The sequence below is a fragment of the Aquarana catesbeiana genome, linkage group LG04, assembly GCF_042186555.1.
Source record: "Aquarana catesbeiana isolate 2022-GZ linkage group LG04, ASM4218655v1, whole genome shotgun sequence".
Lineage (NCBI taxonomy): Eukaryota > Metazoa > Chordata > Amphibia > Anura > Ranidae > Aquarana > Aquarana catesbeiana.
Genome location: NC_133327.1, coordinates 559,558,189 through 560,134,904, shown reverse-complemented (window position 1 = coordinate 560,134,904; position 576,716 = coordinate 559,558,189). Strand labels below are relative to the sequence as shown.

At 42.7% G+C, this 576,716-nt stretch overlaps 3 protein-coding genes and 2 non-coding genes across 5 annotated transcripts; 2 read left to right on the top strand and 3 right to left on the bottom strand.

Annotated features, from left to right (window-relative positions):
* Positions 1-16,478: 16,478 nt before the first annotated feature.
* TCP1 (t-complex 1) lies at positions 16,479-71,644 on the bottom strand. Its single transcript, XM_073627998.1, has 12 exons — positions 71,474-71,644; positions 67,908-67,993; positions 56,812-56,940; positions 52,649-52,746; positions 51,737-51,847; positions 50,274-50,455; positions 48,274-48,400; positions 44,299-44,474; positions 40,923-41,046; positions 28,671-28,863; positions 26,240-26,403; positions 16,479-16,826 (listed from the first exon to the last, which is right to left on the bottom strand). Exons 1-12 carry the CDS (start codon positions 71,535-71,537, stop codon positions 16,613-16,615), a joined length of 1,668 nt encoding a protein of 555 aa, XP_073484099.1. The 5' UTR covers positions 71,538-71,644; the 3' UTR covers positions 16,479-16,612.
* LOC141142071 (small nucleolar RNA SNORA29) lies at positions 59,172-59,305 on the bottom strand. Its single transcript, XR_012244316.1, has one exon. It is a non-coding gene; the product is annotated as a small nucleolar RNA SNORA29 (small nucleolar RNA).
* LOC141142073 (small nucleolar RNA SNORA29) lies at positions 68,175-68,303 on the bottom strand. Its single transcript, XR_012244317.1, has one exon. It is a non-coding gene; the product is annotated as a small nucleolar RNA SNORA29 (small nucleolar RNA).
* A 106,741-nt stretch (positions 71,645-178,385) lies between the features above and the next one.
* Positions 178,386-439,908, top strand: IGF2R (insulin like growth factor 2 receptor). The gene is made up of 48 exons (XM_073627997.1): positions 178,386-178,575; positions 236,640-236,779; positions 238,683-238,798; positions 242,161-242,259; positions 248,912-249,044; positions 260,649-260,769; positions 265,189-265,288; positions 266,074-266,236; positions 270,341-270,506; positions 291,671-291,774; positions 294,520-294,681; positions 297,884-298,024; positions 298,110-298,253; positions 302,071-302,202; positions 304,950-305,097; positions 305,211-305,388; positions 306,536-306,651; positions 311,046-311,208; positions 313,877-314,053; positions 317,113-317,211; positions 332,797-332,898; positions 335,502-335,673; positions 340,262-340,432; positions 340,535-340,678; positions 358,759-358,940; positions 359,457-359,544; positions 364,668-364,877; positions 367,002-367,132; positions 369,685-369,782; positions 370,091-370,221; positions 372,588-372,784; positions 375,789-375,915; positions 380,490-380,612; positions 384,882-385,144; positions 385,237-385,443; positions 392,303-392,452; positions 392,540-392,701; positions 398,519-398,720; positions 398,912-399,058; positions 404,527-404,770; positions 405,656-405,789; positions 406,972-407,086; positions 413,018-413,161; positions 414,084-414,265; positions 419,908-420,094; positions 427,526-427,684; positions 429,998-430,067; positions 435,425-439,908. Exons 1-48 carry the CDS (start codon positions 178,484-178,486, stop codon positions 435,806-435,808), a joined length of 7,320 nt encoding a protein of 2,439 aa, XP_073484098.1. The 5' UTR covers positions 178,386-178,483; the 3' UTR covers positions 435,809-439,908.
* Positions 439,909-476,914: 37,006 nt separating this feature from the next.
* Positions 476,915-571,776, top strand: LOC141140615 (solute carrier family 22 member 2-like). Its single transcript, XM_073627995.1, has 11 exons — positions 476,915-477,331; positions 506,275-506,378; positions 506,530-506,684; positions 514,120-514,288; positions 521,308-521,422; positions 525,883-525,989; positions 541,388-541,602; positions 559,038-559,146; positions 559,241-559,353; positions 562,702-562,801; positions 571,719-571,776. Exons 1-11 carry the CDS (start codon positions 476,915-476,917, stop codon positions 571,774-571,776), a joined length of 1,662 nt encoding a protein of 553 aa, XP_073484096.1.
* Positions 571,777-576,716: the final 4,940 nt, after the last annotated feature.

Below are 576,716 nucleotides of genomic sequence, written 5' to 3'. Positions count from 1 at the left end.
ACATAAAATCCCAATGAAATACATTTAGGTTTTTGGTTGTAACATGACAAAATGTGGAAAATATCAAGGGGTATGAATACTTTTTCAAGGCACTGTATACAGGTAAAAGCCAGTAAATTAGAATATTTTGAAAAACTTGATTTATTTCAGTAATTGCATTCAAAAGGTGTAACTTGTACATTATATTTATTCATTGCACACAGACTGATGCATTCAAATGTTTATTTCATTTAATTTTGATGATTTGAAGTGGCAACAAATGAAAATCCAAAATTCCATGTGTCACAAAATTAGAATATTGTGTAAGGGTTAAATTTTGAAGACACCTGGTGCCACAAACTAATCAGCTGATTAACTCAAAACACCTGCAAAGGGCTTTAAATGGTCTCTCAGTCCAGTTCTGAAGCCTACACAAACATGGGGAAGACTTCAGATTTGACAGCTGTCCAAAAGGCGACCATCGACACATTGCACAAGGAGGGAAAGACACAAAAGGTTATTGCTGAAGAGGCTGGCTGTTCTCAGAGCTCTGTGTCCAAACACATTAATAGAGAGGCAAAGGGAAGGAAAAACTGTGGTCAGAAAAAGTGTACAAGCGATAGGGATCACCGCGCCCTAGTCAAGATTGTGAAAAAAAACCCATTCAAAAATGTGGGGGAGATTCACAAGGAGTGGACAGCTGCTGGAGTCAGTGCTTCAAGATCCACCACCAAGAGACGCTTGAAAGACATGGGTTTCAACTGCCGCATACCTTGTGTCAAGCCACTGTTGACCAAGAAACAGCGCGAAAACCGTCTCACCTGGGCTAAGGAAAAAAAGAGCTGGACTGCTGCTGAGTGGTCCAAAGTCATGTTTTCTGACGAAAGCAAATTTTGCATTTCCTTTGGAAATCGAGGTCCCAGAGTCTGGAGGAAGACAGGAGAGGCACAGGATCCACGTTGCCTGAAGTCTAGTGTAAAGTTTCCACCATCAGTGATGGTTTGGGGTGCCATGTCATCTGCTGGTGTCGGTCCACTCTGTTTCCTGAGATCCAGGGTCAACGCAGCCGTCTACCAGCAAGTTTTAGAGCACTTCATGCTTCCTGCTGCTGACCTGCTCTATGGAGATGGAGATTTCAGGTTCCAACAGGACTTGGCGCCTGCACACAGCGCAAAATCTACCCCTGCCTGGTTTACGGACCATGGTATTTCTGTTCTAAATTGGCCAGCCAACTCCCCTGACCTTAGCCCCATAGAAAATCTGTGGGGTATTGTGAAAAGGAAGATGCAGAATGCCAGACCCAACAACGCAGAAGAGTTGAAGGCCACTATCAGAGCAACCTGGGCTCTCATAACACCTGAGCAGTGCCAGAAACTCATCGACTCCATGCCACGCCGCATTAATGCAGTAATTGAGGCAAAAGGAGCTCCAACCAAGTATTGAGTATTGTACATGCTCATATTTTTCATTTTCATACTTTTCAGTTGGCCAACATTTCTAAAAAATCCCTTTTTTGTATTAGCCTTAAGTAATATTCTAATTTTGTGACACACGGAATTTTGGATTTTCATTTGTTGCCACTTCAAATCATCAAAATTAAATGAAATAAACATTTGAATGCATCAGTCTGTGTGCAATGAATAAATATAATGTATAAGTTACACCTTTTGAATGCAATTACTGAAATAAATCAAGTTTTTCAAAATATTCTAATTTACTGGCTTTTACCTGTATATTTATTTATACATATTTTGCAGTCTGTGTCTCGTTGGGGGATTTTACCTTAAATTCCTGCCCCAGAGATAGGCGTCACAACCAATGTCCTCCCTGGAAGATTTCCACTCAGTTCATGTTCTGGTGACAATTCATAATTTCCCTTAATTTCTTTCCAAGTGACAGCGTCACTGTCACCAGGACAAATATAATGTGTGAATACCTATTAAAGTGTAATTCCACTGTTGAGAAAAAAACATTCCCCCTCTGGGTGATCTATGTACATTACAAGGATTTTGACAAACTTTGTTGCAGATTCCTACCTTTTGTTATTCTGAAGAAATCCCTGTGTATTTCTCTGTGCCCATGTCCTGAGTGAGTCTAATGGGCGTGGTTTCTTAATTATCGATCAACTGCTGCACCTGCAAAGCGCTAATGAGAAAAATTGCAGGGCCTGCATCCCTTTAGACGTGATTTCCTATTAGGGTATTTTACCAAAATTAAAATTTTGTTGCAGGGGATACTTGAAATCTGACTTGTATCTTAGTGCAGACTTTTGGGGAAATCAGTGAGCCAATCACACAAGCAGAAAAAGACATATCTGGGCAGGCGTTCTGTACAGGTTCTGTGTACAGAACACCTCCAGATAGCCATATTGCAATGCATTTCACAGAAAATTACAGAGCTGGAGATTGAAAAGGAAAGGTCATTTTTCATAACATTCAATTACAATATGACTTGTGTCTCAATTATATATGCTATATTATTTATTTATTTTTCCCACGAAAGTAGAGTTACCCTTTAAGGAGACAGACTGCAATAGATACAGAAAAGGGTTATCTGTAATCTTCCTTTCCTGGTGCTTGTCAAGTCAGCCTACTATGGGTCGGCACCATCCCTAGTGCAACCTCCCAAAAAGTAATACATTTCAGAGGCCTTCCCTGCACAGTGTTCCTGGACTTCAGAACGGAAAACCAGGGAGAAAAAAACAGGGGGAAATGATGAGCAACCAGAAAAGGAAAACTTAAACTGTACAGAAAACAATTTTTCGTATTTCTGGTGCTTATAATGTCACCCTACTATGAGAAGTAGCTATCTTAAAGCGGAGTTCCTTTACGGCTTCACTTCCCGGTTCCCTACTGTGCATGTGCAACTCACACTGGTCCCTGCTGTCTTCTGGGACCTGTGTGTCTCCCAGAGGACAGCGGGGGGGTGAATGGAGAAGGCACCGGAAGTGGCGTAGATACCTGCGGGTGGCTCGGGTATCTATGCCCGGAAGTGGGAACAAAATACCTGTATTAGACAGGTATATGCTCCCCCCTCCCCCTGAAAGGTGCCAAATGTGACACCGGAGGGGGGGGATTCAGAAAAGCGGAAGTTCCATTTTTGGGTGGTACTCCGCTTTAAGAAAACAAGGGTGGGAAGAACAAAAACAAAAAACAACCCCCTAAGTAGAATGCTTGAAAATTGTTAATAGCAGTAATGCATTAAAAGGCTAAAGCAACTGAAAGAACCTTGGCACAACTTGCCCACAAAGAAGCTGCACCCCCACATAGATTGCACAAATATCTTTTTTGGAGGGGAAAGACCCGAAAACTTGTAGACCTTGCTTGTTAGCTTGAACTAGCCTTTTTCAACCAGGGTGCCTTTGGCAAATGGACTAAGCCTGCCTTTTAGCTACACAAAGCCACAGGCTTTCATTGTGCACCATTACAACCGTCCAGCCACTAGCGTTCTAACAACCAATGACTTAATCAGTTGATAAGGGGAATGTCGGGTGCCTGCACAGCATCCTTGTTTGCCCCTCTCCATCAGCAGTGGGGTCACATTAGCTGAGTGAGGGAGAGAAACTGAGGGAGAAGAGAAACATTGGAATACTAGTCAGTACCAGTGTGCAAAGGTGTATTTGCTTTGGAAGAATAAATCACCTCTAACGTTGGGTGCCCTACATTTGTGGATGTTGCTGCTTTATGCAAAACTATTAGTTTTGTTTTTTACATTTTGGAATAGGGTGCCTCAAGATTGAGCACAATTTTAAAGGGTGCCTTGACTAAAAAAAAGGTTGAGAAACACTGGTCTGAACTATCCATGTAAAGATGATTCTCCCTAAGGACAGTTGGCCTCTCCTGGGCCCCTCTGGAAGAATAAAGAGATTCTCCAAAGCTCTGATATTTTCAGGTTTTTAAAGGTAAGTCAAAGTGACTTTGAGTAATTCCAACATTGGCCAATCATTCTGCTCTCGAGAGTCAGCCGCAGGAATGAAGGCTGGCAGGACCATTTTCCACTTAAAGCAGAGTTCCACCCGTTTTTTTAGTTTACTAAAAGTCAGCAGCTACAAAAAGTGTAGTTGCTGACTTTTAATAAACAGACACTCACTTGTCCCAGCTCCTCTCCGCGGCGCCGTCATAGCAACTGTGGGCACCTGGCCGTTGACAGCTTACGGCTGGGCACGCACTGCACGAGTCATGCTGCGCTCTGCTATTGGCCAGGCAATCTTCTGGGACCTATGACGTGTCCCAGGAGTCTGCAGGGGGAGAGGGGCTGCCTAAGGGGAGAGCAGGAGTCTCCTAGGTGGCCGAGAAGCGAAAGGAGGAAGGGGACAGGAAGTTCCTCTGAAAAGAAGGTACCCACCCCCTACCAAAAAAAATTACATGCCAAAATGTGGCATGTAAGGGGGCAAGGAGTGCTTAAAGTGGAATTTTCACTTTTAGATGGAACTCCACTTTAAAGTGAAAAGTCCTCACCACCTTTAGGCCAGGTTCACACTGGTACGACGCGACAGTCGTACCACTTTGGATCTGACTTTGCCCTGCGACTTGAAGTCCGACTTCAATGAACAGGGATCCGACTTTGATCCCCGACAATACCAGGCACTGTGTCTGATAGTCTGTTGTGTTTAGGGGGAACTCCGCACAAAATGTTAAAAAAAACGGCATGTGTTCCCCCTCCAAGAGCATATCAGGACCTTCGGTCTGGTATGGATTTTAAGAGGAACTCCCACGCCGAAAAACTGCATGGGGTTCCCCCCCCAAAATCCATACCAGACGCTTATCCGAGCACACAGCCCAGCAGGTCAGGAAAGGGGGTGGGGACGAGCGAGCGCCCCCCCCCCCCTCCTGAACCGTGCAAGGCCGCATGCCCTCAACATGGGGGGGGGGTTGGTTCTTTGGGGCAGGGGGGGCCCTGCGCCCCCCCTGCCCCAAAGCACCTTGTCCCCATGTTGATGAGGGCCGTTGGTTGCTGGGGTCTGCGGGCGGGGAGCTTGTCAAAATCTGGAAGCCCCCATTAACAAGGCCTCCAGATCCCAGCCCCCCACCCTATGTGAACCCATTCACCTAAAAAAAGTGTCAAAAATAAAACACATTACACATGTTTTTAAAGTAATTTATTAGGGCAGCTCTGGCATCTCTTCTGACTTCACCCCTCTCCGGCTCTTCTGCCTCCTCCACTGACATCTTCTGCCTCTGCTGGTTTTTCTCCCCTCAACGGGTCATCTCCGCTCTCCGCTGAGGTCTTCTAGCCCTCTCCGGTTCTTCTCCCTCTGTCCACTGTCTTCTGTCTCTGCCGGGTCTTGTCCGCTGTTTTTTCGCTCTTTTGCTGGGTCTTCTCCCTCTGTTCTTCTTCCGATGTTGACTCAATGCTCTCTTCTGCTCTAATCAGGGCTGTGTTTTGGCCTAGGCCAACAAGGCCTAGGCCTAGGGCGGCACTTTGCGGGGGGCGGCGAAAAGGGCCGCCCCCCCGCATGAGAGGAAGCCCCCCCACCCGTCTTGCCGATTCCCGGCTCCCGCTGTCGCCTCCCGCACACATGCAGCCCAAGGCAGCCGGCTTTCTGTAGCGGCGCCGCGGTGTATGGGCGTGCTTGGCAGAGGGTGGGGGCGTGTACCTCACGCCCCCCCACTCTCTGCCAAGCACGCCCATACACCGCGGCGCCGCTACAGAAAGCCGGCCGCCGTGGGCTGCATGTGTGCGGGAGGCGGCATCCGGGAATCGGCAAGACAGGTGGGGGGGGTGTTTCTCATGCGGGGGGGCGGCGTGTGTCACTCGCTCCTCTATAATCAGCAGGTGACAGGTGGAGCCTTAAGCTCCGCCTACCCTCCCCTGCAGTGAATCTTCTCCTCGGCCCTGGGGCGGGATCTGGCTGTGACGTCAGATAGAGGAGAGAGAGGAGCACGAGGGAAACCCCCAGGACAGCAGGTATAATGATTAAATAAATTATATCAGTGTTATGGGCACTGGCAGTGGCAGCATTTGATGGGCACAGTGTTAGCATTTGATGGGCACAGTGGCTACGTTTGATGGGCACAGTGTTAGCATTTGATGGGCACAGTGTTAGCATTTGATGGGCACAGTGGCTACGTTTGATGGGCACAATGGCTGCGTTTGATGACACAATGGCTACATTTGATGGCACAGTGGATGCGTTTGATGGGCACAGTGGCTGCGTTTGATGGGCACAGTGGCTGCAATTGATGGGCACAGTGTTAGCATTTGATGGGCACAGTGTTAGCATTTGATGGGCACAGTGTTAGCATTTGATGGGCACAGTGGCTACGTTTCATGGGCACAGTGGCTACGTTTGATGGGCACAGTGGCTGCGTTTGATGGCACAATGGCTGCGTTTGATGGCACAATGGCTACATTTGATGGCACAGTGGATGCGTTTGATGGGCACAGTGGATGCGTTTGATGGGCACAGTGGCTGCGTTTGATGGGCACAGTGGCTGCGTTTGATGGGCACAGTGGCTGCGTTTGATGGGGCACAGTGGCTGCAATTGATGGGCACAGTGGCTGCGTTTGATGGGGCACAGTGGCTGCGTTTGATGGGGCACAGTGGCTGCAATTGATGGGCACAGTGGCTGCAATTGATGGGCACAGTGGCTGCAATTGATGGGCACAGTGGCTGCAATTGATGGGCACAGTGGCTGCATTTGGCACAGTGGCTGCGTTTGATGGCACAGTGGCTGCGTTTGATGGCACAGTGGCTGCGTTTGATGGGCACAGTGGCTGCGTTTGATGGGGCACAGTGGCTGCGTTTGATGGGGCACAGTGGCTGCAATTGATGGGCACAGTGGCTGCAATTGATGGGCACAGTGGCTGCAATTGATGGGCACAGTGGCTGCAATTGATGGGCACAGTGGCTGCATTTGGCACAGTGGCTGCGTTTGATGGCACAGTGGCTGCGTTTGATGGCACAGTGGCTGCGTTTGATGGGCACAGTGGCTGCGTTTGATGGGCACAGTGGCTGCGTTTGATGGGCACAGTGGCTGCGTTTGATGGGCACAGTGGCTGCGTTTGATGGGGCACAGTGGCTGCGTTTGATGGGGCACAGTGGCTGCATTTGATGGCACAGTGGCTGCATTTGATGGCACAGTGGCTGCATTTGATGGGGCACAGTGAGGCTGCAATTGATGGGCACAGTGAGACCCCCCCCCCCCCCATGATAGCAATAAAACTCAGCAGCTACAAATACTGTAGCTGCTGACTTTTAATATTAGGACACTTACATGTCCCAGGGTCCAGCGATGTCGACACCTCAGCCGATTTTCGGATTGGCTCTCGGGTTTTACCACTATCATTCATGGTAAGGGAAACCGACCGGTTCCCTACTGCACATGTGCGAAGCGCGTTGCACTTTCTGAATGGCCCAGTGGAGGAAGGAGGAGGGGGGGGGCAAACTTCAGAGGGGACAGCGCAGGCTCCCGGAAGTGGGGAAGGGTACCTGTCAGAAACAGGTACCCGTTCCCCCCTGAAAGGTGCCAAATAAGCCTAAAGAGGAAGGGGCTTGGTTTACAGTGATAGGGTGGGTCTTAAACAGGAAGGGGTGTGGCCTCGACAGGATGGGGTGGGTCGTATTTAAATTAGGGGGGTGCATGCGTTTAGTCAGGCCTAGGGCAGCGCAAAACCTAAATACACCAATGGCTCTAATGCCAGGTGCGCAGCGTACCACTACTTATTTTGGCATGGGGCGGGGTCACCGCGTGACGTCATGCGGAGGCCCCATCCCTTATGATGTCACCACCCGGGGCATGATGGGTGGTGATGTCATAAGGGGCAGGCCTCCGGTGACCCCGCCCCATGCCAATATAAGTAGTGGCACACCGCGCACCCGCCATTAGAGCGGGAGAGAGCGTCGAGTCAATATCAGAATAAGAACAGAGGGAGAAGACCCAGCAAAAGAGTGAGAAGACACGGCAGAAACAGAAGACAGCGGAGAGAGGGAGAAGAACCGGAGAGAGAGGGGAGAAGACCTGGAGAGGAGAGAAGAACCGACAGAGGTAGAAGACATCAGCGGAGGAGACAGACAAGCCGGAGAGGGGAGAAGAGATCGTAAGAGACGCCGGAGCTGCCTTTAAAAACATGTGTAACTTTTTTTTTTTTTTAGATGAATGGGTAGGGGTACAATGTACCTGATACTCATTCACATAGGGTAGAGGGCCGGAAACTGGGGGCTCCCTTGTTAAAGGGGGCTTTCAGATTCGGATAAGCCCCCCGCCTGCAGACCCCAGCAGCCAACGGCCAGGGTTGCCGGGAAGAGGCCCTTGTCCTCATCAACATTGGGACGAGTTGCTTTGGGGTGGGGGGCGCAGGACCCCGCCCCAAAGCACCCAACCCTCCGTGTTGAGGGCATGCGGCCTGGTACGGTTCGGGGGGGGGGGGGGGCGCTCGCTCGTCCACCATCCGCTTTCCTGACATGCTGAGCTGTGTGCTCGGATAAGGGTATGGTATGGATTTTGGGGGGACCCCACGTCATTTTTTGGTGTGGGGGTTCCCCTCAAAATCCATACCAGACCGAAGGGCCTGGTATGCTCTTGGAGGGGGAAGCCATGCCGTATTTTTTTTTAATTTGGCGTGGAGTTCCCCTTCAAGATCCTCAGAGCAGAAGTCGTGTGCCAAAGTCGGGTCAGTTAAGACGGCGATCCGACTTTGATCCAAATTCAGTGATAATCAATGGGCTGAAGCAGGATCAAAGTCGAACCAAAGTAGTGCAGGGAGCATTTTCAAAGTCGGACCAGTTAAGACGGCTCCCACACGTCATGCGACATGAGCTCCCAATGTCGGAGCATTTGTCGTACCAGTGTGAACCCGTCATGAGCAGGAAAGGTGGAGAAAGATGCAGCAACATTTTGTGATAATAGATTTGATTATTCAGAGGTCTGGAAGAAAAAGTCTGTATCTCTGACACATGTCTAGTCAATGTTGCTGTTATGAGAAAAGACACTTTCAGACCCCTTTCACAATAGCGCCTGCAAGCCGCCCCAAAACAGCTGCTCCATTCACTCGTGTGAAAGCCCGAGGGCTTTCACGCTGGAGCAGTGCGCTGGCAGAGCGTTCAGATCAGCTTCCAGATTTTTTTTTTTTTTTTTTTGTCAAAGCTTATTTGAACAAGCTGAAGTTAGAAGCGGATTGGTTACCATGCACAGCTGCACCAGATTCTGTGTTGCGTTTTAAGTAAATCTCCCCCATTGTCTAGGTAATTGAAGATTCTTAGGCCATCCAAACGAAGCATTAGCTACCATAGCCAGAAGAATCTTTGGGAAAGTTTGTTGGGTTGAACTGAGAGCAGGAGGGTTACAAATTTGTAGTGGGTAACACGGATTTAATGGTGATAGATGCATGGCGTTACCTCCAGTTAAGTCAGTTTGTAGAGAAACTGCCTCAGCCAATAACATACGGAGAAGACTATAGGCTGATGGAGCAGCTCTGTCTGAGAGAAAAAGCAAAGACTAATATAGCCCGTATATATAAAATATTATCAGATATAGACGACCTGGAGGTTCCGTCATACATCAAAAAATGGGAAAACGATTTGGGGTCACGATGCAATAGAGACACTATTGATAAAATTATGATACTTGCACATAGTTCTGTGGTAGATACTAAAATGGTTGAGATGAACTACAAGTGTCTGGCCAGGTGGTACGCGACGCCAGATAAAATAAGTAAATTTCAACCGGAGATATCCTCGGAATGCTGGAGAGGGTGTAAGGCAACAGGAACAATGGCACATATATGTTGGGATTGCCCCACTTTTAAAAAATATTGGAAGAAGGTTTTACAACTAATAAAGAAAATCACCCACAAAGAAATACCAGAAGATTATTATTATACAGGATTTATATAGCGCCAACAGTTTACACAGCGCTTTACAACATTAGGGCAGACAGTACAAATACAATATAATTCAATACAGGAGGAATCAGAGAGCCCCGCTCGTTAGAGTTTACAATCTAGGAGGGAGGGTTAAGTTATACAAAAGGGTAATAACTGTGGGGGATGAGCTAGTGGAGAAAATAGTGCAGTTGTTAGATGGAGGCAGGATAAGCTTCTCTGAAGAGGAAAGTTTTCAGGGATCGCCTAAAAGTGGATAAATTTGGAGACATTCTGCCAGATTGGGGTAGGGAATTCCAGAGGATGGGCGAGGCTCGGGAGAAGTCCTGGAGGCGGATTTGGGAGGAGGTGATGAGGGAGCTAGAGAGCAGGAGGTCTTGGGAGGAACGGAGAGGGCGATTAGGTTGGTATTTTGAGACTAGGCTAATGATGTAGCTGGGGGCAGAGTTGTGGATGGCTTTGTAACTTGTTAGTATTTTGAATTTTATTAGTTGGGCAAATGGCAGCCAATGGAGGGATTGGCAGAGAGGGGTAGCTCCTTGGATAGGGGTAGATACTTGGATATGTTTGTTTCATGGATCAGACGTCTCTGTTAAGCAATATAAAAGATCCTTAATTCCCATCTTGATCAATGCAGGAAAAAAAGTCTTACACCAAAAAAAAAAAAAAAAAAAAAAAAAACAAAAAGGCAGGAAGTAGATAGCCCTAAAATTCGGGATTGGGTACTTTGCATAAATGAAATATATCATTTGGAGAGTTTAGACGATAGAGGGGAGGAAGCATAAGATGGGGCAGACCGTAAGGAAAAGTGGAAGGAGTTTAAAAAATCATGGAGTTATGTTGAGGCGATAACTCAATAAATAAAATAGGGTTAGGACATGAAGACAACGATAGATAACCTGCCTTTTGGATACAAGGTGCGGGCGGAATGGGGGGAGGGTATAAGGATAATGATATGTTTTCGTTGATATGTAATGCAAATACATGTTTTGATTTTTGTACAATGACATTTTTATCAAATAAAATAACGAATAAAAAAAAAACTAAAAAAAAAAAAAAAAAAAAATTTGTAGTGGGTATCCCAAACTGTGAACCTGAGAGTGACGATACTTTGAATGGATGTGGTATGTACGATACTATGTGTAGTGGTATGCCTGGGCCAGGTCTATCAATAGAATCCAATCTGAATGCCGTACTGTTTGTGATGGTTCACAGAGACAAAGGACTTTAACCACTTCCGGACCGCCCATATACTGTGGCAGGACAGCCCGATTGAGCGAAAGATGTACCTGTACATCATTTCACGCATAAGCTACTATGGGCACACGCGGGTCCAGCAGACTCGATGTCCTCTGGCCACCCGCAATCACTCCACAGAGGCAGAACGGGCATCTGCCTATGTAGACAAGGCAGATACCTGTTCTAACAGGGGACAACACTGAGATTGGCTGTTACTACTAATCAGGAACAGCAATGTCTGTTTTTCCAAGAGAGCCCAGCCCCCCACACAGTTCAAACACACACTGAGGGAACACAGTTAACCCTTTGATCGCCCTTAGTGTTAATCCCTTCCCTGCCAGTGTCATTTATACATAGATCCATGAATTTTTTTAGCATTGATCACTGCATTGGTGTCACTAGTTCCCAAAAAGTGTCACTTGGGGTCATTTGTCCACCACAATGGTCGCAGTCCAGCTAAAAATGACAGATCACCACTATTACCAGTAAAAACAAAAAAATAAAAAATTAAAAGTCCCTAAATCTATCCACTATAAACTTTTGCTCAAACTAATCAATATATGCTTAAGGATTTTTTTTTTTTTATACCAAAAATAGAATACATAATGGCCTAAACTGATGAATACATTTTTTTTTTAATATGCACTATAGCAGAAAGTAAAAAAAAATATTTTTTCCATAATAGTTGCATTTTTGTTTACAGCGCAAAAAATGAAAACTGCATAGGTAATCAATACCACCAAAAGAAAGCTCTAATTGTGGGAAAAAGAACAACTTTGTTTGGGTACATCGCACGACCACGCAATTGTCAGTTAAAATGACAGTGCCGTATCGCAAAAATGGCCTCATTAAGGGGATAAATCCTTCCGGAGCTGAAGTGGTTAAAGGGCAACTCCAATTTTGTAGGAAAAAGCATAGCAAAAAGAAAAATATAGCGTATACAATTGTGACCTTTCCTTTTCAGTCTACAGTGCTGTAATTTTCTGTAAAATGCACTGCAATATGGCTACCTGGAGGCAATCTCCTGAAAATGTAATTTCTGGCTTGAGTGATTGGCTTACTGATTTTCCCAGACATCTGCACTAAGATACAAAATCAGATTTTTGGCATCCCCTGCAACAAAAATGTAATTTTTGGTGAGATACTCCCAAAAGGGAAATCACATGGGATTCAGGACTTGCCAATTTCCTTATTAGAGCCCTGCATGTGCAGCAGCAAATTGAGGACTATAAAACCACTCCCATAGAGATTCACTCTGCACATGGACGCAAAATAGCTATTTCTTCAGAACAACAAAAAGGTAAAACTCTGCAACAAAGATTGTTAAAATCCCTGCAATGTACATAGATCACCCAGAGGGGAATGTCTTTTTCTGAACAAAAGTGGGTTATTCTTTAAATACTTCTGATCGAATACAGTTCTAAACTTTCCTAGTTTTTTTTTTTTTTTTTTTTTGAGTAGGAAGATGAAGGCGCAGACCCCCCTTGCCACACTGACTTGCAAGGACTGAAACTATGGTGTTGGAAACCAGCAAGTCTTTAATATAAGCTTCAATTGAAATCATAAAAAGTTAATTGGGAAAATTTTTGTTGGAAAGTGAGTTGGTGGAAAAAAAAAAAAAAAAATAAAAATAAAAATGAAGACATTTGGGGAAAGTTTTTTTGCTCAGAAAGTGACATTGGGGGGGGGGGGGGGGGACACCATTGGGGAAGCTTGGTTGTAAAGGGAGTTGGAGGAAAAAAAAAAAAAAAGTAAAAAAATAAAAAGCAATCCAGTGACAATTTAGACACTAGGATTGCTTTTACATGAAAAGCAGGCATCATTCCAATATAGCCACTGAAAGCCACTCAGTGGCAAGAGGGTTATTAAAGCCAGGATCACTGTATAATCAGAGAAGGCATCCTTAAAGCTGGCCAAAAAAGCAGTTTGAGCCCTGGTTCACACTGGCATGGCTTTGAAATTGTGCTACTTCAAACGCAATTTCAAAGCTGCACACATCAGTGCTATTTGCACTGCCGATTTAATTGCAGCTTCATTTAACACAAGTCTATGCAATGAAAGTAGGCAAAAAGTGCAGGAACCTTTCATAAATCGCTGACACGATTCGCAGCGATATGAATGATTCCATTGTCGGCAACTGGGTGCGACCTGTCATGCGATTTGGAAATGTCAAATCGCATAAACAAGTCACACTGATGTAAATGGTGGCTGACCATGTTTATAAGTAACCCTGCTCCAGACGCAAAAGATGCAATATAACTTTTGTATCTTTATGTTAAGTCATCTGCAGAGTAGCCTCCCTGGCGGTATGATTATGTCAGATTTTTGCGTCTCAAAGCCGGACAATTATTTTGCATAGAAATTTGGCGTTTTATATTGTAGGCCTGTAATTCTTAGCAATAACACTTAAATCTGTCCACCAAGAGTCTAGTAGATAACCCGGGTATGATGAAGTTTGAAACACAAAATCATAAATTATAAAAAATAATAAAATTTCCCCACGATTCACGATCACTCAATTCTGCAAGTGTTCTAATTTACTATCGCTGTTTTCTAGCTGGTCTAAAACCACTTTTGATGTAAAGCGACACTTTTTGGTTGCTATGGACAATCTCAAGTTTCCAGGCAGAAAGAACAGTATATATAATATAAAACTGCATGCAGAGCATTGGACAAAGCGCTGGGGACAAAAGGGATGTAAAATAATTTCATACAGTAATGTAGTCTGTAAAATTACAGTGTACTGTATGAGTTATGATTTTTCACTTTTTTGAATTTGCCGCCGAGCTCCAACCCCGCGCGTCGCGACGCTTGCAGGGAACGGAGCCAGGCACACAGAGTCATCGGGCAGAGGACAGAGCCCGCGGACACAGCGGGGGGGGACAACGCAGGATTCTGGGGACAAGGCAAGTATACCACACCAGGATCCTGTATGTAATCCCGAGTGTGGCTCGCGATTACTGCTAATGGTGCTGAAATTTAACCCCGAGCCACACTCGGGAAAACCGCCAGGGAGGTTAAAAGGAATGAAATTTGATCTGCAAATGTCAGTAAGCCTAGGTTCCCACTGATGCAGTGCAATTTCAAGGGGCAGTTGCAGTGAAATGTTGATGCGATTAGAACATGAATCGAATACAGCTGCGTTTTCTGTTCTGTGTGAGGAAAGCAAAGACTGGGGGGCAGGAAATGTGCTTGAATTTGTATAATAGGACAGATAGTGTTTCCATTGAAGTCTATGGACCTCACGATTGCATAGATCTGAATAAAAGGTTAGTGTGTGGCTTTTCAATAGGGACCAACTCTGGCTGGTTGTCCCTTTCCTAAACAAGGATCTGGCTCATCATCCTGAAAGGCATTCCCTACCCCTCAGATAACTGGGCTGTGTGTTACCTTAGCGCCCTTTCCTGACATTTTCATTTTGGGATGATCAACGTCTGCTGAAGAGTCAGTTTTTTGGACTCTTGTGCTCATTCAGCACTCTGCTGAAAGGCCATCACCTGCAATGCTTTGGCCAGGTAGTACTTTGCCTCTGGTGAGTGACAATTCAGCTTAAATCCTTGCTAAAAAGGTTGCCTCCCTGTGTGCCATAAGCCCCGGTTCACACAGGGGCGGCTCGACTTGCAGGTCGCCTCAGCGAGGCGACCTGCAAACTACTTCCGAGGCGACTTGCAAAACGACTTCTGCATAGAAGTCTATGCAAGTTGCCCCCAAAGTAGTACAGGAACCTTTTTCTAAGTCGGAGCGACTTGCGTCGCTCCTATTAGAACGGTTCCGTAGCACAGAACGGGAGGCGACTTGGTCACCTGACAAGTCGCCCCTGTGTGAACCGGCACTTAGAGTCCATCCCTTTTCCCCCACACTCGGGGGAGTGTGAGCCATTAGGGAAAACCCCCTCCTAGGTTGTCCTAGTTTTCTTTTGGTTCCCAGCCCTGTTTCCTATTGCTGTGGACATGGTGGTTCCTGGTGCAATCCATCGTTTCAATTGATCAGAGGTAGTCTTTTCCCCCTGCCCAGGGGGGACCTCAGTGGCCAGGGTGTCCACAGACCCAAGACACCAATATAGTTTCTTATATTTTGGGAAACCCAGACTTCTGTCAGTTTCCCAGGCTGGGCATTAGTTAGGTGTTGCAGTGTCTTGCTCTCCAGGTAGGAGTGAGGGGTTCTTGCTGTAGAAGGACAAGCAACATGGTCTGATGCTGAAAAACATAAGAAAAGTACTATTCTTGGCAGCATGCTCTACTAAAGTGAAGGCATTGGAACCATTACCGCATTGTCAGTTGTTGGTCCTTTAGCTAGTCCTGCATTGCAGACAGTTGCTGGTCTACTTGTGGGACAGCCAGCGGCCGTCTTACTCCTCAGTTGGACATTCTATATGAATTTTTGCACCGAATGCAAAACCTCTTGTTTTTTCCCCTATAGTTCTCATTATTGCTTTTTCACAGAACTGAAGCATACTGGATAGAGGAGTTGCACATGGCCTAGTTTACCAAACCCTCCTGTAGGCAGCAGTATAACCCAACTATCTGAATGCCTGTACCCCCCAAAAGATGCAAGGAAATCTGACACGAGTTTTGAAGACAACTCTAAGGCTCCAATCACACCCAATAAGCATATTGCAGCGACACCTGCTGCACTGCGTTTTGAGCTTTATGTACTCTTGTGGCAGATTTTGGAGTGGCACCATTCATTTGAATGGTCCTCCCTCCGCTGCAAAAAAGCGCTAAAGAAGTTGATGTAGCAAATTTTGGCAGAAAGTCAGACAGGTTTGGTGGTGCGATTTAGCGCTCAAGTCATGGGGGGGGGTGGATATTTCAAGTTGAGACACAAACAAAAAGACCAAGAGAAGCGCTAACCTTGCTTAACCACTTAAGGCCCGTCCACCCACAATGTACTGCAGATGGGCCATCAGTGCAGGCAAAGCAACGTACCTACTCCTGGGTTTAGGGACCCTGCCCGTCCCTCCCCCCCTCGCTGTGATTGTACACAGCGGGAGTCCTTCAGCAGGTCCCAGCCACTGATTCATGGTGGGGACTTGCTGATCGGTTGACAATCAACACATGGCTCTGTACAGAGGGAACATAGGGAGAGAATTTAAAAAAAACAACATTACACATTGTTAAGCACATATTTAACCCCTTGGTGACCCTAGATTTTAACCTCTTCCCAAACATTGTAATTAATACGGTGACAGTGTATGTCTTGTGTGTTTTAAAATATATATATATATACACACACACACACACACACACACTATAACTTTCACTATGGATACTTATTGGGATTTTTTTTAGTTGGATGTTTTACAGCAGAAAGTAAAAAAAAAAAAAAAAAAAAGTTTGTTTCAAGCTAGAATGCTACTAATGCTAACTATTCTCTTCTAAACTCTTGTACAGAACAGTAACCATTAATATACCAGTAAAATAAAGGCACAAGAGAAGTAAACTGTAAGTTTGCTTTTTATTTAGGTGTATAGGAGACCGGTTTCAGCGAAACCAACAAGTGCAAGATGAACAACAGTTACTATTTTATAAATTACAGTAATACAAAAACAAAGATAAGTGTTTAAGACCGATCAACCTTCAATTGAACCAGATTGCACAGCTTCATGGTACTTCCCCTTTTCTTCTTTACTCTCTGGGTGTAACTTAATCAGGTCATCAATGCGCAGGATTGTGATTGCAGCCTCTGTTGCAAACTTGAGACTCTTTGTCTTGACTACAGTGGGTTCAAATACACCAGCTTGTTTGTTATCTCGGGGCTTTCCATTAAGCAAGTCAAGACCAATCCTAAGGAAAAAGATGTTTATATGAACATGAGTGGCATGAATAAATAAAATACAAGATACTTGCAGATTATGGATTTATAAATAGTACTTTAAAGCTGTAGTAGAAGGTTTGAAAGTCTTGCCTTGTGTGCTGAACACCATGTATACATATTACAAAAATATGTAGTCTAGAAAATACCAGTTAAATGTTTAGATAACATCTCTGCACTCAGTTGCTGGCCACTGCATTGCTTATAGTTCCTGTTCTGCGAGAGGAGCTGGAACTACCTCATCTTAACCACTTCAGCCCCGGAAGGATTTACCCCCTTCCTGACCAGAGCACTTTTTACAATTTGGCACTGCGTCGCTTTAACTGCTAATTGCGCGGTCATGCAATGCTGTACCCAAACGCGAAATTTGCGTCCTTTTCTTCCCACAAATAGAGCTTTCTTTTGATGGTATTTGATCACCTCTGCCGTTTTTATTTTTTGCGCTATACACGGAAAAAGACCGAAAATTTTGAAAAAAAAAATGATATTTTCTACTTTTTGTTCTAAAAAAAAAAAATCCAATAAACTCAATTTTAGTCATACATTTAGGCCAAAATGTATTCGGCCACATGTCTTTGGTAAAAAAAATGTCAATAAGTGTATATTTATTGGTTTGCGCAAAAGTTATAGCGCCTACAAACTAGGGTACATTTTCTGGAATTTACACAGCCTTTAATTTATGACTGCCTATGTCGTTTCTTGAGGTGCTAAAATGGCAGGGCAGTACAAAACCCCCACAAATGACCCCATTTTGGAAAGAAGACACCCCAAGAAAATTGCTGAGAGGCATGTTGAGCCCATTGAATATTCATTTTTTTTGTCCCAAGTGATTGAATAATGACAAAAAAAAAAATTACAAAAAGTTGTCACTAAATGATATATTGCTCACACAGGCCATGGGCATATGTGGAATTGCACCCCAAAATACATTTAGCTACTTCTCCTGAGTACGGGGATACCACATGTGTGGGACTTTTTGGGAGCCTAGCCGCGTACGGGGCCCCGAAAACCAATCACCGCCTTCAGGATTTCTAAGGGTGTAAATTTTTGATTTCACTCTTCACTGCCTATCGCAGTTTCGGAGGCCATGGAATGCCCAGGTGGCACAAAAACCCCCCAAATGACCCCATTTTGGAAAGTAGACACCCCAAGCTATTTGCTGAGAGGCATGGTGAGTATTTTGCAGCTCTCATTTGTTTTTGAAAATGAAGACAGACAAGAAAAAACTTTTTTTTTTTTCTTTTTTCAAAACTTTGTGACAAAAAGTGAGGTCTGCAAAATACTCACTATACCTCTCATCAAATAGCTTGGGGTGTCTACTTTCCAAAATGGGGTCATTTGGGGGGTTTTTTTGCCACCTGGGCATTCCATGGCCTCCGAAACTGTGATAGGCAGTGAAGAGTGAAATCAAAATTTTACGGCCTTAGAAAGCCTGAAGGCGGTGCTTGGTTTTCGGGGTCCCGTACGCGGCTAGGCTCCCAAAAAGTCTCACACATGTGGTATCCCCGTACTCAGGAGAAGCAACAGAATGTATTTTGGGGTGTAATTTCACATATCCCCATGGCATGTTTGAGCAATATATCATTTAGTGACAACTTTGCGCAAAAAAAAAAAAAAAAAAAAAAAAAAAGTCTTTCCCGCAACTTGTGTCACAATATAAAATATTCCATGGACTCGACATGCTTCTCAGCAAATAGCTTGGGGTGTCTACTTTCCAAAATAGGGTCATTTGGGGGGGTTTTGAACTGTCCTGGCATTTTATGCACAACATTTAGAAGCTTATGTCACACATCACCCACTCTTCTAACCACTTGAAGACAAAGCCCTTTCTGACACTTTTTGATTACATAAAAAAATTATTTTTTTTTGCAAGAAAATTACTTTGAACCCCCAAACATTATATATTTTTTTAAAGCAAATGCCCTACAGATTAAAATGGTGGGTGTTTCATTTTTTTTTTTTCCCACACAGTATTTGCGCAGCGATTTTTCAAACATTTTTTGGGGAAAAAAACACACTTTTTTTAAATTTTAATGCACTAAAACACACTATATTGCCCAAATGTTTGATGAAATAAAAAAAGATGATCTTAGGCCGAGTACATGGATACCAAACATGACATGCTTTAAATTGCGCACAACGTGCAGTGGCGACAAACTAAATAAATTTTTAAAAGCCTTTAAAAGCCTTTACAGGTTACCACTTTAGATTTACAGAGGAGGTCTACTGCTAAAATTACTGCCCTCGATCTGACCTTCGCGGTGATACCTCACATGCATGGTGCAATTGCTGTTTACATTTGACGCCAGACCGACGCTTGCGTTCGCCTTAGCGCGAGAGCAGGGGGGACAGGGGTGCTTTTTTTTTTTTTTTTTAATTATTTTTTTTTTTTTTTATCTTATTTTTAAACTGTTCCTTTCCATTTTTTTTTTTTTTAAATCATTTTTATTGTTATCTCAGGGAATGTAAATATCCCCTATCATAGCAATAGGTAGTGACAGGTACTCTTTTTTGAAAAAATTGGGGTCTATTAGACCCTAGATTTCTCCTCTGCCCTCAAAGCATCTGACCACAACAAGATCGGTGTGATAAAATGCTTTCCCAATGGCGCTGTTTACATCCGGCGAAATCTAAGTCATAAAATGCTCGTAGCTTCCGGTTTCTTAGGCCATAGAGATGTTTGGAGCCACTCTGGTCTCTGATCAGCTCTATGGTCAGCTGGCTGAATCACCGGCTGCATTTTCAGGTTCCCTGTTGAGACAGGAGAGCCAGAGAAAAACATGGAAGACGTTGGGGGGGGGGGGGGGGGGGGGGGGGGGGGGGGGCATTCCCTCCCACTGCTTGTAAAAGCAGTCTAGAGGCTAATTAGCCGCTAGGATTGCTTTTACATGAAAGCCGACCGCTGGCTGAAAAGAATGATACCAAGATGATACCTAAACCTGCAGGCATCATTCTGGTATAACCACTCAAAGTCGTGAATGGCGTACCTGAAGACAAAAAAAATGGTTAACAATAAAGCACAGTAAACGGTAAATATAAAAAATTGCATACCTGAAAAGCAAACATGATAAAACATAACAACAATAAAACATTGCAGAATAGAATACAGTAAAAAAGAGCAGAACAATAGAGAGAATAGAGAGAGAGAGAACAATAAAATGACAACTATTTTTTTTTATTCTATATTTTTGTATGTGTTTTTTTTTTTTTTTTTTACACTTTTTTTTTTTGTAACTAACTTTTATAACTGTAACCGGTTCCAGGTTCGGGTCTCAAAATGCGATGGCATCTTGGGAGACCCTGTGAAAGTGTGCCTAGTCTGTGCAATGCTGTACCCTACGCCAATACTCAACTAGTGAATGGTAGCGTTCAAAACATTCACCAATGCAAAAACCAGGATTGTCAGGACAGGAGGGACAATAATAGCGGGTGTCACGCCTATATCCGCGCTTGCTGCAGACACAACATCTTTTTTGGGGGGGTTCGTTGGGTAGTGGTACTCTGGAGGACATAAAAATGCCTCTCATGCAGCCGACTGCATTTGGTTGGGGATGTGAATGGGGGAAGTACGGGCGCTGCAGAAGCGGTGGGTTCCCAATTAGGATTGGCGAATGCAGCAGGAAGGGCACGACGGGCCTGTGTTTGTCTTCTTGGTGGCAGCGGGACACTACTTGTGCTTGCCACCTCACCAGCTTGAGCTGCACTTATGGGACTCGCCACGTCACCAAGTGTTACTGCAGTGCTGGTTTGACTACGACCGGGGTGTACTAGGCCGCTGGTGCTTGCCAGTTCACCAAAACGCTACAAAAAAAAAAAAAAAAAAAAAAACTGTTAGCGATCGCAGGGATCAGGCCTGACTCTGCGAACGCTGCAGTTATGCGTTTAGTGTTTTCTAAGTGACAGTGATCGATCGATACTGCACTTGGGTGGGCTGGGCCGGGCGGAGGGGAAAAACGCAGGTGCTAGCGGGTATCTGGGTTGATCCCGCTAACACTGCGTTTTTGGGAACCCTAAACTGCTGGAGACGCTAGTATAGATCTGATCGGATCAGATATTGATCCGTTTAGATACTATACCACTAAGGGAGGCGTATGCTGCGTGCGTGGGTGTTAGCGGTACTGGCGCTAATCTGACGCTGCCTGGGGCGACGCATATCACCGCCGGGCGATCAGGGGGCTAAACCTTTATTCGGTAATAAACGGCGGGTGCCCTGACACTATAAAAAATAAACGAACTAACCAGCGTCACCCGTAACACTTATACGGTGATCAGTGGTGAAAGGGTTAACTAGGGGGCAATCAAGGGGTTAAAACATTTATTAGATAGTATATGGGGGTCCCTGACGCTATAAAACGCTGACAGCGAACCTAAATATTTACCTCCCTAACTAGCGTCACCAGCGACACTAATACAGCGATCAGAAAAATGATCGCTTAGTGACACTGGTGACGGGGTGATCAAGGGGTTAAAACTTTATTAGGGGGGGGGGGGTAGGGGGGTACCCTAGACCTAAAAGGGGGTAACACTCACTGCCCTAACACTGTAACTGCCACAAACTGACACCCTGCAGTAATCAGAAAAAAAAAAAAAAATTACTGCTTGGTGTCAGTTTGTGACGGGGGGGGGGGGATCGGGGGGCGATTCGGGGGTGTAAAGTATGCCTGGCATGTTCTACTGTGTGTGTGTGTGTTGTGCACTTACATGTCTTCTCTCCTCGGCGCTGGAACGGAAACTGCCAAAGCCGAGGAGAGATGACATCACATCCTCTGCCTGTGTGAAACTACACAAAGGCAGAGGAGGATTCCCATTGGCTGGGAGCGATCGCGAGGGGGGGGGGGCCACGATCGGATGGTCTCCCCCTCGCCTCCCAACGCTCCCAGTGAGATGCCGACCGCCGCTGGCACCGGGGGGGGGGGTTCGGGGTCCGATCAGACCCCCCGCCCGCGGGAGGCAGATCACGTACGGGTACGTGATTCTGCCTGCCCGTGCCATTCTGCCGACGTATATCGGCGTTAGGCGGTCGGCAAGTGGTTAAAACCAGGCATGATTCTGTGATGGGTAAAGCTTTATGCAAATAAGCCATATCTGAATATGATCCAGAAACGCTGGTCTTCTCTGGGCCAAAGCAGAGAACCATTATATTGTTAGATGAATCGAAATTTGACATCCTTTTTGACAATCATGGATGCCCTGTCCTCTGGGCTAAAGAGGAGAGGGACCTTCTGGATTGTTATCAGCACTCTATTCAAAAGCCTCCATGGGCTGCCTATGGAATGGACAGCATGCACATCTGGAAAGGCGCACCAATGTTAAAAGCTATAGCCAGGTTTTAGAGCAGCATATGCTCCAATCCAGACAATGTCTTTAAGAAGACCTGGCATATTTTAGCAGAACGATGCTAAACTGCATACTACATCTATAAAAACAGCATAGCATCATAATAGAAAAATCCGGGTGCTTAACTGGTTTGACTTCAGTCCAGACCTTTGACTAATGGAAAATATTTGGTGCATCCTGAAACAAAATAGGACAGACGAATCCCCAAAAAAGGGAGGGACATGAGTCCAATGATGTACTCAAAAGGATTTTAGAGGTAAGTATGATGAAAAAATCCTATTTTCTTTTTCATACATCACAGGACACAGAGAGGCTATTATACATTACTTACTGGGATGTCCCAGAGCAATAGCCTTGAGGGGAGGGAAACACCCTGCCAAAACAATAGCCATCAGACCTTATATACGGCAGCCCACAGTACACTGCGGCTGAAAGCTGAATCCTTGGCTGCTCGAACATCCACTTGATAAAATTTTGTGAATGTATGCACTGAAGACCAGGTAGCAGCCTTACAAATCTGAGCCACAGATACCTGATGGCAAAAAACCAAGGAGGTTCCTACACCCCTGGTGGAATGAGCGCTCACCCTGAAGGGAGGAGCTTTACATTTCAGAACGTAGGCCTGAATGACCAATTGACGGACCCAATGGGCAATGGAAGTCTTAGAAGCTGCCTGCCCCCCTCTTGGGTCCTTCTGGTAAAACAAACAAAAAAAAAAAAAACAAAAAAAAAAAACAAAAAAAAAAAAAAAAAAAAGTGTGATCCTCAGACCTCTGCAGATCTAGACAAATAAACTGACTGCTCAGACGACATCTAAGGAATGCAGTCGTCTCTCTTCCGCCGAACGAGGCAGAGAGAAAAAAGGCAAAATAATGTCCCAATTCAAATAAAAGGCTGACACCACTTTTGGCAAAAGGGATGCAATAGGTCGTAACATGACCCTGTCGTGGTGAAGGATCAAGTATGGTTCCCTGCACGAAAGGGCTGCCAACTCCTACACCCTTCTAGCCGAGGTGATAGCCATCAGGAAGGCTAGCTTGCGTGACATCAAGACTAATGGAATTTCCTTGATGGGCTCAAAAGGTTGCTTCTGTAAACAGACAGCACCAAATTTAAGTCCCAAGGACACATAGATGACCTAATGGGGGGAAGCAAACGATTTGCCCCCTGCATAAAAGGTTTGAACCAGCAAATGGGAGGCTTAACGCCGTTGGAAGAATACTGACAGGGCCGAAATCTGACCTCTGATTGTACTCAAAGTCAATCTAATTTCTACAGCCGACTGCAGAAAATAATTCTCCCAATCACTTATTTCCAAGGATGCCATTTTCTGGCTTCACACCAAGCAATATAGGCTTTCCAGATCCTATAATAGATCTTACTAGTGACCATTTTTCTGGCATTCACTAGGGTAGACACCACGATCCTGGCTTCAACGGCCATGCTGTCAAATTTAAAGACTGTAAATTGTGGTGGAATATAGGACCTTGAGACAGTAGATGGGGGGCAGCACGGAAGCGGCAATGGCCCGTCTATTGCCAATCTCACAAGAACCACGGCCTCCTGGACCAGGCTGGTGCCACCAGGATGACTGGAACCCCCTCCCCCCTCTGAATTCTGCACAACAAAATGTGGAAGGAGAGGGATCGGGGTGTTAGCATAAACCAGGGAGAACTGGTTCCATGGAACTACTAGAGCATCTGCTACGATTGCCAGGGGATCCCTTGTTCAGGATACAAACTGCTGTAGCTTGTTGTTGAACCTGGGATGCCAATAGATCAACCACTGGCCATGCCCAATACTGGGGAATTTCCCAAAACATGTTTGGGTACAGGGACCATTCCCATTGGCAGATCGGCTGAGATAATCTGCCTTCCAGTTCTCTACTCCCAGGATATGGACCGCCGATAGAACCGGCATATGTCCCTCTGCCCAGGTTAACATATGGTTCACCCTATGCCTTACACCGCAAACACGAAATCAAACAGCTGAAATAGGACCAAAAGCGTTTTCCTGTGTGCTACACAGTGGCAAATACTGTGAAGGCGTAATACCTCCCTGTGGGGTGAATGATTCCGGTGAGTGTATTTCTTATGGGGCACCTTTTAAGAAGCACCGAATAAAATTTTTGAAGAGCACCTGTCACTTGATTTTTACTACGTTTTCATGACATATGGACTTTGTACTACACCAGCAATTTTTGTACTAGAAGATTTCATAGGTGTTTTATGTCGGTTGTCATACATGATTTATTATAACAGCAGTTAGTGGTTTTTGTTTTGTTGCTATAATCACTTAGATCATTTGCATATTTGCACATTTGGCTTGGTTGGACGGCACACAAATCTGTATTCCAATAGCATCACACCAGGTCGTTGCTGGAATCACTCAGTTCATTTGCACATTTGGCTTGGTTTCTTGTATTATCTGCATAGTTATTACACTAGGAATTCACTCTTTACAAGCCAGGAGTTTAAAACGCCCCTCCTACGCTCTAATAACCCAGTAAGTAATGAATAATAGCCTCACCCTGTGTCCCGTGATGTATTAAAAAAATATGGGTTCATGAGATTTGCATGTAGATTTTGCATCGGGGGTTGTACGTACATACAGCTACCCAAGAACATGTAAACCCAACATTTCACATTCCTGATTATGTGCCTGCCGTAACATGTACTTGTATGAAAAAAGTATCCTGTTCTTTGTGTGAAATCCTTGATGTTCCTGCCAGACCCTCTGCTTTCCTATTGAAAACTGACGACACTAGGCGGGAGAACACACGATCAGTTCTCTAGCTGTGCTGGGAACTCGTTGTACTCTCCTCCAATGATCAGACTTTGTCCTGACACATCCGCCGCCACCAGAGTACTGCCATTTCTCCTCCCTTAGCTCTTTTGCAGCTGAGAGCAGAGTGATCACTTATATAAATACATCTCTACATACAGACATACATACATACATACATACATACATACATATAGACCAGTGGTTCTCAACCTGGGGGTCGAATGAGGATTTGCCAGGGGTAACCGAATCCTGGGCTGTTTCTGAATCCCGCACCGCTCTCCCAACCTTTTTGCAGCTGCCCAGCAGGGCTGTCCCTGGAGCCCATGGCTGCCCACTCAGCCTCTTCGCAGTCGTCCATTCGGTTCACGACATGGCTGGGGGGCAGAGACTAGAGGTCAGCTGACTGGTGAGGAATGTAAAGTGGGAGGGGCTGGAGAAGACCCCATCTCCTGATTTCGGCATAGGTGTCACTGCTATGAGACACCACGAAGTCGGAGACACAGTGAGTAACACTACCTGTGATTATAGTTGCCATTAAAAGTCCCCACTACAGTTTTCAGATCAGCAGATGACCTTGATCAAGAGCACCCAAGTTGGCTGATCAGAAATCCCCCCAGCACTGCCACTCATCCCAACTCCCCGCCAGCACTGCCACTTATCCCATTCCTTATCCCAGAGAAGGAATAAAAATAGAGAATACATGGAAGGGAGAGGAAAAGGGGGAGGAACAAAGAAAAAGGGAGAGAAAGAATAAGAAAGACGGCTAGAGAGAAAGATGGAGAAAAAAAAAAAAAACAAGAAATTAGGATAGAGAGAGATAAAAGGGAAAGAAAAGGAGAACAAGATAGAGTGATCCATCCTAAAATGTACCATAGGGGGTTTTAATACTGTACAAGTGGAAAGGACTCGTGGAGCGCTAAAATGTCCGTGGGTTAGAAGCGCAAATTACTTGTCTTGCCTTGGGTGCCAACAACCCACGCTACGAAAATAATTTTACTGTTAGGGGTCCCCACAACTTGGGAAATTTTATCAAGGGGTCATGGCACTAGAAAGGTTGAGAACCACTGATAGACAAATGTTTTGCCTTTCATTTTAAACTGAATGGGTTCTTTTACAAGGTGAGGGCACACCTTGTTATGGAGCACACATTCTAATATTTTTATACCATGTTGTCTGGGCACTCTGGCACGGAGGTCATCATGCATAAAAACAAGCTTTAACAGAGAGCTCTATAAGCAAAGAGCTCAGCTTATATCCTTACCACTTAAGGTTCTTGCGTTCTGGATTGACCTGGGCCTCATTATGGAAAGCTCGAAGCTTTGCTACCAGGTCAGTAGAATCTTGAGCAGCATTCACTGCAAGTGTTTTTGGAATAACCAGAAGCGCTCTTGCAAACTCTGCAATTGCCAATTGTTCCCTGGAGCCCTAGAAGAAACAAAAAAAAAAAAAAAAAAAAAAATTTATATATAAAACCATGCACCACAACTGGCATAAGGGAAGCATTTTTTTAAATCTAATTTAACCACTTGCCGACTGCCCTATAGCAGTTTTACAGCTACAGGGTGCGCAGGATCACGTTCATCTATAGATATATCTATCTACGATGGACTCAATGTCAGCCAGCAAACATGCCGGATTACCACTCTGACAGGAGGGAAGGCATGGATCCTGTGCCCCTGCAAAGCAGGGACTAGGATCCATGTCATCCCTTAGTAAAAGGGCCTCCCAGTGTTTAACCACTTCCACCCCAGGAGGATTTTGCCCCCTTAATGACCAGGCCATTTTTACGATACAGCACTGCGTCACTTTAACCAACAATTGCGCGGTTGTGCAACATTGTTCCCAAACAAAAATGATGTCCTTTTTTCCCCCACAAATAGAGCTTTTTGGTTGTATCTGATCACCTCTGCGGTTTTTATTGTTTGCGCTATAAAACAAAAAAACCTGACAATTTTGAAAAAGAAATTTAAAATTTTTGCTATAATACATATCCAAAATTTTATAATAAAAAATTAATCAGTTTAGGCCAATATGCATTCTACATATTTTTGGTAAAAAATAAAAAATTCACAAGTGTATATTGATTGGTTTGCGCAAATTTTAAAGCGTCTACAAAGTAGGGGACATATTTATGGCATTTATTTTTTAACTACTAAATGGCAACGAACTACGGTTTTTAGTGGGACTGCGATGCTTTTTTTGGGACCATTGACATCTATACAGCAATCAGAGCTAAAAATAGCCACTGATTACTGTATAAATGTCACTGGTAAAGAAGGTGTTAACACTAGGGAGCAATCAAGGGGTTAAGTGTGTCCTAGGGAGGCATTTCCAACTGTGGGGGCAGTGTACTGAGGGAGTAGAGACATCGCTGTTCCTAATCACTAGGAACTGCAGATCTCTCTCCTCGACAGAACGGGGATCTGTCAGTTTACATTCACAGTTTGTCGCTCTCAGGAGGATTGCGAGTGGCCATCGCGGCCGCTGGCTCCTACGTCAGGCGGCGGGCACGCACGCCTGCTAAGGCTATTTAAAGGGCCGCCGTACAGCTATGGCGATTTTGCCAGGAGAGCCAACCTGCTGCCGTATAAGGACAGCGGCTGGTCGGCTAGTGGTGTAAAAAAAAAAAAAAAAAAAAAAAAAAAAAAAAAAAAAAAAAAAACCACCACCCACACGGGTCAGGCACACAGTTAACCCTTTGATGTTAACCCCTTCCCAGCCAGTGTCATTAGTACAGTGACAGTGCAGATTTTGATCGCTGCATTAGTGTCACTGGTTCCCACAAAGTGTCAAAAAGTTTATGTCAGATTGTCCGCCACAATACTGCAGTCCCGCTATAAATCGCTGATCACCGCCATTACTAGTATAAAAAATAATATATATTCCATAAATATATCCCATAGTATGTAGACGTTATAATGTTCACGTAAACCAATACACACTTATTGGGATTTTATTTTACCAAAAACATGTAGAAAACATTGGCCTAAATTTATGAATAAATTAGATCTTTTAAAAACATTTTTATTGGATGTGTTCCAATGGTCAAGTGGTTAAATTTGGCAATGAAGTTTAGTTTGACACAAATGAAAATTTTTAAAAGGACAAGTTCACTTTTGAAATACAACTACCGACAGCCTTTGCAACTGTCGGCTTACAGTTCTCAATCAACTACCACGGCACTGTTGTGGTAGTTGATTCTTCCCGTCAGTGTGAAACTCCCTGCCCATATGATGGATGGGCAAATAGCTCACACAGACAGTCTGTAGAAGCCCTGCATGGCATCAGCGATCTGATCGCTGGTGCAATGCTTTGCAAAAAAAAAAAAAAAGTGAACTTATCGTTTAATGAGACCCTGTCACCTGTCCATTTACAGCAAAGTGAAAGTGCCTCCTGATAATTTCACACTCCCAAAGTATATATCCCCATCCATGCCTGCTCCTTTGAAGCCATTGCTTTGTTTCCCTAACAAAGAAGGGCTTTCAGGCATGTTGGCCTCCCCCATGTGAAGGTGTTCCTGCAGAAGGGAGAGAAGGCTAGCAGAGGCTACTCTGCACTTGTTGCTCAATGGAGATGTGTACTGGAGAGGAGGATTGCCAGCTAGTGAATATCACTTAGCAAAGATTAGGTCTAGGATAAGGTATATGAAAAAGAAAATACTTTTTACTAACACGTAATGGCAGAATTCTTACCATGCTAGTAGCATAGTTCTCAAGATAAATGGAAAGCGCAGCCTCTACAGCTCCTCCGCCTGGTACCACAGACTTGGATTCTAGGACTCTCTTCACCACACAAAGTGCATCATGGACAGATCGCTCCATTTCATCACACATGAAATCGTTTGCCCCACGCAGAATAAGTGAAGCACATGTTCTGGCCTTTGTACTGTAACAATATAAAAAAATAGCCCATGTAGGTTATTTCAGACACCAGTCCCTGCAGAAAATGGATTATCCTTCCAAAATCTCAGGTATCAGATGTTAATCCTATATGGGTTACAGCTGTTCTGTTAAGCATTTGTGTTGTACTTTTTAAGGCAAGACCATTTAGAAAGTGTAGGTCAAGGCAAAATAAAAAAAAACATTTAGCAAAACTCTGGAATACACGCGCTGTCCCTCATCGTTTATACCTTTACAGTGGTAGAACAAAAAAGAAAATTTAAAAAAAAAAAAAAAAAGGAAGGAGGAGGAGGTTATAACATGCATTTCATACTTACCTGTTGGTTTTGCACAGAGCAGCCCCAATCTTCTTCTGGGGTCCCCATCTGGGGTGCCACCCTATCTGCATCTATTGACAGACCATGCAGCTCAGCCCTCCTCCCTCGTCACATCATTTGACAGCAGCGGGAGCCAGTGGGTTGTCAGATTGTTACACAGCAGGTTTTTGAGCACTGTATATTGACAGAAGACTTTTTACCTTAATGCATAGAATGCATTAAAGTGGTTGTAAAGGCACACTTACATGAGTCCCCTCAATCCAGCAATGTCCATGAGAGCCTTGCCTCTCCGGGGACTTGTACGCCTAATTTACTTTTGGCAGCAGCAGGAACCATTGGCACCCGCTGCTGTCAATCACAGCCAATCAGGAGATGGAGAGGGCGGGACGGCGTCTCAGTGTGTGAATGGACACAGCCACGGGCTCTGGAGTGCACCTGCTTGGGTGCCCCCACAGCAAGCACCCGGTAGGAGGGAGGAGCAAGGAGCGCCGGCATGGGATCCAAGAACAGGAGGACCAGGGCCGCTCTGTGCAAAACCACTTCACAGAGCAGGTAACTTTTTTTATTTTATTTTTTTTTTTAAACAAGGCTTTAATATCACTTAAAAAAAAAAAAAACACTTTAGGCTATAGAAACATTTTATATATTCAGCCTGCAAGTACAGATAAACATTCGTGTGCCAGAAACATAGTATGCGCCTACCTTCCTATTTGACGTAACACAGCTCAGAATTCCTAAGCGCATGTAAGCCCTGACTACTTCATTCCTGATGCAATACAAAAAAAAAAAAACAGACCTTTCTATCTCCATAACCCTTCCTTGTGCATGGAAAGCCAAGTTTGCAAGATTTTCGACAAAAGTTAACAGGCTTTTTTGTTGCATTTATCCAACAGATAACACTTTCAATTGTAGATTTAGCAGACCAAAAATGGTGCAAACAAAAGAAGATGTTAATCGTTAAAATATAACTATATGTAAACCCCCCCCCCTTTTATGGCTAAAGTAAGGGAGGGTTGTAACCAGTGTCAGATTTTTTTTTTTTGCCATCTGTGTCCCATTGCAGATTTCCCTGCAAATTATGGGAATTCCTTGGGGACCCCCAGGTCACCAGAACTAGTGTCCCAATTGGAAGATACCCCTCTATTGCTTTTCTGGGGACAACCCAAAATGTGGGATTTACTTTCAATAATGGTAAACAGGACAAATGGAGAGGTTGAATCTCACTAACGGGGGGCACAGACTGCAATAAAAACTGACAGGCGTTTTAATCCATCTCAGGTCTATCAAAAAAAAAAAAAAAAAAAAAAAAAAAAAAAAAAGGTTTTGCGTTAAGTTATACTTTACGTACAAGTCAAGCGAACAGAGAAATGGAAGCAATCACTTCCGGCCTCGTGTTGCATGCCAAGTGGAACTAGATTTATTTTACTATCCTGGAAGCCATTCTGCTAAATAGAATTACTACTTCCATCATAGCCTATATCTTGTCATTTAGAGATATCAGGAAACGGGGGCGTGACCGGATGCGGGAGTGAGTGGAGGAGTGAGTGAACTTCCCCCAGCCCGATGCCTCCGTGTCCATAGGAATCTACTCCAGTGCCTCCGACCCGGCTGCGAGAGCTCTCTCCCCCCATAGAACTTGGCGTCTAGCCAGCTGATCGGCTCCCCTGCCCGTCCCGGAGCGCGACGCCGCAATACCAGCCCAGCCGCTCGGGAGAAGCTGCATATCCGAACCCCTTGGAGCGGAGAGGAGGGGCGGTTGCCTGGGCGACGGCTTCGGCCTCAGCACTAGTGGAAGGAGACGGCGGGGACGGCGCGCGTTCTCAGAGAAAGGAGCCATTAAGCGTTCTCAGAGAAAGGAGCGTCCCTGTGCTGCCCAGGTATCCGGCAGCGCCAAGGTACTAGCTTTTGTGGTCACACTAGGGGGTGTATTAGAAGTGGACTCTCTCCCCCCTCTCCCCAGGGGTTAGCCTATCGTCGCGGACAAAGGGGGAGCGGAGACACAGGTGAGCCCTGGCAGCCTGATATATTATCAGCCTACGACCTGTCTTGAGCTCAGGCTGCCTTAAGCAGCCTGCTACATTTTCACACAGAGACTTGTGCATATTTGGGAAAAGTTATTTTCTGACGGTTGGTGGAGGGCTATATTAATAAGGGATATTATTGGGTCTGAGACAGCACTGAGCGAAGAGAAGAGGAGCAGGGGAAGAGATAAGAGAGGGGGGGGGGGAAATATTAACCCCACGAGCGGCCAAACCTTTTCACACATCCCCCCGGCCTACACAACAAGCCATGACCAGGAAAAAGGGAGAGGAAGTACAACAACAGGACAACACTAGCTCCCAAATGACCCGTACTTCAAAAGAAAAGGCGAATCAGGCAGCAGTCGCAGCAGCGGCCAAACACCCCTCCACTTCATCACCATCTAAAAACACCGAGCAGCAGCAGGACAGGCCGCAAGCAGGGGGCTCAGGGGATAGAAAGAGCTTAGGAAAAGGACCAGCTGTAATGCACACAACGAAAATGGCGACCAGTAAAGGTTCTGCGGGTGACTCCGCAGGATTAGCAACCAGCAATGCTGCTGCGCAAAACGCATCAGCAGACGCCGAACCCACGCTGAAAGATGTTCTGCAGGCTGTCAACTCCTGCAGAGCCTCCTTGAGCGACCAGCTGACGGGATTAAAGGAAGAGATAATTAGGGTAAGCCAAGAACTGCAAAGGACTATAACTAGAACATCTGAACTGGAGGAGAGAGTAAGCCAGGTTGAAGACGATTTAACCCCACTAAAACAAGATCTCAAGTCACTAAAAACGCAGATGGGACTATATAAAGCGAAAATGGAGGAAATCGAAAATAGGTCCCGCAGGAATAACGTGAGAGTGGTGGGCCTACCAGAGCGGTGTGAGGGTCCCCGCCCTGAGGAGTTCTTGGAGAAGTGGCTTAGGGGCATATTCGGGACGGAAACTTTCTCTCATCTTTTTGTTATTGAGAGAGCCCACAGAGTACCAACTAGGACCCCACCATCAGGGGGGTACCCCAGGCCGATGATAATGAAGCTTTTTAACTAGAGAGACAAGGTAACATTGATGCGTAGGGCCAGAGAACTGGGGGATATTCTGTACAACGGAGTTAAGATCTCATTTTTTCCTGATTATTCCCCAGACCTCCAGAAACGAAGGGCTGAATTTAGGGATATCAAGCGTAACTTACGGACTTACAATATAGAATACGCCCTGTTATACCCTGCACGGCTACGCATTACTGCCTTAGGGTCCACCCATTTCTTCGAAACAACAGTAGGGGCAACAAAATGGCTGGAAGACAACAAAACGGGTCTACAGAGTTAAGGGCCAAATAAGGTTATCTAAACCTGGACAGGAAAGGAGGAAAATGCAATCTTCTATCTTGTGATTCTTTTCCATTCTCTGTCTTTTTTTCTTCCCCCCCCCTTTTTTTTTTTTTTAATTTTATTTTCCTCATAGCAAATTAGCAGATGACACGGGGGTGGGGGGTACGAGAGTGGAAGCACGGATGAAGGATGTGATTCCACTAGTCGCACATGTTTCTTTGTGGGCTTGGAAGTGGGTTGTGGGAGGGGGGGCGGGGGGGATGAGTGTGGTAGCAAATCACAATGTATCCTTTCAACATATGTGTGGGAAGTCACTTCTTGTATGGTTGGGAGGGGGGAAAAAAGGTCACAAGCGCAGCCCCTAGGGCTAGCCTAGTTAGGCAGGGGGGGGGGGGGGGGTCACGAATAAGGGTGGGAAGAAGGGGGGTGGATAAAGTTGAAGGGGGGTGGGAAGGGGGGCTTATAGTGAGTCATAGGGATAGGCAATGGCGCAAAAGTAAGGCACGCATAGGTATGAAGGGTCGGTTCACAAAAACAAATGTAATGTACATTAGCACAAGTAATTTGTATTTGCAGTTAGGAATTGTAGGGGGGGGGGTCCCTGGACGTGGGGGCCCCTTGCCCCCCCCCCACTTTATTTTTTCTTATTTTTTTTTCGTATTTTTTCTTGGCTAATACAATCACAGAGTTCACGATGAGCTTGGTATCCACAAATGCACAAATAAATTTTTTCTTTTTTTCTCTTTGGTTTTTCTAGTTTTTTTTTTCTTAGATGCCTTTTAAAACATTAAGGATAGGCTCCTGGAATATCAGGGGTATGGGTGATCCTGCCAAAAGGGCAGCAGTATTTTTGGCAATGGAAGCTCACGGCGTCGGACTGGCTTGTCTGCAGGAAACCCACCTCACCAATGATACTAAATCACAGGTTCGGAACCACAAAATTCCAAGAACAGTACCACTCAGTTTACACCTCATACTCAAGAGGGGTGAGCATATTGGTGGGGAGAGGCATCTCGTTTTCCTGCAGGGAAGCCAGAATAGACGCGCTGGGTCGCTATGTCTTCCTGAGCTGCGTTGTGGAAAATCAGCCCCTGGTGATAGCAAATATTTACATCCCCCCTCCGTTTAAAACAGAGACTATTTTGGACCTGCTGGAGTTTGTGGAAAGCAAAGTAGACGTACCGATTATACTAGTGGGGGATTTCAATACAGTTCTGGATAATAAATTGGATCGTTTCCCGCCCATGAACCGGGCGGAAAGGCTATCAGAGGGCCGCTTAGGCCAACTTCTGGAGGAGGTGGGGTGGTGCGACCTATGGAGATCCCATAACCCAAATATCCGACAGTATTCCTGCTACTCAGGGACACACTCCACTCTCTCGCGCATAGACATGGCGGTAGGCAATAGGGATGCTATGCAATTTATAGGGAATATAGAGTACAAGCCGAGGGGTATTTCAGATAATTCTCCCTTGATCTTGACTCTGAACCTAATTGCTAAATCTAGCCGCAAAAGGTGGACAATAAAACCATTGTGGTTGGATTTAATAAGCAGTTCAGCAGAAGTAACCTCTAAATTAAAAGAGTTTGTAACATTTAACTCAGGCTCAGCCCCTGCGGGGGTAGTGTGGGACACTTTAAAAGCGTTCCTTAGGGGACTATTACACCAGCAGGTTGTCATAGCTAAGAAAACGTCAAGGGAATGGGAGGAGAGGGCTAGTAGGGAAGCTACGGTATCAGAAGCACAATACGTGGCGGACCCAACCCCGGAAAAACAGGCGGTATGGCTCAGTAGACAACAAGAGTATAGAGAAGTAATCAACAGAAGAGTAGAAAACAAAAGACTCTTCCAGAAGCAAAATTACTTTGGCGAAGGGGAGAGGGTGGGCCGGATGTTGGCACTTATAACTAAGTCTAACATATCCCCATCGGTTATTTTCTCAATTAAGACACCGTCTGGAGAAATTACTTCTGACCCCGCCAAGGTCCTGGAGACTTTCTCGGCGTTCTACAGGGAACTGTACAGGTCGCGCAGGGGGTTGGACCGGCGCGATATGAACGGGTTTATAGAAGGGGTAGAGTTGCCTGTGCTCTCGGATAGGGACAGGAGCGAGATGGATTCTCCCCTGACCCTGGAGGAGTTGCAAAAAGCTGTTGCGGAGCTGTCAGGCCAGAAATCTCCAGGCCCGGACGGCTTGCCATTGGAGATCTATAGAAAGTATGGGGAAGTGCTACTTCCAGAGCTCCTAAAAGTACTGGAGCAGTCGATTAAGGACGGAAGGTTACCCCTGTCGATGTTGGAGGCCGATATAGTGGTGATACCAAAGGAGGGGAAAGATTTATCGGAAGTCTCCTCATACAGACCGATATCATTACTGTGTACGGACGCCAAGATTGTCGCAAGGGTGCTGGCATCTAGACTAAATAAATGCATTACAAAACTCGTGCATCCAGACCAATCGGGGTTTATCCCCGGTCGGTCCACCAGTACCAATATCAGAAGGGCCTACTTGAATCTTCAGGTACCGGCGGAGAATGAGGGGTCTAGAGCCATATTGTCCTTAGACACCGCCAAGGCTTTCGATAGCCTGGAGTGGGAATATCTTTGGTGGGTCCTGGAGAGGTTTGGATTTGGCCCCGTATTCATTAGTTGGTTAAAAATCCTATACAACCACCCAAAGGCAAGACTCAAGGTAAACAATGACTATTCGGAAAGCTTCCCCCTCGAAAGAGGAACTAGGCAGGGCTGCCCCTTGTCCCCTTTGCTGTTTGTTTTGGCTATGGAGCCATTGGCGGGAGCGGTGAGATCATCAGCCGAACTGCAGGGCTTCCATAGGAACGGCGAGGAAGAGAGAATAGCGCTTTTTGCGGACGATGTGCTATTCTTCCTTGGGGACACGATCTCCTCATTGGAGAAAGTGGTCCATTTGGTGGAGGACTTTGGTAAATTCTCAGGCCTGACCATCAACTGGGAGAAATCATCACTTCTGCCGGTCGATCCATTGGCCAACCCTATCCCACTGAGCCTACCCCAATTAAGAGTCACGGGGAAAATGAAGTATCTTGGTGTTGTGCTGTCCAGGGACCCCGACGCGTTTATTGAGGACAATCTGGTCCCTCTTCCAATGAAATTTAAAAAAAAGTGCGACATCTGGTGCAGACTCCCTCTCTCTACAGCGGGTCGGGCCAATTTGATTAAAATGATATGGTTGCCTCAGTTGTTATACCTGCTCCACAATTCCCCAGTGTGGATTGGGGAGAAGCGGTTCCAAAGAATTCAATCCCTCTTTAGGGAATTAATTTGGAAAAAAGGGCAGGCCAGGATAGGCCTACAAAAACTGCAGTGCCCCGATACGGAGGGGGGATTGGGGATCCCCCACCCGTTTACCTATTTTCTGGCTGCTCAGCTACAACAACTTGGTGGATGCGCCACTGATGGAGGGGGAGGTAAGAGTGCCCAAATCATCCTACAGGGAAGCCCTCATAGTTCATTAGTTGAAGCACTGGAGGCGGATTCGCTACAACGAGTGATCCCAACACTTAAAATGATCACTAAGATCTGGCAGGCAGCCAAGCGAACAATGGGGTACAAGGGAATCTCGGAATATTCACCAATTTGGAACAACAGGTTCCTGCAGGAACTATTATCAGTTGACAGGAACAAGTTGTGGGAAAGGAGTGGGATACGCCGGCTGACACAATTATACGAGGGGGACACTCTGAAACCGTTCGAGGAACTGAGGCATGAGTACGGGTTGCCAAACCGAGTATTTTTTAGCTACTTACAGATCAGACACGCCTTGAGTAAACAGTTCGGAAGGCAACCCCCCATATGGTGTAAGATCCCATTATTACAAACAATAATAAAATCAGAGACCTCCAAGGGGTTAATCACAGTGATATATACCCAATTAATAAAGAAAATAAACACACAGGCAGGCTTCCCTGGGGGCAGGGACAGGTGGGCGGCTGACGTGGGGGAAATCACGGACACGCAGTGGAAAAGGATTCTGGAATTTGGACCAGAGGTGTCGGTTTCTCCCGCGCAAAAAGCCTCTCACCTGATGCTGCTGCATAGATCCTACTATACACCGAAAAAGCTTTTATATGTTTGGCCGCAGAGTTAACGATGAGTGCCCTAGATGTGGAAGTACAGGCGATTTAATCCATATGTTCTGGAGGTGCCCAAAACTAGTTAGGTACTGGCCTGAGATTTTAAAGAAAATAAATACCACGCTTAAAATTAACTTAGAGCTAGATCCCAAGACTTGTGTGCTGGGATATGTTGCCAATGGATTGAGAGACAGAAGTACGGTGGTAGCGGCAGCAAGATGCCTGTTCCAGGCCAGGAAACTAATTGCACAGTCTTGGCAATCAAGAACTCCCCCTACCCCGGAAGATTGGATTAGAACCGTCAAGTCCACTGTGTGGAGTGAAAGAACATTTTACACTAGGTCAGGCAACCACAACAAGTTTGCAAAAATGTGGAACCCGTGGATCCAAGCAATGCCTTGTCCGCTAGCAGTGTTACTCTAGTGCTGAATATACCTGCTCCCCCCATCAGTGGGGCGAGGCTGAGCGAGCAGTAGCTTAGAGGTTAGAGCCGAGAGAGAATAACGTATTGAACTAATATTGGTCACTGTATGCGCTTTGGAAATATGGGGGCCTAACAAGGGGGGGTTAAAAGGGGGGTGGGCGCACTAGTGAGAGAAGTATCAATGCATAATCACGCACAATAGCAATACGAGGGTACGCGGCCAATTGACCTTGAGAGGCAGGATGTAGGTTTTACACTTGTATTGCGGCACTTCTACAGCTATCTATACACTGAAATGCATATGGTTACACAATACCTTACTAATAAAAAAAAAAAAAAAAAAAAATCTTTGAATGGCCACAATGATGTGACTGGATTAGAGACATATATGAATATTATTCTGAAGGTAGTCTCTGGATAAAGCTAACTGATGTGGCAAAAAAAAAAAAAAAAAAAAATGATATCAGGAAACAAAATACCATGCACTGTGTGGCAGATTTATGACAACATAATACATTTTGTTGACAGATAATATGCAGATCTCTAAGTGGTACAGCGAGGAAAATAATAATTTGTTCCCCTGCAGATTTTGTAAGTTTGCCTACTTACAAAGAAATGACGGGTCTAGAATTTTTTTTTTTTTTTTTTTTTTTTTTTATCATAGGTATATTTTAAATGAGACACAGAATATCAACCAAAAATAACACCATACAAATGTTATAAATGGCGTTCCAGTTCAGTGAGTAAAATATGTTTTGCTTGGGGATCAAATACTTGACTTGGTATTTGGTTGAGAAACCCTTGTTGGCAAGCACAGAGGTAAGACGTTTCTTGTAGTTGGTTGCCAACAGTCAACGTCTCTCTGCTCAAGGAGCTGTGAGAACAGAGCAAATCGGCAGCGTTCAATCACTTGGTTCTCAGTGTTAGAGGCACCGGGGAACAGATGCAGCATCAAACCAATGCTGCATCCACCTAGGTAAGTAGGTTTTAAAAACAAAACAACCCCCCCCCCCCCCCCCCAAACAAATCTCTTAAGGGTTCAAGGCCATCAATTGGAAGCTCGAAGTTTTAGCTCACTCCCACCTTAACGTGCTTCTTCAGCCACTTTGTTGCCTTGGTGGTATGTTTTGGGTAATTGTCATGCTGGAAGACCCATCCACAACCCATCTTCAGAGTTCTGGCTGAGGGACGGTGGTTCTCAGCCAAGATGTTACAATACATGGCCCTGGCCCTTCAATGCAGCAAAGTCAGCCTGAAACTCCAGAGAAACAGCCCCAAAGCATAATGTTTTCACCTTCGTGCTTGACTGTAGGGATGGTGTTCTTAGGGTCATAGTGAGCATTTTTCTTCCTCCAAAACACGGCGAGTTGGAGTTAATGCCAAAGAGCCGAATTTTGGTCTCATCTGACCACAGCATTTTCTCCCAATCCTTCTCTGAATCAATTAGATGCTTTTTTTTTTTAAAGATATGTTTATTGAAATTTTTCCATAAACCACTAATAACAGGTTACAACTGCAATTAAACCAGACTGTACCTCCTGAGTCTCACAACCAAGGTATACATGAATGAAAACACAGCTATACCACTGCTATATGTAAGATTTTAAAGCTATAACACATTGTGTAACTGATTCATATGAAAAGGAAAAATATCAGCAATACAAACTAATCTCCGAAGCCTGAGGACACCAGAGTAAGGGGGCTGGATATCTATCCACTCCATATCTTATCAAAAAAGAGGAGAGATCGCTTTTGCAGCTCAAAAAGTAAGCTTATATAGGGGTAAGCTATTGTTGATCAATTGCAGCCAGATGGCTATAGTGAGCCCAGAAGTTTTTTTCCAGCTCAAGAGGATAGTCTTTCTAGCAAAAAATATAAGATGTGTAGCAACGGTTTAGTATATGCAAAACGGATAATTTGCCAAAAATACCCAGTAGACAATTTTTAGGATGTAAAATTTTAGGGACACCCAGAACATTGAACACAAATCCACTGCGGACCAAAAAAGCAATTAAGGAAATCAGCCTCTACTCAACAGCCTCTAAAGCACTCCGGTGTGGCACGCAATCCCATCTTACACATTTGATAAGGGGCGAGATGACCATGGTGGAATATATTTATTTGTATGACTATTTCTACAAGCTATGACCGGAGCTTTTAAAATGTCCACAAATTCAGTCTAATCATCATCAGCGAATTGAATATCTTAAGCAGCCCAGCGGTTCTGTGCAGCCGCAAATCTCAGGTTAGAATCAGCCATTAGTGCAGAGTAATATTGGGAAATCAATTTTGTATTGTCTGAGTTTTTAAGCAGCTTCTCTAACGGGGACATCCGTAGAGGAAGTGGGAGTGAACCAAACTGTACTCTCACAATGTGACGAAGCTGAAAATCAATATAGATAGAGAGGAAGGAGGAAGGCTATAGCCCTCTCTCAATTGGGCAAAGGGCTTAAAGCCCTGTTCCGGATATAAAATGACAAAAAAGGTATTTAACACCTCTAACAATCCAGTATTGTGGGTGAGGAATCATGAGCCATTCATTCAATACAGGATTATTCCAAAGTGGATTGTTAGAAAAGGCGGCCCAGGTAGCTTTAGCAAAATGGGTCACTACTGTAGTGGAGACGGCGTAGTTTGCAACATTGCTGTGCCCTGATTGGTTGGCACCTGCCTATCATTTATATGTCCACTGACAAGCTTCAGATGGGTCTGTACATGTGCCTTCCTGAGGAGGGGGACATTGCAGGCGCTGCAGGATTTCAATTCATGACAGTGGTCCCAACTGCCTTGAGATCATTTACAAGCTCCTCCTGTGTAGTTCTGGGCTGATGCCTCACTTTTCTTATGATCAACCTTATCCCATGAGGCCAAAGCTTGCATGGAGCTCCAGACTGAAGGCGATTGATCGTCCTTTCATATTTCTTCCATTTGCGAATAAACGCTACTAACAGTTGTCTCCTTTTCACCAAGCTTTCTGCCTGGATGGTCTTGTAACCCATTGTGCTGGTCAACAATCTTGTCTCCAATGACCCTTGACAGAGCTTTGGCCTTGCCCATGATGGTGAGGAAGATGGAAGAAAGATTGTGGACAGGCGTCTTTTATACACATAATGAGTTAGGAGCACCTTCTTAAAATTGACAGGACTGTGTGCCACATGAGAACATACAGGCGGACCCCTACCTAAACATCCAACTTACAAACGACTCCTACTTACAAACTTACAAGAGTTAATATGGGAAAAAGGTGTCTCCGCTGATGCTTTATCACCAGTCCATGTTTCCCTAAAAGCCCAAAATTTTCAAAATCCAATTGTCTTGGGGACAGAAAGTGAGGTGAAATCTTCTGAACAGGGTCACAGAAAGCAAAACAAACATTACAGGGGTGATAACCCTTCCCTACGTTATCCAAAAAGCTTAAAAATAGATTTTGTGGCTGGAGCTACACTTAAAAATGGACCTGTTCCGACTTACAGATTCAACTTAAGAACAAACCTACAGTCACTATCTTGTTTGTAACCCGGGGACTGCCTGTACTGTAGCCAGTCTGTGGGAGACAGAATTGTTGGTTGGTAGGGGATCAAATACTTATTTACTCACTGAACTACAGCTCAATTTATAACATTTGTATCATTTTTTTTATTTTTGGTTGATATTCTATCATTTAAAATACACTTGTGATAATTATAGACCCTTTATTTCTTTGTAAGTGGGCAAACTTACAAAATCTGCAGAAAATTAAATAATTATTTTCGCACACTGTAGGTCAGCTGAGGACACAATACAGATTGCTGTGGTAATGAACTGGTACAACCAATCATGCAAAATTAGTTGAATGTCCACTTACTTTTTAACTAAGATCAGCTCGTCATCGCATATTCTCTCTTGTACAACTTCTTCAGCCTGCCCCAGCATGGAAGCCTCAAAGCTTTCTTCACCTTCCAGGTTAGCAAGTGTTGAGCAAACCATTGCTGTGAAAACAAGATAATTGGGTGTTCAAATAGATAAAATGCATTTAGGTAAAAAAGGGGAAAGGGAAGTGCCACCTAAGTGCAGTATAGTAATAAATGATTAATTAATGGTTAAAGAGTAGTATGGGTTCAATTTATTTTTTTGCATTATATGAATCCTGGTGAGATGCTACTGTGAAAACCGATTTGCTGCCCTCTGAAATATACAGCTCTTGTTAAATCAAAGAAAATACCTGTGGGAGGGGCCAAGGTCTGTCTTGCAGCGTCAGCCAGACCACAATGTCAGTATCCAACCCATTCTTCCTCTTCTTTATGACTGACATGGGCTCCTGCCTGTCTGCGTACTCCAGAAACTTCAGCAGTGATTCAGCTCTTCTCACCCCCCTCCCGTCCAGGCTGTTCTGAGTTTCTTCACACACAGGCAGCTCCTCTCACCCTCCTCACATCTAAGGCTGAGCTCTCAAAAAATGAAGGGTGACCCCTGGAAGGCCCACACCTATGGCGTCCTGCTGCAATGAATGGAGTGGCAACCTCAGCCATGCCACTCCCCCAAAGTGTTTCTGCAAAACAGGGACTAGAATCCATCTCTTCCCCTAGTAAAAGCAGCACACTGTACACAAACATTGGCTAGGCAGTGTTAACCCTTTGATCGCCCTAGATGTTTAACCCCCTTCCCAGCCAGTGTCTTTTGAACGGTGACTGCATATTTTTAGCACAGATTATTGTATTATTGTCACTGGTTCCAGCAAAGTGTCAGTGTCCGATGGTCCACCACAATATTGCAGTACCGCTATAAGGCAGGGTTCACACCTATGCAAATATTCGCATTACAGGAGATTGTGACAGGCTCTCTATGGAGCCGGTTCACATATCTCCCTTGAGGCTGCAATGCTGTGCATCTTTGGCTCAGTTTCAAGGCCAAATGGCAGCAAAAATTCAGCCCGAATTTGTCCCTGAAACTGAGAACAAGGATGCATCGGACCCCCTGCTGCGAGCCGCATCCGTTGCGGGTGTGAACCCAGCCTCAGTCACTGATCGGCGCCATTACTAGTATAAAAGAAAACTACATAAATCTAATCCATAGTTTGTAGATGCTATAATGTTCACATAAACCAATCAATATAGGCTAATTGGGATTTTTAAAATAAAAACATAATACATATTGGCCTTAATTTATGAAGAAATTTTTTTTTTTTTTTTTTTTTTTTTTAAATCGGATGTGTTTTATAGCAAGATATAAAAATATTTTCTCTTCGTCAATACTGTCTTTTTACAACGCAAAATATATATATACACGTGTGTGTGTGTGTGTAATGAAAAAAAGTGCCGTATTGCAACAAATGGCCTGGCCATGAAGGAGGGGGGGGGGGGGTAAACTGGCCACAGCATGCAGAACACACCATGGTCAATTCTCTGTGTGTGCTCTCCCTGCCTCCCAGTGGCCAGGAAAGAATGTGTTACAATGTAATCTGCATTGCATTACATTAAGTGGAGCTTATGGACCCTGAAAGTCTCATTAAAGAGAATGTGTCACAAAAAAAAAAAAAAAAAAAAAAAAAAAAAACCCACACACACACACACACGGGACTTTGTCCCCTATGCGATACCCCCCAAAAAACCCACACCCCATAAAAAGTAACATTTTAGATTTTTAAATAAAAAAAAAAAAATTTACCACTTAAAAACCAGCCTCGTTTTGGAATTTAGGTGTTTACATGTTTAAAACAGTTTTTTGCTAGAAAATTACTTGGAACCCCCAAACAATATATAGTTTTTTTTCTAACACCCTAGAGAATAAAATGGCGGTCATTGCATTACTTTTTTTCACACCGTATTTGCGCAGCGGTCTTACAAGCGCACTTTTTTTGGAAAAAAAAAAAAAAAACACTTTTTTGAATAAAAAAAATAAAACAGTAAAGTAAACCAAATTTTTTTTTGAATTGTGAAAGATAATGTTACGCCGAGTAAATTGATACCCAACATGTCACGCTTCAAAATTGCGCCCGCTCGTGGAATGGCGTCAAACTTTTACCCTCAAAAATCTCCATAGGCGAAGTTTAAAAAATTCTACAGGTTGCACGTTTTGCGTTACTGAGGAGGTCTAGGACTAGAATTATTGCTCTCGCTCTAATGATCGCGGCGATACCTCACGTGTGTGGTTTGACCACCATTTTCATATGCGGGTGCTACTCACTTATGCGTTCGCTTCTGCGCGCGAGCTCGTCGAGACTGGGCGTTTTAAACATTTTTTTTTTTTTTTAATTTGATTTTATTTTTACACTTTTTCTTAAAAAAAAAAAAAAAAAAAAATATTTGGGTCACTTTTAATCCTATAGCATGACAGGTCCTCTTAAATATGAAATCTGGGGTCAAAAAATCCTCAATCTCATATTTGGACTTAAATGCAATTTAAAAAAAAAAAAAAAAAAAAAAAAAAAAAAAAAAAAATGTAATTTGAAAAAAAAATCACATTGAAAAAAAAATGTGGCTTTAAGAGGTATGGGCGGAAGTGACGTTATGACGTCGCTTCCGCCCTGCAGTGCCCTTCCCCGTCTCCATGCACAGCTAGGGAACAGACGCGATTGCCTCCGCCGCTGCCGACGGCTCCGGATCGCGGCGGGGCCCCCCTCTCCCGCCAACGATAAAAGTGATCTTGCGACGAATCCGCCACAGAGACCACTTTTATCCTGTAGCCCTCCGAAAACAGGGATACCGGGGTTAAGGCAGCTAGCTGTTGCCATAACAACGATATCCGTCCTCAAAAAAGGGACGTACATCGACGTGCGGCAAGCGGTTAAAGTTATAACCAAGCACATGGCTCTCCCAACCCCCCATTTACATGAACGTATGCGTTGGAGGCGCCTACACATAAAAACGCTGATTGTGCTACATGTTACATATAGTCAGGCACGCCAGAGTAAGAGCAATAATTCTAGCACTAGACCTCCTCCGTAACGCTAAACAGATGACCTATAGGGGGCTTTTAAAGTGTTGCCTATGGAAAATACAGGGTGCTGAAGCTGGTCGCCATTTCACATGTAAAGTTTGACATGTTAAGTATCCATTTACTCTACGCAACCTTGTCTTTTATATTTTAACAAAAAAATGTATTTCATTTTGTGCACTAAAATTACCTTTAGTGTATATTTTTTACTGAAATTTTGCACTTCCTAGACCGAAAACTGACACCATTTTATTCTCTAGGGCAGACGTCTACTTTCAGAAAGTGTGCCAAGCAGTACTCAAGCCTACCTCCAGTAGCTTTTGCAATACGTTTCAAATCCTTTTTAAGAACTCTTCGCACAGCCATTGCACCAGCATCAACAAAGTACTTGAGGCACATATCATCAATGCCACCAGTAGTAAGAATAACATTTGCTCCAGTTGCTAAGATCTTCTGAATCCTCTCCTTGGTAATGTCAGATTCCCTATAACAAAAAAAAAAAAAGAAAGAAAACTGAGCATAGAAAGCACAATACAGCAAAGGCGCAGAATTTTACAGAACAGTTCTACAAGCTGATCTGAGTACACTGCTTGGGTGGTAACTTTGTGGAAAAAGGATAATATAAAATAAAGTGGTATTAAACCAAAAATGTAATATATTGCAGGTTACCAAATCATTAGACGTGGTGACTGCATTCATTTTTTTAGTTTTTTTCCCTGTTTCACTTGGTGATCTGGCCAGATGGAGCAGCAACAGAGGTACCTTTGGACAGCAGCATTGTCAGTCTGGGGGGAGGTGGGTGAGTGTTGCATGTACTACCAGATTAAGATACACTAAACAAATAGAAGTCAAAAACAGTTACAGCAAACAGTTTTGTTCCTTTTGGGATAAAGGTTTTAAATAAAAGCTGACCATTGTAAGCACCCTCGCCAGTGTTAAATAGTTTGTCTCAACCTTGTATCTGTTACAGCTGTAAAAGAGCCTTTTCCTGTTGAAAAACAAAAAGACTTACTGGCCGGATCATCAAGTGTAAAGGAAATAAATCCATAAAAAGGAAAATAAAAAACGAATACAGCCATCACATCTAGGAATTGTGAAGCTGCTATATAACAAAAAATATTTGCTTTTGGGTTTATACTGCTTTAATGAAAGCAATGCACTATGGAGTTAGAGCGGAGTTCCACCCAAAAAAATGGAACTTCCGGTTCCTCCCCCCCTCCGGTGTCACATGTGGCACCTTTCAGGGGGAGCAGATACCTGTCTAATACAGGTATTTTGCTCCCACTCCTGGCCATAGATACCCGGGCCACCCGCAGATATCTACGCCACTTCCCGACCCCCCAGGGAGCTATAAAGAGGTATATTAAAAAGGGCATGATGGAGGACCTCAGTTAAGATTAGAGTGGTATTACAGGCTATAACCATGTAGTCTTAAAACTGTCCCCCCCTCCCCACCCCCCTTTCTATCAACTATCAAATGGGAGCAAATTTAAAGTGTAACTATGTAAGAAAAACAAAATTTGGCAAACATGCAGGATTTTAATGCAGAAGAGACATACTATGTCTCCCCTGCATTAACATTACATTACCTACCTGTATGCCCTGTAGACTGCACGTGCAGCCCAGTGTACAAATTTTGGCAAAGCTGAGAGTAATGAACTCCCATGGAAAGAGTTCTTTATAGTAAAGGATGTAAAAATGTGTAATGGTTTAACAGCCCAGTCAACCTAGATGTTTTAAAAAAAGTGATTTTTTTTTTTTTATTTGCTAAACGTCTTTTTCTTTTTTTTTTTTTTTTAATTTAGTGGTGTGCGACAGAACATATCGATACAAAACAACAGATACACCATCAGTTTCTGGGTACATTCTACCAGATAAGATCACTCCAGGTAATTACCCGAGGGTAAAGCCAAAAATATATAAGCAGCCCAGGTTATGTAATCACCTGCACCGCAATGGGGAGGCGTCCCACTAGGGTCGAGACATACCAAAATTTTGTGAATTAAAATTAACCTCCTCATATCCGCGCTATTGCCAAATGACGGCAACAGCGCGGACCTACATTGCCGGGACGACGTCCATTGACGTCGTCCCGTGCACGAGCGGCCTGCGCGGCGCGCTCGGTGATCAGCGAGTCTGTGACTCGCCTGATTACAGATCGGAGTAAGGGGTTGGTCCCAACCCCTTACCACACGATCAGCTGATCATGTGGATGTAAACAGAGCCGATAATCGGCCATTTCTTCTCCTCGCGATGACAGCGCGAGGAGGAAAAAAAAAAAAAGCCGATCACCGGCGGCCGTGAGAGGGACATCAGTCCCGATCACGGCGATCATCTCACGGCAATCATCTGTGCCCCCTGCCAGTAACACATAGCAATAGGCAGCAGTGCCGCCTACCAGCGTCACCCATCAGCGCCCACAGTGCTACAACAATAGTGCCGCCCATCCCGCCTTATCTGTGCCCATCCGTGCCGCCTCATCAGCGCATATCAATGAAGGAGAAAAACTACCTGTTTGCAAAATTTTATAACAAACTATGAAACATGATTTTTTCAAAATTTTCCATATTTTTTTGTTTGTTTAGAAAAAAAAAAAAAAAAAATCCCAGCTGTGATTAAATACCACCAAAAGAAAGCTCTATTTGTGGGAAAAAAAATGATAAAAATTTCATTTGGGTACACGCAATTGTCATTCAAAGTGTGACAGCGCTGAAAGCTGAAAATTGGTCTGGGCAGGAGGGGGGTTTAAGTGCCCAGTAAGCAAGTGGTTAAAAAGAGGGGAAAAGAAGAAGAAGAAAGAAGAAAGGTTATATGGGAGAAAAAGTTCCACCTGGGGAGCGAGGAGTGTGTTTACATCATGCAATATGAGCGTCGGGCATAGAGCTGATGCTATGTATAGTGGAGGTATTCACCTGAAAAGGTCTCAGTAAAAGCTACAAATCTTTCAATGTGATTTACTAAACAAACTATGTTGTACTGCAAGTCAAGAATAACTACCAGTCTGATTAAAGGCAGACTGCAAGTATATCATGTACAGCTTCTGTGAAGGTGGAAAGCATAAAAGTTACTCTTCACCACAAAAAACAGAAGCCCATTAATACTTTACCCCACGCGTATAACTGCTCACACCATTAGTACTGTGTGGCAGCAAATAAAATGGGGAGACATTACTACGACTGTACGAAATACCCTGCACATAATTAAATACAGGTTTTAAAACTTAAAAAATAGCAGTCTGCCCATCTTCAATACCACTGAGCATGTTCTTTGCAAAGATTCTTATAGCACTTTGCTGTACACTGACAAAATAAACTTGCACTGCATCCCAAGGCTCTCTCAAACATAAAATAAAGGGTGGCTCAAAACAATTCTTATGCCATTTTGGGACATTTACACCTGTCATCACCACAAAAAACTCCGATTGCTCAGTTGGGGATTGCTCTGATGATCCCCACTGAGCAGGCAGATGACCCTGCCTCCCATTGTGCAGAGCGGAGACAGACTGTCCCGCTCTGTGGGGAAATCGGGTGAAAACGGACCGCCAGTCTGTTTATGTGATCCAATCCGCCAGACAGATGGAGAAAAGGACCACCATCCGTCTGGATTTTGCAGGCAGAATCAGATAGTGGCGGACATGTCATCGCTGACATCCACCGCTCCATAAGGGAGAGTGCAAGGTCTGATCAGGTCCGCCTGAAAAACTGACAGGCGGACCTGATTGGTCAGCCCGTGTGAAAGGGGCCTCAAGTAGATCTTCACCCATTTTAGGAATTTTGCTCCTTTGCATCTCGCCCACCCTCGCCACACAATGATCAGGTTCTTTTTTTAAAGGTAAATTTCCGCTGCCCCCTGCTCACAGTCATTCGCCTAGGTGAGCGACGTCAGTGCCCCCTGAAATATGTCGTTCAAATCCCAGGAGGCACCGGGAGCCCCGCAAATCAGCCCCCACTCAAGGGAAGAGGGAGTGGGCCTACCAGTGCGTCATCAGTAGTCTGCACCATAACCCAGAAGAGCCTGTGCAGCCTACTGATGTCACAGATGAACATGGCGGCATGGGAAGCAGAGGCAGCTGCTGAGAAAGGGATCTTAGCAGGACAACGCTGGACCCTGTGTGTGGGAGAGTATCTGAGCCCATCTCAGAAAAAGGAGGGAAGCAAAATAAATAAATGGGGAGGGTGAAACACCTAACATTTGCAACCATCTCTTTACTATGCTCCCCACTATTTCCAGAAAACTACTCCTGAGCTTGCTTCATAGGTGAAGTGTTGAACAAATGTTCATACCTTTGTCTGATCTGATCCAGCTTGGATGGGTCTGAAATGATCACTTGTACACCAAGTTTCATTTTTGTTTTCTGCAGGCTAAAATCCAGACAGGCAATTTTTGCATTTGTGATCCTTTTGTGCATCCCTGAAAACAAATTAAATAAAAAAAAGATGAAAGTAGACATGACAAGGCATAACTGAAAAATTGGCCTAACCAGGGTTGCAATAAACCATCTGCTATAATCAAGGTGGATCGATCCAGCTATATTTTTGGGGATTTAAATCAGATTTTTATGCTTTGAGTAAAAAAGATAGATCTAGATTTAAGATACATTAATAATTTAGTTTATTCAGCATGATTTGGAGCTTAGTTATGTAGCATGAGGCTGTATATTCTGCAAGATTTACATTTTTGGTAAATTCATTCAATTAAGCCAAGCTCTGCAAGCTGAGATAACATGCACTGCATTTATACAATTTCACAGTAACCAGAAGATAAAAAACAATGTTGAGGAATATTCCTTTATCCCACTGTTGAACAAATCAAAACATAGGATGCATTAAGGTGAAAAAAACACAAGGGTTTATAAACCCTTTAAAGATTCTAACTACCAGCAAGAATAAGTCCTTACATTTAAAGAGCACCTGTCATTTCAGATCCATCATGGCAGCGTCCGTTAGCGGGCATCCACTCACCTGCTGCCGCCACATCCCTCACCTTGTTGTGTCACTGCCGCATCACAAGCCATCCTATTAAAGTGAATGGGACTTTCGGTGAGTCAACAACGGGTCAGAGTAGGAGCCGCTGCAGGACAGATGACAGTTGCTCTTTAAAAATTAGGATTTAAATTGAGTTGATTTAAAATCAAGCCTCTTTATTAGCGATTTAAATCAAATCCACCATGGCTGTAATTAAAGCATTTTACTGCCCTTGCCGACCTTCTAAAATGCTTGTCGCATGACTTTCTCTGAGTCAATGATTTTGAAACATTGCAATCAGAATGTTTTGATCTGCATTCTTGGGTCGGTTACTCAAAGTTCTGAACACTCAAGCAGCATAACGGATGGGTTGCAAGCAATCGCAGGGCTCAACATTGACAACCTCTCTTTCTGATATGGGCTCACTGCACAATGAGGAAAGTCAGACCATTAAGGAGGCTTGCATAGTCAAACAGCCATTACACTTTATATACAAGCGAACAAAACTGATTTTGGGGAAACTAGACCAAATGACAATGTCACTTAGTAATAGCACATCACTAAAGGCATTAGTGAATCCTACTTCTGCTCAAAGACTAGTATTAATGTGGTGATTGTAGCCCTGGGGTGCAGCAAAGCTTAACCATTTGTTGCATATTCTACAGCGAGAGGAAGTCAGTATATCTCCAGGTAGAACTACAAGTCGCAGCATCTTGCCAGCCAATGAGTGTACAAAGTAAACCAAAGTCGGCAGGGCATGCTGGGATTTTTAATCTAGCTGCAAATATACTGTATGTAGACTTCAAAGAGCGTTTAAACCTGTGTGCAGCAGCTCCCCCCTTCCCAATACTTACCCGAGTCTTCCTCCAGTAATGTGCATGAGAGCCTCAGCTGTCTTGGGACTCTATTCCTCATTGGTTGAGACAACAATGAGCCATTGGCTCTCGCTGCTGTCAATCATAGCCAGTGAGCCAATGAGAGAGAAAGGAGACGTGGGGTCGAGCTGCGGCTCTGTGTGTGAATGGCCATGCAGAGCCACAGCTTGGGAGCGAGCCTGCTCAAGTGCCCCAATTGCAAGCTGCATGCTCTGGGGGCACTTGGCAGGGGCCAGGAGTGCCAGCGGGGAACCTGAGAAGAGGCGTATCGGGGCTGCTCTGTGCAAAACCATTGCATAAAGCAGGTAAGTACGACATGTTTGTCATTTAAAAAAATAATAGTTGCCTTTAGAATAACTTAAAGCCTAGCCAACTATCTATATTAAGTTAGTCTTAGTTATGTCAGGTTGGGCAAGCCAAAGGGTTATCCACAAATTAGATTACCTTGTGAGCCGACCACACAGTTAAGTGCATAACCGTTGACAAGGATGCTCTCCTTCTGGCTTCGGCCATGAGCTTTCAGGACATTAATAGAATTGATGGGGTACCGAGCCTGACCTTTAGGATCCACGTACTTTACTGCAAGTGCAGCATCGACTACCATGCTACCAAAAAAGTCACTGTCGCTGAACAAAGAGTTAAGGTGAACACATCAAAATGGCAGATATTCTCACGTGAACCATAGAAAACACAAAAGTTCATCAATAGTTATTCCAAAAAGCTTCCTAAAATAAGTATTCATATTCTCTCTCTCAATGATCAGTATTACTTTAGGCAACCCCGACCAGTTCTGATATCCCCTGGGATTTTATCAGGGCCTGTTAATACCTCTGCATATTTTATTAACCAATTGAAACTCTGGATTTTACACCCTTCATGAACGGAGCTTTTTTGCTACTTGGTACTGTACTACTTTAACTGCCAATTGCTCTGCCACTGTACACAAATGAAATCATTTTTTTCCCACACAGATGGTGCTTTCTCTGATGGTATTTGATTACCACTGGATTTTTTTTTTTTTTTTTATCATTGATTATATAAACCAAAAAATACTAAACATTTTGGGGAAAAAAAAAAAAAAAAAATCTTTATTTTCCTCTGTGTTATGATACATATCCAAAAAAGTTTAGCATCTACAAACTATGGTATATACTGGAATTTACAAAGCTATGACACTATATTAGTAATGGCGATTATGCGCAACTTATAGTAGGACTGCGATAGTGTGGCGTGCAATTTGGCGCTAGCCAAGAGGCAAACTGACATCAAGAGTGGCACAAACAGTAACCAGTGCTAATACTGTACTGACACTGGCTGGGAAGGACTTAACATCTAGGGCCAAAGGGTTAACTGTAGGCCTAACAATGTGTATGTGTGCTGCTTATACTTTACTATCCATCTGTTTTTCCTCCCAGCTATGCAAAGAGAAAAAACAGCCAGAACACTGTTCGGAATGCACATAATTCAATGTTTTTGCAAACACAGAACTCTGCGTGTGCGATTAGCCACAGCCGATCAGCTGACTTCAGCCAAAAATCATTGGCTGAAATTAGCTGCCAAACTCATGCAGTGTCCAAATCACAGCACAGGTCGGCAGGGGATGCGCGCATGCCTGCCCCAAACCCGGAAGAAAGGCTGCAATGTACAGGTAGTCCAACCTGGAGCTGCTGCCCGCTCTAATTACACCTAATGTGGGCGGGCGGCAAGTAGTTAAAAACAGTACACAGATGAATTTTACATAAATTATGGTTTGGTGAGATGCAATGTATTCATTCTATGGTAGCCTTCTCTTACTCAGAGAGGAGCAGCAAAATAGGGTGCAAGTTCTAACAGTGATCAGTTTCCCCTTTAAAAGGAGATTTAACTTATAAATGAACCATACATGAAAAGAACGTGAAAAAGGATACACTCCAATAATCTTAGAAGACATTGATGTCTTAGCAGCATTAAGAAGACAATCTTTACCAAGCTCGTCAGTGTTTATTGTGAGATTTTCATTGATGTATCTGACAGCTTCTCTTTTGGGAAAAGAAAAAGATAGCAAACTTAATACACAAAAAAACAGAGAAAATGACTGCTAGGATTTTCGTACATGGCAAGGTTAAGGCCCCTTTCACACCTGTGCAACTTGGGACTGCAAAGTCACATGACAAAGTCGTACCATTCAGATCTGTGCAACTTGATACTCCCCCTGCACTACTTTGGTCCGACTTTGATGCAACAAGGTCCATAGACCTCAAAAGTTACACAGGCACTGCTTCAAGTCACGTCAAAAATCGCATCAAAATCACACGACTTTCAGGTCGCACAAGTGTGAAAGGGGCCTAACAGTTACAGTCTATATGCAAAGACTACCATTAAGAGTATACAAAATGGCAATAGGGTTTTCAGAATCAGACTCAAAAAAAGGAAATTGGAATGCTGCTTAATCTCTATAGCTGCAACCTCAAAAAATAAATAAATAAAAGTACTTTACATGCAATAGGGGAATTTTAAGTGTTGCTCTGCATGTCTGCATGGTCAGTCCCACTCTGGGTTTTGCTCTGTTTGGTTACATATGCATCAGCAGTTCATATGATGGCAGTTTTCTAGCCACAAAAAATAAAATTATGTCTACTTTGCCAAACAAAAAATAAATTGTTGGCGATCGTTTAAACTTGCTTCATACTGTTTTTACCACTAAAAAAGGTGGTCAAGGAAAAAAAAAAAAAAAAAAAAAAAAAAAAAAAAACCACACCACAAAAATCATTAAACAAAATACAGTAAACCTGTTTTATAACATGAAAACTATTTTATAGAAAAATAGCATGATAACCCACTTGCAAGCCAGACGATATCCCCCAATGATGGATGTGGGGTGAATTTTCTGTTTCACCAGTTCATCAGCATTCTTCAGCAATTCTGCAGCAATAATTACCTGTGCATATAAAACGGCTTTAGGTAATGAAATATAAAAAAGGGGGAGCATTACAACTCTAACAAGTCATATAAAACAAATTTCAGTTATAACTGAAAATGCCATTTACTTCCTGCCCTAAATAAACAAAAGTTGACGATATCCCTTCAAAAGGGATTTTACCACTTTAGGGTTCCCTCGCATCTTATGCCAACCATAACATTTGGAAAGATTCACCAGAGAAAATAGAGTGAATCTCCCCAGCAGAGAATAGAGAAAAAAAATATATATAAAAATGTATGCACTTTAAAGTAAAGCCTGTACTGAAACAGGACAAAGCAGTCCTTCAGTTGTGAACAACTGACACCTAAGGCTTCCTTCATACAAGATGACAGGGAGCAGTAAAAACTGCAGCTTTTTTACCTCTGTCCACCTGAAGACTAACATCCAGCTGCTGCACAATTTAAACATGTGGCATTCAGCGATGAAGGTTTCCAAACAAACCAGGATCCAGTTTGTCCTGAAGCTTTGTATAGCACATAAGCATTCAGCAGAGCCAATAGGAATAAATATACAGACACTTTTTATACAAGCGTCTGGCCTTACGAGCAATTAGGTACGGCGCCAACAACTAGTCGTTGAGGTCCACCCCTCCCACCAAAAATCCTAAAAAAAAAATAAAAAATTAAAAACTTACCTAAACCCTTGTTGCTAGGCAGTCTTCCTAATCTGCCTCTTCCTATTCCTCAGCGAGTTCTTCTCCTCGGTGAGCAGCCCCGTTGTCTTCTGGGAACTGTGTGTGTGCTCCCAGAACACCACGGGGCCATTCACAGAACGGAGCGCCGCGCTGCTCGCGCATGCGCAGTAGGAAACTGGCAGTGAAGCTGCAAGGCTCCACTGCCTGTTTCCCTTTCCTAGGATGGTGGTGCCGGGACCCGAGGGATGGGTCGGCCTCGGGCGGCCGACATTGCGGGCACCCAGGACAGGTAAGTACTTATTTAAAGTCAGCAGCTACAGTGTTAGTAGCTGCTGACTTAAAAATTTTTTTTAGGACGGAATCCCGCTTTAAGGTTATATTCGTGGACACAGAGGGGTTTCTCCACAACACCAGTTGAGGTTTGAATTTGGACCGTCGTGTCTGCGTGAAGGGAGGACAGAACAAAAACATTCTTATTATCCCTCCACTTCACAGCGAGCAAATTACTACATCTCAAGCAGGCTCTCTCCCCCAGCCTAAGACTGGAATCTACAAGCCGCTTGGGGTAAGCCCCGATTAGGTCGCACGGTGCCACGTGCGCTAATTCCATGATCAAACAAGTGACTAAAAAGTGGACGCTTGTGTAATAATTGTCCACATACCAGTGGTCCCTCTTTCAGAATAAGGATGACACCAAGTCCCACACAATCTTACCAGCGTTCCCAATGTAGTCTGGGCAGTTCTCTGGCTCTACAGTAACTATCTCTTCCCTCGTAAACCATAAAACTATATGTATAGCCTGTTGCCCTGTCACAGAGCTTATACATCTTGACCACGTATCTGGCACGCTTGCTGGAAAGATACTGTTTTTGAAAGACAAGCGGCCAGAAAACTTAATCAGGGACTCATCAACGCAGACAACTTGATCAGGAGTAAAACAAGGCTGCAAACTGCTGGTTTATTTTATTTCAGGTACTTATATAGCCCCGTCAATTTACGTAGCGCTTTACATATACATTCACATCAGTCCCTACCCTCAAGGAGCTTACAATCCAAGGTCCCTAACTCACATTCATACATACTAGGGACAATTTAGACAGGATCCAATTGGCCTACCAGCATGTCTTTGGAGTGTGGGAGGAAACCGGAGTACCCGGAGGAAACCCACGCAGACACAGGGAGAACATGCAAATTTCAGGCAGGTAGTGTCGTGGTTGGGATTCGAACCAGTGACCCTTCTTACTGCTAGGCGAAAGTGCTATCCACTACACCACTTTGCCGCCCTATGGTTGAAGTGTTTTACACCGAATTTTGTAGAGCCGATCATATTTAGGGTCACTCCGAGGACGACGGAGTTGATTGTCATTGAAATGCATGGACTGCAAGATCTGCTCGTATCATGTCCTGGTCATGGAGGCAGAGAACACGGGCATATGGTGAATTGGGGCAGTGGACCAATATGACCGCAACTCACTTTTTTAGTTATGCCCATGAGGAGGGATAGGCCGAGGAAGGTCTTAAATTCCGAGACTGTAATAGGTCTCCAATCTCTGGTAAGGGTCAGCTGGGGATTAGCAGCGATTAATTGACCAGCATACAAATTGCTTTGGTCCACAATAGATCTATAGAAATCTTCAGTGAAAAAAAGCGAATAAAAGAAAAAAAAAATCAAGTGACGTAAAATTTTCAGTTTCCACCTGAATTCCGGGTTAGCCAGTGAATGGTGGAAGTACGGGTGCTGCAGAAGTGGTGGGCTCCCAATTCGGATAAGCAAATGCAGCAGGAAGGGCACTATGGGATCAACGGGCCTGCCTTTGGCTTCAGGACACTACTCATGCTTGCCACCTCACCAGCTTGAACTGCACTTATGGGACACATCACCAAGTGTTACTACAGTGCTGGATGTACGACCAGGTTGTATTAGGCCGCTGGTGCTTGCCAGCTCATCAGAAGGATGAGAGGCACTAGTACTGGCTCTCTGCTCCATACGAGAGCCCTGCAGTTCTTGCACCTAAACAGCAGAACGGGGTCGGGTACACCCGATCTTGGCAGGGACCACTACACCGTCATCAGAGCCATCTGTCAGGGTACCGCTGCTGTCTACAGGTTCGTATTTTGAGCCTGAATCTGAAAGATAGGAGACTCCCTCTTCACTCATCTGTCATGCTCAGAAACGTGTAGGCCTCTTCACTAGTGCACCTTCGATTGGACATTTTGGCCTCTAAATTTCCTGGTACAACTAGTGAGACACAAAGGAAAGAGCACCTGACTGTCAGCGACTGCTTCAAACGCTACCAAAAACAGTTAATGTTCGCAGGGCTTAGGCCTGACTCTGAGAATGCTGCAGTTATGCGTTTAGTATTTTGTAAGTGACTGATCAATTGATACTGCACTTGGGTGGGCTGGGCGGAGGGGATAAACGCAGGTGCTAGCAGGTATCTGGGCTGATGCGCTACATTTTTGGGAACCCTAAACTATTGGGGACACTAATATAGCTCTGATCAGATCAAAGATATCAATCCGTTCAGACACTATACCACTAAGGGAGGTATATGGTGCATGCGTGGGTGTTAGCGCTACTGGAGCGAAGCAGACCCCTACGCTAAAACCTAACTGATATCACCCGCCGGGTGATCAGGGGGTTAAACCTTTTATTAGGTAATGTACAGTGGGTGCCCTGACGCTATAAAATAATATATATATCATCAAACCGTGTCACTAATACAGTGATCACTGGTAACACGGGGTGGATCAAGGGGATAAACCTTTATTAAGGGGGTACCCTAAAGCTACCTGGGCCTACCACCAACTGCCCTAATGCTGATTAGTGTCACAAATGACACCAGTACAGTGATCAAAGAAAAATATGAACACTGCACTGGGTGACACGGTGACAGGGAGAGAAGGGGTTAACTGGGGGGGGGGGGGGGGGGAGATGAAATGTGTGCCTATGTGTACTGTATCAGTGTAGTGGTGGTGCAACTCACTAGTGGATGTCTCCTCTCTGGAAAGGAAAATAATTAGAGAGGGAGATGACATCACTTCCCCTGTCTATGTTTACACGTACAGACATGGAAAGCATTTAGTCAGGAACGAATCAGCAGGTCCAGGCCAGAAATCATTGGCCTGGAGACTGATCGGTTCTGAAAAAAATCCAATCGTTGCGCGCACCTGACATACAGCTACATCATTTTGCCCACCCGTGCCATTCTGCCGCAGTAAAACTGCGGCGGCTGGTTGGGAAGTGGTTAAAAACATAAGTAAATGTGGCAAGGGGCTCCCACCAATCAAGTATCAGCTATCATAAGTGGTAGTCTACCTGGATAGGTACCGGTACAGCTGCACCTAAATGTATCAGTTTATACAAAGTAATATTTAAGTAAACTTACCACTGATGTTGTCCCATCTCCTACTTCATTGTCTTGTAGATCTGCCAGTTCACAAAGGACTTTGGCTGCTGGGTGTTCCACTTCCAGCAATTTCAGAATGGTTGCCCCATCATTAGTTATAGTTACATCCTATAGGAATAATAATAAATAAAAACGAACCAAAATGAAAAAAAAATATATTTGTTTCTGCACAACCCAATATATAGCCATGTTCAATATATTTCACAACCTTGTGCACTTGCAGTTTAAAAAAGGTACAATACTATTACTGTAGATGCCTCACAGTCTACAGACATAAGTGGTAGTCGTGAAAAAAAAAAAAAAAAAAAAAAAAAAAAAAAAAAGGGAGGGGGGATATAAAAACCCACACCCCCTGGAAACGTCCCCCTACAAATTAAAGGCATAATGTGCTAGTAAGCCGCTATAACTTTTGCGCAAACCAATCAATATATGCTTATTGCAATTTTTTTACCAAAAATATATAGAAGAATACATATCGGCCTAAAATGAAGACAAATTTTTAATTTTTGGGGGATATTTATTATAGCAAACAGTAAAAAAAAAGAAAAGTGTGTTTTTCTCAAAATGATCGCCCTTTTGTTTATAGCGCAAAAAATAAAAACCGCAGAGGTGATCACGACCGCACAATTGTCAGTTAAAGCGATGCCGTGCCGAATTGCAAAATGTGCCCTGGTCAGGAAGGGGATAGAATCTTCCGTGGCTGAAGCAGTTAAATAACACTCAGATGTGAAAGATACAATGTAACCTTTTACTTTTAGATCGGTTCATTCAGCTGTAGAATAAGGTTTTACTCACACTTGTGCAATTTCTCATGCTACTTTGGACAAAGTCACATCTCATTCTTTTTAATTGCACCCGTTCCATTTGCTGCAAGCTTAAGTTGCAGTGACTTTGAAAAGGTACCGGCACTAGTTTGGTGCGACTACTGAAGCAGCTTAAATCCACTGAGAGTAAAGTTGGATCAAAGTCGCTCTGCAAATCGTGCAACTTGAGATGTGTTAATGAGAATAGAGCCTAGAAAGAATGAACTTGGATATGCAATTGAGGTCCTTTAAAGCAACCTAACAGGTATCAAAAAAAAAAAAAAATATTAAGTGCAGTAACAGTTTTTAAACACTGCTCAAAAAAAGAAAATGTATTCTGTTGCTTTTTATTGTCTAAAGCCAGTCACTGATGGTGTGATCCCTCCTGTGGAGCTATTGTGTTCTCGGCTCCCCTGGTGGGAGAGCACACAATGATTACTGCTAGTGGCTAAAGCCGCTGGCAATAAATCGCATAAAAAGGCAGACTGGCTGGTTGTACCCAAGTAGATCGTTAGAGTGACTCATATACAATCAGTCTGCACATACATGGTTCCAACCTCAGCTAGTCCCCGCTGAACCGATCAAGATTCAACCAGTCTATGTATGACAAGCTTAAAGCAGAGATCAACCCAAAAATGGAACTTCTGCTTTAAGTAAAAGCAACCCTGACATGCTACATTTGGCATGTAATTTTTTGGGGGGCCCAGATACCCTCTTTTTAGAGGGATCCAGCTCCCACTTCCTCACCTCTCTGTGCAATCTTTTGGGACACGTCACAGAAGATTGCCCGGCCAATCACAGTGCGACTCGCACATGTGCAGTGCGTGCCCAGCTGTGAAGCCACAGCCAGGCGGCCAGTCAGAATGCAGGCGCCGTGGCGAGGAACGGGGCTTCGTTCACCTGCATCGCTGGACTGTGGGACAGGCGAGTGTCTTATTAAAAGTCAGCAGCTACACTTTTTGTAGCTGCCGACATATGGGTGTAACTCTGTTTTAAAGATTGCAGGGGGGGGGACGGGACACCCCCACCACACCATTAGTGCAAGACAAGATAATGAAAAAAGCCTTGTGTGTCCTTAAAGAACACAAATTACTTGGCTATCTTAAGTAAACAACGTTTTTGACAAATAAAATTGGCCCATAACAGAAATGGAAAAACTGCTCTGGTCCATAGGGGATAAAGAGGTGTGAGGCAACTTACTCCATGTTCTGGCACATTAGGGCATTGAAAAGAATGGGCTGCCATTGTTCCAAAATGCATGCAATGCAGGTGCAGAGGTGCAATGCCATTTATTTCAGTAGAATGGCATTGCATTAAAGCAAAGTGTGAATGGTTGTTGCAGCAAGGCAACACAAAAGGTGTAAATGGGCCCTGATGTTTTTTTCCTTCCAGGCAGTTTACAATGCCTGGCTCAGAGAAATGTGCTAGAAATCTTCAGCATGCAGATTTTTTTTTTTTTTTTTTTTTTTTTTTTTACACAGGACCGATATAGTCATTCCTGTCCACAACCTAAAAGTGGCAAAATAAACCATCTTACAAAACATGTTCTGTTATTTCATTTATGGGAAGATGAAGATATCTACCCCCTTCAGACAATAACAGATATTGCTCTATCCCATTAGCATAGCCACTTATTCTAGGTAATGAAAAAGTGGTACTAAAATGGGACAATAGTACAAAAAATAAATAAAATTTGTCAGAATGCTGACAACTGTAATATTGTATGAAAATGGCAATTACAGCTTGCATATTTGAAAGGATAAGCCATACCAAAATGAAAATATTTGATATAATGAGTAAGAATGAGAGCTGTCAAGTTTTGTGCTGTCTGTGCCCGCAGTACTGACAAATGCTGGTATTAATCCTAAAACTAGTTAAAAAAAAAAAAAAAAAAAAAAAAAAAAAAAAGAAGAAAGAGAAGGGGGATAAATGCCACACATCCCTCTATACTGACACGTCTAAAAAGAAAAACATGGAAATCACTAATGGGACTTTGAGACAACATGTACCCAGGAAAATATTCACAGCACTTCACATTTTATGTTACAGCCTTATTCCAAAATGGAAAATTTCAAAATTCTACAAATACCCCATAATGACAATGTGAGAGAAGTTTGTTCGAAATAGTTTGCGAATTTATAAAAATAAAAATCACATGTACATAAGGTATTTTTACAGCCTTTGCTCAATACTTTGTTGAAGCACCTTTGGCACCAATTACAGCCTCAAGTCTTCTGGAGTATGATGCTACAAGCTTGGCACACCTATTTTTGGGCAGTTTCTCTCACTGTTCTTTGTAGGACCTCAAGCGCCATCAGATTGAATGAGGAGCGTCGGTGCACAGCCATTTTCAGATCACTCCAAAGATGTTCAAATTGGGTTCAAGTATGGGATCTGGCTGGGCCACTCAAGGACATTCAGAGTTGTCCCATAGCCACTCCTTTGTTATCTTGGCTCTGCTTAGGTTCATCTTCCAACAGGACAACGACCCTTCGCCCCAGAGCGCCTTGGGGCAGGTTTTCATCAAGGATGTCCCTGTACATTGCTGCATTCATCTTTTCCGTGATCCTGACTAGCACCTGTTTTGCCACATAAAAGGGAGGACCTAGCAAAAAGAAAGCTAAGGCTGCTGCAAACATCCTTCTCTTGGGTTATAGAACGTGCCCCTTTTGTCCCTCCCTGGTGTTTCCTTTCAAACCCAAGCCCAGCACTCCTTCGCTGCAAGTCCTGGACTCCCAAACCAGTAAAGCCCGATTCATGCCCCCTGAGCAACAGGGCACCCCCCACTTTAAGTGGTGGGACGTTTGTCAGCTTTCCCAGACACCTGGACTTAGGACTTGGTCAAGGGTATCGTCTCCAGGGGGTACAGAGTTTCACTCTGCCTCTTCCCTGATTCATGCACTCCAATCTGGCTCAGTCTCCTAAATGTCTGGATGATCTGCATTCTGCTTTTTAGCAATTGCTTACCTCACGGGTCCTTGCTCCTGTTCCCGAAGGAAAAAAAAAAAAAAAAAAATGGTTTTAGGGGTTTTACTCCAAACTATTCATGGCTCGGAAAGCAAATTTCTCATAACCCAGAACTGAAGTCCCTAAACAGCTTCCTTTGGATTCAGAAGTTTCAGCTGGAATTAGGCAGGTCCGTCACTGCATACCTACCAGCAGGGGGATCTAGTGGCATCAGTACACATCAAGGATGCCTACTTGCAAATCCCCACCCCCAACAGTGATTATGTTTTGAGGTGAGCAACTCATTTTCAATTTGTGGCTCCATCCTTTGGCCTATCCATTGCATCTCAGGTCTTCTCAGCCCTGTTCTGGCTCTTGTTCACTCCCAGGGTGTCCACATTGTGGGCTACTGGGGTGACGAGCTGTTGAAAGATCGCTCCATTCAGGCTTTGAATGCGAGCATGCAAGAGATTGCACAAACACTGCAGAATTTCAGGTCGATCCTCAGATGTCTGTGCTGAATTCTACTTACCATCTGGAATATTGGGGACTAGTCCTGGATAAGGGATGATTCGAACACCCTTAGGTTTGGTTCGCACCAGAACACAAACACTGGTAAAGTCTATCAGACACAAACACGAAAAGTCAAAAGTGCTCATTTTAAAGGCTTATATGCAAGTTATTGTCATAAAAAGTGTTTGGTGACCCGGGTCCTGCCCCAGGGGACATGTATCAAAAGAAAAAAAAAAAAAAAAAAAAAGGGTTTAAAAAAAACAAAAAACAAAAAAAGTCCGTTTCTTCGGGAGCAGTGGCTTTTAATAATGCTTAAAGTGAAATAAAAATTAAATATTCCTTTAAATATTGTGCCTGGGGGGTGTCTATAGTATGCCTGTAAAGTGGTGCAGTTTTAGAACAGTACTGCAGCAAAATGACATTTCTAAAGGAAAAAAGTAATTTAAAACTGATCGCGGCTGTAATGAATTGTCGGGTGTCGACATTAAAGATAAAACTCATTGGAAAAAATGGCATGGGTTCCCCCCTAGTCCATTACCAGGCCCTTTGGGTCTGGTATGAATATTAAGGGGAACCCCGAACCGAATCAAGTTTTAGAAAATTGTGTGGGTGCCCCCCCCCCCCCCAAAATCCATACCAGGCCCTTCATTATCTTATATAGCTGAGGGCGGGGCCACTCGGTGACGTAAACGGGTGTCACGAAGAAGCGTCACTCTCTTTTTCGGCTCGTCGGGCGGTGTGATAGAAGATGAATGGACATCGCGGGAAATTTTTATCTTTTAATAAAGGACTTGTCCTTAAGTGTCTGTCTTATTTACTATTTTTGACACTTTCTTTTGTGAAATGGTAGGGGTACAATGTACCCCTTACCAACTCACATAGGAAGGCCGGAATCTGGGGGTTCCCTTGTTAAAGGGGGCTTCCAGATTCCGATAAGCACCCCCCATCCGCATATCCCCACAAACCTTGCCCGGTGGTTGTGGGGGTGAGTAGCCCCCCAAAGCACAAGGTGCTTTGGGGGCTACAAGAAAAGCACCCTCCCCGTGTTGAGGGCATGTTGGCCATGTATGGTTCAGGAGGCGGGGGCCCCACTCTCTCGTCCCCCCTAACAAGTTGCGTGCTCGGATAAGAGCCTGGTATGGATTTTGGGGGGACCCCACGCATTTTTTTTTTTTTTCCTGGGTCGGGGTTTCCTTTAATATTCATACCAGACCCAAAGGGCCTGGTAATGGACTAGGGGGGAACCCATGCTGTTTTTTTACAATGAGTTTTGTCTATATTGCCGAGACCCGTCAATTCATTACAGCCGCAATCAGTTTTAAGCATTATTAAAATCCCTGCTTCCGAAAATAAAATAGGATTTTTATAACAGCTTAACTGTAAAATCCTTTTTTTGGGAGTACATCATGGGACACAGAGCCTTAAGTAATAACTTAATGGGTTATAGAACACCTTCAGATGATAGGTAGACACTGGTATACCCAATCCAGGAAGTTCACTCCCTATATAACCCCTCCCCCTTCCAGGGGCATATCAGTTTTTGTAGCAAAGCAATATACTTAAATCCTAAAAAGAGGGGAGGGACTTCTGTGTCCCATGCTGTACTCCAAGAAAAGGATTTTACAGGTAAGTTGTTATAAAAATCCTATTTTCTTTATCGTACTTCATGGGACACAGAGGCTTAAGTAATAACTTAATGGGACGTCCCATAGCAATGCTACTTGAGGGGAGGGAGACAACCCGCAGGGTACCCCCAGACTTGAGGACCTGATTTTCTACTCTCGGAATGAAGACTGTCGAGGCATGGAACATTCCTTTCTGCCCAAGTTAGAATATGGCTCACCTCTCTATGCGCTGAGACACTCTTGGTGCCCCCTTGGTGATTGAGATTGGATCCTGACAGGACATATATATGCATCCCTGATGTCGATAGATGCCAGAAGTTCTCCTCCTAGAGGGATAGAAACGACTGACCTGATCGTCTCCATGCGAAAGGAGCGGATCTTCAGGAACTGATTTAGATTTTTTAGATCTAGAATGGGTCTGGCATCTCCATTTGATTTTGGTACCATAAAGAGGATTTAAATAAAACCCCAAACCTTGCTCTTTTGCGGGGATCTGTATGATCACCCCCTGAGATATTAGTCTAGTGCCTGAAAGAGATTGTCTTTTCTCTGAATCTTTGGGAACACTTGACCACAGGAAACAAGACAGTAGAAAGTCCTAAAATTCCAGCTTGTACCCTAGAGTTACCGTGGAGATGACCCATCTGTTCTGAATTTCCTCTTGCTGGACTTCTGAAAACTGCAGAAGTCTTCCCTGACCTTGATGAGGGGGGTTGCCTCTTCATGATGAGGCTTTAGGATTCTGCTTTGCAGGTTTACGGCCCCAGGACTTCTTTTGAGCCTGTCTCTGACCCTGAGGTTTTCCTCTAGAGTCTGATGGCGGAGGCCATCGCCACTTCCTAGAGGCGGAAGCCCCTGGCGCAGGGGAGAGAGCCCGTTTAAATGAAGGGCATTTATACTTTCTTTTGACTGGCAAGAATACTTTTCCCACTAGAAATTGTTTGGATATATATTTGTCCAAATCTTTCCCAAATAGCCACTCCCCATGAAAAGGGAACCCAGTAAGGTTTTTTACATGGTGCTTCGGCTGACCAGTTTTTTTAACCACAGGATTCTACGCATAAATAGAATATTTAATGGCATCTATAGTAAAGCATACTACTTTTGGTAGTTCAGCCAATTCCCAGGCTTGTTGTGCAGGAACCTCTTTAAGGGCCTGTCTAAATTGGTCCTTTAGGGATTGACCGACACCTATTGCAGCGACTGCAGGCTGAGTAATGGCACCTGCCAAGGAAAAAGTAGATTTTTAGAGAGATTCCAACCTTTTATCTGTTGGCTCCTTAAACATTTGTGCATTGTCTACTGGACAAGTTAGGCTTTTATTTACACTGGAAATCGCAACATAAACTGCTGGTACTTCCATTTTTTGGTGAATGTCTACTCCATAGGATAGAGAACTGAAAAATCTCTTTGGAGTGAGAAAATGCTTATCCGGGTGATCCCAGTCAGCAAAAATAAGCTGTTCATGCAAAGGCTGAGAAGGTTTTAAAGGAACTCAAGGAAGAAACAGAGCTTTCAGGAGACTCCATTAGGGGTAGCATGAAAGTAGAACGAACCATCTCCGTAAGAGATTGTATCAGCAATTTCTCAGATTGTGAGGCTGAAAAAGGTTCATCTACCGTTGTTTCCTCCGCAGAGGAATGATCGGTTTGTTTTTCCTCCTGTTCGCCTGAGGGTAACACCTCATACTGTACCCACTGTTCACCTTGCAAAAGGTCTGAAGTGGGAGAGGGGGATCTAGCACGCTTCCTATCCATTTGAATGGAGGATACGATTAAAGCCGCTAATCTTCCTTCCAGACGCTGCAGGGTGAAGGACAGGACATCTTCAGTCACGTATACAGGGGCTGAGATGTGAGAAGCAGTTGCACCATCAATTTGTTCCAATGGCTCACCATAATTGGCAATTCAGGTGAGGATGACAACATGGAGATTATACTCAAGATCCTAGCGCCTGGGGGTGAAACCTTTGGTTCCTTTTTGGTCTTTGTGGTGTCTTTTTTGGTAGGCATAGTACTAAGCACAAAAACAGAGGCACTATTAAATTGCACTTAATAGCTGAACATAGTCATGACAGTAAAGCCGCTATTAAGTTCAGCCTAGTGCTGGGAAAAAAAGTCCTACCTGTATCAGGAATTCCAGTTGCAACCCTCACGCGCCCCACAGCTCCTGTGTGCTTCCTCCTCGTCAGCCGAGGAGACTGTCCCAGCTGTGTTTTTATCATTGCCTGCCGTGCCTCCTCATGGACGTTGCATGGTGCTGCGCCTAGGCCCCGCCCCATTTGTAAACCCGCCCCTCGTGCGCGGGGGTTTTCGGTTCTACAGACCCAACATGGGGGGGCGGGTTGGGGAGGAGAGGGAGAGCCCTATCACCAGCAGGCAAACAAAAAAAAAAAAACAATAACCACGGGGCCTCCGCACCCCCGCGGCAGGGGAGGGGGGTAAACCGCTGATGTTCCCCTAACCCTCCAGTCCCTTCAGGGGGGAGAAAAGAAAGCATTTGGCAGATTTCTTTACCTGAGAAAACCCCCCCTGCACAAGCTGCTGCAGCCAGAGACTGACTGTGCTTTACAGTGAAGACAACAGATTAAGGTATGTACAGACTCCCTCTAGTTGAGAATGAAAAGCATGACAACATTTTTTACCCTTAAAGAAAGAATCATAGGTGGACTTTATTTCCTAAGTATCTTCCCTTACCTTATCCCCGCTGCAGGATTTGCTGAATTAACAGACAATCCAAGCTTCACCCATCATGACGGGCTGCGTTTAGCAAACCCTCAAGGACCGGGTCCCTTGAGATCGGGTTTCCACTTCCCTGGACCTGTAAAAGCACCCCACAAGGAAAGCTTTAGGTAATTTAGCATGACCTAAGCCCTGGGTCCTGCGGCCCAGCCCTACAGGCAAAACATTGTGCTTCGCATTACGAGGCCCAGGTACCATCCACTTTGGCCTCAGTGGTACTTTGTATGGATTTGGTCTATGGAGGCTATTTAAATCCAGCATGGATCCCTCCTGGAGCTCCTCAGAGCACATCTTCACTTGTGACCAACACCTTAGACACTGGCAAAAAAACTGCTGTGCTCCTGGAAGGAGGGAGGGGTTATATAGGGAGTGAACTTCCTGGATTGGGTATACCAGCGTCCATCACCTGAAGGTGGCCTATAACTCATTAAGTTATTACTTAAGGCTCTGTGTCCCATGATGTACGATAAAGAAACTGATGTTTTTAAATCTTTTTTTTTGCATTGATGCATGTCCCCTAGGTCAGGACCCGGGTCCCCAAACACTTTATGACAATAACTTGCATATAAGCCTTTAAAATGAGCACTTTTGATTTTTAAGGTTAGTGTTCCATAGACTTTAACGGTGTTTCGGTGGCTTTCGAATTTGCCCCAAACACAGCATATTCGGTGTTCGCCGAATGTCCAAAGTACGGCCCGAACTGTTCTCCCATCCCTAGTCCTGGACACAAACCAGGCCTGGGGCTCTCCCTCGACCCCCACCTATGAGAAAAGATCAGGTCCCTCTGCTCTTAAAGTGATTGTAAAGGACCTTTTTAATTTTTTTAAATCAACATATCATACTTATCTCTACTGTGCAGCTCGTTTTGCAGAGTGTCCCCGAACATCCTCTTTTGGGGTGCCACCGCAGCTCTTGCGGCTCCTCCCCGCATCAGATAACCCCCTAGGAGAAGCGCTCTCTTGAGGGGGTTACCTTGCGGGTGCGCTCCCGAGTCCAGCATTTGCATCCGCAGACACAAATGCCGGACTTGGCCCCGCCCCATTGGATTTCATTTACAGCAGCGGGAGCCAATGGCTGCGCTGCTATCAATCTATCCAATCAAGAGCCGGGACCCTGTGGAGATGAAGGGGATGGATAGAATGTATTAATGTAAAAAAACACGAGGGTTTACAACCCCTTTAAGCTCGGATACTCCTTTCCAGATATGGCCCCTCGGTGCACTTTTGCATTCGACACAGTACTTACCAATTTCACTCTGGGATGCTGCAAATCTGCATCCTGTCTGCTCAGAACAAGCAGACTCAGTCTCTGGAAAATCCCATGCGTCTCTCCCTCAGTCCTCCTCTGCCCGATTTGGTGGATTTCCTATCCAGCACTTGAGTTGGGACTTTTCTTCAGTCAGTCCTGGATCAGTATCTGGCCTTTATTAAACTCAAACGGCAGATTTTGGCCTTAGCTATGCTTTTCTAGTGTCCCTTGCCCTCTCATTCCCTGGTGAAGATTTATACAGGGAGTCACTCATTTACCTCCTCCCAGGACACTCTAAAGTGATGTCATTTGATCTCAATCTGGTGCTGGCAGCTCTTTAGAAACTGCCTTTTTAAACCTTTTTAGGATATTCCTTCAGCTGAACTCAGTCATAAGGTGTTTTTTCAGGTTGCCACTGTTTCTACCGGGCATGTATCAGAACTTGTGCAGTTATCTTGTAATGTTGGGCCGAAACATCTTTTTGCCTAAAGTGGTCTCCTCCATTTGCCTTAACCAGGATGTTCTGCAATTTTTCTGTCTGGCTTTCAAGCACCCAAAAGAGGGTGCACTTTACAGTTTACCTGTAGCTACCACCACTTTCAGATTTTCTCCCTGACCTTCCTGAAGGTTCCCAGAGATGGCATTCTTGTTCTCATCCCACAATCACTACGTGTATGCTATATATCAATGTTTGAGCATCTTCCCTACAGGATAAGGCTCTCCGCCACTCCCCTTTTTTTCTATTAAGGCCCACTGCACTAGGTCTGTCTGAATTTTTGGCTTTTCAGCATCCGATTTGTAAAGCCACCCTCTGTTCACAAATTTGCCAAGGTTTTACCAGGTATATTTTCAAGCTTCTGCTGATGCTGGCTTTGGCCATAAAAGGTGCTACAAGCAGCAGTCTGGTTAGGGTCTTCTAACATGGTTTGCTTTTGTGTGGGCCTGTTGGCATTTGCTCTGTTCCTCACCTCTTATGTAATGCTTTTGGACATCCTAGTTGTCTATGGATAAGTTTGTGTCTTGTGTTACTGCAAACCACTGGAATTGAGAAGTGTAAGCAGACCCTAGACATGGCTGGTGCTAGGTGATCTGGATGATTAGTTTAGCCTATATGTGAGACCTGTACAGGAGCCTCTAGCATTTTACCACCAATTTATAAACTAAACCAACAAAGAAATATCAAACCTTTTAAATGCTTACCCCAATATCATCCACCAACATTTTATCCAGACCAACCGGACCAAGTGAGCTTTTTACAATATTAGCAATGGATGCCGCTGCCATAACTGAAAAAAAAAAAAACAAAAAAAAACCATTTACGTTATTAGCGATGGAAGCTGCCTCCATAACTGAACTCGTACTACTAAAATGTGATCTGCTAGAGTGAAGAAAAAAAAAAAAAAAAAAAAACCAAGCATGAAGTCACAGGTTGTAAATTCCAATACAAAAGCTTATATCTATCTCTGTACTTTGATGTTCAGTTAAATTTCACATAGGAGAAGCTAGACATCATCTCCTTCAGACTAACTGGCTTCTATTCCCCATTAGCATAGCCACCAGTTCCATAGAGTGAAAGAGTGGTACTAATATGGGGTGATTAAAAAAAAAAAAGTTTGCTGCATCTCAGTCCTAATTCAAACGCTTCAATACACTGTTTCTGTTTTTAGTCATCACTTGTATTAGGTCTGGTTCCTGGTTATCCAAAGCATAAAGGATGGAGAGTGCCAGGCAATCACCATTTTAGGAGGGCTAAATGGACAGATGTTCACATTTAAAAAAAAAAAAAAAAAAAAAAAAGCTGCATGTCAACTCTGGGAGCATGTCAAATCCTTGAAGTCAAGTCGATGGCAACATGTCAGTGACGCTTACAGTGCATTTGACAAGCGTTAATCAAATATCAGTGAGGTCGAAGGTGGAATAACTGAGATAGTAAAAAAATAAAAATCACTTGGAGGGCATCTGTGGTGCGCTTGAGGTGAGCCCCCATTAACAATATAGGTGCACTGGTTCTCGTTACTGTTAGTGTTGTTAGCAAGAGTGAAATCAGCCTTAGAAACAGGCATTTGGGATGTTTTTGCCACTCTCCGAACACCTAGCAAAGCAGCCTCTAAGGCCCCGGTCACACTTGAGCGTTCTGTCACTTAGCAAAACGCCTGTTGCACAAAAAAGTACATGAGCTTCTTTTCAGGCAGAAACCGCCCCCCCTCCCCCCCTATAGACTTCAATAGGAACGCGTGGAAACACTTGCTTTGCGTGTTTTTTTTAACTGATCTTCTCCCCCTAGTGATTTCCACTGGCTAAATGCCTGACATATTTGCAATCCTGCTCAAAAACCCTTGAAAAACCATCTGAAAGCGGGACGCTCTAGCGTGAATGTAGCCTAAAGGATAATATGGGCAGCGGACAGAGGTGATCACAATAGAAAAAAAAGGTAGCATTTGCATAGCTGTGCAGCAAAAAAATGAAGCTACATGTTGAGTCTGAGAGGAGCTGAGGCTAGTAACCTCTCTCCATTCAAGTCTATGGTATTCCACTATAAACGTGCCTGTAGCAATTTCAAAACACACTGTTAAAATGACAAATCACACATCGTGCTCGGGTGCCATTAATTTCAATGGCACCTAAAAAAGTAGTGTGATTGTCGCTCAATCGCCCATCACCAAAAAAGTTCAGGAACATCTTTTGGGCGACAAGAGATTTGGTTAGTGCGAAAGCAGTGCGATTTGTCATGTAGTACTGCTTTTTATGAGCCATTGAAATGAATGGCACCTGAACACACTGATGTGCGATTTGACATTTTAACAGTGCGTTTTGAAATCGCGGAGATGAGGGGCATCTGCTGTCTGGGACCCTACGTCAGTTCCTATTGCTGCAACAACCACACAGGGGAGGGGGCATCTGCTGTCTGTGACCCTCCACTTCCTCCGTCCCTTCCTATTCCTGCGACAACCGCTTAGGGGAGGGGACATCTGCTGTGACCCTCCGCCCCTTCCTATTCCTGCGACAACCACACAGGGGAGAGGGCATCTGCTGTCTGGGACCCTGCGTCACTTCCTATTCCTGCGACAACTGCACAGGGGAGAGGGCATCTGCCGCCTGGGACCCCCGTCACTTCCTATTCCTGCGACAACCGCACAGGGGAGAGGGCATCTGCTGTCTGGGACCCTGCGTCACTTCCTAGTCCTGCGACAACCGCACAGGGGAGAGGGCATCTGCTGTCTGGGACCCTGCGTCACTTCCTAGTCCTGCGACAACCGCACAGGGGAGAGGGCATCTGCTGTCTGGGACCCTGCGTCACTTCCTAGTCCTGCGACAACCGCACAGGGGAGAGGGCATCTGCTGTCTGGGACCCTGCGTCACTTCCTAGTCCTGCGACAACCGCACAGGAGAGAGGGCATCTGCTGTCTGGGACCCTGCGTGACTTCCTATTCCTGCGACAACCGCACAGGGGAGAGGGCATCTGCTGTCTGGGACCCTGCGTCACTTCCTATTCCTGCGACAACCGCACAGGGGAGAGGGCATCTGCTGTCTGGGACCCTGCGTCACTTCCTATTCCTGCGACAACCGCACAGGGGAGAGGGCATCTGCTGTCTGGGACCCCCCGTCACTTCTTATTCCTGCGACAACCGCACAGGGGAGAGGGCATCTGCTGTCTGGGACCCTGCGTCACTTCCTATTCCTGCGACAACCGCACAGGGGAGAGGGCATCTGCTGTCTGGGACCCCCCGTCACTTCTTATTCCTGCGACAACAGCACAGGGGAGGGGGCATCTGCTGTCTGGGACCCCCCCCGGTCACTTCTTATTCCTGTGACAACTGCACAGGGGAGAGGGCATCTGCTGTCTGGGACCCCCCGTCACTTCTTATTCCTGCGACAACCGCACAGGGGAGGGGACATCTGCTGTCTGGGACCCCCCCCCCGGTCACTTCTTATTCCTGTGACAACTGCACAGGGGAGAGGGCATCTGCTGTCTGGGACCCCCCGTCACTTCTTATTCCTGCGACAACCGCACAGGGGAGGGGACATCTGCTGTCTGTGACCCTCCATCCCTTCCTATTCCTGCAACAACCGCACAGGGGAGGGAGCATCTGCTGTGACCCTCCATCACTTCCTATCCCAGCGACAACTGCACAGGGGAGGGGGCACCTGCTGTTTGTGACCCTCCGCCCCTTCCTATTCCTGTGACAACCGCACAGGAGAGGGGGCATCTGCTGTGACCCTCCGTCACTTCTTATTCCAGCAAGAACCGCACAGGGGAAGGGGCATCTGCTGTCTGTGACCCTCCGCTACTTCTTATTCCTACAACAGAAATGAGGGGAGAGCCTTCCTATTGGGCTGTACACAGCAATCTACCCCTTGAAGGGGGATCTAGCCCCTCCCCACACACAATCCAAATCAAAGAAAGAGGTTTTGGCTGCAGGCACATTTAATCATGACTAACACCGAGCACTGCTAATGTAAATATTCCACCACCTATGTATATATTGATCATCATCTTAGAATAATGTTAATTTCAGCAGATTCTGGGTCGTATTTCACCCACTGTCAGGTACTATCACTGACAATGAGGGGTGGGGAGGCTACAAATAGAGACCCCAGAACAGTTCTGGTAAAGGCCACCTATTCCCATCCCCCTCCCTGTCACAGAGAAGGCCATACAGTGTACAGAACGGTGTTCCCACATGGCACTCCGCACCTAGCATGCTCTCCTCTCCCCCCATTGTGAAAAGGAGCGCTGACCCAGCCTAGGCAGCTCGTGTATTCACCATTCTGACTCCTGACAACATCTCCGGAGCTGCGCTCTCCGAACACAGCTAACGGGCCTTCCATCTTCTTCCTGCTCGTATCACGGCTACAGAACTGCTACAACGTGCTTCCCCAACCGCCGCCCGTCCACAATGCACGCTGGGTAACCCCGCCCCTTCACGACGGCTTAGCAACTAGGCCCCGCCTAATTCAGACACCCTTTAAGAACCACAAAAGGAATAGAAGCGCTAAGAAGATGGACGCGCTGTGCGTCAGGAGCGAATGGGTTAGGAGCGTGTTTACGTCACGGAATGGAGGCGTGACCGCCCAAAACAGCGCCGTACAACGTAAAGAATGTTCTAGCGTGTATTGGAGGACTCGTGCATGTGTGTTCTGTGTACGAGGACTGCTTCTGCTAGAAGCTGCACGGGAGCGCGCTCCACTTTTCTCTGCGACTGACTGAGAACAATCCAAACTAATTATACTAACAAAAATCTCTGTGGTAATAATAATAGAAAATAGCCTTCACTCTGGTAACAATAATAGAAAATACCCGTCACTTTGGTAATAGTAATAGAAAATAGCCTTCACTGTGGTAATAATAATAGAAAATACCCGTCACTCTGGTAACAATAATAGAAAATACCCGTCACTTTGGTAATAGTAATAGAAAATAACCTTCACTGTGGTAATAATAATAGAAAATACCCGTCATCTCGGTAATAGAAAATAACCTTCACTGTGGTAATAATAATAGAAAATAACCTTCACTGTGGTAATAATAATAGAAAATACCAGTCACTGTGGTAATAATAATAGAAAATAACCGTCTCTGTGGTAACAATAATAGAAAATAACCATCGCTGTGGTAATAATAATAAAATAACTGTCACTGTGGCAATAATATCAGAAAATAACCAAGCAATCGTGGAGATGATGTTGGATCATATCGATTTATACAGATTTATCTAATTACAATTTACAAGTATTTACTCCTACTAGAAGGATCCAACCTCTATATTTGCCTTATTGGGTATCTGTTCACCATGTCCATCACTAGGGTGTTGTCTGTATGTTTATGTAGCACCCTGGTGTTTAGGCAGGGCTGCTAACAAATTAAATTTTCCAGGTAGTAAATTGTCCTGGCTAATTGTTACTTAAAGCGGAGCGCCGCCGAAAAAAAAAAATTTAAACGTCAGCAGCTACAAATACTGCAGCTGCTGACTTTTAAAACATGGACACTTACCTGTCCAGGGCGCCCGCGATGTCGGCACCCGAGGCCGAAGCGTCTCTCCGTCCTCGGGTGCTGCCGCTTCCATCTTCGGTAAGGGAATCAGGAAGTGAAGCCGTGCGGCTTCACTTCCCGGTTCCCTACAGCGCATGCGCGAGTCGCGCAGCGCAATACGGATGGTCCCTGCTGCCTCTGGGACCCGTGTGTTTCCCAGCAGGCAGCGGGGAGGGAGCAGGAAGTGGCGTAAATAACCGCAGATTCTGCAGCTATCTATGCCGGAAGTGGGTACAGATACCTGTAATATACAGGTATCTGTACCCCCCTCCCCCCTGAAAGGTGCCAACTGTGTCACCGGAGGGGGGGAGGAATCTGATGAGTGGAAGTTCCACTTTTGGGTGGAACTCCACTTTAATTCTGGAATTGCTGCACTTCTCTATTCTGTCAATAGGTGGCACTGCTGACTTTGGCATTAGAATGGCAAGACCACAGTGAGTTCAGGTTATGAATAGATATCATTTCTCAGCCAATCATATTTGTGGCTAAGCATGCTGGAAGAGTCTATTGAAGGGGAAGGAATCAGGCGATCAGTGTTCTTTTAGGCTGTGTGTGAAGCAGCAGCTGAAGGTTAGGCCTAAGTGTGTGTAGAGGCTCAGCCCGAGGGGAGCCTGATCGTTGCAGAGTTTCAGCTGGACGGTGAAGCAAGTGTTGCCAGAGGTGAAGGAGAAGTTGCCACATGGGACGACCACTCTTGTTACCAGCGGCAAGCGGGAACCAGAGGTCAGAGATAAAGGGGACACCGTCGCCAGTAAGGGACAACTACAGTTATCAGAGGGCAGGTTTGTGAAGTCTGGAGAAGTACCAGAGCAGCCTTTTTCACTAGCTGGGGATGGTGAACAAGTTGGGAAAGGTTCAGCATTCAAGTCGGGACTGTCATGAAGATCCTGCCAGTAATCGGCGATTCAGACGCACGGGAACACGGCCACGGGTTCCACTGCGCATGCGCGCGCGTTCACGGGTGCTGTCACGCACGGGCACGCGCGCGCACTCCCGCTAGTGCCAGACACGGGCTATTTAAACCGGCCTGTCACACTCAATCCCCGCTGTCTGCTCTACAGCGTTCCGTGTGCCTTAACCTGATCTGACCTGTGTACTCTGCTATCTGACCCGGCTTCCTGTTAGACCATCCTGCTATCCGCCTGCACCAGACCCTCTTGGCTTGCCTGACCATCCCTCTGTGTAATCCCTGGTACCTCTGCTGATCGACCGATACCGACCTCCGGCTTGTTTGACCATCCCTCTGTCTGATACCAGTATCCAGTCTGTTTACCTGCTGCCTTGTTCCTGGCTCCAGTCCAGCGTTCCAGACTACTACCTGCTGCTTGTTCCTGGTTCCAGTTCAGCGTTCCAGGCTACTACCTGCTGCTTTGTTCCTGGTTCCAGTCCAGCGTTCCAGTCTACTACCTGCTGCTTGTTCCTGGTTCCAGTTCAGCGTTCCAGGCTGCTACCTGCTGCTTTGTTCCTGGTTCCAGTCCAGCGTTCCAGTCTACTACCTTCTGCTTGTTCCTGGTTCTAGTTCAGTGTTCCAGTCTACTACCTGCTGCTTGTTCCTGGTTCCAGTCCAGCGTTCTAGTCTACTACCTGCTGCTTGCTCCTGGTTCCAGTCCAGCTCTTCAGTCCTGCTTACTTACCTGCTGTGGTTCCTGGTCCTCTCTGCATTCCAGTCTCAAGTCTCCCCTTCAGCTTCAGTTTCCTGAGGGTGCCACCACTCCTGAACTTCCGGTGACTGTTGATCCTGCCAGGCACCCATACCACTTCTCACTCCCGGGCCCTCTGTCTCCATTCCAGGGGAACGGGAGTGGGAGCTGTAAGGGAGGTCTTTCTCTGCACTTCAGGCTCAAAACCTACCAGGTACGTGACAGAAGCAGACAGCTATGTCTGAGCCTGAGCAGGGAACGTCTCCCATGGAGGAACTTTGTGCACACCTGGCAGGATTGACTGAAGCAGTCAAGAATCTGCAGCAAGGATACACCAGGCTGGAGGAACGAGTGCTAACCTTGTCTAACCCCATTGGGGTCCAGGGAGTTCCTTCCGCTTCTGCTCCTTCAGTCGGGCCTTCCTCAACGGTGGTAATGCTCCCTCCAGAACCCAAAGTCCCGACGCCTGAACGTTTCTCCGGGGATCGCCTTAAATTCAGGGCCTTCCGCAACTCCTGTGAATTATTCTTTGCTCTTCAGCCACGTACCTTTTCCCTGGAGGCTACCAAGGTGGGCTATGTAATTTCTCTGCTTTCTGGTGACCCCCAAACCTGGGCCCATCGCCTCTTGGAGCAAAAGGACGTATCCCTGACCAATCCACCTTCTTTGACGCATTGGGTCAGCTGTACGATGACCCCCATCTGTCCGTGACTGCAGAGGCAGCTTTGCACACCCTTTAACAGGGTCGCAGGGCAGCAGAGGACTATGTGGCTGAATTCAGAAAGTGGAGTGCGGACACAAATTGGAATGATGCGGCTCTCCGCTATCAGTTTCGGATGGGACTTTCTGACTCTTTGAAGGATGAATTGGCCAGGGTGGGTACACCAAGACTTTAAATGCCTTGATCGATCTAGCCATCCAGATCGATCGACGTCTAAGAGAACGTAGGACTGAGAGAGAGCTATGGGATCTTCTCGCCCAACTTGGGTTACCCCTAAAGTTCTTCATCATACGTCACCAACATCACCTACCTCCACGTTTAACCCACCTGAGCCAATGCAATTAGGGGTCCTGCGGCCTTCTCTTACCCAGGAGGAATGACAACGTCGTCGAGTGAATAATCTGTGCCTGTATTGCGGGGAACCTGGGCACTATGTCAGGAACTGTCCCCTTAAACTCCGTAAGTGCCTATCCCTGTCCACTGACTATGTTGCACCTCTGGCTAAGAATACTCACCTTGCTCTCTCTATCCTGTTACAGCTTCCAGGAGAGACTCTGCAAATAACCGCCATTATTGACTCTGGAGCTTGCAGTTGTTTCATGGACTCTCTCTTTGCTACCCAACACCAGATACCTTTGTTGCCTAAGGCCCATGGACTTTCCATCCATCTAGCTGATGGAACCGCCATCAAATCTGGACCTGTTACCCAAGAGACTGTTCCAATACCCGTCTCCATCTCCAATTCTCATCAAGAACTGCTACGCCTGGATACCATCGCCTCACCTCTGTTTCCCATAATCCTCGGCATGCCATGGTTACAGGCTCACAATCCTGACATTAATTGGATCACAGGTGAAGTTACCTTTTCTTCTTCATATTGCCAACAATCTTGCAGATTTCAGAACGTTCAGGAGAACCCTACCTTGCTTTGCCTAGATACAGATCCTAGTCTACACCTCTCCATCCCTTCTGCCTATCATGATTTCTTAGACGTATTCAGCAAGCAGGGGGCAGAGGTCTTACCCCCTCACCAGGCCTATGACTGTCCTATCGAATTACTTCCCGGTGCTGAGATTCCTTTTGGAAGAATCTTTCCTTTGACTGAAGTAGAATAAGGGGCTTTAAAGGAATATATCGATGAGAACCTAAAGAAAGGCTTCATTCGTCCGTCCACGTCTCCAGCGGGTGCAGGCATCTTCTTTGTACAGAAGAAAGATAAGACCCTCAGACCATGTGTGGATTACCGCAAGCTAAATAAAATCACTGTAAAAAACCGTTACCCTCTTCCTCTGGTGCCAGAGTTGTTCCAAAGACTTGGGACAGCTACCATATTCACTAAGCTTGACCTCCGCGGAGCCTACAATTTAGTTCGTATTAGGGACGGAGACGAATGGAAGACCGCCTTTCGTACCCGTTTTGGACATTTTGAGTACCTAGTGATGCCTTTCGGTCTGTGTAATGCCCCTGCTACATTTCAGTACTTTATCAATGATGTTTTACGAGACTTTCTAGATCTGTTTGTTATCGTTTATTTAGACGACATATTAATTTTTTCTTGTTCCCTTGAATCCCATCGCAGGCACGTCAGAAGTGTGTTGGGCCGGCTTCGACAACACGGTCTATATGCAAAAGCTGAGAAGTGTGAATTTGAACAGGAAAATATTCAATTTTTGGGGTTAATCATTTTCAGTGGAGGCATTAAGATGGACCCTCAAAAGGTCGCTGCAGTTTTAGATTGGCCAGTCCCGACAGACAAGAAGGGAATCCAGCGATTCGTTGGATTCGCTAATTTTTACCGTAAATTTATTAAGGGGTTCTCAGCCATCATCACACCCATCATACAGCTAACTAAACAAGGTACACGCTTCCACTGGTCTGCTGAAGCCCAAAAGGCTTTTGAGACTCTCAAGGGCCTTTTTACTTCCGCCTCCGTACTAAAGCATCCAGATTCCTCTCTGCCGTTCGTACTAAAGGTGGACGCATCTGAAATTGCAGTAGGGGCAGTGTTGTCCCAAAGACAGGGAACTAAGGCCCTGTTACATCCTGTGGCCTTCTTCTCTCGTAAATTGTCCACGGCAGAGAGAAATTATGATGTAGGTGACAGAGAGTTGTTGGCAATCAAATCAGCGTTGGAGGAGTGGCGCTATCTGATGGAGGGTGCCGCTCATCCAGTCTTAATTTTTACAGATCATAAGAACCTGGAGTATTTGAGATCTGCAAAAAGATTGAAGCCACGTCAAGCCAGGTGGGCTCTCTTTTTCTCCAGGTTCTCCTTTCATGTCACTTACCGCCCTGGCTCCAAAAATACCAAACCTGATGCCCTATCCAGGATGTTTCACAAGTCCCAAGAGGTTTCCCCCCAGACACCATTCTATCCCCGGGGAATTTTCTTTTGCTTCAGGGAGACCTGCTTTCCCAGATTAAGCAGACTTCCGCGGAATTGGGATCTTCCTTTAGGTCAGAACTCCAAGTTAAGGATGGGTTACTGTGGCACGATAATAGGATCTTTATACCTGAGACACTACGAGTTTCAGTACTAGAACTCTGTCATGATCATGCATTGGCTGGGCATTTTGGCGTGGCTAAGACCACTGATCTGGTACAGCGTACCTTCTGGTGGCCTCAGTTACGCGAAGATTGTAGGAAATTTGTTGAGTCCTGTACCACCTGTATCAGGAACAAGGGGCACAGAACCAAGGCATGGGGGTTGCTAAAACCATTGCCTGTCCCAGATAGGCCTTGGAAAATGCTTTCTATAGACTTTATTGTGGAATTACCTCTGGCTGGGGGCTTCATCTCAATTTTTGTCATAGTAGACCGGTTGTCGAAAATGGCCCACTTTGTCCCAATGAAGGGCACTCCCTCAGCTACAGAAACGGCACAAGCAATCATTAAAGAAGTCATCAGGCTTCATGGGGTACCGGTTAATATCGTTTCTGATCGGGGGGTACAGTTTACCTCCCGATTCTGGAGGTCTCTGTGTAAAACACTGAACATTGAGCTCTCATTTTCATCTGCTTATCATCCCCAGACTAGTGGGCAAACAGAGAGAACAAACCAGACTCTTGAACAATATTTACGCTGTTTTTCTTCTTTTGCCCAAGATGATTGGATTTCTGTTCTCCCATTGGCTGAATTCGCCTACAACAATTCTATTCATTCTGCTATCAAACAAACTCCGTTTTTTGCAAATTATGGTTTCCACCCTTCATTTTTGCCTAATTCTCTTTTAGAGTGCACAGTACCCACAGTTCAGGAGAGGTTGGACTTCTTTACTTCCAACAACCACGTTTTACAGGAGACCATGACCAGGACCCAGAAATATAATAAAGCAATCTTCGATAAGAAAAGGCGAGGTGAGCTGTTACTTACACCCGGGGACCAGGTACAGTAAATCTCAGGATGGCTTGCCCTTCAAAGAAATTCGGTCCCAAGTTTCTTGGACCATTTCCTGTCAAGCGGAGAATTAATGAGGTGGCATACGAACTTGAACTCCCGGATTCACTAAAAGTGCATCCAGTATTTCATGTGTCCCTGCTCAAACCCTCTATTTCTAATTCATTTCCAGGCCGAAGTACGGATCCTCCTGATCCAATTTTGGTAGATGGGAAGGAGGAATTCGAGGTGGAGGCTATCATGGACCATAGGAAAAGAGGTAACCAAAATCAATTTTTGATAAAATGGAGGGGGTTTGGCCCAGAAGAAAATTCTTGGGAACCTGAGGACAATATTCATGCTGAAGATCTGTTGCAATCTTTTAAAAGATCCCATCCAGGGAAATTTCTTCAAAGGGGCTTCCGGAGGCTGGCCCTTGGGGGGGGGCAATGTCATGAAGATCCTGCCAGTAATCGGCGATTCAGACGCACGGGGACACGGCCACGGGTTCCACTGCGCATGCGCGCGCATTCACGGGTGCTGTCACGCACGGGCACACGCGCGCGCACTCCCGCTAGTGCCAGACACGGGCTATTTAAACCGGCCTGTCACACTCAATCCCCGCTGTCTGCTCTACAGCGTTCCGTGTGCCTTAACCTGATCTGACCTGTGTACTCTGCTATCTGACCCGGCTTCCTGTTAGACCATCCAGCTATCCGCCTGCACCAGACCCTCTTGGCTTGCCTGACCATCCCTCTGTGTAATCCCTGGTACCTCTGCTGATCGACCGATACCGACCTCCGGCTTGTTTGACCATCCCTCTGTCTGATACCAGTATACAGTCTGTTTACCTGCTGCCTTGTTCCTGGCTCCAGTCCAGCGTTCCAGACTACTACCTGCTGCTTGTTCCTGGTTCCAGTTCAGCGTTCCAGGCTACTACCTGCTGCTTTATTCCTGGTTCCAGTCGAGCGTTCCAGTCTACTACCTGCTGCTTGTTCCTGGTTCCAGTTCAGCGTTCCAGGCTGCTACCTGCTGCTTTGTTCCTGGTTCCAGTCCAGCGTTCCAGTCTACTACCTGCTGCTTGTTCCTGGTTCCAGTCCAGCGTTCCAGTTTACTACCTGCTGCTTGTTCCTGGTTCCAGTCCAGCGTTCCAGTCTACTACCTGCTGCTTGTTCCTGGTTCCAGTCCAGCTCTTCAGTCCTGCTTACTTACCTGCTGTGGTCCCTGGTCCTCTCTGCATTCCAGTCTCCAGTCTCCCCTTCAGCTTCAGGTTCCAGAGGGTGCCACCACTCCTGAACTTCCGGTGACTGTTGATCCTGCCAGGCACCCATACCACTCCTCACTCCCGGGCCCTCTGTCTCCATTCCAGGGGAACGGGAGTGGGAGCTGTAAGGGAGGTCTTTCTCTGCACTTCAGGCTCAAAACCTACCAGGTACGTGACAGGGACCCAGCGGGACAGCAGAGGTGACGATTGAGGAGCATCAGTGAGTGCCAAGCCAGGGACCCAGCGGGTCAGCAGGGGTGACACTAGAAGAGGATTCAGCGGGTTAGCTAAGAGCCAAGCCAGGGACCAAGCAGGTAGTGTGGGTGACGCTTGGGTTACCTGTGGAAGAGCTTAGGGGATGCAGTGGGCGGCTGGGATCTGAAGGTCTAGTATGAAAACCGGGAGCTCAGTGAGAAAGCTACAGCGGGAGGCTGTGAGATGGAGGCTAGGTCCTACAGAACGGGGATACCAAGTCTGGAATGTGTACAGATCTGTGTTGAAGTCAACCTACAAGTTCAGTTGCCATAGGAGACAGCAGTTCTACAAATACAGTGCTGCAACCAGCTTAAAGGCTCTCAACCTGTATAGCTGTCTACTTATTTTGTCTTGGAGTCTGCCAATTGCTATTGCATTTGCCTAAGGGTGTTCAGGTCCTAACCCTCTCTCCCCCAGTTCTTGTTAAGAGACAATAAATATCTTCTGTTCACATTCAAAAAGTGACTGACGCCCAATCATTCTGTCTTGCATTACACTCACTATGTCTAGTAACACCACTCTACCAAGAAGGTTATCAGCTCTCCCTGACTCTGGAGATCACCATTAGGCCGCTAGGGGTTGGGGCCCGTGCTACATTTATATGTTTTTTAAAGTGGATGTAAACCCAATGTCATCCTTTCTAAACTACTGCCATAGGGGTTATCTATAAGGATATACATGCCTCCTGCATTTATCTTTACCTGTCAAATGTCTCCCCTCTGTCTGTTATGAGACCTGAAAAACTGCATATTCTGTGGGTGTGTCTGTTGTCTGGAGCTCGGTGGGTGGAGTCGTGATGTCAGTAGACTTCACGCCCACCTCTACACTCCCCTTGTCAATATGCATTTTCTCCTGTGTATTTCTAACACTGAACTTCTGCTCTGATCTCTAACATCCAGTGAAAAGACAGGAAAGTAACCACATGACTTCAGCATGCCAAATCATGCTGAGGTGTGGAACAGCCAATCCTTGCAGAGCTGCTGAACAAAGGAGTGGGGGTGGGAATTAAAAAATAATTCATGTCTTAGGCTAGTGCACGAGATATGTAAATCACCTGTCACTCACAGCAAGGGGGAGGATTTGACAAAGTTTTCCTCTGTCAAGATTTGTCTCACTGAACAATAAAAGAGGATTGCTCAGAGCTGGATTAACTCTTTGTGGCAAGACTGGGCTCAAATGATAGGAAATCTTATACTCTACATTATGACATAAAATAAAAAATAAAAAAATTTCGGGTTTACATCCACTTTACCCATTTTGTAATAAAGTATATATTTTATATTTAGAAGGTTTCCTCTCATTATGTGCCCACAAAGTCTGTTCTTTTTTGGAGTTTTCTCAATCCTTACAAATAGAAAATAACCATCACTGTGGTAATAATAATAGAAAATAACCCTCTGTGGTAATAATAATACAATAAAAATGTCCCTATGGGGCAAAAAACTACAAGGACCAGCGTGCTCTCGAGCAGGGGGAATTCCTGTCAGGAGAGACTGTCCGTGAAGAGAGAGATCACTACGAGGCATAGGAGGAGATGGACGTGACCGGAGAGACTGCTGCATCCACTGAAGAACCATCCAGAGACAGTTCCAGAGACGGTTCTATAGATGATGGGAGTTGGGTGTCCCACCAGAGAGAGACTTCCGGTGTATCTCCAGGCAGCTGATGGCAAGAGGCAATCCGGTCGCAAGGTGGCCAGGCGGGCCGCTGAAGAACTATCTGTCAGAACATTCTCTTTTCTGCCTTGGTTCGCAAGACTGGTGAGAGGGCACTTGCTTACTTTGCTGACGCACCACCCACTTTAGAACACTGCAGGCAGACATATAGTTTTGAAAGGGCAAAGAGGACCTGTTACTGCCATATCAAATCCTTTATGCTGACTAAGGACTCTCTTTGTTACACTTTGAGGATGAATTTTCTTTTATGAGCTCCAACTGCTGGTGAAGATTTTTACAAGGCCTTGTACTCTGAACACTGACTCTTTATTATTCTTAAAGGGGACACATTGTTGGTACCTATATTACTCCATCTCTTCTTAGAATTAGAGGTGTTGTAGGCCGGACCTCCTTCCCTCTTAGTGGTAGCCATTTCAGTTAAACATCTAGTAAGGCCCAGGTCCTGACGGGTTTTCACCCAGGTTCTACGAATCATTTGCCCAGTCCCTCACCCCGTTAATGACCACAGTGTTTAATGCAATAGACGAAACCCACCTACCCTCCAGTAACCTCCTGTCAGCTAACATATTGGTCATACCCAAGCCTGGAAAAGATCCCTCCCAGTGCAGTAGCTATCGACCGATTTCGCTCCTTAACCTCGACATTAAAATATACGCTAATGTCTTGGCGAACCGTCTTTCACCCCTGTTACCCTCAATCATTCATAAAGACCAGGTGGGATTTGTCCCTGGCCGGGAGGCCAGGGATAATACCACCAAAGCCATGCACGTAATTTCCTACATTCAACGTCACAAACTAAAAGCATGCCTACTGTCATTTGATGCCGAGAAGGCCTTTGACAGGGTCAATTGGCAATTCCTGCGTCTCTCCCTGGAACAAATAGGCATTGGTCCCGCTTTTGTCTCCAAGGTTATGGCATTATACTCTCACCCCTCGGCAGCTGTCATGGTAAACGGCTCCTACTCCGCACCCTTTCAGATCTCCAATGGCACTCGACAGGGCTGCCCCCTATCGCCCCTGCTTTTTGTCCTAGTAATAGAACATCTAGCCCAAGCCATCAGACACAACACATCTATAGTGGGGATCCAGACTCCCTCCTCTGACCACAAACTCTCACTTTACGCAGATGACCTCCTAGTCTACGTCCAACAACCGCACACTTCCCTCCCTTCCCTCATGCAGGAATTCCACAGGTTTGGGGAACTTAGTAACTTCAAGTTAAACATGTCTAAAACTGAGGCCCTAAATATATCCCTACAACACATGACCCTTACCCAAGTACAGGCTGATTTCCCCTTCCAATGGAGTCCCAGGAGCATTTCGTATCTGGGGATAACGATCCCTGCCAATTTATCGGAGCTTTACGCTCTTAACTATCTACCCTTACTGACCCGGCTCCGGAGGGAACTTGACGCTTGGAACACCACCCCATTGCCCTGGTTTGGCCACATTAACACGCTGAAAATAGATACCCTCCCTAAACTACTTTATTTGTTTCAAACTGTGCCTATCTCCATCCCTAAATGTTTCTTTATCTCCCTACGATCAATGTCCATATGTTTTGTATGGCACCACGGCATGTCTCGCATCCGTCATACCTTGCTCACTTACCCCAAAACCCAGGGCGGGGTAGGCCTCCCTGACTTTGAACTATACCACAGGGCGTCTCTACTATATAGGGTGCTAGAATGGTTCCCTTGTCCCTTCCCCAAAGCATCCCCCATGGTGGAACAAGACTTATCCACTTTTGACCTCCGCTCCCTACTATGGGGCTATGGGCAACACTTACATTTACTTTCTAACACCTCCCCGTTGACAATCGCTGCCCTACACCTATGGTACAGAAAAGGAATTTTCTCGCTATTGTCCTCGGATCCCTCATCCCTCACATCTTTATTTGATCACCCTGCACTGCCTCAAGGCATGGGATCTAACTTTATAGGCCCCCTACTCCCGATCCACATGGCCAATAGCGAGCTCATTTGTAGATCCCACCTCAGGCGCTCCAGCAGTTCCTAACTCCCAGGGCAACTGGCTCACAGCCCTCCGCATCTCCTCCTTTTGTTCTGACCTCTTTACATCCTCCCAAACTCACAGAACCCTAACAGGATACGAACAGCTGTGCTCTCTCTCAGAAACACCCAGACGTTTATTCTCTGCCATGTACACACTACAACACAGTCAACCCCCTTCTTACACAAGAAAGTGGTCCGCGGATCTGGACAAGGAACTGCACTTAGTAGACTGGCAAAAGTCATACTACTTTACGCACAAATCCTCAATATCCTGTTATGCACAAGAGAAAAATTTTAAACTTCTCTCTCGGTGGTACAGGAACCCCCAATCTCTAAACAAAATATTTCCATCCGTACCTCCCTCATGCTGGAGATGCGGCTCGGCAGATGGAAACTACCTCCATATATGGTGGGAATGTCAGTTCATTCAGCCCCTCTGGTCGCAGGTTTTTATGATATATAGCAGTGATGGCAAACCTTGGCACCCCAGATGTTTTGGAACTACATTTCCCATGATGCTCAGCTACACTGCAGAGTGCAGGAACATCATGGGAAATGTAGTTCCAAAACATCTGGGGTGCCAAGGTTCACCATCACTGATATATAGCAATCTATACAACCCTCCCCGGAGATAGCTTTACTGTCTATGCTTCCTGGCTCCATAGCCTCCCAGAAACGCACCCTACTGTGCTTCTTCCTGTCTCCCGCTAGACAGCTTATCCCCTTATTCTGGAAAACTAACACCACCACCCCATTGACCATGTGGGTCTCCGCGGTCAAAGACATCATGCACATGGAAGAGATGTTGGCCCTCAATAATGACACCTTTGACAAATTTAAGACCCTATGGCTTATTTGGATAGATACTCTACCTCAGACTCCCTTAAAACGTTATTGATGCCCCTGAGTCAACCCAGCCGGCTACCATGATTGCATAATGCAGGTTTGATATTCCTCAAAGTCTGCTCGGTCCCCCTTGGTCCTCCTTTGCCCCTATCTTCTATCTCTCTCCCTACTCCTCCCCTCTATTACTCTTTTCTCACCCTCTTTCCCCCTATTGGTCTTTTCCCTTTCTATTTACATCACAGTCAGATGTAGTGCTACACAATAGTATGGGCTCTCACACCTCCGTGTACAATGTGTCACCGTCTCTAATTGAAAACGGTGGTGTAATAGTGCCTACAATGGATATGTTTCCAATGATAACAGAAAAGTGAGACTTGTACTGTTTAACCCCAAGATATGGTCATCTGAAAGATATTTGTATTGTATTATCTTATTTTGTTAAAAAACAATAAAAACATATTTGACTCTAAACATCTAGTAAGAAGAAATCTATTTGCTAAAACACCTTGTTATTGCTTTGTTTATCCTAAGTATAATTGTTATTCAATTGTTGTTACTACTTGTACCTAATAATTTGGTTAGAGTTAATTCAACCGGGTCTGTGGGTTGCTTTCTCCCAGGATTTGGTTGAACGACACTCACTTACGTTCTCCTAGTAAACAGTGAAGATTGAATCCAGTTTGAACTGTGTCTATGTGTCATTTATTGTGGTTCTCCACTAACTTTATTGCTAGGTTTTCCAGAGGGACTGAGACAATTCGTGGGGTTGAAGGCCAGAGTAACAGACCAAACAAACTCAAGCGGCTCCTACAGGGTAGTGCTACATGTGGGGGCTTGTCCGGGATAGTCTACAGCTACTCTGCAATCAACTCCCCCAGACAGCATCCCTGCAAGCACCAGGATGGACCTTGCTGCTGCAATCAAATGGTGTGGGCAAGAAGGTGCCCGCTCAGAGTCAAGCGTGGTGATCGAGCTCCCTGGGGAGACCTGGACTGAAGAACAAATCATCCTGCCAGGCAGTAAAGACAGACAGGAAGGTGTGGTGATCGATGTCAGACCAGACCGTGGGACCTCCCACACCTATACGCTGTTAGGATGGAAGCAAGACGTTCCTGAAAGCTACCGAGGCGTCAGTGTGCAATTGGCCAACAAGACGGAGCTTTGCATAATCCATCCGAAGGTTCCAAATGAGGGTCCTACCAGTTCTAGCCAAGCTGAAACAGCTGAGGAAGAGATTCCCTTCCCGACACCTCTGGCCATGATTAGGCCGGAATTTCTGACTGTCAGAGCTGGGCTCAGCCCTTCCTTCTCAAAGCTGGCTGCTCAGCTGTCGGCTAATTTCCAGCTCCTATCTCTCCACAGTGACTCACCTCTTGATGATATCCTGCTCATCTGTCCTGCCTACTTAAGCCGTCCAGTCCAGATGATCGCTGCCTTCACCTTGGTCACATCTCTAGAGACACTATCCTGTGTTCCTGTTAAAGACTTGCTTGGCTGACATTCCTTCTATCTCCAGATCCGTTCCAGTTTCTGAACTCTGGCTATGTTTTGACTAGGTTTATTCTGTTTACCTTTTTTTATTATTATTAAATAAGTGTGATTTAACAGTAGGCGAAGGCCATGAATTCACAAGATGCAGTCTATCCACTTGTTGGTAATATTTTTTCCAGATTGGATACACGCTCTAATCGACTCTGGGGCTGCAGCCTTGTTTATTGATGCTGCCTTTGTATCGAAGCACTCGATTCCGCTGCAGCTGCGTGACACTCCACTTGCCATTGAGGCTCTTGACCTCTACAGCCTGCCCATGTGACTCATGAGACTGTTCCGTTGTTCATGGCCGTAGGGGCTCTTCACCAAGAGATAATCCAATTCCAAGTTATTTCCTCACCTAAGTTTCTGCTGGTTATTGGTTATCCTTGGTTACAGAGGCACAACCCCTCTTTTGATTGGCTCCATGCTGAGGTTCTCTCCTGGTCACCACAATGCAGTAAGACATGCTTCCAGAAAGTAGCCAAGGTTCTGTGTACCTCTTCACTCTCCTCCCTGCCGGAGGAGTACCACGATTTTAGCGATGTCTTTGACAAAGGTCAAGCCGGTAGTTTGCCTCCACACTGGTCGTATGATTGCGCAATTAACCTTCAACCTGGTGCCATACCCCCTCGCCAACGGGATTACCCTTTGTTGGTCTTGGAGAATAAGGCCATGGAGGAGTATGTTGCAGATGCACTTTCTTGAGGTTTCATCCGCAAATCCTCGTCTCCTGCTGGTGCTGGTTTCTTCTTTGTGAAGAAGAAGAGTGGTGAACTGAGACCTTGTATTATAGGGGTCTCAATCGTTTCACGATTAAGAATGCCTATCCATTTCCGTTGATTGAGTTATTTGACTGCCTCAAGGGAGCAACAGTTTTCACAAAGCTTGATTTGAGAGGGGCATACAATCTCATGAGGATTAAGGGGGGTGACGAGTGGAAAACTGCGTTTAATTCCAGAACAGGCCATTATGAGTACCTCGTAATGCCTTTTTGCCTTTGTAACGCCCCGGCAGTTTTCCAGGAATTTATTAACGATGTCCTCCGAGATTTGTTGCAGTTATCTGTGGTGGTTTATCTCGATGATATCCTCATATTTTCCAAGTCCCTGGAGAGCCACCACACAGATGTCTGTCTTGTGCTTCAGAAACTAAGAGAGAACAATCTCTATTGTAAATTGGAGAAGTGCGAATTCCATCGTGAACAGGTTAAATTCCTGGGTTTTGTCATTTCCACTGCTGGTTTTTCGATGGACCCAGAGAAACTTTCAGCAATCCTATAGTGGCCCCGACCAGTGGGTTTATGTCCTCTGCAGCGTTTTCTTGGCTTTGCCAACTATTATTGGAAGTTTATTCGTAACTTCTCGTCACTGGTCAAGCCCCTGACTGATATGACCAGAAAGGACGGTAACCCACAGAGTTGGTCTCCGGAGTCCATTAAGGCCTCTGAGAGTCTCAAGGCTGCCTTTGTTTCTGCTCCTGTGTTGGCACATCCTGATCCTACGTTACCTTTTACCCTTGAAGTTGATGCTTCTGAGACCGGAGTTGGCGCCCTTGTGTCTCAACGTCCTACCTCTGAGAGCGCTATGCATCCTTGTGGCTACTTTTCCAAGAAATTGCCAGTGCAATTACGAGATTGGTGACAGAGAGTTGTTAGCGATCATTTTAGCCCTGAAAGAATGCAGACATCTCCTCGAAGGTACCACTGTGCTGATTCTCATTCTTACTGACCATAAGAATCTCACATTCTTGTCTGAGGCTAAAAGCCTCTCTCCCAGAAGGGCGCGATGGGCTCTTTTCTTGTCTAGTTTCAATTACATTGTCTCATTCTTACCCGGTACTAAGAATGTAAGGGCTGATGCTTTGTCACGACAATTTTCCTCCACTTCCAAGATGGAGTCGGTTCCGGTTCCTGTGATTCCTCCTGATCTTATTCTGGCTACGGTTCGCACCAGTCTCACTTCTCCTTTGGGTGACAAAATTCTTGCTGGTCAGGTCCATGATCCTGAGAAACCTTGTGACCACTGCTTTGTCCCAGAGAGTCTCCGTACTGCCGTGCTCCAGACTTACCATTCTCCCAAGGCTGCTGGCCACCCTGGGAAGAATCAACTCTTTTGGGCCATTTCTCAACAATTCTGGTGACCTAGTCTACGTGCTGATGTAACCGCCTTCGTAGCTGCCTCTTCCGTGTGTGCCCCACGACACATTCCAGTGGGCCTCCTTCAACCCATACCCAATGGAGAGAGGCCCTGGACCCACCTGTCTATGGATTTCATTGTGGAGTTACCCAACTCCCAGGGAAACACAGTTATCCTTATAGTGCTTGACCGGTTCCCGAAAATGTCCCATTGTATTCCACTTAAGAAGTTGCCCACTTCTAAGGAACTGGCTTCCATTTTCGCTCGGGAGATCTTTTGCTTACATGGGCTACCCAAGATGATTGTCTCGGACAGGGGTAGTCAGTTTGTGTCCCGGTTCTGGCGAGCCTTTTGTGCACAGTTGGGAATTCAGCTTGCTTTCTCCTCTGCGTATCACCCGCAGTCTAATGGGGCCATAGAACGAGCCAGTCAGTCCTTGGAGCAATTCCTACATTGCTATATTTCTGACCATCATAACAACTGATCAGACCTCTTACCGTGGGCGGAGTTTGCTCACAATAGTGCCTTGAATTCTGCTTCCCGATTGTCCCTGTTTATGGCGAACTATGATTTACAACCTTCCATGTTGCCTGACTCATTTTTTCCGTAGAGTATTCCTGCGTTAGAGGAGCATCTCCGTGGTCTTTGTTCCACTTGGGCACAAGTCCAGGAGGCTTTGCGAAATGCTAATGATAGGTACAGACAGGGGCGGAATGACAACTCATGGGGCCCCCAAGCAATAGGAGATTATGGGGCCCCCAGGCTTAGAGATGGCCGCCATGCAGCAGCCATCTTTTTTTGGCGCAACATAAATGTGGGCATACCCACTGAGGGGAGGGGCATCAAGCTCGGCATCATGCTGAGTGGCAGGAGACTTAGAGCTGGTGACCCAGTAAATTCACCAGGAGCCTCTCATGGGCATTGCCACCTTAACAGCATTGTTGGCCTCTGGGAAAAATACTGCACTGGGACCCCTACCAGGGAGATGATGACCGGCAGCATACATAGTGCACCACAGCGAACAATGGGCATGACCAGTGGGAGAGTCAAAAGAGGGTTGAACAGAATCTGCATCTGCTGTATACAATGCAAACATACCACAGACCTTGTACCCATAAAATTCGAATTACTGTGTCGCAGCTGATAATCTCAGACACAAATGAATCTCAGTCAAAGGATCATTTGTTTTTAAAATAAATGTTTCCATTATATATGTTTTTTTATGCACAAAAAAAGGATATTTTTGGCTTACTGAGGCAACATTACAGAAGATCTTAATTAAAACCAGCAATTGTTGAGACAATGAAGACCTTGGTGTATAGTATAATGTACAGAGTACGTGGGTCATGAGTAAGTAACAAACAAAACAACATACAGAGTACAGCCGTCAGGATGAGCGCCACGCTCACATCAGAGTCCTCCCTTACATCAAAGTCCCAACATTCTCCCCATATATCACAGTCCACAGAGTGCCACACTGCAGGAGAGCCCCCAGTGTGCCACCCTATGGCAGAGCCCCCAGAGTAACACCTCACGGCAGAGCCCCCAGAGTAACACCCTACGGCAGAGCCCCCCAGTGTGCCACCCTACGGCAGAGCCCCCCAGTGTGCCACCCTACGGCAGAGCCCCCCAGTGTGACACCCTACGGCAGAGCCCCCCAGTGTGTCACCCTACGGCAGAACCCCCCAGAGTGTCACCCTACATCAGAGCCCCCCAGAGTTCCACCCTGCAGCAGAGCCCCCCAGAGTGTCACCCTATGGCAGAGCCCACCAGAGTCCCACCCTGCGACAGAGCCCCCAGAGTCCCACCCTGCGGCAGAGCCCCCAGAGTCCCACCCTGCAGCAGAGCCCCCAGAATCCCACCCTGCGGCAGAGCCCCCAGAGTCCCACCCTATGGCAGAGCCCCCAGTGTCACATTCCATCAGTTTCCCCTTACGCACACCTTTGAACCTTGGTGCTTGGTGTGGTAGGCAGCTGGCGGAAAAAGGCTTTTAAATAAAATCCACTGGTTGCAGGCTCTGAACTGCGCAAGTGAGTCGTAGAGCCAGCAAAATAGTGAACTGCTGTGGTTGGCCTCAGATCTGGCAGTGGGGCATGTAAATAAAAGCCATGCTTGATGTGTGCCATGATATCACGGCACAGGCACACACCCAGACCTGTTCTGCTGCCTGATCCGAGGCCGGGCTCAGCAGAGCACTATTCAGATGGCCCCTAATGGCAACAAGTGGATTTTTCACAGGCATGGGATTGTTAGAGCAACTTCTGTTGAGCAGCAGTGGGCACACATTGATCATACAGTATACACACACAGTATACACCAGTGGCAGCTGGTGCTCAAATTTTTTTGGAGGAGGCACAAACAAAATGGGAAAAATGCTGAAAAATACTGGAAAAAAAACATCAATTGCAGCCCCACTGTGCCCCATTAAATGCAGCCACTGTGCCCCATCAAATGCAGCCACTGTACCTCATCAAATGCAGCCACTGTGCCCATCAAATGCAGCCACTGTGCACCATCAAATGCAGCCACTGTGCCCCATTAAATGCAGCCACCGTGCCCCATCAAATGCAGCCACTGTGCCCCATCAAATGCAGCCACTGTGCCCCATCAAATGCAGCCACTGTGCCCATCAAATGCAGCCATTGTACCCATTAAATGCAGCTACTGTACCCATCAAATGCAGCCACTGTGCCATCAAATGCAGCCACTGTTAGCCCCGGCGGCATTTAACCAGCATCCATGCCCGTTGTCTGACCGGCACTTACCCATCTTGGTGGCGGGTCAGGCAGCGGGTGACAGTGGTGAGATGTGGGATGGGCAGTGGCAAGCTATGGGTCGGGCGGCGGTGAGCTGTGTCCTCCATGCTTACTCCCTGCATCTCTTCCTTCCTCCTGCTAGGCGTTCAATAGGAGCGCCTGTACTTTCAGTCAATCGCATGGTGGGTATAAGACCCGCACTTGCTGATTGGCAGAGAGGCGGTTCAGTGTTAGAAAAGGAAATATTAATTTGCTTTTCTAACACATCTGGATGGGCTCCGAGCACTCTGCGCTCTGAGCCCACCCTATTTTGAAGCCTATTAGAGCCTATGGCTCTAATCAGGTGCTTAAAAAAACACCCCCCCACCACTGTAATTCAGGCGCCCGGTGTCCTGAAAGGAGGCGGATGCCCGAATAGGGGGTGGCCGCAGTGGCCATGGATAGATTTATGCTATGCATGAATCTAATCATTCTACATATAGTGGGTGGCGTGATAGAGGGGGCGGCACCCTTAATGGATGGGCCACCCCTGGTATACACAAAAAAAGCACAGTATACATACATAGTATACATATATACACACACCAGCACTTTTCACCCAAAAATCATCCTGATAGAACACACTGCTGCTCCCTTCTCCTGGCATGCTGGGACTTGTAGTGCCCCAGAAGCTCACAGACATTGGATGTGGTAATACAGGAGAGGAGACTGTGCCTGTGTACTGGTGGGTAGGTGATGAGTAGGGAGGTGTAGCAGAGATTATAGAAGTTCAGTACATCCTTTCCCCAGAAGCATGGCACTTCTCACACACAGAACATCGATCTAACAGCAGCCTAAGAGACAGGAGGAGCCCTGCTAGAGGTAACACAGCTTTCCCCCTCCCTCTTCTCACCAGGGTAAGCATTGATAAGAATACATTTAGTTCAGCTCAGCCAGCTTACCTTCTATGAGGTAGCAGTCCGTACCCACACTGCAGGCTGTCCCTTCCTCCCTCTCCACTCCTCCACCTGTCGGCATCTCCTGCTTCTTTGTCAAAAAAGCCACGCTGGAGAAGGGGGCATGCACACTGTGCTCCCATTGGCTGAGGAGGCAGTGAAGACGCGGGGCAGCTATAATCTCGAGATTTGTATAGCAAAATGATATCGGTAGTGGCCATTTCAGGGACAGATGTCAAACTATACAGATTTTTACAAACTGTCTCTGCTTTTACCGAGGCTGGCAGCCCTGATGGGGCCCCCTAGTGGCCGTCGGACCCTCGGTATGTGCCCGAGTGGTCAGTCCGCCCCTAGATAAAGACTCCATGCTGACCACAGATGCCTGCCTGCGCCTTCCTACCATCTCGCAACCGCCGACTTTGTCTTCCCTCCCTGAAGTTCGCATCTTGGCTTATTGGGCCTTTCTGTATTCTTCGCAGGATTAACCCAGTGGCTTACGCATTAGACCTTCCTTCTAATATGCGTATTTTGAATGTATTTCATGTCTCCAGGCTGCATTCTTGAAGAGTAAATTTGATGTGGGTTGTGCAAAAAGTGCCCAGCACCGGATCCGTCTTCAAGAGGATAAGCCATTCAGGGAAAGAGTGACGGATTCCTTTAGGAGACTTGCAAATCTGCGTGACCAACTGGCAGAGCTGAAGAAGGCATGCATCATCCGAGAGTCCCGGAGTCCATGCGCTTCCCCGATAGTGGTGGTACAGAAGAAGAATGGGTTGCTGAGGCTGTGTATTGACTACTGGTATGCTAAACCGAAGGACAATTCCCGACCAGTACACCACCCCAAGGATAGAAGACGCCTTGCAGAGCCTGTCAGGGGCAAAATGGTTCAGCGTGCTGGACTTGAAGAGCGGGTACTACCAAATCCCCATGCATCCTGAGGAGAAGACCGCTCTCATTACCCCAGTGGGGTTCTTCAAATTTAACTGCATGCCTCAAGAACAGTCTGGCACCCCAGCCACCTTCCAAAGGCTAATAGAGAAGACAGTGGGTGACATGAACCTGATTGAGGTGTTGGTGTACCTAGACGACATCATTGTCTTCGGCAAGACCTTTTAAGAACACAAAGAGCGTTTGGAGAAGGTCCTAAAGAGACTCCATGACGAGGGGTTGAAGCTGTCTCTAAGCAAGTGCCAGTTTTATCAACCCTTAGTCAACTAACCTGGCCCCATTGTGTCTGCCGACAGAGTGGCCACTGACCCCCAGAAGCTAGAAGCCCTCACCTCCTGGCCGAGGCCTACTAATGTGACCAAGCTCAGGTAATTTCTGGGATTCTGCTCCTATTACAGAAGACTAGTCGAGGGGTTCGCTAAACTAGCTCGTCCACTCAATGAGTTACTGAAAAGCGAAGAGGAAGATGATGACCCAGATCTGACTAAGCCTGTTCAACCAACTGGGGGGCCCAGAAAACCTTGAGAGTCCATTCAGGAACAGAGGATTGCCCAGTGTGAGGAGACTTTTAGGCAGCTGAAGTGGAGTCTAACAACTGCTCCAGTCTTGGTTTATGCAGATCCATCCAAGGAATATGAATTACATGTTCAAGCCAGTCCAGATGGGTTAGGCGGGGTTCTTTATCAAGAGCATGATGGGCACCTATGGCCGGTTGCTTATGTGAGTCGGAGCTTGGCCCCCGCTGAGAAGAACTACCCCACGCACAACCTTGAGTTCCTGATCTTGAAGTGTGCGACGGTGGATAAGCTGAGGGATTACCTGTATGGAGCGGAGTTTGTTATCAAGACCGACAATAATTCTCTCACCTACATCCTCAATACTGCCAACTTGGACGCCACAGGCCACAGATGGTTGGCCGCCCAAGCAGGGTTTGCTTTTAGCCTGAAGTATCGACCGGGGGTTGGGAACAAAGATGCGGACGCTTTGTCAATAAGTCCCCATTGTTCCAGCGACCCTCGAGAAGAATGGGCCCACCAGACACCTGAAGCGGTATGAGCCTTATGTCAAGGAACAGAACACCAAGCTGGTGGAGGATCCAGGGCCAAAGACATTGGAGTGTCACCCGCTGGTGTCCCCAGATGTTATTGCAATGTCACCCAAGTTGGGGATGAAGGTCTGCTCAAGCTCTCTAAGAAAGACTTGCAACAGGACCACGTGGAAGACCCTCTCTGTAGCTTGGCATTGAAGGCCTTTAAGAGCCAACGCCCTGAATTGCTCCTCACTAAATCTCCGAAGGTGGCCCGTCTATTGCACCGAGAGTGGGATCGGTTGCAGCTGCATCAAGGGGTGGTCTACCGAAGGGGCCCCTCTGACGATTTTGAAGAAAGATGGAAAACACAGGGAGACAGTACTAAGTGCCCTACACAACAGCCACTTAGGGCCTGAAAGGACCTTCTACCTGGTGAGGGACAGATTCTACTGGTCCTGCATGCAGGTTGAAGTCAAGGGTTAGTGCCTCTCCTGCATCAGATGTGTCCAAAGGAAGACTTTGCCTCACGAGCTGCCCTAATGGTCCATCTTCAGAGTCAAGGACCCATTGAGCTGGTGTGCATTGACTTTCCGTGCTTGGAGCCTGATCTGAGTGGGCAGGGAAATATCCTGGTAGTGACTGACCATTTCACTCGGTAAGCCCAGGCGTTTTCCATGAGGGACCAACAAGCATTTATGGTGGCCAAGATCTTAGTGGAGAAATTCTTTGTGCAATATGGTCTACCTCAACGCATCCACTCTGAACAAGGGTGAGACTTCGAAAGTAGTCTCATCGAGAAACTTTTAGACCTGTTGGGCATCAAGAAGGCTAGAACCACCCCATACCATCCTCAGGGAGATCCCCAACCAGAGAGATTGAACCGAACCCTCTTGGATATGCTTGGGACTCTGACTTCAGAACAAAAGCAGCACTAGAGCAAACATATAGCGGCTATCATGCATGCTTATAACAGCGCCGCAAATGATGTCACAGGAAACTCTCCCTATCGTTTGATGTCTGGATGGGAGGCCCGGTTGCCAGTAGACTTCGACACGTCCCTGGACCATAACTCAGCAACCTCCCACAGAGGGTATGTGGACCGGTCTGAAGACCGCCTATGACAAGGCCCAAGCTGCATCAGATACCCGAGGACAGAGAAACAAAATAAACTTTGACCTCAGGGTAAGAGTGCAGGACCTACAGCCGGATGACAAGGTATTGCTGAGAAACCTGGCAGCTGCCAGGACTCCCAGTATATCAAATCCAGCCAGAAGGGAGCACAAGGCCGCTGAAGATTTGGCACAGCAACCACCTGATGCCTCTGTCAGAAGCAGTTCGTTTGCCTCCACAGCCAGATTCACAGTCCACACCCATGGCCTCTCAGAGATCCCGATCAGTGACTAGATCTCAGTCTTCGCCCCTTGCTGAAGAAGATGAGAACAGTGAGGATGAAGGGATGGGAATAGATTGTCTGTTACCTTCTCAAATGCCAGAGCCTGCCACCCCCTTCTTCTCCTCCCAAGGTGACTGACAATGGAATTCTCAGGCCAGAGGCTCCTGAGTTTGTGCCTCAAAGCCCATTTTTCGAAGAGCTGGAAGACTCTCAATCTTTCCTGCAGATGCGGAGGATTTTCCTTCCTTCACTGAGGAGGAAGTTAAAGCTGATATGGAGGAAGAAAAAAAGGCTGTGGATGAAGAAGAGACCAGTGTGCCTGTAACCTCAGAGCCTAAAGAACAACGAGAGCGAAGTGTTATTCACCCACCCAAAACACTAACATATGATGCCATGGGTGAACGCCCTGAGGAGGTCATTCTCACTGCAAAAAGGACTCTTGAAACACCTGATCCTTCCACCTCAGATTTGGTGGTGGACAATCTCAACTCACCCCCTGGCACATCTAGCTGGGCCATTCCAATTAAGGTGGCCTGTAGGCAGGACAACCTCCCCTCCTATGCTAATTGGTGGGAGGTTCATCTGCCAGGTTTTTTTGCAGATGTAAATTGTTTGGTTTCTGTGCACACTAACTTGCTTTTCCTCTGCGTGTATTGTAGTGATTTGATATGTATATAGTGGGTGGATAATTAATTAGTGGTTATTATAATGATGATGTAAGTACTCTTCTGCAGCAACCCAATTCTTCCAGAGAGATGCACTTTATTGACTTCCAACACAGAACAAAGTCCAAAGTCCACAGATGACAAAAAATCCGACAGAGTATATAATTCAGAGTCCCATTTTTTCCTAGGTCTGCGCCTTCATAGTCATACACAGACAAGACTATGCTAACTATAGACTGAACGCCATGTTATATACACTAGACATTGAATGGCTGAGCAATCTGATTGGCCGTCTCCATTCAGGCCTTTGATATACTTTAGCCTTTCAGACAGACAACAACCCCCAGCCGTGAACAGCTGCAGTCATAAACCGCCCCAATCTGCACTCCCGCATATCAACATCAACAAGTCTCCTTAGATATGTGTAATTAGATTAGATTAACAGATACCACCTGAACACCCTTTTGAGCCCCTGGAATACCTACATTCCTAATCTGTATTCTTGCATATTAACATCAACAAGTCCCCCCTGATATATTAGCACCCCAGGAGGGAGCCTCCGCTAGGCCTACCCAAAACACTCCTTGATCCCATTGTTAATCCCATCAATAAATACTTCTTCTATGGTCCTTTAAACAATGTACCCTTTGAAATGTTCAATTAGGTTAACAGCCCATACCTCACACACCTAGGTAGACTTGCATAAGATTAACACATCAAAGGGTCTTCAGCTGTTATATTAAAATTGAGTTGGCTTGGACAAATCGACCATTGTCAACTGAATTCTGGCCTGGTTATATATAATATTGACTGTATGTGTACATACATATAATAATATAATGTCCCACATAAATCGATGAACATATTACAACATGTATATCTAAAGCATGTAACAGGTTAACCACTTACGGACCGCCTGCCGTCGTTTTACATCGCTACTTTGAAGAGGGATATCGTTGTTATGGCAGCAGCTAGCTTCGTATCCTCTTCTTCAGCGGGTGGTCCGCTTCAAGATAAAAATGGTCTCTGTGGCGGATTCGCCGCAAAATCAATTTTATCAGCGGTGGGAGAGAGCCCCTCCCGCCGCTCTCCGGTGCCCTCCGCTGCTTACCAAAGCCACCATCAGTGGCGGAGGTGATCGGATCCTGTCCCCTGCTTGGTATGGAGACGAGTGAGGGGAAGATGGCCCCCACCCGTCTCCATAGCATTGCAGGGTGGAAGTGATCCTGTCCCCCGCTTGGTATGGAGACGAGTGAGGGGAAGATGGCCCCCACCCGTCTCCATAGCATTGTAGGGCGGAAGCGACGTCAAAACGTCACTTCCGCCCATAGCACTTAACCTCCCTGCCGGTTTTCCCGAGTGTGGCTCTGGGTTAAATTTTAGCACCATTAGTGGTAACCCCGAGCCACACTCGGCATTACATTGCAGAATCCCGGTGTGGTATACTTACCTTGTCCCCAGGATCCTGCGATGTCCCCCCCACTGTGTCTCCCGAAGCCTCTCTGTGCCGGGCTCCGTTCCCTGCGAGCGCTACGACGCATGGGGCGGAGCCCGGCGGCAAATTAAAAAAAAAGTGAAAAATCATAACACATACAGTACACTCTAATCTTACAGATTACATTACTGTATGAAATTATTTCACATCCATATTGTCCCCAGTGCTTTGTCCAATGCTCTGCATGCAGTTTTATATTATATATACTGTTCTTTCTGCCTTGGAAACTGGAGATTGTCCATAGCAACCAAAAAGTGTCCCTTTACATCAATAGTGGTTTTAGACCAGCTAGAAAACAGCGATAGTAAATTAGAACACTTGCAGAATTGAGCGATAGTGAATCGTGGGGAAATTAATTTTGTTATTATTATTATATTATTATTTTTTATAATTAAATAATTATTTATATTTATTCATTACATTATAATTTATGATTTTGTGTTTCAAACTTCATCATACCCAGGATGTCTACTAGACTCTTGTTTGGACAGATTTAGGTGTGTTATTGCTAAGAATTACAGGCCTACAATATAAAACGCTAAATTTCTATGCAAAATAATTGTACCGCTTTGAGACGCAAAAATCTGACATAATCACTCTGCCAGGGAGGCTACAGGGATATTTTTTTTTCAAATTACATAAAAAATGTTGTTTCTTTTTTTATTGCATTTTAGTGTAAATATGAGATCTGAGGTCTTTTTGACCCCAGATCTTATATTTAAGAGGTCCTGTCATGCTTTTTTTTTACAAGGGATGTTTACATTGCTTCTAATAGGAATAAAAGTGACACAATTTGTTTTTTAAAAGAACAGTGTAAAAATAAAAACTAAAAGGTAAAATAAATAAGAAAAAAAAAATTGTCAACGCGCCCCGTCCCACCGAGCAGAAGCGAAACACATACGTGAGTAGCGCCCGCATATGAAAACGGTGTTCAAACCACACATGTGAGGTATCAGCGCGATCGTTAGAGAGAGATCAATAATTATAGCCCTAGATCTCCTCTGCAGCTCAAAACATGCAACCTGTAGAATTTTTTAAACATCGCATTTACTCAGCTTAACATCATCTTTCACAATATAAAAAAAGTTATTTTCCATTTTAATTCAAAAAAGTTATTTTTTTCCAAAAAAAGTGCTCTTGTAAGACCTCTGCACAAATACGGTGTGAGAAAAAGTATTACAATGACCGACATTTTATTCTCTAGGGTGTTCAAAAAGAAAAAAAAAAAACACCAATATATATATATATATATATATATATATATATATATATATATATATATATATATATAATGTTTGGGGGTTCTAAGTAATTTTCTAGTAAGAAAAACCTGTTTTTAACTTGTAAACACCAAATCTCAGAAAGAGGCTTGGTTCTTAAGTGGTTAAGGACTGTCCTTTCCTTTGGAGGACCAAATGTTCTTTGGTGGGGGGAGTGTGTAGTGGGTGCCCCACATCTCCCTTGGCCGTGTCAAGCTGGCCGCCGCTGAGTGCACAGGCTCCCCTGGGGAAGAAAGTGCTTGTCATCTCGTGTGGGGATTTCTCACCCTTTCCTCTCCTCTTCACTTCAGTAAATGCGAGCGGCGCTTGCACAAGCAGCCACCCTCTCTGTTCCCTCCCCTGCATTCTCATTGGCAGGAGGAGCCAATCAAAACAGACTCCAGCAGCTGCAAAGATCCTGGGACATGTGGTCCCCATCTCACACAGCCCCATAACCTTCTATGGGGCAAAGAACTACAAGGACCAGCGTGCTCTGGAGCAGGGGGAATTCCTGTCAGGAGGGGCTGCCTGGGAAGAGAGAGAGATCACCATGAGGCAGAGGGGGAGATGGACGTGACCGGAGAAACTGCTGTATCCACTGAAGTACCATCCAGAGACAGTTCGAGAGACGATGGGAGTCGGGCGTCTCACCAGAGAAAGACCTCCAATGTATCTTCAAGTGAAGGTAAATTGGGTATCTGGCGCTCCAGGAGGCAATGCCCTTAGTTTGTAATAATGTGCATTTGATTAGTCAGTCTCTGCAAAGCATATAAAAGAAACAAGGGGGGGGGGCTTCTCTAAGTGTAGTATTAAAACAGTATCATTTATTATCACAAGATTAAAAACACTTACAAGATATAAGTGGGAGTCATAAGTATGTAGTCCTGGCAGTTCTACTGCATCCCACAGGCTCCTCGCACGATCCGGGTAGCTGGGAAAAATTCTGCTGATGTATCTTCAGCGGCTGAGGGCAAGAGGCAATATGGTCGCAAGGTGGCCATGCGGGCTGCTGAAGAACTATATGTCAGGACAAGAGATGTATAAATCTTAACAGCACTCATGGAGTGTAACATAGTAAAGTACGGACCAGGGAAGACGATATATATTAAAAGAAGAGAGAAGGCATATAGTGAAGTACTGCCAGCACTGACTGTCTGTGTATTAACAAAACGCCACTCACGAGATGGCTTGAAAAACAGGCATCAGGGTGTTCCGGGTTAGCAACCGCAGCATGGCGTTCCTCATGTGTTCCACGGATACCGGAAGTAGCGTCACTGGTACATAAAACCGGAAATGCATTGACGCATTTCGGCCCTCCTCCAGGGCGTCATCAGGGACATCCATGTCCTTGACGACGCCCTGGAGGAGGGCCGAAATGCGTGTTAATCATTTGCTGGAGCTCCTTCGACCTTGGATCTACCATCATGACTCCACAAAGCGTTTTTTGACCCCTGAATTGCAAAGTTGAGGGTCCACAGGTTCTGGTGAGTGGGGTTACAAGAGGGGATTTCCTGCTCTTCATTGAGTGTGGTCTCTGAACATTTCCTTTGAAGCCTGCTACTTGAGATGCCGCTGGAAGCACTTGGCACTTCACACATATATTTTTATTGTATTACTACTTACAATTGAATATTTGCTTTATAGCACTTTGCACTTTAATATGTTACACTTTCTCCATGGGCGCTGTTAAGACTTACTGTATACGTCTCTTTTCAAGGTCTAGTACCTTTGCAACAGCTGCTGTGGTCCTGTGTTGTGTTTGATATAAAAAATAATTTTTCTATAAGACTCATAGCATTCTGGTGTCACAGAGACAGACTTTCTCTGTCTCATACATAGGCGTGCGCATGGGGTGTGCCGGGTGTGCCTGGGCACACCCTAATCCCCCCCTGTGCCAGCCAGGGCTTTTCTGGTGAAACTGCTGGGTTTTCTAATGGACACTCAATGGCAGTGACAGTGCTGCCAGTGAGACAATTTTGATTGGTATGTATACTTCTAGACTCACCCTATGAGAACTGCAGCCGCGGAGTAAGCTGACAGCTGGCCGCATTTCCCGATGCTCCCTCTATAGTTCCGGCAAGTGATCTATTACTGTAACGTCGGAGTGATACAGCTGCACTCCGCCTGCCCTCCAGTGCCTCTTCTGCTGCCATAGGATAGGAGGTAAGCAGCATGTAGTGGGGAGCATGGCCGAATCTAGAGGGTAGATTTCACTTCATTTAAAATGCTCTTGCCAGCAGAAATCCCCCTTCCTCCCCCCTCCACACTGCACGAACAGGAGAGGAGAGAGGGCTCGATCCTCTCTGGCTCCTCTAGCCCCCATCCCCGGTGTCTGCCCTGCCCACACTGCAATCCTTGTGTGCAGCCTTGGCCTGAGAAAGGAGATGTGTGGGTGGGAGAGTTTAGGTACAGCAGCTGGCAGATCCATGGGGGCTGCTACACTGATTCTCCTGTGTGATCCTGCAGGAACCAGCCAGGTGAGTGAGCAGCCCCTCATCTCCCTCCCCTCTCTCCCCCATCTGTCTCCCTCCCAGGAGCTGCCAAGTTGATTTCTTATCCAGCTAGCACTTAGGGATGATTTAACTGTGATGTAAGGGGCACTGTGCCATGCTCTTATGTCAGGGGGCTCTGTACCATGCTCTTATGTGATTCAGAAGACACTGTGCCATGCTCTGATATGATGTCAGGGGGCACTGTGCCATGCTCTGATGTCAGGGGGCACTGTGCCATGCTCTAATGTCAGGGAGCACTGTGCCATGCTCTGATGTCAGGGGAATTGATGCAAGGGATAAACAGAACGCCAGGTCATATAAGCCCTATATGAAGCTGGAGATAAAGTTTATGGCTTTGTAGTTGAGTCAGAACATTAACTGTGTGTCTAGCAATGTGAAAAGTGTGCTACTTTTACTTACTAATCTGGCTGTTTTTTCTCCCTGCTTTTCAGGGACAAGAAAGAGCCAGATTACTATTCCTATGTACACAGAGTTCTGTGTGTTTGTGCGAAATATATACAATATATATATATATATATATATATATATATATATATATATATATATATATATATTCACGCGTGTTTGAGCTTCTGTTTGGGGTGCACACCCTAATGCAATAGGCTGCGCACACCTATGGTCTCATACAGTAACAGAAGATAAGTAACCTTTAAGTGTATTTGTACTGGTATAGACCATAGGCTGTTCATTTGCTAGGCATTTTTGCTTGTTATAGATATCTGTCAGTCTTGTATTGTATTCCTAATATTGTAATAGCTTTTCATGTACAGCATATTTGTATAGTAAAAGCACATTTACACACTGCAGAAATCTCAGCTTCCTTGCTTATACCACAAAGTAACCTTGCTAGATAGACGCAAGCAAAACATTTGGGGGCTTGTGCCGCGATCTGTGCTATAATTTAATTGAAGCAAACCTGTTTTTCTGTGTGTTGTGTAGCTTGTGCTAGGTAAAATGCTGCGTAAGCTTTTTAGGAAAAGCAAGGCTGCAGAGGGTTCTGGTGGCCAGAAGGAAGTGTGCAGCTTACCTGTCTGGGCCAGAGACAATGAGTGGGAGCCTCTTGCTAAAGAATTTGTGAAGTATGCTTCTCCCTTGAACCTGACTTGGGGTGATAAAGTCTCAGAACATTTTGTAGATTTTAGCCTTAAGGGGTTGGATTTAAGTAAAGCAGAGAAGAGGACAGTGTCCACAGTGGGTTGGCACTTCCTTAATGCTATTTATACCAAATCACATAGAAGGGAGAAGGCAGAGGCAGAAGTTAAGGTATTAAAAGACCAGCTAGCAGTTGCTTCAGAGTGTGTACATTCAACTGCTAGTCGGGCTGATGATTTGCAAGAGCGGTGTGCAGCCCTCATGACCAAATCAATTAATGCCTTAAGGAAAAGGAAGGGCCGTAAACCTGTTAGTAAAGCCAGGGTTAGGGATGAGCCGAACACCCCCCGGTTCGGTTCGCACCAGAACCTGCGAACGGACCGAAAATTTGCACGAACGTTAGAACCCCATTGATGTCTATGGGACTCGAATGTTCGAAATCAAAAGTGCTCATTTTAAAGGCTAATTTGCATGCTATTGTCCTAAAAAGGGTTTGGGGACCCGGGTCCAACCCCAGGGGACTTGTATCGATGCAAAAAAAACTTTTAAAAACGGCCGTTTTTTTCGGGAGCAGTGATTTTAATGATGCTTAAAGTAAAAAAAAAAAATATTCCTTTAAATATCGTAGCTGGGGTGTGTCTATAGTATGCCTGTAAAGTGGCGCGTGTTTCCCGTGTTTAGAACAGTCCCTGCACAAAATGTCATTTTTAAAGGAAAAAATCTCATTTAAAACTGCTTACGGGTTTAATGTAATGTCGGGTCCTGGCAATATGGATGAAAATCAGTGAGACAAACGGCATGGGTACCCCCCAGACCATTATCAGGCCCTTTGGGTCTTGTATGGATATTAAGGGGAACCCCGCACCCAAATTAAAATAAGGAAAGGTGTGGGGCCACCAGGCCCTATATACTCTGAACAGCAGTATACAGGCGGTGCAAACAAGACAGGGACTGTAGGTTTGTTGTTAAGTAGAATCTGTTTGTAATTTTTAACGGGTACATTTTTAACGTGTTTAGCTCCAGCCAAAAAATCTTTTTTAAGCTTTTTGGAAAACATAGGGAAGGGTTATCACCCCTGTGACATTTGTTTTGCTGTCTTTCCTCCTCTTCAGAAGATTTCACCTCACTTTTTGTCCCAATGACAAATGTTTTTTGAAAATTTGGGGTTTTTTGTGGAACAAGGATTGGAAAGCATCAGTGGAAAGGAGAAATGTTTTTCCCATATTAACTCTTACAGGAGAGAATTTCCCTTCCTAGGGGTAGATTTCATCTCACTTCCTGTTGTCTCTTTCCGTTTGCAAGTAGGAGTCGTTTGTAAGTTAGATGTTTGAAAGTAGGGGCCTGCCCTATATACTCAGCAGAAATTTGGGCCTTAGGTGTTGTTGTGGCCACAACACTGTAAGCCCTCACAGGGCCCTGCTGTGAAATATTAGATCAAGAATTGTAATTACATGCCCCTGTTGAACAAGGGCTGAAAAATTAGGCCTTAGGCACTGGTGCTGGTGCCACAACACTGCAACCCCTCACAGATACTCTAGTTGGAACGCAGAAATGAGCCCTGCTGCAAAGTATTGCATCAAAAATTGTAATAACACAAATTGGGCCTTTGGTGGTTGTGGTGCCACAACACTGTAAGTCCTCACTCGCTCTTGGTGGGTGCAGAAATGGGCCCTGCTGTGAAATATTAGATCAAGAATTGTAATTACATGCCCCTGTTGAACAGGGGCTGAAAAATTAGGCCTTAGGCACTGGTGCTGGTGCCACAACACTGCAACCCCTCACAGATACTCTAGTTGGAACACAGAAATGAGCCCTGCTGCAAAGTATTGCATCAAAAATTGTAATAACACGCCCCTGTTAAACAGGGGCTGAAAAATTGGGCCTTAGGCACTGGTGCTGGTGCCACAACACTGCAACCCCTCACAGATACTCTAGTTGGAACGCAGAAATGAGCCCTGCTGCAAAGTATTGCATCAAAAATTGTAATTACAGGCCCCTGTTAAACAGGGGCTGAAAAATTGGGTCTTAGGCACTGGTGCTGGTGCCACAACACTGCAACCTCTCACAGATACTCTAGTTGGAACGCAGAAATGAGCCCTGCTGCAAAGTATTGCATCAAAAATTGCAATTACATGCCCCTGTTAAACAGGGGCTGAAAAATTGGGCCTTAGGCACTGGTGCTGGTGCCACAACACTGCAACCCCTCACAGATACTCTAGTTGTAACGCAGAAACCAGCCCTGCTGCAAAGTATTGCATCAAAAATTGTAATTGCACACCCCTGTTAAACAGGGGCTGAAAAATTGGGCCTTAGGCACTGGTGGTGGTGCCCAGAATGAAAAATGTTCTTACAAGCTATCAGCGTGATGATTGAGGAGGAAGGGGATAATTACTCAGGGATAGTCACTCAGCATCAGCATAGGCAGTCTTTGAAGGGATCTGAGATTTCAAAAAAAATTATTCGGTTACATCAGCATCAGGTGCTTGGTAGCTGGTGGTGATCCAAGACTGATTCATTTTTATGAAGGTCAGTCGATCGTCCGAGTCGGTGGACAGACGCACCCTGTGATCGGTTACAAAGCCTCCAGCAGCACTGAATGTGCGTTCCGAAAGAACGCTGGATGCAGGACAGGCCAGTAGCTCAACTGCATACTGTGCAAGCTCTGGCCAGTGATCCATCCTCAAGACCCAGTAACCCAGAGGATTTTCGGTGGGAAAGGTGTCCAAGTCAGATCTTGCCCCTAGGTATTCCTGCACCATGTAAAACAGACGCTGGCGATGGTTGCTGGAACCGATCATACCTTGGGGCTGCGAACCAAAAAATTGTCTGAACGCATCGGTCAGACGGCCACCTTCTCCACCGCTCCTTCTTTGACTGACCGAAGCCTAAGCAACACGTTGTCCAGAAACAGGAGTTTGTAACCTCCCAGTCTCTGGGAATGCGTTGCACAGACCTTTCTGCAAGGCCTCCCGAAGATGTTTCATCCTCTGCTCCCTCTGCGATGGCAAGATAAGGTCCGCAACCTTACCCTTGTAACGTGGATCAAGGAGGGTTGCCAGCCAGTATTGGTCCTGCTCCTGGATACCACGAATACGAGGATTCTTACGCAGGCTTTGCAGGATCAGGGAGGCCATGCAGCGTAGGTTTGCTGAGGCATTCGGTCCGGAGTCCTCTGGGTCACTAAGGACGACATGGTCCGCAGCCACCTCCTCCCAGCCACGTACAAGTCCATGTGTTTCTTGGGACTGATCCCTTAAAGACTGCTGCTGATGCTGAGTGCCAGGCTCCACCTCCATACTGACACAATCTTCCTCCTCCTCCTCCTCTTCCTGTGTGATCGGTGGGCACGCAGGAACACTGTCTGGATAAAGGGGGCCTTGAGAGCTAAGGAAGTCCTCCTCTTCCTGCCTCTGTTCTGCCTCAAGTGCCCTGTCCATTATGCCACGCAGCGTGTGCTCCAACAGGTGGACAAGGGGGACAGTGTCACTGATGCATGCACTGTCATTGCTCACCATCCTCGTGGCCTCCTCAAATGGTGACAGGACAGTGCATGCATCCCTGATCATGTCCCACTGGCGTGGGGAAAAAAACCAAGCTCCTCTGACCCTGTCCTGGTGCTATAGTCACACAGGTACTCATTGATGGCCCTCTGCTGCATGTGCAGCCGCTGCAGCATGGCCAACGTTGAGTTCCACCTGGTGGGCATGTCACAGATTAGGCGGTTCTTGGGCAGGTTAACCTCTTTTTGGAGGTCCGTCAGCCGAGCACTGGCATTATATGACCGGCGGAAATGCACACAGACTTTCCTGGCCTGCCTCAGGACATCCTGTAAGCCCGGGTACCTGCCCAAGAACCGCTGCACCACCAAGTTAAGGACGTGAGCCAAACAGGGCACATGGGTCATTTGTCCCTGTCGGAGGGCAGAGAGGAGGTTGGTGCCATTGTCAGAAACCACCATTCCTGCCTTAAGTTGGCATGGCGTCAACCACCTCTGAACCTGCCCCTGCAGAGCTGACAGAACCTCTGCCCCAGTGTGGCTCCTGTCCCCCAAGCACACCAGCTCAAGCACCGCATGGCATCTTTTGGCCTGCGTACTTGCGTAGCCCCTTGAACGGCTACGGAGCACCGCTGGTTCCGAGGACAAAGCACAGGAAGAGGCCATGGAGGAAGAAGAAGAGGAGGGGGTGGAGGAGAGAGGTGTGTCACAATCATTAGCATTTTGGAGGCGTGGTGGCGGAACAACCTCCAACACTACTGCACCTTGTCCTGCATCCTTCCCAGCTGCCAGCAGAGTCACCCAATGCGCCGTGAAACTTAGGTAACGTCCCTGTCCATGCCTGCTGGACCATGAGTCAGTGGTAATATGCACCTTACCGCTGACCGCCCTGTCCAGCGAGGCATGGACATTGCCTTCCACATGAGAGAGAGAGCCGGAATCGCCTTCCGTGAGAAAAAGTGGCGTTTGGGTACCTGCCACTGAGGAACCGCACATTCCACAAACTCACGGAAGGGGGCAAAGTCTACCAACTGAAAAGGCAGCAGTTGAAGTGCTAGCAATTTTGCCAAGCTAGCATTCAACCGCTGGGCATGTGGATGGCTGGGAGCAAACTTCTTTCGGTGGTGCAGCAGCTGGGGCAGGGAAATTTGGTACAATCTGACATCGGTGTACCAAAAGCAGATTGCCCACAAGTGCTTGGCTGTGACACACCTAATTCTACACCTTCATTCCTCTCAGTGCAGGTCTCAGAGAGGACTGAAGGTATAGTGGGGTTGGGGATCTCAGCTGATGAGGAGCAAGGAGAGGTCCTCTTTGTTCTTTAATGTGGGTCTTTTAGATACGCTTGCCAACGAACTGCATGGCAGGTCAACATATGTCTGGTCAAGCATGTGGTACCCAAGCGGGAGATGTTTTGGCCACGCGAGATACGCTTGAGACATATGTTGCAAATAGCAGCGGTGCGATCTGATGCACTCGTCTCAAAAAAGGCCCACACCAAAGAACTTTTTGAATAACGCGCAGAGACTGCAGCGCCCTGCACATGTGGAGCTTTGGGGTGTGATGCAGTCAAGGTGCTGCCCTTAGGCTGGCCCCTGGAGGGCATCCTGCCTCGTTGGTGATGTGCCGCCTCCTCCTCCTCCTCTCTCCTATCAGGCACCCACGTTGAGTCAGTGACCTCATCATCCCCTCCCTCCTCATCACTGGAGCAAACCTGGCAGTATGCTGCAGCAGGGGGAGCATGACTGCTAGATTGCTGTCCTTCTTGGGCACCCCCTCTGTCCGTGCTCACGTTACTGCCTTCATCGAGCTCAGTATCATCATCAGAGCCTTCCAAACGCTGGGCATCCTCCTGGAGCATGTACCCAACACTGTGGTCAAACAGTTCGAGGAACTCCTCAGGAGGACATGGTGGGGCTAGGGAAGGAGTCACTGATGACATTGAGCCAAGGGAAGAGGCCGCTGCTTTGCCAGACAAAGTACCCTGGGCATGGGTGAGAGAGGATGAGGAGGATGAGGACGGCTTGGTCATCCACTCGACCAAGTCTTCTGCATGTTGCGGCTCAACACGGCCAGCTGCCGAAAAAAAGGCCAAGCGTGTCCCACGCCCACGTGCTGATGAGGATGCACCGTCTCCACGACCAGCACTAGACACAGAGCCTGCTTGCCCTCTCTTATTGGCTTGTGACTGTCTGCCTCTCCTTCTTGGCCTTCCAGACATACTAATGGCCTGTAGCTGCACTAAGCTGGGATATATATATATATATATATATATATATATATATATATATATATATGTACTGATACTGCAGCTAGCAAAATCAACTGCCTGCCTGTAGTATGAGAACAACACCAACCTTCTACAGGTAGCTTTAGCTGAACACTGTGCAGAGCTCGCAAAAAACTAACTTATAGGTTTAGCTGGACACTGTGAGGAGGACGCACCACACTAACTTGTAGTTTTAGCTGAACACTGTGAGCAGGACGCACCGCACTAACTTGTAGGTTTAGCTGAACACTGTGAGGTGGACGCACCGCACTAACTTGTAATTTTAGCTGAACACTGTGAGCCAGACGCACAGCACTAACTTGTAGTTTTAGCTGTACACTGTGAGCAGGACGCACCGCACTAACTTGTAGGTTTAGCTGAACACTGTGAGGTAGACGCACCACACTAACTTGTAGGTTTAGCTGAACACTGTGAGCAGGACGCACTGCACTAACTGTAAATAGTCTAGCTGCCTGACTGTGATACTAATAGGATCTAAAGAACACCAGCAATTTTCTTCAGGTAGCTGTAAATACTGTAACAAGACAAGCCTGCCTGTCAGTAAGAAGATAACAGGAACGGATCTAGCTGAACACTGTGAGCAGGACGCACTGCACTAACTTGTAGCTTTAGATGAACACTGTGCAGAGGTCTCACTACACTAACTTGTAGGTTTAGCTGAACACTGTGAGCAGGACGCACAGCACTAACTTGTAGTTTTAGCTGAACACTGTGAGCAGGACGCACTGCACTAACTTCTAGGTTTAGCTGAACACTGCGAGGTGGACGTACCCCACTAACTTGTAGTTTTAGCTGAACACTGTGAGCAGGACGCACTGCACTAACTGTAAATAGTCTAGCTGCCTGACTGTGGTACTAATAGGATCAAAAGAACACCAGCAATTTTCTTCAGGTAGTTGTAAATACTGTAACAAGACAAGCCTGCCTGTCAGTAAGAAGATAACAGGAATGGATCTAGCTGAACACTGTGAGCAGGACGCACTGCACTAACTTGTAGCTTTAGATGAACACTGTGCAGAGGTCTCACTACGCTAACTTGTAGGTTTAGCTGAACACTGTGAGGAGGACGCACAGCACTAACTTGTAGTTTTAGCTGAACACTGTGAGCAGGACGCACCGCACTAACTTCTAGGTTTGCTGAACACTGTGAGGTGGACGCACCGCACTAACTTGTAGTTTTAGCTGAACACTGTGAGCAGGACGCACCGCACTAACTTGTAGGTTTAGCTGAACACTGTGAGGTGGACGCACCACACTAACTTGTAGGTTTAGCTGAACACTGTGAGCAGGACGCACCCCACTAACTTGTAGGTTTAGCTGAACACTGTGAGCAGGATGCACCCCACTAACTTGTAGTTTTAGCTGAACACTGTGAGCAGGACGCACTGCACTAACTGTAAATAGTCTAGCTGCCTGACTGTGGTACTAATAGGATCAAAAGAACACCAGCAATTTTCTTCAGGTAGCTGTAAATACTGTAACAAGACAAGCCTGCCTGTCAGTAAGAAGATAACAGGAACGAATCTAGCTAAACTGAATACAGTGTATATATATATATATATATGCAACACCTGGGATGCATATATATACACAATACACTGTAAGTGCAGCTAACTGACTGACTGTTCTGCCTAATCTATCTAACTCAAATCAAATGACACTGTCTGTCTCTCTCTCTATCTATGAACGCCGGAACACACACTACACAGGGCCGCCGTGCAGGCGGCCTTATATAGTGTGGGGCGTGTGCTAAATCCCCTGAGCCATAATTGGCCAAAGCCTCCTTGGCTTTGGCCAATTACGGCTCTCTGTTCAGACGGCGCTGTGATTGGCCAAGCATGTGGGTCATAGTGCATGCTTGGCCAATCATCAGCCAGCCATGCACTGCGATGCCGCAGTGAAAATATGGGCCGTGACACGCCACACGAATTTGGCGCGAACGGCCCATATCGTTCGCAATTTGGCGAACAGGCGAACAGACGATGTTCGAGTCGAACATGGGTTTGACTCGAACACGAAGCTCATCCCTAGCCAGGGTACGTGCCATTGTCACATCCCAAAATTGGGATTGTGAGGATGTGCTCTCCTCAAATGATAGTGAGGATGAGGAGATAGAGTTTGATATTTTGCATGATGATCTGCTAGTGCGAAAGAAAAAGTATGCCAGACCTCTCATTACTAAGCATAGGAAACGGCAACATGATAGAGAGGATATGGCAGATGGGGAGGTGCATTTTTCGCAACCCCAGAGATGTTGAATTTGAAGAAGTACGGGAGTTTACACAAACTGAACTCCATGAACTGGCAAAACAATACAAACAAAGGTCTGGGGAACCCCTAGTGAGTTGGCTCCTACGCTTTTGGGATGAAGGGGCAGTCAGTGTTGTTTTGTCAGGTAAGGAAGCAGTGACTATGGGAGTGTTAACCCATGATCCACAATTGCATCAGGCAATGCGAAAAGCCCAAGAGTTTAGCGTGAATTTTTCACTGTGACCTCGTGAGAGATGAAATAGTCCGAGTATACGCTAGTCCTACTGACCTGAAAAATACCTACTCCTGGAGAGCAATAGGAGAGGGTATTTCCAGGTTACGTGAGATGGGTTTAATAACCAGATTAAATACATTTCCAGAATGGATGGGTCCAGATATGGAACCCTTTACGTCTGCTCTGCGCTCTAAGCTGATGAAGTCTGCGCCATTTAATCTCAGAGCTCCATTATTGTCCTTGTTGGGAGGCCTGGGATTAAACAACAAGATTCATGAAGCCACAACCCTTTTAAGCCAGTTGGGGGAGGTAGTGGAGACTAAAACAAAACCTGTCAGGGCAATAGATAAGGTCAAGGCTAGACAGGAAGAATACAAGCAGAAAAGAACAGAGAAGAAAGGGAATGGGGTAGAGAAGAGGTGAAGAGAAAACCAGGCTAGTTATATCTAGGAAAGAAATGTAGGTGGACCTATTAAAGGCAGGAGTACCTAAAGATGAGATAGATGGCATTTCTACTGCAGAAATGCTGAAGAGGTGGAAACATTTAGTAGGGGAAACTGTCAGGGTTAGAAACACTACTCCTAGTGAAGATAACATCAGCCTAGACTTAGAGGAAACAGAACAGACCCCTCCTGTTAGCCCCAAACCAATTCCCAAAACTGAACATGAACCCAAACCCAAATCCCTTTATCCGGGGGAGGAGTTAGAGAGAATCAGAAAAGGGGATTGGGAGGTTCCTTATCCTTTATGAAGGGAAGGTGAGTCTCCTGTAATAGCAGTGAGGGCAGTGACAGCAGGAGACCGACGCCCATATGCACCTGTCACTGTATGGTGGGGGAAGTCATCTTTTCCTACACATGTAATGGCTTTAGTTGATAGCAGAGCCGAAGTTACACTTTTGCAAGGAAATCCTTCCCATCACAAAGGAGAATTGATTTATGTAGAAGGTTTGGGAGGGCAAACTACACCAGCAGTTAGGATACGGGTGAAATTGGCTATTGGCAAGGGATCAGGATTTATGACAAATGTTTTGGTATCAGAGTTATCTGGAAATATTCTTGGGATGGATGTACTTCAAGGTCAGTCAATTCAGACTGAAAGAGGTACATTCACATTCGGGTATCCTGATAAAGCTTATCTGGTTAGGGCGGTGAAGGCTGTGGTCAGAGGTCATGCGAAATAGACCCCTGTCTACATTCCTCCACCAGAGAAGCCAGTCTGTCTCAAGCAGTACAGACTTCCTGGAGGCCACAAAGAAATTGGGGAGACTATTCAAGAACTGTTGAGAGTAGGGATCTTTAGACCTGCTGTAAGTCCTTTCTCGTTTCTGGTGTTCCCAGTAAAAAAAACCTGATGGAACATATAGAATGACTGTGGATTACAGAGGTCTAAACAAAGTGGCACCTCCATTGAAGTCAGCTGTACCAGATTTGATCTCAATTGTTGAGAAAATTGCTAAAGAGGCAGGTGATTATCATGCTGTGATAGACCTGGCTAATGCTTTCTTTTCAATTTTGATAGACCCAGAGTGTCAAGACCAGTTTGCTATGGTGTGGGATGGCCACCAGTACATTTTCACTGTCCTTCCACAAGGCTATCTTCATTCTCCAACGATTTGTCATGGACTGATTGCCAGAGATTTAAGTACCCTGAATTTGAAGATCGCTGTGTTTCACTACATTGATGACATCATGATCTCTGGGACAAAAGAAGATGTAACTGAAGCACTGCACCTGCTGATAGAGCACTTGGAGAACAGAGGGTGGGCTATCAACAGAGACAAAGTTCAAGGACCTACCACAGAGGTGAAATTCCTAGGAATGATGTGGACTGGGCAACAGAGGAAAATTCCAGAGACAGTTGTGCAAACTATCTAGGCGCTGTCGCCCCCTACTACCAAAAAGGAGGCACAGAAGTTCATTGGAGTCGTGGGGTTCTGGAGATCATTCATCCCACATCTTGGACTGATTCTGAGGATGAGTTTTCTTAGTGATGAAGTGATTTTCTGTGTGTAGTCTGAGAGAAAAACCAAGGGCGGAATGTGTTGCGTTTGATATAAAATATAATTTTTCTATAAGACTCAAAGCATTCTGGTGTCACAGAGACAGACTTTCTCTGTGACAAATGTTGTTTGAATTAAAATTCAAACAAATTTTCGTTATGTGGAAATTCAGATGTATCCGAATTTCCGAATTAGAATAGTACCGAATTTAAATGTGTCCAAAATAACAAAGAAGAAATTCGGACGAAATTCGAATTTGAAATGTGTTCGAATACTTTTCGAATACTTTTCGAATTCGAATAGTTTTCAGATTCAAAAACTTTTCGAATTGAAATAGTTTTCAAATTCGAATCTGAAAACTTTTTGAATTCAAATAGTTTTCCAATTTCCAAAAAGAATAAAATAGTATACAAAATAAAGGAATAGAATAGAAAAATTTTATTCTATTCCTTTATTTTCTATTCTATTTTATTATTTTTAGAAATCTATTCGAATTGGAAAATTTTTCAAATTTGAAAACTATTCAAAATTAATTCGAAAACATTTTGAATTGATTTGAAAATGAATAAATGAAACAAGTTGCGAAAACGAATTTTACAAATGAAACAAATTTAACTAAACGAATTAATGCGAATAACGAATTGAAACGAAACAAAACCAATTTTTTCTTTCTGCACATGTCTAATCTGGGGGCCTCCTTGTTAAAGGGGATTTCCAGATTTCTATAAGCCCCCGCCCGCAGACCCCGACAACCACCGGCCAGGGTTGTCGGGAAGAGGCCCTTGTCCCCATCAACATGGGGACACCCCAAAGCACCCTCCCCTTTGTTGAGGGCATGTGGCCTGATATGGCTCAGGAGGAGGGGGGGCGTACGCTCGTCCCCTCCCTTTCCTGGCCTGCCAGGCTGCATGCTCGGATAAGGGCCTGGTATGGATTTTGAGGGGAGTTCCCCTTAAAATCTAAGCCATACCCAAAGGGGCTGGTATGGATTTTGGGGGGGGGGGACCCCACGCTGTTTTTTTTTTTAAATTGCATGGCCTCATGTGGCGAGAGTATGCAGCCAGTTCCTGGAGGATGAAGGAACTGATACCATTGGCCCCCACACTTGTCTGACCTAAATCCAAAAGAACACCTCTGGGACAATATGTTTTGGTCCATCTGACGCTGCCAGGTTGCACCTCAGTCTGTTCAGGAGCTCAGTGATGCCCTGGTCCAGATCTGGGAGGAAATACCACAGGACATCCCTTGTCTCATTAGGATCACCCCTTGACATTGTCAGGCATGCATACAAGCACATGGGGCCATACAAACTACTGAGTATCATTTTGAGTTGCTGCAATTAAATTTCTGCTGCATCATTTTTTCACTTTGGTTTTCGGGGTGTCTTTGAATTCAGCCCTCTGTAGGTTGATCATTTTCATTTCCATCAAACAATGTGGCATCCTTTTGTTCCTAACACATTACCCAGTCCATATCAGTAAAGATATTCAGCATGATATTTTTCCCTATTAAGATTTGATGTGTTTTCAAAGTGTTCCTTTCATTTTTTTGAGCACTGTACTAAGGTAAACAGAAGTAAAGATCCCATCCAAGAGTTTGACTTGCACTGTAGGGGCTGGAAACCTAGTTCCTTTGTGTGTCAAGTATATATATAATTCCATTCTGACCTTTCAACGTTGGATTGCTCTCTAGGCTCTGGGGATTCCTTGACCCACTTTGTTGTTCCAATTAGATGGCCATAATCTTTGAATTAGTTGTATGTCTTTGGAAAAAGATATGCTAAAGGTATGGCTGCCAATGTGCTCCTTTAATGGATTATGCATTAAGAAATGCCTTTACACCACAATGTACTCTTCCAATGTTGAAATATAGTGGGACATGGTGGGATATTTACACCTCAATGATTATGTTCCAAATAGGGTATATTTATCAAACAGTGACTGTGGCATTCGCCAGTCATTCAATGCAGATGAATCTTCTTGGTCCATGTGTTTTAAATTATAGTAGATGATTAACCTGCAGTGAATGTTTGATGAATATCACATTCACTACTTCAAAAATATATACCCCAAAAAGTTGTAGTTATTTGTTTTCCAGCTGAATTAAAACCAATTATCCTGTTCAGGGGCGTATCATGAAATCAGTGGGCTTGGGTGCAAGATCAAAAGTGGGCCCTAGGCAGGAACAAAAAAAATTAGCGCTCCATGGTGAACAGTGAGCGTGGTTTAAATTGAGCTATATATTGGGTGTGGCTTAAAGGGGGTGTCCGAGAGGACTTATATAGTGCAGAATGTGGTAATGTTAAATAGGAAATGTACAGTGTCCAGCCGTGGTAGTATGTGCAGGGGAGGAGTGTGGAGTGTATGGTGGTGGGTATTATGTGCAGGAGAGGAGTGCAGAGTGTACAGTGGTGGATAGTATGTGCAAGAGAGGAGTTTATGGCGCAGTGGGTAGTATGTGCAGAAGAGGAGTATGGACTGTATGGCAGCAGGTAGTATGTGCAGGAGAGGGGTGTGGAATGTATGGAGGTGGGTAGTATGTGTAGGTGAGGAGTGTGGAGTGTACAGCGGTGGTTAGTATGTGCAGGATTGTGTCAGTAGGGCAGTAAACAGTGTCAGCAGTTCTTTATTTTAATAATTTTCGATACGACACTGCGTCGCTTTAACTGACAATTGCATGAGCGTGCGACGCTGTACCCAAACAAAATTTACATCTTTTTTTTCCCACAAATAGAGCTTTCTTTTGGTGGTATTTGATCATGTCTGCGATTTTTATTTTTTGCGCTATAAACCAAAAATGAGCAACAATTTTGAAAGAAACACAATATTTTGTACTTTTTGCTATAATAAATACCCCCAATTTAAAAAAAAATTTCCTCAGTTTAGGCCGATATGTATTCTTCTACATATTTTTGGTAATAAAAATTGCAATAAGCGTATATTAATTGGGCAAAAGTTATAGCGTCTACAAAATAGGGGAAAGATTTATGGCATTTTTATTTATTTATTTTGTTTTACTAGTAATGGCAGTGATCAGCAATTTTTATCGGGACTGCGACATTATGGCGGACAGATCGAACACTTTTGATACATTTTTGGGACCACTGACAATTATACAGCGATCGGTGCTATAAAAAAGCACTGATTACTGTGTAAATGTCAGTGGCAAGGAAGGGGTTGACACTAGGGGGTGATCAAGGGGTTAACTGTGTTCCCTAGTGTGTGTTATAACTGTAGGGGGATGGGAGTGACTGGAGGAAATGACAAATCGTTGTTCCTAACTAGTAGGAACTCACGAACTGTCTCTCCTCCCCTCACAGAACAGGGATTTGTGTGGTTACACACACACGTCCCTGTTCTGGCTCTTATGCCCGTGATCACGCATGGCCGGCGGTCATCACAACCGCCGGCCTCGAGCATCAGCACCCCCGCAGTGCAGCAGACACGCACGCGTGCCTGCAATCCCGCTTAAAGGGACCAGCTACGACGGTTCGCAAGATCATACCGACTTGCCTCAGTATAATGACGGCGGCTGGTCGGCAAGCGGTTGATATTTTTTTTTCACATTGCACTTTGGGGGGGAGGGGGCGGGGCAGTGGATGATGTCAGTCGTTTTTGTTTTTTTTTTACATTGTTTTTATTATTGTTATTTATTGCAAAAAATTACATTGGCCCTTTTCTCCACTCTCCATCCTGACAATTTGCTGCGGGGGAAGACGGTAGGGGGGGCAGATAAGGACACAGGGGGACAGTTGGGACAATCGGTGCAGGCAGTTACCTTTCAATTAAGCCGGTGACAGCCACGGAAATGAGAGGATGAGAAGTGAAGATACCACGGCTGTTAGCTTCGGTATACAGGGAGATTGATGCCTGTAACTGCCTACATCGATTGTCCTGACTGTCAGCCAGGGATGGCTCATCCTTTGGGGCCCGAGTGCAGTGAACACCCTGTACCCATGGATGATACGCCACTGATCCTGTTGTCTGTAGAGAAAATAAAGTCTTTGTTCCTGCATGAATTAACACAGGATCTGTGGTGGAACTACCAGGTATGCAAAGGTCGCACTTGTGACTGGGCCCTGTGGTTCGGCCACCGTGGAGGGGGGGGGGGGGGGTTGATACGCTGCGGGACCTTAAGGCGCAGTTCACACTGCTATGACCCCAAAGTCGTGTGACTTGCTTGCGATTTACTTTCGACTTGCTTGTGACTTTTGTGATTTAACCGCTTCAGCCCCAAAAGGATTTACCCCCTTCCTGACCAGGCCATTTTTTGCGATACGGCACTGTGTTGCTTTAACTTACAATTGCACGGTCGTGTGACGCTGTACCCAAACAAAATTGATTTCCTTTTTTCCCACAAATAGAGATTTCCTTTGGTGGTATTTGATAACCTCTGCGTTTTTTTTTTTTGTTTGCGCTATAAACCGACAATTTAAAAAAAAAAAAAACAATATGTTTTACTTTCAGCTATAATACATTTCCATAAAAAATATATAAAAAAAACACATTTATTCACCAGTTTAGGCCAATATGTATTCTGCTACATATTTTTGGTAAAAAAAATTTGCAATAAGTGTATATTGATTGGTTTGCACAAAAGAAACTATGGATAGATTTATGGACTTTTTTGGGTTTTTTTATTGTTTTTACTGGTAATGGCACTGATCTGCGATTTTTAGCGGGGCTGCGACATTGCAAAGGAACAAATCTGACTCCAAGTGACATTTTTTGGGGACCAGTGCTAAAAAAATGCACTGATCAATGTATAAATGACATTGGCAATCAATGGGTTAACTGTGTTGCCTGGGTGTGGTCTAACTGTGTGGGGGATAGGCTTACTGGGACAACACAGAGATCGCTGTTCCTAATCAGGAACAGCCAATCTCAGTATTGTCCCCTGTCAGAATGGGGATCCGCCTTGTTTATATAAAGCCGGCGATTCTCTTCACCATATATAATGTTTTGGGGCTCTATGTAATTTTAGAACCCCAAAACATTATATATTTTTTTTAGCATAGACCCTAGAGCAGGGATATGCAATTAGCGGACCTCCAGCTGTTGCAAAACTACAAGTTCCATCATGCCTCTGCCTCTGGGTGTCATGCTTGTGGCTGTCAGATTCTTGCTATGCCTCATGGGACTTGTAGTTCTGCAACAGCTGGAGGTCCGCTAATTGCATATCCCTGCCCTAGAGAATACAGTGGCGGTCATTGCAACTCTTAATCGCGCACGGTGTTTGCGCAGCAATTTTTCGAATGCTTTTTTTGGGGGAAAAAAAACTGTTTTGTGCTTTAAAAAAAAAAAAAACAAACAGTAAAGTTAGCCCAATTTTTTTGCATAATGTAAAAGATGAAGTTACACCGAGTAAATAGATATCTAACATTTCACACTTCAAAATTGCACACGCTCTTGGAATGCCGGCAAAATTCGGTACTTAAAAATACCCATAGGCGATGCTTTAAAGATTTTTACTGGTTACACGTTTCCAGTTACAGAGCTAGAATTATTGCTCTCGCTCTAACGTTCGCAGCGATACCTCACATCTGTGATTTGCACACCGTTTTCATATGTGGGCAAGACTTACGTTTGCGTTCGCTTCTGCGTTCCAGCACACGGGTACAGGGGAGCTTTAAATTTTTTTTTTATTGTTAATTTTACTTTTTTTTTTTTTTTTTTTTAGCTTGACACTTTTTTAAAAAGAAAAAAAAAATTTTTGATCACTTGTAAACATCCCTTGTAATAGGAATATGGCATGATCGGTCCTCTTTACAGTGAGATATGGGGTCAATAAGACCCCACATCTCATCTCTAGGCTGGGAAGCCTGAAATTGAAAAAAAAAAAACGATCCCGGCTTCCCAGCCAAGGCGGCACCATTTGAATGCAGAGGCCAGGCATGGCGTCATACATCGCGCCCGGCCTCTGAACGATCATAGAGACTCCGGCGACCATCTGGTCCACCAGAAATCTCTATGGTAAACATCCGGAGCCGGCGGATCCTGTCTCCAACTCACCGATGGAAGCGGTGAGTTGTTATAAGCACCGGAGGGTGGCGGGAGGGGGGGCAATAATTACAGTGCCTTGAAAAAGTATTCATACCCCTTGAAATTTTCCGCATTTTGTCATGTTACAACCAAAAACGTAAATGTATTTTATTGGGATTTTATGTGATAGAACAACACAAAGTGGCACATAATTGTTAAGTGGAAGGAAAATGATAAATGGTTTTCAACATTTTTTACAAATAAATATCTGAAAAGTGTGGCGTGCAATTGTTTTCAGCCCCCTTTACTCTGATCCCCCTAACTAAAATCTAGTGGAACCAATTGCCTTCAGAAGTCACCTAATTAGTAAATAGTGCACCTGTGTGTAATTTAATCTCAGTATAAATACAGCTGTTCTGTGAAGCCCTCAGAGCTTTGTTAGCTGCAGGGATCCACAGCTCAGGTAGGAGAATCTGTCCACAGGGTAACTATTAGTCATGCACTCCACAAATCTTGCCTTTATGGAAGATTGGCAAGAAGAAAGCCATTGTTGAAAGAAAGCCATAAGAACTCCAGTTTGCAGTTTGCGAAAAGCCACGTGGGGGACACAGCAAACATGTGGAAGAAGGTGCACTGGTCAGATGAGACCAAAATTGAACTTTTTGGCCTAAAAGCAAAACGTTATGTGTAGCAGAAAACTAACACTGCACATCACCCTGAAAACACCACCTCCACCGTGAAACATGGTGGTGGCAGCATCATGTTGTGGGGATGCTTTTCTTCAGCAGGGACAGGAAAGCTGGTCAGTGTTAATGGGAAGATGGATGGAGCCAAACACAGGGCAATCTGTCAGGGCTGGGCTCAGCCCTCCCTGTTGAAATTAATCGTAACATTGATGCATCGGGATTCGGCCGTCCACGATGCGGCATCGATGCTACAACTTTAAAAATCGATTTTTTGATGACATCATTCTCGTGCCGTGCCACGCCATGCTCTGCCTCCGAGTCCGGAGCCGAAAGGAGCCGAAGTAAGCAGCGCCGTCTTTTCCCTCCTCCCGCTGATGTCATCCCCAGCCGCCCTGTGTTGCTCGTTTCACTTCACTGGCAAGAGAGGAGACAGACACGTGTTCCGAGTCCCGGTCCCCAGAGCTTTTCTCCTCCTCAGCTCACTGTTGCACACTATGCAGTGCACACAGGCTGTTACCAGGGGGGGGCTGTGTGGGTAGCAGGACTGTGGGAGAGAGACCAGAGCGAGCCAGGCTGCGCTTGTCCTCTGTCCTCCTCACAGACAGATTGCCAGTCCAGAACTGATGGATGCAAACTCATGGTCTGCTGCTTATATCACATTTGGAGGTCTTCATTAGATCATAATATCATTAGATAAAGTAGAGGAATGCTATCAAATTTTAAATTGGACTGTCTCTTATTTATACTGAAATTATTTTTTTGTAAAAAGCATAGCTAGCAAAATTTCTGTTACCCACTCAGAGAATCCTTACAGTATGGCAGCATGATAGCTAGGCACTAAGTACTCTTACCTTGTAATACAAATTTGCCAAATTATAACCGTAATAAAATAATAAACTTGATGGTGGACCTAAACATTAAAGTGACCATGCCATTTCATTAACTATGGTTTATGCATGTCTTATTGTCTTAGTGATTGATTCACACCACAACTTCACTGATACCTTTTTTGTATGATATATGGTTTTGCTAATCACTGACCCCACACATGCAGTCATGCATTGCATGTGTGGGGCAGTGATGAGCAAAACCATAAATCATACAAAAAAAACAAAAAACAAAACAAAAAAAAGGTATCAATGAAGTTGTGATGTGAATCAATCACTAAGACAATAAGACATGCATAAACCATAGTTATTGAAATGGCATACATGGTCATTTGGGGGGACGTTATGGGGACATTGTCTGCAGTCTCTGTCCATCTCTTGTATCAAGTCTGCAGTCTCTGACCATCTCCTGTAGTATGTCTGCAGTCTCTGACATCACCTGTATCATGTCTGCAATCTCTGACCATCTCCTGTATCATGTCTGCAGTCTCTGACCATCTCCTGTACCATGTCTGCAGTCTCTGACCTTCTTCTGCATCATGTCTGCAGTCTCTGACCTTCTTCTGTATCATGTCTGCAGTCTCTGACCATCTCCTGTATCATGTCTGCAGTCTCTGACCATCTCCTGTATCATGTCTGCAGTCTCTGACCATCTCCTGTATCATGTCTGCAGTCTCTGACCTTCTTCTGTATTATTTCTGCAGTCTCTGACCATCTCCTGTATCATGTCTGCAGTCTCTGACCATCTCCTGTATCATGTCTGCAGTCTCTGACCATCTTCTGTATCATGTCTGCAGTCTCTGACCTTTTTCTGTATTATGTCTGCAGTCTCTGACCATCTCCTGTATCATGTCTGCAGCCTCTGACCATCTCCTGTATCATGTCTGCAGCCTCTGACCATCTCCTGTATCATGTCTGCAGTCTCTGACCATCTCCTGTATCATGTCTGCAGTCTCTGACCATCTCCTGTAGTCATTTGGGGGCAGTCTGGCAGTCCGGAGCTCCTCTTTAAGTTGTCTGCTGTGTTTACACTTTGCTACATGCAGGGAGTGTTGTCTTTTTTTAAGAACAGATAAAATTAAAAAAATGGAGTTCTTCTGAACGGTTGAATTTTTTGGATGAAAACCGTGCGCAGTATATATATATATATATATATATATATATATATATATATACATATATATTAAATCACAGAGGAGAACCGCACCCAGCCTTAGATTCAGTGCTAGCAATCAGGTCTTCCCACCGACCTTATATATAAAGAAAAAGTCCAAGAAGTTGCTGCACTTAAAAGTTTCTGTTGCTTTATTTCACATCTTCACAAAAATTACAAAGCAAGCATAATTATTCCAGACAAAAAGTGGCAACAATTGCCAATATGATTCAGATATGAATGGATTACGCTTTGGGTTAGTATGCTTACGCCCTTCCTAAGATCCCTCAAAGCACATCTGAAGGTTTCCCTACAATCATTCATTTAAATACAAATTTGTAAAGAACATCACACATGGAAACAATATGGTTAATTAATTAAATCCTTATTGTATTTAGTACTTGTATATATATGTTATCCACCATAAACACAAAATATAGCAAATAGCGGCCAATAACTTTATCTCTCCATTCATTTTCTTCAAATATATCCAGGAGCCTGTAAGATATATATATATATATATATATATATATATATATATATATATATATATATATATATATATATGTATAATAATAAACATACACACATATGTAGTTTACCAAAAATAATTTGTCCGAACGGGTGGACATATATACACACAGGCTCAAACAAGTAAATAAAGGTCTAGATCCACATTTAAGCCATACGGGGCAATAGTATTTAAAAAATGTATCCAATATACCTCCCTTTTCCTCAAAATTATCTCACGGTTTCCTCCTCTCCTATTTTTCTCTATTCCTTCCAGGACCATATACTTTAATTGTGATACACTATGTCCAAATTCTAAAAAGTGTCTAGCAAGTGGTAACTGTGTTAGCTTATCTCGTATAGAATAATTATGTCTTGTTATCCTATCTTTAACTTTTTATGTGGTTTCCCCAATATAAACCAAACCGCATGGGCACTTTATAGCATATATCACGTATGAAGATTGACATGTGTAATGTCCACGTATAGGGATATTAAAACCCCTGTGCGGGTGTGTAAAATATTTACCCTTAATCATAGAATTGCATTGTATGCATGCCAGGCAAGGGTATGAGCCCAGATTTTTTGGTCCCAAAAAGGTTAATTTTGGTGTTAGAGCCCTTGCACACTGGGGCGGTTTGCAGGCGCTATTGCGCTAATAATAGCGCCTGCAAACCGACCTGAAAGTGCCGCTGCTGTGTATTCAGTGTGAAAGCCCCAAGGGCTTTCACACTGGAGCGGTGCGCTGGCAGGACGGTAAAAAAAGTCCTGCCAGCAGCATCTTCGGAGCGGTGAAGGAGCGGTGTGTATACCGCTCCTTTACCGCTCCTGCCCATTGAAATCAATGGGACGGCGCGGCTATACCGCCGACAAAGCGCCTCTGCAGAGGCGCTTTGCGGTGGTATTTAACCCTTTCTCGGCCGCTAGCGGGGGGGTAAAACCGCCCCACTAGTGGCCGAATACCGACGGTAAAACGCCGCTAATAATAGCGGCGTTTTACCGCCGACGCCGCCCCCGCCCCAGTGTGCAAGGGCTCTTATAGATGAAGGTTGATCGGATTTTATTAAACGGTCACGTATCGTTCTACCTTTTTTATAGGAAGGCATGGGTGGATTCCAAAATTCTTGTACCATGGGATAGCTAGTTCTCAAAAGATTCCAGTGTTTTTTAATTATTTTGGAGATTTTATTAGAAAAGGGATGGTATTGCATAATAAAGGGAATTCTTTTTGTTTCCCTTCTAGGGGTCCTAGTATTATTCATATTAGACCGCTCTGTTTCAACTAAGGCTTGAGGATATTGTCCACAAACCTATACCATCCCTGACAGTGCTTAAGAAATATATCATTCACATAAATGAAAGATGTCTCAATCATATTCATGAACGAGTTTGCATATGGGGGTGCAACATTAGAACCCATCGCTGCCCCGTTTAATTGCAAAAAATGAGTGTCCTTGAAAAGAAAATAATTCTCTTCAAGAACAATTTTAAGTAGATCAAGTAAAAACCTAATATGCTGGGTTTTGTAGTCACCTGACTGAGATAACAACCGCCGACATGCCTCTATCCCCAAATCATGGGGAATAACAGTAAATAAACTAGAGATCTCCCACGATACTAGGATGGAATCTGCTGACAGTTTTATATCTTGAATTTTAGATAAAAAATCTGTGGTATCTTTTATATATGATTTAGTATTCAACAACAGTGGTGTTAAACATTTATCAAGATATTGTGCCAAATGAGCTGTCACAGATTCCATTCCCGATACTATGGGACGTCCCGGGGGTTTTTTGGGGTCTTTGTGGATTTTTGGTAGCATATAAAGTACAGGTGTAACAGGATGTTCACATATCAAAAACTCCATAGTTTCATCATCAATAATTCTATTTTTAACTGCATTAGTTAAGATTTCTTTAATTCTTTTCTGTACTTTAAAGACCGGGCAAGAGTCAAGTTTTTATATGTAAGAATATACCCCCAAGATGTTTCATCACTTCAGTTTCATACATTGGGGTGTCCATTACCACAATAGCTCCCCCCTTGTCAGCCGGTTTGATTGTAATATCGTGCCGAGCTGACAAGGAGTTTAACGCTACAATCTCGTCTTTACTTAAGTTGTTAGGTATATGGTCTCTTTTTGTTCTATCACATAAGAATTTTTTTATATCACTTTCCACTTTATATATACCTCAACAGCAGAACATGAGGTAGGCGGTACCTTAGTACTTTTTGGTTTTAAACCCATATTTTTAATAGATAACAATAATGGTTCTTTAGTTGTGGCAATGGAAACACCAGAAAAATGCGCTTTAAATCTTAACTGCCTGTAAAATCTATATAAATTCTGTTTCAAAACAAAATCATCAATTTTTTCTTTAGGGCAGAAGCCCAAACCCTTATTTAATACATTCAATTCGACTTTAGACAAAACAATGGAAGAAATGTTATGTACCAGATTTTCCTCTACTGTCTCTGGCGATTCTGTCGCCTGGTAGTTACACCTCCTGTTGTGTATTTTCTTTGTTCTCCTGCCACCCCTCCTGGTCCAGATTCGGTCATGTTTGTTGGTAAAAAAGTAGTAGATACATTGGTTGATGACCCAGTAGATGCGGTAGATGAAGTTGAACTGGCAAGATGTTTACGTTGCCCTTTTCTATAGCTTTTAGTGCGATGGTACGTGGGGTCCATCCAATTATGAACACGATAATTTTTATAGTCCTCCTGGTCTCGTTCCAATATTGTACATTTACGTAGCTGAATGTTGGTACGAAACCTATCCAATTTGTCATTATTAGTTTTCCTAAATTCCGATAATTCCTCTTGATTGGAGCATTGTTGTAGTTGTTTTTCTAGCTCAACAATCTCTTGTTGTACAAGAGTTCCCTCTTGTTGTAAAAACTGTATAGTTAGTGTCATGATATCAAAAGAACATTTATTCAAAATCTGTGCAAACTTGGTTTTAAAGTCCGTATTCTGAGAAAATAAAGTTGGGATTAAACGAACCCTTAATCCTCTAGGTATCATCTGTATTTTATAATATTCAACCAACGTTACCTCATGAAGTTCCATCGAGATGGCCCTTTGGGCAAGCTTCTCAATTTTTCTGGTTAGCTGTATTGAGGATGATTGGGTCAAAAAATCCCTGGATCCAGTAGTTTTGGTAAAAATCCTTGAAGCCTCAGTTTCAGAGAATGAGTATAAGCCATTCGTTGCCATTTTTGTGATGATTCCACACAGATTGCCGGTACTCGTTCTCAGGGGAAGTAAATATTAAATAACAGAGGAGAACCGCACCCAGCCTTAGATTCAGTGCTAGCAATCAGGTCTTCCCACCAACCTTATATATAAAGAAAAAGTCCAAGAAATTGCTGCACTTAAAAATTTCCATTGCTTTATTTCACATAGTCTTGAAGAAAAATTACAAAGCAAACATAATTATTCCAGACAAAAAGTGGCAACAATTGCCAATATGGTTCAGATATGAATGGATTACGTTTCCGGCTAGTATGCTTACGCCCTTCCTAAGATCCGTCAAAGCACATCTGAAGGTTTCCCTACAATCATTCATTTAAATACAAATTTGTAAAGAACATCACACCTGGAAACAATATGGTTAATTAATTAAATCCTTGTTGTATTTAGTACTTCTTCAAATATATCCAGGAGCCTGTAAGAGATATATGTATATATATGTGTATAATAATAAACATACACACATATGTAGTTTACCAAAAATAATTTGTCCGAACAGGTGGACATATATATCCACAAGCTCAAACAAATAAAGTCTAGATCCACATTAAAGCCATACGGGGCAATAGTATTTAAAAAATGTATCCAATATACCTCCCTTTTCTAATGTTGCACCCCCATATGCAAACTCGTTCATGAATATGATTGAGACATCTTTCATTTATGTGAATGATATATTTCTTAACCACTTGACGACCGCCGCACGACGATGTACGTCGGCAGAGCGGCATGGGCAGGCAAAAGGACTTACAGGTACGTCCTTGCCTGCCCGCGGGTGGGGGGTCCGATCAGACCCCCCCGGTGCCTGAGGCGGTCGGCAAATCCTCCCCGGCGATCGGTGGTGAGGGGGAGGCCATCTATTCGTGGCCCCCCTCGCGATTGCTCCTGGCCAATGGGATCATTTCCCTGCCTCTGTATTGTACACAGAGGCAGAAGAAAAGGATGTCATCTCTCCTCGGCTCGGCATTTACCGTTCCGGCGCCGAGGAGAGAAGACTGGAATGTGAGTTACACAAACACACACATACAGTAGAACACACCAGGCATACATTACACCCCCGATCCCCCCCGATCACTCCTCCCCCCCTGTCACACTGACACCAAGCAGTTTTTCTTTTTTTCTGATTACTGCATGGTGTCAGTTTGTGACAGTTAGTGTGGTGGGACAGTTACTGTTAGCCCCCTTTAGGTCTAGGATACCCCCCTAACCCACCCCAATAAAGTTTTAACCCCTTGATCACCCCCCATCACCAGTATCGCTAAGCGATCATTTTTCTGATCGCTGTATTAGTGTCGCTGGTGACGCTAGTTAGGGAGGTAAATATTTAGGTTCGCCGTCAGCATTTTATAGCGACAGGGACCCCCATATACTACCTAATAAATGTTTTAACCCCTTGATTGCCCCCTAGTTAACCCTTTCACCACTGATCACTGTATAACTGTTACGGGTGACGCTGGTTAGTTCGTTTATTTTTTATAGTGTCAGGGCACCCGCTATTTATTACCGAATAAAGGTTTAGCCCCCTGATCGCCCGGCGGTGATATGCGTTGCCCCAGGCAGCGTCAGATTAGCGCCAGTACCGCTAACACCCACGCACGCAGCATACGCCTCCCTTAGTGGTATAGTATCTGAACGGATCAATATCCGATCAGATCTATACTAGCGTCCCCAGCAGTTTAGGGTTCCCAAAAACGCAGTGTTAGTGGGATCAGCCCAGATACCTGCTAGCACCTGCGTTTTGCCCCTCCGCCCGGCCCAGCCCAGCCCACCCAAGTGCAGTATCGATCGATCACTGTCACTTACAAAACACTAAATGCATAACTGCAGCGTTCGCGGAGTCAGGCCTGATCCCTGCGATCACTAACAGTTTTTTTGGTAGTGTTTTGGTGAACTGACAAGCACCAGCCCCAGGCAGCGTCAGGTTAGTGCCAGTAGCGCTAACACCCACGCACGCACGGTACACCTCCCTTAGTGGTGTAGTATCTGAACGGATCAATATCTGATCCGATCAGATCTATACTAGCATCCCCAGCAGTTTAGGGTTCCCAAAAACGCAGTGTTAGCGGGATCAGCCCAGATACCTGCTAGCACCTGCATTTTGCCCCTCTGCCCGGCCCAGCCCACCCAAGTGCACTATCGATCGATCACTGTCACTTACAAAACTCTAAACGCATAACTGCAGCATTCGCAGAGTCAGGCCTGATCCCTGCGATCGCTAACAGTTTTTTTGGTAGCGTTTTGGTGAACTGGCAAGCACCAGCGGCCTAGTACACCCCGGTCGTAGTCAAACCAGCACTGCAGTAACACTTGGTGACGTGGCGAGTCCCATAAGTGCAGTTCAAGCTGGTGAGGTGGCAAGCACAAGTAGTGTCCCGCTGCCACCAAGAAGAAGACAAACAGGCCCGTCGTGCCCATAATGCCCTTCCTGCTGCATTTGCCAATCCTAATTGGGAACCCACCACTTCTGCAGCGCCTGTACTTCCCCCATTCACATCCCCAACCAAATGCAGTCGGCTGCATGAGAGGCATTTTCTTTATGTCCTCCCGAGTACCCCTACCCAACGAACCCCCCAAAAAAGATGTTGTGTCTGCAGCAAGCGCGGATATAGGCGTGACACCCGCTATTATTGTCCCTCCTGTCCTGACAATCCTGGTCTTTGCATTGGTGAATGTTTTGAACGCTACCATACACTAGTTGAGTATTAGCGTACCGTACAGCATTGTACAGACTAGGAATACTTTCACAGGGTCTCCCAAGATGCCATCGCATTTTGAGAGACCCGAACCTGGAACTGGTTACAGTTATAAAAGTTAGTTACAAAAAAAAGTGTAAAAAAAAAATATATATATATAAAAAAAAAAAAATTGTTGTCGTTTTATTGTTCTCTCTCTCTATTCTCTCTCTATTGTTCTGCTCTTTTTTACTGTATTCTATTCTGCAATGTTTTATTGTTATTATGTTTTATCATGTTTGCTTTTCAGGTATGCAATTTTTTATACTTTACCGTTTACTGTGTTTTATTGGTAACCATTTTTATGTCTTCAGGTACGCCATTCACAACTTTGAGTGGTTATGAGTGGCAGAATGATGCCTGCAGGTTTAGGTATCATCTTGGTATCATTCTTTTCAGCCAGCGGTCGTCTTTCATGTAAAAGCAATCCTAGCAGCTAATTAGCCTCTAGACTGCTTTTACAAGCAGTGGGAGGGAATGCCCCACCCCCCACCGTTTTCCGTGTTTTTCTCTGGCTCTCCTGTCTCAACAGGGAACCTGAGAATGCAGCCGGTGATTCAGCCAGCTGACCATAGAGCTGATCAGAGACCAGAGTGGCTGCAAACATCTCTATGGCCTAAGAAACCAGAAGCTACGAGCATTTCATGACTTAGATTTCGCCGGATATAAACAGCGCCATTGGGAAATTGGGAAAGCATTTTATCACACCGATCTTGGTGTGGTCAGATGCTTTGAGGGCAGAGGAGAGATCTAAGGTCTAATAGACCCCAATTTTTTCAAAAAAGAGTACCTGTCACTACCTATTGCTATCATAGGGGATATTTACATTCCCTGAGATAACAATAAAAATGAATAAAAAAAAAAAAATGAAAGGAACAGTTTAAAAATAAGATAAAAAAGCAAAAAAATAATAAAGAAAAAAAAAAAAAAAAAGAAAGAAAAGCACCCCTGTCCCCACCTGCTCTCGCGCTAAGGTGAACGCAAGTGTTGGTTTGGCGTCAAAAGTAAACAGCAATTGCACCATGCATGTGAGGTATCACCACGAAGGTCAGATCGAGGGCAGTAATTTTAGCAGTAGACCTCCTCTGTAAATCTAAAGTGGTAACCTGTAAAGGCTTTTAAAAATGTATTTATTTTGTTTCCACTGCACGTTTGTGCGCAATTTTAAAGCATGTCATGTTTGGTATCCATGTACTCGGCCTAAGATCATCTTTTTTATTTCATCAAACATTTGGGCAATATACTGTGTTTTAGTGCATTAAAATTTTAAAAAGTGTGTTTTTTCCCCAAAAAATGCGTTTGAAAAATCGCTGCGCAAATACTGTGTGAAAAAAAAAAATGAAACACCCACCATTTTAATCTGTAGGGCATTTGCTTTAAAAAAATATATAATGTTTGGGGGTTCAAAGTAATTTTCTTGCAAAAAAAAATAATTTTTTCATGTAAACAAAAAGTGTCAGAAAGGGCTTTGTCTTCAAGTGGTTAGAAGAGTGGGTGATGTGTGACATAAGCTTCTAAATGTTGTGCATAAAATGCAAGGACAGTTCAAAACCCCCCCAAATGACCCCATTTTGGAAAGTAGACACCCCAAGCTATTTGCTGAGAGGCATGTCGAGTCCATGGAATATTTTATATTGTGACACAAGTTGCGGGAAAGAGACAAATTTTTTTTTTTTGCACAAAGTTGTCACTAAATGATATATTGCTCAAACGTACCATGGGAATATGTGAAATTACACCCCAAAATACATTCTGTTGCTTCTCCTGAGTATGGAGATACCACATGTGTGAGACTTTTTGGGAGCCTAGCCGCGTACGGGACCCCGAAAACCAATCACCGCCTTCAGGCTTTCTAAGGGCGTAAATTTTTTATCTCACTCTTCACTCCCTATCACAGTTTCGGAGGCAATGGAATGCCCAGGTGACACAACCCCCCCCCCCCCCCCAAATGACCCTATTTTGGAAAGTAGACACCCCAAGCTATTTGCTGAGAGGTATAGTGAGTATTTTGCAAACCTCACTTTTTGTCACAAAGTTTTGAAAATTGAAAAAAGAAAAAAAAAAGTTTTTTCCTGTCTTTCTTCATTTTCAAAAACAAATGAGAGCTGCAAAATACTCAGCATGCCTCTCAGCAAATAGCTTGGGGTGTCTACTTTCCAAAATGGGGTCATTTGGGGGGGTTTGTGCCACCTGGGCATTCCATGGCCTCCGAAACTGTGATAGGCAGTGAAGAGTGAAATCAAAAATTTACACCCTTAGAAATCCTGAAGGCAGAGATTGGTTTTCGGGGCCCCGTACGTGGCTAGGCTCCCAAAAAGTCCCACACATGTGGTATCCCCATACTCAGGAGAAGCAGCTAAATGTATTTTGGGGTGCAATTCCACATATGCCCATGGCCTGTGTGAGCAATATATCATTTAGTGACAACTTTGTGCAAAAAAAAAAAAAAAAAATTTGTCACTTTCCCGCAACTTGTGTCAAAATATAAAATATTCCATGGACTCAACATGCCTCTCAGCAAATAGCTTGGGGTGTCTACTTTCCAAAATGGGGTCATTTGGGGGGGGTTTGTGCAATCTGGGCATTTTATGGCCTTCAAAACTGTCATAGGTAGTGAGGAGTGAAATCAAAAATTTACGCCCTTAGAAATCCTGAAGGCGGTGATTGGTTTTCGGGGCCCCGTACGCAGCTAGGCTCCCAAAAAGTTCCACACATGTAGTATCCCCATACTCAGGAGAAGCAGCTGAATGTATTTTGGGGTGCAATTCCACATATGCCCATGGCCTGTGTGAGCAATATATCAACTTTTTGTAATTTTTTTTTTTTGTCATTATTCAATCACTTGGGACAAAAAAAAATAATATTCAATGAGCTCAACATGCCTCTCAGCAATTTCCTTGGGGTGTCTACTTTCCAAAATGGGGTCACTTGGGGGGGTTTTGTACTGCCCTGCCATTTTAGCACCTCAAGAAATGACATAGGCAGTCATAAACTAAAAGCTGTGTAAATTCCAGAAAATGTACCCTAGCTTGTAGACGCTATAACTTTTGCGCAAGCCAATAAATATACACTTATTGACATTTTTTTTACCAAAGACATGTGGCGGAATACATTTTGGCCTAAATGTATGACTAAAATTGAGTTTATTGGATTTTTTTTATAACAAAAAGTAGAAAATATCATTTTTTTTTCAAAATTTTCGGTCTTTTTCCATGTATAGCGCAAAAAATAAAAATGGCAGAGGTGATCAAATACCATCAAAAGAAAGCTCTATTTGTGGGAAGAAAAGGACGCAAATTTCGTTTGGGTACAGCATTGCATGACCGCGCAATTAGCAGTTAAAGCGACGCAGTGCCAAATTGGAAAAAGTCCTCTGGTCCTTAGGCAGCATAATGGTCCGGGGCTGAAGTGGTTAAGCACTGTCAGGGATGGTATAGGTTTGTTGATGATATTTTTGCTATATGGGATGGCAACATGGAAAGCTTATTTTTGTTTGACAAATACATCAACTATTTAATACCTGGCCTCAAGTTCAATATTGAAATTGGTAAAACTGAGATTTCCTTTTTAGATACCACACTAAAACTGAGAAATATGCAGATCACTAGTGATCTATATGTAAAACCCACAGATCGTCACCAACTGTTACATTTTAATAGCTTTTATCCTCCTAATGTATTTTCATCTATTCTAAAGAGTCAGATGATGAGGGTACATCGGATCGTTAGTGACCCGCTGTGCCGTGATCAGAGACTCGATGAAATGGAGGTCAAACTTATTAATAGACGGTATCCTCAAGCCTTAGTTGAAACAGAGCGGTCTAATATGAATAATACTAGGACCCCTAGAAGGGAAACAAAAAGAATTCCCTTTATTATGCAATACCATCCCTTTTCTAATAAAATCTCTAAAATAATTAAAAAACACTGGAATCTTTTGAGAAGTAGCTATCCCATGGTACAAGAATTTTGGAATCCACCCATGCCTTCCTATAAAAAAGGTAGAACGATACGTGACCGACCGTTTAATAAAATTGGATCAACCTTCATCTATAACACCAAAATTAACCTTTTTGGGACCAAAAAATCTGGGCTCATACCCTTATCTGTCATGCATACAATGCAATTCTATGATTAAGGGTAAATATTTTACACACCCGCACAGGGGTTTTAATATCCCTATACGTGGACATTACACATGTCAATCTTCATACGTGATATATGCTATAAAGTGCCCATGCGGTTTGGTTTATATTGGGGAAACCACATAAAAAGTGAAAGATAGGATAGCAAGACATAAGTATTCTATACGAGATAAACTAACACAGTTACCACTTGCTAGACACTTTTTAGAATTTGGACATAGTGTATCACAATTAAAGTATATGGTCCTGGAAGGAATAGAGAAAAATAGGAGAGGAGGAAACCGTGAGATGATTTTGAGGAAAAGGGAGCTTTATTGGATACATTTTTTAAATACTATTGCCCCGTATGGCTTAAATGTGGATCTAGACCTTTATTTACTTGTTTTAGCTTGTGGATATATATGTCCACCTGTTCGGACAAATTATTTTTGGTAAACTACATATGTGTGTATGTTTATTATTATACACACACACATATATATATATATATATATATTATATATATATATATATATTATATATATATATATATATATATATATATATATATATATATATATATATATATATATATATATATATATACATATACATATATATATATATATATATATATATATATATATATATATATATATATATATATATATATATATATATATATATCTCTTACAGGCTCCTGGATGCATTTGAAGAAAATGAATGGAGAGATAAAGTTATTTATTTGCTATATTTTGTGTTTATGGTAGATAACATATATATATACAAGTACTAAATACAACAAGGATTTAATTAATTAACCAAATTGTTTCCACGTGTGATATTCTTTACAAATTTGTATTTAAATGAATGATTGTAGGGAAACCTTCAGATGTGCTTTTACGGATCTTAGGAAGGGCGTAAGCATACTAGCCCCGAAACGTAATCCATTCATATCTGAATCATATTGGCAATTGTTGCCACTTTTTGTCTGGAACAATTATGCTTGCTTTGTAATTTTTCTTCAAGACTATGTGAAATAAAGCAACGGAAATTTTTAAATGCAGCAACTTCTTGCAAAACGAGCACTGTATTTCTAAAAATCCTAACTCGGTTTGCGAGTGTTGTCTCGCAAAACAAGCAGGATTCAGGCCAAAAGTGGTGTGCCTGAGGTGGGGGGCACCGGAGCCAAGCAGAGCCAAAAGTCGCCGCACGTCGGCATTCGGAAATGCACGGAAAGGCCCGAGGACAGTTCTGCTGACCTCAGCAAACCTTGGAAAGGCTCGTGAACAGAGTCTTTCCGAGGTTTGCTGAGGTCTGCCAAAGTGTGCTCGGGCCTTTTCGTCTGTTTCTGAGGTTCTCTGGCGCCCCCTCCTCTGGCCGCATGCGGTATTGCATCCCATTGAAATCAATGCGGAACTAATTATGTTCGTTTCCATTGACTTCAATGGGAAAACTCGCTTTGATATGCGAGTACTTTGGATTACGAGCATACTCCTGGAACGGATTATGCTCGTAATCCGAGGTTCCACTGTATATAGTAATATTGGGGGTAATTTAGCTTCAGTGTAGAGCTTACCAGTGAGCGGAGTCCACGTCAGATATGCCGTTTAAGGGCTTGTAGGCCCACTTTTATTAAAGAAAGAAAATGTCCATCCAGAATTCCCACGCAGGGGTTTCGACTTCACAGCAGTAATGTAGTAATAAACAAAAATACCAAGCCCCCTGGCTCTCTGGTCAGCTCTGCTGCTCAGGCTTTGCTTCAGACCTCTTGGCTTTATAACGGAGTTCCTGTACCTCAGCACTCTTTTCCAGCCTCCTTGCTGTTCCAGCCCACAGGCTTGGACCCTCTGTCTGCTGACAGACAGAACTTTGCAGACATGCGCACTTCTCCCTTGCACACCTGGATTCCTCGAGAGCGTGGAGCCCAGATCCCTGGTCCTGGCTCTGCTATAAGCCCAGGACCCACCTGTACAATTAACAAGCCAGACTCCTGGCTGTTCCCAAAACCCGGTCCCAGGATTGGAGATTCCATCCCACCCAGATCGCTATGAAAACTCCAGGTTTCCTTCAAATTAAATAATCCTCCTGGAGCCTCTCAATCTGCCTATATGAGAATCCTAGGTGACTATCACTAGGACAGGGATCCGTACTGTCACAATATATATATATATATATATATATATATATATATATATATATATATATATACATATATACACACACAGACACACACACGTATATTATATACATGTGTATGCCGCCCAAGCCTATGACTTTCTTCACTTCGCTACTATGGGCTCCAGCCCCAGATCTTTTGTAGACCTAGCAATGCCCCAGATTTAGATCAAAGCATATTCATGTGTTAGAATGGCCCAGTCAAAGTCCAGACCTAAGTCCAATTGGGAATCTATGGCAAGACTAAAATTGCTGTTTGCAGACACTCTCCATTCAATCGTGACAGAGCTTGAGCTATTTTGGAAAAAAGAAGGGCAAAAATTTCACTCTCTAGATGTGCAAAGCTGGTAGAGACATCCCTAAAAAAACTTGCAGCTGTAATTGCAGCGAAAGGTGGTTGTACAAAGTATTGACTCAGGGGGGCTGGATACAAATGCATGCCACACTTTTCAGATATTTATTTGTAAAATAAATTGAAAACCATTTATCATTTTCCTTCTACTTTACAATTATGTGCCACTTTGTGTTGGTTTATCACATAAAATCCCAATAAAATACATTTACATTTTTTGCTGTAACATGACAAAGTGTGGACAATGTCAAGGGGTATGAATACTTTTTCAAGACACTGTATTTAAAGGGGTATTAAACCTCAAAACAGAAATGTAATGTTTAGCAGCTTATCAATTAGATGTGGTGGCTGCATTCATTTTCTTTTTTTCCGTTTTTTTTTTTTGCTTCTGTTTTCACTGGTAGAAAAGGGGTTAACACTAGGGGGCAATCAAGATGTTAAATGTGCTCCCTAGGGAGTGTTTCTAACTGTGGGGGGCGGGGACTGACCGGGGGAGGAGACATATCGCTGTTCGTAATTACTACGAACAGCAGATATGTCCTACTCTCCTGTCAGAACGAGGATTTGTGAGTTTGCATCCCCATTCTGGCTCTTGTGCCGGCAATCACAGGTGGCAGGCGGCAATCGCGCCCGCCGGCCACTCGCATCAGGCGCATGCCTGCTATGGATCTTAAAGGAGCCGTCGTACGGGTACGGCGATTCGCGGGATGGAGCCACATTGATGCCGTATATCTATAGGAGCTGGTTCGGCAAGTGGTTAAAGAGGAAGTAAACCCTGATGAGTTTTTCTTCCTTTCTTCTTCTCTGCAAAGTAATGGCATAATGTGCTAGTATGCATTGCATATAAGCTCATTATGTGACACTTACCTGCAAATGAAGCCCCCCGTCCCCCGCTATAGCCGCATCCATCTTCGCCCATCTTCCTTCTGGGGCTGCGGACTCCGGTTCTGTGACTGGCCTGGAGACGTGTGACGTCACTCCCGCGCATGCACGTGGGAGCCGCCGGTCAGGGCACACACTTCTGAAGAAACGGCACGTACGGCCATTCCTTCAGAGCGCATGGGCCTATGACATAATCGGTGCAGTAAACGGTAAATATCTCCTAAACATCGCTTGTTTAGGAGATATTTACAGTACCTATAGGTGAGCCTATAGGTAAAAATGTTACAGGGAGGTTTACAACCTCTTTAAAGCGGAGTTCCACCCATAAAATTAACTTTGCATTATTTAGCAGCATTAAACACATGAAGAAACAACATTTGGAAAAAAAAAAATTTTGTTACTCACTTTTTCATGTCTGTTGCTAAGGGGTGCCTTGCAGGGCCGGACTTATCATTGGGCTTGAGTGGGCTCAAGTCCATGGGCCCCGCCTAATAGGGGGCCCCGCGGGCTAGCCAGCCCGTTTCGCCGGCACCGCTGCTTGTTATTGAACGGGGACCGTTCGGGCTTGTGTAATATCACTTCCTGGTAGCGGTGGAACGCAAGATAGGGCCTCCCATGTCTTGCATCATTTCCGGCTGATTACATCATGTCCGCCCTATCGTGCATTCCACCGCTACCAGGAAGTGAGAGTACACAAGCCTGATTGGTCCCCGTGAAATAAGCAGCAGTGCCGACAAAGCGGTCTGGCTAGCAGCCGGGAGTTTGCCGCCCCCTGAATGTTAGAAATCATGGGGCCCCCGTACATCCTACCTGACGGGGCCCCCTTCGACCCGGTGGCAGGCGACATGACAAGTGACACCCTACATCAGCTGGCAAGTGACACCCTGCATCCCCTGGCAAGTGACACCCTGCATCGCTGACAAGTGGACAAGTGACACCCTGCATCCGCTGGCAAGTGACACCCTGCATCCTCTGGCAAGTGACACCCTGCATCCCCTGGCAATTGACACCCTGCATCCGCTGACAAGTGACACCCTGCATCCGCTGGCAAGTGACACCCTGCATGCCCTGGTGACACCCTGCATCACTGACAAGTGACACCCTGCATCCGCTGGCAAGTAACACCCTGCAACCACTGGCAAGTGACACCCTGCATCCGCTGGCAAGTGACACCCTGCATCCCCTGACAAGTGACACCCTGTATCCGCTGACAAGTGACACCCTGCATCCGCTGACAAGTGACATGGCAAGTGACACCCTGCATCTGCTGGCAAGTGACGTGGCAAGTGACACCCTGCATCCGCTGGCAAGTGACGTGGCAAGTGACACCCTGCATCTGCTGACAAGTGATGTGGCAAGTGACACCCTGCATCCGCTGGCAAGTGACGTGGCAAGTGACACCCTTCATCCGCTGGCAAGTGACGTGGCAAGTGACGTGGCAAGTGACACCCTGCATCCGCTGACAAGTGACATGGCAAGTGACAATCCGCATCTGAAGGCAGGTGACATTGGCAAGTGACACGCTCAGGCACCGACTGATTCTGCTTATGGTGAGTTGAACTATTTTATTTTATATAACAATGTAATAATAGAAATATTGCACTTCAATCATTTTTTTTGCGATACAGCACTGCGTCGATTTAACTGACAATTGCGCAGTTGTGTGATGCTGTACCCAAACACTCGGCTACTCTCGGCTTTGCTCGGGACTGCTAGAGGACCCAAGAGCTGCCGAGATACACAGGACTCTGTATCTCGGCGGCGCCATTTTTAAACTTCAAGACTGCAATGACAAGGCTGCAAATGACACTGGGGCAAGGCTGCAAATGACAAGGCTACACTGACAAGGCTGCAATGACACTGGACAAGGCTACAGATGGATGGACAAGGCTGCAGATGGACGCTGTGCAAGGCTGCATTGATGGGCATTTAAATGTAAGTTTTTTCCTTAAACTTCCCTCCTAAATGTTTTGTCCTTAAAATTCCCTCCTAAACCTGGGGTGCGTGTTATACACCGCCACGTGTTATACGCTGATAAATATGGTAATGTATAGAAGGTAGGGCCCGAAAGCGACTCAAGCCCAGGGGCCCCCACCACCCTAAGTCCTGCCCTGGTGCCTTGTAATCTGTTTCTTCCTCTCCCTGGCGCCTGGAATCATTTCCCTCGGAGCCCGTGCTCGTTAGTGCTCCTGGGAGATGCTTTTCATCAGTCAGTGGGAAGTGCCGAGGGCTTCGTTGCCATCACAGCAATGCCACCCGTTGTGATGGCAACATCAGAAGTGTACAGCACTGTGAGCCGTACATACTGCGCATGTGCGAGAACGGGCGGTGCACGCTGGTCGCTCAGCTGCACCTGAGCCCAGAAGATAGTGCTTGTGGGCTTCACATGCCCACACACAAGATGGACATTGCCAAGAATGAGCTATTAAATTGGCAATCGAGCGGCGATTCATCAGATATATCAGGAACCATGAATCAGACCGAGACAGAAGTAAAGTTAAATCACACTTGTTTAATAATAGCAATAATAATTATAATAATAATAATAACAATAAGGTAAACAGAGTAAGCGTAGTCAAAACAAGTCAGAGTTCAGTAACCGGATCGGGTAGTCAGCCAAGAAAATGTCAGAGAGCCAGAGATAAACGTAGTAGTACAGCAAGCAGGATCAGGAGCCAGAAGGAACATCAGCCGAGCAAGTCTTCAACAGGGACGCAGGAGAAAGTCTCTGTGATGTTGACAAAGGGGAAGGCAGAGATCAAGTGAGCTGGATGACTATAAGTAGGCAGGACTGACGAGCAGAATCAACAACAGCTGGGTAACTGTGGAGAGAGACGGGAGCTGGCAATTAGCTGACAGTTGAGCGGTCCAACTCAGAGAAGGAAGGGCTGAGCCCAGCCCTGACAGTACCCACTCCTCAACAAACCCTCCGCCTTGGAGGACCACCGGGCTTGAGGGGAAAACGTCTATGGAAATCATGGAGGAGGACAGGGGCATGTACATCCGAGAATGAGACCGAAGAGCATTCCTCCGTACCCCTTCCAATGCACCAGGTACTGTATGCGCCCAAGGAACCTACGTGAGTCGACAATGGATTGTACTTCATACTCCTCATGGTTCTCAATCTGTATAGGGTGAGGACGTGGCACCGAGGTTGTAAAGCGATTGCAGACCAAAGGTTTCAATAAGGAGACATGAAACACATTTGAGACTAGGAGGAAGGTCCAAGGCGTAAGCCACTGGGTTAATCATGCGAAGGATACGGAAAGGCCCAATAAAACGAGGTGCGAACTTCAAAGAAGGAACACGAAGTCGGAGGTTGTGAGACGACAGCCAGACTCTGTCCCCAACCTGGTAGGAAGGTGCAGGCAGGTGTCTGCGGTCAGCATGGAGTCTGTACCTATCGTTAGCATGTTGCAAAGCCTCCTGAACTTGTGCCCAAGTGGAACAAAGACCACGGAGATGATCCTCTAAAGCAGGAATACTCAGCGGAACAAACGAGTCAGGCAACATGGAAGGTTGGAAGCCATAATTCGCCATAAACGGGACAACCGGGAAGCAGAATTCAAGGCACCGTTGTGAGCAAACTCTGTCCACGGTAATAGGTCTGACCAGTTGTTATGATGGTCAGAAATATAGCAACGTAAGAATTGCTCCAAGGACTGAATGGCTCGTTCTGTGGCCCCAATAGCCTGCGGACGATACGCAGAGGAGAAAGCAAGCTGAATTCCCAACTGTGCACAAAAGGCTCGCCAGAAGCAGGAGACAAACTGACTACCCCTGTCCAAGACAATCACCTTGGGTAGTCCATGTAAGCGAAAGATCTCCCAAGCAAAAATGGAAGCCAGTTCCTTAGAAGTGGGCAGCTTCTTAATTAGAATACAATGACACATCTTAGAGAACCGGTCAACCAGCATAAGGATAACTGTGTTGCCCTGGGAGTTGGGTAACTCCACAATGAAATCCATAGGCAGGTGGGTTCAGGGCCTCTCTCAATTGGTTATGGGTTGTAGGAGGCCCACTGGAAGGTGTCGTGGAGTCTTACTTTGAGCACACACGGAACAGGCAGCTACGAAGGTAGTTACATCAGCACGTAGACTAGGCCACCAGAATTGTTGGGAAATGGCCCAAAAGCATTGATTCTTCCCAGGGTGGCCAGCAGGCTTGGGAGAATGGCAAGTCTGGAGCACGGCAGTGTGGAGACTCTCTGGGACAAAGCAGCGGTCACAAGGTTTCTCAGGAGGAGCATGGACCTGAGCAGCAAGAATTTTGTCACCCAAAAGAAGAACTGAGACTGGTGGGAATCGTAGCCAGAATACGATCAGTAGAAATCGGAACTGACTCCAACCTGGAAGTGGAGGAATTGTTGCGACAAGGCGTCAGCCCTTACATTCTTAGTGCCGGGTAAGAATGAGACAATGTGATTGAAACTTGACAAGAAAAGAGCCCATTGCGCCCTTCTGGGAGAGAGGCGTTTGGTCAGTAAGAATGAGATACCTTCGAGAGATGTCTCCATTCTTTTAGGGCTAAAATGATCGCCAACAGCTCTCTGTCACCAATCTCGTAATTGCACTCCGCAGGTGACAATTTCTTGGAAAAGTAGCCACAAGGATGCATAGCGCACTCAGAGGTAGGAGGTTGAGACAGAAGGGCGCCAACACCAGTCTCAGAAGCACCAACCTCAAGGATAAAAGGTAACGTAGGATCAGGATGTGCCAACACAGGAGCAGAAACAAAGGCAGCCTTGAGACTTTCAAAGGCCCTAATGGACTCCGGAGACCAACTCTGTGGGTTACCGTCCTTTCTGGTCATATCAGTCAGGGGCTTAACCAGAGACGAGAAGTTACAAATAAACATCCGATAATAGTTGGCAAAGCCCAGGAAACGCTGCAGAGGACGTAAACCCACGGGTTGGGACCACTGTAGAACTGCCGAAAGTTTCTCTGGGTCCATTGAAAAACCAGCAGTGGAAATGACATAACCCAGGAATTTAACCTGTTCACAATGGAACTTGCACTTCTCCAGTTTACAATAGAGATTGTTCTCTCTTATGCCCCGTACACATGGTCGGATTTTCCGACGGAAAATGTGCAATTGGAGCTTGTTGTCGGAAATTCCGACCATGTGTGGGCTCCATCGGACTTTTTCCTTCGGAATTTCCGACACACAAAGTTTGAGAGCAGGCTATAAAATTTTCTGACAACAAAATCCGATCGCGTCAATTCCGACCGTGTGTGGCCAATTCCGACGCACAAAGTGCCACGCATGCTCAGAATAAATTCCGAGACGGAACTGCTCGGTCTGGTAAAATTAGCGTTCGTAATGGATATAGCACTTTCGTCACGCTGCAATGTTTTAAATTGTTTAATGCAGCGCACTCTTTTCTTCTTTATAATGCTAGAAGAATTAAGTTGTTTTGCTGCTCATATTCACACAGACTTCTCACAAACTTCTTTCTTTATTATTTATCGTGATTTCATCAATATAATATTTTTATTTGTCACATCTACCGATTTTTTTTTTTTTTAATGTTTTTAGATTAAAATTTTTTGTTTAGGATTTTTTTAAATCCTGATCTTATTTTTTTTTATTTTTTTTTATAACTATACTTTGAAATGTACCTGCCTCCTCACAAACAAACTGTCCTTTTTGAATGAAAACACATAGGCGAGTATAATAGAAATAAAAATACCTTTATTAAGGGGTCCTAACCAAACAAAGAGGGAGGCAATGCTGGATAAACACCAGAAATTGGTGAAGCCTTTGGCCCCCAGGGCACACATCAACTATTTTAATGCCAAATTGGTGGCCTGAGGAGTCCATATATAAGATAGTACAATTTGGTCCAGAAGTCCAAGAGATCATGAACAGCTGCAGATGACATGTATGTCCCCAATCTGTGGTCATACAAGAGCCTGCGTCTTTTGCCAGACCAGACTGAACCCAAGCCATCACTCTCTGGTCTTCCTTAGACGCTTCCTTCCAGGCTGTGGCCTGGAGGTGTGGCAGGAGGAGGAGGATCTGGTGGAGGAGGAGGATCTGGAGGAGGAGGAGGAGGACCATGGTTGAGCTCACAAACGTGGCTTTGGCTTGTGAGTAGGCCCCTCAACCCCTTATTTAGGGCTTGGAAGATGAGATACTCACATATTAGGTGTTGGCCTTCCTCCATTTCCTGTATTTTGCAGGCTGTTATGTATGCAAAGTCCTCTTGAACACTGTGGGGGGTTCTGAGGGCCTCAGTAGCCTTCCAAAATAGGCCAATTGCTGCCTCCTCCAGGTTACTCCTCTTCCTGCCACTTTTGTTTTGAAGGCAGAGGGGAGGGACCTGGGTATCGGGCAGGCTACTGGGCCCAGCCACCTCCTGGCTGAGACTTTCCTGTGTATGAAAAAGGGACATCGTTTTAGTTTTTGGTTCATCAATCACAATCATAAATTAGTACTCCAAACTAACATAGATTTAACATCATTAATTTGACCAACAGAAATATTTTGAAGAATGCTATACCTGGCTCAAGCTGGGCTCCTCCACATGTTGCTGCCTGGAAGGCCCAGGTTGGGCGTCATAAGCCTCAGCTGAGGTGGAAGGAAGAGTGGAGAGTGCTGGCCTGGGTCCAGTCTGGTCTGACAGAAAATGCAGTCTGTCGTAGTACCACAGCCTGGGGACATAAATGGCATCTGCAGCTCCTGATCTCAGGGAATCCTGGACCTTCTTGCGCTCCCTTAGATAAGTGCTCCTCAGGCCGCCAATTAGGGCCTTCAAATAGGTGATGTCTGCCGTTGGGATCACCGGCTTCACAAATTCCAGCAATTTATCCAGCGCTGCCTTCCTCTTTGTTTGATTCTTATAATGTGGGTGGTTTACCTGCCACAGACAGGGCAGCTCCCTGAACATATCAATGAATATGGGGATAAAGTCCTGATCATTCAATATATCCATTTTCTCTGCAAGACACAACACAAGACAAACCTTATTGTCACGGTAAAGTCTCCTAATCTTGTCCCAATATAGGCCTCAATCTCTAAGCAGTATAGGCCCAAGTTTAAATGTCACCTTCGTTATCACGATCGGCGCTTCCTATACTCCTTCCTCCGCTCACAGATCGTACGTATGACGCACGCGCGTTACGTTTTATATACACTGCGCATGCGTGAAAGTCCGCCCGCCCCTGGCGTTCCTTCTAGTCTATTCCCCACCCCTTCTCGTTCGGCGCAGTGGGGAAGAGTACATGGCGGAGAAAGAGCAGGTGTCTGATAATTACAGCAACGAGGAGGAGGAAAGCCCGGAGCCAGAAACATCACGATCCCGGAGGAGATGATTTAAGGCATCAAATATGTCCTTTGTTGAGATGGTGGAGATGGTCGACATACTGAAGAGGTCCAACTATGACAGGAAGTATGGACCTTACCCCAACCCCAATGTCAGAAAGGCCAAGATCATGACTAAAGTTGTGAAGAGTCTGCACCGTAATTTTGGGGTACGTCGATCCAAGGATCAACTGAGGAAGCGGTGGTCGGGCCTCAAAATCAGGGAGCACGATCAGTATAGAAGGATCAGGAGAGTGCTGCAAAAAAGTAAGTAGTTGTCCTGTGTTCCTATTCTTTATTTTTATAACATTCGTGCTGCTCCATGTGCTTCTCTTTACTGTTGTACAGTTTAAAATGGCAACTTTCATGGTCATGGACACATTATTCGTTCGTAGGAAACATTGTTCGTTCGGCCAATAAAACACCATGTTTTGTCCAGATGCATTTTAATACATTTTTTCTGGCCTATATCTCTTAAAATAAGTTTGTTGTCTAGATGGGTTTGTAACTAGAATGAAATGCAAAATAGATTCTGTGTAAGGAGAGGACACTCAGCATCTGGACGCTGGAGCACTAGTGTGGGACACCAGAACACCATTTTTATTAGGGGGTCCCACACAGGTGCTCCAGTGTATACTATAGGGGTGTCTCCATCTATGAAGCTTGTACAAAACAGGTAAGTATTCAAGCTTGACAAAGGAAAAAAATATTTCTTCATCATGGAACTCTGCCAAAACAGACAATTGTACCCCACTTCCAAGCAATGTTTCATATTCCTATTTCTGCCATCAAATATCTGTGTGCTAAGTATACCTTTTTTTGTTTACATAGGGGAGAAAACACTCGGAGGACACCACTCATCAGAGGAGACCACAGACCCCCCCACCTCAGGAAGAAGGGGAAATCCCACAAACACAACAGGAGGAGGAGGAAGGAGACGTTGTGGAAATTGTCACCACAACAGGTGAGTGTCTGCGACCACAGGCTCAGGTAAGAGATGGATGCCGGCATATTTATAATACATGGTGTTTTTTTTTTCTATTTTTAGGTGATCGTGATGTTGTGGATGAATTTCACCAGTGAAAGTGCCCAGATCCTGATCGGGGAGATCACGAGGTGTAATAGGGACTTGGAAAACATCAAGCAAAATATCAATGATGTTCAAAACAAAATGCAGAACATCATTGATGTTTTAGGGAGAGTTTAAAACCCCTAAAAATCCCTAACTTATTTTTTCTTTGTTTTTCTGACAATTTTTTGAAATTTTTTTGACATATTCTAGAAAAGCCAAATTTTGAAGATGCACACAGTGTGTCAACATGTGCTATCTGCTATCACGGGAGATCAATATACGCGTTTTGGGGGTGCAACCCCTTCCTCAATAATAAAGTAGCTGAGAGGAAGGGGCTGCGTCCACAAAACATGTCCATTGATCCCCCATTGTGTGCATCTTCAAAATTTGGCTTTTCCAGGGGTGACTTCACCCCAGCTGCTGAACGCAATATCAAACACAGTTTTTAAATACTCATGTCTGATATTGCCTTCAATTTCTAGAAAAGCTGAACTTTGTAAGTTCCAGAGTTGTATATTTCTTGTTGGTTTGAAACATGCTTGTTTTACCTTAAAAGGAAATTTGTACTTTTAATGTCACCTAAAAAATTGTTATACAACACACATGTTGGTTTGTTTTAAAAACCTTTTATAGGGGGGCGTGGCCTGGACATGGCTGGATGAGGACGCATTTTGTGTGAGCTCCCGGCTTCTCCCTACCAGCCTTGACAAAACCCGTCATATACTGCATCTTCTAACGGCATGATCAAAGCAAGAAGATACCGGACACAATCGGCGGCACAGGGACATCGCCCACGCACCTCTCAGGGTGAGATACACAGATTTTTTGGGAACGCGGCCCAGCTCTCCCCGGGCGCCATTGCTACGGCACCTCGTGATATCGTCTCGCTAGATCAGCCATCCCCGACTGCCTTGTCTCCGGACTCTGACTCCTTCTCGGACACCCCCGCTCTCCTCTGCCCCGTAATGTCTGAGGGAGGCCTCCCCTGGCAGACGGGAGTTTGCTAACATGGATGGGGAGCTCAGGGCACTCCTCCAGGCTTTGCCAATGAAACAGGACATAGAATCGCTAATACAGCGCGTGGAGGAGGCTCACCACAGAGACATCCAGGCTGTGAGAACGGAGATTGGTGCTCTGACTGATAGAGTAGATGCTGGTGAATCGTCTATCTCTTCTCTGGAAGTCAGAATGGAGGCCCTGGAACAGGCTAACATAGCACAGGCAGAGTCAGCGGTTGCGTTGCAACTTCATTTAGAGGATTTGGAAGACAGGAGCCGCAGGAACAACCTGCGGCTCCGAGGGCTCCCGGAAGCGACGGGAGCTGAAAATCTTCAGGATACAGTGACTGCCATCTTTCAGAGGGTGCTTGCTTCTCCACAGTCCACTATTGAGCTAGACAGGGTCCACAGAGCCTTGGGGCCGAGATCGTCAGACCCAAACAGACCCAGGGATGTGGTGTGCCGCATTCATAAATACGCCCTGAAGGAACAGATCATCCGTAAAGCGTGGGAGTACGGCGAAATCGATTTCGATGGGGCAGCTATCAAGATCCTCCCAGACCTTTCCCAGGCTACCCTGCAACGTCGTGTCTGCCTACGAGTGTTGCTGGATCTGGCAAAAGATCAGGGGTACACGTATAGATGGGGATACCCGCTATCTGTGACTTTCAGAAAGGATTCTGCTTTCTTCACCCTCCGCACACCATCCGACCTGCCAGACCTGTTCACATTCTTGAGGGCTGAGCCCATCCAGGTTCCCAACTGGCTGCAACTCCTACCAAGTGCTACTGGCCATCCTGGCCCGACTGGTCCCAGGAGTTCCTTTCCAGCGCGCTCTCAGAGACAACTGAGGAGACCGTGGGCCCCGTCTGGAGAGAGATCCTGGGAATCATGAGTGAGGCGGACACTAGTCTGCTGAGTACCTACCACTGATGTTTGTTTTTTCCTTTTTTTTGTGTTTTTTCTGTGCCTTTGGTTCTCTACTGGCAAGGCCCCAAGGGGACGTTCTGAGTTGTCCCCGCTAAATGAACTGCAGGTTCCCCCTCCTCTACCAGGACTTTCCCTCAGGGACACCTCCGGAGGATAATGGCGTCAGAGGGGGGCCTCTCTAATGTTCACGCCAGTTTTGGGGGTTCGGAGGGTAGAGTCCATCGTGGTATTAAGGATCCCCTCCGAGGCTTTAAGAAGGCAATTGGCATTTAACAGTTAGGGATCGTTTTGTGTAGCCCCTGCAAAGGATAACCTATAGCAAGACTATCACCTTATCCTTGATCCCCCCTAAGAGAGAACTCGGGTGGTCTTCAAAGACTGTCTTTTGTATTTTATAGCGCAGACAGCGCCAACCCATTATCTCCCTAATAACATTAATAGGATGTCTTGAGGAGGGGGGAGGGGTTTTTTTTTTTTTTTGGTGCTCCAATATTTTACAACTCCATGCAATTTTAGGAGCAGATTTTTTCATGTGGCTTCAGCCTCTCAAATTAGGTCTTAGTGCCTCAATGTTTGTTTGGTTATGTGCTTTATTGGGCTAAACCCTTTCTTGCAGGTTATACTGTCTTCCTTGTACCTTGATGTTAGGCTGGTCAGGCTTCTTCTCTCTCTCCTACTACTATATTCACGTCCCTGTGATATGGAGAGGCTTAACTAAGATCGCTAGGGGTGACCATCTTGGCTCGTCTGCCTTTTGAATCTGAGTGGCATTCCTTTACTGGACCCTATACAGGCACCCACATTTTCAACTGGTAACCAGCTGTTGGGACGGTGGACGACTCCCTCATAATGTATTCCTCTTCCAGTACACCATACCCCCTCTTCCTTCCTCTCTTACCTTCCTCCTCCCCCCGCCCCTGCTTCCCCCGCCCCCTGCGCCCCCCCCCCCCACTCTTGCCTCCCTCTCCTCTTCCTTTCCCTCTCCGTTCCCTCACCCTCTCCGTTCCCTTCCCTCCCCCTCCTCCCTTTCCCTCTCCTCCTTCCCCTCCCCCCATTTCCCACCCTCCCTCCCCACAAGTGATATGGGGTGCTACTCCTCCACCTGACACTGGACCGGATTTACCAACCCATTCCACCTAGAGGAAAACACCAATGCTCTGAGGGGTAAAGTCTGACTAGTTATGGATTCCTGTTTAGGGGGAACTCTCAGGCTCTGTTAAGACATTGGCACTAGTAGTATAATACCAAGGCTGTTGTAAAGGTATGTTTTTTATAGGAATGTTATATTTTAATATATTAGGTTTATTTTTGTTCGCAATTGTGTCCATTTTGAACGGTCACATGTTGAAGGTCGCTAAAATTTATCATGCACTAATGTCGAGGTGGGTGGGGATGGCCGGAGCCTCCTCTTCTGCTGCGTCTATCCGTTCCCCCCACTTAGGCCAACGCTCACCCGCCAGGGATTTTGTTTTCCTCTCTGGTGAGCGTTCTAGCATATTTGCTTCAGCTTTAGAATCTTTTCTCTTCGACTATTTCTTCCTGTTTCTCTCCTTTCCTCTTCATTCCCCTTCCCGTCTGCTCCTGACCTTCTTTCACCCCCTCTCCCTCACTCCTCCCCCCCGTTTTAAAAAAAAAAAACATAGATAAAATCAACGTGATTTCACTTAATACGAAGGGTCTTAACGTCCCAGAAAAAAGACGTATGCTTCTCCATGATCTCCACCGCATGAAAGCGGATGTGGCCTTCCTACAGGAGACCCACTTCAGAAGCGACAAACTGCCGTTCTTAAGAATCAAGCTTTTCCTATAGCCTTCCATTCGACTAACGAGGCTGCGAAGTCTAAGGGAGTGTCTATATTGATATCAGGTAAGGCGCTGTGGACCTATCTAGACTCTGTGCTGGACCCAATGGGTCGGTTCTTATTCCTGAAAGGTATGTTTGGGGGTGTTAGGGTGACATTAGAAAATCTATATGCCCCTATCACTCATCAGGATGTATTCATGAAGAGGACTATTGAAAAGCTATTGAGCTTTTCTGAAGGACAGCTGATCGTGGGAGGGGATTTAAATGTCCCTTTGATCCCTACGGAAGATACCTCCTCCAAACGTTCTACCGTTCCTCCTGGCACCCGTAAATGCATTGACCAAGCCTTACATAAAGCCCAATTAATAGATGTATGGCGTATCCTTCACCCTGCAGAAAAGGACTACACGTTTTATTCTTCACCACACAAAGTATACTCTCGCATAGACTACTTTCTAGTACCACATACACAATTGCATGCAGTCAAAACCTCCACCATAGGATCCATTAGGTGGTCTGACCATGCGCCGATCTCTCTTTCGTATGTCCTTACTGAGTCCCTCACCTCAAAAACTAAATATTGGAGGTTGAATGAAAGTCTTTTACAAGACAAAGATGTAATCTCGGAGGTCACTAGGGAACTTCAGTTTTACTTCAATACAAACGATACAGAGGGCAGTGACCTTGGCATTGTTTGGGAGGCGGTCATCGGAGGAGTGCTCATTAAGCATGGCTCGAGACTTAAAAAACAATGCACCCAACAGCTGACCTCACTACTAGACAATTTACGACAGCTGGAAACACGACATAAACAATCTCCTTCCCTCTCCTTAGAGACCGACCTCCTTGTCAGATGTTCTCAAATCAATGACCTGTTACAGTTCAAAGCTAAGGAGTCGCTGCAGATCTGCAGGAAAATTTCCTACGAGTCGGGGGACAAATGCGGCAAAATGTTAGCGCGGTCGCTTAGGGATCAAAGGTTGGCGACATATATTCCCCACATATGCCCGCCAAAAGGAACCTAGGTCTCTAAACCCTTAGACATCGCCCAAGAATTCCAAAAATTTTAAACATCTTTGTATGATATAGATAGGGATCCCCCTTCACAAGAAAATCTGCAGTCCTACCTGTCTGCTTCTCAAATGCCACAATTACCCGAGTTAGCTCAGGAAGCTCTAGAGGACCCCATCACCATTGAAGAAGTGCAAAGTGCGATAGCGGCAAATAAACCAGGGAAAGCCCCGGCCCTGATGGTTTCACCATTTGTTACTATAAGACCTTTATGCCAACTTTGAGCACCCACATGGTAAAATTATTTAATGGAGTAGGCCCTGACTCACCTTTTGCAATAGAATCTTTACAGGCCCACATTGCGGTCATACCAAAGGAGGGTAAAGACCCAACCTCCTGTGGAAACTACAGACCGATCTCCCTGCTTAATACAGACATTAAGCTGTTTACTAAGATACCTGCAAATAGAATTCAACAACACCTACCTCACCTAATTCACTTAGATCAAGTAGGGTTTGTACCCAAGAGAGAAGCAAGAAACAACACCATTAAGGTACTAAACCTCATACACACAGCGAACAACTCCCACTCCCCAAGCGTCTTTCTGGGTAAGGATGCAGAGAAGGCCTTTGACAGGGTGAACTGGGCCTTTATGCACACAGTCCTTCAATATGTTGGTGTTGACGCCAATATGTCCCGGTGGATCTCATCAATCTACTCAAGGCCCACAGCTTGTGTAAGAGCCAACGGAGTCTTATCTGATGCCTTACAAATCTCCAATGGGAAATGGCAGGGGTGCCCATTATCGCCCCTCCTCTTCGCCCTGTCACTGGAACCCTTTCTCTGCTCAGTTCGTAGAAATTCAGGTATTTCTGGCATAACAGTGGGCAACCTTCAGCATAAAGTATCGGCATATGCTGATGACATGTTATTCTCCCTTACGAACCCTGTGATATCCATTCCAAATCTTTTTAAAGAATTTGATAAATACGGGGCCCTCTCAAACCTTAACATACATTTCATAAAATCAGAAGCAATGGGTATTAATCTATCTCAGTCACTGAAGTTACAACTTCAGTCGAACTTCAGATTGAAATGGAGTGATAAGGCATTGACATATTTGGGCACAATTATTCCAGCCCACACATCGAAGGTATTTGAATTGAATTTCCCTCCGTTAAGGATCCCCTCCGAGTCTCTAAGAAGGCAATTGGCATTTAACAGTTAGGGGTCGTTTTGTGTAGCCCCTGCAAAGGATAACCTATAGCAAGACTATCACCTTATCCTTGATCCCCCCTAAGAGAGAACTAGGGTGGTCTTCAAAGACTGTCTTTTGTATTTTATAGCGCAGACAGCGCCAACCCATTATCTCCCTAATAACATTAATAGGATGTCTTGAGGAGGGGGGAGGGTTTTTTTTTTTTTTTGGTGCTCCAATATTTTACAACTCCATGCAATTTTAGGAGCAGATTTTTTCATGTGGCTTCAGCCTCTCAAATTAGGTCTTAGTGCCTCAATGTTTGTTTGGTTATGTGCTTTATTGGGCTAAACCCTTTCTTGCAGGTTATACTGTCTTCCTTGTACCTTGATGTTAGGCTGGTCAGGCTTCTTCTCTCTCTCCTACTACTATATTCACGTCCCTGTGATATGGAGAGGCTTAACTAAGATCGCTAGGGGTGACCATCTTGGCTCGTCTGCCTTTTGAATCTGAGTGGCATTCCTTTACTGGACCCTATACAGGCGCCCACATTTTCAACTGGTAACCAGCTGTTGGGACGGTGGACGACTCCCTCATAATGTATTCCTCTTCCAGTACACCATACCCCCTCTTCCTTCCTCTCTTACCTTCCTCCTCCCCCCGCCCCTGCTTCCCCCGCCCCCTGCCCCCCCCCACTCTTGCCTCCCTCTCCTCTTCCTTCCCCTCTCCGTTCCCTCACCCTCTCCGTTCCCTTCCCTCCCCCTCCTCCCTTTCCCTCTCCTCCTTCCCCTCCCCCCATTTCCCACCCTCCCTCCCCACAAGTGATATGGGGTACTACTCCTCCACCTGACACTGGACCGGATTTACCAACCCATTCCACCTAGAGGAAAACACCAATGCTCTGAGGGTCAAAGTCTGACTAGTTATGGATTCCTGTTTAGGGGGTACTCTCAGGCTCTGTTAAGACATTGGCACTAGTAGTATAATACCAAGGCTGTTGTAAAGGTATGTTTTTTATAGGAATGTTATATTTTAATATATTAGGTTTATTTTTGTTCGCAATTGTGTCCATTTTGAACGGTCACATGTTGAAGGTCGCTAAAATTTATCATGCACTAATGTCGAGGTGGGTGGGGATGGCCGGAGCCTCCTCTTCTGCTGCGTCTATCCGATCCCCCACTTAGGCCAACGCTCACCCGCCGGGGATTTTGTTTTCCTCTCTGGTGAGCGTTCTAGCATATTTGCTTCAGCTTTAGAATCTTTTCTCTTCGACTATATCTTCCTGTTTCTCTCCTTTCCTCTTCATTCCCCTTCCCGTCTGCTCCTGACCTTCTTTCACCCCCTCTCCCTCACTCCTCCCCCCCCCGTTTTAAAAAAAAAAAAACATGGAAAAAACCAACGTGATTTCACTTAATACGAAGGGTCTTAACGTCCCAGAAAAAAGACGTATGCTTCTCCATGATCTCCACCGCATGAAAGCGGATGTGGCCTTCCTACAGGAGACCGACTTCAGAAGCGACAAACTGCCATTCTTAAGAATCAAGCTTTTCCTATAGCCTTCCATTCGACTAACGAGGCTGCGAAGTCTAAGGGAGTGTCTATACTGATATCAGGTAAGGCGCCGTGGACCTATCTAGACTCTGTGCTGGACCCAATGGGTCGGTTCTTATTCCTGAAAGGTATGTTTGGGGGTGTTAGGGTGACATTAGAAAATCTATATGCCCCTATCACTCATCAGGTTGTATTCATGAAGAGGACTATTGAAAAGCTATTGAGCTTTTCTGAAGGACAGCTGATCGTGGGAGGGGATTTAAATGTCCCTTTGATCCCTACGGAAGATACCTCCTCCAAACGTTCTACCGTTCCTCCTGGCACCCGTAAATGCATTGACCAAGCCTTACATAAAGCCCAATTAATAGATGTATGGCGTATCCTTCACCCTGCAGAAAAGGACTACACGTTTTATTCTTCACCACATAAAGTATACTCTCGCATAGATTACTTTCTAGTACCACATTCACAATTGCATGCAGTCAAAACCTCCACCATAGGATCCATTAGGTGGTCTGACCATGCGCCGATCTCTCTTTCGTATGTCCTTACTGAGTCCCTCACCTCGAAAACTAAATATTGGAGGTTGAATGAAAGTCTTTTACAAGACAAAGATGTAATCTCGGAGGTCACTAGGGAACTTCAGTTTTACTTCAATACAAACGATACAGAGGGCAGTGACCTTGGCATTGTTTGGGAGGCGGTCATCGGAGGAGTGCTCATTAAGCATGGCTCGAGACTTAAAAAACAATGCACCCAACAGCTGACCTCACTACTAGACAATTTACGACAGCTGGAAACACGACATAAACAATCTCCTTCCCTCTCCTTAGAGACCGACCTCCTTGTCAGATGTTCTCAAATCAATGACCTGTTACAGTTCAAAGCTAAGGCGTCGCTGCAGATCTGCAGGAAAATTTCCTACGAGTCGGGGGACAAATGCGGCAAAATGTTAGCGCGGTCGCTTAGGGATCAAAGGTTGGCGACATATATTCCCCACATATGCCCGCCAAAAGGAACCTAGGTCTCTAAACCCTTAGACATCGCCCAAGAATTCCAAAAATTTTACACATCTTTGTATAATATAGATAGGGATCCCCCTTCACAAGAAAATCTGCAGTCCTACCTGTCTGCTTCTCAAATGCCACAATTACCCGAGTTAGCTCAGGAAGCTCTAGAGGACCCCATCACCATTGAAGAAGTGCAAAGTGCGATAGCGGCAAATAAACCAGGGAAAGCCCCTGGCCCTGATGGTTTCACCATTTGTTACTATAAGACCTTTATGCCAACTTTGAGCACCCACATGGTAAAATTATTTAATGGAGTAGGCCCTGACTCACCTTTTGCAATAGAATCTTTACAGGCCCACATTGTGGTCATACCAAAGGAGGGTAAAGACCCAACCTCCTGTGGAAACTACAGACCGATCTCCCTGCTTAATATGGACATTAAGCTGTTTACTAAGATACCTGCGAATAGAATTCAACAACACCTACCTCACCTAATTCACTTAGATCAAGTAGGTTTTGTACCCAAGAGAGAAGCAAGAGACAACACCATTAAGGTACTAAACCTCATACACACAGCGAACAACTCCCACTCCCCAAGCGTCTTTCTGGGTACGGATGCAGAGAAGGCCTTTGACAGGGTGAACTGGGCCTTTATGCACACAGTCCTTCAATATGTTGGTGTTGACGCCAATAAAGTATCGGCATATGCTGATGACATGTTATTCTCCCTTACGAACCCTGTGATATCCATTCCAAATCTTTTTAAAGAATTTGATAAATACGGGGCCCTCTCAAACCTTAACATAAATTTCATAAAATCAGAAGCAATGGGTATTAATCTATCTCAGTCACTGAAGTTACAACTTCAGTCAAACTTCAGATTGAAATGGAGTGATAAGGCATTGACATATTTGGGCACAATTATTCCAGCCCACACATCGAAGGTATTTGAATTAAAATTTCCCTCCGTTACTTACAAAAGTCCGGACGCTTCTCAACAAATGGAATTTGGGCCTACACTCATGGTTCGGCCGTTGCAATATTCTTAAAATGAGTATTCTTCCCAAATTCTTATACCTACTACAGGCTTTACCCAGTCCACATCCCATCTAATTATTTCCAGCAGATATGAAAAGTATTTTTTGAATTTATATGGGCCCACAAACACCCCCGACTGAAAAGATCCCAACTCACATTGCCAAAGCAATACGGGGGATTGGCAGTACCAGATGTACACAAATATTAAAGGGCGGTTCACCTTACACCTTAGCAGGCTTGTTGACTGGTGCAGACACAGATCCTTAAAACTGTGGACCCAGCTTGAACAAGATCAGAGTCCTATTCCTCTGAATAGAGCTCCATGGTGCTACGACTCCTTACCCAATAAGGTGAAGTCACACCCACTGGTGGGCCAGACTGCGAGGGTGTGCTCCCTTTTGTTAAAAAAAGGATCCCTCTCAACTGAGACTTCGCTGATATTCCCGATATTGGGGAACCCAAGCTTTTCGCCGGGCTATCAGGTTGAATCCTTTAAGCACCTACTAGCCTCAGGTTATTCACAGGCATCGCACTTTCTAACACAAGGTAGATGGTCCTCGTTGCATAACCTAATGGACCCTTTAGGATCATTTCGCCTGAAGTTTTGGAATGCTTTACAACTTTCCCATTTCCTTAGGGCCCTCCCCTCACCAAGCAATTTCGAACAACCCCTCACCACCCTAGAGGAAAATATGCTCAACGGAAGGAGCACTTTCACATACGCTCTCATGCATGTACAACCTTCTGATCACTCCTTCGGACTCCCACTTACTAAACTGCTTAACTGATTGGGAACGTGACTTGAAACGTACATTTAGTCCACAACAAAAACAACGCATCCTCCATTTCATATACAAATCGTCAATCTGTACAAAAACGCAGGAAACCAATTTTAAAATATTAACCAGATGGTACAGAACACCAGCAAAATTGAACACAATTTTCCCAGCAACTTCAGATAGATGCTGGAGGTGCCAGGAGGAACGGGGTACACTACTACACGTCTTCTGGACATGTCCTATCATAGCACAATTTTAGTCAGAGGTCAAAAAGATTATTCAGAAATTCTCAGATCGGCAAATTTCAGCTGATCCTGCCTTCTTCCTCCTCCACGTCTCAGCTGTCCCTGTGAGATCCTACAAAAAAACAATTATTCGTCACCTCCTTGACGCGGCCAAATCATGCATTCCACTAAAATGGAAGACCCCACAGTCTCCGACTATCAGGATGTGGCTCAGGAAAGTAGAACAAAACAATAAATTTGAAGACCTAATCCTTACAGCACGGCACCAACAAGAACGGAACTCCAAGACGTGGTCACTTTGGAACATGTTTGTCTATTCTGAAGAGGGTCGCAATTTATTTGGAGACTTGATCTCAGACTAAAAAGTATTAGTCCAACAATGAGGCTCTAAAGTTCTGAACCCCCTTCCCCACAGTAGCTCCTCCCCCTTTTTTTTTTTTCTCTTTCCCCTTTATCCTAACTGCCGCTTCCCTTCTACCTATACTGATCCCTACTTTTCTGGTTTCTTTATTCTGCTTCTTTTCTGTCTCTCGTGCTCTGTGTTTCCACAGCTGCACTCGCTTATTATTAGTAAATAAAATGAGTGGAGAAGGTCACATGGGAGTAATGTACTGAACAATGTCGTTCATGATTGAGAGCTGGGCAAATTGATGTCTTACCAAACATTTCATTTTTTTTTTGTTTTTTTTTCCTCTCCTTATTGTATTGCTTCCTGTAAGTTCTGTATACATTGAAACAATGTTTATTTTATGTAAAGGGTCCATGGACCTCTCCCTTTGATTAAATAAAAAAATTGTAAAAAAAAACTTTTATAAATGCAGATGTGATTGTGCTTTCATTAAAAAGATTGAGAATCAACAATGTGTGGCTTCTTCTTTCAATGCTCAAAAGCATTTTTTTGTTGTAAAGTTGGTATTTTCAGTGGCAATGGGGGTTTTTTATTAAAGGCAAATCCACTTTGCACTACAAGGGCAGTTTCAGTGCAGTCTCAAGTGCACTTGTAGTGCAAAGTGTATTTTCCTTTAGTAAATAACACCCAACAGTGCTTTATAATTTTACACAATCACGCCATTTTCAGGACTCCCCAAATTTCAGTCAGGGTCAGCTAAAAGAAAACCATGCAGTAAAGCTAAGCAAATATTTGTTCAGTTTAAAATATATTTTTATTTAAAAAATGTCTCAGACATTGTCTGGCATATTGATGGCCCCCCTACCCACAAAGTATTCCATGTATCTTATATGGACCTCGCGGGCACTCTGGGGGGGCAAGCCAGGACGGCCAGCTTCAAGCGCTGTCAGGGTTGGTTCATTTAGATTAATTCCGGCTTCAGGCCCAACTGAGCCAACATAGTTCACAGAATTTCTCCTTAAAAAAATTGTGGAGAACACAGCAAGCCAGGATGATATGATTGAGTTTATATTCCACCATGTGTATCTGTATAAGAAATAGGCGGAACCGGCTGGCCATTATTCCAAATGTGTTCTCCATCACTCTTCTGGCTCTGGCTACCTGGTAATTAAAAACCCTCTGGTACAGGGTGAGGGTCCTCATAGGGAATGGCTGCATAAGATGGTCCCCCAGCGCAAACACTTCATCCGCAACGAAGACGAATGGGAGTCTTTCCGCATTGTCTTCTGGAGGTGGCAAGTCCAAGCTGCCATTCTGGAGACGCCTGTAGAACTCTGTGTGGGTGATGACTCCACCATCTGACATCTGGCCATTCTTCCCCACGTCCACATACAGGTAGCCAACACCACTGCCAACATCACAATACTATTGAACCCCTTGTAGTTGTAATAGTTTGACCCCGAGTTGGGTGGTGGGATGATGTGGACGTGTTTTCCATCAATTGCCCCTCCGCAGTTAGGAAAGTCCCATAGCTGGGCAAAGTGGGAGGCCACAGTCTGCCATTCCTGTGGGTTGGAAGGAAACTGTGGAGTCGAACAAGAAAAATAAATTAATCATTTTGCACATAAACATGGAAAGCAGATTAGACACAAACATTCTTGGCCAACATCAGTATAACATTTATTTTAGGGAGTATTTAAAGACAAAGTTATAAGGTCCACCTATCAGATTCCCCCCCCCCCTCTCATAGGCCATTTTATACATTTTAGGGGGGGAGATGTTTTGGACAGGTGACCCTCTCCACTTCATTGAGAGATGAATGCATAAATAATGTATATTACTTTGGCCACCCCCTCCTTACTTACACTATTGGCAGCCCACTGGACAGGTAAGAAGTGTCATAATACAAAGATATAAATACACACTGTACACATTTTAGCACATTTTTACATTCTGCTATTACCTATCAAGATAATAATAGAATACTAGAATAATAGAATAAATAGAATAATAGAAAACTTCAAACAATACCATTTGAAAGTATACTACAGGCAGGCCCTTGCACTACATGCTTTGGTAAATTCATCCATAAATCTGACAACAAAAGAGGTAGGTATAGTGTGTATGGGTTTGGCAAAGTCAGCAGATAGAGGATTGGTATCAGCGGAGTTAGCAGTTGGGGGGAGGGAGGGTTCCAAATGATTTTTGGACCCAAAAAAAAGCCTCTGGCACTCTGCCTGAATTTAAAGCACAAATTACACTTTTAAACATTTTAGGGGGTATTTAGGGTAAAGCACTACTATGGAGCTGACAAAATACATTGAAATTGAGTAGATGAGGTGGATATAGGCCCAGGAGAGCATGGTGAGGAGGTTAGTGAAGGCAAATATGTATGAAGGACAAAAAAAAAAAATTACATAAAAATCCAGCATGCATGAGGACAAAGGGGACATTCACAGCATATTACAATCATGGTAATTAGGGAATGAGGAAATAAATACAATACATTATCAAACATTAAATACAATAAAATGTGATGTTAAAGGATAAAAATCTTAGCTTAATATACTCCTTCTGCAGGACCTGGATGATGGCAGAACAGGTCTCTGGGATAATGATCCCCAGAGCCTGGGGGGAGATGCCTGTCGAGAATTTAAGGTCCTGCAGGCTTCTCCCCGTCGCCAAGTACCGCAGGGTGGCGACTAGCCTCTGCTCCGGAGTGATATAAGGGGTCAGCAAAGCCAACAAACAGTGAAATACGGGGTCTGTCATCCGGAGAAAGTTCCTGAAATCGTCAGGATTATTCTCACGGATCTCACGGAGCAAAGGCATGTGACAGAATTGGTCACGCTGGAGTAACCAATTCTTGGTCCATGAACTCCTCCTCGCCCTGTTCATGGAATGGGATTGTGTCAAAGTAAGGACCCCAACACCAAGCCCCTGCACAGCACGAACTCTACGATGAGTACGTACACGCAACATGGCTAGAAAATGGTCGGCTGGTCAGAACGAAGTAACAGAACGCACTGAAGAACAGCAAGGCCTGTGAAGAGTGACCTGAAAATCGGTAACAAACGGACAAGAACACAATGACAAAGTCAATGGTAACTCGCTGCACGCACTGAAGACCAGATACAAACCCACAAGCACAAACTGAAAAGCAGAAATACGATCTGAAAACCACGAGTCTGAAAAAGCGCGAATCGTCTCTCACCAAACTTTTACTAACACGAGATTAGCAAAAGGAGCCCAAAGGGTGCCGTGCTTGGTACTGAACTGCCCTTTTATAGTCTCGTCGTACGTGGTGTACGTCACCGCGTTCTTGGCGTTCAGAAATTCCGACAACTTTGTGCCATCGTGTGTATGCAAAAGAAGTTTGAGCAAACACCCGTCGGAAAAAATCCATGAATTTTGTTGTCGGAATGTCCGATCAATGTCTGACCGTGTGTACAGGGCATTAGTTTCTGAAGCATAAGACAGACATCTGTGTGGTGGCTCTCCGGGGACTTGGAAAATATGAGGATATTATAGGGATAAACCACCACACATAACTGCAACAAATCTCGGAGGACATTGTTAATAAATTTCCTGGAAAACTGCCGGGGCATTACAAAGACCAAAAGGCATTACAAGGTACTCATAATGGCCTGTTCTGGTATTAAAACGCAGTTTTCCACTCGTCGCCCTCCTTAATCCGCACGAGATTGTATGCCCCTCTCAAATCAAGCTTTGTGAAAAACGTTGCTCCCTTGAGCCGGTCAAATAACTCTGTAATCAACGGAATCGGGTAGGCATTCTTAATCGTGAAACGATTGAGACCCCTATAATCAATACAAGGTTTCAGTTCACCGCTCTTCTTCACAAAGAAGAAACCAGCACCAGCAGGAGATGAGGATTTGCGGATGAAACCTCGAGAAAGTGCGTCTGCAACATACTCCTCCATGACCTTATCCTCCAAGACCGACAAAGGGTAAACCCGGCCATGAAGGGTTATGGCACCAGGTTGAAGGTCAATTGCACAATCATAAAACCGGTGTGGAGGCAAACTACCGGCTTGACCTTTGTCAAAGACATCGCTAAAATCGCGGTACTCCTCCGGCAGGGAGGAGAGTGAAGAGGTGCACAGGACCTTGGCTACCTTCTGGAAGCATGTCTCACTGCATTGTGGTGACCAGGAGAGAACCTCAGCACGGAGCCAAAAAGAGGGATTGTGCATCAAAAGAGGGGTTGTGCCTCTGTAACCAAGTATAACCAATAACCAGTGGAAACCTAGGTGAGGAAAAAACTTGGAATTGGATTATCTCATGGTGAAGAGCCCCTACGGCCATGGACAACGGAACCGTCTCATCAGTCACATGGGCAGGCTGTAGAGGTCTCCCGCTCAATGGCTCAATTGGAGTGTCACGCAGCTGCAGCGGAATTGAGTGCTGCAATACAAAGGCAGCATCAATGAACAGGCCTGCAGCCCCAGAGTCGATTAGAGCCTGTATCTCGATGGACGACTTAGTCCAAGAAAGGGTGACTGAAACCAGGTGCTTATCCTTCTGGATAACTGGGGACGAAACAATGCCGCCTAAGGTCTGTCCTTGACAGGACCTCAAGGTTCGGGCATTCCCTGAACGGGTAGCACAAGACTTCAAAAAGTGACCTGCCTGGCCACAATAAAGGCACAATCTCTCACGCCTCCTAAAGGCTCTGTCATCCGCAGAGAGACGCATGCAGCCCAAGTGCATGGGTTAATCTTCATTGACCGACTCGGTACCAGGAGGCATGGGAGGTGAGGGAGGCACGGGTGGGACTGCAAAGCTCGGATGCAAACGTACAGGAGGCTTCCGCAAGCGCTCCTTAAAAGAGAGTCTTTCTCTGAGTTTGGAGTCAATGAGGATGGCAAACGTGATCAACCTCTCCAGCTCAGTGGGTATAACTCGGGCTGCTATCTCTTCCTTGACGGAATATGTGTGATACCATGAGAAAAAGCTACCACGATGGCCTCATTGTTCCAAGCAACCTCTGCTGCCAGAGTACAGAATTCAATGGTATAGTCGGCAACAGTTCTCGTACTCTGTTTGATGGACATGAGGCACTTGGCAGCAGAAGCAGAGCGTACGGGAACGTCAAATACCCTTTTAAAGGAGGCCACAAAGTCAGGGTAACTCAAGACAACAGGTTTCTGCATCTCCCATAGAGGGTTTGCCCAGGCCAAGGCTCTCTCAGAAAGCAAAGATATCACAAAACCTACTTTGCTTCTGTCCGTGGGAAACGCCTGGGGCAACATCTCAAAGTAAATCTCAACCTGGTTGAGGAACCCTCTGCAATGAACTGGATCACCCCCAAATCGCTGGGGAAGCGGAGCAGAACCAGACATACCTCTTATAGAGGTAATACTCGAGGCGGGTGCTTGCACAAAGACTGGCGCAGCAGCAGGGACGGCCTGCAACTCAGGTTGTACCGGAGCAGCCACAGTGGGAGTTTCCAGGTGAGCCGTGCGACTCAGGAGCGTTTGTAACGCTATGGCAAACTGATCCATGCGGTGATCTTGCTCATCCAATCTGGAAAAAATATTACCAACAAGTGGACTGACTGTATCTTCTGAATTCATGGCCTTCGCCTACTATCAGGAACCATGAATCAGACTGAGACAGAAGTAAAGTTAAATCACACTTGTTAATAATAATAATGATAATAATAATAAGGTAAACAGAGTAAGCGTAGTCAAAACAAGCCAGAGTTCAGTAACCAGATCGGGTAGCCAGTCAAGCAAATGTCAGAGAGCCAGAGATAAACGTAGTAGTACAGCAAGCAGGATCAGGAGCCAGAAGGAATGTCAGCCGAGCAAGTCTTCAACAGGGACGCAGGAGAAAGTCTCTGTGATGTTGACAAAGGCGAAGACAGAGATCAAGTGAGCTGGACGACTTTAAGTAGGCAGGACTGACGAGCAGAATCAACAACAGCTGGGTAACTGTGGAGAGAGATGGGAGCTGGCAATTAGCTGAAAGCTGAGCGGCCAGCTCAGAGAAGGAAGAGCTGAGCCCAGCCCTGAGAAGATATTCATCAAAAAAAAAAAATTAACAGTTGGAACTCCGTTTTAAAGGGGAGGTAAACCCCAGGCGATTTTTCTTATTTTTTCAACATATAAATATTATAGCTAATTACAAATGTTAATACATTTAAATCGGCATAAAACGAGGTTGGGAAATACCTTATTTATAGTCTTAATTATATCTCCACTTCCGGGTATCGGCCGCGCCATTACTTGTACTGTTTTGTGAATCTATTCTGGACGTCACATCCGCCCTTACCCTTTGGAAACCTCGTGCGTGCGCCATAGCGCTGTCACAAGGGGGAGAAGCAGGAAATGATCATAGCAGCATTGCAAGACTTCCCTCTGTGCCGTTCAGAGATGAAGCTCGTCAATACTAATGTCTCCGGATGCAGGAGAGATAGAAACGGTACACATAGTGTGCCGTTCATAAAAATACCTAGTGCGCATTCGCACCTGACATCACTCAAACTTTCATGAATGATTTCTATGGAAACGAACACAGTGAGTACACTTTCACAGGCTGCCTGTGCTATCTAGATTACAGAGAGATGAAATTGTATTGGATGGTTTACAACCACTTTAACCAGTTGCCGACCGCCGCACGCCGATGTACGTCGGCACAATGGCACGGGCAGGCATAAGGGCTTACCTGTACGTCCCTGCCTGCCCGTGGGCGGGGGGTCCGATTGGAGCCCACCCCGGTGCCTGCTGCGGTCGGATTCTTGCCAGGAGTGATCCGACGTGAGGGGGGGCACTGATTCATGGCCACCCCCTCACGATCGCTCCTGGTGAATGACATTCTTCCTCTGCTGCTGTAATGTAAACAGCGGCAGAGGAAGTGATGTCATCTCTCTTCGTGTCGGTCTTTTCGTTCCGGCGCCGAGGAGAGAAGACATCAAGTAAGTGCACCAGACACTACACATACAGTAGAACTCTCTAGGCACACTTTTCACCCTCCCATCACCCCCAATCACCCCCCGATCACCCCCTGTACCAGTGGTGGAATTACCAGGGTCGCAACAGTCGCAGTTGCGACGGGGCCCGGCCCAGCGGGGTTGCTCTTCACACACGGCTCTGAGCAGAGATCGTGTGTCATAGAACAATAGCACAGAGACACCGGCGGCATTAACGTTCTACTTGCCCGTCTGTCCTCTCTGGCAGGGGATGAGAGAGGACACAAAGCTGATCTCACGGCTCCCCCTTCTCCCCCTCCCTCTCCTGTGTGCTCCGCGGGCAGTCAAGTGTGAAGCTAAGGAGCTCACATTTCCCGCGGAGCACACAGGAGAGGGAGAGGGGAGAAGGGGGAGCCGTGAGATCAGCTGTGTGTCTTCTCTCATCCCTTGCCAGAGAGGACGGACGGGCAAGTAGAACGTTAATGCTGCCGGTGTCTCTGTGCTATTGTTCTATGACACACGATCTCCGCTCAGAGCCATGCTGTCCTGAGAAGGCAGATGGCACTGATGGAAATTAATAGCAGGCACTGATGAGCACTAATAGAAGGCACTGATGAGCACTAATAGAAGGCACTGATGAGCACTAATAGAAGGCACTGATGAGCACTGATGAGCACTAATAGAAGGCACTGATGAGCACTGATGAGCACTAATAGAAGGCACTGATGAGCACTGATGAGCATTAATAGAAAGCATTGATGAGCACTGATGAGCACTAATAGAAGGCACTGATGAGCACTGATGAGCACTGATAGAAGGCACTGATGAGCACTAATAAAAGGCAGTGACACTGATGACCACTGATGAGCACTGACAGAAGGCACTGATGAGCACTGATGAGCACTAATAGAAGGCACTGATGAGCACTGATGAGCACTAATAGAAGGCACTGATGAGCACTAATAGCAGGCACTGATGAGCACTGATAGAAGGCACTGATGGGCACTGATGAGCACTGATAGAAGGCACTGATGAGCACTAATAGAAGGCACTGATGAGCACTGATAGAAGGCACTGATGAGCACTGATAGAAAGCACTGATGGGCACTGATGAACACTGATAGAAGGCACTGATGAGCACTGATAGATGGCACTGATGAGCACTGATAGAAGGCACTGATGGGTACTGATGAGCACTGATAGACGGCACTGATGAGCACTGATAGAAGGCACTGATGAGCACCGATAGAAGGCACTGATGGGCACTGATGAGCACTGATAGAAGGCACTGATGGGCACTGATAGAAGGCACTGATGAGCACTGATAGAAGGCACTGATGAGCACTGATGAGCACTGATAGACAGCACTGATGAGCACTGATAGAAGGCACTGATGGGCACTGATGAGCACTGATAGAAGGCACCGATGAGCACTGATAGACGGCACTGATGAGCACTGATAGAAGGCACTGATGGGCACTGATAAAAGGCACTGATGGATACTGATAAAAGGCACTGATGGGCACTGATAGGAGGCATTTATGGGCACTGATAGGAGGCACTGATGGGCACTGATAGGATGCACTGATGAGCACTGATAGGCCACATTGATGAGCACTGATAGGAGGCACTAATGTGCACTGATAGGCTGCACTGATAGGTGGCATTGATGGGCACTGATAGGTGGTACTGATGGGCACTGAGGAACACTGATAGGCAGAACTCAGGCAGTATTGATGGGCTTTGATGGGCAGAATTGAAGAGTACTAATAGGTGGCACTGATGGACACTGTTAGGCAGCATTAATGAGCACTGATAGGTGGTGCTGATAGGCAGAATTGATGGGCACTAATAGGCGGCATTAATGAGCACTGATAGGTAACACTTGTAGGTGGAAGTGATGGGCACTGATAGGTGGCATTGATGAGCACTGATAGGCAGCACTGATGGGCATTGATAGATGGCACTGATGATTGGGGCACTGATTATCAGTGTAAACAATTAACTGACATTCTTGACAGTTAACGGCAGTCCTTTCCTAACACAGACACAGTGTGTGGATAACCAGCAAGTCTGTTTACATGTGATCAGCTGATCACATGGTAAAGGGTCGATGTGATTGCGCTGGATGCATGTCCCAGGGGTCATGCAGGAAGCATGGTTTTGGGAGGATGTCCATGGACACCTTCCTAAAATTGGAAGCCGGGGCTCGGATGGAAGGGGTGCCATCATGGTTTCTTGTACCGGGGCCCTGAAGGTTCTAGTTACGCCTCTGCCCTGTACCCCCTGTCACAGTGACACCAATAGCAGTTTTTTTTTCTGATTATTGCATTGGTGTCATTTGTGACAGTTATAATTGTTAGGGCGGTTAGTGTTAGGCCCCTTTAGGTCTAGGGTACCCCCCTACCCCCCCCTAATAAAGTTTTAAACCCTTGATCACCCCCCGTCACCAGTGTCACTAAGCGATAGTTTTTCTGATCGCTGTATTAGTGTCACAGGTGACGCTAGTTAGGGAGGTAAGTATTTAGGTTTGCCGTCAGCGTTTTATAGCGTCAGGGACCCCCATATACTACCTAGTAAAGGTTTTAACCCCCTGATTGCCCCCTAGTTAACCATTTCACCAGTGATCACCGTATAACTGTTATGGGTGACGCTGGTTAGTTAGTTTATTTTTTATAGTTTCAGGGCACCCGCCGTTTATTACCTAATAAAGGTTTAGCCCCCTAATCGCCCGACGGTGATATAAGTTTAGTTTTAGGGTCAGATAAGGTCTGCGTCGCCCCAGGCAGCGTCAGGTTAGTGCCAGTACCGCTAACACCCACGCACGCAGCATACACCTTCCTTTGTGGTATAGTATCTGAACGGATCAATATCTGATCCGATCAGAGCTATACTAGCGTCCCCAGCAGTTTAGGGTTCCCAAAAACGCAGTGTTAGTGGGATCAGCCCAGATACCTGCTAGCACCTGCGTTTTGCTCCTCCGCCCAGCCCAGCCCAGCCCACCCAAGTGCAGTATCGATCGATCACTGTCACTTACAAAACACTAAACACATAACTGCAGCATTCGCAGAGTCAGTCCTGACCCCTGCGATCGCTAACAGTTTTTTGGTAGCGTCTTGATCCAGTCGCTAACAGTCATAAGCTTTTTTTGCCTGTGAGTCTCACTAGTGTACCACTAAATTTAGAACCCAAAATGGCAAATCGAAGGTACACTAGTGAAGAGGCCTACACGTTTCTGAGCATGACAGATAGTGAAGAGGAAGTCACTCATCTGTCAGATTCAGGCTCAGAATACGAACCTGTAGACAGCAGCGGCTCCATGACAGATAGCTCTGACTACGGAGTTGTGGTCCCTGCCAAGGTCAGGCGTACCAGACCCCAATCTTCTTCTTCTGCTGTTGAGGTGCAAGAACCCCACGTCCCTCGTATGGAGCAGAGAAGTGCTAGTGCCGCTATTCCTTCTGGTGAACTGGCGAGCACCAGCGGCCTAGTACACCCTGGTCGTACATCCAGCACTGCAGCAACACTTGGTGACGTGGCGAGTCCCATAAGTGCAGTTCAAGCTGGCGAGGTGGCAAGCACAAGTAGTGTCCCACTGCCACCAAGAAGATGAACACAGTCCCATCGTGCCCATAGTGCCCTTCCTGCTGCATTCGCCAATCCTAATTGGGAACCCACCACTTCTGCAGCACCCGTACTTCCCCCAATCACTGGCCAACCCGGCATTCATGTGGAAACAGTTGATTTTACGTCATTTGAGTTTTATTCAGTGTTATTCACCGAAGATCTCTATAGATCAATTGTGGACCAAAGCAATTTATACGCTGGTCAACACATCGCCACTATTCCCCAGTCCTCCCTTGCCAGAGATTGGAAACCAATTACGGTTTCTGAATTTAAGATCTTTCTGGGCCTTTCCCTCCTCATGGGCATAACCAAAAAGAGTGAATTACGGTCATATTGGTCCACTGACCCAATTCACCATATGCCCGTGTTCTCTGCTTCCATGGCCAGGGCACGATACAAGCAGATTTTGCGGTTCATGCAGTTCAACAACAATGAACTCTGTCGTCCTCGTGGAGACCCTGGATACGATCGGCTCTACAAAATTCAGCCCCTCGTAAACCACTTCAACCAACGTTTTGCAGACTTGTTTACTCCCCATCAAGTTGTCTGCGTTGATGAGTCCCTGATTAGGTTTTCTGGCCGCTTGTCATTCAAACAGTACCTTCCCAGCAAGCGTGCCAGATACGGGGTCAAGATGTATAAGCTCTGTGACATGGCCACAGGCTATACATGTAGTTTTATGGTTTACGAGGGAAGAGATAGCCACGTAGAGCCAACAAACTGCCCTGACTACATAGGAAGTGCTGGCAAGATTGTGTGGGACTTGGTGTCACCCTTATTCGGAAAGGGGTACCACTTATATGTGGATAATTATTACACGAGTGTGCCACTTTTTAGTCACTTTTTTGATCATCAGATCGGAGCATGTGGCATCGCGCGACCTAATCGCCGGGGCTTTTCCCAGCAGCTTGTAGATTCCCGTCTTAGGCTGGGGGAGAGAGCCTGCTTGCAGTGTAATAATTTGCTCGCTATGAAGTGGAGGGACAATAAGAATGTTTTCGTTCTTACCTCCCTTCATACAGAGCTTCAGGAAGGACTGGATCCTTCCTTAAATTCCAGGAAGAGATCGTCAGAGCCCTTCTGTTTCCCGACGTTGCTCCAACTCACTTTCCCAATCCAAATGCAGTAAGCCGGCTGCATGAGAGGCATTTTCCTTATGTCCTCCCACCTACCCCTACTCAACGAGCCCCCCAAAGAAAATGTTGTGTCTGCAGAAAGAGCGGATATAGGCGTGACACCCGCTATTATTGTGCCTCCTGTCCTAAAAATCCTGGTCTTTGCATTGGTGAATGTGTTCAGCGCTACCATACACTAGTTGACTCTTAGCTTAGGGTACAGCATTGCACAGACTAGGCACACTTTCACAGGGTCTCCCAAGATGCCATTGCATTTTGAGAGACCCAAACCTGGAACCGGTTACAGTTACAAAAGGAACAGTTTAAAAATAAGATAAAAAAGCAAAAAAAATAATAAAGAAAAAAAAAAAAAAAAGCACCCCTGTCCCCCCCTGCTCTTGCGCAAAGGCGAACGCAAGCCTCGGTCTGGCGTCAAATGTAAACAGCAATTGCACCACACCATGCATGTGAGGTATCACTGTGAAGGTCAGATTGAGGGAAGTAATTTTAGCAGTAGACTTCCTCTGTAAATCTAAAGTGGTAACCTGTAAAGGCTTTTAAAGGCTTTTAAATATGTATGTAGTTTGTCGCCACTACACATTTGTGCGCAATTTTAAGGCATGTCGTGTTTGGTATCATGTACTCTGCCTAAGATCATCTTTTTTATTTCATCAAATAGTTGGGCAATATAGTGTGTTTTAGTGCATTAAAATAAAAAAGTGTGTTTTTTCCCAAAAAAATGCGTTTGAAAAATCGCTGTGCAAATACTGTGTGAAAAAAAAAATGAAACACCCACCATTTTAATCTGTAGGGCCTTTGCTTTAAAAAAATATATAATGTTTTGGGGTTCAATGTAATTTTCTTGAAAAAAAAATATTTTTTCATGTAAACAAAAAGTGTCAGAAAGGGCTTTGTCCATCACTGTCACTTACAAAACACTAAACGCATAACTGCAGCGTTCGCAGAGTCAGGCCTGATCCCTGCGATCGCTAACAGTTTTTTTGGTAGCGTTTTGGTGAACTGGCAAGCACCAGCGGCCTAGTACACCCCGGTCGTAGCTAACCAGCGCTGCAGTAACACTTGGTAACGTGGCGAGTCCCATCAGTGCAGTTCAAGCTGGTGAGGTGGCAAGCACAAGTAGTGTCCCGCTGCCACCAAGAAGAAGACAAACACAGGCCCGTCGTGCCCATAATGCCCTTCCTGCTGCATTCGCCAATCCTAATTGGGAACCCACCGCTTCTGCAGCACCCGTACTTCCCCCATTCACATCCCCAACCAAATGCAGTCGGCTGCATGAGAGGCATTTTTATGTCCTCCCGAGTACCCCTACCCAACGAACCCCCCAAAAAAGATGTCGTGTCTGCAGCAAGCGCAGATATAGGCGTGACACCCGCTATTATTGTCCCTCCTGTCCTGACAATCCTGGTCTTTGCATTGGTGAATGTTTTGAACGCTACCATACACTAGTTGAGTATTAGCATAGCGTACAGCATTGCACAGACTAGGCACACTTTCACAGGGTCTCCCAAGATGCCATCGCTTTTTGAGAGACCCGAACCTGGAACCGGTTACAGTTATAAAAGTTACAGTTAAAAAAAAAAAAGTGTAAAAAAAAAATAATATATATATATAAAATTAAAAAAAGTAGTTGTCGTTTCATTGTTTTCTCTCTCTCTCTATTCTCTCTCTATTGTTCTGCTATTTTTTACTGTATTCTATTCTGCAATGTTTTATTGTTATTATGTTTTATCACGTTTGCTTTTCAGGTATGCAATTTTTTATACTTTACCATTTACTGTGTTTTATTGTTAACCATTTTTTTGTCTTCAGGTACGCAATTCACGACTTTGAGTGGTTATACCAGAATGATGCCTGCAGGTTTAGGTATCATCTTGGTATCATTCTTTTCAGCCAGCGGTCGGCTTTCATGTAAAAGCAATCCTAGCGGCTAATTAGCCACTAGACTGCTTTTACAAGCAGTGGGAGGGAATGCCCCCCCCACCCTCTTCCGTGTTTTTCTCTGGCTCTCCTGTCTCAACAGGGAACCTGAGAATGCAGCCGGTGATTCAGTCAGCTGACCATAGAGCTGATCAGAGACCAGAGTGGCTCCAAACATCTCTATGGCCTAAGAAACCGGAAGCTACGAGCATTTTATGACTTAGATTTCACCGGATGTAAACAGCGCCATTGGGAAATTGGGAAAGCATTTTATCACACCGATCTTGGTGTGGTCAGATGCTTTGAGGGCAGAGGAGAGATCTAGGGTCTAATAGACCCCAATTTTTTCATAAAAGAGTACCTGTCACTACCTATTGCTATCATAGGGGATATTTACATTCCCTGAGATAACAATAAAAATGATTAAAAAAAAATATGAAAGGAACAGTTTAAAAATAAGATAAAAAAGCAAAAAAATAATAAAGGAAAAAAAAAAAAAAAGCACCCCTGTCCCCCCCTGCTCTTGCACTAAGGCGAACGCAAGCGTCGGTCTGGCGTCAAATGTAAACAGCAATTGCACCATGCATGTGAGGTATCACCGCGAAGGTCAGATCAAGGGCAGTAATTTTAGCAGTAGACCTCCTCTGTAAATCTAAAGTGGTAACCTGTAAAGGCTTTTAAAGGCTTTTAAAAATGTATTTATTTTGTTGCCACTGCACGTTTGTGCGCAATTTTAAAGCATGTCATGTTTGGTATCCATCATCAAGATCATCTTTTTTATTTCATGAAACATTTGGGCAATATAGTGTGCTTTAGTGCATTAAAATTTAAAAAAGTGTGTTTTTTCCCCAAAAAATGCGTTTGAAAAATCGCTGCGCAAATACTGTGTGAAAAAAAAAATGAAACACCCACCATTTTAATCTGTAGGGCATTTGCTTTAAAACAATGTATAATGTTTGGGGGTTCAAAGTAATTTTCTTGCAAAAAAAATAATTTTTTAATGTAAACAAAAAGTGTCAGAAAGGGCTTTGTCTTCAAGTGGTTAGAAGAGTGGGTGATGTGTGACATAAGCTTCTAAATGTTGTGCATAAAATGCCAGGACAGTTCAAAACCCCCCCAAATTACCCCATTTTGGAAAATAGACACCCCAAGCTATTTGCTGAGAGGCATGTCGAGTCCATGGAATATTTTATATTGGGACAAAAGTTGCGGGAAAAAGACAAATTTTTTTGCACAAAGTTGTCCCTAAATGATATATTGCTCAAACATGCCATGGGAATATGTGAAATTACACCCCAAAATACATTCTGTTGCTTCTCCTGAGTATGGAGATACTACATGTGTGAGACTTTTTAGGAGCCTAGCCGCGTACGGGGCTTCGAAAACCAATCACCGCCTTCAGGCTTTCTAAGGGCTTAAATTTTTGATCTCACTCTTCACTGCCTATCACAGTTTCGGAGGCCATGAAATGCCCAGGTGGCACAACCCCCCCCCCCCCAAATGACCTTATTTTGGAAAGTAGACACCCCAAGCTATTTGCTGAGAGGTATAGTGAGTATTTTGCAGACCTCACTTTTTGTCACAAAGTTTTGAACATTGAAAAAAGAAAAAAAAATTTTTTTTTTCTTGTCTTTCTTCATTTTCAAAAACAAATGAGAGCTGCAAAATACTCACCATGCCTCTCAGCAAATAGCTGATCGGAGCGTGTTGTCGGAAATTCCGACCGTGTGTGGGCTCCATCGGACATTTTCCATCGGATTTTCTGACACACAAAGTTTGAGAGCAGGCTATAAAATTTTCTGACAACAAAATCCGATCGCGTCAATTCTGAACGTGTGTGGCCTGTTCCGACGCACAAAGTGCCACGCATGCTCAGAAGAAATTCCGACACGGAACAGCTCGGTCTGGTAAAATTAGCGTTCGCAATGGATACAGCACTTTCGTCACGCTGCAATGTTAAAAATGGTTTAATACAGCGCACTCTCTTCTTCTTTATAATGTGAGAAGAATTAAGTAGTTTTGCTGCTCATATTCACACACACACTTCTCACAAACTTCTTTCTTTTTTTTTATTGGGATTACCTGAATATCTTGTTATTTGTCACATCTGACATAACTAAGTTTTTTTTTAATTTTTTTATTTAAAGCCATTTTTTTTTCGATTTTATGTTTGTATTTTTTCAAAGGCTGATCTTTGTTTAATGTTATTTTTAGTTTTACTCCAGAATATTTTTGTGTGTGTTTTGTGTCTCAAGTTACCACAACACCATTGATATCTTGTATTATTTAATCTCAAGGAGATTGTTTGGTGTTGGTGTCCCTTGTTAATTTCACATTGTATTTTTGAAATGTACCTGAATCCTCACCAACAAACTGTCCTTTTTGAAGTAAAACACACATAGGCAAGTATAATTCAAACCAAAATTCCTTTATTAAGGGCTCAGAACCAAACAAAGAGGGAGGCAATGCTGGATAAACAGCAGAAATTAGCGAAGCCTTGAACCCCCAGGGCAGACATCAATTCTTGAACATCAAAATTGGTGGCCTGAGGAGTCCATATGTAAGGAAGTGCAGTCTGGTCCAGAAGTCCCAGAGATCCGGAAAGCAGCAGATGACATCTGTGTCCCCAGGCTGTGGTACCACAAGAGGCTGCATCTTTTGCCAGACCAGACTGGATCCAGGGTCATCACTTTCTGGTCTTCCTTCCACGCTTCCTTCCTGGCTGTGGCTCTGCTGTTGGAGATGTGGCAGGAGGAGGAGTAGGACCTGGAGGAGGAGGAGGACTAGGAGGACCTGGAGGAGAAGGAGGAGGAGGAGGACCTGCAGGAGGAGGAGGAGGACCATGTGTGAGTTCACAAAGGTGTGTATCAGATATTATTTGGGCCCTCAACTCCTTATTAAGAGCCTCCAACATTAAGGATTCACACATGAGTTGTTGTCCCCCCTCCATCCTCTGCATTTTATAGGCAATAATGGCAGCAAAGTCATCCTCCACGGTGTGTGGTGCTCCCAGGGCCTCTGTAGCCTTCCAAAAGAGGCCTATGGCAGCCTCCTCTAGGGCACTCCTCCTCCTGCCACTTTCTCTTTCCAGGTGTAGGGGAGGGACCTGCAGATCAGCCAGCCTGCTCGGCCCGGCCACCTCCAGGCTGAGACTTCCCTGTGTATGAAAAAGGGACATGGTTTTAGTTTTTGCATCATCAATCACAATCCTAAATTAGTACTCCAAACTAACATCTAGTTAACATCATTGATTGGACAAGCAGAAATATTTAGAGGAATGCTATACCTGGCTCAAGCTGGGCTCCTCCACATGTTGCTGCCTGGAAGGCCCAGGTTGGGCGTCAGAAGCCTCAGCTGGAGGGGAAGGAAGCGTGGAAGGAAGACTGGAGAGTGATGACCCGGGTTCAGTCTGACCTGCCAGAAAATGCAGCCTGTCATAGTACCACATCCTGGGGACATAGATGTCATCTGCTGCTCCGGATCTCTGCGAATCCTGGATTTTCTGGCGCTCCCTTACATATGTGCTCCTCAGGCCACCAATTAGGATCTTCAAATATGTGATGTCTGCCGTGGGCATCACCTGCTTCACAATCTTCAACAATTGATCCAGCGCTGCCTTCCTCTTTGTTTGGTTCTTATAATGTGGGTGGTTGATCTCCCACAGACAAGGCAGCTCCCTGAACATGTCAGTGAATATTGCCATGAAGTCACTATCTGGAAAGATATCCATTTTCACTGCAAGACACAACACAAGACAAACCCTAATGTCAGACCAAACTCTCCTAATCTTGTTACAATATAGGCCTCAATGTAGGAAGCAGTATAGGCACAAGTATGTCTCTTACCTTCGTTCTTACGATCGGCGCCTCCAATGCTCCTTCCTCCGCTCACAGATCGTACGTAATACGCACGTGTGGTACGCTTTATATACACTGCGCATGCATGTAACTCCGCCCGCCCCTGACGTTCTTTCTAGTCTATTCCCCGCCACTTTTCGTTCTGCGCAGTGGGGGAAGAGCACATGGCGGATACACAGCAGGTGCGTGCTAATTACAGGAACGAGGAGGAGGAGGAGGAAAGCCCAGATCCGGACACGTCCCAATCCAGAAGGAGATTTAAGGCCACAAATATGTCCTTTGGGGAGATGTTGGAGATGGTGGACATCCTGAAAAAGGCCGACTATGATGGAAAGTATGGACCTTACCCCAACCCCAATATCAGAAAGGCCAAGATCATTGCGAAAGTGGTCAAAAGTCTGCACCGGAATTTCGGGGTACGACGATCGAAAGATCAGCTCAGGAAGCAGTGGTCGGACCTGAAATTAAGAGAGCCCGAGCAGTACCGAAAGATACGGAGAGTGCTGCAAAAAAGTAAGTAGTTGTGCTGTGTTCCTATTCTTTTTGTCTTTAGTATGTTCGTGCTGCTCCATATGCTTTTCTGAATTGTTGTACAGTTTAAAATGGCAACTTTAATGTTCATGGGCCCATTATTCGTTCGTATCAAACATTTTTCTTTCGGCCTCTAAAACACCATTGTTTAGGCCATATGCATTTTCCTACATTTTTTAGGGCCTACTTGTATGAAAAATATTTGGTTGTGTAGATGGGTTTGTTACTAGAATGAAATGCAAACTAAATTCTGTGGAAGGAGAGGACACTCAGCAGCTGTTTACACATCTGGACGCTGGAGCACTAGTGTGGGACACAAGAACACCCTTTTTATTAGGGGGCCCACACAGGTGCTCCAGTGTATACTATAGGGGTGTCTCCATCTGTGAAGCTTGTACAAGACAGGTAAAGTATTGCAGCTTGACAAAGGACAATAAAAATGCTACATCTTGGAACTCTGCCCAAATAGACAATTGTACCCCACTTCCAAGCAATGTTTCATCTTTATATTTCGGCCATCAAATATCTGTGTGCTAATTATACCATTTTTGTTTTACATAGGGGAGAAAAGACTCGGAGGACACCCCTCATCCGAGGAGAGCAGAGACCCCCCACCTCTGGAAGAAGGGGAAATACTCCCAACACAAGCTGAGCAGGAGGAGGAGGAAGACGTGGTTGAACTAGTCACCACAACAGGTGAGTGGCTGCGACCACAGGCTCAGGTAAGAGATGGATGCCGGCAGATTTTTGATACCTGTTTTTGTTTGGTTTCTCTCTTTTTAGGTGATCGTGATGTTGTTGGTCGAGATCCTTTCACATCAGAAAGTGCCCAGATCCTGATCGGGGAGATCATGGGGTGTAATTTAGAATTGGAAAACCTCAAGAAAAACATCAATGATGTTATTCAAAAAAATAATAACATCATCGATGTTTTGGGGTGAATTTAAAACCCCAGAAAATCACTTTCTTTTTTTCTGTGCTACAATCTGAAAATTTTTTTAGCGATGTTTCGAAAAGCCAAATTTGGAGGATGCACACAGTGTGCCAACATGTGCTATCTGCCATCACGGGAGATCAATGGACGCGTTTTGGGGGTGCAACCCCTTCCTCAATAATAAAGTAGCGGTGAGGAAAGGGTTGCTCCCCCAAAACACGTCCCTTGATCCCCCGTGCTAGCACATGTGTACATTCGTAAATTGGTGTGCATCCTCCAAATTTGGCTTTTCAAGGGGTGACTTCACCCCATCTGAACGCAATATCAAACACAGTTCCTAAATACTCATGTCTGATATTGCCTTCAAGTTTTACCATATGTGAACTTTGTAAGTTCAATTTTTTTGTCTTTCTTGTTGGTTTTACACATGCCTGTTTTATTGTAAATGGACATTTCTATTTTTGATAATGCCACCCCAAAAATTGTTATACAACAAACATGTTTATTTGTTTTAAAAACCTTTTCTAAATGCACATGTGATTGTATAGGTATTAAAAAGTTTGTTAATCAAGAATGTGTGGATTATTGTCTCAACGCTACAACACTTTTGTGGTGATGTAATTGCTGTTTTCTGTGAAAATGGGGGTTATTTCCTAAGGGCAAATCCTCTTTGCACTACAAGTGCAGTTTCAGTGCAGTTTCAAGTGCACTGGTAGTGCAAAATGTCTACGCCTTTAGTAAATAACACCCAACAGTGCTTTGTATAAAAGGTTACACAATTACGCCATTTTCAGGACTCCCCACATTGCTGTCAGGGTCAGCTAAAACAAACACAAGCAATAAATGTCACCAAAGATTAGCTTGTTTTTTTTTTTTTATTTGATAAATGCTTCACAAATTGTCTGGCATATTGATGGCCCACCTACCCGCAAAGAACTCAAGGTATCTTAACCGGACATCACGGCACTCAGGGAGGGCAAGCCAGGACGGCCACTTTCAAGCGCCGTCAGGGTTGTATCATGTAGAATTCCGGCCTCAGGCTCAACTGAGCCAGCATAGTTGGCAGAATGTTGGCGTAAAAAGTTATGTAGAACACAGCATGCCAGGATTATATGACTCAGTTTATACTCCGCCATATGGATGGGTGTCAGAAATAGGCGGAACCGGCTGGCCATGATTCCAAATGTGTTCCCCACCACTCTTCTGGCTCTGGCCAGCCTGTAATTTAAAACCCTCTGTTCCGGGGTGAGGGTCCTCATCGGGAATGGCCGCATAAGATGGTCCCCCAGCGCAAATGCTTCATCTGCAACGAAGACGAATGGGAGTCCTTCCACATTGTCCTCTGGAGGTGGCAAGTCCAAGCTGCCATTCTGGAGACTCCTGTAGAACTCCGTCTGGGCAATGACTCCACCATCGGACATCCGGCCATTCTTCCCCACGTCCACATACAAGAAGTCGTAATTAGCCGACACCACCGCCAACATCACAATACTATTGAACCCCTTATAGTTGAAATAGTACGACCCCGAGTTGGGTGGTGGGGCGATGTGGACGTGTTTCCCATCAATTTCCCCTCCGCAGTTAGGAAAGTCCCACCGCTGGGCAAAGTGGGAGGCCACAGTCTGCCATTCCTGTGGCGTGGAAGGAAACTGTTGAGGAAAACAAAAATAAATTAGTATTTTTGCACATAAACATGGCAAGCAGATTATACACAAACATTCTTAGCCAACCTCCAGATAGCATTTAGTAAGGGGAATTGAACAACGCCAAAGTATAAGGTACACCTATCATATTCTCCAACCTCTCCCCCCCCCCCCCTTATGGGCCATTTCTAACATTATAGGGGGGGTGAATCTTGGACAGGTAACCCTCTCCACTTCATTGGGAGATGAATGCCTAAATACAGGGTATGACTTGGAACAGCCCCTCCTTAGTTACACTATTGGCAGCCCACTGGACAGGTAAGAAGTGTCATAATACAAAGATATAAATACACACTGTACACATTTGAGCACATTTGGACATTCTACTATTACCTATCAAGATAATAATAGGATACAAAAACTTTAAACAGTACCATTTGAAAGTATACAGGCAGGCCCTTGCACTACATGCTTTGGGTAATTCATCCATACATCTGACCACAAAAGAGATGGGTATAGTGTGTATAGGTTTGGCAAAGTCAGCAGATAGATGATTGAGGATAGAGAATTGGAATCAGCTGACTTAGCAGTTGGGGGGAGGGAGGGTTACTAAAAATGATTTGGGGACACCACAAAAAAAAAAGCCTCTGCCAGAATTTAAAACACAAATCACATTTCTAAACATTTTAGGGGGTGTTTGGGGTAAAGCACTACTATGGAGCTGATAAAATACATTGTTAAGTGACTACATGGGGTGAATATAGGGCAGGAGAGCATGCTGGGGAGGTTATTGAAGGCCAATCTGTATGAAGGACTAAAAAAATAATTACATAAAAATCCAGCATGCATGAAAACAAAGGGGACATTCACAGCATATTACAATCATGGTAATTAGGAAATGAGGAAAGAAATACAATATATTAGCAAACATTCAATACAATAAAATGTGATATTAAAGGATAAAAATCTTACCTTTATATATTCCTTCTGCAGGACCTGGATGATGGCAGAACAGGTCTCTAGGATAATGATCCCCAGAGCCTGGGGGGAGATGCCTGTCGAGAACTTCAAGTCCTGCAGGCTTCTCCCTGTCGCCAAGTACCGCAGGGTAGCGACCAGCCTCTGCTCCGGAGTGATGGCTTGCCTAATGCAGGTATCCTGCCTGCTGATATAGGGGGTCAGCGAAGCCAACAAACGGTGAAATATGGGGTCCGTCATCCTGAGAAAGTTCCTGAAATCATCAGGATTATTCTCACGGATCTCACGGAGCAAAGGCATATGACAGAACTGGTCACGCTGAAGCAACCAATTCTTGGTCCATGAACTCCTCCCCACCCTGTTCATGGACTGGGCTTGTGTCAAGGTAAGGACCCCAACACCAAGCCCCCGCACAGCACGAACTCTGCGAGGAGTACGTATACGCAACATGGCTAGAAAACAGTTGGCTGCTCAGAACGAAGTAAGAGAACGCACTGAAGAACAGCAAGGCCTGTGAAGAACGACCTGAAAAACAGTAACAAACGAACAAGAACACAATGACAAGTCACGCGTAGCTTGCTTGCACGCACTGGAGAGCAGATACAAACCCACAAGCAAAAACTGAACAGCAGAAAACGATCTGAAAACCACGAGTCTGAAAAAAGCGCGAATCGTCTCTCACCAAACTTTTACTAACACGAGATTAGCAAAAGGAGCCCAAAGGGTGCCGCGCTTGGTTCTGAACTGGCCTTTTCTAGTCTCGTCGTACGTGGTTGACGTCACCGCGTTGTTGGCGATCGGAAATTCCGACAACTTTGTGCGACCGTGTGTACGCAAAACAAGTTTGAGCCAACATCCGTCGGAAAAAATCCTAGGATTTTGTTGTTGGAATGTCCGAACAAAGTTCGACCGTGTGTACGGGGCATTAGAAATCCTGAAGGCGGTGCTTGGTTTTCGGGGCCCCGTACGCGGTTAGGCTCCCAAAAAGTCCCACACATGTGGTATCCCCATACTCAGGAGAAGCAGCTAAATGTATTTTGGGGTGCAATTCCACATATGCTCATGGTCTGTGTGAGCAATATATCATTTTGTGACAACTTTGTGCAAAAAAAAAAAAAAAAATTTGTCACATTCCCGCAACTTGTGTCAAAATATAAAATATTCCATGGACTCAACATGCCTCTCAGCAAATAGCTTGGGGTGTCTACTTTCCAAAATGGGGTCATTTGGGGGGGGGGTTTGTGCTATCTTGGCATTTTATGGCCTTCAAAACTGTGATAGGTAGTGAGGAGTGAAATCCAAAATGTATGCCCTTAGAAATCCTGAAGGCAGTGCTTGGTTTTCGGGGCCCCGTATGCGGCTAGGCTCCCAAAAAGTCCCACACATGTGGTATCCCCGTACTCAGGAGAAGCAGCTGAATGTATTTTGGGTTGCAATTCCACATAGGCCTATGGCCTGTGTGAGCAATATATAATTTAGTGACAACTTTTTGTAATTTTTTTTTTTTTTTTTGTCATTATTCATTCACTTGGGACAAAAAAAATAAATATTCAATGGGTTCAACATGCCTCTCAGCAATTTCCTTGGGGTGTCTACTTTCCAAAATGGGGTTATTTGGGGGGGGTTTGTACTGCCCTGCCATTTTAGCACCTCAAGAAATGACATAGGCAGTCATAAACTAAAAGCTGTGTAAATTCCAGAAAATGTACCCTAGTTTGTAGACGCTATAACTTTTGCGCAAACCAATAAATATATGCTTATTGACATTTTTTTACCAAAGACATGTGGCCGAATACATTTTGGCCTAAATGTATGACTAAAATTGAGTTTGTTGGATTTTTTTTATAACAAAAAGTAGAAAATATCATTAAACGGTCTTTTTCCGTTTATAGGGCAAAAAAAAAAAAAAACGCAGAGGTGATCAAATACCATCAAAAGAAAGCTCTATTTGTGGGAAGAAAAGGACGCAAATTTCCTTTGGGTACAGCATTGCATGACCGCGCAATTAGCAGTTAAAGCGACGCAGTGCCAAATTGTAAAAAGTCCTCTGGTCAGGAAGGGGGTAAAACCTTCCGAGGCTGAAGTGGTTAAGTTGATTTAATTGGTGAAGGTTCCCTTTAACACCCCAGAAGCGCCCTCCCCCCCCCCCAGTCTCTGCCTAGCTTGCACAACACCCTAGCAGTGACCATCGCTGTACGCTAGAGGGAGACGACGAGACACGTACAGATCACGTGTCGGGCCGTAGGCGGAGCTGTCATGTGATGGTCACATGACGTTGTCTTGCGCTGGCTGTGTGTGTGTGTGCGCGTTGGGGTTGTGCTCTTGATTCGGCCGCAGCATGAGACCCCGTGGAGCCGTGTTGGTAGCTGTGCTCCTGATCATCATTACCAGCGGACAGTCCTTAGGAGGGACACCCAATGAGCTGTGCGGGTAAGAGGAGATCACTGCTGTCTATGTATCCTGCAGATCTGTCATCGGTGCTGGCCATGACAATGCACAAGCCTCATATCATTGTAGAGGAAGCTTTACATCTACTACATAATACATGTGACCCACCATGGCCTGTGTGTTGTTAGATGGCTGCCTACTGTCATGTGTACCACTCTGCTCAGAGGGACAACTCAGGAACCCTCCATGCCATGTTTGGTTGATGTGATCTTTATTTTAGGGTAGCATTTTGTTTTATATAGGACCGCCCTGCCAGCTATGCCATACACTTCACAATCTGATTTAGATTTACCAAAACTATTAGGCAAACCTAAACAGTCACTTTCCTTTGTGTTATATCAGAAAGGCCATCGCGCTGATATGTTGGTAGATCTACAGGCGATTGCACAATCGCATTCTATAGTGTATGGACAGTCTTAAAGCAGTTCCAGTAACCCCAATCCATTTTTTTTTTTTTGTTTTCTAAAAGCTCCCACATATTTGTTACCGCTTCCACTGCAACATCTTGATAATATCAGTAATGTGATCCTTTTTTGTTTTTATAAAATCATTACAAACTAACCAGATCTCGGTAAGCAGGCAGGGTGTTGTGGGCACCTGAAGCCCACGTGTCTTAATTACCTGCATTCAGTGCAGTTGGCTACCCAGCATGTACCTCCCGATCTCGCGCATGCGCAGTGATGTTAATTCCAGACAGGTTACCATAGCAATGGCGCCTAATTCCATTCACGTCACTTCCGGTCTGGAAAAAACACAGGATTTGGGTATAAGAGGATTCCCATGGACTCCTGGGTTCGATGACGCCGATATTCCAGGAGTCCATGGGAATCGCCTTGTGATGTAATTGCCTAGGCGGCCGAAGCCAGATGTGCTGTGCAAATACAGTAAAAAAGGTGTTTAGAAGAAATAAAAAAAAAATAAACAATTTTGCCAGTTAGGATAGCAGTGAGGATGGCCGTGGGAGTGACTGCACATGAAAAAAATGGGTGGAACTCCTATTTAAGCCTAGTACACACTGAGAGCTCAGGTCAGAGCCGCTGTACTAACAATCCAATGTTAGTACAGCCATCTCCCCTGCTGTTCTATTGTGTTCTGACAGGAGGACCCCCCCCCCCCCCTGTTTTCAGTCATACACCTTCGACAGAAGCCGACCCGGCTGATGCCGCCCGACGCTCGGCCCGTGTGTACGGGGCTTTAGAGAGTTTGAAGAATAGCAAGTCTTCCTTGATAATAACTTGGCAGTCAACTTCTGTTGAACGATCATCTCCATTTTTTTACTCTTATATACCATGTAAAATTTACAAGTGATGATTGCAATCTAATTCTATTTTCTCCTTGTTGATATATCCCAAATACAGATATTTATGCCCCATTCACACTTGTGATCAGGTTTGTAGCGCCCATTCTGGCGGCAAGAGCCAGAAGCATCCGGTGGTATGACTGACAGGTGATGGCGATTAGCTGGCCAGGTCGCCTTGAATCAGACATCCACTGATTATCTGTGGTTAGGGACAGATGATAGCCCCGGATGCAAACATGGTAAAATCACAGATTGTCCAATTTCATCTGAACAGCTATTCACCAACACCTGTTTATGGCCACCGGAAGCCTCTTTTTCTTGCTGCCAGAATTTGCAATACAATCCTGAACACAATTGTGACTGGGGCCTGTTTTTGGCATACATCAAGGAAATTGGAAATATGGCTAAGTGGTTAGCACTTCCACCTGGCAGCACTAGGGTCATTGGTTCGAATCCCAACCATGGCACTATCTACCTGGAGTTTGCATGTTCTCCCTGTGCCTGCGTGGGTTTCCTACGGGTGCTCCAGTTTCCTCCCACACTCCAAAGACATGCTGGTAGGGTAATTGGCTCCTGTCTAAATTGTCCCTAGTATGTAAACACAACCGTAAATAGTGCCTAGAGAATGGGTGTTCAACCTGTATCCCTCCAGCTGTTGTGGAACTACAAGTCCCATCATGCCTCTGCCTGTAGGAGTCATGCTTGTAACTCATCAGGCTTGCAATGCCTCATGGGACTTGTAGTTCTGCAACAGCTGGGGGTGGACCCAGGTTGAGCACCCATGGCCTAGAACCATGAAGCTGCTAGCACACAAGGTGATCATACAAAACCCTGTATCTAAATACTTATCTTTATTAGCCCTAGTATGTGTATGTATGAGTGTGAATTAGGGACTTGTGGGTTCCCTCTCCAAGACCGTACCAGGCCCTTCAATCGGGCATGTATTTTAAGGGGAACCCCATGCCGAAAAAAAGGTGTAGGTTTCCCCCCAAAATCCATACCAGACCCTTATCCGAGAACGCAGCCCAGCAGGTTAGGAAAGGGCGGTGGGGGCACAGCGGCCCTGCACCCCCCACCCCAAAGCACCTTGCCCCCATGTTAATGAGGACAAGGGCCTCTTCCTGACAACAGTTGCCAGGGTCTGTGGGCGGGGCGCTTATCAGAATCTGGAAGCCCCCTTTAAAGAGGGGGAACCCAGATCCCGACCCCCCCCCACCCCCCCACCCTATATGAATGATTATGGGGTACATGTCCTGTCATGCTTTTTTTTCTTTTACAAGGGATGTTTACATTCCTTGTAATAGGAATAAAAGTGACACATATTTTTTTTTTTTTTTTTTTAAAGAAGTGTAAAAATAAAAGTTAAAATAAATAAGAAAAAAAAAAGTTTTTTTTAAACGCGCCCGTCCCGCCGAGCTCGCGTGCAGAAGCGAACGCATATGTGAGTAGCACCTGCATATGAAAACGGTGTTCAAGCAATAATTCTAGCCCTAGACCTCCTCTGTAACTCAAAACATGCAACCTGTAGAATTTTTTTAAACATCGCCTATGGAGATTTTTAAGGGTAAAAGTTTGTTGCCATTCCACGAGCGGGCGCAATTTTGAAGCGTGACATGTTGGGCATCAATTTACTCAGCGTAACATTATCTTTCACAATATAAAAAAAAAAAATTGGGTTAACTTTACTGTTGTCTTAATTTTTAATTAAAAAAGTGCGTTTGTAAGATTGCTGCTCAAATACGGTGGGACATAAAGTATTGCAATGACCGCCATTTTATTCTCTAGGGTGTTAGAACCCCCAAACATTATATATATTTTTTCTAAGTCGTTTTCTAGCAAAGAATCTGTTTTTAACTTGTAAACACCAAATCTCAGAAAGAGGCTCGGTCCTTAAGTGGTTTAAAGGGGGCTTCCAGATTCTGATAGGCCCGCAGACCCCCCACAACCACCGGTAAGGGTTGTCGGGAAGAGGCCCTTGTCCCAATTAACATGGGTGCAAGGTGGCGCTCGGTCGTCCCCACACCCTTTCCTGACCAGCCATGCTCCGTGCTCGGATAAGGGTCTGGTATGGATTTTGAGGGGACCCCACTCCGTTTTTTTTTCGGCGTGTGGGTTCCCCTTAAAATCCATATCAGACCGAAGAGCCTGATATGGTCTTGAAGGGGGAGTCTATGCGTTTTGTTTTTTATTACCGTATATATTCGAGTATAGGCCGACCCGAATATAAGCCGAGGCACCTAATTTTACCACAAAAAACTGGGAAAATGTTTTGACTCGAGTATAAGCCGAGGGTGGGAAAATGCAGCAGCTACTGAGTAAACAATGCCCATCGGCAGCCTCACTGTGCCCATTTGCGGTCTAATGCCCTGTACACACGGTCGGACATTGATCAGACATTCCGACAACAAAATCCATGGATTTTTCCCAATGGATGTTGGCTCAAACTTGTCTTGCATACACATGGTCACACGAAGTTGTCGGAAAATCCGATCGTTCTGAACGCGGTGACGTAAAACACGTACGTCGGGACTATAAATGCGGCAGTGGCCAATAGCTTTCGTCTCTTTATTTATTCTGAGCATGCGTGGCACTTTGTCCGTCGGATTTGTGTACACACGATCGGAATTTCCAACAACGGATTTTGTTGTCGGAAAATTTTATAGCAAGCTCTCAAACTTTGTGTGTTGGAAATTCCTATGGAAAATGTGTGATGGAGCCCACACATGGTCGGAATTTCTGACAACAAGGTCCTATCACACATTTTCCATCGGAAAATCCGACCGTGTGTACGGGGCATAATTGTGCCCATTTGCAGCCATACCTTTCATTAATAAAACAGCGCGTGTCTCCCGCTGTGTAATGCATATTGTTCCACCGTCCATTGTAACAAAGCCCCGCCTCCTCCTCGTCTCTGATAAGCGGAACACAGATACAGTTTCTCAGCATTGTCTCAATGATTCTCTATCACAGACGGACGAGTAGGAGGCCGGCCTTTGTTACAATGGACGGTGGAACAGAATGCATTACACAGTGGGAGACGCACGCTGTTTTAGTCATGAATTGACTCACTCGAGTATAAGCCGAGGAGTATTTTTCAGCCTAAAAAATGGGCTGAAAAACTCTGCTTATACTCGAATAAATATGGTACATTTTTTTTTAATTGGCATGGAGTTCCCCCTAAAGATTCATACCAGACACAAAGTGCCTGGTATTGTCGGAGATCAAAGCCGTATCCCTGTTCATTGAGGTCGGATGGATGTCGGACTTCATGTCGCAGTGCAAAGTCGGATCCACAGTTGTACGACTGTCATGTCATACCAGTGTGAACCCGGCCTGACAAGCAAACGGCATTTCCCAAACACCTGTCACTGTGGCCCCCGGATGCCTCTGATTCCTGTCATTAGAATTCACACTATAGTACTAATCGCAAATGTGAATAGGGCCTAAGGGCTCATGTACACCACAATCCCCACATTTGTGCAGCTCCACCTAGGCATTTACATGAATTTGTAATGCATTTGCAGTATGCTTTTAAAACGTTTGTGGTGTGTTTTTTTTTTTTTTTTTTTAGATATTTTTTTAATTTGGCTTGCATTTGCAGTATGAACATACAGTATTTTTTTTTTTTTTTTTTTTTTTTAGTGCACGTAAAAGAACCAACATGGTGTAAACTAGGCTTATTAAAATGCATTCCTTTTTTTTTTTTTCTTTTTTCATATGCATTTGTATTGTCTTTAAAAACACGTTTTGACTTAAAGGATACATATAGCCCAATCTTTCTTTAGTTTTGAACAGAGTAGGAAGGAGTTAGAGTATATAAACCTAACATTTCCTATTCCTGATATGTGCCTGCTGTACTGTGTATTTCTATCCTGTTCTTTGTACTGCTTCCTTTTATGTGAAATCCCTGGTGTTCCTGACAGTCCCTCTGGTTTCCTTTTAAAAACTGACCACACTAAGCAGTAGAACACACCATGGTCATTTCTCTATATGTAGAACTCGGCCTGCTCTTCTCCAATGGTCAGGCTTGTCATGAACCCCCCTGCATAGCCATTCACTGGGAAGATCAAGATCAGTGTGCTGCTGCTTTAAATAAATAAAAAATATATATATATATATATATATATATATATATATATATATATATATATATGTATGTATATATGTGTGTGTGTTAGGAGAGAACAAAATCAGCAGGGGACCAAATACTCCCCCCCCCGCCCCCCCCCCCCCCACTGTAAAAAAAAAAAAAAAAAATTATATATATATAAAATTTTTTTTTTTTTTTTTACAGTGGGGGGGGGGGGGGGGGAATATTTGGTCCCCTGCTGATTTTGTTCTCTCCTAACACACATATATATATATATATATATATTTATTTTATTTTATTTTATTTTTTTTTTACTGCTGATTTTGTTAATTTGCCTACTGACAACGAAATGATCAGACTTTAATTTTAATGGTAGGTTTATTTTAACAGTGAGGGATAAAAAGACAATCCAGAAAAATGCATTTTAAAAATGATACATTGATTTGCATTTTAATGAGTGAAATAATATTTGACCCCTTCACAAGACATGATTTAGTACTTGGTGGCAAAACCCTCGTTGGCAATTGGAGGTCAGACGTTTCTTGTAGTTGGCCATCAGGGCATCTCTGGAGGGATTTTGTCCCACTCCTCTTTGCAGGTCCTCTCCAAGTCATTAACCACTTGCCCACTGGGCATTTAAACCCCCCTCCTAACCAGACCAATTTTCAGCTTTCGGTGCTCTCACGTTTTGAATGACAATTACTCAGTCATGCAACACTGTACCCATATGAAATCTTTGTCCTTTTTTTTACACACATAGAGCTTTGTTTTGGTGGTATTTGATCACCTTTCAATGCCCAAACACCCCCAAAGCATAATGTTTCCACCTCCATGTTTGAAGGGGATGGTGTCCTTGGGGTCCTGGGCAGCATTCCTCCTCCTTCAAACACAGCAAGTTGAGCTGATGCCAAAGAGCTCGATTTTGGTCTCTTCTGATCCCAACACTTTCACCCAGTTCTCCTCTGAATCATTCAGATATTCATTAGCAAACTTCAGATGGGCCTGTACACGTGCCTCTATATGTGCTTTCTTGAGCAGGGGGACCTTGTGGGCACTGCAGGATTTCAGTCCTTTATGGCGTAGTGTGTTACCAGTTGTTTTCTTGGTGACTGCGGTCCAAGCTGCCTAGAGATCATTGACGACAAGATTCTCCCGTGTAGTTCTGGGCTGATTCCTCACCGTTTTCATGATCATTGAAACTCCACGAGGTGAGATCTTGCATGGAGCCTGACAGTTCTTTTTGTGTTTTTTCCATTTGCGAATAATCACACCGACTGTTGTCTCCCTCTCACCAAGCTGCTTGGCGATGGTCTTGTAGCCAATTCCAGCCTTGTGTAGGTCTACAATCTTGTCCCTGACATCCTTGGACAGCTCTTTGGTCTTGGCCATGATGGAGAGTTTGGAATCTGATTGCTTCTGTGGACAGGTGTCCTTTATGCAGGTAATGAGTTGAGATTAGGAGCACTCCCTTTAAGAGAGTGCTCCTAATCTCAGCTCTTTCCCTGTATAGAATACACCTGGGAGCCAGAAATCTTGCTGATTGATAAGGGATCAAATAGATATTTCACTCATTAAAATGCAAATAAATATATAACTTTTTTTGAATTGCGTTTTTCTGGATATTTTTGTTATTCTGTCTCACTGCTAAAATAAACCTACCATTAAAATTTATAGACTGATCATTTCTTTGTCAGTGGGCAAATGTACAAAATCAGCAGGGGATCAAATACTTTTTTCCCTCGATACACAAATGTTTTGCCTTTCATTTCTATGTTAAACGGAATGGGTTGTTTTTACAAAGTGATAGTTTACAATCACTTTCTAGGGGGAGGTTCTGCCAATCCAGCCCATCCAGCCTGTGTCTATTGTTTGTAGGTAGTAAAAATTACAGGGAGGTGAATACTCCATAAATCGCCATGTTACATTCCGGCCCCATTGTGTTTATCTTGTTAGTGGGCATGGAGTAGGAGGGAGGGAGGGGACTGCCATTTACTATTGTGTGTATATACGACCACGTGTTTAAAGCGTTTGTAAAGGTGTTTTTTTTTTTTTTTTAAAATAACAAACATGTTATACTTACCTTCACTGTGCAGCTCGTTCTGCACAGAGTGGCCCCGAACCTCGTCTTCTGGGGTCCCTCGGCGGCTGTTTCAGCTCCTCCCCGCAAGCATTCACCACCTTAATGCGAGCTCCCTCGCACGGTGGTGAGTGCTTGCGGGCGCGCTCCCGTGATACAGCCGGCGGCTATAGCCGCTCGCTGTATCACTCGGCCCCGCCCCCCGGCGCGCCGCGTCTTCAGATGTGATTGACAGCAGCGCGAGCCAATGGCTGCGCTGCTTTCAATCCATCCACTGCAGCCAATCAGCGGCCAGGGTGAGCGGAGGAACAGATGTCGGGAACGCGAAGCTGACTTTCGAGGCGTCAGGTAAGTAAAACGGGGGGGCTGGGGGCGGCGGTTCTGTCAGAAGTTTTTTCACCTTAATGCATAGAATGCATTAAGGTGAAAAAATTTTTACCTTTACAACCCCTTTAACTCTATAGTCAAGGAAATTAACAGCTTAGACGGGAACTGAAACTGTAGCATGCTCAGTAGATGTAGCAGCAGCTGGTCTACACCATCTCGGGTTACAGTGGAGACATAGACAAGGAGGGAGGGACAGTGAACAGCAGAATCAACCAAGTTTTTTTTTTTTTTTTTGCAGAATACAGAAAATAAATCCCATAGTGACTAAAGGAGTATGAACAGCATGTACTGCCAGTTTTTATTGATTTGGGTTTTAATGACACTTTTAAACCCCAAAAACGGTTGTTATGTGCAGTATTTGTCCTACTGTGGAGATTTCACATTATGTCCCAGAAACTTAACAGGACGTGAGAGAAAATCACCGCCGGGTATTTACATGCGTTCAGGGATAGATGTGTGCCCCTGGATTTAAACGGTCTGCGCCCGGGGGTGCCCATCTATTTCTGTACAGAAATGCTTATACCAGCATACAGCCTGTCATTGTTTTGCTTTGAACTGGTGTCTGTATTCAAACACCTGTACCCCCAGGTTCAGAGATATCCATTTCTATTCACGGTGTATGGCTCTCTATGACCATGTGAGCGAGCATTCCACGCAGGTTTAAAGTTCCTCACCTTTCACCCCTTGAATGCTGAACTGAGGCAATCGAAAGGTCTTAGTGCTGATTAAATCTTGCCGCGGTTGTGGAGGTTTCCTGTGTCTCGTGTTAAATGTCAAGTTTTTGCTCACTGTGTTATTCTAGTAATCTTGGTAGTTATTACTCACCGTTATTGCCCACCATATTTATTTTAGTAATATTGGTATAATACAATAAGTTACAAAGCCATCCACAACTCTGCCCCCAGCTACATCACTAGCTTAGTCTCAAAATACCAACCTAATCGCCCTCTCCGTTCCTCCCAAGACCTCCTGCTCTCTAGCTCCCTCATCACCTCCTCCGATATCCGCCTCCAGGACTTCTCCCGAGCCTCGCCCATCCTCTGGAATTCCCTACCCCAATATGTCAGACTGTCTCCAAATTTATCCACCTTTAGGCGATCCCTGAAAACTTTCCTCTTCAGAGAAGCCTATCCTGCCTCCATCTAACAACTGCACTATTTTCTCCATTAGCTCATCCCCCACAGCTATTACCCTTTTGTATAACTTGACCCTCCCTCCTAGATTGTAAGCTCTAACAAGCAGGGCCCTCTGATTCCTCCTGTATTTAATTGTATTGTACTTGTATTGTCTGCCCTAATGTTGTAAAGCGCTGCGTAAACTGTCGGCGCTATATAAATCCTGTATAATAATAATAATGATAATATTGGTAGTTTTTTGAGAAACAGAGATCGTAGTAATTGAAACTGCTTTTGCCTTCTGTATATTTGGGAGATCTGGAGCCTGCAGACCACCTTATGCTTAGGAAGCAGTTGGGGATCTGCCATGTGTAGTACCATCTGTCATTCGTTCTAGAAGGTATACTACAGAATGGGTAAAGATTGACTTGTAGTGTAAAGTTTATTTTTATAATATCAATAATAGAGAAATATATATACACGCTCTCACCGGCCACCTTGTTAGTCCCGGGTTCAACCCACTTTTGCCTTCAGAACTGCCTTAATTTGTGACATAGATTCAGCAAGGTGTTGGAAACATTCCTCAGAGATTTTGGTCCATATTGACATGATAGCATCACGCAGTTGCTGTAGATTTGTCGGCTGCACATCCATGATGCGAATCTCCTGTTCCACCACAATCCAAAGGTGCTCTATTGGATTGAGATCTGGTGACTGTGGAGGCCATTGGAGTACAGTGACCTCATTGTCATGTTCAAGAAACCAGTGGTGAGATGTTTTAATCTTTGTGACATGGTGCATTACCCTGCTGGAAGTAGCCATCAGACAATGGGTACACTGTAGTCATAAAGGGACGGACATGGTCAGCAACAATACTCAGGCCGTGGCATTTAAACGATGCTCAATTGGTACGAAGGGGCCCAAAGTGTGCCAAATTTGTAGCCTCAGTTTCCTGTCTTCTGCTGCTGTAGCCCATCTGCTTCAAGGTTGGATGTGTTGTGCATTCAGAGATTGTTTTTGCATACCTTGGTTGTAATGAGTGGTTATTTGAGTTACTTTTGCCTTTCATTTCCTCTGCAACCAGTCTGCCCATTCTCCTCTGACATCAACAAGGCATTTCCATCCACATAACTGCCGCTCACTGGATATTTTCTCTTTCTTGATCCATTCTCTGTAAACCCTACAGATGGTTGTGCATCAAAATCCCAATAGATCAGCAGTTTTTGAAATACTCAGACCAGCCCATCTGACACCAACAACCATGCCTCGTTCAGAGTCGCTTACATCCCTTTTCTGATGCCCGGTTTGAACTTCAGCAAGTCGTCTTCACCACATTTGGGTGTCTAAATGCCATTGAGTTGCTGCCATGTGATCGGCTGATAAGCAATTTGTGTTACCAAGCAATTGAACAGGTGTACCTAGTACAGTGATGTGTATTTACAGTAGCTCACAAAAGTGAGTACACCCCTCACATTTTTGTAAATATTTTATTATATCTTTTATTATATCTTTTCATGTGACAACACTGAAGAAATGACACTTTGAGCAACCTGGCAGAATGTGCAACCCACATCAAAATGTCAATTGTTGATAATAAACAGTGCTTTAAGAAACTACCAGTGTGGGTTGCGTGTGTTCTGACAAAATTAACAACCTAGCAGAATGTGCAACCCGCATCACTTCCTGTGACGTGGAATCGGCTGTATCGCCAAGCTGTGCTCACTGCGCATGCGCAACCTGTCATACATGCCTTTTAATGGCTGACGTCGGTGCACACAGGAATTTGCCTGACAAAATGCTCGACCGACTACAGCGCATGGAATCAACTAACACTTTTTATGAATTTTATGTTGCAAAGAATACGAAGCAAACAAACTACACAGGTTGCTCATTTGTTAGAACACCACCTTGTACATATACTGTATTTAAGTAGATCAGCTGACTTGATTGTTTAAATTTAGTTGGTAAATTCAAAACGGGGTTTGGTATAGCAAGATATCCGCTGCCCTGACATTTTGTTTAATACTTAGACCCCTTTCACACTGGAGGTGGTTTTCAGACGCTTTAGCGCTAAAAATATTGCCTGTAAAGTGCCTGAAAAAAGCCTCATCTGCAAATCCAGTGTGAAAGCCTGAGTGCTTTCACACAGGGTCGCTGCGCTGGCAGGGTGTCACAAAAAGTCCTGCAAGCAGCTTTTTTGCAGTGCTATAGGAGCGGTGAATACACCGCTTCTATAACGCCCCCTGCCCATTCAAGATGGGCAGCACTGCTGGCAAACCGCCATTGCACGCTGCAGCGGCGTTTTGCGGGCGTTCTTAACCCTTAGCCGCTAGCGGGGGTTAAAACTGCCTCGCTAGCAGCCGAGTAGCGCCGCTATAACGATGGTAAAGTGACGCTAAAGATAGCGCCGCTTTACTGCCGACGTCCTGGCGCTTTCAGTGTGAAAGGGCTCTAAGCTTCACTTTTTTTCAGTTATTGTTTCATCCCAGTGCTGCTGGCTTTGCAGCTTTTTCCTTAATACGTGCACTCCAGCAATGGCTGCATGGCATTTCTCAGGGTTGGATTCCTGGTGTTGAAAACGGGGCACTATTTCTGTGTAATGTGGCTTGACTTGTAGCCTCCTCCTTTTGTGGCATGGTGACAACACAGAGGCAGAGTGTTGTCACCCTGGAGCAGGAAGTGGCTGAACAAGAACTAATGAAAGCTGTCGATTTTACAAAACATAACTTTTTTTTTAATTTACATTTGCATTTTCAATGTTGGTTTTATTTTATTTTTTTTTTTTAACATATACTTAAAAAACTAAAAAAACAATGGTTTTGTGTAGATCGTTTTTAGCTTAAGTGTAAGTAAACCCCATCTCCTTTGCTTCTGTTTGCTTGTTAACAAAACCCTTTCAGGCTGGGTTCACACAATTGTGGTATGCAGCTCCCAGCAGGGGTCCAGTGCGTCCTGGTTCACCATTTCAAGTCCGATTTTTCAGCCCGAATTTTGGGCTGCATTCGGGCCTGAAACTGACCAAAAGACGCACAGAGCTCCTGTGCAAAATTCGCACCAGAGCTGCAGCTGAGATATGAGATATGTGAACCGGCACCATGTGGATTGGATGTGGGAAAACTAGGGATGCACCGAATGGGTTTTTTGGTGCTGAAACCGATACTGAAAATAAATCTTCCTTGATCCATGAAAACCGATACCGAAACACTGATACCGAAAGTGACTGTTTTTAAAAATTATTTTTATACAGGAGATGGTCAGAGACTGCAGACATGGTACAGGAGATGGTCAGAGACTGCAGACATGATACAAGAGATCAATGCAGCCCAGCCAGTGTCCCCGGTAGGGCAGCCTGTGTCCCCATTGCAGCCGGTGAAGGGAGAGGAGAGCCGCCGCCGCCTGTTTGATTACAGCGCCGGGAACATCACAGCTTTCATTTCAATAGCTGTGTGTTCACCGCTGCGCGCTGTCACATACAGCCCCTCCCCCTTGTCCGGGCACTTTGATAGACAGATCACCCGTCCAATGGGCCATTTTCGGGCGATATGTTTCGGCGGCCGAAATTTTGGTGCATCCCTAGGGAACACCCACATCCAATTCGCATAGGTGTGAACCCAGCCTCAATGGTATATTTATCGGTTCAATAATTTCAGAAGAATACTCATCGATCCAGCAAGAAACCCAGGGAGTTTGACGTTCCCGTGCTCTGATGTTCTACAATATATAACATTTGGTTTCTTGGTTTTAATTTGTTTCATGTGGGGCTGGGCCTGGAACTGGGTAGCCAGTATATATTGGTAACTAGTAATACCATTGCCACTGATTTTAATCTTTTTTTTTTTTTTTTTTTTTTTTGAGAATTATATAATGTGATATATGTTGCAATTTTGCCTTGCTCTTAAAATACTGAAGTGAAATTGGAAGTTTTTAATAGCTTTGAGCAGTGAATAATGATCTCTCTCCCCTTTTGAGTAGTTGCAAATCTTGTGACCAGAGTGGTTGGAGCTTTTTGAAGAATGTAGTAGAAAGATTAGAATGATGATACATGGAGTTTGTCAATTATATGTCATCTTATCTTAAACCAGACTACACTTGGATGCTTTATCTGATTTCCACATCCTGCGTATAACCTGCTAATTCCCATCTCTGGCTTTTCATAACGTAGTGTTTTTTTTCTTTCAGTTTCTCTCTCTGTACAAACGTACTACACTTTTTTTTTTTTTTTTTTTTTTTCCCTGCATGTTTTCGTAACCTAAAATAATGAGATGGTAGAGGGGCGGGTATGACATTCAAATTTGATTTTGTGTTTTCATTAACTTGTACTTCACACAACAAATTAAGTGAAAGGTAAAGCCTTCAATCGGCAGCTTTTGCTGTAAGAGCAAAATTAGGGACTGTCTGCTACTACTTGTAGTTACAAAGTTCATGGACCTTAACAGGGTATGACATCTGTTGCCATGGTTATGTTATCGAAATTTGGTTGTACGCAAAGCACACAGCCAAATCTCCTGTTTCTAATCATAATAGCAATTTCGTCTAATGATATAATACCAGTGCATCTCACCTTTTGATCGTATCCATCCTCTGGTGTGTGTGTGTGTGTGTGTGTGTCTCATGCTCACAAAAAATCACATCCTGCTCCTTCAGGTTCCAAAAGCTCACTGCCCGCCAGCCCCCCTTAGCTGTCTGCCTGAGCCACTTTATTAGCATATCAATAGGAGGTCCCAAAAGCTCGAGGGTTCCGCCTCCAACAGCCAAACACCTCTTACAAAGCTTGTGACCTCACAGGATGTAAGTGACCATATAAGGATTTAACAACACAGGAAAATGCAACAACCAATGAACAATGACTACAGGAGTCTTATGGGTGTGTCTGAGCAGAGACAGGGTGCATGTATGTTTTTAGAAGCCACATGGCTTTCAAACATTAACCCTGTCTCCAACCAGAACCCAAAAGACTCCCTTATTTCCGTTGATAGAAATCCTTATTATACATTGTTCCAGAGAACAATGTATACCTGGATTATTCTACTGTCTTTGTGGACGAGAGATTATCGGCAGGTGTACACTCATTGGACCACAAATGTGTTGATCAGGCACACAGGGGCAACATGAGAGTACACTCGTTAAACCGACAATGTCTTTGCAGAGCGAACACATCCCCACCAGACGATCGTTCTGTGCATCGCACAGGGGCCCTTAGCTGGCGGACATGTCCCCACTCCACAAACATTTCTCTACATCCCCAAAGAGCTTTTCACTACCAAACGGATCTCAACCAGGGTTGGCCTGCCCCAGTCAGCTATTAGAGCGGGCTGTGGTTGATCAGACACTGGGAGACTCTTATGACAACACATTAATATAAAATTTTCCACAACAGTTATTAGTCAAGGCCAGGGTATGCTGTATCTGTACGCCTATCCAAAAGTCCTTTTTTTTTTTTTTTGTTTGCAGCTGCCATTGATAAAGGGGTGGAAGATGTTGGGTGTCAACAAATGCTTGACCAATTTGCCGGTGACACCTGGCTTTTTCAGAGGCCACCTGTCTTCATGAACTAAACACCTTTTTAGAGGAATATAGGAAAAGATGGTGCCAATGTGGCCCCATATGCCATCGGATGTAGCTCATTCCCATCCTCCATGTATTTTTCTCTTTCTAATAGGCTCAAGTGCTGCGTGGCCCTTAGTGTCACTATGCAAGTGAACCACATCCTATGACGGGGCCTATGCCCTGAATGAAAGCTGGCATCAGAGGGGGACATGTACCAAAGGGAGCAATAGTCTATTATAGACACAGATAGATATAATGCCTTATCATGGGGTGCAACAGTAAATATGGAATATATATGAAACGGATATACTGAGAGGCATTGGAAAGGAAGCTGGAGGAACAATAAGTGGAACACTTATTGCCTACTTTACTAACCATGCCTGCTGCCTGGACCAACGTTTTACTGGCTGTGCCTTCTGCCTGCTGCCTAGACTGACCTATTGCCTGGTATACTGACCACATCTTCAGCCTGCCACCTGGACTGACCTCTTGTTGGTTTTTAGTGACTACGTCTTCTGCCTGCCGCCTGGACTGTGCATGTGCGTCCCGATGAAGCCCAGAGGGCCCAGTCGAATCGGGGCAAGCTAGGGTGGCTGGGAACGCCCCCTGCCAGGGTAAACACAAGTCCAACCGAGGGGAACAATAGGAAGGGATAGTGTGCTGCTGAATCCACCACTAGGGGGAGCAGACCGTCTATACAAATAATAACACAACAATACAAGGCATTTAATGCTTATGAATTAACAATGTACGACATAGATGAATAAAAATGAGAAAAACAAAAAAATATATAAGGTTATTAATAATTTTGGGGTTCTGGGATGATTGAAACCAGAACATCACCAGAAATGTATCACAATACGGGGTATGAGTCATCCAGGTAGGTCTGAACCATAAACGTCTCGGGACATTATGTCTAGGTAGAATATGTCCACATCATAGGGAACAAGCAGACAAATATATAGGAGGGGAAAAAGGGAAAGAGAGAGGGGGAGGAAAAGGAGGTAAGGAAGAAAGAGAAGAAGAGGGGAAAAAGACAGAAGGGGGGGGGGGGGGGGGCATTGGGCAGAACAAAATAAAGCTCACAAAAAAGGTTTATAGGAGATCATCTCATTTAGATCGGGGGGATGGGTGGCGTTGAGCCGTTCGATCCATAGTGTATCTCTCTGTAGGATCATTCGGTCCCAATCACCACCCCTGGGGCTTGGTTGAACCGCTTTGAGAACCAGAAATTAAACCATAGAGACATCATAGCGGTGATACAGTTCTATGTGTCTGCCTATGGTGGTAAGCTTGCCATTGTCGGAATAGTAGAGGTGGTCTCCTATCCTTTGTCTAAGTTGTCGAATAGTTTTACCGACGTAGAAGGCATTGCAACCTACATACCATCAAATAGATAACCCCCCCTGATTCCACAATCTGCAAAGGTACGTGAGGATAGGGTTTCACCATTGGGTAAGATGAATTGTTTTCCCTCTAAAACCCAGGGGCACCGGGGACAGTTACCACATCTATAAGTACCAGGAGGTCCTAGTCTATGGGAGTTTTGGACACATAGTGGCTGGAAGTCAAACAGTGATGTAAAGAACGAGCCCTGCGGAACACAAGTTCTGGAGCAGGTCGTACATGCCTACCCAGGATATGATGCTCAGCGAGTAGGTACCAGTGATTAGATAAGATCGCTTTCAATGTTTTATGGTGGGCTGAGTATGTGGTTATAAATCTGACAGATTCTTTGGCAGAAGGTGGATTGGGACGTTTGTACACCTAAGGAATTTCTCGGACGCGAAAGAGCTTTGTTAAAGGCCTTTCTGAGGTTGGTACGAGAGTACCCTCTTGATAGTAACCTTTCACGCAGAATATTGGCCTGGGTTCTAAAATCACTCAAGTGTGCAGTTCCTTCTAAGGCGCAAATATTGCGCAAAAGGTATACTGCGCACCAGTGGTTTGGGGTGGGCTCTGGTTGCATATAGTAACGTGTTCCCGGCAGTGGACTTATGAAGTAGATTGGTGCCCAACGTGCCATCTGGTTGTTTGATAATGGACAGATCCAAAAATGGGATCTGGCCATTATCAAAGTGAAAAGTGATTTTAAAGTTGAAATCATTATCATTGATGTTCTGAATGAATTCCAAGAGTCTCTCCCTTGTCCCACTCCACACCAGGAACAGGTCGTCTATAAACCTGTACCATAGAAGTATGTCTTCCAGAAAATCTGAGAATTTTTCATTTGAATAAATAATACAAACCTTCAGATACGTTTTCCCTCTGCATGTAATTTGCTTTGACATTTTGCTGCTAAACGTGAAATATGTATGTATTTTAGCCATGTCATGTTTCTGAGGTAGAACACAGCAAGCAAGTGATAAATAGTGCGCTTAAAATTAACTTCCTGTTATAGATATAGAATGATGTGTATTAAGGCAATTAGCAATACTATGAGATGAATTGAACCGACAAATAATACGCTAAAATTAAAAACGTCCTAATATGAATATAAGATCATGTGCGTAGAGCAGATAGCAATATCATAAAATATCAATCTACATGAAATAAGAGCCACCTAAAGATGAGGGCAAAAAAAAAAAAATGATATAGATATATAAAAATTCCTAGATAAGTGCATACATAAGGTCCAAAGAAAGTTGTAAACAAGCATAGGGGGGGGGGGGGGGGTGGGGGGGGAACTACCACAGTTCATGGTTGCTTATTCATTCATTAGGCAGCGCCGTAGGTTTCTCCACTGCACTGCTGATAAACCAGGCTAGTTTTAATATTCATCCAGTCATATGTTTCAGTCATGTGTTTTCCTTTTGGTTACATGACTGAAATTATTATATATAATATATATAATTTCAGTCATGTAACCAAAAGGAAAACACATGACTGAAACATATGACTGGATGATATTAAAACTAGCCTGGTTTATCAGCAGTGCAGTGGAGAAACCTACGGCGCTGCCTAATGAATGAATAAGCAACCATGAACTGTGGTCGTTCCCCCCCACCCCCCCCCCCCCCCCCCCCCCCCCCCTATGCTTGTTTACAACTTTCTTTGGACCTTATGTATGCACTTATCTAGGAATTTTATATATCTATATCTTTTTTTTTTTTTGCCCTCATCTTTAGGTGGCTCTTATTTCATGTAGATTGATATTTTATGATATTGCTATCTGCTCTACGCACATGATCTTATATTCATATTAGGACGTTAGCGTATTATTTGTCGGTTCAATTCATCTCATGGTATTTTATGGTATTGCTAATTGCCTTTAATACACATCATTCTATATCTATAACAGGAAGTTAATTTTTAGCGCACTATTTTTCATTTTATTTATTTTACTTTAGTGGTGTCAGAACACTTTCACATAGTTGCAGCTTGATTATTGCCTCCTCACCACCTGATTTAAACCCATGATTGCCCTGCAATGCATGCAATTGCGACACGGTGTACGTCAATTAGAGGTTTAAATCAGGTGTGAGGAAACGACACTGTGCCTGTGATCTTTGACTTCTCTCATGTTCTCCAACATAGGTTGGACTTGATGGACTTGTGTCTTTTTTCAACCTCAACTACTATGTAACTATGTTGTGCAGGTAGATCTCCACCTCCTTAAGGTTGCCTACCCCTGTTTTAGACAATGTTTCCTATTACACCATGAAGCATGGTCACATACAACATCCCCCAGACCCCCCCCCCCCCCCCCCCCCTGCTGTCATAAGGGAAGGGGATGGGGGCAGAGGGGGGGCAAGTGCTGGAACATGTTACATTTTACACCCTAAACACAAGTGTAACATGTTCCTGAATTTAAACTTTTTGAACTATTTTTTGGCAGTCATTCCATTTCCACATTAAATTATGCGATTGCTAGTTGGATGAGTTTCAGTAAATGGTTAAATAATTTAGCAGCAGGCAATTAAAGTCACCCATGTAGCTTAGACCTTTGGCTTCAAAGGAAATATTACTCTCTAATGCTTTGATGCAATTGAAAGCAGACTATTTGTCGACTATACACTACCACCAGCATCTCTAGCATTGTATATAAAAGATGAAATTAGACTTTCTGAGGCATGAGTATAGGTAATTCAAGGCTGTTGAATGTATTGTAAGGTTTCATTTAGGCAGGCTTTGACACCTGTTGGTCGATGTAGATCCAGTGGTTGCATGGACAAAATTTGACGTAGTTCTGATCTCAGTGTGCGGTTGAAAACCTGTGCCCTCTCTTGCATGCATGGCAGATTTTGAAATGCACCTCTGTCCATAGAGTTGCTGCATCTACCTCTAAAGGCTGCTTGTGCACAGGCGGATGCAGGCACAATAATCAATGCGGTTTGGGCACAGCGTGGGTGCCGATGCCTGTCTGAGTAAAGCTTAAAGAGGTTGTAAACTCTGGGGGGGGGGACCCTTTAAGACAAAGGCATAATGAGCTTGTGTGCATAGCATACTAGCTCATTATGAAATGCTTACCTTAGAACGAAGCTGTTGCAGCGTGCCTGCACACCGCTGTGACGGCTGACATTTTCCCCTGGAGTTTCTTCCAGGTTCGCAGGCTCCGGCGCTATGATTGGCTGAAGCAGCGTCAACGTCACTGCCGCGCATGCGCGCAGGAGCTGCCTTTAACGGCGCGGAGCTCGGAAGGAACGGCATTTGTAGCCGTTCCTTCAGAGTTCATGTGCCAGTAATGTCACTGGCTGCATGTAATGTACATATCTTAACAGTACAACGTTTAGGAGATTTTTTCACCACCTATAGGTAAGCCGTATTATAGGCTTACCTATAGGTAAATGTCAGCAGAGGAAGTTTACTTCATCTTTAAAGGGGAATCCCTTTTATGAGCCGAGTTTGCTGATAAATTCAATACCGAGCAGCCATGAGATTGCTTTAACCCCCTTGATCTCCAATGATGTCTATAAACGTACCTTGGCAAACAAGAGGTTAATAGAGAACACGGAGAACGCACACTTCATTTATACAGACAATAAATAACAGGCTGTCCTGCCATTATTTTCACTTCCCTGACAAGGAACAATTCTCAAAGTTCAGTGAAAGCTGAATGGTTTCCAAAACTTTTTATCTCACATTGCCATGGATATCATATTTTACACAGAACAAAAGTCAAGAATACATTTATTGTTCAGATAAAATTTGAACTTACAATGATATTCGTATTTTATAATTGTTTAGCTCAAGACTTTCGTCCTTCTCATCTTTAGAGTAGCAGGTGATATTTTAAAAGTAGAAAATAAGGAATATAGAAACGCATGACTTGGATTTTTGCTGTTTGCGGCTTAGAGAGTTTGGCTATGGGGACCAGTCAAGCAGATTGAGGAGAAACTAAAGCAATACAGCCTCTTCTGCAACTTTCTAGAAGTAACACACATTTAGCCCTTTTTTTGGTGCCCAAAGTTTTGGTTTACGCACCTCAATACCGGGCACTCGCCCCCCCCCCCCCCCCCCCCTGCCCAGGACAATTTTCAGCTTTCAGTGCTGCCACATTTTGAATGACAATTGCGCTGTCGTGCAACACTGTACCCAAATGAAATTGTTATCATTTTCGCGAGTTGGTATTTAATCACTACTGGGGTTTTTATTTTTTGCTAAACAAACTAAAAAAGTTTTTCTCCGTTTCTGTTATACAGTTTTGCAAATAATTAAATTTTTCTTCTTTGCTGATGAGGCGGGCACTGATGAGGAGGGCACTGATGATCGGGCATAGTAAGTACATTCTTTACACTCAAATCAGGGCACTGATCATCAGCATCCTGATTATCCGCCCCGCCCTCATCAGTGCCCTGATTTTGAGTGTAAAGAATGTACTTACTATGCCCTGTCAGCTTTGCTGGTTACTGGCTCTCATTCCCTCACACAGACAGCGTATGAGGAAAGGTCTGCTAATAAACGGCAAGTCTGTATACATGTGATTGGACACAGCTGATCACATGGTAAAGGGCCGTTGTGATTGGCTCTTTACCACGGACTGGGATCAGCTGTGCCCAAAGGACATAGTGGGCACAGAGCACGTCCAATGTGCGCCCTAGGTGGCACGTGAGTCCCAGTTCTAGAAAGACGCCTTCCCAGAACTGGAGAGCCATGCTGTAGCCATCTTATGGCTATAGCACAGGCGGGAAGGGGCTAAAGCCGTATTAACCACTTCGCACCCAGGCCAATTCTGACATTTCTCTCCTACATGTAAAATTCATAATTTTTTTGCTAGAAAATTACATAGAACCCCCAAACATTATATATGTTTTTTTTAGCAAAGACCCTAGAGAATACAATGGCGGTTGTTGCAACTTTTTATCTCGCACGGTATTTGCGCAGCAATTTTTCGAACACGTTTTTTTTTTTTTTGGAAAAAAAACAATTTCATGCTTTAAAAAAACAAAACATTAAAGTTAGCCAATTTTTTTGCATAATGTAAAAGATGAAGTTACGCCAAGTAAGTAGATACCTAACATGTCATGCTTCAAAATTGCACATGCTCATGGAATGGCGCCAAACTTCGGTACTTAAAAATCCCCATAGGCGACGCGTCAATAAGACCCTACATCTCACCTCTAGGCAGGGAAGCCTGAAATAAAAAATAAACTGTCTCGGCTTCCCAGCCAAGGCGGCGCCATTCGTTTGAATGCAGAGGCTGGGCATGACGTCATAACATCGCGCCCGGCCTCCGAACGATCATAGAGACTCCGGTGATCACGTGGTCCGTCGGAAATCTCTGTGGTCACCATCCGGGGCCCCGCGGATCCTGTCTCTGACTCACCGATGGATGCAGTGAGTTGGTAGAAGCACCGGTGGGTGGGGGGGCGTCCCCTCTCGTTGCCCGTAAGAACGATCAGGTGGCGGAACAGCCGCTATGATCGTTCTTATGCTGTAGGGAATCGCCGGCTGAAAAAGCAGATATCTGATGCCTGCAGCTGCAGGCATCATTCAGATATACCGCTCAAGTCAGGGAGGTCCCTGGATGTACCTATGGTGGGAAGTGGTTAAAAATGTAAAGTGGACCTGAACACACAAAAGATTTGCTGCGTTGTAGGGGGGATGCTTAGAAATGTTGCTGTAAATATGTTTAAACAGTATTTTGTCTTGAATTTCTCCTGGAAAAAAGTTGTGCCCTTCCTGATATGTGGGGGTATCTTTGCTTACAGCGTCATAGCTGTATATCTGCAGTGTGAGATCTAAGGTACTGCTGCCTCCGACTTGTAGTCTTAGGTGATTCGAAGTGAAATTTAGCCAGGTCACTACAGTGCTGGAGCTCTGAAATGAGGACGAAGTCCTGCTCCTCTACCATGATGGCTGCCTTTTATACATGGAAACCTTTAGAACAAGTACTAATGAGTTAAGGTTAGCTACAAGGAAACCAGGCCTACTGGTGACTAGTCCTTTGTCCCTACCTCCAAAAACAGAAAAGGGGTGGTATCTGTCGCACTAGCAGAAAACAGTCCAAAAAGTTAGTATATATTCTATAAGTATATGGATGGGCAGCCTGTGAAAACCTAGTATGCCCAGGTGCTTGACTGCCCTGTTGAAGAGCTAGAAGGCACTCGGTATGTGGATAAATGAGAAGAGAAGCAGCGCTTCTGGTGGCTCCTTGCTTTTTTTGGTAGGTCCGACACCCCTGGGGACGAGGAAGTGATTATCTACACTGGAGGTGGGAGTGGCACGTATTTAGAGCATGCGTGCTCCATCAGGAGCATAATGAAGGAGCATGAATTCTCTTGACTGCGTGCCACACCCACCGGTCTCCTACCAGGAAGTGCTGGGAGCTACAGCACAGCCGAGGGCTTTATTCTGACTCCCCCACAGCGGAAACAGTCCAGACAGTACTTTCTATGCTACACTTGGAAGGCTCTGCTTCTCTTCTCCTTTGTCCCTACCTGCTTTTTTTTTTTTTTTTTTTTTTTTTTTTTTTTTGGGGGGCACAGCTTCCAGTGTTCAGTTCTTCTTCTTTAACATGGTAAAGTTTGGCGGATTGAGTGGCACCTGATGGAATGCACCTGCTGTTGGATTTAACATGTATGTAACTTTCTGACATATTGAAACCTAATATTAACTGTCAGTAGGAAAAGGTGGCCTTTATTATTACTATTCTGATCCTTTCACTGAGTGAGAGTCTGGATGGAGGAGGAGAGAGTCAATGCTGAAGGAATGTAAATAGTTCTTTTTGTGTGTGGCCCATTGGGTCTAGTGTATACTTTGTTATGTTAAAAAGCAATAAATAAAACTGTTCAAAAAAAAAAAAACATGCAAAAGTCTATCTAATAGCCATTTTTATTTGTTTTAGCAAGGAAGGGCAAAAGCTCTATTGTTTTTTTTTTGGCTGTGATTTTAACACACTGGGGACTTTCGACATCTCACCAACTTGCCGTTTGCACAGTTAAGTAGGAAGAGGATCCGTTAATTTATTACATTTCATGTTGCTGCTTTTCACCAGCTAGTTTTTTGGTGTGCTGAACTTGGTAAATGGCTGCCATTGTGGGTTCCTGCCAGTTACAAAGTAATACTAGTGCAATACCTTGTATTTCTTTCTTCATGGCTGCACGCCTGTAAACTTACATCACAGCAGTAAATGTAAAAGAAGAGCTTTTGTCTAAAAGCTGGGTATATTATAACCAATTAAAGGGGATCACTGGTGCATATCCTGTCCATGCCGCCTTCTGATAAGCTAGGGTTACATTGATGGCCAGGAACAGAAATAGCTTCTTTATGAGGGCATTGCACCACCTCTGATATGAAAGCTGACTCACGGTCTCATGGTGCTGTGGAATGGGTGACAACATACAAAGCAATTGTACGTTGCTTACGGAAAGTTCTGTGTCATTCACAACTTGTTTCAAACTAAAAGATCAGGGTGCCCGAGTGTGCTTCCACTATAAAATTCATGGCATCAGCAGGAGCTATGCTGGATCTGTGCCTATCTCTATTTATTATTTATTGTTTATTTAATACAGGTTCCCTATATAGCACTGTCAATTTATGTAGTACACATACAGTGGGTAAAATAATTACTGTATTTATCGGCGTATAACAAGTACCCTAATTTTAAGAGGAAGTTTTAGGAAAAAACATATTTTTTTAATAAACAACTTTAAATTAAAATAAGGGTCAGGGCCCATCAATGCAGCCTGTTTAGTGCCCATCTGCAGCCTCCTCATCTCCCATCAATGCAGCCTGATCAATGCCCATCCATCTGCAGCACATCTCATCAATGCAGCCTGATCAATACCCCTTTTTAGCCTCAAACGCTCATCTGCAGCCTCACTATCGATGCAGCCTGGACAGTGCAGGAAATCATAGAGCCGTCATCTCCTGTTTACTCGGCTCTCACACACACAGTCCCACCTCTGCCATCGGCATTGGACCAGCTCCTGCGATAGACAGAACACTGGTCCAATGCCAGTGGCCGAGGCGGGATTGTGTGTGTGTGTGTCGTGGGAACTGAGTGAGAGCAGAGTAAACAGGAGATGACTGCTCGTGAATTTCGGCGGCGTTCGCTCCCCTCCGAGGTATGCTGTCAGCGTATAACACGCACGTGTGATTTGCCCCCTATTTTCAGGGGAAAAAAAGTGAGTGTTATATGCCGATGATAAATACGGTATTTGATCCCCTGCAGATTTTGTAAGTTTGCCCACTTGCAAAGAAATGAAGGGTCTTTAATTTTTGTCATGTGTATTTTAATTTATAGAGTCATATAAACCAAAAATCCAGAAAAAACACGATACAAATGTTCTGAATTGAGTTGCAGTTCAGTGAGTAAAATAAGTATTTGATCCCCAAGCAAAACATTACTTCGTAGTTGGTGGAAAAACTCTTGTTCGCAAGCACAGAGGCAAGACGTTTCTTGTAGTTGGTCGAGTCAAGTTAATGCCAAATAGCTCAATTTTGATTCAGCGAAGGATTGGGAGAAATTGCTGTGGTCAGATAAGACCAAAAATTGAGCTCTTTGGCATTTACTTGACTTGCTGTGTTTGGAGGAAGAAAATGCTGACTATGACTCTAAGAACACCATCCCTACAGCACAGAGGTGGAAACATGCTTTGGGGCTATTCCTCTGCTAAAGGTACAGGCCAACTTTGCTGCATTGAGGGGTCAATGAACGGGGCCATGTATTGTAAAATCTTGGATGTGAACCTTCTTCCCTCAGCCAGAACACTGAATATGGGTCGTAGATGGGTCTTCCAGCATGACAAAGATCCAAAACATACCGCCAAGGCAACAAAGGAGTGGCTTGAGAAGCAGCACATTAATGTGTCATGGAGTGGCCTAGCCAGTCTCCAGACCTTAATCCTGTTGAACATTTATGGAGGGAGCTGAAACTTCGAGTTGCAAAGAAACCTTAAGAGTGGACCAAAATCCCTATTGAGATGTGTGCAAATCTGGTAACCAACTACAAGAAACGTCTTACCACTGTGCTTGCCGGCAAGGGTTTCTCCACCAAATACTAAGTCATCTTTTGCTTGGGGATCAAATATTTATTTACTCGCTGAACTGCAACTCAATTTATAACATTACATTTGTATCGTGTTTTTCTGGATTTTTGGTTGATATTCTGTCTCTATCATTTAAAATACACATATGATACAAAAATCGTCTATATTTTTTAAGTGGGCAAACTTACAAAATCTGCAGGGGATCAAAGCAACCCTGCTGGGCGCCCAGCAGGGTTGCTTGCCTAAGAGCTCTGAGCTGAGAGCATCTCTCTCATACAGCCGAGAGCCGATCTGCTCCTTCTTCTCTCACCCCTCCCCTCTTGTGTGCACCGCCGGGAGTGTGAAGCTAAGCAGCTGAACTTGGTTCAGGAGGAAAAGGGTGGGAGGCGATAAAGCAGATCATCTCTCTCCTCTCCGTGGGAGGGGGAACTGTCAATGCAGGCTCTGGGCTGTATGAGAGATGCTGTCATCTCGGAGTCCTGCTGAGGAGGGGCTGATGGGCGGGGCACTAGTGAGGGCTGATGGGCGGGGCACTAGTGAGGGCTGATAGGCGGTATTAATGATCAGTGCTAGAGCTGGGTGATTTTTTCCAAAAAAATCTGCGATATTTATTATTTTTTTTAAAAACTCGATTCACGATTTCGAATCGAGGTGTGTGTTTTTTTTTTTTTTGATGGACACTGCGCCGGTCCTGAGGAGCTTGCGGGTAGGAGTTTTTAGGCGAGGCCATGGCTTCGGCCTAGTCCGCAGCATCTGGCCTCGCGGACTAGGCCGAAGCCACGGCCTTGCCTAAAAACTCCTGCCCGCAGCTCCTCAGGACCGACGAGGTGTCAGCGCTGGTCCTGGTGAAAAAAAAAATCGATTTGCTGAAAATTTGAATCGACTTGACCTCTCAACTCGATTCAAGATTCAAATCGATTTTTTTTTTTTCCCCAGCCCTAATCAGTGCTTTAATTATCAGCGTACTGTAAACAATGTACTGAGAGTCTTGCCGGTTAACGGCTCTCCTTTATTCACACAGACACAGCGTGGGAAGAAAAGGACTGCTGATAACCAGCAAGTCTGTTTACATGTGATCATCTGATCACATGGTAAAGGGCTGCTGTGATTGGCGTTTACCATGTTTTGTGATTCAATTTAGGTGTAGGTAAAGGCAAGGTGTAAGCTCCCTTTTTATTTTGTTTTGGATAGAGTGGTGAGATTGACACCCCCCCCCACTATATGTCCTGATGGCCATTGATATCTAAACCAAAAGTGAGGTAAAATGCAAAACAGAGTTGTCACCAGAGGAAGAAAAATGGGGGGGGGGGGGGGGGGAGACCTTCAAATGGGGTACACCCGTTACTATGACTGCTCTCCTATGATGTGAATGCTGTTCACTTTGGGATTTCTTTACCTGTGTGTCTCTGGAACAGTAAGGCCTCATGCACACGAGACGCTGTTAAACGCGCGTTCAGAGGCAGTTGGACACTTTTTTCAACTGCCCTTGAACCCATTCAATTTTATCCTATATGTCCATGTACACAGACTCGCTTTTTGGCATTTTTAGGCAGTTGCGTTTTAACCTCGTTTTTCCAGAAGCAAAAAAATAGGTTCAGACGCAAAAGTTTTCCACGGTTCAGACGCTAAACGCCGCTACCCGCGTTTAGCCGCGTTTTGCGTTTATAAGTGTTTTTAAAGGAACATTTTACAACCCGACATTGGGGCCCCATTTCTCTGGGCCACTTGGTGCTAGGAACCCCAAATTTGGTGTGCTAACACAGTGGAACACTATAACATATGCATATTTGGGGTTCCTAGCACCAAGTGGCCTTGAGATATGGGGCCCCAAAGTCGGGTCACAATGTCATTCTCTGCTGCAGAAGTGCTTGACATTTTGCAACCCAAATTTGGGGCCCCGTATCTCGTGCTAGGAACCCCAAATTTGGTTATGTTGTAGTGCTAGTTCCACTGTGTTAGCACACCAAATTTGGGGTTCCTAGCACCAAGTGGCCCCGAGATACGGGGCCCCCAAATTTGGGTCGCAAAATGTCATTCTCTGCTCTGCAGTCGCTTCTAGACGCAAACGCAGCAAACCGGGCGTTTATTTTTAATGCCGGTTTCAGCTTTTAAAAACGTGTTCAGCAGAGTTTGCACCGGTGTCTCGTGTGAAGGAGGCCCAAGGCTTAATGTACACGGGACGTTTTTAAAACCTCCCCTGAACGATTTAACTTTACAGATAGTAAACAACGTTTAAAAACGTCCGTTTTGCCATGTTTACATGCTGCATTTAGAAGAGAATATATATATATTCTCCATTAAAAAATCCTGTAAACATGGCTAAATGCGAGTTACCTCGTTTACAGGCATTTGGCGTTGCAAATGTCTCTGAACATCCGTCCTGAATTTTTTGTTTCCAAAAAATGCTTCTAAACTCAACTGCCTAGAAACGACTATAAACAACCCTGTGCACATGTACTGCTAAGATAACAGAGGAGAGTTCAGGGGTAGCTGAAGAAAACACCCAACCCTAAACATCCGTTTACCAGCAGCGGTGTACATGAAGCCTAAGTAAAGAGAAATCTCCCTATAATACACCGGAAACAAAATAGCCTTATAAGGGTTTACTTTTTCTCTGCTAAAGGCTTAAAAGAATGAAATAAAGTTTGGTGGTACATGCACTTTAACATGTTAACTGAACCGTGGAAGCTGTGCTCACAAAAGTCAGACAGAGGCCAAATCGCCGCCATAACATAGCCAATTGTCACACTCTTTCAGATTTAAAGCGTTATGAGTTTTTAGTGTGTTGAGTTTACATATAAGGATAAGTCCAGCTTTAGTTACATGTTACACCCATATTTAGTACCCCAATCCCCTATTGTGACAGTGGGCCCCACACCTGCTTTCACAATTGAGGCCGGGTTCACACTGGTATGATACGATAGTCGTACGACTGCAGATCCAACTTTGCCCTGCGACTTGTAGTCCGACATGCGTCCGACTTTAATGAACAGGGATCATGCTTTGATATCCCCGACAATACCAGAAACTGTGTCTGGTATGAATCTTTAGGGGGAATTCCATGCAAAATGTAAAAAAAAAAACTGCATGAGTTCCCCCCTCCAAGAGCATACCAAGCCCTTCGGTCTAGCATGGATTTTAATAGCGTAGGGGTCCCCCCAAAATCTATACCAGACCCCTATCGGAGCACGCAGGTCAGGAAAGGGGGTGGTAGCGAGCGCCCCCCCCCTCCCGAACCATGTTGATGAGGACAAGGGCCTTTTCCTGACAATCCTGGCCGTTGGTTGTCGGGGTCTGCGGGGGGCTTATCGGAATCTGGAAGCCCCCTTTTAACAGATGGGGGGGGCAGATTCCGGCCCCCAACCCTAGTGTCAAAAATAAAATGCAGTACACAGGTTTTTAAAGTCATTTATTAAGACAGCTCCGGCATCTCTTCCGACTTCCTCTCTGACTCTTCTCCCTCTTCTGACGACGTCTTCTGACTCTGCGGGGTCTTCTCCCCTCTCCGGTACTACTCCCTCTTTCCGCTGTCTTCTACCTCTGCTGGGTCTTCTCTGCTGTCTTCTCGCTCTTTTGCCGCATCTTCCCTGCTCTTTCTCCCTGTGTTCTTCTTTAGATGTTGACTTGACGCTCTCTCCCACTCTAATGCATGGTGCGCGGTGTGCCACGACTTATATTGGCATGGGGAGCTCGCTCATCCCCATCCCCTTTCCTGACCTGCCGTGCTGTGTGCTCGGATTAGGGTCTAGTATGGACTTTGGGGGGGGGGGTGTAGGCGTGGGGGTTCCCCTTAAATTCCATATTAGCCTGGTATGCTCTTGGAGGGGGAACCCATGCTGGGTTTTTTTTTTTTTTTTTTTTTAGTACCAGACAGTGCCCGATATTGTCTGGGATAAAAGTCTGACACAGGTCAGACTTCAAGTGGCAGGGCAAAGTCGGATCAACAGTCGGATGACAGTCGTGTCGTACCAGTGTGAATCCGGCCTTAAAAATGGCATGGCTGTGTGGGACTCCATCCACACAACTATGTCCTTTATTCACACAGATCTGTGAATGAATGAACTACAAGTCCGATCTTCCACTGGGGCAGACGTCTAGTAGTTATCAATGAACTGCATGGATGCTGATGAGCACTCTTGAGTGTTTGCAGGAGCCTTGCATTGCAGCCTCCATCTGCTGATCGCAGGTGCAATGCTCTGCAGGCTCCTCAGAAAAAAACAATAAATAAATGCACTTCTTATTTTTTTTTTTTTTCCTGCAAAAAAGTGCATTTATTTCTTTTTTAAAAAGTGAACTTGGCCTTTTAAATTTTTGTCTGTTTTTCCTCATTGCTGTTCAAAGCTAAACCATTTCTTTTATCCATAAATGAAGGCAGTTTGAAGGTGAACTCCCTGTTTGATGAAAATGTTCTCTGAAGGGAACAGACTCGGCTGATTTTTCCATGAATGTTTTGATCAGCTTGCTGTAACTTGAACGTTTTATCTTTTTATTTGTACTTTGTTGAAAGCTCTATTTACCTTCTACTTTTCAGAAAATCCTTCTAAGCCCATGTGGCTGATTAAGATAAAGAGTGGTGAACAACAAATAGTAAACACTCGCAGGTCTGACCTCCATTTTGTAATGGTGGTGGTGGGGGGGGGATGGGCCCATTATAATCCCTTTGAGTAGCTGATGTAAGCGGATGTGCACTAGTCTAAAACTGCCCGTATTTGGTCAGGTCAGTAAAAGGGACCTGGATGTTGACTTATTTTCATTCTGTTAGGTGAGCCTAACAACTTCCATCCCTGACCTTTTTGGCGCTTTTTGTTCATATGTAACAATCAGTTTTTTGTGCTAGGAAACTACTTGGAACTCCCAAACATGGCTTTTTTTTTTTTAAAGCAGAGGCCCTGGAGAATAAATTGGTGGGTTTTGCATTTTTGTTTTATGTCGCATGGTATTTGTGCAGCGTTTTTTCAAACGCAATTTTTTAGTTAAAAAATACACTTGTGCATTTTATTGTAAAAAAAAAAAAAAAAAAAAAAAATACATAACACATTTTTTTTGTAAAATATAGAAGATGTAGTTGCTTTATTTTTATTTTCATTTTTTTTAAATCACATTTACTGCTGTCACAAGGAATGTAAACAGCAGTAGGCATGTGAATCGGTCCTCTTTTTGGAGTGATCCCTTTTCTGCACCTAAAAGCATTCAAAACACAAAGATCTGTGTTTTTTAATGCTTTTGAGTTTTAAAAAAATGTCGCCTATGGTTCAGAGTAAACTGGTAGTGATTTTATGTCATTGCATCCGGGTTACTCTTAGGAACAGTAGAAGCGCCGGCTGGTCACTTGGGTCTCTCGGTGGGACGGGACAGCCCGAGAAAACCGTGGAAGGAGGGGGGCGTCAACTCCTGATGCTTGTAATAGCAATCGAGTGGCTGGTTAGCCACTCAGATTGCTATCACAAGAGAGCCGACCGCCGGCTCTAGAAAAGGAGTCCCTCTCCCTCTCCCTCTCCCTCTCCCTCTCCCTCTCCCTCTCCCTCTCCCTCTCCCTCTCCCTCTCCCTCTCCCTCTCCCTCTCCCTCTCCCTCTCCCTCTCCCTCTCCCTCTCCCTCTCCCTCTCCCTCTCCCTCTCCCTCTCCCTCTCCCTCTCCCTCTCCCTCTCCCTCTCCCTCAGACGTGTATCGGCCAACCACAGGCCTTCCTCAGTAGAACCAATACGCGTCTAGAAGGGAGGAGCTGATAGTCACGTCCAGCCAGGCACTGTGTATGTGGACACGGTGGTGCTACTCTGGAGGTTTTTATTTTGTAAGTGCAACTTGTCTATTTGGGGGCTTTGAATAAATTTGTATACGGAGAACACTATGGTCTCTATACTTATTATTTACATGTCCTGAACTCATGGAATCTTGAGCCAAGCTGGGAGATGATCTGCTTCTTTGGATATTAATGAGCTGAGTTACCATTAAGAAAAGAGCCATCTGGATTACCCACCATTGATTGGGAAGAGGAAGTGAGAGCAAAGAGCTCGTGGGGAGATCCGCATATGAGTTTTGACTCATCTGGGAGGTGAGCGCGCATTTTTACTGGTGGTGGTGTGCACTCCTTTTGAGGACGAACAATCACTGTGGTGAAATTGTGTGGATACACTGATCACAAGAAGAATTTTTCATGTTTTATTTATTTTAGAGATTTGCACTTTATATTTATAATTTTACACATAGCGCTACATTTATTTACTATCCATTTTGAAATTAGTGTGGTGTACCACTTGGAATGTTTAGCACATTTATTATTAGGTTATCTTATTTAAACATCACAATATTACTTATTTGTGGCGCTGATTGTTTCATCTTATAATGTTGCGCAATAAAGTTAATCCAAACAAAAAAGTGTGCATCCTTTTTTTTTTTTTTTTTTTTTTTTGTATAAAATAAAAAAAAAAGTAAAGTTCTCCGGTCCCCCCGTGCTTACGTGAAATTGCGAATGCATACGTTACTTGCATGCATATGTAAACTATTTTCACACTACACATGTGATGTATAGTTGCGACTGTCCAAGCGAGAGCAATAATTCTAGCACCAGACTTCCTGTGTAAGGGCCGGTTCACACTGCTGCAAATTCTTTTGCGAATTTGAGCTGTTGCGATCGCTCAAATTTGCAAGTCATTTTAATAACATAGTTTTCCATGAGTGCCGTTCACATCAATGCGTTGCGAATCTAAGCTGCGTAAAAAAAAGGGTCTGAGTTTGATCCGTGTGCGATGCAAATTCAGCTCCATAGACTGCAAAATTTGCAGTGGAATCGTAAGAACACAAAGAATTTGCAACACAATCGGATCAGAATCTCTGTAAATTCGCACTTCAGCAGTGGGAACCGGCCCTAAGGCGATGTCTGAGATCGGATGTGATTCGCACCACACTGCAGTGCACATCACATCCGATCTTTGTTGCGATGTGATTACAGCATACAGATAGTATGGCTGAATTCGCATCGCATTCGGACCAAACTCGTACAGGATCCATTTTTTGGTCCGCAGCAGTGATCTGATTCCTGTCCGAATTTGCAGATCGCACTGCGATATGCAAACTGATTTGGGGGTGTCGTTAAATTTTAAATGACGCTCCCTGCAGTTCGCATAGGGCAGTGTGAACTGCCGCCGGGAGACATGCGATGCGCAAACCCACAGTAGATTCACAACGTTCCCGCAGCAGTGTGAACCGGCTCTTACTCTAAACTGGTGACTTGTAAAAGCGTTTTAAATCTTCGCCTATGAAGAATTGTAAGCCCTGTATTTTGCTGCCGTTCTGCAGGCAGATGCAATTTTAAAGCGTCACATGTTGGGTGTCTATTTAAGTGGTGTGACATCATCTTTCACATTATAAAAAAAATTGGGGTAAATATTGTGTGTGTGTGTGTGTTTGTTTTTTTTTTTTTTTTTTTTTTATTCATTAAAGTGTATTTTTTTCCCCAAAAAAATGCGTTTGAAAAACCGCTGCGCAAATTCCGTGTGACATACAAAAATTGCAACACCCATCATTTTATTCTTTAGGGCCTCTGCTAAAGAAATTAATATAATGTTTGGTGGTTTGAAGTCATTTTCTAGCAAAAAAAAGTAGATTTTTACATGTAGGAGTGAAGTGTCAGGATTGGTCTGGGTACAAAGTGGTTAACCAAGCAGAATAAATTGGATTCTTCATTACTGGTGTTTCCAGAAATGAGCTTCAATTTTTATATAAATATAAAGCAGACCTTTTCCCAACTTTGTTGCAAAAATGGAAATATAATTTAAAAGGAAGCACTTTTGTATTGAATTGCATTGTAACTACTATTTACCATTATTTGGTAAAGCTATACAGTATCAATCCTGTATTAATAATAATTTATTATTGTAATTTACTTGTTCCTCAAGAAATATGAAGGCTGCCCTTCCAGAAATATGCAACTAGTGTGAAGTAAAAGTTGTTTCTCAAATAGCTCCCAGCCTCACTGAGGTTTTTTTCATCTTACTAAGTGCACTTCTAGTTATGAGCCTTTGATATCCTGTTATGGCTTTTGTCTAACTTTAACTTTAAAGATTTATTAGGCACAGATCACTTTCCCACAGGCCTGGCCTTGTTCAGTTTGTTTTACTACATTCTGATTTATGTAACCTGAAAATCTCAATTCTAAATGTCTACGTTTCTGTCCATGTTTCTTTGTGATAACATTACTTGCTCCCTGCTCCCGGTGTAAAAGAAAGTTGCGGCTGCTTAAAGCAGTGTTCCGCTAAAAAAAAAAAAAAAAAAAAGTCAGCAACTACTAATACTACAGCTGCTGACTTTTAATAATCGGACATTTGCCTGTCCCACGGTCCAGCGATGTGGGGGGTCGAAGCCCCGCTAGTCTCCCCCTCCGCTTGGCGGCACCGGTATTTTAAGTGTTGGCGCCTGGCCACTGTGCATGTGAGAGCCGCACTGTGACTTTACCACGCAATCATCTGCGACCTGTTATGTGTCCCAGATGATTGACAAGAGGGAGGGGAAAGAGGTGATCTCCCTTCTTGCGCAGAGGGAAGTGATGTCAGGAGCCCAGGCACCGAAGGAGGCAGACTACCAGGGACCCCCTAGCAACAGGCATTTAGAGGTGAGTGTAAAAAAAAAAAAAAAAAAAAAAATTCTCCAAATGTGTTTTTTTTTTTTTTTTTTTTTTTTTTTACGCACATTAATCTTTTTTTTTATTTATTTTTTGGGGTGGAACTCCACTTTAAAGTGATTGTAAACCCTTACATATACCAAGGGAAGTGACTGGACTCAGAGACAGAAAAAAATTCTCCTACATAAGTTGTATCTGTTTATCTGCAGTCTTCTCTTCTCTACATCCATTCAAAGTTCAGAATTTATAAAGCTTGTCTGAGAGTTCAGAAAAAATGGGACGTAGAGCTGAAATGACACGCTTCAGAGCTCAGTGAGGAGAGCTCTGAGAGCTGATTGGAGGGAGGAGACCCAACCCCCTCCACACAGCACCCAGGAACAGAGCTGAGGCTGTCAATCGGCTGAGGCTCCCTCCCCTGTCACCATTTTTATCTTGGTGTCAAGAAAACTGGTCAGACTTGATTCATGTGGACAACAGAGGAACGAAGCAGCAGACAAATATGACACTTAGTGCACTTAAAGGAGCTGTAAATCCTATACATTAAGGTGAAAAAACTTCTGGCAGTCACCGGCCCCCCAGCCCCCCCGTTTTACTTACCTGAGCCCTGGAATTCACTCGGCGGTGACGCGCTGTCCCTCTCTCCCGCTGCGGCCCCTAACGAATGATGTGCTCGAGTCCCCAGAGAGGCAAGGCTCTCGTGGACATCGATGGATTGGGAGGGGGTTCAGATAAGTATTTGAAGGGGGGTTTGAACACAGAACGTTGTGCCTTTACAAACACTTTAATTGAGACCAGTAAACCCTATAGAGCAGGGGTCAGGAACCTTTTTGGCTGAGAGAGCTATGAACGCCACATATTTTAAAATGTAATTCAGTGAGATACATACAATATGTTTAAAACTAAATACAAGTAAATGTGTGCATTTTATGTAAGACCAACACTTTTAAAGTACAATAAGTCTCTGAATTCTTTTAAATAACGTTGTTATGCTGTTGCTAACCAATGATAAATAAAGTACTTTTTACCATTAATGCGAATTCTGGTGCTGCATGGTTTTTCTGATGGCTTTGTATTTTGGTTGATAAGGTGGTGAGGTTAAGCTTCATGCAGGTGTTGAGACTTCCATCCATTAAACGTGATCGATTTTTTATTTTTTTTATTTTAATCGACTAATTTATATTAATTATAACTGTAATATCCACATCTCCCCCCCCCCACTGTAATATCCACATCTCCCCCCCCCCCACTGTAATATCCACATCTCCCCCCCCCCCACTGTAATATCCACATCTCCCCCCCCACTGTAATATCCACATCTCCCCCCCCCCACTGTAATATCCACATTTCTCCCCCCCCCACTGTAATATCCACATTCCCCCCCCCCACTGTAATATCCACATTTCCTCCCCCCACTGTAATATCCACATCTCCCCCCCCCCCCACTGTAATATCCACATCTCCCCCCCCCCCCCACTGTAATATCCACATCTCCCCCCCCCCCACTGTAATATCCACATCTCCCCCCCCCCCACTGTAATATCCACATCTCCCCCCCCACTGTAATATCCACATCTCCCCCCCCCCACTGTAATATCCACATCTCCCCCCCCCACTGTAATATCCACATCTCCCCCCACTGTAATATCCACATCTCCCCCCACTGTAATATCCACATCTCCCCCCACTGTAATATCCACATCTCCCCCCACTGTAATATCCACATCTCCCCCCACTGTAATATCCACATCTCCCCCCACTGTAATATCCACATCTCCCCCCACTGTAATATCCACATCTCCCCCCACTGTAATATCCACATCTCCCCCCCCCACTGTAATATCCACATCTCCCCCCCCCACTGTAATATCCACATCTCCCCCCCCCCCACTGTAATATCCACATCTCCCCCCCCCCCACTGTAATATCCACATCTCCCCCCCCCACTGTAATATCCACATTCCCCCCCCCCCCCACTGTAATATCCACATTTCCCCCCCCCCACTGTAATATCCACATTTCCCCCCCCCCACTGTAATATCCACATTTCCCCCCCCCCACTGTAATATCCACATTTCCCCCCCCCCCACTGTAATATCCACATTTCCCCCCCCCCCACTGTAATATCCACATTTCCCCCCCCCCACTGTAATATCCACATTTCCCCCCCCCACTGTAATATCTACACCTCCCCCCGCACTGTAATATCTACACCTCCCCCCGCACTGTAATATCTACACCTCCCCCCGCACTGTAATATCTACACCTCCCCCCCCACTGTAATATCCACGTCTCCACCCCCCCCCCCCACTGTAATATCCACGTCTCCACCCCCCCCCCCCCACTGTAATATCCACGTCTCCACCCCCCCCCACTGTAATATCCACGTCTCCCCCCCCCCCCCACTGTAATATCCACGTCTCCACCCCCCCCCACTGTAATATCCACGTCTCCACCCCCCCCCACTGTAATATCCACGTCTCCACCCCCCCCACTGTAATATCCATGTCTCCACCCCCCCCACTGTAATATCCATGTCTCCACCCCCCCCACTGTAATATCCACGTCTCCCCCCCCCCCCACTGTAATATCCACATCCCCCCCCCCCCGTAATATCCACATCTCCCCCCCCACTGTAATATCCACATCTCCCCTACGATTGTCTGCTTGCTTACCACTACACAAGCAGATTCATGAGCAGTTGAGGCGGGTGATGACATCAGCGCGCCGCTCACCTAGGCCGCTGTCGGGTGTACCAAGATGGCCGCCGCCTTTCCTATGGGCTCAATCCACGGATCGGCACACCACGCGATCCACGGATCATCAAAAGAGCCACAGGTTCCTGACCCCTGCTATAGAGGGACCAGAATGCAAAAATAAAGATTTGCTACATTATAGGGAAAATCTAATAATGTTAATTGTTCTTCAGCAGTACCCTGAAATTGCCTAAAAGTTCTCCTGAAAAATAGGGGACTTCCTGTACCTTGATCCCCATAGTTGTATATTTTCTGTGTGTAAGACAATGTTGCCTCTAACAGCTAAATTAGAAAGATTTGGAGTGTGATTTGGTGTCACTACTGTGCTGATCATTGTTCTTTTTTGCTGGAGGGAAAGCTGTATCGGAGGACCTGCAGTACAAGAGCTCTCTGCTTCATTTATTTTGTGGTTCTGTGCTTTTGAGTCTCTTCTTAAATATTCACCCACCAGTTGTCAGAGCACTAGTTATCAGTATGGAAACTCTGATATGAGAGCACATAGACTGGCATCTCTACCAAGATGGCCACCTCCCATGCAGAGACACACTGTAGTTCAAGGCATAGTAAGGCCCTTCCGCACGAGTGGTCCGATCTGGTCAGCCTGTCCGTTTTTTTTTTCAGGCGCACCTGATTGGGACCCTCCATTCTCCTATATGGATCAATGGATGTAAATGGACTTGTGTCCGTTTATAACCGCCTACCTCCAATTCGATGGCATCTATCAAAAAGAAGCGGAAGGGGATCCTTTCCCTTGCGTCTGGCTGGCTCGGATCGGAGGGCAGTTGGGTGTAAATGGACAGCTGGTCTGTTTACATCTGACTGCCAGTAGAGCAGATTGGGATGTGTCTCTGTCCGTCTTTATGAACTGAGCGGGCACGGACCTGTCATCCACCCATTCTGCTCTGCTCAATGGGGGGATCATTGGACAGATCCCCTGCTGAGCAAACCCAAGTTAGGCGGAGTCCGGCTCGTGTGAAAGGGGCCCAAGTCATTAATGGGGAAAAGTTTAGACTCTAATGTTTACATTCTTATCCTTCACTACATTTTTAGTCACTGACCCAGAACAAGCATGCAGTCGGGTAAGTCTGAAAAACCTTCACTTTAATCCAACATATTTGTTCCAGGACAGTGACATAATGTTATTTTTTTACTAACAAGCTCCCTTTAAGGGCATGTTTGTTTTCCTATGGCTACCACGTGCATTTTACAGAATTTTGTTGCAATTGAAAGTAAGTTGTAAGTTTTTTACTTTTTTTCTGAAAAAAAAAAAAAAAGTGAACTAATACCCTACAACCCCCCCTGGTCCCCGGTCCCCCCCGGAATTGGTGGATGATGAGCTGTTCGTGTCCATGCAGCTGGCGTAGCAGTTCAGGGATTTGAAATCTTCTTCCCCCTTCTTTTTGTAGAGCATCTGGTGCAGATCAGAGTGCTTCTGATTGGTCAGCACTGGCATGAATTTGCTTTGAACAATCAGAATTTCTCTGATCCGTCCTGAAAGTCTTACAGAAATAAGGGAAAAAAGAGTGGGGATTTTGGATCCCCAGACCAATACAACGGCTGCGTGGGCACTGACAGCCCATCACCCACACTTTTTTTGGTGGGGTGGGGAGGATGTAGGCTGTTTGTTCACATTTTTCTTTTTTTTTTCTGAAAAGGTGAACTTACCCTTTAAGTACTAGTTCTGTTCACTCCTATATTGCTATTTCTTGTGTCCAGCAGGTTATCTGTTTTCATTCACTGAGTTATTAGATTGTGAGAGCTGTGTGTGTGTTCTTTAAAGGAACTCTGTCACTAACTGCACAACTATCCCATGAGCTTTATGTGAAGCCTACAAGTTGCTTTTTTTGCAAACATTACACAAGCATGGTCCATTGTCCTCACTTCCAATAAACCTACTCTGAGTTTTGAGGACCATTGAAATATAAGCTAACCATGCAAAAACTCATGTGTTTGTGTGTTTTTATGGCATCTGCAACATGGACAGTGTATTTTAAAGCCCCGCTAACAACTGTTCCTCATTGTTTGATGGATCCTATTCAGCAGAAACAGAGGTTTGCCTTTCTGTCGTACATATCAGAATTTCTCAGTGAGGCTTAGAACCATTTAACAGATCATCTAGCTAGCACTAGCACTGATCATTGTATTATTGTCACTGGAGATGTCAGTGGCAGTTAGCCAGTTCGTGTCACATTGTCCACCATAAGTCACTGATCACCGGCATTACAGGTATAAAACAAATCAGTGTGACTGCAGGGTGGGGAAGGTTCTCCCCGTGCCACTGTCAGATTTTGAAAACGATGTGGCTGTGCAGGCCTTTTCCCACACAGTCACGCCATTCATTCACAGGAATCTGTGCATGAAAAAAAAACTACAAGTCCCGTTTGTCACCATGTCAGATGTACACTGCCTACAACTCTGAAAATGACAGCTCATACAGAGGTATAGGCAACAGAGTAGTAGGGAGTTTGCACAGCAGCCTGACATTGCATCCGCGATCTACTGATTGCGGGTGCAATACTTTGCAGTCCTCTGTTTTAAAGACTAAAATTGAGAAAAAAAAACCCTTCAGTTTGCCCTGGATGTTCTAAAACCTCACCCCCCATAAAATTAGCTATGCCAGGAGTTGGGCTTTACACAAAACATACCTTGCTTTGTGTACTGGTGCACAGTCATGTTGGAACAGGAAGGGGCCTTCCTAAACTGTTGCCACAAAGTTGGGAGCATGAAATTGTCCATTGGTATGCTGACCCCTTAAGAGTTCCCTTCACTGGAACTAAGCGAACAAGCCCCATCCCTGAAAAACAACCCCACACCATAACCCCCCCCCCTCCACCAAATCATTTTGACGAATGCACAAAGCAAGGTCCATAAAGACATGGATGAGCGAGTTTGGGGTGGAGGAACTTGACTGGCCTGCACAGAGTCCTGACCTCAACCCGATAGAACACCTTTGGGGTGAATTGGAATGGAGACTGCAAGCCAGGCCTTCTCAACCAACATCAGTGCCCGACCTCACAAATGCGCTTCTGGAAGAATGGTCAAACATTCCCATAAACCTTGTGGATAGCCTTCACAGAAGAGTTGAAGAAATTATTGCTGCAAAGGGTAGGCCAACTCAATATTGAACCCTATGGACTAAGACTGGGATGCCATGAAACTTCATGTGCGTGTAAAGACAGGCATCCCAATACTTGATGGCTTTGGCTCTGAAGAGGGTTCTCCCTTGAAATGCGTTAGCCATTTCTTAGATCGTCTGGTCTTCCAGCATCACCAGTTCTTTGTAACAGACCCAAGAGAGACTACTCGCATCTGCCTATGCTGTGACATGTCTCTATATATTACATCTGTTTGTGAGTACAACTATTGCTGTTTTTATTTTGAATAAATCTATCTTTGGTAATGCACTAGTTCTGTGCGCCCTCCTTTTTCTAAATATTTTTTCAGTTCTAAGGATACCCATTGTCCTGGGTGGACAGCAAGGCCATTGGCATTGAAAAGAGTTGCCTGCACCTCACATCCCTATACCTACTACCTATTTGTAGGAGGATTGTTCTGTGAATCCCAATTCTTTTGACAATAGTGTGTGTATTAGTCATGTGCCATATAATCTAAAAAGTGACTTTTGGGAGAATAAAATGGTATTTAAATTAGTTTTGATGACGTTTGCTAAAGCGCTATGTGTCATGTCATGCCATGCCAAGTCCCCCCCACCCCACCCCCCAATAAAATACTGTTTTGTTTTATTTCTAAATTCTTTTTGCATCTGTGCTGCTCTTTTTCTCCAGCCTTTTTTCAGCCTGTCTATATGCGCCTGCTCCATCGTTGGCTGTACATCAATGCTGTGGACCATATTCCTGAGTGACAATGGTGGACCATGCCTGCTCAGTGTGTGTCAGCATGGCTGTTTGTAGTCTCCAGCAGGAAGCATGTGATAGGGTAACAATGCCGGAGAACTATTGGGACACAGTTGTCACCCCATCGTAGGAAGTTCTTGCGCAAGGAACTTGATGGCGGAATTACTAAGTATTCTCTTCTGGGAAAAAAGTGGACCCTTTTCTACACAGTTTGTGTTTATTTTACTTGTAGTCTTCATTGGAAACTGCGTGACAGGCTGACCATTGCTTGAGCACGATTGTGAGACCGGTCAGAGCGTTCCACCCTAGGACACAAGGTGTCTGAATAAGGATCTTCATGGCAGGATCACCAAGTTCAGGCATGCTTGTAATAGAAATATTAGCGTGTGAAAAAAACACTTTTATGTGTATTTTTTATTTTTCAAGAACTACAAAGTGTTGCCTATATGACATTACTTGCAGTCATTTATCCTGACCATTTATTTTTTTTACAGCAGCAGAACAAGCCCAAAGTAGACTCCCAACATGTCCTTACCTCGTAAAGGTTTAATTGATGTTTTCCCTGTCATTCTCCATGGCATCATTTTATTGTTGCTACTAGGTTGGGTTTCTTTACAAGTCAACAAGAAGAGAACATTACTAGCTTGCACTTTATCCTCATTTTCTTGTTTAGAGGAACAAGACCGCTTTAGTATGTGCGTCTGTACTGAAAAAATGGGAAGTTGCATTTAAAACAGAGAAGATTTATTGCAGCAATGAGACTCACGAGCTCACTCTTCATTGGATGGAACTGCTGCATGTTTTCTACAAAGCATTGGTTTTAGGATAGGTCCACACTGCTGCGGTCCATTTTTGGTCCAACTTTCAGTGTGTTCATGTAGCGCAACTTGAGTGTGGTTTGCATGTTCTAGGGCAGTGGGCTCCAAACTGCGGCCCAAGGGCCACCTTCAGCCATTTACTTCTCTCTGGCTCCTAGGACACTATTTTCTCCTTCATATGAGGCACCATTCCTATTCCTTCCACTGATACCAACAGTGCGGCACTATCCCTCTCACTGGCAGCATCAATGGGGCACTGTCCTGCCCACTGACACCACTGATAGGTCACTATTCCTCCTTGTTACCTGTTCTAGGGTGCCATAATGGTACTGGAATCGCACCAAAGTAGTACAGGAACCTTTTTCCAAAATTGTACTCTGCTGAGTTGCATTGATGAGAATGGGCAACTTTGAAAACGATGTGATTTCTATTGCCATGTGATTCTTTGTGACTCAAGTCCAATCTAAAATCGCACTAGTGTGAACTGAGCCAAAGTGGCTGCTGTATAAAATGTGAAAAAACAGTTTTTGCTTTGACTTTGTCCGTGAAATAATCCGGTACACATGGCTTTTAGAATCTCTTTATTTTTATGCACCTACGCCTCTCATAGCAGTTAGCACCCTTGCTAAAGGACTACTGTGAAAAAGAGTTTGATAATCCTGGAGTGTTCTAGTCTTTGAGTTAGATAGATAGATAGATAGAGATATATATATATATATATATATATATATATATATAGATATATAGATATATAGATATAGATATAGATATAGATATCTATATATATATATATATAGATATATATATATCTATATCTCTATCCTGTTTCCTCGAAAATAAGACCTAGCGTGATTGTTGGTGATGGCTGCAATATAAGCCCTACCCTGTTTCCCTGAAAATAAGCCCTACAAGGACTTTAACTAGGGCTTATTTGGGGGGTAGGGCTCATATTGCAGCCATCACCGACAATCACACTAGGTCTTATTTTCAGGGAAAAAAAAAAAAAAAATATAAATATAAATATATATATATATATATATATATATATATATATATATATATATATATATATATATATATATATATATATATATATATATATATATATATATTATATAATATATTATATATATATATATTATATAATATATTATATATATTATGGTTCAAGTAATTTTACATGTATAATAGAAATGTCAGAATTGGCCCAGACTAGAAGTAGTTAAAGAATGCTTTGTTCATCTCAAATACTATTACTTGTTACTTTGTTATCTTGAGTAATGACCAGTGGCGGCCCGTCCATATAGGACACTGCCCCTAATTTACATGCAGGGCGCCGAACACATGGATTCCAATGGGTTTTTTTTTCTTTTTTAGAAACACATGATTAGACCCAGAGGCTCTAATTGGCCTCAATAGGTGGGGCTCGGGGCGCAGTGCTCAGAGCCCACCCAGTTGTGTGACAATAGCAAATTAATATTTGCTATTGTCGTCCTGAGACCCGATTGGCAGAGAGGAGAATCGATCCTATTGGCCACCGAGGAGGGAGGAGACTCAGCGGAAGCCATGAAGCAGAGGAAGGAGGAGACACGGGGGGGAAGCTGCCGCCTGGAGGAAACCCATGACTTAGATGGGGTAAGTGCGGAGACCGCACAAAAAATATACCGCCAGCCGCCACTAGTAATCACGCGCATACCACCAAATAAGCAGAACCACATTGGAAATGTAATCCATTTTCTGGTCTTTAGGTGATATACTGGTGTGAGAGGTGAAGTGGTGAATGAATGCATTTCTGAAAAAAATAAAAAAGGCAAATTAATAGAATATTACATCTGCTTTATGTCATACAACGCTAAACTGATCACCTGTGTGAGATCGGATGGGTTGGGAAGGTCGATAAACTTTTTTTCTCTTGTTTAAAACCTGTATTTACATTTGTTACTAATTTAATAGAGAACACAAAGCACGCAGTTCTATTTCTTGTTACTGTGTTTGCATCTGTGTGCCAAGGTTTGTGATTTATACATTGTGAAGAATGTAGCTTGCTTTGTTTTGTAGCTAGGCCCATTTATACCTGTGATGTGTTGTACAGCCTTTGTAAAAATGCGTATAAGTGTAAAACCTTTTAAAGCGATCTCCAGTGCCAGTTGTGCATTTAGATCTTTAGATTTGCCAGCAAAAATCTGACCAGCTGGAGAGCTGAGACCTACCTGGAGAAGTTTGATACTCATCTGAATGGTTTGTAGTACCTATGCCTGTACATTTTCTATGGAACATCAACAAGCATCCACAAAGCAAAAAAGTACTATTTTCTTTAATTGTACTTGTTCTCATACATTTAAAGTGGTATTAAATCCAAAACGAATGCATTATATTGCAGCTTTCCAATCATTAGATGCGGTGGCTGTTTTTCTTTCCTTGGGCTTTTTTTTACCTCTGGTTTTACTTGGTGATCTGGTCAATAACTCCTGTATTAGCGAGACACCACTCTGGAGGAATGAGTACAGGAGATACATCAGACAGCAGCGTTGTCAGTCTGGGGGGAGGGGAGTGTTAGATGTACTAGCAGATTTATATACACTGACAAATTGAAGACAAACGTCCGCTCACACTTTATAATTAGTTAAAGCAAACAGTTTTTTTTTTTTCTTCCATTTTTCTCCTTTTCGTATAAAGGTTTTGCATGAATAAATAAAGCTGTTCCTTTTAATCACCCCCTGCCTGTGGTAAGTGGTTTGTCTCATCCATGTAAACTGATCTTTTCTGCTGGACAGTTTTTGCTATGAAAAACATACGTGCTGGCTGGATCACTAGATGAAAATAAAAGAAAGAGAGAGCCTAATAAAATGAAAAGGAATGCAGCCTTCACATCTAAACTGCAATATAATAATAGTTTGTTTTGGGTTTAACCACTTCAGCCCCAGACAGATTTTCCTCCTAAATGACCAGGCCGTTTTTAACTGACAATTGCGCGGTCATGCAGCGTTGTACCCAATCAAAATTGATGTCTTTTTTTTCCCCACAAATAGAGCTTTCTTTTGCTGGTATTTGATCACCTCTGTGGTTTGTATTTTTTGCGTTATAAACAAAAAAGACTGACAATTTTGAAAAAAAACAAACAATTTTTACTTTCTGCTATAATACATATCCAAAAAAAATGTAAAAAAAACAAATGTATTCCTCAGTTTAGGTCAATAAGTATTCTGCTACATATTTTTCATAAAAAATCGCAGTAAGCGTTTGATTGGTTTGGGCAAAAGTTATAGCGTCTACAAAATAGGGGAAAGATTTAGGGACTTTTAAACATTATTTTTTTTTTTTTTTTTTTTTTTTTAACTAATAATGATCAGCGATTTTTAGTGGGACTGCAACATTGTGGCGGACAAATCTGACCCTAAGTAACACTTATTGGTGACCAGTGACGCCAATACAGTGATCAGTGCTATAAAAATGCACTGATCACTGTATAAATGGCACTGGCAGGGAAGGGGTTAACACTAGGGGTGAAAAAGGGTTAAGTGTTCCCTAGGGAGATGCTTTCTAACTGTTGGGGGGACAGACTGACTGGAAGTAGAGAGATCGCTGTTCCTGATCACTAGGAACAGCTGATCTCCCTCTCCTCCCCTCCCCTGTCAGAACGGGAATCCGCCTAGTTTACATAGGCAGATCCCCGTTCTGCCTCTTTATCGCGCGCCCACTGTATCTAATGCACAGATACAGATATTGTTAAAAATAACAACCATGTTCTACTTATCTGCTCCGTGCAATGATTTTGCACAGAGCAGCCCAGATCCTCCTCTTCTCAGGTCCCTTCCTGGCACTTCTGGCCCCTCCCCCCTGTCGAGTGCCCCCACAGCAAGCAGGTTGCTATGGGGCACCCGACCCAAGCCACTGAACTGTGTGTCCATTAAGACATGGAGCTGAGGTCCCACCCCCTCTCTCTTCATTGGCTCATTGACAGCAGCGGGAGCCAGTGGCACCCGCTGTGTGTCTCAGCCAATCAGGAGGGAGAATCCTGGACAGCCGAGTCTCTCATGCACATCGCTGGATCGAGATGGGCTCAGGTTATTTTTTTATCTTAATGCATGGAATGCATTAAGATAAAAAAACCTTCTGCCTTTGGAACCACTTTAATACTGCTTTTAAGGGACAGACGATTGTTAACAAAATAGATTGAAAGCCCTTTAGAAATGAATTGGAATTGAAGCACCACACCACTGCTAAGAGGTCCAGATTCAACTTTATTCCACTAGTAGTCAGAGGTACAATCCAAAGAAGTAGCCATCGTGTTTCAGGAGTCCAACCAAGCACCCCCTTCATCAGGGTTAGAAAGAATAGGAACATTTTCTTATCAATCTGATAACCATACAATATCCTCTCCACGGGGTCATAATTAAAGCCAAGTCAATAGTAAATGGAGTGTCAAAATTCATGTACAAAAAATGAGAACATGAGTGCTGAATTATATTGTTTCAAAAGAGAATGAAAGGGGAGCGAGAAAAAAACCCAAATATCCAATAATAATTATCACTATTAAAATTTTACATTCTGGGTGGTAACCTAATCGAAAAAAAATATATAAAAAAAAAAGAAATTGGGTAAAATATATCTTAAAACAGGTATGTGTATAGTTTGAACTCTACATTATACAATAGCATTGTACCGTCAGAAATAAAAACTAGTGATTATGATTATTATGCTATTATTAAAATGATACATTTCTTGGCAATAAATTGACCTAATAAGAATAAGTGTATAAAAAAAAAAAATAACCATTTAAATTCTTGGTCCATTACACAAGCTGGAGGCTGGAGATCCTATTGGCTGTAGAAGCTGCCTACCTAGGAGGCAGATCAATTACATCAACATCTCTACTTTGAAGATAGAAATATCAGTGAGATAATCCTACAGGTCCAGCGCTACCTTTCCACTTTCCTCAACCTTAGAAATGAATGGGAGCATCCTTTAAACTAGTGGTCTCCAAACTACAGCCTGCAGTCCAGATCTGACCCGCTGCAAGTTTTTATCTGTCCTTTCTGTTTAGAGGAACTCTAATGTGGCCCCTAAAGGGGGACTTTGGTATGAGGGGTGTGCCGATGGGCTCAAGTTTATTTGGAATTTTTTTTTTTTTTTTCTGTTCTAAATCCTATCATGCTGATTACAAATAAACTCAAAGTAAAATGTATTAATTCTTATAAAGGCTGCATTCACACTTGAGCGTTTTCAGTTCGTAAAACGCTCATCTCAAATGTTCCAAAATGCCCAACAAGCAAAATCCCATTCATTTAAATGGCCTCTGTTCACATCTGAGTGTTCTGTCGTCTGAAGCTCAAAAAAGTACGTGAGCTTTTTTTGGGCAGATTACAGGCGGTTTTCTGCTTTTTACATTGGTGACCTTTTGACCTGTACAAAATTGCGGTATAAACGTGTGACTTTCCGCCTGAAAAGATATGTTCAGGTGTGAATGCAGCCTAAATGTGATTTAACCACCTCGATACCGGGCACTTACACCCCCTTCGGGGCCAGGCCATTTTTCAGCTTTCAGCGCTCACGCTTTGAATGACAATTGCGTGGCCATGCTACACTGTAACCATGTGAATTTTTTTTAAACCATTTATTCACACAAATAGCTCTTTCTTTTGGTGGTGTTTAATCACTCCTGGGTTTTTAAAATTTTTCCAAAAAAAAAAAAATGTTGAAAAACCAAAAAAAAAAAAAGTATTTTTTAGTTTGTCAGTAAATTTTGTAAATAAGTAATTTCTCTCCTTCACTGATGAGGCGGCACTTATGGGCACTGATTAGATGGCACTGTTGGGGAGGCACGAATATGCCGCACTTATGGGCACTAATAGGCGGCACTGATGGGTGGCATTGATGGGCAGCAGTGATGAGCAGCACTGATAGCCACTGATTGCTGGCACTTGTGGGCACTGTTTGCTGCCAATTGTAGGCACTGGTTGGCACTGATTGCTGGCAGTGGTGGGCATATATTGCTGGCACTTAATTGTAATCAGGGCACTGATGATCAGTGCCCTGATTACATCCCTAGATGTCCTCTGTGAGGAGATGTCCTCCTGTTAGGAGATGCTGCTGATCGGCTCTCCTTGCCTCACACCCTGTCAGTGTGAGACGAGGGCCAATTACCAGCATCTCCGTGTTTACATGTGACCGGCTGTGATTGGACACAGCCGATCACATGGTTAAAGAGCCGCGGATGTTTACACAGATCGGGGTTGCGTCGTGTCCTAGCAACACGGCGTGGCAGCGATCACCACGTTGCGTGCCCCCGGTCGTTCTAGAGGGCCGTCATATGACATTGACCAAGAACGAGAGCCGCGCCGCCCCTCCCAGCCACCATTTGACAGCCGGCGGGCTAGAAGAGGTTAAAGTGGTTGTAAAGTCTGATTAAAAAAAAAAAAAAACCCTTCTACTGTCTGTCCTCCCCTCTTTCCTAAAATTTACCTGACTCCAGTATCGGTCCAATGCTGCAGGTCTTCTCTCCCTCTCTTCCTAGTCTCATGGCCTTTGCTCAGAATAGTGGGAGACATTGGCTCTTTCTGCTGTCAGTCAAATCCAGTGAGGACAATGTGGGGTGGGACTAAGCCACGCTGTTTGTGTGTCTATAGATGCACACAGCCCAGATCTGGAGCAAGCCCACACGTGCTGCCCCATAGCAAGTGGCTTGGAGTAGAGGAGAAGCCTGTAAGCGCCAGCGAGTGATCCCAGGAGAGGAGGTTCATGGTTGCTCTGTGCAACATCATGGCACAGAGTGGGTAAACATAAACCTGTTTATTATTTCAATAATAAAAATATACACTTTACAGCCACTTTAATTTTTTTTTTTTTTTTTATATTTTTTTGCAACATTTTTGAAATGTTTGTAAAATTTTCAATGTGGCCCCCATACTAAAAAGTTTGGAGTCCCCTGCTTTAAATGCTTGAACATAGGTGTAAAGTCAGCCTTAAACGCAGGAGAACTCTTGGGACCTCATGGGAAAATGAGCTTCCAATACAGTCATCCTATCCTACACTGCAAGAAATCATCCGCTCAATAATATTGCAGTACAACAAATGAGCTATATGAATAATCCTACTCCAAACATTGTGAACAAAATGCACAAAACGTATGTATGTGGATACGCTCAGTCATTCACTAATGAGTGCATTTGCTAAGTAGGTGATAACTGCATCTGCTAATGATCTCATTAACCATAATAGCTGCTTTTCACTTTCCCTGTAATTAATTTCACAATAAACTGTCAGTGCTAAATCCTTGCTTCTAACACATATGTGTGCTTGTTCCATGCATTACAGAAAGCATTTGTGTTTTACCTACTATTTCATTGGTAATCCTATACTCATTTTTGTTTGTTTATTTTTGCAGTTTTTCTATTTTACTTTACATCTACGGTAGTTTTATGCAGGTTCTTGTGGCCTGGAGGGCTATCAACTGCTTATCACTTTGCTCCTTTAGGGCTTGATTACACCAGTGGATGGTGACTTGCAGTTTTTTTAGTATTGGCAGTGCGATGTAAAATGGATACATCTTTCTTTATAATCGTTTCATGCTAGTTTAGGTGTATGGCTCCATTGCTAACTGGTTTCTCGAATATGAATTTGCAATACATGGATAACACATTTGTATATAGAGAGTGTATACACTGCCCTCTTCACCTACAGAGCCTGCTGGTTGGAGAATGATTAGCCACCTGTACATGTACGTTGCCGGCTTGCTTCCGGGTTTGGGGCACACGTGTGCGCGCCCCCTGACAACCCATACTGTAATTGGACACAGCACAAGTTTGGCAGCAGATTTCAGCCAATGATGAGTTTACGCTATGCAAGCTTGGTGCTCCTTTCTTCTCTTTGAGTGATGACTGATAGCCATGTGATTTTCGGACAAGTGTGAGCTGTGCATCTGAGTATGTTGGTTTTCAGACCGGCAGTTACATAAAGCGTTTTTTGACTTCTCAAGAAGTTGAGAGTCGCACTATCTCTGGTAAGCGCATATATGTGGATTGGTGCATAGAGCACCGGGTGTTCACTTGTGTACAAATCAGGGCACATGTTGTGGGAAGAAGACTTTGCACTGGTGCATCTTTGGAAATCGATCTTCTACAGATGCATGGACTTTTTATGTATATATTTTTCACGTAAACATGGACTCTTTATAATGATACGTATTATCATGCTTTTTTGTTTTCTATAAGAAAACTGTATTGGACAATATTAACACCCGTGACTGCCTGCCTAATCATTTCTCCAGGTACTTGCAGAGCCATCCATAACTCCCAATTTCAACAGCTTCAGCAAGAGGAATTGGTGGACATTTAAGCCATCAGATGTCGTCCAGCCTAAGCCAGAGTGAGAAGTGGGGAAGTGGGATAGGGAAATTGGAAGGGGATTTAGGTGGTGACTCCATAGGTGGCACAGTGCCTATTTCTCTGCTTCTTATCTAGCTAACTTGTCTGTTTAACTAAGTACACAATCTCTAAACCACCAGATTCTGCTGTGGTGTGCTCCTTGCACCACTTCCTTTTCACTCTATGCAATAATCTCTATGGTTCACATCTGTTATGCTGATGATGGTGGGAGGTGTTGTAGTTCTTCTTTGTTTGGCTGTTAAACTGCTACCATGAGCAGGATGGAAAGATATTATGATGTAACCACGCCTTTAAACACCATTAATATTCCTTCTTTTCTTTAGAGCTCACGTGTGTGTGTGTGTGTGTGTGTGTGTGTGTTTTTTTTTTTTTTTTTCTATTTAATTTTCCTGGTTCTTTTGAGATTCTTCTGCCAAATGTTGGCTAATGGGACCCCACTTTCATTTTTCTTCAGAGACCTTTTTTTTATTCAAAACTAGCTCTATTTGAACCCTGCTTTTTAGCTGAAAGATAGGATCCCCACCACCCTCCTCTTGTAAACTACAGTAGATGTTCCATGTAGCTGCTGGTGAACCCCGACAAGTAAATTTTCATTATCTCAAAAATGTTTATAGGCAGTATTTTTTTTTTTTGGAGTATTTATACTAGATGTCTATGGTACTTTGTGCCACAGATAAATTATCCAATTATGCTCTGAGCATAAACTTTCTTTTCCCCGTTCAATGTCATGCAAGTGGTCAAAAACAGGCAGGAGTATCCAAGAAACTTAGTGATATTAAAGGTAGGTTTTTTTTTTTTTTTTTTTAATTAACATGTTATACTTGCTCTATGCAATGGTTTTGCACAGAGTAGCCCCAATCCTCCTCTGGCCCCTAGCCAACACTCCACCACCTTGACCAGTCCCCCCATTAGCAAGCTGCTTGTTTATGGAGGCACTGGTGCGTGCTCGCTCCCGAGCCCTGCTCTGCATCCATAGGGCAGATAGAGCATCGACTCGTCCCCACCCCTCGCTCTCTTTTCTTTGGCTCACTGGTTTTGATTGCCAGCAGTGGGAGCCAATGATGAGAGTGAGACCCAGGACAGCCGAAGCTCCTGTGCACTTCGTTGGATCGAGAGAGGGCTCAGGTGCATATTAGGGGGGTTGTGGGGGGAGCAGCACACAAGGTTTTTTTTTTTTTTTTTTTAACCGTCATGCATAGAATGCATGACGGTAAAAAAAACCTTAAACCTTTACAGCCACTTTAACCTCTTGCCGACGTGACATAGACAAAAGACGTCCCTGGTCGCAAGTGGAATACCAGGGTCATGGCTGCAGCAGTATGCCATAACCCCTGTATTGTTTTTTTCTTTTTTTCCAACCAGCGATTCTCTAACTGATGTGTACTAGCACATTATAACTTAAACTGCCCAGGCCCCACTTTTTTTAATACATTTTTTTTTTTTTTTGCATGCGGTTAACTACTGCTTTAAATTGGCAAAATATTAAATGTTTTTGTATGGTAAGCTAAGTATTCTTTATGACGCTGGTTGGATAGAACGCTGCCAACAATCATATGACAGTAGTCACTACTCAAAAGCTGCTAGCTGGAAAAAAAAAATGTTGTGTACTCTACATTAGGTCTACTGCTCAGAGCTCATTTCTGCTAAACTGGTTTGACTACTTTATTAACTTAGAAGTAAAAACACAGTTGCATCTTGGGGAGTATTGTCTGCTCTGGTCACTAGTATTTTAAATTAAGCTAGTTCAAACAGCAGTGGTGACATGCAATGTGAAAGAACACATAGCAGCCAGTTTGGCCTCCTCTAGCAATGCACCACTTACCCTCATCGCCACTGCCATCTTCTCCTGTCTGTCTTCCGGCGTGTGTGTGTGTGTGTGTGTATATATATGTATGTGTGTGTGTGTATATGTGTGTGTGTGTGTATATGTATATATGTATGTATGTATGTATGTATGTATGTGTGTGTATATATAGATATATATATGTGTGTGTGTGTGTGTGTGTGTGTGTGTATATATATATATATATATATATATAATATTATGTAGGTATATATAATATTATGTGTGTGTGTGTGTGTGTGTGTGTGTGTGTGTATATGTGTGTGTATATATGTATATATATATATATATATATATATATATATATATATATATATATATATATATATATATATATATATATATATATACATATATACACACTCATTCAGACCCCCTTAAATTTTTCACTCTTTGTTATATTGCAGCCATTTACTAAAATCATTTAAGTTCATTATTTTTCCTCAATGTACACACAGCACCCCATATTTTTGCAGATTTATTTTAAAAAAAGAAAAACTGAAATATCACACAGTCCTAAGTATTCAGACCCTTTGCTCAGTATTTAGTAGAAGAACCCTTTTGATCTAATACAGCCATGAGTCTTTTTGGAAAAGATGCAACAAGTTTTTCACACCTGAATTTGGGGATCCTCTGCCATTCCTCCTTGCAGATCCTCTCCAGTTCTGTCAGGTTGGATGGTAAATGTTGGTGGACAGCCATTTTTAGGTCTTAAAACCTAAATGAACTTAAATGATTTTAGCAAATGGCTGCAATATAACAAAGAGTGAAACATTTAAGGGGGTCTGAATACTTTCCGTCCCCACTGTGTTGTATACATTGAACAGTCACTGGGTGAGGTACACTGAACGGTCTTTAGGAGGTGTTGTGCAAGCAATCTAGTCCTTCCCAGGGACTAAAATATAAAAAAAAATCAGAAGAGGATTGCTTCACAAACTGTGAAAATTTATTGATAAAAGATTACATCATATCAGGTATTGTCAGGTGATGTTTCAGGCTAACAATGATATCGCCCTTCTTCATGACCACATACCTACAACTGATCATATACAAAGGTCTATATATAGGTAGCTTGTGAAGGCTACTAATCAATCCAATTAAATTCAGCTGGAATCATCACATAAGAAACACATTCCTTATGAGTAATTCAATCAGTTACAAAACATGGAACGACTTTGGAAACAAGTGGACCGGTCCGCATGGACATTTAATAATATATACTACGTAAGTGGATTGACAAGTCAAATAATCTTTAATGGCCATACTGTATCCTTTATGTGGATGGTTAAAATTTTTTCCTCTTATCATGCTGGAACATTGAATACAAGAGAGGCACGGGAACAAGCCTAAATTGGGTGGACCCAGAAAAGTCACCCGGGGAGTAGGGGTTTGAAATTGGTCAGATCCTTTCATTTCCCAGTATCATCCTTTTTCTAATAAGGTGAACAACATTATTAGAAAACACTTGACCATACTAAATAGAAATGATCCTACTGTCCCTGAATTTCAACATGCACCATTACCATCATATCGCAAGGCGAGAACCATACACAGTGTATATATGTATGTATGTATGTATGTATATGAAACCCCCTTCTTTCTAGTCCTATGGTACCGGATGCATACTCCTAATGGTCGTGAACTGCTCCATTGGGAATACTCCTGTCTTAATGAAGAGGAAGACGCTTACCGTTTTTAAAAACCAATGTTCAGATTTATTAAAAAGAGTGATGCATAGACTCGTGACATTACCAACCTTGAAACGGATCTTCACTGCATCTGAACACCACAAATATAAAAAGCACTATTTAAATCATTTTTAATATTCAAATCAAATGTACCCATCCATTCATGTTTCCATGCTTTTATTTTGTTGAGAAATCCCTTTGGAAAAGTAACCCACATGCATTTCTGGCCGTGGCCATCTTATATGAGAAGTCCAGCCTAAGCTCGTTTGGCTGTACTTCTCCTATGCGTCACAGGAGTGCAGTTTGTTTTGCACTCCTGTGACCTGTTTTCAGCGGAGAGTGGTCTGAAGTCTGCTCTTTGCTGACATCACAGGAATCAGTCCAGGCACCGCGTCATCCCGACAATGGAAGTCTGGATTCACCAGGTGCCTGGACTGATGCTCGTCTCAGCAAGCCGCTGAGAGCCTGAGATGGCCGATCCCCGCTCCTCCACAGCCCAGCGCTTCAGTGAGCGAGGAGGAGCAGAGCGGAGAGCTGCTGATTGACAGTCAGCAGCTCTATGCTAGGGGAGCTGTGAGATGTTTGATCGCTTGATTCTCAGTGCAGTGGCGCCGGAGGACAGAGGCAGCATCGGTCTGATGCTGCCTCTGTTCCCTGGTGCCTCTGCACTGAAAACGTCACCACCTAGGTAAGTATGATGAGGGGGAAAAAACCCAAACCCGTACTTCTCTTTTTTAAGTAAGAGCAGATGATACATGTAGCATTTACCTCCTGGAATCCATCTGCCCTTAGCTCAGGCATGCCTTCAGGAGAGTGCTTAGCTGAGAAAACCTTTCCTCCCTTCCTGAAGACTCCTGGGATGTATGACATAATTTGCCCAGGCAAGAAACCAGGAAGTTTAAAAAAAAATTGAAAACCAGTAAATATGATATACTTTCCTATCCATTTACTAATTCTAGCAGCATGGGGATTGAAAATTAATCATTGTTAATTGGGAGAGTTAAGTTCCACCTTAACACATTTCACTCCTACATGGAGCCTATTCATAGAGTCTCTACAAATAAGCTTCATGGAGGAGTGAAATGTGATAGGGTTAGTAACGCCAAGTGGAGGTGTCCGTGCATCAGTCCTTTCAGTAGAAATGAGCAATGGCTTTTGCATTGTGAGCGGCTTCCTCCTCCTTTTTTTTTTTTTTCTCTCCTTCCCCTTTTTGTCTTGAATTGTATTTTATTTGAATTGTAATAACGGCTCTGTCTCCATTCATTTATTAAACGCCATGCAAACTGTTGGCACTAAATATATCTGGTATAATAATAAACGATCTAGTGCGTGCTTGCTGTAGTTGCATTGTTTTGACACCTAGCCCTGTGTGTGTATATATATGTATGTGTGTGTATATATAGATATATTACAGAGTACTACATCTGTGGGTTTATACTGATCTCATGCCTTGGTAACTAACTTTGCCCATCATTAAATGTTATTTTGAAAATTAGGTTCACAGACAGAAGTGTATTTTCTTGACTTAACAGCATGCTAATCATGTTCTTTAAAACCTAGGGATTGCCTTTCCTTGATTGGTTTTCTTACTTCAGTGTAGTTAGTAGGAAAAGTATTCTGTTCTGGGTATATATTAAAATAAGAGATCTGCTTCACATTTGCCCTCTTGCAACTTAAACTATACTTTGATAAATAATTAAAGACAAACTTGGCTTACCTTAAAAATGACTGAAAAACACAAAAAATGTCTTGTGTAGCTATGAAAAAAAAAAATGAATTTGTACGCTCGTGTTGTAAATCTTTTATTTTAAATTTTCAATAAATGTGTATTGAATAAAAAAGAGACCTTTTTATATTTTCCCTTTTTAAAATGACTTTAATTGATTGCCACCTGGTCACAGTGCATTTACTGTGGCAGGGAGGCACGGGCAGGCTGGATCACGTACAGTGGCTTGAAAAAGTATTTATACCCCTTGAAATTTTCCAAATGTTGTCATGTTTGAAACCATTGTATCTCTGGCTGTATGTTTAGGGTCGTTGTCCTGCTGGAAGGTGAACCTCCGCCCCAGGCCTAAGTCGTTAGAGTTTTCAAACAGTTTCTTCTAAGATTGCCCCGTATTTGACTCCATCCATCTTCCCATCAACTTTGATCAGCTTCCCTGTCCCTGCTGTGGAAAAACATCCCCACAACATAATGCTGCCACCACCATGTTTCACGGTGGGGATGGTGCGTTCAGGGTAATGTGCAGTGTTAGTTTTCTGCCACACATAGCGTTTAGCTTTTAGGCCAAGTTCAATTTTAGTCTCATCTGACCAGAGCACCTTCTTCCACATGTTTGCTGTGTCCCCTACATGGTTTCTCGCAAACAGGACTCCTTATAGCTTTCTTTCAACAATGGCTTTCTTCTTGCCACTCTTCCATGAAGGCCAAATTTGTGGAGTGCACGACTAATAGTTGTCCTGTGGACAGATTCTCCCACCTGGATCTCTGCAGCTTCTCCAGAGTTACCATGGACCTCTTGGTTGCTTCTCTGATGAATGTTCTCCTTGCCCGGCCTGTCAGTTTAGGTGGGAGGCCATGTCTTGGTAGGTTTGCAGTTGTGCCATATAGGGTTGCAACTGACGATTATTTTGATAATCGATTAGTTGGCCGATTATTGTTTTGATCGATGAATCGGTTAATAACCTTAAAAAAAACAAAAAAAAAGTGTGGTTTATTATTTAATATGTAAAGTTTTAAAAAAAGGAAAATTTATTCTTAAATATCTCTATGCAGTGGTAAATATGAACCAACTATATGGTTAGGGAGCAAAATTTCTAATCCACTCTGAGAATGACAGAAGATATATACTGTATATACTATTAGAAGAGATATACTGTATATACTATTAAAGGGTGAATTTGGTAGATATCATCAGACTCAGAGATCACATTTTTTTTTATTTAAAAAAACAATGCCTTCCTTCAAAAGAAATGTCATTTTAAGATCGTTCATTCGATTTTCTAGTCGTTAGTGGGGTCAAATCAACGTTCATTTTCAACCACAGTGATGGGAAATTTGGAAATAATGGAAAACTTTTTGGTCAAAGCAATTTGCAGACAGTGTATGTGGTTTTTGTTCAGAAATTACATTAGTTTTAAAAACAAGTGAAAATTTCAAACAACATTCTTTCATTCAGCGAATGTACAAAGATTTTTCATCTGAATATTCTCGTCTGAAAATTGATCCGTGTGGCCAGCATAAGGCTCGGTACACATCTATGCAGTTTGCTTTTTATCTGTTTTTGCTGTGCGTTTTGATTTTTGCGCACGTGATTGTGCTGCGATTTGCGTTTTTGCATTTTTTTTTTTTGGCCAATTTGTTGGGCAGATTAAAAAACACAAATTGCTGCAAAAACGCATTTCATGCTTTTCTGCAGCTTCTCCATTGAAGTATATTGAACCAAAAAAGCACCGTTTTGCATTAAAAAAAGTCCTTGACGCTTTCCAATTATGCAGCGGCTGAAAAAAGCATAGATGTGAATGTGTCCCATAGGAAACCATGTAAATGAACTGTAGAGCGTTTCTGCAAAAAATACCAAAAAACACATAGGTGTAAACCAGGTCTCAGACGTTTAGTAACATTATGGGGGTTAAAAATAAAATTAGCCCTTTATAGTACAAAAAAAGCAGATAATCACTACTGTAAGGGGTTCATTTTTTTACTGTAGAACTGTGAAAGTAATATTTGCAGTAGTGATTATTTGCTCTTTTTGTACTCTAAAGGGCTCATTTTAGTTTTTTTTTAACCTCATTATGTTACTGGCCAATTAATCGATTATGAAATTAAATTGTTTACTATTTTCATAATCGATTAGTTTTTTCAGCCCTAGTGCCATACTCTTTCCATTTTCAGATGATAGATTGAACAGTGTCTCGTGAGATGTTCAAAGCTTGGAATATTTTTTATAACCTAACCCTGCTTTTAATATTTCTACAACTTTATCCCTGACCTGTCTGATGTGTTCCTTGGCCTTCATGATGCTGTTTGTTCACTAAGGTTCTCTGACAAACCTCTGAGGTCTTCACAGAACAGCTGTAATTATACTGAGATTAAATTACACACAGGTGGACTCTAACTAACTAGGTGACTTCTGAAGGTGAATTGATTCCACTAGATTTTAGTTAGGGGTATCAGTGTAAAGGGACCTTTTTTTTATCATTTTCCTTCCACTTCACAATTATGTGCCACTTTGTGTGGGTCTATCACATAAAATCCCAATAATATACATTAACGTATATTAATGTGGAAAATTTCAAGGGGTGTGAATACTTTTTCGAGGCACTGTATATATACATCATCCAGCCTGTTCCAGGTTAGGGGTGCACATGCACTGGAAATGGTGTGACTTTGGAGTTGTGCAAGTGTGAATGGAGTCGTAAATGAGACAAAGGTGTACTTCTAACAAGTGGTAATTACCAGCCCCCCTGTGATAGAAAAATATGTAAAAAAAAAGTTTAAAAGTGTTCCCCCCCACCCCCTTTCTCTGAAACAATTGTAGATAAGGCCCCTTTCACACTGGTGAACTGATCTGGTCCCCCTGTCAGTTTTTCAGGCAGACCCGATTGGACCATCTATTGCTCTCTATGGAGCGGTGGATGTCAACAGGCATGTGTCCGTTGACACTGGCTGACATCCAATCCTGTCAGCTAAAAACAGAGACGGATGGGGATCTGTTACCCATCCGTCCGGCGGATCGGATGACAGTCACATGGAAATGTACAGGCGCTCCATTTCCACCCAACCGCCCATAGAGCAGGCTGTGCCCGTGTCTGCTCTGCAGCAGACACGGACCTGTCATTCTCCTGCTAAATGGGCGGATCTGCTGGCGGACTCTGCCAGTGTGGACTTAAGAAATTCGTATATGGAGGTTTTTTTCTATTTTACTTATTTTGTTAATTGTAGCGCAAATATTGTGTAGCATAAAAATAGATTTTCTACTTTAAGAAAATATACAGTACTTTTTACATGTATACAAATGGGAAAAAAAAGCTCCTGGTCAGCGAAAGGTTTAAGCAACTTACATATTTTAAGGTACCTAAATCAAGTTATTGAGACTGTTCTTGAAAGCATTTTCTCTAGATTTCTTTTTTCTTTTTAGACACACGTGGGAAGCAGTAGACGATGGAACGTTGCACTACAAAATCAACGTCTGTGAAAACCTAAAAGCCGGTGATTGTGGAGGGACAGCAAGTTTTGTTTGTGCTCATGATACAAGCAAGAATACTTCTCAACCAGTCGGTAAGACTTCTTAATATTGATTTCTGTTTTTGTTACTAGCCCTACTTCTACATACCTTTTTTATGTTGCACTCTTACCATATTCATTGTGAAGTGGGTTTAAAAAAAAAAAAAAAAAGCACTTTAACTTTCCCTGTCTTGATTACTGACTGCAGATCTTTTAAAGACAACCTGCTCTGAAAATGCTAGTTGGATGGCTGCGGGAAGTTGCAGGCTCAGGCTGCTAACAATAGCAGAGGAGTGAAGCACAACTGCAGAATGGAGAAGGAGCTGCGGCTGGCCTGTACAAATGGAGCAGAGGAGATGAGGACTGTGGTGGGCTCTGTCTTTACTGCCCCCCTCTCCTCTGTGTGCTGTCAGAAATCCATCTGTATTGTCCAGCATTGTCAGAAAACAAGGGGGCTATGGGGGGGGCTCAACACTCCTTAGAAACCACAGCACAGATTTTAACAGGGACATGTGCACAGTATTCCCTGGGGTTCTAACTAAACTTATTAGCTTTTGGTGTGACCACTTTAAACATGCTTGGAATAAACCTAAATCTTTTTACTTGGGCGAAAGGTTAAAAAAAACGAAAAAAATGGGCAGACTTGATAAGCTTCTTGATCTTTTAAAGCTGTTGCTCTTCTATGTTTAAAGCTGAACTCTAGGCAAATGGCTAAATTCACAGATGAAACTCATATGAGAGTGTGTTTACCTGTCAAAGGACCATTCAGTCCTGAGATTTACACAGCTATTCCAAACAGCGAAGTCCTCTCTGGAAGAGACCTGATGTTTCACTTTCAGCCTACAGGTCTTGTCCCCCCACCCTTTGATTGAACAGTGAAAAGAAAAAGCAGCACCAGATATTGCACTTTTTTTTTTTTTAATGGTTTTGTAACCATTTTGGTGCAGTTAAAATACCACCATTTATATTTTTCATTTGTTTTTCATTAAGGGATGTGGCACTATGCATATGGGGCACTTTAAAAAAAATACATTTATTAATATATTACTGATTAGAGCTGCATTAAAGTGAGTGTAAAGAGTGCAGATTTTTTACCTTCATGCATAGAAAAAAAACCCTTCAGTGTGCACTTCTCCCAGCAGCCTGCCCTTTCTCGATCTCAATCCAGCAATGTGCACAAGAGCAGCAGCTCTCCGGGGTCTCTCCCTCCTTATTGGCTGCGACACAGCTGCGGGAGCCATTGGCTCCTGCTGCTGTCAATCGCAGCCAGCGAGGAGGGAAAGGGGGGGGGGGGGCATGAGTGAACCACGCTTTGTATGTCCCATACACACACAGGCAGCTGGGGAGTGAGCACACATGAGTGCCCCCAAAGCAAGCAGCTTGCTCTGGGGGCACTTAACAAGGGGGAGGGGCCAGAAGTGCCAGCGGGGGACACGAGAAGAGAAAGATCAGGGCTGCTCTGCAAAAAAACATTGGGCAGAGCTGTTAAAGTATGATGTGTGACCCCACAATAGGGATAAAACTTTTTCGCTGAAGGGAGTTTAACAAGACTCGTGGCCATTCATTGAAATTAGAAGAAAAGAGGTTTAACCTTAAACTACGTAGAGGGTTCTTTACTGTAAGAGCGCAAAGGATGTGGAATTCCCTTCCACAGGCTGTGGTCTTAGTGGGGGGAGCATCGATAGTTTCAAGAAACTATTAGAATAAGCACCTGAACGACCGCAACATACAGAGATATACAATGTAATACTGACATATAATCACACACATAGGTTGGACTTGATGGAATTGTGTCTTTTTTCGACCTCACCTACTATGTAACTATTTTAAAGGAATACAAATAACACCTGTCACTTTAGATTGTGCCTTTTATATGTGCCTAGAGTTCAACTTTAATATTTGTATTGTTTAGTGGATTTTAATATATTTTTGATTTGTCTTTCTTGTTTTTCACCAGGAAATGTACTTGTGCAAAGTGACAACAATGTGCTTGTGTATAACACGTCTGTGAGCTGTTCAAAGCTTGGCCATACAGTCCAAAGTATCATTAACCTAGTGTGTGGGAAAACTCTAGTAAGTATGTTATTATATGTTATGTTATTATACTGATAAGAGGCATGGAGGAACTCCGCTATTAGGAAAGATTAGAGGTTAGAGGAACTGAATTTATTCACTCTTGAGAAGAGGAGATTAAGGGGGATATGTACAAATATATAAGGGCTCCATATAGTGAACTTGGTGTTGAGTTATTCACTTTACAGTCAACACAGAGGACAAGGGGGCACTCTTTACGTCTAGAGGAAAAAAGATTTCATCTCCAAATAAGAAAAGGTTTCTTCACTGTGAAAATGTGGAATAGACTCCCTCCAGAGGTGGTTCTGGCCAGCTCAGTAGATTGCTTTAAGAAAGGCCTGGATTCTTTTCCTAAATGTACAGAATATAACTGGGTACTTACATTTAAAGTTGACCCAGGGAAAATCCAATTGCCTCTCGGGGGATCAGGAAGGAATTTTCGCCTTCATCTGGATCAACTGTGTGTGAAGGATTGTGTATATGGGATTGTTTAATATTATTATTTTTCATCTATTTTTATGGTTGAACTAGATGGACTTGTGTCTTTTTTCAACCTGACTATGTTCTCCATGAATGTTTCTATTGTGTGGAACTTGTCCTTTTTAAAAAATCTATAAAAAAAATACATTTTAAGTCATATGGTTATCAGACCAGAAATGATCAAAAAGCCACCAGTGGATTTGCGGTTATGGTGCAGACAATAACAGCTGCTTCACTGAACTTTGTATCTTTTACAATTTTTTTTTTTTTATTTATTTATTTTTTTTTTTTACAGCTTGAGCTTTTTGCATCACCATTTGGAAGAATTGGAGATACAACTTGATATTAAAAAAAAAAAAAAAAAAAAAATGCATTCCACAGTTACTAAACAATTTATATGATGGACAGAGATTCCATTTTTCTAGTGCTTTTCCAAACCTGTCTTCACATCTCACCAACACCTGCACTGGTAGCTAAATCACATTGCTAAAGCACTGTTTTCTTCATCTGCACATCGCTGAATTCACCTGCAAAACATGAGAACAAATTTGGGAAAAAGTTCATTAGTCAATCTTTAGGGATTGTTATTCACGTGGCCACTGCGGCTTACACGTATATTTGCAAATGTGTGCAGCATTTTGTACTGATAAAACATGGAAAAAATTTACAGACGTGCAGATTTTCTGCTGACGACCTGAAAAATTACAGAACTCCAATAAAAACTAAGACCATCGATATTTTACCACTTAAATACCGGGCCTTTTCTGGAACTTTTTGTTTACAAGTTTAACTTAGAATTTTTTGCTAGAAAATTACTCAGAACCCCCAAACATTATTTGTTTTTTTTGTTTTTTTTTTAGCAGAGACCCTAAGGAATAAAATGGCAGTCGTTGCAACTTTTTATGTCACACGGTATTTGCACAACATTTTTTCCAAACGTGTTTTTTGGAGGGTAAAAAAAAAAAACAACTTTATGAATTAAAAAATAAACTGTAAAGTTAGCCCAGCTTTTGTTGTATAATGTGAAAGATGATGTTACGCCGAGTAAAAAGATACCTAACATGTCACGCTATAAAATTGCCCACACTTGTGAAATGGCGCCAAACTTTGGTACTTAAAAATCACCATAGGCGACGCTTTAAATTTGTTTTGTGTTTTTTTTTTTTTTTTTATACAGGTTACCAGTTTAGAGTTACAGAAGAGATTTTGGGCTAAAATTGTTGCTCTCGCTCTAATGCACGAGACAATACATAACATGTCTGATTTGAATGCCGTTTACATAATTGGGGACTGGTGCACTTTTCAAATTTGTATTTATTTATTTTTTATTCATTTTACTTACATTTTTTTTATTTTTACACATTTTACTTTTTCTCTCCTCCAGGCTGGAAAGACAGATCAAAAAAAAAAAATGAACGATCTCGTTCTTTCCAGCCGAGTCCTTGTCATTGTTTAATTCCGCAGGTCGGACGTGACATCACAACGTCGCGCCCGGGCCTCTGAAGGTCATAGAGATTACTGAGAACCATCTGGTCACCAGAAATCTCTATGATAAACATCCAGCGGTGGTGGATTCCTTCTCTGGCTTGCTGATCGCACAGGTGAGCCGGTAGAAGCACCTAGGAGGGTGGGAGGGGATGTCTCTTCCCGCCGCCTGTAAGAACGGTCAAACGGCTGAACTGCTGCTATGATTGTTCTTACAGTGCACAGAATCGCCGGCTGTAAAAGATGATATCTGAATGATAGCTGCAGTCATCATTCAGATATCCCCAATCAAAGTCAGGCGTCATATGACATCCTTGGGCTGGAAGTGGTTAAACAGTATAAACACAATATGGAAACCCCAACAATACCAGAACAAGTAATTTGCATAGTTTACACTTAAGAAGTCAACACAACATGACAAATGATCAGCCCCTGATATTTACAGACAGCTGTGAAAATTACAGTTTTTTTTATTTACTGACGGTTGGCAACCCTGGGGTCAATTCGGTTGCCTGGTAAGTGATCTGGGAGTCTGTTTAAAAAAAAAAAAAAAAATGATGGTAGTTGCAATGTTTTATGCCAGTATTTGCGCAAAAAATGAATTTTAGTGCAAACACAGGCAAAGCAAAAAACTATGGTGATACCCAAGTTCTCCAAAGGCTTTAAAAGCTTTTACAGGTTATCTGTTTAGTGTTGAACATGAATTATGGTCCGAGAATTATTGCTCTCTCTCTAATATATTTGTGGTGATAACTCTCATTGTTATAATTTTTTTTTTGTTCACTTTATTACTTTTTTAACTTTATTACTCTCACAATGGGGCTAACACACTTCCTGTGTGATAGCCTGGGCAGGTGACCATTCCTCTTTCTCGTGACATCAGGTGTCTATTAGATCCCCAATGTCTTCCCTACCCTTCAGTACAGCTAATCAAGCACAGATCATGCAACAATAGCCAAAGAATGACCGCTGTGAACCCAGAAGTGACTTAGTACACATTGCTTCCATGATTATTAGTTGCAAGAGGGCTCTGAGAACAGATGTTCCCCAATTACCGCCTGCTCCCAAAGTTACCTCTATCTACCATAGTTCCAGGCTTCCCCGAGGAACGGGAGAGACCTGGAACCACCGCAGGTGTTGGTTGGGTGCCTTTGGTGCCCTGTAAAAGTAGAGCCACCCAGATTACTTCTTCCTTTTTAAAGCCAAGAGTTGGCTGTAAAAATCATTACAAGGACACATCTACAACAGCCGTGAGCTTTTTTTAACCCTGTGTATACCAGGAGGTTTAAAAATGTGCCTTCGCACTTTTGTAGTATTCCTTGTCTGCCCTGACAAGACTGGGGATACAATATAAAGATGCAGTATTCTCTGAGTTAAAATGTTTGCTTTCTCTGCAGGGAACTCCTGAGTTTGTGAAATTTGAAGAGTGTGTACATTACTTTGAGTGGAGAACATTCACTGCTTGCAAGAAGAACAAATTTAAACCTATCAAAGAGGTAAGGTGTAGGTTTGAGATGAAATAAACATCCTTTTTTGTGTTCATGCAAAGAACGATATAAACTATAATGAGAAATGTAATTAACTGCTCTCTGTGCTTTTAATTGCAATCTTTTAATTAGTTTTGACTATAGCAAGATAGTTACACCTATATGGAATTTGCATGTAAAAAAAAATAGCATTATGACCTTAAATGGCATTATTTCAAACAATCTTCTCGTACCATTCTTACAAATACAGTTGTGTATTTGGTGGAAATTGCTCCTCCTTTCTGTTATTATTTGGAGTCCTAGAAAAAAAAAAACAAAACAAAAATGAAACCTGTTATATAAAAGTTCTTAACTATTGCCAAAAAGTCCATACACATCCTGTACATAATGGTCCTGTAATCTTTTTCATGAAACTGTTTCTTACCGTGTTTTTTTTTTCCTCCTTGTAATGTTCTCAGTGAGCTCCCAAACCTGTCCCTTTTCTCCACACTTCTGTTTCTTTGGACTAAGCAGTACACATTAGTTTGCAGTCATATGCACGGCCTTATGTGTACTACAGATCCCATAGTCCCTAGTCCATCTCAGTGGTGAACAAGAGAGGGTGGCTACATTCTACATACACTGAGACCATGGAGGATGAACGCAGCCACCTTCTAACAGGATGTTGGGTTATAGCAGCAAAAAAATAAAAATAAAATAAAATATGGAGATTTGGAGGAGGCTGAGCGCAATTGAAGGTACATTTTATGAGTTAAGAATACATATTTGAATACAATTATTTTAAATTCTTAGGCCTCTTTCACATGGACGGATTGATCGGGTCCACCTGTCAGTTTATTTGGATCCGATCAGACCATCAATTGCTCTCTATAGAGCTGTGAATGTCAGCGCACATGTGTCAGCTGACACCCGCTAGCATCCGCTAAAAACAGATGGATGGGGATCGCCAGATCGGTTTGGATGACAGTCGGATGGAAACGGACAGACGGTCCGTTTCCATCCAACTGCCCCATAGAGGACAGCATGCTGTGTCTGCTCTGCATAAGTGGAGCGGACACGGACCTGTCATTCAACTCCTCCAGGGGACAGATCCCTCGCTGAACAGGCAGATCAGCTTGATGGAGTCCGCCTTGTCTGAAAGGGGCCTAAACTTCTATTACTTTTATGGCCACGTGTTCTGCTTTCTTCCTGTATGTGCCTATGCTGGATTCCAAGGTATGAGAAGGAGCCACTTAGAAATTCCTGCTTGAATGATCGCTGCCAGTTTAAATAAACATTCACTGGAAAAAGTTAGTCACTGTTCTGGGGCCTCTGTTAGTGCAGATCTCAGGTGTGTGTGTATAATGATCCTACCAGAAGCAAAAGTTTGACTTGTCAATAGTCAGATCCTGTCTTGTTAGGTTGTTCACATGGACAGAAAGTGAGGGAAATTTTGTGGAGTACAGACAACTGTAAAATTACACATAGGGTACTAACTCTTCCCTACTTTGTCTGAAAAAGAAATGGCTATAGTTACACAAAAGTTTGTAATTGCCCCCAATTAACCACTTCTTCCCCCTTCTCTTTTTTTATGCCAATTGTTTGGATTGTACCAGCAACACACTTTACCATTGTGATAAAGGGGCAGGTTTCATTTTAGTTTTTTTGCCTTTAAAATACCAGTACAAGTTCTAAAAGATAATACCACCAAATGAAATGCTATATTTGTTACTAATGTATCATAAATAATGACAAACCCATTGCCATTTTTTTTTTTTTTGATGAATAGCTAAAACAATATTTATTAGTAACAATTGCTTTCATATTTAAAGCGGGGTTCCACCCAAATTTTGAACAATATCTGTATGTATTCTCTTCCTTGCCTAGATGCTGACATGCCATTTAAAAAAATTTAAATCGCCGTAATTACCTTTTATTTTCCATTCTTCTTTGCACTTCCTGGTTCTCCTCCCGTGGGCGTAGGCGTGTTTCTAGCCTCTCCCAGACTCCACACAGTCTCCTGGGAGCTAGTCTCAGGCTTCTCAGGATGCCACTGAGCATGTGCGGGAACGAGCGGTGAATGCTGGGAGCACAGCATTCACCACATCCAGGAAATAAATGCTTGTGGGCTTCAAATGCCCACAATGAAGATGGAAACCGCCTGCAGTGAATAATATAAGTTATTCTTTCCGACGAAATCTAACACAGGCGGACATATTACACACAATATGTGAGTATGTAATGCTGAGAAGAAAAGTTTGTGAATGAACTCAAAAAAAAAAAAACGATAGATAGGTGAACCCCAGCTTTAAGGCTTCATATACACAGATTTCCATATGCATAATAACAGTGTGTACAGCAAGCTATTACAAAGTAGTTGCAGACTTTTCAGCCGGGTTTAAGCAGCTTTTGTTGCAGTCTTTAAAAGCATCCTTCAGCTCCAGTTTGGGGAGATTAAACACCAATCCTACTGGGAGTGCTGTCGCTTAAAGCCAGCCATAGACTGTTCGAATCTCAGCCTGCTCAGCAGGGACCGACTGAGTTTCCAACCATGTTTGGGTAGGTTGATTGTACCCAAGTTGGTTGATCAGTCAACTTAGGTCCAACCAGTATGTTGTATTTTTCTTGCGATTATTGCCAGTGTCTATAGTCACTAGCAATAATCACTGTGTGTTCTCCCGGTAAGGATAGGTCCCCCTGCTGAGCAAATACAATATCTCTACGGGAGGAAATCAATCATCTACACCAGGGATATGTAATTAGGGGACCTCCAGCTGTTGCAGAACTATAAGTCCCATGAAGCATGGCAAGACTCTGACAGCCACAAGCATGACACCCAGAGGCAGAGGCATGATGGGACTTGTAGTTTTGCAACAGCTGGAGGTCCGCTAATTGCATATCGCTGATCTACACTGACACTGTTGATGGGGGAATTGAAAGATTTTCTCTCCTGCAACCTGTGGTTGCAGGAAAGAAAATCTCTTCATCCATGGCTGGCTTTAAACAAGCTTCTTGCAGGCTTCAAGAATTGGTAAGATTCAGCGGTACTTTTTGAAAGCCCCTTTGAAGCGTACATAAATAGAAAAAAAAACAAGCGTACTGGCCTTGTAGTGTACATAATAATTTTGATAAGGAACATAATGTGAATGATACAAACAAACGATCAATAGGCATCTCGAGCTAATGACCAAACCTTATAGATGGGGAAAGAATGGACCACCAATGACTAGCACCAGCATCCAACAGAATGGCTGTCAACAGCTAATACTAAAAAAATGGCTGGTGGGTTTCTGGGGCTCCACCCCCTTTCTACAGAACCTCCCTGACGTTCACTTACTGCTGCCTAAATCACGTTATGTGTGGCCATAGCCAATCCCAGAGTTCCTCCAATGAGGAGTGCTGTATGGGAGTTGTATGTGTGCCCTGATTCCAGATAATTCTCCTGTTCCTTAGGTAGCATGTACATTGGCCAATATTATAATATGTGTAAAATTTGCCAAGTGGTTAAAATGTTTAAATACACATGTAACCAATTTTACCAACATGGCAATAAACCGGGTAAATTACTGGCAAGAGCTTTACGTCAGCGAATTAACGCCTCATCCATTGTTAAAATCAAAGCAGATAATGATGAAATGATATATGATCCAAAAGGTATCTTGAAAGCATTCCATACTTTTTATAATAATCTATATAATTTACCAAACCAATTAGCAAATACAGACCCGATAAGATATCAAGAAAATATACAACAATATATCAAAGACACAGCATTACCATCACTAACAACAACAGATATAGAACAGTTAGAACAAGAATTTTCAGAGATAGAAATACAAAAAGTAATAGATTCATTAGTGATAGGGAAAAGCCCAGGCCCGGATGGTTTTACCCCACGGTTTTATAAAACATTTAAAGACGTCTTAATCCCTATTATTAAAAGAACGTTTAACTCTGTATCTACCTCTCAACCGTTTGTCCCGCATAGCCTACAGGCATATATCTCACTCATACCTAAACCGGAAAAGGATTCCTCTTTCTGTGGTAATTATAGGCCAATATTCTTGACTAATATTGATATTAGATTGTATTCAAAGATTATCGCTAACAGACTTACCCCAATAATACCGGCACATATACATCTAAACCAGGTGGGATTTATAAAGGGGCGAGAGGCGAGAGATAATACGCTTAAAACATTAACACTGGTGGAATATGCCCGGAGACGCTCCATCCCATCCTGCCTGTTGGCAGTGGACGCCGAAAAAGCATTTGACAGGGTGGGATGGAGCTTTCTCAGGGAGACATTAAAGCAGTGGGGGATTGGTCCCCTACTGCAGGATAAAATAATGGCCCTTTATCATAATCCAATGGCCAGAATACGGGCAAATGGGGAGTTATCGGATACAGTAAATATCACCAATGGAACTCGTCAAGGATGTCCATTGTCCCCAATTTTATTTGTATTAGTTATGGAACACCTCTTAATAGCGATTCGGAAGAATAATGACATTAAAGGCATCAAGGTAGGGCAGATTGACTATAAAATGTCAGTATATGCAGATGACTTGTTATTGTACATCACAAATCCGGTGGTGACAATACCAAATCTAATAGCAGAATTTAAAAGATTTGGAGATTTGAGTAATTTTAAGGTGAATTATAATAAATCTGAGGCCTTGAATATTTCTCTGTCTAACTCTTTGGTTGAGCTCCTAAAAAAAAACTTTTCATTTAAATGGCAGGAGGAGGCAATTAAATACCTCGGAATTTTTATCCCTAGAGAGATGAATAAGATACAGGAACTTAACTATCTTCCGCTAATACGTAAAATAACAAAGACACTACAACTTTTATGATAGAGGGACCTTTTCCTGGATGGGAAGGATAAACATTGTAAAAATGGATATACTGCCTAAAATCATTTATATACTCCAAACGATACCTATATATCCCTTAAGAACCATAATGAATCAAATCCGTAAGGCTATAGGAAGTTTCATTTGGGCAAAAAAGAGCGCCAGAATAAATAGGAAAACATTATATAGACTAAAAAAGGATGGTGGACTGGCTCTCCCAGACATTTCGTTGTACCTCAGATCAATATTTATAACCAGGATTGTGGATTGGTTCCATAATATGGACAACAAACAATGGGTGAAACTGGAGGAAGAAGTCACAGACATAAAACTGAAATCATTACCTTGGATTAAGAGGGAATATAGACCCCGGGAAGGGGATATGCCCTTCTTGGTCGTATCAACCTTGAAAGTGTGGGACGATTTGATAAAAAGGGGGATAGGATCTACATTGAGAGGTCCAATGACCCCCCTCTTTAGCAACCCGGAATTCCCACTTGCTTTTAAAGCCAAGACCTTCCTAAAGTGGCAAAGGAGGGATGATACAAGGATAGTGGAAATAATGGAAGAAAATAAACTCCCCCCATTGGAGGCCCTTGGTACCGAATATAGAAAGAAATGGTTTCAGCATGGACAACTCCAGCAATACATTTCATCTTTGACGAAGGAGTCCATAATGAATAGACCATTGTTAGGGTTAGAAAAAATACTGTTACAGAAACATAGACCCACACATATCTTATCTGTTGTGTATAAATATTTAATTTCAGAAAACAAGGAGGAAGGGTTACAATACATAAAAAAATGGGAGGAGGAACTAGGGATGGTTATCCCTAGAGCTAAATGGGAAAAAGCAATTACAGTAACTCATAAATTATCAATCTCTACTAGGCATCAAGAAAGAAATTACAAAATACTAGCCAGGTGGTATAAATGCCCAGTTGATATGAACAAAATAAATTCAGATAATACAGACAGATGTTGGAGATGTGAAGTAGCAAAAGGCTCAATGTCGCATATCTGGTATTTTTGTCCAGAAATTCAAGCATTTTGGGAAAAGGTATTTAAAATATACAGGGCTACAACCGGGGTAAAGATACAATCAGATATATATGTGGCGATATTGTCAATGATCCCTGGATCAATAAAAAATATAAAAAAGGGAACTTTGAAGTACTATATAACTGCGGCACGTACCGTCATAGCTAGAAATTGGAAAAATAAAAAAGCCCCCTCCATAAAAGAATGGGAATGTGAAATGGGAGTGATGCGATCCTTAGAGGAGAGGATGATATTAGAGGGAAGGAGATGAGTAGGTAGTGTGTGGGAAGAGTCTAGAACCTCGCCGTGATAGGGGAACGAGAAAAAGGGGATAAAGATAGAGCAAATACTGTGATGAAGAGTTGGAGAAGGGGGGAGAGTTCTTCTGAATTGGAGAAATTTTTTTTTTTTTTTGTTTGCTTTTCGGTTAGCTGAGTGGTGTTGTGTAAGAGGATTGGTTGAGGGTGTATGATGGGTATGGATGGGGGGTACTAGGATAGTATTGTGTGGTAGATATAGGGGCCGTGCAAAGATAGAGTAACGAATTATATCCAGAAATGTATACAGATGATGCTAGTATAGATCATGGGGATATATAAAATGATCTGAATATTAATTGTGAATGCCCCTATACACCATGATTTATTTTTTTTCTGTGTAGATGTATGTATGTATGTATGTGTATATGTTTTATATAAAAATTTTGTAAAAATGTTTGATAAATAAAGATTGTAAAAAAAAATAAAAAAATACACATGTAACAATTCTACTTCTCTGTTTAGGTGCCTTGTTACATTTTTGACGCTGATTACAAGAAGCATGATTTGAACCCATTAATAAGGACCACTGGTGGATATTTAGTCGATGATTGGGATCCTGATTCTGACTTGTACATTAATGTTTGTCGAACAATTGGTAAGGTTATGTTGTAATTCGCGTGTGTACGTTTTTATTTATTTATTTTTTCTTCTTATAGTGGCCTTTTTCTGAAAGGGTATCTGCATCTCCATTTCTTTGGGTAGAGTTCTCATTTTGTTCTTATTTTAGAAGAAATGTAAAGGCGGTCACTGCCACAAAAGATGCTAATTCCCTGGCAGTCTTGCTGATCTAGAGGCTTCATTACTTGGAGTCATTGACCTGGAACAAACCTCCAGATCAGGAGTTCTGACTTCATTCTGACTTTTTGGTGCTTTTTGCAGAAAGACACTACAGTCCTTTTTAACATGGTTTCCTATGGGTCACGTTTACATCTATGCTTTTTTTCAGCCGCTGCGTTTTTGGAAAGGGTCAGTGACTTTTTTAAACGCAAAACGGTGCTTTGTGGTTCCATAGACTTCAAAGGAGAAGCTGCAGAAAAGCATGTAGTGCACTTTGTCACGATTTGCGGTTTTAAATCAAATTGGCCAGAAAAAAACCCCAAATTGCAGCAAAATAGCGGTCAAATTGTGGTAAAACCGCACTACATGCTTTTCTGAAGCTTCTCCATTGAAGTCTGTGGAACCAAAAAATCACTATTTTGCATGGGAAAAAAGTCACTGACCCACCCTAAAATTGCAGTGGCTGAAAAAAGCATTGATGTAAACATGTCCCGTAGGAAACCACGTTAAAAGGACTGTAGTGCGTTTCTGCAAAAAGCACCAAAAAATGCATAGGTGTGAATCAGGCCTTACTAGTGTGCTTGCTTGTTCCAAGCCAGTGATCAGAACTACTGAATCCAGGATCAGCCAGGCAATTAGCCTCTGTACAACTTAATGCCAGTTTTCTGTATTTCCAGGCAAACTAGTAAAAAAAGACACCATTGAAATACATATATGATAACGATTTTGCCTACCAAGGACTTCTTAGTTCTGCCTGGTCAGTCTTGTTATAGAAGCACCTCTGTAAGACAGCATAGCTAGGTCCTAGACCTTCATTTTAGCAGTATCACCGCTTGATCCAGAATACACTCCTAGTCTGCTGATTGGATGATGATAGGGCAGCAGCGCACTAATAAGATCATCATGTTCCCTGTTGGCACATGTGCACAGAAGAGTCGGATTGTCTTCTAATGCTGATCCTCTATCTCCCAATCTGAGCGTCGCTGTGCAGAGACCTAAGGGCTTCTACACACCATCTCCATTGAGCTGCGTTTTTCTGCACACCACTGCACATGTATGCTGTGAACGGGACACCGAAAACAGTTGTTTAAAAATACATCTAGGGTTTTTTTTTCAAACCACTTCAGCCCTGGAAGGATTTGCCCCCTTCCTGACCAGAGCATTTTTTGCGATACGACAATGTGACGCTTTAACTGACAATTGCGTGGCCGTGCGACGTAGTGCCCAAACAAAATTGAGCTTTCTTTTGATGGTATTTGATAACCTCTGCGTTTTTTTCTTTTTTGTGCTATAAACAAAAAAGAGTGACAATTTTTGAAAAAAAAAAAAAGCAATATTTTTTACTTTTTGCTATAATAAATATCCCAAAGAAAACTATAAAAAAACAAATATCTTCCTCAGTTTAGACCGATATGTATTTTTCTACTTATTTTTGGTAAAAAAATCGCAATAAGCGTATATTGATTGGTTTGCGCAAAAGTTATAGCGTTTACAAAATATGGGATAGATTTATGGCATTTTTATTATAAATTTTTTTTTTTTTTTATTAGTAATGGCGGCGATCTGCGATTTTTATCGTGACTGTGACATTATGGTGGACACATCGGACACTTTTGACACTATTTTGGGACCATTGTCATTTATACCGCGATCAGTGCTGTAAAAATGCACTGATTACTGTGTAAATGACACTGGCAGGGAAGGGGTTAAGTGTGTCCTAGGGAGTGATTCTAACTGTGGGGGGATGGGCTTCCACTCACATGACAGCGATCACTACTCCCGATGACAGGAAGCAGTGATCTCTGTCATGTCACAAGACAGAACGGGGAAATGCCTTGTTTACATAGGCACTTCCCTGTTCTGCGGCTCCGTGACAGGATCACCGGGAGACCGGCGGACATAGAGTCCGCGGGTCCCACGGGCACAGTCATGCTGTACGCGGCGGGCGCGTGCCCTCTAGCCCCGCCATTTAAAGGGGACATACAGGTACGCCCATTTGCCCACCGCTGCCATTGTGCCGACGTATGTTGGCGTGCAGCGGTTGGCAAGTGGTTAAACAGTGATCAGTGCTATAAAATGCTCTGATTACTGTTTAAATGTCACTGGCAGGGAAGGGGTTAAACACTAGGGGGCGATCAAGGGGTTAAGTGTGTTCCCTGCGTTTGTTCTAACTGTAGGGGGGATGGGCTCACTAGAACATGACAGAGATCACTGCTCCCGATGACAGGGAGCAGTAGATCCCTGTCATGTTGCTAGACAGCACAGGGAAATGCCTTGTTTACATAGGCATCTCCACGTTCTACCTCTCCCTCTCCGTGTCATGATCGCGGACATCGAGTCTGCGGGCACGCCCCCACTAGCCCTGATTTTAAAGAGGACGTACAGGTACACCCATTTGCACAGCCGTGCCATTGTGCTGACGTATATATTGTCGTGCGCTGGACGGCAAGCAGTTAAATATACAATGTATTCATTTGTATTTTTTCTTTTTTTAATTCTACTTGAAGTACAGATTTACATTTTCGGTCATGCATTTTTATGAATGCTTTGTACCTATAATCAGGCAGGCTGGGGCATATGCACAACTTGGGTTTAAGAAAACAAATGAATACCAGTCCTCACACAAGGTTCTTCATCAGTTTATTAAGCTGGCCATAAACGGAGTGATTTTCCTTTCCTGCAACCACGATCCATTGTGTTTACTGTGGTGAATACTATAAGCGGCTATAATAACCGCTAGCAATAATTGCATGTAAAATCAGACAGGCTGGTTGTACTCAAGTTGATCGATCTTGGGTTCAATTAGCTTGCCCATACTTTCAAATCTTGTCTGGTCCCTGCTGAACCGGCTGAGATTCGAACAGTCTATGGGTGGCTTTAGTTAACAGGTAAATAATAAACACTGATATGCTTTAAAAGAGATTTTTTTTTTTATTTTTTTTTTTTATCACATTTACCTAGATGAAAGCAGCATCGGTCTGCTGTCGGCTCCAAGACTGAGAACCAAGCGATCAAACTTTGCTGATTGCTCAGTTCTCAGTACTCCGTGAGCAGAGGGCTGGTGACTGTCAGTCACCATTATCTGCTCTGCCCCCCCACACTCACTGGAGTGCTGGGCCTTGGAGGGGGAGATAGTGGCAGGCTCAAACTTCCAGTGGCTCGCTTAAAGGCTGAGCCAGGAGCGGATCCAGGCTTCTGGGGGATCCAAACCATATGGTCATGATCTTTCCCCAGCCTGGACTATCTCTGTGATGTCAGCCGACAGCGAGCTTCAGCCCGCTCTCTGCTGAAAACAGGTCATGGGAGTGCAAAACGAACTGCACTCCTGTGAGCCACAGGAGAAGTACAGCCAAATGAGCTTTGGTCGTACTTCTCCTTCAAATAACACCTACAGTAGTCTATTATCAACTTTTAGCAGTTAAAAGGGATGTCAAAGAAAAATTTGCCCCTCTGCAGTACACATAGCTTTCTACTTTTATTTCTGTAAAAACACGGCAAGTCCCCCAATGGGCATTTCCATACATCGGATGGTGCAATTCCGAGTATAACAATGTATCACCCTTGATGTATAACCTTTCCTAGCCTAATTTGTCTCACCTTGTATATACCAGAGCTCATATTTTAATTAATCTTTTATATACGTTTTGTGTCTAACCATTTTTTGAAATAAAAATCTGTGATTTTTACAAAAAACTTGACTCGTATTTGCTGCTAAAAAGCCTTGTGGGAACCTTCCACTTTTTTTTCAAAGACTTTAATTGGGGTGTGCAGCCCTCTCAGCACATATGTGTCACTCTATGATCTAATACCCATTTTTTTGCCAGAGATTCAGCGTGCTCCTAGCATACTGTGTGAGCTGACAACACCAATCCATTTCTGTACTGAAATCCCAAACACGGTTGTCAGCCCTATGTGCTGGATTTCTGAATTCCAGCTCTTCCCCCATACTTCGTCATTCTTTTCCACATACATACACATACATGTTCATTTCTTTCCTTGCAGTAAATACAGTGATGCTGCCTTGACTCCTAAGAGGCTGCCCACATACTCTGTGTAGTGAAAGGGCTCTTGGGAGATGTAGTTTTGCTGGTATGCCTTTGTCAGTAGGAACGTGGCTCCCATCAGAGCAACGCATGTCAGGCTTACTTTTGCTTCATACTTTCAAACATTTTAAAGTGGTTGTAAAGGCTTTAGGGTTTTTTACCTTGAAGGGTAAGTTCACATTAAAAAAATAAAAATAAAATAAATGCACATCTTTTTACAGGTAAAAAATTAGCATTTTATTTTTTTTTAATTTTTTTTTTTTGGGAGCCTGATAAGCATAGACCCACACTAACGGGAAGCATCAATGAACTACCACAGAGCTCAACAGCACCGTTGTAGTTAATTGAGAACTACAAACCAACAACAGCAAAGGCTGCCGGACCTTGTGGTTTTCTATTCACAGAATGAGTGTGACTGGGCGGGCAGAGAATGACAGAGCTGGGGAAGAAGATCGCTCGCCACCTGTCACATCGAGGAGCCGGCAGATTTGTTACATGTTACACCCTGAATATGGGTGTAACACGTTACAAAAGGTGAACTTATTTTTTTCATTCATTCTATGCATTAAGGTAAAAAACCTCTGCTGCATGTGTTTTCCCAGCCCCCCCACACTTAAGCCCGATCCTAATCCAAGGATAAGAACGAGAGCAGCAGCTCTCTCAGCTCTGTCCCACCTCACTGCTCAGATTGATAACAGCAGACACCATTGGCTCCCACTGCTATCAGTCAGATTTTGTGACGAGTGAGCAGAGGGCGGAGCTGAGCCACTTTGTGTCAGTAGACTCAGACAAGGCGGCTTCATAGCGAGACTACAGGAGTGCCCCCATTGGAAGCGGCTTTCCATGGGAGCACTTGCTGAGGATGAGCCTTTATACAGGTTACCAGTTTTGAGTTACAGAGGAGGTCTTTTGCTAGAGTTATTGCTCACGCTCTAACGATTGCGGCGATACCTCACATATGTGGTTTGAACACTGTTTACATATGCAGACGCGACTTGCGTATGCGCTCGCTTCTGCGCGCGAGCACGAAGGGACAGGGTGCTTTACATTTAATTTTTTTTTATTTATTTTACTTTTTTATTTTTACACTGTCCCTTTAAAAAAAAAAAAAAAATTTTGGATCACTTTTATTCCTATTACAAGGAATGTAAACATCCCTTGTAATAGAAAAAAAAGCATGACAGGACCTCTTTAATGTGAGATCTAGGGTCAAAAAGACCTCAGATCTCACATTTACACTTAAATGCAATAAAATTATTATTTATTTATTCAATAAAAAAAAAAAAAAAAAGTCCCTTTTAAGGCTGTTGGACGGCAGTGACGTTTGACGTCGCTTCCGTCATCCAATTGCATCAAGTCGAGTGGGGGCTATCATTCCCTCACTCAACTTCCTGCCTCTCAGGGGACAGCATCGGATCTTCTCTGCCACTACCAATGGCTCCAGTATTCGCCATGGAGACCACTTTTATCTTAAAGCGGACCACCCGCCATTTAAGAAAATACCGGGGTTATGGCAGCTATCTGCTGCCATAACAACAGTATTTAACGTCAAAGGACCGACGTATATCGACGGCAGGCGGTCCGGAAGGGGTTAAACATATTTTAGAAAATTTCTCATATCAGAATCATTCATATGACATCAACCCCTTTATACACTTAATGACATAAAACAATTCCAAAACATGAAAAACAGCAATAAAGTAAAAGTAGCACTCCCTCATAAGCTGTGAGCTACAATTCAAACACATGTCGGTGTTTAGGGCCCTTCACCTTTAACTATGTGCTTCACTGAAAAAGCTTCCAAATAGTCTGCAGTTTAAATCCAAAAGCATAAAGTAAAAAAGGTGCAAGTTTTGAGGGCTCTTCACCCTTATAAACTATGTACTCCACTGCCACACAGGTGCTCCACCACCGGCTAAAATGCTCGTTCGCCTTGAAAGTGGATCTGTAAATTAATGCAGATCAAACAGGCTTGTAGAACCACAATCCCTCCTATAGGTATGATGATCATCTGGTCTAATCCACAAAGTATGGCAGTATGGCTCCTAGATGCATGTGACAACCTCAGCTGGCTGTATCTCCATACACTCCACTGTACCTATAGAAAGAAGACGTCTGTATATAGTCACTCAGCCACTCCTGAGGTAAAATACTAACATTTTATTAATGTATAAAAAGCATTTAAAAAGTGCCAACACAGTGCTCACAAGTAAGGTTCCAATAACACTGGGTCCGGGACTGACGTCACCTGACTACATCTACGCGTAACGCCACTAACCCATGTGGCTTCGTCAGGAATCATGTTAGTTTAAAGGAAAAAACCTGAAGGTTTAATGTCACTTTAATAAGGAATTTATAAAACAATTTTACTATGTTTATCTTTCATCTTAGCGTAACATGCTGTGTGTTCAAGCAGGTTTATCAGGTTCCATATTTTATTGCCATGTTTAAAGAAGAACTAGAAGCAAAACTTTCTTTATCATTTTTAGATGAAGAAGGATTTATACCCCCCTGTAAGTTTTAAATTTGTGATGTGTGTCCCATTGGAGATATTTCCCTTTACTAAAGCTTTGTCCATACACTAATAGAATTTTGTTTGTACATTTTTGTTTTAAGAACGCTTGTTTTTCTAATTGTTAGTGGTGTCGAATTAACGTTCTTTTGTGACTGCAGCGACAAGAAAATTAGAAGGATGCTAAATTTTTCTCAAGTGAATGAATTTCTAACAATGGGTGTGTTTTTTGGTTCAGTAAAGTTTAATTTACTCCAAAATGGAATGTTGAAACAAATGTTGAAGCACTTTCGAACGACATTCGTCATGTCCTTAAATGTACCGATGAGAATTTTCATATAAATGTTCATGTGAAGGTTCGTTTGAAAATCTATTTGTGTAGGCCAACCTAAGCCAAAACAGGAAGTGTGAGGGAATCCATGGTTGTCACCAGAACTAGTATCCCCATTTGAAAATTTCCCCTCCATTTCTGTGACTCTTTAAAGCTGATTTCCATGTTTTCCTGTCACTAAGTTTGTTTAGATCAAGCTGAGCCGAACTATTTCCTTCACTAAGTGCTGTAGCGTCTCTAAGAACTATATGTACTGCATGTAACTTCAGCTACATATAGTATGCAGTGCTTGGTTCAGGCTGGGAGACAGACATTGCGGCTTATACCTGAAACAATGCAGAGTCCGTTTGGGCGGCAGCCATTCGGAGGCAGCTTTATATTCTGTGAATGCATACAAAGCTTCCTCTGGCTGAGTTGGAGGGGCAGGCCAATGAAGTCTCTGACTCTGCCATTCAGAGGAAGCCTTATAACCATTCACAGTAGAGCTGCACGATTAATCATTAAAAGATCACAATCTCCATTCAACCCCCCTCACGATGCTAATCTGCTGTTTCCGCGATTATATGTAAACGGAGCCGAGCTGTGAAAAAAAAAAAAAAAAAGCGCAGACAAATGTTTATTAACATTCCTCAGCGCGGAATTAACTTACAAGTTAGTATCCATATTTTTTGCTAGAAAATTACTTAGAAACCCCAAACATTATATATATTTTTTTTTAGCAGAGACCATAGAGAATAAAATGGCAGATGTTGTGATATTTTATGTCACACTGTATTTGCGTAGTTGTCTTTCAAACTCAATTTTTGGAGGAAAAAATACACTTCAATGAATTAAAAAAAAAAAAAAAAAACAGTAAAGTTCGCCCAATTTTTTTGTATAATGTGAAAGATGTTATTCCACGAGAATTGTGATCTTTATTCTAAGCAAAAAAAATTGTGACTCATTTTATCCAGAATTGTGCACCTCTAATTTACAGAATACAAAGCTGTCTCTGAATGGCTTAGTGCCGCTCACACGTTCTGCATTGCTCCGGGTGTAAGACGGCAAGCCTCTGTCACACAGTTGGAACCCAACACTATGTATTGTACAGTGCCTTGAAAAAGTATTCACACCCCTTGAACTTTTTCACATTTTGTCCTGTTACAACCAAAAACGTAAATGTATTTTATTGGGATTTTATGTGATAGACCAACACAAAGTGGCACATAATTGTGAAGTGGAAGGAAAATGATAAATGCTGTTTTTTTACTAATAAATATGTGAAAAGTGTGGCGAGTATTCAGCCTCCTTTACTCTCATACCCCTAACTAAAATCTAGTGGAACCAATTTTCTTCCAATTAGTAAATAGAGTTCACCTGTGTGTAATTTAATCTCAGTATACAGTGGGGAAAGTATTCAGACCCCCTTAAATTTGTCACTCTTTGTTATATTGCAGCCATTTGCTGAAATCATTTAAGTTCATTTTTTTTCCTCATTAATGTACACACAGCACCCCATATTGACAGAAGAACACAGAATTGTTGACATTTTTGCAGATTTATTAAAAAAGAAAAACTGAAATATCACATGGTCCTAAGTATTCAGACCCTTTGCTGTCACACTCATATATTTAACTCAGGTGCTGTCCATTTCTTCTGATCATCCTTGAGATGGTCCTACACCTTCATTTCAGTCCAGCTGTGTTTGATTATACTGATTGGACTTGATTAGGAAAGCCACACACCTGTCTATATAAGACCTTACAGCTCACAGTGCATGCCAGAGCAAATGAGAATCATGAGGTCAAAGGAACTGCCTGAAGAGCTCAGAGACAGAATTGTGGCAAGGCACAGATCTGGCCAAGGTTACAAAAAAATTCTGCACTTAAGGTTCTTAAGAGCACAGTGGCCTCCATAATCCTTAAATGGAAGATGTTTGGGATGACCAGAACTCTTCCTAGAGCTGGCCGTCCGGCCAAACTGAGCTATCGGGAGATAAGAGCCTTGGTAAGAGAGGTAAAGAAGAACCCAAAGATTACTGTGGCTGAGCTCCAGAGATGCAGTCGGGAGATGGCAGAAAGTTGTAGAAAGTCAACCATCACTGCAGCCCTCCACCAGTTGGGGCTTTATGGCAGAGTGGGCCAACGGAAACCTCTCCTCAGTGCAAGACACATGAAAGCCCGCATGGAGTTTGCTAAAAAAAAACACCTGAAGGACTCCAAGATGGTGAGTAAAAAAAATTTTTTGGTCTGATGAGACCAAGATAGAGCTTTTTGGGCTTAATTCTAAGCGGTATGTGTGGCGAAAACTAGGCACTGCTCATCACCTGTCCAATACAGTCCCAACAGTGAAGCATGGTGGTGGCAGCATCATGCTGTGGGGGTGTTTTTCAGCTGCAGGGACAGGGCGACTGGTTGCAATCGAGGGAAAGATGAATGCAGCCAAGTACAGGGATATCCTGGACGAAAACCTTCTCCAGAGTGCTCAGGACCTTAGACTGGGCAGAAGGTTTACCTTCCAACAAGACAATGACCCTAAGCACACAGCTAAAATAACGAAGGAGTGGCTTCACAACAACTCAGTGACTGTTCTTGAATGGCCCAGCCAGAGCCCTGACTTAAACCCAATTGAGCATCTCTGGAGAGACCTAAAAATGGCTGTCCACCAACGTTAACCATCCAACCTGACAGAACTGGAGAGGATCTGCAAGGAGGAATGGCAGAGGATCCCCAAATCCAGGTGTGAAAAACTTGTTGCATCTTTCCTAAAAAGACTCATGGCTGTATTAGATCAAAAGGGTGCTTCTACTAAATACTGAGCAAAGGGTCTGAATACTTAGGACCATGTGATATTTCAGTTTTTCTTTTTTAATAAATCTGCAAAAATGTCCACAATTGTGTGTTTTTCTGTCAATATGGGGTGCTGTGTGTACATTAAGGAGGAAAAAAATGAACTTAAATGATTTTAGCAAATGGCTGCAATATAACAGAGTGAAAAATTTAAGGGGGTCTGAATACTTTCCGTCCCCACTGTAAATACAGATGTTCTGTGAAGCCCTCAGAGGTTTGTTATAGAACCTTAGTAAACAGCATCATGAAGGCCAAGGAACACACCAGACAGGTCAGGAATAAAGTTGTGAAGAAGTTTAAACGGCTTAAGTTATAAAAAAAAAAATCCCAAGCTTTTAACCTCTCACGGAGCATTGTTCAATCCATTATCCGAAAATGGGAAAGAGTATGGCACAACTGCAAACCTACCAAGACATGGCCGTCCACCTAAACTGACAGGCCAGGCAAGGAGAGCATTAATCAGAGAAGCAGCCAAGAGTCCCATGGTAACCCAGGAGGAGCTGCAGAGATCCACAGCTTAAGTTGGAGAATCTGTCCACAGGACAACTATTAGTCGTGCACTCCACAAATCTTGCCTTTATGGAAGAATGGCAAGAAGAAAGCCATTTTTTCAAAGAAAGCCATAAGAAGTCATGTTTTCAGTTTGCGAGAAGCCATGTGAGGGACATAGCAAACATGTGGAAGAAGGTGCTCTGGTTAGATGAGATCAAAATTCAACTTTTTTGCCTAAAAGGAAAACACTGTGTGGCAGAAAACTAACACTGCACATCACCCTGAACACACCATCCCACCGTGAAATATGGTGGTGGCAGCATTATGTTGTGGGGATGCTTTTTTTCAGCAGGGACTGGGAAGATGGATGTAGCCAAATACAGGGCAATCTTAGAAGAAAACCTGTTAGTCTGCGAAACGCTTGAGATTGGGATGGAGCTTCACCTTCCAGCAACACAACGACCCTAAACATACAGCCAGATCTACAATGGAATGGTTTAGATCAAATCATATTCATGTGTTAGGATGGCCAGACCTAAATGCAATTGAGAATCTATGGCAAGACTTGCAAATTGCAGTTCACAGACACTCTCAATCCAATCTGACAGAGCTTGAGCTAATTTGCACAGAAGAATGGGCAAAAAATTGACTCTCCTAGATGTGCAAAGCTGGTAGAGACATACCCAAAAAGACTTGCAGCTGTGATTGCAGCTAAAGGTGGTTCTACAAAGTATTGACTCGGGGTCTGAATACGAATGCACGCCACACTTTTCAGATACGCCTGTGTAAAAAAAAATATTGAAAACCATTTCATTTTCCTTCCACTTCACAATTATGTGCCGCTTTGTGTTGGTCTATTACATAAAATCACAATAAAATACATTTACGTTTTTGGTTGCAACATGACAAAATGTGGAAAATTTCAAGGGGTATGAATACTTTTTCAAGGGATTGCATGTGGTTGAAGTTGCATGCAGGACATACAGTGAAAAGAACCAGTACAGCACTTGGTGAAGGAAATGGTTTGTTTTGACCAGGACTCTTTAAAGTGACCGGAAACATGGATAACAGCTTTAACAGGGAGTGATGGCAATAAAAACCTGACGGGTGTTCTAATCCCTCTCCTCTCCATCTAAAGTGAAAATACATTGTGTTTTGTGTCTGTCTATACTGTGAAATAGGTTATTTTCTGAAATGTTTTTATTTTCTTCAAAAGGCAACTCAGAAGGAGACACGTCGGCTTGTCCTGCAGCAAGTGCTGCATGCATTGTTAAGGGTGGCAAGGCTTATGATATTGGGCGACCAAAGGAGCCTCTTAAATCTTATTTCGCAGAGAGGTAAACTTTAGCTTGCTTTTCAAATGTTGTAAAAGAGTTTATTAAATTAATAGTTGTACTGTGTTGAAGGTTATGAGAACTATTTTCAAGTGTCCTGGATATGTGATTATGATTGTCTGTGATGTGAAACGCGTCAACCTTGTTACAATGTGTAAGAGAATAAGAAAACACTGCGCTCTAATAGCAAAAATAAAATATATGTGAGCCAGCAGCTGCATACATTGTGACAAACAATAACTGGTAAATGGGAAAAAAATGCAGCGCTAAGAAGTAATAGGAAGTTAGGGTGTAGTGAAACAATTAAGTAAGAGATGCTGTACTGAACAGTAAAGCATATGTGCAAAAACCATAAGTGAAATGAAATGAACAAACACAGTATAAAGTGTCCACATATGGTAAATGGATGATTCCAAACTCAAATTATTAAGAGGAACTGGTATGGACCAAAAAATGATGTGAAACTAGAAAATAAAGTCAATGGTGCACGGTGTGGATCTGTGACTGTGAGTCAACAACGGGGTACAGAACTTCCGTAGCTGTAAACCAACATCTCGATATGGGGCATCAGAATGAAAACATCAGGAAGTAAGATAAGATGGGTACTCTTACCAGATGACGTGGACTCCACTGTCATATGACATGGAGTCGATGGTGCATGGAGCCAAACCTAGGCTGGAAAACGATATCCGGAACGGTGGAACCTCTGTCTCACTTCTCGACTTCTCTGGTGGGGTGAAGAAACATAAGGAAGGGCCGCCAACTGGATATCAGCCAATAGACCTCAAGGATGTGTTCCAAGGAGAAGCCGGGGACAGATTTGATCCAGACCCCGTGATGGAAGTAGGGCTACTGGAAGGCAGTTTCTTGCATCGGGATAATATGCAAATAAAAATTAAAAAGCTTCTGCATAGTGCAGGTAAACCAGGGATTTTTATTTCTAAAAATACCATACAAAAAATGGATAAAAGTGATCACAATTAAAATAAAATCTAAGCAGCGATTTTATTTTAATTGTGATCACTTTTATCCATTTTTTGTATAATATTTTTAGAAATAAAAATCCCTGGTTTACCTGCACTATGCAGAAGCTATTTATTTTTTATTTGCATATTATCCCGATGCAAGAAACTGCCTTCCAGTAGCCCTACTTCCATCACGGGGTCTGGATCAAATCTGTCCCCGGCTTCTCCTTGGAACACATCCTTGAGGTCTATTGGCTGATATCCAGTTGGCGGCCCTTCCTGATGTTTCTTCACCCCACCAGAGAAGTCGAGAAGTGAGACAGAGGTTCCACCGTTCCGGATATCGTTTTCCAGCCTAGGTTTGGCTCCATGCACCATTGACTCCATGTCATATGACAGTGGAGTCCACGTCATCTGGTAAGAGTACCCATCTTATCTTACTTCCTGATGTTTCCATTCTGATGCCCCATATCGAGATATTGGTTTACAGCTACGGAAGTTCTGTACCCCGTTGTTGACTCACAGTCACAGATCCACACCGTGCACCATTGACTTTATTTTCTAGTTTCACATCATTTTTTGGTGCATACCAGTTCCTCTTAATAATTTGAGTTTGGAATCATCCATTTACCATATGTGGACACTTTATACTGTGTTTGTTCATTTCATTTCACTTATGGTTTTTGCACATATGCTTTACTGTTCAGTACAGCATCTCTTAATTGTTTCACTACACCCTAACTTCTTGTTGCAATGTGTGTCTGTGCTGTTGAGATTTTACATTTGTCCCGTAAAGAAGTTGGCGTTTTATCTTTGGATGTGTGATTGTGCCCACCTCTATTTCTTCCAGTGATTTCAGTACGAGCCAGAACTGCACCTTTTTCTTTACAAGGCACTATATTGTTGGACTGACCTGGAGCAGTGCATTTATCTTTGCATCAGTGTCCTAGATATATAGTTAAATGTGATCCATGAAATGTAAAAAAACAAAATTGTATGTTGAAGGTTTAAAGACCCTCTCAGTTAAGTTTTCAGTTTAGGTTACAAAGGGCAGCCATGTTTGCTTTTTACACAGGCAGAATATCATTTTTGCCAAGTGTAGATGTAAATCCGGTGTATAAATGTGGCTAGTTGATTTTGTCTCAGCAGTTGTATTGGCAATTGACCAGAGGTAGCCACTAAAGCCGGCCATAGATGGAATGATTTTCTTTCCTGCAACCACGGGTTCCCCCATCTATACGGTCAGTGTTGATAGGAAAATCCCTCCCACAAAGCCATTGTGATTACTGCTAGCAATAAGCATTGTAAATCTCACAGGCTGGTTGGCACATTCAGCTTGCCCATGCACAGTTTGTCCGGCTTAAAGTGGAAGTAAACCCTCCTATTGTTTTCAGCCAAGGAAGCTGCCATCTTGGCCTCTGTTTAATCTTCAACTGCCATGATGTTGCACATGTGATCAGTTAAGACACCAGCCATTGGATGGTTTGACAGTTGGTTGAGAGGACAACCAATATGACAGTTACATTCCCAGCACATGCCGGAAATGTAACTATTTTTTTAAGCTGTTAAATAGATGAGTTTACTTCCGCTTTTAGACCCCTTTCACACTGGGGCGCTTTACAGGTGCTACAGCGCTAAAAATAGCTCCTGTAAAGAGCCGCTCCTGTCTCTCCAGTGTGAAAGCCCGAGTGCTTTCACACTGGAGCGGTGCGCTTGCAGGACGTTAAAAAAACTCACGCAAGCAGCATCTTTGGAGTGGTGAAGGAGCGGTGTATACACCGCTCCTGCCCATTGAAATCAATGGGGCAGCGCTGCTATACCGCCGGAACAGTGCTGCTGCAGCATCACTTTGAGGTGGTTTTAACCCTTTCTCGGCCGTTAGCGGGCGTAAAAGCGTCCCGCTAGCAGCCGAATAGTGCCGCAAAATTGAGGGTAAAGGGCCGCTAAAAATAGCGCAGTTTTACCGCCGATGCACCCACCGCCCCAGTGTGAAAGTGGCCTAAGGGGAGAGTCTGTAAGTGTGTGCAGTAATTAAAATCGCATGCGTAAAAAAATACCAGTTCAAGTGACTGTTGATAATGACTTGAATAGTCCTAGAAGTGCTTCGGTGATGGCAAAACAGGTGCACCACACGTGTGCTCGGACATCTTTACCTTCCCGATCCTTTAGGCCTCATGTACACTGCTGCTCCTAAATGTGCGTTGTAGGAGCTTTTAGCATATTTTTTTTTTTTTTTTTTTTTTTTTTTTTTTGCCAGAGCTCCTGAACTCAACTCAATAAAGGCCTATGTGTCCGTGCTCACTAAGCTTTTACCAGTTTTGGAGCAGCAGAGTTTAGGGACAGTTAAACGTGCCTCTCCTGAACGCAGAAGAATCGTGTTCAGGAGAAGAAAGTTTTGGCCAAAAAATGCAAACGTGGCAAAACGCTCCTCAGCATTCTAACCAATGAAATAAACGTTCAGGCGCTAAACGCAACAAAATGTGGGTAAAAGTGACCCCACATTTAGACAAGTTTTTGCTGCGTTAAGCGTTTTTCTGTTGCCAGGAGAGCTCATGTCTAGGGGAGTTTCAGTGTACAATGTAGCCTTAGCAGCCCCAAAACCTGGGTGATCTGATATGTCAAAGCAACTTCGGAAACAAATGATATGCCTGACCCTGTTATCTCTCCCACCTCCATACTTACTAAGGAGAATTGTGTGCAAATAGAGAGGGATGGTTTGTTGAAAAGAGGGTGGCCATTTGTGACTTCAGATCCTAAACCTGCTATTTGCATTTTATATCAACCAGGCTTTGGGAATGCCAAAGCAGTAACACAGGTATGTAAGCATACAGACTGAGACCCATACATTCCAGCTCCACATCATTGATGGGCTTTTACCCATTTTTAGCTGTCCACAGGCTCCATTTCATTCGTAGTGTCTCAGAAGGTGTACTTTTGTAATCCCTTTTAAGAGTGGAGAACCAAGATGGCTGCTGGTTTCTATTTTTTTAATACACATTTGCATTGGTGACTGCTTTTTGTAAATTTGACAGATTAACATTTTTTATTCCTAAAGTGGTAAGAGTGCAGCTCTGACAGTTGTAGAAGTGAAGTGTATAAAGCTTACATCTCCTAGTCCTTGGAGGTGCTCTGATCTCTTGTTTGAATGGCCTGCTATAAGACTTTTGGGTCCTGTTGGTTCTCTTTTTACTAAGTGACTAGAAGTAAGCTCCAGCACCCTGGAAGATAAAGGACTTTGAGTTGCTTCTGTCTGCTGGTCTGTCTCCGTTACCAGAAGTCCCTTTGACTGGAGCTTCAAAGCAACATTCAATTCAGTTGTGGCAAAGAAGTGACTAGTGTCATTTTCTCTTACACAGTCTACCCCGCTAGCCTTTTTATGTACCTACCTGTTTCATGTTTTTAGCCTGTATAAATGACTTATATTCCACTAACCGCTTTTTTTTTTTCCCCTTTTTAGGCTTGTTCTACACTATGAAACAGACACAAAGCCTGATTTCTGTAATGATCATCAGCCAGCAGTAACTATAACGTTTATTTGTCCAACAGCAGGAACCGAGGTTAGTGCAATGTTGCCATTACTGATGCTGGCTAAGCTAGGCATGCATGAATAATCATTTTTTACACTGTACAATAAGGACTCATTCACACTATCTATATAGAACTGCATTGATCTACAACACACTCAACACAAAATCACATAGAAAACAATTGTTTGTGCCTTGTTCGTACCATAACGCTGCGTTGAGGTGGGATGTGATGCATTGCATAAAAATGCAAACATGCTGCACTTTTACATCGTGCACTGCCCCTCACCGCATGTCACCACAGCGTATCGCAACAAGCATTGGTGCATCGAGTTGATAACATAATTCAGGAAATATACACCCAAGGCTTTGCTGTGAATTTAACTTTCTGCTTCCCCTTTTTTCAAGTCAATTTCTTATATTTTCATGTTGAAAAGGTGTACAGTATCCCTATCCGTAGCTTCTAAGAATAGAATGCATTGCAGAGAAGCATACTGGAGGTTTTGCTCACACTAGTACCCTGGGTGTCACTGGGACAGGAAGTTAAGGAAAATTTCCTAGAAATGGTCACATACAGCAGTTAAAATAGATGATCTTACTACTCCCCACTCTATCCAAAATGAACACACACGTTCTGACTGAGGTTCTGTTTTGTCACATGTTAGGGATTCATTATTTACCTTCATAAATACTTGACCAAACAGTACAGTAGTTCCAACGATTGTTGTGTGTTTTTTTTTTTTGTTTTTTTTTTTGTGTTAAACGTAACATGAGAAAAAGCATAATTTATACACCTTACCACATTTACTGTCATTTAGGTTACAGGCCCAAAACTAACTGCCAGCTCCAATTGCCGCTATGAGATCGAATGGGTAACGGAGAATGCCTGCCACACAGAGTACCTGGAAAGTGATAGCTGCCAACTCTTCAGCAAGGAAAGAGGCATTTCTATCGACCTAACCCCCCTGAAAGAAACGTCTGGTGAGGACTTGCATTGACAACCACTTGTAATTAAACAATTAACTATACTTCTACAGGAAAAAAAAATCATTCCTGCAACAAATTAAAGAGGGGAAAGATGGGACTTTAAAAGAAGCACGGCTATGCGGTGATGGCAAAAAAAACAAAACAAAAAAAAAAAACGATGAAATAATGTCATGTTTATTGGTACATATACACGTGTTGAGTCATAACAAAGTGAATAAATAGTATTGCTCATTAGTAACACATGGTATACATATATCTATCACTGCTCTGCGTGGTCTTAGTTGGTAACCTAGACCTCTCTAAGTAATATAAAAAAGTCAATGAATCCTGATTGTAAAAGCAAGTATGATCAGATGGTAGTGATTGGGTAGCATCAAAAAAAGGCTCTGCGTATTTCGTGGGTTCTTGCCACTCATCAGGAGCCGATGCAGGGATGTATACAAGACAAAATACTTGTATCTGCAAAAAAGTGTTTGTGTGTGTGTGTGTGTGTGTATAAAAAAAACTCTCTCTGGTATTTTATGCAAAAAGAGGGGAAGGAAAAGGGGAGGGGGAGAATTCTCCCTGGTTACTCATGAGTCAGCTATAGCTTTCAAATGGGGTGCTGAAAGCTGAAGACAAAATCGGGGATTTATGTCTGGGAGCTGTGGCAGTGGCCAGCGGCACGAAGACAACACAAGCAGTAATGAATAGACTACCATGCAATACGGGCTATTTAAAAAAAAAAAAAAAATTCTTAGTCGCCTTGCGAGTGTTGTCTCGCAAGGATTCAAGCCGCTGGGGTGTGCAGCACTGCATTTGGCCAGAGGTGTGGGGGCGCCGGTGACGCTCGGAGACACTCAGTTCCTGATTGTCTCTGGTGCCCCCACACCTCTGGCCACATGGGGTACTGCATAGACAAGCAGTGGCTGTGGGACGGATTATCTGAGTTTCCATTATTTCCTATGGGGAAACTCGCTTTAATATACAAGTGCTTTGGATTACAAGCATGCTTCTGGAACGAATCATGCTCGTAATCCAAGGTATTACTGTATATCAATGTAGGTAGTGCATGTCTAAATGATATAGTGAGGATTAAAGCCCAAAGCATGATGTCAGTCAAAGTGAACCCAGGTGAGGAATCAAAGTAGAGCACATATAAATGAGAACCTGTAGCTCTCACCAAAGGAATAAGCGGTAGGGAAAAAGCACAAATAAAAAAACAGTGAAACAAAACACCCAAAATGAACAATGTAGCCAATAGATATCTGAATCCTAGGTGAGAGAGCATGATCCAAACGGGTGGGGTGTGTAACAAGCAGAGCAGGGAACAGGAAGTGAGTGATCAACCTGGAAGTGACATTTATAGTGGGGTCATGCAATAAACAGATGATAATGTGCAAAATTGTAAATATAAGGGCTCACCCACAGGTGATGAAAAGCCAAGTACAGCATTCAGTTTTGTACACATCTATGCAGTAGTTGAGAAGGAAATGGGCCCATTCACATATCTGCGCCTTGCAGCGCATTATTGCTCTGTATTCAGCAGTGTAAAAAAAAGAAAAAAAAAAAAAAAGGAACAGCAGTGCCCGGTGCTGTATTTATGTTCATGTTTTATCTTTAGATATATTAAAGCTTTCATACATGTAAATGCTTGTGCTAAAATGTACTTGTGTACTGTATATTGTCACCAGGACTGAAAATGCAGTCAAAGTGCTATTAAACCCAAAAGCAAACATTTATTATATTGCAGGTTACAATCTCTTAGATGTGGTGGCTGTATTAGTTTACTTTTTTAGGCTTTTTCAATTATTTTCATCTGGTGATCTGGCCAGTAAGTCTGTTTTTCAACAGAACAATCTGTCCTGCAATTGTAGCCGTTAGAGATTTGAGACAAACCATTTACCACTGACAGGGGTGCTTATAGTCATCCGCTTTTATTTATTCACGTAAAAAAAACTTGATCCCAAAAACAAAACTATAACTGTTATGCAGTGTGAACTGGAGTCTTCAATTTGTTAGTGTATCTAAATCTGCTGGTACATCTAACACTCCCCTCCCCCCCAGACTTACAATGCTGCTGCCCAAAAGTGCCCCCTTTGCTCCTTCATCCAGAGTGGGGGCACTCTAATAAACAAGGTGTGCTATTGGCCAGATCACCAGGTGGGAACAGAAGGAAAAAAGCCTAAATAAGAACACTAATGCAGCCACCACATCTAATGATTGGTATGGTATATATTTAAATTTGGTTCAATCCTTTGCAGTGAGGTTGTGCCCACACCACAAGAGTTTTTTGCTCGTCTATGGGAACCATAAAAGGAGATTTACCTATCCAATCCTCCACTGCTCCACTCTTTCCCACAGCTAGACCAGTCCCCACAGCTTCTGCACCTCTCCACCGGTCTAAGTTCCTGATGTCATCAGGACCAGAGCAGGGTCCATAGCCCTGCTTTCGATGTGAGGGTGCTGGGGGACAGTCCACCGCTGGATCACAGAGGATCAGGAACATAAAATGGTTTCTCCTCTCCCCTGGACGAAATGAGCCATTACCCCTTGCAGTGCAAGCATAGCCCCACTGCAAGGGATCATTTTTTTTTTGTCTACCCAGTGTTGGGCTTTTAATCTCCTACCTACAGGGTCACAAACTGCTTTTTAAGTAGAATAGGGGAAAGGCTGAAACAGTTGTCATCATAAGGCTTCATTCACACTGGCACTTAGTAAAGGATAAGTTCACCTTTCATAACATGTTACATCAATATACAGGGTGTAACATGTCATGGAAGGACCTGCCCTGCTCCCCTACTCTGACAGCTAGCTGGGGAATCTTCACCTGCTAGCTATCAGAAAAAAAACGCCTGGCTGTGTCACTTATTCCCAGTGCTTTGGGGATTGAAAACTTCAAGGCTTGTAGTTCTCAATGAACTACCACGGTGTTGTCGAGCGCCATGCCATGGTAGTTCATTCGTTCTTCCTGTCAGAATGTATCGGTTTTCTCGTATGATGAAGCAGATACTTACAGGTCTGCAAAAGACCTGTATGGCATCAGCAATCCGGTGCAATTACATTGTAATATATGATGATATACCTCAACTCCGTACAATGCAGAATCGGTGTCACTTGCCACTGGATCTGGCCACCAGCCGCAGGACATCACGATAGCTAGCCACCGCAGCGCGTGGCGGTAGCCGGCCAGCAGCCGCAGCGCGTGGCGGTAGCCGGCAGTGCGTCGCGGTAGCACGTCTCTTTGTAAGGCCGTGACGCAGGACGTCACGATAGCTAGCCACCGCATCGCGTGCTGGTAGCCGGCCAGCAGCGGCAGCGTGTGGCGGTAGCCGGCCAGCAGCGGCAGCGCGTGGCGGTAGCCACCAGTGGTAGCAGGTCTCTTTGTAAGGCCGTGACGCAGGACGTCACGATAGCTAGCCACTGCAGCGCGTGGCGGTAGCTGGCCAGCGGCAGCGCGTCTCTTTGTAAGGCCAATTTGTAAGGGTTTCCTTTGTGCAGTGAAAGAACTCTCTACAAGTCGAGCCTCTTGCAGCCTCTGCCCAGTGCTGCGGCCTCAGCATGGAGTCCAGCATTACAAGTCAGGAGCCAGGGAAAAACCGGCACATGCACAGTTGATTTAAACTTCCACTCCTATGAGATTGAGAATCTCATGAAGATGGACCCAACAGCGGTGATGTGGGCAGTGATGCGACCAAGCCTGGTCTCTGCTCAACTGCCGCTTAGCTCCTTCAGTGCGCCCTGTGCAGCCCGGCCTCAAACAGGGCATGGACCAGCACGGGGCTTGGTGATGCCTTCTCTTAATGCACATTTGACAATGCCAGTGTGAATGGGGCCTAACAGTAAGGTCTTCGATGTCAACAAAAACCAGAGTATCTAATTTTTCTCCACTCTATCCAGTACAAAAAAAAGTCTTTTGGCTGGAGTTACACAATAAAACTTGTAATCAGACAGAAATATCTCTTGGCTTTTTTGAGGGGCGAAGGGCAGCAGTGGTGAACACTAGAATTTGGGAGAGATATATAAATGTGAAGCCACACATCAAACTTCTCACATTGCTTCATATGATTAGTAAAAGTAAATTGTTGTACAGATACATTTCCCATTCTTGTGTTCCAGTCGGTGCTTACCATGCAGAAGATGACAAGGGTGAATACACATATTACTTGAATGTTTGTGATAAGACGCGTGGAGGAGAATGCTCGGGGGAAATGTCTTCCTGTCAGTTTAAGAAAGCTGGCAGCCAGAGTAAAGGTGCAGGCTCCTATAAAAACCAGGTGCTCAGGTATGTAAATGCACGCCGTGATGTGTACTTTATCGTGGTCTGTCTTAAAGGGGTTGTAAAGGTATTTTTTTTTTTTTCTTTAAAAATAACAAACATGTTATACTTACCTTCACTGTGCAGCTCGTTCTGCACAGAGTGGCCCCGAACCTGCTCTTCTGGGGTCCCTCGGCGACTGTCTCAGCTCCTCCCCGAAATAACTAACCACCTTAATGCGCGCTCCCTCGCATGGTGGTTCGTTATTTCGGGCGCGCTCCCGTGATACAGCCGGCGGCTATAGCCACTCGCTGTATCACTCGGCCCCGCCCCCCGGCGCGCCGCGTCATTGGATGTGATTGACAGCAGCGCGAGCCAATGGCTGCGCTGCTTTCAATCCATCCACTATAGCCAATCAGCGACCAGGCTGATCGGCTGAATGGAGGTCGGGAAAGAGCAGGCAAGTTTTTGAGGTGTCAGGTAAGTAAAACGGGGGGGCTGGGGGCAGCGGTATTAAAAGTTTTTTCACCTTAATGCATAGAATGCATTAAGGTGAAAAAATGTATACCTTTACAACCCCTTTAAATAAATAATTCAATGGTACTTTTTATTGGGATTGTTTCCTTGATTAGTGGACTGCTTTTGTTGGACGACTTGTTAAATCTAAAGTACAGGCAGATATAAAAGACACAAATTAGTACACTTCTGTATTTATTAATGCATCACTGCTATTATTATTATTTTATTTTTTTGTTTTAATGCAAGCATCGTAAGTACCAGAATTTGACTTGGTATCAGCCAGTAGAGTTCAGACTAAGGCTGGGTTCACACTATTGCAAATTGGATATGGGTTTCCCCACATCCAATTCACATGTCAGGAGACTGTGACCGGCTCTCAATGGAGCCGGTTCACACCCTTCTGCAGCAAATTGCATAGGAGCCTTGTGTGTCTTCTGGTCCATTTCAGGTCCGAATTCAGCCAAAAATTCAAACCGAAATTGGACCTGAGACGGTTAACAAGCACGCACCATACCCCTGCTGTGAGCAGCTCCGTACTGCAGTGTGAACCCAGCATAAAGGAGGGTATTTTTTAAAATTTTTTTTTGAAAAAATAAAGGAGGGTGAAGCAGCACAAGGATTGCAGCTTACCAATTTTTAAAGCAGTATTAACCCTTTTGCTGCCAGGCCCTGTGCTCCAGTTTGTACATTAAGGTGGCCAGACCATTTTTTCAATTTTTCCTTTGCTTTTTTTTTCACTTATAGCTTTCAGAATTTGTGAAAGACCCCCCCCAAACCATATATTTTCTGAAAACACATGGTCGGTAGAATAAAAAGAAGGTGCTACTGATTTTTTAGACCCCACGGTATTTGCGCAAATGTTTATCAAACCAATATATTTGCAAAAAATACACTAAAACTATTATTGGCCGGGAAAAAACACAGAAAATTTTACAAAATTTTTACTAAATCTAAAAGCTTAACCTGTATTGAGTTAATAAGTAACAAATATTTGTAACTTTTAAATTGCGCCTTATTGCAAAATGGTGAAAATTGAACAGACGCAAAAATGTAAATACCGTATTTATCGGCGTATAACACGCACTTTTTTCCCCTTAAAATCAGGGGAAAATCGTGGGTGCGTGTTATACACCGATCCCCGCCGTTTTTTTTAGATCGCGCGGCGCGCCGACATACACATCTAAGTGTACAGATTCAAATATGGCGCCGGCAGACTCGGCGGAGCAGAGCGAGCGCCGCAGAGATCTGAGGTACTGGGCGGGACTAGGCGTGACTGTGAGCGGAGCCGAGTACATTCGGCTATGTGTATCTCGGCTCCGCCCACTCCCTCCGATCTCTGCGGCGCTCGCTCTGCTCCGCCGAGTCCTCTGGCGCCATATTTGAATCTGTACATTCGGATGTGTATGTCGGCGCGATCGCAAAAAATCGGCGGGGATTGCAAGGCTGCACTGGGGCAAGGCTGCAATGGACACTGGGGAAGGCTGCACTAACAAGGCTGCAATGGGGCAAGGCTGCACTGACATGGCTGCAAGGCTGCAATGGACACTGGGGAAGGCTGCGCTGACAAGGCTGCACTGACATGGCTGCAAGGCTGCAATGGACACTGGGGAAGGCTGCACTGACAAGGCTGCACTGACAAGGCTGCAAGGCTGCACTGGGACAAGGCTGCAATGGACACTGGGGAAGGCTGCACTGACAAGACTGCACTGAGAAGGCTTCAATGACACTGATAAGGCTGCATTGATGGGCATTTAAATGTAAGTTTTTCTTTCTCGAACATCACGGGACACAGAGCCACAGTAATTACTGATGGGTTATATAGGTATCACTGGTGATTGGACACTGGCACACCCTATCAGGAAGTTCAACCCCCTATATAATCCCTCCCCCTTGCAGGGATACCTCAGTTTTTACGCCAGTGTCTTAGGTGATGGACGTGTAAAGATGTCCTGTGCTGAGCTCCAAAGGGAATATCCTAAGATCCTATACTGGGGCAAGCCAGGCGAACCGGATCCATTCAAAGTGTCTTTTCATGGCCGAATTGAATGGTACCCGGGCCCCGTGTCCGAAGAAACGAGGTTTTACCCGTAATGCTTCTCTTTTTAGAGAGCTGGACCCCGCAGATCAGAAAATGGCTTTAAACTTCCTAATTTCTGGCGAGGTGCTTTACGGTCCCAGAACTGTTGGATCCCCCTACTGATGGGGGCCCCAGTCTCTGACGGTTTTTTCAAACGGAGCCCACCGTGAGAGGTGAAGATTGGGTCTGTGTAAACAGCACCCTGCAGCTGGATAAGGTAAGAGGAGATTCCACAGAATTTTTGAGTTCTAGTGGCTTTTCTCCTTTAAGGTAAATGCATGCTATGCCTATTGTGACCACCGGGGGCTGCCAAGAGCAAACCTGCACATGCTGACTGTCTGTCTCAGGTGTTGTAATCGCTGATTATGTCCCAGCGTCTCAAGCAGGCTGCAAACAGGTAAGGTGGAAGGGGGGATTTCTCATGTTTGAATGTTCCCCCCCCAGGCTAGAGAGGGGCCACAGGGGTCTAGAAAGTGGTTATACCACCCGGGCTCTGGGGCGGTGGTAAGGTGGGACACAGGCATTCTCCTAGGCAGCATTTACTGAAGTAACACCAGACTGAGCATTGGGTAGCAAGGCTTTTAGCCAGACTACATCGCTCAGCGGGCAGTGTTCATTTGTATACCTCACACCTTGTTGTTTTGCACTATGGGTAGAAGAGGTTCAAGCACCCCAGGAACCAGAGACACTAGGGGATCTTGTTCAGGTTCTGAGGGCCCCCTGTCGGCAGCATCCTCCCCCCTAAAGATGGGCCAGGGACGGCTAGCCGGGGAGAGCCATCGGGGTCAGGGGCTACACCTGCCTCTGGCACTTCAGCCCCTGTATATATTACACAAGAGGTTTTTTCCTCAACCATTAATGGTCTAGAGGAAAGATTAATGGCCGTGATTACGTCTTCACTCAGTGGAAGAAAACGCACTAGGCTTTCCTCTGTTCCCCAAGACCCTCAGACAGAGGAGCTCTGGGATAAAGGAGATGAATCTCTTTCAGAGGATCGGGATGGGACGGATGATTCCTCTTCGGGGGAATCAGGTGGAGAGGGACCCTCTGCGACTTCCCAAGAGGAGAAAGTCTTAGTGCAGATCCTCACTGGATTGGTCCGCTCCACATTTAAGTTGCCCATACCTGAAACTGCTAAGGAATCCTCTTCTGCTTTGGGGTCACTGAAACCTTTCCAAGCAGCACATGCTTTTCCTGTTCATACTTTACTTGAAAAGCTCATTTATTCTGAGTGGGATCACCCAGACAAACGTTTTTTTCCGCCGAGAAAGTTTTCAACACTTTATCCGATGGAAGAAAAGTTTATTAAAATGTGGGGAATACCGGCTATTGATGCCGCCATTTCCTCCGTAAATAATAGCCTGACTTGTCCTGTAGACAATGCTCAGATGCTCAGGGATCCTGTAGATAAAAGGATGGAATCCCTATTGAAGGATGTTTTCTCCTTAGCAGGATCAGTGGCCCAACCTGCAGTAGCAGCGATTGGAGTCTGTCAATACTTAAGAGACCATGTTAAGCAGGTCATCAAAGTATTACCTGAACAGCAGGCCCAGGGGTTTGCTAACCTTCCAGCGGCCTTATGCTTTGTGGTTGACGCCATTAGAGATTCTATCGTGCAAACCTCCCGTCTTTCACTGGGGTTGGTGCATATACGTAGAATCCTATGGTTGAAAAATTGGTCAGCTGAAGCACCATGTAAGAAGCTACTGGCTGGGTTTCCATTTCGTGGTGCAAGGTTGTTTGGAGAGGACTTGGATAACTATATCAAGAGAATCTCTTGTGGGAAAAGCACTCTCTTACCTGTCAAGAAGAAGAGTAAGCGTCCCTCTTTCAAACGGACTCTTTCCCCAGCGCCGGGGGCTTCAGCCTCCAGGCAGTCTCGACGGCCGCCTCCATCGGGGTCCAGAGACAAGAGTCAACCCCAGGGACAAAAGAAGTCCTGGGGAAAGAAGCCTACTAGGCAAAACACTAAGACCTCTGCATGAGGGGGCGCCCCCGCTCACTCGAGTGGGGGGAAGACTGCGACAGTTCTCAGAGCTCTGGCACGAGGACTTCCAGGACAGATGGGTAATCTCCACGGTAACCTTAGGGTACAAGCTGGAGTTTCAAGAATTCCCTTCTCCTCGGTTCCTCAGATCAAAGGTTCCCAGAGACCCAGAGAAGAAGCAGTCGCTCCTTCTAGCGTTAGAGCCACTTTTGTCGCAGGAGGTCATTATGATAGTTCCCGCAAAGGACCAGGGATTGGGCTTCTATTCCAACCTTTTTACGGTCCAAAAGCCAAATGGGGATGTCAGGCCCATTTTGGACTTAAGGGATCTGAACCGATTCCTAAGGATTCAATCCTTCCGCATGGAATCAATTGGAACAGTAGTTCCCACCCTGCAGGGAGGAGAATTTCTGGCATCAATAGACATCAGAGATGCATATCTGCATGTGCCCATTTTTCCTGCTCATCAGAAGTTTCTGCGCTTCGAGGTAGGAGGGCGCCATTTCCAGTTTGTGGCTCTGCCTTTCGGGATAGCCACTGCACCTCGAGTGTTCACAAAGATCTTGGCTCCTCCTCTGGCCAGATTAAGGGCTCAGGGTATAGCTGTCATAGCATACCTAGACGACCTGCTCTTGATAGACCGGTCGGTAGCCTCTTTGAATGGAAACTTGAGGACCACAGTCAGGTATCTAGAACACCTGGGTTGGATCCTCAACTTAGAAAAGTCTTTCCTAAAACCAGTAAGAAGACTGGAGTATTTAGGTCTGATTATAGATACAAGCCAGGAGAAAATATTTCTACCCCAGGCAAAGATCACTGCTTTGAGAGAGCTGATTCTGACAGTAAGGACCAAGAAGGGTCCCTCAGTCCGCCTTTGTATGAGGCTACTAGGGAAGATGGTGTCTTCATTCGAAGCAGTTCCCTATGCTCAGTTTCACTCAAGAATGCTGCAACACAGTATTCTGTCGACCTGGAACAAGAAGGTTCAGGCATTAGACTTTCCGATGCACCTGTCGCATGCGGTGCGTCAGAGCCTCAATTGGTGGCTCATACCCGAAAACCTGCAGAAGGGGAAATCCTTTCTACCGGTTACCTAGACGGTGGTAACAACAGATGCCAGTCTGTCAGGTTGGGGAGCAGTTCTGGAACAGGCTGCGGTCCAAGGGGTATGGTCCAAGACAGAGAGGACCTTACCCATCAACATTCTGGAGATCCGGGCGATACATCTAGCTCTAAAGGCCTGGACTATCAGGCTACAGGGTTGTCCGGTCAGGATCCAGTCCGACAATGCCACAGCAGTGGCTTATGTCAATCATCAGGGAGGCACCCGGAGCCGAGCTGCTCAAAAAGAGGTGAACCAGATCTTAGTCTGGGCAGAGATGCATGTGCCATGCATATCGGCAGTTTTCATCCCGGGAATAGAGAATTGGCAGGCGGACTATCTAAGTCGCCAGCAGTTACTTCCAGGGGAATGGTCTCTGCATCCCGACGTCTTTTGGGCCATATGCCAAAGATGGGGGGTTCCAGATGTAGATCTCTTTGCATCCCGATTCAACAAAAAGATAGACAGATTTGTGGCAAGGACAAAAGATCCTCTTTCATGCGGGACGGATGCGTTGGTGATTCCGTGGCATCGGTTCTCACTGATTTACGCATTCCCGCCTATTCTGCTACTACCACGACTCCTTCGCAGGATCAGGCAGGAAAGGAAGTCGGTACTTCTGGTGGCCCCCGCTTGGCCCAGAAGGACTTGGTATGCAGAAATAGTAAGGATGACGGTAGGTTCCCCGTGGACACTACCGGAACGCCCAGACCTGTTATCTCAAGGTCCAGTGTTCCATCCTGCCTTACAAACGCTAAATTTGACGCTTTGGCTATTGAGGCCCACGTTCTGAAGAGTCGTGGGCTCTCAGGTCCTGTCATATCTACCTTGATTAATGCAAGGAAGCCAGCTTCCAGGATGATTTATCATAGAGTCTGGAAGGCTTATATAACCTGGTGTGAATCCAGAGGTTGGCATCCCAGGTAATGTGTCATAGGTAGAATCCTTGATTTTCTACAGATGGGATTAGAGATGAAGCTGGCCTTGAGTACCATCAAGGGCCAGGTCTCTGCTTTATCGGTATTATTTCAGCGGCCACTTGCTTCGCATTCTTTGGTCCGAAACTTTATGCAGGGGGTGATGCGTCTTAATCCTCCAGTTAAAGCGCCCCTAAACCCCTGGGACTTGAATTTGGTCCTGGCTGTGTTACAGAAACGGCCTTTTGAACCAATAAGTCAGATTCCTTTGGTCTTGTTGACAAGGAAATAGATTTTTCTGGTGGCCATCTCTTCTGCTAGAAGAGTATCAGAATTAGCAGCTCTTTCCTGTAAGGAGCCTTATTTGATTATACACAAGGATAGAGTGGTACTACGCCCTCATCCTAGTTTTTTACCGAAGGTGATTTCTGATTTTCATTTAAACCAAGACATTGTTCTACCTTCCTTTTTTCCAGATCCCTGTTCTCCGGAAGAGAGATCTCTACATTCGTTGGATGTAGTAAGAGCAGTTAAGGCCTATCTAGGGGCAACTGCTCAGATCCGCAAGACGGATGTTTTGTTTGTGCTGCCAGAGGGTCCCAATAGAGGACAGGCAGCGTCAAAAGCTACCATTTCTAAATGGATTCGACAGTTGATCATTCAAGCTTACGGTTTGAAACAGAAGATTCCTCCGTTTCAGATCAGGGCACATTCCACAAGGGCTATTGGTGCTTCTTGGGCAGTGCATCACCAGGCCTCTATGGCTCAAATCTGCAAGGCCGCAACCTGGTCTTCAGTTCATACATTCACCAGATTCTATCAGGTGGATGTGAGAAGGCATGAGGATATCGCCTTTGGGCGTAGTGTGCTGCAGGCAGCGGTACAGGGTCCTCAGGTCTGATTGCACCCTACTTGGTCGTGGTTCCCCCCCCTCAGGTAGCATTGCTCTGGGACATCCCATCAGTAATTACTGTGGCTCTGTGTCCCGTGATGTTCGAGAAAGAAAATAGGATTTTTTAAAACAGCTTACCTGTAAAATCCTTTTCTTTCGAAGGACATCACGGGACACAAAGGTCCCGCCCCTCTTCTAATACACTATATTGCTTGGCTACAAAACTGAGGTATCCCTGCAAGGGGGAGGGATTATATAGGGGGTTGAACTTCCTGATAGGGTGTGCCAGTGTCCAATCACCAGTGATACCTATATAACCCATCAGTAATTACTGTGGCTCTGTGTCCCGTGATGTCCTTCGAAAGAAAAGGATTTTACAGGTAAGCTGTTTTAAAAAATCCTATTTTTTCCCTTAAACTTCCCTCCTAAAAGTTTTTTTCCTTAAAATTCCCTCCTAAACTTGGGGTGCGTGTTATACGCCGATAAATACGGTATCCAAATTTCTCTAAAAATCGGAAGGTTTTCATTTTTCCCTTTTTATAGCTTTCAGAATTTGTGAAAGACCCCCAAAACCATATGTTTTCTGAAAGCATATGACTAATAGAATAAAAAGAAGGTGCTACTAATTTTTTTTAAACCCTACGGTATTTGCGCAATTGTTTATCAAACTAATATATTCGCAAAAAATACACTAAAACCATTATTAGCAGATAAAAACACAGCAAATTTTACAAAATTCCTGCTAAATCCCTACTAAATATAAAAGCTTAACCTGTATGGAGTTAATAAATAACAAAAAAAAAATCATTTTTACATAAAGAAAAAAAATTAAAATCGAATGTACGCAAAAATGTAAATGTAAAATTTTATCAGAAAATCTTAAGGGTTTAATTTTTCCCTTACAGTCTTCGGAATTTGTGAAAGCCCCCCCCCCCCCCCCCCAAAAAAAAAACCCATATATTTTATGAAAGCATATGACCAGTAGAATAAAAATAAGGTGCTATTGATGTTTAAGGCCCCACGATATTTCCGCAGATGTTTACCAAACAATATTTTTGCTAAAAATACACTAAAATCATTAATAGTGGATTCATACATGGCAAGATGTACAAAATTCCTGCTAAATTCCTAGTAAATATAAAAGCTAAAACTGTATTGAGTTAATAAATAACAAATATTTGTACATTATAAATTGCACCTTTTTGTGAAATGATGAAAACTGAAGGTGCGCAAAACTAATAAATAATAGTAAATAATAACAATTTAGTCTAAAAATCCGGAGGTTACCATTTTTCACTTATAGCTTTCAGAATTTGAAAAGACCCCTCAAACTAGACATTTTCTAAAAGCACATGACCTGTAGAATAAAAAAAAGTGCTACTGATTTTTTGGGCCCTGCAATAATTGCGCAAATGTTCATCATATTGCTATTTTCACAAAAAATACACTAAAATCATTAATATTGCACATAAACACAACATAACTTAGAAAATTCCTGCTAAATTAGTTCTAAAGCCTCATTCACATGTGGCATACTAAAGTGTATGCCCATGGGGGGCCATGTTTACCCGCACAGGGATGCACAGGTGTTCCATGTATCCCCGTACAGGCAGTCTCATTTATGTCAATTGGGATGCAACGGCTGCACAGGCATAGCTGCCGTTCCCAATCTGACATCCGTGTGGGTACGTGACCCCGAACGCAGACAGTGAGCTCAGGGACATGCATGCGGCCCTACATGTATGTAAAATTGGGAGCAACGGCTCTGTTTGTGCAGTTGCTACGTCCCAAATGACATCAATGGGACTGTCTGCACAGAGATGAAGGGAACAGCTGTGCATCCCTGTAAAGGTACGCTGTGTGTTCCCTATGTGAACAAGGCCATAGGCCTCTTTCACACAAGCACACTGATCGGGTCTGCCTGTCCCTTTTTCAGGCAGGCCCAATCGGGACCACCCATTGTTCTCTATGGAGAGGCTGATGTAAGTGGACATGTGTCCCTTTACACCCACCTGCATCCGATCCAGTTCGCTAAAAACAGACAGATGGGGATTCCATTCCCCATCCATCTAACAGATCGTATCGGATGGCATCCGATGGAAATGGACAGTCAGTTTGTTTCTATCCGACCGTCCTAGAGAATAGCGAGCTGTGTCTGCTCTGCATCAACAGAGCAGACACGGACCTGTTATCCGCTTGATCAGCAGACAGATCCCCCGCTGAGCAGGCGGATTTGCTTGACAGAGTCCGCTCCATGTGAAAAGGGGTCTTAGAGCAGCCGGTCCATTAGGGGCGCTGGGGCACCGCCCCTCTGCAGGGTGCCGAACTCATACATTTGAGTTTTTTTTTTTTTCTTCCAAGCCACATGATTCGAGCCTGAGGCTCTAATTGGCTTGAAACAAAGGTAGGGCTCGGGGTGCAGAGCATTGCACCCCCAACCCACCCACTTGCGACAATAGCAAATAAATATTTGCTATCGTCTTCTGGCGCATCCTCCTGGCCAGTCACAACGGATCGGGTTGGCCCGGGAGGGGAAGCTGAGGTATCCGTAGAGGGGTGAGTGCAGGCGGACTATATTTGTGTTTGTTTTTTTTTGAGGGGGGGGGGGGTACTTTGGTGAGATATCAGAGGTCTAAACAGACCCCCATGTCTCTTTATTTGAGACAGAGAAAGGGGCTGAAGATAGTCCCTTTTCTCTGCAGCACTTTACTTGAATGAATGAGGAATCTGTATTGAGATTTCATTCATTCATAAAATGACATTCTGATACATTGTAACACTTGCGGTTACAATGATCAGCTGTCAGTGAATATAGGAGCGATCGCTGCCTATATTCACTGTACTACAGGGGGGAGCTTAGTAAACACATGTTTACCAAGCCCCTACTTTATCCCCCCCGCACCGCTCCCCAGCCTGACAGATCAGGAGATCAGTGCAGGGAGGAGAAGGAGAGCAGCCATGGATCGGGGGTGGGGTGCTGTTGGGGGGCGATCTGACTGGCACTGAGGGACACACATCTGGATCCCCCCAAGCCCTATGCAGCACTTGAAGCCAGCAGGAGTGGTTGCAGGATACTGATGGTAGCTGCGGGGGGGGGGGCGTGTTATCAGTCCTGGGGGGTGAAGGGGATAGAAGAGTAGAGTTGGGGCAATTTTAGATTGAGGGGAGCGGCGGGGGTGGAGAGGCAGGGGACAGGGAAGCAGCGGCATGGGTGGAGGGGTGGTCAAATTAGAGGTTAATAACTCTGATCAGCGGGTTGTAATCTGCTGATCAGAGTTATAGAATTGTTCAGCAGAGTCTGCTGAACAATTCTGATGTAAGCTTATGGTCGTTAAAGTGACCATAAGCTTAGGACAACCGAGCGTCTGATCTTTGTCAAAAGGGCGTGTGCCAGGATCTTGTCTTGCATACTAATGTTACACAAATTGTCGTGCCACAAACACGAACATAGTGACGTACTACGAGGAATTTCAGCTCTTGAGCGCCACCCTTTGGGCCCCTCCTGCTAATTTCGTGTTTGAGCATTGATTCCGGGCATGCGTGTTTGTACTTTTGACTTTTGTGTGACGGATTTGTGTACTGACCACCCGAAAATCTGACATGGAGCTGTCGTTTGACAAAAATTCACTAGCCTGTCATCCAACATTTGTTGGCCGAAAATTGGAAAACAATTGTTGACAGGAGCGTACTAATGGTAAGAACTTTGGACAACAGCCTGTTAATGACAATCTCCTTCTGATTTTCGTACCGCATGTACGAGGCTTTAGACTGGCAGATTAAATGGACTTAATTGAAGCTGAACTCCAGCTATCACTTTATAATCATTTACAGCAAACCGTTATTTTCCTTTTGGGATAAAGTTTTCGCATAAAGCGGTTGTAAACCCTGGAAAAAAAAACAAAAAAAAACCTGTAAGACACAGGCATAATGTGCATACTAGCACATTATGAAATGCTTACCTAAGCGCCCGCACACTGCTGAGACTGCTGACATCTTCCCTGGTGTTTATGGTGCAGGCTCTGAAAGTCTGGCACGGTAAGTTGGACCTTCAGAGTGCATGCATCGATGAGGTCACCGGCTGAATGCACTCTGAATATCTCCTAAACTGTGTGCAAGTTTAGGAGATATTCACAGTACCTCTAGGTAAGCCTTATTATAGGCTTACCTATAGGTACAAGTGAAAAAATAAGACTCCACTTCCACTATAAATGAATAAACGCTGACTCTTGTAAGTCAGTGTTAAATGGCTTGTCTCAAACCTCTAACAGATACATTGTCTGGACAGCTCGGTATGTTAAAGTAAGTTGAACAGGGTACACCCGAAGCTCCACAAAGGCACAGTAAATCCGCTGCCATCCGGGCCCCATTCCACATTTATAAGCCTTAGTCACACTCACACTACCTTCTGAACCCCCCTGCTGTATTCCTGGAGGGGCCTTTCTTGTCCTGGCTGACTAGTTTGATCCGGGCCTACGGATTGCTCCACACTGAGGACGCCCGCCGCCATCTTGGGGCCTGCTGTCAGATAGGAGACCACAAGAAGATAGAGGTGGTGGATTGCCTGAGAGCCCGGTCCCTCTGCCTTGATACCCTGTGGCCTGACGCCATCCTGCAACCTGTGGGCCTGACCTCTCCAGCACCAGGGACACAGTGAGTAGCGGCTCGCCCCTTTACCCACGAACCGCACAAAGACTCTAACCTTCTGCAGCATCTGGGCTCCAAAGTCTGTGCCCACAGAGGGAACGCTGTGTCCTGAGGGGTGCGGAACTAAACCGGCTGGCCCCCATCTGTGGGAAAGTCTGCGGCTCCGACTTAGTTCTGGAAGTAGACGGCCATCTTGCTACTCCACATACACCCTCCTCCATCCCTCTTCATTTTACTGTATTGGCAGCACGGCTCTCTCCTCTCATAGAATCTGTGCATTGAGTGGCCCATTACCACCTCCTACAGTACGTACAGGAGTCCCCTGGGTTATAGGATACCATATTTGGGACTATATTTTTGACCATTTTGTGCATGTAATCTGATGTGAGTGTGAGGGGCCCTGTCCAGCCACCGGCCTTACAGCTCCAGCTATGCCCGCCAAGACACCTAAAACTCGTTCCACATTAGGCAAAAGATCCGGGAAGGGTTTGAAACCTCATACAACTGCCTCAGGCTCTATCCAGCAATATTTAGCTGGCGCACGCAGTGGACAAGCCAGAACTTCAAGACCGAGTATCTCTCCCTCCTCCCATGCTGCCTCAGTGAGGGAAAGTTCCCCTGCCTCATCTTACTGCTCAGACCTCATGGAGGATCCCGGATCCCCCGCTGGCTCACAAATGACATCGTTGATGAGTGGTCTTAAAAAAGAACTTGCTGGTATGTTTCACAGCTTGGAGAAATCTATTAAAGAAATTACCGCTGTGAGAACGGACATGTCCCACCTCTTGCTTAGGGTAGAGGAAACGGAACAGCGTCAGGACTCCCAAGCATCAGCCATAATAGAATTACAGGAGACTGTTACCCAGCTCGCATTTGCTCATCGTGCCTCTCTCTACAAACTCGAGGACCTCGAGAACCGTAACCGTAGAAATAACCTACGTATCAGAGGCCTACCAGAAGCAACCAGAGACAATGACCTAGAGCCATCGATCCGAGGAATTCTCAATACAATCCTGGAAAATCCTGTCACTGACCCACTGCGATTTGATCGTGTACATTGCGCCCTCGTAATGCAAATTCAGACCAACCCAGAGATGTTATTTGTCGTTTGCACTACTTCGAGGATAAAAACGCCATCATGACAAAACTGCGGAACACTCCTAACATTGACGGAGCAGTCCTTAAAATATTCCCTGATCTGTCCAAGGAAACTCTGGATCGTCGCAGAGCCCTAAAACCGCTCCTTGAACTCCTGCGCACAGAAGGGATTACTTACAGATGGGGTTTTCCAGCCTGCTTGATTGCCACCAAAGGTGGTCGCTCTCATACTCTTCGCTTTCCAGAGGAACTCTCTACCTTCCTTCAGGATCTCAATCTTCCACCTGTGGACCTCCCGGACTGGCAAGACCCCATTCCGAAATTCTCAAACCCCTTGGACCCCCCTTGGAGGAAAACTCCGTCAAAGAAAAGGCGCACGTCAATCCCGGGATCCGCACAGAAACATGGCTGAGATATGCCTTTTTCTACTCATCTCTGTTTGTCTTTTCTTTTTTTTTTTTAAAGTGTTTACGGATACCCAAAATTTAAATTTTCATTATGCTTGGGTCAGACTCTTTGAACTCTATTTTCAGCCTCATTAGCTTAGAGGAAGTAGACCTGACATTCATTTTTTTCTTTTTTTTTTTCTTTTGGGTATCCCATTGTTTAAATTCAGTTTTTCTGGATCTGAAAGGTTCAATTGCATTCTTTATTGCAGGGTTCGTTAGGTTTACCTTGATGTTGTAATTAATATTGCTTTGGTTTTCATAACCTTCCCTTTTCCTGTTTGTTACGTTATATCTGTCATGTTCAATTTTTTTTTTTTTTTTTTTTGCTGGAGCTCATTACAGGTAATCTGATATATGTTTTTTATTTAACAGGCCGAGTGCTGGCGGGGCGCACTGCTCTCTCGTTCTTTTTCCTTGGTGCATACCCCGCCCCCCTTCCCCCTTTTCCCTTTTGGGGTTGGTGAGACCGGGCGGCCCACAAGGTCTCTCACCCAGACTCTCATTGGAGTTCTGGATGGCCGCCTGTTCTTTCTCTCCCCACAGGGACCACTGCAGATTTCTGCGTGTCTTACTGATTACTCCCACAATTGTGTTATTGCATTTACATGCTTTCTCTTTGTGTTCTCCCTTCTCCTTTCTTCTACCTTTTCTGACTATTTTTCCCCAACCTCCTCCCCCCCCCTCCACGTTGGCATGCGTGGAAGTATAGGATAGGATGTCCCACTCTGTTGTACCAATGGCGACTCTGACAATTACATCTTATAATGTCCGCGGTCTTAACGTTGCTGCTAAACCACACCAAGTAATACGTGAGCTAAAGCATACTGCTTGCTCTGTTGCCTTTCTTCAGGAAACGCATTTAACCCACACTACACCGGTCAGATTGACCTCACCCTACTTTCCGCAGTGGTATTACAGCCTCTCTGACACCAACAAGGCTAAGGGTGTTGCCATTGGTTTCAGTAGTGGGATATCTTTTCGCCTAACAGATATGCTAGCAGACGACTTTGGTCGCTTTCTCTTCCTTAAGGGCTTTATAGGCAACACCCAATGCACGTTTGCAAATATATACTGTCCGAATCAGAATCAACCAACCTTTTTCTCACAAATCCTCACTAAACTATCACAATTTGCCAAAGGTATTATTGTCCTTGCTGGTGACATAAACATGCCCCTCGACCCTACAATGGATACGTCCCAGGGCCGATCAAACATATTGTTTAAACGATTAGCTTTTGTTAAAAAAAAGACTCCTAGATCATCAATTAATAGATGTCTGGCGCCTGCTCCACCCTAAGGACAAAGACTACTCTCACTTCTCTGCGACACACCACTCTTACTCTAGAATAGATAATATATTTCTGGACCACTTCCATCTTCCTCTCCTCAAATCAAACTGAAGTATCCATGTTGGCCTCTCACTTGACGCATTACTTTAAAGACAACTTACCTTCTGTAACTTCCCCATCTATTGTATGGGAAGCTCATAAGGCCACTATACGAGGACGATTCATTGAGCTAGGTGCAAGGAAAAAAAAGGGAGCATGGTCACCAAATTGCACAGGTACTGCAACAAATAACTGACCTTGATAAACAACATAAACTTTCACTCCACAGCGCTCATCTCAAAGCCCTCACGCTTAAACGTGAAGAACTGAAAAACCTTCTAGACTTAGACACTAAAAAGAAACTTCATCGCATATCACAGAAATTCTATGAATGGGGCAATAAACCAAGCAAATTACTTGCTAGATCCCTTAAGGCTACACAAACTAAGTCCTTTATTCCTAAAATTAAACTTCCAACGGGGGAGCTTGTTCATGCAACTCCACATATTGCCAAAGCCTTTAGGGAATTCTACGCAGATTTATATAATGTTAAAAATGGTTTATTTTCTTTGTCCCCATCAGAGAGGCGCTCGCATGCTCTCCTATTTGAGGGCGGCAAACCTCCCTGAACTGTCTAGGTCAGCCCTTAGGGAGATGGAAGCAGATTTTTCAGTTGAAGAATTCCAGACCGCTTTAAAATCCTCCCCTTCAGGTAAAGCTCCCGGCCCTGACGGGTTCACTATTCTTTATTACAAAACATTCCAAGACATCTTACTTCCTCGCCTCACGGCCTACGCTAACTCAATTTCCCAATCTTCAGGTTTATGCCCAGAATCCCTTTCAGCACATATTACTGTTATACCTAAACCCGGTAAAGACCCCACTCTTTGCAGCAGCTACAGGCCAATTTCTTTAATAAATACTGACATTAAACTATTTGCCAAGGTGATGGCCAACCGCATACTCCCTCTACTGCCCAATTGGATCTCGGCAGATCAAACAGGTTTCATACCACATAGAGAGGCTAAAGATAACTCCTTACGGACTATTTCCTTAATCCAGTATGTTCAAAGATGTGCCCAGCCCACCCTGCTTCTTTCTACTGATGCTGAAAAAGCATTCGATAGGGTGGACTGGGACTATCTTAAGATGACCTTACGTCACTTTGGATTGGGCCCAAAGATGTTTCATTGCATCTCTTCACTTTATTCTGCCCCCTCTGCGCAAATTCGCATAAATGGCACGTAAAGTGATCCCTTTACCTTGCATAATGGCACTAGGCAGGGATGCCCTCTCTCCCCCCTTCTCTTTGCTATCACTTTAGAGCCCTTCCTAGCCACAATTAGATGCAATATAAATATACGAGGTATCCAAGTAGGTGCCAGAACTCACAAATATGCCGACGACATACTCTTCTTTATCCAACAACAACGTATCTCTCTACCTAACTTAATGTCAGCATTTTCTACCTTTCAAACGATATCAAACTTTAAAATAAACCTTTCCAAATCTGAAATTTTAAACATTAACCTCCCCAGGTCAGAAGCGGCCTCTTTGAAACCCTTTTTTCCATTCAGATGGGAACAGACTCACATGAAATACTTGGGTATATACCTTACACCTAAACTGCACTCACTTTTTAAGTATAATTACATCCCGCTGTTAAATAACATCAGAGAGGACCTAAGAAAATGGGCTAATCTATCACACTCATGGTTGGGGAAAATAAACATCATCAAAATGAACATTCTCCCTCGCATATTTATTTTTCAGATGATCCCACTGGGTGTACCTATAGGGTTCTTCACTATTCTGCAAGCGATGATCTCCCGCTTTGTGTGGAAGAACAGCCGCCCCAGAATATCTAGAGACGTTCTTTTTCGCTCCAAGTGTTCTGGGGGTCTGACACTCCCAAATTTTAAGTCTTATTACCATGCTGTCATACTGTCTAGATTGGCAGACTGGAAATACTCTGTTAATTCAAAACTATGGGTACAACTAGAATACTCTGAGTGGTGTAGATCTTTCTGTTGCCCCCTGGTTACCCCGAGCTTTTAGGAATATTACCCACACTGTTTCAGCACTCACCTCGTCCACATTGGATATCTGGGATGCCATGCACAGGAAATTTTCCTGGAACTATGACTCTCCTCTGATGCCTCTTCTTAACCACCACTATTTCCTACCAGGTCTATTGGACCCAGGATTTAAATCCTGGTCTCCAGGAGAACCTCTTCTGTTGCATCACGTCTTAAATGCCAATGTAATTAAACCTCTTCCGGGGATCCTCTGCTCTAAACCTATCACATTTATGGATAAGTGGAGATATTATCAATTGCAACGCTTTATACGATCCCTTCCCCACCCATTACGAGGCTTACAGGATCTAAATAGCATAGAAGAAATACTCCACCCAAAAGACCCCCCTCTGCATGGTATCTCATTATTTTACAAAGCTCTTACTGATCTTTCTAATCCTTCATACCCACACTTCCTGGCTAAATGGGAGTTAGATTTAGACTCTCCCCTCACAGACACTCTGAAAGATAAAGTCTTACAACTCGCTCATGTCTCCTCACTCGCTTCAAAAATGGCAGAAGTCAACTACAAACTACTTTCCAGATGGTACTATACCCCAGTTAAAATGCACCAAATGTTCCCCGACAGCTCCCCATTGTGCTGGAGGAGATGCGGGAACGAAGCCACACATGCTCATATTTGGTGGCACTGCCCATTCATTCGGCCCTTCTGGACCAATGTTCTTAATCTTATATTACAGATTACAGACATCAATCTCCCTCTAGATCCTTGGACCGTCCTCTTTCATGCTACTAAAGAAACAATTGGTACCTATAAACGTTCACTCCTTCCTCATTTACTGAATACTGCCAAGGCCCTAATCCCTACTCTGTGGGGTCAACCCACAATCCCGTCTGTAAAAAAATGGTTACATAAGATCTCAGAGGTTCATCATTTGGAGGACATAACTCACAGCATTAGAGGTACTTCCCAGAGACACACTTTAACTTGGGCACCCTGGATAAAGTTCACATCCTCATCCCACTATAAGGAAATCATAACACAACCCGTATGAGCTTACATTTTTAACCATTCTATAGGACCCTTATGACTCAATTTCAGAGATTTCTCCTCTCCTGACTGTGGTTTATCCTACCTCCACATACTTTCATACTTATTGGTAATGTTACATTAAAGTATGACGACACGCATGCCACCCCCCCCCCTCCCCCCCTCTTGATCCCACTCTTTAACCTCTCTTCCATTCTTACCTCCATATCTTCTTTTCCCTCATTTTGTTCCTTCTATCTGTCTCTCGTTCTGTTTTCTTTTTCCAACTACTTACTCTATTTAGTTGCAATCTTATTTCTTGATTGTCTATTATGCTCACATAAGTTATAAGCCTCTGTTTAGTCTATGGCTTTATTTGTCCATTCATCCTTTTATGCACTTACAGTGGCAATTTTTTAAATGTTGCGTTATGTTGAGATTAGGTGCACAACGCACCTTCTGTATTTCGCTCATAAGATTGTTTATAATATGTTATTTGTTTATCTTATCTTTCTTTTCTAAAAATTCCTTAAACAATTATTAAACAAAAAAGTAAGTTGAACAACAGACTTCCTGGGTAGATTATCAGGTGAAAAAAAAAAAATAAAACCAATGCAGCCACCCAACCTATACATTGGTAAGCTGCAGTTTTAACTTTTTGTTTTTTTTGGTATGCTTTGATTGTGGCGGCTGCTTTAGTTTTCTATTTTTAAGCTTTTTTTCATTTTTCACCTGGCAATCCATCCAGTAAGTCTATTATTTTTCAACTTTAAGGCCAGTTGCACATGGATGGAAAATTTTTACTGATGATTATACTCAGGATCTTGTTGACAGAAAGATGGTGAGTAAGGCTCAGTTCACACTGCTGCGACTTGGAATCTGACCCCAAGTCGCGTGACATGTGAAATCCCATTTAAGTCAATGAGAGCCATCTTAATTAGCATTACTGAAGTCGCTCCAACTTTAGAAAAGGTTCCTGTACTACTTAAAAGCAAAGTACCAGCCACCTGTGAAAAAAATAAGTCAGTTACAAAAACTGTAGCTGCAGACCTGTCGCACGATCCAGTGGTGTGCTCACCCTAGTCAGTCTCACTCGCTGTCTTTGGTCCCCGGCATCTTCACTTAGGGCACCCTGCTGTGACAGCTTGCGGCTTCACAGCTGGGTGCCTACTGCGCATGCGCCAGTCTCTGTGCACATGGTGAGTGGTGGATGCAGTCTTCTGGGACCTGTCTGTGTCCCGGAAGACTGCAGGAGGGAGGGAGTGAGGAGAACTTCTGTTTCCGAGCGCTGCTGCACTTGGAACAGAGGTAGGAAGCAGATACCTATCAAAATCTGGTACCTGCTCCTCCCCGCTCCTCAAAAGTGCCAATTGTTCAAGAGGAGCGGGGGACGAGTCCCTAAAGCAAAACTTCCCCTTTTAGGTGGATCTCCACTTTAAGGCAACTTCTATCCGACTTGTGCCCATAGACTTAAATGGAAGTTGCCGCCAAGTTGGATCCTCTTAAATGATGTGATTTGGCATTACAGGAAGATTACACAGGCATTCCCTGAAGTTGCTTCAAAGTCGCCTGGCACAGCTGTAAAATAACACAATTAGAGCCATTTTTTATTCATGGATCTGAACGCTGCTCCATTGTTTTCAATAGAGACATCCACACAGGTGCGTAAACATGCACTAATTGGGATCCGTAACCAAAAATATAAAAATATCAGCTTCAGAGCACATGCGTATACATGATTACCATTGAGTAAAAGAACATGACCATTTTTACACATGAAAAAAATTGATCAATTTACTCATCATTATGGAGGAACTTTTTGTTCTTTGCCCCAATGATCAGGAAACTTTTTACAGCTGTGTCATGGACATCTGAATAAGGCCTTTTTTTTTTTTTTTTTTTTTGGGGAGGTGTGATTGGGGATGGTTTTGGGGGAAATGTATTGTGATTTTTTTTTTTTTTTCTTTACTTCTGTATTGTGTTATTTTATGAAAAAAAAACTATAAAAAATTATTTGATAGAAAAAAAAAAAAGAATAAGGCCTAAAATGTTTGTAAATGACTTGAGCAAATGCATATGGGTATACATGTGTAAACGTCTTCATTGCCAGTGCCAGTGTTGCAATATACGCAGGTATAGATGCATAAATGCCATAAACAACTGCTCTCAAGCATCACATTTTCTATTTTGTTTTTCGGTTCTGCAGCTGTGTGCATTGTTCTATAGACAACAGTGCATCTATATTCAGATGTAGCATGGCTGTGGTCCTGCCTATGGGACGAGATAAACTTGTTGTATCTCCCAGTGAGATTGCTCAGCCAGAGTGGTGAGAAGCTTCTCACCATAGCCATGTTAAATCTTTGAGGCTCCCTCTTTACATCGGTTTACTTTGGCCGGCCATCTTACGCAGGACTATCCTTTTGAGGTGCAGGATCGAATCTTCCTAGGCCTCAGTGTTAAGTAGAGGAAATCGCTTTGCATCTTTGACATCACGCACAGTTGGTGTAACAATAGTTGTGCATACCATGTCATTCATTGTATAGAATGAGTCCATAGTAGAAGAAATTGGCGGCAACCCAAAGCTTCTTCTTATGAGAATTTTATTTGGTACAATAGCATTGTACAATCCACATGATGCTTAAGCGTTTCAGCGTGATATGAGGAAGGGTCCGACAGAAACGCGTTACAAAAATGTGGATTGTACACTGCTATTGTGGCAAATAAAATTCTTATAAGTTTGGGTTGCCGGCAATTTCTTCTATTATGGACTCGCAGCGAACTACACAGCCAGTGCACCAACTCTGCTAATCAACTTCCATATAGCAGTAGAGCTTGGGTGAGTCTTCATTGTATAGTGTATTTTTTTATTCAGTGATGGAACAATAAAAATTGCCTTTATTAATTGAGGTTTGATATACTATGTGACTCTGGTGCCTAAAAAGTCCGACCAATAGGGGATTTTCTGTGGTTCTATATTTCCATTAGGGATGTGGCATCTAGCAGAGTTATATCACCTTTGACCTATAGACTTGTTTAAAAATGTTGTCATTTCAATGTTTCTAGATGTTGACATGTAAGTGTTTAGTAATTTTCTAATGTCTTTCCTTAGATTTTCTGATGGTGATATTACTTTGACGTATCCTGGAGGAGAAACCTGTAGCACTGGCTTCCAGCGTATGACAGTGATTAATTTTGAATGTAATGAAACTGCAGGTAACGAGAACTTTCACCGTATTTGATTTAAAAATGATGGCTGTATGGGACACATTCTATTCGCAAAGCTCTAACACAAAAATAATTATATTGATATAGCCATGTGAATGTAAACTTCAAATGTAATTGGACTTTGAAAATAACGATCACTATTTTGCAGATAAGTATCCTTTCCCTGGTGTGTTAGCTTTGTGAAATGAGCCTAATGTTCAAATAAGTTCCACAGTGAAGAAGAAGATGGTTAACTTATGTAGCAGTGTAATTGCCACTAGTAACAGACAATTCACCAATTCACCCCGCTGCCAGACTCCATACATCACTTACAGAGACAATGAACAGTCTTTTGCTGGTTTTGTTTATTGGGGGGTACAACTTGGGGAAAAGGGTATATGGAATGTCCATAGGATGTTTCAATTGCCATCATATTTTACAGATTACACACATAAGCACATAGTTAGAGCCCGAAGAGATAATGTGCATTTATGATTGATATTACCTTTCTCGTGCATCACTATGCAGACTGTTGCTCCTCCTCTGCTTAATTCCTTTACCGTGTAAAGAATGAGGAGGCCACTCTTGACCGTGTAAAAGTGATGGTCCCAGAACATCTTTCCTCCTGCCAAAAACTTATCCTGAAGTGAAATAATGTCACATCCTCTTCTACTAAGCAATAAGGACCCGCTCTGAACAAGTCCTTAAGTAGGCTCTGGTTGCTCACTGCTACTAAGCCGGAGGCCTGCAGCACCTCTCCCCGGAGGCCTAGTAGTTTAAAAGCATTCTCTTGGATGGTGGACTACTGTTGCCAGCCCAGCTTGCAAATCTTGTGCCCTCAGGCCACATCGATTTGACACATATCCCCACAGTCTCTCTTCTAATCCAGGACTCCAGTTCCGTCACAGACTTCCTGGCACATCCAGCTCTCCACTGTGGTAACACTCACCGACCTTTCACTGCCCTGAGTCCTTGATGGAGAACTTGACCGGACCATACGTTCCGACAGCTTTACCTGCCTCTCTGCTCCAGGAGTTCTTTATCAGCCACCGTGTGATGATAAAGACAATGCCAATAACATATAGAGGCAAAGTTCCTTCACAGCTCTCCCTCGGCCTCCAACTGTGATCGGTACCCCCACCCCCCAGATGGGGGTGCCCTCCTGCTGCTGCCTAGTATTCCATCCTCCACTCCACTCAGCCAACATCTCCCCCCAGTGGCATGTTACCTCCACTTATATAGGAGGCCCGCCCCCTGCCTATTCCAGTTGAGGATTGGTCAGGGCTCCCACACAAGCTGCCTGCCCCTCTTCCAGAACATTCTCCCTGGAAGCAGGGGAGGCGCCTCAGAACTAGAGCAAAGGTGGCCACACCCACTGCTACTCTGACCACTCCCAGCCCCCAGATCAAAACAGACATGTCTAGCTTGCAGCATAGGCCTGCCTAAATTTGCCTGTGCTGACAGTTCCTAGTAAAAAGAACTATTACTAGCACCTACCTATTGGTAGAGGGTGCTACACTTAAAGTGGAACTAAAGCTGAAAAACATAAGGAAAAGGCAGGATCTTTATTGCAGAAAAAACATGCATCTTCTGCAATAAAATACTTACCTGCCTTTCCGCAACTCCCTGTTGAATGTTCACTGAGCTGTGCATGCACAACTCAGTATACATTCTGGCATACTGCATGTGTACTGGGATGACTGCACTCCTGTGCATGTGCAGGAGTGATGTCATTCTGTGCCAGCCAATCAAGATGGTCTGAAGACTGGCACCCAGAACAAGCAGGGGAGAAGATGCTGGTGAGGGATCTCGCTCTTGTTGGACCATTGGAACGAAGGCAAATATTTTTGCCTTTAGTTCCGCTTTAAAAACTCAATCGTTTTTTGGGCTCATGCACATGAACAGTTAGTAGTGCATTGTTGCTCTAGCGTAAAAATCTTGGGGTGGCATCCTAAAAAAGTGAATAGCTGTACTCAGAACTTCCATGTTCAGGGAATACGTCATTTGTGCATGTAACCATTCACTTCTTTGGCCTGCTGTACATGCCACCTGCTGCTTCCTGAAGTGAACAAAATCATTGGGAATTTTACTCTAGGAGTATATTTGCATTGTAAACAGTTATACGCATGAGACTTAATGCTGGAGATTTGAACATGTTGACAGTTTCTTGTATTATCTTAGAAATCTGCACTTGAGTTCCCAGATCTGCACACCTGAAACTGCCACTATGTGGAGTCATCACTTTCCTTCTTATGGAAACCCTTATAACACCTCTAATACCACTTCCAGGTGGACCGACCCTTTACCATAAGGGGACAATGTTTTTATTAGTCAATTATCTAATCCCCCCGCCACCCCCCACGTTTTTAAGGGAAAAGTAGAGATCAGCCTATAGCTTTAGTATTTTATCTCTTGGCATGCTGATTTCACGAATATCTCTAATCCTAATTCCTGATTATTGTTTCATTGCATGCTCAGTTTGCATTAACCAGATTCATGACAGGTTTGCTTTTTTTTTTTTTTTTTTTTTTATTTATTTATTTTTTTTTTTACAAATATTTTTGAGAATGAGACTTTATTGGCATTTATCAATATCTTGGTACGTTTTTATGTGTCTGTTTTAGTAAGGCTTGGAATTTCCTTGTTCCAAACATGAATCCTTTCTCTGTTTCTCTTTCTTTACATCCTCCATTGTTTAAGACTTTAATGCAGCATGTATATTAATGTATTGTACAATTTATTGTCTTGTTTTAGAGAATGATGGGAAAGGAGTGCCAGAATTTGATGGTGAAGCTGATTGCACTTATTTCTTTTCTTGGGAGACCAAATATGCTTGTCTTAAGAAGAAAGAGGACCTGTGTCATGTTGAAAGCAAAAAAAAGCACTATAACCTGTTTGATTTAATTCGCAGTCCTGGTAAGTATCTTTAAAGTAAATCTGCCATAAGAGACATTCATAGGCTGCCAATCCTGACCTTTTTTTCTAGAAATTCTGGGAACCACTCCACAAATTTCTTTGGCATTAAAGGGTAAGTATGACCAAAGTTCTTTTGGCCCTACTTCTCATGTGGGTCACAAGAGTGCACTTCTGTGACCCGTATTCAGCCGACAGATGGTTAAAGCCTGCTGTTGGCTGTGTATATATGTATATATATGTATAGAGAGAGAGAGAGAGAGAGAGAGAGAGATCTGTTTGTACTACTCATGGTGCATGTGACTTCTATATTTTAATGTATTTCCTACGTAGGTGATATATTGTCACCACCAGAATGATGGTAGGGATAGCGACCTGTAGTGACAAATGTGCAAATATTTACATTTAAAGTGATACTAAACACACACACTGTCTAATTTACATTGTCACTTTTTTTTTTTTGTATATAAATACCAGTAAAAGGCGCAACACACTAGTACCTAGTAATAGGTCTGCAAGTCAGGGCTGCCACCAACGTAGACCAGAAGCCAGAAATCCTGTAGAGCTGGGAAGAAAACAAGGAGAGGTGCGCGTCTGAATTAATAGTAAACACTTTAATTTAAGAAAAGCAATATTAACTCACATGAGAGAACGCAATGTTGCACATAGGTGAGCTGGATACTGTCAGGTCTCATCCAGAGTGAGGCTGGGCAGGCACATGGCGGCACCGGGGCTGTGGCTTATGAAAGCTCGGAAACGCGTTGCATATTAGTGACGTCACAGCCCCGCCACGTGCCTTCCAAGCATCGCTCTGGATGAGACCTGACACCGTGCGGCTGTCTCCCATCTTGCAGTGGTGAATAACGAGGACAAGCAAGGAATAGCAGTACTGAGCGCTTTGGCTCTGACAACTCACCACTTCAACCCCTCCCTGGATACCTGGTGTTCCAGCAGGACTCCTATCACACTAGTGCAGTGGTTCTCAACCTTCCTAGTGCCGTGACCCCTTGATAAAATTTCCCAAGTTGTGGGGACCCCTAACAGTAAAATTATTTTTGCTGGTCGCGTTTGCTGGCACAGTGGCGGCGTTTGCTGGCACAGTGGCAACAATTGATGGGCACAGTGGCTGCACAGTGGGACGTTTGCTGGCACAGTGGCTGCGTTTGGCACAGTGGTAACAATTAAAGGGCACAGTGGCTGCGTTTGATGGCACAGGTGGCAACGTTTGCTGGCACCATGGCGACAATTTATGGGCACAGTGGCTGCGTTTGGCACAGTGGCAACAATTAAAGGGGTCAGTGGCTGCATTTGATGGCACAGTAGCTGCGTTTGATGGCACAGTGGCAACGTTTGCTGGCACAGTGGCAACGTTTGCTGGCACAGTGGCGACAATTGATGGGCACAGTGGCTGCCCTTGGCACAGTGGCTGCGTTTGATGGCACAGTGGCGGCATTTGCTGGCACAGTGGCGACAATTGTTGGGCACAGTGGCTGTGTTTGAAGGCACAGTGGCGACAATTGATGGGCACAGTGGCGACGTTTGCTGGCACAGTGGCGACAATGGGCACAGTGGCTGCGTTTGGCACAGTGGCAACAATTAAAGGGCACAGTTCCTGCGTTTGATGGCACAGTGGAAGCGTTTGCTGGCACAGTGGCGACAATTGATGGGCACAGTGGCTGCATTTGATGGCACAGTGGCGGCGTTTGCTGGCACAGTGGCGACAATTGATGGGCACAGTGGCTGCATTTGATGGCACAGTTGCAGCGTTTTAATGGGGGTTTTTTTCTGATTGTTTCAGTTTGTTTGCGCCCCCACCACTGATTTATATATAAACGTTGCGGTTGATTCCTCAAAAGTGGTTATTCCGTGCCAGTGCTAGATACACAAAGTGTATAGCTTCCAAACATGTATCTAGCACTGGCACGGAATAACTACTTTTGAGGAACCAACTGGGACGTATATATATATATATATATATATATATATATATATATATATATATACGACGTATATATATATAAGAACACCTGTGACTTCTGGTAAGTCAGACACACAGGAAAAGCTGACAAGACAACATTTTTTTTATTATGGAGATATACCCCAGGGGGTCGCGACCCCCAGGTTGAGAACCGCTGCACTAGTGAGAAGTGGATCTCACCGTAACCTGATCATCCATCCTGACCCCCCTTGCTCTTGGACAGTATCCAGCTCACCTATGTGCAACATTGTTGATATTGCTTTTCTTTAAAGTGTTTACTATTTATTCAGAGGCGCCCCTCTCCTTGTTTTTTTATTTTTTTATTTCTGTATATGGATGATGGTACTGTCGTTAATTTAATTAAAAAAACCTAAGTGTGTTTCCTAATCGATACACAGCTGTTACATGACCCAAATCTTTCCCAGCCTGTCTGCAGGGAAACCTAAGCAGAAGGAGCTTCTAATCCTCTGCTGCTGGTCACATGTTCAAAATAGAAAAAAAAACTGCATTTGGAATGCGGAGTAAAAATAATTAGAATGAATAAACTGTTTTAAATTGTCATACAAATGTATATTTAAAATCAAATCTTTATTACTTTGTTGAAATATCTTGGTGTGGGTGGATTTCTGCCAGTCACAGGCTGTGTCACAACCCTCCAGCCTCTGTCTTAGAATAAGAGGCAGGCATAGCCTTCACTAATCTACATGTAATATCCCAACGCCCCATTGTGTTTAGCTGGTTAGTGGACATACAGGAGGAGGGGGGTAGTGGGCTGTCATTTACCACTGTGTATACACTCATATGTGTGACTTTATAGTCGCATGGGCTGCTCAGATGTGATAGGGAGGAAATGCTCCGGATAAAAAGAAACTCACTGAAAACTGAGCATGTGCAGAGTTGCCACCACAGCTGCAAAATCCTTAGCTGAATTGGGCACATGGACAGAAGGGGGAGATAGAGAACAGCAGGATCAGCCAAGTTTTTTTGCAGAATACAGAAAAAGAATCTCAAAATGCCTGAGTGAGTATGAACAGCATGTAATACAGCATTTATTGATAGTTTTTTTTTTTTTTTTTTATGTGGGTTTAATGACGCTTTGATAACAAAAAGGCATGTACAATGTTGTTCACCTTGCAGTAATTTTTAAAGCACTAACACTGAAATATTTAGAATGTTTTAACTGCAAATAGTATATTACATTTCCTTTAAATTTGTGAATTCTTTCAGAGTCCAGCACAGCTCAGAATTGGGAGGCTTTGAACACTAACCCTGATGACAAGAATCGTTTTTATATTAATGTGTGCCATGAGGTCTTACAGAGAGGAGGTGCTGTGGGCTGTGAGGAGGATGCTGCAATTTGTGCAGTGGGTAAGAAATGGGAATTGTAATACTATATGCCAGCTATGTGCTTATTTTTTTGGGGTATTATACTTTATTTCTTATTTTCTTACAGATTCCGGCAAAAACAAGAATTTAGGGAAGTTTTTGTCCCCTCCAAAGTTGGTTGGCGATCACATTGTACTTGAATACACAGAGGGTTCAGTGTGTGCAGAAAAAAAGAGAATTCAAACCAATATCGTGCTTATATGCAGTCCAGGTATCTTGTATCCTCTGTACTTTATTCTATCTCTTAAATACATAACTAGTAAAGTTTAAAGGGAAAGTTGAGACTGATTAGTAATAATTTTTTAGATATACGTTTAAAACCATTAAAATTGATGTAAAGCAGCTTATTTATATGTATCGGTGTACACACAATGAGAATATCAGAGGAATGATGATTCCCCCCCCCCCCCCCCCCCCCAAAAAAAAAATTTTCGTACAAAATACAACTTCGGAAGTGATGTAACAAGTGATGTAACGTGTTATATTGTAATGTATTCTTTCATTTCCGAGCTTGCTTGGATTTTTTTCGGACAATACTGTACTGATTAAAACGAAAATCAATCGTTTGTTCTGGAATGGTACGAAATTTTTTTTTTTTTTGTTTGTCCTTTCAGATAATTTCATATTAACTGTAGTGATCTGCTCTCAAAAGCTGTGTACAGACGATCAGATTATCGTACGAGCGCTCTGAAAATATTATTTTTCGTCCGATTCCTCATTGTGTGTACTAGGCGTTAGTAAAACAAACCTGTGTCTCTCTTTTTATTTTTTTTTATTTTTTACTGTGCATGTCACATGCTCCATTCATTCCTATGGGTGAGCCATATTACGCTGGATGGCTGAAGGCTGGCATAAGTACAGCTCACCCATGTGAATAAATGATACTGTGGTGCACATGCTTGGTAAGAAGATCACACGCAGGGGATGTTTTCTTTGCTGGCATCAGGCAGGGCCTCACAGAAAACATCACTGGAATGGGTGGGAAAGAGCGTGTTTTACTAGGTTTTCTTTTAAACCAAAGCTGTACCTAGACCTGTGCCTAGACCATGGAAATATCAGTTGCTGTCGCTGTGGTGATAATTAGACCTAAAACTGTTTTTTTTTTTTTTTTTTTCTTCTTCTTTAATATTTGGATAGAATGTGGTTAGGGTTAGAAACCTCTGCCAGGATTGTATTGTTTAGAAAACAAAGAAAAATTCCCAGCTCCCCTACCAACCAGCCTGCAACAAACAGAATTGTCCTATCTAGCAGTTCATGTTGAAACCAGGAGTTTTAGTTTGCACACATTTGCAAATATATGCATAAGCTGCAGGGCCACTTCACGGCGCCCTAGTGTACTGCAGGCTCTCTTTTGGAGGCTCTCAAAATGTATAGAGTTAAGACTACAGTACACTGGGGTGCTGTGAATGCAAATATGTGAAAACTAGACCCCTGGTTTTAACGTGACCTGTTAGGACAATTCGGGTTGTTGCAGGCTGGTTGGTCAGTGAGCTGGGAATTTTGTCTTTGTTGTTTTTTGACATGTGTCGCCCTTCCATGTGCTCCTTGCTGAAAAAAAGAAAAAAGCAGTTATAGGTTGGGGTGATTGCTGTTTGTAGGCTTGTATTGCTGTTGGATTCATTGCCAGTGGCGGCTGGTGTTTTTTTTTTTTTTGTTTTTTTGAGGGGGGGGGGGCGGCGGGCGCGAGCTGGCGAAAAACCGACTGAACTACCCCCCACCTGCTGTCCAACAGTCGGTCCATCAGCGATTACCCCATCTAGACGGCGGGCATCTGAGGAGCTGCGGCAGGGATCAGACATCCGAGGAGCGTGGATTAGGCATCCAGGCATCAGCGGGGATCGGGCAGCAGCTCTTTTCCTCCTTGCTTCCGCTATGCGTCTCCTCCCCTCCTCCTAGGTGTCCAATAGGATCACCTGTCCCTTCAGCCAATTGGGTGACGTGTGTCAGACCTGCTTCCTGATTGTCCGGGAGGAGGATCAGTGTTGCAACAGCGAATATTCATTCGCTGTTGCAACACACCTGGGTGGCCTCCGGATGCATCCTCTGCGACCCGAGCCCACCCTATTTTGAAGCCTATTGGAGCCTCTGGCTCTAATTGGGTGCTTAAAAAAACAAAACCCTGGCCGCTGTAATTCATGCGCCCGGTGCCCTGAAATGGGCCGGACGCATGAATAGGGGGTGGCCACAGCGGCCATGTATAGATTCATGCTATGCGTGAATCTATCCATTGAATATAGGGGGTGGCCTGGAGAGAGGGGGTGGTGCCCGGGCGCCCTAATGGATTATCACCGGGGAGTTTCTCCCTCCCTACTGAAGCAAAATTTCTGCGTTCACAGGAAGAGGAGGTGAGCAGGGAATCTTCCACTGGGGGGAGGGGGATATCAAATAAGGGGTACCCCATTGCTTTTGAGAGATCTCCTCTTCCTTCTGTGCCTCTGGGACAGCAGGTGAAAGGAAATCTTTACCTACTGGAAAATAAATATATATGTATGTATGTGTGTGTATATATATATATATATATATATATATATATATATATATATATATATATATATATATATATATATATATATATATATATATATATATATATATTCACACACAAACATTTATGTGTGCATGGTGCTTGATGGTAAATCCATTCTACTGGAAAGAATTATAATTTATAGCTACATAGGCTAAGGTAGAGGTGGTTTTACAAGCATTTAAAAAATGCTGAGCGCCTGTATAAGCAGTGTTTTTCTTAAGCTGTATGTGAATGAATCCTTATAAAAGTGCCTACAGACACTAGACCGCAGCCAGTCAAGCTCATCATATCCAACCACAGAACTGTCATTAGTTATTACATTATTATTCATAAACAACAAGCAAATATTCATTGAGCTGAAAAAGAAGCTGACCAAACCAAAAAGGGTTATCAGACCCTCTGAGTACCTGTGTATAGATGTTGAAATTATTTACCACTTACTATGCTAGCTCATATACTGTATTTACACATTATCAAGTCTATTACTAGATGCTAAATTGAGACCTATTGCAGAAAAAAAACGCTCTTGTACTTGTTACTCCTCAACGTGCATGACCACAAAAGCTAACATTGAGGTGCTTTTACAAGCGTAAAGAAACGATAAATGCCAGTATAAGCGGCATTTTTATCTAAAACTCTCTGTGCATGAGGCCTTAAGTTAAAGTGATACTAAACACACACTGTTTAATTTATATTGTCCCTTCTATTTCTGTATGTGGATGATGGCACTATAATTATTTTAAAAAAAGAAAAAAGAAAATCTAAGTAACTTTTTCCTAATCGATATACAGCTGTCACATGACACAGATCTTTCCCAGCCTGTCTGCAGGGAAACATAAGCAGGAGGAACTTCTAGTCCTCTGATGCTGGTCACCTGTTAAAAAAATAAAAAAATAAAAAACAGCCTTTGGAATACAGAGTAAAAATAAATAATTAATATCAATGAAAGATTTTAAGTTGGCATACAAATATATATTAGAAATCAAATCTTTATTATTTTGTGGAAATGATATGGTGTGGGTGGATTTCTGTCAGTCACAGGCAGTGTCACATCCCTCCAGCCTATGTTTTAGAATGAGAGAGGTGAAGCCTCCAGTAATCTACATGCTCTATCCCACCCCCATTGTGTTTAGCTGATAAGTGGGCATGGAGGAGGAGGGAGGGAGTGAGCAGTTATTTACCACTTTGTATAACCCACATGTGTCACATGGGCTGCTTAGATGTGATGGAGAGAAAATGCTCAGCATAGAAACTCACTGAAAACTGAGCATGTGCAGAGCTGATACCACAACTGCAAAATCCCTAACTGAATTAGAGACATGAACAGAAAGGGGAGCTATAGAGCAGCAAGGTCAACTAGGTTTTTTTTTTACAGGATACAGAAAATGAATCTCATAGTGACTGAGTATGAACAGCATGTAATACACCATTTATAGATATGTTTTTTTGTTGTTTTTTTTTAATCATGTGGGTTTAGTGACAGCATCTGTGTTATTTTCAGGAAACCTTGAAAGTCCCCCTATACTGAAGCATTCAGATGACTGCCTGTATGAGTTCGAGTGGAACACTGCTGCAGCCTGTGTCCTATCCAAAACAGAGGGAGATAATTGCAGAGTGTCTGATCCTCATGTTGGTGAGTTTATGCAACATTAGTTCCTTGTTTTCTCTGCACACATGATTTTGTTTCATAAGCAGCTTGTAAAAGTTTTGAAACACCTTCATTATTGTGGAACACATTCATTTAGCCTAGTCTAAAGCTCCACCTTCTGGAGCATAAAGCATAGCACGGAATATTAATAAACCATATTTCAAATCTAAAAAGTAATTTTTTAAGTTTTTTTTTTTTTTTTTTTTTTTTTTTTTTTTTTTATGGTTCTAGCCAAAAAAAAAATAAATATGTACAAAGCACTGCATAAATTGTTGGTGCTATATAAATACCAGTAATAAATTATTAATAAAAAATAAGTACCATAAATCTACTTGAAGCCACCAGATCAGCTGCACAGGAACTTTCATTTTGTGTCACAAAGTTTTAATAAAGCCCGATACCTGGCCGGAAGCAGGGAAAGAAACCCTGCAGGGACCCCACACAAATGCTTGTTATGTCTAGGGAGAGATGAAGAGGCTGAATTGCTTCCCTTTTGGCCTGTTTCTAGGCTTGAGCTTGTATAAGAGCAGTGTGACCAGCAAGCTTTTCTAAAACTTTCAGCAAGCTTTTGCAGAGTTTTGAGCTGCTTTTCCAAGCCTTCAGCTCCTGTTGGGAAATGTTATAGCTTCAAGTAGTGCTGAAGCCTGCTAGCAGCTTGTTTAAAGTGGCAATCTGCACACCCATTAAGTTCTGTGTTCAACATTCACAAACTGGAGATACAGTAAATGGTACTTTTAAAATGTTCAACAAAGCTTGCGGAAAGCTCTGCAAATGCTTTGTCATAGCTTGCTGTTGACACTGCTGTTATACAAACTGATGCCTGTGTGAAACAAACAAATGGCCACCCCCCTAGCCTGTAAGTTGCCTTTGCAGCAAGGAGCACATAGAAGGGTGATGCATAGAGATGTGAAGGCCCGGAAAAAAAACGGAAAAATTCAGAAGAAAAATATTTTATTTTTTCCGTTTTTTTTTTTTTTTTTTTTTTTTTACTGAAGGCTTTTTGATTTTTTCCAAAAAATTGAAAAAATTGAAAAAAGAAAAAAAAATTGTGGAATATTTTTTTTTAACATGATGAATAAAATATTTTAAGACAGGGTGTTCACCTTAAGTTTTTAGAAGTTCCTGATTGTGATGACGAACAAAAAAGAGTAGCTGCAGAAGCAGAGACGGATACTGACAATTTCAGCTCAGAAAATGATTCTGATTAAATGTCCATTGAAACTTAGTCCCACTCTCTTCACTTCCCCCATCTTCAATTTGTTTTATGAGAATGGGGTTTTTATTTTTATTTAATACTGTGGAGAGGAGATATGAAACATTTTTACTTTTGGTTTTGAAAATTGTTTTGTGGAGGCTTTTTGGCTGTTCCACATAAACTAGTAAGCAGTACAGGAGATTGTTGCTCCCTTTGTTACAAATAAATATTATAAAAAAGTAAATTCTGTTTGTGATTTGTTTGGCTACACTATATTTTTAATATGCTAGTTGTGATAATTTTATGCCAAGTCAAATTGTCCATAGTCATATTTTATGTTCCTAAAGTAACAATGACTTTCAATCTTAAAAAGACAAAAAGTAGCATTTTTTTCAATTTCTCCAAAAATTTCAGTTTTTTCCCCCCAAAAAAAGGAAAAAAACAGGTTTTTTTTCCCGAGCTTCAAAATTTACATTTCTAGTGACGCATATAAAGAAACAAAAAAAAACAAAAACAAAGAAAAAGGTGGTTTTTTACCTTTATGCATAAAATATGCATGAAGGTAAAAAAAAAACCTCAATGGCTGAGACAGCAGCTGCCAATCACAGCCAGCAAGCCATTGAGGAGAGAGAGTAGGTGGGGCCAAGCTGTGGCTCTGTGTGTAAATACACGCAGAGCCACGGCTTGGTAATGAGCCTGCTTGAGTGCCCCATTGCAAGCTGCTTGCTCTGGGGGCACTCGGCTGCAGGGAGGGGTCAGGAGCGCCGACGAGGGACCCTAGAAGAGGCGGATCGGGGTTGCTCTGTGCAAGACCACTGCACAGAGCAGGTAAGTAGAACACGTATGTTAAAAAAAAAAAAAAAAGTGTTTAATATCAATTCAAGTCTCATCTCCAGAAGGATCATGGTGACCTTTTATATTCTTTTACAGGTTTTAACAATTTATTTTTTCCCTTTTGCAATAATTTTTGTTTTATAATTTTTAGATTTGTTGTTGCTGAACACTAATACCCTTTAAACTGAAAATGCAAAGACAGAAATATGGGAACTGCCATTTTGCTTTACTGCATTGGTTTTTAAAAGGGCAAGCTCTGAAGCTGTCATTTTGATTGTAGCTATACTAGTTGGTCAGTCACTGACCTAGAACAAGCATAACCAGTGAAGTAAAAAAAAAAAAAGCCAGCATGCTTGTTTAAAGTGTGTGACACACTGGACATTATAACTTGGATCAGGATTACATCTATCTTCACAATAATAAAAAAAAAGGCATTCACAAAGCTTTAACACAAGAAAAAAAGAAAAAAAGCTTTATTTTAAATAATTGTCAAATTTCATTGGATTCAACTTTTCTTTTTTGCTCATCACTATAATTGATGGCATTGCTGGCCAAAAGGTGTAAAGCCTTTACAATAAAGGATTCTTTGCTAATATTGTACAGTAAATGCTGCTTTCTATATATATATTCTACATAAAATAGTTTAATAGTTTTATATTTTTTTTTTAAATCCCTTTTTTTTTCCTTCTATTTTTATTTTCAGGTTTTTACTTTGATCTGTCACCACTAACCAAGAAAACTGAAAGTTACAGTGTTGCCGCTGACCAGTATGACTTTTATTTAAATGTATGCAGCAATGTAACACAAGAACCCTGTGACCCTGGCTCAGGAGCATGTCAAGTGACAAAATCGTAAGCTATTTTAAAATTTTCATGCTTTTTACTGCGTGTATAAAAGTAGTATTGGTTACGAGTAATGTGTGTATCTTTTTTATTTTTTTCTTCTTTTTTTTTTTCTTTTTTAGTAAGAATGGTCATTGGAATATTGGTGTAGGAAGTTCTAAACTTTTATACTATGATGGAATGATCCAGCTAAGCTACACAGGAGGAACACCCTACAACGATGATAAGAAAACCCCTCGCTCATCGCGTTTTACTTTCTTGTGTGATAGAGATGCAGATATTGGTCAGCCAGAATATCAGGTAATAATACTCATAATTTACTGGGGTCTGGTGCATTTTGATGTATTTTACTGCGTGCCAGTACAGTGTTTTTCTTCTTCTTTTTTTTTTTTTTTTTTCTGGAACTGAATATATACATTACGTGTACATTATTAGTGCTTGAAAATATCCCCAGGTGCTTTTTAGCACCTTATTTGCCAAGCTCTGTGTTACAATTACATTCTCAAATAATTTTAAGATGTTAAAATTATTAATGTGTTTTAGGATACCAACGTAACATACAAAACATGAATTAATTTTTTAAATGAGGTTGCTTAAATCAGATTCCAGACAAATGCACATTTGTGAACTACCTACTAGAAGATTTAGAATTCTGACAAAATAGTCTTAATTCCGGTATTACAGCCATATCTCTATCCCCAGTAGCACAGTTTAGTAAGGGCCTATTCACACTAGAAACTGCACACCTATTGCATGTTTTTTTTCTTGCACGTATGCATATATTTGCTGTGCATTATGTTCATTTACATGCAGTTGACGTATGTTTTTCTATCTGCCTTTGTCATGTGAGGTCACTTCTTTCTTTTTTTTCCCTGGGCTTCTATGTGCAGTGTGATGCGTTGCAGTGCCTTTGCATGCATTTTTGTGGTGCGGAAAAATGCAGCATGCTCTACTTTTTTTTTAACTACATTGCAATAATGTGAACTATGCCCATAGGGTCACATTGATTGTGGACTGTCTATGCAGTTAGAGTGCAGTAAAAAATGCAGCCAAATGCGTTAGGTGTGAATGGGCTGCATTTATTTTGCTGGATGTACAGTGAACGAGAGGGGCTGTACTTTATTCTGTAATAAAATTTACAGCATTAGACTGACAGAACTGTGCAAATTAATGGAGCCTGGAATGGCTCAGGGTGCTGACTCCTTTTTATTTGGGTCTAAACCCTTTTGTACGGGTGATAACCAAAGTTAAACTAAAGAGAGAATAAGTTATTTATTGTAGGTCCAATTAAAATTCATAACGGGAATACAGTATTGTTCTTAGAGATTTGTAAAATTTAAAATGTAAATTAAAAAACGGAATAGAAATTATATTTGTGTACTGAAATGTAACAAGTCCCCTATGATAAATGAGTTCAGTGTTTTGATTTCTTTCTCTGGAATATTAGAAAGAAGACAATTACACGTATAACTTCAAGTGGTACACTAAATATGCCTGTCCAGCACAGCCTATGGAATGTATCGTGGTAGATGAAAAAACAAATGAACAATATGATTTATCCAGGTAATAGTAAAATTATATTAAATTTTTTTGTACTATTTTACACACTTCCTGATTGTATAACACACTTGGTGGCAGGAAAAGTGGGCCCAGCCGCTGCACATATGCGCCTGAGGTTGTGTGCTGAGAGTGCTTTCACTGCGCTGACTTAACTGTCTGCAGCAGCACTTGGTCATAGATTCTTCTGCTGCTGGCTCCCGATCATGTGACCCGAGAGCCGGTCACGACAGACACATGATCAGGAAGGCACTCTGCCTCCTGGCATTAAAGTGGTTGTAAAGGCAAAAGGTTTTTTACCTTAATGCATTTTATGCGTAAGATAAAAAACCTGTGTGCAGCAACCCCCCTAAAATTTACCTGTGCCCCATCTAGATCCAGCTGTGTTGCACGAGAGACTTGGCTGTCTGGGACTCCCCTCATCATTGGCTGAGACAGCAGCGTGACATCATTGGCTCCTGCTGCTGTCAATCAAAGTCAGTGAGCCAATGAGAGAAAGGGGGCGGGATAGGGCCGCAGCTCTGTGTCTGAGTGGACACACAGAGCTCTGACTCGGCTCGGGTGCCTCCATAGCAAGCTGCTTGCTGTGGGGGCACTCAACAGGAGGGAAGGACCCGGGAAGAGGAGGATCAGGGCTGCTCTGTGTAAAACCACTGCACAGAACAGGTAAGTATAACATGGCGGTGAAGGGCTTAAAGTATATCTAAAACCAAGACTTTTTTATTTTTTTAATTTATTGGTAGAGTGGGGGAGGGTTACAGCAGAAGTCCATTTTGCCCTCTGTGTCTCATTGGGGAGATATCCCTTCAACTGTACTGTATACTCTTGATGTGAAAAGATTTTATGTCCTGATAGAGTTGTCACAGAAAAAAGTGTATTCTTTGGAAGATTCTTTTTCTATTACTGTTCTGGTGGCCAGTCAACATTTTGGATTACCCTCTTTTAGTCCCAGTGACATTGGTGATCAGGAGAGTCACTTCCGCCATCGCATAAGAGCGCAGTTGGAACGCAGCTTGGCGTGCCGGCTCCATTTTATGTACTTTTTTGCTGGAATTTTTTCTTTCAAATAAATAGCTACACGTTGCGCTATGAGGAGTTCCTCTTTTTTCCTTTACTTATTAAACCCGTCTGGTTACGTCGCTGGGGAAAGGCGTCTGCATTGGTGGATACATCTTGATTTACCTTTCTGCTTAACTGACATCTGTCATGGGTGTCTGATCTGGTGAGTAGGATGTTTGCCTAAAACTGGTGGAAGACGGCACTTTCTACTTCCTGTCACTGAATTTATTCATTTTAAATGGGAAGTCATAACTCTGCTTTATTCCAACATTATGCTTTTTGTTTTACTTAGTGATACTAAAGGAATAAAAAAAAAAAGAAGAAACATGTTATACTTACCTGCTCTGTGCAATGGTTTTGCCCAGAGTAGCACTGATCCTCCTCTTCTCAGGTCCCCTGCCGGCGCTCTGGGCTCCTTCCCCCTGCTGAGTGCCCCCAGAGCCAACCCGCTAGCTATGGGGGCCCTCTGTGTGTATATTGACTGTGATTGACAGCAGCGGGAGCTGTTGGCTCCCGCTTTTGTGTCTGAGCCAATGAAGAGGGAGAGAGCCATCTTGCACATCACTAGATTGAGATCGGCTCAGGTAAAGATTAGGGGGAGCTGCATACAGAAGGTTTTTTACTTTCATGCATAGAATGCATGAAGGTAAAAAACCTTCAGCCCTTCACAATGACCCTTTGCCATGTTATCAACCGTGCCAATCACAGCTGATCCCCATGTACACAAATTGCGGTTATCAACATTTCCTTTCTGTAGCATTGTCACTGTGCGAAGAAAGGAAAGCCAATAGCCGGCTATCCAACGATCGCACACATTTACACTGATCATCAGTGCAGCCTCATTAGCGCACATTATTTCTTATTTGCAAACTTTTATAACAGAAATGAAGAAAAAGGTGCCTTTTTTGTTTTCAAAATTTTTGTTAAGCAAAAAAATAAAAAAAACAGTGGTTATTAAATACCACCAAAAGAAAGCTCCACCAAATACAACCGAAAGAAATCTGTCTCAAAAAAATTATACAAATTTCATGTCGGTACAGTGTTGCATGACTGCACAATTGTCATTCATAGTGTGACCGCTGTGAAACCTGAAAATTGGCCTGGGCAGGAAGGGGGTGAAAGTAGGCAAGTGGTTAAATTTGCCTATACTATATTCATTAGATTACAGTTGCAGCAATTTTGATTTCTTCCCTGTGGCCAGCACTGGCTGTTAGTCATGTAGAGAAAAGGTTTGGAAACCTTGTACAGTTGCTCATATTAATCTTCTAATAAGCTTATGCCTGGATGGGGTCTGTCAGCACTCCCTTTGCCCCTCTTCATAGCATACATAATTGAGATGCCGGTGCCCCAGGTGGTTCCTGCACATGGTAAACAGTTTTCCAAAGTCAAATATGCAGGAATTGGATTCAGTACATACATTTAACCTTGCTGATTTGCATTCTTTTGGTAAATCAACAGAGGAAATTTTAGCGGTTATTATACAAACAACATTTTAGAAACAATTTAATTATGTTGATGTAACACCCTGCGGTTTAGTCAGGGATGCTCCTCACTCATTTACTTGCCAGGAGTAGTTACCCTGGTCAGTTGTTAGAGATCCATTGATTTCTCCCTAAGCTTGGCCTGGTTGTACTTTAGTTTTCTAACACTAGGTGGCCAGGCACTTGGTGGTACTAGATATGAGAAGGACAAGTCAAGGTCAGGTTATGGGTATATGGGGTATCTCAGCCAATGGGCAGGAGTTTTTTTGGATCCCTTGGCCTGCTGGGAGAGCCTATATATTCGAGTGGAGTCAGGTGATCTTTGTTCTGTGCCACCTGGACGGCTGTATGGGTGGATGTGTGTCATGTGTCCCCCGGGCTGCTAGGCTGGAGATTGGGCCCATCCCGGGGGCATCTGGCTGCTAGGCTGTATGAGGGCCTATCCAGAAGTAAGAGAGCAGCCCAGGGTTGGGATTGCAGCTTGCAGTCCAACCAGAAGTGACGGTTCTGCTGGCCAGAGAACCTATCAGTGGTCGGAGGTAGAAGGGAAGCTGTCACCACAAAGGGACCAACCACCTTATTACCAGGGACCACAGTGAGTAACTGAAGCAAGTACCGGAGCAGCATTCTCACCGAACAGGTGGAGAATCATGGAAACTTCAGACGGTAATCAAGTCAGGGACCCAACCAGCGGAGGTGACACTTGCAGAGCAACCTTGTGAGTCAAGCCAGGGGCCGAGCCGGTTAGCAACGGGTGAAGCTTGAGAAGTATCTGGAGCGCCAAGCTAGGGACCCAGCAGGGAAGTGGGGGTGACGCTTGAGGGAGGTACCATCGCAAATATTGGAGGAGCTCAAGGGATTCAGCGTCAGTGAATCAGAGGGTCTAGTGAGAGACCGGGAGCTCAGTGTTGAAGAACTGTAGTAAAGCTAAAGGTACTGTTACATTTGAGTTAGGAACTGTTAGACTGTTGCCATAGGAGACAACATTCCTGCATGTGCGGATGTGTCACCTTGCTGGGGCCTTTCTCTGTACGGCTGTCCTCCTATTGAAGTCTCAGAGTCTGCCAATTGAATTTGCAACTACTTAAGGGTGTACTGGCCCTAACCCTCTTTCCCTCAAAATATATAAAAAGGACTGGTAAAAGAAATAAAACCTCTTTTACATCCAAGGAGTGTCTGGCACCCAATAACTTTGTCCACCTTGCCTCGCAACCCACCACATACAGAAGGGTGTCAGCTATCTTTGGCTGGGAAAATTCTCATTAGACTGGACGAGGCCAGAGACCTTGCTACATTGAATATTGCCTTTTTGGTGCTTTGTAGTTGAGAAAACTGAACACTGTTTAGTAAGACATCATCTTGTGTAAAATAAATTAAGATTTGGATTAATATTGGCTTCAGAAGCTTTAAACAAGCCTTTAGCACTACTAGGAGCCTGAAAAAACTTGCCAAAGTCTTCTCTAAGTTTTTATAACTCTTCAACCAGCAATTCCAATAAATAACAGTTGAAATAGAAGCTGCATTCATGCACCAGGACTGTTCTTATTCTTAAAGTCAATAAATAGCACAAACCTGGAACAAGAATAAGCATATCAGCTCTTCCAATATGCACGCGCTTGCTTTTGACTCGGCCATTGTGTGATGTCTCCCACTGCTATTGGATGAATGCTTCTTTACAACACTTTATCGTACATAACCAGTATACGAGCAGTATATTATTTTATGTAGATTAAAAAAAAATATGAATATATAAATGCAAATACTGCATACTTATTGCATTGCTCATCCTTTAGGAGTTTGGAAAATGTAAGTTACAGTAACTGTGATATACAGTGTATGATTCTTCTGTTTTTCTTGCAGCTTATCTAAGGTACAAGGGGTACACACTACAAACTGGTATTCCATTGATGAAGGCCATGGGAAACGGAGAAAATATTATATTAATGTATGCCGGTCTTTGATACCTGTTACAGGGTGTGATCCCTTTGCATCTGTGTGTCAAATGGAATATACTAAGGTCTCTGTAAGTATATATATTCTCAGAATAAAAAAAAAAGTTTTATATATATATATATATATATATATATATATATATATATATATATATATATATATATATATATATATATATATATATATATATATATATATATATATATATATATATATATATATATATATATATATTCTCATTCTCTGCAATGGGTTAAAAGCTGGCACCATATAAGCTTGTCAAAACAGGGGGAGATTGAATCTGCTCTTCTAGCAGAATGAAATGTGAGAAAAATATAAGTGCGCTACCCAATTAAAAATATATTTACAATGAGCACAAACAAATCACACATATTAGGTGTCCATGTATATAAGATATAGTGTCAGAAGGTTGACGAACAGTCCAGCAAGTGCTCAAAAACAAAAAAGTATACCAGTATTGAAAAAATTTTCACTCAATGTGTTCTTCTTGAAAATATAATCATAACCAGAACAGTTGGATCTCAGATTATAGAGATCCTATGTGCTCATGCAAATAGATTCAGCACGAAAAATCCTCTCCTCGTGATCCTTTGCACACTGCACCTCCTCAATGGGACTGGGCTGTAACCGGTAAAGGAGCTTTTTTTTTTTTTTTTTTTTGCTACATATTTTTAAATACATTTTTGTGTGAAGTACTACACTATGAAGCCTTTTCATTCCATTAATCCATTTATCTGAGAATATCTGGATACAGATGGTCCATATCCAAAGAAAGATCCTCTCATGAGCGCATCTGATCTCTATAATCTGAGATGTATTCATTGTAAATTTATTTTTAATTGGGTAGCGCGCTTATATTTTTCTCACATGATCATTAGCTACAGTATCCAGGCTACAGTATTTTAAGCAGCAGCACCTTCAATATAATGATAATTTTTTAGGATAAGTGCGAGTATCATTTTATTACACTAGCAGAATGAAATGCAAGCTCCCGCTGCACTATACCCAGTCTGGGGGTATTTTTTGGTCTGAAGAGGGAATTATTGACTGGCAGCATTTGCCTTGGGATTTGGGCTGGTTCTCGTATCACAACTTTTACTGTACATATTCCTGTGTGTACAAGATTACCATGCATGAATGGAAAGCTGCTGTTAGAAGGTCTTCATGGCAAACTTGCTTAAGGTTGTTGTTGTTTAATGTCTTGTCATATAGTAATTACTATGCTCTGTCCCTGCCCTGTAACTTCCCTGTGCAGCTTTATTAAAAAAAAAATATCTTTGCTCAGCTTACTCTGCTTTATAGGATATTTAAAGAAAAAGTATAGCCAAAGCTGTTTTGGCCATATTTTTCCTGTGTGTGTGTGCACTTTGTTCTGCATTCCTGTGACTTGTATTCAGCCAAAAGCAGACTAAAGCTTGATGTTGGCTGAAGTCATTCAGCCGGTCCAAACTCTGGAGGGATCCCAACTTTAGTGTTGGGATCCACCCAGATGCCTGACCAGTAGCTGGCCCAGCCTCTCAGCGTGCTGCCCAGTGTGCCCCCTCCATAGCCCAGTGCTGCAGTAAACACTGGAGGGGCAGAGCAGAGAGCCATCTTTGTTTGCTCAATTCTTGGTCTTAGGGATGGTGGGAGACAGACAGATGCATCATCGGACTGATGCTCCTTCCACCTAGGTGAGTATGATTTTTTTTTTTTTTTTATCTCACACTTCTCTTTTAAAGGGCAGTAAATTGACTGTCGGTGCTGTTAAGGGGCACAGCTCCCTGAGAAAGGCAGAGTGACCCCTGGAAGTCGCACATCTATGGTGTCCTGCTGCAATGAATAGTGGCAACCTCAGCCTGGACTCCGACCAGGCCATGCCTCCATAGTCCAGGCTGAGGTTGCCGCTCTATTTATTGCAGCAGGACACCATAGACGTGAGACTTCCAATGGTCACCCTTCCTTTCTTGAACCTTTGCAGAGCCAGAACAGGCTCCTTCCCCTGTCAGCACTCTAATAGCATCTGCGGATGTGCTACCTATATACCTCCCTATCGAGCCTGAGCGGCCCACATAATTTTCTCAGGTCACAGCTCCCTGAGGAAGTACCCAGCTAGAGTGGACATATTGATGGTGCAGCAGGACTATTAGGGTCAGAATTTGCATTAGACCCCATATTTCTGTTGCTACAGGACTGCATGGCACCACAAAGTTTTTTTAATTTTAATTGGTGTTGGCATATTATTTTAAACGGTTTTGCTTTTCCTTCTATTAAGTCCGTTGGCTGGAGTCAGCTTAGTCGACCCTACTATAGTAGTTGGCTTTAGCATTTATGAGATTGCTGAATTGCTTCTTAGTCCATTGCAGATTAGCATACAAGTTTTCTGACTGGTTCACTAGTTTGTGCTCTGCAGGCATACTATTTCTTTTTGGTTTATGCTTGGAACTGCCTTACTCGGCACATCATATCTGATTAGATCTGAACAAAGTAAATTCGTCCTTAGCTAAAGATGAGACTGGATTTCTGAATGAGCTGATCTGTCAGTGAACAAGATGTAATGGAGAGAATACAGAAAATATAGACACACAACCTGTGATGGGGGCATTTTACTGTGTTTACTAGATGATATTATCTTATAGCAAAGTTAGATAATTACTAATCTAGTTAATCTAGTTAGCTAGAGGTTTTGCATTCAATCACTTATATGCATCCATTTGTTCAAATGCTTCTGTTTTAAGGACATGATAGTTGAAAATGTGGAAATCGGCAATTTGGGGGTGGCAAGCAAGAAGCCTGTTATAGATGGTGATAACATAATCCTGGAATATACAAATGGATCTGCGTGTATCGACATGGAAGGAAACCGGACCACCTATTCTTCAGTGATACATCTTTCTTGCAAGAAAGGCGCTACAGTAAGTGTTTGTGCTCCTGGGAAAAGGTACCGTTGGCTAATGGAATGCTCCTGATCATGTGACCGCCGTGACAGCCAATCATGGCGGTCACATGACCTTAAGCCCCAGCATTCTAATCTCCTTATGGGGCTGGCAGGAGCCAGCTCCAAGGGGTTAAGAGAAGAGGAATTTTAACTTAAAGTGTTACTAAACCCACAACAGTAAAAATAAGTCTGTATAGTCAGTAAAGCATGCTTGTTGTACTCGCTGTGGGACCTAAGGTGTAAATCTTCTGCATTGTGTAAAAAGGCTGTTTTTGATCCTGTAATCTCTGTTCCCCCCCCTTCCAGAGTCCCCAATATATTTCCTGATAGAACAGAGGCCAGGGGACAAGCTACACATGCTCAGTTTGGTGTGTATTGCTAACGAGTTTTTTTGTTTTTGTTTCTTGGGAAAGTGCATGTGATCAGCACAGGGCCAATCAGTCCAGAGGGTCAGGGGTTCTGCATCCTCACAGGACAATGTGGGAAGAATGAAAACTCCTCTTACAAGCTTTAAAGTGGTTGTAAACCCTTTACAACCACTTTTTACTACAGGTAAGCCTATAATAAGGCTTACCTGTAGCTACCCCAGATATCTCCTAAACCTACACGTTTTAGGAGATATCCCCTGCATCTGCATGTGCCGACGTCATCGGCACATGCGTACTGAAGCAATGCCACGTACTGGCCAATCACAACGCCGGAGCCCGAGATACCTGGAAGTCCAGGAGTTATGTCGCCGGCCAGAGCGGTGTACGAGGACCGCTGTGTGGGCTTCGATCTCAGGTAAGTAATTCATAATGAGCTAGTATGCTATGCATACTAGCTCATTATGCCTTTTTGTTTTGCAGTTTTTCTTTTTTTTTTTTTTTTTTTTTTTTAGTGGGTTTACCACCTTTAACTGGTCACTGATAGAAGTCACAAGACTGTTATATACTGCTGATGAAAAAGGTATTTAGCAGTTTATATTTACTAAAACTATTGCATTTCCGTGTACTGTGGGAGACCAGATATAGTGAATGCAGGGTCCTGGGTTTAGTAACACTTTTTAACTGTAAATTTCATATCTTTTATTAAAGAACAGAACATAGGCCACCCTCACTTTCCATTCCTTGTTAAATCTGCATTGCAGAGCAGATGGCAGTGACTGACAGTCACCAGCTCTCTGTTCAGGGAGCCCTGAGAACCGAGTGATCGGCGGTTTTTGATCACTCGGTTCTCAGTCTTGGAGCCGGCGGGAGACAGGTACAGCATCGGACCAATAATGCATCCACCTGGGTTATTATAATTCTGGGGAAAAAAAAATAAATAAATCCCACACATAAATGCATTAAGGTTAAAAAAAAAAAAAAACATTTTGAGTTCAGAACCACTTTAATACTGGATAGGAAAAAAGTAGTTTGGAGGCATACAGTGAAAATGGAAGAGGAGAAAATTAAAGAGCAACACAGTTTTCCACCAGTGCCATAGATAAATAGATGTGGGACAACTGGCCTTAATTTTTTTTTTTTTTTTGTGAAAGGTTTCATGGGATCTTTAACAGCTTCAGCCCCGGAAGATTTTACCGCCTTCCTGACCAGAGCACTTTTTACAATTTGGCACTGCGTCGCTTTAACTGACAATTGCGTGGTCGTGCGACGCTGTACCCAAACAAAATTTGCTCCTTTTCTTCCCAAAAATAGAGCTTTCTTTTGGTAGTGTTTTATCACCTCTGCGGTTTTTAAATTTTTTTGTGCTATAAACAAAAAAAAAAAAAAAAAATTTAAAAATAAAAACAATATTTTTTACTTTTTTGCTATATTATCCCCAAAAATGTTTTTAAAAAACACATTTCTTCATCAATTTAAACCAAAATATATTCTTCTACATATTTTTGGTAAAAAAAAATTGCAATAAGCGGTTTGCACAAAAGTTATAGCATCTACACACTATGGGAAAGATTTATGGCATTTTTATGGCATCATTTTTATTTTTTGCTAGTAGTGGTGGAGATCTGCGATTTTTAGTGGTACTGCAACGGACAGATCGGACACTTCTGACACATTTTTGGGGTCATTGACATTTGTACAGTGATCAGTGCTTTAAAAATGCACTGATTATCGTGTAAATGTCACTGGTAGGGAAGGGGTTAACACTAGGGGCGATCAAGGGATTAAATGTGTTCCCTAGTTATTGCTTCTAACTGTATGGGGATAGGACTGACTATGGAAGGGGACGTATCGTTGTTCCTACTTACTAGGAACACACAATGTGTCTCCTCTCCCCTGACAGAACAGGGTTTTGTGTGTTTACCCACACAAATTCCGTGCTGGCTCTCGTGCCCGCTGGCCACGCGCACGTTTGCCATGGGCACACGTGCGCCTCCGGTGGCTCTTAAAGAGAACAATGTACCCATACGTTGTTTTGCGCAGCTGTGCCATTCTGCCAACGTATATCGGCGGCAGAATGGCGTGGTCGGCAAGTGATTAAAGGAGTTGTAAAGGCAAAATGTTGTTTTATCGCAATGCATTAAGATAAAAAGCATTCTGTGTGTAGCAGCCTCCCAGCTCCCCCTTTCTGTTCAGCGATGTAAACCATTCCCTCGGCCGTCCGGGCCTCTCCTCCTGATTGCCTGAAATACAGCAGCGGCGCCAGCGGCTCCCGCGGCTGTCAATCAAAGTCAGTTAGCCAATCAGGAGAGAGGGGACGGAGCCAAACGGCAGCTCCCTGTCAGAATGGAAACACAGAGCTGCAGCTCGGCTCAGGTGCCCCCATAGCAAATCGGGGCGTGCTGTGGGGGCACTTGACAGGAGGGAGGGGCCAGGAGCACCGAAGAGGGACCTGAGAAGAGGAGGATCTGAGCTGTTCTGTGCAAAACCAACTGCATAGAGCAGGTAGGTATAACATGTTTGTTGTTTTTTGTTTTTTTTTGGTTTTTTTTTTGTTTTTTTTGAGACTTTACAATCGCTTCAACAAAATGTATAGTTGTATGTGAATCTTTATAGAATAACTGAATATATGCCTAAAATAAGTCCTTTTTTCTCTTTTTTTATTTTGTAGAGTTTAAGTCCAATTTTTGTTACAGTTTCAAATTGTGTAGCTACGTTTCTATGGTACACTGAAGCTGCTTGTCCTGTTGTCAAAAAAACACTTGGAAAAGTAAGTTAATGGTACATTATTGGAAACATTTTTTTAATTTTAAATATGTATTAGAATATATACATTTAAGATATATAGATATAAAGTGAAGGAGGTTTATAACCAAAACAAGAAGCAAGAGAAAATCCCTCCAGAGTAAGGGAATTCCTGGTTGTCACCAGAACTAGTGCCCCCATTGGAAGATTTTCCCTCTATTACTATTCTGGGGACAACCCAAAATGTGGGATTTTTTTCACTTTCGATGATAACAGTAAACATGACAACGAGGGTGATTCTCCCTAGTGGGGTGGCAGGCAGTAATCAAAACTTTACAGATATTCTAATCCCTCTGCACTTCAAAACAAAAAAACTGCCTTTTAGTTATACATTTTATAAAGAGTATATAATGCATCCCATGTAGTTTAGGTAGTGCAATGCCTTTGAGAACATTATAGTGAAAAATTAAAACCTATTTAGTTGAATATTCAACCTGCATGATATCAAATAGCCTTTACTTGTTAAACGTACTTACATAGTTGCATAGTTACATAGTTTGGTTGAAAAAAGACACAAGTCCATCCAGTTCAGCTAATAGAAGGAAAAAAGAATAAAAATATACAATTCCACACCCGTAATCCCACACCCACAGCTAATCCAGAGCAAGGAAAAAAAATGCATGATCCAATTTGCTCCAGCAGAGGAAAAAATTCCTTCCTGATCCCCCGAGAGCCAATCGGATATTTCCTGGATCAACTTTACCTATAAATGTATGTATCCAGTTATATTCTCTGTATCTAGGAAATAATCCAGGCCTTTTTTAAAGCAATCTACTGAGGTGGCCAAAACCACCTCCGGAGGGAGTCTATTCCACATTTTCACAGCTCTTACAGTGAAGAAGTCTTTTCGTATTTGGAGATGAAATCTCTTTTCTTCCAGTAGAGAGTGCCCCCTTGTCCTCTATGATGACCTTAAAGTGAATAACTCATAAAGGCTTTTATTTAGTACACTGTTTTAATAATCAAATTTAAACTATTTAATAGATAAAAAACATGAAACCATAACATTTTCATTATTTTCCATTTTTAACTATTTTTAACCACTTGCTGACCACAATATGTATATACACATTGTGGTTTGCCCATGCTTTGCCAGGGTTATGGCTGAAGCTTTCAGCCATAACACCGGTATCTTTTTTTTTTTCAACTGGCTTTCTCATGAAAGTGGTCCGAGCAGCTCATTAGCCACTGGATCGCTTTCAAAAGCAGCAGGGGAGGGGGGAAGCGATTGTTAGAGCTAGAGCAATAATTCTAGCGCTAGACGTCCTCTGTAACTCTAAATGGGTAACCTGTAAAGGCGTTTAAAGCATTGCTTATGAAGATTTTTAAGCACCATAGTTTGTCGCCATTCCACATGCGTGCACAATGTTAAAGCGTGACATATTGGGTATCTATTTACTCAGCATAACATCATTTATCATATTCTACAAAGAAGGGTTTATATATTATATATTTTTTTAATTCAAAAAGTGATTTGTTTTTTTTTTTCCAAAAAAATTGCGTTTGAAAAAAATGCAACGATCACCATTTCTTTTCCCTAGGGTCTTTGATTCAAAAAAATGCATATAATGTTTGGGGGTTATAAGTAACTTTCTAGGAAAATATGCTGATTCAAAGTTGTAAACAAAAGTTGCCAGAAAAGACTTCAATGGTTAAAGCTGATCTCCTTGTTTCCTGTCACTTTAAGTAGCCGGTCCTAATGCAGATTCCTTCACTAAGTGCTGCACTGGCTCTAAGTACTATATGTACCACATGTAACTTCAGCTACATAAAATAGTGCACAGAGCCGGGTTCCAACTGTGAGACAGAGACTTCCCGTCTCACATTCCGGACAAAATAAGAGTAGGTCTGAGTGGTGGTCAGCCATTCGGAGGCAGCTTTGTATTCTGTGACTGAATGCAAAGCTTCATCTCACTGGCCAAGTCCGAGAGTGTGACATCAACCCCCCTCTCCGCCTCAGCCAATCAGAGGAAGCTTTGTATTTAGTCACAGAATATAAAGATGCCTATGAATGGCTGAGCACTGCACAGACTGACTCTGTTTTGTTCCGGATGTGAGACAAAGTCTGTCTCACAGCCAGAAACCTAGCACTGTGTACTGTATGTGGTTGAAGCTACATACAGTTCATACAGTGCTTAAAGCTAATGCTTCTTTTTAAAGTGACAAACATGGAGATTAACTCAAATGTTGTATAAAAAAAAAAACAAAACAAAAGTTTTTGGCCGTCTCTGTGCACAAGTAAAGGAATGATGCCATTTGCAGCTTAAAGAAGTTTGTAAACAAGTCTACTCTCCAAGAGTTTAAAGCTGAAAGCCTGCACTGTATGGGTTAACGGCTCGATTTTTGCAAGGGGTGATCGGAAAGCTGTGTACACACCCGATCCTCTGCTATAGTGGCAAAAAGTGCTCCCCACGGTCCAGCGGTAGACTGTTCCTGGTGTTCTCATGTCCATAACAGGTCTATGGGCTTGATGACATCAGGAACAGTCCACTGCACAGGATGGCTATACTGCTGGGGACAGGAGGTGCAGGGATCAATCTTGTGTGAGGAGGATTAGGTAAGTATATCTCCGCTCTCCAGTCCCCTAGACAAAAACGAGCAGTTAACCTGCGCAGTGTGGGCACAGCCCCACTGCATGGAGGATAAAATAAAAAATAATACATTTGCACAGAGTTCAGTATTCAGGAACTCACCTAGAAATTATTTGATAAACATACAGTGCCTTGCAAATGTATTTACCCCCCCCCCCCCCCGGCAGTTTTCGTGTTTTGTTGCCTCACAACCTGGAATTAACATGGATTGTTTGAGGATTTGCATCATTTAATTTACAGAACATGCCCACAACTTTAAAGATGGATTTTTTTTTTTTTATTGTGAAGCAAACAACAAATAGGACAAAATAACAGAAAAAGTCAATGTGCATAACTATTCACCCCCCTAAAGCCAATACTTTGTAGAACCACCTTTTGCGGCTATCACAGGTCCAAGTCTCTTTGGATAAGTCTCTATGAGCTTGTTACATCTTACCACTGGCATTTTTGTCCATTCCTCCTTGCAAAACTGCTCCAGCTCCTTCAAGTTGGATGGTTTGCATTTTGTGAACAGCAATCTTTAAGTCTGATTGGATTGAGGTCTCGGCATTGTCTAGGCCATTCCAACACATTTACATGTTTCCCCTTAAACCACTCAAGTATTGCTTTAGCAGTGTGTTTGAGGCCTTTGTCCTGCTGAAAGGTGAACCTCCATCCTAGCCTCAAATTACACACAGAGTGGTACAGGTTTTGCTCAAGAATATCCCTGTATTTAGCACCATCCATCTTTCCCTCAACTCTGACCAGTTTCCCAGTCCTGATTGCTAAAAAACATCCCCACGGCATGATTCTGCCACCACCATGTTGGATGTGTTCTTTGGGTGATGTGATGTGTTGGGCTTGCGCCAGACATAGCGTTTTCTTTGGCCGAAAAGTTCAGTTTTGGTCTCATCAGACCAGAGCACCTTCCTTCATACATTTTGGGAGTCTCCCACATGCCTTTTCGCAAACTCAAAACGTGCCATTTTGTTTTTTGCTCAAAGTAATGGCTTTCTTCCGGCCACTCTGCCATAAAGCCCAACTCTGTGGAGCATACGGCTTAGTGTCGCCCTATGTACAGATACTCCATTCTCTACTGTGGAACTCTGCAGCTCCTCCAGTGTTATCTTGGGTTTCTGTGCTGCCTCTCTGATTAATGCCCTCCTTGCCCGGTCCGTGAGTTTTGGTGTGCGGCTGTCTCTTGGCGGGTTTGCTGTTGTGCCATGTTCTTTCTATTTGGTTATGATAGATTTGATGATGTCTAGGGATCCTCAAAGATTTGGATTTTTTTTTTATAACCTAACCTTGACTAGTACTTCTCAACTATAAAATTCCTAAAGCGCTGAAGTGGACTACAAAAATATGTGTAAAAATAATGAAAAAGTACAATAGTGAAGATACAATAGTGAAAAAGTAAAATAAATTAAAATTAATACAGCTGAAATCAATTAGTGACACCCCACAGTTTGTTATAAAATAAATAAATAAAGTGATGCGCTTGTATTGTCTATTTGTTAGTGTGCTCCCTCTTGTGCCTATTATGTATTTCTAAAATAGGTGAAACATTGTGTAAAACTTTGGTTATATAGTATCTTGTGTTTAAATAACAACTCAATTAAATAGGCACATACGCAGGGATATGTTTCAGGAGATACTGTGTTCCAAGCACTTTTCTGTTAAACACTCCCAAAAAACTTGAAAAAGTCACGTGTCAGTGATGATACGCGTGGGGAGAACTTGCCTGTGACGCTTTGTTTGGAGTGCGATCTGCCTGCGAGTGTATGAGCAGCAGCACTGAGCAACACGGAGCCTGGATGTGACTGACCATTATCCTTTATCAATGCGAGGGGGGAGATCAGTGAAGCTGAACCCACTACTCTTCTATGTCGGCAGCTGATTACTGACAAGCCACTCCACCGCTGACACAGGCTTATCAGAGGAGGAGGTAACATTGTAATGTAACCTGGTGGATGAATCACTTAGATTTGACTTTTGATCACAAAAAACTTCATGCTATATAACAGATATGTTTATTAGGAACCACTGGCTGTAAGTTTTTTGGGAGTGTTTAACAGAAAAGTGCTTGGAACACAGTATCGCCTGAAACATATCCCTGTGTATGTGTCTATTTAATTGAGTTGTTATTTAAACACAAGATACTATATAACCAAAGTTTTACACAATGTTTCACCTATTTTAGAAATACATAATAGGCACAAGAGGGAGCACACTAACAAATAGACAATACAAGCGCATCACTTTATTTACTTCTCAACAACATTGTCCCTTGTTTGGAGAGTTCATTGGTCTTCATGGCAGTGTTTGGTTTGTGGTGCCTCTTGCTTAGGTGTTGCAGCCTCTGTGGCCTTTTTAAAAAGGTCCGTCTATGTAATGACAGATCATGTGACACTTAGATTGCACACAGGTGGATATCATTTCACAAATTATGTTACTTCTGAAGGTAATTGGTTGCACCAGAGCTTTTTATGGGCATCATAACAAAGGTGGTGAATACATACGCACATGCCAATTATCAGTTTTTTATTTCTGAAAAATTGTTTTATGTATATATTTTTCAAATTTTACTTCACCAACTTAGACTATTGTGTTCTGATCCATCACATATAATTCAGATTAAAAAAACATTGAACTAAAGGCTGTAATGTAACAAAATAGGTAAAAAGCCAAGGGGGTGAATACGTTTGCAAGGCACTGTACATACAAATCAGTCATATATTAATGCAAATGATTACATTACCACAAAATGCCTCCCATGTATAATAAATGCATAATAAACCTAAATTTAAAATGTGAAACCATATGTTCAATATTTCATTAAGCCTTGTGTCTTGTGAACTAGAGTCCAAAACAAAATATCTTAAAAGCGCTTGTGCTGGGACTACAAAGCCTGCTTCTTCAGTCATAAATTCTACTCTGAATAAAAGTTTCTAAACAATAAAGTGTCCACTTTCCCCTAAAGATGTCACTTGTACCCATCCTAATTTGTTGACCCCTTAAGATCAGCAGGTCAAAGAGCACTTTTAAGATGGAGATCTCTTCTGATTAGGTTGTGCAGGCAAAGCCTCCCTTGGACAGTCGATGCTTCCACAATGATGGGTTACTCTCTCCTTATCACCTCCAGTCGGACCATGCAGTAATATTAAGAGAGGGAAAATTCCATAGTGTATTACCATTTATTTATTATAGTTAAAACCATATATTGCACTTACAAGATTTAAAAAAAAAAGGTCACTTTAAAAAAGACATACCATCCGGGACACTTCTGTGTTCCACGGCTCGAATGCAAGGAATTGGAAGTGACACAATCAGACCTTCCCAACACATTTCGTCGTCCGAAGCGCTGCCATATTGCCTAACTTCTGAGAATATGTACTCTTTCGTCTCCTAGCAACTACCACTACACACAGTTGGCAGCCATGTTACCCGATTCCATAACAAATGGCTAACGGCCATAATATTGAAGTCTACACCAGGCGCTTACCGGCCGCAGTCCTCATTTCAGAACACAAAGGCAAAGCGGGGGAGATCGCCACGCTAACGTCACTTGTGTTAGTTAGTATGACCATCTCTGATGAAAGATCCACCCACTCCATAGATCGCGTTTCATTCATTAAAACTTTAGTACTGTAGCTGAGTGGTCAGGGCAGGTATAGGGCACATTAATGGCAAGTCCTGTGCCTTGTGCTGATTTTGTGTTTATTTTGACTACTACATTTAGGCTTTACGGCTCTCAGGATTTTGTTCTTTCTTTCTCGAACATCACGGGACACAGAGCCACAGTAATTACTGATGGGTTATATAGGTATCACTGGTGATTGGACACTGGCACACCCTATCAGGAAGTTCAACCCCCTATATAATCCCTCCCCCTTGCAGGGATACCTCAGTTTTTACGCCAGTGTCTTAGGTGATGGACGTGTAAAGATGTCCTGTGCTGAGCTCCAAAGGGAATATCCTAAGATCCTATACTGGGGCAAGCCAGGCGAACCGGATCCATTCAAAGTGTCTTTTCATGGCCGAATTGAATGGTACCCGGGCCTCGTGTCCGAAGAAACGAGGTTTTACCCGTAATGCTTCTTTTTTTAGAGAGCTGGACCCCGCAGATCAGAAAATGGCTTTAAACTTCCTAATTTCTGGCGAGGTGCTTTACGGTCCCAGAACTGTTGGATCCCCCTACTGATGGCCCCAGTCTCTGACGATTTTTTCAAACGGAGCCCACCGTGAGAGGTGAAGATTGGGTCTGTGTAAACAGCACCCTGCGGCTGGATAAGGTAAGAGGAGATTCCACAGAATTTTTGAGTTCTAGTGGCTTTTCTCCTTTAAGGTAAATGCATGCTATGCCTATTGTGACCACCGGGGGCTGCCAAGAGCACAAACCTACACATGCTGACTCTGTCTCAGGTGTTGTAATCGCTGTTTATGTCCCAGCGTCTCAAGCAGGCTGCAAACAGGTAAGGTGGAAAGGGGGATTTCTCATGTTTGAATGTTCCCCCCCAGGCTAGAGAGGGGCCACAGGGGTCTAGAAAGTGGTTATACCACCCGGGCTCTGCGGCCTAATGGCCACCATCTCTCAAGATAGCCGTTCAGGCAGATCTTGTTACCAGCCTCCCCCCCCCCCCCCCCCCCCCCCCCATCCCCAGCCTTTCTCCGGAAGCATGACAGGAGAGTCGGCAGTGCGGGAAGCGCTCGTTTTTTTCAAAACTCGAGGGGGGGGGGCGGTAGAGGTGGGGGCGGGACGTCAGCACAGGTGCTTAGACTCCCAGTCAGGCCAGCTGCAGGCTATTAAAGGCACTCTGTACAGGTGCACTCAGCCTTCTGAGAGACACAGAGCTGACGGTCGCATGTAAGGTGGGACACAGGCATTCTCCTAGGCAGCATTTACTGAAGTAACACCAGACTAAGCATTGGGTAGCAAGGCTTTTAGCCAGACTACATCGCTCAGCGGGCAGTGTTCATTTGTATACCTCACACCTTGTTGCTTTGCACTATGGGTAGAAGAGGTTCAAGCACCCCAGGAACCAGAGACACTAGGGGATCTCGTTCAGGTTCTGAGGGCCCCCTGTCGGCAGCATCCTCCCCCCCTAAAGATGGGCCAGGGACGGCTAGCCAGGGAGAGCCATCGGGGTCAGGGGCTACACCTGTTTCTGGCACTTCAGCCCCTGTATATATTACACAAGAGGTTTTTTCCTCAACCATTAATGGTCTAGAGGAAAGATTAATGGCCGTGATTACGTCTTCACTCAGTGGAAGAAAACGCACTAGGCTTTCCTCTGTTCCCCAAGACCCTCAGACAGAGGAGCTCTGGGATAAAGGAGATGAATCCCTTTCAGAGGATCGGGATGGGATGGATGATTCCTCTTCGGAGAATTCAGGTGGAGAGGGACCCTCTGCGACTTCCCAAGAGAAAGTCTTAGTGCAGATCCTCACTGGATTGGTCCGCTCCACATTTAAGTTGCCCATACCTGAAACTGCTAAAGAATCCTCTTCTGCTTTGGGGTCACTGAAACCTTTCCAAGCAGCACATGCTTTTCCTGTTCATACTTTACTTGAAAAGCTTATTTATTCTGAGTGGGATCACCCAGACAAACGTTTTTTTCCGCCGAGAAAGTTTTCAACACTTTATCCGATGGAAGAAAAGTTTAATAAAATGTGGGGAATACCGGCTATTGATGCCGCCATTTCCTCCGTAAATAATAGCCTGACTTGTCCTGTAGACAATGCTCAGATGCTCAGGGATCCTGTAGATAAAAGGATGGAATCCCTATTGAAGGATGTTTTCTCAGCAGGATCAGTGGCCCAACCTGCAGTAGCAGCGATTGGAGTCTGTCAATACTTAAGAGACCATGTTAAGCAGGTCATCAAAGTATTACCTGAACAGCAGGCCCAGGGGTTTGCTAACCTTCCAGCGGCCTTATGCTTTGTGGTTGACGCCATTAGAGATTCTATCGTGCAAACCTCCCGTCTTTCACTGGGGTTGGTGCATATACGTAGAATCCTATGGTTGAAAAATTGGTCAGCCGAAGCACCATGTAAGAAGCTACTGGCTGGGTTTCCATTTCGTGGTGCAAGGTTGTTTGGAGAGGACTTGGATAACTATATCAAGAGAATCTCTTCTGGGAAAAGCACTCTCTTACCTGTCAAGAAGAAGAGTAAGCGTCCCTCTTTCAAACGGACTCTTTCCCCAGCGCCGGGGGCTTCAGCCTCCAGGCAGTCTCGACGGCCGCCTCCATCGGGGTCCAGAGACAAGAGTCAACCCCAGGGACAAAAGAAGTCCTGGGGAAAGAAGCCTACTAGGCAAAACACTAAGACCTCTGCATGAGGGGGCGCCCCCGCTCACTCGAGTGGGGGGAAGACTGCGACAGTTCTCAGAGCTCTGGCAGGAGGACTTCCAGGCCAGATGGGTAATCTCCACGGTAACCTTAGGGTACAAGCTGGAGTTTCAGGAATTCCCCTCTCCTCGGTTCCTCAGATCAAATGTTCCCAGAGAAGAAGCAGTCGCTCCTTCTAGCGTTAGAGCGACTTTTGTCGCAGGAGGTCATTATGATAGTTCCCGCAAAGGACCAGGGATTGGGCTTCTATTCCAACCTTTTTACGGTCCAAAAGCCAAATGGGGTTGTCAGGCCCATTCTGGACTTAAGGGATCTGAACCGATTCCTAAGGATTCAATCCTTCCACATGGAATCAATTCGAACAGTAGTTCCCACCCTGCAGGGAGGAGAATTTCTGGCATCAATAGACATCAGAGATGCATATCTGCATGTGCCCATTTTTCCTGCTCATCAGAAGTTTCTGCGCTTCGAGGTAGGAGGGCGCCATTTCCAGTTTGTGGCTCTGCCTTTCGGGATAGCCACTGCACCTCGAGTGTTCACAAAGATCTTGGCTCCTCCTCTGGCCAGATTAAGGGCTCAGGGTATAGCTGTCATAGCATACCTAGACGACCTGCTCTTGATAGACCGGTCGGTAGCCTCTTTGAAGGGAAACTTGAGGACCACGGTCAGGTATCTAGAACACCTGGGTTGGATCCTCAACTTAGAAAAGTCTTTCCTAAAACCAGTAAGAAGACTGGAGTATTTAGGTCTGATTATAGATACAAGCCAGGAGAAGATATTTCTACCCCAGGCAAAGATCACTGCTTTGAGAGAGCTGATTCTGACAGTAAGGACCAAGAAGGGTCCCTCAGTCCGCCTTTGTATGAGGCTACTAGGGAAGATGGTGTTTTCATTCGAAGCAGTTCCCTATGCTCAGTTTCACTCAAGAATGCTGCAACACAGTATTCTGTCGACCTGGAACAAGAAGGTTCAGGCATTAGACTTTCCGATGCACCTGTCGCATGCGGTGCGTCAGAGCCTCAATTGGTGGCTCATACCCGAAAACCTGCAGAAGGGGAAATCCTTTCTACCGGTTACCTGGACGGTGGTAACAACAGATGCCAGTCTGTCAGGTTGGGGAGCAGTTCTGGAACAGGCTGCGGTCCAAGGGGTATGGTCCAAGACAGAGAGGACCTTACCCATCAACATTCTGGAGATCCGGGCGATACATCTAGCTCTAAAAGCCTGGACTATCGGGCTACAGGGTTGTCCGGTCAGGATCCAGTCCGACAATGCCACAGCAGTGGCTTATGTCAATCATCAGGGAGGCACCCGGAGCCGAGCTGCTCAAAAAGAGGTGAACCAGATGTTAGTCTGGGCAGAGATGCATGTGCCATGCATATCGGCAGTTTTCATCCCGGGAATAGAGAATTGGCAGGCGGACTATCTAAGTCGCCAGCAGTTACTTCCAGGGGAATGGTCTCTGCATCCCGACGTCTTTTGGGCCATATGCCAAAGATGGGGGGTTCCAGATGTAGATCTCTTTGCATCCCGATTCAACAAAAAGATAGACAGATTTGTGGCAAGGACAAAAGATCCACTTGCATGCGGGACGGATGCGTTGGTGATTCCGTGGCATCGGTTCTCACTGATTTACGCATTCCCGCCTATTCTGCTACTACCACGACTCCTTCGCAGGATCAGGCAGGAAAGGAAGTCGGTACTTCTGGTGGCCCCCGCTTGGCCCAGAAGGACTTGGTATGCAGACCTGTTATCTCAGGGTCCAGTGTTCCATCCTGCCTTACAAACGCTAAATTTGACGGTTTGGCTATTGAGACCCACGTTCTGAAGAGTCGTGGGCTCTCAGGTCCTGTCATATCTACCTTGATTAATGCAAGGAAGCCAGCTTCCAGGATGATTTATCATAGAGTCTGGAAGGCTTATATAACCTGGTGTGAATCCAGAGGTTGGCATCCCAGGAAATATGTCATAGGTAGAATCCTTGATTTTCTACAGATGGGATTAGAGATGAAGCTGGCCTTGAGTACCATCAAGGGCCAGGTCTCTGCTTTATCAGTATTATGTCAGCGGCCACTTGCTTCGCATTCTTTGGTCCGAAACTTTATGCAGGGGGTGATGCGTCTTAATCCTCCGGTTAAAGCGCCCCTAAACCCCTGGGACTTGAATTTGGTCCTGGCTGTGTTACAGAAACGGCCTTTTGAACCAATAAGTCAGCTTCCTTTGGTCTTGTTGACAAGGAAATTAATTTTTCTGGTGGCCATCTCTTCTGCTAGAAGAGTATCAGAATTAGCAGCTCTTTCCTGTAAGGAGCCTTATTTGATTATACACAAGGATAGAGTGGTACTACGCCCTCATCCTAGTTTTTTACCGAAGGTGGTTTCTGATTTTCATTTAAACCAAGACATTGTTCTACCTTCCTTTTTTCCAGATCCCTGTTCTCCGGAAGAGAGATCTCTACATTCGTTGGATGTAGTAAGAGCAGTTAAGGCCTATCTAGGGGCAACTACTCAGATCCGCAAGACGGATGTTTTGTTTGTGCTGCCAGAGGGTCCCAATAGAGGACAGGCAGCGTCAAAAGCTACCATTTCTAAATGGATTCGACAGTTGATCATTCAAGCTTACGGTTTGAAACAGAAGATTCCTCCGTTTCAGATCAGGGCACATTCCACAAGGGCTATTGGTGCTTCTTGGGCAGTGCATCACCGGGCCTCTATGGCTCAAATCTGCAAGGCCGCAACCTGGTCTTCAGTTCATACATTCACCAGATTCTATCAGGTGGATGTGAGAAGGCATGAGGATATCGCCTTTGGGCGTAGTGTGCTGCAGGCAGCGGTACAGGGTCCTCAGGTCTGATTGCACCCTACTTGGTCGTGGTTCCCCCCCCTCAGGTAGCATTGCTCTGGGACATCCTATCAGTAATTACTGTGGCTCTGTGTCCCGTGATGTTCGAGAAAGAAAATAGGATTTTTAAAAACAGCTTACCTGTAAAATCCTTTTCTTTCGAAGGACATCACGGGACACAGAGGTCCCGCCCCTCTTCTAATACACTATATTGCTTGGCTACAAAACTGAGGTATCCCTGCAAGGGGGAGGGATTATATAGGGGGTTGAACTTCCTGATAGGGTGTGCCAGTGTCCAGTCACCAGTGATACCTATATAACCCATCAGTAATTACTGTGGCTCTGTGTCCCGTGATGTCCTTCGAAAGAAAAGGATTTTACAGGTAAGCTGTTTTTAAAAAATCCTATTTTTTGAATGTTTTATACTGACAAATGTTAAAATAGTTATGAAAATGTTTTTTATATGTATATAATGTGTGTGTATATATAATATCTCACAAAAGTGAGTACACCCCTCACATTTTTGTAAATATTTTATTATATCTTTTTCATGTGACAACACTGAAGAAATGACACTTTGCGACAATGTAAAGTAGTGAGTGTACAGCTTGTATAACTGTAAATTTGCTGTCCCCTTAAAATAACTCAACACATAGCCATTAATGTCTAAACCACTGGCAACAAAAGTGAGTACACCCCTAAGTGAAAATGTCCAAATTGGGCCTAAAGTGTCAATATTTTGTGTGGCCACCATTTATTTTCCAGCACTGCCTTAACCCTCTTGGACATGGAGTTCACCAGAGCTTCACAGGTTGCCAATGGAATCCTCTTCCACTCCTCCATGACGTCATCACGGAGCTGGTGGATTTTAGAGACCTTGCACTCCTTCACCTTGCGTTTTGAGGATGCCCCACAGGTGGTCAATAGTGTTTAGGTCTGGAGACATGCTTGGCCAGTCCATCACCTTTATCCTCAGCTTCTTTAGCAAGGCAGTGTTCGTCTTCGCAGTGTGTTTGGGGTCATTATCGTGTTGGAATACTGCTGTGCGCCCTGAAGGGAGGGGATCATGCTCTGCTTCAGTATATGTTGGCATTCATGATTCCCTCAGTAAAATTTAGCCCCCCCAGTTCCGGCAGCACTCCTGCAGCCCCAGACCATGACATTCCCACCACCATGATTGACTGTGTAGGCAAGACACACTTGTCTTTATACTCCTCACCTGGTTGCAGCCACACACGCTTGACACCATCTGAACCAAATAAGTTTATCTTGGTCTCATCAGATCACAGGACATGGTTCCAGTAATCCATGTCCTTAGTCTGCTTGTCTGCTTGTCCTGGCTTTCTTGTGCATCATCTTTAGAGGAGGCTTTCTTTTGGGACGACAGCCATGCAGACCAATTTGATGCAGTTTGCGCAGAGACGCACGGTGAGGTCAGTGGCTGGTGAGGCACTGGCTAGTATCAGAGCCAGATACACACAGGTCACATACGCTGCGATGGTTAGAGCGAGAGCAATATATCTAGCACTAGACCTCCTCTGTAACTCTAAACATGTAATCTCCACAAGTGTGCACAATTTTAAAGCGTGACATGTTATTTATCTATTTACTTGGCGTAACATCTTTCATATTATACAAGAAAATCGGGTTATCTTTAGTGTGTTTTTTTTTTTTTTTTTTTTTTTTTTCTTTTATGTTCATGAAACAGTTTTTTTTCCCCCCAAAAAGCGTTTGAAAAATTGCTGCACAAATACCGTGTAACATAAAAAGTTGTAACGACCACTATTTTATTCCCTAGGGTGTCTGCTAAAACAATATATATAATGTTTGGGGGTTCTAAGTATTTTTTTAGCAACAAAAATGATGGTTATTACATGCAGGAAGTGTCAGAATTGGCCTGGGTGACAAGGGTTAATTACCATACATAATATACGAATAATTATTATATATTATTTTTAGGGTAATTTACTATATTTTCTAAAACTGTACTCAAACAGGTGCCTTAGCAGACAAATTACTGAAGTTTGAAGTTATGACTTCAAACCAGTAATTCCACAGTAAATAGATAAATGATTGTTATATATATAGCATATAAATATATGATTTAGCTTGATTATAACAGTACCTTATCAACAGCAGCAGATTCTCATTCTCCCTCTTAACTGTGTGAGGAAAAACATGGGATTGTGAGTAAATCTTATACCCATAAACCTGTGTATTTCCTTGTAGTTAAGAGGGCTGGGCTGGAAGGGAGCATTTGTCTTTTAAACACATGCCCCTTCTATGACACTGCAGTGAGAGGCGTGCCTCCATTGCAGGATTTTTATTGGACAGCTGGGGCTAATGGTACTTTACCATTGGTCCAAGACTCCAAGCTGTCCATTGAGCTCGGAGCACTGTGGGCTCATCCTCTCAGTCTGCTGCAAACAGAGTGTGCCAGCTTTTATTTTAACTGACCGCTCTGTATGTAGCTTCTGACAGGCTGTGCAAGGAGCCCCCTACCTCTGGAAGAATAGGTCATAGGTGCCACACATTTTTTACCAGTGGTGGGGTAGGACTTAGGCTACCTATCCCCCAAATTTGGGGTCTCTGTGACCTCAGGTCGACTAACTACGACCCCTGAGGCTCAATTTATTTATTTTTATGTTCATGGCAGATGAGGCTCTGCCTCCCCTGACTGCATATCCCTGAGTGTGTGGCTTATGGTCTGAGCACTGACAGGCTGACCCCCCACCCCTTCAACCTCCACAGCAATGCCGGCAGCACTCATACATCCATTTCCCAAAGACAACCTCTGGATATGACGCTGAGCACATGCACTCAACTTCTTTGGTCGACCATGGCGATGCCTGTTCTGAGTGGGACCTGTCTTGTTAAACCGCTGTATGGTCTTGGCCACCATGCTGCAGCTCAGTTTCAGGGTCTTGGCAGTCTTCTTAAAGCCTAGGCCATCTTTATGTAGAGCAACAATTCTTTTTTTCAGATCCTCAGAGTTCTTTGACATGAGGTGACATGTTGAACTTTCAGTGACCAGTATGAGAGAGTGAGAGCGATAACACCAAATTTAACACACCTGCTCCCCATTCACACCCGAGATCTTGTAACACCAACAACTCACATAACACCGGGGAGGAAAAAATGGCTAATTGGGCCCAATTTGGACATATTCACTTAGGGGTGTACTCACTTTTGTTGCCAGCGGTTTAGACAATAATGGCTGTGTGTTGAGTTATTTTGAGGAATTCACACTGTTATACAAGCTGTACACTCACTAGTTTACATTGTAGCAAAGTGTAATTTCTTCAGTGTTGTCACATGAAAAGATATAATAAAATATTTACAAAAATGTGAGGGATGTACTCACTTTTGTGAGATACTGTGTGTGTGTATGTATATATGTGTGTGTGTGTGTGTGTGTGTGTGTATGTATGTATGTATGTATATATATGTGTGTGTATATACACATACATACATATATACATACATACATACATACATATATATATATATATATATATATATATATATATATATATATATATATATATATATATATATATATATATATATATATACATAAAATTTAAAGAAATGTTTTGGATACCGATTTTTACAGCTACTTTTAAAGCTGAAACACATTAGCACCTGTTGACTCTATTTTTACACTTGTAAATAATAAAGGACTTTCAATAAGAAGCATCTGAGTTGCCAGCTAACATCATTATGGATTCCTATATTGATTGTTTCCAAGTCTATCTACCATAACTCTAATAATGTTTTTGCTTGCAGGAGTGTAAAGTGGAAAACCCAAACACAGGATTTGTTTATAATTTGGAATCTTTGAGGAATCAGTCTGGATATGTTGCTAAAGGAAATGGTAAAACTTACAAGGTAAAAAGCCAGAATTCTAAATAGCTGGATTTTCATATATAATCAAAAAGAAGTATATGTGAATGTTAGTAGACTTATGCCCCGTACACACCATCAGAAATCCTGCCAGCAAAAGTCTGATGAGAGCTTTTGGTCAGAAATTCCGACCATGTGTATGCTCCATCGGGCTTTGGGTGGCAGAATTCCAGCCAGCAAAAGATTGAGAGCTGGTTTTCTATTTTTCGGTCGGAAAAAGTTCCTATCCGAAAATGCGTTCGTCTGTATGCAATTTGGACACGCAAAAAATCATGCATGCTCGGAAACAATTCAATTCATGCTCAGAAGCATTGAACGTCATCGTAGTGTTGTACGTCACCGTGCTCTTGACGGTCCAAAGTTCAGAGAACTTTTGTGTGACCTTGTGTATGCAAGGCAAGCTTGAGCGGAATTCCGTCGGAAAAACCATTCAAGTTTTTTCTGACAGAATTTCTGATCGTGTGTATGGGGAATTAAAGGGAAAGCATAAATATTCCCAGATAAGTGTGAGATTACAGAAATGAGAGAAACTGCCGTCCTACTGCAATACAGTTGTTTGGCCTTGTGGGCACATTGCATAAAGAGAATGTACAGTCTTTTCACTGTTGTTCGTCAATGTATATGCCAAAGTGAGCAATTTCTTAAGTTACGTGCAGCAGATTCCCGCACGTGCACACAAGTGCCACCAGCTTCTGCTAGATGGGCACTAAAAGAGAAACGCACTGCTCTCTGGGAGAGCTTTAACCCTTTCATGACTAAGCCTATTTTTGAAATTTGGTGTTTTACGAGTTAAAATCCGTATTTTTTGCTAGAAAATTACTTAGAACCCCCAAACATTATATATATATATTTTTTAGCAGAGAATCTAGAGAATAAAATGGACATTGTTGCAATATTTTATATCACACAGTATTTTTGCAGCGGTGTTTTAAACGCAAATTTTTGGAAAAGGGACACTTCCATGAATTTTAAAAAATCCAAACAGTAAAGTTACCCCAATTTTTTTGTATAATGTGAAAGATGATGTTACGCCGAGTAAATAGATACCAAACATGTCACGCTTTATAATTGCACGCACTCGTGGAATTGCGACAAACTATGGTAGCTATGAATTTCCATAGGCGACGCTTTAAATTTTTTTTACGGTTACCAGGTTATAGTTACAGAGGAGGTCTAGTGCTAGAATTATTGCTCTCGCTCTGACGATCGCGGCGATACCTCACATGTGTGATTTGAACACCGTTTACATATGCGGGCGCGACTTCCGTATGCGGTTTCTTCGCTGCGCGAGCTCGCGGGGACGGGGGCGCTTTAAAAGAATTTTAATTAATTTTTTTAATTTATTTTTAGATTAATAAATTGTGTTTTTAAAAAAAATTTTTTTTTTTTTTTTACTTTTATTGCTGTCACAAGGAATGTAAACATCCCTTGTGACAGTAATAGGTGGTGACAGGTACTCTTTATGGAGGGATCGGGGGTCTAAAAGACCTCCGATCCCTCCTCTGCACTTTAAAGTATTCAGATTGCCAAAAACGGCGATTGTGAATACTGTATATGTTTTTAAATTCGGCGCCATTGGCAGCCGAATAAACGGGAAGTGACGTCATGACCTCGCTTCCGCGTTTAGATTGAGAAGGCTGGAACGAAGCCACCCACGGCTTCGTTCCAGCCCGCCCACAGCCGCCGGAGACAACCGATTGGATACCGGGCCTCCCGATCGCACGGGAGGCCCGGTAAGAGCGGCGGGATGTCCCCTCCCGATCCTCCGGTATAACAGCCGAGCGGCTTTTAGCCCCATCGGTTGTTATACTCGGGTAGCCGATCGCCCGCTCTAAACAACGGTACCGGGATGATGCCTGCAGCTGCGGGCATCATCCCCGTATAACCCCGGAAAGCCGAGTACGCACATCTGCGTACAGTCGGCGGGAAGGGGTTAAAGTAGAAATCCCAGGAAGGTGAGAATTGTAATTCAGTAAAATCAGTCTGTATATGCATTAACTTAAGGGGTTAATCCTCTGCATTGTGTAAAACGGCTGTCTCATCCTCTCTTCTCTGATTCTCCCCTACTTCCACTGCCCCCAATCCATCTCCTAATAAAACAGGGCCTTTGGAGTCACTCTGCACATGCTCAGTTTGGTTGGTATTGTCCCCTGGAACACACATGTCCTTATTTAGGGTTAAGAAAAAAAAGAGGGGGAAAAATGCACTGGACTGTGCATTTGGACTGTGCAAAAACGTACTGGAACGCATCAAAAAATGCGCATGCAGAAAAGCATCTGGAACGCATCCGGACTACATTTCTATGGTGTGAACTGGCCTTATGACTTTTCCTAAATCAAAATTTGACGCCAAAATTAACACTGACCGCCGACACAGGCTTCCATCTGAAGTGACTTGCTCATCTTGGGCTGCCAGTACAGCGACTTACTCATCTTGTATCCTATCAGAAGTGCATCATACTTTTGCACATAGAATGTTCTTAAATTGTTATAGTGCTTGCCATACAATTTGATTTCTGCATTTTTTTTCTGTGTTTTTATGGCATTTTAGGCCTTTTTAACAACTTTTGTCATTTGTTTGTTCACTAGCTGAATATATGTGGCCCAGTTGAGGAGTGTGGTTCTGTTAGGAGTTCGCCAGCTGCTGGCTGTGAACTTGAAAACGGCGTGGCATATAGACCAGTCGAGATAAGCCAGTCACTGGATCTTTCTTCAGATTTCATCTCTCTTACCTATCGTGGAACCTTTCATGAAGAAACTGGTGAGGAGAATAATCACACAATTGCCATTCACTCTTGTTGACATAGTCGGTTAGGGGTGCATATAGTAAAAATCTCTCTTTTGTATAATATACTGTGGGAATATCTCACTACAGGGGGTCCCCGGGTTACAAACAAGATAGGGACTTTAGGTTTGTTCTTAAGTTGAATCTGTTTGTAAGTCGGAACAGGTAAATTTTATAAGTGTAGCTCCAGCCAAAAAAATCAATTTTTAAGTTTTGTAGATAGCATAGGGAAGGGTTATCACCCCTGTAACATTTGTTTTGCTGTTTGTGCCCCTGTTCAGAAGATTTCACCTCACTTTCTGTCCCAATGACAATTGGATTTTGAAAATTTGGGGTTATTAGGGAAATAAGGATAGGTGATAAAGCATCAGTGGAGACACCTTTTTCCCATATTAACTCTTACAGGAGTGAATTTCCCTTCCTAGGGGTAGATTTCATCTCACTTCCTGTTGTCTCCCTCCGTTTGTAAGTAGGAGTCGTTTGTAAGTCGGATGTTTGTAAGTAGGGGACCCCCTGTACTAGGATCCTTGAGAAATGGAAGTAGCTATTGGGATACCCACTACTTCAGCATCTTTCTGTTATTCTCAGAGTAGTCATCATAAATGTTTTTGTTTAGGAAATTCAGATTTTCAAAGTATATATGTATATGTGTATATATGTATGTATATACATATATATATATATATATATAAATAACAAAAAAATGTATTGGCTGAATTAGTTTGATTTTTACAAGCTCCATTTCCTTTGCAGTATGCATCTAACATTGTCACCCTGGGCTGCTCTTCTGTTTTTGTACTACAAACACTTTCCCCTCTTCTCACCATTATTAAGTAGGGAGGAGTTGTTTTGTAGTTCACAGAAGACGGCATAGCTGATGAGATGCCTATTCAATGCAGAGAAAGCTATAAAGATAGTTAACCCCTTCCTGCCACTGCTTCCCAGCCTTTTTAGAGCTTCTAGATGCCAGGAGGTGAAGGTGGGCATTCGGGTCATGTGACTGCTGTGATTGGCTGTCACAGCGGTCACACGATCGGAAAGCTCCCGATCGTAAGTATGCATGGGGAACTTTTTGATGCTTGCTGGCAACTGTACCATTGCACCGAAATGTTTACATTTATGTGGCCTCTCTGCATTAAAGCCCACTCACCAAGAGGCCACATATATGCGTACGGTCAGCGGAAAGAGGTTCAATTCTGGCAAGAGAGGAAGGTAATTTTGCAATGTTTGCAAAAAATATACTTATCCTGAGAAAAAGAAGACAAATTCAGCCATCGTGTCAAAGGACTGGTAAGCTGCAATATATGAACATTTTTGTCCTTGGGTTTAGATATACTTTAATCAGTTGAAAACGTACGATAATCCTATAATGAACCTGTATGACTGGATTTTCCCCCTGCGCTGTGCATGCTCTACCCAATAAAATCACTGATAGTGACTTTCAGTTTGACAGCTATGTTCTCTTGTGTGTGAATGAACCCTGCAAAGTCCTTTATTCACTAATACATGATTACAGTATTGTTATCGCAACCCTTTATAATGCGTTCCCCATAGCAGTTATTTTTTTTCTTAATCCTTTTTACTGTTAAAGGGTTTTAAACCCTTGTGTTTTTTCACCTTAATGCATCCTATGCATTAAAGGTGAAAAAACTTCTGACAGTGACCAACCCCCCCCAGCCCCCCCGTTTTACTCACCTGAGCTCTGTAATTTCCCACGGCGGAAATACGCTCTTCCTCTCTGCCCAGGGTTCTCGGCTCTTGATTGGATAAATTGAAAGCAACACAGCCATTGGCTCCCGCTGCTGCCAATCAAATCCAATGAAGCAGGCGTTGGGCCGAGTCCGGCATTCTGTGTCTATGGACGCAAGTTAACCTCCAGGGAGAGCGCTTCTCCCAGGGGGTTTACCGATGTGAGGAGTCGTCATGAGCACCTCCGGGGGACCCCAGAAGACTATGATCGGGGCCACACTGTGCAAAACGAACTGCACAGTGGAGCTAAGTATGATCTGTTTGTTATTTTAAAAAAAACAAAAAACATAATTTACAATCACTTTAAGACATTTTGTTTTTTTAAATAATATGTTTTATTTGTTTTTGTAGTGTCAGATAAAAAACACACACAAAAACATATTTTTTTTCATTAATAATAAACTTTGTTATACATTATACAAAAACCTTATTTTAGTACGATAAACCAGACAATGGCAGAGTAAAATATATTTACTTGCACTAATTTTAAACTAAATCTTGTCGGACTATATAAAAAGGGTTTTGTTAATCTGTAAAATGTATAGTGGCAATTCCTGAGAGATTCTCTAGAAGAAAAAAAAAGTTTTCCTAATTTGTTTTTTATTTTTGCCTTTGGAATATATAGAAGATACTATCTTTCTCACACAGGAAATCTTCATCCTTCTGGGGTTTTTTTTGCCACATACAGGAGGATTGGATACTGGCAAGCAACTGTAAGGCCCCTTTCACACGATCGGACCGTTCAGGTCCGCCTGTCAGTTTTGACGGCAGACCTGAACGGGCGCTCCATGTTAGTCTATGGAGCGTCGGATGTCAGCGGAGACATGTCCGCTGACATCCGACCCCATCCGATCCGCTAAAAGCAGACGGATGGCCCTACGTCCAGGTCCCTCACTGGCAGATCGGATCGGGTGAGATCTGATGAAAACGGACATGCTGTCCGTTTTCAACCGATCCCTCCATAGGCAGCAGCGGCGCCTGACAAGCCCCTCCCCGCTCAGTGAGCAGAGAGGGACCTGTCATCCCCCGGCTCAGCGGAGATCAACGGACAGATCTCCCGCTGAGCAGGCGGACCGAGGCGGACTCCGTGAAAGCGGAGTCCACCTCGTGTGAAAGGGGCCTAAGCCAGCTCAGGATAAAACCTTCTAACAAGCATGCCTTCATTGTGTTTAAATTCTGGGCTGGAGTACAATTTTTCTGTTTGCTAGTATCCAATCTGCTTTTAGATAAGAAGTCTTTAACCTTTGGGTTATACTGCTGAGTCCCTTTGGCAAGACAATACTGCCAAAATAGAATCTAGTTTGTTCCCCCCTCCTCTCCTGTTGAAATCAGTAGGACCAAAGCTAAAAATTGCTCCAGCCTATAAGCCGAGTACGGGTGCAGACCCCAAGTAGCGCTTTAAAATAAAAAACATTAGACCTTTGTGTCCAGGGTTTTTTTGATGACCGTGGCCTTGTTTCAAAGTTATACCTTCACTTACAGTTGATCTTACAGGAGGAGAGAGAAGTCTTGTTGAGTGTATTTTTCTGCCGAAGCAGGTCAAGGATATATGTAATAGATAAGGTAGATCCTTAGGCCTCATGCACACTGGATGTTCTAAAAACGCCAGTAGCATTAGCTGTAGAAAGCTGTAGCTGTGGAATGAGTTTTGCAGTAGCGTTTTTTTTTTTTACATTTTTTTTTAGCTGTAGCGTTTTTTTTTTTCTTCTTTGCTTTAGCAAAACTATACTCCCACAAAAGCTTATGGCTCAAAAACACTGTTAAACACTGAATAGCCCTTTTTTACTATTTTTCCGCATTTTTAAGCTTTTATCAGCGTTAGAGCGTTTTTACTGGGGGTCGACCAATGCTTATTTCAGGGCTGATACCGACTTTTCTGCTTCCTTTTAGGCCAATAGCCGATATCAGGTGCCGATAATTTGTAGATTTAAAGGTTTTTTTTGTTTTTTATTATTTTTACACTGTCCTTTTTTAATTTTTTTTTTTTTTTTAATCACTTTTATTGCTGTCACAAGGAACGTAAACATCTCTTGTGACCATAAGTAGTGGCAGGTACTCTTTATGGAGAGTTCTGGGTTCTATAAGACCCCAGACTCTGCACTTGAAAGTATGACATCGCTTCCGCGTTACTAAATCTGAGAGCTGAACAAAGCAGGTTCCTTCTTTGTTTGGGTCTTCAGCCAGCCGGCGGACATGCCGGCTGGTAGCTTGGGCCTCCCGGTGGGATGGGAGACCCGGGCAGAAGGCGGTGGGAGGGGGGACGTCCCCTCCCGCTGCTTGTTATAACAGCCGAGCAGCTACTTGGCCTCACCGGTTGTTATTGGTTGAAGCTGACCATCCGCTCTGAAGAATGGTACTGGGGTAATGCCTGCAGCTGCACGCATCACCCTGGTATAACCCCTTGAGGCAATATCGGTCAGTTCATGACCGATACCGAGTGTTCAAAAAAAGTGAATATCGGCAACCCCCTAATTTTTACAGCTGAAAAACTTCTCTCAAAACCCACTAGTTCTGGGGGGTTTTTCCATCCAGAAAACGCCCCTGCCAAAAAACACTAATAACAGCCTATGTGTGCATGGACACACAGGATAACATGCTGGGGAGTTTACTGGCTGCAAAAAAAAACACCCGAAGCCAAAAACAGCAGCTGCAAAAGTGTCCAGTGCGTATGAGGCATTATAGTTGGTTACAATTTTTTTAAGCTTTTCTACTAGTGCCTTATCACAGAGGAAAGTGGTGTTGGCAGTTCAGAGAAAACTCAATCAATAATTGTTTAATACTGGATCTTTTTTTTTTTTTTTTTTTTTTTTTTTAGGCCAAGGGGATACGTTTACAATAAACTTTGTGTGCAATGATGATCTTTATCCTGGTGAACTCAGCTTTTCAAGAGAGGAAATAAACTCTCAAACTCATCTCTACCACACATTTTTTGATTTTAAAACTGCAATGGCTTGCTCCCCTTCTCTAGTGGATTGTCAGGTTACAGGTAAGTACTTGCCTTTCTGTATATTGTGGATGGTGTTTTTTTTTTTTTTTTTTTTCCTTTTTTTTAATATAAATGTATATATATATTTTTTTCCTTTTCTAGATACTGCAGGCAATGAATATGATTTAAGTGACCTTAGTCGGGATAATGAACCTTGGATAGCTATAGATACATCCGACAGTGCAAAAAATAGAACATTTTACCTCAATGTTTGCAAGCCTCTTCCGTACATTCGAGGATGCCCAGGTAAGGTTTTGGGTCAACATCTGCTTCTGTTTAACGGTTGTAAAGCTTAGCACCTATCTCTGTGCAGCTCACCTGTGAATTACAGTAGTTCTGGGGAAGACAAACTGAGTCTATTTAGACTGATTACAGGGGACGTTGCTCCCCAAGAACTGGTATGTGGCCTGTGAGTTGGAAAAGGAGGCTTCTGAAACAGGTGTGTTTAGCATTGCCACAGGTTTGTTGTACACGTAATTACACAGTGTGGTTTATTAGTTGTGGTGTTACATTTTTTTTTTTTTTTTTTTTTTTAGCAGTCTTACTGCTGAACTACAATATTTACAGTATCTCCCTCAAAATAACAACACACAGCCATTAAAGTCTAAACTGCTGGCAACAAAAGTGCGTACACCCCTAAGTGAAAATGTCCAAATTGGGCCCAATTAGCCATTTTTCCCTCCCCGGTGTTATGTGACTCGTTGGTGTTACAAGGTCTCGGGTGTGAATGGGGAGCAGATGTGTTAAATTTTAATTATCGCTCTCACTCTCTCATACTGGTCACTGGAAGTTCAACATGGCACCTCCATGGCAAAGAACTCTCTAAGGATCTGAAAATAAGAATTGTTGCTCAACATAAAGATGGCCTAGGCTATAAGAAGATAGCCAAGACCCTGAAACTGAGCTGCAGCAAGGTGGCCAAAGACCATACAGCAGTTTAACAGGACAGGTTCCACTCAGAACAGGCCTTGCCATGGTCAACCAAAGCAGTGGAGTGCATGTGCTCAGCATCCTATCCAGAGGTTGTCTTTGGGAAATAGACATATGAGTGCTGCCAGCATTGTTGCAGAGGTTGAAGAAGTGGGGGGTCAGCCTGTCAGTGCTCAGACCATATGCCGCACACTGCATCAAATTGGTCTGTGGGGCTGTCGTCCCAGAAGGAAGCCTCTTCTAAAGATGATGCACAAGAAAGCCCGCAAACCGTTTGCTGAAGACAAGCAGACTGGATTACTGGAACCATGTCCTGTGGTCTGATGAGACCAAGATAAACTTTTTTGGTTCAGATGGTGTCAAGCGTGTGTGGCGGCAACCAGGTGAGGAGTACAAAGACAAGTGTGTCATGCCTACAGTCAAGCATAGTGGTGGGATTGTCATGGTCTGGGGCTGCATGAGTACTGCCGGCACTGGGGAGCTACAGTTCATTGAGGAAACCATGAATGCCAACATGTACTGTGACATACTGAAGCAGAGCATGATCCCCTCCCTTCGGAGACTGGGCCACAGGGCCGTATTCCAACATAACGACCCCAAACGCACCTCCAAGATGATCACTGCCTTGCTAAAGAAGCTAAGGATAAAGGTGATGGAGTGGCCAAGCATGTCTCCAGATCCAAACCCTATTGAGCATCTATGGGGCATCCTCAGACGGAGGGTGGAGGAGCGCAAGGTCTCTAACATCCACCAGCTCTGTGATGTCGTCATGGAGGAGTGGAAGAGGACTCCAGTGGCAACCTGTGAAGCTCTGGTGAACTCCATGCCCAAGAGGGGTTAAGGCAGTGCCGGAAAATAATGGTGGCCACACAAAATATTGACACTTTGGGCCCAGTTTGGACATTTTCATTTAGGGGTGTACTCCCTTTTGTTGCCAGCGGTTTAGACATTAATGGCTGTGTGTTGAGTTATTTTGAGGGGACAGCACATTTACACAGCTATACAAGCTGTACACTCACTACTTTACATTGTAGCAAAGTGTAATTTCTTCAGTGTTGTCACATGAAAAGGTATAATATTTACAAAAATGTGAGGGGTGTACTCACTTTTGTGAGATACTGTATGTGTGTTTGTATGTGTGTGTATATAGAGACCTCCTGCTCTCTAGTTCCCTCGTCCCCTTCTCCCATGCTCACCTCCATGACTTTTCCAGAGCCCCTCCCATGCTCTGGAACTCCCTACCCCAATCTGTCCGACTATCTCCTACTCTGCTTGTTTGTAAACACTCCCTGAAAACCTTTCTCCATCAGATCATCCCCCACAGCTATTACCTTTTTTATCACTTGACCCTCCCTCCTAGATTGTAAGCTCTAACAAGCAGGGCTCTCTGATTCCTCCTGTATTGAATTGTATTGTAACTGTACTGTCTGCCCTCATGATGTAAAGCGCTGCGCAAACTGTTGGCGCTATATAAATCCTGTATAATAATAATTTTGTGTGTGTGTGTGTGTATATGTGTATGTGTGTGTGTATATGTGTATATATATATATATATATATATATATATATATATATATATATATATATATATATATATATAATTTATTTGTGAGATGCTGTATAAAAGATCACCAATTAATCACAATTTAATTTTGTTATTCAGCACTGCACTACTTTAACATTAACCAGTTGCCGACCGCCTCACGAAGATATACGTCGGCAGAATGGCACAGGCAGGCAGAATCACGTACCTGTTCAGACCCCCCCCCCCCCCGGTGCCCGAGGCAGTCGGCTTCTGTCTGGCAGCGATCAGACGTGAGGGGGAGGCCATCCATTCGTGGCCCCCCCCCCCCTTGTGATCGCTCCCAGCCAATGAGAATCTTCCTTTGCCTCTGTATAGTAAACAGAGGCAGAGGAAGTGATGTCATCGCTCCTCGGCTCGGTATTTTCCGTTCCTGCGCCGAGGAGAGAAGACATCCGAGTGAGTGTAAAATGCATACACTTACAGTAGAACATGCCAGGCACCCCCCATCACCCCCCGATCCACCCCTGTCACACTGACACCAAGCAGTTTTTTTTTCTGATTACTGCATTGGTGTCAGTTTGTGACAGTGTGGTAGGGCAGTTAGTATTAGCCCCCTTTAGGTCTAGGATACCCCCCTAACCCCCCCCTAATAAAGTTTTAACCCCTTGATCACCCCCGCCCCCCCCCCCCCCCCCCCCCCCCCCCGGTTGCCAGTGTCACTAAGCAATTGTTTTTCTGATCGCTGTATTAGTGTCACTGGTGACGCTAGTTAGGGAGGTAAATATATAGGTTCGCCGTCAGCGTTTTATAGCTTCAGGGACCCCCATATACTACCTAATAAAGGTTTTAACCCTTTCACCAGTGATCACCGTATAACTGTTACGGGTGACGCTGGTTAGTTTGTTTATTTTTTATAGTGTCAGGGCACCCGCCGTTTATTACCAAATAAAGGTTTAGCCCCCTGATCACCCGGCGATGATATAACTTAGGTTTTAGGGTCAGATAGGGTCTGCGTCGCCCCAGGCAGCATCAGGTTAGTGCCAGTACCGCTAACACCCACGCACGCACCATACACCTCCCTTAGTGGTGTAGTATCTGAACGGATCAATATCTGATCCGATCAGATCTATACTAGCGTTCCCAAAAACGCAGTGTTAGCGGGATCAGCCCAGATACCTGCTAGCACCTGCGTTTTGCCCCTCGGCCCAGCCCAGCCCACCCAAGTGCAGTATCGATCGATCACTGTCACTTACAAAACACTAAACGCATAACTGCAGCGTTCGCAGAGTCAGGCCTGATCCCTGCGATCGCTAACAGTTTTTTTGGTAGCGTTTTGGTGAACTGGCAAGCACCAGCGCCTAGTACACCCCGGTCGTAGTCAAACCAGCACTGCAGTAACACTTGGTGACGTGGCGAGTCCCATAAGTGCAGTTCAAGCTGGTGAGGTGGCAAGCACAAGTAGTGTCCCACTGCCACCAAGAAGAAGACAAACAGGCCTGTCGTGCCCATAATGCCCTTCCTGCTGCATTCGCCAATCCTAATTGGGAACCCACCACTTCTGCAGCACCCGTACTTCCCCCATTCACATCCCCAACCAAATGCAGTCGGCTGCATGAGAGGCATTTTCTTTATGTCCTCCCGAGTACCCCTACCCAACGAACCCCCCCAAAAAAGATGTGTCTGCAGCAAGCGCGGATATAGACGTGACACCCGCTATTATTGTCCCTCCTGTCCTGACAATCAATCCTGGTCTTTGCATTGGTGAATGTTTTGAACGCTACCATACACTAGTTGAGTATTAGCGTAGGGTAGAGCATTGCACAGACTAGGCACACTTTCACAGGGTCTCCCAAGATGCCATCGCATTTTGAGAGACCTGAACCTGGAACCGGTTACAGTTACAAAAGTTACAGGTGATATATGCCGAAGCATGGGGGCAGCAGGGGCGAAGGAGCGATTTGCTCCTACCTTTTGCGGGAGGATGCCCCCCTGCTTCGGCATATATAAACGGTGCATGTATGCCCATCATTAGAAGTGGGTGGATGAAGGGAGGTATTCTGCTGGTGGGCATATCCCCACCGATCAATCTCTTTTTTTCGTTCAGCCCACAGGCTGCATGAAAAAAAAAGATTACAATATATGCCCAACAAGGACCAGCAACATACTGGTATGTTGCTGGACTTTGAGTGGTTATACCAGAATGATGCCTGCAGGTTTAGGTATCATCTTGGTATCATTCTTTTCAGCCAGCGGTCGGCTTTCATGTAAAAGCAATCCTAGCGGCTAATTAGCCTCTAGACTGCTTTTACAGGCAGTGGGAGGGAATGCCCCCCCCCCCACACTGTCTTCCATGTTTTTCTCTGGCTCTCCTGTCCCAACAGGGAACCTGAGAATGCAGCCGGTGACTCAGCCAGCTGACCATAGAGCTGACCAGAGTGGCTCCAAACATCTCTATGAACCGGAAACCGGAAGCTACGAGCATTTCATGACTTAGATTTCGCCGGATGTAAACAGCGCCATTGGGAAGGCATTTTATCACACCGATCTTGGTGTGGTCAGATGCTTTGAGGGCAGAGGAGAGATCTAGGGTCTAATAGACCCCAATTTTTTCAAAAAAAGAGTACCTGTCACTACCTATTGCTATCATAGGGGATATTTACATTCCCTAAGATAACAATAAAAATGATAAAAAAAAAAAAAAAAAATGAAAGGAACAGTTTAAAAATAAGATATAAAAGCAAAAAAATAATAAAGAAAAAAAAAAAAAAAAAAAGCACCCCTGCCCCAACCCCCCACCTCCCCCCCCCCCGCTCTCGCGCAAAGGTGAACGCAAGCGTCGGTCTGGCGTCAAATGTAAACCGCAATTGCACCATGCATGTGAGGTATCACCGCGAAGGTTAGATCGAGGGCAGTAATTTTAGCAGTAGACCTCCTCTGTAAATCTAAAGTGGTAACCTGTAAAGGCTTTTAAAAATGTATTTAGTTTGTCGCCACTGCACGTTTGTGCGCAATTTTAAAGCATGTTATGTTTGGTATCCATGTACTCGGCCCTAAGATCATCTTTTTTATTTCATCAAACATTTGGGCAATATAGTGTGTTTTAGTGCATTCAAATTTTAAAAAATGCGTTTGAAAAATCACTGCGCAAATACTGTGTGAAAAAAAAAAATGAAACACCCACCATTTTAATCTGTAGGGCATTTGCTTTAAAAAAATATATAATGTTTGGGGGTTCAAAGTAATTTTCTTGCAAAAAAAAAATAATTTTTTCATGTAAACAAAAAGTGTCAGAAAGGGCTTTGTCTTCAAGTGGTTAGAAGAGTGGGTGATGTGTGACATAAGCTTCTAAATGTTGTGCATAAAATGCCAGGACAGTTCAAAACCCCCCCAAATGACCCCATTTTGGAAAGTAGACACCCCAGGCTATTTGCTGAGAGGCGTGTCAAGTCAATGGAATATTTTATATTGTGACACAAGTTGCGGGAAAGACCATTTTTTGCACAAAGTTGTCACTAAATGATATATTGCTCAAACATGCCATGGGAATATGTGAAATTACACCCCAAAATGTATTCTGTTGCTTCTCCTGAGTACGGGGATACCACATGTGTGAGACTTTTTGGGAGCCTAGCCGCGTACCGGACACCGAAAACCAAGCACTGCCTTCAGGCTTTCTAAGGGCGTAAATTTTTGATTTTCACTCTTCACTGCCTATCACAGTTTCGGAGGCCATGGAATGCCCAGGTGGCACAAACCCCCCCCCCCCCAAATGATCCTATTTTGGAAAGTAGACACCCCAAGCTATTTGCTGAGAGGTATAGTGAGTATTTTGCAGACCTCACTTTTTGTCACAAAGTTTTGAAATTTTTTGAGAGCTGCAAAATACTCACCATGCCTCTCAGCAAATAGCTTGGGGTGTCTACATTCCAAAATTTCCATTGTAATAGGCAGTGAAGAGTGAAATCTAAAATTTACGCCCTTAGAAAGCCTGAAGGCGGTGATTGGTTTTCGGGGCCCCGTACGCGGCTAGGCTCCCAAAAAGTCCCACACATGTAGTATCCCCGTACTAAGGAGAAGCAGCTAAATGTATTTGGGGGGGCAATTCCACATATGCCCATGGCCTGTGTGAGCAATATATCATTTAGTGACAACTTTGTGCAAAAAAAAAGAAAGAAAAATTGTCACTTTCCCGCAACTTGTGTCAAAATATAAAATATTCCATGGACTCAACATGCCTCAAAGCAAATAGCTTGTAGTGTCTACTTTCCAAAATGGGGTCATTTGGGGGGGGGTTGTGCCATCTGGGCATTTTATGGCCTTCAAAACTGTGATAGGTAGTGAGGAGTGAAATCAAAAATTTACGCCCTTATGGGGCGTACACACGGTCGGACTTTTCAGCTACAAAAGTCCGACAGCCTGTCCGACAGACTTCCGGCGGACTTGCGGCAGACTATCTAACGAACGGACTTGCCTACACACGACCACACAAAAGTTCGACAGCCTAGTACGCGGTGACGTACACCAAGTCCGGCGAGACTATAAAACGGAAGTTCAATAGCCCGTACGACACCCTTTGGGCTCCTTCTGCTAATCTCGTGTTTATCACGTGTTAGTAGAAGTTTGGTGAGAGACGATTCGCGCTTGTGAGACTCGTATTTTTCAGTTCGTTTTAACTGTTGTTCAGTCTGTGCTTGTGAGGTTTGTATCTGCTTTTCAGTGCGTTTGGTCAGTTGGCATTGAGAAATCTTTGTTTTATTGTCCGCTCGTTCCTGATTTTCAGGTCGCTCTTCACAGGCCTTGCTATTCTTCAGTGCGTTCTGTTTAGTGCGTTCTGACCAGCCGACCGTTTTGAAACCATGTTACCTGTACGTACTCGTCGTCGAGCTCGTGCATTGTATGTGTTTGGTGCTGTAGTTTATTCTTCAGACCAAGACCAGTCCATGAACAGGGCGAGGAGGAGTTCATGGACCAAGAATTGGTTGCTCCAGCGTGACCAGTTCTGTCACATGCCATTGCTCCGTGAGATCCGTGAGAATAATCCTGAGGATTTCAGGAACTTTCTCCGGATGACGGACCCCGTTTTTGACCGTTTGTTGGCTTTGCTGACCCCCTATATCAGCAGGCAGGATACCTGCATGAGGCAAGCCATCACTCCGGAGCAGAGGCTAGTTGCCACGTTGCGGTACTTGGCGACAGGGAGAAGCCTGCAGGACCTCAAGTTCTCGACAGGCATCTCCCCCCAGGCTCTGGGGATCATTATCCCAGAGACCTGTTCTGCCATCATCCAGGTCCTGCAGAAGGACTATATTAAGGTAAGATATTTTTCTTTTATTAGCATCACATGTTCTTTTATGTAATCTTTGATAATGTAATGTATTTCTTGCCTCAAACACTACTTACCATCATTGCAATATAGTGTGAATGTCCCCTTTTTATCCTCACACATGCAGGATTTTTTTCCTGTTCTTTTTTGTCATGCATGTATATTTTCCTTCAATAACCTCACCAGCATGCAATGATGGGCACATATCCACCTAGTCTACTCATTTTGAATGTATTTTGTTTGAGTGTATTTAGTGTGCTTATAATTAGCAATTAGCTTGATTTCCCAACCCCCTCCCCCCCACCTAAACTCAATCCAAATAGTGTGCTTATAATTAGCAATTAGCTTGATTTCCCAACCCCCTCCCCCCCACCTAAACTCAATCCAAATAGTGTGCTTATAATGAGCAATTAGCTTGATTTCCCAACCCCCCCCCACCCTCGTAAAAATTTGCTAGAATGTTCTGTGGTGTTGATTTGTATAAAGCAAATATATGTTGCACTTTGCAAAATGCATGTGCACTCTCCAAGTGCATTTGTTCCAGTGCTTTAGTAAATGAGCAGAAGCTCTGCTGATTTCCATCATCAAATCATATGCAAGCCACAAAGTGTTTTCATTAATTGCCCTTGCATGTGATTGTGTACTCCTTGCAACATGACTGCCTTTTTACCTTACCTCATTTACTGTAAGCTGGGTAGCAACTGCACTTGCAGAGTGCGACAACTGCAGTCTTGTAGCCTTTTTAGTCCCTAAATCCCTGCGTGTCCTAAAAGTAATCTTTTTTAGGGATTTCACAACCCCCTAAAATGTAATCAATGTTCCATCAGAGGGGGTGAGCAATCTGATAAGTGTGCCTTTCCATATTAGTTCTTCCCGAAGATTTAAATTATTTAATGTTATACTGATGCTGGGGAATAATGTTTTTAATTGTATAATTTTCTTGCAATGTTATCTTCAAAATTAATGATTTTGGTTTTCTTGTTTGATTCCCCAGTTTCCTTCAACGCCACAGGAATGGCAGACTGTGGCATCCCATTTTGCCACCCGTTGGGACTTTCCCAATTGTGGAGGGGCTATAAATGGTAAACATGTCCACATCGTGCCACCACCCCATTCGGGGTCATACTATTTTAATTATAAGGGGTTCCACAGTATTGTTTTAATGGCGGTGGTGTCGGCACACTATGAATTTTTATATGTGGACGTGGGGAAGAATGGCCGGATGTCGGATGGAGGAGTATTTGCCCAGACGGAGTTCTGCCAGCGTCTCCAGAGTGGTGGCCTGGGATTGCCACCTGATGCGGATAATGTGGAAGGACTCCCCTTTGTCTTCATTGCCGATGAAGCCTTCGCTCTGAGCAAGCACCTCATGAGGCCATTCCCTCAAAGAACCCTCACCCCGGAGAGGAGGGTTTGTAATTTCCGGCTGGCCAGAGCTAGAAGAGTGGTTGAGAATGCGTTTGGGATTCTGGCCAGCCGGTTCCGCCTGTTTCAAACCTCCATTAATTTGGCGGAATACAAACTTAATTTTATCATTTTATCGTGCTGCATCCTGCACAACTTTTTACACCAACATTCTCCAAATTATATGGTAACAGTTGGGCCTGAGGCCGGACTTATCGATGACAACCTTACGGGCCTGGATACTGTCCGTACTGGCTTGGCCCCCCAAAGTGCCCGTCAAGTTAGACAGCAATATGTTAATTATTTTATGGGTAGGGGGGCCATTGCAATGGGCCAGGATATCTAAATATTTTAAATAAAAATAATCTGGATGAAATCGTGAATTATATTTATTGCTTGCCTTTCTTTTGGGCTTTCTCCTAGGTTATGGTCGAGCAGTTGTAGTGCCAACTGTATTTTCCTTTTAAATGTCTAAATAAGCTCCATTGCCACTGTAAACAACTTTTTTCAAATTATAACCAAACTGATACTGAGCATTGAAATAACAAACCACACATTTATTTAATTCCTAAGCAGATGTTTTTATTAATCGTTGTTATGCATTCAGTTATGCATTTAGTATAAAATGTTCCTAGCCAAAAATATAATGATATCTTAATAATTTAGAAAAATATAATTATAGTTTAAATATTTAGCAAACATCCTTTTTTTAAATTTTTTTTTTTGTTTTTTAAAATCCTTTTTTTTTTTTTTTTTTGTTTTTTTAAGATCCCCCTTTTTTTTTTTTTTTTTTTTTTTTTTTTTTTTTTTTTTTTTTGGATTTTTAAGGTATTTTTTCTAAACAGCCCTCCTTTTTTAATGCTGTTAAACAGCCATATAATTTGACCAAAAATAATAAAGAGAAGGCCCAGAATGGGGTCAGCAAACCAGGAAATGAAGGACATGATCGATGTTTTGGGGTTTCAAAAAGGGCATTTAGATTCGACCCAAAACATCAATCATGTCCTTCATTTCCTGCTGCATACGATCCAGCCGATTACGCATTTCATCGATCTCCCCATTCCAGGCCATTATTTGACCAATTAGCCGTTGGACACTGTCTGAGGTGAAATAGTCACTTCTTGTACCTAAAGTGGAATGAAACAAAAAAATGTGTTTAGAAATATGCACACATACATAGTTTACCTTACCATAAAGCTGGTGTCTCAGACACTGACCTGGTGGGGTGCCCATGTCGCATAATTCCTGAACATCCTCGGGGGCTGTTGCTTGACTCAAGCACAACCAGATCACCTAAAATAGAGTAGAAAAATTACATAAAAGAAAAGGCAGCCATGCATAGATTACCGTAAGCTGGTGTGTCAGACACTCACCTGGTGGGGTGCCCATGTCGCCCACCTCTCCTTCCTCCACATCCTCAGTGGGGCTTGGGCTGATTTCCCAAGTATGTTCTTTTGCTGGGGGGGGACTGGGTTCCTCTTGTTGGCTGAGTGATTTTTCCCCTATGTGAAGCAAAAAATTAATATACTTAGCACACAGATATTTTAGTACATACTAATCTTCAAACATTTGTAGTGAAGTGGTGTACAAATTGTCTGTTTGTGTAGAGTTCCTAGTAGACTTCAAGATTTTAATTTCTAAAGACATATCAAGATGGATAGATATCTCGATATCTAGATATCAATATCAAAATATATCAAAAAAATCTTTGGATCTCTCTCTCTCTCTATATATCTATAACTAAATATAAATCTTCAATCTCAAACAAAATCTAAATCTAAAAATAGATATTAATTTAATTAAAAAAAAAAAAAAAAAAATTCTATATCTATCTATATATCTACCTATATATCTATATACATACATATATATATACATACATACATACATATGTATATATATATATATATATATGTATGTATGTATATGTGTGTGTGTGTGTGTATATATATATATATATATATATATATATATATATATATATATATATATATATATATATATATATATATATATATATATATATATATATGTGTGTGTGTGTATATATATATATATATATATATATATATATATATATATATATATATAGATATGTAACGATGTTTATTAAAAGATCGTTTCAAACGATGCAAACAATCGTATAGGAATGAAAAGCACATGGAGCGGTATACGAGGTAATCAACACAAGATGAAAACACAGGTACTTACTTTTTTGCAGCACTTTACGGGTCCGTCTGAACTGATCCGGCTCCCTGAGTTTCAGGTCAGACCATCTTTTTCTAATTTGATCCTTGGAGCGCTGTACCCCAAAATAAGCCTGTAAAGTGTCCACCACCTTCGCCATTATTTTGGCCTTGCGCAAATTTGGCCGGGCATACGGCCCATACTTCCCATCATAGTCCTTTTTTTGAAGAATGGCCACCATCTCCACCATCTCTTCAAAGGACATATTGGAGGCCTTAAATCTAGGCCTCACAGATCTTGACGTTCCGGCCTCCGGGCTTTTTTCGCTACCTGAGGTAGTAAACATGTCATGTGTCTCCGCCATTATTCACCCCACTACGCGCCGTAACTAAAAATGGGCGGAGAACATGAGTTAAAATCGAACGTCAGGGGCGGGTGACGCAGGCGGAGTTTCACACATGCGTAGTGTATAAAGAGGGGCCTTGCGCACGTGTCGTACGTACGTTCTGTGCGTAGAATTAAGGGGCGGAGAACATGAGTTAAAATTGAACGTCAGGGGCGGGCGAGGCAGGCGGAGTTTCACACATGCGTAGTGTATAAAGAGGGGCCTTGTGCACGTGTCGTACGTACGTTCTGTGCGTAGAGTCAAGGGTGGGTTATATGCGTAAACAAAAAGAACGTCAGGGGCGGGCCAAATAGGCATAGTATTACGCATGTGCAGTGTATAAAGCGCTGTTACGTATTGTGTCGTACGTACGTTCTGTGCGTAGGTGATAGTGGACCGGGACGCTACTAAACGAAGGTAATTTAAAATTTATACTTTTGGTCAAGACTTTGTAGCAAGCGGCCTATATGGCTTGACAGATTGATGAGGCCTACATAGGGATAAGATGATGAGGGTTTAGCAGAAACCTAATAAGTGTTTTTTGTCTTGTGACTTTATCTTTTATACAGACATTATGAATCCCCTATTTAAGGATCCAGAGTTCCTTACTGCTTTTATTTCTAAATATAGAGAGATGAGGAATTTGTGGGAGGTGAAACACCCACAGTATTATGCAAAGCATGTGAGGAAGTCAACGCTGGAGAGACTTCTGTCCTTTGTCCAGGCGACCATCCCGGAAGCAACAATGGAGACATTGCTCAAGAAAATTGGGGTCTTGAGGAACATGTATAAGAGGGAACATAAGAAGATCCAGGAATCAATGAGATCAGGAGCATCAGCAAATGATGTTTATGTACCCAGGCTGTGGTACTACAATCAACTCCGTTTTCTTGATGACCAGACTGAAGCCAGGGCATCACTTTCAACCCTTCCCTCCACCCTTCCCTCCACCCCAGCAGAGGCTGATGAGGAGCAAGCTGGGTCTTCCATCCTGGATGAACCGGATATGACCATCTGGAGTCAGGTAAATTATTTTAACAAATATTTACTGTACTAATATTAATGATGTTAACTGGATGTTATAATTGTCTAAAATAATTTTGCCCTCAAAATTGTGTATACATATAAATTGACAGTAGTGGCTAAATATGTTTGGCACCTGCTTGAAATAATTAGGGTGTCTGATTAGACTCTTTTATTAAAGAGATGTATTCACATTGAATTTGCTAGTCATGAGAAGCAAACTGTGTGTCATTGATGAACCCAAAAAAATATACTAAAACTATTGTCCTTTTTTTATACACAGGATGAGTCCATCCAGGAGGAATGTGGGGAAAGTGGCAGGCAGGAGGAGACCGGGCCCATGGACAGCCTGGAGGAGGCTGGATTCACCATCATCCTGGAGGAGGCTGGGCCCAGTGTCAGGCAGGAGGTGGCTGCTCCCAGTGAGGTGGCTGCTCCCAGTGAGGTGGCTGGGCCAAGTGAGGTGGCTGGGCCAAGTGAGGTGGCTGGGCCAAGTGAGGTGGCTGGGCCCAGTAGGAGCCTGACCGAATCCCAAGTGCCTCCCCTCCACCTTCCCAAAAAAAGGGCCAGGAAGGGGACGGCCACACAGGAGGCATCCCTGCGCCTCATGCAAGAGGCCACCCGTTTTTTAAAGAGCCCCCCCGAAGCGGAAGAGTCCTATGGCTGCTACTTAGCCAGCAGGCTTCTTCAAATGGATTGGGAGCAGCGCCTCATTTGTGAGCGACTATTTGGGGAAACAATCCAGAAGGGGCTGCAGGGCACGCTAACACGAAACACCCAACTACATGAGGCAGCCCCCCTCCTCCTCCTCCTGCCACAACTGAAACACCAGAGCCACAGCCTCGAAAGAAGGCTACAGGGAAGGCTGCAGGGAAGGCTGCAGGGCAGCGTGGAGGAAAGGCTGCAGGGAAGAGAAGAAAGTGATGACTTGGGTTCAGTCTGGTCTGACAGAAGACGCAGGCTGTTGTAGTACCACAGTCTGGGGACATCTATATCATCTGCTGGTGCTGTTGATCTCTGGGATTCTTGGACCAGATTGTGCTCCCTCTTATATGGACTCCTCAAGATCCCCATTTTCTTGTACACATACTTTTTCCAGCGTTGACTTCCTCTTTATTTTATTTAGACCATAAATAAATGGATCTTTTTTGAGTTTAGGTTTTTTATTTTAAATCATAGATTTTAGACACAATGTTTTAAATTAACAAGGGACAACAATCTCATTGATTTTGCAAAAACACAACAAAAATAGATTAAAATAATGTTAATAATGTTCGAGTGGTAAGTATTTAAAAAAAAAAAAGATACATAACCAAAAACGGTTCTTTGGGTTAACTTTATATAAAAAAAATAACAAATCACTATAAAAACAAAAATTATAAAGGGTTCTTTGTGGTAACTTTACAAACATTAAAAAAAATTTTAAAAATATATATAAAAATGGGTTCCCTGTGGTAACTTTACAAAAAAATTTAGAGATAAACAGAAAAAAAGTTCCACAACAATCATAAAATAAATATCTGGATAAAAATTACAAGAAAAGATGACTCCACCAAAAAAAAAAAAATTTAAAAAGTATTATTAGTATGGAAACATTGTTTTGAAAAAGCATACCATGTCATTCATGAGATCAAAGAGAAAAAGAATCCAGAAATCTGTTTGGGAGAACTCTGTTTGAATATGAACAGCAAAACATCTTCGTTCTTTATAGCATTCGTAAAGAAGACATTAAATGCGCTACATTCAACGATCACAGATTTTGCAGCGTGAGGAATGTGCTACCTACAATACGAACACTAGTTTTACTAGACCGAGTGCTTCCGTTTAGTTTTTGCTTATGAGCATGCGTCGTTTTTTTGTCCGTCGGACTAGCATACAGACGAGCGGACTTCGGGGTCCGTCGTAGTTACGACGTAAAGATTTGAAGCATGTTTCAAATCTAAAGTCCGTCGGATTTGAGGCTAAAAAAGTCAGTTGAAAGTCCGGAGAAGCCCACACACGATCGGATTACCAGCCAGCTTTAGTACGTCAGCGTCCGTTGGACTTTTGTAGACGAAAAGTCCGACCGTGTGTACGCGGCATAAGAAATCCTATAACCATAGCCTGTGTGAACAATATATCATTTAGTGACAACTGTTTTTTGTCATTATTCAATCACTTGGGACAAAAAAAAATAATATTCAATGGGCTCAACATGCCTCTCAGCAATTTCCTTGGGGTGTCTACTTTCCAAAATGGGGTCATTTGGGGGAGTTTTGTACTGCCCTGCCATTTTAGCACCTCAAGAAATGAGATAGGCCGTCAAACTAAAAGCTGTGTAAATTCCAGAAAATGTACCCTAGTTTGTAGACGCTATAACTTTTGCGCAAACCAATAAATATACACTTGTTGACATTTTTTTTTTTACCAAAGACATGTGTCTGAATACATTTTGGCCTAAATGTATGACTAAAATTTAGTTTATTGGATTTTTTTTATAACAAAAAGTAGAAAATGTAATTTTTTTTTTTCAACATTTTCAGTCTTTTTCAGTTTATAGCGCAAAAAATAAAAATGGCAGAGGTAATCAAATACCATCAAAAGAAAGCTCTATTTGTGGGAAGAAAAGGACGCAAATTTTGTTTGGGTACAGCATTGCATGACCGCGCAATTAGCAGTTAAAGCGACACAGTGCCAAATTGTAAAAAGTGCTCTGGTCAGGAAGGGGGTAAATCCTTCCGGGGCTGAAGTGGTTAACACAGCCATGCAACCCTGTACGCAAATTCAATTTTTATATAATTTTTTTCACACTAATAGAGCTTTCTTTTTGTGGTATTTAATCAACACTGGGTTTTTTATTTGTTATATAAACAAAAAAAAAGACATTTTGAAAAAAACATTTTCTGTGTTGAAACGTATCCAATAAAATAAAAAAGAATCAATTTTCTTTATAAATTTAGGCCAAAATCTATTCTGCTACACGTCTTTGGTAAAAAAAAATCCCATTAAGGTTATTTTAATTGGCTTGTATAAAAGTTATAACGTCTACAAACTATGGTATACTTTATATACTGAAATTTACGCAGCTATAGGACACTATACTGTAATGGCAGTGATCAGCGACTTATAGTGTGACTGTGATGGGGTGGAGGGCAATCTGGCACTAACAGACACTGGCTGGGAGGGTCACTAAATGACACCGTTGTTGCTGGTGACACTAATACAGTGGTCCGTGAGGCTGTACTCTGACACTGGCTGGGAAGGGGTTAACGTCTAAGGGCAATCAAGGGGTTAACTGTGTGCCTAATGTGTGCTGCTTTTACTTCTAATCTGGCTGTTTTTTCTCCCTGCTTTTCAGGGAGAAGAAACAGATTGCTTTTCCTATGTACACAGTGCACCATGTGTTTTTGTAAACAAAACTCTGTGTATGATTGGACACAGCCGATTAGCAGGTTTCAGCTGAAATCATTGGCTGAAATCTGTTGCCAAACTCGTGCAGTGTCCAATCATAGCAGGGGGCGTGCAGATGAGAGCCTTAAACCTGGAAGAAGGCTGGTCACGTACATGTATGCGTCTGTGCCTATACCTGCCGCCCGCTCGCAGTATAATTACTGTGAGTGGTCGGCAGGTGGTTAATCAATGTGTAAATTAATTTAAAAAAACGCATTGTCTTTTAAATGGGGGCAGCCATGTTTACGGAGTACATATGCAGGTTCTGCTTCCTGGTACAGTAATTGGTGCTATACATATACACCGTTTGAGTGTTTTTGCTGCTTCTCACAATGCAAGTCTGCATTGGCCAACTCTCCTAAAACCATACAGTTTTTATTTTAACAGTTTTAAGTAGCTATGTTGTGTTATTTAGGTGGCTAATGTTGATTTCTTCATTTAAAACAATCGCCAAAATATGGAACTGTAAGCACGTAAAATGTAAAGTCAAATTAAAACTGTTTTTATTTTGGGTGTCTTACAATACATACACAATTCCGTTTTTTGGGGGTTTTTTTTCCTTTAAAAACCCTGTAATTACAGAAGAATGCATGCTGATCTACCAACAATTCCATGACATTTTAGCTTTCTATGCACTGACTTTTCATGCAGTATTATCAGCCCTGTCCAGTTCTTATTTCTAAAATTACAGAATATGTCCCCCCGTATTATGGAAATGAAGAGAGGATGGAGTGTTCTGTAGTGCAGCAAAAGAACTGGTCGGGCTGACTAAACAAATTTACACTCTGCAGATCAGTGGGTATTTTTCTTTTATTTGCCTCATTTTTAAAGAGCCAAAACATGACAAAATGTTTATGAATTGCAAAGTTGTAAGACATGCTTAGACATACACTACAGGTTTAACAGTGCAATAGTACATATAAATGTGTGCTCAGTTAAGTACTGTACTATCCCTTTAAAACAGAACTCCAGCCAAAAGCAACAACATAAAAATGAATAGCCTTCAAAAGATAAAATAACAATCAGTTTTTGCTGTAATATTCAGCTTCAGTCCAGAGGTTTTCCCTTCAGCACTTTTCTGCTACTAGATGTCTTCAGTCTGGTAGCCCACATCATTTATTGCACTTCCTCTGAGCCCAGGTTGTCCTGGTCCTACCTCAGTCTGTGACTGGGCCGTGAAAGGATAAGAAACACAGTCACTTGGCTCCAATCAGCATGCTTCTTGTCAGCACAAGAACTGATTCTGATTGGCTTCTTGTACTGTGTTTCCCTCTTACCCTGCAGCTCTGCTGTACTGGGACTGTAAGAGGATGATACCAATTTTAATTCAGGTAAACACAACATGTATTAAAATAAAATACACTTTTATAGTGTTACTAAACCCACAACAGTAAAATATCAGTCTGTATATGCAGTAAAGCATGCTTGTTATACTCACTGTGGAACCTAAGGAGTTAATCCTTAGACTGTTTGATCCTCCCCTTCTTCCAAAGTCTCCAAACCATCTCCTGATAGAATAGAAGGTAGAGGACACGCTACACATTCACAGTTTGGTGTGTATTGCTAAATAGTTTTTTTTTCTTGGGAGGGTGCATGTGATCAGCACAAGGCCAATCAGCACTGTCCAGACTGTCCAGAGGGTCGGGGGTCCTGATGCCTTATAGGACAGTCAAAGCAGATGGAAAACCCCTCCTACAAGCTTTAACCAGACAATGAAAAGAAGTCACAAGACTGCTCTAACTGCTGATGAAAAAAACGTATTTAGCGGTTTATATTTACTAAAAACTTTGAATTTCCATGTTCTGTGTACTGTGGTAGTCCAGATATAGTGAATGCAGGGTCCTAGGATTAGTAACACTTTAATAGCTGCATCAATTTGTGTCCTTTACATCTACTTGGAGTTCAGCTTTAAAACACGATTACTTTTCCCATGCCTCCACAGCTAGTGTAGGGGTAGGCCTTGGGGTTGTTCCCACCATGATGCTTCTCTCAGCCAAACTGGAACATAATAAATCCCTAAGATGGTAACTGTGATTATATATGAAGGCCTTTGTGATGTATCTTTCCCTGTATAATGTGGCTGTGACTTGTAGGCAAATGACCTGTTCTTTTCTCTTTAGGGGGAGTTGTTGGGTCCTGCATGAAGACTACAGATAATAAAAGCTTCAACCTTGGCTTTATTCAGATGAGTCCTCAGGCTTCAGCAGATGGGTCTCTTACCATCGTCTACATGAGTGGAGACAAATGTAGAGACAACAAGCGTTACTCTACACGAATCATCTTCCAGTGTGGCCATAACATAGTACGACTCCCTTTTATTCCTTAAGTGCTGTCCAATTGTCTGACTACTAACTACTACTAATGTCAGGGTTTCTCTTTCATGTGGATTTTAAATTATGTATAAGGCCTGGTTTACACCCATGATTTTTTTTAGTGCATTTTCAGTTTTGCAGAAACACACTACAGTCAATTTAACGCGGTTTCCTATGGATGTAGTTAACATCTGTGCATTTTATGGAAAGGGCCAGAGACTTTTTTTTTCTGGTTTTTGGTTCCATCAGTGGATCAAAAGCGTGTATTGAAAAACGCAAAATGCACCTGGAATATGCAAATTGCAACCTGCATAGGTGTGAATCAGGCCTTAGAGCAAAGGTTATCATGTAAACCAGTTTGGGAATTAATGGCTTCCAAATACAAATTTTCTATACTGAATTTTTATTAGAAACCATGAGAACACAAGGATTTCTGTGCCTGTCTCTACAGTATAAATCAGTCTATATATCTGTGGCATTTTTTAATATTTTCTTTATTATAATAGAGGTCCCCTGTTTTCCAAGAGCTAGATGACTGTGAATATGTATTCGCGTGGAGGACATCTGAAGCTTGCCCTGTTATAAGAGCTGAAGGTAAGCATTTAAACAGCCAGAGAAGATTTCTCCTGCCTTGGGCTGGCCATAGACACATCGATTTTTTTTTTTCCCATTCACTCTGCACACTGCACGTAAAAAGTTCAAGATGCCCCCATTCACTTGACAGCCAACCCCACCAGCTGTCAAAATACCTCAACAGCTGCTGCATTTGATTGTGTTTCCATCTGGCTCCTTTTTTTTTCAGTTGAGGGACGTCAGGCGGGAAGTGGAGTGAACTTCGATTGGTTTGATTGGTTCATCAGAAATTGGCCAGAATGTGAACCATGTATGGCCAACTTTGGTCGCTCTGCTAAATGTTGCTCTCTGTCCAACTGACAGACATAAACACAGTCGATGATGGTCTCTACATCTGACCTCCCACGCAGCTGCTTTTTAAATACACATGAGATGCTAGATGGGTGTGACCCCTTGTTCCCATTCAATATTTTCAATTAATACTCTGCATCCTGATATCAAACTTTTCAGAAGGAATTCTGAGACATATGGGTTATGCCACCACCCACAGAAGAATTGGACACTGGCAACAAAAACCTGTTAGTTAGCCAGCATAATTCCTCCCACTCCCATCATGCTTTAGATTTTTTCTAGTGTTTTAGAACTATGGATGTTTTTTTTTTTTTTTTTTTTGTTTTTTTTTTTCCTCAGAGAAAGGCAACAGACATTTTTTTAACTTCAATCAAGACATTTTTTCTTAAAACAAAGGTTCTTTGTTAACTGCAGAGCCAAGAGAAGTCACTTTGCAGTTTTCCGGATCGTCTGATTCTTGTCGCTGTCTTAAAGACGGTACCTGGACCCTGAAATCTGTCTGTAATGTGATGATTTTATGAGTAAAATCACATCCATGATTTCTGGGCCTTCAAGTGTCTGTCTACTCTACGCCTTCTCCTCCAGAGTCTGTCTCCTATATGCCTGCAGCCACTTCTGCACACACAGCTGAGGATGATGGGAGGTTTAATTTATCCTCTTTGGATGATTTTATGCCTGAGGAGGTTCAGTCTCCCGGCACAAATCTTATGCTTGAAGCCTAACTCCATGTTTCTTGTGACTTTAAGTATTTCATTTGGACCAAGTTGGTCCAAACAAACAATTTGCTTCACTAACAGATGTGCTCACTGGGAGTGCTGTGTAAATGGTATGTAGGATCAGCTACATAACACCGTGTTCTGGCAGCAGTATGGGAACCTCCCACCTTGCTCCTGGAACAAAATCGAGCCAGACTGAGAGCTGCCATTAGTAGGAAGTTTTTCATTGTGTCAATAAATACAAGGCATCCACTGATTGGCTGAAGTGGAGAGGTGGGTGGATGATGTCACAATCTCCATTTCAGCCAATTAGAGGAAGCCTTGTATTCATTGAGTTCTGGTGTGAACTGGCCCTTAAAGTTGCAGTAAAGTCTATATTTTTTAACTAAAATAAGAGCTTTATAGCCACCTGCTCTGTGCAGTGGTTTTGCACAGAGTGTCTCCTTGCCTCTTCCTCCTCTTCCTTCCTCCTTCCTTTCTTTCTTCTTCTTTCTTCTTTCTTCTTCTTTCTTCTTTCTTCTTTCTTCTTTCTTCTTCTTTCTTCTTCTTTCTTCTTCCTTCTTCCTTCTTCTTTCTTCTTTCTTTCTTCTTTCTTTCTTCTTTCTTTCTTCTTTCTTTCTTCTTCTTTCTTCTTCTTTCTTCTTTCTTTCTTCTTCTTTCTTCTTTCTTTCTTCTTCTTTCTTCTTTCTTTCTTCTTCTTTCTTCTTTCTTTCTTCTTCTTTCTTCTTCTTCCTTCTTTCTTTCTTCTTTCTTCTTCTTCTTCCTCTTCTTCCTCCTTCTTCTTCTTCCTCCTCTTGCTCCTCTAGTAAGCCGCTTGCTATAGGGCAGGGATATGCAGTTAGTGGGCCTCCAGCTGTTGCAGAACTACAAGTCCCATGAGGCATAGCAAGACTCTGGCATGCAGAGGCATGATGGGACTTGTAGCTTTTCAACAGCTGGAGGTCCACTAATTGCATATCCCTGCTATAGGGATTCACGTGTGGGTGTGCTTCCAAGCCAGGCTGTGTGCATCCATATATATATATATATATATATATATATATATATACACAGCGCAGCTTGGCCATTGCCCCCTGCTCCCTCCTCACAGGATTTAACTGACATCAGCAAGAGCCAATGGTTCCTGATACTCTCAAAATGTCCTTTGAAAAGGGAAGCAAAGGCCAGCGCTGCTACAGATGGACACAGCGCTGGATCAAGAGAGGGCTCAGGGAAGTTATTAGGTGGGGGGGGAAGGAACAGACAGTAGAACATTATTTATCTTAATTCAGAGCATGCATTAAGGTAAAAATTATTTTACTTTATAACCTTTTTAAATCCTAGAAAACTTACAGGAAGTCAAAAATCCTATTTTGCATGCACATGTTTTTTAAATTGTTGACCTCAAAATGTTAATATTGCAAAAGAATGACCTTACATGACCAGACATGCAGAACATTTAAACATCTTTTACAATTATTTTGAAAATGTTAGGCCCCTTTCACACGGGATGGATCCGTGTTGATCCGCCCCGTGAACATCCGCTGCTCAGCGGGGATCGCTCCGTTTTCCCCAGCTGAGCCGGGGGATGACAGGGCAGGACCCGCACACTGTGCAGGGACCGCCCTGTCAGATCTCCGCTCTACCCTATGGGGGATCGGAGGAACACGGACCGTCTGTCCGTGTTCATCCGATCCGCTCTGCAGACGGATAAAAAAATAGGATTTTCTTCCGTCTGCAGAATCGGATGAGAGCGGAGCCGGATGATATCTGGTGTCAGCGGATGTACATCCGCTGACACCCGCTATCCCATAGGGATGCATGTATGTCCGTATTTCATCCGAAAGGCAGTAATTCACACTCCTAATAGTCATTGGTGACAGAATGTAGATTAATTTTCTTGAGTGAGAGAAGGAAGCCAATCCAAGCTTACGCTGTATATGTGCCACATCTGCTTGTTATCTGAACCAAGCACAAGATTATGGCTGGTGAAGCCACCCTGGGGAGGTCAGCAAAGAAAGAGGGGTTTTGATTTCAGTTAACAATTGTTGATCTATGGCTATATGCACTGCACCTCCCCCCCTGTGGATGGGGCTTTTTATTTCTTAATTTTCTCATGAGTTAGGATGTACAATGCATCCTTACTGATGAGAGAACACTGGGTGGGAACCTGTGATCAGCTCCTCCCATCTTGTATACGTCCACTGACTACACAAGAACAATGTCCCTCCCAGGATGTGATGTCACTAGCTTTCAGGAACCACCCCCACTGTCTGATTTTACAAGGTAGCAGAATTAAAGTCATGTGATGGCATTGGATTCTGCAAAATAAAGGTAGATAAGCTGGGATATTTCATTTTGAGGCATAAAGCTGAACTTGGCTCACATTTATGATTGCAGGGTGAGGATTTAAGTGTTAGGCTACTTTCACACTGACAAGATAATGGCCACCGCCCACACCCATAACTGGCCTTCACAGTAAGGAGCACATGGAGGGCATATACATACAAGAGAAAGACAATTCCATAGCTCAACTCACCAGCCAGTCTGCTGACCAACCAAATTAACCTGTCTAACCGTATGTTAAAAGCAGGGGTTTAGTTAGCACACATTTGCAAACGCATGTGAAAGCTGCAAGGCCTCGTCAAGGCACCCTGTATTACTTGCAGTCCTAACACTACAAAATTTATTTTGTAGTGTTAGGACTGCAAGTAATACAGGGTGCCTTGACGAGGCCTTGCAGCTTTCACATGCGTTTGCAAATGTGTGCTAACTAAACCCCTGCTTTTAACATACGGTTAGACAGGTTAATTTGGTTGGTCAGCAGACTGGCTGGTGAGTTGAGCTATGGAATTGTCTTTCTCTTGTATGTATATGCCCTCCATGTGCTCCTTACTGTGAAGGCCAGTTATGGGTGTGGGCGGTGGCCATTATCTTGTTACTGTTAGTATATGTGGGTCGGGGACACTGGACACCTTTGCTGCCATTGTGCTCTTGCTGGGTGCCCAGTGTTCTCCTGTCCCTTTAAGGGGGCTAGGGCGGCCTCCTGGCTCACCTGTCTCACACCTATCCATTCAATGCATGTGCTTCCACTGTGGAGACACTTATAAATTTTGTAGTGTTAGGACTGCAAGTAATACAGGGTGCCTTGACGAGGCCTTGCAGCTTTCACATGCGTTTGCAAATGTGTGCTAACTAAACCCCTGCTTTTAACATACGGTTAGACAGGTTAATTTGGTTGGTCAGCAGACTGGCTGGTGAGTTGAGCTATGGAATTGTCTTTCTCTTGTACTTTCACACTGAGGCGTGCGGGCGCTGGCGGTACAGCGGCGCTAAATATAGCGCCGTTTTAGCGGCGCTAGCGGGGTGGTTTTAACACACCCCCCCGCTAGCGGCCAAAAAAGGGTTAAAACCGCCCGCAAAACGCCGCTGCAGCGGCGCTTGGCGGGTTTGCAGCGCTGCCCCATTGTTTTCAATGGGAATGGGCGCTTTAGGAGCGGTAAATACACCGTTCCTACAGCGCTCCAAAGATGCGGCTTGCAGGACTTTTTAGACCGCCCTGCAAGCGCACCACTCCAGTGTGAAAGCCCTCGGGGCTTTCACATTGGAGTGCATTGAGCAGCTCTTTCGGGGCGATTTGCAGGTGCTATTTTTAGCACTTTAGCGCCTGCAAAGCGCCTCAGCGTGAAAGGAGCCTTAGGGTGGACTTCCACTTTAAACCAAAACTGTGGGGTTGATTTACTAAAGCTGGAGAGTACAAAATCTGGTGCAGCTCTGCATATAAACCAATCAGCTTTCAAGTTTTATTGTCAAAGCTTAATTGAACAAGCTGAAGTTAGAAGTTGATTGGCTACCATGCACAGCTGAACCAGATTTTGCACTCACCAGTTTTAGTAACTTAGCCCCCATTTGTCTAGTAATCAGGAGCTATGAACCAGCAAGGCTTTTACATCTAATACACACCTTTTTGGGAACTGCTGATGGTCATTCGATCACCCCCCATATATAGACATGCAATTGGCAGCATCTAGCTGAAAAATTACAACTTATTTAAATATCAGAATTATTAATAGCGATCACTTTTTTTTTTCTTAATAGGTGACAAATGCCAAGTTACGGACCCAAAATATGGTCATGTATATAATCTTAAACCACTGGGGGAAAAGAATGTGGAAGTGAAAGACGGTGATTACTTATATCAGCTTCGTGTCTGTGGGGAAGTTACGGAATCTTCTTGTACATCCAAAGCACCTAGTGGAACAACAGTTTCTTCCTGCCAGATTAAGGGGACCACAGTAAAGGTGGCAGGTACTGATATAATCCTGTTCTATTGCAGTTTAACTGAAGGGTCCGTTTGTAAGTAAACTTTGAAGAAACCAAAGGGTAAACTTTTCTTAGTTTGTATTTGAATATAAATAGTCCTGTGAAAACCTTTATCGATTGGATGAGTCTGAACAGTCATACATTCTAAATAAATGGAACTCTGGCACTTTAAATGACTTGAAAAACTTGTTGAACTTAACTTAAAAAGCATTTAAGACAATAAATTTGCATGACAGGTCTACTTTTAAAGTGTTACTAAACCCACAACAGTAAAATCGGTCTGTATGTGTAGTAAAGCGTGCTTGTTATACTCGCTGTGGAACCTAAGGAGTTAATCCTCTGCAATGTGTAAATTGGCTGTTTTATCTTGTCTTCTCTGATCCTCCCCTTCTTCCACTGTCCCCAATCCGTCTCCTGATAGAGAGCCATGGAGGCACTCTGCACATGCTCCGTTTGGTGTGTATTGCTAGAGTTTTTTTTTTTCTTTGGGAGGGTGCATGTGATCAGCACGGGGCCAATCGCCACTGTCCAGACAGAAGGTCGGGGGTCATGCAGCCTCATTGGCAGTCAGAGGAGAATTAAAACTCCTCCTACAAGCTTTAACCAGGCACTGATAGAAATCACAAGACTGCTATATACTGCTGATGAGAAAGGGTATTTAGCAGTTTAAATTTACTAAAATAGTTTTCATTCTCCTCTGACTGTTCTATGAGGCAGCATTACCCCTGACCCCTCTATCTGGACAGTGCTGATTGACCCTGTGCTTGTCACATGCACCTTCCCAAGGTAAGAAAAAAAACTCATCTCGCAATACACACCAAAATGAGCATGTGCAGAGTACTATTGGGAGATATATTGGGGGACAGTGGAAGAAGGGGAGGATCAGAGAAGACAGGATCAAACAGCCTTTTTAAACAATGTGGAGGATTAACACCTTAGGCTCCACAGTGAGTTTAACAAGCATGCTTTACTGCGCATTCAGACTGATTTTACTGTTGTGGGTTTAGTAACACTTAAAACTAAGGGAGTTGGAAAGGTGTGTGCCTACACAGAAGCTTTTAGTTTTGGTTAGAGTAGAGTGTAAAGAAACGTGTTTTTTTTTTTATTTTTGTGTAAACGTTCCACTGGGTAGATTTGGCTTTACTGCATGTTTCAGAAACACAACAGGAAATTGGTTGACGTCTCTTTAAAGTAGGGGGCAATTCTCTTCGACATTTATCACAAGAATTAGCAGCCATTTATTTCCTTCACTTTCTGTTTCAGTGATTACTGTTAAATTTTTGACTGCCCATCGCTTTATTTCCCGGGGTCTATAGTTACCAGTACAAAAAGGGCGAATCTTCCCTGTGGAGACATAGTAATGAAAACCTCACAGATATGTTAACTTTTTTTCTTCTCTATTCAAAAACATAAAAGCTTTGGCTATAGGTTCACTTTAACGGTCTAGCCTGAAAGTGTACACTAAAACCCACAATTGTTTATGGCATGGAAAAGCTCTGTGAAAAAAATGTCCGTTGCATCAAATTTTCTATAACTTTCTGTCTACAAATCACCCAATATTTTCAAGCAGTGCAACAGGACGAGACAACCCTTGTAAAGATCATACTTAATACAAGCTTTCATTAGAGCAAGACTGAGAACTTCTAAGCTTTGGAAGAACTTGCTATAAGTCAGATGGTTGCCAACATTTTGGGGAATTTCTTGTAGGTTGAGAAAAGAATATAAGCCATCACTTCTATTGTACAATATTGTACTCTTGTGAATAAGGATACAGTTGTTCATGGTAGTCTTGCAGTGTGGACAAGCATACAAAGAGCATCAGCTACCTGCCATTAGTCATCATTAGCTGCTCTCTGTAGTGGAAATGTTTTATCCCTTTGACTAATTTCTGAAACATGTTGTGGTTGAAGTTGAGATGGAGGTTTAACTCTAAAATCATCTGTGCCCCACATACAAAAAAAAAAAAACAAACAACAAAAACACCCCAGATTATTGAAACCAATAATGTTTTGTTACTAATCTATTCTAATTTGTTCGTAATCTACTTACAACATTTCTATTATTGTATTACCTATTAATATTAGTCCCATTTTTCCTTTTGTATAATAGGATTAACCAACCAAAAGTTAATATATGAAGATGGCCTCATTATGGTAAATTATACAGGAGGAGATCTCTGTCACCAGAAGTATAACCGTACAACACTTATTCTCTTCTACTGTGATAAAACCGAAAGGAAGGTTGGTATTATGTTTTTGGAAACATTTTGTAAGGAAATTACCATTTTCTTTACAACACAGCAAAATACCCATTCATATTATTTATCAGAATGTAGTCTGGAGCCATACCTCATTGATCTTGAAACAAAAAGAAACTTTTTACTTTTTTTTATTTTTAAATGATTCTTGCAAGAATGTGTCTGGGTGTCACCAGTATCTCTAATAGTCTAATAAGTGTTTTTTTTTGTTTTTTTTTTAAGATTGCCATAAGTGCACAATATATCTAAAGTCAAAACGTTTCTTTCACAGCAGAAAGTGAAAGAAATTTCTCCAAACTGAAAGGAAAGCCCCCTTTTTTTTAAATCCATTGTTGGGTACGGGAGGTTATCCTGCCACCTACAGGAGGATTGAACACTGGCAAATAAAATAAAAAAAATTTGGTTAAATATTTCACATGCTGTTCCTGGCGAAAATAGGCTCCATACATAACAACCACATCTCAGGTTCTGGCTGGGTTCCTTTCCACCCAAGCAATCAATTGTACCAGCAACAGGGATGGCACACCAAAATGTAAAATAATGCTTTGCTTTTCTTAAAGCCAGCAGAAACAAGTTTCTATTCCGATATGTTTCCCGATGCCTAGGTGCTAAAGGTGGTGTCTCAGGCCTGCAAACTCAAGTTTCTTTCCCTTCCTTCTCCGTTTTTAATGTCAAACCTCTTTTTCTCCCTTGAGCAACTTGCCAATCTCCATCAGACACTCTATGGACCTGTCCTTACCCAAATTCCAGCTGCAGAATGGTTTCATTGGTTTAACTCCAACCTGTTCACTGTCCCAAAACTCAAAGGGGACATTCACCTCATCTTGAACCTCAAGGTCCTTAATGTTTATAATCGGGCCCAACAATTCAGCATGGAATCAGCAATTGCCGTCCTCTACCAGGGTGCTTCTTGGCTTTGGATGTAAAAATGCCTACTTGCATATACCCATCTTTCCTGCTCACCAGGACTTTCTGCATTTTTCTGTAGGCCCTTTTCACTACCTTCTCATGGCACTTCCAGGTGGATGTTTCTGCCTCATCTGATGCTAGCTTCAGACATCAGGCCCTAGGCTGCTTTTTGAGTTGCAGGCACTCCTGGTTTCCTGTTTTACAGGGTGCCCGTTAGCTTGTTTGCTGTGTTGCCCATGTTCTGGTTAGATTGCCTCTAGACTCATTTTTAGGCAAATATGCCCTTTAGAAACTTTCCCTCCGACCTGCTGATGTGGTGACACATGTAAAATTTGGGATTTGCCACCATTTTTTGACCTGGACCAGAAAAAGCAAAATAGGTGTATCTCCAAAACAGGAACACAGATGTCAAACCTGACGAAGGTTCTTATCCTTTCTTTACTCAATCTTAAACTAAAAGAATCGTTTTGCCATTAGATTTACTTTAGGAGAGAGGAAAAACAGAAGCATTTATTTCTGTATTTACACGTTTACCAGGGTTTTGGGCCAGTCCAGTTCACAGTATTAAATGGTCTTAACATTATGCTTAAAGGATTCTGTGTTCAAAAGGAGTCAGTGTTCAGCCATATAGAGGTTCAAATTTATTGGCCTAATGAGTTCTTTTGAAAACTGATTTTTTATTTTTATTTTTTTGTAAGAAATGATACAGGGCAAATGTACAGCAAGAGTACACAAAGGCTCAAAAATAGGAGACTGGAAGATGTCATGGCAGCAATTCTGTCAAGCATAGACCATTCAGTAGAGGAACACATATGAAATCAGTAGCTAAAAGGAGTTGTTGAGCAAAACTCTAGCAACATAACACCAGTATCTATGCAGGCAGAGCAAACGGCAATCAACAAATATTCAGTTCTGCAAAAAACAGTCTATGTATCAGTAGTAAAAAAAAGAAGGGACAAAGGGAATCAAGTAAAAGAGAAAGCAGGAAACCAGCGATAAAATAAAAGGGGAGAGAAAAAAAGAATGTCCATCTGCCAAGGTCCCCGACACCCAAACCCCCACCACACCAACCCCACCCCCTCTGAGATCGGACTATACAGTGTGCCCCACCCCCGTGGTACGTTTCCATGAGGTCCCACAGTTCCCAGGTTCGGTTGCGTTTGTCCAGAGAATCGTTTAGGGATGCTATAAGAGATTCCATCCTCTTTATGTTCGGGGTCCTTGCATGTGGTGTGATCAGTGAGGGAGGCTACTTTTTTTTCTACTTAAGAGCTACCAAACAGCTTGCTACTGTTAGTAAATGGGCCAAAAAGATTTTTGGAAAATTGGGGTGGAAGACCCAGGAGAAATGTTTTTTTTGGAGTAAAATAGATCCAGGACCCAAAGAAGGAATGAATAAGGGTGTGGATGTTCTGCCAATAAGGCACAGGTATGGGGCAAGACTAGTAAATGGCTTAATGAATTTTATGAAGAAGGAATAAAAGAGGATTTAGTTTTATCATATTGTAATAAGGGCATAATTAAGTCTTGGATCATTTTATGTAAATTCCTTATTTTAATGCATTGTGATTACATACATGTGCATAAACATCTAGCATGCTTTTGTATTTTATCATATCATTTCAGCCTGTTTTTATGAAAGAGACTCCGGACTGCATATATATGTTTGAGTGGCGCACACCCCTTGCCTGCCCTCCCTTCAAACCCGTTGACTGCTCCTTCAAGTAAGACCAATGTGGTTTTTCAGATCATTTTTGTGTTTAAATCATTAGGTTTGTGGTAGAACGAATGTTTTGTAATCTTATTCATTTCAGGCTTCTATTTCTGTAAAGTATACCTAAAGTTTTCTAAAATATTTAGGTATACAAGCTGTCTACTGCAGTAAAACCATTATGGGGTCATTTATACCATACATTGGGAAACTGGTAATACGGGATGAAATCTTTAACTGACATTTATCAATATAATTTTAAAAGTTTTTGATATTTATTTAGTTATCGTTTCTTTCCTTTATTTTTAATTCACCTTGAAGGGACACTGATGGGAACTCATATGACCTGTCTTCACTGTCACATTACACTGAAAACTGGGAAGCTGAAGTTCCGTCTGACTCAAAGCAAACGTACCTTCTAAATATTTGCAAGCCTTTAGTGCCAAAATCTGGTAAGATCATTTATACATACATGTCCATTAGCCTCATTTTTTAAATTTTCTTAGCTTATCAACAGCTATATTGGCAGTCTTGTGGAATAATTGCATTTTCTAAGCTCCACGGGACGATAAAACCTATTTAAACATTTACAGTATTAGAACATTGTCTCAAAATGTAAATACATGGTCTTTTCTGCCTATTCTTGTAGTGGTTGCAGAACACCTAAATCCCCTATAAGGCAGTCATGGACAAGGAAAACTTTTTTTTTTTTTTCACCCTTTCATTGCTTTACTCTTGTGTCTGCATTGTTACTACAAAGTAATATGTAGTGTATGGTATTACGCTGCAGGCATGAATCTCCTTGTTAATGTGATTGTTTAAAGCTGTCTGCACAGAGATGGTTTTCCTCAGTTATGACAAAAGAAACATTTTAGGAACTGCCGTCTGTGTCCCACTGGGGATTTCCCTTCACTCCCGATTCTGGAGATGCGTCAGCGAGCGATAAGAGATCTTCCGAAAAAAACACTTCCCTTCTTGGTTGTCACCAAGACATTTGTCCAGATTGGAGGAGTTCCCCTCAACTCTTCTTCTTGTGCCAACTCTACAAATTTGGAATTCTCCCTTACTTTCTAAATCTCTCACAATTGCACCCAGAAGAGGTATCCCCAATGGAAGATTTCCTCTCACCTTTCATCCTGGGAACAACTTCAAAATTTTAGATTTCCCTGTGGAGATCATGGTCATCAGGACAAATAGAGGGGTGAATTTCCACAGTAGAGACTTATAATGCACTAATGCCAGTAGAGGGTCTAACCCTTCCCTATTCTATCCAAAAAACTTCTCTTGCGTGCACTTTGTCAATTCTGCTGGTTTTGAATTAACCCCTAGCAAACAAGGTTGGCTTTGTGTGCTGGTTTATTAATGTTTTTTGTGTGGAAAATACTGTCAACAACCAGTAACATTGTTGTGCTGCTGACTTTTTACATATGAGCGGGGAGTGTTTAGACTGACCTAAGGTAAGGTATTCACTAACCATACCGTTGCCTCTGGTACCCACTGCGATACAAGCCTAATAATGTCAGTGGCCTATGTACTTCAATCCCTTTCTCTGTTCTTTAGAGAAGGACAGAATGGGTACTCTGAGAGATTTTCAAACCAGTTGTAAAAACGGTCTTGTAAGGTAATACCCGCCTTTTAGGCTAAGGCAGGCTACAGATGATTAGATTTTTCTTTTCTGCTATAACGAGTTGCAGGAAAGAAAATCGGTTGATTCCCCCATCAACACTGTCTGTTGTCCCTCCCGTGGAGCTATTGTGTTCTCCTGGCGTGGTGTGTGGGGAGCCATCCCTGCTGGGAGATCACAGTGATTATTGCTAGTGACTATAGCCACTAGCAATAATCGCATAGAAAAATCCAACATTCTGGTTGAACCCAAGTTGATCGATGGGTACAATCAGCCTGCTCATAGATGGTTTGAGTCTCGACCCGTACCTGCTGAACTGGTCGAGATTCGAACCATCTATGGCCAGCTTAAGTTTAGACTTGCACCTAAACTGCTGTGCCTCTGAAAATGTATGTTTTGGATCACTTTTCAGAAGCGTTTGACGCGTGACACATCCTCACTGCTAGTTTTACCCAGCAACAGCGTGAAATGCACATGGCTATGGAGCATTGGCAACTCTTCACGTAAATGGGTCGCATTTGGTGGGTTTACTATCCACAAACGCTTCAGCAGTGATAGCATGTGAATACCCCTATCCGCTGGTGATTGAGGAGGGTGTACTAAGAATGCTGCTAGATGGGGCTTTTTTTAGGGCCCCCCCCCCCTTTATTTGCAAGTCTAAATGTGCCCCAGATGTGTTTTGAGTTGTACATTATCACCCTCTGGACTTTAGAAATTACACAGTTGGTAGCATTAGTTCCTTTATGCTACACATTAAATTTGGAGAACTGACAGCAGTATCTTTTTGTCTACTGTGAAATATGTACAGTAAAAATTAAACACAAATGCTCAGGTTCTCTGTTTAATTTTCAGGCTGTTGGGCTTTTTTTACTTCTGTAGATTTCCATTCCTTAGTTTAGCTTTGGCTTCTCGTTGTTTTTATCTTGCCAATAAGAGCTTTGCCAAGTGCATTCAAGTTCTGCTTGCTTTCTTGGATGCGGTTTCCAGCAAAGTACATGTTGCAAAGCGTTTAATGGCAATGCATGTAAATCATTCCTTAAATTGAACCGCATTGAAAATGTGTAAACATGAATTTCATAAAAGAAAAATTACTAAATAAACCAGCTTGAAAACGCACAAATATTTTTGGAGTTTAGAGCATATTAAACAGAAATGTAAAGAATCTCTAATCTTCCCAAGTTTCATTTTACTTAGGATCAGCCTCCTGTCCATATGGTGCTGCTGCCTGTCTGTTTAATGGTACCAAGGCTATAAGTTTGGGAGAGCCTTTATCCAGTCCTAGATGGGACAATGGTGTTGCTGTCCTCCAGTATACGAATGGAGACCGCTGTCCTGATGGTTTAAGAAACAAGACAACAACTATACGTTTCAAGTGTGAACGAGATCAAGCTGTAAGTAATGCTCCTTCATCTTTTCATTTATTATAGCCACTGCATTCAATCATATAGTATGGACTTTTCACAGACTGATGTCTTCTGAACACTGGATATTTAACTGAATTCATTGTCTTCATTAGAAACAGTCATGACACAATATCTAGTCATAAAGTTTTTGTCTGAAAATTTCTATAGCTAAATAATTGTCATCTCATTTTTCTTTATGTACTTTGAGTCTGACTTTTTAGCTTGATATCTATTGTAAAAGGGAAAAATTCTGGAAGTCACAAATCTCTGCAAAACCCCATAAGGTGTATGACAGCCTCTGCTTTGGCTCCAACCAAGCCAACATTTTTTACAAATAGCTGAAAAGTGTGGCATGCATTTGTATTCAGCCCCCCTGAGTCAATACTTTGTAGAAGCATCTTATTCTGCAAATACAGCAGCAAGTTTTTTAGGAATGTCTCTACCAGCTTTGCACATCTAGTGAGTGAATTTTTTGCCCATTCTTCTTTGCAAAATAGATCAAGCTCTGTTAGATTGGATGGAGGACATCTGTGAACAGAAATTTTCAAGTCTTGCCACAGATTCTCAATTGGATTTAGGTCTGGCCTTTGGGTCATTCTAACACAGGAATATGTTTTGATCTAAACCATTCCATTGTAGCGCTCGCTGTATGTTTAGAGTCGCTGTCCTACTAGAAGGTGAACCTTCGCCCCAGTCTTAAGTCTTTTGTAGACTCTATGTCCCGTGGCTTTCTCCTGCTCCGTTCTGTTATCAGCATGATAACTTCTGACAAGTTCTCCAACAACTGAGATAAAAGCAGCCTGAAGTTTGTGTTGTGAAGGATGCTATAAATAGTTTAGCAGAGTGCTGAACTATTCAATGAACAGTTCTGAAAATATCTACCTATGAGGAGAAGGGGGTGTGTGCCTTTCCTCTAATCAGGTGTCTTGGCTGTATGCCCAGGCTTCACTGCAATGCTAAACAGGAAGAGAGAATACCCTAACACATTCTGAACTTTCTAAAGAATATATAAAGCTGAAGACAGCAGATATACATGTAAAACTTTTGTAGGGAGATTTGTTTAATCGCTGGGTATCATCTGAGGCTGTTCACTTCACTGGGTTTATGTAAGAGTTTGCATCCACTTTAAGGAGTGTGCCTATGGAAATTTTTGACCATTCTTCCAGAAGCACATTTGTGAGGTCAGGCACTGATGTAGACAAGAAGGCCTGGCTTGCAGTCTCCACTCTAATTCATCCCAAAGGTGTTCTACCAGGTTGAGGTCAGGACTCTGTGCAGGCCAGTCAAGTTCCTCCACCCCAAACTCACTCATCCATCATGCTCCCAACTTCGTGGGAACAGTTTGGGGATGGCCCCTTCCTTGTCAGGGCTGTGCTCAGCCCTTCCTTCTCAGAGCAGGTCACTCAGCTGTCTGTTAATTGCCAGCTGCAGTCTTTTCCACAGTGACTCACCTGATGATGATATCCTGTTCGTCAGTCCTGCTGGTTTCTTAAGCTGTTCAGTTCCTCTCTGCCTCCGCCTTTGTCAACACATCCAGAGACTCTCTCCTGTGTACCTGTTGAAGACTAGCTTGGCTGACATCCCTTCTGGTTCCTGATCCTGCTTGCTGTTCCACTACGCTGATCTCTGGCTCCCTGACGTCCTGGCTTGTCTGACTATCTGTTCCGGTTACCCAACTCTGGCTATGATTTGGCTACGTTGCTCTGTTTACCTTTTACTATTATTAAACGAGTGTGATTTTAACTGCACTTCTGTCTCGGTCTGATTCATGGTTTCTGACACCTGTTCCAACATGACTGTGCACCAGTGCACAAACAAGGTCCATAAAGACATGGATGAGCGAGTTTGGGGTGGAGGAACTTGACTGGCCTGCACAGAGCCCTGACCTCAACCCGATAGAACACCTTTAGGATGAGTTAGAGTGGAGACTGCGAGCCGGGCCTTTTCGTCCAACATCAGCGCCTGACTTCACAAATGCGCTTCTGTAAGAATGGTCAAACATTCCCATAGACACACTCCTAAACCTTGTGGACAGCCTTCCCAGAAGAGTCGAAGCTGTTATAGCTGCAAAGGGTTTGCCAACTCAATATTGAATCCTACAGACTAAGATTGGGATGCTATTAAAGTTTGTGTTTGTGCGTGTGTTTGTGCGTGTGTTTGTGCGTGTGTTTGTGCGTGTGTTTGTGCGTGTGTTTGTGCGTGTGTTTGTGCGTGTGTGTGTGCGTGTATGTGTGTATATATATATATATATATATATGTATATGTATGGCAGGTGTCCCAATACTTTTGGTAATATAGTGTATATCCTATAGTTTGTAGACACTATAACTTACACGCAAACCAATCGATATACACTTATTGGGATTTTTATTCTATATTTTTTACCGAAGACCTGTAGCAGAATACATTTGGCCTAAATTTATGAAGAAAATAGATTTTTTTTTTTTTTTAATTTCAATGTTTTTTTATTTATATAATAAAAAATGAAAAACCCTGCGGTGATCAAATACCACCAAAAGAAAGCTTTACTTATGTGAAAAAATGTATATAAATTTTGTTTGAGTACAGCCTTGCATGACCACACAATTACCAGTTAGTAGCGCAGTGCTAAATAGCAAAAAATGGACTGGTCATGAAGGAGGTTAAATCGTCTGGAGCAGAGGTGGATAGTGTTACTTTATAGGCTATTTATCATAGGTGACAAGTTTACGTTAAAGCTTTCGAATGCTTGGATGTTCACCTCTGAAGTTTAGTTAATTAGTGTATGCTTTCCTCAAATATGTGAGACCCATTCCTTTTAATTTCTCCGGATACTAAAGGCTCCTGCTTTACCAACATTAGTGGGGCTGCTATGACTGATGCCGACATTGGTGTCGTCCTTGCTGCGTCCGGGTCCTTTGCCATTTTTAAATCTGTGATGGTGGTGTGCTTTGTGTTTTCTTGAAGATTGTGTTATGTCAATGATAACTTTGACTTTAAATGTTGTTGTCAGGATTCCAAACCACAGCTGATTACATTCTTCAACGACTGTGACTATACCTTTTATTGGGGTACACCTAATGCCTGTGAACTGAAGGTAAACACACATGATGACTGCAGAGTTACAAACCCTACAACAGGTAAGGCTGTACGTAGAATTAGCCATAGTAATGTGTGGATGGCTTACTTGTAATACTGATATTACAGTGTCCCAAAATGTTTAATTTAAAATAAAGTAGGGAACCAGGCTGTGAAGCCGCAAAGCTTCACTTTCTGATTCCCTTACCTAAGATGCCGGCGCCCCCACCCGGAGCTGAGGGACGGGTCGGCTTCAGGTGAGGACATCATGGGCACCCTGGACAGGTAAGTGTCCTTATTTTAAAAGTCAGCAGCTGCAGTATTTGTAGCTGCTGACTTAAATTTTTTTTTTTCTTTAGGCGGAACTCCGCTTTAATGGACTCGGCACCCTCATAGTTCACTCACACTTCCTGGTGATAATAGAAAACAGGAGAGGGGGGAGGGGATTATAGCGGTGCCAACGACAACTAAACACAATAGATATAGTAGAAATATATACATTTTATTCCAAAAAGTTTAAAAACCAAACATTACAAATTGTTAAATCACAGTAGAAAAATGGAGCACTATATGGTTATTCTGTTGACCAAAAATGTTTTTTTAACAATTTGTAATAAAATGTATATATTTCTACTATATCTATTGTGTTTAGTTGTCGTTGGCACTGCTGTAATCCCCTCCCCCTCTCCTGTTTTCTATTATACTCTATTTTTGGGATGAGGTGCCTCATCTACTAGGACATACTAGCCACTAGCTCTCTTTTTCCACTTCCTGGTGATGTGACCCTTCCACTTAATGCCCGTATGGAGGTACGGGCAGACAGCTGTCAGGAGTCTACTGATTTCGGGGACAATGCTTTGCAGGCTCCATGTTATAAATAAATTGTAGTACTGAAGCCTGCTAGAAGCTTGTTTAAAGCAGTGTTCCGCTTAAAAAAAAAAAAAAAAAAATTAAAAGTCAGCAGCTACAAATAATCGGACACTTTCCTATCCCAGGGTCCAGCGATGCGGGGGATCGAAGCCCCGCTCGTCTCCTCCTCCGCTCGGCAGCGCCAGCATTTTAACCATAGCCGGGCACCCACTGCGCATTTGCGAGCCGCACCGCGCGCTGTGACTGGCCGCGCAATCATCTGGGACCTGTCACGTGTCCCTGATGATTGACAAGAGGGAGGGGAGAGAGGCGATCTCCCTTCCTGCGCAGAGGGAAGTGACGTCAGGAGCCCAGGCGCTGAAGGAGGCAGACTACAAGGGACCCCCTAGCAACAGGCTTTTAGAGTTGAGTTAAAAAAAAAATTTCTCCAAATTTTTTTTTTTTTTTGGGGTGGAACTCCACTTTAAACTGAAAATAAGCACAGCCGTTAAAGTCTGTGTTTAACATTTACAAACTGGAGCTGAAGAGCGCGTTAGAAACTTCAACAAAGCTTTCTGAATGCTCTGCAAATGCTTTTGAAAAAGCTTGATCTTCACACTGCCCTTATACAAGTTGAAGCCTGGGTGAGACAGGCTTTACAGTTTTCCAAGGATGGAAATACATTAATGTTTTTGTTTAATCCAGCAGGGAGAATAAAAAAACAAACAAAAAAAAAAGAGGTCACCATACTAAGTGATGTTGGTGCGGCAATCTCGCCCGCTGTGCCTTTTGTGTTCTGACAGGGGGACTGTATCCCTGCAAGAACACACTGATCAGCTGCTGGTTTGATGCTGGTTTTCCAGCAAGATTGCTCGACAGAAATTGGTCGGGAGACCAACTTCTTTTGGACAGGCAGCTGTTCACACTGATCGAATGTTGGTCGATCCCTGCTGAACTGGCTGATATTCGGATCGTGTGTACCCAGCATTTGCCCCCCTGCAGAGTCCCACAAATACCTGTTGACATTGCAGTTAACTAGTTGCCAGAGTTGCTGGGCCTGCTTGCACTACAGTGGGAGGAGATGCTGTTTCTGAGTTTCTGAATCGGCGTGGCTACCCACATTGTTACTAATTCACAAGCCTGTAGCTTGTTGTTTAACACCTGGTTAAACTTGGGCAGCCCATAGATGAGTCAATTTTTTTTTCATTCAACTAGTGAGTTGAACAAATAAAATGGCTCGATTTCCACACATTTGAGGTGGATGGCGGAATCATCCCTGCTGAGCGTTTGTATTTTGAGGACAGAGAGATTTCTCTTCTGTCAGAATAAACTGATCAGCGCTGCTGGCTATAGCCAGTGGAGCTGATCAAGTGGGGAAGGTCGATCAACTTCTGTACAACCTCCCTGCCCACTCCCAGCTGAACTGGCCGCATTTCAATTTCCTTATGGCCAGCTTTAGTCCTGGCCACAGCTCCTGAGGGTTCACAAAGCTCCTATCTACGGTGCTGGACTTGCTGAAGACACAGGGGTGTCAATCTCAGTATACCTCAATTAACTTTGCTCAGGAAGCAGTCGGTTCCAGATTTTCCTTTGATACATTTCTGCAGGAGGAATTTTTATCTAGGTCGAAGCATGTTCCCTACACACAGGCATCCTACAGGTCTTTTGTAGAGGATCATTCTCTCTGTCTAGAACATGAAGATCCAGGTATAGGATTGCCGGCGGGCTCTGTTCCCGGGGTAATGCAGAGCTAAAATTGGTGGTTGATGGTTCAAAATCTGGAGAAGTGTAAATTCTTCCTTTCAGGGGTTGGAAAGATATTAACCACTGATGCCAGTCTCTCCAGTTGGTTTGAAGGTGGCTACAGGTCAGTGGACTTGGTCTTCACAGGAGAGAATACTGCCCATCAATATTTTAAGACTTTTTGCCAATACACCTGAATTTCAAGTTCTTCAATGGGTTGGACAGGTTATATCCCAGACGAGAGTCCCACTGGCAATAGGGGTAGATGCACTGGTAACATCTTGGGGACCATTTCTCCCTAATTGACGCCTTCTCTCTGTTTCAATTTCTGCCACATTTTTTGCGAAGAATCCATGAGGTGGTTACACAGAGAATAGTGTTAGCCGAATTAGCCTCTGAGGGCTTTGTACACTGACATAGTGAATCCTGTGGGGGACGCTCCTTGGTCACTTCTGGTCCAGCCAGACCTATTGGTCTTGGTTCCTGTTATCTCTGCACTTTTAAGCGCCAGGAAGCTGGCTTCTGGGAGTTTCCATTACAGGACTTGGAAATCTTTTATGCCTGAGGTGTAACCAGGAAATGACACACATGGAAATATGTGAGGGGATATTTTTTCCTTTCTCCAATCAGTAGGGGAAACGAGATTGGTCTTAAGTACCATTTAAGGGTCAGATTTTTGCCACTATCCATTTTTCCCCAGAGACTGTTGTTTAACACCCCTTGATTCAAGCTTCATGCAGGGTGTAAAGCAGACAGTCTTGCCTGTCATGCCACCCTGGTGTCCCTGGGACTTGACTTTGGTCTTGGCTGTCCTTGCAGAAACCAACTTTTGAACCAATTTGAGAAACTGTGTTAGTCCTTTGACTTGGAGGGTAGCTTCTTTTGTTTACTATCACTTCAGCAAGAAGAATGTCTGAGCTGGCGGCTCTCATTTAAGGAGCCATAGTGTTCAGATGATGCTGCGTCCTCCTCCATCTTTCTTGCCTAGAGTGTCTTGCCTTTCTTTTTCCTAGTCCACAATTGGCAGGGAAAAGGTTACAGCTTACTCTGGATGTAGTTTGGGTGATTAGGATTTATTTGAATTGATAGCACAGGCTGGAATCCTAATTTGTGCTGCCAAAACACATCTGGAAAGGCTGGTGGCATCCAGGTCAACCATTTCTTATAGGATCCGCCAGTTAATCATTTAAGCCTATGGTTTGAAAAGGCAAAATCCCACCCTTGCTGGGGAGAGCTTCTCTACCAGGTGAGTGGGCGCATCTTGGGCGTTTCGCCATCAGGCGTCAGTGGCTCAGGTTTGCAAGACCACTACTTGGTCTTTTTGGTTCATACATTCACAAGGTTTTTACCAGGTGGATGTCAAAACTGTGGGAGATGCTGCCTTTGGCATCAGCGTATTACAAAAAGTAAGAGTAGCGCCTTCTCTGGTGGCAGTTTTTCTGTGGTGGTGTCTCTCTCCCTTCAAGGGCATTGCTTTAGGACATGCCAAATAGTTATGAATATAACTGTCTGTGTCCTATAATGTACTATAAAGAAAATTTGGATTTTTCCCTACATCTTACCTGTAAAATCATTTTCTTGGAGTACATCACAGGACACAGAGGTCCCTCCCCTCTTTTTGGCAAATGTATTGCTTGCTACAAAACTAAAGTACTTCCTGTATAGGAAGAGTTATATAGGGGAGGACTTCCTGTTTGATTTATCTACCTTGTCTATTCACATATAGCCCAATTTATCTACCAGTGTCCATTCACCTTAGACCCAAATAGTTATGAATATAACCGGCTCTGTGTCCTGTAATGCACAATAAAGAAAAGGATTTTACAGGTAATATGTAGGAATAATCCAATTTTTACTTGGGGAATCTAAAGGAATCAGATTTTATTTTTGTTTGAGGCTTGTGCAACTCATAGTAACAGTATTTGGTACTAGTTTAGACTGTCATACAGAAGCCTTTAGTTGTACATAAATAGTTGTATGCCATCTTTGTATTTTACAGTATCTTGAGTTTTATATGTGACTAATTTAACTGTCCCTTCTCCAGGTTATCTCTTTGATCTGTCATCCTTATCAAGCAAAGATGGTTATGCTATTAATGATCGTCAAAGATCAATAAAGTTAAATATTTGCAGTGCAGTTAAGCCTGAGTTTTGCGATGCCGCAGCTGGTAAGTTTGAAATTCCCTGAATAAAGAGTGGGTGACAGTTGAAATGTTCTTTTCAAATCTGTTGTAAAACGCATGGCACTGATACACAACCGACACCAACTGCACTCTAAGGGTGCATTCACACTGGCACTCCTAACTGATTCTGGGTACAGTTCGTCCCCTTGTTCTGGTTCGTTTGATTAGTGTGAGTGCTTTGAACCACATCCAGGATCACCTGGAAGTGGTGGTCCCAGACATTGTTCACTTGTGGTCTGGTATAGTTTGCAAACCTTGCTGGAGCACAGAACTATCCATAGCTATTGAAGCAGGGATCACTTTGGGCTGGCTAGAATAAATATGCCCAAGAACATTTCCTTATAGTCCAATGTAAGTGCAGACCAGCAGGGGACGAGAGACAAGTGAACTTGGGCACAGTTCTGTTAAACCGTACCAGTATGAGCGCACCCTTAAAGTAGAACTCCACCCTAAAACTAAAATCCCTGCGTCTACAGAAATCTGCGCTCTAATGCCCCGTACGCACGGTCGGACTTTGTTCGGACATTCCGACAACAAAATCCTAGGATTTTTTCCGACGGATGTTGGCTCAAACTTGTCTTGCATACACACGGTCACACAAAGTTGTCGGAAAATCCGATCGTTTTAAACGCGGTGACGTAAAACATGTACGTCGGGACTATAAACGGGGCAGTGGCCAATAGCTTTCATCTCTTTATTTATTCTGAGCATGCGTGGCACTTTGTCCGTCGGATTTGTGTACACACGATCGGAATTTCCGACAACGGATTTTGTTGTCGGAAAATTTTATCTCCTGCTCTCCAACTTTGTGTGTCGGAAAATCCGATGGAAAATGTCCGATGGAGCCCACACACGGTCGGAATTTCCAACAACACGCTCCGATCGGACATTTTCCATCGGAAAATCCGACCGTGTGTACGGGGCATAACACTAACCTATCTAGCCCTCTAAAGAAGAAATCAGTATACATACCTTTTCTGAAGGCGATCTCACACTGAGCGGTTAGCCCCGGCCTCACTGTGGAGGCGGGTGCAGAGGACACATCCAACAACGGAAACTCCATAGTAAGTCTATAGGTGAGGTCACTCCCCATTCATGGCTGTTTTCTTTGCAGAACTTCTGCCGATCAGATCAGCTTCAAAAAAGTATGTATACTGATTTCTTCTTTACAGGGCTAGATAGGTTAGTGTTAGATCGTGAATGTCTGAAGATGCAGGGATTTTAGTGTTGAACTGGACTCAGACTTTAAAGTGTTACTAAACTCTGGACCCTGCATTCACTATATCTGGTCTCCCACAGTACACAAAACATGAAAATGCAATAATTGGTAAATATAATCTGCTAAATACCTTTTCTCATTGGCAGAATTATAGCAGTCTTGTGACTTCTATCAGTGTCTGGCTGAGCACTGGTTAAAGCTTGTAGGAGGAGTTTTCATACTACACTGAGCTGTCCTATAGGGATTCAAGACCCCTGACCCTCTGTCTGGACAGTGCTGATTGGCCCTGTGCTGATCACATGCTCTCTCTAAAGAGAGAAAAAAGAACTCTAGCAATACATGCCAAACAACATGTGCAGACTGACAACACTAACTCTCTTATCCAGAGATGTTTTGGGGACAATGCAATAAGGGGAGGATCTGTGCTTACAGGATCAAACAGCCTTTTAAACAATGCAGAGCATTAACCCCTTAGGTTCCACAGTGAGTATAACAAACATGCTTAACTGCATATACAACTGCTGTGGGTTTAGTAACCCTTTAAATTGATTATTTTAACATGTGGTTGGTGTGAATTCATCCTAAAAGTATATGAAAAATAAATGACCTTGAGTTTGCGAAATTACCGCATATCATTAACAATTGTTATTTTTAAAAAATCTTTTTTTTTTTTTCTTTTGCTTTTTTTCACTATTTGTGAAATGCTCAGATCAGCTCAATGATGCTGATTTTTCTGCAGCTTCTTATCCGCCACTTCCTGGCTACATACTTATGTACGTACTTATGTTATGGTTGCATGGCGTTTTGGTGGAGCATGCTTTTTTTTCTCTATCTGTGACCCATTAGGGAGATTGCCATTTTTTTTCTAAAACCCTGAGCTGAGCACTTCTGGTTCACACTGCTGCAGAGGAAGATTGGAAGAGCCTGTGATCCACCGTGTGGGCACAAGGGGGGTGGTGCTACTGCAGCTTGTTTTAACCTGTTCACTCTTTGGGCCTACCAGACATCTCAAAGAGACAAAGTGGGTAATGGGTGCCAGGCAGGACGTATAGAGAAGTGTCCCCCGTTCTGTTGATTTGATGGGTATTAGAACGGAGTGTGAGTGAATTCCTCTGATAGGGACACAGGCTGCAATAAAAGCACATCTTTTTAGACTGAGAGAGGTTAAGAATATTTAATATTTACCGCTGGATGTGTTTTCTCATTGGGGAGATTCTTTCACTTCCTGTCCCATAGCCACAAAAGGAAGTGAGAGGAAATCCTGGTAGTCACCAGAACTATTGTATATATTGGAAGATTTCCTTTCTATTTCTGTTCTAGTGGCCGCTCAAAATGTGTGATTTTATTTCACTTTCGGTGAGAACGGTCATCAGGTGCATCTCCCTAACAGAGATACAGAAATAAAACCTGACCGGTATTCCCCCTTCACTTCAGCTAAAGCTAAACAAAACTTTGCCTTTATTTATACTTTAAATCTTATATGAAAATTTAGTGATTTGTTTTACGTATCCAGTTAGGTCTATATATATATTTGGACACGATTTTAGATTTTTTTCAGGTATTTACCAAAACATATTCAAACTATTGTTATATAATGGATATGGGCTGAAAGTGCACACTCAGGTTTAGTTTGAGGGTATGTACATCCAAATCGAACGATGGGTTTAAGAATTACAGCTCTTAGGAATAGCCATCCCCCTTTTTCAAGGGACCAAACTAATTGGACAATTGAATCAAAAGCTGTTTCATGGCTGGGTGTGGGCTACTCCTTCGGTATTTCTTCATCAATTAAGCAGGTAAAAGGTCTGAAGTTGATTCGAAAGGCCCGTACACACGATATTTAAATTGGATGGAAAAATGTGTACGATGAGCTGTCTTTCGGATCGTTGGTATGGTGCTTTCGACTGTTGATTTTGCTTTTTCGTCAGACAAAAGCTGGATTTACAGACTATAAAATTGTGCGAAGATGTGAACTCAAAATCCACTTTGTTTCATTAGTATGGTTTTCATACGAAAAAAATTGTAAGAGCAAGACTACGCATGCTCAGAAACAAGAAAAATACTTACAAAACTATTCAACACATTACGTCACTTCTGACGTATTCTGTCGTATGAAAATTTTCGTATTGTGAGTAACCTCTTCACTTTCGACATGAGACTAGCATGTCACAAAAAATGGACGTTCGGTCGTCCGAAAATCTAAGGGTGTGTACGAGGCTTAAGTGTGGTATTTGCATTTGGAATCTATTGCTGTGAACCTACATCATCCGTTCAAAGGAGCTGCCCATGCAAGTGAAACAAGCCATTGTAAGGCTTCAAAAATGAATCCAATCCATCAGAGAGATAGCAGCAACATTAGGCGTGGCCAAATCAATAGTTTGGTACATTCTGAGAAAAGGAGAATGCACTGATGGGCTTAGCAACATAAAAAGGCCTGGACGTCCACGGAAGACAACAGTGGTGGATGATCGCAGGATCCTCTCTACAGTAAAGAAAAACCCATTCACAACACCCAGACAAGTGAAGGACACTCTCCAGGAGGTGGGCGTATCATTGTTAAAGTCTACAATCAAGAGAAAACTTCACGAGAGCAAATAGAGGGTTCACCACAAGGTGCAAACCATTCATAAGCCTGAAGAATAGAAATGCCAGATTAGACTTTGCCCAAAAAAATCTAAAAAAGCCAGACCAGTTCTGGAAAAGCATTCTTTGGACGGATGAAACTAAGAATATATAAAAAAATAATAAAATATATATAAAAAACGTTTGGGGGTTCTAAGTAATTTTCTACCAAAAAATGAATTTTACTTGTAAATACTGAGTCTGAAAAATAGGCCAGGTCCTTAAGTAGTAAAGATAATTTTCTTTAATTTTGTATAAGCCTATAAGTTTGTTTCAAAACGGCTGATGATTTGGCTGCATACCAGTTCCAGGGCAGTGCATCTGAAAATAGAATATTTAGTATTACTTATGATTTGAATATTTATTTGGAAATAAATAGAAGGTTTGAAATATTTTTTTTTCTGTGTCTGTAGGAGTGTGTGTATCAGAAGGTGGAAAGCACTTGAATGCAGGAAAGGCCCAGAGCCAGCTCACCTACTCAGATCAGATGCTGAGGCTAGTTTATAAAGACGGCGATGAATGCAGCAAGAACCCATCATTCAAACACCAGAGTGTTTTCACCTTTGTGTGTGGATCAGACTCAGCTGCTGGCAGCCTTCCATCCTTTGTGTCCTTCAGTGAAGACACCTGTACCTGGCAGTTCACATGGCACACGTCTCTGGCCTGTGAGAAAAAGGTGTGCATATTTTTGTTCCTAGCATGTGTTGTATATTAGATCCAAACTGCAGTTCATTGTCTGGTGATCTTTTTTTTTTTTCTTTTCCCCAGGTTGAATGCTCAGTGCAGAATGGCACCTCCACTATTAATCTGGGTCCTTTGATGAAGCACGTGGGTTACTATGAGGTCCTGCAGAGTGATGAGTCAGATTCTGCAGTCTTTTACCTAAGTTTATGTCAGCCTTTAAACGAGATTGTTGGTGTTAAATGTCAACCAGGCGCAGCAGCATGCAGGGTCACATCTAGCGGAGAACCAATTGTAAGTATGAATCTCTGTGTTTTCCTTCATTGGATTTATTAGTAGGAAAGGTGCAATGTAGTGTTGTAATTAAATACTGCAGAATTAAGGGCCCTTCCCCACTGAGGAGTTTTTCAAACACTTTTTTGTGTTTTAAAAAAAAAAAAAAAAAAAAAAGTTTCTGAAAAACTCAAGAAAAATGCTTTCCCGTAAAATCAATAAATGTTTTCACACTGGGGCGGTGCGTTTCCGCTGCAGTGCAAAAAGATCCTGCTTGCAGCATCTACGTTTGTAGAGCTAAAATAACTCCTCCCTCCCCACTGAAATGAATGGGAACCGCATTAAAAGCACCTCAAAAACGCCCTTAGTAAGCGTTTTTTGTGCAGTTTTTGAGTCACATTTCTATTAAAAACAGCACCGCAAATGCTGCAAAAAAGCTCCATTAACGCATAGGCATTTTACTGGCAGTTTTGAAGCAAACCAGTGTGAAAGTGCCCTAAAACTTTTCACTTGTTTCTGTAAAATACTTTTGTTTGTATGTTGTGAAGTAAATTTTAGAACTGCAAACTTTTCAAATTATTTCAAACTACCATATTTACCCACTTCAGCCCCGGAAGATTTGACTGCTGAATGACCGGGCCATTTTTTGCAATTCGGCACTGCGGCGCTTTAACTGACAATTGCGCGGTCATGTGACGCTACACCCAAACAAAATGGACTTCCTTTCTTTTCCACAAATAGAGCTTTCTTTTGGTGGTATTTGATTGCCTCTGCGGTTTTTATTTTTTGCGCTATAAACAAAAAAGAACGCTAATTTTGAAAAAAACACAATATTTTGTACTTTTTGCTATAATAAATATCCCCATTTTTTTTTTTTTTTTAAAGCAAATTTTTTCTCAGTTTAGGCCGATATGTATTCTAATACATATTTTTGGTAAAAAAAAAATCGCGATAAGCGTATATTAATTGGTTTGCGCAAAAGTTAGTGTCAATAAAATAGGGGATAGATTTATAGCATTTTTATTTAATTTTTTTTGTACTAGTAATGGCGACTATCTGCGTTTTTTATCGTGACTGCGACATTATGGCGGACAATTTCACACATTTTTGGGACCATTGGCATTTATACAGCGATCAGTGCTATAAAAATGCATTGATTACTGTAAAAATGTCACTGGCAGTGAAGGGGTTAACACTAGGGGGCGATCAAGGGGTTAACTATGTTCCGTGGGAGGTGATTCTAACTAGAAGGGGGAGGGGACTAACTAGACGTATAGCTATGACGGTTCGACCTGCCACAATAAAATGACGGCAGCTGGTCGGCAGTTGGTTAAAGGACACTATTCTTACAAGTGAAGCTTCCTGTTTTAATAAACATTAAGACATGCTTTAGTTCTATTGGAGGCTCTTGGTAGCAGTTTCTCTTTCTGCCACAAGTCTTTATAGTTATAGTGATTGTAATGTCTTGTGTTTGTTATTTTAATTAAAAAAAAAAAAAAAAATGTTATACTTGCCTTCTCTATGCAGTTGGTTTTGCGGCCCAGATCCTCCTAGTCTCGGGACCCTGGCTGGAGCTCCTGGCCCCTCCCTCCTATTCAGTGCCCGCACAGCAAGCAGCCTGCTATTGGGGCACCTGAGCTGAGCTGCAGCTCCGTGTATCTATTCAGACACGGAGCTGCGGTTTGGGCCCCCCCCCTCCTGATTGGCTGAGTTTGACAGCAACAGGAGCCAGTGGCGCCGCTACAGTGTCTCTGCTGATGTCCGCTGCTGTGCTGGACTTCGCTGGATAGAGATAAGGCTCAGGTAAGTATTAAGAGGACTAAGGGTGGTTGCTGCACATAGAAGGCTTTATATCTTAATGCACCTTCTCACTTTACAACCACTTTAGGATTCCCTAATTGTTGTTCGCTTGCTCCTACATTATGCTCAATCTATTGGTGGAACATTACACAATTGTTTGGTTTCATAGCGGCGGTGGCAGGAGAAAAAAAGTTGAATTCTGCTAAAGTATATTTCAACTCTGGAGTTCTTAGAGGTTGTAACCCTAACAAAAAAAAAATAGAGATCCCGTTCCCTTTTAGCATGTTAAACAACCACAGTGCTTGTGCTGTCTAATCTGTCCCACTCTATGCTGTAAAAAAAACTGGTTGATCGTGCCATGTTCCTGTGTTCCCCCTCTGTGTTGGCTGCTGATCCAAGATTACCGTGGACAAGTTCTGGGCTCTGTCATCCCGCTGTTCTCTCCCAGCTCCTGTGTGTGTGAGCCCCCCCTTCTGCTGCTATTAGTAGCTGGCAGTAAAGCTAAATAAAGATTACTACCAGCCCCTCTGTTCTGCTAAGCCATCCTACACATTGTACATGTTTGTATCAAATTGTACCTGTAAATGCCTTATTTCAGATAGTTTCTGGCCAACCACGTGACCTCCAGCTGCTCTCCCCCCCCCCCATTCTAAGGGGAGGAGAGCAGCTGGAGGTCACGTGGCTGGCAAGAAACGATCCTAAATAAGTTATTTATAGGCACAATTTTATACAAACATTTACACTGTGTAAGGATGGCTTAGTACAGGGGTGTCCAAACTTTTTTCAAAGAGGGCCAGATTTGATGAAGTGAACATGCATGAGGGCCGACCATTTTGCCTGACATTCTTTGAACCATTAAAATTCGGTCTGTGTGTTCGTTCAGGCACTAATACACTGCCCAACAAGAATTCTCTTGCCTTTGTGGCTGTGTGTGAGTAAAGAGATGAGCTCAGGCATGTTATTTGGATATACTGTATTTATTGGCGTATAACACGCACCTTCACTTTAAGAGGGAAGTTTCTGGAAAAAAACTTAAATTTTAAATAGAGAACTGTGAAGCAAAATAAGGGTCAGTGCCCATCTGCAGATCCCCAATCGCCAAGAATGCAGCACCCACCATTGCTAGGAATGCAGCACCCACCATTGCTAGGAATGCAGCACCCACCATTGCTAGGAATGCAGCACCCACCATTGCTAGGAATGCAGCACCCACCATTGCTAGGAATGCAGCACCCACCATTGCTAGGAATGCAGCACCCACCATTGCCAGGAATGCAGCACCCACCATTGCCATCAGTGTAGCCTTAGAGGGGGGCAGGACGAGCGCCAAAGATATCCTACAGGAGAATCTCCTGTTTACACAGTGACCTCTTTAAGTGAAAGTCCCACCTCCTTTGATGGACAGAATAGTCGTCCAATGGCAGCGCCGGAGACGAGACTTCCTATTACAGAGGCTGCCGTGTAAACAGGAAATACTCCTCCTGTGTGCATGGCACTCGTTCCACCTCCTCCCTCCAAAGCAGCCAGATTATATATCTTTTGTGGCCCCGGCGCTGGGAGATCGTTGGGGGCCACAAAAGATATTTATGTTTAGATAACCAGGCGAGCCGTTCAAAACCGGGCCGTGATTGGCCTGCGGGCCGGACTTTGGAAATGCCTGGCTTAGTAGAACAGAGGGACTGGCAGTAATCTTTATTTAACTTTGTAACCACTTTAAGAGACATAAATTCAAAGGGCATGCAAACAAAATTGCCACATTAGGGGTAAGGTTGGCCTTTGAAGCAGAACACCCCCTTCCCTAGCATTTCTAGCCAAAGCCATCTTGAGTGATTCATGCAACATTTAAACCCTGGAATCCATCTGCCCTTGGCTTAGAGATTAGGGCAGGAAGGTGTGCCTAGCTGAGAAAGCCCCTCCTCCTCCTTCTCTCCTCCTCCTCTCATCATGATAAAAGAAAAACAAATGCCCATTAAGACACTGGGGATGTGACATCAGTTTGGACTGGGCCAGAAACTAGGAGGCAACTAAAGAAGTGTGAAAAAAAAAGTTTAAATATAATTTACCTTCCTGTCTATTTGCTAATGCTATCAGCCAATGATTAAAAATTGGCTCAGCCCATGCTGCCAGTGGGCAGGGACTAGTAAGGGAACATGGAATTTCAGACAGATTTAAATACAACACTATTGCTAACACTAGTAACTCCCTGACAGGAGGAGATGGCACAACCTGTGGTTTTGGATTCTCTTTCAATGTACTAAAAGCAGAATGTGGATGGTTTGGAAATCAAGGATGTTGCTTATGTACAGTGGAGAAAAGAAAGGTCTGGGACCTAGATATGCTGTCTGGCAGGGGTCACCTGGTGCACAAGACACATGATAGTCTACCTGTGTGTATTTCAATTTTTGTATACAGATGTTTAGCCCAAGTCCAGCTTAATAGCCTAAATTCAGCCTTTATGGTTTTCCAAGTCCATCAATAGAAACTTAACTATGTAACGTATGCAATAATATATACCTACAGAGCATGCTAAGTTCTGAGCATAGCAAGAGAACTTAAAAGAAAAAAAGGGAAATGGCGCTAGATAAAAACAAAAAGTCAGCTGGCAATATAGGTTGATACTAACACCTTAAATATTATACAGTAGTGAAAAATGAAGCACCCCACATTTGATGTATGAAAATATTCCTTAAATATATCAAATATACACATTACCATCAAGCGATAACAATTATGTGGTCTTAAATATAAGTCTTTGATAGTAATCAGATTGGCTATTATACTAATCAAAATAATCTTGTACAAAGTCTGTATGATCATCTAGCACCATGCAAATAACTATCCGCCAAAACTGTGTCTTTCCCAGCCATGAGCAAAAAGAATTCAAACATACCAAAACCATATGCTGCCCAATTTCAAGCAGCAAACCAAATTCACTGAAATGTATGAGAGATTCTCATTAAAGGGGTTGTAAAGTCAGAAGGTTTTATTATCTTAATGCATTCTATGCATTAAGATGATAAAGCCTGTGTACAGCAGCATCCCCAGCCCCCCCTAATACTTACCTGAGCCCCATCTCTGTCCAGCGTTGTCCACAAGTGTATCAGCCAGCCAAGACTCTCCCTGTCGATTGGCTCAGACACAGCAGCGGCGCCATTGGCTCCCGCTGGTGTCAAAGTCAGTCAGCCAATCAGGAGAGAGAGGGGGCGCAGCTAAGTATCTGAATAGACGCAGGGAGCTGTGACTCGGCCCGGGTGCAAGCCGTTTGCTGTGGGGGCATTCGACAGGAGGGAGGGGCTAGGAGCACAGAAAAGGAACCACAGAAGATGAGGATCTGGGATGCTCTGTGCAAAACCACTGCAACAGAGCAGGTAAATATAACATGCTTGTTATTTTTATTGAAAAAAAAAAAAAAAAAAAAGACTTTACAATCACTTTAAATCCACTTCAAAGCTTTGCCATCACATCCAGCTCCTCTACTTCTCCGCTATGGGCAGTAGTAATGCCAGGTTGCTGTATTAAAAGCTCACAAACCCCCCGAGGGCCCTAAAAAGGAGGATAACCAACATATTTTTATGTCCTCTCCAAATTCTGAAATGTTGGATGAGGAACTGTGCAGCTTCCCATAAATGTGCAGTGTGCATAAACACACACAGTGCGGCTCAGTCCTGCGCCCCCCCCCACCCCCCCCACCACCCTTATCACTGGATTTGATTGACAGCAGCAGGAGCCAATAGCTCTTACTGCTCTCACTCCAGTGAGGAGGAATAGAGAGCAGCGCGGCTGCTCTCTGGAACAGCACTGTATTGAGATCAGGCTCAGGTAAGTATTTGGGGGGGGGGGGGGGGGGGGGTTGCGAAGGTTGGCGCATGAGGGGGGAGCTGACAATAGAAGTTTTTTATTTTTTTTTTTAACCTTATGCAGAGAATGCATTAAGGTAAAAAATCTTCAGCCTGTACCACCACTTTAGGGTGACAGGACCCCTATTCTGCTCTTTGCAGACATGCTTGTATGTTTTTCTTTGCTTTTTAACCAGCCCCGGAAGAATTTACCCCCTTCCTGACCAGGCTATTTTTTGCGATTCTGCACTGCGTCGATTTAACTGACAATTGCGCGGTCGTGCGATGTTGTACCCAAACAAAATTGATGTCCTTTTTTCCCCACAAATAGAGCTTTCTTTTGGTGCTATTTTATCACCTCTGCGTTTTTTATATTTTGCACTATAAACTAAAAAAGAACAACAATTTTGAAAAAAACACAATATTTTGTACTTTTTGCTATAATAAATATCCAAATTTTTTTTTTTTTTAATTTAAATTTTTCCTCAGTTTAGGTCGAGATGTATTCTTCTACATATTTTTGGTAACAAAAATTGCAATAAGCGTATATTGATTGGTTTGCGCAAAAGTTAGTGTCTACAACATAGGGGATAGACTTATGTCATTTTTATTATTATTATTTTTTTTTTTTTACTAGTAATGGTGGTGATGAGCGATTTTTATCATGACTGTGGCAGACAGATCGGACACTTTTGGCGCTTTTTTGGGACCAGTGACATTTATACAGCGATCAGAGCTAAAAATAGCCTTTGATTACTGTATAAATGTCATTGGCAGGGAAGGGGTTAACACTAGGGGCGAGCAAGGGGTTAACATTGTTCCCTAGGTGTGTACTAACTGTGGGGGGGGGGTTGGACCGACTAGGGGAGGAGACCGATCGGTGTTCCTACTAGCAGGAGTACACAATCTGTCTCTACTCCCCTGTGAGAACTGGGATTTGTGTGTTTCTCCTTCACGAGCGATCATGGGAGCCCGGCGGACATCGCCCCTGCCGGGCACACGCATTGGCTGCAAAGACAGCTCTGGCGGTGCATGCCTGCTAAAGCAGCTATGACGGCTCGTGCAGGGGAGCCAACCTGCCGCAGTATAACTGCGGCGGCTGGTCCGAAAGCGGTTTATGCAACTACAGCTGAAGTGTGAATACAGTCAATTTTTTTGTGGAGCTGTGTAATTGGATTTGTGTAATTACCTGAACAACATTTTAAAACATTTTTGGTTCTAACCCGCTTTTAATTCATTTAAAGGATATTGGTCGCCCAACTAGTCCTCCTCAGATGGATGCTGCAAACCAAACAGTCTCAATCACAATGAACAGCTCGACACAATGTGATGCGGACAAACAGTTAAACTATTCTACCATTATCCTCTTTCGTTGCAAAAAGGGAGTAGACCTGGTAAATACATTTGTCAGTTTACCATTTCAGGCTTTTATAGAACTTTTAATTAGATAATACATACTTTATTTCATTCCTAATTAACAGGGAAGCCCAAAGTTTGTCCAAGAAGCTAAATGCAATTATGTGTTTGAGTGGGGCACCCCATTAGTGTGTCCTGATGAGGAAATATTGTCTGGATGTTCTCTGATGGACCAGCAGCGTCATTACACATTTAACCTGTCTAGCCTATCTGGGCAAACCTACAAGGTAAGAGGACCTGGCTTTGCATGTATACATGTTTATATCTAATTACAGCATGAAAACAGATCCAGTTAATTGGACAAAAATACTATTTTAATGGTTTTCAGATGTATGTGAATGCTTTTGTTATACATTTCCTCTGCATATTATTTGATACTGCAGTTGTTTTGGCTATTATATCTGACCCTTGCCTCTTGTGACCAAAGCGATGTGGTCATGCAGAGTTTTGAGTGTGTGTTTTGAAAGGAAACCTGTCACATCTGAAGTGCTGGTACTGATGTTGATGACTTCCTTTTAAAGTTACTGGTTCACCAGTCAACATCTTTATGTAGTTGCTATTTTAAGTGAGTTATTTATCTGAATAGCATGCAGCCAGCAGAGGTGGAACTCCCAAGCCTTCATTTTTGTTTTGTCTCAGAGATAGAGTAGCCAGATGTAGGAAATGAAAACTAGGAAACCGCAAAGATGTTTTATTTTCTGTACTTGTTATGCAGCCAGGCTGCATTACAAAGAATGTGGCATATTTTTGTGTGTTCGTGATTAAAAATGTAAGAAGCTTGTTTTGAGTGTGGTATGGACTCTTAATACATATGGGGAATTTGAATTACATAAAATTTTAGTGTTTTGCGCAGTGCCTCCAACTTTACGGTAAAAAAAGTGAGCTTTGTTCAGACAATCAGTAACATACCATAATAATTTCCTGAGTTTGTTAGTCTATGGGGAATTCTTACCAACGTATAAATATCTCCCAATGTAATTAAGTAAATAATTTTTATTAATTTACAAGTATAATTATACAACTTTTTACAGAACCGGATTTTCTGGTGAATAATATTTCATACACCCTACCAAAGACATCAACACAGTGATAAAAATATTTTCCTTAATATTTGACAAATAACCCAAGGGTAGCCCAAATGTCTGTGTTAAAAAAAAATTGCAGTAATCGCGCCTCAAAAACACAATATCTCTTGTCACTCGAGAAAACAAGCCTCTGAATTTCTCCGGTCGGAAGGAATACAAAGTATGTCTAGCGGAGTCGACAGATATTATCAGTTTGAAGGGAGTGTTAATTTAACAGAGCTACCAGATTGATTGGGGCGATAAATAATTTCCCTGTGACCACAGTAGCCAAATTTGTTGTAATACAGTTTGATCTCAATTTCACCCACAAACGGCTTCAACACACAAGGCTAATAACGTGGGACAATTATTAAATACTAAACTACCCTTCACACAGTATTGGATAAGATAAAATATGATTCCTATAGTTTTGGGAAGAGAAAAATATTATCAATAATTATATGGTCGGTATCTCACAACTGTTTAAAGGAAAGGATGTACCGTATTTTCGATTCGTCCTAGCAGCAATGTCCAGCGAGATGGGGAGTGGTCGCTTATTACCAAATTTGTGTTCGTCCAGAGAGTGTATTGTCAGCGTGTGGGTCTGTGGTCCCCCCCCGATTATGTATGTGTCTCCTTTTGTATGGTGCAAATTCTTGGATGTTTACCTCCCTCACTTCATGTTTACCATCTCGTGATTGGTTCCAAACATAGGAGGTAACTGCCCTGATTCTCACCCACCCATCTGTGATCATGGTGAAGGTGTAATCAGAATATGATGTCTAGTGCTAGTATGAAATGTGTTTTAACATGTTTCATGTTAATATAATATGGCGATTGCTGGCCTTTTGACCTGTCCTTTGCTTTCCCCATCTCGTGTACCTTTCTGGCTATAAGAAATCTCTACCTAACCCAATATATTGAGATTGACAGAGACTTATGGAATCAAACATCACCTTTTAACCATAACAGACTGGTGCCAAATCCTTGTCAAATACTTGGATGACTACAGTACACATTGATTTTTACAAAATGCGTTGCAACATTGTAATTGAACATATTATATATCTATATAGATACACACATATACTGTGGGGCAAAAAAGTATTTAGTCAGCTACCAATTGTGCAAGTTCTCCCACTTAAAAAGATGAGAGAGGCCTGTAATTGTCATCATAGTAACCTCAACTATGAGAGACAAAATGTGGAAACAAATCCAGACAATCACATTGATTTTTGAAATAATTTATTTGCAAATTATGATGGAAAATAAGTATTTGGTCAATATCAAAAGTTCATCTCAATACTTTGTTATATATCCTTTGTTGGCAATGACAGAGGTCAAACGTTTTCTGTAAGTCTTCACAAGGTTGTCAAACACTGTTGCTGGTATGTTGGCCCATTCCTCCGTGCAGATCTCCTCTAGAGCAGTGATGTTTTGGGGCTGTTGCTGGGCAACATGGACATTCAACTCCCTCCAAAGGTTTTCTATGGGGTTGAGATCTGGAGACTGGCTAGGCAACTCCAGGACCTTGAAATGCTTCTTACGAAGCCACTCCTTCATTGCCTGGGCGGTGTGTTTGGGATCATTGTCATGCTGAAAGACCCAGCCACGTTTCATCTTCAATGCCCTTGCTGATGGGAGGAGGTTTGCACTCAAAATCTCACGATACATGGCCCCATTCATTCTTTCATGTACACGGATCAGTCGTCCTGTTCCCTTTGCAGAGAAACAGCCCCAAAGCATGATGTTGCCACCCCCATGCTTCACAGTAGGTATGGTGTTCTTTGGTTGCAACTCAGCATTCTCTCTCCTCCAAACACGACGAGTTGTGTTTCTACCAAACAGTTCTACTTTGGTTTCATCTGACATATGACATTCTCCCAATCCTCTTCTGGATCTTCCAAATGCCTTCTAGCAAATCTCAGACGGGCCCGGACATGTACTGGCTTAAGCAGGGGGACACGTCTGGCACTGCAGGATCTGTGTCCCTGGCGGCGTAGTGTGTTACTGATGGTAGCCTTTTTTACGTTGGTCCCAGCTCTCTGCAGGTCATTCACTAGGTCCCCCCGTGTGGTTCTGGATTTTTGCTCACCGTTCTTGTGATCATTTTGACTCCATGGGGTGAGATCTTGCGTGGAGCCCCAGATTGAGGGAGATTATCGGTGGTCTTGTATGTCTTCCATTTATTAATTATTGCTCCCACAGTTGATTTCTTCACACCAAGCTGCTTGCCTATTGCAGATTCAGTCTTCCCAGCCTGGTGCAGGTCTACAAATTTGTTTCTGGTGTCCTTCAACAGCTCTTTGGTCTTCACCATAGTGGAGTTTGGAGTGTGACTGTTTGAGGTTGTGGACAGGTGTCTTTTATATTGATAACAAGTTCAAACAGGTATTAATTTTTAAGCCGATTTTTCTTTTTTTTGGCAGGTGACACAGGTTGCCACGGATTGGCACTGGCAGGTGGCACTGGTTGGCACTGGCAGTTGCCACTAATTGGCACTGGCAGGTTTCACACTGAGCCGATTTGTCAGTTAAAGTTACACTATATGTAACTGAATGCAGACACCAGCTGTCAGAATTCAGCATGATGTCAGGGGTGGGCAGGGCAATGCAGCTATCAAACACCAGTCAATGATTGGGCTCACCCAGATCTCATCCCATTGGCTGGTGTTTGGTATCTGGGTCCTGCCCACCCCGACATCACGCTGAATTCTGACAGCTCCTCTCTCTGCATCCAGTTGCAAATCAGTTTCACACACTGAGCACAGAGCCGCTCAGTGTGTGAAACTGTCAGTGGAGTGTGGGGAAGGGAGGTAATTGGCATATTTTTGCACAAAAATTGTCCAATGCGGATGTCACAGACCTAGCCGGGACAGAGGCTGTTGGAGAGGACTGTATGCAAGCCTGTTGCCTTTTGATTATGGGCCCTGGATTTTCAATGGATTCATTCTGTTGGGACACATCCTGTGAGGAGATGCTGGTGTCATTAACCTGTGTTTATGTTAATTGAATGAGCTAATGACATTGTCCTCTATACAATGTAGGAGACGGGACGACTGCTATTGTGTTAATTAACTGTATGAAGCTCGGTGACCACAAGTCTGGGCGAAAGGTCATGTCTCAGTCACCTAGGCTGTATAAAGGATTAGATAATTAGCTCACGTTAATTAAGTTACAGTTGTATTGTTAGAGGAGGTTCCAACGGCATATAAAGTCTTGTAACTTTGATTCATAATAAACAGTCCATGTTAGCAGTGAAGCAAGTGTCGCCTTGTTTTCTGCTCAGAGAGGTTGGAAGATCTGATATCTGTATACAGACTGGGAGGAAGTGGTATATGACGGAAGCACTCAAGCGGAGTGTGGGACGTTCCGTGACCTTGCGGATTTTCTTAAAGGCCAAATATCGGCCGATATATCGGTCGACCTCTGTTAGTAAATAGGAAAGTATATTCTATTTACTTGTTTTAAACTTTTTTTTTTTTTTTTTTTTACATTTTATTCAGTCACTTCCTGGTTTCCAGGCCTAGGTAAAAGATGTCCTGCATCCCAGGAGTCTTTAGGAGAGGAGATGCTCTGTTTTTTTGGTTTGTGGTGGTCAGATGCAGTGTCGTTCTGCTTTAAGTACAAGACATTTGTTAACTTTGGGCCCCAGCAGCTGTACAGAACAGCTGGGGATCAAAAGAAAAGTATGTGTTGCTAGGAAAGGAGACATAAGTAAATTAAAGTTTTGACTTTAAAGTGGATGTAAACCCGAATTATTATAGAGTATAAGATTTCCTATCATTTGAGCCCAGTCTTGCCACAAAGAGTTACTCCATCTCTGAGCAATCCTCTTTTACAGTTCAGTGAGATAAATCTTGACAACAGAGAAAAACTTTGTCAAATCCCCCCACTTGCTGTGAGTGACAGGTGATTTGCATATCTCGTGCACTAGCCTAAAACACATGCATAATTTTTTTAATTCCCTCCCACTCCTTTCTTCTGCTGCTCTGCCAGGATTGGATGTTCCACACCTCAGCATAATTGGGCATGCTGAAGCCATGTGGTTACTTTCCTGTCTTTTCACTGGATGTTCGAGATCATAGCAGAAGTTCAGTGTAAGAAATACACAGGAGAAAAATGCATGTTGACAAGGGGAATGTAGATGTGGGCGGGGAGTCTACTGACATCACGACTCCACCCACCGAGCTCCAGACAACAGGCCCACCCACAGAATCTGCATTTTTTCCGCTCTCATAACAGACAGAGGGAAGACATTTGACAGGCAAAGATACATGCAGGAGACATGTATATCCTTATAGATAACCCCTATGGCAGTAGTTTAGAAAGGATGACATGGGGTTTACATCCACTTTAAGGTTTAAAACATGTATTTTTACCATGTAGATGTGATTTAAAGAATTATCACCAGAAATTAAAAATCCCCATTGATTCCCCCAGGGGACAAAGTGCATGTAGCACTTGGTGCTGTTCAGAGCCGCACTGTGGTTGATGAGCTAGCTTGGTCTATAGCCCACTTCCCTTCCTTCCACCACAGTTTGACCGTGTTTTTCACAATGAGGCAAATACATAACTGGTTGCACACAGCAAAGAGAGGGGCGTGACAGAGACCTTGCACAGAGGAAAGAGGGCAGTGATGGCTCTTGTCTCTGGCAGCACTCTCAAACAGAGCCGGTTTCTAATCTTCTAACAACATCTACAATACCCTGTGCAACCCTTCACAGTTTGTACCATTTTTGGGCGTTTTTTCTTGTTTTTGTTATTTTCCTTCTTTCGGTGCTTTTTCTGCAGGTGTACTCACACAGCTGTCCCAACCATTAAGGCAGTTTTTGGACAGAATATTGTCCCCCAGTATGGTTATTTGATTACCGGGGCTCCTCATACAGCATTGCTGTTGTACAACCAGTGTAACTGCACTGTTTACCTTCTCCAGTGCTGCACATAAATGTCAATAAAATGAACCTGATTTTTCTTTCAGACAACAGGGTTAACCCCCTACTACATTGGAGTATGTTCAGCAGCAGAAAATCTACCATTTGGTAAATGTAATGGTGCTGTGTGCCTTCAGTCAGGAAGGACTGCCCTTTCTTATGGCAATACAAAAGCAATGAAAATGGAGTATCACCATTTAGAAGATATGTTGGTTCTTAAGTATGTTGGAGGAGATCTTTGCCCACCAGGTAAAAGCACTCATAATTCACACATATGTAGTAATGCTTGGTAATGTATAGCTTCACCCAGGTGATTTGGTAAGAAATTTGTGCAAATACATTGGTGCTGCCTTTAATAAAGTCTGAACATTTGTTATCTATGGATACTTCCTCTGTAATAGATTGTTGTCAGTTATACTTCTTCATTTTTTTTAACCTAGTGACTGAAAGTGATGATGTCTGTGTCCTACCATTTACATATAAAGGAAAAACCTATAGCACATGTATTTCTGAAGATAAACTTCGGCCATGGTGTCCGACCTCCTCAGATTTCGAGAAAAATGGCAAATGGGCTTATTGTTTAACAGGTATGCCTTATATTAATTCAGATTTTTTTTTCTCAGTTTAAGGTTTATGGGTGGGCAGTTTGATATAATAGTAAAGAAATTTGTAGTCCTAACTGGGGCACCTTATGGAGGAGCAGGTAAACCTGGGCAGAAATGTGGGATGAAAACAATGTTATATAAGCAGTTACAACCAAAGAAGTCCAAAAAGTGAGATTTTTTTTTTCAGGCACCACAAGAAGAAACACTAATAAAACAAATTTGATTTAATAATCCATAAAACACTTATAAAACTCATAAAGCCGATTAGAAAATTGAACCATAATGTCACAAGAACCAATTATCAACACACGTCACAAGATGTTTTTACGTTCCTTACAACCAAGCTTTGATCAATTTGTTACGTCTGGGACCAACGCATTTCAATTTCAAAAGAATCTTAATCAAGAAGTAAGATACGTGGTAGGTCTGCAATATAAGCGTATATATATAAAAAAAATTCCAAACATGCCACACAGCACATGTTAACATTAAATGATAATGGTTTGTAGCAAGAGATCTACAAATAAACTGCCCCTGAATCTCTTACTCCACTGCGCCAAAGAAAAGTGCAAAGCTATATAAAAGATGTGTAAATTAATACAAAATGTGTGTACATACACAGTGTACAGTGAAAAAAAGCTGCCACTTAAATACGTAAACTAATCAGAATCCCAAAACTATACCTCTCACGTGTACAGATAGAGATAGCAGCGCTAATATAAATTGTGTAACATAATAAGAGAGAGCAGCATAATGCCCATAACCCTCTACTTATACATAAAAATATTAATAATAATAGTGTCATGAAAGATATTTTTATCATGAAAAGAAATTTCTTTAACACCCAGTGAAAAGTGTCACTATAAATAATACATTACAAGAAATTAATGATCAAGCTCAACAGTTGTTTTTCAATCTTCTTGTGTGAAAAATCTTCTACTCTTTCACCACACCACCATGTTAGTGACACCACTCCCTCTGAAGAGCGCACTCACCAGATTGTATAGCCTCCCACTCTCGTGTTCGGCAAAACAGCAATTGAACCACACCTGGGTTGCATGTGATGAAGCGTGAATCCAATCAAGCCAGCTCCATATGTGAAAAAATGAATAAAGTGCTCCACATAGCGTGATACCATTTTGACAGATTTATTAAAATCACTTCAAACACTTCAATGGTTACACTCACTTTTAAACTGAAACATAAAAGCCTTTAAAAAAATCCACAGCAAGCACAGCAAACAGGATCAGTGATCCAACGGTGCACCGCGGTCACAGTGGACCTGAAGTGTAAACTGGTGTATCTCTCACCCAACCTTCTAAGGCCCAGCCAACCGATCGGTGTAGTCCTCCTCAGACAGCGGCATCTAATGTCAGTGCGATGGAATGCCGTGAAACCATGGCCAAGACATGTTTCGTCGAAAAGACTTCTTCAAATGGGATTGACTACACGGACGGTTCATCAATCCTTAAATACTATCTATGATCAGTCATGTGATCATCATCAGTCATGTGACCTCCTGCTCTGCACATGCTCACACTTCATGTCCCCCTGACCATGAAGCACAGGTACAAAGACTGAATAAATTAGTGGATCCCAAACATTTTTACAGTGTGTACTTAGAATGCTATATCCAGCATTACCATATATGACATATCCTAACTTAAAATCCACCACTAGTTACAGTGCTAATGTGGAAAAGTAACCAATAAAAATGAATATTATTAAATTAAAATGAACATTTCAACAGGAGATAATGAATTTGTCTAGTTTAAAATACAAGCTATATATATTAGTCATGATACTATCATACAGCTGCATAGGACAAACAATGACTGAAACACAATCTGATCCTATTAATAAAAAATATGGATGATTGCAGACGAGTCTTAAAAAAGGGGAAATAATAATATATCATCAGTGGTTAATGAATAAAAACCACCTCAAACGTGAAAACATCCCACCAAATTTTAACTTGTTTCTCCAAAAGATTTTCTAAATTCTTTAGAGATCCCGGGACATCTTCCTCGACATCTTCCTCGCCATCAGTAATTATCTGATTAGCAGAGAAGATATCTTCCGGTATTATCTGTCTGTTAGACAATTAATGGCATCCATGGCTGCAGGTGGTAAATAAATAGACAATGGTTTGTAGCAAGAGATATACAAATAAACCGCCCCTGAATCTCTAACAAGTCTGAACATTTGTTATCTGTGGATACTTCCTCTGTAATAGAGTGTTGTCAGTTATACTTCTAATTTTTTTTTAACCTAGTGACTGAAAGTGATGGTGTCCTACCATTTACATACGAGTATACAAAGGGAGTAATGGATAATATGATTGGTATGACAAGGTGCCCAAGAGTAATAAAAAGATATACTTTATTTGAAATATACAAAATAGGGTATTTTAAAAAACAATAAACAGTTCATACAAAATACCTAGACCATATAGATGGACGTTCTGAGTTAAAGAGACATACATATACATGATATATAGGAACCCAACATGTTTCGGATTTAAAAGTGCAATTCCTTCTTCAGGGGTTTCCTGTGAGGATTATTGTATGATCTGGGGAGGTACATAGGTAAAATATAGCAATCATTAGTATGTTTTACCTATGTTTATTGTTTTTTAAAATACCCTATTTTGTATATTTAAAATAAAGTATATCTTTTTATTACTCTTGGGCACCTTGTCATACCAATCATATTATCCATTACTCCCTTTGTATACTCATTTTCCCCCTCACCCGCACAATCCCAGGGTCTTTCCTTTTTTATCTTTACAAATATATTGTCGGGATGAGGTGAAGGGGGTATGAACCCACACCTTTATTAACACTCGGCAGTGCATCACTTTAAAATTAAAAATACCATTTACATATAAAGGAAAAACCTATAGCACATGTATTTCTGAAGATAAACTTCGGCCATGGTGTCCGACCTCCTCAGATTTCGAGAAAAATGGCAAATGGGCTTATTGTTTAACAGGTATGCCTTATATTAATTGAGATTTTTTTTTTCTCAGTTTAAGGTTTATGGGTGGGCAGTTTGATATAATAGTAAAGAAATTTGTAGTCCTAACTGGGGCACCTTATGGAGGAGCAGGTAAACCTGGGCAGAAATGTGGGATGAAAACAATGTTATATAAGCAGTTACAACCAAAGAAGTCCAAAAAGTGAGATTTTTTTTTTCAGGCACCACAAGAAGAAACACTAATAAAACAAATTTGATTTAATAATCCATAAAACACTTATAAAACTCATAAAGCCGATTAGAAAATTAAACCATAATGTCACAAGAACCAATTATCAACACACGTCACAAGATGTTTTTACGTTCCTTACAACCAACTTTGATCAATTTGTTACGTCAAGAAGTAAGATACGTGGTATGTCTGCAATATAAGCGTATATATATAAAAAAAAAAAAATTCCAAACATGCCACACAGCACATGTTAACATTAAATGATAATGGCTTATGTTGCCCACTGACAAGATACAGAAGACCATCAGCCAATAATAAAAATGGTGTGTTCCTAAGTTGCCGATGACCCTCATGATTAACAGAGGGAGTACAAGGAGCACCAGGAATTCCCCCATTGCATACAAATATGTGTGTATATTAAGTACTATGAAAATTATCAGCTTACACAGATAGATATTGATATAACCCAATGTCCCAAAAATGTATACCCATAATGAAAGTCTTGCCCAAAAAAGAAAATGGAGGGGGTTAAGAGCTGGTACTATCCCAGACATGTAATAGGGTTCCCATGATCCATAAAATATGTTCAGCTATTAATGGTAATTTTAACTGCTCCAACCTTGTTTAGTTTTTCAGACTTTAGGTGGACAAATTCTGACCAAAAGAGGAAGGGTCTTGAACATTGGGTGCTTTGGCTCCTAGAACTTGCCTGGAGCTCCTTTTGAAAATAACCTGATGGTTTTCGGTTAGTTTAGTCAGCCTTTCTTGTAGCTTTGTGTGAAATTTGGAGTCTGCTGTCCAACAAGGGATGAGTTATTCAGTTATATGTGTACATTTTAGCTTATCTACTGATCTTTGTAGGATTTTGTATGTTGGGTAATAGAAAAAGTTAAAAAACTTACATGTAAAAATTAGTCTAGTACTACACTAGCTGACTTGGATGTAAGATTACATAATATTCATATCTAATTTTTAAAGTGAATGCATACCTGAAACTTTTTTCTAGTTTTGGGTAGAGTAGGGAAGCGTTAAAACCCATCAGTTTATATTTTGTTGTCTGTCATGTTGGAGATATTTCCCTTTACTTTATGTCATAGAGATGGAAAGGAAAGTGAGTACATTTATACAAACCAAAGGTAATATCCCTAGAAAAAAATGTTCCTATTGGAAGGCCCCCTCTCTATTTCTGTTGTGAGGACATCTCTGTATGGTTTTAATTCCAGTCATTCTCTGATCTCTTTAAAAATAGACAAATAGAGCTGTTGAATCTCTCCAGTGGGGACAAAAACGGCTATAATAATCTGACACAGAGTCTAACCCTTTTTCAATATCCAAAACTTGAAATAACAGTTTTTCCTCTACCTACACTTTAATATTTTTTAAGTCTGACCTAAATACAGAACATTTCTGCAACCCCCCCATGATTTACTTTGAACACACGGGGAAAAAAATGTATATAGTGTTCTATGCTAGAGAAACAGCTACATTGACTGAATAACCATGCCGTAGGTATGGTGGATGTTAATCATGCAGAAAGATTAGGGATTCTTAGCATTATTCAGGATACTAATACATTTGCTGAAATTCTGCCAGCGATTAACTCAGAGCTCTAAAAATTTGATGAGCAGTCTTTACAAAAAAATTGTAAAAATTGTGTTCTAGTCTGCTTACTACACAGGTGCCTCGTGGTAGGAACACCCCTAGGATTTTTATTCAGAATAGTTTTCTCAAGCCAACCTGTAGATCAAAAGCACCTTTCAGCAAGTTGTGGCACTGCTGAATCCTCTGGCGGAAGTATATTATCCTGCCAGTGCTGTATAACTTTGAACCTCAAACGTTTTTGGCTTTTTCAAACTGTTCATATAAAGTTGTTAATTATATTTCATGATAGGAGTTAATGCCTGTACAATATCGTATGCATGGTGAGAATTTCTAATCGGGTGGTGCCTTCTTAGATTTCATTTATTCTTTTAAAATGAATCTGCCTATTTAATCTCCCTGCTTAAAATACACTGTGGGAGAGGTCAGTACAGGATGTGAATCTGTTATTTAGAGCTGAGTAGATCCAAGTTATTGTCCTGATATTTCTGGCCACATAAGATGGTACATCTCCCATTATTGTGTTTTTGGGGAATCTCCTGCAAGAAAGTGTCTCCTTGTGCACATAGGTGAAAGCTACCAGTTTACTTTTAAAACCACTGCATCATGGACAGTAATGTCATCTGACTTTCAGGTTTAGAGAATAAGGTATCTGAAAGGAGACGCTCCACCATCTTCTTTAAGTGCGATGAACATGCTGCAAGAGGAGCACCTGTGTTGGTCTCTGACACCAAGGGGTGCTCAGCTACATTTGAATGGAAAACGCAGCTGGCATGTCTTCCAAGGAAGTTAGATTGCAAGTTCATTATCGATCACAAGTCTTATGACTTAAGGATGCTCTCCTCCTTGACTGGATCCTGGTCTTTTGTGTCAGATGGTAGCAAGTAAGTCACTCCAAGTTACAAATGTCATTTAATTGCAGATACCATTATTAGTGTGTTTTGCTATATGTCATTAAAGGATAAGTTCATCTTTGGAAACATGTTGCATGTTTCACCCAATTTTAGGGTGGACCATGTAACATGTTCCCAGTGCTGCAGCCGCTGCCCCCCCCCCCTCCCCCCCACCTGTGGCAGCAGTACGTAGAGAAATTCCCTGTACGAACTGTTGCATTGCCGACATGGCCGCGGCATTCACACACAGCTCTGTATGTCAATGAACTACAAGTCCCGACGTCCTAACGGCTGACGGTTTGTAGTTCTCAATGAACTACCACCAGCGCTGTGATAGTCCATTGAATCTTCCTGTCAGTGTGAGTATCCGCTTACCCGTACAGGATGTACAGGTAAGCAGATACACTGACAGTGTGCATGAGACCTCCATGGCATCAGCGATCTGCTTATCGCTGGTGCAATGCTTTACAGGCTCCTAATACAAAAAATAATGCACATTTTTTTAACTGGAAAAAAATGTGCATTTTATTATTTTTTGTACAAAGGTGAACTTACCCTTTAAATGCTCGCTATTTGTTATGATTGCAGATGATAGCACATAAAAGGATTCATGCTTGGCTGAAAAAGGGTAAAAGCGAATACGGCACTGAAAGTTTGCATTGCTTTTAAAGAAGTGTAAAATCCCTGTAGTGATGATTATGTAGATGCAGATCCCCCATTGCCTTTGAAACACACATCCTGTCTGCCTGTTTCTGCAGCGAGAACTAGAAAGCTTGTTTTCTATCAATTTTGGATAAAGTATTTTCCATTGTACTTTCTTCTTTTTCTCTTTTCTTTATACTTTTCTCAACATTTTATTTTTTGTTTGATGTACAGGTATTATTTGAACCTTTGTCAAAGAGTGAACCGGGGTCCTAGCGCATGCTCAGAGAGTGCTAGTGTGTGCCAGGAGAGTAACGGACGAGTTCAGGTTTTGGGGCAAGTTCACACACAGAAGGTCACAGTGAAGGGTAAGTTAAATGTGACCATTTCTTAAGTCATTTTCAAAATGTTTTTGTACATAGTAAGGCTACTAATTGTACTTATGCTTTTCATTTAACTGACAGAATTGCTTGAGGAAGAATCTCCTGATAATTTTAGGAAAAATGTAACGTTTAAAAAAAAAAAAAAAATGCCTTGCATGCAGTCCCATTTAAATAATTGGTACAGATATTTAAATATTTGTTCCTGATCAGATTGTTTCTCTAGAGCAGGGGTCTCCAAACTTTCTGAACAAAGGGCCAGTTTACTGTCCTTCAGACTTTGAGGGGGCCAGACTGGCCAGTGAAAGCAGGAAAAGCCCTGGCGTCTATGGGAGTAAACAATGCCCCATTAAGGTATTGATGGGAGGAATATTACCACATAGTTGGTATCAGGGGAAGGAATATTGCCTTATCATTGGTGTCAGTGAGAGGGATAGTGCCCCATTGTTGGGGATCAGTGGTAGAAATGGTACCCTTTTGGTTACAGTAACAGGAATTATGCTCTGTGTCAGTAGGAGGTATAGTGCCTTGTATCAGTGAGAGAAATGGTGCCTCAAGGGCTAGATAAAGGCAAGCTAAAGTGCACATCTGGCCCCCAGGCTGTAGTTTGAAGACCACTGCTCTAGAGCATTTCATTGCAGAGTAACTTGGTAATTAAAAAAAAAAAAAAGCAATTTCCCTTGATCCAGTTAGAAATCTCCCTGTCTCCCTGCTTAGCTCCTGCATTATTTGTGGTTTGAAAACAACATTCAATAATGCAAGGGATAGGTGGAGACCCATGGGTTGAATGGTGACAGGGATGGGTGCTGATCCATGGCTCGATGGATGGCAGGGAACTGCTGATTACCATAAGAGAGGTTACAGTACTTTCAACTACTTTTGCTCTGTAGCCAAACTTTCACTGGCACTTGTGTCTCCATTGGAAGGATAACCCCAACCTCTTGTGCTGGTGACAACTATAAACATTTTGGGTTTTCCATCACTTTTATATTTTGGTGACAATAGTCATGGAGAGAAATAGGGTTAATTTTGGGGACATAAACAGGGATTCTATCCATAGGCACTATATCCAAAACAAGATAAAAAAGAGGGTTGGCCGAACATAAACTGTAATTACTCTGGAGTTCTTCTTTTGCAAACCCTTTAAATACAACTATTTTATTTTTCAAGGTAATGTAGTGTCAGTGACTTATTCGGGTGGAGACTCTTGTGGAAAGGACAAAAGATTTTCTACCACAATAGAGCTGACGTGTGCGAATGTTACTGGAAAACCAAAGATGAAGCAGTAAGTGGCAAGACAATTACTTTATCAACTTTGCCCTCTGTAAAATGAAATACCCTTATTCAGCTGCTACATAAATTCGACCAAAACATTTGTTTGTGTATATATGTATGTGTGTGTGTGTGTATATATCTATATCGATAGATATATATAGATATATAGATAAATATATAGATATATAGATATATATAGAGAGAGAGAGACACAGCGCCTTAGCAAAGTATTCGTACCCCTTTGAAATTTTCCACATTTTGTCATGTTACAGCCAAAAACATAAATTTATTTTACTGGGATTGAGATAGACCAGCACAAAGTGGCACATAATTGTGAAGTGGAAGGAAAATGATAAATGGTTTTCAATTTTTTTTTACAAATAATTATCTAGAAAGTGTGGAGTGCATTTGATTTCAGCCCATCTTAATCACAACTTTGTAGAACCACCTTTCACTGAAATTACAGCTGCAAGTTTTTTGGGGATGTTTCTACCAGCTTTGCACATCTAGAAAGTGACATTTTTGCCCATTCTTCTTTGCAAAATAGTTCAAACTGTCAGATTGGATGGAGAGCAGCTGTGAAGAACACTTTTCAAGTCTTGATACAGATTCTCAATTGGATTTAGGTATGGACCTTGACTGGGCCATTCTAACACATGGTTATGCTTTGATCTAAACCATTCCATTGTAGCTCTGGCTGTATGTTTAGGGTCGTTGTCCTGCTGAAAGGTGAACCTCTGCCCCAGTCAAATCTTTTGCAGACAGGTTTTCTTCTGCCCTATATTTGGCTCCACCAGTCTACCCATCAATTCTGACCAGCTTCCCTGTCACTGCTGAAGAAAAGCATCCCCATAACATGATGCTGCCACCACCATGTTTCACAGTGGGGATGGTGTGTTCAGGGTGATGTGCAGTGTTAGTTTTCCATCACACATAGCCTTTTGCTTTTAGGCCAAAAAGTTCAATTTTAGTCTCATCTGACCAGAGAACCTTCTTCCTCATGTTTGCTTTGTCCCCCACATGGCTTCTCACAAACTGCAAATGGGACGACTTATGGCTTTCTTCTTGCCACTCTTCCATAAAGGCCAGAATTATTGAGTGCACGACTAATAGTTGTCCTGTGTACAGATTCTCCAACCGGAGCTGTGGATTTCTGTTACCATGGGCCTCTTGGCTGCTTCTCAAGTAATGCTCTCCTTGCCCGGCCTGTCAGTTTAGGTGGACGGCCATGTTTTGGTAGGTTTGCAGTTGTGCCATACTCTTTCCATTTTCAGGTGATGGATTGAACAGTTTCCGTGAGATGTTCAAAGCTTGGGATATTTTTTATAACCTCACCCTGCTTTAAACTTCTCCATAACTAAATCCCTGACCTGCCTGGTGTGTTCCTTGGCCTTCATGATGATGTTTGTTTAGTAAGGTTCTCTAACAAACCTCTGAGGGCTTCACAGAACAGCTGTATTTATACTGAGATTAAATTTTACACATAGGTGGACTCTATTTACTATTTAGATGACATCTGAAGGCAATTGGTCCCACTAGATTTTAGTTAGGGCTATCAGAGTAAAGGGGGCTGAATACAAATGCTTGCTACACTATTCATATATTTATTTGTAAAAAAAATTGAAAAACATTTATCATTTTTCTTCCACTTCACAATTATGTGCCGCTTTAAGTTGGTCTATCACATAAAATACCAATAAAATACTTCTACGTTTTTGGTCTTAACAGGACAAAATGTGGAAAATTGCAAGAGGTATGAATACTTTTTCAAGGCACTGTGTGTGTGTGTGTGTGTGTGTGTGTGTGTGTATGTGTGTGTGTGTATAATATAGATATACTGTGTGTGTATATAGATAGATAGATATATCTATATACATAGATATATATGCGCGTGCACACACACACAGTTGTGCTCATAAGTTTACATACCCTGGCAGAATCTTTTAGAGAATATGAGTGATAACACAAAAACTTTTCTTTCACTTATGGTTAGTGTTTGGCTGAAGCCATTTATTATCCATTCCTACTGTGAAACATGGAGGTGGATTGCTGATGTTTTGGGGATGTGTGAGCTACAAAGGCACAGAATATTTGGTCAGAATTGATGGCAAGATGAATACAGTAGGTTATCAAAAAATACTGGAGGGACATTTGCATTCATCAGCCAGGAAGCTGTGCATGGGACGTACTTGGACATTCCAACATGACAATGATCCAAAACACAAGGCCAAGTGGACCTGTCATTGACTACAGCTGAATAAAGTGAAGGTTCTGGAGTGGCCATCTCAGTCTCCTGACCTCAATATCATTGAGCCACTCTGGGGAGATCTCAAATGTGCAGTTCATACAAGACAGCCCAATAATTTACAGGAACTGCAGGCTTTTTGCCAAGAGGAATGGGCAGCTTTACCATCTGAGAAGATAAAGAGCCTCATCCACAAATACCACAAAATACTTCAAGCTGTCATTGATGTTAAAGGGGGCAATACACAGTATTAAGAACTGGGGTATGTAAACTTTTGATCAGGGTTATTTGGGTAGTTTCTGATGTCATGATTTAAAAAGAGTAAACACAGTTGACCGATAATGGCTTCAGCCAAACACTAAGCCCCGGTTCACACAGGGGCGACTTGTCAGACAACTTAGCCGCCTGACAAGTCGCGTCCCGTTCTGTAGTTTTTGTGTTATTCATATTCTTTGAAAAATGGCCAAGAAATCATAAATTCTGCCAGGGTATGTAAACTTATGAGCACAGTTGTGTATATATGTATGTATGTGTGTGTGTATATGTATATGTGTGTGTGTATATAAATATATATATAATGTGTGTGTGTATACTCATCGGCCACTTTATTAGGTACGCCTTGCTAGTCCCAGGTTGGACCTCCTTTTCCTTAAGAACTGCCTTAATTCTTCGTGGCATAGATTTGGTGTTGGAAACATTCCTCAGAGATTTTGGTCCATATTGACATGATAGCATCACACAGTTGCTGCAGATTTGTCGGTTGCACATCCGTGATGCGAATCTCCCGTTCCACCACATCCCAAAGGTGCTCTATTGGATTGAGATCTGGTGACTGTGAAGGCCATTAGAGTATAGTGAACTCATTGTAATGTTCAAGAAACCAGTTTGAGATGATTTGAGCTTTGTGACGTGTATTATCCTGCTGCAAGTAGGAAGATGAGTACACTGAAGTCATAAAATAATGGACATGGTCAGTAACAATACTCAGATTGGCCGTGGTATTTAAATGATGCTCAATTGGTACTAAGGGGCCCAAAGTGTGCCTAGAAAATATCCCCCACACCATTACACCACCAGCCTGAACCATTGATACAAGGCAGGATGGATTCATGAATTCTCGTTGTTTATGCCAAGTTCTGACCCTACCATCAGAATGTTGCAGCTGAAATCAAGACTCATCAGACAAGCAAACATTTTTCCAATCTTCTATTGTCTAATTTTGGTGAGTCTGTACAAATTGTAGCTTCAGTTTCCTTTATTAGCTGATAGGAGTGGCACCCGGGTTGGTCTTCTGCTGCTGTAGCCCATCTGCTTCAAGGTACGATGTGTTGTGCGTTCAGAGATGGTATTCTGCATTCCTTGGTTGTAACAAGTGGTTATTTGATTTACTGTTGCCTTTCTATCATCTCAGACCAGTCTGCCCATTCTCTTCTGACATCAGCAAGGCATTTCCATCCACACAACTTCCGCTCACTGGATATTTTCTCTTTTTCCGACCATTCTCTGTAAACCCTAGAGCTGGTGGTGTGTGAAAATTCCAGTAGATCAGCAATTTTTGAAATACTCAGACCAGCCCGTCTGGCACCAACAACCATGCCTCGTTAAAAGTCACTTTAACCCCTTTCTTCCCCATTCTGATGCTCTGTTTGAACTTCAGTAAGTCGTCTTCATTACGTTTAGATGCCTAAATGCATTGAGTGGCTGATTAGCAATTTGTGTTAATAAAGTGGCCTCGTGAACATGTGAATATACAATAATCCCCATGTCACAAATTGTGTGATGGTGGTGTTTTCCAAGATGAGACATAAAGTCCTTTTAAAAATCAAAGGTGATTCATTCTTTTTACGCCACATACAGACCTGTCCTATAGTTTTCAAAAATCTTCCTTTTTTTTTTTTCTACCACAAAATTTCTCCACCCGTTGAAAACCACAGTCATTAGCAAATCCTTTGCCTCTGTAATTATGTAAAGGCAATAGTGCTCTATATAGCAAGTAAAAGAAGCAGCCGGCAACGCCATATCAAGCGTATTTATTTTCAAGCCTTCACAGTGTATACAGTCAGCAGCAGACTAGTTTCGGTGATAGGCCTTGTTCACAAGGCTTATCGCTGAAACTAGTCTGCTGCTGACTGTACTCACTATGAAGGCTTGAAAATAAATACGCTTGATGATATGGCGTTTCCGGCTGCTTCTTTTACTCAATGACCGTTTGTCTATTGGCGTGTGGGAGGACACCTCAGCTTGGACACCCTGACTGCAAACTTCCAAAGTAAGACTTTGTTTCCCACTGCTCTGAGCCATACAATCTTTGATCAAATCCTTCTATATATCAATCCTGCCAGTTGCATACCCTCTCTCCTGCAGATGTCATGACACAGTGCACTCAAATACTCCTCTAGATGTATCCTCCAGCCACACATATAGCCATCACATAACTAGAAGCGGCATCACACATGGTATCAATTCTCAATACATTTAATAAACCTATAGATAAAAATATCACACACGATTTTGGTGCATATCAGCACTATATAAAAGTAGGTGCTAAATCCAGCTCTCCCTCCTGCTAGCACCCTGCGACTCGTCCGTACACCAATCCCCACTGTGCCTGTTTTGCCACTTAAAGTGGGGTTCCACCCAAAAAACAAAAATACCTGTAAAAATTCTAAAAAAAAAAACAAAAAAACATTTGGATATTTTTTTTTTTCACTTACCTCTAAATGCCTGTTGCTAGGTGGTCCCTCGTAGTCTGCCTGTTCCTTTGCCTGGGCTGGTGACATCACTTCCCCCCAGGCACAGGAAGGGCTCCGCTCTGCTCCCTCCCTCCTGTCAATCATCTGGGACCCAATACAGGTTCCAGGTGATTGAGCGGCCAATCACGGCGCGCGGTGCCGCTCGCGCATGCGCAGTGGGTGCCAAGCTGTGAAGCCACAGCCCGGCGCCCACAGTTGAAATGCCGACGAGCGGAGGGGGGGGATGAGCGGGGCTTCTATCCCACGCATCGCTGGACCCAGGGACAGGTAAGTGTCCAATTAAGTCAGCAGCTGCAGTATTTGTAGCTGCTGACTTTTAATTTTTTTTTTTTTTTGACGGCCCTCCTGGGTGGAACTCCTCTTTAAGAAAAAGACATGATTTTGTAGAGAACTACGTGGGGTACATTGCTTTCCATACTATTAGAGTATTTGCTGATATTTTAAAGTAGATATGATCCCTACTTTAAGTCATAAGGAAGCCAAATGCTTAACTGAATGGCGCTTATTTATTGAAGCGCAGTCTACAATAAAAAAAAAAGGATATTGTTTTTTTAATAACATGCGTGTACATGCATGCAGCCATCATTGGACTGCATGCATGTACACGCCAGACTGTGCATGCAGTCCGATGATGGCTGCATGACATTTCTCATAGAGCATGTTTTTGATGGCGACTACAGTGAACCTTGCATGTGTAACGTGTGCTTAAAAGCTACTTTTAATCTCCACCGAAAGCCTTTGTGACATGGGACAATGCAGAAAGACTATTGCAAAACTGGGAAGGACCGTTGTCAGTTACACTATAAAACAAAGACCATGACATAGCAGGATCACCGGATATTTAAATTGCAGAAGCACATTTGAAAAATATTGAAAATTACTTTTACAATGAACATGTTAAAACATATATCTGTTTTTTTTTTAATTAATTATTTTTTTTTAGATACAATTTGGAGTCTTGTCAGTGTATAATTACTTGGGAGACCAGAGCAGCTTGTGCTGTTATTCCAAAAGAGGTTGTGATGACACATGGAATAATATATGGGGAGGATGGTGCAAGTGTTAACATGTCAGGCATTTATCTCAAGTAAGACTTTTATATTTTATTGCATTGTTTTATTAAAAAAAAAAACATTTTTAGCTTGTAAAGTATTTCCATTTTTTTGTTTTTGTCTTCTTCTTTCAAATAAAGTAGTGTCACAGTGTTACATGGTTGTTGAATGTCTACTTCACTGTATGCTTTGCTGATGAACACTAGTGTTTGAACATTATAGTAATATTTACTGATTAGCTTTATTCCATAAGGCCCCTTTCACACTTATACAACTTGTCCCACGATTTTTTACTGCAAAATCATATGACAAGTCATTCTCCATGATTTTCAATGACTACCATTCATATTGGCACGACTTTAAGTCGTGCCGACTTCATAGTAGTCCCTGCACTACTTTGGTCCAACTTCTATGTGAGTTGTACTCCATAGACCTCAATGTTAAACCCTCAAGTAGCATGCAAATCGTACCTGAATAATATAGACACGATTTCAGTACGACTTTGTAAGCACAAGCCTGACACCATGTATGTTTTCGTTTGTTAATACCAAAGTTGTGGCAAAGTCGTACAAATTAGTACTGATCCCAGATTGCGGTAAAATCGAGCGACGTTGAAGTCGTATAAGTGTGAAAGGGGCCTAAGGCAAAGAGCAGTGTATATTGTGCACTAACCTAGAGCAATCATTACTTCACTGTACTTTGTAATGGTTTGCTGCATTTTACACTTCATCAGTGCTTATTGGCCCGCTTTACTGAATCAGTCTGAATATTTATATGGTGATCTAGGTAAATTTACCACTGAGGCTCATGTTCTCACTTTCTGCTTTATTGGAGTCTGTATGATTTATAAAATATTATAACATATTATGTTATTGCCCCAGCCCCCAACATAAAAAAATCTTTTCTTCTGTATTAATAATTTGTTATATTAAACTCAGACATTTTTACTGTCTGCAGATATTACAATGCCAGTGGGGATGTAAGAGGGACAGACAAGTATATGTATGAAATTCAACTTTCTGGTAGAGAAAACTCTGCCCATGAGAAGTGTAATGGAGCCAGCGTATGCCAAGTAAAGACAAATGATCCATTCACAAGAGCAGTCGGTTCGCCTATCAAAACCAAGTATTATATCGATGGTAAGTTTATTATTTTTTTTATTTACTATTTTACTAAAAAATAAAAAAATAATGACATATCTCTTCTTACTGATTTTCTGCTACTCTTAAAAAGAATGCTAAAAGTATGTGTTTTGAAGTCAGCACAATATGTTCACAATTATTGCTTTAAAGTGGTTGTTAACCCACTTTCACATATTTACATAATCCGTTTTGTCTCCTAATACAGTGCCCCGCTGTCTGTGTTTTCTTAAAAAAAATTCCTCCTTTACCATATTTCACGGCAGCTCCCGACGCCCATGTAACCAGCCGTGTATCCTCTCTGCCCGTCTGACAGAGGCAGCGGGCGGGGCCATGATTTCCCCGCTGACGTCAGGGCGCGAGGAGAAAGGAGACACAGCTGGTCAGGTGATCGCTGGGAGCCGCCGTGAGATACGGTAAAGGAGGAATATAACACAGACAGCAGGGCACTGTATTAGGAGACAGAACGGATAGTATGCCAATATATTAGTTATTCCTGTAGCAGGAGGGGGTTGGGGTGGCACTGTCACTAGGTGACAGGCAGAGAGGGGGTGGGGGAGGAGGGGCACAGAGGAGACAGACGCAGGAGAGCAGGCTGCAGATGACTGAAGCATGTAAACAGACCACAATGTCAGGGCTCAGCTTTAACCACATGCCGACTGCCCGCCGTCGTTTCACAGCGGCAGAATGGCCCCCCTGCGCGAATCGCCCTGGCTGTACGGAGTACAGGGGGTGAGCGCGTGCCCGGTGGCCGCGATGTCCGTCGGGCACCCACGATCGCTTGTGACAGAGCAGGTACGTGGGTCTCTGTGTGTAAACACACAAATCCACTTCCTGTCAGGGGAGAGATTGTGTGTTCCTAGTATATAGGAAAACTGATCGGTCTCCTCCCCCAGTCAGTCCCATCCCCCCCACAGTTAGAACATACAGTAAGGGAACACATTTAACCCCTTGATCGCCCCCTAGTGTTAACCCCTTCCCTACCAGTGACATTTATACAGCAATTAGTGACTATTTATAGCACTGATCGCTGCATAAATGTCAGTGGCTTCAAAAAAGTGTCCGATCTGTCCGCCGCAATGTAGCATTCCCAATAAAAATCGCAGCTCACCGCTATTACTAGTAAAAAAAATTTAAAAAATTAAAAATGCCATAAATCAATAATCTATTTTGTAGGCGCTATAACTTTTGTGCAAACCTATCGATATACGCTTATTGCAGTTTTTTTTAATCAAAAATATGTAGAGGATTACATATCGGCCTAAACTGAGGATTTTTTTTTTTTTAACCACTTCAATACAGGGCATCTTCACCCCCTTCCTGCCCAGGCTAGTTTTTAGCGCTGTAACATTTTGAATGACAAATGCACGGTCATGCAACACTGTACCCAAATGAAATTTTTATCATTTTTTTCCCCACAAATAGAGCTTTCTTTTGGTGGTATTTGATCACCTCTTCGTTTTTTTTTTTTGCTATAAACAAAAGAATAGCAACAAGTTTGAAACAAACACAATATTTTTAGTTTTAATAAATATCCCAATTTAAAAAAAAAAAATATATATATTTTTAATCAATTTAGGCAGATATATATTCTTCTACATATTTTTGGTAAAAAAAAAAATCGCAATAAGAGTGTATTGATTTGGTTTGCACAAAAGTTAGAGCGCCTACAAAATAGGGTATAGATTTATGGCATTTTTATTTATTTTTTTTTACTAGTAATAGCGGCGATGTGCGACTTTTTTTTTTTTCTCTCATGACTGCGACATTGCGGCGGACAGATCAGACACTTTTGACACTATTTTGGGACCACTGACAGCTATACAGCGATCAGTGCTTTAAATATGCACTGATTACTGTATAAATGTCACTGACAGGGAAGAAGTTAACACTAGCGGGCGATCAAGGGGTTAAATGTGTTACTTAGGGAGTGATTCTAACTGTAGAGGAGGAGGCCGATCGGTGTTCATACATGGTGTGAACACACGATCTGTCTCCTCTCCCCTGACAGGACATGGTTCTGTGTGTTTACACACACAGATCCACGGTCCTCCTCTTAAATGAGTGATCGCCTGGAGGCTGCCGGGCATCAGCTCCTTGTGACGCGGCGCGCTACCCCTATACCGCCGGAAAGCCAAGGACATCATATGACGCCCACCCAGGATGGGAGATCCTATCTGCGGATGTGATATGACAATGGGCGGGTATTGGTTAAATTGGTATATTTATAGCAAAAAGTAAAAAATATGTTTGTTTTTTTTTTAAATTCGGGGTCTTTTTTTGTTTATAGCGCAAAAAATAAAAACTGCGGAGGTGATCAAATACCACCAAAAGATAGCTCTATTTGTGGGAAAAAAAAGGACATCAATTTTGTTTGGGTATCACGTTGCACGACCTCGCAATTGACAGATAAAACGACTCAGTGCTGTATCACCGGGGCTGAAGTGGTTAAAGGAGCAGGATCCATATATTTTTACATTTTTTGGGGGGGGTTAAGAATCGCTTTAATATTGTATTCAGTTTGTTGTATACAGCAAAATATTTTGTTTGCCATTTTTTACTTGCTGTAGCTACCTACTGCTATTAGTTAGATTTTAGTTGGGTTATTTATCACCTTGTTGTGTATGCCAAGAAGGGCACAATGTACTGAGTGTAGTATTTAGGAGTGCAGAGTTCAGGAGTGTGCCAATGTACAGATTGCAGCATTCAGGAGTGCGCAATATACAGAATACAGAGTTCACAAGTGCGCAATATACAGAATGCAGAGTTCACAAGTGCTCAATATACAGAATGCAGCGTTCAGGGGTTTGCAATATACAGAGTGCAGCTTTCAGGAGTGTGCAATATACAGAATGCAGCGTTCAGGGGTTTGCAATATACAGAGTGCAGCTTTCAGGAGTGCGCAATATACCGAGTGCAGCCTTAAAGAGTTCATTGCGTACAGAGTAAATTAAGGCTTACAGGCTTAAATATTGCTCTGCTGAACAGCAGTGCAAAAAACACTTGCTGCGTATGCAATTTGATGGAAAACGCCTCTATGGTGCTTCCTAGAACTTTTATTAGCGATGTCACTGGAAGTTTTACATTTTCTACTCAAACCTGTTCACAGTTCCTTAACTTCACCCAAAAAGGGAAAGTTCTGCATTTCCTCCTACTCCCACACCCCCCTCTTCTATAATTGAAATGTATTTTTATTTTTTTTTTTGAGGGGGAGCAGGAGCTGATTTTGACAGACACCCGCTCCCTCTTCTGATCAGATCGCTGCGGGGCTCTGAGCGGAAGTTCGACTCTTCTTCCCCAGCGATCTGAGCGGAAGTTCGGTCCACAGCCTCTTGGGACACATCACAGGTCCCAGAAAATTGTACGTGGGCTTGTACAGGTGCCTGGACCCGCAGACCGGCAAAGAGCCGGTTTGGGTGAGGACATCGATGGATCCTGGGACCGCTAAGTATGTTTTTTTAAAAGTCAGCAGGTACAGAATTTGTAGTTGCTTGGCAGCAATAAAAATGAATTGGCAGCAATAAAATTGGCAGCAATAAAAATGGCGTGTGGTCCCCCCAATCTATACCAGGCCCTTTAGGTCTGGTATAGATTTTGAGGGTTTGTAGTTGGGGGGGGGGGGGGGGGGGAGGGGAGGGGTGAAATGTTATAAAAGAAAAATGGCGTAGCGCCCCCCACCCCACCCCAATTCATATCGGACCATTATTCCAGCATGCAGCACAGCAGGTCAGAAGGCAGGGGGAGGGGTGCGAGTGCACCAATTCCACCCCCCTCTTTCCTGATCTATACCAGGACGCATGGCCGAAACATGGGAGAAGGGGGGGTGCTTTCACCAAAAAATTGAGGAAAGAATATAACACAGAAAATAACACTTTTTTGGTGAATGGATGGGGGGGTGCTTCCCCCCCCCCCCCCTTTTTATTTTTATTTTTTTCCAATATATATTTATTTATTTAGTTTTTATATTTTTGGCAATTCTTGTCCGCTGACATCTGATGACTGATCTGTTAAGGACGCAGCACCCAGTTTCCCATCCCGCTCCTTAACAGCCGCATAGATGTGAACCTAGGGTAAAGGATAAGATCACCTATGGGAACATGTTACGTGTTCCACCAGTTTTTCCCATGACTGCGAGCTTGGGATCTTTTTAAAAACGTGAACTTATCATTTGCCTCATAATGAAGTAGAGAGCACTGAATACTTTCATTCAGGTAAAAAAAATGTTCCAGATGGAATCTCTTTCCAGTCATTTTTTGAGATCCTGTGTCCCTTAGTTCACTTCAGGAAAAGGATTTCATGCTTAGTCATAACTCCTGTTTTCTAGCATAGCTGGAGTTTAAAATTAACTAAGGAGATTTTACTTTTTAACATCTTTTCAGTCTGTACTCTGGGTTTTAATTATTAATTTGCTGTGTAATGGCTGGTGACGTACATATATTTACTTTTGTACCCTCATCAGAATTTATAATACCTAACTCTTATTAAATATCTCAATAAAAACTCTGTGTATTTACTTTGCGCCCTTAACAATTTAGGAGACCCCTAAAATTTCGATATCTCGGTCTTCTACTTTTTTTCCAAATGATCTTTCTAAAAATACCTGATTTTTCTGTATCTAGTCTATTCAAACCTTATGCATTGTCCTTTATTTCCTTTTTTTTTTCTTATTTCTAAACAATCGCCCAGTTTTAGCTAGTAGTTTACAATCTTTTTCATTTTTACTTTCCTCTTGTATATTTCTTTTCATTGTTTTCAAGCTAAAACCCCATGAAAATACAAGAATCCAACATGTTTCACTGCTATGTTTGTAGCTTATTCAGGGGTAACATAGTGTTAAACTTTTGCAATATTGCTGTTAAATTACACCTGAGCACGACTTCACTTGATTCTTACCATCTCAAAGAGGAGATTACCTGAGTGCAGGTTCTCTATAAAATATATATATATATATATATATTAAATATATATATATATATTAAATATATATATTAAATATATATATATATTAAATATATATATAGATAGATAGAGTGAGTGTGGTTGCTCCCATATACATCCCCTTTAAGTTTCGCTATAAGGTCTCATGAATAGAGGAAATTTTTTTTTGGCACCCAGGGGAGGAAAACACTGCTTAAAAATGCTTCTAAAGCCATGCTTTGGCTGTGCATTTTTCCGCTTTTTGCGTTAATGTATTCTCTTGGCCAAAATATTGATTTATGTTGGCCATTAGAATGTATAAATGTGTGTAAACGTGCATCTAGTGTTAACGCATGGTTTGTTGTTCTGCCCAAACACTCCTTTTCTGAACACGCAAGTGATAGGGTTTTATTCTGCCTTTAAATGCTCCTGCCTCTAAATGCCTGAATAGTAGTAGTGTGAGTAGGCTAACACAGAGGGACATTTAGAGGCAGGAAAAAAAAAAAAGGTCAAACGCCTGTAAAAGTGGTGTTTTTGACATCCTGTGTCTAGGAGTCCTAAAATCCTGGCATCTTAAGAACTCTGTCCTTTTTAAAAGGGGGGAAAAAAATCACCTCATTTGTTACACACAAATATTTAAAAGTTTTTACATTTTGGGTAATGTATCATCGTATAGATCCCGATCAGTGCCATTGATTGCATTTTTTTGTTGTTGTTTTTCACAGATGACAGTTTAGAAGTAGTTTTCTCTTCCAACTCAAAATGTGGTAAAGATCCCCAAAAAAATGCCACTTCCACTATATTCTTCTACTGTAGCCAAACTGAAGGGGAAGGGAGACCAGAATTCCTACATGAGACCGCCGACTGTCAGTATTTATTCTCTTGGTACACAGCTGCCATCTGTCCACTGGTGTAAGTTCAGGTTCTACTAATCATATAAGTTTGACATTTAGAATGTCTCTAAAATGAGTAGTTTATTATTGTTGTGGAATGACGTTTATATAAATAATACAGGATTTTACAGGTTTTCCCTTTCAAAAGGCTGATACCATTAAACCTTAGGTTGTAGTATACCTCAAGTACAACCCCAATTCCAAAAAAGTTGGCACACTGTTTAAAATATCCATAAAGACAAAATGCAATGATTTGCAAATCTCATAAACCCATATTTTAGTCACAATAGAAAATAGAAAACATGTTAAATGTGCCATTTTAAGAAAAAAAATAAGGTAATTTTGAAATTGATGGCATTTAAAAAATTGAATTGCATTAAAAAAATACCATTGATTTAAAATGACAAGCAACTTCTCAGGTAAAAGTTAAAACAATCTGATTTCAGAAAAATTGATCAAAGAGCTATGTGTATTTGCAAATGTAAAGGCTTAAAAAAAAGAATTGATTATGATTCATTATCCAATGAACAGCATTTTTAATGCTTTGAAAATGTATTTTCTTTCTCGAACATCACGGGACACAGAGCCACAGTAATTACTGATGGGTTATATAGGTATCACTGGTGATTGGACACTGGCACACCCTATCAGGAAGTTCAACCCCCTATATAATCCCTCCCCCTTGCAGGGATACCTCAGTTTTTACGCCAGTGTCTTAGGTGATGGACGTGTAAAGATGTCCTGTGCTGAGCTCCAAAGGGAATATCCTAAGATCCTATACTGGGGCAAGCCAGGCGAACCGGATCCATTCAAAGTGTCTTTTCATGGCCGAATTGAATGGTACCCAGGCCTCGTGTCCGAAGAAACGAGGTTTTACCCGTAATGCTTCTCTTTTTAGAGAGCTGGACCCCGCAGATCAGAAAATGGCTTTAAATTTCCTAATTTCTGGCGAGGTGCTTTACGGTCCCAGAACTGTTGGATCCCCCTACTGATGGGGGCCCCAGTCTCTGACGGTTTTTTCAAACGGAGCCCACCGTGAGAGGTGAAGATTGGGTCTGTGTAAACAGCACCCTGCGGCTGGATAAGGTAAGAGGAGATTCCACAGAATTTTTGAGTTCTAGTGGCTTTTCTCCTTTAAGGTAAATGCATGCTATGCCTATTGTGACCACCGGGGGCTGCCAAGAGCACAAACCTACACATGCTGACTGACTGTCTCAGGTGTTCAGTGCTGATTATGTCCCAGCATCTCAAAGCAGGCTGCAAGCAGGTAAGGTGGAAAGGGGGATTTCTCATGTTTGACTGTTCCCCCCAGGCTAGAGAGGGGTCACAGGGGTCTAGAAAGTGGTTATACCACCTGGGCTCTGCGGCCTAATGGCCACCATCTCTGAAGATAGCCGTTCAGGCAGATCTTGTTACCAGTCTCCCTCCTTCCCCCCCCCCCCCCCCCCCCCCCCCCCCCATCCCCAGCCTTTTCTCCAGAAGCATGATAGGAGAGTCGGCAGTGCGGGAAGCGCTCGTTTTTTTCAAAACTCGAGGGGGGGGGGGCGGCGGTAGAGGAGGGGGCAGGATGTCAGCACAGAGTGTTTAGACTCCCACTCAGGCCAGCTGCAGGCTATTAAAGGCACTCTGTACAGGTGCACTCAGCCTTCTGAGAGACACAGAGCTGACGGTCGCATGTAAGGTGGGACACAGGCATTCTCCTAGGCAGCATTTACTGAAGTAACACCAGACTGAGCATTGGGTAGCAAGGCTTTTAGCCAGACTACATCGCTCAGCGGGCAGTGTTCATTTGTATACCTCACACCTTGTTGCTTTGCACTATGGGTAGAAGAGGTTCAAGCACCCCAGGAACCAGAGACACTAGGGGATCTCGTTCAGGTTCTGAGGGCCCCCTGTCGGCAGCATCCTCCCCCCCTAAAGATGGGCCAGGGACGGCTAGCCAGGGAGAGCCATCGGGGTCAGGGGCTACACCTGCTTCTGGCACTTCAGCCCCTGTATATATTACACAAGAGGTTTTTTCCTCAACCATTAATGGTCTAGAGGAAAGATTAATGGCCGTGATTACGTCTTCACTCAGTGGAAGAAAACGCACTAGGCTTTCCTCTGTTCCCCAAGACCCTCAGACAGAGGAGCTCTGGGATAAAGGAGATGAATCCCTTTCAGAGGATCGGGATGGGATGGATGATTCCTCTTCGGAGGATTCAGGTGGAGAGGGACCCTCTGCGACTTCCCAAGAGGAGAAAGTCTTAGTGCAGATCCTCACTGGATTGGTCCGCTCCACATTTAAGTTGCCCATACCTGAAACTGCTAAAGAATCCTCTTCTGCTTTGGGGTCACTGAAACCTTTCCAAGCAGCACATGCTTTTCCTGTTCATACTTTACTTGAAAAGCTTATTTATTCTGAGTGGGATCACCCAGACAAACGTTTTTTCCCGCCGAGAAAGTTTTCAACGCTTTATCCGATGGAAGAAAAGTTTATTAAAATGTGGGGAATACCGGTTATTGATGCCGCCATTTCCTCCGTAAATAATAGCCTGACTTGTCCTGTAGACAATGCTCAGGGATCCTGTAGATAAAAGGATGGAATCCCTATTGAAGGATGTTTTCTCCTTAGCAGGATCAGTGGCCCAACCTGCAGTAGCAGCGATTGGAGTCTGTCAATACTTAAGAGACCATGTTAAGCAGGTCATCAAAGTATTACCTGAACAGCAGGCCCAGGGGTTTGCTAACCTTCCAGCGGCCTTATGCTTTGTGGTTGACGCCGTTAGAGATTCTATCGTGCAAACCTCCCGTCTTTCACTGGGGTTGGTGCATATACGTAGAATCCTATGGTTGAAAAATTGGTCAGCCGAAGCACCATGTAAGAAGCTACTGGCTGGGTTTCCATTTCGTGGTGCAAGGTTGTTTGGGGAGGACTTGGATAACTATATCAAGAGAATCTCTTGTGGGAAAAGCACTCTCTTACCTGTCAAGAAGAAGAGTAAGCGTCCCTCTTTCAAACTGACTCTTTCCCCAGCGCCGGGGGCTTCAGCCTCCAGGCAGTCTCGACGGCCGCCTCCATCGGGGTCCAGAGACAAGAGTCAACCCCAGGGACAAAAGAAGTCCTGGGGAAAGAAGCCTACTAGGCAAAACACTAAGACCTCTGCATGAGGGGGCACCCCCGCTCACTCGAGTGGGGGGAAGACTGCGACAGTTCTCAGAGCTCTGGCACGAGGACTTCCAGGACAGATGGGTAGTCTCCACGGTAACCTTAGGGTACAAGCTGGAGTTTCAGGAATTCCCTTCTCCTCGGTTCCTCAGATCAAATGTTCCCAGAGACCCAGAGAAGAAGCAGTCGCTCCTTCTAGCGTTAGAGCGACTTTTGTCGCAGGAGGTCATTATGATAGTTCCCGCAAAGGACCAGGGATTGGGCTTCTATTCCAACCTTTTTACGGTCCAAAAGCCAAATGGGGATGTCAGGCCCATTCTGGACTTAAGGGATCTGAACCGATTCCTAAGGATTCAATCCTTCCGCATGGAATCAATTCGAACAGTAGTTCCCACCCTGCAGGGAGGAGAATTTCTGGCATCAGTAGACATCAGAGATGCATATCTGCATGTGCCCATTTTTCCTGCTCATCAGAAGTTTCTGCGCTTCGAGGTAGGAGGGCGCCATTTCCAGTTTGTGGCTCTGCCTTTTGGGATAGCCACTGCACCTCGAGTGTTCACAAAGATCTTGGCTCCTCCTCTGGCCAGATTAAGGGCTCAGGGTATAGCTGTCATAGCATACCTAGACGACCTGCTCTTGATAGACCGGTCGGTAGCCTCTTTGAATGGAAACTTGAGGACCACGGTCAGGTATCTAGAACACCTGGGTTGGATCCTCAACTTAGAAAAGTCTTTCCTAAAACCAGTAAGAAGACTGGAGTATTTAGGTCTGATTATAGATACAAGCCAGGAGAAAATATTTCTACCCCAGGCAAAGATCACTGCTTTGAGAGAGCTGATTCTGACAGTAAGGACCAAGAAGGGTCCCTCAGTCCGCCTTTGTATGAGGCTACTAGGGAAGATGGTGTCTTCATTCGAAGCAGTTCCCTATGCTCAGTTTCACTCAAGAATGCTGCAACACAGTATTCTGTCGACCTGGAACAAGAAGGTTCAGGCATTAGACTTTCCGATGCACCTGTCGCATGCGGTGCGTCAGAGCCTCAATTGGTGGCTCATACCCGAAAACCTGCAGAAGGGGAAATCCTTTCTACCGGTTACCTGGACGGTGGTAACAACAGATGCCAGTCTGTCAGGTTGGGGAGCAGTTCTGGAACAGGCTGCGGTCCAAGGGGTATGGTCCAAGACAGAGAGGACCTTACCCATCAACTTTCTGGAGATCCGGGCGATACATCTAGCTCTAAAAGCCTGGACTATCAGGCTACAGGGTTGTCCGGTCAGGATCCAGTCCGACAATGCCACAGCAGTGGCTTATGTCAATCATCAGGGAGGCACCCGGAGCCGAGCTGCTCAAAAAGAGGTGAACCAGATCTTAGTCTGGGCAGAGATGCATGTGCCATGCATATCGGCAGTTTTCATCCCGGGAATAGAGAATTGGCAGGCGGACTATCTAAGTCGCCAGCAGTTACTTCCAGGGGAATGGTCTCTGCATCCCGATGTCTTTTGGGCCATATGCCAAAGATGGGGGGTTCCAGATGTAGATCTCTTTGCATCCCGATTCAACAAAAAGATAGACAGATTTGTGGCAAGGACAAAAGATCCTCTTGCATGCGGGACGGATGCGTTGGTGATTCCGTGACATCGGTTCTCACTGATTTACGCATTCCCGCCTATTCTGCTACTACCACGGCTCCTTCGCAGGATCAGGCAGGAAAGGAAGTCGGTACTTCTGGTGGCCCCCGCTTGGCCCAGAAGGACTTGGTATGCAGACCTGTTATCTCAGGGTCCAGTGTTCCATCCTGCCTTACAAACGCTAAATTTGACGGTTTGGCTATTGAGACCCACGTTCTGAAGAGTCGTGGGCTCTCAGGTCCTGTCATATCTACCTTGATTAATGCAAGGAAGCCAGCTTCCAGGATGATTTATCATAGAGTCTGGAAGGCTTATATAACCTGGTGTGAATCCAGAGGTTGGCATCCCAGGAAATATGTCATAGGTAGAATTCTTGATTTTCTACAGATGGGATTAGAGATGAAGCTGGCCTTGAGTACCATCAAGGGCCAGGTTTCTGCTTTATCAGTATTATTTCAGCGGCCACTTGCTTCGCATTCTTTGGTCCGAAACTTTATGCAGGGGGTGATGCGTCTTAATCCTCCGGTTAAAGCGCCCCTAAACCCCTGGGACTTGAATTTGGTCCTGGCTGTGTTACAGAAACAGCCTTTTGAACCAATAAGTCAGATTCCTTTGGTCTTGTTGACAAGGAAATTCATTTTTCTGGTGGCCATCTCTTCTGCTAGAAGAGTATCAGAATTAGCAGCTCTTTCCTGTAAGGAGCCTTATTTGATTATACACAAGGATAGAGTGGTACTACGCCCTCATCCTAGTTTTTTACCGAAGGTGGTTACTGATTTTCATTTAAACCAAGACATTGTTCTACCTTCCTTTTTTCCAGATCCCTGTTCTCCGGAAGAGAGATCTCTACATTCGTTGGATGTAGTAAGAGCAGTTAAGGCCTATCTAGGGGCAACTACTCAGATCCGCAAGACGGATGTTTTGTTTGTGCTGCCAGAGGGTCCCAATAGAGGTCAGGCAGCGTCAAAAGCTACCATTTCTAAATGGATTCGACAGTTGATCATTCAAGCTTACGGTTTGAAACAGAAGATTCCTCCGTTTCAGATCAGGGCACATTCCACAAGGGCTATTGGTGCTTCTTGGGCAGTGCATCACCGGGCCTCTATGGCTCAAATCTGCAAGGCCGCAACCTGGTCTTCAGTTCATACATTCACCAGATTCTATCAGGTGGATGTGAGAAGGCATGAGGATATCGCCTTTGGGCTTAGTGTGCTGCAGGCAGCGGTACAGGGTCCTCAGGTCTGATTGCACCCTACTTGGTCGTGGTTCCCCCCCCTCAGGTAGCATTGCTCTGGGACATCCCATCAGTAATTACTGTGGCTCTGTGTCCCGTGATGTTCGAGAAAGAAAATAGGATTTTTTAAAACAGCTTACCTGTAAAATCCTTTTCTTTCGAAGGACATCACGGGACACAGAGGTCCCGCCCCTCTTCTAATACACTATATTGCTTGGCTACAAAACTGAGGTATCCCTGCAAGGGGGAGGGATTATATAGGGGGTTGAACTTCCTGATAGGGTGTGCCAGTGTCCAATCACCAGTGATACCTATATAACCCATCAGTAATTACTGTGGCTCTGTGTCCCGTGATGTCCTTCGAAAGAAAAGGATTTTACAGGTAAGCTGTTTTAAAAAAATCCTATTTTTCTAAAATATAACCTTCAAAGCTGGAGTCTAGGTAGATATAAAAGATACAACTTAATGCAGCTATAAAATCATTAATGAATCATTACATGTATTTCCTTAAAGTGGTTGTAAACCCTCTGGGACCACTTTTACCTACAGGTAAGCCTAGATTAAGGCTTACCTGTAGGTGCAACAAATACCTCCTAAACCTACACGGTTTAGGAGGTATTTGCAAAGACTGGCACCGATGTCTACAGCGCATGTGCCGTAGACAGCAGCGCACAGGCACACTGAGCATGCTGCTGCTAACGGCGATCATGCCGTTAGTGTCGGCTCCCTCGCACATGTGCGGGAATGACGTCATCGTGGCTCCGGCCAGTCACAGCGCCCGAGCCACGATACCCAGAAGTCACTCCAGGATAGATGGCGGCGATGAAGGAGAAGAACGAGGGTCGCTTCGGGGGGCTTCCGTCCCAGGTAAGTTATTCATAATGAGCTAGTATGCCATGCATACCAGCTCATTATGCCTTTGCCTTACAGGGTCTGTTTTTTGGTTTTTTTTTTTCCTGCCTTTACTTCCTCTTTAATACAAGTCCTGTAGATATCTGAATTTGGCATGGTATCAGCTTCTTGCAGTCCGTGTACAGTGTGGAGTGTGAGTAGCAGCAGCAAGTTTTATTTTTCTCCTTTAATTCATGTTTATCTTGTTATTTTTGTCTGGATTACTGCTTTAGGCATATCTGCATTCATTTGTGCTTTTATCTGCCAGTTTAGCTTTAACGGTTTTCCTTGCAGTGTGCATGTTTGAAGTTGACTGCTGCTGCTAAGTGAAATGTGTAAGTGCCTTAATATACACTGAGACTTCTGCTAAAATTGCTTAAATAGGCGAATAGAAGAGGGTGAGGGGAATGTTTCCTTCTTGTTTTTGTATTTCATTTCCTTAAATAATAGTTTTTTTCGTAATCATTCTTAACACTTTGCAAAATATAGCAGATAATCTTGTATTTTTGGATTTAGCTTTCATTACTATTGCTGCATTTTTTTTGGCAGGCCAGACAGTGCTGGAAGTACTACAGACGACGAAGATCATCAGAATCAATACCAGGGCCTGTCTGGCAGAAGCCAAGCTGTGGGAGCTATTCTTAGTATTCTTTTAGTGATCCTTGTCATTTGTCTGGTGGTGTTGCTGTTGTATAAAAAAGAGAGAAGGTGAGTTACTTTTAAGGAAAAGTTATATCCTAATTTATGAAAGCAAGCTGGGGTTGATTTACTAAACCTGAAGCACAAAATCTGGTGCAGCTGTGCATGGCAGCCAATCGGCTTCAAACTTCAGCTTGTTCAATTAAGCTTTGACAATAAAACCTAGAAGCCGATTGGTTTCTGTGCAGAGCTGCACCAAATTTTGCATTCTCCACTTGTAGTATATGTACATAAAAATCTATTTTTACGTAATACTCAGCATTTCGCCTGGCTTTATTTTCTGTTGTGTACCTTCATTGTGTGTTTCTGATGAGCAACATTGTTGAATTTGTTTCATGTGTATGAGACCTCTTAAGGCCCCTTTCACACTTATACGACGTCAAAGTTTGCGATTTGACCGCGATTTGGGAGCAGTACTACTTTGTACGACTTTGCCACATTTTTGGCATTAACAAATGAAAACATACAGTAGTTGGTATGAATCATAAGGGGGAACTCCACGCCAAGTTTTAAATAAAAAACTGGCTTGGGTTCCTCCCCAGGGGCATACCAGGCCCTTAGGTCTGGTATGGATTGTAAGGGGAACCCCCTACGCCGTAAAATCGGCGTGGGGGTCCCCCCAAAATCCATACCAGACCCTTATCCGAGCACGCAGCCCGACCGGTCAGGAATGGGGGTGGGGACGAGAGAGCGCCCCCCCCCTCCTCCTGGACCGTACCAGGCCTGGTATGCCCCTGGGGGGGAACCCATGCCGTTTTTTTCATTTAAAAATTGGCGTGGCGTTCCCCCTCAGGATTCATACCAGACAGCTGTCAGCACTGCCTGTCGCTCATCGCGAAAGGAAAAAAAGTTTTCCTTTCCCGATCAACGAGCCAGGCTTGTGCTTACAAAGTCGTACTGAAATCGTGTCTATATTATTCAGGCACGATTTGCATGCTACTTCACGGTTTAACATTGAGGTCTATGGAGTACAACTTGCATAGAAGTTGGACCAAAGTAGTGCAGGGACTACTTTCAAGTCGGCACGACTTAGTCGTGCCAATATGAATGGTAGTCATTGAAAATCATGGAGAATGACTTGTCATACGATTTTGCAGTATAAAATCATGGGACAAGTCGTATAGGTTTGAAAGGAGCCTAAAGCAGAATTATAGTTGCAATTTTAAAGGATACTTGCAAGTAGATATTTATGGTAGAGAAAACCATGTGTGTCTCTTCTGCCATGAAATACCGTCTCCAGTCTAGCAGCTTTTTTTTTTTTTTGTAATTTTATACGGATAGCGGCATCTGTAAGATGCCAGGACTCATATGTGCATGTGGGATTTATGTCAAGACAGCTGAAGACTCCCAAACCTGAACGCATGGGGAGCAGATGGGGTGTAGACATTGCATTGCTGGAGGGAAGGGGACTTGGCAGGGTAAGTAGGTGGTGAGGGGGGCTGGAGTATGTTACACTCAATATACAGGTGTAACATGTTCTAAAGAACGTAATGACTAAGCGCTAACATTTGTGCAAAACGTGTCTACCTCTTTGTCCCCTGCTCCATCTGTCAACCACTTGTCACATGAAGCTTTAATAAAAGGATTTTTGGAAGTGCAGCCATCCGGAATCGTTTCCTTATGTTAAACATCATGCGAGCTGGGCTTGCACCTGACTAGTGTGTGTGGGGATTAACCACAAACTCTCCCACCTGGAGCAGCTTTTTTTGTGTCATTTGTATGGAATACTTGTTAAAGGATCAAATCCTAATAACAGATGTCCAATCTAATGTTTTACTCACAATGTGTTCCTTTTTGATGGGTGTGCCTACCTTTTGAGATGTGACATGTAGCACTTGCCCTGCCTTGCATGTCACCAGGTGGGGATGTGAGACATTTTCTGTAAATAAGGGTCATCTATTCTCCTGTGGCACAGGTACATGAATGACACTTTTTTTTTTTTTTGTTTTTGGATTGGGTTGTTGGCACCTCCCTTATTAACAGAACCTGTACTATTATTTGTCTTGCAATACTACATGTTCTGTGAATGGGTAGGAGAGATCCTGATATTCATTCTCTCCTCCTTCATTCATAGAACATATTGCATTGTGGAGTAATTAGACTACCAGTTTGTTGAATGGCAGAAGAGTCAGAAAGGGGTGTGTAAACAGCGCAAGTCCTATACACTAGCATACTGCTGCTGTTAAGCCTCTAAGTTTGTTAATATACTATACTACCACTTTAATGTAGTAACTAACTCACCACTATTTAAAATGTAAGTGGTAGCAAGTTAGTGTGTCTAGAAAATATTATACATTTTAATTCTTTTGGGTTTACTTTTAGGGAAACTGTGATGTACAAACTAACCAACTGCTGTAGAAGGAGTTCCAATGTGTCGTACAAATACACCAAGGTAAGCTTGGACCTTATAACATTCAGGCATACTACACTTGGTAAGACAGCACTGAACTAGATTTCCTGATTCTGAAAGCTAAATGCTGGTTGCTGTCGGTTCTGATTTTTTTTTTTGCATGTTAAAAATGCAAGCTCGACAAAAGCCTTTTAAGTAATATTAAAGTGACCTTTTGCTAAAACTAATACCTAAAATAAAGCACTACCTGCAAAAAATGTTGAATGCCTCTCCTGCTTCCCACACTGCTAAACACTCTTTAAATAAAGAGAAATCACTACTTAAAGACTTCAGAAACAGACACTTCTGGTGGTGTCTTATTTCTGATCTCCCTGCTGTTACCTGTGGTTCCTCCCTTTGACCTCCACTTGTTGCAGAACTACAAGTCCCATGAGGCACAGCAAGACTCTGACAGCCACAAGCATGGCATCCAGAGGCAGAGGCATGATGGGATTTGTAGTTTTGCAACAGCTGGAGGTCTGCTAATTGCATATCCTTGATGTAGAGGCTAGCAGATGGAACCACTGAAAGCATCAGGGAATTGGGCATCTGACACTGCCAGGAGTCTTGGTGTCTGAAGATATTTTCTCCTTACTGTTGCAGAAATCAGTGGTACCGGCATCAGGAGAAGTGAGTCTCTAACTTCTTTGCAGGGAGCCCTTTATTTTCAGTATTATTACTTTTAGTGTCAAATACTTTAATTCACCATGCACAAAAAATAGTTGTTTTATGGGTAAAATAAGTTACTTTCTTGATCATAAAGTTTGGCATTTGACTAAACTTGGGATTTGCACTTTTCCATCTTGGGTGCAGTTTACCAACTAAAGTGTAGGAATTGGAAATTTAGTCCTAGGTAATTCTAAATGTGTGGCAATAAATGTTGAGTAATATAGGACGCTGCTCAGACAGACCCAATGCCGATTAAGTATCTGTGACCAAGCTCTAGTGGATGGGGGAAATGCGTCGCAGGGCACGACCGGAGCAGCGCTGGCTGAGGCCACACATCTTAATACACTTCATCAGCATTGGGTCGGTCTGAGCGCCATCCTATATTGAACAGCTTGACGCTTCTAGATAAGTGAACTTTGATGCCTGCTCCCATTATCTGAATACTGGTAGGGAGACAACTCGGCCTCAGAATGGAGCGGAACTTCAAGCAGCTTCATGATTACAGTACATGTTGAGCCAGTCAATCATCTGACCATCGTGAAATATTTTTTTTTTTTCCCCTACAAAACAGTGTAGTGTGTGTATGATGGGATTTAGGGAGCATTGGTAATGTCTTCAGGCAGCTTATAATCTTGCAAAATTCATATTGGCAAATGTAAAGCTTGCATGCATTTACAGTGCCTTGAAAAAGTATTCACACCCCTTGAAATCTTCCATATTTTGTTATGTTACAACCAAAAACATGTATTTTGTTGGGATTTTATGTGGTAGACCAACACAAAGTGGCATATAATTGTGAAGTAGAAGGAAATGATTTTCAAATTTTTTACAAGTAAATGTCTAAAGTGTGGCGTGCATTTGTATTCAGCCCCCTTTACTCTGATACCCCTAACTAAAATCTAGTCACTTAGTGGAACCAATTGCCTTCAGAAGTCACTTAATTAGTAAATAATCCATTTGTGTGTAATTTAATCTTGGTATAAATACAGCTGTTCTGTGAAGTCCTCAGAGGTTTGTTAGAGAACCTTGGTGAACAAACAGCATCATGAAAGCCAAGGAACACACCAGACAGGTCAGGGATAAAGTTATGGTGAAGTTTAGAGCAGGGTTAGGTTATAAAAAAAAATATCCCAAGCTTTGAACATCTCATAGAGCACTGCTCAATCCATCATCTGAAAATGGAAAGAGTATGGCACAACTGCAAACCTACCAAGACATGGCCTCCCACCTAAACTGACCGGCCGGGCAAGGAGAGCATTAATCGGAGAAGCAGCCAAGAGGCCCATGGTAACTCTGGGGGAGCTGCAGAAATCCACAGCTCAGGTGGGAGAATCTCTCCACAGGCCAACTGTTAGTCATGCACTCCACAAATCTGGCCTTTATGGAAGAGTGGCAAGAAGAAAGCAATTGTTAAAAGCCATAAGAAGTCCCATTTTCAGTTTGCGAGAAGCTGCGTGGGGGACATAGCAATTATGTGGAAGACGGTGCTCTGTTCAGATGAGACCAAAATTGAACTTTTTGGCCTCAAAGTAAAACACTATGTGTGGTGGGAAACTAACACTGCACATCCCCCCCGAATACGCCATCCCCACCATGAAACATGGTGGTGGCAGCATCATGTTGTGGGGAAACTTTTCTTCAGTAGGGATGAGCTCCGGCGTGTTCGCATGGCGCACGTGCCGAGCCCGCCAGGAAGTCGGCACGGGGCAGCGCTAATCACAAGCAGTGAGACATTTCCCGATGTGCGGCTGCAGAGATCGGGAAATGTCTCCCTGCCTGTGATTAGCGCTGCGCCGTGCCGACTTCCTGGCGGGCTCGGCACGTGCGCCATGCGAACACGCCGGAGCTCATCCTTATTCTTCAGCAGGGGCAGGGAAGCTGGTCAGAGTTGATGAGAAGATGGTTGGAGCCAAATACAGGGCAATCTTAGAAGAAAACCTGTTAGAGTCTGCAAAAGACCTGAGACTAGGTCGGAGGTTCCCCTTCCAGCAGGACAACGACACTAAACATACAGCCAGACCTACAATGGAATGGTTTAGATCAAAGCATATTCATGAGTTAGAACGGCCTGGTCAAAATCCAGGCCTAAATCCAATTGAGAATCTGGCAAGAATTGAAAATTGCTGTTCATCCAATCTGACAGAGCTTGAGCTATTTTGGAAAGAAGAATGGGTAAAAATGTCACTCTCTAGATGTGCAAAGCTGGTAAAGACACAACCAAAAAGACTTGCTGTAATTGCAGCGAAAGGTTGTATTGACTCAGGGGGCTGAATACAAATGCATGCCACACTTTAAACATATTTATTTGTAAAAAATTTGGAGAACCATTTATCAATTTCCTTCCACTTACAATTATGTGCCACTTTATGTTGGTCTATCACATAAAATCCCAAAAAAATACATTTACGTTTTTGATTGTAACATGACAAAATGTGGACAATTTCAAGGGGTGTGAATACTTTTTCAAGGCACTGTATGTATTGCTACATTACGTTGAGAACTGTTTATGCAAAGATGTCTATACTAGATTTTTACTAAGGATACTGACGGGACCCCTAAAAATGATTAGGTCTCGGGAACTCCTGCTAAAAGTTTTAGCTACAGTTCACTATGCATTAGCGTGATCAATAAGTTGTATATCTAAAACAATAATATCTAAAGTAATAATAACGTACCTAGATTTGACACCCAACTCTATTTCTTACCCTCCAATACAATAAACCTTTTATACAGTGCAGTTACACCTCCCATGCAATACAATTTTAGACAATAATCATAAATGATCATGAATGTATAATGAAACTAGTAATTAAGTTAAAATAAAAAGTAGACCGTTATATTTGTAGTCAGTAGGAAGAATGTCCATATTACAGCCAGGTAAAGATCATGGTTCTAGCATACAGTCATAGTGTTGTTCTTGCAGCATGAGGTTTGAGTGCAGCTATTTTGGGCAAGAGCAGGGAAGGGATAAAACTGCTGTCATGTTTTTTTTCAGTCTAGTGTCCCGTTTCATTTCACGTCCTGTCCCAAAGACTCAACGGGAAACAAGAGGAAATCTCTGCAAAGGGATAGTCTCCTCTTAGACAATTGGCGCCATTAAAGGGTCCCTATTTGAAGACTTTCACTCTTCTGTTCTAGTGACAATGGTTACAAGGTCAAAAAAGCGAGTGAATGTCACCAGCTGAGTCACAGACTGCAATAAAAACCTATCGTGGTTGCTAAAGATTTCCAACTCTGTCTTAAATTAAAGTATGGCTTTAGAAATGCTTGAACAATCAAGACAGTAGTTCAGCTGTTCAAAACAGAAATACACAATAGAGTAAATAATTTATATTTTTAAATGTTTATTAACCAGTTCCCACCAAGGCCAATTCTGACATTTCTCTCCTACATGTAATAATCTGTATTTTTTTGCTAGAAAATTACTCGGAACCCCCAAACATATTTGTTTTTTTTTTTAGCAGAGACCCTAGAGCAGTGATGGTGCACCTTGGCACCCCAGATGTTTTGGAACTACGTTTCCCATGATGCTCAACTACACTGCAGAGTACATGAGCATCATAGCAAATGTAGTTCCAAAACATCTGGAGAGCCAAGGTTTGCCAATACTGACCTAGAGAATAAAATGGTGTTCGTTGCAATTTATGTCACATGGTATTTACGCAGCGATTTTTCAAACGCAATTTGTTTGGAAAAAATATACTTTAATGAATTTCTAATGCTTAAAAACACAATATATAGCCCAATTTTTTGTGTGGTATAAAAGATGATGTTATGCTATGTAAATAAATACCTTACATGTCACGCTTTAAAATTGCGCACGCTCGTGGAATGGTGCCAAACTACGGTACTTAAAAATCTCCATAGGCCATGCTTTACATTTTTTTTACAGGTTACCAGTTTAGAGTTAGAGGAGGTCTAGCACTAGAATTATTGCTCTCGTTGTAATGTCCATGGCAATACCTCAGATGTGTGGCGCAAACCCCATTTACATATGTGAGTGCGACCTGCGTATGTGCTCGCTTCTGTGTGCGAGCACAAGAAAAGATGGGGCTCTTTACAAAAAAAAATTTTAAATTATTATTTATGATTTTTATTTTTAAATTTTTACTGTACTTTTTTTTTTTATCACTTTTATTCCTACAGTAAGAAATGTAAACATCCCTTGTGATAGAAGTCATGACAGGTCTTTTTATGAAGATATCAGGTGTCTATAAGACCACAGATATCTCCTCTACCCTGGAAAGCATAAGATCAAAAAAGAAAACATTGATCTCTGCTTTCTAGAAAAAAAAACGTCATGACACCACTTCCAGCCTCCAAGGGTCATAGAAATGGCTGGGAATCATCCAGCCAGCTCCGTGGTAACCCGTCGTCGCCACCGGATTGTATCTCTGGTTTTCCCAAAAGCCCGGAGAAGCACCGATGGGCAGCGGGAGGGAAGGCACGTTCCTTTCCATTGCCTGTAAAAGCAATCCAGTGGCTAATCGGCTGCTAGGATTTATTTTACACTGTAGGGAACCGGTAGCTGAAAAAAAAAAAATGGCTGCAGGCATCATCCAGATATAGTCCACAACGTCATATGACATCATGCGGGCAGGAAGTGGTTAATATTTGTTTCTCCTGTAATCAGTATAACGGATGTGTGTGTTTTATTTATTGTTTTCATTTTATTTTATTACATCATTCAGATCAATACAGAAGAAGAAATGGACAATGAAACTGAGTGGCTTATGGAAGAAGTGTCTGGAAGCCATGCGAAACCACACCATGAGAACGGCCATGTCCGAAGCGTGAAGGCCGGAGCGTTTACGTCCTTGCATGTGGATGATCTTGACAGTGAAGATGAGGTTCTGACTGTACCAGAAGTCAGAATAAAGTCTGCAAGAAACAAGAAGAGTGGTGAAAAACCGTCAAACCCATATCCTTCTGGCAGTGATGAGAACTTGATAGGAATTTTTAATGGAGGGCAAGAAAAGACTATAAAGCCGAGATCAGGCCAACTGAATAAGGAGGACAAGTTGAATGTAGCCTCATTTCATGATGACAGTGACGAGGACATGCTTAACATTTAGTGCCAGCTGCAATTGCAATCCCTCCTCCTAACTGTGCCTAAAATAACATTGTTTGAATGGACAATGCTACTGCAACCAAATACTTATAACTCAACCTGTTTTATTTTGACCTTTTATGGGTTGAGCATAAAATGTAGATATTAGGGAAGACAGGGATCTTTTCTTTCTCTTCAGTTTACAGTGATAATCAAATGATGTGGATTAACCCTTTCTGCACTGAAGACTTTTAGGAAAGCTTTCTGTGCAACGTTTGAGTACCCCTGCACTAAATGCGATATGTAATCATTGGGATTTTTGTTTTTTCTAAGTACGGGAGCTGGCATCTTCTTGTATTATGTAAATTACTCTTTGTAATCAACGAAAGACTGAAGATACAAGTTAAATCTATGTGTGTTGGATCCTCTACCACTGGATGACATCAACAAAGTTTGACTACTATTTATTCACTTGAACTACAACTCAGGTTGGCTTACCACAGCAGCAAGTTATTCCTGCTGGCAGGGCCATACTGCAGAACTCAATGAAGGGGGACAGATCTCATCTAGATTTAGGAAATGCACTCCTACATACTTGTAATTTTTGTCTTGAAACCAGAGTATAATTTAAATGTGTTAATACCATCCTCTTTTTGGATTCCATATTGAAGCATTCGGTGAAGAATTACAAAATTCCTTTTCTTTTTTTTTTTTTTTATTTTATTATATTATGCTTAAAGTTGCTGCTGTCCTTTGCACGATATCCAATTACAGAATGAAGGTATTGAACTATGTCTATTAAAATAATTTAATTTAAAGTGGTATAACCTTTGTGCAGTTTAAAAGCAAAGGCATTGATGTTTTTGCAGTCCATTTTTTCTGCCACAATGTATTTATGTAGTCTGAGATGGAAACCCTACAGGGAGCCTTAATTTGCACATTTTTATTGGTGGGCTTGAAGGGAGAAAATTTAAAACAGACTGAAAGTGTGTACTCCGTGCTTGAGATCTCTTCACAACCAAAGGTGATCCTGCTACCCTACAACCTCCTCAATCTCCAAGAGGTGCGAGGTTTGATTTTAACTGTAGTCTCATTGTAGGTAGAACAGATCTATTCAGATATTACGGTGCTGTGATATTAGAATGATGAACACCTATGCAGTGTCAACAAAAGAAACATCAAGGACTGTAGATGATATCAGAAGAAGGTGGCCCAGTACAAACCCCTCTAACAATTCATCCCTCAGAGAGAGCATCAGTGTTTACTAGTATGGCTTTTATGCTTATTGCAATTTATTACTTTTTAGATGAAAAGATTTTGAAAATCTGATAAATTTTCAGTCTAGCCATCTGAATTTCTTCAGATTTTTTTTTTGGAATATTTTGCTCTTTCTGGTAAATACACTCTTTATGTTAAAGCTCTAGAATTCCCAGATTGTTCAAGTTTTCTGCACGTTGTTTGCTCGGAGCTAAACGGTTGGATTTTTTTCTTTCAGGGTTTGAACAGCAATTCATCTTGATCTTCTTCTTATTCGAGATTTCACCAAAAGCTTTGTTTTTACTTGGTAATCTTTATCTGTATGCATTGAATGTAAGGAAGATCCAGGTTTTGTTACCTATAAAAGTGTATAGATATCTAAAAGCCAGTATTTCAGAGTGAAAAAAAAAATAATGAAGCATTGTTTGTAGACCTCTTCCTGCAATTCTGTTATTTAATTCTTTAAGGCCTTGTACGTATGGGCTTCAGTGTGTTTAAGACAAATGTGTACATCAATATTTTTTCAAAGCATTGTTGAAACTTTCAGAAAGCTTCAGTAAGGTTTTTTGAGGCCTTTAAAGTAACTTTCAGCTCCTTTTTAAGGAGGTTAAAGGATAGGTTCACTTTAAAAATAAATGCACATTTATTTTTTTTTTTGCCAGTAAAAAATATGCATTTACTATTTTTATTTTTTTGTAGGATCATGGAAAGCATTGTACCCATGATCAGCAGATCGCGGGTGCCATGCAAGACTCCTACAGATGGTAAGTTTAGGCTGTCTGGCTGTATATTGTGTGGGCAGGCAGTTTCACAGACAAGAAGACTCAATGAACCGCTAGAGCACTCAACAGCTCCCTGGTAGTTGATTGAGAACTACAAGCCGACAGCCACAAAGGCTATCGGTACTTGTTAGCGCATTGATTCACAGGGATCTGTGAATTGATGACACAGCTATGTGAGTGGAGCCCCGCACGCTTGAGCGCTTTTAACATAGTGGCCGCAGTTATGGGGAGAAGATCCCCGACCTGCTGTCACAGGAATTGCAGAGATCGGGAGGGGCTGCAGAATCGGGAAAATGGGTGCAAACATATGAGAGCATTGGCTGTCAGCAAGCTTTCAACAAGTTTCAAGTAGTGCTGAAAGTGTTTCTGAAGGCTCAAGGTTTTTTACCTTCATGCATTCTAAGCATGATGATAAAAAACCTGTGTGCAGCAGCCCCCTCCCCCTTATACTTATCCGAGCCCCATTGCGATCCAGCAATGCACACCAAAGTCTCTGCTCTCCAAGGAGTTTCCCTCACTGGCTGAGGCAGCAGCCATTGGTTCCCGCTGCTGCCAATCGCAGCCAGTAAGCCAATGAGAAAAGAAAGAGGGCAGGGCCTGTCTGAATAGACATGCAGAACAGCGGCTCGGGAGTAAGCCTGCTTAAGTGCCCCCACAGCAAGCGGTTTGACCCCAGAAGAGGAGGATCAGGGCTGCTCTGTGCATTGGTAAGTTTGTTTTTTTTTTTGTTTTTTAATCCTAACTTTGATTACGCTTGAATCTTTCTACAGCCTGCTAGCAGCTTGTTTTAAGTGAGGACCAGCATACCCTTTAAGATCCTTCAGTTGGTGCTGAGTTTTGCGCCATAAACTTGGAGAGTTGCATGATACTGGCTGAAAAGCTTGCTGTGTATAATGCTGTTTTACAAGCTGAAGCATCTCTGTACAAGGCCTCATCTTGTAAAAAAAATAAAACTAAATAAAAATTAGAGGTTAAAAGTAAACCTCATACAGAAAGGGAAAATATCTTATCAATATAAAAAAAATAACCTCAGGAATGTGGAGAAAATTTGCTATAGCATATGTAATTAGGAAAGTGAGGCTATAATGACTAGCTCCTAAAAGTATTCTTACTTTGGAATCTGCAGTTTAGTTAAAATATGCTAATTAAGGTACACCCGAAGTCCTGTGATAGTTTTGTCTTGTAGGGGCCAAGTATAGCTTGTCTATATCCTAAAATTTGTTTCTTAGCTGATAATGCTCCATAGTCCTAGTCAGTGATAAATGCTCTGATTGCCACATGTAGCTTTTTTAAATTCCTTTTAAATATAATCTTGCATTTGTTCCATTGACTTCCACACGGGAATTATGACATGTTCATCAGTTCAGTACATTTTTTCCCTCTGCAATTTTTTTATTAATGGAAAAAAAAAAAAACCCACTGCCTTGAAAAGCTCTCATCTGTCCCTAACCAGTAATAGTGTATAGCCCATTGAAAAATATATTTTAAAGGTCAGCCCACAAAACATTGTTTTAATTTAAATGGAGTGTAGTGGGCAGTCTCACGTGCAAGCTTATCTCTTGGGGACTCCAGCTATGAGATCTGATTTTGGTTTCCTGTGTCCTGGAGTTTTTGGTGTTCCTACTTTCCTTGTTGCATTTTCCATATAATATAAATTAAACATCCAGCACGGAAAGGTGACTGCTTTTGTAAGGGTCCTGGGATGTGTTCAGAACTGGGAACTTGAGCACTGAAATCTCACCATTGAATTTCCAGAGAGATGCAAGAAACCATTATATGATATAATAGTATGCCATCTCCATAAATTATCATTTTTTTTTTTTTGGTGGCCTACCTTTTACTAGTTATAGATCTTGGGAAATGTATCTAAACTGCATATAACAGTGCTGAATTAAACATCCAGAAACTTGGCGTTCAATGTTGTGTAACTTTACCCAACGGTACATGTTACTTTAATTTGTTTCCCAGTTTTGTATCTTCTAATTGATTTATTTATGTTGATTTGGTACGATAGGACTTTTTCATTTTTGATCCACTTGTAATATAAAAGTATTGAACAAATGAATTAAAATTATAACAAAACTGTTCTGCTGTTAATCTCTGTGTGCTTTCTTCACTAACTTCACCATATGTTCATAAGTTTTGGTCCAAAGAGAAAGTATAGAACATTTTTAGAGATGGCATTTAGGATCCACATGAATGTAATTATTTTATTAAATGACCACCCACCTAATATTAAATGGGTCCCCTTTTTACTGCCAAAACAGCCCTGCCTCAAGAGATGGACTCCACTGGACCTCTGAAGGTATATGGTATCTGGCACCAAGCTGTCAGTCGCAGATCCTTTAAGTCCTGTAAGTTGCGAGGAAGGGCCTCCATGGATTGGACTTCTTTTTCCAGCTCATCCTACAGATGCTCTTCTGGAGAATTTGAAGGCCAAGACAACACCACAAAGACACACTTTTGTTGTCCCATGGTCAAGTTCTGATGCTCAAATGTCCATTGTAGGTGCTTTTGACGGGGACATGGGTCAGCATGCCCCCCCCGACTTTGCAGCCCCATATGCAACAAACTACGATGCACTGTTTTCTTACACGATTCTACCCGATTTAAATCAGGGCATCACTTCACTTTTTCGAGCTACAGTAGCTCTTCTATTGGATTGAACTACACGTGCCAGCCTTCTCTCCTAATGTGCACCATCGATTTTCTTTCCTTGAACCAATTTTGGAAGGTCCTGATCTGACCACTGCAAAGAGCTGCAGTTTTGGAGCTGCCCTAAGCCAGATCAAATACATTTTTTTTTGCTTTCAACACAGCGTCAGGGACAGCATGTTCAATTTCTGCCATAATATATCCCCACCCACTTTCGTGTGCCATTGTAACAATTTAATCATTTTACTTTACCTGTCAGTGGTCATAATATTGTGGTTGATCGGTGTATTTATCTATATTCTAAGGTGTGGTTTATCGAAAGACACTTTTTAGGAGATATATATCTCCTAAAAAGTGTCTTTCGATAAACTATATCTTAGAATATATATACATTTGAGTTGAACACAGAAGCTACTTTATTATTTATATCAGGGGTGCCCAACCTTTTGAAGAGTTAGGGCCACTTAAGCGACAAGGTAACCAGTCGTAGGCCACCTAGAGCGAGCGGGAGGATGACCGCTTCGTGTCCACTCTGCCTATGTAGAGTGGGCCCAGACACAGCCCGCTCTACTATGGGCCTTCTGATCCGATCCTCCCAGACGGGTGCGGACAGATCCCCGTCTTTTAGCAGATCAGAGTGAAGGGAGGTGGGTGCAGTACATCTGTGGCTTTCCTGCAAGTTACAGTGAGGGGAAAAAGTATTTGATCCCCTGCTGATTTTGTACGTTTGCCTACTGACAAAGAAATGATCAGTCTATAATTTTAACAGTGAGAGACAGAATAACAAAAGTATCCAGAAAAATGCATTTCAAAAAAGTTATACATTGATTTGCATTTTAATGAGTGAAATAAGTATTTGACCCGTTCGCAAAACATGACTTAGTATTGGTGGCAAAATCCTTGTTGGAAATCAGAGGTCAGACGTTTCTTGTAGTTATAAAAATGAATGATACTGCCCGTAGGTTACAAAGACAATAAGCAGACAGCAGCTAGCATAAATTGTGGCAACAATATACAAATTTAAAGTGAAGAAATACTGTGCTTAAATGTCCATAAAAGCAAAGAAATTTTCCATCAATCCCGAGAGCCACCCAATAGGTGCATGAACCTCGACTACAAAGATGAACAGTGATCTTACACCAACACTACAGTAAGCCAAGCCTCTTACCCTTAAAACTAGACCACTAGATTATAGGTGGTCAAAAACGCCCAAACAGCAGTCCACCACGGACTGCTCCAGCATTTATCCAGGCATCAAGCCTCATGTTGAAAGGTGTAAAAACAAAACCACTTCATGATGTAGTATATCAAAACTGATTGAATTTATTAAAATCACATCTATATACTCACACAGTAGTAGATATAAACAGGCATGTCATATGAAAAGTTCCTGATGGTTTCAAACCAACAAGATGGCCACGGTCCTCATGCATAGCGATTCCACGCATCCAAAAATTCCACCCTATGCAGCGTTTCGTTGTATCCAACGACATCAGGGGTATGGCCGTGGGCTATTACAATGCATATATATATATACAGTTGTGCTCATAAGTTTACATACCCTGGCAGCATTTATGATTTCTTGGCCATTTTTCAGAGAATATGAATAACACAAAAACTTTTCTTACGCTCATGGTTAGTGTTTGGCTGAAGCCATTTATTATCAATCAACTGTGTTTACTCTTTTTAAATCATAATGACAAAAGAAACCTCCCAAATGACCCTGATCAAAAGTTTACATACCCCAGTTCTTAATACCGTGTATTGCCCCCTTTAACATCAATGACAGCTTAAAGTTGTTTGTGGATGAGGCTCTTTATCTTCTTGGCTGGTAAAGCTGTCCATTCCTCTTGGCAAAAAGCCTCTAGTTCCTGTAAATTCATGGGCTGTCTTGCATGAACTGCATGTTTGAGATGTGCCCAGAGTGGCTCAATGATATTGAGGTCAGGAGACTGAGACGGCCAGATGGCAACTCCAAAACCTTTACTTTATTCTGCTGTAGCCAATGACAGGTCGACTTTGGCCTTGTGTTTCACAGTAGGAACAGTGTACCTTTCATCATAGGCCTTGTTGTCTCCTCTCCAAATGTAGCGTTTATGGTTGTGACCAAAAAGCTAAATTTTGGTCTCATCGCTCCAAATGACTTTGTGCCAAAAGGTTTGAGGCTTGTCTCTGTGCTGTTTGGCGTATTGTAAGCGGATACTTAGCATTTGCGTAGTAATGGCTTTCTTCTGGCGACTCGACCATGCAGCCTATCTGTCTTCAAGTGCCTCCTGATTGTGCATCTTGCAACAGCCACACCACATGTTTTCAGAGTCCTGTATTTCACCTGAAATTTATTTGTGGGTTTTTCTTTGCATCCCGAACAATTTTCCTGGCGGTTGTGACTGAAATCTTAGTTGGTCTACCTGACCGTTGTTTGGTTTCAACCGAACCCCTCATTTTCCACTTCTTGATTAGAGTTTGAACACTGCTGATTAGCATTCTCAATTCCTTGGATATCTTTTTATATTCCTTTCATGTTTTATACAGTTCAAGTACATTTTTCCTGCAGATCCTTTGACAATTCTTTTGCTTTCTCCATGACTCAGAATCCAGAAACATCAGTGCAGCACTAGATGAAAGATGCAAGGGTCTGTCAGGAGTCCAGAAACTCATTGACCTTTTATATATATATATATATATATATATATATATATATATATATATATCTTATACACACACACTACAAGCAAACAGATCACAGGTGAGGATTGTTACCTTTAATAGCCAATCAAACCCCTTTGTGTCAACTGGTGTGCATGTTATCAGGCCAAAATCATCAGGGTATGTAAACTTTTGATCAGGGTCATTTGGGTAGTTTCTGTTGTCATTATGATTTAAAGAGTAAACACAGTTGATTGATAATAAATGGCTTCAGCCAAACACTAACCATGAGTGAAAGAAACCTTTTTGTGTTCTCCTTCATATTCTCTGAAAAATGGCCAAGAGATCATAAATTCTGCCAGGGTATGTAAACTTATGAGTACAACTGTGTGTGTGTGTGTATGTATGTAAACAAAAAAAAAATCAAACAAAAATATATAATATGTGTGTGTAGATGGGGTGGGGACTCACAGAATCCATTTCACCCTAATTGTGTTACAAGCCTCACAATGGGAAACCTCCAGGAAGTGGAAATGACGCCACTCAATCAATTCACTTACTGGCCAGATATGACATCAGAGCCAGGAAGTAAACAACAACAATTATTTCAGGGATATACATAGATCACCCTGAATTTCACACTAGAGGCTGAAATATTTAGACCGGGCCAAATAAAACAAATAAAGGAAAATTTATAAAAATGTATACTGCTATATAAAATATGAACCTAACCTATTATATTGATATATTAAAGCTAAAAAGAATGGGATAGCTGCAATAAAGACTCATCATAATCTTGTGGCCAGAAACCATATTATTCCTAAATTAAATATACATATATACTAAACAAATTACCATTAAGGTAGTACCCCAAGGTCCTTTACATGGCATATAAAGCGTAATGTTTAGAAAAACTGTGGATAGGGAGACCTTTATGTATATTAGCTAAATGTTCCTTTAGTCTTACCTGTAGTTTACAAACCTTTCTTCCTACATAGTGTAGCCCTCAAGGGCAAGTAATTAGGTAAACTACATTCTTGCTGGTACAGGTAATGAAGGAATTAATAGTGTGGGACTGGGAAGTAGTGTTGGAAGTAAAAGTTAAATATTTTCAATTATTAGAGAATTGATCTTGCACACCTCGCATTTTCTACAAGGATAAAAACCTTTAAGTTCATCGAAAAAGGTATGTTTAACAGGAGGTTCAGTGATGTTAGGGGCTATTTTTAATGTGAGAGGGGGAACCCCTATGTACAGCACCACAGGGGTTTCTGGGAGTAGAGGGTTCAAAATTCTGTCATTTGAAGATGTTCCAATGCCTCCTTAGGGTTTCCTTAACAGAAAAATGTTGGTTTGAGAAAGTTGTAAAGAAAGGAAATCTAGAGGAAGTTTCTTGTAGTTGGCTACTAGGTTTGCACACATCTCAGGAGGGATTTTGTCCCACTCTTTGCAAATCCTCCCCAAGTCAATAAGGTTTTGAGGCTGATGATTGGTAACTCGAACCTTCAGCTTCCTCCACATATTTTCTATGGGATTAAGAACTGGAGACAGGGTAGGCCACTCCAGGACCTTAATGTGCTTCTTCTTGAGCCACTTCTTTGTTGCCTTGACTGTGTGTTTTGGGTCATTGTCATGCTGGAATACCCATGCACGACCCATTTTCAATGCCCTGGCTGAGGGAAGGAGGTTCTCGCCCAACATTTGACGGTACATGGAAATCAACAAAAAGAAGACGCATGCAGGGAAAACCAGGATGGATGGATGGAGAAATAATAAAAACAATAAGAGTAGTCACCAAACTTGAGCCGCAGCTTCCAAAACTCAGAAGACCAAGTGAGCAAAAACATATAGAAACGGGAAGAAGCGCTAATCCAAGAAATGATGAATAAATCATATGAGCGTTCCCAAATATGAATATTCTTTATTGGCACATAAAACTTACAAATAGGTTGGGACTGCCTACAGTTACTGTGTATGTTTCAGCAAGTTTTTACAGATACAATATAAATTTTATTACCTATTAACAATTCTCCATTGAAAACCATTTCTACTGGTTTTTAGGTAACTGTTGGCAGCCCCAACCTATTTGTAAGTTTTATGTGCCAATAAAGCATATTCATCATATTTGGGAACTCTCATATGATTTATTCATCATTTCTTGGATTAGCGCTTCTTCCCGTTTCTGTTTGACGGCCCCGTCCATTGTCCCTTTGATTCGTGTTTGATGGTGTTCTTGTGGTCATAGGCAGCATTCCTCCTCCTCCCCCAAACACGGCGAGTTGAGTTGCTATGACTAAGCACCAGTAAGGGGTGTGAAATGCATCGGCTGTTTTGATCCCACTGTCTCTGTATGCTGTATGGACTAATTTTATTCAATAAAGATATTTTCATTGGAGTGCGGTTGTCCGGAATTCTTTAATTGCACGGCTAGTTGAGTTGATGCCAAAGATCTTGATTTTTGGTCTCATCTGACCGTAACATTTTCACCCAGTTCTCCTCTGAATGATTCAGATGTTCATTACCAAACTTCAGACGGGCCTGTACATGTGCTTTCTTGAGCAGGGGGACCTTGTGGGCGCTGCAGGATTTAAGTCTTTCACAGCGTAGTGTTACCAATTATTTTCTTGGTGACTGTGGTCCCCGCTGCCTTGAGATCATAGACAAGATTCTCCCGTGTAGTGATGGGCTGATTCCTCACTGTTCCCATGATCATTGAAACTCCACGAGGAGAGATCTTGCATGGAGCCCCAGACCCAGGGAGATTGACAGTTATTTTGTGTTTCTTCCATTTGCAAATAATCGCACCAACTGTTATCACCCTTTCACCAAGCTGCTTGGCGATGGTCTTATAGCCCATTCCAGTCTTGTGTAGGTCTACAATCTTGTCCCTGACGTCCTTGGACAGCTCTTTGATCTTGGCAATGGTGCAGAGATTAGAATTGATTGCTTCTGTTGGTAGGTGTTTTTTATGCAGGTAAGAAGCTGAGATTAGGAGCACTCCCTTTTGAGAGTGCTCCTAATCTCAGCTCTTTACCTGTATAGAAAACAACTGGGAGCCAGAAATCCTGCTGATTGATAGGGGATCAAATACATATTTCACTCAAAAGGCAAATCGATTCATAACTTTTTTGAAATGCGTTTTTCTGGATATTTTTGTTGTTATTCTGTGTCACACTGTTAAAAAAAAAAAAAAATACCATTAAAATTTTAGACTGATCGTTTCTTTGTCAGTGGGCAAATGTACAAAATCAGCAGGGTATCAAATACTTTTTTCCCCTTCACTATAGCTGCACTTTGCTATGATATTATATCCTGCAGGTGTGGCACGCTTCAGGCGTTTTCAGAAAGCACACCAGATACGCAGATAGTAATAGAAGTCTATGGCTCAGTGCAGGTAACTGCGATACACCTGCAGATCAGTTTGAAAGCAGCCCATTAACCACTGCAGCACAGAAATGCCCTTATATACACTGTGATTTTAGTAATAAACTGACCTTTAACCACTTGTCGACCATCCGCTACAAATGTCAGTTAGGTGTCCGATCTGTCCGCCACAATGTCGCAGTCCCGCTAAAAATCACTATTTGCCGCCATTACTAGTAAAAAAAAAAAATAAATAAAAATGCCATAAATCTTTACCCTATTTTGTAGACGCTATAACTTTTGCGCAAACCACTCAATATACGCTTACTGGGATTTTTTTTTACCAAAAATATGTAGACGAATACATATTGGCATAAACTGAAGAATAAATTTGTGTTTTTATATTTTTTTTTTTGGATATGTATTATAGCAGAAAGTAAAAAATATTGTAATTTTTTACAAAATTGATGTCCTTTTTTTGTTTATAGCGCAAAAAGTAAAAATCGATGAGGTGAAGGTGTTAATTTGTGAGACTAGGAGGATGTGGAGGAGAGGTCCAGGACCGACATCAGTGCACGTGAACAGTATGTGGGTTTGGGCCGAACATCAGCGTGAGGCCCTGCTAAAAATAAATACCAAAGAACAGAACTCTCAGAAGGTATTCTCATAGATCCAAAAGTGTGATTAGATTCTTATCTTTTATTAATTCAAAATCCAAAAGTTAAAAATGAGACCGCATTAATTACAGGGCCGTCTTTAATATTGATTGGACCCTGGGCAAAACTTTTCTTGGGGCCCCCTCTTCCATGCAGTTTTGCTCTCCACCTTCTATGAGACATACAATACATAGCAGCTAGACTCAAAATCAGTTTGCTGAATCAGATCAGGCAGCGATTGCAATTGGTTGCCAGAGGTTACAGTGTATCATTACCGCTCACTGACTGGTTGCCAGAGGTTACAGCACACATTATGGCTCACTGATTAGTTGCTAGAGGTTACAGCACATGATTTCTGCTTGTTGATTGGCTGCTAGAGATTACTGTGGATATGACCTCAGGGAGGGCATGATATACATATCAATGCAGCTGGTCGCCACTATTTACATATGAATGCCGGTAATTTACATGTAAACACAGGGTCTGCAGGTGAGTCATCTGTACACAACAAAAAGGGCAGAGCTGGGCAGCGTTAGTAGCAGCACTTCACACTGAGATATTGGGACACAGCACGGGACTAAAACCTCAAGGGATGAGGGAATTTAAACCAGGATAGTTGGCAAGTATGAGGCAGCTGCTTTGGGCCCCACAACAATGACAGGGCCCAGGGCAGCTGCCCCTTTTGCCCTGCCTTAAAAACGGCCCTGATTAATTATAGTTCCATATGCAAGAAAACAATTGTGTATCGCTCCACCCTAAACCATGAAAATGACAACTTTGTCAATATTAAAAACTAAAAAAAAACTCAAAACTAAATCTAATGCACATATCCATGTCACTGTCACCATGTAATCTGTCAAGATACTCTCCTACATCAGGAGGATGGATCCAAATATTACTAATTCATCAATTTTCTTGACAAAAAACAATGACCGACAGCTGCTACTAAATCAAATGAACCGCCCAATTTCCTCCTAATAAAAAGGATATTCCGAGCCTTTATATAAAAGTGATCAACTAATGCACAGTTTATAAGTTATAGTTAGCATGGAAAAAAATAGCAAATCGTCATTAAGCATAGATTTAAGGCAACTATTTAGCAGATGAAGCTGTAGTAAAATAAGCAGTATGGATCTCAGCTGCAGTTCACTGTTTGCAAGCAAGTAAAGATGGGCCTTTAGTAGTACATGAGCATAAGATCAAAATGGCTGAATGGAGGATAAAGCTTGCCGCAAAGCAAGCGGGATGTTTCGCTGGACTGCAATGCTCCTCATGGTAGAGTATGCCAGTTTGAAACTGAATACAATCACTTAAGCAGGAGTATCTCAAAGTCCATGTGTATAATGAGCACAGGCTGCTTTACATGCCTTACTGTTAGAAAATTTTCAGTACAGACTTTAAAGAGATAGTAAACTTAAAAAAAAAAAAGATTTCCCCCTGCAAGGCAAAGGCATAATGTACTAGCATGCATACTAGCACATTATGAAAGACTTACTTTGAAATGAAGCCCTCCAGAGGCGTTCTGTCACCGATGCAGATGCTTCCATCTTCACCCATTCTTCCTTCCGGCTTCATAGGCTGAGACCACTTGAATGGCCAGGCCACGATGACATCATAGCCATGGCACAAAGCTCTGAAGGAATGACACGGGTATGCCGTTCTTACAGAGCGCATGCGCCAGTGACGTCACCGGCTGCTCACGTTTAGGAGATATTCATTTTACATACAGGTAAGCTTTATTACATAAGATAAAAATCAAATGAAGGAGTTTACTACCACCTTAAGTTCAATGCTCATCCACTCTGTTTAACGCTGTTTTCCCTTAATTTAGCCCAGCATACAAATGGTAGCATTGGCAGTATATCTGGCATATAGCAAAGCAATACTTAATGTAATAGTTTACAGTCCCTTTGTGAGTCGCAAAGAGATTACGTTGACATTACCTCCTCCATATTCAGCCTCATAAGCTAACCCGGCTGCAATGGAGATTCCATGGATACCCTGTTAAGTCCCTCTGGCAATCCTAGCTTGTCGGCCTTTCCCTGATGTGCACATCTGTCAGGACAAAAAAAAAGCCGACAGTATGTCAACGCGTTTCGCCCGCTTGCACGCAGGCTTCACCAGGACGAGAGGGAAACTTGCCCAACATGAATTTATATACCCTCTGCAAGTCCCGTGGCATTACTTTCACTAGGTGGCTAAATGCTTAGATCAGGGATCCTCAAACTACAGCCCTCCAGCTGTTGCAGAACTACACATCCCATGAGGCATTGTAAAACTCTGACATTCACAAACATGGCTAGGCATGATGGGAATTGTAGTTCTTGAACAACTGGAGGTCCATAGTTTGAAGACCCTTGGCTTAGATGGTTTTTGCATGCTAGCTAGCAAACTGTGATGAATTAGTCATTTTTAACATTTGGATGCATTAGGAGACTATCTTGACAGATTCCATGGTGACAATGACATTGATATGTGCATTTGATATATCTGTTCAGACTTAGTTTTTAATATTGCCAATGTTATCATTTTCATTGTGTAGAGTGGAGGTACACAATTGATTTTTGGATACGGAACTATGGCGAATGTTGTGTGTCATTTTTTAACTTGTATCATTGTTGTTGATACTTGTTGTATCATGAAATAAAAGATAAGAATAGTCACCCTTTTATTTTCTTTGAGAATTCCTTCGTTTCCAATAGTTCTATTCTTGTGTATTTATTTTTGTCTAAGTAGTTGGGTATAAGATCCACACCAAAAAATTACAGTGATGAAGAGGATTAAGAAATAACTTCATATTGGCAGCATTATAGTAATTTTGGTATGTACAGGCAGAGCCCAGCTGTGCATGTTGGCCAAGTGGAAAGAAGCTTGGGTTCCTCCTTCAAACTGGTCTTATTTAGAGTATAAATATAAATTAGAAGCCACCCATCATCATATTCATCACACCTAAAATTAGAATACAGTGCCTTGAAAAAGTACTCATACCCCTTGAAATTTTCCACATTTTGTCATGTTACAACCAAAAATGTAAATGTATTTAATAGGGATTTTATCTGATAGACCAAAACAAAGTGGCACGTAATTGAGGAGTGGAAGTAAAATGATAAATGATTTTCAAAATGTTTTACAAATAAATATCTGAAAAGTGTGGCGTGCATTTGTATTCAGTACTCTGGTACCCCTAACTAAAATCTAGTGGAACCGATTGCCCTCAGAAGCTACCTAATTAGTAAATAGTCCACCTGTGTATAATTTGATCTCAGTATAAATACAGCTGTCCTGTGAAGCCCTCAGAGGTTTGTTAGAGAACCTTATTGAACAAACAGCATTATGAAAGCCAAGGAACACACCAGACAGGTCAGGGATAAAGTTGTGGGCAAGTTTAAAGCAGGGTTAGGTTATAAAAAAAATATCCCAAGCTTTGAACATCTCACAGAGCACTGTTCAATCCATCATCCGAAAATGGAAAGAGTATGGCACAACTGCAAACCTACCAAGACATGGCCGTCCACCTAAAGTGACAGACTGGACAAGGAGAGCATTAATCAGAGAAGCAGCCAAGAGGCCCATAGTAACTCTGGAGGAGCTGCTGAGATCCACAGCTCAGGTGGGAGAATCTGTCCACAGGACAACTATTAGTCGTACATTCCACAAATCTGGCCTTTATGGAAGAGTGGCAAGAAGAAAGACATTGTTTAACGGAAGCCATAAGAAGTCCGGTTTGCAGTTTGCGAAATGCCATGTGGGGGCCACAGCAAACATGTAGAAGAAGGTGCTCTGGTCAGATGAGACCAAAATGAAACTTTTTGGCCTAAGAGCTAAACGCTATTTGTGGTAGAAAACTTATGATGGGAAGATGAATGGAGCCAAATACAGGACAATCATAGAAGAAAACCTGTTAGTGTCTGCAAAAGACTTGAGACTGCGGCGGAGGTTCACCTTCCTGCAGGACAAAACGACCCTAAATATACAGCCAGAGCTACAATGTAATGGTTTATATCAAAGCATATACATGTGTTAGAATGGGCCAGTAAAAGTCCAGACCAAAATCCAATTGAGAATCTGTGGCAAGACTTGAAAATTGCTGTTCACAGATGCTTTGCATTCAATCTGACAGAGCTTGAGCTATTTTGTAAAGAAGAATGGGCAAAGATTTCACTCTCTAGATGTGCAAAGCTGGTAGAGACATCTCCAAAAAGACTTGCCGCTGTAATTGCAGTGAAAGGGGTTCTAAAAAGTATTGACTCAGGTGGGTTGGATACAAATGCACACCACACCTTTCACATACTGTATTTATTGGCGTTTAACACGCACTTTTTCACCCTGAAAATCGGGTGCAAATAGCGTGTGAGTGTTATACGCCAATACTTCAATTTTAGCTGCCTCAGAGGGGACAGGGAGTGGGGCGGGACGAGCGCCGTCAGATTACATACTGTGAGAATCTCCTGTTTACTTGGCGGCCTCTGTAATAGGAAGTCCCGTCTCCTGGGCTGCCATTGGAGCACTGTTCTGTCTATCATAGGAGACTCTCACTGTATGTAATCTGTCAGCGCTCTTCCCGCCCCCTCCCTGTCCCCTCTAGGCTGCAGATAAGCATCGATCAGACTGCTCTGATGGCAATGGGTAGGCTGCTGCATTGATGACACTTGTAAGGCTGCAGATGGTTCACTGACCCTTATTTTGCTTCAAAGTTCCTTATTTCAAATTTAATTTTTTTCCTGAAACTTCCCTCTTAAAATGAATGTGCATGATATATGCCTATGCGTGTTATATGCCGATAAATACGGTATATGTAAAAAAAAACATTAAAACCATTTATTATTTTCCTTCCACTTTGCAATTATGTGCCACTTTGTGTTGGTCTATCACATAAAATTACAATAAAATACATTTACATTTTTGGTTGTAACATGACAAAATGTGAAAAATTTCAAGGGGTATGAATATATTTTCAAGGCACTGTATGAGGCAGCGCCGTTTTGTTAAATTAATACATCATAAAGTCCCATTTCACATATAGATAACACCAGTAAAAAAGAGTCCCAAACTTCCCAACAACTCTTCCAATGTGTAGCAAATCCAAAAATGAGTGTAACACCCTCCGTGGCATGCACACAGCTCCCAAGCACTTGGTTCGACTCTCCAGAGAAACTTGCCTCTCAAATCAATTATCGGCATGCACGCTTGTACAATCTACCTGGCTCTTTACCAGGTGCCAGGATTCGGCTCCTCAGCAGTAATAATAAATTAGAAGTCGTACCACCCCAGCCAGTGAGTGAAGAATATTCAGGTTTAGCAGTTAAAAAAAACAAAAAAGATATTTTCATTTTAAATGATTACATAATTGTTAGTGCTCCTCTGCACTCTATAAACTTAATACAAATTATTTATCAGAGTTAAATAAATAAATATTGTGCTGTGCTATCATACAATAAAATAATATAATAATATTAACAATAGTAAAACAAATGATAATAAAAACTAAGGATGTCGACCCCATTGCAGAAAATCAAGTTCCTCCTATCTTTAAAGAGGAAGTAAACCCTGCAAAGTAAAGGCATAATGTGCTAGTATGCATCGTATACTAGCACATTATGTGACACTTACCTGCAAACAATGCCCGTGCCGTCCCCGCTGCAGGCCGCATCCATCTTCACCCATCTTCCTTCCGGGGCCGCGGACTCCGGCTCTGTGACTGACCATAGCCGCGTGACGTCACTCCCACGCATGTGCGCTGGAGCTGCCAGTCACAGCACACGCTCCTTTAGTAACAGCACGGGTGCACGTTTCTTCAGAGCACATGCGCCGATTAAGTCATCAGTGCAGTATACAGTAAATGTCTCCTAAACGGTGCACGTTTAGGAGATATTTACATTACCTATTGGTAAGCCTTATTCTAGGCTTACCTATAGGTACAACTTACACAGGGAGGTTTACAACCTCTTTACATTTAGTTCACACTCAACTGTGGCGAAAATATTGATTGCTAGACATTAAGACCTATTGAAAGGAGATACAGTTTTGACAACTGTAATTCTCCATAAACATAGATTTATATTTAAAAAGGCCAAAAATATGACCTTTGAAAATGCTCCAACTATGGAGGAGCAAATTTACATAATAGATTACATAAGTTGCAGGGTTTTATCCACTGTGGGATGTGTACTGCTTGTAAAAACACAGCTGGTAAGAAGAAGGTTAAATCATTTATTAACCCAGGAACACAGCAAAGTTATGATATTAAGCATATGATCACCTGTACATCTAAGGAGGTTATTTATGTTATTAGATGTCCCTGTCAAAAACTGTATGTGGGACACACTAAAACGTGAGATGAGAGTGCAAGTTGGGGGGTATTTTTGCAAGATTCTGCAGGGAGGTGATAAACACCCCCTATCAAGGCATTATACATAGTTTCACAATATGAGTTTGAAGAGAACAACTTTTTGTGGTTGGTACCCCTGAATTAGAGGGGTGAGGATTATATTTGGAAAATGTTGAAGAGCAAGTACAGATGCATTTAGAAACTGAACACCCTGTCTCCTATGGGACTAAATCGGGATATCAAGCTCTTTGCCTTTGATTGAGAGTGTAATTACCGGAGGGGCAGGAGGCGGAGCCTAGCAGAGCAGACATGCATTGTTAGAGCTCCACACCGCTGAGGAGAGAAGAGAAGGACAAAGCGGAGCCTGCAGGCTCAAAAGGTATCCATTTGAACCTTTTTGCCCCAGGGAACAAACTGTGAAGGTTTGGGCAGGAAATATGGTACTGGGAGGAAACCGTGGCAGAAATAAAAATCACCTCACAAAGAGCTCACAGGCACTCACTGCAGCTGGAGCAGCTCCAGTCACCTCACAAGATACAGCATCAGGGCGCTCTCACAGACAGAAAATGTCACAGCAAGACTCGCCATTTGAGTCAGATACAGAACAAATCCTCTCACAAACTTCTCCACAAGCCTCCTCAGCATCCCCAGTAATATTATTACAATTTGAAAAGATGCTTCATAAGGCTTTAAAACAAACCTCAGACCAAATAACAAAAAGCCTAACCAAAGAAATAGGAGAGCTGGGAAACCGCACCGCAGCCTTAGAAATAAAAATTGATGAAATTGAAATTACAACCCAAGAAAATATAACAGAATTGGAACAATTAAAAAAAGAGAATTTAATACTTCAAACTAAGCTCGAAGATTACGAAAATAGAGCCAGACGTTCAAACTTGCGCATAAGGGGAATACCTGAAACTGTGACAGACCTGCAATCTACTATTACTGCTCTATTACAAGAACTAAAGCCAGATATCCCTATTGAACGTTTAGAACTGGACAGAGTACACAGAGCCCTCACAGCCAAAAAGAAAGATGGACCCCCACGTGATATAATCACAAAATGTCATTATTACAGAACGAAAGAACAAATACTAATTGCTGCAAGAGAAAAAAAGGAACTTAATTTTCAAGGACACAATTATCAAATTTTTGCTGACCTATCCCAACTTACTATTACTAAAAGACAATCCATGAAACCCCAACTAATGGAACTGCAATGCCACAACATTATGTATCAATGGGGCTTCCCCTTTTCAGTCAGATTTAACTACCAAGGTACAATTTACAGAAGCAGATCAGCAGATGAACTACAACAAACCCTTTTAAAATTAAATCTGACAGAACCCACAAGCAGCAACACTCCTACACGCAGAAGAATGGCGTCATCTTCACCTTCAGGCAGCACCCAGAAAATTTCAGAACAAAATGGGAATCATCATTCTCACAAAAGAGGCCGTTATGCCACATCATCCATGGACCAAGAAGATTCAATGGACTGACATCCTAATTCCTGATATCTCTTCATTTATTATACTAAGAGATGGTTCTCTATAAAAAACCTATATTTATAACTGAATGTAACTGCATTCTGATAGTCACACACTGTGTGGGATCATGTTACATTCCAGTTATATTTCTTATTACTTCTGATTCATATAGCCTTAGAATATATAAGTGAAATAAGGAAATTCTTGTTCAGTTATATATTATCAGGTAATAACAATAGATTTATTACTTTTTAGGACAAATATGTTCAATAATCCAGAAGTAATGGAAGCTTTTTCTTTCTTTTCTTAAAACAAATATATTATTACCGAACTAGTTCTTAGAATTATGTTTTTGTTTATTCTAATCTGAAGCAATACAACCTCAATTTTATGAGTTAACATATCTAAACAGTTACATATGAATAAAATATGTAATTGTTTACTCTAAAAGGGTTAAAATCCCAAAATAATTCAAACTATCTTCATCAATACCAAAGTTATTAACAGTACCTTTCTAACTGAATTATTTAGCCTAGGGCAAGACTAACCATATACAACCACCCTGGAATAAATAATTTCAACAAAAACTATATCCTGCACTCCAATTAATGAAACATCATTTTGATGTCTTTTGACATAGCACTTCTCTCCTGTAAGCGGAAGATCCGTGTACCCCCATTAGCCCTCCTCATTCTCCCAACCATATTATGTGGGAGTGTGACGAAGGCACTTATTCCCCTGAGAGAGATATTTATTCTCTTTCACGGGTAAATTGTGATTACTTGCAAAAAATAATTTATACAATGTATCATCTAATCTCATATGTTTTTTGTTTACTCTTTACTCCAGAATTCACTGGTTTCTTTTCTATCTATTCATCTCTTCAGTCCACACAGGTTGATCTGCGCAGTCAGCTCTGCATAACAAAAAGTAAGTCAAAACTATTTGATCTATTGCCATGGCACCACTGAATATACTTTCCCTGAATGTTCAGGGAATAAATGTCCCTCAAAAAAGGACCAAAGCCTTTCGTACTTTCCATAACAAAAAGGCTCACATAGTATGCCTCCAAGAAACACACTTCACCAAAGATTCTACTCCAAAATATATTTCTCCTTTTTATCAACAAATTTACACGGCTTCTGCCTGTACCAAGCAAAGGGGAACTCTAATTGCATTTCACCGATCCACACCATTCACCTTATCATCAGAAATTAAAGACCCAGAAGGTAGATACCTGATACTCATGGGTTATATAATGGATACAGCAATCACGGTGATTTCCTACTACGCTCCTAACAAACAACCTACACCATTCCTCTCACATATATTACAAGTGATTAATACACACAAAATAGGAACAGTGATAATGTGTGGGGATTCGAACCAGGTCCTCCTCCCATTTCTAGATAAATCACCTTTTACACCATCCAAAATAACCTCTAGATTACCTTTTTGTCAACTTCTTTCCAAATACAATCTGGTAGATTCGTGGAGAGAAAGTAACCCAATGAAAAAGAAATTCACTTATTTCTCGCACCCTCATCAAACCTTCACCAGAATAGATCATATTTTTCTAACAATAGGAATGATACCAGAAATTATTGCATCAGATATATTTCCGATTCCGTGGTCTGACCATAATGCAGTATACACTACTATAGCCTCAGCCATACCAAAAGCGCATGACCCAACGTGGTACTTACCGGACATAATGCTCAAACACCCACTACATCAGATGGCCATTGAACAAGCTTTAAAGGAATACATATCAATTAATAATACAACAGACATCTCCCCAATAACACTGTGGGAAGCTCATAAGCCTGTCTTGCGTGGTACAATACAAAGACAAATGGCACTATTTAAACGGGAACGCAAAAATCTAGCAAAAAAACTAGAACTCAATTTTAATGCAGCCTACATATCATTTCAAGATAATCCATCTCAGAGTACAAAATCTCATCTGGAAAAATCTAGATTGGAATACGATCTATTTCTCACTGAGTCAGTTGATAAATCCCTCAAACGCTCCAAACACAATTTCTACATGAATACAAACAAACCAGGTACATATTTGGCTTGGGCATTAAATTCAACTAACAAATCTTTCAAACCAATACGTTTGAAATTATCAAAAAATGTTTACACTTGTAATCCAGTTAAAATAGTCCATAAATTTCACTCACATCTCGCAACTTTATACAAGACAAACAATGAATTTAATCCTACAGAGGCTGAATCCTTCTTCTCAAAAATAACCTTACCTGAGTTATCTCAGAATCAAAAAAGCAGTTTGGATGAGCCTATAACTATAGATGAAGTTGCTAACGCCATAAAAGACCTAAAACTTAACAAAAGACCAGGCCCAGACGGCTACTCGGCTTTATACTATAAAACATTCTCAGAAATACTCTCTCCCATTCTCACTGAAACTTTTAACAAACTTCTAGATGTACATTCTTTTCGGCAAGAAACACTAATGGCAATTGTTTGTATGATCCCAAAACCCCTTTCTGATGATACTTCCTGTTTGAATTATCGGCCTATCTCTCTGTTAAACCTCGATATTAAATTATTAGCAAAAATAATAGCAAAACGCCTCAATAGCATTATAGGAAAATTAATACATAGAGATCAAGTAGGCTTCATGCCAAATAGACAGGCAGGCGATAATATACGCAGGGCAGTGTTATTGGCACATATTGCTAAAAAACGGAAAATCCCTTTATGTTTTCTATCTCTCGATATTAAGAGGGCATTTGACACAGTATCCTGGCAATATATGCAATATTCATTACAAAAATTGGGTTTTGGACCCCACTTTTTAACATGGATCAAAGCATTATATAATAAACCCAAAGCCTATATAAAATATGCTGGATACAAATCTGAAGCCTTTAATATCGAAAGAGGTACCCGACAGGGTTGCCCATTATCTCCCTTATTATTTGCCCTTATACTCGAACCCATGGCCCAATACATCAGAACAAACCAAACTATAACTGGCATTGAAGTAGGAGGTATTACACACAAATTATGTATATTTGCAGACGATATATTACTTTTTCTATCATCACCACAGGTCTCTGGTCCTAACTTAATACCAGCTCTTGATGGATTTGCAGCCCTATCCGGCCTTATGATTAATCCTAAGAAATGCCTAGTGCTTAATATTTCACTCACAAACATGGAATTGATCCCGGCTAGGGCTGCACTCCCATTCACATGGGCAGAAAAATCAATCCCATATCTTGGAATTCATTTAACAGCATCTCATTCTGACTTATTCTCAACCAATTATCCTCCTGTATTAAGACAGATCACAAATCTAATAAAACAATGGTCGCAACTTCCTTTATCCTGGATAGGGAAGATTAATGCAATCAAAATGACTATTCTACCCAAATTGCTTTATCTATTCAGAGTCCTCCCTATTCCAATTCCTTCCTGTTTTTTGAGAATAGTACAAAAAAGAGCAACTTCGTTTATATGGGGCTCTTCTAAACCACGTATACCTATACACACACTACATCTTCCCAAAAATAAAGGAGGCCTGGGATACCCTAATTTTACTAACTACTACAGAGCAGCACATTTGGCCAGTCTGTCCAAATACCATGCAAAACAGGAAATCCCATTATGGGTATTTATAGAGGCTTCAGAAAATGACCCTCTATTAATATCAAATTTATTATGGCTTGATCCTAAAGACCGCTTTAAAATTCATAATCCCATAACTAAACACTTCTTATCTCTCTGGGATAAACTAAAAACCAAATATCAGTTACAATCTCCACACAATCCTCTCCTTTCTTTTATCAGAAATCCGGCCTTTTATCCGGCATGGATCTACCCAAATTCTTTTAAAGCTTGGACAACATCAGGCATTCAGACACTAAATGACTTCATAGCATCTAAATCATTCCTTTCATTCCCATCGCTTAGAGAAAAATATGATCTACCAAACTCTGAGATATTTAGATATCTCCAAATCAAAAATTTCTATACACCATTCCTAAAGGGGGATACACCATTATCCCAATTATCCATTTTTGAATCAATCTGTACAAAAGATCCATTTGCTAAAGGTACAATTTCATCACTTTATAATCAATTATATGGAGTAGCAAATCTTAATAGACCTTCTTACGTTCAGAGGTGGGAGGAGGACCTGGGACGAACTTTAGAAGACACGGACTGGTCTAACATATGGCTCACATCTAAGTCATCTTCACCCAACATCTTAGCACTGGAGACAAATTATAAAGTCCTAACTCGCTGGTACCTTGTACCCGCTAGAGTGGCAAAATATTCACCTGATACCTCAGCTCTTTGTTTTCGAGGATGCCCAGAAATAGGCACATATTTACACATATGGTGGACGTGCCCAGTAATCCAAACCTTCTGGAAGGAAGTCTTCGTGATTGCATCTAAAATATTTAAAAAAATAATACAACCAGATCCATATTTAACTTTACTTAATCTAAAACCGGAACTCTCTCAATTCAAACTTATGATCCAACTAATAACGGCTGCAAAACAAACAGTGGCCAAGGCATGGAAATCTCCTACATTGGTACTAGCAGAAACAATTCACAGAATGAATAATACAATGTCCCATGCTAAGATGGTAGCCATCGATCAAAATCAAATTCCAAAATTTGAAAAACTTTGGCATCCTTGGATAAAACAACAGTTCCTGTCAAACTTCAATGACTCTGTCCTGTTGCCATGGTAACAGATTAAATGACTTACAGAGACACCCATTCTAAGGCTTCAAAGAGAACTAAAAAGAATAATAAACTGACGAGCGGGACAACCTTGTGGACCATACCTCTACCTTTCAACCTTTTTTCTTCTTTCTCTTTCCTTTTCTCCACCTTACGATTAAAGCTCATTATCAGAATTTATTTGACCTATATACACTCTACTTGTAAACAATATGTATAGTAGGTATAAATCATTTAAATACCTACAAAAGTAACTAAGGAAATGATATATATCTTTAATTTAGGTTTACGTGAACCCAATGTTTAATATTTGAAATTTCATGATATTTACCTATATAAACCCTACTGTAAAACAATGAGCTTACTTTATAGATCCTTGTAAACTTACTTTATGTATCTTTATAACGTATACTCAATAAACTTCTTTTGACAAGGAGAGTGTAATTACTGCCTTTTCTAATTTAATATTTTTAATATAACATTTTTAAAATTAATATTTTCATTCCAGTGGAATATATATATAAAAAGAGAGGTATTTTTAATCATTTATCTTTCATTAAAATGGGATTAACAACTATATTTATCTCTATTAGTTTTGATCATTTTATTTTTGGAGTCAGATATACACACATATATTTTTAATCTATTTATTCTTGAACAAAACGTTATTGCATTTAGTTGATTATTTTAGCCTCTATGCACTTACATATTTTGTATGCATTTATTCTGCCAGTCTTTTATTGGCAGATAGGAGTGTCCTGCGATGTCCATCCATCTTCAATACAGGCACCCAATGGACCCGAAAAATAGAAAAAAATAAAACAGCTCCGCCTCGATGGGAGGCGTCCCGCTGACTGCTGTCTCTTGGCTGTGACAGCTGTTATATTGGCAAGGGTGGGGCCACCCAGTGACATAAACGGGTGACCCCGCCCCCTTTGATGTCACATGACATCAGAAGGGGGCCTGCCCCGCCCCCCCTCTGACGGCACATGACTTCAGAAGGGGCGGGTGGCTCGGTTTCGTGAATTGTTAGGGGTACAATGTAGGTCAGGTGCATGCTTTGGCCAATCATCAGACATCAATGCACTGTGATCTCACAGTGCATTATGGGGCATTCCACGACACTGTAATTTGCTGCGAACGCTCTATAATATTCTCTATTCGGTCTACCTTCGACTCGAACATCGAGCTCATCCCTAGTCCACATCAGTGCCTGACCTCATAAATGCGATTCTGTAAGAATGGTCAAACATTCCCATAGACACACTCCTAAACCTTGTGGACAGCCTTCTCAGAAGAGTTGAAGCTGTTATAGCTGGAAAGGGTGGGCCAACTCAATATTGAACCCTTCGGACTAAGACTGGGATGCCATTAAAGTTCATGTGCATATAAAGACAGGTGTCACAATAACTTTGGTAATGTCGTTTATATGTAAAGGAGACATATTATTGAATGAGTGTGACAGTATTATTGTGCGAATGTGGACTTACTCCTATGCTAAAAATGTGTACTCAATTTCATGGTTGGAAGACTATTTCTTTAATAATTACCAGAAGAGCAGCACTCTTATACATTATTATTTTTTCTTTTATTGTGGGAAAACAATTTGTGTTTGCGGCAGCTGTATTGTCATGGAAAGACACACTTATACATAACAATTTTTATTTTTTAACACATTTTGTTTTAATTGGTAGCACAGGAATTACTCTTGTTATTCCTGTGCTAGATTAATTTGGATTATTGTGAGGGTGCCCTAATTTTTTTTTTCAAATAACAATTTTTATTGGTCGTTTTTTCCAAAAACAAAGAAAAAGAACATTCAAGAATATGAGCACCAGGGTTTTTTTCTGCTGGAACTTGGTGGAACTCAGTTCCACCACCTTTAGCTCAGACCCTCTGCTTTCTGCTCACCACCATCACTTGTAAACACAGAAGTCTGGCTTCTGTGTTTACAAGTGACCACTTGTCTCTCAAAGGCTCCCACAGATGTGATCTCCTGAGCTGCTCCCACTGAGTGCAGGATGGGGAAAAGGGAGATGCAGGTGTTCAGGGTGCAGTGCGGATGCCAACACCCCCACTGGATGATCTTCCTGCAAGTGAGAAAGATGGGGCGAACTACAGTGTGAGGGAAGGTTCATGGGTGCTTCAGCGTAACACAGCAGCAAAAGTTGGACATGTGGAAGATGGTGGCGCTTTTAAGGAGGGGGGGATTGCATGCAGAGGTCAGAGCTGAACAGGGGTAAAAGTGAGATGTGGATGGGGTATACAGAGGTAAGCAGCTGTGGAAGAAGGCTGAACTCTGCACTCTGTGTAGCTCACCCCTGAACGTTGCAATGTAGGTATTGTACCACTGAACTCTTCACTCTGTGTGTAACCTCTCCCTCCGGACTCTGCCAGGGACGGACTGGGCATAAAAACCAGCCCTGGAAATAATTTTAATAGCAGCCCCAGTGGCGTAGCATTGGTTGTCCGCACCCAAGGCAAGTAATTTGCGCCACTAACCCACGGACATTTAGCACTCAGAGTCCCTTCCACTCGTACAGTATATTTAGCATAAGGTACCCTTATGGTACCTCTTAGGATGTACCACTCTTTCTCTTTGTTCTCCTTTCTTTCCCTTTTATCTCTCTCTATCATAATGTCTTGCTTTTATTCCCTATATATCGCTCTCTATCCATCTGTCATGTTCTTTCTCACCCGCTTTCTTTGTTCCTCTCCCTCTTTTTGTTTCCTTCTCCTCCTCTTTGTTTTTTTTTTCCCTCTCTCACCTCTATATCTATACACACACATACACTCTATGTATTTACACTTATACAACCCCTGGCAAAAATTATGGAATCATCAGTCCCTAAGGATGTTCCTTCAGTTGTTTATTGTTGTAGAAAAAAAGCAGATCACAGACATGGCCAAAAACTAAAGGCATTTCAAATGGCAACTTTCTGGCTTTAAGAAACACTAAAAGAAATCAAGAAAAATAATTGTGGTGGCCAGTAACAGTTAGATTCATAGAACAAGCACAGGGAATAAATTATGGAATCACTCAATTCTGAGGAAAAAATTATGGAATCACCCTGTAAATTTTCATTACAAACACTAACACCTGCAGCAGATTAAATCTGCTTGTTAGTATGTAGGTAAAGAGGGTAAATCATCACGCAGTGTTGCACAAGATGTTGGTTGTTCACAGTCGGCTGTATCTAAAACATGGACCAAATACAAACAACATGGGAAGGTGGTTAAAGGCAAGCATACTGGTAGACCAAGGAAGACATCAACGTGTCAAGACAGAAAACTTAAAGCAATATGCCTTGAAAACAGAAAATGTACAACAAAACAAATGAGGAACAAATGGGAGGAAACTGGAGTCAACATCTGTGACTGAACTGTAAGAAACCGCCTAAAGGAAATGGGATTTACATACAGAAAAGCTAAAAGAAAGCCATCTCTAACACCTAAACACAAAAAAACAAGGTTACAATGGGCTAAGGAAAGGCAATCGTAGACTGTGGATGATTGGATGAAAGTCGTATTCAGTGATGAATCTCGAATCTGCATTGGGCAAGGTGATGATGCTGGAACTTTTGTTTGGTGCCGTTCCAATGAGATTTATGCAGACGACTGTCTGAAGAAAACATGCAAATTTCCACAGTCAATTATGATATGGGGCTGCATGTCAGGTAAAGGCACTGGGGGGATGGCTGTCATTAAATCTTCAATAAACACAGGTTTACATTGAAATTTTGGACACTTTTTTTATCCCATCTATTGAAAGGATGTTTGGGGATGATGAAATCATTTATCAAGATGATAATGCATCTTGCCATAGAGCAAAAACTGTGAAAAAATTCCTTGAAGAAAGACACATAAGGTCAATGTCATGGCCTGCAAACAGTCCGGATCTCAATCCAATTGAAAATCTGTGGTGGAAGTTAAAGAAAATGGTCCATGACAAGGCTCCAACCTGCAAAGATGATTTGGCAACAGCAATCAGAGAAGGCTGGAGCCAGATTGATGAAGAGTACTGTTTATCACTCATTAAGTCAATGCCTCAGAGTCTGCAAGCAGTTATAAAAAGCCAGAGGTGGTGCAACAAAGTACTAGTGATGTGTTGGAGTGTTATTTTGTTTGTTTTTCATGATTCCATAATTTTTTCCTCAGAATTGAGTGATTCCATAATTTATTCCCTGTGCTTGTTCTATAAATCTAACTGTTCCTGGCCACCACAATTATTTTTCTTGATTTCTTTTAGTGTTTCTTAAAGCCAGAAAGTTGCTATTTGAAATGCCTTTAGTTTTTCGGCATGTCTGTGATCTGCTTTTTTTCTATAACAATAAACAACTGAAGGAACATCCTTAGGGACTGGTGATTCCATAATTTTTTACAGGGGTTGTATGTATATTGCACCGAATGAATAATTGTCTTTTGGGGGAGGGTGGATTCCAATGTGAAATGTGCCTTGGCCATAGCGCCCACCATAAAGCATTCTCCCTCTGTACTGGTCCAGGACTGGGGGATGTAATATACTTCTGCTGTGGCAGATGGGGAAGTGTATACAGTGTGTGTGTGCATCATGTGTGTGTCCTCTCCTGCAGGGATTGCAGACACATTACAGGAGATGGTCAGAGAGTGCCCACATATTGCAGAAGATGGTCAGAGGCTGCAGACATAGTACAGGAGATGGTCAGAGACTATAGATATAGCACAGGAGATGGTCAGAGACTGCAGACATAGTACAGGAGATGGTCAGAGACTGCAGACATAGTACAGGAGATGGTCAGAGACTATAGATATAGCACAGGAGATGGTCAGAGACTGCAGTCATACAACAGGAGATGGTCAGAGACTGCAGACATAGTACAGGAGATGGTCAGAGGCTGCAGACATAGTACAGGAGATGGTCAGAGACTATAGATATAGCACAGGAGATGGTCAGAGACTGCAGACATAGTACAGGAGATGGTCAGAGACTATAGATATAGCACAGGAGATGGTCAGAGACTGCAGTCATACAACAGGAGATGGTCAGAGACTGCAGACATAGTACAGGAGATGGTCAGAGACTGCAGACATAGTACAGGGGATGGTCAGAGACTGCAGACATAGTACAGGAGATGGTCAGAGACTGCAGACATATTACAGGAGATGGTCAGAGACTGCAGACATATTACAGGAGATGGTCAGAGACTGCAGACATATTACAGGAGATGGTCAGAGACTGCAGACATAATACAGGAGATGGTCAGAGACTGCAGACATAATACAGGAGATGGTCAGAGACTGCAGACATAGTACAGGAGATGGTCAGCGACTGTAGACATAGTACAGGAGATGGTCAGAGACTGCAGACATAGTACAGGAGATGGTCAGAGACTGCAGACATAGTACAGGAGATGGTCAGAGACTGCAGACATAGTACAGGAGATGGTCAGAGACTGCAGACATAGTACAGGAGATGGTCAGAGACTGCAGACATAGTACAGGAGATGGTCAGAGACTGCAGACATTTTACAGGAGATGGTCAGAGACTGCAGACATATTACAGGAGATGGTCAGAGACTGCAGACATAGTACAGGAGATGGTCAAAGACTGCAGACATAGTACAGGAGATGGTCAGAGACTGCAGACATAGTACAGGAGATGGTCAGAGACTGCAGACATAGTACAGGAGATGGTCAGAGACTGCAGACATAGTACAGGAGATGGTCAGAGACTGCAGACATAGTACAGGAGATGGTCAGAAACTGCAGACATATTACAGGAGATGGTCAGAGACTGCAGACACAGTACAGGAGATGGTCAGAGACTGCAGACACAGTACAGGAGATGGTCAGAGACTGCAGACACAGTACAGGAGATGGTCAGAGACTGCAGACATAGTACAGGAGATGGTCAGAAACTGCAGACATATTACAGGAGATGGTTAGAGACTGCAGACACAGTACAGGAGATGGTCAGAGACTGCAGACACAGTACAGGAGATGGTCAGAGACTGCAGACATATTACAGGAGATGGTCAGAGACTGCAGACATAATACAGAAGATGGTCAGAGACTGCAGACATAATACAGAAGATGGTCAGAGACTGCAGACATATTACAGGAGATGGTCAGAGACTGCAGACATTGTACAGGAGATGTATTGTCAGTGGATCCGCGCTACAGGATATATTTGCAACTGCAGCCCCCCTATGTAAGCAGGGGACACCAACGTGTACCCTCAAAAAGATAGCTATAAAAAATATAGGGAGTGGCGCTGTGCATAAGGGAATTGTTGGCATATAATGATTATCTAATAATGATGATAGATGTGTCTATGTGACATACTAAAGGAAGCGGCAATAAACGGTAAAGTTTTAGATCCAACGGTATATATCCCACATAAGAATAGGTAGGTGCCGATTAATAAAATGAGAGAGTATTGATACAAATAAGTGTTTAGTGCAGCCGTAATCCCATAAGCAAAATTAAGCACTAGTGATCTCTAGTAGTGTAATGTAATGTGAGTAATAAGTGCAAAAATGTCAGGTGCAGTCCAATTGGCAGTGTTTCAGCACCTGCTGAATAATGGAGGTGAACTACAAGTGATGTGTAAGGTAGAGGGTATCCACAACCCTCTATGGTGCAATGCTGAAAAAGCAAAGATGTGTGTGGAAATGATATATATAAGGTATACATAGGAGTGAAATTCAATAAAAAATAAAAAATATAGGAGTGAAATTTAATAAAAATATGTAAATAAAAACTAGTAGTTGATAAATTATGAATGTGTCTCTAATAAACTAGTTGTGACACAGTTAATAACAATGTGTCTCTAATAAACTGGTTGTGACACAGTTAATAACAACAATAAATCTCTCGTGAAATAACAAAATTCATATAATGTCTTCCACCCGACTTCTTCCAGATTTTTCAAAAAACACTCTCCCCCTGATGTGATTCCACTCACCGGAACGCTATACCCCTGCAGGGGTATAAGCATAAGATGTTATATTCCAGGTGCCGATCAAAACCGGGTCCCGATCGAATCCTTGTATGATGATATCCCCTCGACTAAGGTTCCTCGGTCCGGATCAGCCACTCGTGCAAAGGAAGGAGATGGGGGAAGATGATAATCCCCTGTTGTGATCCTATTTCCAGCCGAACATCCGCTCCAAAGTGTTATATGGAATAAAAGAATTGATCCACATAGTGTAACTCCTTTTAAAAACCGTTTATTTGTAAAGGCTCATACAGTCCAAGGAGCGTAGCTAATTCCAAGGAATAAATTATAGATATTTAAAAACGAGGAGGGAGCGTGCAAGCTCTCTAACTCCCCTTGCTGTACCGGAACGCAGCGTTGTTCGCAACTACCGCTTGCGTTCCACCAGTCAGCTAGCAGAAACCACGAAAACAGGAAGTGACGTTGTGCGTACCAAGATAGTCCCGCCTTACGCGTTTCGTCACACGGACGTCATCGGAGGTGCTGCCATCTTGGTTCTCCCAACGCCTTATATCTGGGTGCAGTACATGCCGCGGCCAATCCCACGTCGGATGCTAAATGACAGGCATCATGTGGGTCCAATCAGAGAATTCGCTCAATTATGGAGATGAGAGCCAAGACCTATTCGCTTCCAGCCTCATTAACCAGAGGGAAATGCTATGTGAACAGGTGGAATCTCCTTGAGCACCATCTAGTGGAATTTTTGGAAATGGCGGCCATGGGAAAAATGTATTTTGCAAACCAGATATTATCTAGTAAACCTTATGCAACATATTAAATGGCAGTCAGATAATTTAAACCCGAAAAAAGGAGGTGTAAATGTATTGGTTCTCATTTCCTCAGGAGGTATAATTAAAAATGGATTTAAAAGAGAAGATAAAAATATATATAAAAAATAAAAAATCAAATAAAAATAAACAGTAAGTTAAATTGGAATTGAAATAAGAACTCCTATATAGAGATGTTTAAAATTATTAAAGTATGAAAACATATTAGACATGGTAAACAAGAGTGTTATATAATCGAAGCAGGTGTAAAACGGGAGAAAGAGGGAATAGGTAAGTTTACCATATATATAAGAAACCCCCGTAGAAAACCATCAAAAACTATAATCTATATAATTTCTGTTGAAATTATAATAAAGGGAATATTGAGAAATAATAATAGATAATATGTATAGAAAGTCTTAAAACTCTTTGGGAAATTCGGAGATGAAGTAGGGGCGCGTCTAAAAACCACCTATTTAAAATTAGATAAGAAGCACTTCAGAAACAATTTTGGAAGTAAGATAGGGACACGTATAAGACCCATCTATTTAAAAATTAGATAAAAAGCAATTCAGATCGATGTCCACATTCAATCCTCTAGGGACCAGACTCCCTAGGCGGTATATCCACTTAGTTTCGTTCTGGGATACTTTTATTCTTTTGTTACCGCCTCTCCAGTGGTCTTTAATCAGATCTATGCCGTAAAAAATTAATCCTGTAGGGTTTCTGTTGTGGACCTCATCAAAATGCCTAGAGAGGGTATGCTTTGGAAAGCCTTTTTTGATATTATTAATATGTTCTCTAATCCTAACGCGGAGAGGCCTAGTGGTTCTTCCCACATACTGTAACCGACAGGGACATTCAATCACATATGTGACGTGGGTGCTTTCACAGGTGATCAATTCCCTGATTTGGTACTCTTTCCCTGCTCTCGACTTAAAAAAAGGATAGTTTTCTCTTTGGCTGTTTTTTACTCACGCGGCAGGGTAGACACTTTTGGCATCTATAAAAAACTTTCATTTCAGGGAACAATTTAACCGTTTTTGGTGGGTCGATCACATTATGCACCAACTGATTCCTCAAATTGGGGGCCTTTTTGTAAATGAATCTTGGTTTTTTTGAAAGTATCTTCGCCAAGGTTCTATCGGATTTTAAAATAGGCCAGTATTTTCTAAAAATGTGTTCGACCGAACGGTATTGGTTGTTGAAACCAGTGATAAAGGCCATATCCATCTTGCAATGGTTGTCAACTGTCTCCTTTTTTCTCAATAGGAGATCACGATCTAGGCTCCCTATTTCCATCATATGCCTTATTAAAGGTTCTTTATGGTATCCTTTGTCAATGAATTTTTTAATTAAAGTGTCGGCTTGTGTGTAATAGTCGTCTATCCTGTGGCAATTTCTTCGTAACCTCATTAATTGACCTTTCGGAATGTTCTGCTTCCACTTAGGGTGATGACAACTAGATGTTGGAATATAGCCATTGCGATCCGTAGCTTTAAAAAAAGTTCTAGTGTGTAATACGTTGTTCTCTTTAAAGATCTGTACATCTAGGTAATCTATCTCATGAGGATCGCATTTCCCACTGAAAGAGATGCCATATTTATTTTGATTCATTGCTCTTAGGAAATCCTGAAATGAGTCTGCCGTGCCCCTCCACACTATGATCACGTCATCAATATAGCGACGGTAAAATTCAATCTCCGGGCGTGGACTCCTGTATATATTTTCTTCTTCCCACATGTCCATAAATAAATTAGCCACGCTCGGGGCATATCTGGCTCCCATGGCGACGCCCTTGGTCTGGACATAATAGTCCTTCTGGTACCAAAAGTAATTACTTTCCATTGCTAGTTTTAAGGCTTCCAAAATAAAATTAATCTGTTCTTGTTTAAGATTGGCGTCTTCATGAAGCGCTTTCTCTACTCCTTTTAAGCCATGTTTTTGTATAATGCTAGTATATAAGGAGTTCACATCTATCGTCGCAAGGAGGCAATCTTCAACCCCAGTTATATTTTTTAATTCGTTGATCAGTTGCGTACTGTCCTTTAAATACGACCTTCCTTTGATTACCATTGGTTTCAGAAAGCAATCAATGTATTCTCCCAATCTAGAGAACAGGGAATTGATCCCACTTATAATCGGTCTTCCTGGGGGTTTCTCCAATCGCTTATGCACTTTTGGTAAGTAATATATGACTGGTGTCTTTGTGGACTCGCTAATCAGGTATTTTGCTTCTTTCTTATTTAAAATCCCTCTATCTTTCCCTTTTCTGACGAGAGCTTTCAATTTCTTACTATAAAGTTGTTTGGGATTTCCTTTAAGTTTCTTATAAGTATTTTCCACTCTAAGGAGGTTCTTCATTTCTTCCTCATAGTCTTCTTTCCTTAATATAACCAGCCCGCCCCCTTTATCTGCGGGGCGTATGACTACTTCTTTTCTTTTTCCGATTTCTTTAATTGCTTTCCACACATTTCTATTTTTAGAATTCTTAATTTCAAGTTTCGCAAGGTCGCTCTCCACCATCTTCTTAAAAGCGTTCATACATTGGTCGCCCGGGACCTTTGGATTAAAAATCGAATTATTCCTAAGGTTGATGTGTACGAAACTGGATGGTTATTCTGCTGGTTTCTTATCCTTATTTAAAGCGTAGTGTTTTTTTACTCTTAATTTACGCATAAATTTCTGCAGATCGATAAAAACCTCAGACTTGTCAATATTCTTGTCTGGTGCAAATTTTAATCCTAGATCTAAAACTTTCAATTCCTCATCAGTAAAAACAGCATCACTCAAATTAAAAATTCCTTCTCCTAATATTCTCTTCTCCTTTTTCTTCTTCTTTCCTCCTCGTTTTCCTCTTGCCTGTAGCCTCTTTCTGTATCTCTTGGGGTTTGATCTGATCCTCTGCCAGGGTTCCTGTTCAGTCCATTCCTTGTCTGCTGTGGATGTCCGTAGGTGCCAAAGTTCCTTTGTTGTGGATGTTCGTAGGTTCCTGTATCCCTCTGTTCTCTGTACGTGGGTGTGCCCCAATACCTCTGGAAGTCTCTGTTGGTCTCTGGTTGATCTTTCCAACCCTGTCTCCTGTATGGGGGTCGCGCTTTCCATCTTCCAGGTGGGCCACCCCTGTGAAAATCCCTATTGCCCCTAGGTGATCCTCTAGAATAGGGATTATTGTAGGTCCCATGGTGTCCCCTTTCCCTTAGGGGTGAGTACCTGTTTCGAGTAGGGATACTATATCTTGGAGTGGCTGGGGATCTTCCATACCCAGGTTCTGGGGGGTGTTCTTCCCTCCCCCTCACCCAGGGTCCACTGGTTCGGTAATTGGGTGTACGTGGCAAATCGGTACGTCTGGCAATGGGGGTATGTTCAAACCTAGTTTGTCTCATATTGTCCAGTGTTTCTTCCTCCTCTACTGGGCTCTCATCCATAGAGTTTCCATCTTCTTCATTGCTCAGTTCATCTACTTCTTCCTGCCACTTATAGACCCTTTTCTTAGCGTAATCCAGAACATCTCTCTTAAATTTTTTCTGTTTCTTTGTTTGTATTTCCACATCATATTTCTTTATAATCTCTTGTAATTCTTTATCCTTATCTTTATATTCTTGTTGACCAGTGAAGGGATGTAACAGGTTCTTAATCTCAGTGATCCTTTCCTCTACTTTTCTTAATTTAAAATGCCTCCTTGCTAATATTTTTTGTAAAAGCTCGTTCTCATAGCCTGAGAAGAAAGAGTACCATTCCTCATTTAAGGCGGCATCATCGATGCTATCGTTTGGGCTCAAATCCCACCTCAGCCTCCTAGGTGTCATTTTTTCCTTCACATACATCTCAAGAGTAACAATGTCCCACCACACCCTCAGCTGCTTTTCCAGGGTGTGTCGCAGCTGTTTCAACAGCCCATTCATATCTTGACTATTATTAACCTGCTCCTGATTGAAAATCCCTCTTACATCAATCTTCCTGTTAGACATATATCCAAATATGTCCATAGCTGCAGATCTATAATTAGCGCCCGCAGGAGCCAAATAATAATTGTATTGTCAGTGGATCCGCGCTACAGGATATATTTGCAACTGCAGCCCCCCTATGTAAGCAGGGGACACCAACGTGTACCCTCAAAAAGATAGATATAAAAAATATAGGGAGTGGTGCTGTGCATAAGGGAATTGTTGGCATATAATGATTATCTAATAATGATGATAGATGTGTCTATGTGACATACTAAAGGAAGCGGCAATAAACGGTAAAGTTTTAGATCCAACGGTATATATTCCACATAAGAATAGGTAGGTGCCGATTAATAAAATGAGAGAGTATTGATACAAATAAGTGTTTAGTGCAGCCGTAATCCCATAAGCAAAATTAAGCACTAGTGATCTCTAGTAGTGTAATGTAATGTGAGTAATAAGTGCAAAAATGTCAGGTGCAGTCCAATTGGCAGTGTTTCAGCACCTGCTGAATAATGGAGATGAACTACAAGTGATGTGTAAGGTAGAGGGTATCCACAACCCTCTATGGTGCAATGCTGAAAAAGCAAAGATGTGTGTGGAAATGATATATATAAGGTATACATAGGAGTGAAATTCAATAAAAAATAAAAAATATAGGAGTGAAATTTAATAAAAATATGTAAATAAAAACTAGTAGTTGATAAATTATGAATGTGTCTCTAATAAACTAGTTGTGACACAGTTAATAACAATGTGTCTCTAATAAACTGGTTGTGACACAGTTAATAACAACAATAAATCTCATGTGAAATAACAAAATTCATATAATGTCTTCCACCCGACTTCTTCCAGATTTTTCAAAAAACACTCTCCCCCTGATGTGATTCCACTCACCGGAACGCTATACCCCTGCAGGGGTATAAGCATAAGATGTTTATATTCCAGGTGCCGATCGAATCCTTGTATGATGATATCCCCTCGACTAAGGTTCCTCGGTCCGGATCAGCCACTCGTGCAAAGGAAGGAGATGGGGGAAGATGATAATCCCCTGTTGTGATCCTATTTCCAGCCGAACATCCGCTCCAAAGTGTTATATGGAATAAAAGAATTGATCCACATAGCGTAACTCCTTTTAAAAACCATTTATTTGTAAAGGCTCATACAGTCCAAGGAGCGTAGCTAATTCGAAGGAATAAATTATAGATATTTAAAAACGAGGAGGGAGCGTGCAAGCTCTCTAACTCCCCTTGCTGTACCGGAACGCAGCGTTGTTCGCAACTACCGCTTGCGTTCCACCGGTCAGCTAGCAGAAACCACGAAAACAGGAAGTGACGTTGTGCGTACCAATATAGTCCCGCCTTACGCGTTTCGTCACACGGACGTCATCGGAGGCGCTGCCATCTTGGTTCTCCCAACGCCTTATATCTGGGTGCAGTACATGCCGCGGCCAATCCCACGTCGGATGCTAAATGACAGGCATCATGTGGGTCCAATCAGAGAATTCGCTCAATTATGGAGATGAGAGCCAAGACCTATTCGCTTCCAGCCTCATTAACCAGAGGGAAATGCTATGTGAACAGGTGGAATCTCCTTGAGCACCATCTAGTGGAATTTTTGGAAATGGCGGCCATGGGAAAAATTTATTTTGCAAACCAGATATTATCTAGTAAACCTTATGCAACATATTAAATGGCAGTCAGATAACTTAAACCCGAAAAAAGGAGGTGTAAATGTATTGGTTCTCATTTCCTCAGGAGGTATAATTAAAAATGGATTTAAAAGAGAAGATAAAAATATATATAAAAATATATATAAAAAATAAAAAATCAAATAAAAATAAACAGTAAGTTAAATTGGAATTGAAATAAGAACTCCTATATAGAGATGTTTAAAATTATTAAAGTATGAAAACATATTAGACATGGTAAACAAGAGTGTTATATAATCGAAGCAGGTGTAAAACGGGAGAAAGAGGGAATAGGTAAGTTTACCATATATATAAGAAACCCCCGTAGAAAACCATCAAAAACTATAATCTATATAATTTCTGTTGAAATTATAATAAAGGAAATATTGAGAAATAATAATAGATAATATGTATAGAAAGTCTTAAAACTCTTTGGGAAATTCGGAGATGAAGTAGGGGCACGTCTAAAAACCACCTATTTAAAATTAGATAAGAAGCACTTCAGAAACAATTTTGGAAGTAAGATAGGGACACGTATAAGACCCATCTATTTAAAAATTAGATAAAAAGCAATTCAGATCGATGTCCACATTCAATCCTCTAGGGACCAGACTCCCTAGGCGGTATATCCACTTAGTTTCGTTCTGGAATACTTTTATTCTTTTGTTACCGCCTCTCCAGTGGTCTTTAATCAGATCTATACCGTAAAAAATTAATCCTATAGGGTTTCTGTTGTGGACCTCATCAAAATGCCTAGAGAGGTTATGCTTTGGAAAGCCTTTTTTGATATTATTAATATGTTCTCTAATCCTAACGCGGAGAGGCCTAGTGGTTCTTCCCACATACTGTAACCGACAGGGACATTCAATCACATATGTGACGTGGGTGCTTTCACAGGTGATCAATTCCCTGATTTGGTACTCTTTCCCTGCTCTCGACTTAAAGGATAGTTTTCTCTTTGGCTGTTTTTTACTCACGCGGCAGGGTAGACACTTTTGGCATCTATAAAAACCTTTCATTTCAGGGAACAATTTAACCGTTTTTGGTGGGTCGATCACATTATGCACCAACTGATTCCTCAAATTGGGGGCCTTTTTGTAAATGAATCTTGGTTTTTTTGAAAGTATCTTCGCCAAGGTTCTATCGGATTTTAAAATAGGCCAGTATTTTCTAAAAATGTGTTCGACCGAACGGTATTGGTTGTTGAAACCAGTGATAAAGGCCATATCCATCTTGCAATGGTTGTCAACTGTCTCCTTTTTTCTCAATAGGAGATCACGATCTAGGCTCCCTATTTCCATCATATGCCTTATTAAAGGTTCTTTATGGTATCCTTTGTCAATGAATTTTTTAATTAAAGTGTCGGCTTGTGTGTAATAGTCGTCTATCCTGTGGCAATTTCTTCGTAACCTCATTAATTGACCTTTCGGAATGTTCTGCTTCCACTTAGGGTGATGACAACTAGATGTTGGAATATAGCCATTGCGATCCGTAGCTTTAAAAAAAGTTCTAGTGTGTAATACGTTGTTCTCTTTAAAGATCTGTACATCTATCTCATGAGGATCGCATTTCCCACTGAAAGAGATGCCATATTTATTTTGATTCATTGCTCTTAGGAAATCCTGAAATGAGTCTGCCGTGCCCCTCCACACTATGATCACGTCATCAATATAGCGACGGTAAAATTCAATCTCCGTACAGGAGATGATCAGAGACTGCAGACATAGTACAGGAGATGGTCAGAGACTGCAGACATAGTACAGGAGATGGTCAGAGACTGCAGACATAGTACAGGGGACGGTTAGGGATTGCAGACATGATTGATTCAGGAGATGGTCAGAGACTGCATTTAAAGCTGAACTCAGTGTACAGATATATAGTATCGCAGGGTTGCTCCACTCTATTTAAACCATCTCTGCAAGGTCAAGTCAATCATTTTCCTTTGAAAGTACAACCAAGTGACAGAAGAAAACATCATACCCAGTTTCCAAAATACAAATTTTCTTGCAAACACAGAACTGCTCAAGATTAGATAAGGACAGTAACCATTTAATGGGTCTGTGAAGCTTTTAGCCTGATCCAGCAGTAAATCCCTGAAAAAAAAAGAACATCAAACAATCTGTGCAGCACACACAGAGCTCTGGCTAAATAGCTGATTATAAGCTGAAATGGTTAACAGCCATGTGTCCCTGGTCTCATAGAATGCTGCTGCAGAGTCTTCCAGAGATCTTATCAGTGTGATCAGACAATGTGCAGGTCAGGTTAGGCAGATAAAAAAAGTAACCAGGGAGACAAGAATGAGGGGAGGCTGGTAACCTGCACACTGCCTGATCACATAGATATCTGAAATACACTGCAGCTGGCCAGCAAGTGTCACTGTGCTCCAGTCCAGACAATCCTGTTTTTTCCAGTCAGCCAGAGTTGTGTGTACTGGAGAACTTGCATTGTTGTAGTCATACCTCCTTGTTCCTTGTATCTCCCTCCTGGCGTCCCCATTCAGCCTCACTCCAGCACTTACAGTCAATGTGAGCGGGGGAGGACTACACTGCCTGCTGATTGGCTGTGGATTGATGGGAGGAGGAACAAGTCCTACCTTGTACTCCCCTAAGCAGCTGTGGGTTCCCTACTAAACCTACTACGGGAAATGATCAGTCCACAACCCAGAGAACACACAGTGTTCATGCTCCCTCCCACCTGCATTATCCTCCTGCACACCACAGACCTGCCTGCCGCACGATAGCCACATGCTCCTCTGTCCCTCCGCTGTTAGAATTCATTTCCTCAGCCAGCCCCGCCTCCTCTTCATAGCTCCTAGCTGACAGCAGCCACAGGGCAGCCAGCCTACCGGGAAATCTCCCGCTATCCCGGTAGGCCAGTCCAGCCCTGGACTCTGCCCTCTGTTCGTATTGCACTCCTGGTATTTAATGCTCTTTAAGACCCGCCCATTGTGAAATTTGACCACACCCACTATTTGATGGAGGGTGGGTGTGGGGGAGATGGGGATTTCGGGGGTCGTGGTTGAGTGCACCTATTTCAGAAAAAAAGGCCTGATGAGCACTATGTTAATAACATGTAAAGTGTACTCATAATGCAGGGAATTTGCTTTGAAACAGCCACGACAGTTGCAGCTACAATATCCAAACTGAAGAAATTTCTCAAGAACAATTTAAGTAGCAGGTTCACAGTTAAAACTATAAAACTGCTAGAACATTATAGTGCAGGATATCTTCATAAAAAAAAGGAAATGATAGTATTCAGTAAAAAGCTTAAAAAGAAAAGGTAACAGAAAGAGAAAGGAAAACAAAGACGAGCCAAAGGGGGGGGGGGGGGGGAATAAAAAAGAGGGTCTCAGGGTGGGTCCTCCTGGGTATACCATAATTCGCAAATATGATTGTGACCCTCCAGTTTGTCCTGTATTTTAGCAGTCAGTTTCTCCATCAACTCCATATCTTTAATCCTGGGTGCCCTAAATTTAATTTATTTACATATTTGTTCTGTGAGACGCATGTGAGGATTGTGTTATTTGGTGATGCGGCTGATTTATAAATGTCAGGCCTTGTGCGCTGGGTGACGTCCTTTGGCTGTTTCATTTGGTTAAGCATCTTCAAGCAGGTTCTGTTGGTTTAACTTGAAATACAAAGTGCACTGTGCTGCAGGTTAAAATATCTATTGAGTACAAAAAGCTTGCAGTCTGTGTGAGATTTCCTAGAAGAGTTTGAAAACTATCTATAGGACTTTGGACAATTTGTTTTAAAAGAAGCCATTTCTTTTTCTATACTTGGGACAGAAATAACAATCTACATCTAGCAGACATCTCAAGCCAAGATTGGAAAGCATGACCTCTTTTGACGATGTTTTGGAGGAAATTGGACAGTTTGGCTTGTTTCAGAAGCAGTTGTTTTTTCTCATGTGTTTTATCTCTGCCGTGTTTAGCCCAATATATGTGGGCATTGTGTTTCTAGGATTTGTACCTGAATTCAGATGTAGTAATCCTGCAGCTAAAGAATTAAGTAGAAAATGTGGTTGGAATTTTGAAGAGGAAATGAATTATACGGTTATCCTTCCAGATGACTCTGTGGATCCCCTATACTTTAGCCAGTGTCTGCAGTATGACTCAAACTGGAACCAGACATCTGTCTCTTGCACAGACCCAATAAGGAATCTAACCTCATATAGTAATAACAACATGACTGTTACCAGCTGTACTAATGGTTGGGTATATGATACTACGGGATCATCCATAGTAACAGAGGTAAGAGGATTAGCTTGAATAGTTGCACAAATAGTACTTTTAAAAACAAATATTTATGCCATGCTCTGATGCTGTCCATGAAAGGAGGCACTCTCCAGATATATGCTATATATATAGCACTGCTGCAGTCAAGTGTTTCAAATAGGTTCGCAGAACATGAATAAAGTTTGGGTGCTGAATCTATACCCTACTGAAGTCAATGGGAGCCTAATGTTAAAAACCTGTAATCCCCATTTCTAGGCTAAAATGCAAGGGATTGCCAAACAAGTGGCATGGTGGCTGGGAACATGTACCAAAGCAAATCATTATTTTAAAAACTCGTTTTGGTGGGGAGCAGCGATTTTAAGAAAACTTTATAATAAACTTTACACAATAATGGTGCCTTCAGATAGACCCCCTTCCCATGTGATTGAGTACTCTTACTCATTCACAAAAAAAAAAGTTAAACCTCCCCCCCAAAAAATGTTCTTTCATTAAAAAAAAAACCTCAGTAAATAAAGGGGGCTGTCAAGTATAGAAGTGATATTTCTACGGATACCATTAATTATGTTCAGGTTCTGCTGAACAAGCAAAAAGTATGACATTCAGACAAATACCTGAACTGAGCTTTGAGCTCATCCCTAGTTGCAAATGGAGTGGGACTTGCTAAACAATCTGCAAGAAGAGAATGAAGCACATGAAGCACATACTTCCATAACAACATATCAGCATCATGTAATTAGGTACTATAAATTAGGCAATTATAAAATGTAGCATTAGTAGCCTTTTTCCGTACTTGAAGCGGTATTAAAGCCAAAACTGTAATATATTTCAACTTACCAATCATTAGACATGGTGGCTGCTTTCACCTGGTGATCTGGTCAGTAACACACCTTATGTATTAGGCTACTTTCACACTGGCATGGTGGGGACGGTGGCGGTAAAGTGCCGCTAGTTTTAGCTTTAACTCTGTTATAGCGGCGCTTTTTGGCAGCTAGCGGGCCGCTTTTAACCCACGCTAGTGGCTGAACAAAGGGTTAAAAGCGCCCGTGTTGGGGTACTGCCGAAGCACTTTGCAGGTGCTTTGGCAGCGCTGCCCATTCATTCCAATAGGCAGTGGCGGTGGAGAAGCGGTGTATTCACCGCTCCTCCACTGCCCCAAAGATGCTGCTTGCAGGACCTTTTTTCCTGTCCTGCAAGCGCACCGCCCCAGTGTGAAAGCACTCAGAATTCCACACTGGGGTGGCTTGAGAGGCGCTTTACAGGCGCTATTTTTAGCGCAAAAACGCCTGTAAAGTGCCTCAATGTGAAAGGGGTCTAAGAGTTATGAGCATTGTCAGTCTGGTGGGTGGGGAGAGTTAGATGTACTAGCTGATAACATTTTTCAGCACATTTTGCTGTACTAGCAGATAAATTGAAGGTTAAGGCTCAGTTCACACTGCCGTGACCTGAAAGTTGCGCAACTTCTCGTGCGACTTTCCTAGGCAACTTTCTGGCAATTTTCTGGCGACTTGAGTACAACTTGATGCGACTTGATGTGACTTTGAAGCGACCTTGAAGCAACTTTGAAGCAACTTTCAGGGAATGCCTGGGTAATCTTCTTGTAATGTCAAATCCAAATCACATCAATATAGACGAGTATGCGACTTGGAGACGACTTCTATTAAAGTCTATGGGTACAAGTCGGATAGAATTTGGCTTGAAGTAGTACAGGAACCTTTTCTAAAGTCGGAGCGACATCAGTAGTGCCAATTAAGACAACTCTCATTGACTAACATGGGAGTTCACATGTGACGCGACTAGGGGTCTCACAAGTTGGATCCCAAGTCATGGCAGTGAGAACCGAACCTAATACTTTAGAAACAAAGCAAAAATGTTTTCCTTTTAAAAAAATCAATAAATAAAATCTGATGATTGTAAGCACCCCAGTCAGTAGTATATGGTTTGTCTCAACCCTCTAACTACTATATATGCAGGGCGTCTTGCTCTATTAAAAAATAACAGACTTACTGGCTGAATCACTAGGTGAAAATAAAGGAAACAACGCTTAAAGTGGTTGTAAAGTCACAAGGTTTTTAATCCTAATGCATTCTATGATAAAAACCTTCTGTGTGCCCTCAGCACCCTGAGCCCCATCTCTCTCCAGCGATGTCCACGCGTGCTTCGGCCACCCAAGACTCTCCTTCTGATTGGCTAAAACACAGCAGTAGTGCCATTGGCTCACATTGCTGTCAATCAAAGTCAGTTAGCCAATCAGGAGAGAGAGGGGCGGGATGAATCGAGGGTCCGTGTCTGAATGAACACAGGGAGCTGTGGCTCTGCTCGGGTGCCCCCATAGCAAGCTGCTTCCTGTGGGGACACTCGACAGGAGGGAGGGGCCAGGAGCACAGAAGAGGGACCTGAGAAGAGGAGGATTGGGGCTGCACTGTGCATATCCACAGCACAGAGCGGGTAAGTATAATATGTTTGTTATTTTTAGAGAAAAAAAAACGAGACTTTACAATCACTTTAAAAAATAAAACAAATGAAGCCAACATGTCTATGTTGGTAAACTGCAGTATCATAAATGTTTGCTTTTGGGTTTAATAACACTTTAAAGCAAACCATTTCATTTTTCAGACATGGTTAACTGCCCACTAAAATATACAGCAAGTACCTGTAGATGGCTACACACTTTTCCAGCTTATTCTCAGAGCACTCCTGGAGCCCCAAAATCCAAAGTGAATGAATAGACAAATTGTGACCATAGCTTGCATGACTATACTTGGGCCTGCCCTTACAGGACCCTTTGCCTCTTTATTGGCCAATGAGTCCACCTATAACAATTATTGGCCAATAGCGAAGTGAGGGACTATATCCACACAGCAAAATTACATGCTCTTAAAATAAATCAAATATGCATGAAAGTATCTAAAGATGGTCCAATCTCAGTTTAACAAATTTAAAGACCTTACAGGCATAATCCAATGAGTTAGTCTACCCAAAACTGATATTTCAGTTTTCATTAAATGTTGGAGAATTAAACCACCTGAATTTTTTCTCACCTCTTGGGAGCCCTGTTGGTGAGACATCTGCGCTTGTGTTCTGGGTCAGCAAATTTGGCGTGGCCATTATGAGGGGTTCCCAATCTCCCTTTTAGATCTATATATTCTATATTACAGGAAATATAGTGCTGGAAAACACAAGGATAGGTGGGTTGACTCAGAACTCCCATGTACACAGGGATAGAATTATGACCTGGAGATCTTAGTGGTGAACGATCAAAGATATGAAAAAAACCCGGGGAGTGACACAGTCATCCAGGCTCCACCTACACCTAAAATATTTTGAATGATCTGGTCCTTGAAATAAATACTATGCAAATTAAGGCATCTAAGGCATAGTTGTCTAAGCATGCAAAAAAAAAAAAAAACTCCAAAAAACTAGGACTGATCAATTTAATGCCATGCACACACGAGCGGAATGTCCGACAGAAAAAGTCAGACGGGAGCTTTTCATCGTATATTCCGATCGTGTGTATGCCCCATCGGACTTTTTACGTTGAAAATTCTGACGGACCTAGAAAGAGAACATGTTCTAAATTTTTCCGACGGAACCAATTCCTATCGGAAAAACTGATCATGTGTATGCTGTTCCGACGTACCAAAAACAACGCATGCTCTGAAGCAAGTGCGAGACGGAAGCTATTGGCTACTGGCTATTGAACTTCCGTTTTCTAATCCTGTCTTATGTGTTCTATGTCACCGCGTTCTGGACGGTCAGAATTTGGTGTGACCGTGTGTTTGCAAGACAGCTTGAGAGGAATTCCGTCGGAAAAACCTTCAGAGTTTATTCTGACGGGAAAACCGGTCGTGTGTACAGGGCAGAAGAAGTAATATGTAAGCAAAGATCCTGCTGCTCTCAGATGAGCCAGCAAGGCTGTACGATCCAAGCTGTACAATCACCTGAGTGGGGTGCATGCCCTGCCACTGCTGCAGGAATGGAGACAACGAAGAAACGGATGACTGCACTCCCACTAACGATGCAATTCAGCTTTATTAAAAAAATCAATAAAAGTGTTTCACACGATAAACATGCTTTGTTTTGACACGTTCATTGTGTGAAACGTGTGAACCTTTTCCTCCCCTATCTGAATGTTCATCCACCTATGTTTTTATTGATTTTTTTAAATTTTTGGAATAAAGCTGAATTGCATCGTTAGTGGGAGTGCAGCCATCCAATTTCTAAGAAGTAACATATAGTTGAATTTGTATTAGGTCATGCAGTCTGAACAATCTGGATTTTATAGTGATAAATTGCTGCTTTAATGCTGAACCCCAGGGATGATATATTTTACATACTTACTTTGGGCCAGCTTGGCACGCATAATTTGGCACAGCTGCCATTCAGAGAACGCCTTGTATTTCTCTCAATGAATGCAAAGCATTCTCTGATTGGATGCGGTAGAGAGGAGGATGTCACTGTTCCTCTTCTTCACCTTGTCCAATCAGAGAACATTTATTAAAGTGGAAAAAAAAAAAGTCCTGCTAGATCACTACATGCTGGCCCCTTTTGCAGGTATAGATTTGTAACAGAAGTGCCTATACTGTTTAAAATCCAGTAATACACTGTCTCACCCTGCTCTGCACATGCTCAGTTGTGCTCTATTTTTTGGCACTGTGCTGAAAATGTAGAGGCCCATCTGCTGACAGCCTAAAGATTTAATGCTGTTCGGGGGCTCTCGGCTTCAGCAAAATGACAGCTTCTAGTAAGAAGAAACAGGAGCAATGCTGGAGACAATTTACAGCACACACTAATTTTGGTAACGTAATTATATTGCTACTGTATGTTAGCAAATTATATTACTGTGTGTTTGCCTTAAGTATCTCCACCAAAGCAGTCTTATGTCATGTAATAAGAAAAAAGAAAAAAACATTCCAGTTTCTTTGGCCTTGAAAAGTTTTAAAGCATTTGTTAACCCAACATTTCATATTCCTGATATGTGCCTGCTGTACCATGTATTTGTATGAAAATAGTATCCTTTTCTGTTTGTATTGCTTCCTTTGTGTGAAATCCCTGGTGTTCCTGTCAGTCCCTATGCTTTCCTTAAAAACTGACCACACTAAGCAGGAGGGTACACCATGATCAGTTCTTTAGCTATGCTGGGAACTCAGACATGCCTGAGTTCCTCCTGACATGCCTCCCCTGCACAGCGTTTCCCTGGGAAGCTCAGTGTCCTGCTGCTTCTCCTCTCCCCAGCTCTTATGCAGCTGAGAACAGAGGGAAGGTGATCACTTATAAAAAAAAAGGCAAAAAAAGGTGTTTATGTATATTTTTTTTAATCTATACACAAATGTTTTGTCTTTCATTTCTATTTTAAACTGAGTGGGTTGTTTTACAAGGTGATCGTTTACAACTACTTTAAGCTCACCATACATACATACAACCTGAATGTACAATCTTTGCACAAACAACTTTTTACTCTATGTACCAAAGCTATGTAATATGAGGATTTAGCTAAACCATGCGACCGATTTGTATTAAATCAGGCATGCCTTTGTACTAAATAGTTGTTAATAGATTTAAAGGAGAACGTACACTCATATTGTAAAATGAGTAAAAATGGTAAAAATGTAACTCCAGTCTTAGGGAATGTTCTGGGAAAACAAAGGAGACAATAACATAAACAAAAATGTGATTTTTGGGTGAGTTCTGTTCACAAGTGGTTTAAAGAATATCACCAGAATGACAATGACATATTGCAAGAAACCAACTTTGATGGGTTTAGCAGTTGTAGAAAATCAGCTCCAGGTTAAAAATGTAACGGTACATTTAGATGAAAATAAATTCCAAAGTGACTCACATTTCTATTGTACATGGTATATATTTATCTGTGAAAGTGGAGTTTTTTATTTAATTATAATTTTGAAAAATGATGGTTGTTTGTGCAGTCTGGGTGTTTTCACTAATAGCAAAACATATCTACAAGTTATAATATGGAAAAGTCTCCCCCAGTGGGGGTTTTCCACAGCAAGATTACAATCATTGATAAATGTATTTGTTTAAAAAAGGTTTTATTTAGAAAAATAGCAGCATGGTATAGACACATAAACGTTTAAAACACAAGCTCTGGCCTGAGATATGCAACACCATTCAAAATTCTACAACAATGTATAGCCATACAAAAGTATAATACAATTCAAAATAGGGTAGATAATCAAATTGTTTTTTGATACAAAAAATATAACTAATAAATTTTGACATTTGAAAAGTCAGGACATGAACTGGAGTACAAAATTGATAAAAAGCAATACCCATGACAGGGAGCAGTATACAGTACAATCAACCATGGGCAACAAAGATATAGTAGCATAAAATCTAAATTGTATAATCCTGATGCGTTTCGACCCCAGTGGGTCATCTTCAGAGGATAGGTGTGTGACAACTGTAGGGATGTAAACATGCATCAAAAAATCTTTCAAAACCGAATAGGACAAAACAAAACATTATATTTATATATGCATGAAAAGATCCATATGTTACAACATTACCAATCACATTGCTCTTAATGATTATAGATGGCCATGGTATGAGGGGGTTGCCCTCTCGTGTGTCTCTAATTTCCCAGATGGTAGGCCAGGCCTATGGAGAGCAGGTTTCGAGCACGCATGCCTTGCGAGGGATCACACATTGAATACCCCCAAAACTTGGAGGAGAGGAGGGGCATGCACTGCACCTGCGATAAGGTAACAAACATACTAAATTAGTAGTTCAAGTAAGGAGGTTTTCCCCCAAGGGCAGTAAGTGGGAGTAGCATATTAAAATGGTTTTTAGGATATTGACAGGTACGGGTTGGGAGTGGGTCCATAAATACAGCATACGAAGAATAAAGTAGAGGTAATGTGGGGAATCAAGGGGAAGGAATGATACAAAAGGAAAGAAGGGGGTGAGGGAAAAAAAAAAAGGGGGGAGGAGAAGGGGGGGGAGGGGAAAACCGTGAGGAGTCAAATATGACTGGGGAAGAAAAATGAACTGGAGGGAAACCCAGGAAAGGCAGTGCAACAGGAATAACACAAACAAGGACCTTGACGGTGACAGAATATGTATGTATATATATATATTGACCGGCTCCCAACATGAACATAAAAAGCCTGAGGAGTAATGGGGATCGTTGTGTGTGCGTAATGGTGGGGTGCCAAAAAATCATCGAACATGAGGGAGGCCCAGCCGCAGGCCGGGAGGGAGGGGGGAAAAAGGAGAAAGGAAAGGCATGGGGGGTTGATAGGAAACACCGGTGAACTCGTGCTTGGGTGAAAGCAGAGAAAAGAAAGAAAAAAACGAAAGGCTAACGAACAAACAAGGCAATAGAAGACTATACGGGGAAAACTGTGATAAGTGAAATGAGAGTGACGCATAGTGAGAACAAAACAAATTACCTTACGTGTAGGGCACAATCATTCGAAACAGATTGGAGGAAATTCTGAAATGTTATAAGTGTCCGAAAATCAAATACTGATTAATGCAGGTAAGGGAAGTGAAATAGGCATGATGTGAACCACACATCAAAAGGTTCTTACCAGTCAGTGTGTAAGACTGCAGCACAGGGGCGTCCAGCGGGACCGATGAGTACCACTGAGCCGCCCATGCCGCCAAGGTAATTTATAAGGATACTAATTGCCCAAAGATATCTCAGGTGCAGGCATTTTTCCCCTCCAGTATCTAATCCTCCAATGGGGGAGAGAGCGGCGCATAGGGGCGCTCACTGTGTGGTCCCCCCGGCGTTCCGGAGGAGTGTTCCTCCCGGATCCACTGTCACTTCCGCCGCAAATGCGCAGGCTCTGTGACGTCACGCGCACTAGGTCTAGGAACGCCGCTGGCAGGGAGGGAGATAGCGCCCAATCCAGGTGCCGCCACCTAGTGGGCGCTTAGGGAGACGCAGGGCCCTTGCGTCTCCCCACCCTGCCAGGAAGGCATGCGTGACGCGGTCCCACCCCCCAAAAGGGGACACGGCCAACCTGAAACGATAGCCAAATGGTATCTCTACCTGGGAAAGGGAAAGAAGGGAAAGAGGGGCGTCACTCTCATTTCACTTATCACAGTTTTCCCCGTATAGTCTTCTATTGCCTTGTTTGTTCGTTTAGCCTTTCGTTTTTTTCTTTCTTTTCTCTGCTTTCACCCAAGCACGAGTTCACCGGTGTTTCCTATCAACCCCCCATGCCTTTCCTTTCTCCTTTTTCCCCCCTCCCTCCCGGCCTGCGGCTGGGCCTCCCTCACACTCGATGATTTTTTGGCACCCCACAATTACGCACACACAACGATCCCCATTACTCCTCAGGCTTTTTATGTTCATGTTGGGAGCCGGTCAATATATATATACATACATATTCTGTCACCGTCAAGGTCCTTGTTTGTTTTATTCCTGTTGCACTGCCTTTCCTGGGTTTCCCTCCAGTTCATTTTTCTTCCCCAGTCATATTTGACTACTCACGGTTCCCCCCCTCCTTATCCCCCCCCCCCTTCTCCCCCCCTTTTTTTCCCCACCCCCTCCTTCCCTCTTGTATCATTCCTTCCCCTTGATTCCCCACATTACCTCTACTTTATTCTTCGTATGCTGTATTTATGGACCCACTCCCAACCCGTACCTGTCAATATTCTAAAAACCATTTTAATATGCTACTCCCCCTTACTGCCCTAGGGGTAAAACCTCCTTACTTGAACTTCTAATTTAGTATTTTTGTTACCTCATCGCAGGTGCAGTGCATGCCCCTCCTCTCCTCCAAGTTTTGGGGGTATTTAATGTGTGATCCCTCGCAAGGCATGCGTGCTCGATACCTGCTCTCCATAGGACCGGCCTACCATCTGGGAAATTAGAGACACACGAGAGGGCAACTCCCTCATACCATGGCCATCTATAATCATTAAGAGCAATGTGACTGGTAATAGTTATGGGGTATTCCTGCGCTATCGTGAACGGGGTTAGGGAGAAAGGAGGAGGGGAACCCAATCTCAATAAAACAAGGAAAAGCAGCCTACACCGAATGGGGTACAGCCTGTCCCCAGTTAAAAAGAAATGAAATAGAGTGTGGTGCTGCGCTAATCCCAATGAGATAGGCGTGTATTGGCTCTGTACTCGTGAGTATCTTATAGTACACCCAAATTTAATCTTTGCAACTGTAACAGAGCTAATGTGACAGTTGTATAAATTATGTGCTGATGGTGTATATGATCAAATAATCGTAGTATAGATACACAATAAATACTAATAAATATAACATGCAAAGTGATTAGTGCTTGAACATCATGGTAGCAAACATAAATATATGGGTGAATAAATATAACATAGATAAAGATAGCAGCTGGCTCAAACTATCAACAGTCGCCAACTAGCTTAATTAAATATAAATCAACACATTCATAAGTGCATATATAACCAAAGTGCATCCAGTGCAAATTAAATGTGGCTAAGTGCTAAAAGTTCATTAGTATGCATGCAATTCTTGCATGCAAAATAATATCAGGTGCAGTGCTCCTTGCGGCGAAAAACAATTAATCAAAAGTCCATAAAACGTGTAATGACTTCCGTGCTAAACATAGGTGGCAATAGTGGTCAGTCTTCATGCAACAGTGTGCACATTGGTGGGCAGTGGCCCCTTACCTGAGGGTAATGGGGTAATCGCGTTTAGCCACTCAGAGGCATGGCGGCCTTTGTAGAGACCATGGGTATAATCTGCTATGGAGGGTGGTAGAAATGTGGTCCTATCCTGATCACTTCTCTTGTAGGGGCGTCTGGTCCTTTCAGGTAGTGTCCCGGGGTCACCCAGATAGATTAAGAAAGGAAGCCCACAATAGTGTAGTATTGTATGGAAGCATATCACTTTTATTACAATATAAAATTCAGTACTCACATAAAACGTCTAAAAACCGGGTGGAGATCCGACGAGCGGCGAGCTCGTAATGCAATAACTGTCAGAGAGTGCCTGTCCCGTCCCTACGCGTGACGTCACGGTCACGTGACTTCTTCAGGGGATACAGGGAGGCACTGTAGATGTCTTTAAATAGCTCCCCATTGACTATAATGAGCGGCCATTTTCCCGGAGCCGCCAGGAAGTATTCCGGCGGCCATTTTGCCTGGGACTAGTGGGCGCAGCTGGGATGTTAGTCGGCCAGTCACAGTAACAGGGGCGGGCGCCTCACAGTAGCAGCCCCGCCTCATCTGGCCAGCCCACATACACATCCCTTGTAACTGTCAGCAGAGGGGAAAATAGGCATACAAAACCGGCCAGCCAAGTGACCGATCGTCTGTGTATGGCGGTGGATATCTCATCAGCCTACGCAGATCGATAATCGGGCAGGGGACATGGAGCTTCAAACACGTTTACAATTAGGACATGTTAAAAACAGGTTAAGGTAAAAAATAGAGACATGTAAATACATTAAATGGCTGTATAATATGTCCATAAAATATATATATATAAAAAAACGTATATTTTATTAAAAAATGTTATTAAAATTAGCAAAATTAAGAAGATGGAATGGGGAATTTGAAATGATTGTATATAAAATATATACAAAGCCGCACGGTCTGGGACAGGCATCTAGACACACTAGAACAATATAAAAATGGATCCAAACTAACATATGCATAGTCTTAGTGGAGTCATAGTGGAGTTTCGTGCAATTTCTTCTCAGCCGCATCAACTGGCCTTTTGGGATATTGTAAAGCCAATTCCTATGGTGGCAGCTTTCTAATGGGAGGTAGCTGTTACAGTCAACATTTTTAAAGTGCGTTTGTGTGTAGAATCTTGAATCTTCCTGTAAGATATCCAGATCCAAGAACGTAACCTTTTCCTCGCTTATATCCCATGTTAATCGAATGTTTACATCGTTTGAATTAAGTTTATCTAAAAAGTTGTGTAACTGGTGTGCATCGCCTTCCCATACTATAAAAATATCGTCTATGTATCGTTTATAGATTAAAAGTTCTTCTGGTCGATTATTAAAAACAGCTTCTTCTTCCCACTTCGCCATAAAAAGCCCAGCTATGCTGGGAGCAAATTTTGCTCTCATAGCTATTCCCGTTTGCTGGTGGTAATACGTATTGTTGTACCAGAAGTAATTGTTTTTTAAGCTAAAATCTAGACATTTCACCAGGAACCTTCTTTGTAAACATGGTAACTCGGAATATCTCCTCAGGCCCCATTTGGCGGCCTCACATGCCAAATGGTGGGGTATAACCGTATATAGGGATACGACGTCTGCCGTGGCCATGATGCATTTCTTCTGGTTCTGGGGGATCTCATCTAAAATTTGCAGGATATGTTTAGTATCTCGTAGGTATGCCTGTGTATTCTGAACCGCTGGTTGCAGAAAGAAGTCAATGTATTCCCCTATCCTAGATGTCAATGAATCGATCCCATTTACTATGGGCCTTGGGGGTGGATTGATCCCGTCCTTATGGACTTTGGGTAATGAGTATATGATAGGGGTGCGACATGAGTCGGGTACGAGGAACCTTGCTTCTTTTTTACTTAAGATGTTCTTTTTAGCTCCAAGATGAACTATTTGTTCGAGCGCTTTCCTACATCTAAACATCGGATTGCTTAATAGTTTCGTGTAGGTGTTTACGTCGTTTAGCATATCCATCATTGATTTATGGTATTGCTCTTTGGATAGGATGACGATGCCTCCCCCTTTGTCCGCTGGCCGGATCACAATATCTTTCCTCTTCATCAGTTTCCGTATCCCATTCTTAATGTGCTTGGGGTCTTCTCTCTTCTTGACTTTCAAGTCTTTGATCTCATCCAACACAACTTTTTTAAACACCTCAATGTATTTGTTATCTTTGATTAGTGGGTTGAAGACTGAACTGTTCCTTAATGTACTGTGTACTATATTCCCATTCTCCGTTCCTGTATATCTCATAGGGTTTCCTGCAGTGTATTTCTGGATATTAATTTTTCTTACAAATTTCTGTATTCCGATATACGTTTCAAATTTGTCCAGATTCTTAGTTGGTGCGTATTTCAAACCTTTGTCTAGAACCCCGATCTCTTCCGGGGTGAGTGCCTGGCCACTCAAGTTAAAAATGCCTTCTCCCTTTACTGTCTTTTTCGCTTGCTCTCTCTTTCCGGCTCTTCGTCCCCTCTTCTTTCCGGACTTCTTCTGGGGTATCTTCTCTCATCTGGATTTCTCGGTGGATGGTTTGGCCTGTCCCTGTCTAAAAAAGGCTTATTCGAGTCGGACTGTCCATAGTGTGCCGGGTATTGCCTGTCTTGTCTTTCATCGTCTTCTCTGTTCTCTGAGCGTAGTGATTATACATAGGTATCGGGCTTCGCTCATAATATCGCTGATAATCTTGCTGAGGGCCTGTCCTATGGTCATGATCATAGATCCGAGGGGGGCTTCTGTCCCTTGGTCTCGGGTGATCATAGGGTGGGGCCCTATTGTCCCTCTGATCATGTCATTCTCCTCTGATCTCTATAATCATAGTATGGTCCATGTTTGTCCCTCTGCTCGTATGGAGGTCTCTGACGATTGTTCCTATATGGGGGTCTCCTTCTGTTCTTCTTGTTGTACGGTCTCCTACCTCCATATTGTGGGGTCCGGTTGTAGTATTGGGGTCTTCTATAACCCCTATACGGAGTATGTTGGTTGTATTCCATATTTCTCTCTCCATATTCCAAATTTCTTGGTATCAAGCCTTCACCATTATCCCTTTGGGTCTGGTAATCAGGGTATGGAGTATTGGGCCCGGGTGTGGCGTTTGCTTGTTGCGTATATACCCTCACTGTCCTTTCTGGTGTGGAGTATGTTGAGTGCGTCTCGCTTTTCCCTATCAGGCTCTGCCATTTAAACACCTGGTTGTTCCGAAAGTCATTCGTGTCTCTAATATGTTTTTTGCTCTTCCTTTGTTGGACTTCTTTATCTTTTTTCACGAGATCTTTATTTAACTGTGACGTTAGGTTCTTAAACTCGGTCGAGTCTTTATATGGTTCTAGTTCTTCTTTTATTTCTAGAATGTTTTGGTCTATCTTTTTATTTTTCTTGTGCTTTCTTTCTAGAAGGAAGGATAACAGCTCTAGCCCTTTATCATTGAAGAATTTAAACCATTCCTCATTCGATTCTGCATCCGTCAAGCCATCGTTCGGGGGGACATCCCATCTTAGTCTCCTCGGGACTATATTTTCTTTCAGATAGGTCTCAAACGTGCAGATGTCCCACCACAGGCTTACTTTCTTTTCCATGTTATGCCCTAATTTTCTCATTAGGCTTTCTAGGTCTAGATTTTTGCTAGTGTTAACATTAGTGGTACTAAAAACTTCCTCTAGGTTGACCTTCCTTTTCTCCATATAAGAAAATACCTCCATGATGGCAGCGGGAATGAATGGAGAGTAGATATAAAATAGTTATGGGGTATTCCTGCGCTATCGTGAACGGGGTTAGGGAGAAAGGAGGAGGGGAACCCAATCTCAATAAAACAAGGAAAAGCAGCCTACACTGAATGGGGTACAGCCTGTCCCCAGTTAAAAAGAAATGAAATAGAGTGTGGTGCTGCGCTAATCCCAATGAGATAGGCGTGTATTGGCTCTGTACTCGTGAGTATCTTATAGTGCACCCAAATTTAATCTTTGCAACTGTAACAGAGCAGTGGAAAGATGACCTAATGTGACAGTTGTATAAATTATGTGCTGATGGTGTATATGATCAAATAATCGTAGTATAAATACATAATAAATACTAATAAATATAACGTGCAAAGTGATTAGTGCTTGAACATCATGGTAGCAAACATAAATATATGGGTGAATAAATATAACATAGATAAAGATAGCAGCTGGCTCAAACTATCAACAGTCGCCAACTAGCTTAATTAAATATAAATCAACACATTCATAAGTGCATATATAACCAAAGTGCATCCAGTGCAAATTAAATGTGGCTAAGTGCTAAAAGTTCATTAGTATGCATGCAATTCTTGCATGCAAAATAATATCAGGTGCAGTGCTCCTTGCGGCGAAAAACAATTAATCAAAAGTCCATAAAACGTGTAATGACTTCCGTGCTAAACTTAGGTGGCAATAGTGGTCAGTCTTCATGCAACAGTGTGCACATTGGTGGGCAGTGGCCCCTTACCTGAGGGTAATGGGGTAATCGCGTTTAGCCACTCAGAGGCATGGCGGCCTTTGTAGAGACCATGGGTATAATCTGCTATGGAGGATGGTAGAAATGTGGTCCTATCCTGATCACTTCTCTTGTAGGGGCGTCTGGTCCTTTCAGGTAGTGTCCCGGGGTCACCCAGATAGATTAAGAAAGGAAGCCCACAATAGTGTAGTATTGTATGGAAGCATATCACTTTTATTACAATATAAAATTCAGTACTCACATAAAACGTTTAAAAACCGGGTGGAGATCCGACGAGCGGCGAGCTCGTAATGCAATAACTGTCAGAGAGTGCCTGTCCCGTCCCTACGCGTGACGTCACGGTCACGTGACTTCTTCAGGGGATACAGGGAGGCACTGTAGATGTCTTTAAATAGCTCCCCATTGACTATAATGAGCGGCCATTTTCCCGGAGCCGCCAGGAAGTATTGTCTGTCAGCAGAGGGGAAAATAGGCATACAAAACCGGCCAGCCAAGTGACCGATCGTCTGTGTATGGCGGTGGATATCTCATCAGCCTACGCAGATCGATAATCGGGCAGGGGACATGGAGCTTCAAACATGTTTACAATTAGGACATGTTAAAAACAGGTTAAGGTAAAAAATAGAGACATGTAAATACATTAAATGGCTGTATAATATGTCCATAAAAAATATATATATAAAAAAACGTATATTTTATTAAAAAATGTTATTAAAATTAGCAGAATTAAGAAGATGGAATGGGGAATTTGAAATGATTGTATATAAAATATATACAAAGCCGCACGGTCTGGGACAGGCATCTAGACACACTAGAACAATATAAAAATGGATCCAAACTAACATATGCATAGTCTCATCATACAAAAGTGCTGATACCAGGTAAAGATATACGACTACTAATGTTGTGTGGACGTATGTGGCAAAGGGAGGTAATCCATACATTAATATACCTAGGGATCTAGAAAGAGCGGTGGGTGTGTATAGCAAATGCTTCTCTATTTTGTAGTGGTGGGATTCCCTACAAGGTGTGATCTCCACCATGCGCCTACATGTCAGCACTGTATGGAGATGCTGGCGGCGTATGTAGAGAAGATATAGAAAAGGTATATAAAAAACTTTTCAAAGTGGACAAATTAAAAATTAAAAATTACTCAGGAAACAATTTAAGTCAAATTCTTTGTTGAGGCCTCTTGGCGAGAAGGTGTCCATGGTAAAAATCCACCTGGACTCCATTTGGCTCAAAGTCCTAACCTTGTGTCCCCCCCGCCAGTGCCTCACATAGGGTTCAATGCCCCAAAATTTTAGCTGGGAAGGATCTTTGTTGTGGTGAATTAAGAAGTGTTTTGATACGCTGTGCTTATCGTATCCATTGATAATATTTTTTACATGCTCCTTGATGCAGACTTTGAGCGGTCTTTTACTGCGACCTATGTATTGCAGGCCGCAGCTACATTGTAAGGCATATACAGCCCCTTCTGTGTTACAACAGACAAAGTTGCGAACTTCATAGATGTCCCCCGTCGATGTGGATGAAAAGTGGAACACTTTCTCATTGGGGCGTCTGGTTCTTAAACATGCGTAACATCTTTTACATGGGAAAAATCCTTTCCCAGAAAAAACGTGAAAGGTTTCCTTGGAGGCTCTATCACACTTTTCACCAGTTTATCACGAATTGATGGTGCCCTTTTGTAGATAAATCTAGGGTTTTTTGGCAGTCTTTCTTTCAGCTGCGGATCTGTCATTAGAATATGCCAGTGACGTCTGACTATTCTTTCTATTTTCTTGTATTGTGCGTTGTAGTTGAGGATAAGCGCTGGTCCCTCCATCGAGCGTTTCTGTAGGGTTTTGTCTTTGATCAATGTATTGCGATCCATTACTGCGACTTCTGCGGTTTTCTTCTTTAGATGTTTTTGGTCATATCCTTTTGCAGTGAACCTTGCTTCGATCTTCTCTGCCTGTTCATAGAAGACTTGGAGTTTCGTGCAATTTCTTCTCAGCCGCATCAACTGGCCTTTTGGGATATTGTAAAGCCAATTCCTATGGTAGCAGCTTTCTAATGGGAGGTAGCTGTTACGGTCAACATTTTTAAAGTGCGTTTGTGTGTAGAATCTTGAATCTTCCTGTAAGATATCCAGATCCAAGAACGTAACCTTTTCCTCGCTTATATTCCATGTTAATCGAATGTTTACATCGTTTGAATTAAGTTTATCTAAAAAGTTGTGTAACTGGTGTGCATCGCCTTCCCATACTATAAAAATATCGTCTATGTATCGTTTATAGATTAAAAGTTCTTCTGGTCGATTATTAAAAACAGCTTCTTCTTCCCACTTCGCCATAAAAAGCCCAGCTATGCTGGGAGCAAATTTTGCTCCCATAGCTATTCCCGTTTGCTGGTGGTAATACGTATTGTTGTACCAGAAGTAATTGTTTTTTAAGCTAAAATCTAGACATTTCACCAGGAACCTTCTTTGTAAACATGGTAACTCGGAATATCTCCTCAGGCCCCATTTGGCGGCCTCACATGCCAAATGGTGGGGTATAACCGTATATAGGGATGCGACGTCTGCCGTGGCCATGATGCATTTCTTCTAGTTCTGGGGGATCTCATCTAAAATTTGCAGGATATGTTTAGTATCTCGTAGGTATGCCTTTGTATTCTGAACCGCTGGTTGCAGAAAGAAGCCGATGTATTCCCCTATCCTAGATGTCAATGAATCGATCCCATTTACTATGGGCCTTGGGGGTGGATTGATCCCGTCCTTATGGACTTTGGGTAATGAGTATATGATAGGGGTGCGACATGAGTCGGGTACGAGGAACCTTGCTTCTTTTTTACTTAAGATGTTCTTTTTAGCTCCAAGATGAACTATTTGTTCGAGCGCTTTCCTACATCTAAACATCGGATTGCTTAATAGTTTCGTGTAGGTGTTTACGTCGTTTAGCATATCCATCATTGATTTATGGCATTGCTCTTTGGATAGGATGACGATGCCTCCCCCTTTGTCCGCTGGCCGGATCACAATATCTTTCCTCTTCATCAGTTTCCGTATCCCATTCTTAATGTGCTTGGGGTCTTCCCTGACGTCACGCATAGGGACGGGACAGGCACTCTCTGACAGTTATTGCATTACGAGCTCGCCGCTCATCGGATCTCCACCCGGTTTTTAAACGTTTTATGTGAGTACTGAATTTTATATTGTAATAAAAGTGATATGCTTCCATACAATACTACACTATTGTGGGCTTCCTTTCTTAATCTATCTGGGTGACCCCGGGACACTACCTGAAAGGACCAGACGCCCCTACAAGAGAAGTGATCAGGATAGGACCACATTTCTACCATCCTCCATAGCAGATTATACCCATGGTCTCTACAAAGGCCGCCATGCCTCTGAGTGGCTAAACGCGATTACCCCATTACCCTCAGGTAAGGGGCCACTGCCCACCAATGTGCACACTGTTGCATGAAGACTGACCACTATTGCCACCTATGTTTAGCACGGAAGTCATTACACGTTTTATGGACTTTTGATTATTTGTTTTTCACCGCAAGGAGCACTGCACCTGATATTATTTTGCATGCAAGAATTGCATGCATACTAATGAACTTTTAGCACTTAGCCACATTTAATTTGCACTGGATGCAATGTGACTGGTAATGTTGTAACATATGGATCTGTTCATGCATATATAAATATAATGTTTTGTTTTGTCCTGTTTGGTTTTGAAAGATTTTTTGATGCATGTTTACATCCCTACAGTTGTCACACACCTATCCTCTGAAGATGACCCACTGGGGTCGAAACGCGTCAGTTTTCTACAATTTAGATTTTATGCTACTATATCTTTGTTGCCCATGGTTGATTGTACTGTATACTGCTCCCTGTCATGGGTATTGCTTTTTATCAATTTTGTACTCTAGTTCATGTCCTGACTTTTCAAATGTCAGAATTTATTAGTTATATTTTTTGTATCAATAAAACAATTTGATTATCTACCCTATTTTGAATTGTATTATATTACAATATTGGCTGCAGTAAAGCCCCGTTAGGGGGTCTTCCGTTTTTCATATGCATCTTTTGGGGTGTGCAGCCTTCTCGTCCGTACTCCTCTGAGTGTCCCCTTCTTTGTTAGCCATACAAAAGTACATAATATCTGGTCAAATATCTGGTATGCAAATTTCCAACGCGTTTCGACATGCGTGGTCAAAGTCTTCCTCAGGGGATTAATTTGCTGTCAAAAAATTATATGTATACATTGTTTATATATGTTACTGCAAAAAATATACACAGAGTCCCTTGTATTCACAAGAGAAAATAGAATATATGCAATATAGTTACCAATAAAGGGTGTAAATAGACATTCTCCTGACCAGGGTTCCTCTAAAAGTCTGTCAGATGATCCCGTGCATTCGTGTCACGCACACACCAGAGAAGAATATCCGCCCGTATGTGACTAACAAGGAGTCACACTAAAAAGCAGCCCACGGAGAGGGGAAAGAAATCCCAACACCTGCAGTGAAGATCCCAATGAATGTCAAATGAGTTTACATTCACTTTTAATCTTAAACTAAAGATAAACTATTAATGATATTTACTGGAAATTGTCATGTATTAATAGTCTAAGGTATCAATAGGATGCGCTAAGAAGGCTAAATTAATAACAAATTATTAAAGTATGAAATATAATATAAAAAATAAATGTGAAAATGTGCCGTGGTATGCATATGGAAATTGCATGTGAATGTGAACAAAAATATATTAAAATGCATATAAAAATATAACATGAATCAAGTGAGAGGGCACATACAGGAAACAGTGAGACCACAGTCCTTGTCGGCAGATACCCGGGAAAAATAACAAACGAGTGAGCGATGTGAAAAATCATAATGTGAAGACTATGGGGTGAAAAAAGCCATCATAGCTACAAGTTTTGGTGGCTATTGCCATCAGCGACTGCCATGGTATAATATAGGCTGTGTTCTGTAAGTTTACATTTTACAGTATTGCCCCTCTGTATTATTATTGGATGGGTGTGGCCAAATTGCACTAACAATGAAAGCGTCTTTACAGAGTGCAGGGTTCAGGAATACATATCTCACAGGCTAGTGTACAACCAAAAAATTCCTTCCCCCTGTACAGTACAGAACTCGCCCCTGAATTTCCCCCACTACAAAACACTAACTGCTGCATCATATACTTTTGAACACTGAACTCTGTATCCTGTGCTGTCCCTCCCCACCAAGTAAAAATCTTCCCCAATAACAACTTTTACCCCCTTAAAAAAGCAACACCTATCGTTCCCCTCTGCACCTTCTGTCTACATCTCACCTCTCCAACCCTCATCCACAGATCACTTCTATATCCTCTTTCTACAGCTCACATTTGCACATGCCATCTGAAGCTCCCCTCTGCACTGCAGTGTGCACAACTCACCTCTTCCTTATCCAAAGCTCACCTCTGAACCCCACCATCCAAACCTCAACTCTGCATCTCCCCTTTATAAATTACCTCTGCACCCCACTGTCCACACAACTCACCTCTGCATCCCCATCCAAAGCTTACCTCTGCACCCACTAGTCCAAAGCTAACTTATGAACTCCTGTCCAAAGCTCACCTCTGCACCCCACCATCCACAGCTCACCTCTGCATCCTCATCCAAAGGTTGACTTTACAGCTCCTATCCACAACCTTGTTCTCAGCTCACTTCTGTGCCCCCATTCACAACTATCCACAACTCAGCTCTGCACTTTCCATCTGCAACTCACCTCTGCAACCCCATTTACAGCTCATCTCTAAACCCTTCTTCCACAGCTTATCTTTGCAAACTTCCCCCTCCTCCACTGCCATCATCTGCATATCCTCTGTAAAAAGCATCTCTCGGCAGCCAGCACCATTTTTATCCCATAAAGTGCACTTAATGCACCCTCATTTGCGGCTCCACCTCTTCCCTATTGGCCAGCAGGGGCAGCCAGATCATCCAGCAGGGGCATCATCATCCAAACACCAGACTGCAGCTCACTGCATAAATACGCTGTGCCCGGACAGCTATTCCTTCCTTGTCCTGGCCCAGAGTGCAGGAAGGGTTCAGAGAGAACCGTTGGGAGAGATGTGATGTAGCTTGTAAACACAGAAGCTGGGCTTCTAAGTTCACAAGTGACAGTAGTGAGTAGTAAGCACAAGGTCAGTGCCCGAGGTGGCGGACCTCCATTTTGCTATGTTTCAGTTGAAAAAAAGAACCCTGTGTGTGTGTGTATATAGATCTATCTATCTATCTATCTATCTATCTATCTATCTATCTATCTATCTATCTATCTATATTTTAATATAGATGTATATATATATCTATATATATATATCTATATATATATACCGTATCTATATATATATATATATATATATATATATATATATATATATATATATATATATATATCAGTTTCCTATTGGTAAAGTGAAGCTGTGTTTACTTCAATCATCTGATCCTATGTAAGGTATAATCCTCTTTTGTTTTCAAATGTTGCTAACACCACTTTGGGACAATAGTGTTTGGGATAGGGGCTCAAACCTGCAGATGTCCCTCTGGCACCCAGAATGACCAGCTGACTAATTACCAGGAAGCGCTGCTGCTTTGCAATGTTTTGGAGACAGCATGTGCTTCAAGAGGCAGAAGTGATGTGACAACAGGAAGTCCTGCCTCTGTTTCGTCAAATCTAGGACGTCATCAGAAAGCAACCCAGCCATCATCTCTTCCGCCCAATTTATTTATTATCAAATTAACTATCTCTATGCCCAATTTACAACTAGTGCAACAGTCATTTCATACAATATTCAATACAATACAATATTCAGATACCATATACAATACAAATATATATAAACATTACTAAGAGGCACATAATTAGAGTACAAAATGATACATGTGAATAAAATAAACTTACTGTAAAGATAAAAACAAACAAGGGGTCAAAATAATATTCAATGCCATCTAGTGGTGTAAATACATACTGCACTAGAAGATGGACCTTTCTACCTAAAATTAAGTGCAATATCTTAAAAAATTGTAAAACATATAAAAGTGTGAAGTTCGGGTGTATATATAAAAACATAAAAATTATAAAATGATGTACTGTATATAAAAAGTATGTGGCGAAAACAATTATTTAAAATGGTTTCTAAAGCCTAGGATTAAAATTTTGTATGTATTCTTATCTTCTCAGTTAGGAGCAAATAAACATTAAGTTAAAGTGGTATTAAACCCAAAACCAAAAATGTATTATATTGCAGCTTACCAAAAATCCTTAGATGTGGTGGCTGCATTTGTTTTTTTTTTTCCTCTCTATTTACCTAGTGATCTGGCCAGTAACACGCCCCCTGTATTAGAGTCCCCCCACTCTGGATGAAGGATAGCAGCATTGTTTGAAAAAAGAAGGGAAAGGGGGAAGGGGAGAGGGTGGGACTTTAAATGAAATGCAGGAAATCATGCGTCTCCATCCCTATTGAAATATAAAAAATGTTTTTTTTTATATAGCAGCATTGTTAGTTTGGGGGAGGGGGTGTTAGATGTACTAACAGATTTAGATACACTAATACATTGAAGCCAAACTCCAGCTCACACTTTATAACCAGTTACAGCAAACCTTTTTTTCTTTGGGATAAAAGTTTTACAGAAACAAATATAGGCTGATCACTGTAAGTGCCCCTGCCAGTGTTAAAAGGTTTGTCTCATCCCTGTAAACTGATACATCTGAAAGAGAGCTTGTATTTTTGAAAAACAAGAGACATACTGGCTGGATCACCAGGTGAAAATAGAAGAAAGCCAAAAAAGGATACAAATACAGCCATCATATCTAAGAAAAGGTAAGGTGCAATATAATAAATGTTTGTGTTTGGGTTTATTATCACTTTAATTATATTAAAACATAAGGTTTCACTGTATAAAAAAGCTATATATAATGTATCTGGTAAAATTTGTTCTAAATCTATTTCAATATACATACCATATGGATTTAGGCTAGGTTCACAGCTATGCAAGCGTGGTTGATGCATTTTTTAATGCGCATTTTTATTGTGTTTTGAATGCATTTTTTTGTTTTTTTTGGAAAGTATTGATGTTGCTAGGAGGAGGTGTCTGTTGTTTTGCAAGAAAACACAACAAAAATGCATTTACATTTATTTTTGGTTGCAACTCTATCAAAGTCAATGGAAAAAAAAGCACTGCACTGCGTGTCAAAAAAAAAGTCCCTGCACCTTTCTAAAAAACACATTGCAGGAAACTGCATAGATGTGAACGGAACCCATAGAAAATAAAGTTAAATGGATTGCAGTGTGTTTCTGTGGATCTGCAAATGCATTAGATGTGAACCTAGCTTTAATATTTCTAACGTGTATATCCAGCGATTCTCATTTCTGCAAATCTCTTTTTAAGGTTCGAGCCACTCCATTGTCTTACTACCTTATCTATGCCATAAAAAACAAGCAACAAGGATCCTTAAAAAAAGTCCTAAAATAATTTGAGACGCTATGTTTTCTAAGGCCTCTATGGATGTTAATATAATGCTCATTAAGTACTGGAGGTCACAAGGGCACGCCAACATGTACATAACATGTGTATTGTAACATGAAATAAATGTATCTATCTTATACTTCTTATGAGTGTAAGACACCCAGTCTTTTGATACAGCATTCATCACGGTTTAACAGGCAGCATGAAGAAATAGAGAAAAGTATAAGAAAATATTGTCCCATATTATTTAGGGACACCACATTTAGACAAATACTACAAAGAAAATGGAAATTCATATACAGGAACGCCCCTGAATTAAGAACCGAAATTGTTCAAAACATTCCTGACCCCCTAAAAAAGCAGTCACTTTTTTTTTTTTGATAGATGTAAATGATGTTTACCATGTAGAATAACTAGATGTAAAGAAAAAAGAGGACCGAATTCCAATCTAACCAGAAGTATAAAATAGATAAATGTATTTGTGATAGTACAAATGTTAACTATGTAGCACTCACCCCTGCAAAGGCAGCTGATTTTATCCCAGGTTCTTTTTTTTTTTTTTTTTTTTTTTTTACTAGTGTAGCAGCAGCCAGGCCAACAGCAACATTTACTCCTCTGGCTTAGTAAACAGTCTAGGGGTTGCCTTTTAATGTTTATTGCAGATTAACTTGGATGGGGCTAAGGGAGCCGTGGAATACTCCAGAAACTGAAAATTAATGAGAGGACACTCTTAGCTTTTCAGCTACTTCCTAGGACAGTCCTTTCAGCAATAGAACAGAAAGTGGACAGCACTAGGACACCATAAGTAATGTTCCAGGCCAGGCAAGCTTTAGTACTAGTGCACCAGTGGTTAACAGCAAAAAGAGGTCACTAGGATCCTTCACTTAGGTCTGTAGACACAGTGTCCCCAGATACTTGGATGCCTATCTCCAGACCCAGGGAGCAAGTCTCCTCAGTGAATCTTCCAGGCTGGATCCCCAGTGGAACCCCTCTCTTTGCCTCAAAAGATTTTTCAGAAGGATAGGCCCCCCAGCTTAGCACAGCTGGGACCTTAATGATTGCAAGCAGAATCCTCAGCTGGGCTGCCTAGAAGGGCAGCTGCCCCTCTGTCCGGGAACCTCTCCTTCTGGAAAAGAACCCCGCTGTTTGAGGCTCCTAACTATTTATGCACTCTTCCAGCCTTCTATCTGAGCACCTTTGCCCAGGGATTGGCTGGAACCACATACATATTCAAAAAGTATGTAAAAAGTGTTATTGGCCCCACGCTTATGGAAGAATGGACAGGAAGGGAGAACTGCTGCCTCTACCAGTACAACCACCTGAGTGGAATGTAAAAGTGAATGTTTGAATAGGAAAAGGTAGAACTGGTGCTGTTCTAGGGTGCAATGTTACATGCCCCTGTACGATATTCAAAAAGTCCCAATACAATAGTATAGAAATCAAATTAAAGTGTCTCGTGCTTAGTGTAAACCAAATGTTCGCAGATACTGTCAATGCACATGTGCAGCAATATGTAAACTCCTACTTAAAGTGACAGATGCTCTATGAACTGTTACCTCAGTGTAGTTCATATAAATCAATATCATGCACAAAGAAATAAAAATATATATATATGATCCGCAGTACATTTGCTAAAAATAATATGTAAATAAACCCTTTCATAAAGTGACTAATGCCCTTCAAATTCGTGCCTGAGTGATACTCCTATGCACCAATCATAGCAAACATAAGTTATATATACTGTGCTCATAAAAAGTCCATATTCAAAATCATGAAAAAAATATTATAACTAACTAAAAATTACCTAATATAACTAACAACCTATCTGGAAACACTCTACACCTGCATGCTGGAATGCCCTTGTGGACTCCAGTATGTAGGCAGAACTTAAAGGAAACTCTCGGTTCATATTAATAATACCCATAAAGGCTTCAGAAAACACAGCGTCTCAAACCATTTTAGATTAGTTAAGGATAAGGATCCCAGTTGCTTGGTTTTATATGGCATAGATAAGATAGCAAGACACTGGAGTAGGTCGAACCTTAAAAAAGAGATTTCCAGAGACTTGTTAGATATATGCGTTAGAAACATTAAATCCATGGTATGAATATTGAAAAAGATTTAAACTGGTTCATTACCAATTTTTGAGGTATGCAAATTATAGAACATTATGTATACCTTTTAATACATATATATATTTATATATATATATGTATTTTTGCCTCTAAGTGAGAAGATAGTATAACATACAAAATTTTAGTCCTAGGCTATATAAATCATTTTAATTAAAAACGTTTTCTCTACATAATTTTTATATAAATAATTTTTTAATTTTACATATACTGTATTTCACACTTTTTTTACACATTTTTAAGAAATTTCATTTATTATAAGGTAGAAAGGTCCATTATGTAGTAGTGGTATGCGCACCACTAGATAGCAGTGAATATTATTTTAACCCCTTTTTCGTTTTTATTTTTATAGTAAGTTTGTTTACTCACATGTATCGTTTTGTACTCTAATCATGTGCCTCTTAGTAAATATTTGTATATATATATGTACACAGTATGTGAATATTGTGTGAAATGTCTGGCTCGTTACAAGGTGACAACCTCCATGACTAAGCCCCATGAGCGGGGCAAAATGCGTGGGAGACATGGCCTGGATAGAGCTGGGCTGAGACTGCTTTTACCTGTCGGGCAAGTAACTGTCAGGCATGTTGGTGTGTGACACTCGGGACATTCTTCTTGTTGGATTTAATGATTGGCCCACTAGTTGTAAATTTGGCATAGAGATAGTTAATTTCATATTGTACAAATTGAGCAGAAGAGATAGCGGCTGGTTTGCTTCCTGATGACATCTTGGATGTGACGAAACACATAGAGGCAAGTCTTCCGGTTGTGACATCACTTCTCCTGTTTGAAGTGCATGCTGGCTCCAGAACTTTGCAGAGCAGCAGTATTTCCTGGTTGGCTGGTCATTCTGGGTGCCAGGGGGCACTGTTAAAAGTGAGTGCATTACATTTCATGGCTTGGGAACTTTTTAATTAATTAACATGGTGAGCTATGACATTTCTATTGGGTGTTCTATTGTCTTGGGGTGGCTGTTAATGAAGTTCATATGTAAAAAGAAGGTGTATACTGCATACTGACCTTCTTATATTAAGTAAGGGGTCAACAAGTATTGGTGAGGGGTCACTCTGGGCCATTAAATACACAGCACTTTACGAACTGTTTTTAGCACTAAATATTTCACAGATTTTGCACATTCGTTAACACCATTGTATGGCACTTTATGGATATCGTACAGTATCTCACAAAAGTGAGTACACCCCTCACATTTTTATAAATATTTTATTACATCTTTTCATGTGACAACACTGAAGAAATTACACTTTGCTACAATGTAAAGTAGTGAATGTACAGCTTGTATAACAGTGTAAATTTGCTGTCCCCTCAAAATAACTCAACACACAGCCATTAACCGCTTAAGTGTCTAAACCGCTGGCAACAAAAGTGAGTACACCCCTAAGTGAAAATGTCCAAATTCAGCCCAAAGTGTCAATATTTTGTGTGGCCACCATTATTTTCCAGCACTGCCTTAACCCCCTTGGGCATGGAGTTCACCAGAGCTTCACAGGTTGCCACTGGTGTCCTCTTCCACTCCTCCATGACGGCATCACGGATTTGGTGGATGTTAGAGACCTTGCGCTCCTTCACCTTCCATATAAGGGTACCCTACAGATGCTCAATAGGGTTTAGGTCTGGAGACATGCTTGGCCAGTCCATCAGCTTTAGCCTCAGCTTCTTTAGCAAGGTAGGTGGTTGTCTTGGAGGTTTGTTTGGGGTTGTTATCATGTTGGAATACTGCCCTGCAGGCCAGTCTCCGAAGGGAGGGGGATCATGCTCTGCTTCAGTATGTCACAGTACATGTTGGCATTCATGGCTCCCTCAATGAACTGTAGCTCCCCAGTGTCGGCAGCACCCATGCAGTTCCAGACGATGACACTCTCACCACCATGCTTGACTGTAGGCAAGACACACTTGTCTTTGTACTCCTCACCTGGTTGCTGGCCCACACACGCTTGACACCATCTGAACCAAATACGTTTATATTGGTCTCATCAGACCACAGGACATGGTTCCAGTAATCAATGTCCTTAGTCTGCTTGTCTTCAGCAAACTGCGGGCTTTCTTGTGCATCATCTTTAGAGGAGGCTTCCTTCTGGGATGACAGCCATGCAGACCAATTTGATGCAGTGTGCGGCGTATGGTCTGAGCACTGACAGGCTGACCCCCCCACCTCTTCAACCTCTGCAGCAATACTGGCAGCACTCATATGTCTATTTCCCAAAGACAACCTCTGGATATGATGCTGAGCACATGCACTCAACTTCTTTGGGCGACCATGACAAGGTCTGTTCTGAGTGGAACCTGTCCTGTTGAACTGCTGTATGGTCTTGGCCACCATGCTGCAGCTCAGTTTCAGGGTCTTGGAAATCTTCTTATAGCAATCTTTATGTAGAGCAACAATTTTTTTTTTCAGATCCTCAGTGAGTTCTTTGCCATGAAGTGCCATGTTAAACTTCCAGTGACCAGTATGAGAGAGTGAGAGCGATAAAACCAAATTTAACACACCTGCTCCCCATTCACACCTGAGACCTTGTAGCACTAACGAGTCACATGACACCAGGGAGGGAAAATGGCTAATTGGACCCAATTTGGACATTTTTACTTAGGGGTGTACTCACTTTTGTTGCCAGCAATATAGACATTAATGGCTGTGTGTTGAGTTATTTTGAGGGGGCAGCAAATTCACACTGTTATACAAGCTGTACACTCACTACTTTACATTGTAGCAAAGTGTCATTTCTTTAGTGTTGTCACATGAAAAGATATAATAAAATATTTATAAAAATGTGAGGGGTGTACTCACTATTGTTAGATTCTGTATATTTGATTTGCTTAGTATATTTGGTTTAATTTAGATCACAGCATAGTTACACTTTAATATTTGATCACCACCATAAAAGGAGTCAACTCTGCTCTTTTGCATTCAAAATCTGAGGTTTAGCCAAAAAAAATAATAATGTCACATCATATAATTACTTCACTTACTTGTAATGAAGTATGTCTCACGCTGGATCCTAGAGAAATCTTCTGCAAGAATGCCCTGTCCTCTTCCTGTCACTGATTTTCTGGTGCTAAAATAGTTAAAGGTTTGGGCCTTCAGGCAGAATAGCAGTACAGATATACCAATAGGGACACTCCCCCATGTTACTCCTCTTTCACTGAGAAAAGTTCTTTCACTGATTATACACCATGTAACATGATCTGTGAATAGGAAAGGGGGGTGGATTCTATGGCTGATCAGACACTCCTCCATGCATAGATAATGGTATAAGCAGTGTAATAATTGAATAAACTTTTCTTAATAAAGGAGGAAGAAGGGGGGCGTGTCACCATCAGACCATTTGTACTGCTGCTCTGCCGGAAGACACAAAGCTGTTAACCACTGCAGCACTGCAAGTACTGAGACAGGAAGAGGATGGGCATCCCAGTAGTGAAGATCCAGCTGTTTGCACAATATGGAACATATGAGATCTGACTAAAGCTGTAGGGATATTTTTTTTCAGCTTAACTTCCGTTTTAAAGAGCTCTAGTGGGAGTATATTCTGTATTGTCCCAAAAAATCTAAAAAGCTGAAAAAGGGTTGAGTCAGATTCAAACTTACATGCTACAGGACATTTAGAACTGAGTGCTGTCTGTGATGCCAGCCAGATTAATCTTTTCATGTTCTAACCTTCAAAATAAAAAAAGAGACTGGTTGTTACTGGCAACCATAGAACATGACAAATAATAAAGCAGTTCCAGTGGACACCCCATAAAAGCATAGGGCTCATAGAAGTGCAATATGAATAAATGAGTGACTTGTATAGCGCTACCTATGCGAACTGAATTGACCGCCGGTGTCCATCTGCGGTATAGCACAGTCCTTTGCCCCACGCACTTACAAACACATACACATATTTGGCCAATTTTTTTGACAGGATCTAATTACCCTACCAGCATGTCTTTGGAGTGTGGGAGGAAACCAGAGTACCCAGAGGAAACCCACACAGGCACAGAGAGAACATGCAAACTCCAAGCAGATGGTGTCGTGGTCGGGATTTGAACCAGCAACCCTATTGCTGCTAGGTGAAAGTGCTAACCACTACACCACTGTGCAAGTGCAATAGGCAGGGCATATTTCTGAACATTATAATTATTACTCACACTGCTATTAGAGATCAATATGCCATGGATTGCAATAAAACTAACTTTTTTCTTTATTCAGTTTAATCTTGTGTGTGATGACTCATGGAAGCTGGACCTTTTCCAGTCATTTGTGAATTTTGGATTCTTCCTTGGCTCTTTGTTCATCGGCTACATAGCAGACAGGTACGGTTCTACGTGCCATGATATCTATTAAATATAATGTGAAAATAATACTTCTCTTTTTTTATATTTCAGGTCTTACTGTAACTGTTTCTGATTTATTCTGTCCTCTAGAGAATCTACCTTCATTAATAACTCTAATTTGTGTCTGCAGATTTGGTCGCAAACCGTGTCTTTTAATTTCTCTCTTCATCACTGCTATTTTTGGTGTTCTTGTGGCATTTGCTCCAACGTATCCATGGTTGATTACCTTCCGCTTTATTCAGGGCTTAGTCAGCAAAGGTAGTTGGTTGTCAGGATATATTTTGGGTAAGTTATAAAATGTAACTAAAGATCTGCTGTTTTGTAGCTGCCGTAATGTTATAAAGAAGGGAAGGGTTTATTTTTGTCTAAATTGCTAGGTCAATTGTTTTGATGTGTAAAATCAAGTGTCATGCAGATGATGCAACTTAAAATCAGACTACAGTGGGATATGTTAAATCATTTTTTCCTTGTTCATACTACCAAAATGGACATAAAAACTTAAATTCTGAGCCTAAACTTGGTTGTACATACCTTTCAGTACATTAGCATCATGGAAAATTTCTTCTCTGCACGTTGCCTAATGCTGCATATTCATGAACAAAAAAGGCACATAAACAAGATATTAAAGGATTTTGTAGGGGCATCTGAAAACACACACACACACGTGAAATGGCTCTAAAACTGGCAATACCCATAGCACCTGTAATTACATTTTTACCAGCTTTTGATAGCTGATACAAAGTGGCTGATTAAACATCGACAACCTACTTTTGATCAACGAGCAACGTATGCATTAAAATAGATTTGATAGAATAACTGTGAAAAAAATGTTTCAAAACAGAAATCCCTTTCAGCATTCTAAAATTTTTGCTGCATTCGGCATCAGGATTTTGTCAGGAACTTACCTATGCTCTGCTTGCTGTGTCCAACAGTTGCATTTGCTGCTGTTTCTGTCTCTTTTTGCTTTAGGCCTAATTCACATTTACAGGCTCTCCAAATCTGATCTACAGAAGCTAAATGCCCAGTGTGCCTTTGTGTTTATTCTTTTTTCTGCAGTCTTGCCCTGCTCATTGCACTCCAGGTCTCTTTCCAATGTTAAGGGACATCTGCCCCATTTATCTGTTCAGGTGGGCTGTGTACTGGGATGGGTGTACACTTGGAGGGCACAACTCCCGATCGATCTAGAATGTTGTAACCCCTCTTGTGTTAACCCCAAGCAATACTCATCCCCCAACATTACTAGGGGTAACCATTTGACTTTGAACTTCTGGCCCATGTAATGCTTGCTAATGCCAGAAGTTCAGGAGGACAGAGCTGAGGAGGTTTGGCAACTATCTGTATGATGATCCTCTATTTTTTTGTGAACCTGGAACTGCTCTGTTCTATCAGATTCTGGGCACTGGCATATAAATTAGAGCAGAAGTAGGGTGCTGCTACCCAATATGATCAGAAGATTGTTTAGAGCTACCTGGGTGCGGAAAGGCAGTCTCACAGCTGCAGTAGCAATCATGAGAAAAGATAGTCCGCAACTCCTTGCTTGCTCTTTAAAATCTTCAAAATGTATTGATTCTCCATAAAAGATACAGACAGCAGATGTAAACGCATTTCAGCCTTATGGGCCTTGTTCACTACAAAATTTTTTGTAGTTAAGGAGGTTCGCAAGGCTGAACCGCGTTTACATCTGCTGTCTGTGTGTTTTATGGAGAATTGTTTTATGGAAAATTAATACATTTTGAAGATTTTAGAGCGCAAGCAAGGAGTTTCGGACCATCTTTTCTCACTTGCATATAAATGGGATTTAAATGAAAAACTAGAATTAAAAAAAAAAAATCACAATACTTCTTTTAGAGAAACTTCCATATACAGGGGTTCAGAATTTGAAAATTTTGTGTAATATTTCACCATTTTAAGAATGTCTAAAGCCAAAACATTTTCTTTTTTTACCTTTTAAATAGATGAGGTAATGGGTTAAACTTGTTAGTTCCTTTCTTTTTGTCTTTTCTGTCCATTAGGGCCTATTTACATTATTATATTGCGTTTGTACATTTTTTGGTGCATCAGGCAGCCCATTCAATAGAATGGGTTGCCTTAAGGCAGCGCACTTAAATGAATGGCATAATGCTTGTTAACACGAGGCATTGATATGAATGGGTATTTCATGGAACTCCCCTCTCTTCCTGTTCCAATGCCAATTACAAATTTTCGATTCTTCCGTTCTTTCTGTCCCAGTGGAATGTTTGCCAGGGCAAAGTTGCTGAATGTCCTCAGCGAAGAGAACAATAAAAATCTGACAGGGTTTTTAACTTTTTCTTAATTTTTCCTAATTTTTTTTAAAAAAGTTTTGGAATTACATACACTACATACACAACAACAACTTAAAGCTGATCTCCATTCAGTGAACTTTCATAATGTGTTTGGACCAAGTTGGGCCAAATTAACTATTTACTTCACTAACAGATGCAGTGGCTATGTGTGCTGTATAAACTGTATGTAGCCTCAGCCTCTGATTGGCAGAGGCAGGGATGAGGACATCATTCAGCTGCCTCTCTACCTTAGCCAATCAGAGGAAATGTTGTATTCATTCATATAATTCAATGCTTCCCCTGAGTGGCTGAGCAGCGTTCAGCCCAACTCAAATTTGTTCCAGGAGCGGAGGTGTCCATCTCAATTCCAGCACAGCGCTGTATACTGTAAGTAGCTGAGGCTACATACAGTTTACACAGCCCACACAGCACCTGCATCAGTCGGTGGAGTAAACAGTTTACTTAGACAAACGTGGTCCTAACAAACTATTTAAACTTCACTGAAAAGTTCACAAGCTTTCTGATCAGGCCCACCTGTCAGTTCAGACCATCCAGTCTCCTATATGGAGCGGCGCATATCCGCTGACAACCGCTGCCATCCAATCTGATCCTGTCTGCAAAATCCAGACAGATAATGGTCCTATTTTCTATCTGTCTGGCAGATCGGATCGGATAGGATCAGATGAAATGGACAGGTGGTCCGTTTCCACCCGATTTGCCCATAGAGGAGAGGGACACTGTGTCTGTGTCCACTCTGCACAGCAGAGCAGACAGGACCTGTCACCCGCCTGCTCAGCAGTCATCAGAGGAGCTCCTAATTCCTCCCGGGGCTCCGCGACACCAGAAGGAAGATCACCTCTTCCCTTTCCCTCCCTGCAATCTTCTGGGACACGTCATGCACAGTGCATACCCAGGTGTGAAGCCACAGCCGGGCACCAACAGTAAGAATGTCAGCGCCTCGGAGAGGAGGGGGAGAGGAGCCGGGATTCGTACACCTGCATCGCTGGACCGTGAGACAGGTGAGTGTTCGATTATTAAAAGTCAGCAGCTACACTTTTTGTAGCTGCTGACATTTATTTATTTTTTTCGGCAGAACTTTGCTTTAAGATGTATTGTATAGTGTATTCTTTTTTTTTTTTTTGTACAAAAGAAGTTGTTGCCAACATTGTCTTCCAAGAATTGTTTAATGTACAATACAGTTTCCAGATGAAAAAGTGAAAAATTGCAAACACATATTTATATTTAAAATTTTTTGACAAGTGGTTATTTAACCCTTTCATGACTAAGCCTATTTTTGAAATTTGGTGTTTACAAGTTAAAATCCATATTTTTTGCTAGAAAATTACTTAGAGTTCCCAAACATTATATATATTTTTTTAGCAGAGAATCTAGAGAATAAAATGGCGATTGTTGCAATATTTTTTATCACACGGTATTTGTGCAGCGGTGTTTTAAACGCAAATTTTTGGAAAAGGGACACTTTCATAAATTTTAAAAAATCCAAACAGTAAAGTTACCCCAATATTTTTGTATAATGTGAAAGATGATGTTACGCCAAGTAAATAGATACCAAACATGTCACCCTTTATAATTGCACGCACTCGTGGAATGGCGACAAACTACGGTACCTATGAATTTCCATAGGCGACGCTTGAAAATTTTTTTACGGTTACCAGGTTTGAGTTACAGAGGAGGTCTAGGGCTAGAATTATTGCTCTCGCTCTGACGATCGCGGCGATACCTCACATGTGTGATTTGAACACCGTTTACATATGCGGACGCGACTTCCGTATGCGTTTTCTTCGCTGCGTGAGCTCGCGGGGACAGGGGCACTTTAAAAGTTATTATTTTTTTTTTAATTTATTTTATTTATTTTTTTACTTTATAAATTGTGTTTGTGACAGTAATAGGTGGTGACAGGTACTCTTTATGGAGGGATGGGGGGTCTAAAAGACCCCCCATCCCTCCTTTACACTTCAAAGTATTCAGATAGCCGAAAACGGCGATTCTGAATACTGTGTACTTTTTTAAATTCGGCGCCATTGGCAGCCGAGTAAACGGGAAGTGACGTCATGACGTCGCTTCCGCGTTTACAACGAGAAGGCTGGAACGAAGCCGCTCGCAGCTTCATTCCAGCCCGCCCCCAGCCGCCGAAGGTACCCGATTGGACACCGGGCCTCCCGATCGCACGGGAGGCCCGGGTAACAGCGGCGGGAGGCGGCGGGAGGGGGGGGATGTCCCCTCCCGCTCCTCCGGTATAACAACCGAGCGGCTTTTAGCCGCATCGGTTGTTATACACGGGTAGCCGATCGCCCGCTGTAAACAACGGTACCGGGATGATGCCTGCAGCTGCGGGCATCATCCCGGTATAACCCCGGAAAGCCGAGTACGCATATCTGCGTACGGTCATCGGGAAGGGGTTAAAATATAACTAAACCCAAGAACAAACATTTTATGTATTGCAACTTACCATCACTTGTATGTAGTGGCTGAAATTGTTTATATTTTTCGGGCTAAGAACATTTTTTAGTAAGTAGAGAAATTGCCTGTTGATCTTGCCAGACATGCAGTGTCTTTGTCACTTCTTGCGAGATGAAATGAAATCAAAAACAATGTTCTCTTTCCTGTGTAAACTACTAATCCCATCACCCCATGTAATGGAGATTAAAAAGTTTGAAGTCCAGCCTTTGTGGCAACCATGGCTTAACACAGCACTACTAAAATGATCAAAAACTTTTGTTTATGGTAAAAAAAAAAAAAAAAAATCAGGACAAAAAAGGAAAAACTAGCTAAGATAGGTAGCTAGGTGAAAGGAGTTAATAAAGTGAATCTTAATGTAAAAAATAAAGATGGGTGAACAGGCAGGATTTTTAATGTAGAAGAGACATGCATTAACGTTACCTACAGTGCCTTGAAAAAGTATTCATACCCCTTGAAATTTCCATATTTTGTCATGTTACAACCAATAACTTAAATGTATGTTATTGGAATTTTATGTAATAAACCAACACAAAGTGGCACATAATTGCGAAATGGAAGGAAAATGATAAATGGTTTTCATATTTTTTTACAAATAAATATGTGAAGAGTGTGGCATGCATTTGTATTTAGCCCCCCTAAGTCAATACTTTGTAGAACTACCTTTTGCTGCAATTACAGCTGCAAGTCTTTTTGTGTATGTCTCTATCAGCTTTGCACATCTAGAAAGTGACATTTTCGCCAATTCTTCTTTGCAAAATAGCTCAAGTTCTGTCAGATTGGATGGAGAGCGTCTGTTAACAGCAATTTTCAATTCCTGCCACAGATTCTCAATTGGATTTAGGTCTGGACTTTGACTGGGCCATTCTAACACATAATTATGCTTTCCATAAACCATTCCATTGTAGTTCTGGCTGTATGTTTAGGGCCATTGTCCTGCTGAAAGGTGAACCCCTGCCCCAGTCGCAAGTCTTTTGCAGACTCTAATGCCACGTACACATGAGCGGACTTCTCGTCGGACTGAACTTGGAAAGACTTTTTAATGGAGCTCTGACGGAGTTCCGATGAAACGGACTTGCCTACACACGATCCCACCAAAGTCCGATAGTTTTGAACGTGATGATGTACGACCGGACTAGAAAAGGAAGTTCAATAGCTAGTAGCCAATAGCTGCCCTTGCGTTGTTTTAGGTCTGTCGGACTAGAATACAGACGAACGTTTTTTTGATAGGAATCGAGTCCATCGGAAAGATTTGAAACATGTTCTATTTCTAAGGTCTGTCAGATTTTTCGACAGAAAAGGTCCGATGAAGCCCACACACGATCAGAATGTCTGACGGATTCGTTTCGTCGGACCTTTTCTGCCGGAAAGTCCGCTCCTGTGTACACAGCATAACAGGTTTTCTTCTAAGATTGCCCTGTATTCAGCTCCATCCATCTTCCTATCAACTCTGACCAGCTTCCCTGTCCCTGCTGAAGAAAAGCATCCCCACAACATGATGCTGCCACCACCATATTTCACGGTGGGGATGGTGTGTTGAGGGTGATGTGCAGTGTTAGGTTTCCGCCACAAATAGCGCTTTGCTTTTAGGCCAGAAAGTTCAATTTTGGTCTGATCTGACCACAGCACCTTCTTCCACATGTTTGCTTTGTCTCCCACATAGCTTCTTGCAAACTGCAAACCTGGAACTTCCTCTGGCTTTCTTTCAACAATGGCTTTCTTCTTGACACTCTTCCATAAAGGCCAGATTTGTGGAGTACATGACTAATAGTTGTCCTGTGGACAGATTATCCCACCTGAGCTGTGGATCTCTGCAGCTCCTCCAGAGTTACCATGGGCCTCTTGGCTGCTTCTCTGATTAATGTTCTCCTTGCCTGGCCTGTCAGTTTAGGTGGACCGCCATGTGTTGGTAGGTTTGCAGTTGTGCCACACTCTTTCCATTTTCGAATGATGGATTGAACAATGCTCTGTGAGATGTTCAAAGCTTGGGATATCTTTTTTTATAACCTAACCCTTCTTTACAGTTCTCCACAACTTTATCCCTGACCTGTCTGGTGTGTTCCTTTGCCTTTGTGATGCTGTTTGTTCACTAAGGATCTTTAACAGACCTCTGAGGGCTTCACAGAACAGCTGTATTTATACTGAGATTAAATGACACACAGGTGGACTCTATTTACTAATTAGATGATTTCGGAAGGCAATTGGTTCCACTAGATTTTAGTTAGGGGTATCAGAGTAAAGGGGGCTGAATACAAATGCACGCCACACCTTTCAGATATTTATTTGTAAAAAATTTAAAAACCATTTATGATTCTCCTTCCACTTCATAATTATGTGCCACCTTGTATTGGTCTATCACATAAAATCCCAATAAAATACATTTAAGTTTTTGGTTGTAACAAGACAAAATGTGGAACATTTCAAGGGGTAAGAATATTTTTTCAAGGCACTGTACCTGCCTGTCCGCCCCTGTACAGTGAGCTGCTTGTGTAGAAAATCAGCAATGTTAAAGTTGACTGAACTCCATCGCAGAGGATGTGTGGGAGTGACTTCAGAATGGACACCATATTGATCGATACCTGGAAGCTGGCTGCTCAAAGATGTCAACAGCTGGCGGTGAATTCCAGGATGCTGCATCGCTGAAAGGTGAGTATAGTTCCGCTGTAATAAGGGCTAATTGGAGTTCACTGGATGATAATTGGTTAAATAGTAAATAGTTGTGTTAGGAAGAAAACACTCCAAATTTTCAGGTTTCGTAGCTGAAGTTATAACGCAAAACAGCAAGACATACAAAGTACATACAAGGCAGATCTGGTACATCCTTGCTCCATAAGTGGTTAAAAATAATAATTATATTTAATATTGCAATACTAATACATGTAAGTGTAAAATCAAGATAATCACAGCATTTCAAATATGTCTTACTATTATTACCACAGTTGCAGAGTTTGTTGGCTTGGATCACAGAAGAACTGTCGGAATTGTATACCAAGTTGCATTTACTGTTGGACTTCTGGCACTTGCAGGCGTGGCTTATGTCATTAATAACTGGAGATGGCTGCAGCTGGCAATCACTCTGCCAAACTTTATGTTCCTGGCATATTACTGGTAACATTCTGCAATTTTCTATCACAGAAATCAGCTCAAGCCAAATATGAAATAGCACATGCAAAGTAAATTATAATGTATAACTTTTGAAGCCAAACTGAGATAATACCTACTTCATATTTGCTACATGTTCCCATTCACATAGCATACCTTAAAAATGTTTTTTTTTAAATTCTTTATTAAGACTCCATGACTTCAACATCCCACTTAGTTCTTCCTTTTTAGTAATGTTTATTAGGGGTCCGTGAAGTACTGTTTGTCATAACTAACCTTGTTTGTACTGTGCTTGCAGATTTCACTATTAGTTGTAAACTAGATGTGCAGTACTGTTTGTCCTAACAAAGATCTCAAGTCTTCAGTGTTTCATTGTATGTTATTGCTCTGTCTCCCAGTGTTTCCCCCTCCAGTCTGTCCCTGATCTTTACACTGCTATAAATGCAAAGAAATAGAAGCTATCTGAAGTGTTTTATGTATAAACCTGCTCCAAAGAACTAAAAAGGTAAGAAATATTTTTTTTTAAATGATGCTTTAGGTATGCCATGTGAATGGAAACACATAAAAAAGTGGGTGTTTTGCTTGCTCAATCTAATCATTGCAAGTGTGACCTCTATACCTGATCCAGCTGTGGTGAGATAGCTATAATTTATAATCTCAGCAGCATTGGTAGACAGTGACCCGATCCAAAATCTAAAACTTCTAAAACTTGTGCAGATCCTCACAGACCTCAACCTTAGATCAAAAAGGGGGGTGGGACTAGCTATACAGAGAATCCCCTAGCTATGGAGTGAGGAAGGGACACAATTATTTAAGGGCAAACAAACAGACAATACTTGTGTAACATGATAGTAGGGGGATTTTTCAAATTTGGAGAAAATACACTTCAAATAGACCTTTTAAAATACAATGAATCTAACATTAGTGTTGAAGTAAAGGCAAGTTGTGGTATTCAAGATAAATGTTTTAGTTCTCTTTGTTCCTATGCAGCTCCTTCGATTTGATAGTGAAGTAATAAGGGGAGGTTCTTCTTCACATGGAGTGATCACTACTTGGATAAAATTAGGCCCTCTGTACAGATCAGACTTAGGCTGGCCAGACATGGTTCGAATCTTGGCCGGTTCAGCAGGAACCGGCCGAGATTTCAACCAATAATGGGCAGGCTAAATGTACCATGTTGATTGTTCGATCAACTTGGGTACTACCAGCCTGCCTGATTCACTTCCAATTAAAGCAAGCGGCTGCTATAGCCGCTAGCGTCAATCACTGTCTTTTCCCGGTGGGGGCGGTTTCCCCTGCCCGCCGGCAGAAGACAATATCTCGGCAGGAGGGATTCCTCTGTCAGCACAGTCTGTGGCTGCAGGAAAGAAATTCACACTGTCTATGGCCTGCCTTAGAATCCAAGGAGTTTTCTGACTACAATGGCTGTACTGTAGCACTGTAGTTACTTTAGTCAAGGTCAGGTTCACTTTTAAGCAGAGGCCAGTAGCTATAGCAATGGAGCAGCACCCACCGACAAGCAGGACAGGTATACAAGCAGGTCACCCTGGCTGATGATATGGGTTCACCTGAGGTGCAGGATCTAAGTAACTAACCGGTATTCACCAGAACTCCTGATGGTGAAGATGGGTTTTGCTGCATGTTAGTACCAGATCGCAGTCCTCAGGATTGCCGCACCAGGAGGTGAGCAACCCAGGGTCCAGTACCAGATATAGCAGGAAAGAAATCAAGCAGAAATGTAGACAGGAAACAAGTCAAAGTTTGGTAATAAATGGTAGAGAAGATACAGACGGCAGCAGGAGAGACAAAAGCAAGATATTGGCTGGAAGGAGCACAATAATCTGGTAAACAGGAAGTGCAGAGACATCAGGAAGTTCATAGGAGGAGCAAAGAGTTCAAGGTTCAAGACAAACAAGATTCAAGGAATTGTGAAGGGAGCTGTCCAGCATTCCAGGTGGCTCAGCAAACAGAGTCATTGCCAGACACAGCCAGGGCTGGTGCAAGAACTTTTGACACCCTAGGCGAAACCTCATTTTGCCACCCCCCTTGACTCCACCCCTGATTCCACCCCTTTGCCTTGCCCATGTAACCCATGTGACCTACCTGACCATTACAGTGACCTACCTGACCCCTACACTGGCCTACCTACACTGACCAACCTTATCCCTACACTGAACTACCTACACTCACCTACCTACACTGACCTACCTGACCCCTACACTAACCTACCTGACCATTACACTGACCTACCTGACCCCTACACTAACCTACTTAACCACTACACTGACCTACCTGACCCTTACACTGACCTACCTGATCTTTACACTGACCTACCTGACCCCTACACTAACCTACCTAACCACTACACTGACCTACCTGACCTTTACACTGATCTACCTGGCACCTACACTGACTTCAACAACAACCTACCTGACCATTACATTGACCTACCTGACCCCTACACTGATCTACCTGACCCCTACACTGACCTACCTACCCCTACACTGACCTACCTACCAATACATTGACCTACCTGGCCACTACACTAGCAAAGCTAGAGTAATAAAATGAGAGGGTTTTTTTGGGACTTTACATGAATCCATGGCCTGGTAAGGTCATGTATTTCCATCCCTGTTGAAGTCAAAATTAGAGGGGAGCAAGAGAGTGGGACTTTACATGAAGCACATGGTTGCAATAGAGTAAATTGGTGAATGTTTATGAAATTTATTGATTATTATATAGTATATACACACATCTAATGCTGGTATCAATTGTAAATGATAAACATGGTAATAACAATAAACATGGTAATGACATTCACCAAAAGTATGATTGTATAAATCCATAAAGTGCAAAGTAGTGCCTGCAGGACCTATGGCCTCACTAATCCTGTAGAAGTGAGTAATACATGATGACTTAAAAGCCTAGGTATATATTAAAAGAAACACGGCATCTGGTAGCTCTGCGTGTTTCGCGGCTTTTGAGCCACTCGTCAGGAGAAAGCGCGTGATGTATCTATAATAAAGTTAAATATGAATAGTCTGATACGTACACACGTGGACAGGGGTAGGGTAACGAGCACCCCATACCAAGTGCATGCTTACTTACTGTAGTTTGTTTATTAATGGTATGGTGTCGGGCACTGCAAGCCATCCAAGGGCACCTCCAACTGGAATCTATGGCAGACAACTCGGCGGGGACAACCCACACAGGCATCAACCAGGGCAGGCATGGAACCACGAGGCACTCCTGTGTGTGGAGTGAAAAAATAATGTGAGCCTAGGAAGTCACTATAAGAGATAAAAGTGAAGGTGAGAGAGTGGGCAGGGAACCCGTGCTGGTGAGAAGGGAATGGCGTGCAGAGGTGAGGACTGACAACACTAAAGCTAACCATAAGCTGGGATAGAAGTGTGAGTGAAGGAAGTGGTTACCCCCCAGTGGCAACTGGGAGGTGGGAGTGAAAAGGCCAGAGGGAAAGTGATAGTGAGTGCAATATTACCTAATGTGGATGAAGAAACCAGGGGGAGGGGAAAAAAACGAAGTCCCAAGCTGCATGGAGTTCGGTGTGCAGAGAGCCCCAAGTGCCAAAACCACCCAGGGAGACGCCCATATATGCGCCACCACGGAACAGCCCACCATCGTCATGCTGTGTAGCAGGGTGCAAGGAGGGGCACCGTCAGCCATGCAGCCATCTACCCGGCAACCGGCACCGACATATCTCCCATGTTGCTCACGAGCATAGAAACCACCTGCATTAGGCATGCGGTGCCCTAGCGTGGAAATGCGTGACGTTGACGCGCAGTGACGGCGCATCCTCCACCCAAGCGTCATAAGAGGCGGGGGATGGGAGGAGGCCCATAAGGCGTGTCACAGCTCCCGGACAAGGAGGTAATCAGTCAGACGGCATAGCAGCCCGACCATACACACTACCAATAACAACAGCGAACTGAAGTTACATGTCCATAATGAACTGTAAGAAATGTATAAAATAATACTAATGGGTAACGTGATACTATTGATAAGAAGGCAGGTCAGATAAACCAGGGGAGACTAACATTAGATCAATTAAATGCAAGAGGGTATAATAAAACTGAACCAATAGGGCATTACCACGTGCTTCCATCCCTATTTAGAGTAATAAAATGAGAGGGTTTTTTTGGGACTTTACATGAAGCCATGGCCTGGTAAGGTCATGTATTTCCATCCCTGTTGAAGTCTTAAAAGCGTTTTGTGGCTTTTACCTACCCCTGTTCACGTGTGTACATATCAGACTACTCATATATAATTTTATTATAGATACATCTTGCTTGCTCCTGACGAGTGGCTCAAAAGCCATGAAATACGTAGAGCTACCAGATTCTGTGTTTCTACTAATATATACCTAGGCTTTTAAGTCATCGTGTAATACCCACTTCTACAGGATTAGTGAGGCCATAGGTCCTGCAGGCATTACTTCACACTTTATGGATTTATACAATCATACTTTTGGTGAACTATGGAATATTATTGAGGTTATATCATGAGATACCAATGTCATTACCATATTTATTGTTATTACCATGTTTATCATTCACAATTGATACCAGCATTATATGTGTGTGTATACTATATAATAATCAATAAATTTCATGAACGTTCACCAATTTACTCTACTGCAACCACGTGCTTCATGTAAAGTCCCACTCTCTTGCTCCCCGCTTATTTTTGACTCTAGCAAAGCTAGAGCGGGTACTTCTGAGCTCAGTTGGATCAGGGAGAGGAAACATTGAGCATACGCACAGTTTGAACGGCTCGGTGTGGCTACTAGGGGGCACATTGATGTGATATTCAGGCTGTCCTGCAAACAACTGAATAAAGGAGGATGAGGGGCCAGCAGTTTTTCTGGAGAGGCCCCCCAGCAGCTGCATCTGTGATGGGAGGACTCTCACCATTTACAACAGCAGGAGCTCTGGTATGGACTGTTCATTGGATATGGAATTTTCATAGGGGGATCTTCTGGAAGATGAACTCACACTTTAAAGCCTAACCGAGATTTTGATTTTGAGCTAAGAACATTCCAGCTGCATCAAAACAAAACGTGTTCAAAGTCTTTTAGTTTTCTAACTCTGGTTCTCTGCAGAGTATGTATACAAAAGATATGCTGCGCTAAGGTGAAAATGTCAATCTGGAGATTATTAATGCATATGAGGTATACTGAAAATACCGCATAACCGGCTTACCCAGCCACAGCAAGGCACAAAGGATATATATATATATATATATATATATATATATATATATATATATATATATATATATATATATATAACAAGTGATTTTAAAGTACAATGTGTAAATAATATACTAGATGTATACCATTAGAATGAGAGTAGCGATTACTGAACTACTACCTGTATATATAATGGATGAAAAAATCATTTATATAGTCTGAAATTTACAGTGGAAAAAAAAAAAAAAAAAAAAATATATATATATATATAAATAAATATATCACAGTGATAAGTGCAAAATACAACAAAGTACCAAGTGCCACACAATGAGTGTGAATATCAAATCTAAGATGTGGTATGTGATTATTAAAGTCCAATATATGAAAGAAATGCACATAAAGTCCTTAAAAACAGTCCATAAAAAATCCAACGTGCGTGCATTTATCTTAGTGCTTAGTGCTCAGAATTCCATGCTCAAGTGCCATCCAGTGACCCCCCGGGGACAGCCGCTCACCTCAGAGCGTGCGACTCAGCTGTGAGACTGAGTCTAAACACGCTTATGAGCCATCCCACGGCTCAGTGATGGAATCCAGATACACAGTTTTCAGCAGCAACTCCACAGTTAGGAATAAAGGAAAAGAAAAACTGGATAGTGTGATATCGTTTTTAAATATTTATTAGGATAAAAGCTCTCTACATTAGGGTACTCACATTTGCAAGGTGCGTGAGTGCACCAATCTGATAACAGTCTCCAAAGTTTGCCTCAAAGTTTGCCTGTCAGGAGGGATAAGCTGTGCATCGCATCTCAGTAGAGTGAATGGCTCCGTGCTCCATCCTGGCCCTTCCCCTACGCGTGTTCGACACAGGGTCACGTGTCTGATGAAGGCTGGATAAGCCGCTTATGCGGTATTTTCAGCATACCTCATATGCATTAATAATCTCCAGATTGATATTTTCACCTTAGCACAGCGTATCTTTTGTATACATTGTATTGCACGGCATATGAAACGTTCTGCACGGGCAGCTAGGTGATTTCCACATTTGAGGCAATATACCATTGTGGCTCACAAAATCCCCTTTTATCCATCTCTGCAGGGTATGGCATGCCCTCTGCGAAGTCAAAGATTATGTTGATGGCTCAGGTGAAGGGGGGGGGAATTGCACCTCTGCAAAGAGACCACTGCTTCCATACAAAGAACAAGGGTCCATCTCTACAGCATTCTGGCAAGAAGCCAGCTTTTCTACTCAGGCTGTGTCTCATTTGTAGAGAAGATGAACTGTAAGACTTTCAACTCCTGCAGCACTCATTGGTCCCTCCATGTCACTACTGTCTCCTGCAGTGACCTGGAGGAACCAGCAAAAGATGTGGCTGACCACTAATAATGACACAGTGGAAAATATTGGTTTTCTAGTGGAATTCGGGGGACGGTTATGGATCAAATCAGAGCAGCGCTCAGTGGTTCTGGTGGCAAGAGAGGTGTCCTGTGTCACCTCCTGCACTCAGTAGTTTCCTTCTCCTACTGTCACATTAACTGCCACTGTCACATTAATACAAGGCTCAGTAGCGAAGAAGTCAGCAGGAGAAGACAATGAGCGCAGTGGGGGACACAGGAGATCAACACTCAAGGAAGTGAAGATATTCTGCCAAAATCAGTAATTACTGTATTTGTGTTATCCAATGCAGCGCTTGGTGACCATGGCAAACCCATGATTTTTAGCTGCCCAGTTAAGTCAGATACAGCAACAGTTCTGTATCTAGCTAAAAATTGTTCTAATGTCACATGGCCCTTACATTAAAAAGTTCATATATTACAGGTGTGTTCCAGAATCACCTCGATGGCTCCTATCCCAAAACCAGAAAGATAAGGCCAATGAAATTATCAAGCAGATTGCGAAGAAGAATAAGAAACCAATATCCAATACTTTACAGGTGAATATCTCTGTTTTTGTCATTGCCATATGGAGCTAGGCCCTGCCCCATGTTATGTAACTGCTGAATGCCAAAGTCACTACTACCCACTGAAGTTCTAGCATTTGACAGTTGTATGGCAGGTGACAGACAGCAATGGGAGTCTGTAGAGCCTAATTTTTACTTAGACAGATGTTTAAGCTCCTGGTAAAATCTTGTGCCTTGATTTCAGGGCCTCCACAGGAACACAGGGATTGGTTTGAAGACAAAAATGGGCACTTGCAGACAGGGTCATTCTAAGAACAACGTAGCAGTCCAGGGCCCAGAACAATAAAGTTAAGAAGAATAATAACTCTGTACCCAATACATTAGAGGTGAATATTCTGTTCTTGTGATTATGAAGACACACATAGTTTAAACTCGTGGCATGGCGCTAAGCCCTGCCCCATGCTATGTACCTGTTGAATGCCAGAGTCACTACTGCTCACTGAAGTTCTAGCATTTGACACTTGTATGAGAAGTGACAGGCTTAGTTATGGGAGGAAGCGGATCTTAATTTTGAGTTTTGTAGATGTTGAGGCCCCTTGTAAAGTGTTGAGCCTAAGTTTCAGGGCCTCCACTGGGACATAGGTATTGGTTTGAAGACAAAAACAGGTACTTGTAGACAGGTTCAGACTACCCACAAGGCAAGGGCCCAATGCCCGGAGAGTGAAGAGGGGCCTGGCCACTGTTAAAAAGCATCCATCCACTTGTGTCTGACACCCTCATATAATGTCCTATCATGTAGAGGCCAAGCAACCACAAATATCTAATTAACAATGAGCGTGCTACCTGTCAGGTGCAGTGTGCAGATTGTTAAGAGTTAGTTCACCTTTTTTTTTTAAAAGAAAAAGTGAACTAATGCCGCGTACACACGAGCGGACTTTCTATCCTACTTGGTCCGGCACACTTTCCGACGGACTTTGTCCGCCAGGTGCGCCGGACTTTAAAACGGACGGACTTGCCCACACACGCCGGGACTTTCCGGCGGGCTAAGTCCGCCCGTCTTTCCGACGGACTTTCGCCGGAGTTCCGGCGGACTTTCAGAATGAACGGACTTGCCCACACATGGACAAGTCCGTTCATTTTGAACGTGACTCAGGTGCGACGGGACTAGAGAAGGATGTCAATCTTGCCGCTTTTATCGGCGAGATTGACACCTTGCTAGCCCCGTCGCGGGGCATACCAGGCCCTTAGGTCTGGTATGGATTATAAAGGGGAACCCCGCTACGCCGAAAAAACGGCGTGGGGTCCCCCTAAAATCCATACCAGACCCCGATCCGAGCACGCAGCCTGGCCGGTCAGGAAAGGGGGTGGGGACGAGCGAGCGCCCCCCCCCCTCCTGAACCGTACCAGGCCGCATGCCCTCAACATGGGGGGTGGGTGCTTTGGGGGAGGGGGGCGCCCTGCGCCCCCCCCCCCAAAGCACCTTGTCCCCATGTTGATGAGGACAAGGGCCTCTTCCCGACAACCCTGGCCGTTGGTTGTCGGGGTCTGCGGGCGGGGGCTTATCGGAATCTGGGAGCCCCCTTTAATAAGGGGGCCCCCAGATCCCGGCCCCCCACCCTATGTAAATGAGTATGGGGTACATGGTACCCCTACCCATTTACCTAGGAAAAAAGTGTAAGTAATAAAACACACTACACAGGTTTTTAAAATATTTTATTAAACAGCTCCGGGGGGGGGATCTTCCTCCGGCTTCGGGGGTCTTCTTCCGGCTTCGGGGGTCCCTCCGCTTCATCTTCTCCCGGCGTCCGGTTGGTTCTTCTCCGCTCTCCGGCCTCTTCTCCCGGTGTCGCAGGTCTTCGGCCGGCCCCTCCGCTCTCTTCATGTAGCTCTATTGCGAGCGGAGGTCCGGACTTCTGGGCTTCTTGGCTTCTTGGCTTCTCTTCTCTTCCCCCAGATGTTGACACGACGCTCTCTCCGGCTGGACTGGTCTCTGAGGGCTGCGTTGTGACTTATATAGGCGGAGACCCCGCCCCCATATGATGTCACAGTCCTTGGGCATGCTGGGACTGTGACGTTTTAGGGGGCGTGGTCGACCACGCCCCCTAAAACGTCACAGTCCCAGCATGCCCAGGGACTGTGACATCATATGGGGGCGGGGTCTCCGCCTATATAAGTCACAACGCAGCCCTCAGAGACCAGTCCAGCCGGAGAGAGCGTCGTGTCAACATCTGGGGGAAGAGAAGAGAAGAGAAGCCAAGAAGCCCAGAAGTCCGGACCTCCGCTCGCAATAGAGCTACATGAAGAGAGCGGAGGGGCCGGCCGAAGACCTGCGACACCGGGAGAAGAGGCCGGAGAGCGGAGAAGAACCAACCGGACGCCGGGAGAAGATGAAGCGGAGGGACCCCCGAAGCCGGAAGAAGACCCCCGAAGCCGGAGGAAGATCCCCCCCCCGGAGCTGTTTAATAAAATATTTTAAAAACCTGTGTAGTGTGTTTTATTACTTACACTTTTTTCCTAGGTAAATGGGTAGGGGTACCATGTACCCCATACTCATTTACATAGGGTGGGGGGCCGGGATCTGGGGGCCCCCTTATTAAAGGGGGCTCCCAGATTCCGATAAGCCCCCGCCCGCAGACCCCGACAACCAACGGCCAGGGTTGTCGGGAAGAGGCCCTTGTCCTCATCAACATGGGGACAAGGTGCTTTGGGGGGGGGGGCGCAGGGCGCCCCCCTCCCCCAAAGCACCCACCCCCCATGTTGAGGGCATGCGGCCTGGTACGGTTCAGGAGGGGGGGGGCGCTCGCTCGTCCCCACCCCCTTTCCTGACCGGCCAGGCTGCGTGCTCGGATCGGGGTCTGGTATGGATTTTAGGGGGACCCCACGCCGTTTTTTCGGCGTAGCGGGGTTCCCCTTTATAATCCATACCAGACCTAAGGGCCTGGTATGCCCCGCGCTCGCCGCAATAGGAAGATTTGTTTTTCCTATTGCAGCGAGCGCGAGATGCAATACCATCCCCTCGTGTCGTATTTGGTCTGTCGGACCAGCCTACACACGAGCGGGCTTTCCGTCGGACCAGCACACACACGAGCGGACTTTCCGCCCGAAACTGAGTCCGACGGAAAGATTTCAAACATGTTTAAAATCTAGGTCCGGCGGGCTTTTGGGAAGAAGTCCGCCGGAAAAGTCCGCCGCCGCCCACACACGGGCGGATTGTCCGGCACACTCTGGTCCGCCGGACCAAGTATGCCGGAAAGTCCGACCGTGTGTACGCGGCATTAGACTCTCCTTACCCCACCAGTCCCTGCTGTACTTACCTCCATGGGTGATGACCTGTCAGTATCCACACAGTCAGTGCAGCTGCCAGAGGATTTAAAATCCCTGCTCTTCTCCCTCTTTTCTCTACATGGCTTCCGAGATGGATCAGAGTGATACTCTGAGCCTGCCCTGACCAATAAGAATTTCTCTTATTGGTTCCAGAAGCCCTGCAGAAAGAAGGGAGAGAGGAGAGGGGATTTCAAATTCCCAGACCACTACATCGGCTGCATGGGCACTGACAGCCTATCACCCTTGGAGATAAGTACAGTAGGGACCAGTGGTGAGGAGGCTGTAGGGTGTTAGTTCACCTTTTCTTTTTATATGAAAAGGTAATCTTATACTATAAGTCTAAACTTGTGTCTATGGAGCAGCAAAAGAGAGATGCAGAGTCTTCTGCAACACACTTGTGATTGTACAATCTCCTTTAGATCTACCAACTGTGTAGAGGAAGGGCCTGCCCAATTGGATACATATTGATTGGTTAGATTAGGTAGGTCCCCCTATTACAAAATTTTGATAAACCTAAAGTTTATTGTAGAAAGATTGTGTCAAGTGACTATATCAGGCAAAAGTGACAATCGCAAATCCGGCAGGCTGGTTATACCCAAGTTGATTAATTGCTCAACTTGGTACATTTAGCTTACCCATACATGGTTCGAATCTCGGCCAGTCCCTGCTGAACCGGTTGAGATTTGAACCGCCTATGGCTGGCCATAGAGCTGTTGGCTAGTAATGTGAAAGTTTAACAGATCTTTAAAGTCTTCTATTCTTTCTTTTCTATATATTTTTTTATAAACACAAATACACACACATGTTTGATTAAGAATCACACAGATTTAATGGGCCCCAAGTTGTAAATCTGCCTGGGGCTATGTTTAGATTTCATTGAACTCTACTTGTCACCACCATTATGTGCCAATATTACAGCATGTTTGGTACCACAAAAATGTTTTAGTTTAGTCAGGTTCATGTTAAATTCACTTTTCATTCAAAATATGAAAATATCATCATGAAATATTGTAACTATTGGATATACCCACAGATGATTTTCCTTATTATATTCTAGGCTACACCAGGCAGAAAATTCTAAAGGTATAGAGTTCTTAAAGTGTTTTGCCATACATTAATGCTATTTAAGATTCCATATTTTATGTAAGTTTACTTTTTTTTAATTACAGAGTCTAACTGCAAATGAAGACACTGGTGATAAACAAGTTCCCTCTTTCAAAGACCTTGTCAGAACTCCCCAGATAAGAAAACATACTTTCATTCTAATGTACATCTGGTACGATACATTTATCTGTAAACTGAATTTGCACAACTACAGAATCCTTTAGCAGTAGATATAAAACTTTGTTATTTTATTGTTTTACATACTTAAATTAAATTAAAAATAGGCTGATGCCCAACATAACTGCTGCCGTTTTGGTCCAGTAGTAATGTAATAATGTAATAATGTATTGTAGCCAGAACTTTGAATGTTATTAGCTTCAAGCTTTTTAGTCTCCGTCATTGATTTTGCCAATCATTTTCCACGAGGTACAGCTTAAACATTCTTACTGTAAAGAACCCTTTCCAAAATTGATAGTAAAACATAATTTCTTCTACATGTATCTAAAATCCCTTTGTAAAGTCCTTGGGAAAAAAAAGCGCAGTTTGCCAATTGTTTACTGACCTTGAATATATTTAAATGGTAGTGAAGTCATATCTAAATCATCTTTTTTGGAAACTAAATATTTTCTACTTTCATACCTTTTATCAAATTTGTTGCCTTCCCTTGAACCCCATCCAAAACTCAGAACATTTCATTTTTTTACTAGGTAGAATGAGACCCCATCCTCTAGATGTTACTTTACAAGTGACATTCTATATTAACAATACAGATAATCAAATATTATGTAAGGATCACATCATTTTATTTCCCTTTTATTAATCTTGAGATTTTGCTTGCTTTAACAGTTGCAACTTGGCACTGAGTAATGCTGCTTTGTAAGAGGTCTACAAATATAGGTAAGCACATAAGGTAGGGTCTTGACAAAGTCAAAAGGCCTAACTACAAAGTTAATTTATTTAACACATACAGTGCCTTGAAAAAGTATTCATACCCCTTGGAATTTTCCACATTCTGTCATGTTACAACCAAAAACTTAAATTTATTTTTTTGGGATTTTATGTGATAGACCATCACAAAGTGGCACATAATTGTGAAGTGGAAGGAAAATGATAAATGGTTTTGCACATTTTTTACAAATGTAGCGGTACCCGCGTAGGGGCTGCTGAAAGTTGTGGCACCCTGCCCAGCCCAGCATTCACTTCGCAGTCACTTTTGAGACAATAAACAGTCCATGAGGTTATTTTGTATTTTTATTGAGGGATTTGAACTTGGATAGGGATGGGTGTATATCGGATGCCCAGTAGAACAAGCAATTGGTTGATTGTATATCAATCAGATGGGACTATATACACTTGACTTACTCCAGTCTCCTCCAGCACATCACTTGCTTGCAGACTGTTACTCTCTCGCCCTCTCCAGCACATCATTTACTCCAGGCACAGCTAGCACATGGTTAGGCCCAACCCTGACTCAGTCAGGCCCCAGCAACTGCCTTTTGCAGGCAAGGACCGCGGGTCCCTCTCATGTAGCAAAAAAACTGAAATAGGAAGTCTTTTCGTGCTAGCTGTCCTATGGTGGACTACTGCTCCCAGTAAGTCCTCTTCAGACCCTGCCACCCCACCTGGCTGCAGCTGCCTGACTCCACTGCCCGTGACATCATAGTTCCTACTGCTGGCTCTGCACCCATCCCAGACTGCACACTGCCAGTCCTCTCAGGTGTGCCTATCCAGTCCTCCCGACTGTGCTTGTCATTTACTGACCCTCCTGGCCACATATACACTGGTGGTTGCCTCCTGAATACTTGCCTGACAGTGCTAGCTCCTGCTGCCCTCTCTGACTCCTCTCTGTGCCTCCTGTCCAGATCCTTAATGCGTTCTTGAGGGATCATTCCTGCACCCAAGGCCCAGGCCCAAGGTCACCCCCCCAGATTATGGAGTGCCCTCAAAGTCCCAGACAGCCTAGCACTCCATCCTCATTTCTTCCACCTGACAACAACGCCTCAGCTGGGCTGACCCTGGGTATATCAAGGAGGAGTGCCCCCTGCCAATCCGAAATGGGGATTGGTCAGGGCTCCCTGAGAAACCTCAGACAGCTCCACCTCTCTTCCCCTCCTCTCTTCTAGAATCCTCTAGAAGCCAGAGGGAAGTAACTCAAAAGTGATGCTATCTGTGAGTCACCAGCCTACTCTGAACCAATCCCAGCCCACACAGATCAAAGCAAACAGGCCTAGTTTCCAGCTAGGCCCGCCTAAATTTACCTATATTCACCAAAAATGTCACCTCTAGCACCTACCTAAGTAGAGTGTGCTGCACAAATAAATATTTGAAAAGTGTGGTGTGTATTTGTATTCAGCCACTTTTACTCTGATACACCTAACTAAAATCTAGTGGAACCAATTGCCTTCAGAAGTCACCTAATTAGTAAGTGAGTCCACCTGTGTGTAATTAATTCTCAGTATAAGTACAGCTGTTCTGTGAAGCCTTCAGAGGTCTGTTACAGAACCTTAGTGAACAAATAGCATCACGAAGGCCAAGGAACACACCAAACAGGTCAGGGATAAAGAGAGAAGCAGCCAAGAGTCCCATGGTAACTCAGGAGGAGCTACAGAGATCCACAGCTCAGGTGGGAGAATCCTTCCAGAGGACAACTATTAGTCGTTCACTCCACGAATCATTGTTGAAAGAAAGTCATAAAAAGTCCCGTTTGCAGTTTGCGTGAAGCCATGTGGGGGGCACAGCAAACATGTGGAAGAAGGTGCTGTGGTCAGATGAGACCAAAATTTAAAAGCAAAACACTATGTGTGTCAGAAAACTAACACCGCACATGACCCTGAACACACCATCACCACCGCGAAACATGGTGGTGGCCGCATCATATTATGGGATGCTTTTCTTCAGTAGGGACAGGGAAGCTGTTCAGAGTTAATGGAGCCAAATACAGGGCAATCTTAGAAGAAAACCTGTTAGAGTCTGCAAAAGACTTCAGACTGGGGTGGAGGTTCACCTTTCAGCAGGACAACGACTAAACATACAACCAGAGCTACAATGGAATGGTTTAAATCCAATTGAGAATCTGTTGCAAGACTTGAAAATAACTGTTCACAGATGCTCTCCATCCAATCTGACAGGGCCTGAGGTATTTTGCAAAGAAGAATGGGCAAAAATGTCTCTCTCTAGATGTGCAAAGCTGGTCCCCAAAAAGACTTTCAGCTGTAATTGCAGCGAAGGGTGGTTCTACAAAGTATTGACTCGGGGGCTGAATACAAATGCAGCCACACTTTTCACATATTTATATGTCGAAAAAATTGAAAACCATTTATCATTTTCCTTCCACTTCACAATTATGTGCCACTTTGTGCTGGTCTATCACATAAAATCCACATAAAAGGGGTATGAATACTTTTTCAAGGCACTGTATACTGTAGGTATACACTATAGTCACAAGATCACACAGAAATAGCTTCTTTTATTTCTGGATTTTAAGGATAATACACAGATATTTTAAATCAATTATTGTCTGTTTTATGAAACAACTAGTATTCTTGAAAGGTTTGACTTAAATTATAGAAGGACTCCCTTTCAAGATTTTCAGCTTTCCCACAATGTATGTAGTGCCACCCCCGAAGGAGCCACTTGGTGAATTTGGATTCTCTGATCTCCGCCTCAACTCCAAGAATGACCTTGGCCCCTCTGACACACCAGGTTAAATAAAATTACTGCAAACACATTTAAGGACACATGCGGTAAATATCGTTATCCTGGCCGTGGATTATCACCAAAAATAGACACACACTGATAAACAAGTTGAATATATTAGCACGGTTTAAAATATATGGAAACTTACAACACTTTTAAACCTTGCTACAAGTAACTAATAAATTAGGAAAGACAACCTTTAATATTTAGCAACTGCAGGTATAGAAAGGACAGTAATCTATATGCCCTTAACACAGGCGCTGAAAGGGAGGAGAGAAGAACTTCTCAGCTCCTTCTGGGCTGCAAACACCTTTGAAATGCAAACACACAATGAAAAGAAAAGGGTTACACAAGTACAGTAAGCACAGTTCTGTAATGTTGTGGGTCCTGAGGTGAAGAATACTTCTGCTATCAAATGGTGGGGCCCTTGTTTTAAAAGAGTAGGCTTAAACAAGCTTGCATGGAAGAGTAACCCTTTAGAATGTTCTGTTAGAGATTTAAAAGGGCAAACTACTAGAGATGGCAGCTCCAAACAAGCATCCTGTAACACTAAAAAGGGAAAAGGGTGTCTGCATGCAGTGTCAGTATGGTGTCAAGAAGGATGATGAGTTTGCACCCTCTCACCAATCCTCTGTGCGATGATACAATGATAATCCCAGGTGCTGGTTCAGGCTCCTGATGCTCCTAGCAATGTTGTAAGGCACTGGATCCCCTACTGAGGGTCGATGATTGGTAGCAAAACTCACAAGGTGAAGAGGGATCGGCCAACCCGATACCTGGATGGATATTGCGATCCCTGAAACGGCGTGGGTCATCTCCGCTGAGCTGGGTCACCAATCAGGGTTCCTGAGCTTAACGGTGGCAGAACATGTGGGTGACACCAATCCTGGCTCCCTTCTATCTTCTTGCAGCGCTCTCCCGGTCATCTCAGGAAAAACGTGTCTCTCTCTCTCTCTCACTCTCTGGTGGAGTTCCACCACAGTTTGGTCACCTCACCACACGCTCTCTCTGACAGTCTTTGGAAAGTCTTGGCTTTCTCTCTCTATAATAGGTCACACACTCTCTGTTGCCTCTCTCTCCTTTAGCTTGATGCTGGTACCTCAACCCGCTCTCCTCAGACAGCTCTCCCTCCCTTAGATCGCTCTCTCTCCTTTAGATGGCTCTCGATGTCTTTTAACCTGATGCTGGTACCTCAGCCCACTCTCATCAGACAGCTCTCCCTCCCTAATAATAGGTCACACACTCTCTGGTGTCAGTGTGTATCTCTCTCTCCCCTCAGCTTCAAAAATTTCTCTCACTCTCCTCACATTCCTCCTTTTTCCCGGGCTTCAGGATATCCCTCCTCCTCTGTTGTGGCACACAGTCCCTGGTGTCAGCATGTGTCTCTCTCCCAACTCTGGCACCTCTGTTCCTTCTCCTTACACACTTTTCCTCTCCTCACTGTTAATTGTCATTGTGTCGCAGCAAAGGACTTTTTGAGCCTTGGTAGCTCCCTCTCTTTTAAGCAATCTCCTCTCCTCTTTCTCCTGTCAGCACTCTCTCTTTCTTTTACCTCAGTACTTCCCTCTCTTCCATCCCCTCAGCACTTCCTTAAACTCCCCTTTTTCCCAGTATGCTCTGTGTCTCTGAGTTTTTCTGGAAGGACCAGTCAGCATCTCTCTGTCTCCATCTTGTGCAATATTTTCCCAGGTTGGAAGGATACTGTGGTATATTTGATTTTGATGGGCAGCTGAGCCTTTTAGTAACCATAGTAATGCCTCGTACACACGATCAGAGATTCCGACAACAAAACCGTGGAATTTTATCCGACGGATGTTGGCTCAAACTTGTCTTGCATACACATGGTCACACAAATTTTGTCGGGAAATTCCGATCGGCCAGAATGCGCTGATGTACAATACGTACGATGGCACTATAAAAAGGAAGTTCAATAGCTAGTGCGGCTCTTCTTCTTGATTTCGAGCATGCGTGGACTTTTGTGCGTCAGAATTGTGCACAAATGCTCGGAATTTCCGACAACAAAGTTTGTTGTCGGAAAATTTGAGAACCTATTCTCAAACATTTGTTGTCGGAAATTCTGACAGAGAATGTCCAATGAAGCATACACACGGTCGGAATTTCCGACAACAAGGCTCACCTCGAATATTTCCCATTGGAAAATCCGACCGTGTGTACGAGGCATAACCCTCAATATCAATCCAAGCCCTTGGGCTGTGGTATGTGGCCAGGATACTGACCCTACCCTATACACATCTCCACTTAGACAGAAAAATTGACCAACGGCAGCTAAAGACATACTTGCTGTCTGGCTGTTATCTTCCTATAATGAAGGCAGTTGTATATCTGTTTCATCATTTTGTATCTTTGCACTAATTCCGCATTGCCCTATAAAGGTCATACACCTGGCATCCTTATGACTTCCTTTCATTTTCTACATTATGAGTTTTAGATAGTTAGGAATTAAAGTGAAGTTATAGGTCATAGTGAGTTTGGTGCATGGGTATAGCGCATTCTTGCTGTTGTTTCTTTATTAACATTTCCCACGTAAAGACCAATCTTACAGTATAAGTAAACATCAGCTTGTTTTTTGTGTGTTTTGTATTGAAATATACCAAAGATGGTTCACAATTAATCCGGTGGAAAGGCAGCCCAGCCAGGAACACTTACAAGTCTAACAGCGTATAGAGAGCAGGATTCTGTAGAACTGACAGTGCCTGTTGAGAGGGGCAGAGTGCGGCTTAGCCGTCTTGTGCCCAAGCAGGAAGATGTCCAGAGAAGTTACAAGTCTTATGCCGCGTACACACGGTCGGACTTTTCGTCTACAAAAGTCCGACAGCCTGTCCGACAGACTTCCGACGTACCTTCGGCGGACTTGCGGCAGACTTTCTTACGAACGGACTTGCGCACACACGACCACACAAAAGTACGACAGCCTAGTACGCGGTGACGTACACCAAGTCCGACGAGACTATAAAACGGAAGTTCAATAGCCCGTACGACACCCTTTGGGCTCCTTCTGCTAATCTCGTGTTTATCTCGTGTTAGTAGAAGTTTGGTGAGAGACGATTCGCGCTTGTGAGACTCGTATTTTTCAGTTCGTTTTAACTGTTGTTCAGTCTGTGCTTGTGAGGTTTGTATCTGCTTTTCAGTGCGTTTGGTCAGTTGGCATTGAGAAATCTTTGTTTTATTGGCCGCTCGTTCCTGATTTTCAGGTCGTTCTTCACAGGCCTTGCTGTTCTTCAGTGCGTTCTGTTTAGTGCGTTCTGACCAGCCGACCGTTTTGAAGCCATGTTACCTGTACGTACTCGTCGTAGAGCTCGTGCATTGTATGTGCTTGGTGCTGTAGTTTATTCTTCAGCCCAAGACCAGTCCATGAACAGGGCGAGGAGGAGTTCATGGACCAAGAATTGGTTGCTTCAGCGTGACCAGTTCTGTCACATGCCTTTGCTCCGTGAGATCCGTGAGAATAATCCTGAGGATTTCAGGAACTTTCTCCGGATGACGGACCCCGTTTTTGACCGTTTGTTGGCTTTGCTGACCCCCTATATCAGCAGGCAGGATACCTGCATGAGGCAAGCCATCACTCCGGAGCAGAGGCTGGTCGCTACCTTGCGGTATTTGGCCACAGGGAGAAGCCTGCAGGACCTTAAGTTCTCGACAGGCATCTCCCCCCAGGCTCTGGGGATCATTATCCCAGAGACCTGTTCTGCCATCATACAGGTCCTGCAGAAGGACTATATTAAGGTAAGATATTTTTCTTTTATTAGCATCACATGTTCTTTTATGTAATCTTTGATAATGTGATGTATTTCTTGCTTCAAACACTACTTACCATCATTGCAATATAGTGTGAATGTCCCCTTTTTATCCTCACACATGCTGGAATTTTTTACTGTTATTTTTTGTCATGCATGTATATTTTCCTTCAATAACCTTCCCAGCATGAAGTGATGGGAACATATCCACCTAGTCTACTCATTTGGAATGTATTTTGTTTGAGTGTATTTAGTGTGCTGCTAATGAGCAATTATCTAGATTTCACAACCCCCCCACCCCCCCCCCACCTAAACTCACTCCAAATAGTGTGCTGCTAATGAGCAATTATCTAGATTTCACAACCCCCCCACCCCCACCCTCGTTAAAATTTGCTGCAATGTTCTGTGGTGTTGATTTGTCTAAAGCAAATATATGTTGCACTTTGCAAAATGCATGTGCACTCTACAAGTGCATTTGTTCCAGTGCTTTAGTAAATGAGCAGAAGCTCTGCTGATTTCCATCATCAAATCATATGCAAGCCTCAAAGTGTTTTCATTAATTGCCCTTGCATGTGATTGTGTACTCCTTGCAACATGAATGCCTTTTTACATTACCTCATTTACTGTAAGCTGGTTAGCAACTGCACCTGCAGAGTGCGACAACTGCAGTCTTGTAGCCTTTTTAGTCCCTAAATTCCTGCGTGTCCTAAAAGTAATTTTTTTTAGGGATTTCACAACCCCCTAAAATGTAATCAATGTTCCATCAGAGGGGGTGAGCAATCTGATAAGTGTGCCTTTCCATATTAGTTATTCCAGAACAATTAAATTATTGAATGTTATACTGATGCTGGGGAATAATGTTTTTAATTGTCTAATTTTCTTGCAATGTTAGCTTCCAAATTAATTGATTTTGGTTTTCTTGTTTGATTTCCCAGTTTCCTTCAACGCCACAGGAATGGCAGACTGTGGCATCCCATTTTGCCAGCCGTTGGGACTTTCCCAATTGTGGAGGGGCTATAGATGGGAAACATGTCCACATTGTGCCACCACCCCATTCGGGGTCATATTATTTTAATTATAAGGGGTTCCACAGTATTGTTTTAATGGCGGTGGTGTCGGCACACTATGATTTTTTATATGTGGACGTGGGGAAGAATGGCCGGATGTCGGATGGAGGAGTATTTGCCCAGACGGAGTTCTGCCAGCGTCTCCAGAGTGGTGGCCTGGGATTGCCACCTGATGAGGATAACGTGGAAGGACTCCCCTTTGTCTTCATTGCCGATGAAGCCTTCGCTCTCAGCAAGCACCTCATGAGGCCATTCCCCCAAAGAACCCTCACCCCGGAGAGGAGGGTTTTTAATTACCGGCTGGCCAGAGCTAGAAGAGTGGTTGAGAATGCGTTTGGAATTCTGGCCAGCCGGTTCTGCCTGTTTCAAACAGCCATTAATTTGGCGGAATACAAACTTAATTTTATCGTTTTATCGTGCTGCATTCTGCACAACTTTTTAAATAAGCATTCTCCAAATTATATAGGCACAGTTGGGCCTGAGGCCGGACAAATAGAAGCCAACCTTACAGGCCTGGATACTGTCCGTACTGGCTTGGCCCCCCAAAGTGCCCGTCAAGTTAGACAGCAATATGTTAATTATTTTATGGGTAGGGGGTCCATTGCAATGGGCCAGGATATATAATTTTTGACAATAAAAAAATTATTGATGAAATCTTGCATTATATTTATTGCTTGCCTTTCTTTTGGGCTGTCTCCTAGGTTATGGTCGAGCAGTTGTAGTGCCAACTGTATTGTAATTTTAAATGTCTAAATAAGCTCCATTGCCACTGTAAACAACTTTTTTACAATTATAACTAAAATGATACTGAGCCTTGAAATAACAAACCACACATTTATTTAATTCCTATAAGGAGATGTTTTTATTAATGGTTGTTATGCATTCCGTTCTGCATTTAGTATAAAATGTTCATAGACAAAAATAGAATGATATCTTAATAATGTAGCAAAATATAATTATATCTAAATATTTATACCTAATCCACAAAAAAATATTTTTGGCTTTTTGATTTTCACAAACAGGCTTTTTTTTTTGTTTTGGGAAAATCAAGTTTTGTTTTTTTTTTTTTTTTTTTTAAAGCAATTTTTTGGTTTATGTTTTTTTTTTTTATCAAGTTATTTTTGTTTTTATTATTTTTTTTTATAAAGTTTGTATATTAATTTTTTTTGGTTTTTTAAAATCAAGTTTTTTATTTTTTTTGGTTTTTTAAAATCAAGTTTTTTTTTTTTTTTTGGTTTTTTAAAATCAAGTTTTTTTTTTTTTTTTTGGTTTTTTAAAATCAAGTTTTTTTTTTTTTTTTTTGTGTTTTTTTGAAAATCAATTTTTATTTTTTTGTGGATTTTTGAGGTATTTACGAGAAACAGCCCTCCTTTTTTACATTAGGTTAAACAGCCATTTATGTTCTGCCAAAAAAAAAAAAGAGAAGGCCCAGAATGGGGTCAGCAAAACAGGAAATGAAGGACATGATTGATGTTTTGGGGTTTAAAAAAGGGCATTTAGATTCGACCCAAAACATCAATCATGTCCTTCATTTCCTGCTGCATACGATCCAGCCGATTCCGCATTTGATCGATCTCCCCATTCCAGGCCATGATTTGAGCAATTAGCCGTTGGGCACTGTCTGTGGTGAAATAGTCACTTGGACCTAAAGTGGAATGAAAAAAAAAATATGTTTAGAAATATGCACACATAAGTTTACCTTACCATAAAGCTGGTGTCTCAAACACTGACCTGGTGGGGTGCCCATGTCGCATACTTCATGAACATCCTCGGGGGTGGCACTGTTGCTTGACTCAAGCACAACCAGATCACCTAAAATAGAGTCGAAAAATTACATAAAATAAAAGGCAGCCATGCATAGATTACCGTAAGCTGGTGTGTCAGACACTCACCTGGTGGGGTGCCCATGTCGCCCACCTCTCCTTCCTCCACATCCTCAATGGGACTTGGGCTTATTTCCCAATCATGTTTTGCTTGGGGTGGACTGTCTTCTGGTTGTTGGCTGAGTGATTTTTCCCCTATGTGAAACAAAAAATTAATAATCTAATTAGCACACAGATATTTTAGTACATAGTAATTTTCCAACATTTGTAATGAAGTGGTTTGTGTAGAGTTCCTATTTTACCTCAATATTTAAAATTAGAAAGACATATCGGATAGATAGATATCAATATCTCAAAATATAGTTAATAATCTTTTGATCTCTCTCTATATCTGGAACAAAATCTCTAAATATCTAACTAAATGTAAAGCCAAAAAATTAAGATAACTTCAAATCTTCAAAAAGAATGTTTTACATTTCTATATCTATCTATCTACCTATCTCTATATTTCTCTCTCTCTCTATATATTTCTTTCTCTCTCTCTCTCTCTCTCTCTCTCTATATCTATATCTATATCTATCTCTCAATATATATATATATATATATATATATATATATCTATCTCTCTCTATAGTTATATATATATATATATATATATATATATATATATATATATATATATATATATATATATATATATATATATATAGTTATATATATATATAGTTATATATATATATATATATATATATATATATATAGTTATATATATAGTTATATATATATGTGTATATATATATATATGTATATATATATATGTATATATATATATATATGTATATATATATATATGTATATATATATATATGTATATGTATATATATATATATATATATATATATATATATATATATCTATATATATGTATATATATAGATATGTATATATATATATATATATATATATATGTGTATATATAGATATATATCTATAGATATGTAACGAGGTTTCTTAAAAGATCGTTTAAAACGATGAACAAAAAATCGGATAGGAAGGAAAAGCACATGGAGCAGTATACAAGGTAATAAACACAAGAGAAAAACACGACAAGTACTTACTTTTTTTAAGAACTTTCCGGATACGTCGGTATTGATCCGGCTCCCTGAGTTTCAGGTCAGACCATCTTTTTCGCAGTTGATCTTTGGAGCGCTGGACCCCAAAAGATGCCTGCAAAGTCTCCACGACCTTCGCCATTATTTTGGCCTTGCGCAAATTTGGCCGTGCGTACGGCCCATAATTGCCATCATAGTCGTCTTTGTGAAGAATGGCCACCATCTCCACCATCTCTTTAAAACTCATATTAGAGGCCTTAAATCTAGGCCTCATAGATTTCGCTGACGTTCCAGCCTCCGGGCTGTCTCCACTACCTGAGGTCGTCAACATTTCAGGTGTCTCCGCCATTCTTTAACTCCACTACGCGCCGTAACAAAAAATGGGCGGAGAACATGAGTTAAAATCGAACGTCAGGGGCGGGCGACGCAGGCGGAGTTTCACACATGCGTAGTGTATAAAGAGGGGCCTTGCGCACGTGTCGTACGTACGTTCTGTGCGTCGAATTAGGGGGCGGAGAACATGAGTTAATTTCGAACGTCAGGGGCGGGCGACGCAGGCGGAGTTTCACACATGCGTAGTGTATAAAGAGGGGCCTTGCGCACGTGTCGTACGTACGTTCTGTGCGTCGAATTAGGGGGCGGAGAACATGAGTTAATTTCGAACGTCAGGGGCGGGCGACGCAGGCGGAGTTTCACACATGCGTAGTGTATAAAGAGGGGCCTTGCGCACGTGTCGTACGTACGTTCTGTGCGTCGAATTAGGGGGCGGAGAACATGAGTTAATTTCGAACGTCAGGGGCGGGCGACGCAGGCGGAGTTTCACACATGCGTAGTGTATAAAGAGGGCCCTTGCGCACGTGTCGTACGTACGTTCTGTGCGTAGGTGATAGTGGACCAGGACGTTACAAAACGAAGGTAATTTTAAATATATTTTTTTTGGGTTTTATGGTCATGACTTTGTAGCAAGCGGCCTATATGGCTTGATAGATTGATGAGGCCTACATAGGGAGAAGATGATGAGGGGTTAGCCGAAACCTATAATAAAAGTGTTTTTTGTCTTGTGACTTCATCTTTTCCAGATATAATGAATCCCCTATTTAAGGATCCAGAGTTCCTTACATCTTTTATTTCCAAATATCGAGAGATGAGGAATTTGTGGGAGGTGAAACACCCTCAGTATTATGCTAAGCATGTGAGGAAGTCAACGCTGGAGAGACTTCTGGCCTTTGTCCAGGCGACCATCCCGGAAGCAACAATGGAGACATTGCTCAAGAAAATTGGGGTCTTGAGGAACATGTATAAGAGGGAGCATAAGAAGATCCAGGAATCAAGGAGATCAGGAGCATCAGCAGATGATGTTTATGTACCCAGGCTGTGGTACTATAATCAACTCCGTTTTCTGGATGACCAGAATGAAGCCAGGCCATCACTTTCAACCCTTCCCTCCACCCTTCCCTCCACCCCAGCAGAGGCTGATGAGGAGCAAGCTGGGTCTTCCATCCTGGATGAACCAGATATGACCATCTGGAGTCAGGTAAATTATTTTAACAAATATTTACTGTACTAATATTAATGATGTTAACTGGATGTTATAATTGTCTAAAATAATTTGGCACTCAAAATTGTGTATACATATCAATTGACAGTAGTGGCTAAATATGTTTGGCACCTGCTTGAAATAATTATGGTGTCTGATTAGACTCTTTTATTAAAGAGAAGTATTCACATTGAATTTGCTATTCATGAGAAGCAAACTGTGTGTCATTGATGAACCCAAAAAAATATACTCAAACTATTGTCCTTTTTTTATACACAGGATGAGTCCATCCAGGAGGAATGGGGGGAAAGTGGCAGGCAGGAGGAGACCAGGCCCATGGACAGCCTGGAGGAGGCCGGATTCACCATCATCCTGGAGGAGGCTGGACCCAGTGTCAGGCAGGAGGTGGCTGCTCCCAGTGAGGTGGCTGCTCCCAGTGAGGTGGCTGGGCCAAGTGAGGTGGCTGGGCCAAGTGAGGTGGCTGGGCCCAGTAGGAGCCTGACCGAATCCCAAGTGCCTCCCCTCCACCTTCCCAAAAAAAGGGCCAGGAAGGGGATGGTCACACAGGACGCATCCCTGCGCCTCATGCAAGAGGCCACCCGTTTTTTAAGGAGCCCCCCCGAAGCGGAAGAATCCTATGGCTGCTACTTAGCCAGCAGGCTTCTTCAGATGAATAGGGAGCAGCGCCTCATTTGTGAGCGCCTATTTGGGGAAACAATCCATAAGGGGCTGCAGGGCACGCTAACACAAAACACCCAACTACATGAGGCAGCCCCCCCCCTCCTCCTCCTCCTCCTCCTCCTCCTCCTCCTGCCACAACTGAAACACCAGAGCCACAGCCTCAAAAGAAGGCTACAGGGAAGGCTGCAGGGCAGCGTGGAGGAAAGGCTGCAGGGAAGAGAAGAAAATGATGACCTGGGTTCAGTCTGGTCTGACAGAAGACGCAGGCTGTTGTAGGACCACAGTCTGGGGACATCTAGATCATCTGCTGGTGCTGTTGATCTCTGGGATTCTTGGACCAGATTGTGCTCCCTCTTATATGGACTCCGCAAGATCCCAATTTTCTGGTACACCGACTTTTTCCAGCGTTGACTTCCTCTTTATTTTATTTTGACCATGAATAAATGGATCATTTTTTGAGTTTAGCAAAAGACTTTTTATGTTTTTTCTTTGAAATCATTGATTTTACACACAATGTTAAATTAACAAGGGACAACAATCTCATTGAGTTAGAAAAAAAACACACCAAAAATACATTACTAATGTTAATAATGTTCAAGTGGTAAGTCTTGAAAATCCAAAAATTTACGTAACCAAAAACGGTGCTTTGGGTTAACTTTATCTAAAAACTAAAAAATAATCACTATAAAAAAAAAAAAACAGAATAATGGGTTCTTTGTGGTAACTTTACAAACCTAAAAAAAAAAAAGGGGAAAAAGTATTATTAGTATGGAAACATTGTTTTTAAAATGCATACTATATCATTCATGAGATCAAAGAGAAAAAGAATCCAGAAATCAGTTTGGGAGAACTCTGATTATGAACAGCAAAACACCTTCGTTCTTTATAGAGCCTTCGTAAAGAAGAAATAAAATGCGCTGCATTCAACGATCCCAGATTTTGCAGCGTGATGAATGTGCTACCTACAATACGAACACTAGTTTTACTAGACCGAGTGCTTCCGTTTAGTTTTTGCTTATGAGCATGCGTCGTTTTTTTGTCCGTCGGACTAGCATACAGACGAGCGGACTTCGGGGTCCGTCGTACTTACGACGTAAAGATTTGAAGCATGCTTCAAATCTAAAGTCCGTCGGATTTGAGGCTAAAAAAGTCCGTTGAAAGTCCGGAGAAGCCCACACACGATCGGATTACCAGCCAGCTTTAGTCCGTCAGCGTCCGTTGGACTTTTGTAGACGAAAAGTCCGACCGTGTGTACGCGGCATTATGCTTTCCCTCCTTGTCAGGAACCTTTCCCTGCTGCTAGCATTGTCCCTACCAGGCAGGGTACCTGTCCCTACTCTACCTACTTGCAAAATGCACAACACACCTGGGAGCCAGGGCCTTAAAAAGGCTCTGTCTGACCCAAAATGGCTGAAAGAGTCACATGGGTCGGCAGCATCCAATCGAATAGCCTCCCCAGTGTCCCAGGAAACCATAGACGAACCGTATTCCTCTTGTCTTCATCTTCAACTTCAGTGACGCTGCAGAAGAGGGCCACCTGCAGTGGAGAAAGTAGACTGCACCTGCCTACATACTAGCAGATTTAAATACAAAAACAAATTGAAGCTAAACTCCAGATAACATTGCATAAGCAGTTATGGCAAGCTATTTTTTTTCCTTTTGGGGTTTTACATAAATAAATAAAAGCTGTGTTAAATGGTTTGTCTCATCTGTGTAACTGCAAGAGACCTTGTTGTTAGGAAAAACAACAGACTTACTGACTGGATAACCAAGTGAAAATAGAAGGAAGAAAGCCTTAAAAAGAAATACAGCCATCACATCTAATTGGTAAGATGCAATATAATAAATGTTTGCTTTCTGCTTTAAACATGCTTGTCATGTTCTTTCCTGTGTCTTTAGGTTTACGTGTGCTGTCATTTACCAAGGACTTATTATGCATATGGGATCCACGGGTGAAAACATTTACTTAGACTTTTTTATCTCTGCTATGGTGGAATTTCCTGCAGCATTTATAATAATAGTTACAGTGGATCGCATTGGTCGCCGATATCCGTGGGCAGTGGGTTGTTTTGTGACAGGTCTGGCCTGCCTTGTTACAGCTTTCATTCCTGAAGGTAAGTCTGTAAGACACTTATGAAGGACAAGTCCATGCGCTTCCACTATTGGCTCCCAGTTTAGAAGTACAGTATTTCCACTCTACCTGCTGCATCCATAGACACCCTCAGCTTATATGCATAAATAATTAATGTAGCTACAATGAGTATAGACCACCTAGCACCTCTGAACATGGTTAGTTATCTTCAGTATGGGATTACTTGGGTGCAAATATTAAGTTCCTTTTTATAGTAAACATGTCAGAAACCTGAGCAATTCAAACTAAGCCTATAAGGCAAAAACATATGTGTAGCTCTGACAACTGTTGTTTCTAGCTCTATGTGTATTATTTAGTACAATAGTTGTGTTAGTGCCATCTTGTGGACAATTGATAAAGCACAATAAGTTTACGTCTCAGGATTAAGTGACATGGAAGTGATTCACTGTTTACTTTGGAACTGTAGCTTTGACCCACCCACAATGCTCCTGGACAAAAGTCAGAACTGAACTGCATTGTGGGAAGATATAAAAGGGTAAGCAGCCATTTTAACTCTCTTGGTCCTGGGACGCGAAGCCTGTCAGCAGGACTCTGTGGGTGTGTGTGTCCCACAGGGCTGCGGCCTTCTTTGCGAAGGAGCGGAGCAGCTGCGGTATCCTGCCATTTGCATCACAGTGAACTGGACAAGAGAGGTGATTGTTCTGGAAGACCCGTGGGGAGATAACCGAGGACTCCCGGTCGTTTGTGAACGGAACAGTGTGACGGAGTGGTGGTGCCTCCATACGGAACTGAGAACTGCTGAACCGGAGACATCCACCTGCCTGGATCCTGTGTGGTGAGAGGGTTGATACCCAGAAGTTTAATTGAGTATTACACACACATCTTTAGAACTGTACAGAGTGTTGCTGGGACTGATAGTCCCATGGAACAAGTTAAGTCTGAGAGTATTACATCCAAATAGACTTCAGCGTTCAAGAGCGGATGCTAGATGTTTTGTTTCTTCATATAAAGACCCCTAGTCACTCATTTGGATTACAAATGTTTTAGTGTGTCACACTACACTGTGTAACGCCCAGTAGGAACCCACTATACGGATTACAATTATAAAAGCTGGCGAAGACTGAAGACGTCTGGACTGCCTTTTTCATTGCAGGGCCCTGCATTTTAGTATAAGTGACTTTAAGGTTTAGATTAAGGGGAGCTCCCGGGTATAGATTTATATCAATATATATGTATTTCTGGGATTGTTATAGATTGTCATATCTTTCTTTCTATATTTCTTATACTATCACACTACGTTGGTGTGATAGTATATTTATTGAAATAACTCTTTATATAAATATTATTATATTACTTATTTAAAGAAAGAAGTTACTTTTGGTCATTATTGAAGTTTGTGTGCAGTGTTGTCATTTCTCCTACAGGTGGGGCTACCAGCATTCAGGTAGAGGTAACTTTAAGTGTAAGTGTATATTGTGGGTTAAAGTTAATGCTCATATTGTTTAACACTGCACTACAGTTGTGTCAAGGGGAGTGAACAATTTAAGAAGGGTGTAGAGCAAAGAGGACAGGCCCGCTTAAACCAGCAGCTCCACCGTGAGTATTGCTACATATGCAAATAAGGTATAGGGTTATAGAGAAGTATACTTTACACCAGTTTTTTTTTTTTAAATAGTATTATTAATATATAGAGCAGGTAAAATAAATATTGAACCGATCACCAGTTCAGAAATTAAGTAATGTGTAATAAAATAAAAAATGACACAGGGAAAAGGTATTGAACATGCTAACTGAAATTTTTTTAATACTTCGTACAAAATCCTTTGTTGGTAATGACAGCTTTAAGATGCCTCCTGCATTGAGAAACTGTCGCATGCATTGCTCGGGTGTAATTTTGGCCCATTCTTCCACACAGTCTTCAAAGCTTGAAGGTTCCAAGGGCCTCTTCTATGAACTGTGATCTTTAGTTCTTTCCATAGGTTTTCTGTTTGTTTCAAGTCAGGTGATTGACTGGCCATTCTAGCAGCTTTATTTTCTTTCTTTGAAACCAACTGAGAGTTTCCTTGGCTTTGTGTTTGGGATCATTGTCTTGCTGAAATGTCCACCCTGGTTTCATCTTCATCATCCTGGTAGATGACGGCAGATTTTTATCAAGATGTCTTAGTACATTTTTCCATTCATCCTTCCTTCAATGACATAAATTTTGCCAGTACCGTATGCTGAAAAACAGCCCCACACCATGATGTTCCCACCTCCAAACTTCACTGTTGGTATGGTGTTTTTGGGGTGGTGTGCAGTGCCATTTGACCTCCAAACACAGTGTGTATTATGGCATCCAAAGAGTTCAATTTTGATCTCATCTGACCAGACTATATTTTTCCAGTATTTCACAAGCTTGTCTAAATGTTGTGCAGCAATCTTTAAATGATCTTCAACATGCTTTTTCTTCAGCAATGGAGTCTTGCGTGGTGAGTGTGCATACAGGCCATGGTGGTTGAGTGCATTACTTATTGCTTTCATTGAAACAATTGTACCTGCCAATTCAAGGTCTTTCTGAAGCTCTCCACAAGTGGACCTTGGCTCTTGGACAACTCTTCTGATAATTCTTTTCACTCCTCTGTCAGAAATCTTGTGGGGAGCACCTGGTCGTGGCCTGTTTATGGTGAAATGATGTTCTTTACACTTCCGGATTATGGCCCCCAACAGTGCTCACTGCAACATTCAAAAGTTTAGAAATCCTTCTGTAATCAATACCTTCAGTATGTTTGGCATTAACCACTTCAGCCCCGGAAGGATTTACCCCCTTCCTGACCAGAGCACTTTTTACAGTTTGGCACTGCGTCGCTTTGACTGCTAATTGCGCAGTCATGCACTGCTGTACCCAAACAAAATTTGCGTCCTTTTCTTCCCACAAATAGAGCTTTCTTTTGATGGTATTTGATCACCTCTTTCACCGTTTTTATTTTTTGTGCTATAAACGGAAAAAGACCGAAAATTTTGAAAAAAAATGATATTTTCTACTTTTTGTTATAAAAAAATCCAATAAACTCAATTTTAGTCATACATTTAGGCCAAGTTGAAAGTTTGGGTTTATATGAAGACATACCCTGAGTTTAATATGTACGTGGTGGTGCAAGATATGAATACACGTTTCTGAACACCTTCCATTTCAAAAGAACTGTTAACCCTCAGAGACTGTTTAGTCCATATACCTATTTCAGCCATTTTTGATCACTTTTTTGATGTGTTAAATACTTTATTGCTGATATTTTTTCCTTTAGAAAGTTTAAAGGGTCTCCAAAGAGACACATAAACACCATTCACAGATACTCGCCTATATACATATTGTGGTATCACTCACGTTTCTAGTTCTGTGCACAGGTGTAGAGGTGGTCTGCTTACCTGTAAACCCCTCCGATATCACTTACACACCCTAGTTGGGATTTCTTTTGAGTTATAGCGCTACACTTTTTGTTTTTCTTATTATATACAATTAGTCTGATTGTTAGTGTTGGCTGCTTTTTTTACGTTTGAGTTGGCGCAGCAGTTTCCTTTTACTTTACTACGTTTTTTTCTGACACTACTGCTGGATCCTTCTCACACTTATGTTTTTATTTTTCTATGTCTATCATAGCAGATATGGATGTATTTGAATATTGCACTAGCCGCACCTTCAACATAGGAGTGTTTTCAGTCCTTAATACCGACTCAGAAATAGGAGGCCTTTTTTTAAGGCTCAAAAATTTAATGGTTTCAGAACTCCACCTTGAATAGGATATTGCCTTCTTGGAACAATATTCCAAAGAAAGCATGGTATCAAGAGGTCTAAGATGGACGATCCATCCCCAACAGGGGGACCTAGATGTAGAATCATGGTTTCATTATTTTAATGAGGCTGGTATCTCTCTGCTGAGTTTCCTTTTAGATAGAAAATGGGCAAGAAGGGTCACCATTGACAAAGAAATTAAGGAAATTAGAGATAAACTACTTCCACATAAATCCACCCCTGAGCACACCACCCTTTCTACCAATTTAAGAAATCACTTAGAAAAAGAGGAATGAGAACAAAAAATCAAGAAACAGAAGAAATACAGTAGGGATACCAACGACTATAAAACCGGAAGTGTTTTCAGTTGGCAAAATAAGGAACAGGGAATGGGTAGTGTTGATACTATACATACTTCTATGGAGGTTTCAGGCCCCTCTGATACGAGACCATCCCAGATATCCTCTGCCCCTCCTCCATCCAATAGGGTGGAACATAACACCTATCATACCTATGATCCTCATACACCCGCACCTTATTACAGAGGTTCGGCCCCTCATCATGGGGGCAGAGGCAGAAATGTCAGGGGTAAAGGCAAGAGAAACAGGGATCGTTCATCTCATTATGAACCTTACTCACGTGACTCTCCACCGCGCGGAAGACACATGAGTCATAATGACTACCACCACTATCAGGCCTACCCCCAAAGGACCACGATTCATACTCAAAATAGATTCTCACCATTAAGAGAGGACCAATCTAGGAATTTTCAGAATTCCCAATATACATATAGGGACAGAGAGAATGGTTACCCTGATAGATCACCGTTTAACTACAACCGACGACCGCCCCGACCTCCACAGACAGAGGGTTTTCACAGGGAAATGGAAAACTCCAAACGAGATGCAGAACAAAACGCAGCACTAGAGGGGGGCGGCGTTCCAGGCAAAAGAAAATGAACATAAAGGATAACGGTATTTTTAACATAAGTAAGGTGAATTTTACTGAGGCTGAACAATTAGTCCTTGATAAAGGACTCAAATTTGTCCCCCCAAGAAAATTGAATAAATTTTCTACATTTATTGATATACACAAATACGTGCGAAAACTTAACGTTCAAAGATACATTGCTTCGAATCCAAGTAGACCTTCCCATCTACAAATTACCTCACATACTGTACATTCTGGGTTAGCTAACCCATCATTATTTAACCCTCCAGTTCCCACAGCATCCTCAATTAAAGTTTTTCGAGATTTGGTGCTTAAAGACTTAGAGGATTTGCCCAACAAAAGAATACACAGTGACCCCAATATAAAAATCGGATTGAAATCTCTATGTGAACGTAAAGACCTTATTTTCCGCCCAGCGTATAAAGGAGGTGGAGTGGTTATCCTGGACAAGAGTGGCTATCACCAGGAGATGATTAGGATTTTAAGCGATACGGAAACATATTGTCGTCTCTCAAAAAATCCCACTTCAGAATACAGAAAAATATTGGTGGATTTGGTTGACACCGGTTCCCAGCTGGGTATTCTAGATAAAAAAGAAAAAAATTACCTTGCCCCGGCTGTCCCACGTATCCCTAAAATTTATTACCTGCCTAAGGTACACAAAAGCGTGACGCACCCCCTGGGCGCCCAATTATCAGCGGTATAAATTCTGTAACGTCACGTATAGGGAAATATATTGATTTTTTCCTCCAACCCATAGTTCAATCCATCCCTTCCTTCTTGAAGGACAACAGGGATACTATAGCAAAATTACAACAAGTTACATACAGCGATGACTTGTTAGTCACCGCTGATGTCACGTCATTGTATACATGCATACCTCAACAACTGGGCTTAGGAGCTGTAGAACTGTTTCTTTCCAGGGATAAGATTATCCCTCGAACCCAGAAGAGATTCATAATGGATCTTCTAACCAGTTCAAATTATTTTTGGTACAATAACCAATTTTACTTGCAACAAAGGGAGTATCCATGGGGGCTAAATTTGCCCCCAGCCTGGCGAACATTTTCATGGCTAAATGGGAGGAGGATGTTGTCTATGCCCTAGACCCACCACAGCTGGCTCTATGGGCTAGATATATAGACGACATCCTCCTCCTATGGAGGGGTAGCAGAGAATCTTTGGATGCATTTATGTCCACTCTGAATAATAATCGAGTTGGTATTCATCTAACATATGAAGCAAGCTTATCCATGATTCATTTTTTGGATCTAGAAATTACGTCTACAAATGGCCATCTTGAGACCAAAACCTTTTTTAAAACAACAGACCGCAATGGATACATCCCGGTGGATAGCTGCCACCATGCAGCATGGCTTAAGTCAGTGCCTAGAAGCCAACTGATGATGATAAGACGAAATTGCTCCCACCTTTCGGATTATCTGCAACAAGCAGAAACCCTGAAATCCAGGTTCAGTGAAAAAGGTTATGACATCTCTCAAATTAATGAGGAGATTCGACAAGTCGCTTTAATTGATAGAATGTCTTTGTTGACAGCACAACCTAAGAGATTCCTTGAATCTAAACACAAGTGGTCTTTTTTGTCGAATTTCTCTACTCAATACAAACAAATCAAAGATATTAGTAGACACTGGAAAATACTAAAAAATGATTCTATATTGGGCCCTCTACTTCTTGAACGAGCGGGAACCATCTTTAGAGGTGCTTTATCTGTTAAAAGTCAAATCGCACCCAATGTAATAGACCCACCCAGTGCTCCATCTTTTTGTCACAATATGAAGGGTTTTTTCCCATGCCTCAAATGTACAGTATGTAAACACAATGCATGTAAAGCACATAAAATTGAAACATTCACCTCTACGGTTACAAGAAGAGAATATAAGATGAAACAATTTGCCACTTGTAGAACAAAGTATATTGTCTACCTTATTACCTGTCCTTGTGGGAGGCAGTATATAGGCCGAACAAAACGTAATTTTGCTATAAGGGTTAATGAACACATCACGGCAATCAAGAAAGGATGCACTAATCACAGTGTTCCTTACGCACTTTATCATAATCAGGATCCAACGGGCACCACATTTCAAATTATAGATAGATTTACGCCCCACTGGAAAGGTGAATCCAGCATAAGAGGTGTGTCCAGGCTGGAGACGTTCTGGATACACCAAATGAAATGTTACATGCCTCACGGATTAAATATTGAGTGGGACATTAATGCGTTTATAAATCAATCGTAAATGCTTAATGTTATCCTTGTTGTTACACAGACAGCTCTATATTAAGATAATGCCTCTCTATGGATTCAGGGGACACATCTACCTGTGGTGCCTGATAGATATTAGTCATACATAACTTTAATATTCAGTTCACTACTCCTTTCACCATTTCTTTCATTATTCACATCTACTTACTTCTTACCATTACAGATATATATCACTTTTTTTTATACCACTTCCGGAAGTTTGGGTTTATGTTTATTTATTTAGTATGGTGATTCCTTTTCCCATCACATGATGGGCTCTGTTTTGGATACGTCACTCCTATTTATTTATTCATTTATTCAATATTATTACTACATCTTTTTTCACACAAGGGATTAGTATGCATTTTTTTACTATTGTATTTCTTCTTTACAAATATGGATTGAGTGGGTTAGGCACACTTCCCACTCCCAAATTAATATTTTGCTCAATAGTCCACTTTATACACACTGATGTCCGTTAATTTTCCTTGTTTTATTTTTTGATTTTTCTGTCTCACTTAGAGGGAGATGTATCAACATTATATATATATATATATATATATATATATATATATATATATGTAACCATCAAGGAACGTGTGCGGTATGACAGTCCGTATACCCAGTTGCTACATGCCCAGATTTAATATAACTAACTGATCACGGTCTTTCCAATATTTAAATTAATTATTTGTTTATGGGTAAGGATTTGCATTGTTAGTCCAATAAGTTAATTCCTTCTTGTTGTCCTTAGTTCCGGTGTGGTGAGTGCGCTTGCGTTCCAACCGGGCTTCTGTTCCAAACCAGGTTGACAATTACTTCCTGTATCCAAACTCCGATGATATGTCCTTCTTGAGGTGCATACCGTATCATCACGCTGGCGCCGAATGACGCAATGGTCATGTGTCCTACACCACTGACAAACACTTCAGAAGCGGTTGATTGGAGGATGGTATAGAGGCTTGGTCTTCCATCCCCTTCTTGATGATTGATTGGTCTAGAGTTGGTCACATGACCTGTAAACCCGGAAGTCACGCTGCACAGGTGTCCTGAATGGATTTTTATGATGTTTTATTACATTTTTATATAAAGCACAGTGGGTGGCAGGTTAGCTTATACCCCAGTTGAAGTCTTGGTAGACGAAACGCGTCAGGTGTCTTACGCTATCATAGCCACCTTATTTTACTGCGCATAATTTTGTTCAATTGAACCGAACTTTTACCTCTCTGAAATTTTTTATTGAAAGTTTTTTATCAATAACTTCTTTGCTTTATTACTGGATTTACACCATGTGGAAGCCTTTTTCCTTCTTTTTTCCATGCTGGATGTGGGGGTTACCACCAATTGAACGGTACCCGGCAGAGGACCCCAGTCCACATCTAAATACGCACCCTGATCAAGATTAACCAACACAGGAATAGCGGGTCCCTCTCCAGTTTCCCCAGGTACGTCGAGGTCGTGAAGCCCTTCCTGGCACCCTCCTATGACTGGAATCACCGTTAACCCTACCGCTTAGACGGTTAAGATCTGTATGACTCACCGCCAACGGCCAGTGAGTCCATCTTTTCTGATAAGGGCATTTTATTTTTATCTCTGCCAGTTGAAAGTTTGGGTTTATATGAAGACATACCCTGAGTTTAACATGTACGTGGTGGTGCAAAATATGAATACAAGTTTCTGAACACCTTCCATTTCAAAAGAACTGTTAACCCTCAGAGACTGTTTAGTCCATATACCTATTTCAGCCATCTTTTGATCACTTTTTTGATGTGTTAAATACTTTATTGCTGATATTTTTTCCTTTAGAAAGTTTAAAGGGTCTCCAATGAGACACATATACACCACTCACAGATACTCACCTATATACATATTGTGGTATCACGGCCACATGTCTTTGGTAAAAAAAATGTCAATAAGTATATATTTATTGGTTTGCGCAAAAGTTATAGCGCCTACAAACTAGGGTACATTTTCTGGAATTTACACAGCCTTTAATTTATGACTGCCTATGTCATTTCTTGAGGTGCTAAAATGGCAGGGCAGTGCAAACCCCCCCAAATGACCCCATTTTGGAAAGTAGACACCCCAAGGAAATTGCTGAGAGGCATGTTGAGCCCATTCAATATTTATTTTTTTTGTCCCAAGTGATTGAATAATGACAAAAAAAAAAATTGTCACTAAATGATATATTGCTCACACAGGCCATGGGCATATGTGGAATTGCACCCCAAAATACATTTAGCTGCTTCTCCTGAGTATGGGGATACCACATGTGTGGGACTTTTTGGGAGCCTAGCCGTGTACGGGACTCCGAAAACCAATCACCAAATTTTTGATTTCACTCTTCACTGCCTATCACAGTTTTGGAGGCCATGGAATGCCCAGATGGCACAAACCCCCCCAAATGACCACATTTTGGAAAGTAGACACCCCAAGCTATTTGCTGAGAGGCATGGTGAGTCTTTTGCAGCTTTCATTTGTTTTTGAAAATGAAGAAAGACAAGAAAAAAATTTTTTTTTTCTTTTTTCAATTTTCAAAACTTTATGACAAAAAGTGAGGTCTGCAAAATACTCACTATACCTCTCAGCAAATAGCTTGGGGTGTCTACTTTCTAAAATAGGGTCATTTGGGGGGGGTTTGTGCCACCTGGGAATTCCATGGCCTCCGAAACTGTGATAGGCAGTGAAGAGTGAAATCAAAAATTTACGCCCTTAGAAAGCCTGAAGGCGGTGCTTGGTTTTCGAGGTCCCGTACGTGGCTAGGCTCCCAAAAAGTCTCACACATGTGGTATCCCCATACTCAGGAGAAGCAACAGAATGTATTTTGGGGTGTAATGTCACATATTCCCATGGCATGTTTGAGCAATATATCATTTAGTGACAACTTTGTGCAAAAAAAAAAAAAAAAAAGTGTCTTTTTCCCGCAACTTGTGACACAATATAAAATATTCCATGGACTCGACATGCCTCTCAGCAAATAGCTTGGGGTGTCTACTTTCCAAAATGGGGTCATTTGGGTGGTGTTTGAACTGTCCTGGCATTTTATGCACAGCATTTAGAAGCTTATGTCACACATCACCCATTCTTCTAACAACTTGAAGACAAAGCCCTTTCTGACACTTTTTGTTTACATGAAAATTTTTTTTTTTTTTGCAAGAAAATTACTTTGAACCCCCAAACATTATATATTTTTTTAAAGCAAATGCCCTACAGATTAAAATGATGGGTGTTTCATTTTTTTTTCACACAGTATTTGCGCAGCGATTTTTCAAACGCATTTTTTGGGGAAAAAACACACTTTTTTAAATTTTAATGCACTAAAACACACTATATTGCCCAAATGTTTGATGGAATAAAAAAGATGATCTTAGGCCGAGTACATGGATACCAACATGACATGCTTTAAAATTGCGCACAAATGTGCAGTGGCGACAAACTAAATACATTTTTAAAAGCCTTTAAAAGTCTTTACAGGTTACCACTTTAGATTTAAAGAGGAGGTCTGCTGCTAAAATTACTGCCCTCAATCTGACCTTCGCGGTGATACCTCACATGCATGGTGCAATTGCTGTTTACATTTGACGCCAGACCGACGCTTGCGTTCGCCTTTGCACGAGAGCAGGGGGGGACAGGGGTGCTTTTTTTTTTTTTTTTCTTTATTATTTTTTTGCTTTTTTATCTTAAACTGTTCCTTTCATTTTTTTAAAATCATTTTTATTGTTATCTCAGGGAATGTAAATATCCCCTATGATAGCAATAGGTAGTGACAGGTACTCTTTTTTTGAAAAAATTGGGGTCTATTAGACCCTAGATCTCTCCTCTGCCATCAAAGCATCTGACCACACCAAGATTGGTGTGATAAAATGCTTTCCTAATATCCCAATGGCGCTGTTTACATCCGGCGAAATCTAAGTAATGAAATGCTCGTAGCTTCTGGTTTCTTAGGCCATAGAGATGTTTGGAGCCACTCTGGTCTCTGATCAGCTCTATGGTCAGCTGGCTGAATCACCGGCTGCATTATCAGGTTCCCTGTTGGGACAGGAGAGCCAAAGAAAAACATGGAAGACGGTGGGGGGGGGCATTCCCTCCCACTGCTTGTAAAAGCAGTCTAGAGGCTAATTAGCCACTAGGATTGCTTTTACATGAAAGCTGACCGCTGGCTGAAAAGAATGATACCAAGATGATACCTAAACCTGCAGGCATCATTCTGGTATAACCACTCAAAGTCCAGCAACATACCAGTACGTTGCTGGTCCTTGTTGGGCATATATTGTAATCTTTTTTTTTTCATGCAGCCTGTGGGCTGCATGAAAAAAAGAGATTGATCGATGGGTATGCCCACCATTAGAATACCTCTCTTCATCCACCCACTTCTAATGATGGGCATACATACATCGTTTATATATGCCGAAGCATGGGGGCATCCTCCCGCAAAAGGTAGGAGCAAATCGCTCCTCCGCCCCTGCTGCCCCCATGCTTCGGCATATATCACCTCCGACAGCGCTGGAGTCACGGCTTTATATATCATGGGAGCAAATGCTGTTGCTGTCAAGATAAATAAATCCGCGCTGCAACTGAATGACATACTTGAAGACAAAAAAATGGTTAACAATAAACACAGTAAACAGTAAAGTATAAAAAATTGCATACCTGAAAAGCAAACATGATAAAACATAATAACAATAAAACATTGCAGAATAGAATACAGTAAAAAAGAGCAGAACAATAGAGAGAGAATAGAGAGAGAGAGAGAACAATAAAACGACAACTATTTTTTTTTATGTTATATATTTTTTTTTTTACACTTTTTTTTGTAACTGTAACTTTTGTAACTGTAACCGGTTCCAGGTTCGGGTCTCTCAAAATGCGATGGCATCTTGATGCCCCTGTTGAAGTCCATGTGGACGAAACGCGTCGGCTGAGCCTTACTCTTTCCTACACTTGATTTTATTGTTTTACATGTGATCACGTTTTTATATCGTTTGTTGATTATTGGTTATATCCAATAAAATATGTCATTTGATCTGCACTATTGGCGTCCTATCTATCTTTTTGGGAACATCCATGCTCTGAAGACTTGTTTGTGGCGGAGAATTCCCCCTCGGGCTTCTGAACGGACAGTCGTGACATGGACCATAGAGGATAGATCCCCCTCGAGATCCGGGGTTTCCAGGACCAACCATCGTCCAACCATCATCCATTAAGGATCTCAGAGCCTGTTTGATTCGGTGTCACCGGCATCTGAATCCTCTCCTGCTGATGCCTGAGGGTATTGCTGCATTTCTACCCACCTGGATATATCTGAGGTATCCATGAGAAGCAACCGCGAGCAGTGGAGTCCATCCTATTATTACAGGCCCAATACCCCTGTAGGGGTTCCAGGAGTCGGTGAGTAGGCAATTTGAAGGGGGAGCACAAAAGTCACCTGACAACAGTGTATACACGAAAGTCACCCCTGGGAACATCCTGACCCGTTGCAGTGGAAAACGCATGGGACTATTGCATATACTGTGATTCAGCTGTTGCAATATATACTGGATCTGGATTTTAATATATGAACTGTGAAGCACTTTTTCAAACTGACGCATGCATACATATGGATGATATAGTTTTGTACTTAGGAATTAGCATACATCACCAGAGTATGTTTACTGCAATATAGAGTGTGTGCTTTTAGCTGGTTTGTACTATATATAACTTTTGATTACCATTGGTGGATACGCCTCTTGGTTTTAACACTGGAAGTTTGCCTACCAATACTATACAGCATATCCATTCAGCTATTTATCTACACACCATATATACCACTCTATCTACAGGCTATACTAAATCCATCTATCTATAGTAATAGGAATTTTGGATGTCTCCTACCCACTTGCATTAAGTACTAATAACCTAAATTAAACTCCCCTGTACACATCACTGAGGAGACAAACAAGTTTGGTGTATGAGAAAGTTTACAAAAAACATTTTTTTGATGTTTCCTGTATATGCTCAGCAAACAGGTTTTCAGGTAGCGCCCTTTTTTCCCAAAGCTTTATAACATTCACCTGTGAAAGTGTACCTAGTCTGTGCAATGTTGTACGCTAATACTCAACTAGTGTATGGTAGCGTTCAAAACATTCACCAATGCAAATACCAGGATTGTCAGGACAGGAGGGACAATAATAGCGGGTGTCACGCCTATAACCGCGCTTGCTGCAGACACGACATCTTTTTTGGGGGGGTTCGTTGGGTAGGGGTACTCGGGAGGACATAAAGGAAATGCCTCTCATGCAGCCGACTGCATTTCATTGGGGATGTGAATGGGGGAAGTACGGGCGCTGCAGAAGTGGTGGGTTTCCAATTAGGATTGGCGAATGCAGCAGGAAGGGCATTATGGGCACGACGGGCCTGTGTTTGTCTTCTTCTTGGTGGCAGCGGGACACTACTTGTGCTTGCCACCTCACCAGCTTGAACTGCACTTATGGGACTCGCCACGTCACCAAGTGTTACTGCAGTGCTGGTTTCGGTTTGACTACGACCGGGGTGTACTAGGCCGCTGGTGCTTGCCAGTTCACCAAAACGCTACCAAAAAAACTGTTAGTGATCGCAGGGACCAGGCCTGACTCTGCGAATGCTGCAGTTATGCGTTTAGTGTTTTGTAAGTGACAGTGATCGATCGATACTGCACTTGGGTGGGCTGGGCTGGGCGGAGGGGCAAAACGCAGGTGCTAGCAGGTATCTGGGCTGATCCCGCTAACACTGCATTTTTGGGAACCCTAAACTGCTGGGGACGCTAGTATAGATCTGATTGGATCAGATATTGATCCGTTCAGATACTATACCACTAAGGGAGGTGTACGGTGCAAGGGTGGGTGTTAGCGCTACTGGCACTAACCTGACGCTGCCTGGGGCTGGTTCTTGCCAGTTCACCAAAACGCTACCAAAAAAACTGTTAGCAATCGCAGGGATCAGGCCTGACTCTGTGAACGCTGCAGTTATTAAGTGACAGTGATCGATCGATACTGCACTTGGGTGGGCTGGGGTGGGCCGGGCGGAGGGGCAAAACGCAGGTGCAAGCAGGTATCTGGGCTGATCCCGCTAACACTGCATTTTTGGGAACCCTAAACTGCTGGGGACGCTAGTATAGATCTGATCGGATCAGATATTGATCCGTTCAGATACTATACCACTAAGGGAGGTGTATGCTGCGTGCGTGGGTGTTAGCACTACTGCCACTAACCTGACGCTACCTGGGGGGACGCAGACCCTATCTGACCCTAAAACCTAACTTCTATCACCGCCGGGCGATCAGGGGGCTAAACCTTTATTCGGTAATAAACGGCGGGTGCCCTGACACTATAAAAAATAAACGAACTAACCAGCGTCACCCGTAACAGTTATATCTATATATATATATTTGATCACTGGTGAAAGGGTTAACTTGGGGGCAATCAAGGGGTTAAAACCTTTATTAGGTAGTATATGGGGGTCCCTGACGCTATAAAATGCTGACGGCGAACCTATATATTTACCTCCCTAACTAGCATCACAAGTGACACTAATACAGCGATCAGAAAAAGATCGATTAGTGACACTGGCGACGGGGGGGTGATCAAGGGGTTAAAATTTATTAGGGGGGGTTGGGGGGTACCCTAGACCTAAAGGGGGCTAACACTAACTGCCCTACCACACTAACTGTCACAAACTGACACCAATGCAGTGATCAGAAAAAAAAAAACTGCTTGGTGTCAGTGTGACGGGGGGGGGGGGGGTGGTTAGGGGGTGATGAGGGGTGTACAGTATGCCTGGCGTGTTCTACGGTGTGTGTTGTGTTGTGCACTCACATCGATGTCTTCTCTCCTCTGCGCCGGAACGGAAAATACCGAGCCGAGGAGCGATGACATCACTTCCTTCGCTTCTGTTTACATTACAGAAGCCGAGGAAGCATTTAATTCACCAGGAGCGATCGCGAGGGGGGGCACGAATGAGTGGCCTCCCCCTCACCTTTGATCTCCCCTGACGAGAATCCGACCGCCGCAGGCACCAGCGGGGGGTTCCAATCGGACCCCCCGCCCGCGGGCAGGCAAGGACGTACAGGTAAGTCCTTATGCCTGCCCGTGCCATTGTGCCGACGTACATCGTCGTGCGGCGGTCGGCAAGTGGTTAATAAGGTTTGCGAAGGTCTTGAGAGAGCTCTGTGTTTTTACCCATCATGAGATGTTTCTTGTGTGACTCCTTGGTAATGAGAGACCTTTTTATAGGCCATCAGTTGAGACTAAACCAGCTGATATTAATTTGCACTGACAAGGGGCAGGATTGCTTTCAAATTACTGATAGATTTCAGCTGGTGTCTTGGCTTTCCATTCCTTTCTTCCTTTGTTCAATTCTTTTTCCCTGTGTCATTCTATTTTATTACACATAACTTAATTTCTGAGCTTATTTGTTTTGGTTTCTTTGTATGTATGGATTGCATAGGTTGTTATCGACATGTGGTACTTATTTTACCCTCTGTATATAGTAATATTTATTTATTTATTAATAATACTTTGTAGTTGATGATAAAATGATAGTCAATATGTGCTGTAAGTGCTTTTTGTGTAGATGTGAAAGAATGACAAAAATCAGTATCAGATTTGCATTATGATACATTTTAAATAGAATAAATTTCATGTTGGAACCTCCTATATAAACCACTATACAGTATGAGTGTGGCACAATTCAAATAGGTGTAATCTACACATTCTTGCTGAGCAACCAGTAGTGATAGAAGTACAAAAAAGTAATGAATAAGTCAGGACTGTGCAATAAAAAGAGTTCTAATTTTGCAGTCTTAAAGCATCCACTGAATAGTAAAATGCTGAAGTGACAAACCTTTGGACAGGGCATACTGTGCATGCTGTGTCTATGGGAACTGCCTTCCTAATAGTATTCCCATAGACACAGCATACATGCTTAATACATTGCTTAGATTTCAGATAAACTGAAATACATACATTAGCAGCAATTTAAATACTTATTTATCCAGCGACCTGGAATGAGTAGAATGATTGTTATACACTTGCCAATATTAAAAGCTTTGGGGATTTTTGTAAACCAACCAAATACTGTGTTTTGTAAACCAAACATCAATTACAACACTAAAATGTTGAGAGAGTGGACAGAGATATAGATTCACATGACTGATACTAGATATATGAAGAACAATGGATTGAACCACATAGGTGCCAAGATACATATTTGAAATCAGACCAGGTATGCAGCCAGCCCCGAAAGCAAAAATCTCTGCCCAAGATAAGTTGAAACAAACATGAGCATTCAACTACAAGTCAGTAGTTCTCTGGGGTCTACTCTAGCCAAAATTGCCCTAACTCTAGAACACTGCTCACACAAATGCCTCCAAGGCTACATTTGCATGGGCATTTTGGCACAAAGTGCAACAGCAATGATCAACGCAGGCAGCAGGTAGCTAGCTGCTCACAGGTGTCAAAAACAGCCAAAGTGCCAGTGAACGCAAGAGCATTCTTAGTTTTACCAAACCATTACTTTCCTCCTTTTTCTGGGTACATGCAAGTACTGGTCACCATACTTCTCAACTTTGGTAAGATGGTAAAAAGGAACACATTATAGTATGAGGGCAAATGACACACCTCTAGTAAGGTGGATCATGATGATCACTGAGCAATAAAATAATTGGTGTAACCCAAAATGCTTTTTTTCACCACTACTTTTCCTTTATAAATTTTTTATTTGCAAAATATTAAATGTAATACTTTAAAAGGTTAGATAAAAGGTTAAATAATAATATGTATACTGTATATATAATATAATTTATATAGAGATCTATACATCACACCAATAGAGGGAAAACCTAGCAAGAAAAAGAGACAGAGGGATTTAGTTCCAAAAGGATGACAGTCCTTCCACATGAAGGACAGCTGGGAACTATACAGGTCTCAGAGGAACTAACATACAACACGTAGGAAAATAACAGAGGTTCAAACATGATAATACTGTTGCCTGTTTCTGCCAAGGCCCCCATGTAGTGTTGGAAGTTGCCTTTACTAGAGGTGGTGCTGGTTCTGGGGATGCAGGCACGAGTAATTGGAGGTTGGGATAGCATCATGACTTGATGCAAATGGCATGGTGGATCTACTGGGACTTAGTGAATTGGTCCAACAGATCAATAAAGGCAATAGTAAACACAGAAAAAACAATGAAAGGCAGTAATAGAATACAAAGCAATAACTACAACTGAGAGATGCAATCCAATCATGCAAGTGCAAAATAGGCTATGGTCACAAGACAGGGACTCAAATTCAGGTATACACAAGCAGGCAAGATGCAAAACCCAGAAAAGAAGAAGATAACACAAGACAGGACTGACAGAAAATGGACAAATTTTGAAGTACTGTTCTAATAAATTCATCACAGGTCTACCAACAATGAGACCCAGTTTGTTAAACACCAGTCTTCTACTTCTCTTTTTCAGGTTTACAATGGCTAAAAGTGACACTAGGATGTATAAGCAGAATGGGGATTACACTTTCTTATGAAATGATTTGTTTGGTGAATGCTGAGCTGTATCCAACTTTTATCAGGTAAACAGATGACCTATATAAACAGATATGTAGATATACAGTATATTGTACAAACCTAACTTCTTGTCTAAGTCTTCTTACTCTCGTTCATGAGGAATCTTGGAATAATGGTCTGCTCATCAATGTGTGATCTGGGAGGAATAATTACACCATTTATTGTTTATCGGCTGTCAAATGTCTGGAAGGAGCTACCACTTATAGTATTTGGTAAGCAAATCATTGCAGTGATAAGACACATACTTCTACATGTCAACGGAAATTTTTTGTGAAAACCCAAAGTAACCAACTTCCTAAATATAAGGGAGAAAAAACGTACTAAAATAATAAAAAATATATACAGCATTTCACCACATTTTTTTCTGAATCCTACTCATGTTTGTTGTGTAAGTTAACCATTGTGGATAATTTCAAATTAATATTACGGCTTGCTTTTGCTCCCTGACTCAGATTTTTCGGTATGCTTGGCATCATGTGTACAGCATAAAGTTTTCATATATGTTTATATAGTTTTCATAAGCAAATTGTTTTTGCTGATAATTTTATTGCAAATCTGTTGCAAATTTTCTTACCTGTAGATCCAGCATTTCTTGTTGCAGGATAACAACCCTAAAGCCTTGTACACACGATCAGATTTTCGGACAAACATTCGTTCATTTTTGTTGCATGCTAGTTTCATGTCGAAAGTGAAGAGGTTACTGGCCATATGAAAATTCTCGTACGACAGAATACAACTTCAGAAGTGATGTCATATGTTGACTAGTTTTGTATGTATTTTCTAGTTTCTGAGTATGCGTAGTTTTGCTCTTACAATTACTTATTTTTGTATGAAAATCGTACTAATTAAACGAAAATCGGACGTCGAGTTTACATACGACAAAAATTTTATAGTCTGCACATCCAGCTTTTGTCGGATGAAAAACTGTAATCGGCTGTCGAAAGCACCGTACTAATGATACGATAATCAGCAGATTGTTTGACGACATTTTACTACCGATTTTTATATCGGGGCTTAAGGCACTCTCTTGCAATGGACAGGGCTGAGATTGAATGTATTGTGAGAAGTTGGTCAGGACTAGGGATGAGCTTGCATTTGTTTAGGCCTAGGTTTGGGTCCGAAATCAGAAGCCAGCTGTCATTATAAAGGCCCCTACCCACGATACGTAAATCGGAAGAAAATTTTGTCTGACGAACGATCTGCTGATTTTTTTATTGTTAGTACGGTGCTTTTGACAGCCGATCATGGTTTTTCGTCAGACAAAAGCTGGATGTGCAGACTATAAAATTTTTGTCATACGTGAACTCAATGTCCGTTTTTCCTTTAATTAGTACTGTTTTCGTATGAAAAAAATCATAAGTGGAAGACTATGCATGCTCAGAAACGAAAGAATATATACTAAACTAATCAACACATTACATCACTTCTGAAGTTGTATTCTGTTGTAAGAGAATTTTCGTATGGTGAGTAACCTCTTCACTTTCGACATGAGACTAGCATGCAAAAAAAATGGACATTCAGTCGTCCGAAAATCTGATCATGTGTACAAGGCGTTAGTCTAATAGGCTGCAGGCAGGGGATTCCCTGTCCTGTAGCTGACATTAGAAAGTGGCAGGAATGCTTGTGACATCATTACCACTTAAAGACCAGAAGGATTTGTCCCCTTAATGACCAGGCCACTTTTTGCGATACGGCACTGCGTTGCTTTAACTGACAAGTGCGCGGTTGTGTGACGTTGTACCCAAACAAAATGTATGTCCTTTTTTTCCTACAAATAGAGCTTTCTATTGGTGGTATTTGATCACCTCTGTGGTTTTTATTTTTCGCACTATAAACAAAAGACTGACAATTTTGAAAAAAAAAACAATATTGTTTACTTTTTGCTATAATAAATATCCCAAATTTAAAAAAAAAAAAAAAAAAAAAAATCTTCATCAGTTTAGGCCAATATGTATTCATCTACATATTTTTGGTAAAAAAATCGCAATAAGCATATATTGATTGGTTTACGCAAAAGAGATAGTGTCTACAAAATAGGGAATAGATTAATGGCATTTTTAGTATTTATTTTTTTACTAGTAATGGCAGTGATCAGTGATTTTTAGCGGGACTGCGACATTGCGGCGGATAGATCGGACACTTTTGACACTTTTTTGGGACCAGTGACATTTATACAGTGATCAGAGCTAAAAATAGCCACTGATTACTGTATAAATGACACTGGCAGGGAAGGGGTTAACACTAGGGGAGATCAAGGGGTTAAGTCTTCCCTAGAGAGGTGTTTCTAACTGTGGGAGGAGTGTACTGACATTGAGTAGAGATGGAGAGATTGCTGTTCCTGATCACTAGGAACAGCAGATCTCTTTCTACTCCCCTGTCAGAACGAGGATCTGTCTGTTTACATTGACACGTGCATCAGCTCTGGCGTCATGCCGCGGGCGCGTGCCTCCGCCAGGACCATGCGCGCCTCCTATAGCTCTTAAAGTGACCAACGTACAATGACGGCAGTTCGCGCAACCGTACCAACCTGCTGGAGTTGTACTGTGTAGGCTGGTCGACAAGTAGTTAACCTATCCTGGCTATGTGTTGATATTAGGTCAACGATGTCATGAGCATTCCCACCACTTTGTGTATGTGTGCAGCTATGAGGTTGTGAATGCCCTGGCCGCTGTTGATTGGGCTTCAGTGGACGGGAGTGACAGCTTTATTCCCAGTTTGGTCTGGGAATAAAGTTCAGACCAAACCCAAGCTCATCCCTAGTCAGAACTGATCACTCAGATCTGACCTCTGCTCAACACACAGAACACCCATGAGAATATGGTAGACTCCCCAGTGAAAGGGATTCCTTTCAATCCCTGTGAGTATTAGATAGAATAAAAAGTGTGACAAAGTACCTACTGAGTTTTATAAGTTAAAGTGGTTGTAAACCCCATTCATCAAATTTGACCTAAGCACATAAATCTTTAGTGTTTACGTATCTCTCGCCAAAGCTCTAAGTGCTGTTTCTTTCTGCTGCTCTGTTCCTCTGTTATCAGCAGGGTTACTTCTGACAAGTTCTCCGACACATGAGATAACATGTGCTGAAATTTTGTGTCTGGGAGGGAGCTTAGAGGTAGATTAACAGAGAGTTAGCAGACTGCAGCTCTGCATGTTCCTTCGTTCCTCTGCCTATGTGGAGTGGGGGTGGGGGATGTCCCTTTCCTCCATTTAGCTCTCACTCAGTGTAAGTCCAGTCTCCCCACCAACCCCTATGTGCTGCTGAACCAGGAAGAAAGATTTCTAACAGTATCTGCAATTTCCAAAGAATGTAGAAAGGTAAAGACAGCAGATATACATGTAAAACTTATGTAGGAGAATTTGTTTTATCTCTGTGTATCATCTGAGGCTGTTCACTTCACTGGGTATAGGAGAGGGTTTACATCCACTTTAAAGGTCAAGGCTGCAACAGCAGCTTAGAATATGCATTACCTTTGAAATGTATTACATAAATATATGTACACAAAATATTTGTATCTTTATTGAGCTTATGCATGTGTTTCTGCTTCCTTTTGATTATACAGCTGTAATTGGAACACTTTCAGGAGTTCTTGTTCTGTTTCTACCGGAAACGAAAGGTCAGACTCTACCAGAAACGATTGAAGAAGCAGAGAATTTACAGAGGTAAGTCTGATCAACAGGATCATTTACATCCGTATTCATGTACATAATCGTCCAAATTTACTATAAAAGGCTTGTTGTGCAGCTAATTTGTTTTTTTCATAAAAAGAACTTTAGTGTGGTTCTTATGTAAAAGAAAAAAATTGCTATAAAGTTGTAGATAACAAGTAACTGGTTTTTAATGAAACACCTGCAACCCCAGTGACCTTGTGTGTTTTTTGGATTGCTGATAATTCAAATTATGATGTAGAATTCATAACCGATTGGGTCCTATTCTTCCTTTGATCAGTAAGGACCAATTTCCACCACTGTGGTTTGCCTGGGATTTGATAGGAAACCAAATCCTGCAAAAACAGCAAGGGAAAAATCTGTACATAGTATTCAATACATTTACCTACACCGGTGGTGAAAGACTGGTTTCCTTTCCATATTGAGAAGATGCATAGTCATTGTTTTTAGTGGCAAAGTATGCAAACTAGAAGCACACCAGAAGCAAAATGCTTTGGTTTGTTACAAAACCACAGCTGTGAAAATAGGTTACTAAAGTTTTAATTTATTCTTCTTACATTTTTACTACTATGTATCCTACCTCAAGGAATGTTTAAATATAACTTTCCATTTTCATTCCAACCCTATTTATTTAGACCCAGTGGTGTCATCACTGGTCTCTGTGCTTCTCTATGTTATGCAGGCAAATCATAGCTGGCAAAAAGGTCTAGCAGGTATACATGTGCAATTTGTTTAGTTCCGAATTTGTTTTCCAGCGAAATTCGACAAATTTGTTAATTTGGAAATATTTAAATTAACGAAAACGTGTTTAACAAATTTTTCCGAAATGTCGAAAATTCTAAAGAATGAAAATCTGAAATTCGAAAATAAGAACGAAAATTCGAAAGAACAAAAATCCAAAAATGAGTATGAAAATCCAAAAATTCTAAAACCCGAAAATTAGAAAATCCAAAATAATAACTAACTAACTATTAATAACTATTACTATTAAATTATAGGTATTGGAATTTCCTTTCAAATTATGACGAATTACCCAAAATAACGAATGCCGCATCTAAACGAATGGAACGTAACAAATTAATAATGATAAATAATAATAATAATATTTTTTATTATTATTATTATTATTTATTCATATTAATTCAGTACATTCCATTTGTTTATATGCGTCATTCATTATTTCAAATAAATTCGTAACTTTGGATAAATTCGTATTCATTACGTTCACTAACAGCCGATTTTAAAAGGAAATTCCAATACCTATAGTTGAATAGTGATGGTCCCGATGTTCGAATCGAATGTAAGTTTGACTCGAACACTGGGTGTTTGTTTGTTCACAAACAAACTGAACATTTGGGGCGTTCGTGGGAAATTCGAGCGCCGCGGAGCACCCCATAATGCACTGCAATATCGCACTCCACCTTCCACCTCCCTCTGCTCTCACCAGCCCCTCATTATATGGGCACAGAACCTACTGGCTATCCACAAGATCCGGACACAGGGTTAGAGATCCCGTCCCACCCAAGACTCTTAGGGATCTCCAAACTACAGAGCCCCATCCGGAAATAGCTATGTTCTGTAGCTCTGCAGTCCCCCGATATGCAGACTCTGTCCATTTTAACCTAATTTTCGCAGAGACAGGGCCTCTCACTAATATATATATATATATATATATATATATAGTGCAGTCAGTGTAGAATATATATACAGTGCAGGCGGTCTAATATATATATATATAGATATATATATCTATATATCTATATCTATAGATATAGATATATCTATCTATATCTATATATATATAGATATAGATAGATATATCTATATCTATATACACACAGTGCAACCAGTGTACAGTATAAAATACACAGTATATAATACAGTGCATTGAATTGACAGAATTAAGAAAAAAAACAGCTTTGGGGCCCCCCAAAATCCATACCAAGCCATTTGGGTCTGGCATTTATTTTAAGGGGAACTCCACGCCAAAATGTAAAAATAAATTGGCGTGGGGTCCCCCCAAAATCAAGGAAAGGGGGCATGAGCGAGCGCCCCCCCCTCCTAAACTATACCAGGCTGCTTGCCCTCAACATGGGATGGGTGCTTTGGGGTTCCCAGATCCCGCCCCCCCCTATGTGAATGCGTAGAGGGATATTGTCTCCCTACCCATTCACCAAAAAAAGTGTCAAAAAGTAAAAACCACAATAGACAGTTTTTGACAATACCTTTATTAAAAAAAAAAAAGTGTCCCGCGATGTCCATCCATCTTCAATTACACCGCCCGACGGACACGAAAAAAAAAAAATCTCGACTCGATGGGAGGTTTTCCGGTGACTACTGTCTCTTGGCTGTGACAGCTGTTATATAGGCAAGGGCAGGGCCACCTGGTGACGTATCCGAGGGACCCCGCCCTCTTCTGAGGTCATGTAACGTCAGAAGGGGCGGGGTCATCCGCTTATATCAGCAGGAGGCCCCGCCCTTGCCTATATAACAGTTCTCAAAGCCAAAAGACAGCAGTCGTTGGGAAGCCTCCCATGGAGGTGGAGTTTTTTAGTTTTTTTTCTGTTTTTCATGTCCGTCGGGCGGCGTGATTGATGATTGATGTACATCGCGGGACACTTACTTTTTTTTTGCTTTTTTAATAAAGGAATTGTCAAAAACTGTCTCTTGTGGTTTTTACTTTTTGACACTTTTTTTGGTGAATGGGAAGGGGTACAATGTATCCGATACCCATTCCCATGGGGGGCAGGATCTGGGGGCTTCCAGATTCCGATAAGCCCCCCACCCGCAGATCTCTACAACCAATGGCCAGGGTTGTTGGGAAGAGGCCTTTGTCCCCATCAACATGGGGACAAGGTGCTTTGGGGGACCCCAAAGCACCCTCCCATGTGGCCTGGTATGGTTCAGGAGGATGGGGCGCCCGACTGGGGGGGGTGGATCTCACACCTAATTTTTTCCTTGATTTTTCGTCTATATTGCCGGGAGCTGGCAATATATTACAGCCGCAAGCAAGTTTAAAATACATTTTTTCCTTTAGAAACTTCATTTTGCTGCGGCACTGTTCTACACATCACACAGATGCGCCACTTTACAGACAGACTAAGAGGACCCCCCAGGAACGATATTTAAAGGAATGTTTCATTTTTATTGTTTCACTTTAGGCATTATTAAAATCTCTGTTCCTGAAAAAACGGTTGTTTCTAAAAACTTTTTTTTACATTAATACATGTCCCTTAGGGCAGTACCCAGGTCCCCAAACACTTTTTCCTGACGCCACCATGGCAGCATACTAGTGATAGGCTCCGCCTTTCTCCCCTCCCTCAGGACCAATGAAATAGCATAAATTAGAGGCCAGTTAGGCCCCGCCCCATTCTTCTTTTTGTCCTCATACCTCCACGCACCAGTGAAGAGTAAGCAGTGCTATGTTCCCCCCTCTGCCTCCAGGCAGCTGCTGGCTGGGTTAAGCCTCTCCCAGTGCGAAGTTCCAGTATCAGGCTGCTAAAAGCGCCAGAGTAGCTTGGGAGCTCCTTCTGTGGGTCTCGATGGAGCTGAGCAGTTTTTCCTATTTAGGAATGAAATCTGCCTTTAAGGTTGGTGTCTGCAACGCTTGTTGGGTTTGGGGAAGCCAGCTTTGCATCCTTCTTACCTTTGCCTCTGTTTGTCTCCTGTCATTTTCTCACTTTCTGCACCTCCTGTTCTTTTCCTCCTGCAGTGGCACTGGTCTGGGTACATTACTCCCCCTAGACAGGTTCTCTGTCCTTTGCTGTCCTAGGCCGGCTGTAGGTATAGCTTATATTTGTAGGTTGTGTATGTATAGGTTTGGGGCAGGTGGGTATGTGTGTGTTTGTATGTGTGTGTGTGTGTATGTATATGTATGTGTATGTATGTATGTATGTATGTGTGTATATGTATGTATATATATGTGTATACATATGTATATATATATATATATATATATATATATATATATATATATATATATATGTGGATGTGTGTATTGTAGGGGATCAGAGGGGTGGACTGCTGGCTCAGAGACAGTCCATTAAAACAAAAGTGGCTTTATTCAGCAAAATGGCAAAATAAACATAAGACAGACTTGTCTTCTCACACGGTTGTGCACACAGGTACAGCTCACAGTTCAGCAGCACACAGGCTTAAAGATAATAGTTCATGGCTCCAATCAGAGCTACAGTCTTTATGTGGATAAGCTCACCCAGCACACCATCCAGCAATGGACATTTTCACACACAGCATGCTCCTGTGTCTCTCTCTCTCCTACTCAAACAGCTCCTCCCTGAGACTTTCAGCCCAGCTGACAATTAGCAGGTCTGAAAGGGAAATATCTGCCCTCTTCGATTAACCCTTTCTTGACCCTGCCCCAGGCTGACCCTCTGCGGTATGTGTATATGTATATGTTTGTGTATACATGTGTGTGTTCTTATGTTGGTTGGTATGTATGTATGTGGGGCGGGGGGGTGTTATGTGGAGCGGTATGTGCATGTATTTATATACAGTATGCATGCATATTGTTTTTAAAAAAAAAAAAAAAGGAAAGGAGAGAGTGTGTAGATGTATATATGTGTATGTATATATTTAGATATACATTATTAGAGGGAGAAGCGAAGTCGCTGTTGCCTTATCTATTTTTCCTCTTCTCTGTCTTTCTGTGGCTGTCCATCTCTCAGCTGGTCGTCCCATTTCTCCACGGTTCGAGTATCAGTCACCACCCATACAAAAGACCCTCAACACTTAGGGTAGGGCCCTGTCATGCGGATTGCTTTGATTTGCTTCAGCTCCGTGCGCCCACGCTCTCAAAGGCCAGAGCCAGAGGCCATAGAAAGGCGCACGCTCTTCAGAGGAGCATAGCACGGATGCCGCTCCCCCTCAGGAGAGAGGTTCCAAGGAAAATGTCTTAGCTCTTCTTTCCCAAACCCTGCACCCCAACAAGAGTCCTGCAGGACCTGTGGCGCAGTGCCTATGCCCAGGAGGCTGGTGAGTGAAGTCGGCCTGGTTGAAGTTTGCAGCTGACAGGTAATACCGAATGTCTTTATTACTTTTAAGGTGGCACAAAACTTCAGTACTCCTGATGAGGAGGCGCAGCCTGCAAATGATTTTAGCTCCCTTGCACCAGAGGAAGATCTGGAGCTACTGTGTCAGTTTTTCTTTGGAGAACTGTGTATCCAGGCAGTCATGCAGACCATTACATGGGTTAAAAGACAAAGTCATATTTACCCTTTCAATGAGAAATCACTTTTCCATTAAGAAACTGGTTTAATTGAAGGCGGATATAGCATCGCTGAAATCCATGCCTACAGTGGGACCGGCTGTTGTCCAACAGGGTGGCGGCTGGGAAGGGCCTGCCACTCAACAAAGGCCCTTACCTTGGTGACGGTACTTTGGGTTTCTGCTCCCAGGGTATGGTTGAGGAGGAAATCCTTGAGATATTCATAGGCTAAAAGGTAGGCTGATAAAGCGGAGATGTATCCAACCAATCGCCATATTTACCTACTTTGGAATAAAAAAGAAAGGAAAAAATTTTGGGATGTAAGGCTAAGAATCCTGACGATCTAGCGAAAGCCTCCAGCCACCTGCTGCAAGCGAATGCTTCTCTCCAACCCCCGCGACCTACAAACAGGGGTGGATAGGAAACCTACAATCTCTCCTGTGAGATGGGACCAGGACACAGAGGTCCCATCTCACAGGAGAGGTATTCACAGAGGTTTCAGTGATGTGTCAGTTCCTCTTGGAGAACGGGGTCTCCAGATTCGCCACTATCTGGGCGTCATTCCTTTCTACATAAAAAAATAAGGCAAATTTTTGCTTTCCAACAGTTAAAGTGCCTGTGTGGGCTCTACTGGTTTCTCTGGTTTGCTTCCATCAGAAAAGGACAGTGAGGGTCATAAGGAGAATTCTGAGATCAGATGCCTCTACTTCCTGGAAGACTTCTAGGTGTCTCAGCCTCCTGGCCATAATGTTGTCATTCATACCGATGATTCGTTGGGTGCATGGGCACCGGTGCTAGTTTCAACTACAACGGAGGAAACAGGACCCGGCGCAGCTATGGTCAGTGTCACGCAGTATATACAGCGGTTTGCGGCGATGGAAAGACCTTGAGGATGTCACGAACCAGCTGACTGGATCAATGTGATGAATCATATCGGCAAGACAGCCTGGAAGGCGCACTGCGAGGGTCTGTCGGTCAAGGCAAGGGGAGATTGCTAGCCAAGGAAGGTAGTCTCGAAAGTGCTGGAAGGTCAGGCAGCCTTTTTTATCACTTTGACCTTGCTACACAGAATTAAGGGTGACTAGTCATCTTGCGGTTGAGCAACAGGACAGCAGTTGCGTATTTTCAGCTCCAGGGAGGATCTCGCGGCAATATGCTATTGAGAGATGTAGAATCCAGAATGTCTGGGTAGGAAGATCACCAGCAAATTCCGGAAGCAATTTGCCTCCTAGGGGACTGGAATACACGGACATACTGTCCATCATGCAAGCTTGCCAGAGCATGAGGGGAAGGCTTGTCCACAGGTGGCCTACCACAGACAGGCTTCTTTGCTTCTCACAGCAAATGCCAATTTAAGAAGAGGTCTGACTCGGTTTCCGCTCCCCAAAGCATAGAACAGAAGCTGAGTTTCTCCATGAAACTGCAATCAAGCCTACTGTATATGTTTTTCCCCAACTTCTCTCATAATGAAATTCCTCTGGAAGCTGTCAAGAATGAGCATGGTAGTCACGACCACCGCTCCATTCTGACCATAGGAGTCTTGGTGCTTCCTGGCTATCTACTTCAGAATACAGAAGTCGATTCCCCTATATACAATAATTATTTTGGTTTGTTAAGTAGAACCCACCCTGTCAGCTAGGATATGTATCACTAGTATGCTGCCATGGTGGCGTCAGGAAAACGGAAAATTGTATCATACTTACCGTAATTTTCCTTTCCTGATGCCAATCCATGGCAGCATACGGACCCACCCTTGTGTGTTTCAGTATCTAGCTAATTACAAAGAATGGGGCGGGGCCTAACTGGCCTTTAATTTATGCTATTTCATTGGTCCTGAGGGAGGGGAGAAAGGCGGAGCCTATCACTAGTATGCTGCCATGGATTGGCGTCAGGAAAGGAAAATTACGGTAAGTATGATACAATTTTCCATTTTATGGCAATAACTTGCATATAAGCCTTTAAAATAAGCACTTTTGATTTTTCATGTTAATGTCCCATAGACTTTAATAGGGTTCGCATGTTTGCTAGAACTTTTGCCTGTTCGCATGTTCTGGTGTGAACTAAATAGGGGGGTGTTCGGCCCATCCCTAATTACTAACTAATAAATTATAGGTATTGGAATTTCCTTTCAAATTTGGCTGTTAATGAGCATAACGAATATGAATTTATCTGAAAGTTACTAATTATCCAAAATAAAAAATGCCGCATCTAAACGAATAGAACGTAACAAATTAATAATAATAAATAATAATAATAATATTTTTTAAATGGGCTGTTAAAACAGCACTATGCAAAGGATAGCACTGTTTTTTGCAGCACACAGAACGTAAACATCCATGTGCTGCAGTGAACTGTACTGCCCCGTACACACGGTCGGATTTTCCGATGGAAAATGTCCGATCGGAGCGTGTTGTCGGAAATTCCGACCATGTGTGGGCTCCATCGGACATTTTCCATCGGATTTTCCGACACACAAAGTTGGAGAGCAGGAGATAAAATTTTCCGACAACAAAATCCGTTGTCGGAAATTCCGATCGTGTGTACACAAATCCGACGGACAAAGTGCCACGCATGCTCAGAATAAATAAAGAGATGAAGCTATTGGCCACTGCCCCGTTTATAGTCCCGACGTACGTGTTTTACGTCACCGCGTTTAGAACGATCGGATTTTCCGACAACTTTGTGTGACCGTGTGTATGCAAGACAAGTTTGAGCCAACATCCGTCGGAAAAAATCCTAGGATTTTGTTGTCGGAATGTCCGAACAAAGTCCGACCGTGTGTACGGGGCATAAAAGTGCATCATTGTTTAATCAAAGGCGTAGCTTGAAGCTTGTGGGCCTCAAGATACTCCAAGTGGCTAAAGAGCTATTTCAAATCTTTATTTACATATTGACAGGGTAATACAAAAAGGTTTGAAAAAACTGTCCATGTTTTGACATATCTCTCCAGTTCTTTTGAATACCCTGGAGCAAGGGTAGGCAACCTTTGAAATGTGCAGATCTACCTGAACAACATGAAAGAGATCAAAGATCACTGGGGTTCAGCACCCCCCCTTTTTTTTAAGACATTAATTAGTAAGGCCTAACTAAAGTAATGAAAACGTAGAAAAAGTATAATAAAACAGCTGTCACTGTAAAAATATAAATTTAGCCTACCTTACAAGCGGACAGTGTCAGTCAGTAGAGCAGTGGGTTTCCTCCGGGTACTCAGGTTTCCTCCCACACCCCAAAGAGGTTAATTGCCTCCTGTCTAAATTGGCCCTAGTATGTGTATGTATGAATGTGAGTTAGGGACCTTAGATTGTAAGCTCTTTGAGGGCAGTGACTGATGTGAATGTACAATATACTGTATTTGTAAAGCTCTGCGCAAAATGACAGCACTATATAAATATCTGTAAAAGTTAGATGGTAATGTGCAAATTGCTGCATTGTTTTCTCTTCATTTTCCATAAATATCTAACAGCAAAATACAGTATATTTTTGTAATTATATTAATGATAGAAAGCCTCTTTTGACGATAAAGAATGTTTCAAATCAGATGAATATTATATACAATTAAAATGTACCATTGGTTAAATAGATGCAGCACTGAATAGCTAATATTGCATGGTGCAGACATGTATATACAATATACACTGACAATTTTTGCTTTAATTTTGATATTGTTTTTGCTTATTTTCTTTCTAGAAAAGAAAAAATAACCAAAAGGAATACAATTTATTTGGAAGTAATTGCTAAGGATTGACTCTCACTTGGACATGAATGAATAAATTAAATAAAACTGCACTGTTCTTTTGTGGAATTTCTGAACAGAAATAAAAAACAATAAAAATTCTTTAAAATTATAGTACCGTATATACTCGAGTATAAGTCGTTCCGAGTATAAGTCGAGGCCCTAATTTACCACAAAAAAAATGGGAAAAACTTATTGACCCGAGTATAAGACGAGGGTGAGAAATGCACAGCTACTGTAAGTGGAAAAGAGGGTCAACAATGCCAATTTGCAGCATCACTGTGCCCATTTGCATGCCTCACTGTGCCCATTTGCAGCCATAGGTCCCCTGAACTTCAAACTCTGTAGTTAAGGGTTCCTAGATGCCCCCTAGCTGCAGCCAAAATTTGGGGTCTCTGAACCCAAAGGGTCTTGAAATGACATTGCTGCAGATTGACACAGTTGACCGAATTTGGGGCCCCGTATCTCGGGGCCACTTAGTGCTAAGAACCCCAAATTTGGTGTGCAAACCCAGTGGAACTAGCACCATAAATTTTCCAAAGCTGGTGTTTCTAGCACTAAGTGGCCCCGAGATACAGGGCCCCAAATTTCAGTTCAGAAAATGTCAAGCACTTTTCTGCAGCAGAGAATGGCATTTTCTGAACCGGTTTTGGGGCCTGGTGCTAGGAACCCCAGCTTTGGATATGTTATGGTACCAGTTCCACTGGGTTTGCACACCAAAGGTGGGGTTCCTAGCACCAAGTGGCCCTGAGATATGGGGCCCCAAAGTCGGTTCAGAAAATGTCAAGCACTTTTCTGCAGCAGAGAATGACATTTTCCAAACCGATTTTGGGGCCCCATATCTTGGGGCCACTTAGTGCTAGGAACTTCAGCTTTGGATATGTTGTGGTACCAGTTCCACTGGGTTTGCCAAAATTGGGGTTCGTAGCACCAAGTGGCTCTGAGATACGGGGCCCCAAAGTCGGTTCGGAAAATGAAATTTTTTGCTGCAGAAAAGTGCTTGACTCGAGTATAAGTCGAGGGGGGCACTTTCAGCACAAAAAAATGTGCTGAAAAATTCGACTTATACTCGAGTATATAAGGTATATAGACAACGCACAATTAAATATTACTTTACGTAAATCAAGGAAAGAAGCAATTGCTGGAATGTGTTTCAAATCCTTCATCATCTTCCTCTTTGAGTTATGAGATTTTATGGAACAGAAACAAATTACAAAGCCCAGTACAACGTGGGCACTGCTGTACCAAATATGTAATTTCTGTTAGTCGAGATTAAAAAAAACAAATACTAAAGTGCTAAATTGGGTTATGGGGACCCAGGGTGCTCTGTGGGATATACAAAGATTTTGCTAATTTTTTGTGTCTCTTTTAAAAAAAAACATATGAGACAAAAATAAATAAGGGGAGCATTTTAATTTATCTTCAAGTGTAACAAGCAGGGATTTTCTGCAGAAGATATATATGGTCTAGCTGTGCAAAGCAAAGATGTGGATTGTGGCTACTCATCTAAGTAGCCAATCAGATTCTAACTTCAGCTTTGACAATACAACCTGGAAGCTGATTGGTTTCTCTGCAGAGCTGCATCATATTCTGCATGCTCCGGTTTTAGTAAATCCCTCCATTTGAGTCAGAGACCAGAAAACACATTTACAGATCACTACCGAAAGTTGGAATTAATCAAAAGTTTTTTTCTGCATACTTCTGAATCAGTAATTAGTTTCAAATTGTTTTTATTGTTTTTACCATCGGAGGTACAATAGGGCACAATACCACATGGTTAAAAGTTCATCAAGGAACAGTCATGACAGGTGACTTTGATTATGTACATAGGCTGGAGAGGTAGAGAGAAAAAAGAACTCCTTCAGCAATTGGGACTTTTAGGGCTCTGAGGAATGCACAAACATGAAAAAAAAAACATTGTATGAATATAAAGTATTTATTGTTATCAAAAGTAATTAAAAGGTATAAAATGTTACATGTACACAATTACATATAAATAATGAGTGGTCGGAGGCCACGGGGCAAAAATTAAACAACTCAATGGTGGTACTGGAGATTGATACAGAAAATCAAACACCAACATGTTTCAGAGTCCTTTGAGCTCATTCTTCAGGGAAGGTTTTAACAATCTAGACAAATACGGAAGTGCCTGGGCATAGATGTGAAGCGCATGACCAACCAATGGTAAAAACAGTATTTATAATAAATCCAGTCAAGGTAAAAAAGTGTGCAGAAAAACAAGGAATCCTCTTGGCTTGACGGCAACCCACGTGGGGTGCACAGGGATCACCTTATCCTAGAGGAGGTTACCTCATAATAGACGGGAAAAACCTCAGCTCAAAAGGTAGATGTTGGTGCCTTTAAAAATTCCTCAATCAGCAAGTATCCCAAACCAAAATGACTGAAAAGGTGCACTCAATGGGGAAATCCTCAACAGTATATAATGTCCAAGAGGGGAATATCTGAAAGCCTGTAGTTCACCAGATAGCACTGCTTGAAAGAATCCTTACTGCATGGTGCAACCTGCACACATTAGACCAGAATCAAAAGTTATTTTCTGCATACTAGTCAGTAATTATTTTCAAATTGTTTTTTATTGTTTTTACCATGGGAGGTACAATAGGGCACAATGCCACATGGTTATAAGTTCATCATGGAACAGTCATGACAGGTGACTTTGATAAAGTACATAGGCTGGAGAAGTAATACAGTCATCAGTCTGTAAACTGTATGTCAAGTACCGGTGTCACAAACAATTGTTGAATTACCCTGTTTGAATGGTGTCATACTTTGTGATTTAATAGACCATATTGGCATTAGGGAAGAAGGTTATTTCTACCAATACGAAACTTAAGGTTGGAAAGAGAAAGATTTGTGAAAATAGTGCAGAGGTAGAGGAGATAGGGAGTGAAGAGGAAGAAAAGGGAGAGAGAGTGAAAATGCTGGAGGTGGTCTGGTCCCATGGAAGACGTGTGCCTCAGATCTCTAGATTGTTAGCAATGCGTGAATGCGTGATCAAAGACAGCTGACATATGTGTTTTCCAGGGTATACTTTGTGGAACTTGCACAAGGAATTGTGTACTATTGCTGCAAGGCTTTTGTTTATCAGGTACCAAGATATTTTTCACTTGTTACAGTAGGTATAGCTGATTTTTACTCATTTTTGTTGCGACCTTGACTATCTTTGGGAACTCATGTAACAATGTACCTTATAATTAGACTCAAATTATGAAACTTATTTCTCTGTATTTGTATTAAGCTGTTTGTGTAGATCCCTTTCCCATTGTGCTATGTATGGAAGGGGGGGGGGGGGGGGACATTAGCTCTTATTATAGACAGATACATTGCTGAAATATCTCCTTTTCCCTGAGAATTATGTGAACACAGATTGTTGAAAAGAGTAAAAAGTTAAAGAGAAGGAGGCTTTGGGGTGGATGAGATAATGTAGCTTTTAAACTGCAAATATCGAAAATCTTAGATGGCGTTAATTTTGTAGGTATTTTTTGTAGGGTGTCAAAGACCGGTTGATTTACTAAAGGCAAATAGGCGTTACACTTTACAAAGGAAGTTGTACTTAGCGAGTGAAATTTGGCCAGAGCTTAGAGTAAAATGCAACTTCACTTCCCAAGTGAACAGTCGATTTGCCTTTAGTAAATTCACCTATGATTGCTTTTTGGGAAAGAAATTCATATTTCCTGACAGACTCCATGGCAGTCTACGTGTGGGGTTAACCTCCTCTTCAATGCTATAGGACCCCACTCCCATAAATTTGAGCTCACCGCTAGAGACTGCGTTCCTTTTGTGTCCTCCTCATTAGACCTACAAGCAATGCACTTACATTTATGGATGTCCAGTTGATCGAGGTTGGTGCCAGGCATACATTCCTAGCGGTGTCAAGTTAGCCCAGGGTCCAACCATGGGTGGGTGCGTGGCTCCAGGTCTCTGTGTCCAGTGGTGGGGAAGGCCTATGTATGCCCAGGTGCAGAAGATCGGCTGGCAAGATCTGAAGCTTTCCTCCATGGCAGCAGTTTCTCTATGTGTGCCCTTTGTTTGTCTCCCCCTCATGCGCCCTTGCCCTGTTATTTTCCTTTTTCCCCTGGTCCCTCTATTGTGCCTGGAACGCTCGCTTCCGCGCATGCACAATCCTCGGACGAAACTGATGCTTGTTTTCAAACATGCGTGGTGTGGCTGGGGAGCCGGCGTCCATGCAGGCGTTCTATGGCAGGTTGCAACTGTGCAGGCAGGATGCGGCGGTGACGTCACTACGGTTGGGATATTTAAATCCCTGTGAGCTGTGAGCCCCTGTCACATTGAGGATTCCTGGGGGCAGTTTGCGACAGCTTCTCCAGGCACCAGGCTCTCAGGCTAAGGTAACCTCCAACCTGGGGCTATGGTGCAGGAGTGGGGGGGTGGAGATGGCTCTTAAAGGGGAAGTCCCCTCCGCAATGCTAGAATGCTAGTTGTATTCCATTCTCCTAGGATGTGTGGGAGTTTTTACAAGGCTGCAGGATCGTCAACTATTCATCCGCCAGGGTGCCATGAACAGGTCACCGCCTCCGTGCGGCCAGCTCTCATGCTCTAGGTACGTGGGGTGTGAGAAGGGGGGCTAGGTCCATGGTTGGATGGACATATCCCCTAATGTCATATTTTCTACCCTTCTCCCTTTTAGTCCATCCAGGTCGGACCGACAGTTTACTGTCCGAGACGACAGGGACCTTGCCAGGCCGCAAAGCCAACCTTCCTCATCCAGAGGCTTTGAATTCACTCTTGTTTCTCCACTAATTAAAGTGGTGAAAGAGGCCCTTAAGCGGGAAGATCCTTCCACTCCCCCGGCTAAGCAAAGGAAGTTCTTTAAACACCTGGGGAAGGAACGTTCCAACTTCCCGCTCCTTTCTGAATTGAAGGATATCATTGACGGGGAGTGGAGCAAGGCAGATAAGAAGACTTCTATG

Bases quoted from the DNA above. Each gene is read 5' to 3' on its own strand.
- TCP1 (XM_073627998.1), bottom strand. From the start codon at position 71,537: ATGGAAGGCCCGTTAGCTGTGTTCGGAGAGCGCAGCTCCGGAGATGTT. The intron at 52,747-56,811 runs GTAAGTTTACTT...TTATATGCACAG, and splicing joins GAGATGGGACAACATCAGTG to GTAATTATTGCTGCAGAATT. The intron at 28,864-40,922 runs GTAAGTGGACAT...ATATTGTTACAG, and splicing joins GAGCTGATCTTAGTTAAAAA to TACAAAGGCCAGAACATGTG.
- IGF2R (XM_073627997.1), top strand. From the start codon at position 178,484: ATGAGACCCCGTGGAGCCGTGTTGGTAGCTGTGCTCCTGATCATCATT. The intron at 260,770-265,188 runs GTAAACTTTAGC...TCCCCTTTTTAG, and splicing joins AAATCTTATTTCGCAGAGAG to GCTTGTTCTACACTATGAAA. The intron at 306,652-311,045 runs GTAATAGTAAAA...TTTTTCTTGCAG, and splicing joins GAACAATATGATTTATCCAG to CTTATCTAAGGTACAAGGGG.
- LOC141140615 (XM_073627995.1), top strand. From the start codon at position 476,915: ATGACCTCTTTTGACGATGTTTTGGAGGAAATTGGACAGTTTGGCTTG. The intron at 521,423-525,882 runs GTGAATATCTCT...TTTTAATTACAG, and splicing joins CAATATCCAATACTTTACAG to AGTCTAACTGCAAATGAAGA. The intron at 559,354-562,701 runs GTAAGCAAATCA...TTGATTATACAG, and splicing joins GCTACCACTTATAGTATTTG to CTGTAATTGGAACACTTTCA.